Source organism: Stenella coeruleoalba (assembly GCF_951394435.1).
Source record: "Stenella coeruleoalba genome assembly, chromosome: 14".
In the NCBI taxonomy this organism is placed as follows: Eukaryota; Metazoa; Chordata; class Mammalia; order Artiodactyla; family Delphinidae; genus Stenella; species Stenella coeruleoalba.
The window spans coordinates 83,277,621-83,854,336 of record NC_137160.1 but is presented as its reverse complement, the minus strand read 5'-3'; the positions used below and the strand labels follow the sequence as shown (position 1 = coordinate 83,854,336).

Below are 576,716 nucleotides of genomic sequence, written 5' to 3'. Positions count from 1 at the left end.
TTTGTTATAGCAGCCTGAGCTGAATAAGACAGTCAGAATGACAGTTTTGTTCTCATTTTATAGATGGGAAAACTGCAGCCTAGAGAGGTTAATGGCTCATCAAAGAATACGTAACCATTTAGCATTAAAGCCAGGACAGAAACCTACATTCCCAGTATTTCTAACAAGACTCACTTTCCCAGACCACCATGGCTCAATTCTGGTAAGACTCTACTGAGTAAGGGAGATACCTCCCGACAGGATGGAGAGAAACTAGCACTCACTGCTCACCTTCCATGTCCTAAGAGCACCAATAAGCACTTTCTCACCTATTTTCATTTCCTACAAGTTAGAACTCCGAAGATCAGAGAGGATAAGTAACTGGCCCAAAGTCACACAGCTAGTAAGCAATAGGGGTGGGATTTGAACCCAGGGGTGTCTGGACCAGGTGATGCTTTCTTCCTGAGCCACCTGGGCTCATCAAGGATCGCCAGTGTCGGCTACCTCAGACCACAGGACAAGTCTCACTTTGGGGTCTATATGTTTCCAGCCCAATTCACAAGCAGCTTGCTGCTGGAGACAAAGCACCCTGCCCTGCAGGCCCAGCCTGGAGGCCAGAAATCAGTCACTTCTCCTCAAGCAACAATTTCAATCCATTTCACATTAAATTCTTACGAGAAAACCTTCCCCCCCTTCAGTTTTTCCACGAATGTGGCAAGGCTTCGGTCCAGGAAACAAAAAATAAAAGTATCACACGATTTCAGAACGCAAGAGAAACTAATTAAATCCAAGTTTTCACAGAACGTTAAAAGTTGAACACAACTCAAAACACACTTGAGATTCAGAGTGGATTTCAAATGCTTTCTGAGAATGGAACAACAACCCCCCAAAAAACCCCAAAACAAAAAAAACCCAATGACTTTTCGTTAGTAAGTTCTCCCTAAATATGCAGGAGGGAGCCAGAACTGAATGGACCACAAAAGCACGTGGGAAGACGGGGGGGTTTTCAGGGGAAGGTGAAAAAAAATTCAGGGTTGTCTCTTCATTCTCAGTAATCCTGGGGTCTAGACAGACCCCGTTGGGTGAAATGAGTATCAGGAAATACAGCTTGGAATGTGGAACCCAGGCAATTTGAAACGGGGCATGAATTAGGCAGCAAGGGAAGGGGTATCGCTCATTTGCAAAGTGCAACGGAAAGAAAACAGAATGCTTTCACCCAGAAACTAGCTGAGAAGAGGTATTTGAAGGCTGGAGCTAGGGGTTTCTCTCTGGAAAGAACATCACCAGAGGTTCCTTTTACTTGTAAAGACAAAATGATCATCTCAGAGTGTCTCCTGTGAGTGAAAGTTCTCTCCAGAGAACATTTAATCTCATAAAAATCATGCCAATAGTAGCCAATGTATAGTCGCTATTATTTAGTATAAATACGATGGAGCATTTATTGAGAATGGACCCCAGGTACTATTGTGATCTCCACACAGCCACAAGGCATTGGCAAGAGGCCCTCAAAGCTTCAGGCTGCACTGGCTTTAAAGCCCACCTCGGGGGAAAATCCTGAAGCCCTGGATAGAGGGGGCAGCTCTCTTTCTGCCTTGGTAGGTCTACACGACTGAGGTGTCCTGCATTGTTTGGAAAGGAAGAGTTTCAGAATAACAGCTCTGACACATGCTAGCTGTGTGTTTTGGGCAAGTTACTCAACCTCTCTGTGCCTCAGTTGCCTCATCTGTATAATGGGATTGTGCCTATAACCACCTCTTGGGGTTGTCATGAGGATTGGATGAGATAAAGCAGGTGAGGGACTAATCCAGGGCGTGGCACACCTCGAGAGCTTAAACATGTTCGCTGTTATCGTCATCAGCTCTCCGGGCCCCCCATCCTAGACGGTGGACCCAAACTGTGCATCCCCAGCAGGAAGCATGCCCCACTGGACGTGTGGTCCCTCCACTCTTGGCTTCGTTTCAATTCAGCAAACATTATGGAGTGCCCACGGCAGCCAGACTGAGGATGTGGGGGGAAGACGTCTCCCACAAGGGAATGAGATGCAAGAGTTAATAGTACAGGGCGTCAAGGATGACCAGCCAGGGGAGGGGACACAGGGGCAGCCTCAGGGGGTGGTCAGGGAAGGCCAACACCCCCCACCTCACCTGCCTCCCTCCTGTCCCCCTGTTCTTCCTCTGCCCTCCTTTTTCCCCTTATTTAACACCTACATACATACACCTGCCCTGAAGATGTGGGAAGAAGAAAATTGATAAAAAAAAAAAAAAAAGAGAGAGAAGAATACCTCAAGTGTACACGGCACTTAGCAATTCCAGGCAATGTTTGAAGCCTTTTGCAGGTATTAAATCATTTAATCCTCACAACAACCCCTCAAAGTAATTACTGTTATCCCTGTCCTTTTAAAGACTGAGGCACAGAGAGGTTGAATAACCTGCCCTGGGTCACACAGCCATAGATATGGAGCTGGGGTTCATGCCAGGACACTCCTCTCTATGGCTGGGAAAACACAGGCCCCTCTCGGGGGCTTACACCAACATGTAAGAGCAGTGAACCAAAGCTCACACGGGCCCCAGGGGCACAAGGCGGACACAGGTTACCCTAGGAAAGCCTCTGGAGAGGTGAGAGCCAGGGCTGAGTCTGGAAGGGTGAGTGCGTGCTCAGGAAGAGAGGAGGGGGCGTTTCCAGGAGGGGAAGACTCTTGAGCATGGGGCAAGCGTATTTGAACACCCGGCACCCTGGAGGAAACTCAGGTCCCACCATGCAGGTCCCACCAGCGTGCATTCATGAATGTTCACTGGTCATGGCGGTGTGGGCAGGGCATTGCCTGGGGCCACGTGCTTTCTCCTGTGGGGACTCACTGTTGCCAGGCTCTGTTCAAGGAAAGTGTTTAGGGGGAAGCACACATATGATGCTTGTTTATAAAAAGATGGATGTGGCTGCCTGTGGAGGACGGACTGGAGGGAGGTAGAAGGGTGAGGTGGGGACGCTGCCACTTCCAGGGCAGAAGCCCAGTGGCCGCACCAAGGATGGTGGAGTGGAGACTGGAGGGATTGGAATGTGGGCTCCAGGGGTGCGGGAGGAAAAAGGACCTGGTCTGATGAAGTGGGTGGATCATGGAGTCACTGGGCCCCCCTGGGGGGACAGAGCTACAGAGCAGGGGAGGCTGGTGGATGAGGGGAGGGCCCCAGGCAGTCTGGATTTTATCCTGACGGAGGTGAGCTGGGAGTGTCATGGAAGGAAAATGGCATGGACCACTCTGTATATTAAAAACATCTCTCCAGAGGAATAAACAGTACAAAAACTGTTTATTTTATATGTACTAGGACCTAGCTCATATAAAAGTTTAATATACCATAAATGTAGCATTGCAAATCAATACAGAAAGAAGGAATTAGTCACTAGTGCTGGGACAATTGGTTAGTTATTTGGGGAAAAAATAATGTTGGCTCCTCAACATCATAAACCAAAATAAAATCCAGATGGATGAAAGAAGTAAATGCAAAAGAATAATAATAATAGAGCTCCAAAACAAGCAGGAAAAAAACAGAGGCAAATACTTATTTGATTTCTGGATGGGACACAGCTTTTTAAGCACCAAACAATGAAAGAAATCTGAGATTGATAGATCTGACTACATTAAAGCAAAACCTCTGAACATCAGAGTGTGTCACAAAATTCAAAAGCAAACACACTGAGGCAGAATATTTGCAACACTGCTGATGGATCAATGATCAATAGCCTTCATATATTAAAAGTTCTTGAAAACAAACAAGAAAACATGCAATCACCCTAACAGAGAACAAAAGACCTTTGTAGAAAAAGGGAGGCACATGCTTAATAGGTGAATGAAAAAATGTTTGCCTGTGTAACTAAAGATATACAAAGACATACAAGTAAAACAACACTTTTAAAAAGCTTACCAAACTAAGAAAAAAATGTTAAATAATAATTTTTAGAAAACCAGTGTTAGTGAGGATGCAGAAAAATGGGTACTCACACTGGTGGGGTTATAATTTGGCCTCTCCACTAGGAAAAATCTGATAACAGCAGAAGCCCTAAAAGTGTTCTCACCCTTTGGTCCAGTAATTCCACTTCTAGAAATGTAGTCTCAGGAAATAATCAGAGATGTAAGCAAAGGTTCACGTAGGTGACTTATACTGCAACATAGTAATTTAAAAAAGGAGAAATAATTCAAAACCCCAAAAAAGAAGAGTAGATAAATAAGGCGTGGTATATCCATGTGCTTGAATATTATACAGCAATTAAAATCAAGTTTCCAAAGAATATTTAAGGACACAAAAAGCCTTAATAAAATAATATTATGTGAAAAAAACTGAATATAATAGAAATTCCATGTGATTCAGAAATTACATATTGCACATATTATATATTACATACTATATACAGCATATATAAAATTTTATATAGTATACCTACTATATATAATTATATAGTACATTATGCTAAATATTATATATCATATAAATTGAACAACGCAGAGGTTAGGGGCACCGGACCCTCCACGCAGTCAAAAATTCGCATGTAACTTATATTTGGCCTTCATATCCACTGCCCCTCAGTATTTACCACTGAAAGAAATCCATGCAGTTCAAACCCATTTTGTTCAAGGGTCAACTGCACTATATTATATATATTACATAATATATAGTATGTGTTATGTATATTAGTGTCTGGTCTACAAAGGGCTGTCTTCTCGCCGTGTTGTTGTTATTACTATTGAAACCTCTGGAAGTAGAACCTCCAGAAGCCAGCAAAAACAACTCCAGGGAAACTGAGTCTGGAGACTCCCTCCTCAAAGCTAACCGAACCCATGGGACTTCCCTGGCGGTCCAGTGGTTAGGACTCCATGCTTTCACTGCCGAGGGCCCAGGTTCAATCCCTGGTCGGGGAACTAGGATCCCGCAAGCCGCTCGATATGGCCAAATAGAGAAAAAAGAAAAAAAGCTAACCCAACCCAATCCACACGCAGAGAGCCACTCATGATGGCAACAGCCCCAAGAGGAAGCCAAGACCTCCAGGGCGCCACCTGGTGGTGACAGAGGTTATACCCGCACACATGCCTAAGCACACCTCTCATTTATAATGCAAACTCAGGGGCATCCTTTAAATCAGCCACATTAGCCCTACTGATCGCCCCCAAGCAGGTACTGCGGGTGGATGTTGTGCTGGTAGGATTTCAGGATTTTAGCATTTGCTTAATAAAAGGAAATTTTGCTCTTAATTTTCTTCTGTAAGAAAAGCAGACACACTGCCATCGCATAAAAACATTAAAATCAATTCAGGTATTATAGTTCCTGTATTTGGGATTTTCAGAGGACTCTCCTTCAACAATAGTTCCAGAGGGGAGGTTTCAGTACCTGTGGCCACCCTGTTTCCGTAGCTCATCTAAACACGTCTTAAGGGAAGGGATGATGTGTACACAGTACATTTCTAGAACCTCAAATTGCATGTGCGGCACATAATGGAAACTCAATAAACACTTAGTGTTACCACTCATTTATTATATAAACATAGATTTATGATCCCACGTGCCTATTGCTGTGTAACAAATTACCCCATAACTTAGTAACTTAGAATAACAATCAATACTTACTGTCTCACCCAGTTTGGGAGGGTCAGGAATTTGGGGTGACTTAGCTCAGGGTCTCTCGTGTGATTGCAGTCGAGATGTTGGCCAGGGCTGTGGTCATCTGAAGGCCTGACTGGGGCTGGAGGGTCCATTTTGGAGTTGGCTCATTCATGTGATTGGCAAAATAGTGCTGGGTGTTGGCAGGAGACCTCAGCTCCTCCCCATGTAGACCTGCCCAGAGGGCTGCTTGTGTGTCCTCCTGACATGGCAGCTGGTTTTCCCAGAGAAAATGATCCGAGAGAGAGAGCAAGACGGAAGCTGCAATGTCTTCTGTGGACGAGCTTTGGAAGTCACACGCCGACATTTCTGCATTGGTTACACAGCCCAGCCCAATTCGGGGTGAGAGGGGAACACCAGGAGGCCAGGATCACCAGGGCCATACTGGGGGCTGGCTGCCACCCAGGGACCAAATTGGCCACTTATGTATATTGTTTCTAATCTTCACAACACTGCTATGCGTTGGTTTTATTGTCCTCACTGCATGGATGAGAAGACATCCCCAAAGTAGGCACGTGTCTTATGCAAAAGCAGAAAGATGAAGGGCATGGGTTTGGGATGCGGGGAGCGATGGGGGGTCAGATTCCAGTTGGATCGCTCAGTGGTAAAACATTGCTTTCCCCCAGCCACAGGGCTTCCTCCTCCATTGAAAAACATGCACCAGCTATGTATTTTAACACCCCGCAATCGTTATTTTAAACATCTCCCTGGCTAAGAATTCTTTTTTAATATCCAAATTGGTAAGTAATGACTGCATCTTTATAAAGACATGAACCTCCCTAAGTTAGAGGTTGTGCTACTGGAGAAATTAAACTTTTATAAAGTAGATATTATTTGATTTAGGTATGAAAGTTCTGCTATGTTGGTGAATCTTTTCCAAATTTTAAACAACTGCCTAAATGTATTAAATTAAACTGAACTTAGATGAGACACTTTAACAGAAGACTTCTGGAAGTTAGAATGAAGACCCAGGACACCAAGTTGTGAGGCTCTCTCCCCAGCCAGCCCCATTTCCCCACCTCTGAAACTGGAATCACAGCAATCGTGATGATGCCGGTCACGATGATGATATAATAATACTGCATATTATCTCATTTGAGTTTCCCCATAACCTCAGAAGCTGGAATGACTACTTGCCCTTAATTGTACAGATGAGGGAAATGAGATTCCAGAAAGGGTAAGCGATTTCCTCAAAGTCACACAGTTCATTTTTTTTTAATTAATTAATTAATTTTTGCTGTGTTGGGTCTTCGTCTCTGTGCAAGGGCTTTCTCTAGTTGTGGCAAGCGGGGGCCACTCTTCATCACGATGCGCGGGCCTCTCACTATCGCGGCCTCTCTTGTTGCGGAGCACAGGCTCCAGATGTGCAGGCTCAGTAGCTGTGGCTCACGGGCCTAGTTGCTCCGCGGCATGTGGGATCTTCCCAGACCAGGGCTCGAACCCATGTCCCCTGCATCGGCAGGCAGACTCTCAACCACTGCGCTACCAGGGAAGCCCCACACGGTTCACTTTTGAAGCAGAGTTGAGTGAGAACCTGGGTGTCCTACCTTCCAATCCTGTGATAGTTTTCACCACTCCCAGAATTTGAAAGCCAGCAAAATGATGGACCAGGGGTTGGGAAGGATGAAATGAATTCTCAGGGTGTTTGTGGGTTTCTCATTAGAAGAGTTCGCTGTTTCTTTCTATTGCTTTTCCACTGTGGGTGCTTTGTTTTTTGGGTTTTTTCCTGATTTGAACATGAACCACCTCATTCAGATACACCCTAACCTAGCTTCCTGGAACCGTGCAGAAAAGGAACCCCTGAACCCACCTTACTCCCGTTTTTTTCTCTTCTCTTTTTCCAGCTTCAGCTGCAGGCTGAGCCCCCAGCGCCTGCTCCTCAGTGGCTGGGAAGCCCTGTCAGAGGGTGCAGTTTTGGGAATCCAACTGGCCAAGGCACTGTGTTATTCTATCAGCAGCAGGCACCTTCCCTAGAAGTTCCGCCAGACCTTTGTAGGATTCCCTGACGGCCTAGCGCTGGGCTGGAAGAAACAACTGCAGAAGGTTAAGACTCATAAAACAGATTCCATCTTAAAAGATAGCCAAGTGCTCCAGAGATGGCAGAAATGGGGACAGTTGCCTCTTGAACGAAAACAGCACATCATCACTGGAGTACAAGGAATTTCCTGGTACCGTCATTGGAAAAGTGGGAAAAGGTCCCGAGCCACAAGCTGGAGGTTAGAAAGAACAGAACCAGAGAAAGCCAGGAACCCCAGGCCAGCTGCTCGGGGCCACCCAGCCCCGAGCAGTAGCTCCCAAGGCTAGTGTGCATCCCAGAGCGGTACAAGGCTGTGTGGTTCTGGAATCATCCGTCGGGGGACTGAGCCGGGGTGCTTGTGGGTAACATTGAATAATCACTCTCATAGTCTATTTCAGTAAAGAGCACCCTCGTTCAGCTCCTCCGAGCCTCCGTCAGCTGTGCTACTGCGACCCCTCTGTGCCTCAGTGGCAGCCTGGGACCCGCCTGGGTGAGGTTCTCAGTCTCCCAACACAGGGCTAAAAGGGCTAGTCCACTGCATCAGTCCCCTGACCGAGTTTAATGGTTATGAGCAATTTCCATTTGTGGGGCTCGTATTGAGGTTAAAGAGGGTTGGCTGTTTTTTCTTTTCTTTTTCTTTAATTCGGGTATAGTTGCTTTACAACGTTGTCTTAGTTTCTGCTGTACAGGTGAAGTGAATCAGCTATATGTACACATATATCCCCTCCTTTTTGGATTTCCCTCCCATTTAGGTCACCACAGAACATTCAGTAGAGTTCCCTGTGCTATACAGTAGGTTCTCATTACTTATCTATTTTATACATAGTAGGGTATATATGTCAACCTCAATCTCCCAATTCATCCCACCCCCTTCCCCCCCTTGGTGTCCATATGTTTGTTCTCTACGTCTGTGTCTCTATTTCTGCTTTGCAAATAGGTTCCTCTGTACCGTTTTTCTAGATTCCACATATATGCATTACTATACGATATTTGTTTTTTCTCTGACTTACTTCACTCTGTATGACAGTCTCTAGGTCCATCCACATCTCTGCAAATGGCACAGTTTCATTCCTTTTTATGGCTGACTGGCATTCCATTGTATATATGCACCACATCTTCTTTATCCATTCGTCTGTTGATGGGCATTTAGGTTGCTTCCATGACCTGGCTATTGTAAATAGTGCTGCAGTGAACATTGGGGTGCATGTGTCTTTTTGGATTATGGTTTTCTCTGGGTATATGCCCAGGAGTGGGATTGCTGGGTCATATTTATACTTTTTTTAAAAAAAATTAATTTATTCATTTATTTATTTATTTTTGGCTGTGTTGGGTCTTCGTTGCTGTGTGCAGGCTTTTCTCTAGTTGTGGTGAGCGGGAGCTACTCTTCATTGCGGTGCGCGGGCTTCTCACTGTGGTGGCTTCTCTTGTGGCGGAGCACGGGCTCTAGGTGCGCGAGCTTCAGTAGTTGTGGTTCGCGGGCTCTAGAGCACAGGTTCAGTAGTTGTGGCACACGGGCTTAGCTGCTCCGCGGCATGTGGGATCTTCCCGGACCAGGGCTCAAACCCGTGTCCCCTGCATTGGCAGGTGGATTCTCAACCACTGCGCCACCAGGAAAGCCCTATTTTTAGTTTTCTAAGAAACTTCCATACTGTTCTCCATAGTGGCTGTATCCATTTACATCCCCACCAACTGTGTAGGAGGGTTCCCTTTTCTCCACACCCTTGTTATTTATTTTCTATCATTCATTTAACCAATATTTATTGAGCACCTTCTATATGCCAGGTGCTGGAGAGGCAGCAGTGAAGAAAATGGCCAAGATCCCTGCCCTTCTGGAGCTGACATTCTACTGGGGGAAACAGGCAATATACCAATATACATAAGGTAGTAGTCAATGACATACTTTGCTAGAAGAAAAGGTAGAGCAAGGGCCCTGGCTGGGCAGGACAAGCCCCACTGAGAAAGTGACACTGGAGTAAAGACTCAGGATCAGGAAGTGTGGCAGACACGTAATGGCCCCAAAGATGTCCACGTCCTAACCCTGACACCTGGCTGTAAATGGCAACGTGCAGGGACCTTATGTGGCAAAAGGGACTTGGCAGGTGTGATTAAGTTGAGGATCTTGAGATGGGGAGGTTATCTGGGTGAGCCCAATGCAATGACAAGGGTACCATGTGTTGATCTGATACACTTGCATTAACCAGCACCTCCATCCCATCCCATAATTACCATTTCTTTTTCTTTTTTTTTTTCTTGGCCGTCCCACGCGGCTTGCGGGATCTTAGTTCCCTGACCATGGATCAAACCCAGGTCCTCGGCAGTGAAAATGCAGAGCCCTAACCACTGTACCACCAGGGAATTCCACCATTTCTTTTTCATGGTGAGAACCTTTAAGATCTGTCTTAGCAACTTCAAGTATATAATACAATCTTTTTAACTATAATCACCATGCTGCATGTTAGATTCCCAGAACTTATTTGTCTTATAAGTGGGAATTTGTACCCTTTGGCCAACATCTCCCCAATTCCCCCCAACCCCCCAGCCCCTGGTAACCACCATTCTACCCTCTGATTCATAAAGCTCATAGAGTTCAGCTTTTTTCAATTCCACACATAAGCGAGATAATACAGTATTTGTGTCTGTGTCTGACTTAATCTCACTCAGCGTAATGCCCTCAAGGTCCATTCACGATGTCGCAGACAACAGGATTTCCTTTTTTCTCATGTCTGAATAATATTCCATTGCGTATATACACCACATCTTCTCTATATGTATCCATTCGTCCCTTGACGGACATTTATGTTGTTTCCAAATCCAGGCTATTGTGAATAATGTATCTCCTGTGTTTTCAACGCAGCACCCAAGACACAAGAACTGACCTATTATTCTATGTAAAGAAAAACAAGTAACTTCCTGTGGCTTCCCACCTCTATAATGTTTTAGAAGTTAGCAGAAATAACTATCCTGCCCCCCCAAATATCAGCACTCCTATCACAGTGCCTGAAATTCCACTATTTGACATTAGCTCCTTTAGATACAATCCCCTATGCATTCATTCATTCAATGCCTGCCATGTTGATCGAGGGCTTGCCGCGTGCCAGGCACTATTCTGTGTGCCGAGAATTTAGCAATGAACAAAACAGTCGAGTTCGGGGAAGACAATGAGGCTGAAAAGTCATAACTAGTGCAGTAGGAAGAAAACCCAGAGAATGGAGTCCCAGAAGCCAGGGAAAGGAAGAGTTTTAAGAAAGAGGTGTGATTGACAAATGCTGCTTGCTGCTAAACTGAGTAAGGTGAGGACTGAGAATTTACCTTTGGATTTCGTAAGATGGTTGTCACTGGGAACCTTGACAAGAGCTGTTTATCTAGAGTAGTGGAAGCAAATGTCTGATTAGATTAGGTTCAAAAGAGCCTGGTAGTTAAGGCAGTGGAAGCAGTGAGTATAGTTCAAAACTCCGATGTGCAGATCTGCAAGTTGCGCACTGCACAACTCAGAGGTGCCCTTAATACAGGCCATGATGTGAATGCTGCTTCTTGGAGTTATCCAGCTAGATAGCCCTGGTACAGATGAATCTTTCTGGAATTTTTGCTATAAAGGGGAGCAGAGAAATGGGGCAATCGTAGAGGGATGTTGAATCAAAGAAAAATTTTTTTTCAAGATTGGAGCTATAATGACAAGTTTGTCACTAATAGGAGTGACTTAGTAGGGAATGACAAATTGATTGAAACCAAATATCCCATAAAACGTAATGACTTATCAGCCGGGGGAAAATTACTTGACAGCAAACTAAAAGCAAACCAAAGCTGGGGGAGAGGGAAGAGACCAAAGCCTGGAAGGAGAGAACCAAACTCAGAAGGTTCAAAGATGAACTTCATCGGTCCCCCTGCTTCTACTTTAATATGAGTTGATGTGCCCATAAATGGCAAGCTTAACACAAAGGATGCATCTCTAGTAGGTGAATTCCATGCACAGTGGCAACTGAATAATAGAGAGGAAATTTGATAGGTATATCAATTAGGAATACCTTTGGCTGCAAATAACAGACAATCTAAACTATCAGTGAACTGAACAGGATACAAGTTTATTTCTTCGTCACTTAAAAGAAGCCTGTTAATAGGCAGCCAAAGGCTGGCATGGTGGCTCCCTGATGCCATCAGAGACTCAGGCTCTTTCTATATTTCTGTTTCATTCTCCCAGCCTGTAGCTTCCATCCTCAAGGTCATCTCATGGTCCAAGATGGCTGCTGGAGCTCCAGCCATCAAGACTACCTTCCAGGAAATAGGAAGAATGATCAACCAAAAAGGGCTATCTTCCCAGCTGAGTCAGCGCTCTTTAAGAAGACTTTTTGGAGAATAAAAAAAAAACAAAGTTAGCAGAAGGAAAGAAATCATAAAGATCAGATCAGAAATAAATGAAAAAGAAATGAAGGAAACAATAGCAAAGATCAATAAAACTAAAAGCTTGTTTTTTGAGAAGATAAACAAAATTAGCCAGACTCATTAAGAAAAAAAGGGAGAAGACTCAAATCAATAGAATTAGAAATGAAAATGGAGAAATAACAACTGACACTGCAGAAATACAAAGGATCATGAGAGATTACTACAAGCAACTATATGCCAATAAAATGGACAACCTGGAAGAAATGGACAAATTCTTAGGAATGCACAACATTCTGAGACTCAACCAGGAAGAAATAGAAAATATAAACAGACCAATCACATGTGCTGAAATTGAGACTGTGATTAAAAATCTTCCAACAAACAAAAGCCCAGAACCAGATAGCTTCACAGGCGAATTCTATCAAACATTTAGAGAAGAGCTAACACCTATCCTTCTCAAACTCTTTCAAAATATAGCAGAGGGAGGAACACTCCCAAACTCCTTCTACGAGGCCACCATCACCCTGATACCAAAACCAGACAAAGATGTCACAGAGAAAGAAAACTACAGGCCAATATCACTGATGAACATAGATGCAAAAATCCTCAACAAAATACTAGCAAACAGAATCCAACAGCACTTTAAAAGGATCATACACCATGATCAGGTGGGGTTTATCCCAGGAATGCAAGGATTCTTCAATATACACAAATCAATCCGTGTGATACACCATATTAACAAATTGAAGGAGAAAAACCATATGATCATCTCAATAGATGCAGAGAAAGCTTTCGACAAAATTCAACACCATTTACGGTAAAAAGCCTGCAGAAAGTAGGCACAGAGGGAACTATCCTCAACATAATAAAGGCCACATATGACAAACCCACAGCCAACATCGTCCTCAATGGTGAAAAACTGAAACCATTTCCACTAAGATCAGGAACAAGACAAGGTTGCCCACTCTCACCACTATTATTCAACATAGTTTTGGAATTTTTAGCCACAGCAATCGGAGAAGAAAAAGAAATAAAAGGAATCCAAATCGGAAAAGAAGAAGTAAAGCTATCACTTTGCAGATGACATGATATTATACATAGAGAATCCTAAAGATGCTACCAGAAAACTACTAGAGCTAATCAATGAATTTGGTAAAGTAGCAGGATACAAAATTAGTGCACAGAGATCTCTTGCATTCCTATATACTAATGAAAAGTTTGAAAGAGAAATTAAGGAAACATTCCCATTTACCACTGCAACAAAAAGAATAAAATACCTAGGAATAAACCTACCTAAGCAGACAAAAGACCTGCATGCAGGAAATTATAAGACACTGATGAAAGAAATTAAAGATGATACAAACAGATGGAGAGATATACCAAGTTCTTATACTGGAAGAATCAACATTGTGAAAGTGACTATACCACACAAAGCAATCTACAGATTGAATGCAATCCCTATCAAACTACCACTGGCATTTTCCACAGAACTAGAACAAAAAATTTCACAATTTGTATGGAAACACAAAAGACCGTGAATAGCCAAAGCAATCTTGAGAAAGAAAAATGGAGCTGGAGGAATCAGGCTCCTGGACTTCAGACTAAATTACAAAGCTATAGTAATCAAGATAGTATGGTACTGGCACCAAAACAGAAATATAGATCAATGGAACAGGACAGAAAGCCCAGAGATAAACCCACGCACATTTGGTCACCTTATTTTTGATAAGGGAGGCAAGAATATACAACGGAGAAAAGACAGCCTCTTCAATAAGTGGTGCTGGGAAAACTGGACAGCTACATTTGAAAGAATGAAATTAGAACACTCCCTAACACCATACACAAAAATAAACTCAAAATGGATTAAAGACCTAAATGTAAGGCCAGACACTATCAAACTCTTAGAGGAAAACATAGGCAGAACACTCTATGACATAAATCACAGCAAGATCCTTTTTGACCCGCCTCCTAGAGAAATGGAAATAAAAATGAAAATAAACAAATAGGACCTAATGAAACTTCAAAGCTATTGCACAGCAAAGGAAAACACAAACAAGATGAAAAGACAACCCTCAGAATGGGAGAAAATATTTGCAACTGAAGCAACTGACAAAGGATTAATCTCCAAAATTTACAAGCAGCTCATGCAGCTCCATATCAAAAAGAAACAACCAACCCAATCCAGAAATGGGCAGAAGACCTAAAGAGACATTTCTCCAAAGAAGACATACAGATGGCCAACAAACACATGAAAGAATGCTCGACATCACTAATCATTAGAGAAATGCAAATCAAAACTACAATGAGGTATCACCTCACACTGGTCAGAATGGCCATCATCAAAAATTCTACAAACAGGGCTTCCCTGGTGGCGCAGTGGTTGAGAGTCCGCCTGCCGATGCAGGGGACACGGGTTTGTGCCCTGGTCCAGGAAGATTCCACATGCCACGGAGCGGCTAGGCCCGTGAGCCATGGCCACTGAGCCTGCGCGTCCGGAGCCTGTGCTCCGCAACGGGAGAGGCCACAACAGTGAGAGGCCCGCGTACAGCAAAAAAAAAAAAAAAAAATCTACAAACAATAAATGCTGGAGAGGGTGTGGAGAAAAGGGAGCCCTCTTGCACTGTTGGTGGGAATGTAAACTGATACAGCCACTATGGAGAACAGTATGGAGGTTCCTTAAAAAACTAAAAATAGAACTACCATATGACCCAGCAATCCCACTACTGGGCATATACCCTGAGAAAACCATAATTCAAAAAGAGTCATGTACCACAATGTTCACTGCAGCATTATTTACAATAGCCAGGACATGGAAGCAACCTAAGTGTCCATTGACAGATGAATGGATAAAGAAGATGTGGCACATATATACATTGGAATATTACTCAGCCATAAAAAGAAATGAAACTGAGGTATTTGTCGTGAGATGGATGGACCTAGAGTCTGTCATACAGAGTGAAGTTAAGTCAGAAAGAGAAAAACAAATACCATATGCTAACACAAATATATGGAATCTAAAAAAAAAAAAATGGTTCTGAAGAACCTAGGGGCAGGACAGGAATAAAGACGCAGACGTAGAGAATGGACTTGAGGACATGGGGAGGGGGAAGGGTAAGCTGGGACGAAGTGAGAGAGTGGCGTGGACATATATACACTACCAAATGTAAAATAGATAGCTAGTGGGAAGCAGCCGCATAGCACAGGGAGATCAGCTCGGTGCTTTGTGACCACCTGGAGGGGTGGGATAGGGAGGGTGGGAGGGAGGGAGACGCAAGAGGGAAGAGATATGGGAACATATGTATATGTATAACTGATTCACTTTGTTATAAAGCAGAAACTAACACACCACTGTAAAGCAATTATACTCCAATAAAGATGTTAAAAAAAGAAGAAGACTTCTTGGAAGTGCCGTGCCACACTTTCACTTCCACTGGTCAGAACTCAGTCACAAGGGCATACACTGAGCCACAAGCGAAGCCAAGGAATGCAGTTTGTGGTTGGGCACATTATCCGGACTCTCTTTCTGATGAACAAGGAGAGAATGGCTATTTAGGTAGGCAACTAGATGTCACTGACTCACAGTTTTCCCAGAGTCATTCAGACGATGCCTTATCATCAATACCGAGGTTAACCTCAGACCAGCCACAGGTTGGGGGAGGGAGACGGGGAGGCCCTTGATCTTGAGCTTGGAAACGACAGAGAATTCACATTTAAGTGTGACAGCTCCATGTGGGTGGAGACATAGCTACTGCTGGGAACTGGATGACCCTCACAGACCAGCTGCAAGCTCCCCAGGGCACACCAAAGCCACATGCTTGACCTGGGGCTTGTAGCATTAACCCTAGGATGCCCATGGGGTTCTAGATTTTCAGGGGATGTGTTCCCAGGACACAAGCAGGAAACCCAAGCCTCTAGGCCGGCTCCCCTGTTGTGGCTGGTGCGTTTCACCTCATTGCAGCCTCTGAGCTTTGGCAGAGAACGTGAATTCCTTCCTGTTCCCTTCACTTTCCAGCTCAGGAAATGGTGGAGAGATATTGGGGTCCCAGAACATGCCTCATGTGGCCCAATATTCCTCGTGGCTGCTGAGCTGACATCAATTCATGGAATTTTTGACAACAGGCTTCTCTCTTCCTGTTGAGAAGTTCCCCAGATATAACGACAGAGAGAGACCTACGGGGGTTCAGCCAGAAAGGAAGGGCTATGGGTAAGTCAGACCTCATGGCTCCTTCAAACACTCAGAGGCAACATTAATCTGGACACTTGGATGAAAGGCCTAGCTCCCTGCGCCAGGCCATTTGTAAACTACGTGTCCAGAAAGCATCTCTGGACGCAGAGACCTACAGCTCTCCTTTGCGGGTCGCAAGCACAGGGCTGGGAGGACTCATGCTTTCCCTGGCCATCTCACCGTCTTTTTTTTCAGCTACAAATTTAGAAGCAGCATTTAATAAGAAAAACAGAAGCCACAGGAAGAAGGAGGCCCTGGAAACAATATATGTTGCAAAAGACCTTGCGTCTCAGCTGCTCCCAATTAGAGGACATCCGGCTGTCTCTAGGGCAAGAACCCAGTGAGGGGCTGATTGATCAGGAATTAAAGATCAGTGATGACCACATCTGAACGCAGCCCCCCCTCCCCCCGGGAATGTTCTTTGCTAGCCAGGGCATGATGGTCCCTGTGGACCCCCTGCCCCCTCTCCTTGACATTGGCTGCTTTTTCTTCCTCCCCTCCTTCCCTCCTGCTCTCTCTCCACCTCTTCTCACTCTTTCTTCTCCCTGTCCCGTTACCCTTTTCCCCTCCTTTGTCAAGGTCTCTAGTCCTGTTAGAAGACATCCCTCAAACATTACAGACTGACTGTGTGACGTGTAAGCTAAATGCATCCCTGCTTAAGACATCGCCTGGCAAAGAGGAGAAGAATGAATAATAACAGTAGCCATGCTTACTGACTGCTTATTATGTGCCAGGCAGTGTCCTCAGCACTTAACAATCATTACTAGCTCTTTCCTTCCCCAGAACGATCTCCTGTTGCAGGTATTTATGTTGCCCCCATTGAACAGAGAAGGTGGCATTCAGATGAGAAGGTTTGAGGGAGAGACTGAGTGACCTCTTCCTTTCTGCTGTTTCTGCGGGGAACTCCTCTTGAAACTCCCCGTGGGGTCCTTGTGAAGAAGCTCATTTCCTTCAAGGAGGCTGGAGAAGATGCAGGCTTGTGACCTGGCTCTAAAAAGGCAGTGGAACTTCTCATTCTATAGGCACAGGTTGATGAAGCAGGTGACAGGGGGTTAACTGGTATGGTATTTTCCCTAGACGCAACTGGTCAACCAGTTGTCCCACCTGTTACTTCTATTCCACATGATTTGGAGTCATTGAATCAGTTGGCATGTGCTTCTTTGGAAGTAATGGGAAGCCCAAACAAAGTGTTTCAATGATGAAGCCATTGATCATCTCCCCTAGCAAGACATCCAGAGGTAGAGTGGTTCCAGGGCTGGTTAATTCAACAGCTCACTGATGGCATCGAGGAATCAGGTTCCTTCTACCTTTCTTACTGTCATCCTCAATGGCATCCCTCATGGTCTCAAGGTGGCTGCCACAGCTCCAGGCAAACATCCACACACAACATCCAGAAGTGGAAAGGGGGCTATCTCCTCCTTGTGTCTCTATAGGAGCTAAGAATCCTTTCCCAGAAGCCCCCAGGAGACTTCTCACACCTCATTGGCCAGAACTGGTCACATGTCCATGTCTAAGCCAGAAACAGGAAAAAGGGATGGAGCCACATGTTTGCATCAACGGATCAGGATTTACCCACATCTGCGCGGGGGAGCAGTGGGCATGGAAGAGGCACACGGCTGTTGGGTTGAAAACCAATATGTTCTGCCTCAAGTATCTTCCTTAATGGCACATTCCCATCTACCCCACCTTACAAAGTGTTGTCATGCCAATGAGTTCAATGTTCAGTTTCTTTGCAGGCTAGGGAAACTACCTGTTCTAAATGCAAAACATGTGAAATTCACCTTTTTCCGATTCTTTTAGTCTTTTGCCTGGACGCACAGAGCTTTGCCTTGCCAGCGTGTACCTGATCAGACACCAATAACGATACAGTTAAAACAAGAAACAGTCCCAACCTCCTGGCTCGGTTCGATTCAGAGGTAACCACATACAGACTTTCTGGGTGTTTCTGTAACGGATTTTGAGCTCTGCCTGTGTTTAGAAGAGATTGGTGTCACATATAAGCAATGTGGAGCCAGGGGAAGTGTAGGCTGATTCAGCAGGGGGTCTGAAAGAGGGAGCCAGAGAGTCAGGAGAGACCGCGATGGACAGATGGACACCACAGAAAGATACGGACAGACAGCGAGAGAGCTCGTACTGGGCTTCTCTCATCTCCTTCCCAGGCAGGATATGCAAAGACTGCTCCAAAGAAATGGACAGCTGATCTCTTAAGACGCAGAACATCTCACGGAATCCCCAAATACGTCACCCTATCATCCCATAAGCAGTCCTAAATCCTAGACCACAGGACCACTTGTGCGAGATCTCACAGCTAGCCCGGAATAGAACTCAGTATGCTTAGATCCCACCACCAAACCTGGCACTGTTACAGAATAATAAGAAAAATAACCCCCATGTGGTCAGCTTTCACCATGTGCCAGGGACTGTCCTCAGCATTTTATATTCCTCACCTCATTTGCTCTCCCAGGAATGCTGGGAGGTGGGTGTGATTTTTAATGCTCGTTTTTCAGTTACCCATTAACACCTTGGTGAGGCTGTTCCGTGAACCACCTCAGTTTCCCCAGCTAGTAAGTGGCAGAGCCAGGAGTTTAACCTAAGCCTGTCTCTCTAACAATCAGCTATGTATACCGCCATAAGCATTCCAAGCATCTTCCTAGCACTGAAGTATTTTTTTTTAAGTCTTTGTTGAATTTGTTACAATATTGCTTCTGTTTTAGGTTTTGATTTTTTGGCCCTGAGGCATGTGGGATCTTAGCTCCCCAACCAGGGATCGAACCCGCACCCCCTATATTGGAAGGCGAAGTCTTAACCACTGGACTGCCAGGGAAGTCCCTAGCACTGAAGTATTTTATTAACATGGACAGTGGTGGCAATGAGCAAAGATTATTCTAGAGGCTGATTAATAGCATTATGATTATTTAGAAAACTCTAATAATCCAATAAGTGGCCATGCACGGAAGTAATGCAGAAAACTGTGTGAAGCCACCAGGAAAAGAAAGGAGTATGGGAACATTTCCTTGGGGAGAGAGCGGTCTCGCTGACCCTCTGTCTCAAGAATCACTCACAGGGCTTCCCTGGTGGCGCAGTGGTTGAGAGTCCGCCTGCCGATGCAGGGGACACGGGTTCGTGCCCCGGTCCGGGAAGATCCCACGTGCCGCAGAGCGACTGGGCCCGTGAGCCATGGCCGCTGAGCCTGCGCATCCGGAACCTGTGCTCCGCAACGGGGGAGAGGCCACAACAGTGAGAGGCCCACGTACCGCAAAAAAAAAAAAAAAAAAAAAAAGAATCACTCACTCCTCAAACAATTATATGTATACAAAGGTTCAGAGCAGCTTTATTCAAAATAACCAAAAAGTGGAAACAACTCAAATGTCCATCAATGGATGAACAGATAAATTGTGGTCTACCTATAGAGTGGAATATTATTCAGCCATAAAGATGAATGAAATTCTGACACATGCTACCATGTAGGTGAACCTCACAAACGTCGTGCTGAGGGAAGGGAGCCAAACACAACATGTCACATATTTTGTATGATTCCTTTTCTTGATTATTATTTTGTTTGGCCATGCGCACAGCTTGTGGGATCTTGGTTCCTCTGCCAGGGATCGAACCCAGTCCCTCCCTCAGCTGTGGAAGCATGGATTCCTAACCACTAGACCACCAGGGAAGTCCCAGTACGATGCCTTTCTATGAAATATCTAGAATAGGCCAATTCAAAGAGATAAGAAGCAGATGGTTGGTGTCCAGGGGCTGGGGGAGGGGGGAATGCAGAGCAACTATTTAATGGGTATGGGGTCTTCTCCTGGGGTGACAAAAATGGACTGGAACTAGATAAAGGTGATGCTTAGACAACATCACGAATGTACTAAGTGCCCCTGAGTTATTCCACTTAAAATGGTCAGTTTTATGTCATGTGAATTTCACCTCAATGAAGAGAAGAAGAAAAGAATCAGTTATCCTGATTATAAAATCATCACATTCTCATCAAAGCATCTGAAAGGGACACAGCCACTCTCCTTCCAACAGGTGGGGTGAGAGCTGGCGCTCCAAGAACGGCTGAAGCTGCTCACTGCTAGCAACTGCTAATACAGGCGCTGCTTGATAAAGTCAGATTGCTAAGTGCGGAGTAGCCCAGTGGAATAACGTAACAGCATTTCAAGAAAGCAGGATGTATTTCTGATGGCTGAGGTCTGCAGGACCACTGCAGCGAAGCAGCAGGACCACTGAGAGATCTGACCCCATATCAGAAAGGATGGCTGACTCTGGGTCTGCCTGGGGAAACATCTCTGAAATTAGTATGTTAGAGAAAAATGCAATCATTAGGTCTGAAATCGGTTTTGTCCTCCAGGAGGAAATTGAATTGGCTTCCTCTGACATCAGCTACCTTTTAGACGAAGCCTCCTGTGTTCCTGATTTGAAATTTCATTGGGCAGGGGGGCAGGATCTGGTTTCTGTCTGCTTGGGATGGGAGGGGTGGGGGGGCAGGTGGAGAAGAAAGGGGATCAGGCAGCAGTTACAGGGCTGGCGGAGGGAATTCTCAGCCACAAACATCCAAGGCACCTCGTTTGTTGAGAAAGAGAAAATTGCAGTGACCCTCAACTTTTGATTTTCAAAACCTGGGTGACTGTCGAGTGTATGCAAACACTGACATCTCGATGACAAAGCTATGCTGGAATATAGGCTCCAGATTTCCTAAGGGGTGAGGGTAGATGGCCTTCATCTAGTGGAAGGAAAGGGGAGATCCCAGCCCTCCACACGAAACAAAGAGCTTCTGGAAAACATCTGGATCCGTCACTTCTGCAGGACCTACCCTCCACCCACCGGGAGTGGCGTGTGCATTGTCCAAGGGGATGTCACAGCAGGTTGGCGTATACCTTCGGAGATGGTACACGGTAATGTGACAAAAGACAGAGGCCTCCCGGCTCCCAAAGTTTCCTTCTTCCGTTTGCCCCTTTAGCGAAGATGTCGCTGCCTTACCTCCTGCGCCTGGATCAAAATGGGCTTTCCCCCAGTCTTTCCCAAGGTCTTCCCCGTGGTCCACCTTGGCCTCACCTGACCCTCTCTGCATCCCACCACTTATAATAATTTTCTTTCCTCCTCCGCGCTGAAGCCATACGTATGGCCCCATCATTCTTACAGCCCTTTACATACTGCTTGGAAGGTTCCCCACTTGGCACCACTGGCCTCTGCTGACTCATCCTCCCCTCCTTGAAGGCTCCCTCTACTATCTAGCACTTCCCCCTGCACTGGGACCTCCCCAGCTTTAAGTCTCACCCACAGAAAACATACGGGTGTCTTTCCAGTTCAACACACCTATTGGGAATCATTCTTATCCAGGTATCGAGTTGAGAGCTTTCACATTATTTTCACATTTATATGAGAACTCTGGAAGACTTGAACGAACCCTGTTTCACCAACACTATGGAATATTATGCACCTGTTGAAAAGAATGCGTGAGGGCCATGTGTTGACCTGAAGAGGTAGCTGATACACCAAGTTAAAAAACAATCAGCACGTGATCAAGGTTAACCTCATCAGCAACGGGATGATCGCATGGACTGCTGATAGGATGTGATGAGAATTTGCCTGTGTTCTTCCTCCCCAGAACCTACCGCAGAGTCTACACAAGAGAAATAAATCAGACAAAGACCCACTGAGGGGCATTCTACAAAATAATTGGCCGGTATTCTTCAAAAGCGTCAAGGTCATGAGAGACATAAAAGACTAAGGAACTGTCTCGGATTGGAGGAGGCTGAGCAGACATGACGACTGAGTGCAGTGTGGCGCCCTGGATGGGGATATTGGGGGAAACGGGTGACACGTGAGTGAGGATGGAGTTTAGCTCACAGTAATGTACTGGAGTTGGTTTCTTGGTTTTGACAAATGTGCCATAGGAGAAACTGGGTGAGGGCTATGCGGGAACTCTTCGCACCTTGTCTGCAAATCTAAAACTATTCCAAAATTTAAAGTTTTTAAAAACAACAGCAGGTTGTAAGGTGAATAGTATACTCTAATTTTTTTAAAAAATCAAAACCAATAATGGATGGACCTAGAGATGACCATACTAAGCGAAGTAAGTCATCTGTAGTGAGGTGGATGGACCTAGAGTCTGTCATACAGAGTGAAGTTAAACCAGAAAGAGAAAAACAAATACCGCATATCCGTATATTAACGCATATATATGGAATCTAGAAAAATGGTACTGATGAACCTAGTGGCAGGGCAGGAATAGAGAGGCAGACATACAGAACGGAATTGAGGACACAGTGGGGGAAGGGGAGGCTGGGAAGAAGTGAGAGAGTGGCATGGACATATATACACTACCATGTATAAAATAGCTAGCTAGTGGGAAGCAGCCGCATAGAACAGCGAGATCAGCTCGGTGCTTTGTGACCACCTAGAGGGGTGGGATGGGGAGGGTGGGAGGGAGGCTCAAGAGGGAGGGGACATAGGTATACATATAGATGATTCAGCTTGTTGTGCAGCAGAAACGAACACAACGCTGTAAAGCAATTTTAATTCAATAAAGATGTAATAAAAAAAAATAAAAAATCAAAACCAATAATGGATGGACCTAGAGATTATCATACTACGTGAAGTACGTCAGACAGAGAAAGACAAATACTATATTGTATCATTTACATGTGGAATCTAAAAAACAGTACAAATGAACTTATTTACAAAACGGAAACAGATTCACAGACATAGAAAACAAACTTATCGTTACCAAAGGGGAAGGGGAGAGGGATAAATTGGGAGCACGGGATTAACAGATTCACACCACCGTACATAAAACAGATAAGCCACAGGATGTACTGTACAGCACAGGGAATTATATTCAATACCTTGTAATAAACTATAATGGAAAAGAATCGAAAGAAGAATACAGATATATACATATACATGTATAACCAGATCACTTTGCTGTACACCTGAAACTAACACAATATTGTAGATCAACTATACTTCCATTAAAAAAAATAAACATGCCCCTATGTACAAACATGGCATAGAAGGATACACGCTAAACGTGGGGTGGGGGTGAGATGAAGGGTAAGGGGATTATTAACATCTTTCTGTTACTTGAACTGCTGCGATTAACAACCTGTTTTTATGCTATCTGACCTGCTGCAGAGAGTAAAATATGCAATCTTTTAAAAATCTAATAAAGTTTGAGGTGGGGGGGGGGTGCCTCTCTATCTCCAAAAGCAGTGGCAGGAGAATATTTACTGGAGCTTTAACAAGGAGGGCCAAATTACACCCTCCCCCAACCCCTGAAATAGTTTCTCTCTCCAGACACACAGTGGTATTTCCACTGGCCCCATTAGGCAGTTAAACTTGATGCCAAGTATGAGAACAATTATTACCCACAGTTTGGCAGCTTGTAAATAACAGCCCTCAGTGGTATCCCGCAAAGAATTTTATATATTAAGAGAGGTTTACGGGAAAATGTCCACTTCATACTACCCATGAAACCTGAAGATGTTGAATATGATTTTGACTCATGGAATGGAGGAGTTCTGGTAGGGGCCGGATGGTGTAGGATGAAGCAGGAAGAATAAAGAGGGAAAAGCGCTAAGAAGAGGTGGAGGGAACTGAGGATTAAGAAACCACTTACGTGCCATTTGCAGAGATGTGGATGGGCCTAGAGACTGTCATACAGAGGGAAGTAAGTCAGAAAGAGAAAAACAAATATCGTATAATATCGCTTATAGGTGGAATCTAGGAAAATGGTACAGATGAACTCACTTGCAAAGCAGAAACAGAGACACAGATGTAGAGAACAAACTTATGGATACCAAGGGGGTGAAGGGGAATGGGATGAATTGGGAGATTGGGATGGACATATTTACACTACTATGTATAAAATAGATAACTAGTGAGAACTTACTGTATAGCACAGGGGACTCTACTCATTGCTCTTTGGGGACCTAAATGGGAAGGAAATCCAAAAAAGAGGGGATATATGTATATATATAGCTGATTCGCTTTGCTGTACAGTAGAAACTAACACAATATGGTAAAGCAACTACACTCCAATACAAATTAATAAATATAAAATAAAATTTGGGAGAGCAAGCAATATGGTAATATTCATTTAGTGAAAAAAAAAAAAGAAAAAGAAAAGAAACCACTCCTGAGAGAAGAGACTGAGACAAACTGCAGAGCATCTGAGGAGAGAAAGGGGGCAAAGATTCCCATGAGGAGAACCAGCTGAAATAGTGTTATAACTAAGAAGGTTTCATAGGGTGTCCAAATACAAGATAAATACACAAACACAAGTAACTTTCTTTTATGGCAGCCTCAATCAATTACACAATGTCAGGGGCCAAAAGATCTATCCATGTCAACAACAAAAAGCAGACACACGCACACACACACACACACACACACAATACTGAGGCATAAAGTTACAAGAAATACCCAAGATCTATGTGGTAATACTTATAAAACTTCACTGGAGAACATGAGTAGACCTGAAAAATGGAAAGACTTATCTTGTTCTTTGGGTAAAAAGGCTCAACATCATAAAGATGTTGATTTCACCCCCACTTTAATCCAGAACTTCAATGCAATTCCAAGCAACCTCCTAAGAGGGTTCATAATATAACTTGAAAGGCTGATGCTAAAATTCACCTAACATGAACAGCCATGAAATTGTAAAAGAACAGCCATGAGATAGTAAAATATACTAAAAGCTATAATCATCAAAAAGGTGTGGTCTCCGTAAACGGAGGTGTAATTGTTTTTTGTTTGTTGTGTTTTTTTAAATTGTTTGGCCACGCTGTGTGGCATGTGGGATCTTAGTTCCCCAACCAGGGACCGAACCCACACCCCCTGCATTGGAAGCACAGGGTCTTAACCACTGGACTGCCAGGGAAGTCCCTGGAGGTGCAATTGTTGATTCCTTGCCATCGTGAGCATCCAACCTCCCCTTCCCATTCCCAAAGAGCACCCTGAACAGCCAGAGTTTAGGTGGGATTGACCTTATCCCCACCTCTAGGGTGACATCTGATTAGCACAAGCCAGTCTGCATGTTCCATTCTCCTACCCCAGTGCTGGGTTCAAATCAGATCACAGAAGGACAACTTCACCTAATTCTGGAATGCCTATTGATGTAGACTCTCTCTGTTTCCTGTTGGATATGACCAAGGAAGCATGTAACCTTGGAAGCTCCTGGATTCAAACCAAGGTGGTGCCAAGACAAAGAAAGCAGAGACAGTAAATGCAGAGAGAGAAGGCAGGTCCTGCCTACGTCATCTGGGTTGTGAGATCCCGCCTTGCCTGAAGCCCCGGACTTCTCAATTATAAGTCAATCAATTCATTGCATTTTTTTAATCCGTTCTATTGAGTTTTCCTTGTTTGCAACTAAAAATACCTTCCCTGCTTCGATACAGATTGGACACATAGATAAATGGAATAACATAGAGTATCCAGAAAAGTGTGTGTGTGTGTGCGTGTGTTTCACATCCCAGTGTGTGTAACAGGGAAGAACAAAATCTGACTCCCTGTTGGATCTGTTTACTTTAACCTTTGCTCTGTTGCTTTTGTTACTGTAATCGCTAAAAGGACGTTGTCTATAGCTATCGGCATACATAATGGCCTCCCTTGGGGAACCCTGCCCCTCTGCCTAAACGTTAAACTAAAGTACTTTTGTTCAGCTCACAGGGAAACACTCTGACCCTGCTTACCTGTGAATGGCTGCAAGAAAGAAGAAATAACACATCCCCTCCCCAAGGCTGGCCAAACCAGGAGATGTTTTGTGAGACTTATGGCCTTTTTACTTTACTTCCTCACCTCCTCCCCCTCTCTGCTGTATAAAAGAAACTAGGATCCAGACCCTGATAAGATGGTACTCTAGGACATTAGTCTGCCGTCTTCTCGGAGATGGCTTTCTGAATAAAGTTGCTATTTCCTGCCTCAACACCTCATCTCCTGGTTTATTGGCCTGTCGTGCGGCGAGCTTGGACTTGGTAACATGTGGACGTGTGTTTTTGCACGAGTGGTTCTTTAAGCCACCCTCCTCATCAGCATCACTTTGGGGACTTTGGGGACTTCTGAAATGCAGGCTGCAGGTGAGCAGAATTAGAATGGGGACTCTGCCTTTGTAACAAGCTTCCCAGCTATTTCTTAGGCATGGGGAATTCTGAGAGCTACCAGGAAAGAGAAGTGTTTCAAACTGTGGGTCATGACCAATCAGTGGGTTGTGAAATCAATTTAGAAGTTCTGGGTCAGCATTTTTTTAAATGAAAGAATGGGTTGGGGTGGGATGGAATGGAACAAAACAGAATAAGGCAGAACACGTCAGAGAGTGTCACAGCAGAAAAGGTAAATATTGCTTTGTGGAATTTTTGTTTTAGTTATACATATGCAAAGCTGAGATCCAGCTGGCATTCAGCACTACAAGTGTACCCGTGGTTAAAATACCAAAATGCATTTCTACTGGTTGGGAGACAGCTGTTGCCTGCCCACGTGCCCTCCTGCTGTCTTGGGATACCCTCTCCCCACAACCTCACTCAGATTCAGCAACAAAAGGGTTAACTTCTGGCACAGCAGGGGGCTTCCAAAAACTGGCTCGGCTTTAAGACCAAATTCTGATGGGTCAGCCTCCTGGCCTTCCCAGATGTTAAATATTTTGACTCTCACCTCTGTACATGTGTGTGAGCATAACGGATTGGAATATTAAAATGGATTGCAATTACTGAGGAAGTTTGGAAAGCACGGTTAAGGGCCAAGGGTTCTCAGAGGACCCCGGTGATGGGAAGGTGGCGGGGGCGGGGGGGTGGGGGGTGGGCGCTGGGTGTATTCAGGTTCGTATGTCCATCCCTTCACCTGGCCGGGCTTCACAAGGCAAAGCAAACGAGGAATGGCCTTTGCTTCTTTTGCACATATTTAATCTGAAAACAAACAGTGGGAGGTGTGTAAATACACGCGCCAAACCCACCACGGGAAGAGCAGGTGGTGAGAACACCAGACCGAACGGGACGATAATGATGTCCAACTACTAGCCAATGTCCAGAGGGGATCCAGAGATCGGGAGGAAACTGAGAGAAGACAGAAGTGAAACACTGCTTCTCTGGTCCACTGGACCAGCATGATCAGATTCCAGCACTGATGAGAATTTTAAATACATCAGTTCTTCGAGTGCTAAATAATAAACCTTATGTTTTGAGATAAGATTCGGCAAGAGACAATGTTTTCATGAGTTCAACATGGCCAATATCACTCAAACCTTAGACTCCAAGTAAAATCCATTTCCTAAGACGCTGCCCATCTTGTGACTCTCTGTCTTCCTATCCCACTCGCTCACTTAAATATGATCTGCCCACATTTTAAAAAACTGTTCATCCTTAGGGGCAGGACAGGAATAAAGACGCAGACGTAGAGAATGGACTTGAGGACACGGGGAGGGGGAACGGTAAGCTGGGACGAAGTGAGAGAGCGGCATGGACATATATACACTGACAAATGTAAAACAGATAGCTAGTGGGAAGCAGCCGCATAGCACAGGGAGATCAGCTCGGTGCTTTGTGACCACCTAGAGGGGTGGGATAGGGAGGGTGGGAGGGAGACGCAAGAGGGAGGGGATATGGGGATATATGTATACATATAGCTGACTCACTTTGTTATACAGCATAAACTAACACACCATTGTAAAGCAGTTATATTCCAAAAAAGATGTTAAAATAAATAACTGTTCATCTTTAAGTCCACTCTCAATGACTTTGGAAATAAGTACACACCCTTGAAACCATCACCACAATCAATGCCATAAACGTATCCATCACTTCCAAAAGTGTCCTCCTGCCTCTTATTTTGGGTGTGTGATAAGAACACTTATTAAACTTACCCTCTTAGCAAAATTATAAGCACACAGTACAGTGTTGTCAGCTACGGGCACTGTGGTGTACAGGAGGTGTCTAGGACTTACTATTCACCTTCTCTAACTGAAACTTTGTGTCCTTTGACAAATCCTTCCCGTTCCCTCCTCCCCTCAGCCCCTGGCAACCCCTATTCTACTGTCTGCTTCTGAGGTCTGTTCTTTTATATTCATCATGTGAGTGGTATCATGCAGCATTTGTCCTTCTGTATCTGGCTTATTTCACTTAGGGTAACGTCCTCCAGGTTCCTCCATGTTGTCACAAATGGCAGTATTTCCTGCTTTCCCGTGGCTGAAGACCATGTCATCAAATTAGGCACCACATTTTCTTTATCCATTTGTCTGTCAATGGACATTTAGGTTGCTTCCATATCTTGGTTATTGTGGATAATGCTGCCCTAAGCATATAATGAGAATAACACTGCATCTTCGAGATCCTGATTTCAATTTCTTTGGATATATATCCAGGAGTGGGATTGCTGAATCGTACGGTAGTTCTATTTCAAATTTTTTGAGGAACCTCCATACTGTTCTCCATAGTGGCTGCACCAACTTATATTCCCACCAACAGTGCACAAGGGTTCCCTTTTGTCCACATCCTCACCAACATTTGTTTTTTGTTTGTCTGTTTTATTTTGTTTTGAAATAACAGATATCCTAACAGGTGTGAAGCGGTTTTTCATCAGGGTTTTAATTTGCCTTCCCTTGATAATGAGTGATGTTGAGCATCTTTTCATGTATCTGTTGGCCATCTGTATATATCCCTTGGGAAAATATCTAGCCAAGACCTTTGCCCATTTTTAAATCAGGTTATTTGGTTTTTGGCTATTGAGCTGTAGGAGTTCTTTAGATATTTTAGGTATTAACCCTTTATCAGATAGACGGTTTGCAAATGCTTTCCCCCATCCCGTAGGTTGTCTTTTCAGTTTGTTGATTGTTTCCTTTGTTGCAAGGATCCAGCTGTCGCCAGCACTTGAAAAAATGTTCCACAGGAAGACTGGCAGAATGAAGCTCACTGCAGTGCTCGATTCACTCCAGTAAATTCCTCCCACCCAGTCTCAGTTCAGCTAGATTCTTCTGACTCTCAATCCTACTGCTAGGGATTTACCCCACAGATGTGCTTTGGGGAGAGGGTCTAGGCGGGGAAGGGATAGGATTGCCAGACACAATACAGGATGCCCAGTTGAAATTGAATTTCAGATCAACAAAAATTTTTAGCATAAGTGTGTCCCATGCAATATGTGGGATATACTAAAAAAAAAAACATTGTTTATCTGCAATTCAGATTGAACTGGGCATCCTGTATCTTAATTTGCTAAATCGGGCAGCTCAAGGAAGGAGGGGCTGCAGGAAAGAGGAGAGGCGTTCATTTTCCACGTTGTACTTTTCTGTACTGTTTGAACTTTCAAACATTATAAAATTTAGGATTTTTTAATGTAAGCAGGAATTACACGAGACCTCCCTCCACCATTTCTGTGGGTTTGCTTTCCTCTTAATTCTTTGTAATTTTTATACATTTCTTAATGGTTAAAGACATCTTTTAAGATTAAAAAAAAAATCAGCTCCATGTAAGTAGAAAAAGGGCAACAAAGAAGCGCTTTTCAGATGAACGGATGGGGGGAGAAAGGGTTAAAGTTAAATATGGAAAGTGACCGGAAAAGTCAGGGCTGTTTGAACAGTAAATGAACCGAAAGAAAATACCAGAAATGGAAGCAAAGCCAAAACACGGCAAGAGGGAGAAGTGGAAACAGCGGTGGGCGTCAGTGTCAGGTGGCCGCATGGTAGAACACTGCGTCTTATTTTAACCAGCCCTGAACCCTCTCCGGTATTTATTTTAGCATGACTCTTACATGATAAACTACATCTCTCTCATTCCTATCATTCTGGTTTCAACACCCTTATTGCACAATCCATCTGCAGAATGCAGACAGTCCTGAATAATTTACACTTTGCTTTTGTGACTCTGGAATTCACACGTTTATGAATTAAAACGTTTTGCCCTAGGCTGAAAATAAATATTTTCTCTGTCCTTGACAGCATTTCAGTTCCCGTCAGGCAACCGGAAACTTTCCCCTGAAGGTTGGACAATTCTCCTTCTGCCCGCAGGGACTTGCCAGCCCCGATTGAGCCTCCAGAGGCAATTGAGAAAGTCGAGTGAACATTTTCCATTAAATCCTCCTGGAGCATCATTTATCTTTCTCAAACCTTCCTAGGAAAAATTTCCCTGTGAAAACCAAAAAAAAAAAGAAAGTCGTTTTGTAAACTGTGAAATGTAGCACACACCACACTGCTCAGGAGGAGGCTGGCCTCTCCAGGCCAGGAATTCTGGAAAGTTCTGTCTGCCTCTGGCCGGTTTGTTTGTTCTGTACACTGGCCCTTGTGGTTGGGAATTCGCAGCTGCACAAAAGGAGCTTTCTTGGAGTGAAGAGGAATATCCACAAGGCCTGCATAACAGGTGATGGTAATGAAGCCAGTGGCCAAAGCAGCAGGTGGTGCCTGTAACACGCATGTCATTGGGTCGGGTCCCCGGGAGCCCTGGGGTTGGGCGGCCCAGCCCAGGGAGCTTCCTGATGCTTCCTGATGAGGTCTGTATTTATCTGGTCCCCGCTGTCTGCGGCTCTGAGGATGAGGGGCTAGGTGGGACACAGTGCCTCACATTCCTTCTAGCTCTGGTTTTCCTTCTTTTTTTTTTTTTTTTTTTTTTTTTTTGCAGTAGGCGGGCCTCTCACTGTTGTGGCCTCTCCCGTTGCGGAGCACAGGCTCCGGACGCGCAGGCTCAGCGGCCATGGCTCACGGGCCCAGCCGCTCCGCGGCACGTGGGATCCTCCCGGACCGGGGCATGAACCCGTGTCCCCTGCATCGGCAGGCGGACTCTCAACCACTGCGCCACCAGGGAAGCTCTGGTTTTCCTTCTTGATTCAGAAAACACATCGACTTCATTCCCTGGAACCCAGAGCTTGGCACAGACTAGGCTGCTCCTACCAGGAGACCTCCACGGGCCCAGAGCAGAGACCCAGGAGGAGGGGATGGGGGACATCCTGTGACAGTAGACAGGCCTGGGCTCACCAGCCACGCCCTCTTTAGCCCAGCTCACCTGCAGAGGGAGCATCCTGGCTACACCAGGCAGACTGGCCCTCTGGTAACAACAGCAAGTGACAGGCACTTGAGGAAGGAAAGAAAATGACCTCTGGGTTGACATTCAGGACATAAAGGGGAAGATTGCACGGGGTAAAGGGCCCAGAACCTGAAGCCAGGTGGCCCTGGGTTCAAATGCTGCCCCATCACTCCTGGCTGTGACCCCGGGGAGGTGCTGAAATACTCAGCGTCTCCATCTGGGAACTGGAGGTGGAATTAACAGTCCCTGCCTCAGGCGAGGTGACTGGTTCCTCTCCGGGTGCACTTAGAGCAACAGCGCTGAGTGTTGAATACGAGCTGTCGCGGTGCTTACAGTCACACAGGTCATTTTCTTGGCAAACTTCCACAGAAAAAGGAGGAGGAAAATTGGATGAGTGTCCACACCGGGCTCAGCAGACCAGCACCTCTGACGCAGCAAATGTTGCAAGGCAAGGAGACGGATAAAAACTTCTTTCCTTTGATGTGATCCTTCACGGCTCTCTATCTCCTTCCCCTTGGAAGGCTTCCGCCCACCCGTGGGAAGTTAATGAAAGAGCAGGGGAGGGGAATTCCCTGGTGTTCCAATGGTTAGGACTCCATGCTGTCACTGCCAGGGGCCCGGGTTCAATCCCTGGTTGGGGTACTAAGATCCCACAAGCCACACGGTGTGGCAAAAAGATTAATAAATAAAAATAATAAAAATAAAGACACCTGACGATAGCCAGTACTGGAGCGCCCACACACACATAAAGAAGAGCCGGGGAAGGACAGTGGTGCCCAGTCTGTGCCACGCAGCTAGCGGGGAAGCAGAACTGCCTCGGGTGGCGCACGTGTGGCCTCCGCTGTCAGCCTGAGCAGGTGCATGCACTTAAGTGCTGAACAAAAATGTCCGAAGAGCATTTGAACCAGAAACCGTGTGTTCACAGGAAGGGGTTAAATGAGGATGGACTAAGGTGTACCCAACGTACGAGGCATTTCAACCCCCCGCAGATACAAGCAGATGCTGAACGCCCCTATAATATGGTTGTTCCAAGCTCAGGTTCTCGAGCCAGAGACACTGGGTTCAAACCCCGACTCTCCCACTTTCTAATTGTGTGATATTGGGAAAGACATTTATCCTCTCCAGCAGCGCTGCCTGGTAGAACTTTCTGCAGGAATGGAAATGTTCTGTACCTGTGCTGGGCTGCGTATGGAGCACCTGAGACACTGGCTAGCCCACAGTTTGGTTAATTAATGCTCATTTTAATTTAATTAAATGCTGTTCATTACGGTAGCCTCTAGCCACATGTGACTATTTATTTTACTGGAGTAGAGTTGATTTATAATGTTGTATTAGTTTCAGGATTCAGTTATAATATATAGACATAGATAGACATATATATGTTCTTTTTCAGATTCTTTCCATTATAGGTTATTGCAAGATATTGAGTATAGTTCCCTGTGCTCTACAGTAGGTCCCTGTTGTTTATGTATTTTATACATAGTTGTGTATATCTGTTAATCCCAAACTCCTAATTTATTCCTCCCCCACTTTCCCCTTTGGTAACCAGAAGTTTGTTTTCTATGCCTGTGAGTCTATTTCTGTTTTAAAAAAAAGTTCATTTGTATCATTTTTTTTAGATTCTACATATAAGTGATGTCATATGGTATTGTCTTACTTCACTTAGTATGATCATCTCCAGGTCCATCCATGTTGCTGCAAATGGCTTTATTTCATTCTTTTTTATGGCTGAGTAGTATTCCATTGTATATACGTACCACATCTTCTTTATCCATTCATCTGTCTACGTACCACATGTGACTATTAAAACTGAATTGGCTAATTCATTTGATTTCATAAGCCTCTGTTTTTCCCCTCTGTAACATGGGTATAATAATAGTATCCACCTCACAGAATTAAATGAGATAAAGTGTAATAGGCCAATTTCATGGTAAGCATTTAATAAATGCTAGCTACTAATATGGTGAATTTTATTGGGTACCCAGTAATCTCTCTCCTCCCCGCCCACAGCTTGCAACTCTTGTGTGACCTTCTCACCCCACCTTGGGGAGGCAAAATAACGGCCTCCCAAAGATGTACGCGGTACAATCCCCTGAGCCTGTCAATTTGTTAGGCTACATGGCTAAGAGGAATTAAGGTTACACGTGGAATTAAGGTAGTTAATCAGCTGACCTTAAAATAAGGACACCATTGGGACTCCCCTGGTGGTCCAGTGGTTAAGACTCCGCACTCCCAAGGCAGGGGGCACAGGTTCGGTCCCTGGTCAGGGAACTGAGATCCCACGTGCCGCAGAGCACAGCCAAAAAAATAATAATAAGGACACTGTTTCGGATCATCCAGTTGGGCCCAGTGTAATCACGAGACTCCTTAAAAGGTGGAAAAGGGGAGAAGAAGAGACGGTCAAAGGGATGCGGTGTGAGAAACACTCGAATGGCCACTGTTGGCTTTGAGGATGGAGAAAGGGGCCAAGGAATGGGGCAGCCTCTAGAAGCTGGAAAAGGCAAGAAATGGACCCTCCCCTAGAACTTCCAGAAGGAACCAACCCTGCCGACACCTCCACTTTAGCTCAGTGAGACCCATTTCAGACTCTGGGCTTCCAGAACCACAAGATAATAAAGTTATGTTCTTTTAAGCCTCGAAGCGCGTGGGAATTTGTTACAGCCGAGGCAGGAAAGGAACACAAGCACTGCCTCGCTGATTCCATGAAAAGACTGCCCGTCTGGCCCCGATGAACCTCCAGCGGTGTCCGCTTTGGATTTCACTGGTCAATGTCATGGTTAATCACAAACCTATAAATCAAACGGAGGGAAGGGGGGAACCTGAAAGACCTCTCATTTAAAGTGTCTTTTCTGCAAGAGAAGGATCTGCGTTCCATTATATTTTCAAAGTCCCATTTATATGTTTCAAGTCAGTTCTTCTCTAAATGGTGCAGAACGAATTTTAGTCCCCAGTGCACACCCTTTAGAGGATTGTGGGGTTAAAATGAAAATAAATTGACAATGGGTGTATATTGTTCCTTGCAGTGAAGTATCTCTTTCTTTGCCAAACCGCTTCTCCGTTTCTGAGGCACCCTCCAAGGAAACAGGGCCATTTTGGGGTACCTTGGATGCCTTAGAGCTGGAGGGATGACAAAGGGCGGGGTTGTACCAGCTCCAGGGAATCTGGCCCGACGCTGGGGAGGAGGGAGGACAAACCCACGATGACTTTTGACTTTTGCTTATGTACCTCTCCAGCTCACCCACAACCCCTACCACAAAGGCATTCCTGCTTCTCTCCCCAAAAGCACAACTTGGCTTCCAAGAAACAGGGAAGCAGTGTTTTATACCAGATTCCGCTTGGTTCGATCAAAGATGTTGATTCAAACTTTTCCGGCAAAGGAGGAATCATACTGTCAGCTTCTCGGGGTCAGCCTCACTTCTAATGTCAGGACAGGAGAAACAGGTCCACAACCCCTTATGCACAAATCTGAAGTCCAAACAGGTCTGAACACCAAAAGTGTTCCCATAACTCCTCTGGCAGCAAAACCTGAGTGACTCACCATGAGGTGATGTGATGTTTATCCAGCTTAGTGTCACTATTCCTACAACTTACTGCAGAAAATAATGTGTTATTACAGAGTTCTTCCCCAAACCCTGCTGGCAGGGGGTTTCCATAAGATGCAGTATATGTAACAGATTACTTTTCAAAATTCCAAACAAATTCCGATTTCCTAAACACACTCGATTTGGGTAACACAGAGGTTTTGGATAATGGATTATGAATTTGTACTAGATTTGCATTTCTCATTGCATCATCATTTTCCCTCTCTTATTACACCTAGGAACCTAAAATTTTTGAAGTATCTTTTCCCTCGATAATATTTTTCATTTAAAATGACATGCAGGGACTTCCCTGGTGGCACAGTGGTTAAGAATCTGCCTGCCAATGCAGGGGACGCTTGTTCGAGCCCTGCTCCGGGGAGATCCCACAGGCCGCAGAGCAACTAAGCCCGTGCGCCACAACTACTGAGCCTGCGCTCTAGAGCCTGCGAGCCACAACTACTGAAGCCTGTGTGCCTATAGTCCATGATCCGAAACAAGAGAAGCCACCGCAATGAGAAGCCCGCACACCGCAACGAAGAGTAGCCCCTGCTCGCTGCAGCTACAGAAAGCCCGCACGTGGCAACAAAGACCCAGTGCGGCCAAAAATAGAAAAATTAAAAAATAAATTTATTTTTTAAAAATGCCATGCAAATATCAACCTTGGGAAAAAGCACCATGGGGAGTCTGGATCACCTGCTGTTTTATCCAGGTCCCTGACCCTTTACAATGAGGTGCCTGACTTAAGCTCTCACCAACCCCCAGTGACCTTGCTGGGGCATGGGACTCTCTAGTCAGCCTAGTCTTTGTCGATGCCCCAAGTTCAACAACACTATGGCACTCGGCACATTTACTCCACCGCCAGCCAGGTTTTCTGGGAGCCAAAGGTGAAGATGCAGTATGTCTCTGCACAACAACAACCAGACCTGATTCCAAAATCTCTTCCATCCATGGATCCTCTAGCCAGGTGCAAGGTCTGATCACCTCCATTTAGCTCTGAAGCCTTTTAGTTTTTCAACCAGTTGACTGCCTAAAATGTAACAGAAGGGAGGTCCTCTGGCTATCCATAACTCCGCATCTATCTCTGCTGAACACTCTTGGTTCTCCCAGAAAACAGCCTAAGTGTCCAGCTGGGTGGGAACCCAGGGCTGCCCACAGGAAGCCAAATTTGTGCTGCCAACTGCCTGTGCAAAAAGAATCCCATTGCTTCGGCACATTCACTTGGGTGTCTTCCAAAGATTCTAAAATATAATCTGTTAGGCTGCATTCATTAGGCAAACCAGGAGGGAAAGTTGAATTAACTAACCAGATTATTTAGAGAAAAGAGTGGTCAGCTGGGGAATAAGTGGAGTCCAGGGTTTCATGCAGATTTCATGATTCTTCCCCAATCGATTTCACTGAGTAGCTGCTCAACTAACCACAGCTCTTCCTGGGGTCACTCTCATACCTGCCCCATCTAGTCAGTGGGGAGAAAATGTTTTTGCCTCTAGAGAAGCTGTCTTACTTTGGGCTGTCGCAGAAGCTGACCCTGGGTCAGGATTTGAGTGTAGGAATGCCATTTGGAAGATGCAGGGAGCGGCACTAGGGAGTGAGGAAGGAGAGGAAAGAAAGCCAATGAAGGATCAGTCATTTCAAGCTACCACTGTGGGCAACAGAGCTCAAGCCCACGAGGAAACTTCCGGGCAGCGGTGCAAAGCACGTGCCCCAGAATAGCCCGTCCCGGAAGGGACAACTCTTCCTTAAAATCACACTCCAGTTCATACATGTACGACATTATGTAAGAAATAATTGTGTAAATAAAATTAGACAATGCATTCATAAATTCCAAGTAAATTCATGAAGGAAATACGAAATCACCATGAGGCAAACTACACTAGTAACTGCAGCAGGCAAGACCCATCAACGGATGCTAAAATCACGGGGCCAGAGTTTGAGGAGAAATAGGATATCTGCAAGGTCCTCAAGGGTCTCCCCCAAGAGCGTATTCACTGTAAAGGAAAAATGGTGATATTTCAAAGGAAAAATTTGACAGGTGCTACGTTAACCAAGGGAACAAGGTCAACATTACTAGTAGGAAGGTTTACCGACAGCATTTGCCCTGGCCATCGTGCCATGGAGAGCAACCCGACATCACCCCTGGGGCATTCTTGCCAAAAATGTATCTCATTTTTAAATATATCTCATTTTAGGGAATTCCCTGACGGTCCAGGGGTTAGGAGTCCACGCTTCCACTTCCAGGGCACTGGTTTGATCCCTGGTCGGGGAACTGGGATCCCGCAAGCTGCGCAGTGCTGCCAATTAAAAAATAAATCAATAAAATAAATAAAATGTATCTCATTTTAAATCTCTAAATTTAAAGTTATGTACATTTTAAATACATTTAAATTTAAATGTATCTCTGTTTTAAACATGGGAAAACATCAGAGAAACCCAAACTGAGGGCCATTCTCAGAAATCACTGACCTGTGCTCTTCAAAAATGTCAAGGTCGGGACTTCCCTGGTGGTGAAGTTGTTAAGAATCTGCCTGCCAATGCAGGGGACGCGGGTTCGAGCCCTAGTCCGGGAAGATCCCACATGTCGCGGAGCAACTAAGCCCATGCGCCACAACTACTGAGTCTGCGTTCTAGAACCCAAGAGGCACAACTACTGAAGCCCGTGCACCACAACGAAGAAGAGCCCCCGCTCGCCCCCGCTCGTTGCAAATAGAGAAAGCCCGTGCGCAGCAACGAAGACCCAATGCCACCAAAATAAATAAATAAATTTATTTATTTTTTTAGATGTCAAGGTCAGGCCAGGCAAGGAAAGAGAGAAACTGTCACAGGTTGGAGGAGACCAAAGAGACCCCCCCCCCCCAACTCACTGCACTGTGGGATCCCGGGAGGGATCTTGGAACAGAAAAAGGACATTAGTGGAAAAACTTGTGAAAATGGAATAAGGTTTGTCGTTTGGTTAATCGCATCATATCAACGTCAGTTTCCTAGTTTTGATCTTTGTATTATAAATGTGCAAGATTTCAACATCGCGGAAGCTGGGTGAAGAGTATACGAGAACTCTCTGTGCTATTTTGCAACTTTTCTGTAAGTCTAAAAAAGTTATTCCAAAATAGAAAAGTTTATTTATTTATTTTGAAAGAAGAGTTAGGCCACCTGAGGAGGGAGGGAACTGAGGATTTATACCTCGATTGCCCAGTGCCACTGGTTGAGGGCTTCCATGATGGCTGGTGATGCCCTAGCATTTCCGGCTTGTCAGGTGGGCAAAGTGACCTTCCCTTCCGGGATTCAGGGAAGAGGCTTCAGGCAGTGGCGGCTGGATGGTGAGCAGAGCTGATGACCAACTGAGAGACACAGTTGGGGCCCTGGCAGCATCACCCACAGGTGTCCACTGTGAGAGGCAGCAAGGAACATTTCAGGGGCTTGGAGATTAGACGCTATGTCTTCCTTCCCTGCTGGCAGAGCCTTTCCAGTCCATTTCCATGTAACCCAAATAACCATTCAACACTGACCCCTTCCCTTGCTGGAGGGGACCTGGTGATCTCTCTCCCTCCCGAGTGACAGGTTCTTTGTCACCTTTGGGATGTCTACATCTGTGGGCAGAGAATGGAGTCTTCTTGGTATTTTAGAACAAAATTCAGTATAAAGTTCAGTAGATAATGATTGGTAAATTTAAACAAACAAACCACAAAACGCTGCCATGTATTCGTAGTTCCATTTAAGCATGTAAGTCCGACCTAAATTCAAAGGAAATGATCTGGGACAAGGAATCGGCCTTTCTTTCCACTGTACATCAAGGAATTACCATTTATGTCATTCTAAAATCCACAGAAGGTGCTGTGCTGTCAGCTTCCCTCAAACAGCACCTACAGGTCCCCGGCTCCCAAAGGTACAGTCTTTTCTTAGGAAAAGTAACCTCTTTGGTGGATCTGATGGTACATTTATTTTGGAAAAGAGGGGGAGTTCCTTATACACACTCCCAACCTCTGTTTTAAATTATTGCTTCAGGCCTTCCTGCCAAACCCATCATGTATAAAGGGACTCACGGCTAAGTATGTAAATAATTTTTAAAATTCCAGTGGTAGTGATTTGGAAATAAGGGGGGTTTTCTTTTCCTTTTCTTTCTTTCTTTTTTTTTTTCCCCCTGCTAGGGTTACTAGAGAATTTAACATTGTTTTAATTTGGAACACAAGTCGAGTCTCTTAAAGCCTCTTGCTCCCTGTGTATAAAACTTGTGCTTTACATCATCATAACGCTTTAGAGTATTAAGTAATTGATTTAATTAAACAAGCAACTTTTTTTGCCCTTGGGCCCAACCCTGGATGTGTAAAGGTTTAGAAATTTCAAAGAATGTGGAGACATGGGATAGATCTTACAGACCTAGAAAATCAAGGTCATCATTTGTGAAGATGTGTCGATGAACAAAGGCCTGGAGTGCCCCCAGGTTTAGGCAAATTTGAGAGTCTTTAAATATCCGTATTTTTCATAATAGGATTTGGTCAAACAGACATCTGCTATTTTTGCTGCCCACCTTTTGTGCATTTTCTTTTGGAAAGGCTCTCAATTTCCCTCCAGGGAGTCAGTCCCTGACTAACTCAGATAACGATGGGTTCAGATGGGGTTCCATGCAGGGATCCAGGAACCCAGGACCACAGTGATTGGTTCAGGGGGTGGTCATGTGACTGAATAAGAGCCAATAAGAAGCCACTGGGATGTTGATGGGAATGCTGGGACCAAGGAGCTTGCTTTGTTTTCTTTAAAGCACTAGATCTGGGGCTGCCATTTGTGACTGCCAGAGGTGAGAGTGCCAGTGGCCAACAGGAAGAGCTCAAGGATGGACTCAACATGGAAGAGATGGGGCCGAGAATTAGAGGGAAAGAGAGAGCCAGAAACTGCATCCTGATGATATTGTTTAGACCCTTATTTCCAACTATGCCCAAAGTCAGCAATTGTAGACAAATGAGTCAAGAAAGTATTTTTAGTGCTTAACCCAGTGGGGGTTTCTGTCACTTGCAACCAAAAGGGACATAAGCCAATTTGTCTGGGAAATTAACAAAGCAGAGCCCTAGTAAGTTTAAAAATTACTCCTGAGGGCCTCCCTGGTGATGCAGTGGTTAAGAATCCGCCTGCCAATACAGGGGACACAGGTTCGAGCCCTGGTACGTGAAGATCCCACATGCTCCAGAGCAACTAAGCCCATGTGCCACAGCTACTGAAGCCCGCGTGCCTAGAGCGCGCGAGCCACATCTACTGCAGCACATTGCATCCATGCGCCACAACTACTGAGCCTGTGCGCCTAGAGCCCATGCTCCACCACAAGAGAAGCCACCACAACGAGAAGCCAGCGCACCGCAACGAAGAGTAGCCCCCACTCAACTGCAACTAGAGAAAGCCCATGCACAGCAACGAAGACCAATGCAGCCAAAAATAAATAAATAAATTTACTTAAAAAAACACACACACACACATCATTTAAGATAAAATTAAAAAAAAAAAAGTTACTCCTGAGGTGTACTATGTCAACTACGCTCTTCAACCGTAGATGCCGTGTGAAGGATGGTGAGGATTCTCTCAGGGCTGGAGGGTAAAGGCCCTGTGGTCTGATGCAGGAGTGACTTTGGACCATCAGTCTCTCACTCTGGAACTCAGTTGCTAAATGAGGAAGTAGATGAGGCGGTCTTTCAAACGCCACCTCCAGAATGGTCTGATCTGTGATCTTAGGGATTGTGACGAGAGATCACAAACCTCATGAGACCTACACGTGCACGCGCACACACACGTATACACTCCCAGACACAGGCACACATGCACACATGCCTACACACATACATAAACACACACACAAGTCTCTTCCCCCACACACCCCTTATCCAACAGACTACTCAGCCTTCCTCTGTAGGATCCACTTCTCTCTGGAGCCTAAAGACTAGGTGCCCCGCTGGACACCACAATGGTGCAGGGAAAGTGGGACACAAAAGCTGAGGCGCCGCGTGCTTATTGGACCCACACAAAATCCTCAACCCCATTTTAGAACGCCAACGGGAAGAACAGAGACCGCGCACGTACAGCATTCCACGCCTGAGTTTCTGGGATGCCACTGTGGAAAGTTAAAGAAACTTCAAGAAAAGAGTTCTCCTTCGTGACTAAGGGAATAACGGTAGCAACAGCAGCACATTGCATCTTGGGTGATATTCAATATCTTTCAAAGTGCTTTCTGGTGTTTCTACCCCTGGTCATGTTTGTAGATCCAACTCCAATCCTAATGCCTGCTCAGTTTTTAAACCATTGTGATGCATATAATGATCTGCAAAGATGCCAGCAGGGCATTAGAGAAACCCAACTCTTGACCTAAATTTTTTTAAAATGAGGAAAGTGGGAATAGAAGGATATGCTCTCAACTACAGACACACGCACACGCACACACGCACGCACGCACGCACACACACACACACGGCGTGTACCTGTCCCGAATGGTGGGTATACGTCATATATTCTGCACTGCAAGAAGCCTTCTGCTCACTCAGAGTGAGCCCCAGCCTGCACACCCAGCCGCACGCACAGTCCCCTGAAAGCTGCCTCCTGGCCACCCCTCGGGTCTGAGGACCAGACACCAGCAAGGTGGTCTACCCCAGGCTCAGGCCATTTGGGCAGGGGATCCTGGGGTCCCGGGTACCAGGAGTTGTCTGGGGCCAGGGCTGGGATGCAGGTGAGGCAGGAGAGGGGCTCGCTCTCATGCCCAGCTCTGTACTTGCACCCTCGGAGGGGAGAGCATGGCCCGAGCCGGCTCCCTAAATCCCAGGCCCAGGGCAGCCCCCGCCCCAGGCCAAGCTTCAGGGCATTGCTGGCCCCCAGAGAGCATCCTCCTCCACCCTAGGACCCTCATAGAACACCGTTTAAAAGCCACAGCCCCAAAGCACACCTGTCAACCCTTGCCCCACAGCATCCACGAAATATCCCCTCTGGGAGCTTTATTTTTGGTCCCCCGAGCAGAAGCTGCCCCCCTTCCTCTGTTCTCCCAAGCGCAGCACCTTTCAGACCAGGCACGAAGAGCACAGTGGTTTCCTACTACTTGGAAAAACAGAATCTCAGCTTCCTCTGTCACAGCCATCTTCAAACGCATGGGGACAAATTGATTCTTCCAGGGCTTCATTAATTGTCCCAGAGAAGCACTTTAATCTCTTCCGTCCTCTTCTATTTTCAAAGATCTGTTTCTCTAGGCACCTCTGACCACTTTCAGGGGCTGGGAAGGAGCCCTCTGCCACCCTGGGCTGACATGGCCTGAGATTCCAGGAGGAAGGGATAGGGGGCCGGGGTAATGCCTGCCACGCATGGCTCCCACCTTAATGCAACTAATCACGGTGCCTGGGGTTTGTAAAATTCTGTTCTTCCCAGGAACATGAAGCTCACTCCTCTGTTAACCTTACCTACCTGCACATCAGTCAGATGAGGGATAAGGCATTTTTAACAGCAAGACTGGGGGCAGACCCCAAATCTCGTGTCCCATGGGTCTGCCCTGTACTGTCATATCCGACGGGGGGAAGGACTGTGTTGCTTGGGGGTCAAGACAGAGACCCACCTTCCTCGGACACTTATTCGGGGGCTGTCCTGGGGAATGCTCCAGGTGAGTTAAAGAAGCCGTTTTTTTCTAAGCCAAATACCAAAGTCACTTTCATGGGACTTAAAATAGAATTGTCCTATGACCGTGGAGAAGGGGCGATGACGCTTGCCTTGGAAAAGGCTGTGATGAGCAGTTATGGGAGGAGACAGAAGAGAAATACCTAGGCACGAAATGGTCCAGATCTTCATTTCACCGTTTTAAAGGGAGCAGACAATTATTTCCACTGGAACCCAGAGAGGACTGAGATTCCCAATTCTCCTACAATGCAGGAAGGAAATTGAGACTTTCAGTTCTGGTTCATTCATTTCGGCTCAGAATCACTCTCTGGTTGGAAAACTCCAGCGGCCTTTTCGGGTTGAATTTTTATGCCTTCATTCCTGCCAACTCCCCGTGCACTTAGCTCCAAATCTTCCTTTCTTTTTCCTTTGGGCTCCAAACTATTGTTGCAAAATTATCCTCCTGTTGGGAATTTACGATGCCTCCATTTTTCAAGGGTCTTCCATCAGACACTTCAGCTGTGAAAAAATGACCATTGTTCCTAGACCTTTGGTAAAATTCCTTCATCATGATTTATGGACTTAAGGGGTATCCATTCTTATTGAGGTGTCCGGGGAACCAGGAACTGTATCCACATTTGCCCCTTGGTCAATTGTCCCTCAGACTTAAGTCAAGGGTGCTGTGTTTTAGGGGAGGAACAGGGTATATGCCTGCCCTGAGGTGGGTTATTACATTTGCTTCAGATCGGCACATACTCCAAACCCTGAGATCATGGACCACCCACCATAAACCTCCAAACACGGACCCTCATGGAAACTCACAGACCACCAACCACTGGCCCTCATGGCCCTCCATCACCCACTTACACAGGGCCTCTCAACAAGGACACGTCAGTGTGCTGCATCCTGGCCCCTGCCCACTAGGAGACAAGTGTATGATGGGAAAGACATAATTCATTTCATGCCAACTCTTTTCATTTCCTTGTTAAAAACATAAAATAGGATAAGAGTCTTTTTGGAGGGAGGGAGAGAGGTGGAGATGGGGAAAGTCAGTGTAGAGCCTAGATCTGTACTGCCAACATTTGCTATTTTCTGGAACGGAAGCTTGGCCCCATAATACTGTTCCATATATTTATCAAACTCACCCTTCTCCACATCACGTGTTCCCTGGCAGCCACCACCAGGAATACAGCCCTGTCCAGTCTTTGGAAACTTCCTTCAAAACGCTCTCCATGTTCTACTTAAATGTTAGAAAGTCACAGCTTTCTGGAAGCCTGGAAAGAGACAGCTATTTTAAAAGGTTCCTATGTCTCCCCACCAGCTATAAAACAAAGTACCTTTGTAGTTTGTACAGTGACAAAACAATGCACATAGTAGGTCCCCAATACATTTGTTGAAGTGATTTAACCTGTGTTAATTTCCTCATCTGGAAAAACGAGCATAAAAGTGTTTGACCTGCCAATCCGGAAACGCATGGGGAGCAAAAAGGCCATTTCAAGGGCTTCCCATAAACTACCAACCTTCACGAGATACCTTTTTGTCACTAGCTCAGTCATGGTGTTTGCCAGTGAGTTACTGCTGCGTAATAAGTGGGTCCAAAAACATAGCCACTTAAAATAAGAACCATTTTATTGTATCTCACAATTCCGTGGGCAGGAATTCAGGCAGGGCTTGGCTTGCTGATGCTTCTGTTCTACATGGTGTTGACAGATCACTCAGTGGTACTCAGCTGGCTGATAGGCTGGTCCGGGAAGTCCAAGATGGCTTCACTCATATGCCGCATCTTGGGGGCGATGGCTGGAAGGCTGGACTCAGATGGACTGTCAACTGGACCATCACATGAGGTCTCCCCAGCATGGCAGGTGCAAGATAACCAGATTTCTTCCATGGTGGCTCCGGGCTCCAAGCATGAGTGTTCCAGTGAACAAAAGAGATGCTTCATGGCCTTTTATGACCTAGCCTTGGAAGTCATATGGAGTCACTTCCACCATAGTCTATGGGTCAAGGCAGTCACAAGGCTACCCAGTTTCAAGGGAAGAGAACCTGGACCCCATCTCTCAACGGAAGGAGTGTCAGAGCTTTTGCGAGTAGGTCTTAAAACTGCCTCCACAGTGTTAACCATCTTCTGTTGCCCACAGTGGGTTGGAAGTTCCACAGACTAAGAGCCGGTCCTTCAGGAAGATGGGAGAGCTTTACCTAGTACACCATGGCCCAGTTTGAATTTTTTTTACACCCTTCCAGATGGAAAGAGGACATGGTGAGCTGAATCCCTGAAAAACCTGTGTGATGGGTGAGTTAGTTCCTGAGAACAGGCCCAACCAAGATGGGTAGCAGTCATACCACCCTCAATCCTGGACCCAATCATTGGCGTTTAATCCCATCTCTGCCCTCAGTCCATCCTGCTGACAGCTTTGTGTGAAGGCCAAAAAAGAAGCCGGAAACACTGAATGAGAGTTCGTGAAGAGAGAGCATGACTACCTAACTCAAAGGATCAGGATTGGGGCTTCCCTGGTGGCGCAGTGGTTGAGAGTCCGCCTGCTGATACAGGGGACACGGGTTCGTGCCCTGGTCCGGGAGGATCCCACGTGTTGCAGAGCGGCTGGGCCCGTGAGCCATGGCCACTAAGCCTGCGCGTCCGGAGCCTGTGCTCCGCAATAGGAGTGGCCACAACAGTGAGAGGCCCGCGTACCGCAGGAAAAAAAAAAAAAAAAAATCAGGATTTTTAGTATCCCAGATAATCATAATAATGCCCAACCATTGTTCCTTTTTTACTCTTTCTCTCTTCCTTTTATTCTCTTTTTAAAATTCCTCTCTTTATTTCTCTCCATTCATTTTCTTCCTTTCATTCAAGAATATTTACTGAGTAACTGCCAAATCCTGAGCCTGCGTCTGGAAGATGCAACAGAAAATCACATAATCTTAACACCAAGTGCATCACTGCAAACTAAGATTAGCACTCTGAAGCAAGGGTCAGCAAATGATCGCATAAAGAGCCCAATAGCAAGGAAGGAAGTAGGCCACACGGTCCCTATTGCAACTCTGCCATGGTAGCAAGAAAACAACTATAAGCATTATTCACAGTAGCTAAGACATGGAAACAGCCTGAGTGTGCAGGGATGCATGAATGGATAAAGAAAATGTGGAAAAAAATATATATATATATATATTACACTGGAATATTACTCGGACTTTAAAAAGAGGGAAATCTCACCATATGCAACAACAGAGATGGACCTGGAGGACATTGTGCTGAGTGAGATAAGCCAGGCACCGGAAGATAAAGACAGCATGACCTCACGTGTACGTGGAATCTAAAGAAAAAGCTGAAGTCATAGTAACAGAGAGCAGAATGATGGTTGCCAGAGGCCAGGGGATGGGGAAAAGTGAAGACGTTGGTTAGAGAGTATGTTCTGGATATCTAATGCACAGCATGGTGACTATAGCTAATAATAATGTATTGTGGGGCTTCCCTGGTGGCGCAGTGGTTGAGAGTCCCGGGTTCGTGTCCCGGTCCGGGAAGATCCCACATGCCGCAGAGCGGCTGGGCCCGTGAGCCATGGCCTCTGAGCCTGCGCGTCCGGAGCCTGTGCTCCGCAACGGGAGAGGCCGCAACAGTGAGAGGCCCACGTACCGAAAAGAACGTTGTTCTACGAAGATGTATAACAAGGCAACTTGATCTACTATGGTATGGGAAGAAAAGAGGAGTCTTTCCCTGAGGAAGTGACTTTTTAATAAGTAGGTATTTACCAGGTGAAGGGATGCACAGAAGGATGGTACGGACAAGTCAAAGGGGAGGCATCATTGGCAGAAGTTTAAAAAGGCCAGTTTGGACAGAGGGAAAATGGGTCAAGGGAAATTAGCAAGAAATGAGATTGGGGAGAAGTTGTCTGTGGCCAAATCATGCAGGGTCTTGGTAAGCATGTTAAAATTGGGGGAGCTTTGATCCCAAAGCAATGGAAAACCAGTGAAGGATTTTAAGAGTTAAGAAAAAAAAGATGTATGCATACTTATCTTTTCTCTCAACTAGGTCCCATATTGACCTATCTCAATCAGCTGAGGTTGCATTTTCTCGAAGTCCTCAAAGTATTAAAAGGCTATTCAAGCGTAAGGTCTTATTATTAGTCAAGGTTGGTACTCGGAGGGATTCCTTGAATAATTAACTAATTGGTCTCACACGTCTCACCATGGATTTAAAATTTGTTTCTAAGTATTTGGCTCCAAAGGTTTTTAAACTATTCTGTTTCGTGGTGTTAATTTTTCCATTGTCTAGACAGCTGGAGAGTCAGACAGGATTATCAGGAGGAAAGGGGCGATTTATGACCAAAAGTCAACCTTCTCAGCCAATGGAATTTACATATTAATGACCACTGTGGCAGCTGTCATAAGAAACCTTTAAAAACTAAAACTTTTCATGTTTGTGCATTTCTGGAATTTGGCATTGGGTAGATATTTTGCATTTTTAATACACACGAAAGACCTTCTAATAAAACCACAGAAGAAAGATTGATGAGTGTGTACCTGGGGACTGGGGTGGGGGGGTTAGAATCTGGGCTTAATTTTAGAGGATACATCAACTTTCTGGAGTCTTATAAGGAATAAGATGAATTCTAACTTCCTTATTAACATGAGGAGGAACTCTAGGAGTCTTATGGCCACTTTGCTTTGACAGAATCAAAATGCAGAAAATGTGCCCATTAGCGCTGGGTCATAAAACTGAATCCAGAGTACGAGGAACGTCAGAGGTTACACTATTTTATGCTTGTACCCCTTTCCACATTCTCCCCAAATGGGTATTCCATTCCTGTTTGAATATCTCCGTTGATAAAGGAATTCACTGACTTCCTAATTGGAATAACTTCTTTCTACAAATAATATCTTCTTTGCTGACGTTTCCATTCATTGGTCCCAGATCTGGCCTCTGAAGCCAGTGGAAGATGCCCAGCCTCTCAGATAGAATGTTCTTCTGCTTCCCCGTCTTTACTGGGAAATATCCCTTCAGGGCCCCAAGGTGGCTACTCCACCTCCAGCCTCAAGCCCTCAGTTGAAGCAAAATGAAAAAAATAGCAAGGAAGAGGGGCGGTACTTATATAAGGAAAGCAAAACAATCCCAGAAGTCTCCACTGGATTTCCACTTAGAACTCATTAGCTGGAACTGAATCACGTGACCACCCAACATACAGGTTCTTTATATAGACGTGGGGCGCCGAGACAGAAACGTGACCGTGTGTGTCAAGAGCCTTTAAACTGCTCTTGATTTGGCCATTCGCTTCCAAGCATCTACCCTAGACAAAACTTTGTGTTTAAGGATGTTCATCCCGACAGAAGAACCTAAATGCCCACAAATAATAAAACTGCTCAGGAAACTGTTAGAACCAACCAACGACATGAGACAGGCATTAAAAACTGCCTGTGAGATTATTAAACACATGGAGAAAATCTGTAATAGAACTCAGTAAAAACCCTTCAATAGGAGAACAAATGAATAAACTATCTACTCATAAAATGTTCTATTCATACTGCTATATTTTTATCATACCATTGAATTGTAGAGCAACAGTAAAGAAAAACCTTGCTGATTCATGAGGCAGCATAGATGAATCTCAGAAAGATAGTGCTGAGCGAAAGATGATAAACAAAAAAGAAAAGACACTGGATGACTCCATTTAGTTCAAGTTCTAGAACTTCAGAATGAGTAGAAATGGAAATCAGAACAGTGGTTTCCTAGAACGGATAAAGGGGAGACTGACCAAAAAAGGGTTCAAGGGACCTTTCTGGAGTGCTGGAAATATTCTAGATCTTGACTGGGATAGAGGTTACACATGTTGTATACACGTGTAACGTACACGGGTATATACATTTGTTAAAACCCATCACCCTATACATTTTAAATGGATAGATTTTATTAAATGTAAATTATAGTGCAATAATGTGGTATAAAACAAAATTTAAAACTAGGTGGCAGGGCCTTCCCTGATGGCTCAGTGGTTAAGAATCTACCTGCCAATGCAGGGGACACGGGTTTGATCCCTGGTCTGAGAAGATCCCACATGCCGCGGAGCAACTAAACCCGTGCGCTACAACTACTGAGCCCGCGCGCCTAGGGCCCGTGCTCTGCAACAAGAGAAGCCACCGCGATGAGAAGGCCACACACCGCAACGAAGACCAGCCCTGCTCGCCACAACTAGGGAAAGCCCGTGCACAGCGATGAAGACCCAACACAGCCAAAAATAAATTTAAAAAATTTTTTTAATTGTGTTAAAAAAAAAAAAAACAAAACCTAAGTGGTAAACTCAGGTGCCATCTTGGAAACAGTATTAACTATATTAACAAAGGCGGAAAAAAAGCCAGAAGGGACAACATCAAAGAGCTCACAGTACGGGGTTTTATCTTGGGGTGATGGAGAGGTTTGGGAACTAGATAGAGGTGTTGGTCGCAAAACACTGTGAATGTACTAAACGGCATTGAATTGCTCACCGTAAAATGGTTAACTTTACATCAAGTGACTTCCACTTCGATTAAAAAAAAAGTTAATTACGGGTGTGTCTAAGGGGAGGGCTGGCAGAGAGATGACTTCTCCTGATCATTTTTATCATCCTTCTCTTCCATTATCCCTTTTGAATTTTCTGCAGTGAGCACGCATTAACTTTATAATTATGCGATAACTGAGCAACTGATCTTTAGCAGGGACCCTCAGGAGTTTCAGAGGGTAGAAGCAGAGTCAGCTTTCCTATGGGACCCGGCTCCCAAGGGAGCTCTGGGCACAAAGGAGATGAATTTAGTGAGTGCTTTCTGCTCTCCTGCAGCTTACAGCCGAGCCCCTTGCCGCCCGTCCCAGCACTGGAGTGAGGCACCTGCCCTTGCCCGTCGGGACCTTCTGCCTCACAGAGGCCACCAGAGAATTTCCTGATTGTGTATAAGGTGAGATGTACATTTCAGACGTTTTCCGTGTAAAATGGAGAAGCAATGGCCCGACTCCCTGCCTTGACGGTGACGTCCAGGCTGCTTAATGGGGGGTGTCCAAGCTGTGTGTGTCACTGGAGCTTCGAGCAGAGTTGAGGCCGATGCGGGTGAGGGCTCCTGGTTCCGAATTAGGAGATCGGGGACTGTGCCTTGGATGGCCTTCCTGGGGAGAGTCCTTCGTAAGGGGTCTGAGCACCCCAGCTCAGGGCTCCAATCTGGACTCCGTCCAGGCAGCCTTCAGTGGCAATCGGCTCAGAGCAGAAACTCAAGAGGGAAGCAGGCACCAGCGGCAGCCCGGATTCCTGATTCTTGAAAGCTTTGGGGCGAGGAGGGGGGTCGTGGTCTCAGGAGGGAACAGCTCAGTCTCAGGAAGCTGTAGCCCTGCGGTTAAAACATGAATTCCTACAAAAGGAGCATTGTGCGAGCCACAGGAAGTCTTTAAGGGGGCATCAATCTTGTGTCACCCAGAGATGTTTATCCTAAAGGCAATGCCATGTGGCCAGGCACGGGGGAGTCTCAGGCAGACAAACTGATCCAGGAGGTGGGGGAGGGGGACAGTGAGCCAGAAGTGGGCCAGGCACCAGCAGAGCCCATGCGTCAGATCCACCCACGACCAGCACCCGAGAGGTGCAGGTAGATGAAGACTGAGACAACTTCCCTTGGTCTCATTAGCAAGGACAACACCTGAGACCAGACCCAAGCGGGTGGCAGAAGGACCTCAGTCTGGCAGGAAATTAGGACCTTGGAGCAGGGGGTCAGAGCGCTGAGTGGAACCACATCCGCCCCCTGCAGAGAAGCCAAAGGCAAAACTTCGCACATTACGGGGAGTTGACGGGACACTCCAAGGGCTTTACTCCGAAGTGAAGCCCCGGCAGGTTGGTAAGAAGAACACAGCTTCATCCACCCTCTAAAGACAAAGACACCAGACTTATCCTCACATCAGAGAGCCAGGGTCACGATCTAAGATAGACAGCCTTCCCGTGCACAGAGCCAGCAACGGAGGCAGCTCAAGCAAACGTCAGAAAGGCCAGCTGGTAACGGCTGCTTGTGGATGCCTCTGGGCTGACACCGGCGGGGCAGCACCAAATTATGAGAAACAACCAGGGGGATCCAGGCCAGGGCATCTGGACCAGATTCCACGAGCCACAGGGCATCTGCACCAGATTCCACGAGACCTTCTTTCTTCTTCTTCCCTCTCCCATGGAAGAGTCCAGATAGCCCAGGCTGGTGTGCCTAGAGGCCAGAGCCCTGGGTTCTAGGGCCATCACTGCTGCATGCTGCCATGTGACCCTGGCCACTTAACCCTCTGCGGTCCAGTTTTCTCAGTGTGAGGATTCCATGAACAACGCGTGTCAGAGCCTTTCCTAATCCAGCAAGGATCCAAATGCAGGTGCCACCGCTATGGCCTGTCTCTGGCTTTGAGCAGCCATTTCCCCCATAGAGGGCAAAAGAAACCTCCAAAAGAACCTCTGGTCTTTGCAAAATAAAACTCATTCTTTCCCTCACTCACACGCAGCACCTTTCAGCCAGAGAGCAGCCAGCAGGCTCATGTTTTGAGAGCTGGATTTTTCCATTTGGGGGCACCGAGGTTTATTTGGAAAGAGAAGCGTCCTCATTTTACATGCCTGGCTCCAAGTAGTATATTGTTTCAGTTCGACTGCTGGTCTCTTTAGCCAAAGCAGTCTGAGCCACACCAGAGAGGAGAAAGAACAGTGGGGAGAGAGAGAGGGACAGAATGCGTGAGGTATTTCCTGAAACGAAATCCAATCTGATTGAACTTAAAAATAGCTGGAAAATCAATACTTCAGAGACTGACTTTTTTAAAAAGTCGGGGGTGGGGGGTGGGGCGGGGTGAAGGCAGGTGGAGAAAAGAAACCTCCCAGGTTTGGCCCCTGAAATGCCAAGATCTTATTTGCCAGAGTGATGGGCTGAAGCCAGTAAAAGGAACACAGACTGTCTGTCCTTAATTTGGTGGCAACAGGAGAAAGGCGGGGTTTGGATTCTGAGAAGCAGAAAAGAAATAAGGCTGGGGCTTTCCCGTCTTTCTTGGAGAAGGAAGGAAGAAAAGGCTCCCAGCTGGGAAGGATTGTTACACAGTGTTCATACGGCTAGAAGGCTGGCTCCCCCAATTAAGAAAATGTAAGGGGATTCCACACAGAGGCAGGAGAATGGAAGAGACGGTCATGGTCACGGGAGGTTGTTCAGTCTCTTGATCTAGCCCACCAGGTAACCCTAGGGATGGTGGAACCAACCACGCCCCTCTCCTCCTCCAGGTGAGACAAAGATGAAGTGCTTTCCCCAGGGGCGGACAGGAATGAGTAATAGGGTCAAAAATAAGAAAGCAATGGTGGCGACTTTACTAAGCCTCTGTCTGAAGCTGGAACAATAGGAGAAAAATGGTGATTTCTCACAGTGCACTTAAGAGATGAGGCAAGGGGACTTCCCTGGCGATCCAGGGGTTAGGACTCCGCGCTTCCACTGGCGGGCGTGCGGGTTCGATCCCTGGTTGGGGAACTAAGATCCCACAATCTGTGCAGTGTGGCCAAACAAATATAAGTAAATACCTTGACACTGTATCTAAAAAAATGAGAGAGAGAGAGAGAGAGAGAGAGAGAGAGAGAGAGAGAGAGAGAGAAAGAGAGAGAGACAAAGACGAGGCTGGAAGTAAGATTTCAAACAGGAGATGCAAATCTCTCTCCATGTATTGGTTAGAGACGGGGCGGGGGGGGGGGGGGTTCTGGCAGTACCTCTCACCCCTGATATGGGAATTGATGATTTGCAAAGGATGCTCCAGCCCCAAAAGATTTGGGGGGAATTAAGAGAATATGAGTCCTTTCTGGCTTGGCAGGAGCAAACACTGGGAAAAAAATAGGTTGATGAGGGTCAGAGAGCAAAACACGCTTATGTTTGTCCTTGATCTTGCATTTCTTTGGAATGTGAGTTGCAGTTACCTTTATCTTGGAATCTGAGGCCTTTCAAAATGCCGCCCCAGGTGGCCGTGTCTCACCTGGGGGAGCGGGAGCCGCACTCCACTCCTCTGGGTGCGTTCTGCCCGACTGCGTTCATTTTCCTCCCTGCAGCAAACACTGTCTCCCCCTCCTGACTGTTGCCACAGCATCTGTTAGCTGTCTCATCCTGTGGGCACCCAGTTCTATTTCATTTGCCCTTTGAGGCGTGGTTTGGATGAGTGTGCTAATTGTTTAATTTATTTCTCACTTGTTCGTTCTCTCCCGGCCCCCTCCAAGGTTACCTCCTGCCCAGCTTTTAAATCTTCTCGCCTCCCTCGGTCAGTGATCCTCCATCAATTCACCCTGCCTCCTGTCGATCTAATCTCTCCCCCTACGTCTGTTCCTGCTCCTTGGATATAAATTACCCAGGTCTCTGCAAGAGCACGAGCGATGATTCTCAGCCTCGCCTCTTTCCTAGCCTGCGTCTCAACCTTCACAGAAATGCAGTCCTGGTCTCGGTTTCCCTTTGCCTCTCTTTGGCCCTCGTCCCTTGCAATATACATTTCTGCTAAAATGATTCTATCTGTGCTTCCCAGCGACCTTCTGGCCACAAAACCCCAGGATGCCCGTGGAGTCACCTGCTTTTACAAGCAAGGAGACAGAAACCCACAGAGAACAACAGCCTTGCCCAAGGTCATAGCCATAGTTGGTGGCATAGTCATTCTAGTGCTGTGTTAGTGCAAGCCACAGATACGGTTTTTAATTTTCTAGCAGCCACATTTTAAAAAGAAAAAAAAAAGAAAAGGTGAGATTAATTTAATAAATAGGTGTCCTCTAACTCAATATATCCAAAACCTTACCATCTCAACATGTATGTAATCAATATAAATTATTAATGAGGGCTTCCCTGGTGGCACAGTGGTTAAGAATCCACCTGCCAATGCAGGGGACACGGGTTTGAGCCCTGGTCTGGGAAGATCCCACATGCCGTGGAGCAACTAAGCCCGTGTGCCACAACTACTGAAGCCCACGCTCCACAACAAAAGAAGCCACCGCAATGAGAAGTCCACGCACCACAACGAGGAGTAGCCCCTGCTCACCGCAACTAGAGAAAGCCCGCGCGCAGCAACGAAGACCCAACACAGCCAAAGAAAAAAAATTATTAATGAGATCGTCTACATGCTTTTTGTGTCCTGGGTGTTTGAGATCAGTGTGTAATTTACACTTGCAGCCCATCCAGACTCAGACAAGCCCCCTCCCCAGCACTCCAGGGCCACGTGTGACTGGTGGTTTCCAGGTTGGACGGCCCAGCTCTGCAGCTCCAGTGCCGGGCTCCTGTTCCAGGGCTCTCTCCATGATGCCCAGCTAGGTGAGGCCGCTGGGGTCTCTGCTGTCACACCGCCCGCACCACTTGACTCTGGGCATCACCACTGCCTGCTCCTGCCTGCGGTGCTCCTGACTCTGCATCCTCTGGGTTTTCCTTTGCATCCCTCTTCCCACTCTGGCTCTCCCTTCCTCTTCACACTCCGAACGTGGGCATCCCTCAAGATAAGTATATTTAGGTCAATAACAGTAGTAATGATCTTCTCCATCATCATCGTCATCACCAATGTGATATTGACCCATGCACCGTTCCAAGTGCTTTCCATGTAATAATTCACTGAGTACTCATAGCTACCCTAAGAGGTAGGTACCGTGATTATCCCCCAGGTATTAGTTTCCTTTTGCTGCTGTAACGAATAATCACAAACTCAGCGGCTTAAAACAGCAGAATGTATTATCTTGTAGTCCTGTAGTTAGAAGTCCACCCCAGGTCTCACTGGGCAGAAATCACAGGGTCAGCAGGATACCTTCCTTCCCGGAGCCTCTGGGAGAGAATTCATAGCATTGCCTTTCCCAGCTCCTAGAAGCCACCTGCATTCCCCTGGCTTATGGCCTCTTGTTCTGTCTTCAAAGCCAGCCATGGTGGGCTGGTTCCTCCCCCCATTGCATCTATTCAAGCTCCTCTCCCATCTCCCTCTTTGTTGGTTCCACCCGGATAATCCAGAATAACCTCCCCATCTTCAAGTCAGCTGTGATCTTAACTCCCCTTTGCCAGATAATCTAACATCATCACGGGTTCAGGGATTAGGACGGGGGCGTCTTTGTGGGAGGGGGCGTTATTCTGGCTCTCGCACTCCATTTTACGGATAAGGAAAGAGAAAGGTTAAGTGACTCACACAAGGTCACACAGCCGTAACTCCCCCTGACTTTGATGCTTTTCAGACACTTTGATGCTTTTCAGACACTTTTCAGACCCAGCCCTTCCATGTCACTCCCACTGCTGGCATCCCGGTGCGGGATCTCTGACCTTAGACTTTGGGAGATGCCAATCCGCCCACCAAAGCCTTTCCTTCCGAATCCCAGGCTTGTTTACAGCTGTTATTTCCTGGGTGCTTTACACCGTGTTACTTAAAACCAATGGATTAATTCAGAAAGTGTAAAGAAAGATGGATTCTCTGAAGAATCATCCACTGAAAGAAAGTCTTTTGCAAAAATTCATATTCGACGTCATGCTCTCCGTGGGCTGTGCACACAAGGGATTGGGGTGCTCATAACGTACGCAGGGGGACCGGGTCCATCTCTTTACCTTCGCCCCACCCCGAAAAGGGCAGCCTTGATTGAAATGTGCCTCAGAAAGGTCAGTTCCAATCAAGGTAACCATTCTCACCCCAGCCAAGAAAAACACCAGGGCTTGTTTTCAGACCATTAAGCATTGTCTCCCCAGTAGCCTGGTTTCCTTCGTTTTTATATACAGACTGTTCAGGAGGAGAAAGAAAACCTCAAATCCTTCCATGCACTGCAGCTGAATGTTCCAGAAAGGTCGATTTGGGACAAATCACCCGCAGGCTTCTCCAGCCTCTGTAGCTCCCCCCCTTGTCGGAAGCCCCCTGAGCCCCATAGAAATGGAAGAATAAGGCATCCCTCTTCCCCACACCCCACCCCAGCTGACCCTGGCTAATTCCCAGTGAAGGACATAGAGACCAGCGGAAAAGGAACCAAGAGCCGCCGCAGCGCCTTCCCTGAATCTGCCTGACTAGTCAGGTCAGGTCCTCAGTCCCGTCTCCTTACGTTCTGCCCCGAACTTCACTCAAAGATAAAGGTCACAGTTTAAGGTTGAAGCAGCCTGAAGCTACACCCACTCAAATTCCTGAGAACTCACAGACCCATCTTCTACTCACCAGAATGTAAAAGGGTAGATTCCACCTCGTGATGCTGTGATTTATAATAAGAAATATGTATTTGAACTTCATCCCTATTCCTGGCACAGGGCTCCTAAAACCCTTGGAATTTCCTAAGAGATAAGAGAGATACGGGTTTGTTGTGCTAGTCTTCTTTTTTAGAATTTTTTAAAATTAATTAATTAATTTATTTTTGGCTGTGTTGGGTCTTCGTTGCTGCGCGCAGGCTTTCTCTAGTTGCAGCGAGTGGGGCTACTCTTCGCTGCAGAGCACGGGCCTTCTCATTGCGGTGGCTTCTCTTGCTGCAGAGCACGGGCTCTAGGCGCATGGGCTTCAGTAGTTGCGGTGCGTGGGCTCAGTAGTTGTGGCATGTGGGCTTAGCTGCTCCGCGGCATGCGGGATCTTCCTGGACCAGGGCTCAAATCCGTGTGCCCTCCATTGGCAGGCGGATTCTTAACCACTGTGCCACCAGGGAAGTCCAGTTTTGCCATTCTTAACAAGCCCATTTTGACCACGGTTTATGTTAATGAGGTGACTTTTGGAAAGCCCCTAAGGATGGGGGCTGGTTGCCAAGGAAACCAACCATGTGCTTAGAGGGTTGGACCCGTCAGTCCCACCTCCTGACCCCCCACATCCAAGGAGGGGAAAGGGCTGGAGGTTGAACTGATCACCAATGGCCAATTATTTTATCAATCATGCCTGTGTAACGGACCTCCATAAAAACCCCGAAAGGACGGGGTTCAGAGAACTTCTGGGTTTGGTGAGCACGCAGAGGTGCCGGGAGGGTGGTGCACCCGGAAGGGGCATGGAAGCTCCGAGTCCCCTCCCACAGGCCTTGCCCTGTGCATCTCCTCCATCTGGCTGTTCCTGAGTCGTATCCTTTGATAATAACCAGTAATCTAGTGAGTAAACTGTTTTCCTGAGCTCTGAGCCACACTAGCAATAATGGAACTTCAGAAGAGGCTTGTGGAAACCTTCGATGTATAGCCAGTCAGTGAGACGCACAGGTGGCAACCTGGACTCGTGATTGGCACCTGAAGCTGGGGTGGGGGCAGTCCTGGGGGACTGAGCCCTTCACCTGCGGGATCAGCTGCTGTCTCCAGGTAAACAGAGTGGGAATGTGAGTTCAGCTGCAGGACACCCAGCTGGTGTCAGAGAGTTGGAGAACTGCTTGGTGGGGGGCGCCCCGCTCACACCTGGTCGCAGGAATGTGCGAACCGGCAGTCCCCATCTGGCCCCGGGACCAGGCTGAGCTTCTCTTCAGCACCGGCAGGAGCCCCTGCCTGGTAGCCTGCAGTGCAACTTGCCTGCAATCACACACCTCACCGGCGGCGGCTCGTCTGACGGATGCATGCAGATGGCCCACGAAATTCATTTCAGGCCAGGTTTGAACAGCTTTCTCATCAAACCTGCAATCAGAGCTCTTCACCAGGAGCAAGGTGGGCCCGTTTCAATTTCATCTCCTTTCACGTATTAAATGAAAATAAATGGAGACTGAAAGAGACAAGGTATGTGAGAGCACTTCCAAGGGTGCCCAGCAAGATCAGGAACACAGGCTACAAATTCATCTCCCCCCGGCCGTGGGAGTGCCTTGCAGGAGGGTCCAGGCCCCTTGGGGTGCCCCGGAAGTGAGCAGATGAGAAAAGACAGCGCCCCCAGCCCCCGGAGAATATAAATATTAGATGCGCGTTCTTTGAGCAGTTAAAAATCCTGAAATTAGGGACTTCCCTCGTGGTCCAGTGGTTGACTCCGCGCTGCCGATGCAGGGGGCCCAGGCTTGATCCCTGGTCAGGGAACTAGATCCCGCATGCATGCCGCAGCTAAAGATCCCGCACACGGCAACGAAGATCTCTCGTGCTGCAACTAAGACCTGGCGCAGCCAAATAAATAAATAAATAAACGTGGGTTTTTTTTTAATGTTTTTTCAAAAACCCTGAAAATGGAATAAACTTACATGAAAAAGTGAGCATTCGAAGATGAAAGGCTTAACGACATGGAATTAGACACAGACATTGTACCTGGGTCGATGTCCTGGTTTTGATAATGAGCTATTGTCATGGAAGATGGAACTATAGGGGTAAGCTGAGTACAGGGTACACCAGATGGTCTATACTATTTTTGCAACTTTCTGCAGTCTATCATTATGGCAAGATAAAAAGTTTTGTTGTTTTTTTTTTTTTAAAGGAAAAGGGCTTGTCGCTGAAAAAGAGGGGAAGGTGGGAGGGAGGGGGAGACAGAGAGAGGAGAGCTGGAGAAAGAGAGGGGAGAGGAAGAGAGGGATAAGAGCAGAAAGACAGAGCCCTTGCACTGTATCACGGGGTAACAGACGACGCTTTCAGGGGGATCTGGCCACGGCGGGGGCGCGGCTGGCAGCACGGCTGCCTTCGGCTTTGACGCGCCCTGCTCTGTTCTGCTTCCAACTGGTCTGAATTAAAAGCTGACTCCACGAAGCGCTTGGAGGGGCAGATTTCTCTTTATTATTTATTCTGGACCCAGTGGAAAAGTGCCTTCGAAGGCATTCGCCTTAGCTCTGGGGCCTGTTTTATTTGGAGAACAATTGGAGATGATGAGCGGCATTAAATGCAAATTCTCCTCGGCAGCTCCTTGACGGAGGCTGGAGGGGATGCCTTTCCCATCTGCGGGCCCACGTGCGGGAAGGAAGAGGTGCAGGCCTGGGCTCACGGCGTCCACAAGGCAGCCGGGCTACCGGGTCTCTGTTAGTTTCCTCCGAGGAATCAGCGCTTTCCAACCGCGAGGTGGGTTATTCCAATGGCTCCCGGCCTGACTTGCAGCTGCTCTGATCCTGGAAGATTAGTTCCAAATTCTGCCGTCTAAGGTCAAACATTTGGATGTTCTCGGCAGAAACTAGTTTCATTTGACTTAAAAGAACACAGACCATGGGGTGTGTGTGTTTGGGGGGGGTTCATTGTGAGCAATGGAAAATTTATTCCAAAGCTCCATTTCTCATTAAAAAAAAAATCTTTTTAACCAAAGAGACATACGTTTTCCTGACAATGTGGAACAGAATAAGGCAGCCGTTCCCCAGTGTTAACTTTCAGATCATATCCACAAGGTAAATAAAGCATAAATTAACCAATTACAATAAAATACCAGATAAATGCCTCTGACAACTCCGAGCTTCCCAGGAAAATGCTTCCAGCTGTGACCCCTGACTTGCAATGCATGGGCTGAATGAGACCTGAGTTTGTTTATAAAGGATGGAGTTGTGTCACCATCTTCCTGCTCCAAGGGGCCTCTACCTTTCATGTGAATGGAATCAAATAGAACCGAAGCATTTTAAAAGTCAGTGACAAGAAGAGATAAGCCTAGATATTCCCAGGGCATCCCATGACGACACATCAATCAGAAATCTGCTTTTTATAAATTGGAAATAGACTCCTAAGGCTGGAGCAGAAAGAATGCCAAAGTTAGCAGCCTTGTTCTGGTGAGAGTAATGGTTCATCAGACAGAGGACCGGAAGTGAATGGGGTCTGAGGGCAGGAGGGCCCACAGCTTGTTTTTTTTTTCCACAGCTTGTTTTTGTAAATAAAGTTTTATTGGCACACAGTCATGCTCGTTCCTTTACATACTGTCTATGCCTGCTTTCTTGTTATACAGGCAGAGTTTAGTTGTGACAGAGAACAGATGGCCCGCAAAGCTGAAGATGTCTGCAGCTTACCAAATGGGGAGCTGAAATGACACTCCCTGTGGTGGCTGGAATAAGAAAAGAACATGGAAGGTCATGGTTCAACATGGCAGAGTGGCCAGCAGAGGGACTAAGGTAGCAGTAGCCAGGCTGGCAAAGGCACAGGGATGATAAGGAGTGATGAGACAGAGCTCCAGCCTCACACCATCGTACACTGCTTGCATTAGCTGTCTACACTGAGTAACAAAGTATCACAAGCTCAGTGGCTTCAAACAACGTTTATTAGCCCACAGCTCTGTAGGTGGGCAGTCTGGGTTCCGTGAGGCTGGGGTCTCTGCTCAGCATCTCGCTTGGCTTAAATCAAAACGGCACTGTCTGGGACTCCCCTGGTGGCCCAGTGGCTGAGACTCCATGCTCCCAGTGCAGGGGGCCCAGGGTCGATCCCTGGTCAGGGACCTAGATCCCACGTGCCACAACTAAGAGTCTGCACACTGCAACTAAAGATCCCATGTGCCACAACTAAGACCTGGCGCAGCCAAATAAATTTAAAAAACCAAACAAAACAAAAAACTGCACTGTCATCTGGAACTTCGGGTCCTCTACCAAGGTCACGTGGCTGTGTCAGAATTCAGTTCCTTGGGCTCGTAGGACTGACGTCCTCATGTCCTTAGTGGCTGGCTGTCAGCTCCCAGAGGCCACCCAAAATTCCTTGCCACACTGTCCCCTCCATCTCCAGCAAGAGAATCCTTCTCCAACATCAAATCCCCCTCATCCTTTGAATCTTTGACTTCCTCTGTCTCTGATTTCTAGACCCAGATGTAAAGGGCTCCTGTGACTAGATCAGGCCAACCTGGCTATCTCCCTAACATAAAGTCAATTGACTGGGGACCTTAATGACATCAGTTGCGCCCATAATCGTTTTTGAATAACTGGGAGAAGGTGTGTGTACACCAGGGGCTGGAATCCTGGCCCCATCTTATAATTTTGCCTGCTCCATCATCTTACACCAGCCAGCACAGCAGGGAGTCAACAGACGACGCTGGAAGTTGGTAAACCCAAAATAAACCACAGAAGCCTGCATTCAGAGGCGTGGGGTACCCACCAGAACTAAAACCCAAGACTGTTCAGTAGAGGTCGGTTCCAGGGCTAGAAGAGGCCAAGTGAGAGGTGGGGCAAGGAGCTGTCACTCACCACGAGAACACTATTATAGACTCTGATTTTTTAAATTATGTGCATACATTATTTTGATTGTGATTTGTTTTTTAAGAGGGTAAAGAAATCAATCCCACTGGATTTCTCTCCCTGGAAGTCCTTATCTCAGTTTCCTCTGCGTTCAAGTTACCTACACCTGCAACCATCTTTGCGTTCTTTTCTCTAACCCTGAGGGTCCCTCCTCAAAAGCAAGTGGCCCACCTGTACCCTTGACCCCAGGCCTCCCTCGGCCTCTCCTGCAACCTCACTCCATCTGGTGAGCTGTGTCCACCCACCATCTGCAAACTCTCCCTCTCTTTTTGGGCTCCCCTAGAGCCAGAAGTTGAATGTAAATGGTTTATTTGGGAGGTGACCCCAGGAAGCACCAGATGGGGAGCAGGGAAGTGACACAGAGAAGGGAGGGTGGCCCATGAAGTGCTTCCAAGTTGGTTACCACTGGGGGATCCTAGAAGCCACGCAGAGGAGCCCTCAGACACCCCAACCAAGGGGCGAGATGGTGAGAAGAGACCTGTTAAAGAGCAGAGCCCCAGTTTTTAGAGATCCCCCAGGGTCCGCAGGGAAGGATTCATAGCACTTGCTAATATTCCTTGGGAATTCCCAGAAACAGGTAGAGTGAGGAACCTAGTAAAAGACCAGATTTCCTGGGTGAAGCGAATGGAAACTCATACTGGTTAGCGGGGCATGAAAGAGAAATACGCTATCCAGACCCAGAACCCTCAGGGGTATCCCTCCCTACCCCACTCCCTTCTCTTGTTTTCTTTCCTGCCTTGTTCCAAAAGGGATTTGAGGCAGCTTACGAGACAACATACGATTCGTCATGGTGGATCATGAGAAGATGGAAAAGAAAAAGAGACCTGGTCCAAGAATGCGGCTCCTTCAAGACTGTAGCCCAAATTGCCCTGCACATTTGAACAAGCAGATGCACGAATTTGACTCCGATTTTTCTAGAAGCCCCAGTAAAAATGAAAATCTGGTTATACAGCCTAACTCAGTGTCCCTAACAAAAGATGGGGCAATTGCTCAGCACTCTCAGGTGTTCTCAAGGAAAACGACCCAAAATGTCAGGGCTGACGTCATCCCAAACATCCTAAGTTTGGACACCTAAGGGTGACTCTGGTGGGGCAGCTTCTCCAGCAACGCCACCACTGTCAAGGCAATAATTACAGGTTAACATACAGTAATCCCTACACTAGGTCATCTGAGATCATTCTACAGCGGCTGGCACACGTCAGTCCCCGGAAAGCACTCTGTGCTGGTTGCCTTAATCCATCCAGTGTTAGATTCCAGACTGTCTAGAGCAGGGGTCTGCAAACTACAGCCCAAGGGCCAAACCCATCTCACAGCCTGTTTTTATAAATAAAGTTTTATTAGCACGCAGTCACGTTCATTGCTTAGCGTATTGCCTGCGGCTGCTTTTGAGCTACAACAGCAGAGGTGAGTAGTTGACTATTTGGTCAACAGAGGTGACTATGTGGTTCAAAAATCGTAAAATTACCATCTGGCCCTTTACAGCAAAAACACGCAACCCCCAGTCTAGAGGGATGGAAGGACCACATGCCCTTCAGGCCAGCCCTCCATAAAGACTGTTCTCAGCCCAGTTCCCAATAGATGTGGCAGAGCAGTGAGTTCAACGTCATACTTCCTGGCAAGTACCTGGCATGCAGCACCTGACTCTGACAGTTATAAACGGGACGATGTGCCTGAGCCAACGTCGTGGGTTGACCTTCAGAATCCTGACAAGGACAGGGGCCTGCGTAAGAACCTGTACACCCCAGGTCAGCAGTCAGAGAAGAGAACAGCCATGTGCCAAGTTGATCTTTAAAAATAATTAAGGAGCCCGCAAGCCGCAACTAAGACCTGGTGCAACCAGATAAATAAATAAATATTTAAAAAAATAATCTTGATAACTTTGCATCCCCACTCATGCACAGGTCGGCGAGCTCTCCAAAGCTCCCATTTCTGTTTCACCGAGGATGGCCATGCTAATTTTAGCCCAGAAATTTCTTAAGGTCCACGCACCCAACCCAAAGCCCTGGTGGACACCTCAGCACTGAGGTCAGTGCTTTCCCGTGAAGGGTCACAGCCCCTTTGAGATGCTGCCCAGAGCCCCTCGGCCCATCTGAGTTTACCTGCAGCTGCGGTGAGCACTTCCAGTGCAGGCAGACGGCTCCTCTCTTCGAATGCCTGCCTCTCCCATTCTCACCCACCCTGAGCTTACTCTGGGGTATGCTCAGCCTGTCCCCAGGGAAGCCTGGAAGGGCTGGGGATTTAATGCCTCCAGAGCAAACGTAACCAATAAAGAAAGAGGGACTTCCCCAGCGGTCCAGTGGTTAAGACCCGCGCTTCCACTGCACGGGGCACGGGTTCGATCCCTGGTGGGGGAACTAAGACCCTGAAACCGAGTGAGGCCTCCTTTTGTCCACCATTTCTTATAGGCAAGACTCCAGCCTCCATGACCCCCTTGAGTTCCAAAGGGATGTGAACAGTTGATAATCAAGGGGGGAGCAGCTAAGAAACCACCTGAGGCGAGATTAAAGGGACCAGAGAAGCACATCAAGATTAAGAGAGACCACTGTGTGACGAGATGAAGGGAGGGCAGGCCCTGCTGACACCCTGATCTTGTCAGAGACTCCACCCTTGAACGCTGCTATAAAGCCCTTCACCAAATCCTCTGGGGTGGAGACACAGTTTTTCGAGGCAGAAGCCTTACCAGAAGCAATAAAACTATCCTTTTCTACTTCACCCAAAACCCTGTCTCCGGGATTTGATTCGGCACCGGTGCACGGAGAGGCCGAGCTTTCAGTAACAATCCCATGTGCTGTGCGGCACAGCCAAAAATAAAATAAAATAAAAAGTTAAAAAGTGAGAGTCAGTGGATAAATAGCCCAGCTTGCCCGCCCCTCAGTGGGACAACTCTGAGGCAGTCCTAAAGGGGACCCCTGGCGGGACGGAGCCCCAGTGACCCACAGTCCCATCCACCTCCTTAACGCATGCATTTGGGGGTTTTCCCCCCTCCCAGCCCCCTCATATGTGCTTCCCAGAATCACCTCCTGGATAAACTATCTGCCCCCAAGGGCTGTCTCAGCATCTGTGTTTAAGGGACCCAAACGAGCCATGTACCCTCTGAAGATGGAGTGTTTGCAAATTATACAATGAATTCGTTAACTCACATGACCCACTCCAGGGGACTGCTATTCATCAGCCTGTTAAAAGTTGGAAAACATCCACCAAAGTTAATAACATGGGCTTTAAAAAAAAAAAAGTTGAAATGCTATCCTGGTTTGTTCTGGAAAGAATTACAGAGAGGGGCTAATTGTCTGTTAAGACCACTCGAAGATGACAATTACAACACCATATCCTGCATATTAAAAAAATAATCTTACATGTGCAATCTCTGTGATGGCCCTGGCTATAATGTATGACAATTTTCTGAATATATATCTGTCTCCCCTGCCGTGTCGTGAGTTGTAGGTGGGGACACAGGAGGTACCCCTCTTTTACAGGGTTAGCAGGTGTCCAACAGATTCACGTTCTAAAAATGGTCTGTTTGCTCTTTTTTGCCTGTTCGGTGGGGAGGAAGCTTTTCCCGGCTTTTCTCACTGCTGGGTTATTTCTCCCAAGAGTAGCCCTGCGGGACATCGCAGTGAGCCGTCGACCAGAAAGTGAACTGCTCAACACACAAAGCCTTTCAGGTAAAGTGACCCACACCCTCTCCTAGACCCACATTTGCAGCAAGATCTACATCTCCTCAACCTCTTTGGATTTCAACTTTGCTTGGAATATCCACAAATCCGTTTTCCTCCAAGGTTTAACTTAATTTTTCTTTCTGCTTCCCCCAAACTGTCTCCTCCCACAATCCTTGTCTTTCTTGATTTTAAGTCATTTTTTAAATTATAAAAGTCCTGAGGTTTGTGAAAGAAAACCTAGAGACTTATAGGAAAGTGCAGAGAAGAAATGGAAATTGCCTGTTTAGTCACCACGTAAGTCCGATCACTGTTAGTTCTCAGGCTGGTGAATTTCCTCCAGGTCTCTTGTAGGTGTCGCTGGGTGGGATTTTTTTTTTTTTTTTTTTTTACCAATATGATCGTGCTATGGAGATCCAGCTCTTGCCCCTTAATATTATATTTTTTAGGTTAAGTTTTATGGCTAGGGTGGCTAGTATGCAGTTTGAGGTCATAAAAGGCACAAGTCTGCATTTGTTACCACGTAAAATTTCATCAAAAATATTCTTGTGGTTTTAATATCTATCCACCACAAACACTTTTTTAAATGACAACAGAATAATCCATGGAACAGGTATCTTGATAAATAATGCTTCTACAAACGTGTGTGCTTGATAAACTTTATTTAGAACTAATTCCTTGAGCTAGACTCCCAGAAGTGAAATTTGAAGGTCAAAGGGCATAAACCTTCTTTTAGGTAGGCTAGTGAAGTATAATAGACTTTGCACAACTGCCTGGGTTCAAATCTCACCTCAGTTGCTAACTGGGTGATCTCGCAAATTACTGCCCTCTGCCTCTGTTTCCTCAGCTATCAAATGGGAGTGATAATAACAGGCCTACCCATAGGATTGTTACATTGTGAGGATGAAATGATGTGCTATATATAAGATGCTACAAAGAGCTGAGTAGGCCCTCAACAAATGTGAACTCTTATGATTGGGATTGTTACTCTAGTTACTATTACTGTTAACCTCCTCACTGCTCTGATACCTAATGCTAGACTGTTTCCAAAGTTCAGATCAAAAAGAACACTCTTTCATTAGAATCTCATACACTGCAACAGTATTGCCTTTTATTTTATTTTCTTCTCTATTGATTTGATCAGATGAAACGTGATTTTAACTGGCATTTCTTTGAATCCAATTTAGGTTGACCTTATAAAAGGTGTTTTCTATATTTTCCATGGTATAGGTTTGTCAATTACCTGTCCGTATTCTTAGCTCACTTATATAGAGAGACCTTGGTGCATTTCTAACTCTTCCTGCATTTGCACGTTCACTAAAACGTTCCTGATGGGAGCACACCTGTTCTTTGCCACACGGAGTGGGAGACCATGGGGATAGATGGAGACAAGGGAGACAGAGGGGTGTCTGTGCCCCCAGAGCTTTCAGATGGGAGGAATAAACTGATTATTGCAACTTGTCACGGGTTGCTGGGTGTGTCAAGAGCCGCGTCAGAGGGATTGCCCTAGCCTAGGGGATGGAGCAAGGCTGCCCTGAAAAGGGGATGCTAAGCTGAGAGATGTGAAGGAGGGGAGACAGAAGAAGAGGTGTGAGAGGTGAGAGCCACGCCAGAAAACCGGGGCTATTTTTTAATGTATATATAAAGAGTAGAATTTTATTACCACAACCACAGAAACGTGGTTTTGCTACAAAATATGAGAAGTGTTTCAGAGTCTTGGGCCGCTAAGCATGCTAAAGAAGTATCATCATCGCCGTCGTCACCACCACCACCATCATCATCCAGCTCTTTCTCTGAGCCGTTCATGATCTCACGTAAAGACAAATACTCCCAGGGCGGTGTAGCCTTAGGTTGCCCCGTCATCCACGCTCCGCTCTGCTCTGCTTTCTCTCCATTCCTCTTTAATTGTCTCGGTCAACATAGCATTCCCTTGTGCTTCCAACTTGCCCAGAAATGCAGCTTTTTACTTCTATGTTACACCTAACAATCTATTTTAAGATCACCCCAATGGCTGGAAACCAGCTCACACTGGGACTTCTAGGAAAGATTTACTATTGGCTGTGAGGAGAGGCAAGGGCTTTCAGCTCAGTGCACCACGCCAAAAGCTCCCTCTTTTCTCGATGCTCAGAACACTGGGCAGAAATCTGACTTTAAGGTTTTCTTCAAAATATGCAATGTTAATTCTATGCGTTATAAGCTTCCAAATAAATAAGGTTGGATGTTCCCCGCTCTTGACTAGACCCCCAGATATGCAAAGGTTCCCTCCCGAAACCATTTCCAAGTCTCCTGGAATGTTCTAATTAACATAGGAAAAGAATCCAAAGACTCTTCCAACAGAGAAAACATGATGACCAAAGGCAGACGATGTGATAGAAAAGAGGTGGGGACTGGTATATGAAAGTCCCAAACCCTCCTGTCCTGGTAGCTTCTCTTTCCAAACAGACCCAAGTTCATTTATCTGTAAAAACCCTCCAAAGTGAGCAGGGAGATAGAAACCCTTATCCTAAAAATGGTAGTGAATTTCCAACTCAGAACACTGGGTGATTAAAAGAATATAGATGGGGGTGGGGGGGTTCATCTAGAGAAGAGGGAGGGTGTTTCCCTGGATCAATGTGTACATATGTACATACACATCCATCCATGCACATAACAGACGTATGCTCATATGTATATACACGCATATACATATATGTCAATGTGTGTGTGTGTATGTGTGTGTGTGTGTGTGTATATATATATATATATATATATATATATGAATAGTTTTCCTTGTCGGAAACACAATTTTATAAGCACATACACATATAGATAGATACGTATACATACATATATATACGTACACACATATGTATGTATCTATGCGTGTATCTACATCTATGTACGTCTAATAGATACATATACACATAGACAGGTAGATAGAAAGACAGATAGTTAGCTAGTTAGCTAGCTAGATAGATAGATAATGTATGCACTTGTAAAATTCTGTTTCCAGCAAGGAAAACTATTAATAACATCTAGTATGAGACTCTTATTAGGGGGTCATATTACCCAAGTTCCTCTAAAATCCACCTGCTCAGACTGGCCGTGGGTGAGAAGAGTCAGCCTATTCATTTTTTTTCCCCCTCAGGGAAAGAGGTCTGTTGTTAGAGATGTATAATGACAACAACTTTGACCAACGCTCTGACATTTCTAAGCATTTCCACATACATACATTAATCATTTAGATCAGTGGTTGGCAAACTCTTTCTCCAAAGGGACAGACAGTAAGTGGCTCTGTGTACCAGTCGGTCTCCGTCACAATTGTTCAACTCTGTCCTAGGAGTGTGACAGCACCGCAGACACTGAGTAAATGAATGGACACGGCTGCATGTCAATAAAACTGCATTCACAAAATGGGGGGGCAGGCTGTATGTGGCCCCAAGACCATCGTTAGTCAGCCCCTGAGTTAGATGCTGTCAGTGACAGATAGGTGCCGTTTTTATTCCCATCTTACAGATGAGGAAACCAAGGCTCCGCAAGGTTGATTCTGTTCAGCCACTCAAGCCAGCATCAAACCCAGATGCTCGGACCCCAAAGCTCATGTTCTCTTTCTACTATATCATGTTTCAACATCTCTATCTTAAAAATAACAGATGAGGGCTTCCCTGGGGGCGCAGTGGTTGAGAGTCCGCCTGCGGATACAGGGGACACGGGTTCGTGCCCCGGTCCGGGAAGATCCCACATGCCGCGGAGCGGCTGGGCCCGTGAGCCATGGCCGCTGAGCCTGCGCGTCCGGAGCCTGTGCTCCGCAACGGGAGAGGCCACAACAGTGAGAGGCCCGCGTACCGCAAATAAATACATAAATAAATAACAGATGAAAGATGGGGGATGGGGGTTGGGGGGAGATAGTCTCTCTCTGAGCATGAGCTCATTCGTTTTGAGCTACCTGGGATAGTTGGGGCTCCTGGTATTACTGCCAATGGAAGAAAATAATAGACATGCTTCTCTCAAGGGCCACAGTTATTAAAGGATGAAAAATCCAGTCCTCTGAAAAATGTCAACCAGGGAGAGGAGACAGCCTCATGATGAAAAATAAATGAATAAATACACTTCCAACTGCAGAATTGGCATCCGTTTTGACACATAAATGTTTTAACTAAACATTTATATTTTGAGATAACTGTAGATCCCCACACAGAAGAAATAAAGCAGCAATTCCCTAGTGCCCTTTACCTGGTTTCTCCTATGGTAATTTCCTGCAAAACTGTGTCACAACCATGAGAGTGACACTGATACAGTCGAGATACAGAATCTGTCCATCGCACAGCGTCCCACACGTTGCCCTTTTATAACCACCCTCTCTTCCCTTCCATCCCCACACCCCAGCAACCACTGATCCCTTCTCCATTTCTATATTTCTGCCATTTCCATCATATCGTACAAATGGAATCATACAGTCTGCAAACTTTGTGGACTGTTTTTTTCTTCCACAAAGCGCAGTTCTCTGGAGGTTCATCCAGGTTGTTTCAGACATCAGTATTTGCTTCTTTTTTTTTTAATTAAAAAACTTTTTAACTGAAGTATAGTTGATTTACAATGTTGAGTTAGTTTCAGGTGTACAGCAAAGTGATTCAGATAGATTAGAGACAGATAGATAGATAAATAGATAGATATTCTTTTTCAGATTCTTTTCCATTATAGGTTATTACAAGATATTGAATCTAGTTCCCTGTGCTATATAGTAGGTCCTCGTTGTTTATCCATTTTATACGTAGTAGTTTGTATCTGCTAATCCTAAACTCCTAATTTATCTGCCCCCCTCTCCTTTCCCCTTTGGTCACCATAAGTTGGTTTTCTATGTCTGTGAGCCTGTTTCTGTTTCGTAAATAAGTTCATTTATATCATTTTTTTTAAGATTCCACATATAAGTGATATTATATGATATTTGTCTTTCTCTGTCTGACTTACTTCACTTAGTATGATCATCTCTAGGTCCACCCATGTTGCTGCCAATGGCAATATTTCATGGAGGTGCCTTAAAAAAAAACTAAAAATAGAGTTACCATAGGATCCAGCAAACCCACTCCTGGGCATCTATCTGGAAAAGATGAAAATTCTAACTCAAAAAGATACATACAGGACTTCCTGGTGGCGCAGTGGTTAAGAATCCGCCTGCCAACACAGGGGACACGGGTGCGAGCTCTGGTCTGGGAAGATCCCACATGCCGCTGAGCAACTAAACCCGTGCACCACAACTACTGAAGCCCGCGTGCCACAACTACTGAAGCCCACGTGCCACAACTACTGAGCCTGTGCTCTAGAGCCCGCGAGCCACAACTACTGAAGCCCGCGCGCCTAGAGCCCCTGCTCCGCAACAAGAGAAGCCACCGCAATGAGAAGCCTGCACACCGTAACAAAGAGTAGCCCCCGCTCGCCGCAACTAGAGAAAGCCCGTGCGCAGCAACGAAGACCCAACACAGCCAAAACCAAATGAAGTAATTAATTAATTTAAAAAAAGATACATGCACCCCAATGTTCATTGCAGCACTCCGTACAATAGCCAAGACTTGGAAGCAACCTATATGTCCATCGACGGATGGATAAAGAAGTTGTGAGAGAGAAAGATATATATATGCAATCGAATAGCATTTGTTCCTTTATTATAGTGTGTCCAACCACTCACACGTTGAACTGTGAGGTCGCCTCCCGTCAGCCTCCGTCCCCACCGCTCTCTCTGCATCTTCTCTCCTCCGCCCCTCCCCAGCTGTGCGGAGGCAACAACAGCATCACACTATTTTCTCCCTTCTCCTGCGTGTGCCATACAGAGACCCTCTCTCTTCTTTTCAGCCTCTCGCAACCTGCTGGTTTCTTTCCTCGACCTGAGAACATCCTTAGATCTTCCCTATCCGGAAATCACATCTCTTCACCCAGATGTCCTTTCCAGCTGACAGTCCAGCACAGAATCTCTCTGAAAGGATAGTAAGAACATGCCTCTCGAAAGGACTGGAGGGCTGGGGACAGGAAAAGGAAGACTCTGTGCTGTACTGGCGGGACATGACTACCTTTTGCACTGTGCACCTATTCCAACTGTACCATTCCACGCTCCCTGCCCCCGGGAGATCTTTACTTCAACAATATCGTTTTTCATGTGCCACGTATTGTTCAGTTCTTGGCCCCAGATTATTTAATCAAATCCCAGGCGTTAGACATTTTATCTGTTCCCCAATGTTTTCACACTATGATGACTGGCACAACAACCCTCTTCGTGCTCAAATCTTTGGCCACATCTCTGATTATTTCCTGAGGATAAATAGTGGAAAGCCAGTGACCCACCAGATAGGTTCCTAAAAGTGGACTATTGGGTCAAAAAGAGGCTTCCCATCGCTTGTGCCAAGCTCCCCCTGTAGAAGGTATAAACGTAGATGCCCCTGGCAGCTCCTTTCCCCACACAGACTCCCAGCTTTGCATTTAATAAGTTAAAACATGTGGTCTCGTGCTGTTCGTTTTCATCTCTTTTGTTACTGCTGAGGCTAACAATTTGTTCAATTTTTCATTTGCTATTACAGTTGGCCCTCTGTATCTGCGGATTCTGCATCCGTGGATTCAACCAACCACGAAGATGGAAACTATTTTTTTAAAAAATCCAGAAAGTTCCCAAAAGCCAAACTCGAACTTGCCACTTGCCAGCAACTATTTACATAGCATTAACTTTGTAGTAGGTATTGTAAGTAATCTAGAGAGCATTTAAAATATGCAGGAGGATGTGCATAGATTTTGTGCAAGTACTATGCCATTTTATAAAGGGACTTGAGCACCCGTGGATTTGGGTATTCACGGGAGGTCCTGGAATCCAACCCCCTGTGGATACCAAGGGGGTGTTGATTGTCTAATTACATTTCCTCTTCCATGAATTGTCCATTCAGTCTCTGCTCACTTTTCTTTTAGGATCCTAGTCCTATTCTTATTAGTTTGAGTACTTTGTGCACGTAAGGTTATGACTCTAAAATATCTGAACAAGCATTTACTTTCATGGTTCATTTTTGGCTTTTCATTTTCTATAGGAAAAAAGTATACATATATCTATGGAAATTTTAAATTTTAGGTGGTCAATCCATTTCTTTCCTTAGGGCTTTCTTTCTATTGTTTTTTACACTTGGAAAGAAAGAATTTCCTTATTCAGAGAGCACCTGAACACCATCACCCATATTTTCTTCTGTATTCTTCATTTTATTTACATATGTATTTCCTTGATGCAATTAAAATTTATTTGGAATATGGGATGAGGTGAGACCGTTAACTGATTTTTTTCCCAGAGTCCATTTTTCCTGAAGTTATTCATTAACTATTTATTAATCAAGCTTTCCCCTTCCGTTGTTTGGGAGTGCTTCCTTTAATGCAATTAAACATATCAAGTGGGGCTTCCCTGGTGGTGCAGTGGTTGAGAGTCCGCCTGCCGATGCAGGGGACACGGGTTCGTGCCCCGGTCTGGGACGATCCCACATGCCGCGGAGCGGCTGGGCCCGTGAGCCATGGCCGCTGAGCCTGCACGTCTGGAGCCTGTGCTCCGCAACGGGAGAGGCCACAACAGTGAGAGGCCCGCGTATCACCTATCAAGTGATAGGGTTTTTTTGTTTGTTTGTTTGTTTTTTTCTGTACGCGGGCCTCTCACTGTTGCGGCCTCTCCCGTAGTGGAGCACAGGCTCCGGACGCGCAGGCTCAGCGGCCATGGCTCACGGGCCCAGCCGCTCCGCGGCATGTGGGATCTTCCCAGACCGGGGCACGAACCCGTGTCCCCTGCATCGGCAGGCGGACTCTCAACCACTGCACCACCAGGGAAGCCCCAAGTGATAGGTTTTTGAGTTCTCTCTTCTGTCCCTTGATCTTCATATTTATTCTTGATCTAAATCCACTCTCTTCAATTATTATAGCTTTATAATATGTTTACTGTTTGGTAGGGTAAGTCCCCTCCCATTACTTTTAGCAAAAATTCCCAGTTACCTTGTCTTTATTCTTCTTAAGAAACTTCAGAATCATTTTGTCAAGTTCCTAAAACTCTAATAGGTTAATTAGTTCAACTAATCCTGTTACTGAACAAACTTGGGTCTGCTTGGCCGAAGAGCAGCAAAGCCAATCTACTGACACCGGGTTGTGGTGAAGGAAGGTACAGTGTTTATTGCAGGGCGCCAAGCAAGGAGAATGGGCAGCTCATGCTCAAAAGACCCAAACTCCCCAACAGCTTTCAGGGAAGGGTTTTTAAAGGGCACACCAGGGGTGAGGGTTGTAGGGTGACTGATCAGCTCATGCACAATTCTCTGTTCGGTGGTGAGGTAACAGGATGATGTTTCAGGAATCTCAATCATCAACCTTCTGCTTCCAATGGTCTGGAGTCTAAGTGCCAGTGGTCAGCAGGCAGTTAACTTCCCCCACCTGCTGGGGGTTTTAGTATCTGCAAAACAACTCAAGGATATGCCACAGGACATTATCTACAGCCCTTGAGGAGGAACTAAAGGTTCTTGACTTTGTTTTTTGGCTAAACTATTATTATTTTGTCTTGTTTGACTGCCTTCCTTTTTTTCTGCATCATTTCTCACTTCTCTGATTAAATCTGCTCTTTGGAACTCGGCAAAGGCCTAAGAGGCTAAAGCTTTTCTACAAACAAGAGGCAGGGGGACACGGGGGTGTATCTCTCCCCGGGAAGGCCCCACAGGGTCTTGCTGGCTTTCAATTCTACCCCCCCAACATATTCTCTATCCGTTCATGTCTTTTTGTTTCCACTGTTACTCTCTAGGTCTGTCCATCACTTTCCTGGTAAATAATTGATTTTTCTCCTAGTGGACTTATAAGTTGGTTTACTTAGGATATCCAGAGGCCCCCGTTAAGGAAATCAGCTGGTACGTACAACAGCAGGTTAAACTCTAACTACACAATCAGTGCTCTCCACGCACCAACTGCGGCAAACTATATCATTGTTCCAAAATGTCTGTTGTCCCTCCCCGAGGGAGGGTTGTATTTTCTTGCCCCATGGGTAACAGCCTTGGTCACATGAGTTGCTTTGGCCAATGAAACGTATGCAGAGGTGCTAAGTGTCATTTCTGAACCAACTCCATGAAGCATCTCCTGACCCCCTGCAGAATGTCACACCTCCCTCTTCACAGTTGGTGTGCACGTCCCTGGTGACGGTGACGGGCTTAACTTTCCTTTACAGCCATTTGTGAGCTGTTGGCTCCTCCCTAATCACAGAGAGCCCTCTTGACGGCACAGACTGCGCCTCAGTCACCTCAATATTCCCTGTGGCAACTGCCACACCCACCCATGGCAGGTGATCTGCCTGCGTAACTGCTGCATCAAGGATGGCAAACATACCTCTGGTTTGAACTGTAAGGTGAAAGTTGGGACGGTCTTCTTCCATTCCTTCTCTCCAGCCACCCTAAGACCCATTCTAATTCTAAAAATAATCACAGTGGTTTGTCAAGGGGAGATTTCCATATGCCTGTAAAACCCCATCATTGACATTTATACCTATGTCCCACTTTTTTCCACAATTCAGTATATTTTTCCACTCTTTATGCCCAGCCAATGGAAAATGGATTTAAAAATAGGCCAATGTATTACAGGAAACATCTTGATCCTAGACAAAAAAAAAAACAAACAGAGAGGGACCCTTCAAAAGAAATGGACGGTGTGGCTGCCCTGCCTGCTTGAGGACAGAAAGGGTCCTCGTGCCGTATGTGTTGTACTTGGCTGCCCCCTTGCTGACGCTGTCCATAGCCATGTCACCAGCCTCATCCTATTCTAGCTGAGAGAGAGAGGGAGGGAGGGAGGGAGGGACAGAGGCTTTGAAGAAATAACCTTCCCAGGAAATGTCTCCTGAAGCTGTCTGCACAGGAAATATGTGCAAAGGAAGGAGGAGAAGAGAGAAATGTGGAACGGATCTAGTTTATTCTCAACTGACACATCATGGGTAACGTTTTCTATCATATTTCCTTGTTCAGAGTAGGAGATGGGGTGTTTTCCCTTCTCTCCTTCCTCTGTAACCTGCCTTTGTTTTTCTGAGAGAAGGCTTTTTTGCTCACTTCTACTCTCTCACCTGTAAGCTCTCCCTCTACTCTCTCCTTTAAGGCAAAGACTTGTTTCCGCCCTGCCTTCTAGAGTCGAAGAGACATTGACTTTTCAAGCTGGGAGGAGACTGATCAATAGTCTACAGGGCTTTCTCATTTTCTGGAGGGTGAGCATCCTAGGAATTCCTCTCCTCTTATATGTCACATCTTCCATTAAGGATTTTCAATTAAAAACCAGGACTGTAGAATCCAATTCATGAAAAGGCTCCCAACCAGAGCCCCTGAGAGAGGGATTTCTGAGCTTGGAGGGTGTTTTCTAAGCTTGAGGCAATATTTACATGGCCAAGGGCACCTCAGAAGCAGTGAGGTGTCTGTAGGGCCCTCGACATCGGGAAATGACATTTGGAGGCCCCTCGTGCATTTCACAACGCCCGTTACTTTTCAGACTGTCTGTACATCTCATCTCCTCCCACGACATCAATAAAGGAGGCAAATATTTTTTCACTTAAAAAAAAAAAAAACTGAATCCATGGGAGGTAAAATAATTTGCCAAAGGCTGTCCATCACGTTACTGCAGGGCTGGGATTCAGCTTTCCACATGCACGTATGCGGTCTCCATCCCTGTTCCTGGCACCGACTCCTAAAACCCCTGGAATTTCCTAAGTGCTGAGAGCCATAAAGGTGTCTTTTGTTATGTTAAGGAGGTGACTTTTGAAAAGGACCTGAGGGTGGCAGCTGGTTGCCAGGGGAACCAATCACGTGATTGGAGGGTTAGAACTTTCGGTCCCACCCCCTCCCACATCCATCCTGGGAGAGGAGAGGGGCTAGAGGTTGAGTCAGTCACCAGCTGCCAGTAATTTAATCAATCAGGCCTACATAATGAAGCCTCCATACCCCAGAAGGACAGGGTTCGGGGTTCTGAGAGCTCCCAGGTTGGTGAACTTGTGGAGATGCCAGGAGAGTCGAATGCCCAGAGAGCATGGAGGATCCCCACCCTTTCCTCAGACCTTGCCGTACGCATCTCTTCCGTCTGGCTGTTCCTGAATTATATCCTTTGTAATAAACTGGTAATCTAGTCGGTAAAATGTTTCTCTGAGTTCTAGGAGCTGCTGTAGCAAATTAACCGAACCCAAAGAGGGGATCACTGGAATCTCCAATCTATAATCGGTGGGTCAGAAGCACAGGTGACAACCTGGACTTGTGACTGACATCTGAAGTGTGTGTGTGTGGTGGGGGGAGGCAGTCTTGTGGGGCTGGGCCCTTAACCTGTGGGATCTGATGCTGTCTCCAGGTAGAGAGTGTCAGAGTTGAGCTGAACTGTATGACACCCAGCTGGTGCTAGGGACTTGCTTGCTGGTGCGAGGACCCCTCCAAAACCCACACACAAACACACTGGAACTGGTGTCAGAATTGACAGGCAGTGCCATTTAACTCTACTCTGAACAATGAAAACATTAACACTTTTTAACCCTCTCCCATTTTCCTTCCTCCAACCTCTAATTGCTGTTGGTTGTATTTTTTTAGCTTTGTCACGATTTATAAATGTTTCCAAAATAACCATAAGACGCCCCCTAAAAACCTCTTATTTAAGTGGATGATTCAGCGCTTACCACTATTTGTAAAACTGTATTTTCTCCATTCCTGAGTTCTTTATTTCAATTTATTTCTTGGTTGGTTTGATTTCAATAAGAATATTCCCTGCTTGAGAACACTTTTTTGTTGCCTTTATAAGCTAAGGACAACGTGTCTGGGTATAAAATTATTGAGTCACAGTTCTTCTCTTTGGAGTTTGGTAAACATTGCTCCGCTGTATTCCTGCACTGATGTTGTATGAACCCTTTTGCTACCGTGTTTCCATTGCTGGGTTTTATCTTCAAATAACTTTTTCAAAAGGAAATAAAACCTCAGAATCATTAGACTTCTCCAATATTTGAAAAAGACAGCCTGTTGCCTTTACATACGAATGCAGGGAGAATCAAAAACCAGAAGAAATCATCAGATATACAGAAGATGTTAGGTGGTGATAAGTGTTAACAGAGAATAAAGCATTTAATAGATATGCCTCCTCTATTTTCTAGCACTGAGTATTAATGTGGAGAAGTCTAAGGTCCTATTTTCCCTTCTAAATATTATTACCTTTCATGCCCAAATGCCTGAAAACTTCATTCTCCTTAATGCTCATTTAACTGAACCCAAGTAGTTTTAGCATCAACCAAACTGTCTAAATTTTAGCAGGAACACAGTGTACTCCCTTGAGCTGAAATCCAGCACTTCCTCCCTCTCCAGGAAAGTTTCTTCCAACTTTGAATACTTTTTGGTTCCACTTGTTGATTTCTCCGCTCATCCTTACGTTGGATTGTTTTTGCCCTCCACAGCCCTTACATTCTTTTTAATTACTTTACTTTCTTTCTTCTATTTCCTCTGGGCCAGAGACGATTAGGGTGGACTGTCCAAAACTGTCATTTCTTTGTGGGTCAAAATCAGCAATTTCATATGGTTCAACCTAGTTTGGAGATTCCTTAGAGCTTCAGTGGTAGCTGAAGTTATGAGAACAATGCTATTCTCCCCTTGTGTCCTAAAGGAAAATCATTCCCATAAGCTCCCATCAGAATTTGCCTTATGTCTCATTGGCTAAGACTGGGGCACATGCCCACCTCACTGGCCAATCACTGTCAAAGGTAACAGCATGGACTTACTGACTTATCTCAGTCAGGATTCATCCTATCTCAGGGCTGGACACTGGCCACCCAAACAAAACCAGGATTTGGGGTTAGCAAGGAAGAAGGAAGGATGGCTGTTAGGTGACTTAGACGGGGGGTAGGTTTAGGTGACAGCATGGCTTTAGGGGTCAGTGCTCACACAGTTTTCTGGGAGACTCATACGAACAACCCAGGGTCAGGGAATGATACTTAACTAAACTTCCTGGCTCTTCAGAGGAGGCTGGTCGCTGTCAAGGATGAAAGGGATGAGGTCAAGGGCTCATAACGCATGGGAGGTTCCGAAATAACATGAAGGAGCTGCCTTTCTGCATTACTGGAAAAACGCTAGAAAGAAGAGACTGGATGTCTGGCTCTGCTGCCCCTTTAACTGGCCTCATATGAACCTGTTAAACAACAGATGAAGAACGAGAGTTTTGGCGGTTTTTTTGTTTGTTTGTTTTAAGGAAAAGCAATTCAAGGACTGAGCTGCGGAGGACACTTATTTCAAAACTCTTTTCCAGGGCAGCTGGCACCTTGGACATTTTTGCAAACGCAAAGACGGAGCCTTTGCAGTCGCTTTTTACTTTCTCACAGCAGCTCCCGAAAAGGGGAGCTGCCAGTGTGAAATGAAAAGACAAAGAGAGGCTTTTCCCTCTGCCTCCTGATGTCCTTTTGGGGGTCCTGATCTACCAAAAAGAGAGAGAGAGAGAGAGAGAATTTCCATTTTGAAAACAGGCCAGCCTACTCTTGTGTTCACTAAACTCCCCAAGCCCGGATCCCAAGGCAAGCTCACCGCCTCCTGGTCTGTAAAATGCCAAGTTAGGGAAATCTCTGCGCTCTCAGATTTTGCATCTGGAAAGCAGGGGTGAATGCATCCCCTCCTGCCCTACGGGCCATGTGGTAGAGGATAAGTGAGGTCACCTCTGAGCCAGGGATTAGTCTCCAATCCCTCCCTCCCTTCAAAACTGTTCCACAGCGCCCTCTCCAGCAGGAGCTCTGAATATTTTTAATCACGCATCCCCAGGAGGAAACCACGCGAGCACTGTGTCGATTGGGTCCTTCCGGAAGTGGATGCGGAGTTAGGAGGGCAAGAGGTTCACGGGGGGTGACACCTGTGACAGACAAAGGGGAGAGGAAGCAGGACCAGGCTGGGCAGATCTGAGGGTCTCAGCCAGCCCACCGGGGCTCCAGAGCAAAGACTGACTATTAGGGAGGTCCTGCATGGGGCAGAAATGGCCAGCCCTGGGTCCCTGCCTCGCTCAGGCACTGGCTGGCAGGCTGCCTCTGCTCAAAAGCAAAGATGGAGCCTAGATGCACATGTAACAGCTGGAGGCTGCAGTGGAGCAAGATCTTTCTGGAAGGCAGGTCTGAGTGCGCGCCTCCACAGTGGCCATGCATGCATGCGTGTGCGTGTGTGTGTGCGACACCCTAGGAAACAGACAGCCCCGTGCACACGGCCCGGGGGGAGCCCTCCCCCTCCTGCTTCCTGAGTCGTGTCCAGCAGCTACTGATTATTCCTTAGACCCCCACGAGCTGCAGGGCCAGCTCTTTGCCTTCACTTGTTTAAAACTGGAGTTGCAGTATCAAAACCCTATCGCTTCAGTGGGGTTTTTTTGTTGTTTTTTTTTTTGCGGTACGCGGGCCTCTCACTGCTGTGGCCTCTCCCGTTGCGGAGCACAGGCTCCGGACGCGCAGGCTCAGCGGCCATGGCTCACGGGCCCAGCCTCTCCGCGGCATGTGGGATCTTCCCGGACCGGGGCACGAACCCGCGTCCCCTGCATCGGCAGGCGGACTCCCAACCACTGCGCCACCAGGGAAGCCCCTATCGCTTCAGTTTTTACGACATAAACTCACAAAGGTCCGCGCCAAACTTAACTACATGCCGATCCTGTCCTTCTCTGGGTCCTGGAGTAAAGGAGCCACCAGGAGACAAGACCCTTCAGATCCTAAAAGGGGAGAAATCCCTCCTTTGCAAAACTGTCTCCAATCTGGCTCCACGATTATTTACTTCGCCCACGTGTTGAAAAATCCCCCAACGCGTGATTCATTCCAGAAGGGTGTGGGAAAGGTCGCGCGCTCAGCCTCCAAGTGAAGCCCAGATACAGCTTCCGGTTCCGGAGGTTACAGAGAAGCGGAGCTTCCCCGACTCTTCAGGTGTGGATGCTCCCAGGACCAAGGAGCCCCAGGTCACTCCTCAGGTGCTTGAGAGGCACAGAACTGTGTGCTTGACTTGCGTGCTCTCTGCTCTTTGCAAACTTAGAACGTGAAGCCAAGGAAAAGAGAGAAAAGAGAACGCGGATGTAAAAGCTTGGGAGGAGAGCTGAACAGTTGGACGGCAGCGGCGGCACGGTCATTTCATAACATCACACATAACACCGCGCTCACCACTGCTGGAGGTCAAGTCCCCTGCCCCCAACCCCGAGAGCAGATTTTTGTCTCGTGTGTTCCTTTATCTTTTCAGAGAACTTGTATCAGGGCCTGACTTCAAATGTTGCTTGAAATCTGCTCTCCTCCTAGTATTTAAGTTTCGTGGAGGAACTGAGGCATCCACAATAAAAATATGAATTCAGGAATACGGAGAGCTGCTCTTTTTTCTTCTCTTGTGCTTTAGAAAGTCTGGCTCCTTTGTGTCTGGGGCGGGGCTGTGGTCCACAGCGACTTCATAATGTATTTGATCTGCGTGTCTTGTCCCTTGATGAAGAGCGGGCGGCAGAGACGGAGAGAAATCGAGACCTGTTGCCAACGAGCACAGAAGTTCTTCCAGATGCCTCGTGCACACACACTCTCTGCCCCGCTCCTACTTTTAGGGTTGAATCCTGATCAATCCCGTGGCCCAGAGCAGTGCTTCTCAACCAGGGACATTTTGTGCCCCCTCCTTCCCCCCAGGGGACATGGGACAATGTCTGGAGGCATTTTTGATTGTCACAACTGGGAGGATGCTTCGGGCCTCTCATGGGCGGAGGCCAGGGACGCCGCTCAACATCCTGTAAGGGCCCACAGCAAAGAATGACGCATCCCAAATGCCAGTGGTGCTGAGGCTGAGAAACCGTGGCCTCAAGTAACACAATACACGGGCAGCTTCTTATCTTTTTGTCTTGTTGCATTCTTCAACTTCATGATGCAAAAAACAAAAACCACACACCCTTGAAAAAAAAGCCTTTCGGCTGGCCCTCAGGCCCGCGGCATTTCAGGATGACAGTGGCCAGTAACAGAAATGGTGAAGCTGGGGGTGGCCTTCGCGTGAGGCATCTGGGCGGCCTCCTGGGTCACCTGGGAGCCTGGCTACAAGCTCAGACAGAGGTGACTGGAGTGCTGGTTTTCCGAGAGCCTTTTCCCTCAGTCATGCCAAGGACCTTGTATACGATTTGCGGTGATTAGGTGGGGCACGAATGTGTTTTCAGCCAGCCGGGTGCCGTATCCCTCGCACGGCTACTGCTTTGTGTGCAGCGAGCTGCAGGTATCACTCTTCTGAACGGCCGCACAGAGTGCCGGGCAGAGGTCAGGGAGGGGCGTAGAGGGCAGCCCCTGACGGGTCCTTGTCTTAGGTGCTCTCTGCTCTTTGTGAACGTAGGACGTGCTAAGGAAGGGGAGCTGGTCTCTTGGCAGCTCTGATGGTCATACTTAGGGATGCGGGAACCCCCTCAAATCTGCAGGCCTGGGAAGAAGAAATGCCTGAGAGCCGATACTCGGCCGTCTCCTGTGTTCGTCGTCATGGAGATAAATGCTTCTGTAAGAAGAGTTCTTGGCCTCCCATGAGGGCAAAGACAGAACTTCTTATCAATCAGGCGACTCTAGGATACCCACCATAGAAGAGAAACATGTCCTGGTTGCCTTGAGGGCCCTAATATGGGGAAAGATTCACTTCAATTTGAATCCATCGGTTCTAATAAATTCACTCTCTATTCATTGATGGTTGAAAAGATAATGAAAGTAGAAACAAGAGACAATTAAGAATTAAAGATAGGGCTTCCCTGGTGGTGCAGTGGTTGAGAGTCCACCTGCCGATGCAGGGGACATGGGTTCGTGTCCCGGTCCGGGAAGATCCCACATGCCGCGGAGCGGCTGGGCCCGTGAGCCATGGCCACTGAGCCTGCGCTCTGCTACGGGAGGGGCCACAGCAGTGAGAGGTCCGCGTACCGCAAAAAAAAAAAAAAAAAAAGAATTAAAGATATTGCTAACTTTTAGGTTTATACTGATGGAGCTGGTGTAATCTCATTATTGCAATGAGGTCATACAGTTGGGAAAAGCCTCCCCTTTCTGACTGTCAGGCATCCAGGCATCTTGCTTCAAGACAGGCCCACCTGTGTTAGCAAAGGTGGAGACGCAGATATTCCTGCTCCCTGGTAGCCCAGGTGCAGGCACGTGGCCGAGCTGTGACCACCTAGGTACCGTGCTGGGGTGAACAGTGTCCCCCCCAAATTCATGCCCACCGTGAACCTGTGAATGTGACCTTATTTGAAAATACAGCAGCCATACAGACACCCCTGCTTGGGACCTTGAACCCCGAGGGTGTGATACAGAGCCCAGTGTCGGAGGACTGGCCGCCCAGGTAAAATGGTACGAACTTTTGGTTCTTAATTTCCTTTTCCTGCCCCACCAGGAGCAAAAGAAATCTGCTTGGTTTCATCCGTTTCCCTCTTTCCTTCTTTCGGAGTTTCCATCCCCCGATAAACCGTTCCATGGGTGATGATGTTTTTCGAACAAAGGATAAGGTCATTCTACCTCCTGCAAACTCACCCAGGGCCAAATCACGGGGCTGCTCAGTGGGCAGCACAGAGACATGAACCATAGCTGATCACTTCCGACTGTGGGCTCCAGGGCCAACTTCCCAGCCACTTTCCAAGTTAATTCTATCTCTGCAAGCGCCGTGTTGAAGATGGAACTTGTTTCCTAGGTGTGTACACCGCGTTCCATTTTTAACATCATGGGCTCCAACATGAGGGAGAAATGGATTTTTAAAGTTGGGCGATCCCATAAAAAAGAAGCATTAAACAGGGTCTTCTGAATTTTCTTGGATGGAGGGCGTGCTGCTAACTCGGCCTTAACCACATAATACAAGAAGTTCAGGGATGCATCAAACTTCACGGGCAAGTTGGAAAAGTGATTTCTCTTTTAATCCACAAGGCAGAGTGAAGTGGCTGGACTTCCATCTTACACCAAACTTGGGTCAAAGACTGTCTCAGCCGGAAACACGGCCCGTGCCTGGGTGGATGCCAGGAACTGTGCCAGCCCTGCCTCCCTCCTGAGAGGCTGCAGTGTTATTACCCCCATTGCACAGTAGGGCAAACTGAAGCCACATGGCCGGTGTGAGACGGTTCTTGATTCGAAGCCAGAACCCATGCACGTAACTGCCCCTTGGTGACGAAAAGGGGAGTCTAAGGGAGAATGGGGGAAAAATATATAAATTTTCAGGGAAACATTTGTACCTTAAACTTAGTAAGGTGTGTTGGGGGAAAGATCAATATTTATGTAAGTCGGTATATGTGTGTACAAATCAGCCTTTTAACTGGGGATCTAGTCATGACCAAAGATACCACCTTACTTCAATGGACCAAAAGCATCTTATATTTTCATTTTATTTAATACATCTATTTTCACTCACTAATACCATCTCTTTCAAAAGTATGAACGAAAGATCACTTAAATCCTTTCTTTATCTGCCGCTTCATTTATCTTTGTAAATCGAACAGACTTCTCCCACTGACTTATAATGTCAAGAAGGCTTTCTATTTGTATGAAAATGATTTCAGGTTTCATCTTGCTTAAAATGCATGTATTTCGGGGCTTCCCTGGTGGCACAGTGGTTGAGAGTCCGCCTGCCGATGTAGGGGACGCGGGTTCATGCCCCGGTCCGGGAAGATCCCACGTGCCGCGGAGCGGCTGGGCCCGTGAGCCATGGCCGCTGAGCCTGTGCGTCCGGAGCCTGTGCTCCGCAGTGGGAGAGGCCACAACAGTGAGAGGACACAACAGTGAGAGGCCCGCGTACCGCAAAAAAAAAAAAAAAAAAAAAAAAAAAAAAGCATGTATTTCTTCATTTCAACACTATCATGCTCCCATTTAAATAATACAAATACCTCCCACTTTTAAAAAATACAGACTTTCCACTGGAGAAATACTTCCCACTTCACATATTGAAATTTGCATTTAGAGGAGATCTGGGTAGCGCCTGAGGCAGGACATGGAGCCTCTCCTTTTCTAAACCTGGGTCCGGCTCCTCTGGTCCCTCTTCTCCCCAGGCCTCACCCATGGGCCCTGTCTTCTGTCTGCTGGTCTGGCCGTAGCAAGGATCCTGCTAAGTCCCTTTAGAAAGGATCTCTTACCCTTGATATCTGATCGCCTTGTCCTACCTTCAGCAAGAATCCCGCTAAGTTGGTTTAGCAAGAATCCCTGCCCTTGATGTTTCCTCTTCTATCCAACGACCCGACCCGTCATTGACTATAAATCCCCAGCTGTCTTTGCTGTATTCAGAGTTGAGGCTGGCCTCTCCTTCACTGAGACAGTCTTGACACCTACAGTCCTAAATAAAGTCTTCTGTACTATTTTCACAAGTGTCAGAATAACTTTTTTTTTTTTTGTGGCTGTGCCACACGGCTTGCGGGATCTCAGTTCCCTGACCACGGATTGAACCCAGGGCCACAGCAGTGAAAGCCTGGAATCCTAACCACTAGGCCACCAGGGAACTCCCCAGAATAACTTTTTTTTTTTTTTAACAGGCAAAACATCTCACCACTTGAAACCATCTGAGTGAAAGAGTATTATTAATATAATGCAATATATTAAAAACCCATATATTTAAAAACCAATATTCAAAGTAAGAGTGCTCCGAGAGCATTCCAGAACATGCCTTCTTTCTCTGCTCTCCCAGGTGGTCTTGTTCACGCCTACAGAATTCAGAGGTGATTCTCAGCCATTCTCCCCATGTCATCCCAACATAAGTCCCATCACTTCCGACTGGACCAATTGTTCTCCCCAACTCCCCCCCACTGTCCCCTCTCCTCTCCAACCCACCAACACCACCAGTCACTGCCCCACTGAAAACTCCCCCGTGGCATTCAGAATAGTGGATACGTTACAGACCTCCTAGCTCTGGGCCACCCAATCCCTTCCAGCCTTCCTAAACACATCTTATGTTCCAGAACCTTCTGGCCTTTCCACCTTTGCTCCCGACATCATGACATCCTGGAACATCCCCAGTGCCAGCTCACACCCACCTGCATGTCTGAGCTTGACTCCTCTGACCTCAGGCTCGCGCTGAGATGTGCTGTGGCTGCCTTACCTTCCCTATGGGGGCGGGAGAATCACCAGCCGGGAAAACGTTTCATTTCTTTGCCACCCACAGCGCCTAGCCCGATGAATCAGACGTGGTGGGTATTCAGTAAATGCCCATTAAGCAACTGAACAAACGTCACCATTGAATTCAGCAGGACAGAAAACACGGACGGAAAATCTGAAAAGATTTGTTTTCTAGAAGGACATTTGATCCCTGCTTGCCAGGCCTGACGAATTTAAATCATTCAAAGCGAGCAAGCGCCCTCTTGTGGCCACAGGATGACAGCACATCACAGAAAAGAGTTCAATTACGGAGTTCTGAGATTTCCCACCTGGGGGTTTTCTTCCTCCTGAGCGTAGGCAGGGGCGCAAAGAAACCATTCCCGTGAGGAACCCAAGGTCAACGCAAGTGGCTCAGTAGCTCACTCGGAGAATTTAGCTCCTCCTCACGCCAACCAGGTAACAGGAACTGTGGCTACATCAGGGAATTTGATCCCTCCCGCTTGGAAAGCCCACCAACTAATTGCAACGTGGGGACCTTGATTGGATCGTGGCTAAAACAAACCAGCAGGGACTTCCCTGGCGGTCCAGTGGTTAAGACTTCGCCTTCCAATACAGGGGGCGCAGGTTCCATCCCTGGTAGGGGAGCTAAGATCCCACATGCCTCGGGGCCAAAAAGCCAAAACATAAAACAGAAGCAATATTGTAACAAATTCAATAAAGACTTTAAAAATCATCCACATCAAAAAATAAATAAATAAAATAAAACAAACCAGCAGTAAGAGGCATTTGGGAGAATCAGCAACAAAAAAACCTTGTACGCAAATGTTCGCTGCAGCCTTGTTCATTAGCGACGGAAAAAAGAAACAGCCCAAGGGTCCACCAACGAATAACGGTGGTATATCCATATACTGGGATAACACACGGCGATAAGAAGGAGCAAACTACTGAGACACACACAACGTGGATGGGTATTACACATCGTGCTGCATTAAAAAGGCTCACACAAGAGTACATTCTATTTAACCGAAGTTCCAGAAGAGGCAATGGTAGGAAAAATTGGAACAGGGGTTGCCTGTGGTTGGGGTGGGGGGGCTTGACTGGGGCCTGGGGGAACTTTCTGGGGTGATGATAATGTTCTGTAACTTGATAGGGGTTTGGGTTACACAGGTGTATGCACTTGTCTTAACTCATCAAATGTTACACTTAAAATGGGTGTCTATCATTATATATGTAAATTTTACCCCAAAAGGAACAAAACGACAACAAAAAGATGCTAAATCTTATAAATGACATGCCGATGCTGAAGTGTTTGGGGAGAAGAATACTGAGATCTGCACCTTGCTTTGAAATGCACTGAAAAACTAAGATGGATTAATGGACAAACAGAAGGATGGCTAGATGGACAGGTACATGATAAAGCAAACAGCAAAATGTTAATTGCAGGACTAGTGGTGGTGGATATGTATATAGATGTTCACTGTAAAATTCTTTCCACTTGTCTGATGTTTGAAAAGCAATATGATAAAATCTTGGGTGGAAAGATATTGGGGGATATTTGGATATAGACTGAGCAGTAGATGACTGAATAAATTCTGTTCATCTTTACGTATGATGGTGCTGCTGTGGTTAATAGGAAAATGTCCTTATGTTCAGAGATCCATATTCAAGTATTTAGAGTGAAGTGTCATAATGTGTGAAACACACTTTAAAATACTCCAGGGAGAAAATGAAGCTAAGGGCTTCCCTGGTGGCGCAGTGGTTGAGAGTCCGCCTGCCGATGCAGGGGACATGGGTTTGTGCCCCGGTCCGGGAAGATCCCACATGCCGCGGAGCGGCTGGGCCCATGAGCCATGGCCGCTGAGCCTGCGCGTCCGGAGCCTGTGCTCCACAGCGGGAGTGGCCACAGCAGTGAGAGGCCTGCGTAGCGCAAAAAAAAAAAAAAAAAAAGAAGCAGCTAAAATTGCAAAATGTTAATAATTGTTGTATCCATGTGATGGATGTATGGGTGTCAATTATTCCATTTTCCGTCTTCGAAGTGTTTCACAGTAAAAAGGAGACACGCTCTCTCAAGGAGCTTGAACTCCAACAGTGAGTGAAAGTTCTGTCCCTTTTCCCTTGTCTGCTCGCATTGTTATCTTTTTCCTTTTAAAAATTAAGTCCATGATGAGGATGAAGAAAATCTGTTGATAACGTGTCATCTGGTGATGAGCATCTCATGAGAAGGGAAGTGTAAAGAGAATGAGTGAATGATGAGATAAAAGACAAAGTTAACAAGGAAGCAAGTAATGCAAAGGGAGAGGACAGGTGCCTGTGAGAAGGAGGGACTTTACCTGTTCCCGTAATTCTAGACAGAATATTTGCAAACATGCCCCGCCCCCCAGGTTTCCTGTCTTGGTCACTGTCATTCCCCGGTATCTACCTCCAAAGTCAAGACCGAGATGCTGCTTGCCACATCCCATGAGCCACCAAGTCCAGGGTCTTCTGCCTCCTACATCTCTCTCTCCAGTTAACCTTGTGCCCCTCAATGACCTCGTCTGTAAACTGGGCATGATGACACCTGCTTCCTGAGTTGTTGTCAGGATCGAATACTATAGCACAGTGTGTCTGCTGCGGCCAGAATACACAACTGTGTGTTTCTTTATTTCCCTTGCGCACACCTCCCTGGCACTTAAAGCCCTCTCCCAAGCGCTCTAAATATATCACCCAGATGCTTCAACTTCCAGCAATAACGTCTTACTTACAGTTTCCCCAACGCACGTCGTAACTTCACGCTCCAGGTCGTCATGGAAATCAGCAGCTCTCAAAGTGTGGTCAACAGGTCCCCATGGTCCCAGCATCAGCATCCCCTGGGAACTTGATAGAGACAAAAATTCTCAGGTGCCACCCCACACCCACGGAATAAGAAAATCGGGGTGGGGCTCGGTGATCTCTTTTCACGAGTCCTCCAGCTAATTCTGAAGGATGATGAATTGTGAGAACCGTTGGGGTATTCCATCTCCTCTGCTTGGAGTATGCTTTCTCATTGTACCTGTCAAACTCCTATGCATCCCTTAAAGCCCTCCTGTAGGAAGCCTCTCCTGGATCCATAGCCCTAGATAAGGTTATTCATGCTCACCTCTGCACTAATGCTGTACCTTGATCCTACTTCTTCTGTAGGTGTTCTATGACCCCGTGCTATAGTTATTTGTTTGGAAGTCTTTCTCTCCAACTAGGCTAAACAAAGGTAGTAAGGAGCATGTTTGATATCATCCTCTGTATTTTCAGCCCTTAGCAAGTAAGTGCCTTTCACTCAAGGAAAGTTCACCTGCTTGAGCTGCCTGGTGGCCCAACTAGCTGTCCAGGTGAAGGAGGTAACTCCCTAACTGATAGAGCAGCGGTTTGAGATTCAGGATACCTGGTGGAGGTGTTTGCTTTGAGTGTACTTTTATTTTATTTGAAAATCATATATATCCATCCTTCAATTTCATTTATAGGAAGAGTCGAATATTGGCAATGTTGTAACACCTTTGAATTTCTTAAATGCATTTTCTGATTATCCTTAAGCTGCAATGATTTCCCTCCAAAGATGGTAGCACTTTGCTTTCAATTCGATCCAATAACATGATGTGTGATGTGTTCACCCAGATGGTAGAAAAGACTGGCTGACATGCCTTTTGCAGGAGATGCGGCTGTTTACCAGAAGCGAGTCCTTGGCCAGGTTAAACTCTCTAATAGTGGTAATGCCAGCCAATATTTACTGAACGCTCCGTCTCTGCAAGGCCCTGTATTCGTCTCCCTTCAGCTTTACCAGAGCCATATGCAGTAGGTACAGATCCTATTCCCACCTTACAGGTGAGGAATCTGAGGCACAAAGAGGTCAAGCAACTTGCTCAAAATCACGAAGCTAAATAGGGGACCAGGATCACAGCCAGGAAAAGTGCCTTCAAAATCCACTCCCGGGCTTCCCTGGTGGCGCAGTGGTTGAGAGTCCGCCTGCCGATGCAGGGGACGCGGGTTCGTGCCCCGGTCTGGGAAGCTCCCACATGCCGCGGAGCGGCTGGGCCCGTGAGCCATGGCCGCTGAGCCTGAGCGTCCGGAGCCTGTGCTCCGCAACGGGAGAGGCCACAACAGTGAGAGGCCCGCGTACCGCAAAAAAAAAAAAAAAAAAAAAAAAAATCCACTCCCACTGCGATGGGTGTTTTGTTTTGTTTTGTTTTTCTGACTCGGCGCTCTAAATATTCCTCCAAGGTGCCTTTCCTTTTTTGGCTGCTTTTTCCACCGTGTTTAATATACACCATGTTCACCGTTTTAGCCATTTTTAAGTGTATGGCTCAGTGGCGTTAAGTACGTTCACCCTGTGTGCAACCACCGTCCATCTCCAGAACTTTTTCATCTTCCCCAAAACAAACTTTGTCCCCATTAAACACTAACCCCCCACTCCCCCTTCCCCAGCCCCTGGCACCCACCCTTCTACATTCTGTCTATGAATCTGACTACTTTAGGTATCTCATATAAATGGAATCACACGATATTTGTACGATACTCAGCATAACGTCCTCAAAGTTCAACCATGTCGAAGCATACATCAGAATTTCCTTCCTTTTTAAAGCTAGTAGCCCATTGTGTGGATAAACCCCATTTTGCTTATTTGTTCATCCATCAATGGACACTTGGGTTGCTTCCACCCTTTGGCTATTATGAATGATGCTGCTGTGAACATGGGTGTACAAATATCTGTTGGCGTCCCTCCTTTCAAGTCTTCTGGGTATGTACCCAGAAGTGGGATTGCTAGATAGTATGGTGATTCCAGGAGACCTGGTTTCTTGCTTAGCTTTGCCCCCTCACTTTTGTAAGTCACTGAACACTCTTTCCAGTGTCCCATGCATAAAATGAAGACGGAATACCTTTTTCCCTTTGAATTACTATGACCATGACAATGATAAGTATATTAAGACAGAGATATCAGCTTCTGAACTATAAAGGGGGTTTATGAGTTCCATATATTGTTGACTGGAGGGGGAGAAAAGGAGGCAAAGAAGGAATATATATATATATATTTTTGTTTGTTTGTTTGTTTGTTTGTTTTCGGTACGCAGGCCTCTCACTGTTGCGGCCTCTCCCGTAGTGGAGCACAGGCTCCGGACGCGCAGGCTCAGCGGCCATGGCTCACGGGCCCAGCCGCTCCGTGGCATGTGGGATCTTCCCGGACTGGGGCACGAACCTGCGTCCCTTGCATCGGCAGGCGGACTCTCAACCACTGCGCCACCAGGGAAGCCCAGAAGGAATATTTTTTAACCACCCATAACCTCAAAAGCTTTTCTGTTCTCTAAGCTAAAATCTGCCCTCCTGGGCTGCTGTGCCGTCTAACTAACTTCTTAGCATTCTTATATTTTTAGCAGAACTTTCTTTGGTCAGATAATGGTCACTGATAAGCCCTACAGGAAAATGAAAAGGGAAGATAACGTTAATCTGCTGACACACACGCTTGGGATATTTAGAGCCAAAAGAATTGCTTTATCAATAGGCTGTCTTATCAGAGATGATTCTTGGCATGCTTCACCAAGCAGTCGTTTAAGAGTTTTTTAAAAACATTGTCATTTGTAGTATGATTTACATGCAATGATCTGAGCCCTTGGAAGGAAACCCACTTTTTCAAGCCACAGCACAAGTGAAGTAATGGTTTGTAACTCAATGATGTATATGCTAGACTATCAATTTTCATTTTATATTATCTCAGAGAAATTGCCTGATGAAATCACATAATGCTTCTACTTTTTATAGAGTACTACCTCTTGTAAACGCACGCACACACGCACACACAGTCTTCTTAGCATTAATAATTGTATCTTTCGATCTTTTAAATCAGTGATCACTGAAGGACGAGCCTAGAGGTAATTAACAACTTAGAAAGAATTCACTAAACATATGAAACAAAGTAAATGGATTTGGAGCATGAGGTTCAACATTAGATAAGAAAGGCGTAAGTCAGAGAGGGAATGGGTTACAACTTGGGACCATGAAGTTATACATGAATAGTGGTGGTTTAAAGTAATTCAGAGAACAAGTGGAGGATGGCAGTTTTGGGGTCTCCCCTCCCAGGGGTAAAAATATTTAGAAAGCTGCATGGAAATTGGGGACCCGGATGGATAATCACAAGGAACCTGTTATCCCAGCTCCTGACCCGCCCCTTTTGACCACTAGAGGGGGCCATCTGTGCATTTCAAGCCACATCACCGCTTCATTTTTCCAAAGCGAAATGACTCCATTTTAACTTGGTGGACCCCGAATAATCAAGGACTTAATTTTTGGCCTCTCTAGTCAGGCAGCATAGAACTGTCAAGTTTTTAATGCCCAGCAGCTCTTATTTCTTTATGTAAAATAACTTTGGCATTTGACTCTGCCATGTTCATAAAATGTCTCTCAGCAGGTTTATTTTATTAATTTTGTTCTAAAATGTATCAACTCTAGAAATAGGTGAGGGAGACTAAGAGGTACAAACTTCCACTTACAAAATAAATGAGTCCTCCGGGATGAAATGTACAGCGTGCAGAATACAGCTGAAATTGTAAGAGCTGTGTACGGTGACAGACGTAGCTAGACTTAACCTGGTGATCATTTTGTAACGTAAAGAAACCTCAAATCATCATGTTGTACATCTAGAACTAACGTAGTGTTGCAGGTCAATTATACTTCAATAATAAATAAATAGATGTATCAACTCCAATAAAGGCAAGAGCGACACTATTTCCAGTAAAAAGTAAATAACAAAGCAAACTGTTCTTCGGTCTTAGAGGTTTTTTTGTTTGGAAAAAGGAAAATGAACATCTGTCTTAAAAAATACCCCAAACTATCCAGAGAAGATAAACTCTTCAGTGTATGATTAATATTCAACTATGCATGAGTGAATCAGCAACTTCTAGGTGACTATTCTTTACACGGAGAAAAAAAAAAAAAGGACCCCAGGTTGGCTTTTTCCATCAAATGATTGGCTCTTTCCCAATCACCTACATAACTTGCATTTGCTCAAGGAATGTCAGCTAATCTGATTATATTATTCAAAACTAAATCATGAAGGCAAATGAAATATAATGAATTCCAAAGCAACCTATCATTTTATTATTCCATATTCGCGGGGGTTATCCGAGTGATTGCTTCACCCCATCAGTCTGCATATTAAAATTGTGTCGATACTCAGAGGCAGTTATCAGAGGGGCCAGAGGACTCTGGGGGACTTGTACGCTATTCTGTGCATGTCCTCTGAGAGTGTGAGAAAAAGAAGAGAGAAGAGACCCCAGGTGATGCTACAGAGCTGATGAGGATCCCAAGCCATTTCGCTGCCGGGGTCCCTGATGACAGCGGCCTCTCGAGCCTCCAAGGACACCCTGCGCTGGGCACGCGAGGTTGGCAACAATCTGTTTCCCAGGCATCTCAAAGCCCAAGGATCTCCTGAGGATCTTGACTAGCACTTCCGCTGAGATGGAAACTCTTAATGCTGGAAAGAGCTATTCACACTCGGTCTGCGTTAGGTCAGCACCTCGGCCGACGTGAGATCAGAGCACGGGGGAAATCGGGAAAAGACCTGAGAATACCGACTGGCAAACGCCCTAATGCGTGATTGAAGGCTGGAGTTCACGGGCTCTGGTTTCTGGTCCTTCCCCTCCTCAGAATGACTGTCCTGTAAGTACCATTTTTGTTTATTCACATGGGGCAGAAATTTCCGTTGGGCTGGTCTCACCTGATGCTGTCGATAACTCAATCCCTGCAGGTGCATGGTCTGGACGGCCCTTGGACCTGGTCAGGAGGGGCCCCTGCCCTGAGCCCCATGCTTCAGAGGGCCCTCTCAGACCCTCTCGGGGGCCATGGGGATGTGCCCACCTGGAGCCTTGCCTCTACACCGTGCTCCAAATATCCACACACACACCCCCACCGGATGTTCCTTCCCAAACAGCCCAGGCCTGCTCTCAGGGTCTACGTGAGCCTTTCTTCCTGTGCACCCCCCTCCAAGCGAGCTGCTGCTAGAGATACCCCAGCCCAAAGACCCACAAGGGGGCAGCTCCAGGGTGGAGGTAGGAGATGGACAGCACTTGGACCGTGGGCTGGGGTGTCCTCCCTCCCGGCCCACCACGGCCAGCATGGAACTCCAAGGCTGAGCGGGCTTTCAGTAGGAGAAGAGAATATATTTTAGCGAACACTTCGTTAGCTTGATTTCTAACTTTTAAAGGAACAGACACATGGGGTGTGGGTCCCCATTTGTACTCTTACTCCAAGCACCAAACAAATTAGGGGCTGCATTAGCCAGGGCTCTCCAGAGAAACAGAGCCAACGGAATAGAGACAGATGTATAGCAAGAGACTTTCTACAGGGACAGGCTCAGGGGATTAGGAAGGCTGCAAAGTCCCGTGATCTGCCATCTGCAAGCTGGACACCCAGGAGAGCTGGTTCCAGTCTGACTCCACAGGCCCCAGAACCAGGAGCACTGGAGCTTCATTTGCCAGGTTTCTCTACATTCTGCCCAGTGCCACCACCGCCACCACCGCTTCCAGGCACAGCCAGGGGCGCCAGACCCTGCACTGGCTCAGCCCAGCTCTGACGGTCAGCGCCATCCTTTCTGCAAGATCCAAACACCACCAGGGACTGCTGTCCCCTCGACACGGTGGGCACCCACTCTGTGCCAGGCACTGAGCTGAGGCCTGGACCATCCTATGAGGGACAGACTCTCAGTCATAAGTTCTGTTTTACAGATGAGGAGACTGAAGCTTGGAGGTGAATAAACTTTTTTGAGGTCACACTTAGACACGCTGGAGGGACCCTGAATCCAGGGTGTTTGGGTACCACCGCCCTCTGGCCCCGCTGATTCTCCTCACTTATGTAGCTCTGAGCACAGCACAGATGGTATTTTGTTGGTACGTGACTAGATCCAGGGGAACCCTACAGTGTGAGCAGTATCAATTGAGCATCTACAGGGCACGTAAAGCCTAGTAGCATCTGCCTCTTAGGATTTCCGCCTCATCCCCCTTTGAATAATTCCAAACCGCTAAGACTTAGAGAGTCCCGGAAAACCCAGACCACCCCCCAAGAGCTGTACCCCAGCGGGCTCTGCAGCCTACGGCTCTCGCTGCATCCCATCACCTCAGGGCAGTGCCGGGACGAGAGTCGACCTTGGCGTAGATGGTTGGCCCCAAGTCGGTCCAGTTCCATGTGTCTACCCTGGGGAAAGTGGTCCACGTGGCCCGGGGTGGCCCTGGCCTTGATTCCTGAGCCTCACACAGTCTTTTCCCAAGGTGCAGGTGCCCAGAAGCCCTGGGTCTGATTGTTCTTGTGAACCCAGGCCCTTCTTCCCTCTCCCCGCTCCCTGGGGAGCATGTCACCAGGGCGTGCAACCTCTCTTTAGAAACCAGCATGGCCTCCCTGCTCCCTGTGCAGCCCAAAGGGCTCCCCACCCACCCCAATGAGGGTCTCCTGCACTCCCCCTATGACACCCCTTCCCTGAACACTAGAGCCCCTTCTCATCCTTCCCTCCGGCAGGTGTGCCAGGCTTGGCAAATGAAAAAAACACACGGCACTCGGCTAGATGCGAACTTCAGATTAACAATGAATAAACGATGAATAGGTTTTAGCATCAGCAGGTCAGATATCTGAAATTCAAATGTGACGGGGCATTCTGCACTTTATCAGGCAACCTTACCTAAGGGTGACTCCCCAGGACCCAGGGGCCCCACCCCCTCTGCCCGGGGACCTAACGGTGCTACATGTTGTGTGTTATCCTTATTTTTCAAAATGACTCAGCGCAATGATAGGTGAGAGGAAAAGAACATATAATGGTCTTGATAAAGATCAACCATGTAAGTTCAAAGGCTTGGTTTACTTTTAATAGTTCTTATCTAATAGAATTTAAGTCTATGAAAAGTTTTACTCATTTTGGTCTCATCTGAGATGTGTTACGTGATACCATCACTGCCATTCATCTCTGAACAGTTTTACTGGTCTTGATCTCCTCTCTAGCTGTCAACTTGAGGGAAAGGGGATGCTTTGCTTGTTCTGTTTCTAAATCTCCAAGTGGATAGGATTTTTGTCTCTTTCTCAGCAACTTTGATATGTATGATGTTATAGGCAGAGAATGTGGCCTGTGGGATTTATGCATTTTGAAATCTGGTGAGATTTTCTTCCTGGCATGAAACATGGTCAGTTTTTATGAATGCTCCAAGGGGGTTTGTTGGCACAGAGTTCACGGACAGCTGACAGATCACGTTTGTTAACAGTGCTGGTTGATTTTTCTTTGTCTAGTTGATTTGCAGATTTCTGAGAGAGGAGGATTAACATATTCTGTTGTGGTTGGGAGTTAATTTCTCCTTGTACCTCTAAAAACATAAACTGTATCTTTCAAAGCTATGTTTTTAGCCGAACAGATGTACACAACCATTTACCTTGACAAATTATTCCTCTGATAAATTGATGCTTTTTACCTTGCATTCTATTTTCATTGGCAAGGCTGCCACCACTGGCTTTCTTTCTGTTAGCATTTTCCTGGTATGTTTTTCCATTCCCTTATTTTCAACCTTTTGTGTCACCTCTGTATTGTAGGTGGTCTCTTGTAATCAACGTGTACACATATTTGTGGTGAAGTTTATCATTCAACTTGAAAATGTCCGTAAACAGCAGAATTTAACCCATTCACGTTTACTACGATGAATGCTATGTTTACATTCACTCCTGCCATCTTATTTTATACTTCTTTTTCTTTCTTTTCCTGATGTTTACTGGATCGAGTGAGCTGTCTTTGCATGCAACACGTAGAGAATTCATTCCTCTCCAAACATGACCTGTTGTCAACAGTGACACTGTGTGCCCTGCTTGTCATCAGCTGAAATCTCCAGCTCCTTCCCCACAGGACATTAGAGGCCGGACTTACCCTCTGGACTAAGTCCCTGTGGGTCTTGAGTTTATCTCAGAAAGGGAGAAGGGGGGGCATGCAGGGGCAGAGGAACGCCAGGGTAAAAAGGATATTTTGGGGACAGACCGGATGAAGGCTCAAGGTGGTTGATTTAACCATTAATAAGGAGATATCGCCTTAATTTTGTATGCCAAGCAAGTGGAGTGGACACAGAAATTAAACACAGAAGGACACGACACCAAGTGATGTGAATAGGTTTATTTGAGAATCTAAACACAACCCACACAGGCACTGGGGACCTTGCTCCAGTTTTACAGCAAGAATTGCCTTCCCTGCAACCGAGAGCCGGACTCAGTTGTGGCTCCAGCACTTTCCATGCATGGAGCCGACTCTTCCCACCTCCAGCCAGTCCCTCTGAAGGACCCAGCTGTTCTCACCCACACGAACTCTCTCACATTGCTCACAGGACTTTTCTCTTGAGCACATCACGTTATACTGTAACACGGCTTTGCACTGAGCCCAGGGTCACAGCACATGCACACGCAGCTTTCATGTTATGCCAACAGCCTCTTCTTTCTTCACAGCACAGCACGAGGTTACTTTTTTTCCATTCATTACACCATTGCTCTCTGTTTGTCCCAGTGACCCACCACTGTTCTGACCTCTTAGATGCCCCTTTGCCCAAGGTCCCTACACAATGAATAACAGTGTGGCTCAATCAGTGTTCTTTATCCATTAGAGTCCCAAAATAAATAGGAAAGCCCGCCTTCCTAGAAAAATGTCTACACCCACAGATACACAAACCCCTGCATACACTTTAAGAAGGTTCTGGACCTCTCTGAAAACCATCTACAGACGCTAGGTTTAAAAGCTCTCTAAACATGGCGCTCCTACCATAATTCATGATGCAGAGAAGATCTGGGCCAGGGCCAGCTTCATTTTCCAAAGGAGGAGGGGGAGTCTGAGTGAACCCATTTTCAGAAGTGGCACCGAGGGAGCAGAACTGGCAGGGTGCACACAAAACCGGCTACAAAATGTAAACATTCCCCTGAAAATCAGCAAGAGCAACTTACACATGCTATTATTTTACTTTAAAAACGTATTTTATTTGCATATACCTACATCTGAACAACAAAAGCACTTTGGTCTAACCGTCACCTTCCTCCGAGACCTCCGCCGACACGTTTAACAAACACAAGGCCCCGGAATCTCTGGAATTGCTCGTGTGCCTCTTAATATTTTAAAATATAACATGAGAATGACTTTTCTTTTTTAATGTTCTCATGTCCTTCTGACCTCAGAATTACTCTGCCTTATGCACACCAGGAGTGGGAACCAATGGGTAACACACAGAGGCCTCCCTGCCCGTAGGGTTTGGGGGACCCCGGCCTGTGGAAGCCGGAAGCTCTCCCAGAATTTCTGTGCAGTCCTCGGGGCGTACGTCTCAGGGCCGCCCTCTCCGGGCCCCGGCGTCTCTCAAAGTGTTGTACTTACATGTTCTGCCCACTTCAGTTTGGACACAGCACCTGGCCCTTCCACCAGTTTCCATAAGAAAGCCACTCAGACCAAGCATCCCAAGCCTTTTGGGAGGGATTCTGTGGTCCTAAGGGTTCATACAGGAAAATGTGCAACCTGACACCATTCTACTCCGCTGGGTCCCTTTCCAAGTCTACTCTGTATTTTCTTGTCTCAGACTATCCCAGGAGACTGCAGTTCTTCGCTTTCTCACCACGTGGAACAGTTCAGCCCTCTCCAGGTCCCACCCCAAACTGAGATGTCCTAACCCCCCACAGGGCTCAGCAGAACCAAAGAACTCCAAATAACACGATTCATCTTCCTTCATAGGCACCTGGGATTAATAACAATTCTTCTGTTGCATTACTAAAGGCTAGGCACTTGATGTGTGTTTACTTAGTTTTCTCAAATGTCTCACAGGTTAGGTATTTTCAAAACCATCTTACGGATGAGAAACCTGAGATTCAGAGAAGTGAAGAAACTGAGTAAGGTCACAGAGTAAGTGCTGTATCACCTTCGTGTTTCCTACCTCTCTTTATCTCAATCCATGTACCAACTCGGCAGTGCTACTTGTATTTGCTTCCTGCCCTGTAATGGTATCAACCTCTTTCTCATCTCTTCCTCGGGGTCTGATTTTACCATTGAGTACTTTTTCCATCCGCTGATACTTGCTTTCACCTATTATTTTCAAATTCCTGAGGATAACAGCAGGTTGCACAGAAAGACTCGCTTAATAATTTTAAATCTGGGGGGGATAACTGAACCAAGAGGTGGAAGGTCCCTTGGAAGGCATCGTGTCCAAGCCTCACGCAACACCAAAGACACACCCACAGCTTCCTCCAGATGGCCCGCGACTGGCCTGGGCACCCACCTTCTCTAGAGCAGACCACTGCAGGCTATTGGGCTGACTTCTTGAAAGAGTTCTTCCTTAAGGTAAGAGACCGTAAAGATACAATCTGCCATTTACTCGGGCTCCCCTTAGAAACTGTGAAGTCGGCCCTGGCTTTTCTCGCTCACACCCTAACTCCTAGCAGGCACAGGAGTGACCCAGTGGGAGAGCTCAAGCCACGTGTGACCCACGTGGGGTCTCTGCCCCACCCCACTCACATCGAAAGGGCCGTCTGGATGGCTTCCGCCTCAACTGTGGAAGCGGAGCCTAGACTCGCCCCGAGAGGCAGGTGGACGCCAGACCCACCCGCTGTCAGAGACTGGTGTGCGGGGTCTGGGCCACCACTGCTTAGCTGAGAAGTGTCAGGTCTTAGCATGGGTGGGAGACAGCCATCAGGGACCAGAGCACAGCTTGCAAAGTGAAAGAAAAGCCTATGGGCACCATGCAGGTAATACAAATGACGAAAATGGGTCACACAGGGAACATGAATTCGTTGCCAACCTTTAAAAATCATTAAATTTTATGTAAAGATCTGGATTGTTGGTTTTTCCTTAAAAGAGCAGATGATGCGGGACCCTTAAGCCTGTATCTCACATGGAAACAAACAGCTACCACTGAGCAGGCGCTGTCCTCTCAGGAGGGCAGGCTCTCTCCAGTCTGCCAGACATGACGACTCCTTTGTCAATTGCTTGACCCCTGGGCCAGAGGGTCCTCGCAACTTGGTTTGCTGGGGCAGTCCCAGTTTAGGCCTATTGTCCTTGTTGAAGTATCAACAGCATCACCCCCTCACTTTATTATATGGTCACCTAGACATAATGCACAACACACACACACACACACACACACACACACACACACACACACGCTGACCACTGAATTCACACAACCACATGTCAAGCACAGAACCCTGTTATAAAGTGATTTTATTAAATTGATTTGGACATACTGTAGGTCAAATAATATTTTCCGAAGATAACAATTATGGACTTTAAAGCTCGACATAAAATTAGTAGCTTCAAAAGTGTTAGTCATATTCCCCAGCAACAGCATGATAAAATAATTCAACTATGTAGAAATATAGAACTCTAGGACTAGCTGGAAACTCAGAAATCATTTAGCCTAATGTCCTCATTTTGTAAGTGAGAAAACTAGACTCAAAGATTAAGCAATTTGCCCAAGCTCACATACCTAACAGTAATACAGCTACAAATCAAACCAATTTTTCCTAAACCTATAATTCTATCAGTGATATTTCAACTGGCTCTCTATCAACTAAAAGTCTAGGCTTTTCTCTAACGCTCCACACTACTGTGACATGGAAGTGTGTTAAGACACTACAGTAAATCGTAGTCGAGGAATTCAGGCCTGGAAGGGGCTTTATCAAATAACTAAGCCAGCCCTCTCTTTGCGAAAATGAGGAAACATGAGAAGCAACTTCCCAAGGGCTTGTTAACAGAGATGTCTGGATCAAAATTCAGACGGTAACAAATTTACCCCCAAATCCCACCTCCAGTTTCATGGCTCACCCAGTAAGTTATGTGCTCCTTTTAAATCTCCTTTATGCATTGAGGTTTTAGTTATACAAGAAACCCTTCCAGTCAAACAGAAGAAATTAATTCAAATATGAAGAGAAAATCAAGCTTCGTTTCAGTATTTCGATGACTATTTCGGGTAGTTCATTTTCCAACCTCTCAGACAGTGGACAGAGACCGCTAACCTGAACACCCATTTCAGAGCTTTCAAAGAGCCTTAATTTCCCCAAAGACTTCCTGAGCAAAAGGACTACATGTGGGAAATCAATGAGAATAGGAATGAGAAGGGAAACAAAGTTAAAAATTAGTTGCTTTTTGTTGTCATTGGGGACTTTTGGTCTTCTAAACATTCCTTGAGTTCCTCCACATGAGTTTTTAATACCAATCTAGCCAGAAAAAAAAAAAAAAAGAAAAAAAAAAAGGCCTATAAATGTCAGGATACTGAGCAGCTCAGTATCTCTCCCCCTCCCCGCTGCACGCTGCCCTCACCGCCGGCCGCCACCTCCTGCTCCGGAAGCTCCCCGGCAGGACCGCGAGCCCCCTGCAGCCGCCCCTGTGCTGCCCCCGGAAAGGCCTCCCTGCCCGCTACCTACCGCTGCCCCCCGCCCCACCCCCACTGCTCTAAATCTTCACCCTAGGTTATTTTCTCTGTATCACTTAATCACTACCTCAAACTACATTATTTATTTGTTTACTTGCTTATCATCTGTCTCCTCCACCAGAAGTCAACGCCACGAGAGTAGGGCCCTTGTCTGTCTTACTCAGTGGTATTCCCGGTACCTGGCACAGTGCCTGGCACGTAGGAGGTGTTCAATAAATACTTGTTGAATGAATGAAGAAAGTTCATGCCTACAAAGGAACTGATATGTAATCCTCAATGAAAAGGTATCGAGGACTCCTACACATTATTGCCCCAAAATCACAGAATCAGAGACTATTATTAGTGAGGCCTCCTACCATCCGCTTCTCCTATGGTCTCCCCAAGCCAGTAAGGGGTTCCCCTTGTTACCAAAGGAGCCTGAGAGGGCAATTCTGGATGGAGAAGAGTTCTAACTTTGCTTGCTTCTTCCTCCCTATTTACATTCAGCTATTTCCAAAAAAATTCAAGTTAAAAATATGTGATGTAGCCACTAGAAAATTAAGTCTGACTAACATAGAGACACAGTGATTAGCAGAATTCACAAAATTAAAGTTCAAGGGCATGTATGTCTGCCAATGATTTCGCCAACAGACAAAGTAAATGGAAATTATGAGTCACCTAAAATCTAAAATGAAATTTAATGCCATCTAGGAAGGGGTGGATATTTATGGGATTTTGAGGATATACAGGTACAGTGAGTTCAGAAGTAACGGGATATATGGACAGATACGTAGAGGCTGAATCGAGTGGTGACCTCAGAAATACCAGAACACTACTTCGTGGGAGCCGGCCGTTTTCAAACGCATTCACCAGTATGCTTGGATCAAGAGAAGGTCGGTCATGAGCTCCCGAAACGGGGGAGTATCTGGGGTGACTTTTAGGTAAAGTGTAGACAGAAGGTGACTCAGGAGGCTGGGCAAGGATCATGGTTTCCTGTGTAGTGTTTCAACTGTGGAGGCATCGCGCCAGAATCCCAGGAAACACACACCCACGACTGGGACCTCACAGCCTGTCCTGGGCAAACACGCGGAGGGATTCCAGATTCAAAGTCAAGCTGTGGAACACACTTGGCATGAATCCAAAAAATCAACCTCACACGTGCCTCTTGGAAAACAATGTTCTGCTGGGGCTTGCTGTAAAAATTTCTTGGGTCAATGTAGGTATTTACAGGGTTTTCCTTCCTAGTGGCACTTATGGGTTTTAGGATTTTTACCTCTTAGCAAAACGCTTTATATAACTGATATTTTGAGATGGTTTCTCTCCTTTGTGTGCACTCTCTGGTGGATGCAGAGGCTGGTGCTCTGACTGAAGGCCTTCCCACACTCATCACATTTGAAAGGTTTCTCCCCCGTGTGCACTCGCTGATGGATGCAGAGGCTCGAGCTCTGGCTGAAGGCCTTCCCACACCCACAGCATCTATAGGGCTTCTCCCCGGTGTGCACTCTCTGATGGATGCAGAGGCTCGAGCTCTGGCTGAAGGCCTTCCCACACTCATAGCATTTATAGGGCTTCTCTCCTGTGTGGACTCTCTGATGCATGCAGAGGCTAGAAGTGTGCCTGAAGGCCTTCCCGCACTCTTCACATTTAAAGGGCTTCTCTCCGGTGTGGACTCTCTGATGCATGCAGAGGTTTGAACTATTGCTAAAGCCCCTTCCGCACTCACTACAGACATAGGGTTTCTCACCTGTGTGAACTCTCATGTGAATCTGAAGGTGTGAGCTCCAGTTGAAGGCTTTGCCGCACTCGTAGCACTTATAGGGCTTCTCCACCGTGTGGATCTTCTTGTGTCTATTGAGCTTTGTCGTGGTGCTAAAGTCCTTCCCGCAATCATCACATTTATACGCCTTCTCTCCCGTGTGGTCTCTCCAATGGATATGGAGCTCTGACAGATGAAAGAAACCCTTGTCGCACTTGTCACACTTATGGGGCTTCTCAGCAGTGTGAATTTTCTGATGCATAAAAAGATCTGCTCTCTCAGAGAAGAATTCCCTACACATGGGGCACTTGTAGATCATGTTTCCTATTTGGTGTCGTGATTTAGCGGAGAAGGTTTCCTCACAACTACTACAGTTACAGGGCTGCTATTTCACAGAGCCTCTCACTTGGCCATTTTGGTGCTTATCTCAGGCTGGCTCTGCTCGGGAGGTTCGAGGCCGGCCTAAGCTCTCCCCTGCCTGTCTTTCTATGGAAGGTTCCTCCCTGCATAGTGCTCCTCACTCGGTATTATTATTGATTAGAAAGTGACATTTACTTCCACGTGGACTCTGTAACTCATTAACACAGAACTTTCTTTGAGATCCTGAGCTGCCAACATTCCAAGGGGCTCCCAAGGTAGAAACCTTTGCGTTTTTAAGCCCCTGGAATCTTCCTCTTGCAGAATAATCTCGTACTTCTCAGTTGCAGGAAAAGGTCTGCACAGTGTACCCTGTAGCCAAGGGTGCGATACTGCGTGCTGGTCTCGGTCACCAGGAGCCTCCCCTTGCAGAGTCACAATGACATCCTGCCTCCTGCACATCAGACAGGAGCCTCCCGGGAAGCCAGCGCCTTGGGTCCAGGTGTGTCAGTCCTTCCTGGTGAGGATTCCCTACGCAGGTGTCACTCCGGCAGTCTCCTATAACAGAAACATAAATACTTACACTGAAAATGCCTTTCTTGTCCAGAAAATTGCTATGGATTCCATAATTAATTTTATAAACGTGACAGCAGTAACACAGACCTTTTTTGATCTTGAGGAAGGAGCTCTTATCTTCCAGAGAGACGTGTCTCTTGGATTTGCAGGTCTGAAGAAGAGAATTTGTAGATATCATGCTCCTGTTCATAGCCCAAGTACATAATCCAATTACAACCACTTACTGTAATTATCTGAGCAACATCAAGGGAAGACTATTGAAAAAGAAAAGAAATCCTCAGAAGACCTACATGTGAATATGAGAAGCAGCTGTCCTGCATAAAAGGCACACGAAGGAAAACGCACTCCACTTGGAACTTCAGAAGGGAAAATGTTGCTTCTGGAGCTGAAACATAGTATCGAGTCACCTCCCAATCCACAGAAAGAATAAATATATGACAGCATCAAATGTCATTCCCTTGCTTAACTGTCCTCCATGGTTTCCTGATGTACTTAAAATCCAAATCCTTAACCTAAAAACCAAGGTCCTGCATGGCCTTGCCCCCAAGCTCCCCGACCTCACGCGTGGCTTGGTGTGTGAGCCGCCTCTCCCCTACGTAAAGAAGGCCCCTGGCTAAGGCTCTATTTTAACCTCTTATTTGATTCCTTCAAAGCGCAGAGAACCTGTAATTATCTTGTTCCTTGCTTCTTGTTCTGTGTCCCGTACTAGACTATAAATGCCAGGAGGGAAGAACTCTGTATGTTGCTCGCTGTTACATCCTGGCAAAGGGGAGGTGGGGAGGTGTTTCAGTTAGCATTTGTTGAACGCATCTCCAGAGTACTTTATGACACCGCCTCTCTCCTGCAGACGTGGCCTGCTTTCTTCTGCTACAGCAGATAAAGGTACATTTTCCAGTGCCTTGTTACCAGGCTTTTGATAACCAACATGGAACAAAATATATACCAAACAGAAGGAGAGGAAACAGAAGAAAATTCCAAAATATTCAATCTGAAATCTTTTGAGGTTTAGGATGCCTTACCCACCTTTTCATGCCCTGTTCTTTATACTCAGTAAATGATACTTCAATTAATTAATGAAATTAACAGATCTTAAAATAACACTCTCCATAATATGTTTTATATAAATAAAGACAGGGTACATGAGGGATTGAGATTTCTTCAACATTAAAACTGCAAAATAAATTGCACTGTTTCTAGATGGAAGTGTTAGAATAATGAAATTCAACTAGATAAACAAAATTTCAGCAAAAAAAATATAGTCAATGTCTGAAAAAGTATATATGCATCTATCCTCTGACCCAGTAATCACACTTCTAGAGCTCTATCTCAAGATATACTGCAAACTAGGAATGACTGATGGCCCAGTTTATTGAGGCAGTACTTGTAACAGCAACATTGCCAGCAACCCAAGGCCCGTCCACTGGGGAGTGGCTGAATCAACTCTGGGACTTCATTCAGGGGACAACTGCTCAGCCATTGAAAACAGGGAATGAGGAAGAGCATGATGTACTGATGTGAGTGAACCCAGATAACACTGTTCACTAAAAAAAAAAAAAAAAACACAAGGCATAGAATAATAGCTCAAACATGCTACCTTTTGTGCAAAAAAAGAGGGGAATATGAATTATTTAAATATTTCTTTACATGATGTATAAAAGTAAACATGGAGAAGGATAATACAAAATGAATTTTTTATTGAAATATAGTTAATCACAACGTTTTATTAGTTTCAGGTGTACAGCAAGTGATTCTGTTATACATATATATATATTCCTTTTCAGATCATTTTCCATCAAAGGTTATTGCAAGATATTGTGTATAGTTCCCTGTGCTATACAGTAGGTCCTTGTTGTTCACCTATTTTATATATAGTAGTGTGTATACGTTAATCCCAAACTCCTAATTTATCTTCCCACCCCCATTATCCCCTTTGGTAACCGTAAGTTTGTTTTCTATGTCTGTGAGTCTATTTCTGTTTAATACAAAATGAATTTAAATGGGAGGAAGGAGAAAAGGATGAAGTAAAGTTTCTCTGAATGTAACTTGTGATGTAGTTTTGACTTTGGAGACATATGAATGTTTATAAATTCAAAAAATAAAACTAAATAAACAAGAAAAGCAATCCCTAAATTTTGAAAACAAAATGAAGAAAATGAACCTTAACTTTCAAGTTGATGACACAGCCACAAACGACTTTTGAGTACAGCAGACTGATCATACATACCCGGGGGACATTCTGTTGATAAGTAAAGCTGCAAAGAAGTCAAACTTCTTTCAATAGTTTAACTTAGTTATAATAACGGTGGTGTTTTTATAAAGTAGGATAATAAGTTTTTATAAAGTAGGCAAATAAGTCATTACGGTAATGTTGTTAGGAACCAAGATTCGAGGTGAAACAAATGAGATACAAATATAAAATCAAAGGTAAGGAAAAAAATCCTGTAACGTAAAATTTGACTTAGAAATATCAGTTTGAATTCATATCTTTTTTTTTCTTAAGGCTGTCCATCAAAAAGGCCTGGAAGCAATGACAACCGACAGCAATGGTCCCTTCCCTTATAGACCCTTTTCCACCAAATGGCACAGGGATCCTTGCAGAATGCCTGGTCTCAAGGCCAGAGCAGCACTTTATGAAGTGAGCCTGGGACACCTTGTCATGCCAGAATGTAAGAGAGTCATGGCAAAGGAACACAGATGCCAATTCATGAAGAGACTCCTGCTGGCCAAAAATGGGACAACTAAGCATCAAAAGGAATAATGAATGCAAGCCACTGAAACACACTAAATATACAAAACCCCCGAGTTCACAATGACGACAAGGGTTGGGGAGGAGCGGAAAAAGTAAGAGAGGGACAGACAGAGGCAGAGAGACAGACTCAAGGCACTAGACTAAACTGAAAGTTATAGGACACCAATTTTTACCTTTTTTGACACTTGGCAACTAAAAGGAAAGAATGAAAAATCCTTCGTCTATGAACTATCTTTCAAGATGATGCAACAATCCAGCTAGGAAACACGCAACCCTAACGAAATGCGTGATTCAGACCCCGGTAAGAAATGGGTGAAAACGTCAGATGAAAGGCTGATCGAGAACGTTTTACATTTTGAGGATCTGGCTGTCAACCCCTGAACCCACCAATCCATGATGTCAGCGTAACTCCAAGGGGCAACAGGAAACACACAGCGTCATCTGCAACATTCCTGCCAAGCATGCCTCCAGGACTCATTTTTATTTGAAGGAACTAGGAGGGCTAGAGGAACTACCAGGATACCAGCAGAAAAATATCAAAATGTGACGCAGTCCACAGGACAGCTACCCATTTCTGCAACAAGTAAATGGCATGGAGAAAGGGGGAGGGGGGGGTTGGGCTGCTCTAGATTACAAAGACTTGAGATAGAACAACCGTACCAGCCAAATGTAACTTGAAGACCTACCTTCTTCAGAATCTGATTCAAATAGGCCAGCTGCTAAAACGGACAACTGGGGAAGCACCGTTAGGGACTAGGTATCAGATGACACAAGGAACACTGCTCACTGTATTCGGTGTGACAATGCCTTTGCAGTTGTATAAACAAATGTCTGTATTTTTTGAGATTTATACTGAAGTTTGTAAGAATGAAAGGACACGATGTCTGAGATGTGTCTTAAAATGCTTTGGCCGAAATAAAAACGACAGACAAAGTAAATGAGGGAGGATTGTTGTAACTGTTACTTCTAGGTGATGGATAAATGATGAATAAGCTAATCTATCTTCCTTTGTGTATGTCTGTAATTTTTCATGATAACAAAACTGGTTCGTGTCGGGAAAACATTCTTTTCCTGCTCCTCCTGCAATGACAAACTGATCCCAGGACCCGGCACATTGCACAGAGGTGAAACTGAACTAAACAGATGCACTCCTCCAATGGCTGTGACTTCCCCAATCAATCCTGAGCACGTGAGAACGTGTGCACCGCAGATGTCACTGGAGAGCAGAGGGAAGGTGACGGTGACAAGCAGGGGACACAGGGAGCAGTGCTGCACTCCGCCCTCCTTCCCTCCTGAGCTAATTAACCGAGATGCCATGCGGTTCTCCTGGTGCCCTCCCTCAGAAATGAAGCAGTGAAGGTCAAGGCATCCATCCAGACTGGCCTCAGGAGAGGCTGACTCTGCTCAGAAGGGTGGAAACACCAAGCTCAGTGATGTGAAACTCCTACAGTTGTCGTACATGAACTCCCGCCAGAGTTTCTCTGGACGAGGAGTCAGGTACTGCCATTCCTTCCAGGTAAAGTGCCTGTAAGTCTCACCGCATGAGGGCAAGCTACATTCTGCAGGAAAAAGCTCAAGCAAAAGAACCTCCAGCAAATTTGCCATGTGACCAACCAAAAAACAAAAGGAGGACAAACCACCACCAAGGATCCTCACTGTAGCCTTTCCTAAAACAGCACCTGCCTCACTGCTTCCGTACATACAAAGGAGACTGTAAACCCAGCGAGTAGGTAGATGCCACAGAAGTCTACAGATCCCAAGGGCACAACGTCCCCAAGATTCTCTCACTCAAGACGACGTCTCCTATCCAATGTCCCATAATGGCTTTCAAGGGGACAGCCCATTGTTTGACTGTGAGGCCACCTGGGAGACCTGAGGAGGGAGGAACCTTGCACTGAGGTCACCTGGCACTGCCACGGGCAATGTCCCATCTGTCCACGAGACCTCAGGGGCACCCTCAGCAGTACAAGCCTTCAATTTATATTTGAGGAGAACCTCTCAAACAGGAAGGTTAGAGTCCAGCTGAGAAGTGACGGGAAGAAAGCTTCAAGTAGCCCATCTGCCTCAAGTCCCCACCTTCCATGAAAAGAGCCCTCTTCTCTCCCTGTAGTTTGTCCATTAGCAGCTGTGCCTCATCTAAACCTTGTGACACCAAACAATACCTGAATTTGTACCCATCTCCCAGCACAGTTAAAAGTGAGGGATCAGCTAATAGACAACTGTGGCTGAAATGCGAGGAAGTAAAAAAATGAGTCCTAAATACAAAGAAACTATGCCCTGAGAGAATAAAAGCTCTGGGCCCTGGCATTGGAAAGGGTCATCTGGAAATGGAGACGCAGGATTAATGGGCTGGGAGAATGGAGCTGTTGCCCTTTGAGTGCTGATCGGGCCAAGAGCTCTCAATTCTAGACACAGATTCAACCACCACTGTGCTCAGGAGGTAACACTACTACCGGACTGTGGTCTGAGGCACCGCGTCTGCTGCAGTGGCCTTGAATTTCCTTGCAGGCAGATATGCCTGCAGGGAGAGGAGCCCACTCTGGTCACACCTGCAGGGGGCAAAGGTCAAGAGGAAGGTACAGAGGGGGGACGCTGATTTTCTCTCCAAATTTCGGCCTGAATCTGTTGCAGAACTTGAAGATAACAGTCCCTCCACCCTAGGAGGAAGCTCAGGACACTGGGGAGGAAGATTCTGAACGTGGATTTTGAAAGAGGATTATTTAAACTACTTCTGTATACGCCTTTCACGTATTACTCTCTTTTACACAGCTGTCCCCAGAATATGATTCTGCACAGGAAAAATGGGCGAACTAGTTTTTCAGATTTCTTATTAAAATGATCCGATGCTTGCAAAATAGAAGGACCCAGGCTGCACAGGGCAGGTGTTGAAGAACGAACAGAAGAGCAGGCGAGCAGGACACTGAGAGTCACTGTCCCACAGGGCCCTGGCGCTGGGCTGACGGGAGGCGTCAGTGTGGCTGCACTCAGCAGAACCAACCACCCAACACAGAGGCGCAGGCCGGGCAATGGCGACCAGCAGACGCTCCAGAACGCTGACTCGGATCTCGATCACACTCAGTACAGGTTGGACGTGAAATCAAGACCAACCACCCTGACCCAGCAGGAGAGAAATCCAGTCACGCTCGTCAAGGAGTTGGCACCAGAAGCCTCGCCCTCAGACTGTACCCGCGCACCAGGCCGGCTGCTGTTGTGTGCTGTGCTGCAGGTCCTTCTACAGTATTAAGGTTCCTATAAAGCATTAAATATAAATAACCCCACCCTAGAGTAGCAGACTCTTTAATACATCAGTTAAATCTATGTCAACAGAGATCAAACTAACTTCCCATCTAGAACCAGATCTGCCAGAACATGTGGTTTATAGTTCTGTCACTCGAAGGGATAAGGGCACACTTTCTGGGAAAGATAAAAATGAAACAGAATAGGAAAGAAGACATTCCTATGCCTCCAGCCTCAACCAAAAACCCCACCACCAACTGCAGTGCGCTGCACCGGCCATGTGACTCATCTCCCCCACTTGTAGAGCAGGCATTGTGTCATGGGGCCTGGAGAAGATTCTCAAAGATAACCAAAGTGCCGTAGCTCAGATGATGATGCCCTAGACTAGTCACTGTGAAATATAAAGACTCCAAATCAACTTCCAGGTCTCTTAATTACTGGGAAGTGTTTTACAGGAAGATCCCTGTGTTCCCAGCTGCCCTAACACATGTTGGTTCATGCCATGTTGTTTAGTGTTTGATTTATAAATGATACTCAAGAGAATCCAGCTCACCCAGAAGCAGGCCTAGAAGAAAGTCACCATTGATGCAACAGTCCTGGAAATTGAACTCAGATGCAGGATCGGCACATGCGTGCATGCAGGTATATGTTCCACAAACATGTAGCACCCAGCATTTGTCAGGCAGCGGGCTACACTCTGCAAGATCCTATGAAGAACAACACAGCCACGGCTTCTGCATTCGTGTGGTTTACAGTCTAGGAGAGGAAGGAGACAGGCCCAGCATCATGCAAGTGGTGCTGTGGCCGAGCAGGCCCCAGGGACACAGCTGCACGAAGGGGGGCATACTAACTAGTCTTTCGTGACAAGGAAGACTTCTAGTAAACTCTACTTTTATACTGAAACCGAAAGGACAAACCGAATTAACCACGAAGGGTAGGAGGACAGAGGGTCTTGGCCTAGAGAAGGGCAAGTGTCTAGAGACAACCAGGACTACCAAGCCTAGGAGCACACGTTCAGCATGTGGAAGGCAAAAGGGGGGCTCTGCCCTGCTCTTACCTCTACCAGATTATGATGTGAAAGGACACTTCCTTAGAATAAAACTCTAAGGTTCAAAGTCAAAGGGGAGTGGGCAGCAATGGAAAAGAATGTTCCGTCTGGAAATGAGAGGGGAGGCTTTCTAATTGATTTGTAGCTTCTGCTGTGGCCACCTCAGTCGTAGGAATCCCTCCTCAGAGCCTGGCCAGTGAGGGAGTGTGGCTCATTCCCGCGGGACCAAGACAGAGCCTGCCTGTGTGTCACAGCCTGGGACAGGGTGGGGAGCATACAAAACTCCACTCACCCGTCCCTGCCACTCCCCTTCCCACAGCAACGGTGACTCCACATCTCCCGAAATCATCATAAACCCTGCCAAGGGATCACCTGCTAGAGCAGTCGAAGACTACATGCCCCCTAACGGGCCAAGAATATGAAAAAGCTCCAGCCTCACCCAGAAGTCCTGATCGCTAGAAAACATTCCAAAAAGAAATAAGATTCCACTCTTCCTCTACACTCGTCAAAGCCGATGAAAACCTACAGTCAATCTGACAGCATGATCCTGAGAGCGTGAGTCTCTGTGTAGCGCCAGTCCCGCTTCCCCAGCTGCCCCCACTCCTTCCAACGCTCAGCCCACTGAAAGCCGCCTCTCACCCCGAGAAGTAGCACTTTCTGCCAACCTTTTTTATCCTGCAAAAAAACACACACTTGCCAGCTCTTCCACCAACAGTGTGACTTTAAGCAACTCACTTAAGCCTAAGACTCAATTACCTCAAACGTAAAAGAGAAATGATACTCATATCCATCTCTCGGGGCTGTTACGAAAATGAAATGAGACAATGCACAAGCCTAGGCCCCATAAACTCTCCCCCGTCCTTCCCTCAACTCGTTGAACATCGGGAAGGCATGCTGTTTACTGGAGGGTGGCTTCAGGAACCTGCAGTGCTCAGCCGTCAACCTGTCACCTCCCAGCGTCCATACGCTTTCCTGACTGCAAACTCACTTCCTGTTCGGGATCACCTCTCCCTGTCTACGCAGCACTGATGGGCCAATAAATCAGGGTGCTCTATCCTCCCACAGTGAAAACCGAGTCCCCAGACCTTCCCCTCCTGAGTTGGGGAAAATGCTAATAAATACTGGCTACAGAATGACAAAGCAATTCTTTTCCCTAAAAACTCCTCTTTTATCCAATTTCCTAGCTCAGAGTCAGCTGGGTTTGCCGTGGTATCCATCTCTTCCTTCTCCTCTGTCCCTGCTACGCACAGAAATGTTAAAGTCTGCTCTAAAATACGTCCTTCACATTCTGTTTTCCTCGCTCACTCCAGGTTCAAGGCCTCTCCTACAACACACTAAGCCAAGAGCCTGACAAACGGCCTGGTTCACCTTAAAACCATGCTCCAGCAAGGCGCGCTAGGTCAGATGCCTTCTGGGATCCAGCAGGGAATATAACCGTGTGCTCTTGTCCGGCTTAAGACATCAGGGGCCAGGGGGCCCCTCCCACCTACTCCCCTTAAAAGCATTCATTCCTACAAATAAAACGTCAGCAGGCTGAAATCAGTCCACCAGCCACAAGTTGAGTCTCTTGCAAAAAACCCAACTTGTGAGCACGGGATACTGAACAACTGTCCAACCTCGGGAAGCTCAGTTCTTTCCAGTTACTGTCGTAGACCAGCAGTTCTCAAAAACCAAGACTCTTGGGGGTTCCAAAACCCTTATAAAACAAGATCAAAATGATTTTCAAAATAACAGTAAGATGTAGTTTACTTTTTTCACTGTGCTGACACTTGCATGGAGGGTGCAGAAATACTGGCTGGTAAACTGCCGACTCCTCAGGCCCCTCACACAGAGCCCTACGGCAGAGGCACCAAGTGATACCTGTAGTCAAAGTGTTCTTCACCTCCAGGGGCTCACAGTAAGCCAAAGTTTCACTTAAGAATATCCTTGGGCTTCCCTGGTGGCGCAGTGGTTCAGAGTCCGCCTGCCGATGCAGGGGACACGGGTTCGTGCCCCGGTCCGGGAGGATCCCACATGCCACGGAGCGGCTGGGCCCGTGAGCCATGGCCGCTGAGCATGCGCGTCCGGAGCCTCTGCTCCGCAACGGGAGAGGCCACAGCAGTTGAGAGGCCCGCGTACCGCCAAAAAAAAAAAAAAAAAAAAAAAGAATATCCTTGAAGAAGCAATAAAAAAATAATTTTACTAAATCTAGACCCTTTTTTTATATTAATTACATTTATGTTAAACACATTATGTTTATTACATTGATATGAAATACATACAAATATATTTTCAATGTATATTTATCATATTCTAGATTAAAATGGAAGCATACCAGGTCGCATACCCAAGGGCAATGGTTGCCTAAAGGAAAAGCACTTGTACAAATGTAACTGTCTGAGCTGCAAGCTGAACCGCCTCTTCTTCTCGACAGAACATCATTTTTACTTGAGTGACTACACACTTGCTATGCAGACTTAGGTGCTGGACAGACATCTCAGATAACAGGAAACTGATGGTATTTACTGCCAACTGTCAAATCCGAGCTTTCAAGTGAAAATTGGGATTTTGGAAAACTCCTGTCACCATGAGCTCTCCAGCTTCCTGAGACTTGAAGACTTTCCTGATGAGACTGACAGCAACACTTACCGTGAATTTTCTGATATTACATGTAATGGAACATATAAACATTCTCAGGATCTGCAAAAAGTGAACCAATGTTGCCCAAATGACCAATGTGTCAGGTAACAAATCACTGTGGGTAAAAGATCTATTCAAAGTACAAAAGAGACCAGGGATTTTTAACACAGCACAGTACAAAAGGTTCACCGATAGGACTGCACACTGCAACTAACCTGTAGGAACCTACCACTTGTCAAGTTTCGGTATCGTGTCACAAATGAACTCACAATTACCTGAAAAGGCTACCGAAATCCCTTTTTCAATTCTCTTGTCTGTGAGGCTGGATGTCTTCATCTACTTCAGCTAAAACAACATATTGCCAAAGATTGAACACAGAAGCAGATGTAAATATTGCCACTCTTCCTACTAAATGTTTTCTTGTTTTAGAAAATAGCTATTTTTCATACAAATGTAATTTGTGTTAATGTGTAATGAGTTTGTCATTATTTTTAAATTAATTTTTTTGTGAAGTTTTAGTCTTCATTTCTATTATAAGCATCAATGCCCATAACCCACACAGACAGAAAGCTCTTTGAGGTCCGTAAATAACACTTCTTAAAGCGTAAAAGGATCCAAAGACCAAAAAGGGGTTGAGATTCCATCTCAAACCGACTTTTTTTTTTAAAGCTGAAAGTATGTGAACAAACTGTAAGATGAACACTTACTTATAGCTAGTAATTTCCATCATCAGCCATCATTATTCTGGTTGTAAGAAAAATACCCTCCAAATTCCTCTACAATAACCCCAAAGTCAAGTTCCGTACATGAGAAGATTAAAAGATGAACACTACAAGAAATAACTCTTTACCCAGAGAGATGTTTTATAAAGGATTCAGAAATTATCCCATTAGGCAGAAGTCACAAATGTGTTCCTCTAAGACCTTGATTTCGGTTCCAAGGCCTTGTGATTCTTATTATCCTATATGGTTCCCCCTGGACATAATGGATGCCCCTGTTCATGGACAGAGAACATGGAACGTGTCCCCAGCACGGCTAGGAACTCGTCCTCCTCACAAACCATCAGGAAGTCCCACAAATCAACTCACTCAGATAGTAATTGGGCAGTGGTATGCTAAGGAACCTCTGCTTGGCCCTTTTCTACAGGCCTCGGCAACAAAAAATAAATGGAAAGGCTGTTCAGGTCCCTGGTGCCTGCATGCTGCAGAGGAACAGGGCTAAGAAGTTCAAGGCCATCCCCCGTGTGCTGCAGGGACCTGGGCACACGACATAGGCAGCATCTACCTCCTTGTTAATCTCACTACCAGAAAATTCCAGTCTAAACTACACATAACAGGGTATAGCTGACCTAGATACTCAAGCTCCACAGGCCCAGTCCACCTCATCTCTGCTCGGCTACCTGTCTCAGAATAACTTGATTATAGCAGTCACTTGTAACGCATCGATTAGGACTGTGAATGTCAAGCCCACTCTCTTTTGCTCCTACATCACCATCGGTCCTTCAATAGAAGATATTAGCGGCCTGGAAGACACCCAGGCTGGCTGCCCAAAAGGCCCTTCCTATTTCCCACACTTTTCCCAGTACGTCACTTCTCAAGCTACCAGGGCCGCTTCTCCTCATTACAGTCCCTCTGCACGGGCCCCGGGCCACCTCTACGGTACCGGGTCACAGGGAAGTCCACCTTGTAAGGTCCTAGCCCTCGCACCTTGGTGGCTGGCTTCCCCCAACACTCTACGGCAGCCCCAAAGGCCTCCAGCTAGTCCGCTCCCACACCTCATCTGCCCTCAATGACAACCCCCTTCAAGGCCCAACTGCGGGCCGCGTTCCTGACGTGTGCTTCTCACTCACAGAGGTGAGAACGCAGGCTTCCTCATCCTCCAGGCTGACCTCAGGAACGGGAAGCTGGAGGCAGTCCAAGCTGAGGGGAGCCTCGCTTACAGTGGCTCAAGCACGCAGCTCTCTCCGGGGCCTAAATCTCCCGGGGCCAAATGCCCAGCCTCACAACACGGTCCAGGCTTCTATCCACCTAAGGGCCAGTTCAGGTGCTCACGCGCTGCACCTACTCACTGGCGTGCCACACGCTTCGGAAAACCACAGCGGCCTCAAAGCAGGCTCCTGAAACAGTCCGTCAGTCACCGGCCACTGGCTGCCGTTCACGCGGCGTCTACTCGGTAACCTGCCCTGACCCCTGTTCCAACACTCCCCGACCTGGCGCTCAAGCAGCACTTCCTGAATCCACCACTGATTATCAGCTGCCTTGGTAATTTATAGGGACAGTTTCCCTGAGGGCACTGAGGCCAACTTTTTAGGTCAAAGGAGTTTCTGAGTCTGAGCAGGAGTCTCCAACTCACCTTTAATGACAACAGTGGGTTTTACATCACTTCTGATGCCTTCCTCTCTGCTTCCCCGCCACCAGTGGGTGAGAAAAGACTCCAATCTAGTGTGACCCCTGAGCACTAAAAGAGAGCCCCTGCCACTGGCTTCCTCAGCCGCTCGCCCAGGATCTCCCAGGGGGCCACCTTATCCCTACCCCGACCACGTTTCCTACTTGGGGCCCCACGTGTGTGGGCTCCTCTCTCCCCGCCCCCTATTCCTGCCCACACGTCCTGAAAGTCCTAGGTTCCCTGACCTCGCGCCTAATAAAGTTCTCAGTGGCTAAGGATCTGGGCTCTGGGTTTTAATGATCCGTAGGGAAGAGAGCTGCTTTGCTCCTGTCCTTGGGACAACTGCTCTTCGTGTGACTTGGTTTAATGACTCCTAATGGAAAAAAGACAAAAGGAACCACGCCTGATTTTTCTTTAACTAGAAATTATCTCAGAGGCTATGAAATTAGGTCTGGAGAAGGGCAACAAAAAGTATAGAGGGAGTGAGGCCAAGTTTTCTTCTGAGTCTGAGAAGGAAGTCTGAGAAGGACAACTGCCTGTGTGATTACGGTGATAAAGGATGACATAGGTATATACTCCTCAGCTTCCCTCCAGCCCAGTCCTCCCACAAAAATGACCTCTGGAATGACACAGCGGGGCGTGGGCCTGGCTCTGCCGCTTGCTGTGTGACCCCGGTTGACCTAAGACTGATCTGTAAAAATATGGATAGTCGTGTCTACAACCCTTTGCTGTGATAATTAAAGAAGATAATAAGTGGGAAAGTACTTATCAGAGTGCCCACAGCTTGGCTGAAGCCAAATAAATGCGAGTTTCCTTATTTCCCTTATTTTGACTAGTGCATGACACACTCCTTCATTTGCCTCATCTCACAGGCAGAGGCCTCCCAAGACCCCCCAGTGTGCCTCCCAGTAATTACGGTTCCTCCTCTGCTCCAAGTCAAGCGCTGCTTTCACACCTTCGTGTCTGTCTCCTGCACCTCCCGCTTCTACCCAGCAGTTTTTCCTTCTTGACTCTCTATTCATAGGATTGTCTTAAAATCCTTGACTGCAGTGACATTTCCTCACACTCTGGACTCCACCACCACACCACCTGTTTCCTGCTCTTCGACACTGTACACAGGAACGCCCAAGGAATGGGACACGATGTGATTTGCTTCACTGATGGCCCCTATGTGAGTACCACATATAAGGCCCAAGTTTACCTTATCTAGTAAATGTGTAACATCTATATACATTAGGAATCATAATAATTTGGTGGGTGGAACACTGGGCTTGCAGTAAGAAGTTCTAAGTTCAAATTCTTGATCTGACACTGAACAGCTGTGTGGCCACAGATCACTCATTCTCAGCCTCAACTCACTCATCCAGGAAATGGATGGTCAGACCCACTGTTAGTCATACAGATGCTCACCCTCGCTCTCATCACGGGGCTTAAGGGCCTCTGCCTCATTCTGTCCCCAGGAAGGAGCAGCAAAGACCGGGAAGCAGTGGGGGGTATGGGAGGGGGACTGAGAACAAAAGCTTTTCGGGACACAACAAGGATGCTTAGAGAGTCAATGCACCTAAGCACTACAGCCTGTAAGACTGTGCCCTCGCCTGCATAACCTGCCTTTTCCTGTCCCTTCCCTTTGGCTGATTCCATTGGCTTTGTCTTCCTCAGGGGACCAGCCTTTCACAACTGGGCCAGGGGATTCCCCTGCTCCAAGGCCTGCAGGAGTGGGGCCAGGGCAGGGCCGGGACAGCAAGCACAGCAGGCTCAGGTCAGAGCTCTAATGCGCAGTGAGAATGACTCTCGTTTATCAGACTTGATTCCTCCTCGTACTGCTGGAGGAGTAAGACCTACAGGGACAAAATCCATGTTCGGGCCTAGAAGAAAAAGGACCAGAGACTAGAAAGCTCAAGCCACCCTCAGGGAGAAGCAAAGGAAATACCTGAAGGTCACACAGGGCCTGGCCAGCTAAAGGAAGGATACACACAGACTGGGCCCAGGAGACCGTGACAGAAATGAAAAGTGGATTTTTAACAGGACTGTCCCCAGTGATGCTGGGATTGGGAGTATAACGGTAGTTGGCAGGTCAGAAAATTAGAGATTTGGGATTCTGTTTTTTTTATGCATTTTAAAAATTGTGGTTAAAACTACATAATATAATGTACCATCTTAGCCATTTTTCAGTGTAGAGTTCAGTAGTGTTAAGTATGTGATGTGCACATTATTGTGAAAGCTCTCCAGAACTTTTTCATCTTGCAAAACTGAAACTCTGTACCCACTGAACAACTCCCCCTTCCATTCTGCTTTGTTTCTATGAATCTACTTTAAATATCTCAGATTCTGGCTATTTTTATACCTGGGTCACAACCTGTAACTTGTTCTGTTTGGCAAACCAGGTAAGTATGTATGGGCGTGACAGAGCTGTGCAGCAGGCTCACTCAGGAAGCACGAACTGCAAGAGCAGCTAACTTCCTACAGCCACACAGAGACAAGCATAATCCTACAACCGCACAGGCCATGGCCATCAGAATTCAGGATTAGCATGGAGAGAAACGCATCACCACCCCACTCTCAAAATGAGCCAGGGAATGGTTACAAAACCCAGTGCAGAACGTCAGCATTCAGGCTTTTGACCTGGTAGGACTAGCACCTGAGGGTGATCAGTGCCATTTTGGAAACATACGCTATTAAAGACTACTAACAAATTTGGCCAGTGGTCCCAGCGAACACTCCTCACCTCCAGGAACTCTAGGCAGAAATGTGCAATAGGACTGAACCAGAAATACAAAACACATGAATACTTCATCATTAGCTAGGCCTGTGAATCCCATTCCTGATGCAGCATTCCACAGTGGGGCTACATCACATGGAGAACTCCTTTTCCCTCTGTTAGTGGTAACCTTGAGCTTGAGACCAAAGTAATTATGGGCAGAACAGGAATTCATAAACTACTAGGCCTGTATCTCAAGTCTTACTACTCATAAAAAAGGAAGCTGACTGAGGGGACCCAAGTCAACACCAGAGAGAATGGAGCCACAAAGGGACAGAGAAGAGAAAAAGATCATTTGCCACCATGCCCAGGTAGACTCGCCCAGGCTTCCAGACAGGGCCGTGGCCTGGAAGTCAACCCAGCACCCGGAGGAAGAGAGGAGAGCAGCCTCTCTTCCCCTGGGCTGGTCAGGAGCAGCCCCAGCCTTCCCACCCTGCCAAGTAGAGTCAGGAAAGAGAAAGACACCACACCTCCCCACAGGCTTAACCTCCTCACTGTGCACAGTAACTACACCCACTACAGCAAAGGCCACTGAAACGTCCTTTATCTCACTGAGTCAGTTCTCCTTGTGCAGGAGGGACGTGAAGTCAGGGCAGGGAGAGGCCCAGAGCTGAGAACTCAACCTCTGGCAGTGAGGGAAAAAGATGAGAAGCCACATGCCCCAGGCCAACAACCACTGAGACAGGGTTCTCCTTCCTCTTGCTGACCAGCCATGCATAGCAAGAATGTAAAGTTTTATCATGAACGTAAACCACAGCGATCCAGACTGCGTGTTCAACTGGAGTATTTTGGATTTCAGCAATGACCAAATAAAGAGGAACAAATACCTGTCCTACGTAAAATATATGTTGTCTTCTTGAGTCAAGCTGAAGGAAAAAAAAATTATTAAAAAATGATCACAAATCCAAAGGCTCAAAAGAAAATGAAGGAAAAAAATGCTTGTGCTGGAAACACGCTGCTCTCAGAATCATGTCTGCACAGAGACTGATGTAACAGAGTCCCCAGTAAGAAGACTTTCAGGAACTCAAATTTAAGGAGAAAGCTGCTGTTCAGACTTTGGAAGAAAACACCAGAAACTTACGGAGTAACAAACTCAGCTTAAAAACAAGCTGTGATATCTCAGTGAAGACAGGACCAATGGGAAAGAAAACCAGGAGGGCATCAGTCTAAAAAGCAGGTTTCTGGTCCCGAAGGCCTTCAGGACAGCAAAGGAAAATGGAACAGAGAGAGCGAAGCTTTAGTAGCCAATGGCTTACATGAAATCAAGAAAATCAGACTCCAGAGGTACAAAGAGGAACTCCAGATGGGACAAAGGTGCTTCTGCTGTCTTCAGAGTTAAGGAAAGTTGTCTAAGGCCTAGAGACCTCAAAGCCAGAGAGAGGCAAGAGCTTTCTTAGAAAAATCATGAGACAGGGAGACTTTCTTCCTCACTGAGTCCGAAAGGGAACATGCTTAGAAAAAACTCCAGAGACAGTTTCGGTTTAGAAATAGTTGAGGGCGATTCTCCATCGAGGAAAACGGTCAAACAAGGGGAAAACTTACCACAGTGACAGAAGTCAAAACCCCCAAGACATTCCAGAAGAAGAGGCAGAGGCAGGGCCCACAGTGGCTGAAGGGCAACAAAAGCCTCGGGATCCTGCTGGGTTAGAAACATGCAGAGAGAAAAGTAGAAGGTTTGTATTATGGAGAATTTAGGATCACAAAGCTTTTTGAAGAGCTGACTATTATACATGTGGGGTCCCAGCTCAGAAGATAGGTAGACCCACTTATATTTAGGATTTATATAAAAATATGGAATTCAAGGCCTATAGGGCCGAACAGAGGATGAGAAAGCCTGAGAAACTCTAGAAAGGAAATTCCAGGCAAGCCTGCACAACTTCCCTTCAAGATATAGGAATTCTAGTATCATAAGTAGCCTCTTGATAGGAATTTTATCCAAATTGAGTTTTAGGTTCACACTGGATACTGAGTAACTGACTCGGATTGGCTGGAATCCTAGAGAGTCTAAAATCAATACTGTTTTTCTCACTTATTTTCCAGGTGAGAGGCTGCTGAAGGAGCAGAGACTACAAGCGGGGTGAACGAGTTCATACCCTGGTTTTACCACACGCTAGCTGTGCAAACCTTCACCTAAGAGATTAAGAGTGGGGTTAATGGAGATAATAAAAGGCAACTGACCTTGAAAGGTAACATTATAAGGTAGTTTAAGGGTTAAATAAATTAACGCATGACAAGTATTTAAAACAGTGCCTATGGTCTTCCCTGGTGGCACAGTGGTTGAGAGTCCGCCTGCCGATGCAGGGGACACAGGTTCGTGCCCCGGTCCGGGAAGATCCCACATGCCGCAAAGCGGCTGGGCCCGTGAGCCATGGCCGCTGAGCCTGCGCATCCGGAGCCTGTGCTCCGCAATGGGAGAGGCCACAACAGTGAGAGGCCCGCGTACCGCGAGAAAAAACAAAAGAACAAAAAACAGTGTCTAGAAACTGTTAAGGGCTCAACAAAGTTTAGTTATCATTATCATTATTTTATTTATTCCATCTACTTCCTCCCCTCTCTGCTATTTTCTAAAACTGCTAAGAGTAGTTTGGGTATAGATTCCGAGATGTATTTTAAAGTTCGGGGAACATCTCTTTTCCTTGGGAAGTGATGACACATTAAGGGAGTTAGGGATCAAACTGCTGCCATGTTAACATTCGGATGCAACATTCTCCTAAATTTGGGGAATCTAGGGACGGTGCTAAGTCACTATATGTCTATATAGCTCCCCAGAAATCTGGGGGGAAGGAAACATGCAAATGATACGAGGTTGGAGTTAAGCCAACTCTGCTAACATCTATCTGAAGCAGCTCTATCACTTCAGCAGAAACCACTAACATGAGAAATGGAGTCCTACAGACTGCCCTGAGTGACCCTGCAACATCTGAAACTGAATCAAATGGGGAGAAAAAGGAAAACCAAAAATGCTTTCAATATATTTAGGGATTTTAGTTTCTAAAATGGGAACAAAGGGTTGACTCAGAATGAAGGTTGTTAATAGGATATACTTTAAAGGGCAGGAATTTCAAATGGTTGAGAGGGGGCCAGGTTTTTTCTTCCTTGCTGAATTACACATGCCAATCATGGTGCCTGCAAATCCTACAGGTGGGAACGGCCTCAGCTTTAAGGACAGGCCCAGCTGCTGCAGACCATATAACCGCTCCATCTCACCTCACCACAGGGTCTTAGACTACGTGCAGACACCTGACCCATGAGCTTAACAGTGACCTCTGCTGTGGCCTGGAATAACAGTAAAAGCTGCAACAAAGTTGTATTCCCAATCTCTCTCTCTCAGGAATCTAAACAATATTGAAAATGAGGTGATTAGCCAGGAGACATGAAGCTGAAAGGTTACTACGTACAAAGGAACTGGAGCGGTCACGAGCAATCACAGCAAACCAGAGTCATGAGGAAGTAGAATCTCTAAGTAAGGTAGAGAAAAGATAGATGGGATAGGAAAAAAGAAAAAACCAGATGGCAGCAAGAGGAAAAAGACACAAAGGAAAGACAGCTGCCTTGAGACCCCACTGTCGATTGGAGAGACTGCTTGTCTCCGACCTGACTTAGTTAACGACAGTTTTCTGGCCCAGGTGCATCCTTACGCCATATCCCGTTTCCTAAAATGGAATGGATCTCTGCTCCTTGCAACAGAAAATCGCTAACTAAAACAGTTAGTTCAGCTCCCCTGAGGATGGAGTTTTCCCAGGAGGCAGCTCGGTGCCTCCAACCAACAGACTCCTGGCAAGTCCACCCCAGCCAGACGTGCCTAGATGTCGCAACAGAACGGGGCGGGGGGGGGGGGGTCTCATTCCCTAGGCTCCTTCGGCACAGGCCCTAGGGCTTATGAGCATCTCAATGGCCTATGAAAATGTTTGAGACCTGAAAAAAATATTTACTGGATGTAAAATATGAAAATAAAATCATAAAATCAAAGTTAATAAATGTTTAATGCCTACAACTAGTCTAATGAAGCTTAACTCACAGTTTTGTATAAGCTAATTTCATGTGGGATGTGGGTACATTTTTTTAATACGTTTGATACGTGACATGGTAAAGGCCACCGAAGATAAGAGTGCTGAGGCCTTCTAAGGACTGCAAACCAGTCCCGCGGAAGGAGACATGCTTGGGTGTAAGCTGCAACCCGCCCACCCTGCCCTCCGCAGAAGTTTACACTTAAATATTATGCCTTACTACTCAAAACTGAGCAGTCTGAAGTTAGAACTCAAGCCTCACCTCCCAAATTTAAACACACTGTAACTTTGGCACTCCTGAATTAGGGGTCTATTATTTTTTCTTAATGTAATATTTTACAAAAATGAAGCCAAACAACTTCTACTAGCCATCCTATTAGTTTTACCAAAAAGAAGGGAAAACATGTTATTCAGGCTACAAATGGTCCTGTATGTTTGAAGGACAGCTGTCAGCATAATAAATCAAAAATTGGTCACATTTACTCTCTCCTTGTGCAAGAGTCACCATGAATGTCAGGAACAGATCCAAACATTCTCTCCCATTTGGCCAGATTCTTAATCTGAGAAAAACAGGAGGTAGTTCAGAAGTTATACGAGATTTAAATCTTATACCTGTAAAAGCAGAAAGGCAAATATAATTCTCCTTCCACAGTCACTGCTGATTAGGGCTCTCACTGGGTGAGCACAGAGAAGCTCACCGTCTGTTCCAGCTACGACCACTGCCCTCTCCCCACCTTCTCTGCTGGCCTTCCCTGCAGACCTCTACACTTCCCGGTCCTGCCCCCCCACACCCACTCCCCCTTCTATACCCCACCCCCACGACGCCTCTTCTGCAAAACTGTTCCCTGGGAGTTCCCTGGCCGTCCGGTGGTTAGGACACTCCGGGCTTTCACTGCCGAGGGCCCGGGGTCCAGTCCTTTGTGAAGGAACTAAGACCCTGCAAGCTGTGTGGTGCAGCCAAACAAAACAGAAAAACCAACCAAACAAACAAAACCATTGCCCCCCTCGTCAGAGCGCAAGGCCAGACCCTTGCTCCTGTTTCACTCTTTGACCCTAGGTTACACACGTCTCCTCTGTCCCCAGTTCCCTGCACTTTCTCACCTCTCCTCAGGCCTTGCTGAAGGCATTGACCATTTCTTTTATTCCTTCTTTCTAAACACCAGTGTCCGCTAAAGGTACATCCTGACTCCATTTTTTTTTAGCTCAACCACCTGCCTGGCTTGAATGAGAACCATTTCCATGATGACAATTCCACATTCTCTCATAACAGGAATATTTCCTTATCATCCCACAATGAACTGAAAATCACTAATTCGCCATATGAAGTCCCTATAAAAGGCAACATCTTCCCCCAACAAGTCTCCCAGGCTGGGAGCTTTAAATCCAACTCTCTCCCCCTCCCCACCCTACACATCTTTCCATTTCATCTGATCTCTGCTTATTTTCTCCTCTCAGCGTTTAAACCAACGCTAAGCCTCTTCCATCTTAAGGAAAACCCGTATTCAATCCTATGCCTTCTCTAGCTGCCATGCTCTCTCTCCATTTCCCCACCCAGGCTTCTTCAAGGCTTATCTTCCCGACTTCTATCGCTCCACTTCCCACTTACTCCTCCACCCATCACTACGCCACTGAAGAGCCTCCGGGCGCAGCCTTCATCTCGCAGGACTCTCCCTCTGTGACTCCGCTCTCACCACCACAGTCTTATGCTCAGCCTGCTGGAGACCTCTGCTCCCCCTAAGCACCGGTGCTCCCGTGGGCTCCACCTCAGCCCTCGCTGCTCCCCACTTACACCCCCACCAGGCCAGCCATCCAGTCCACGCGTTCTCAACTCGGGCTGTTAAAGAGAACCTTTTGTAGGAGTTGTTTTAACCGTGCAGAACGCCTCCAGAGGGCGCTCAAACACTTGCTCAGAAATCTTCATGGCCAGTTACACGACAGCATTAGAACCTGAAACGAATTTCACAGTGGATTACTACCTCTAACTCGTTGCTAAGCAGCATGAAGATTTGTACAACCTGCTTTCTGCAGGTTCCCTGATCCTAACTGTGAGTCTGGGGGCTTGCTTATCACAAGGTCCTAATCCTAGCATAATATAGAGATAAAGTAATGTTACTGCATATTGGTTAACTAAAAACCTGACTTATGTTTGCTGGCCGATGCCAAGTATTTTGAATCATTGAAATAGTCTTAAATCCTATGAAGCTTAATCCTACACGTTTGACATGCACATCTAAAAATAATTTTGAAAGCCAGAGGGACATAATGGGTTTACTCTGAAGGAAAGGGGTTCGGATTATTTTTATGAATTGTTTTATCATTTACCTAACCCCTTTGGGACAGACGTTTGCTCTGGCTTTAATAAGGGCTTCCTCACAAGATCTGTCACAATACTGTGGAAGGCGCTGCAAAATTAGATGTGGAAATAAGCTATGATTATTTTATGAACTTGCAGGTTATGAAAAATAAATGAGCTCTAGAATAGCTTTACTGAATTTCTTATATCAGGTGACACAAGAGACAATGCATATTCTAGAGTTAGAATAAAGCTGTAGAAATGCTTTCGTATTAGCAACACATATGACTGCTTTTTAAAATCAAACTTTGAATTCTTCTGATACAACGCCAAAGTTAACCTTCATTTTTTTGAAAATCTCCCTTCTTCCAACTTCTGTCCAAATGAGTATCTACCAAAGCCACTGGTTATCCATCTTGTAGTTCTCCCAATTTGGATAGCTGTGGTGATTCTTTAAACTTAGGCTAAACACTTCGATTTGCCCAATCTAGTTTCACTCCTTATCCCTTTATCACATCTGTGAACATTTAAAACTACTGCCCCTGCCACTTCTGGGAACTTCCTCCTCAGCTGCCAGGAACCGCCCTCTCCTGAGCCCCTCCTCTGCACTCACCGCCTGGCGCATCTGCCCCTGTAGGCCCTGCAACAGTGAACCCAATCAGCTGGGCTGAACCAATCAGATGCTCTTCCCTGAGAGTTTAGACTTGGGACGTGGAAAGTCTGGGTCTATAAAGTGACCTGGCAGGGACAGTGACTCAGGAGGGACAAAGGCAGAGAGCAGCTGCACTGATTCCTGTTGATGTTCCAGCCACCACTGGGTCTCAGCCAAGAAACAGCCCTGGATGCCATGGTGGCCTCCTCAGAAATCCCCCTTCACTTAAGCCATTTCAAATGCATTTTCTTTTAACCAAATGTCCTCTAAGACATCCTCCTCCTCTCTGATGAATTCTTTTGAGAATTTAAAGGTCTCCCCTACCTTTTCCTTGATGGGTCATATGCCCCAGCTCTGCTCTGGGCTCCTACTCATTCTGGCCTACACAATATCACCCATCCACGGTTTCCATGCCAGCTGTGCGGTGAGGACACTGTGAATGATTCTCCAACCTCTATCCATACTTCTGCTACAGCCTGAATGTTTGTGTCCCCTAACTCCAGTGTGATGGTGTTAGGAGGTGGGGCCTTTAGGAGGTGATCAGGTCATGTGGGTGGAGCCCTCACAATGGGATGAGTGTCCTTATAAAAGAGACCCCAGAGAACTCCCTCGCCCCTCTGCCACGTGAGGACACAGCGAGAAGACGGCATCTTATGAACCAGGAAGCAGGACCTCATCAGACACTCAATTTACTGGCACCTTGATCTTGGATCTCCCAGCCTCCAGAACTGTGAAAAATAAATACTTGTTGTTGTAGCCACCCAGTCTACGGTATTTTGTCATGGCAGCCCAAATAGACTAGGACAACTTCTAATGGCCAGGTAGGCACCTGCGGATGGATCAGACCTAGGGCACCCCTCTGCCTACGTCCTGGCCCACCTCTGTGTGGAACGACCAGTTTGGAAACATCAATAGAAATCGCTCCAATTATTCAGCAGTACTGACAACAGGATGACTGACTTTAGGACCACCACCTGCTCAAAGAGTCAGAGTCTAGCCCAAAAGGCAACCAGAGTATTACCCAAAGTCAGGGTCATGAAGTCTTAACTCCATATAAAAGACATCAACAGTCCAGTCTAAGCTAGACAGATACCCCAATCTTAAACAATACATAGATGTGTAATCATATTCCAAGAAAAATTTACCACACAGATTTATGCACAGCACTCAGTCATTCATATAACAAAGCATGTATCTGCATCATAAAATCATTCTTTGCAAATTCTCTCAGGAAGATCCTACATGTCCTACAAGCCCCATACACTCAGCACGTCCAAAACTCAATCTGTCACCTCTTCACCAAAGCCAACTCTGTTCTCAACTCTAGTAAATGGGTCCACTAGTCTCTCAATTGCAAGTCAGAAACCTGGTTACCATCAACCCTCCTCCCACTCACGAAGTTCTGTCACTCTATCTCCTCAATCCCTCCTGAATTTATCCACCCACCTCACCGACATTCAGCTGCCATTCAGGCCACCACCCTCCCCGGAACACTGCAAAGCCTCCGGGCTTGCCTTCCCCTAACCCATTATCCACTGTAAGGCAATCCTCCTAAAATGCAAAATGGATTGTTGATTACCCCGCTTAAAGTTTCTCAATGGGTTCCATTAATTCTCAGTGTAATTTCCGAATTTATTCATATGGCATATATTTGTTTGTTTCTTTGTTTTTGGCCATGCAGCATGCGGCATCTTAGTTCCCCAATCAGGGATCGAACACCGTGCCCCCTGCATTGGGAGAGCAGAGTCTTAAACCACTGGACCGCCACCGAAGTCCCAGGCTTTCAAACTCTGATCAGCGTTAGCTACTATTTACCTCTCCTGGTTCATCTCTCACAGCTGCCCACGCCGATTCTAGCTCCAGCCAAAGCAAACTTCTTCAGACTCGCCAGGTTCTGTCTGCTCCTAGGCCTCAATCACTCCCTGCCCCGCCACCCAACACTCCTTTGAACTCTGGGCCCTCACACTTGCTGTTCCTGCCATTTACCTTCGGGGCTCACCTTCTCTAGAAAGCCTCCCCTGACTGGCACCCCTACCCTCAAATCTGGGTCATGTAGGGTACCTTCTTATGTGCCCTCAGAGCCCTTCCATGTCCGCAACGCTATCTCCACTACCACACTTCCTCGGCTTTGTCCTCCACTAAGCCACATGCCACTCCACGTCCACAGAACCTACTGCAGGTCCACAGTTAACCCCTGGCAAGGGAACAAATGCACATGCCTTTAGAATAACCCCTTCAGCCTCACCTACACTGCATACCCCGAGGCACCCTGAGCTCCACTCTGCCGAGTCACTTGCAGGCCCTGCATAATAATCAGGCTCTCAATGCTTCTGCCCTTGGTCCAGCTGGCTAAGTGCTACTCATCCTGACTCAGTTAAATGCAACTTGCTCTGGGACTGGATCTGTGTGTTAGGAACACGAAGAGTTAACAAGAGTCAACCTAGGAAATTCCATGGCCCATGTTTTAAGTTTCTGCATTTATTCTACAGTTACAAGAAACGAGAACTATTTTTATTCTGCATATTGCTAAGAAGCAATTTTCCTCCAAAAGTTGGAAGAGACAAAATTCATTCAAACTTACTCCAAATGTATCACTCAAAAAATGTTTAGATATTAGTTTTTAGAGAACATTTTAGAGGACACTTTAATATATAAGACAGATCTATTTTTTTAAAGGGCATGTATCTATTAACCATGCAGCTAACACATGTTCTACATAGGATGTACTTTTTTAAAGTAAACGTTCCAAAATAAATGAAATAACAAATTATAGATGTAATAACATAATCCTGAAAAATAAAAAAAGCAAAAAATTTTAAATCATCCTACATCCTACTACCTTAAATACACAACTTTTAAGATTTTCATTTAATTTCTTCTAGACATTTTTCCATCATAGGTTTTTGTGGAGGGTTGTTGGGACTTCTGTTTAACTAAGGGTTTTAATCATATCACGTATGCAATTTTGCATCCTGATTTTCCTTCAACATTGTCATAAGCACTTTAATACATTTTCTTCCTAAATATTTTAACGGCCAGTAATATATTATCCAGTGGATGTACCATAACTTAACCCTTAAAGTTATAGGAAATGCACCCTTAAAAATAATTCCACAATACATATCTTTTGTATGCAAAGCCTCTCTGTATTTAAAAATATTCCTCTGGGCTTCCCTGGTGGCGCAGGGGTTGAGAGTCCGCCTGCCGATGCAGTGGACGCAGGTTCATGCCCCAGTCCGGGAGGATCCCACGTGCCGCGGAGCGGCTGGGCCCGTGGGCCGTGGCCACTGAGCCTGTGTGTCCGGAGCCTGTGCTCCGCAATGGGAGAGGCCACAACAGTGAGAGGCCCACATACCGCAAAATAAATAAATAAATAAAAATAAAAATATTCCTTTGATGGCTCCTAAGTGGTTGCTACATCAAGGAATATGATTACTTTTAAGGCTCTTGATACATATGTCTAATGTAACATAAGAGTGTGACATTTTTGCTACATCCTCGCAAGTCCTAGGTCTTAAAATTTTTTAGTCTAAATTTAGGCCTTTATTAAGTGAGAAATTGTAAAATCTTCATTACAAGTAAATCTCATTGTAAAAAGGAAAAAAAAACTTCAACAATCCAAAACATTGTGAAATAAATATAAAATCAGTCCCAGAAATAAAAATTCAGTCTCCCCTATTCTCTTCCCCTCAGAAGTAGTCACATATCTTTCTAGATCTGTCTCTATTTTTATTCAGAACACACACACACACAACCACACACACTATTTTGTTTTGTATCTTACAAAGAAACGGAATTAAACCTGCTCAAAAATATATTCTAGACATCTATCCAAGCTATGTCAATACATACAAATCTACCTCTCTTTTAAAAAGCTACGTAACATTCCGTAGTGTACAGGTACCAAATTTTTTGTGTTCATCTTCAGTTTTTCCTCATTCTAAGTGATGCTGCGACAGACTTCATTCAAACTAACTTGTATCTTCTTATTAGAATATCATCAATTCCTTGAAGTGTATCTGCTAGATGAAAGCATATGGGTGTTTTTAAAATTTTGACAGGTTTGGGCAAACTGTCATCTGGAAAGGTCGAACCAATTTTATGTTCCCAAGAATATACGAGGTACCTTTTTCTCTACATCCTTGGGCAGCTTTTAAATTTTAGCCTGAGAGCCACCCCCCCCCAAAAAAACCTCACTGTTTTAATTTCCATTCCCCTAATCACAAGTGAGGTTGAATTTCCTGTCATTGCTTTGATATTTTCATTTCTCTCAGAACTATTCATATTCTCCATTCATTTCTTAATTGTGTCAATTCTATTATCCTTTGTTTATACATGTTACCAAAACTTTTTCCCCAGTCTGTCACCTTGTGATGTTTTTTTGTCACTCAGAAATATCAGCTTTGATGATGTTCCAACTTATCATCCTTTTACGATTTGGGGCCTTGGTCTTACCTAAATGGTCTACCCCAAAAACATTTTTCCCAACATAATACATCCTCCAACATAATAAGTTCTTATATTTTCTTCTAGTACTTTTATAGGTGTTTTTGTCTTTGAGTTAGTTCTTTAATTCAAATAAAAGTCATTTTTGAATATGGGGAAGTAGAATCTTTCTTTCCAAATAGTCATTTTTCCCTATACAATGCATCAAACAACCATTGCCCAACTGTTTCAAAATACCAACTTTATTATATAATAAATTCCTATATATATATATATATATATATATATATATATATATGGGTCTGTTACTGGATTCTACTTGTCCATGTACCAGCTTGTCTATTCTTGTGCTCACCATTTACATTACTGTACCATTACAGTATGTTTTGATATCTGGCATAGCAAATCGTTCATCACTATTTTTCCGCTTGAAAAATTTCTTGGCCACTCTAGCACATTTAGTCCTCTGGACAAATTTTAGAAGCAATTTATCAAGTGTCCAGAAATAAGTCTCACTGGGATTTCAACTGGAATAACACTGAAGTTACAGTTTAATTTGTAGAGTATTGCAATCTTTACAAAGATGCCGTCCCTTCCAGAAACATGTAATGTCTGCCCATTTATTTAGGTTAGCTTTTAAATTCTTCAGGTAAAGGTTTTTACTTTTTTCATAAAGCTCTTGTACATTTGTGTTTTACTCTTAAATGTGTTCTGGTTTTGTTGCTACTGAGAAGAGACTTTTACTTTTCTATAGGAGTAATTACCAATTATTTGATTATGAGTGAGATCACACATCTTTCCAAATGTTGAACAAATTATACTTCTATCCAGTGAACTATCCACATCCTGCAACCACGTGTGGATTTTCATGATTTTCCTCATTGATTTGTGTTGAGTCCTTTGCATGTTGAAGATATTAACTCTTCACTTATATTTGTCATAAATATTTTCCTACTTTGTGGTTTAGTTTTTGATCCTAGGGTTTTGTTTTCTCTTTCTTCTTAAAGAAGTTTTAAATGTGTACATAATCTAATACATTGATTTTAACTAGCAACAGATTTGAGTGCCCCATAGGTGCGAAGACCTGTATCTCTCTCTCACAAAAGCTGCACGGTGGGTATTACTTTCCTCACTTAAAATAATCCAGTTCAAGTCTGTGTGACTGCAAAGCCTGTGCTCTGTCCACCTCAGCGTGCACAACTCTTTTTTCCAGATGTTTAATATTTACTTCCATATTTTCTTCCTGATTTGAAGGGCATTCACGATGGTTTGTCATTTATTACATTCCCATATACAGTTTATCTCTGGGGTGCTGAATAGGTTCCAGTGACCTGTACAGAACAAACATGATTCTACAATATGTTTAAACAATCAGATAGGGTTTGTCCCACCTCATTACTCACTATTCTGTCCAGTTCACCCAAAAAAGGGCATCTCTATAACGTTTAAACATCACATCCAGGAATACGGCCTGTCCTTCTGTTTAAGACATTGTCTTATCTTTCAGGATGTTTTCTGGTCTCCTCCAGGCAGACCGCACTTGTCTCGGTGAGGCTGTGCTTACCTGTTTCTTGTTTTTTGTTGCATTGTGATCAGAGCCTGCTGTTTTGGTTGTTTATCCATTTAGTTTCTGCCAGGTTATTTTTAGTATTCAGAAAGCTATGACTTTTATATACACATTGTGCGCCCAGTCACTTTCTCGATTTTTTTGTCTGTTTTTTCTGTTATTCTCATTTTTTTAAGCCAACAGCATCTACAAATGTTTCCCTTCTTTTCATTTTAGAGCCTTGCCTCAGTCTTATTTCATGTATTCCTGCTTTGACAAAACTTACCAAAAACATGTTAAATACCCCAAATTTTAATTTGACTCTGATACTTTTCTGTTAAGCATAGTATGAATAATTAGTTTAACATATGTGTGCCTTTCGCATTAAAAAAGTGCATTTTTATGCCTACGTTTTAGAAATAAAGAATTATTTATTTTTAAAATCAATTATTTATTTTTAAAATCAAATACCTATCTTGATCTTAGTTTAGCTGGTAGTTTAAAGTCAACGTGAACTGGACGGGAAAGACCACTTCTCTTCTAGAAAGGCCTCTGAAATGGCCTACCTGGTCTCCCCCACTTCGACTCTCCACCCCTACATTCTGCACGCAGCTGCTGGAGTGGTTGTTTAAACATGCAAATCTGATTATGTCACTCCCCTACTTAAAACCGAACCCTTGTAATGGTTTCCCATTTCACTCAGGGTGAAATAAAACATCCTTAACCTGCCCTACAAGACCCTACACGATCTGGCCCCTGCCTAGCCACACTTGCCCCTCACCCACCATAATCTATCCACACGTCATTCTTTCAGTTCCCGGAATGGGCAAAGCTTCCCCCCTTCTGGGCCTTCCTACAGGCTGTTCCCCTGCCTGGAAAATTATCCCCCATCTCATTCTACACTGACGCCTACTCACCCTTCAGATCTCAGCTCAAACCTTATTTTTGCAAAAAAGTCTTTCCTGGGCCCTCCTTCTGCAATCTGAAATTTGGTCCCCTTTTTATACTCTCTCATAGCCAATGCTACTTCACTTTCATAGCAGATACCAGTTCATGATTCTACACGCAGCTGCGCGATTGTGTTTAATTTCTGATCTCCTCTCCCCCCACAGATCAATTACAAGAGAACAGGGTCAAGTTGATTTTGCTGACCACACTACAAACATTCATGCATATATGAATGAAAGAAAAACACCTACAAAGCCCCTAATGGTATCTCTTACATCTTAAACGATACCCATCACATTATTCAATAAATATTTACCGTTAAAACTCTGATACTGCCTGCAAACTCCATAAGAATCCATTTTACTCAAAGGACATAAAAACTAACCTGAATCTGCTGCTGCTTCAGAAAAACACATACACAAATTTACATCACTAGGAAGTAAGTTCTGTTTACATATTATGAGAGTTTTATGTAGTGTTCAAGTTGCTGATACTTTATTCTCAGGCAACTAATTTTTATGCCTTATTTTTAAGGTATGTAAAGCACTATGAAAAGTGCTTTGTAAAATACTCTTTCAGAAGTCTAATGTATTAACAGTACTTGGTAAAAATATAGCAAAATCAGAAATTAAACAGCATTCAAAGTTGGCTATCTGTAGTATTCTGTAATATACATATCTGGTCAAAAAAGAAAATATAAATTATATTGTAAATTAAAAATTCCTTCAGATCACAAAGGCCAATTAAATCAACATTATATACCACTTTACACTCTACAAAGACTTTCACATACATCATATGACTGAACTTGGTGGGACAGAGCAGGTATTAACATCATTTGTAGAAAAGAAAACTGAGGCTTAGAGTAATTAAATGTCCTCCCCAAGGTCACAGGACTTGAAAGTAGTAGAGTCACAATTACAACGGGGGGAGGGGTGGAGGCTCCTACATGTAAATTTCTGAACCAAAGAGAACTTCCATCATAAAAGCTTAGGCTCTGTAATTAGTGTAGATTTGTGCTCCCTTCACTAAAATGTCATTTCACTAGAGAACGACAACCAAAGAAGCTGTTTAAGTATCAAGTTAAAACATCCATTGCCATCAATCCAGGAAATGGCTAAATAAACTATGGTGCACTCAAACTATGGAACATGATGCAGCAGTTCTGCAAAATGAGTGAATGCATCACATGCTAAAACTGAAAGCTAGAGTACACTTGTACTTGTTAAAACAGTCAGAGATAATACAAGTACACACATTGTTTAGATCGTAAAATCATTTTTAAAGATCTAGAAGGATACACACCAAACATAATAGTTGTTATCTCTGGGGACAGAGATTTGTAGTCAAAGACTTTAGCCCATCTCTGTAATGTTTTCATTTTTACAACGAAAATGCTTTACTTTGCTAATTTAAAACTAATTTTTAAAATTTAAATTAACCTGTGGGTTGAACACGAAGGTCATTTTTCTGTTCTAAAAAGCTGTGCATCTACCAAGGAAGTAGGGCCCCCCCCCAAAAAAGGACAAAATATAGAAACAAAAACAGTTCGATCCTTTTAAAACAATAAACTATCACAAAACGTTCCTTTAAAAAAAAAAACAATAGCTCAGAATTTTTAAAAAACATCTAGTCTCCTTTGTTGCAATAAGACAACCAATCAACTATCAACTAGAAAAGTCCGGAACAGGCTCCTCCTAGAGAGATTTAGTTGTTAGAGTTCGGCAAGGAAGGTTTCACAAAGGAGCTGAGTTTTGAGGGAAATGAGAGGTGACTTGGCAGAGAGATGCGGGAAGATTAAGCCAGATGGGGAAATGTCTGGGAGGTGGATATGTTGAGTTAATCAGAAGCAGGGCACAGGGAGAAAACTGGAGTAAAGTCCTGAAAGAGGAGAGGAGGTTCCTTTGGATGTGGGAGGTGAGAGGGAGCTCGACGGCGCTGCCATCCAGTTTACCTGGGTTGAGAATCCGGCCCTTGTTATGGTCAAACAATGGAGGCGTCCAGCGGCAGCAGCGATCTGCGCTGGGTGCCGGGAGGGTTCCTCATCACCTGAGTAGGATGCTCGGCTGGCTCTGCTGGGACGCGAGGCGCTCTAAAAAAAAACACAACATCACATCATGCAGCCAAGCTTCTCCGCGACACAGCCTGGCTCCCTGATCCCACGGCGCGGCCATTACCGCCTCTCCGCGGACCCGCCTGGAAAGGCTCCAAGGCGCGGCTTCACGGGTTTCTAAAGCTGTTTTGCTCCCCCTTCCCTCAGCTCCAACAACAATGGAGCCCGGCTCGGGAGTCCGGCTCCCGCGGGGCCTCCGCCCGGCCTCGCCCCTGCCGCTGCACCTCCGCCGCCGCGCACCCTGCCGCCATCTGTAACCCCCGCTCCCCGGCACTGCGGGCCCACGCCGGCTCGCCGAGGCCAGAGGCCAGGCTGCCCTCCCCGGGGCCGGCCCGGTGGCCGCCAGGCCGCCCAGCTGCGCGGTAGCTGCTCTGACCTTTCCCACCGATGCCCGGGCACCCGCCCCGGCTCGAGGCCCATCCTAAGTGATGGGTTGTTTTTCTTTTCTTTAATCCACTCATCCTTCTTCCGACCCCGAGCCCACTCCCCGGCCCCCGCCCCCCGCCCCCGCCTTGACTCAGAGAAGAAATAAAGAGACTGCAGCTCGGCCGCCCCACAACTCACTCCAAGTGAGGGGTTGAAGCGCCCCAGGCCGCGGACTCCGCGCACCCACCCTCCCTCTCCTCAAGGGACACCTCACAGGTGCGCCTCCAAGCCGCGCGCGCGCGCTCCGCACACCCAGACGCCTCCGGGGGACAGCGCGCGTGCGCACGCACGAGGCCAGCGAGCCCCAGGGGAGCGGGGGCCGCACGCATGCGCGCCGCCCGGCCCTCTCCCCTTCCCCCCTCCCCTGCCCCCGCCCCCGTTGGCCGCCCGCGCGTGCCCTCCCCCCAATCCCAGGCTGGTCCCGGGTACCCCCCAACCCCCACCGCCCAGCGCGCGCGCGCTCCCGCTCGTCCGCCTCGCTCCTCCTCCCCCGCGCCCCACCCGGGCCCGCGTTACCCCGGGCAACCGCAGTGCGGCCGCACCTGAGCTTTGCGCCTGCGTCCCACCGGCCAGACCCTCCCTTCCCCTCGGTCCGTTCCCCAACCCCTAACAGCTGCGGGAGGGGGGCGTCGCCCCCTCCCCGGGAAGTGAGTATCGATCGGCCTCCCCCGCCCCTCCCCGCAGACACAGACCCGCCGCCGCGCCGGCGCCTCTGCCGCCCTCCCGGTCAGCGCGGACAGGCCTCGCCGCCCCGGCCCCCACTCCCAGCGTGCACCGCGGCGAGCGCTCGGGTGGGAGCCGGCGAGATGCGCTCGGCGGGCGGTGCCCACTGACCTCCCTCGGCGGCCGGGCCGGGGCAGGGCCGGAGCCGGGAGCCAGCCCCGCCCGCCGCCCCGCCCATGGACCGCAGGCCCCCGCTGCCGCCCGCCCGGAGGACCGCGCCGAGGGGGGGAGCCGCCTGAAGGACCGCGACGGCCGCGCCCGCAGGTGAGGCGGGGCCCGAGGTGTGACCGAGTCCAGCCCCGCTCACCTGGCGGTACCTGCAGTGAGGCTCTGCGGGCGCCGGTGGGGGGGCGGAGGCATCTGTCGCGGCAGAAACTCATTTAGATAATTTTTAAAGCCCTCACTGCAGGGGGAGGGGTGCTCCCGACCCACGGGCTGGGGAAGGGTGTCCCCTTGCGGAGACATCTCGGGGGGGAAAAACCAAGAGGTGGAAAGGAGGGCAAAAGTGAGGCGCAGCGACTCCCGCGCCGGCTGCCTGCAGGGTCTTCCAGCCCGTTATGGGGAGGGGGATGCCCTTGTCAGGGCTCCAGTCGAGGCTGCAGTCCGTCCCCACCGCGCACCCAAGCCAATCCGAAGGGGGAGGAGAGGACAGCCCAGGGGCCGCTTCTGCCAGCCCCGGGGTGGGATTGTAGGGTGAGGGATCCGCATTGCAGGTGCACCAGGAGCGCCCGAGGGCCTGGCCCTGCTTTGTTTGGGATGCTGTGGGGAGGAGGCCGTCTGAATCCACATCGCTATTTAAATGCGTTTACCACCTCGTGGACGTTAGAGACCCTCCCAGATAAGTTGCATTGTCTCCTGTCCTGATAACCCTTTACGTAAGTACTCTATCTTTACAGCCCCTTTCTAAAGCTTTGATATGGGCTTTAGTTTACCCTAGATAACGATTTGCTTGTGATTCATGAAACTGAGCATAATGCAAATATGCAGCAGAGCTCCAGGCTCGGCGACAGAGCTGCCGTCTGCTACAGCGAGTTAGTCTAGTTTATCTAACTTACGTTTTCATGCTGACCTGTATTAATTTTAAGCTTTGATATTGAGCCGTATGATCTATTCCAATTATGCAAATGAAGTGGTCTGAGAGGAAGTATGATCGTGCTCTGTAATTTAGGTTGCAGTAATCGGTCTTATAACAAAATACAAGCTGTCATACGGTAATATATTACACATTTCCAGAAACCAACCTGTAAGAGTGTTAAAGCTAGAATTGACGTTTTAATACTTTTAAGTTTGACGTTTATTTAAAGAGCATTGTTATTGTTTTATTAAATGGGTTTTGTTTTGTTTTGCACAGTCAAGAATTCTCTTGCATTTTCTTGCCGTTGAATTATAAGGAAAAGAATGCTAACATTTAAAGTGACTTTTACCTCCAAAGACGTTCTGAATTCATTTCTTTAGGCTAAATGTTCATCTTACGTGAAATATTTTTGGAGAAGGTTTTAAAGCTTATGGTATGTTTATGTGTATATACACATATGTTTACGTATACATACACACTATTGGAAAACCTTAAAATAAAATAGTTTTTATTGTTCCTCTGCATCATGTTATAATTACTCAGTAAATTCAGTTTAGGTATATTTAAAATCTAAAGTACCAGGCAATAATTTGTGTGTATCAGATTTCTACTGTAGCACATGTAAATACAACAGTCTAACAAACAAGTTTCTTGAAATTAGATATTTTTATTGTTAATTCTTTTTTTTAAAAAAATGAATCCTTTTACTTACGACAGAAAATCACTCATGTGGGCGCTTAACTCTTTCATCTGTCATTCGTTGCATAAATTCATTTTAACATCATCATTACTTGATGGAGTGCATTTGCAGCAATACTGATGTTAACAGTGTTGAGGCTTTTAAGAAATACTTATTTTTGTATTATATTTATAATTTTCTTATATTTCTGGCAAGAAAAGACATGAGCCTTTTTTCTTTTATCTGGAACAAGGTCAGCCATAAAAAGTTCTTAAGATATAGTGGGCACACTATGTTTATTAACTAAGATTAATTGTAGCTACTGGATTGGATATCCTTAAAGGGCAGAAACTAGGCGCCTTTATATGCTTCACACACCAAGGGTGCAATGAATGTTTGACTCAGATTGACGTTCCAGACTAGTTAGGTAGGTGCTAGCTTAGTGACACCAATTTTCACATCGCCAGCTTTGACATTTAAACCTGCAGAAAGGTTGGGTAGGGAAGTGAATGTGTCCTAATTGTCTTCAAGTATTCAGGGTCTGTCACGCAGCAGAGGGATTTTCTATTTCCGTGAGTTCCAAAGAAGACAAGTAGTACTTACAGGAAGAGAGACTTCACTTTGACATAAAAGCACAAGTTGCTTATGATTAGAACCTCCAGTGACAAAAGGGGCTGCTCTTTCCCTGCGGAGTTTCCGGATAAGCTGGTCCCCCGCTGGGCAGGAATGGCTACTAGGAGGTGTCACACCGGCCTGGGAGAGGCCTCGTGAGGGGGGGCACTGAGGGACTCCAGTGGCAACTAGATTGGAGGGCATTGTGGTTCTGTTTTATTTCTTACTCTGGCTTCTGCAGTTGTGGGCATGACAACATCCCAGACACCTACTTCAACCCTAGGAAGACTTTTACTGGGGTAGAGGCCACCCTGATATCAGAGGTGATTCTAATCCTACTTTGCATTTGCGTGGGGCTTTACAGGTAATAAAGCACCCTCACATTCAGTGTTTTATTTTAAAAGACTCTTCTTAATTACGCTGATTTGTATTTCTTCTTTTGGCTTTTATTTTCTGTAATAAACATTTAATCAAGAAGAAAATTACCCTTTTCTATGAAGGCAAGCAGAGGAGTCTTTTTTTTTAAGCTCTTTTTAAAAATGGAATGATGTCAGTCATTCTTTTGAGAGTCAGCATGTTGTGCAGGTGAATAGATTCTTAGCTGAAATTATTCTTTGAAAGATACTGATTAAGGGCTGATTCTTGTGCTTGCTGTGCATTTTAGTTTCTGTTTATTTCATTGGTCAAACATGACTCAAATTTCACAGCAAAAAGTCCATTCATATCCACTAACAGTAAGTTGCACTGGACTTTTCAGTTTGTCTACCTCGTTTTTAAATACATGTTGGCAGGTAAAACACAGCTGAGGAGAAGCAGCATTTCAGTGGACCGAACAGATTAGGTGGATTGGAGTTTTGTGTTTGAAGAAGAAAAAGACGTGTCCCATTTGTACTAAGTGAAATCTGGGAATGATAATTTATCAACAATAAGAATGATGCTCTATCTGTTATAACAAAGATTAGGCTATTGACTGTCAATCACAATACATGTATTAAGTGGATCAGTGGGAATAGGACTCTGTGGCCCAGGAGCAGAGCAGAGCTTCCTGTAAACAGCAGAGCACCCAATAAATGCTGTCTGCACAAGGATTTAAGTGGAACATGATGGTAAGGAGGCCAGTTGAGTTAAACCAGATTCTGACCTCTCCAATTTAGGAAGAAGTTAGAGGGGGGGAAAACAGTTCTGAATTAATATATACGTGTAATTAATTTTTAAAAACCTTAAAAAAATAGTTCCTCTCTTTTGTTCTCTAGCAGATGAGTTTGTCCCATACTTTTGTGGCTCTTATCCACCAGCTGAATTTGGGTGTGATAATTTAAATAAGACAAAGATTTTAAAATTTTGTTTGAACCAGAGGTGCATCGTTTATTTATACTTTATGCACGAAAGGAAAAGAGAAGAATACCAAGTTCTTCTGGTAAACCAAAAAATAAAATAAGGAAATCTTACAAGTATTTATTCCTTCAAGGAAAAAAAATCACAGATGCTGCTTTAAATATTATGAGCAGAACAGCAAATTATCAAGTAAGGCAACCAGTTAGAAAGTGGCCTTTTTAGAAGTGAAAGGTTACATTTTACAGCTCCTCACCATGCTCTCTGAAGGCATCTCACAGATGTCTTAAAAGACTTCTTTGTTAATCAGAAAACAGGAGTTTATGTTTTTATGGGAGTTTCCACACTGGGGAGCAGACTGAAATGAATACCTTAGTGATTATCCCAGTTTACCACTTTATCAGAAATAACTGTTTGAAGCAAGAAGTCTGTACTCCTCTGGAGCTGTAAGGGAAGAAGTGTTCTCCTCGTTTCAAGATTCTTTCTCCTAGCCAGATTCTCAGGATTGAGCAGTGAAATTCCATCGGCTAGCACAAAAGAATAAGCCGGAGATGCTTAAAGCTTACAATAAAGGAGAGGAAAAAGAAGAACACTTTTAATAAATGGAATTCTAGGCATGTGATACTCTGCTGCTACAATGTTTTTCTTTGTTGCCTCTTTGACAACACTTAATATGTTACGTTTAGATAGTATAGGATCCATTATCCTTTGCTCTTGAGATTTCCTTCCCACCCTACTTCTAAATGCACCCTGGACCCCTGTTATTTACCATGTAGGTAAGAGGGTTTATGAGGCATTTTTTAAAATAATTTTTAATTAATTAATTATTTAGTCTGCACTGGGTCTTAGTTGATGGCACGCGAGATCTTTAGTTGTGGCATGCAGACGTCTTAGTTGCGGCATGCAGGCTTCTTAGTTGCAGCATACAGGATCTAGTTCCCCAAACAGGAATCGAACCCGGGCCTCATGCATTGGGAGCGCAGAGTCTTACCCACTGGACCACCAGGGAAGTCCCTATGAGGCATTTCTTATGTGACATTGCTCACACATTGCTGCCACGTATCAATTATAATTCCCAGTATTATTACAGTACTGTTTTTCTTAAAGTTACACATTCCACCTAGAAATGAGTGGCACCATACTCTTAAAGGGCCATCTTTGGTGCAAAGTCAGTGTGAAAACATTAGCTCCCCAAGGTACAGTTCCATCACTGTCGTGGCTTAATAATCCAGGGACCGCCATATTTTTCTAATGGTTTCTATCTAATTCTTTTAGTGATGATCAAGTGTAGGAGGTTAGGTTCCTGCCATACTCCAGACATTGAAGGAGGCTTTCTTTTTGCCCCTGTCTCTCCAACTGTCACAAGTGTCAACTCAGGTAAAGGGCACTGGTATTATTTTCCCCTCAGTGGCTGTGGCATTTGGGAGCAGATCCAGTTTTTAGAAATATGTCTTGCACATTGACAAGAAAGATGAAGAAAGGCTTTGTTGTTTTTTAATTTTCTGTTCCCATAGATAAGTACATAGCAGAGGTTGTTAGGTAGGGCCTGTTCTTTCCAAGGAGGGGTCAATCCTTGTCTTTGAGAGTGAGTCATCTTTATCTTTTGGTTACGTCCTGGTGACCAGACAAGAAATCCTGGTGGAACAGAGCAGCAGCTTTCAGCCACTGAGATACTTGCTCACAGACATGCCCTATTGCACCGGGTCAGGGGAGGCGGGGACATAGTCTTTGATGACAGAGAGAAAGGCTGTGTCATCCTTCTCAGCCTCTGCATTGTGTGATGGGTTTCAAGTGAGGAATTAGTTCCCATCAAGAAAGTGCTGGAGTCAGTCTTTGACAGAAACAGTGTTCTCAATATAGTAAGGCTGTGGTATTAGGACCTGGTTCAGAGATGAGCAAAGCCCAACTTTATTGTTTGAGGGCAAAGGCAGGGTTTTGGGGGGAAGACAAAATAAAAATCTGAGTTGGAACAAATATGGCCAGAGGTGAGACCTTCTTGGAGACAGTTAGGAGGTGTTCTCGTGTCTCATCCACAGTTGTAGGATGGAACTCAGAGCAGTTCAGGATGATCATTGACTGGAAAGGTGCATTGACTTCTCCCCCCCAGCAGGCTGCGGGTGGAGTAGAGCGCCTTCCCACGTAGGCTCGGGGGCCACCGGGACTGGACCTTCCTGGGCAGCTTATCATCACAAGTCTGAAACTCAAGTGGGAAGCAGATTATCCATCTCTGAGCCTTAGAGGAAAACCGAGTGAAGTTAGAAGTTGTTAAGCAGTCGAGGCCAGTGTCTCCCTACCAGAGATGCTGTGAGTTTTCGGTACGTTAGTGTCAGTCGCCCACAGAACTATAAATCCCTGCGGGAAGGTTGACATGACAGCGCAGACTGTTGAACCCTAAAGTGAACCCCGTCACTCGGCTTCTTGCACCTGTGCATGCAACGCGTCGACACCCTTTATCAGTGCTGCCCAGTGATAGAGCACAGCTTCATCCAGCACATTAACAATCTGCCTTTAGAAGTCTCATAAGCCTACTCAGTCTTTTAGATGAAGGTCCCAGTTTTTTGTTTGTTAAAGCTCTCGTGTTCACAATCTATAGGTAGAGCGTCTGGCTGCTTCCGTCCAGTTTTTGCATAATCCTGCCAGGCTATTTTTCACAATTTCGTCTTGACATTTAACCACCTCTTCTGATTCTGAATGATACAGCAGATGTGTAGGGCCTTACAGCTTTATTTACAATCTGACCTGTAAATTGTGGACTCCAATTATAAGAAGACACATTTAATGTGCCAAATCCAGAAATAAAATATTTCAGGAATCTTGTTGATGGTCATTTGTCAGCCTTGGTACATAGGTATCTTCTACATCTGGCGAGATTACTAAATGGTCACATGGAAATCATTGCCCTGTTTGAATAAGACAAATTTGAATGTATTTACAAATGCCACCCCCCCCAAAGGGGATAGCGAAGCTGCTCTCTTTGATGTGAGCCTGACAAATAATGTAGCTCATACAATGCTGTTGAACTACACTGGGGAAACTGGAGCATACCACTCCTGTCCAATTATCCCTAGCATCCCCTTACATGTGCATGTACAAGGCCATGGGCACAGGAACAAGATGAGGAAATTAAATCCTTTGGAGCTACTAAGGTGCTGTCTGGGGAATGCCAAAATGTCTGGTTACAAGGACTCCCTGCCAGCCTCCAAACGACCTTATACCATGGAGGACCTGATCTGGGACAAGTGCAGCATGGATAAGAGCTGCCAGAAGGGACCGGTCAGTCTGAAAAGGATGCCTGGTCAAAGATAGCCTGCACCATGTTATTCACCAAAGGGAGAATGTTTCTAAAATGGCCCCAACGTAGGGTAACACGAGGACCATTAGAAACGTGGGCTCCTCCCCAAGTGAGGCGCCCTCGCTATTTTCACAGTTGACCACAGTCAGAACGAGGGTCAGAAAAAGAGTAAGAAGGAAAAGCAGCATTACATGTTGCACTGGGGGCAATATGTCTTGCCTTTGGACGTACCCTACAGAGGCAAGACGAATACAGATCCTTCTTTGTTGACAACAGTTTGCATCCCAGAGAATAATTTTCTTTTCTGTGAGCTACTAGTCTTTTCTCCTCAATTATACACAAGTTTTTACTGATTTACTTAAGTATACCTCAATTCACACATACATAACATGGTTCCAAACAGTATATTTCAATGACAGTATATTATTTAGAGATTTTAAATTGTGGTTTTAAAATGTTATCAGACATATCAGATGCCCATTATATATCGATTGATTTTACCTTGTTAATTTGGGCTTTAAGAATAAGTGTTCAAAAATACCTAGCAGATGACTCACAGGGATTGTGAGGTGATAAGGTGTGTTTTTTCCTATTTGAATTTTAATCTCTTTACAAGTCTTTAGGTAAATATAAATTATTAACTACCTCACTATCAGTCCAAAGAGAATTAGGGATTTTAGAAAATAACATATAATTTACACTAACTAATGCAGTTGTTGATACTAAAAATTTTTCAGAGAAGTATGGCATCTTAAAACATTACTCAGCTAATGCAAGTCGTTTCATAGGCTAACACAGTGTAATATTGTCTGAGATTTGTCAAAGCAAATGATGAAGGTACCAGTTTCTTATGATGTAACTCGTTTTAGTTGTATGCTCATGTTTAGGGTTACCCACTCTTAAACAATGGTCGGTAAGGAATTTAGGAAGTTCAGTTTAATGTAGCCTTTTGGCAGAAATCCCACTGCTTGGTATGAACTGATACGCGTAGGATCGTCTGTCCCTCCCCTGTCAGGTCTGTGGCGGCCGGGTTCGCATCTGTTTTATTCGTTGCCATCTCCCAGATGACCTCAGAGGCGCCTTGCTCAGAGGGGCTCAGAGAAAGGTGTTTTCTTCAGTGAAAGAGTGAACTGTGATCCTTTATATCCCCCAGCAGAGGGAAACAGAACCTTCATTTACATCCCCAAAGTCCCTAAACAATATACGAAAGGATTTGCCCCAAGAGTATTTTAATAATTTAATTCTTCATGTGTCTTCCATGTTCTGCTGGAATACCTTCTTTCTTGTTCTTAGTACGGAAGCTTTTTAAAGAAGATAAATAGCTTTTCAGTTTGCACCTGTATCTTGTTTCCAAACTGGGATTTTATAACCTGAGTAATTGTTTTGACTCTGGAAGTGACCTTTTCCAAGCGGAAAACCATTTTTGAAATTGGCAGCTCAACACATTTCTTTAACTTCTCCAATATATTTCTGCAAATTACACAGTTTAAATGATGGCCCTTTTTCATGAACAGGGTTTCCTGGGTGGCCATGGAGCCTGGACTTTCACTTCTCCCAGCCTGGAAACCTTTTCGTGTCAGTACATGTAAAATATTAAGAGTTCTGGTATGATTTCATAAATTTCTTAGGAGTCTTTAGAAGCGTCTTAAGATTTATGCAAGTATGTAGTGGTCCTCTTAAAAACAGGAATTCCTTTGCGTTCAAGAAATGTTAAAGCCTTTACACATCATCATTTCCTAGAGATTCCCTGATGGTTTAGAACAGAGCACTCCTGCTGAAAGCGTATATTGGGTCAACTTCGATATATACATTTAATGTCTGCAGAAATATGCAGCTTTATAACCGTAAATCTGGAGTCCCTAGTTGGGGGTTGCAGAATTCTCTTATTCACCCTCTCCATTTCTCAGCTCACTTAAACATTCACAGAGGAAAAGCAACATCTCATGCCATCCGATAACAGGAGGAAAATGATTTATATTCTTAGGCACATTTTACCCTCAGCCCCTTTCTTCTGAGCCGAAGAAAGGAGATTCACATATCCTGACCCAGGACAGTGAGGCCGGTAAAGCGGTGCCTTTCTGCACACCTGCCTCACCAAGAGTTGAAGACGTGGAGAAGAAACCGTCTCCAGCAGGCACCCTGGGAGTCTCTCACTGATGGTTGCCTTTCCTCCAAGGTCAGGAGCCCTCTGTTATAGGAAGGAGGCTGCACGTGGCTGGGACCTGTCCCTCCTGAGCACTCCGTCACCCACGGTTTACTAGCAATCCCGGAAACCCAAGGAGAGCAGAGTAAACCTCGTCAGAAGGCACAAAAGGCCTGCCTCAGATTAGGTTGACTCTGACCCAGTGCTGAGACACGGGGCAGGACCATTCTGCATTGTGAGGGCCCTCCTGTGCGTCGTAGGCTGTTTTGCAGCACCCTTGACCTCTACCCACCAGGTGCCAGATGTGCCCCTTCCCCAGCTGTGACAACCCATAGTGTCTCCAGACCTCCAGTCTCCCCGGGGGTACCACTGCCTAACTCGGTCAGACCCGCAAATGGGGTTCACCAGCGGGATGCTCCCCCTCAAATTCTGACTGCCTACACTTGTCTCAAGTCATAAAATTTACACACCAACTCCGTGTATTCTCTGGACCAATATAACCAACTGCATCTTGCAGCAGCTGTAAAACAGTGACTGTGTAGATTCTCTGAGGAAAACGAAAATCCTCCGTGGAGGGTGTTCCAAGCAGGTCAGTCAGATTGCGGAAGCAGGCAAGCTCCTCAGCAAGACCCGATGGGCGTTACCTTCGCCCCTCTTTGCTGGATTATATTTATCTCAGCAAGGAGCCCCTGTCCTCCTCTTTCTCTCCTCCCCATGCTGGTAGCCATCCGGGTTGTCACACCAGTTGTTGATCTGAACGGGCAGACTCAAACTCCATCTGAATAAAGAATATGTTAGTGTCTGCACTTAATTCAGCCTTCTGTATGAAGAGCAAAAGCCCCTCCTCTAACTAACCAGGAAGCCCTAAAATTTCTAGAGCAGGGAAGCTCAAGCAGGAGGGGATATGGGGATATATGTGTACGTATCGCTGATTCACTTTGTTATACAGCAGAAACTAACACAACACTGTAAAGCAATTATACTCCAATAAAGATATAAGAAAAAAGGGGGGGTTAAAGGTGTTTTAATAATAAAAGATTATTTTTTTAAAAATTAAAAAATTCTGTATCTTCAAAACAGAGATATCTCTTTAAATTATATTACTACGATGATAAATTATCAAGTAAGGCAACCTATTAGAAAAGCAAACTTTTAGAAATTGAGTTACATTTTAAATGAGTCAGAAATAATCTCTGAAGTCGAAATGTCTTAAAATACTTGTTTGATAATAAAACAGAAGTATATAACTTTATACACATTTCCACACTGAACAGCAGAGTACGCTTATGGTTCTTTACCAGAACTATAGCTTCTTAACCCAGAATAGTGTCTGCTTCTCTGCAGCTTTAGGAGCGAAGAAACATTCTCTCTTATTCTGAGATGTTTTCTTCACAAGCATCAAGAATAAGCACTGGAATTCTCCCGGTTAGCACTGAGCGAAAAAGAGTAGACTGGAGAAGCTTAACACTTAAAATATGGGGGAAGGAGCAGAAAAGAGCGGAAGAGGAGTTTTAACAAGTAGAATATGGGGCAAAGGATGTTTTAACAAGTAGAATACGGGGCAAAGGATGTTCTGGCTCTGTAAGGCATGCATGCCTTTCATCTCCATCTGGGGAGAACAGTGGTGTTCATGGGTAAGGGCGTGGCCCTGGAGTCAGCCTGGTTTGGGATGAAGCCCCACCCAGCCACTTGCTAGCTGTGACTTAAAGGAAGTCCTTTAACCCTTTCAGCTTGTTTGCTAATGTGTGAGATAGGAGGAGGACGTCTAGTCGTCAGAGTGCTTCTACCATGTGTAGCTTGGTGCTCCCGGATATGTGAGCCCTCAGTACAAGGCAGTTCTGTTGTTTACTATGTTTATGCTGATTTCCTGGAGCTTCAGGCTGTGTTGCTGCTGCACTTCCCTTCCCTTCCCTTCCCTTCCCTTCCCCCTGCATCATCCCCACCAGACTCAATTCCCTCTGGTAGAGCTTTGGCTGTAATGGGTAAGCTCAACTTTTCCCATTTCCTCTCTCTTCCATCTCAACTATTCTGAGCGGCTTTTAATAAGCAACTCAAATCCAGTCCTCGCTTTTCTATCTGATTTTATTTTCCACCACTCCCCAGAATGTTCTTTCCGTGTCAGACAGTGTAATGGTCTCACTGTGACTTCTGAAACTTCATTCTCACTTACCTCCTCCTGTGTAAACCCTGCCCATCCTTAAGGACCAGCTCCAGTCCCAGCCTCTTCAGACCATCTTGGTCACTGCAGTCCTTAGCCACTCGACATTCCTTAGGCACCTCCATGTGCCCAGCAATGTGTAAGGTACCAGGAACGCTAAAATGACTGGGGCATGGTCCTCACATGCCGGGGATTCACAAAGTCTCCTATGAGAGGCAGGCAGGTAATTGAGAAGGAGCTTCAGGTGCTGTGACGGGTTACCCTTCCCCTAGCTCCTTACTGAGCATCCTCGGGAGGATTTAATTATACTTTGTTTTCTGTGTACTTTGGTGGCTGAGTCTTATATGCCCAATAAGCTACAGGCATAGGACTGAGTACACAGCTAGCACTTTAGACCATATGCTGGCTTGACCTTTAACCTCGAGGTGCATATGTAAAAGGAAGCTTGGTTGCTAGGCCTGTTGCAATGCGCCTCGTAAACTCCAAAAGATAAATTAAAAAACAAAATCGATGATGATGTTAAGCTCCTGGCCATCACCATAACCTCTTGGCGACTCGAGTGGTTTCTAGGCTTGTAGAATTCATGGAACGGTGCGTTTTTTAATTGGGAGGTTCTAAAATGAAAATAAAAACGTGTCCTTTGAACTGAATAAAGTTAGCTTTATGGAAAAGTCGCTGCATTGTCCTCTTTTTTCTCTCTCTGTCACTGACCAGGAAAAGCATCATCAGAGCTCGGCATGCGCATTTCCTGAATTTCTGAGTTTCTGCCACCACCGAAAATTGAGAAAGCGCAAAGCCAGCCCAGTTCACGCTGGCAGAGCCAGCTCTCGGGTGTGGTGCTGTGCCTATGTCAGCGCCAGGAACCCACACAGTCAGCCCCTAACAGGAATAACTGTCCAGGTGTGTAAGCTGCACCCAGTGAGATCCCGTGTGTCACAGGCTCTGCAGAACGTCCTGAACAGGCGCACACTTTCCCTCCCACTGAAATTAAACTGTATCTCATTTTTACATGGCTTGATAGTTTTCTGGCCTTTTTATTTGTGAGCTTCCCAAAGGCATGCGTGAACTAGCTCTCCTTCCTCCTCTGCCTTATTCCCATGCCAGTCAGAGAAGTATTTCCAAGTCCTCTCATGTCACTAATACAAAAGACACTACCTAATTGCGGGGGGTGTCAGACCAGAGACTGGGTGAGATTACCACTAATTCTCAACTAGAGAGAATGCTTTCTTAAAGGGCCACCTTAGATTCCTAGAGGGAGGCCTTCCCTGGGTGCTGGCATTATAGCAGGGAACAGACAGAAAGCCCTTCTTCTCATGGAGCTTACATTCTAGTCCTGTAAGAAAGAGCAACCAATGACCTCATTTTAGGTAGTGATAAACGCTATAAAGACGCAAGATGGGATGGGATGATGATAATGACAGTTAGAATAAAGTCCGGTTGAAGTGTTCTTGCAGTGCAGAGAGCAGCCACGGCGGGCTCCACAGTGGAGTAGCTGCGAGCCAGGGAGCGCTTGGGGATGGCTCTCCGTGTCGGAGCACCGACGGCAGCCAGTACGTAGTTCTAGGCACAGCTGTAAACGCTTTAAATCTGCGCCGCCCAGTATGGTCGCCCCCAGCCACGTGGGACAACTTAAATTTGCATTAAGTCAAATCAAAGTAAATAAAAAGAAAATTTCCTTTTCTCATACACACCAGCTACATATCAGGGGCTCAGTGTGTCATGAGCTTCACTGGACAGCAGAGAAGAGAATATTTCTACCACTGCAGGAAGTTCTATTGGATAGCGCCTCCTTATTTTTTATTTTTATTTTTTTGCCACGTGGGATGTGGGATCTTAGTTCCCTGACCAGGGATCAGACCCGCATCCCCTGCATTGTAAGCACGGAGTCTTAACCACTGGACCGCCAGGGAAGTCCCGGATAGCGCCCCTTTAGGTCAACTCATTTAATCTTCACAACAACCCCAATAAAGTAGGTACTATTTTCCCATTTGGCAGTTTTCCCATTTGGGCAGTTATACATAACTCGCCCAAAGGTGCATCGTTAATAAGTGGCAGGGCTAGGAATCAAACTGCAGCACGCTGGCTCCGGATCCAGAGCCCGGGGGTTCATCCCTACCTGCTGCGTCGCTCTGGCTCATCCCTGAGTACAGCTCATCTCTGCAGCTTACTTCCAGCTGGACTGCAGCCGATGGAGACAGTTACGCCTTGGTAAAGTCTTGTCACTGGATGCTTTAAGATTCAGCTAAGAGAAATTCTGAGCCAAGGGTTAGATCTTTCCTAATAAAAGTGTAGACCTACGTTAGCACAATTTCTCCCTCCTTAAAAAGAAATGGGAAGAGGGAGCTACAAAGCACCAGGAGGATACCCAGTCTGTGTGTGATCTCCATAAGGCTCTGAGCTCTCTATGCCTCAGTACGTAAGGTTGGGAAGATAGCAAGTACCTGTCTCAGAGCTGTTGGATTTGATGAGAAGGCACGGAAAGCACTCAGCACAGTACCGAGCACACGGTACGCTAGGTACGTGGCAACTCTTGTCACTGTCAGCATCGTCACTACTGCTGCATTCTGTAGCGGCCATCCCGGGACGGAACGTTCCACAGGGTACAGAGAGCACCCAGAACTGACACCTTCTCCCAGAGCTGTCATGAGACCTTCTGGTTCCAAACTCCACACGTCTGGAGGCAGAGGAGGTGCCCGCCTTTGGAAACAGTTTGCATGTGGCTCATGGGCCTCATGTACACTTAGGCAAAGGTCTTGCTCCTCTGAGCCTTAGTTCCGCAAAAAATGGGTACCGTATACATATAGCTGATTCACTTTGTTATACAGCAGAAATTAACACACCATTGTAAAGCAATTATACTCCAATAAAGATGTTTTAAAAAAATGGGTATCGTACCTCTCTTGTGTGATTGTTTCAAGAATTAGGTGGTTACCTATGAGCCTGGCACAGACACTTGGTAAATAATAGCCGTAATGTCGATTTTTGTGAATGATTTCCAGCTTTTCACAATAAAAAAAAATGCCTTTGAGTATGGTCTAAGTGCCTTAGACCAACGCAGAGGCTGTGTCAGGGTAGAGTGGGGGAGACGGAACAGGTCTATCTATCACCAACACCATCTCCATCAGCAAGCTCACTTTAAACTGCGGTGGTCACACCGAAGAAAAGCAGGGTAAAGCCAGCGGAAAAGGATCTTGGCACAGATGTTTTGCTGAGATGGAAGCTGCTTCACATCCTCCCACACAACCAGCAAGAAACCATGTGATCTGAGGTGACCATCCTGCCCATTATGAAAAATGGGAGGAAAAACAAATTCCACTGGCTCCCAACTGCCTGATAGACGCCACCAGAATTGGATCAACCAGAAGAAGCTGAAACACCCAGCCTCAGGATTTTGGACTTCAAATGGAAAATCTGGGCACTCTAAACCAAAATTGCCAAGTTCCAAAAATACGGATACATCGTATGCTTATTATTAAAAGTATCTAAATTAAAGTGGGCCCCGAAAGAGTTTCATGATTATAATTAATCCCATTGTGGGAGTATGAGGTCAAATACGAGAGGAAAACAAAACAAAGGCTGTCATACAAATGGAAAACGCGACAAAAGTGCAAAAGAAAAATAGTGTCAAGGACAGGAAGAGTGAGAAAATACTGCATTGCATCCCCTTCTTTGAAAATTCCAAATGAATATAAAATGCCGTGATGGTTTTCTTTCCCCAATTTCTTCTGCTGTCCTCCCACAGTTGACAGGTAATCTGTGAAAGACAATTGCCCTCCCTCTTATTTTACCTTTATTTGTTTTTAGTTATTTCTACTGGCTAATGTACTAATGGCTCGTTTATCTAATATGATCCAAACTTGGCTGCAAAGACAAACCCTAACTTACCTGCACAGCACCTGCATGCCTTGCCTCATTCTCACTCTTGGCAGCTTCATCTGGATCTCAGTATTGTTTGTTTTAAATGCCAGACCCTGTTAATAGAGCAGTATTCTGTGGGGAGGTTTTCTCCTCCCCTGGAACTCAATGCGTGACTTACTAAAGAAGTGGAGTATAGGATTCTGGGAATTCTCCCAACCCCTGACACAATAAAAGAATCATTGTGAGTAGAGAGAACTTTATGGGAGTCACCCTAAATGGCATCAGTAAACGTGCCTCATTTATTCTACACGGCACAGGAGGCTCACAGAAAGGAAACTTTTAAAGATGTGGATAATGTATGTCAGGACTGTCAGAGCAGTAGATGGGCAGTCGAGAGGTCAGGCGTCCTTAGGTGGACATGCTGGAGCCATCAGAAACGTTCTAGGAAGCGAAGATCCAGGTAAATGCCTTTTTAAAAGAATAGGTTTGTCTTCTTTTAAAAATATTTGTACTCCAGCTGTTATTCCATAGGGAAAGAAGTCCCGTAAAAATATTTTATCACTGATCACCAGAGGGTATGTAATTACTAAAACTGAATGCTTGGGCCTGGTTCCTTTAGTCGCTGAATTGACTACTGTTGGACTGTTTTAATGATTTCAAAGCTCTCTACTATCCTTCTTCTTTCAACTTGTCTGAAATAACTCGTGTGGGCCATTTTGTAGAAGGGCACGTCGGGAGGTGTCTTGTTTTTGCTTGGTTGCCTAGCCAAATTGTAATGCTGTCCAAGATGACATGGCTGGAACCGGGCAGAGTCCTTTCTAGAATAGCACGAGGATAAAGTCTCTTTTCTCTCTCAGTGATCATCTGAGATGCTTAGCGAGAGTTTAGCTAAATATGTTCTATTAGCACTAATGAAACAACCGACTAGTTTACTTTAGTATAAGTAATAAAGGAAAAGTATGGCTAAATTAAAGTGTATAGAGCTTTGGTTAATAATACCTTTCTTTCGGGGGACTTCTCTGGCAGTGATTTAAGACTCCATGCTCCCAATGCAGGGGACACGGGTTCGATCCCTGGCCCTGGTTGGGGAACTAAGATCCAGCATGCTGCACGGTGCGGCCAATAATAATAATAATAATACCTTTCCTTCTTTTGGGGGGCCTAATTAGTCAGGCGCACAAAATGGATAAAAGAAGCCCTATCAGTTAAATCAATTGAAATGGTTCATCCGTTTGGCAGACCATAGAGAGAGAGATCTTTAAAGCAAGCGCACACATCTCAGCCTCGGAAATACAGTTTAGGGTAGTGATTGTCAGGCGCTAAGACTTGAGAAGTACCTCCTGTTTCGTCAGTGTAAGAGGACAGTTTGGCATTTGGGTCACCATACCTTTTCGTCATCAACCAGCAGACAATTAAAATCTGCAGTAATCACAGTCAGATGTAGAAATGGAAACACTAATCAGATATGACCTGCTAATTTTCCTTTCCATTTAAAGGCAGATATCACTCGGTAGAGCTATTTGTGTGGGAAGGCTTGAGATTTTATATGTCCCTAAATGATTGGCTCAGGATCATCTTGGTAAAGGACAAGGTTGTCAGGAGCTCACAAATGGCATCTCTCTTTAGTTGCAAATGTTTCCTGCCCTCGCTTCTGAAATGAGGCGATTTGGGTGATCCCGGGCCGGGGGCGGGGGGCAGGGGGCAGGGCAGTCAGCTGGAGGCTGCCCAGGAAGGGCAGGAGGGGGATGCAGGGAGAGCAGGAAGGGCCAAGTGGCGTCACCACAGACCCGCCGGCCACCTGGCCACCCCCTGCCCTAGAAGCAACTTCCCTGAAACAGGAAGTGCTGAGCCGACTGTGTGCTGACGTGATGCCCGGGATGGCAGCCCCTCACAGCCAGGAGATGGGGTGCTGGTGCGCCTGCCTCCTGGGGTGGGGTCTGCCACAGGGCATAAGCATTCTGGCCATGAAGTCGCCCAGTTTTCTGGGAGGCCCTGGGCACTCCCAGAAGGTACTGTGTGATTTCAGACCGTGGGAGTGCATGTGTTTCTCTACCTGGCCACGGCCCACTCAGAGGCACTTTTAGACAACCTGAAACACAGACTTGCTTTCTTCCTGAGACGTTTACACACAGAGGGACCGCGCCCCTACCAGCGTACAGACACGTGACGTGGTTTTTAAATAGAAGTCAAATAGAAACTCTTAAAGTATGAGATAATCAGACTGCAGAGAAACACGGTTCATAAATCCACCACGTACGCCTCCAGTGACTGCAGCCTTCACAGACGACCACATATCGCGTTTCCCTGTCTAATTGCTGGTGCCTCTAATCACATCTATTACAACTTTAATGTCAGGCTGTACGTTCTTTCAGAAGGAAATGGCTGTCAGTGTCTAAAGAATTGTGATGAGCCTTGTATTTTATGACAGATAATGTCAGAGAATTACAGGAATGTACAATGCGTGGGGGTGGGGAGGCGCTCGAGGGCTCGTCATGATCGTTTTCTGCATATCTCGGAGACACTAAATTGTTGCTTTTATAAAAATTGCCTTCCCGTTAATTCTCCTTGGTTCTGGTAAAGCATCCCAAGACTACCCTGGAACAACATCATTAAAACATATGATACCACTTTGCTAGTGGATAGTTAGTGGTTATGTTTTGTAAGAGAAACAGCTTTATAGTTTTTTCTGGCTATAAAGTAATATATTTTCATCATTAAAGAAGCTTTAGGTAGTACCAAAATAGAATTTTTTTTAAGTAAAAATCACCCACAATCCACCGTCTAGAGATAAATGCTTTTAATGTTTCATTGTGTATACTTCTAGAATTTTTTTCTCTACTTGTATCTACAAAAATGTGATATATACAGCTTTTAATATACTCTTTTGACTTAACCTAGTATAGATGTATTTCCTTGTCAATAAATATAGATGCACATTATCATTTTTAATGATATCATAGTTCAGATGTGCCACGCTAACTCCTCACTGGCAGACATTCAGATTACTCTGTGAGGTGGTTATCTTGCAAAAGATGCTTTTCTTCTTTTGGTTTCTACTGGCGTTCTCCTCTTTTAGCTTTTAGAGACCAACCATTAAAAGGTGATGTGCACTGCCCACCCAGACAGAGAACAGGACCCCAAAAAGCGTCTCCATCCGAAGTTTCCACATTTGGATGAGTGCAAATTTAGTTCAGTTACCACTTTATCACAGTAGACAGACACATGCTAAGTGTTTTATCTAAGATAGCTCATTTTATCCCCCCAGTCACTATGTCTTGTAGGTACTGTTATTGTTCCTCATGTTATGGGAGGAGAAGGTGAGGGCACAGAGAGGCTGCAGCTCGAACGTGGCTGAGTGCGAACTGGAGCCCAGGATTCTGACTCCTGTGCTAAGCTCTTGACCCGCCTATTGTCTTAGTTTTAAAAATATCCCAATTGCTTAAGAATGATTAATAAACAAGATTTTTTGTCACTTCAAAAACATAATTGCATCTTTTGCTTTCAACGTTTTTTTACTTCCACTTTTTAATGGTGTTCATTCTTTTTACCAGAATGTTTTTGGAGTGATTGTTGAGTGCTTACGCTTCCTTGAAATGCTGTCCTTTTTCTTAGTGTCCTAACTCTTTGGGATTCTCAAATAACTTATCAGCTGAACTTCTTAAATACACGTGCAAGTAGAAATAACAGGGTCGTGCAACTTAAAACAGTTTCTTTGTCCAGGATTGTTGTGAATTCAGAATAACATCAGGCTTCATTTTTCAGAGATGGTAAGTTTCCTTTCCTACAAGCAGGTATTTTAGATTGAGAGTTGATGGCCTAATTAGCCATCCACCTTTTTTTAGCTTCTTGTAGAGTACTATAGATTGATTCAACGTAGGAAGTAGGTTTTACTGTCCCTTAGGGTGCCTGATTCTGCCTGACTCTCTTTATTCGCTTCCCTGAATGGCTCCTCTCCAGTGAAAATGGAAAAGGCCAGCAGAAAATGCTTGTGTTTGCTTTTATGTTGCCCTCTTTGGAAGTAACTGGAATCCTTTGCTAGCTCATTTCCACACTTAGATGATGTTCAGGAAATACCCTAGTGTGGGAATAAGTAAACAATATTTATATATTGATCAATATTTACATAAAATAATATAGGTAACAATTATTGAGCACTTACTACATGCCAGACACCATAAGTGATTGCATTTAGCACTTAACCCTTTAAGTTAGATATTACGATGGTTTAGGTGACAAGATAGGGTTCAGATTTAACCCCAAACACTCTAGCACCTCAAGACTTTGGCCATTCTGCTCTTTTTTTTATCCCGTTGTGCTAAGCGAATCTTCTTTGGGCCACAGGTTCTTGATCTTGAAATAAAGAGGTGTTGGAATAGTTGATTTTGAAGGTCTCTGCCACCCTCAACATTTCCTGAGTCCACGAATCCACTCAGGACACCACCTCCCTGCTGGGAACCATCTCTTCTCCTCTTACATTTAATCACTACACTTGCCTTTGTCCTCTGGCCAACCTTCATTTACTCCGTGACAGTGCTTCAGCCAGAGGACACCAGAGCCACACAGACAGTTCCCACAAAACAGCCACAGAGGTCCTTGCGCACAAGACGCTCGCCGGGTCCCAGGCCCTGCCGAGCACGCGCAGAGGCAGTGGGACGCCAGTCATTCTGACGGTTCACGGCATGAGAACCAGATGTGAATGGGTTATAACTTATTCATGACTAGGATCTAAAATAGCTTGTTATAACTAATTCACAGCACCACGTGAGTACTGGGTGTACTATTTTTTTTTTCAGATTCTAAAATTATTACCCTATTTCCACAAGCTTTGTGTTGAGAGAATAGATAGGTCTACTTTTGATTGCCCAGGAACAAAGAAGTGTCCCATTTTTAAATGGTGAGACCTTTTACTATCAAAGATATTCCATTTCTGTTAGCCTAAGAAATGTGGTCCAGGGATACTTTGAAACATTGTTTCTGGCGTATGAAGAAATTACAGGATGAGGTCATGCTCAAATCAGTGCTGCTGCAGTGCTTTTTGATTAATGCCACGTAATTCTTGTTGAGGTCTCCAGTCGGTACGATCGGGGAGCCGTATAAAAGTAACTGAAGCCCGTACGTAATTTGGGAGTTCAGACACGAAGGAAGAATGGGGGCTGATTAGGCGGGGGCGGGGGGGGGGGAGGTGGTTTGCCAAGAGCAGTGCGGATTGCGGGAACCAGTGTGCAGAGGCCCCGTGCTGGGGCTGCGGCAGATGCCAGGGGTGAGAGGGCAGCAGTGTAGGTGGTATGGGGCGAGGCCGGGGCAGGGGTGGGCAGCTGAGCAGGCAGGGTGGGCCAAGAGCATCGGAGGGACGAGGCAGCGGGAACTAAGATCCCGCATGCGCACGGCGTGGCCAAAAAAAAAAAAAAGCAAGACTTGTTGGTGAGTCTTTCTGCCGTACCGGGTGGTCGGCAGGGCCTTCCTGGTTGCTGACTGTCCCACCTGGAGCATAGGGAGGGTGGGTCCCACCTCCTTGAGCAGTGCGGCTCCGGGCTCGCCCCGCGCTGCGCTGGGGGAACGCGGCAGACCTTCCCGCCGAGAGGCTGCTGCAGTGGACCGCGCACATTTCCCCCTCAGCTTCGGAGCGCTGGAGATCACGTGTATGCTTTGTGGAAAGCATCTGAATTTCTGCCTGAAGGTGAAGGCCACCCCCGCCCTCCAGATTCTCGCCCACAGGATCTGAGGGCGAGGAGCAGCCTCAAGGTTCAGATGCAGCATTTCTTGATTTACGTTTTCCCTTGTGGGCAGGACGTTCCTGTTTTTCCTTGGGTGTTTGTGAGAACAAACGACGTAAGTGATGGGGAAGCACTTTGTGCTTGTGCAAGTGGAGATGGTCCATAAATAAGATCACGATGTCATCATTTATACATTAATGCCCCCAAAGGGAGGAAAGGACATTACTTTGAATTGGGTTGAGAACTGGACGTGAGCTACTGACAGGCAGTTTGTCCTCATGCGGATACAGAGCAGACCCAGTGAGGTCGGGGTCCTCACGTCTCTCTGAGAACCGTCATTAAAAGCATGTTGTCACCACGAGGTGATGTTAGTATCCCGGCCCGCTCCGGGAAGCTGTCTCGGCCAGGTGCCAACCTCTATAGAACTTGGCCCTTTTCAAGTGTTAACTTTCTGACCATATAGAGGGAACAGTAAATTCACAGAAATTTAATGTCTAGTGAATTTGGCACGGGAAGAATCATGGATGTGGCCTAACCTCCGAGTCACGATCAAGGTAACCTGCCCCATGGGTGGTCTTGCTTTGAGATGCCCACGCCCTTTGCTTCTGCCAGGGTTCCACGGGAGGAAGCGGGCAGAGTGGGGCTTGCTCTCTGGCTGCCACCGTGGCTGGAACGCCATCCTCTGCAGTGAGGGCTGCATCTCTGGGGAGAGAAGAGGGCCCGTGTCCAGACCACGCTGCCTCTGACCGAGCAAATAACTGTAAAATTGCCGGTGGCTCCCGGTGACACTGAGACACGAAATGGGATTTGCCTCGAGACAAGGAGCTGCAGTACAAAGCGCCCACGACATGTAGTGTATGCCCTTTTGACAGGGAAAGTGCAGTGTTTTGTCAGCCACGCTGCACTACTGGCTGACACACGGCTGAGAGGGCCTGAGTGCCTTTTACTCAAGCAGGAAGCATTATTCATCTGCAGCAGACGCCGGCACCTTACCTTCATCCATCACGCTGACGCTTTCAGGGAGGGGTCGTCAGTGCTCCTTCACGTCTCTGGCTCCCATAGCCAGAGATTCTGAATCAAGCCTCCCAGAACCAACGCCATCCCTTCCTCCATGTTATCTGCATCTCTCAGCTGTGTCTCCTTGGCCTGAACAGGATGCTTCTGTAGCTTCATTCACGTCAGCTTCTGGGAAGGACTAAGTCGTTGCAGTGATTCCACGTCATCAGTAACTAATGAGAAGACATTAAACCATCACCTTCTTTTAAGCAGCAGCAACTCCCTGTCCTCAGCAAGTCAGTGATACTATGTACCCTTTCGAGCTGATGAGAAAATACTGTCGTAATTTGGATCCCATCTGGAGGTGTGACTTGTTTCCTCGGACCTAAGTGGACCTGTCTCGTGCATGTATATCCAACAACCAGAGAACGCCCCGCACAGATGGCATCTCCTCCTCTGGGCCTTTTAAGTCAGCATAGAGTGTGGAAGAAGAGAGACCAACCTCCAAATGGAATATCACGGGGCTGAAAAACCCCTGTCCTCTGGTTGTCAGGGCTCCAAACGGAGCCGTCAAAGCTCACTTGCCGGCTTTGCATGTTATATAATCGCGCTCCTCTATTCACCTCATGTTCCTTCTTCCCCAGACTGCCTGCCCAGGTAATGGGAAGCTTCAAGGGCACGCTTGTATTTCTGTAGTTATGACGGTGAATTCATGAATTACAGATTCAGTGCCATTCAAGTCGCCGACTCGCCAAGGCCGTTAGAATGTGAATACTTACTTAAATCATATTAAATTTGTTACAAATAAAATTTAATACCAAACTGTGATGGGACTGGGGTGCCTGCTGAGGCCACATTTCCCCTCCCCTCCCTGCCCCCCACGGTAGGTCACAGAACACGTTTATTTCTGGTCTCGGCGACGCCTCCTTTCGTGCCGTCAGTGCCGGACGAAACTGGTTTGCAGCTTTAGCGCGTCGCGCCCTCCCTGTGCGAGGCACGCCTGTAAGTCAAGCCAGGAGCTCGTGGAAGCAAAGGCTCTTCAGCCCTGAGGGCCTCAAGCTCCCCTGGTGCCGCACCCACGCTGGACAACCCGGCGCTGGGCCCACTGGGTTAGCAGGTGCTGGCGGTGGGCCTCCTGGGCGCCAGGCACCGTGCAAGGCCCGGGGTACAGCGGGGACCGAGCCTGCAGTCTGCGCGTGGAGGCGCGAGACCGTTAACTAGTTGTGGGCAGGCCGTGAAGGCTTAGAGTGCGTGACGTCGCCCAGCCCGGGGGCCAGGGCTTCCGGGAGGAAGTGAACTTGGGCCGAGAAGTAAAGGACACGCAGACGTCAGCTCACGGGAACGGTGGGGCCGAGGGAGGACCCGAGAGGAGCACTCCGGGCAGAGGAGCCCAAGACAAGGCCCCGGGGTGCGGAGGCGAGGCCCAGCCAAGGCCCTGGAGGCTCACCGAGCAGCTGAGCACAGAGGGCACAGGGCCAGGCCCGGGCCCATGTGGACCAGCCTCACTCAGAGCCGTGGGGGCCCCCGAAGATCCTGTGAAAATCACTCTGCTACGACGTGGGGACGGAATCGAGGCGGCGAGAGAGGACAGAGGGAGGATTCCACAGCGATTCAGGTGAGGGTGGTGTGGCTTAGGTGTAGAGACGGAGAAAAGCAAGTGGACTTGAGAACTGTTTTCCAAGTGGGGTCACCAAGACGCAGCGGTGGACCCTCCAGGCCGCTGGGCAGCGAGGGGGCAACTGTACACCCGGCTCGTTCTTCATCCTTCCAGACACACTGAGTTCTGGATCAAATGTAAATTGTTCTTTCTCGTCAATGGCAAACCCCTAAAACACAGGCTCTGCCTGCTGCATCAGCCACCAGGAGCGCAGATTTGGGTCCATCCTTTTAAAGAGGAGAACAAGGCATCTCCTCTGGCGTTGCCACTTGCGAAGCCCATCGTAGCGCCTAGGAGTTGATGTTCCCGGTGAGACAATGGAATTGATGCCAGAGTGACCGACTCAGGTCTGCTGAACAGAAGTAAACGTGGGCGTCTCTACCGGAAGCTCCAGAAGCGGTCCTGCATTTGCCTCCGTTCGATGTCGAGGCTGTCCAGCTTTCGGACAGCCCTTCACAGCTCACGCCCCGGACTTGCCTTGTTCCGGGCTGGCTCCTTTGTTAGGTCAGCGTCCTCCTCCCAAGGCCACGTGCTGACCACACAGGGTCGGGATCTCAGGCACCGTGGGGCTCCAGTTAGAATTAGTGTCTGGCCCGGCAGCCCCATACAAGGACCTTGTGGCTACAGCAGGGAGACAATTCGGGGGCGGAAACCTTCCTCGCTCCTGTGGAAAGGCTGCTCTCAGCTCCCCTGAGGAAGGCTCTGGTGGATGGAAACTCAGCTGGCATGGCCTGCAGCCAGCTTTAGGTAGAGCTCAAGGCCTGGGGAAATCTGATCTTCCTTGCATAGAAATGATCCTGTATTTACTCAACCAGTTCCCTCTTGCTGGATTTTGAGTTGTCTCTGGTCTTTTCTGACTGTGAACTGCACTGTAATGACCGTCCTCCTATAGCTACACCTTCTCACACGGAGGCCATCATTTCCCTCTGGGGGACTCCTAGAAGTGGAACCGCTAAGTCAGACGGAAGCTAAATTCTAAGGCGCCAGATACACTGCCAGATCGCCTCCTGTAATAGGTGCAGTGAACACTCCCACCCAAAACTGCGCTGTTTCTTCTTAGTCACAGCTGTCTCTCGCCAGCTTCCCCCCTGGCAGGCGTGTCCCTTCCAGGACGTGTCCGTGTGCACCCTTCGCCCAGGCTTTGTCCGGCACGTTCTCTGTCCTCTGCACTCCCTCACTTTCCTTTCCTCCTTCAGCCTCCTCGTGTGAATGAAAACGCGTGTCCTGGGTTCCAGCTACGCGCCGTTCTTAGCTCCAGAGCTGGGGTGTAAATATCTGTAAGCTGCGGGGCTTACAGGTAACAGACAGTGCTTGGTGTTGCCCGGCGTGTTGCCACCTCCAGAGCGGACCCTCGTGCCACCCTGCCACACACCCGCTCACCGGAAGCCCTCTGAGGGGTGGTATTTCCTTTGGGGGCGCTCGTTGGCCCAGCAGATTAGGAAAAAGGCACCCGAGGCTCTGTGTTCACAGGAATAATTTATAGGCAGATAATCCACATTTCATCCTCAGCCTGTTTCAGTGCCGCGCAAGGCGTCTTGAATTACTGGGCTAGCTTTTACAGAATGGCCGACTGACTTCGCCACATTTCTCGAGTTACAGCGAAGGCCCTGAGCAAGTGGCTGATGATGGAGGATGGAAGCCGGCGGCGGGGGGCGGAGGGTGGCAGATGGCAGGGTCTGGGTCCGGCCTCCAGACACCCGCAGCCACCACGTGGCCCGGTGAGAATGGTTCTCAGGAAATTCCCAAGGAAAGAAGGACTTGGGGGGCTCTCAACTCTGTGAGGTCCCAGGGCTTCCCTCCGAAACACCACGCTTGTCGTCCTCCTGGCCTGCCAGCTCTAGGTTCCACTTCCCCGCGCCCGGTTCTCCTGAGCGGAGGCAGCAGTGCTTCACCTCCTCAGGGAAGTCTGTCAAGGGAGATTTTGCTCTCAGTCTGTTGAAGTCGGGTAGCCCACGGAGAGCCTAGGATTTGGAATCGGGGAGCCCTCTGCATCCGGAGCGGGGCCTCACACTGCCCTCCAGCCCGCAGAGCCAAGGAGGGCAGGCGGCGTCCTCTTCCAGCCCGCCACCCCGAGACCCTCGTTGTCGGGGACAGCCACCAGGCCCTGTGTCCCCTGCAGGTCATCTGGATGCCAGCATGGCGACCGCAAACCTGGAGAACCAGCTGCACAGCGCGCAGAAGAACCTCTTGTTCCTTCAGCGGGAGCACGCCAGCACGCTCAAGGGGCTGCACGCTGAGATCAGGCGGCTGCAGCAACACTGCACAGGTACGAGCTCCGGGGACCAGGGCGGGGGGCAGCCCCAGGCCTGCCGGGGCTGTAGAGCAACGCAGGACCTGTCGTCGAGGCCACCTCGCACCGGCTGGCTCAAAAGCTGTGCGGGGTGAGCGAGGAGGGGGTCTCCTTCTTCTCTCTCTCTGGTTAACCCTGTCATCGCTGGGGTCCATTTGAATGCGTCACCTCATCCTCTTTGCCAAGGCCACACGCTCGAGCGTAAAGCTGTGAAGCCAGTTCTCAGCTTACTGAGGCCCTGAAGGATCCAGGTGCAATGGTTAGAAGCTACCATGCGTCTTGGAACCAGGGACCAAAGTGTACCACACAGAGCAAGCTGCCTGCTAATTGTGGGTGCTGGAGTGTGTACCAGGGAAAAGAGGGGCCCCCGAACCCGAGTAAGGACAGCGGCCGCTGACAGTTGCTGTTCTCACTCTTGCCTCTAATGCTGCCAACCTCTGCCCTGTTCGGGCAGGACTCGCAGGCTGATCGTGCGTTTTCAGAGCTGATGAAGGTCTTGAAATACACTGTAATCATACAAAATTAACATATATGATCTCCTTTTTAGATTTAACGTATGAGCTGACACTTAAAAGTTCGGATCAGACAGGTAAGAACTCCCTTCCCAAAAGCTGATGCTTCCTGTTGTTTCCTGTTGAGGCACACGTTGGTCCACCTGTTTTCACTAATTACACACGTAGAAGAAAACACACTTGCTGTGAAGAGTTGCACATGTGACCAGGGCTCTCTGAGAAAAGGTGGGAGGGCAGTTTGGACCCCTCGGTGTGTCGGTGGGGTGGGAGGGGTGAGTGCTTTTATTTCCTTCTGATCGACACACGTACTTGGAATGCCTGCTCTGTGTTCTTCTGGGTTTTCTGATTTTTTACAGTGAGTATGTGTCCCTTCTGTAATCAAGAAATAGATGTGATTTAAACCGGAAGGAAAGAGGAGATGGAGCGGGGTCCCACCTCCTCTGTGTCCGTGAAGCTTAGCACAGGACCTGGCACAAAGTGTGTGCTCTCTACAGACTGGTTGAGCGAGGGGTCACATGACTGGGTGGCCCCCAGAGCAGCGCTGAAGGTCTTTCTCTAGACTCTAGTCCCAGAAATGCTCCCCCAAAACCAGAATCCTCAGGGACCCCCAAAACTATCAGCCTGATGGCAGCTGGAGCAGAGGAGACAGAAGCCGGGCCTCTGTGGCCTGTCCCAAATAGCTGCTCCCCAGACCAGGGTGAGGCTTTTAAAAGTGTAGAAACCGCATTTGAGTCGAGATGACTTTTCCTAAACAGGCCTCACACGAGCAGCGACTATTCACGAGCGAGTCTAGGTCCTCGTGACCGTTCCCCCGAGCCCGAGAGCGCCGTCCAGCACTGCCGTTCCACCTGCGCCACCCGTGCCACGTCTCCTAAGCGTGCCTTCCGGGAGCTAGGACCCCCTCTTCCTGTGTGTGGTGGATGAGGGGCCTGGGGACGGGGTTCAGGAGAGCAGGATGGCCGCCTCCAGTCGGGGACTCCAGCCCGCACCCCGCCATCCATGTCACCGAAATCAGGCTGTCCTTACTTGCTGTCCCCTCTGAGCCCACGCTAATCTGTAGAAACACCATTCTTGCCCTATATCCTCTCCAGACGTGGTTCTCGGCCCTGAGTCCCGAGGCCACCCGCCCACCAACCCAGCCCCTCATCAGGGGCTCATGGTAACAGCTGGCGTGGGGCATCTCCTGTGGGGGGCAGAGCGCAAGCCTCTCAGGTGGGCCTGTGCCCCGCCCAGGGGTGGAAGCACACGCAGACGCGGCTCTCAGAGGAGCCGTTCGGCAGCTTCTCTGACATCCCTGAACCCGCGTCCTCATCTGAGAGGCACCCACAAACACTGGTTCCGGCCTCACCACCAGGGCCTCCTACCTTCACGGACCACCCGCCCCGTTCAGCCGCCCTGCACAGCGCGAGCACAGCCAGGGAGAGTCTTGCCGAAGGGCGGCCTGTGTGGTGTTAGGGGCAGGCCAAGGACCAAGGAGGGGCCTGAACTCAGGCCCAAGGATGCCATGCTCTGAGAGGTGCAGAGAGGGGACCCGTGTCGGGGGAAAGGTGGCAGCCTGGCATCCAGCCTCCTCCGCAATTTCAGAGCTTTGGTGCTCTAGACATAAAGGAAGTCTACATTTGCCTTTCCAAACCGTGCTTGGAATGGCGCAGACAGATGGCTCTGCTAACAGTTTAATCCTCAGCCTTTGGACAGGTCTAATACTCTGAAATTGCCCATTTTAACATCAGCATTTTTGAAATTTGGAGACATCCTTTTATGCAATAAGCTGGAGAGCTGGATGGGGCCTCAAAGACTGCCTGATCTCCCACCTTTTCCTGGGGGGAGAGGACACGGAGGTGGCACGAGCGATGGGGGTCCTACCCTCCGTGTGGCCTGTGGGCACCGCACCCATCTTGGCCAGGGGAACCGCCACCGTGGGGAGGGGGGGCCGGCCTAGACCCCCGATCCCCGCACAGCAGGTCTCCCTGCCCCCCAGGGCCTGGCCGCCCTGCCCTCGGGTTCTCACTCCGCTCCCTCGGCTTGGCCTTCCAGGAGACAGCTCTTCTAGAAGCAGCGAACTCAAGAAAAGATGTGAAGACCTGGAGGCGCAGCTGAAGCTGAAGGAGGACGAGAACAACGAGCTGCTGACCGAGCTGGAGCAGAAGAGCGCGATGGTCGTCGTGCTGGAGAACAGCATCAAGGAGCGCGAGAGGCGGTACCTGGAGGAGCTGAAGGTGAAGAGCCACAAGCTGGGCGCGCTGAGCAGCGAGCTGGAGCAGCGCGCCGGCACCATCGCCTACCTGACGTCGCAGCTGCACGCCACCAAGAGGAAGCTCCTGAGCTCCGGCGGCACCTCGGACGGCAGCCCGGCCGGCAGCCCCGCGCTGGCCAGCTACAAGCCGGCCCCGCCCAAGGACAGGCTGCCCGAGACGCCCCGGCGCCGCATGAAGAAGAGCCTCTCGGCCCCGCTGCACCCGGAGTTCGAGGAGGTCTACAGATTCGGGGCCGAGAGCCGGAAACTGCTTCTGCGGGAGCCGGTGGACGCCATGCCCGACCCCACCCCGTTCCTGCTGGCCAGGGAGTCGGCCGAGGTCCACCTCGTCAAGGAGCGGCCCCTCGTCATCCCCCCCATAGCCTCGGACCGCAGCGCCGGCGAGCAGCCCAGCCCCGCCCGCGAGAAGCCGCACAGGGCGCACGTGGGCGTGGCGCACCGCATCCACCACGCGACCCCGGCGCAGGCCCCGCCCGAGGTGGAGACGCTGGCGGTGGACCAGGTGAACGGAGGCGGCAAGGTGGCGAGGAAGCACTCAGGGACGGACAGAACTGTGTGAAGGCCCCCCGCGACCCTTCCCCGCGCTCTCGAGGCACTGTGATCACTCCTAGGAAAAACTCAGCCGCACCTCCTCTGTTTCTTTTCTTTTTCAATTCCCATGCATGCCGAATTGTTTTCACGCCTGTCAACAGATTATTCTCCTGCTCCCCCTGCCCTCTGACCGACACCGAAACACGATCGTGTCCCTGCTACGGAATCCGTACTTACTAATCGCTGCGGCCAAACACCTGTGTGCCGACTCGCTTGCTTCCAGCCCGGCTCCGCGGAATCTCAGCGCGCTCGCGGACAAAGCACGGGCCGCAGGCTGCGCCGCTGCTCAACGTTAACGACATCAGATAGTCACACGCCTAATTATAAAGTCGGAGCAACACATAACGACCTTGACCTCATCCCTCCCGTTTCCAGGGCGGCCTGTCCGGAGCAGCCCTGCTCCCTCCAGGAGACCCCCCGTAACCTCCCGACACACCCTCCCCCGGGGGGCGGCACGGATAACCGAGCAGATGTATGTTAAGTCACGGGAACTAAATAAGATGACGTCACTCCTCATATCACCACGACCTGAATGTGTTGTTTTTTGTTAGTTTTATCCAAAATGTTCAAGATCCCAACAAACTTTATTTTCTAAACCTGCCTTCTTTCTGTTCTGTGTCTTTTATTAAACCACCCGAGGGTGGGCCTGGGTGGGGGGGGAACAGTGGGAGGGAAAGAAATAGCGCCCGCTTCTGCCCCTCGCCCCCAGTAACCGCTGCCCTGACAGTGGGCTCACCCAGGGGTGCGTCCCGGGCTGGGGGTTCACTTCCGGAAAGATGAGTCCCCTGCCGTGTCTCACTGCCCTGAGCCATCCCTTAGAACGTTCTGCGCCTCGGAAGTTCTAGCAAAAGCCAGTTGTCCCCGTGACTGGCCTCGCCCTCGTGTCCCGCTAGTGCTCAGCTCAGCCCAGCCCCGTTCCTCCCTCGCAGGGTAAAGCCGCTCCTCGCCCCCGGCCGGGCCTGGCCGGAGTAGCCCCAGGGGCGCAGGAGGAAGGGACGCCGGGTAGCCGCCGGTCCTTCAGGTTCTTCGTCTGCACCCAACCCCTCACAGCCTCACGCAGGAATCAAAACACCAGGCTCAGCACCCTCACCCACACGCTACCAGGCCAGCGCCCGGGGAGCCGGGCTGGAGAGTTCTGTAAGGGTGTGGGTGACTCCGGCCTCATCAGCCCAGGGACGGGGGCCCTGCTGCCTCCGCGCAGCAGCCTCGGCCTTCTACCCCGCGCCCCAGCACGCAGCCCTCGCTCCAGAGAGGCGTCTGCTGAAAGAGACCTGGACCATCAAAAAAACCACCTTTGACAATTTACGTTAGAATTCTCACTTGTGCCATCGACATGCAGGCAGTTTTGCTTAAGTGGTTCCCCTGAGAAGGAAAAGCAAACTCGACACGTCTTAAAATGCTCTTGTTGAATTTACTTTTTGAATACCACAGAATCCTTTTTTTTAAAGTTAAAAAGAATAAAACCATTCAGGTTAACTTATATGGAAAGACATATATAAATGGCTGATTTCAAATGAAAGAAAAAAATCAGTGTCAACCCCCCTTCTGCCTCGAGAGGCCCCAAGAAGTGACAGCAGATGATGCGTCTTCACGAATTCCCAGCACATCCGTTGCCGGCCACAGACTTAGAATCTCGTGCCGTTTTCTTCACCCAGAGGGTTAATCAGAATTCAGGGTGAGGCATACCCCTTGCAGGACCCAGTGAGAAATGTGCTTCGTGGTAAAGAGATCGGCTTCAAAAACCAAGCCGACCCCCATGGCGTTCCTTCTCATGGAGGTGGTGTAGACGGGCGTCCGGAAAGTGTTCTGCACGGGAAAGGGGCGTGAGGTGCCGGCGCGGGCAGAGGGGCGCGCGGGTCCCGGGGAGGGCGAAGGCTCGTCTAAGCGCTACGGGTGCGGAGGGGCCCCGCGAGGTGCCGGGCTCTGCTGACACCCATGAGAAGCGGGGTCGGCCAGCAGAGCAGGCCGTCCTGCAGGGGCGCCTGCCGTCCACACCGGATGTAGCTACCTTCCGATCCACGCAATGAGCGCAGAATTTCACCAGAAGGGAGGAGTCGCTCCTCAAGCTGGTCTGGGCCACAGCCTCCAACCTTGAACCCGTGCCGCCCCCGCAAGGCTCTGCACACACGCACGCGCACGCATGCATTGTTCCCCCGGGACGTGGCTCAAAGGCTTCCCCCAGCCCTGAAAGGTTAAGAGCCCCTGTGCTAAAAGGCAAGACTCTTGGAAACCACCTGGTGTCTAACTCCAGTCAGAGGAGAAGAGGGGAAATGGGGCAGGCGTCGGCCTTTCACCTGCAGTTTGAGGCGATGGGCTTCAGTGGGGATGATCTTCACGACCGGCAGGTTGACGGCCAGCACCTTGGATTTGCTCTTGATAAGACATCCTTTTTCTACATCCCAGTCAGCGCCTTCTAGATAGAGTCCTGAGACAAAGCATCCTAGAGGCACCAGGAAGAGAGCCGCACTTAGGCGGAGGCAAGTGTCATTCTGCCCAGCATTCGGCAGCTCTAGCAGATGCGCATATGGACAAACAAAAGGGTAACTAACTGATTCTCCTTCCCCATACACAGCCCCCGCCTTTTCCCAAGAGGGGTGGCCACCATTTCTACCCCGCCCACTTTCCTTTTGTAGAGCCCAGATGGGACACCCTGGAGACCCCGTGACCCTCCATACGGCCACAGCGCCATGGAAGAGGGGTGGTCGCCTCTCCCCAGCAATGTGGCACGAAGGCCCACAGACTTAACTGGCCTCGGGCCCCAGAGTCAGCTGGCACCATGGCCACCCCAACACTGCCGGTCCCTCTGAGACCTCGCTGGCCTTCTACAAAGAGGACTGAGCGCTCCACAATGTTCACCATAAACCCCCTCTCCCTAAGCTAGCTGAAGAGGGCTTTTGTGCTTGCAGCGAGATGTCCTCTAAGACACGACCCCCCGGGAACCCACAGTTTCCAGCCCCAGTTCACACAGCCAGTCACCAGTGTCTGAGGGACTCGACGTTATAGCACAGTTGAACGGTTCCCACCTGGCCCATCCTGCTCTCTGGCTACCATGCCCCCGGGCCCTCATGGTTTCCAGGGAAGCCACCTGGCGATCCAGTTCTTTCTAACCTAGTAGCCCATTTCCCACAGACAAGCTGGGCGAGTGTGGCTCAGCTCTCCCCTGACGTCAGCCCACGTCTCAATGGAAAAACTGGAAAAGAAACACCTGGACTCACCCTCAGAGACGTCAAGCCCCACGTGGACAGCACACAAACATGGCCAGTATTTGCAGCAGTCTGACTTTCCGGGCCCACACTGTGCTCAGCCCTTCTGAGGGTAGCTTGGGGAGGGAGACCCTACGTGAGAGGCCGTGAATCCGCAGGGAGCTGGCCGTACCTTGTCCCGCCCGCTCATTCACTTCGTCTGCATCTTGGAACTTGGTCACTTGCGTGAACAGGGTGGAGCGGTCCAGCGGCCAGCCGTTCCTCCGGCAGGTGGCCTGCACCAGGGCCGTGAGGTAGGATTCTGGGATGTGCAGCCCCGAGAGCCACATCACACTGGGCTCACTCTCAGTGACCTGGAGAGAGAAGGCAGCTGGTGAGAGCCTGGGGCTGCCATCCAATGCCGGGGTCAAAGCTGACAGAAGATGTAGTTCACATTAGGAGCAGGAAGATGGTGTTGGGACAACTGGCAGCCCACTGGGAAAAACAAGCGGGATCACCAAACTCCAGGTGCAGCCAAGATTTAAATATAGAAAATACACCACATGCAGACTCAGCGCTTCCACTGCAGGGGGCGCAGGTTCGATCCCTGGTCGGGGAACTAGGATCCCGCATGCCACGCAGCGCGGCCAAAAAAATAAAAACAAAACTAAACTAAATAAATAAACCACAAAAGTACAAATCAAATCTCCAGTGAATGTTTTCAGAATCTTGGAGTGGAGAATACAAAACCCAGAAGCCATAAAAGAAAAGACTGATCTATTTGACTACATTAAAATGTAAAACTTTCCTATGGAAAAAATACCACAGAATCAAAAAGCTTAAGGCAAGCTGGGGAAATATCTGTAACACCAGCAGACAAAAGACTTAATTCCCTTGATGTACAAAGAGCTCTTAAAAACCAATTTTAGAAGGTGGAGAATTTGAGGGGCTCCCCTGGTGGCGCAGTGGTTAAGAATCTGCCTGCCAATGCAGGGGACACGGGTTTGATCCCACGGGAAGATTCCACATGCCGCGGAGCAACTAAGCCACAACTACTGAAGCCCGCGCGCCTAGAGCCCATGCTCTGCGACAAGAGAAGCCACCGGAGAAGCCTGAGCACCGCAACGAAGAGTAGCCCCCGCTCACCGCAACTAGACAAAGCCCGCGCACAGCAACGAAGACCCAACGCAGCCAAAAATAAATAATTTTTTTAAAAAATGGTGGAGAACTTGATAAAAATGAAATCAAGATACAAAGACAGTTCACAGAAAAACACAAAATGTCTATAAACGTGTCAAATACACTCAGCCTCACCATAATTAAAGAAATACACAACCAACATAGTTGATGTTACTTTTTGCCTATGAAGGAGAAAAAGATCCAAGGTATTAAGAACACACCATGTTGCAGAGAGGTGAGGAAATAATCATTCTCGTACGCTGTGGTTTCAAGTTCTCTAGAAAACCATCTGACAAGAGCTGTCAGAATTTAAAATGCACACACTCGGATCCAACTCTTCCATTGTACCCATGGAATATACTCATATGAGTCTCCAAAGGCATGTGCACCAGAATGTTGTTCGTACTAGCAAAACAAAAAATCCAAAAAGAGAACAAAAAACCAATGGTAACCACCTAAACATCCATCAGGGGAAAGGATACGGGATGTCTGTGAGACGGAGTAGCCTAGAAGGAATGACGTCTAGATGTACTTAGATGGAACAATTGCCAAGACAGACTCTTGGATGGATAAATCAAGTTGGGCATAGTATGCTTCAAAGTCTTTCTTTTTTTAATATATTTATTTTATTTATTTATTTTTGGCTGGGTTGGGTCTTCGTTGCTGTGCGTGAGCTTTCTCTATCTGCGGCGAGCAGGGGCTACTCTTCCTTGCGGTGGCTTCTCTTTGTTGGGGAGCACGGGCTCTAGGCGTGCAGGCTTCGGTTGTTGCGGCACGTGGGCTCAGTAGTTGTGGCTCGAGGGCTCTAGAGAGCAGACTCAGTAGTTGTGGCGCACGGACTTAGCTGCTCCGCGGCACGTGGGATCTTCCCGGACCAGGGCTTGAACCCGTGTCCCCCGCATTGGCAGGCAGATCCTTAACCACTGCGCCACCAGGGAAGCCCCCAAGGAAGGGAGGAAGGAAGGGAGGGGGGAAGGGAGAAAAGGAAAAAAAAACAGATACGCTTGCAGAGTCCGAGACCATTTCCAGAGCACCCAGTCAGCTCCTGACAGAGGTACCACTGGGGAGGGGAGAAGGAGTCGGGAAGTGGTTTGAGGGGGTCCAGGCCAAGCCTTGAACCAGCAAGCAGACCGCTGCCTCTCACTCACCCACGTCGTGTACTGGCTGAACCTCCGCAGGAAGTAGGGCATCCAGTTTCCGAGGGACTTTAAGGTGTCAGGGGCAAGCTTTCTCCAGATATTAGGGATTTGCCCAAGAAAGAGGGACCTGGCTACATCATCTAATTCACTGCTCATCCCAACTTCTCCAGCCAAGGCCTGTTTATAGAATCAAGAGCAGTCAGGCAAGACTAGCGGAAAACCCAGCACTCCACCGAGGCAGGAATTTGCACTCGAGGAACAGGCTTACCCTCTGAAGTTCAGCCAGGGACGTGGACATCCGTATGACAAGCTTGTTGAAGCGCTGCAGCTCCTGCAGGAGCACCACTGAGGTAGGGGAGGCGACCGTCCCCAGCTGCTTCCTGACCAGGTCCAAGTCAAAGACTTTGGGCATCTTGTTTGCTATGTCCTTGGCCACATGGCCAGTGTAATCATCTCGGCTGATGGCGGTGCTGCATTCCCCTGAAATCAGGACACTTTTCAGAGAGAGCAAGGCATCTGAGCACAGGACTGGGGTGCCTTCTGGCTCTCAGAAGGGCACCAACGGTACGGAAGCTATCAGAACCCGAAGCAGCACTTTGCGCCAATGCCCTTTGTCCCCAGTCCGATGGGCACAGTCCTCTGCAGGGGACTTTACCCGTCTGAGGCTGCAGCTCCAGCAGGTGAGACCACATGTCTCGAGCTGCCTGAGTGTAATATCCAGTCTCAGCGTTGAGGTGCAGCCCAAACACTTCAGGCGTGTTGGCCAGAGGGAGGGCCTCGATGGCTTCTGTAATGGGAGAGAACAGCGGCTGCACTGCCATGCCACCTCCGATTCCCGAGGGCCCACAGCCTCGACGTCCCCACACACGCGAGCCCACGTTCCACCTCCGAGAGGGTGACGTGCTTTTAAAATAAGAATTCTACACCGCCATGCCCAATACAGGCCTGTGTGCATCTTTTTTTTTTTTTTTTTTTTTTTGCCATGCCTCGTGGCTTGCGGGATCTCAATTCCCCAACCAGAGATCAAACCCAGGCCCACAGCAGTGAAAGTGCAGAGCCCTAACCACTGGGCCACCAGGGAACTTCCTCTACGTGTATCTTTTATGAAAATGGCTCAGTGACTTTCCCAGGGGCCACTCTGCCCTTCCAGGGAGACTCTGATATATTTACCATCATTCCAGGACAAGAAGTCTGAACTAACTCCATCAGCTCTGAGGCTAGGAAGAGCCCACTGGGCCCCGCTAAAAGGCATAAGAAACCACCCCGAGCCGTCAAAGAGTCCCACCAGGGAAGGGGTCAGAAGCATCAAGCCAACCACAGAAACCAGAAGAGCTGAAATGTACGGGCTCCCTTAGAATAAAACGTCTACATACTTCCTGATGGCTGAGAAATCTCACCAACAAATTTTTCCTTGACATCCCCCGTGGGGATTTTGTAGTCCACTTCCTTGTTCCGGAAAAAGTAGAATGGCTGGAAAGTATCGAAAAGGAAGTCCCCCAGGTATTCATCCATGTAGATGGTCAGGATGCGCCGGTCAAAGCTGTCGATGGCCCGTCCTCCGTACATGACCTGACATGACAGGGAGTGAGAGCCGGCCGGGACCCGGAACCTACGGGGTGGGCCCTGAGGCCCCGGGCCCAGCGGACAGTCCAGGGTCAAGCCCGGATGCGCCCTTAGAGAGACTCCTGCCGCCCGGCCACTGTACAGCTCAAACCGTGCTGACTTGCACAGGCTTCAGGCCACTCTATACAAGAGGGCTCGTGTGCAGACTCATAGAGCCCAAGGTGATAGCAGTCCTCATGAAATGCTGGGAGCCAGTGTGCAACTGGCCAACTCCCCAAAACACAGCGAACGAGCAAACAAAACAACCCAAGGAGCCAGCAGCCGCTTTTGTCTTTGGAACAGCGATGTCTCTGTTTGAGCCACACACAGGCCTCCGGGGAAGCTTTCCCACGAGCGCTGTATAAGGCCGTGGCCTCCAGAGTGGACCTCCAGGCCCACCGAACAGAAGCAGGGCTCCCATGACGTGCCTGAGGCATCCTCAGCGAGGAACAGGAGTCCCCAGGGCGATGAGTCCAAACGCCCAGGTGACGGTTGCTCACTTAGGACAAAGAATAACAGGGTGACGAACCGGGGCGCGGGGGGGTGGTGTTTCACAGAGACCCAGGGGCCTTCAGCTGATGGGCAGCAGCAAGAGGGGAGTCCCAGAAGACTCGGGGGCCATGGACCAGGGGCACCAGGCCACAGCCCAGCCCGCCCCAGGGGGCCTGCAGCAGGCGCCCAGGATGCTCCTACCTCCCCGATTAGGTACTTGAGGCTGCCCCACGGGATCCGAGGGTCGTGCTGCCGGAAAGCTTTTGTTAAGTATGTGTTCAGAATTTCCATGCAGACCTGCAAAGAGGAGGAACGGGCCTGGGTAACCGAAAACCCATAAAGTCATTCGCGTTCTGACTGTTTTCTGAAAACGTGGGCAGGAACAACGAAGGAAGGAGTGTCCCCCGGGAGAGGCAGTAGCCGCCTCTTCACCTGGAAGTCAGACTCGTTGAAGTCGTAGTACACGTTCCACCCGATCTTCCCGAACTTTCTCCTCTCCTGCACCACAGCATGGAAGAACGCCAACACGTAGACCAGGGACTTGAAAGCAGGGTGTGGACACTGGTCCAGCTTCTCAGGAGAGATCTTGAAGTACGTGGCTCTCATGTTGAGTTTCAGCCCGTTGGGTGGCTCGGTGACAACCTGTTGGAGGCAAAGACCGATGGTGACGGAAACCCCAGGCCCCCGAGCAGGGCTCTGAAGGGTGTGCAGACTGCAGTCATCTTGGCTTTTCCCTCCGTCCTTGCAAAGCTATCTTCCCTATTCCCAAGGGCCCACGTGAATGAGTTAAAAACGAGACGTTGTTCCAGCTCTGCCCTGACTCATCGAATGACCCCAGGAAGGCTCTTTTAACCTCCTCTGATCCATGGGGTCCTCAAGTGTAAAACAGAAGTAGCTAAGTTTTTCCCTCTGCCTGTCCTGGAGGAAGAGAGAGATGATGAAACCATTCCCCAAAATGTTCCCAGAGACTAAATTAAACAGGGCAGGTAAACTCCTTGAAACTTACACACACAAGCACTCACTCCAGTTCTGCGGGCTGTGGGAGGGCCGATCATTAGAGTTAAAAAGGATAAATGTGAAGTCCATGAAAACCAACCCAGAAATTGTTTTGAGGACATGCAGAAGTGATAAAGATGGGCCTGGGAGTCAACACTGTCACCCGATAATTGTCACCCTATCCGGACAGTGCTTACCTCTGAAGGGAGAGGGAGAAATGGAACTGGGAAAGGCGGGGGTGTCCAACTCTATCCTAAACACACACATGCACACAGCAAAACGGGAGTGAGGTAAGGAACCGAGCCGTGGGCACGTCTGTCTGTCCTGCTGCCACACCTTCAAGGACTTCTGCAGGATCCCGATGGGGAAGCCCTCGGTGGGGTCCGTGGTGAGCCACAGGCGGAAGTCGGGGTGGGGCTTGGTGACCCTCTCCAGGGACTTCTCCAGATCCTTCAGCCACTGGACCAGGAGATGGCAGTTCTGCAGCATCAGCCACTGCCCTCGAGCCACCGCCATCTCCAGCAGCTGTAGGGCCACCTGCTCCGACACAGACAGAAAGGAAGCGTCGGCGTCCCACTGCCACACCACCCTGTGCTCTCCCAGAGACCCGCTGCAAGCACCAGGAAACTACTGGCCACTGCAGCAGAAGCCACAGAGGAGCCAGCGGTCCCGGAGCCACAGAGGGAGCCTTTGAAGAAGCAACCCTTTAGACTTCCCGCGGGGCCACCGGGGTCCGCTGGGCTGCACTCATTGGCCTCCCTCAGCCCCCAGAGCTCCAACCTCGGACTCAGTGGCACCTGCCCCCTGACCAGTTGGCCTTGCCACTGGGGCAGTGACAGCCCGGATCTGAAACGCGGCTCTTGCAAGGGCTGAGGGAGATAAAGACTGGATGTGAAAGGGCTTTGGAAACAGCAGAACACACCGACGGTACCAGGCTGGGCAATCACAGCAGGTTAGCTCCAGAACTATACTACTGTTCACACTGTCATCGCTGTGACGTGTGATTACTGCTCCGTAGACCGGAAATGCATGGCACTCGTGTGTGTGTGTTGGGGGGGGGGGCGGGGGGGGCGGTACTCTTGGCTTAAAGCCAAACATTCGTTAATTCATTCCTAACAGGGGCCGGTGACCTCACCCACGTTTAGGGCTTGTTCCCTCCAACAACAATTTACCTTTTCTTGACCTTGACCCATGGCAAGGAATTTGAGGCGGTTCCCTCCAAAACCGCTGTGCTCGGCTAATTTCATAAGGTCACTGGCAGGGTCAGAGCCAGGACTCAGGATAAACACAATGGGCGAGTTGGGTGTGCTCTGCTCAAAGATGGCTTCAAAGCTGATCACCGGAGGCTGCACGTACCTGGGGAAAGAAACACGACTGGAAAACGCGCCCGGGAGGACAGCGCCAGGCAGGGGCCGGCCAGTCCGACCAGCACTCTTCCTCCCAGTGTCCAGAACCTTCTGACTGTCCCTCTGGTATGGCTCTTTGCTCAGCCTTCCTTGTTTTGGAATCCAGGTTTTACACACATCTCGTTCACTGGATGGTAATAAGCTCCTGGGTGATGGGGACCTCTCCACACAGCCCAGTACATCCGGGTTGGGTGGTTCAGGAGACTTGTACTGAGCTGCATGCCTCCTGACAAGCCGGCCTTCCAGGTGCGCGTGCCCTGGGCACCGAACCCAGAGGTCCCACACCGGCGGCTCCACAGGCGTGTCCTGAACGGCCTGCATCTCGAGATTTTTAAAAAGTTAGTTGCCAGCACATAACGATTGGGAGATTTCATGTAGAGATCCAAATTTCTAGTTTCCGTTGAAGAGTCAGAGATCTGAGTCCCCGCCGCCACCTGGCATCAGTCAGCAGGAGTTCAGGGGCTGCTGGCCAGGGCTTGACCTCTCCAGTGGGCCCGAGTCCTCATCCAGCCACGCCCAGTCCTCTCCATCACCCGCCGGCCGTGGAGGCAGATTTGAGTTTGTCACCCTAAGTTACCCATCCGGCCTCGCCCTCGATTCCAGAGCTGCCAATACGGGAGCCATGAGGCACGTGTGGCTACTGAGCAGTTGAAGTGTGGCGAGTGCAAACTGAGATGAGCTGCACGTGTGAATTCACACAGGATTGTAAAGCCTTGGCATCAAAAAATATGCCAAATATCTCAACCCATTACATGCTGAGATAGTATTTTAATATTTGAGTTAAATATAATTATTAATACATATTATTTATATGATATGATGTATTAATATATATAATATAACTTATGATGATTGTTATTCAAATTAATTTTGACTGTTTCCTTTTTTATAAATTTACTTTTTTCATTGACGTATAGTTGATTTACAATGTTGTGTTAGTTTCAGGTGTACAGCAAAGTGATTCAGTTATAATATAAATATATATTCTTTTTCAGATTCTTTTCCCATCTAGGTTATTACAAAATATTGAGTAGAGTTCCCTGTGCTATACAGTAGGTCCTTGTTGTTTATCTATTTTATATATAGTGGTGTGTATATTTTACTCCCAAATTCCTAATATATCCCTCCCCCTCCCCTTTCCCCTTTGGTAACCATAAATTGGTTTTCTATGTCTGTGAGTCTGTTTCTGTTTTGTAAATAAGTTCATTTGTATCATTTAATAATTAAATACAGTTACTTATTATTAGTAAATATTATATATATATAATATATTGTTATATATTAATATATTATATTTTATATGCTTATGATAACTGTTATTAAAATTAATTTCACCTGCTTCTTTTTGAATGTGGCTACCAGAAGACTTGAAATGACATACGTCACTCACACTGTATTTTTCTTAAACAGCGCTGCTCTAGAGTGGCTACCGAATCATGCTCAAAGGCAGTCCCCTCTGGCCACCCACTGCCATCCGTGAGTCCAGGAAGGGGTGACATTAGATATTCTACCCCACAGAAAGGGCCAAGCAAACACAAACAGCTCACTTACTTCTCTCCCACTGTTACAGTCACGTAGTCAGTCACGGCCCGATATACCCGATCCACACGGAAACAGCGCAAAATAAGCAACTTCTGGAAAGGGGTGATGTTGTCATCATAACCCAGGGGGAATGGAAACTGCTCAAGTGAATCCAGGTCATACCACTGGGAAAAGCAAAGAACATTCATGCTGGCGTCAACTGAGAAATGATATAGGCCCCCCTTTTTATGTGAAGGTCCCAAGAGCCCCTGTAAAGGGATGAAATCGACAGGCCACGTCTAGTCAGATCTGTCATTTTCTACCCCCCAAACTCTGAACTTTAGGAAGGGATGGACTGAGCCTTATGGACTGTTGAATTCCCACTGCCCATCAAGGGACGTGGTCCAGCCACAGATGCTCAAAGTTTCTTGAATGGATGGATGAATGGATGGACAGATAGAGGCAGATGGACAGATGGTTGGATGGACAAATGGATGGATGGACAGATGGAGAGATAGATAGATAGTTCTCCCGCAAAACTAGCTGAACTAGATAAAGGAGAATTCCATCCAGGGAGTTAGAGGGCGTTGGCTACACTCTGCACGAGCCACTCAGAGGCAGATCTTCAAACTCATGGGGAGTTAGGCTACAGATTGAGTGGAGATGACTGACATGCGGGGAAGGGAAGGAGGAGAAAGAGGACACTTGCTCACCTCCTGCCAGACAGTCAGATGTTTCTCCACATCATCAGGAAGAGTCCCAAAGTTGTCTGGAAACATCTCTGATAAAAGAATGATATCTTCCCATCCCTGGTCGGACAACCAAGCACAGGGTTTTCTCCGTTTGCTTTTCTCCAGGGAAATGTTTCCTAATCACAACAGGATAAGAGAAGTAAACAGCCGACACCAACACACGGGGAAGAGTAAGCAACTCCATTCCTGGGCTTCCCTCACTTTGGGGGAAAATCCACTTCTCAAAAGGGGGCTGGAAAGAGAAGAGGGTTAGGCTTCCCCTGTCACCATCCGTAACTCCAGCCAGGAAGCTCGGCGTGGCTTCCAGCCTCGGGGCAGCCTTAAGGCAGAGGCTGGCTGCTCTGAGTTAACTCGAACTATCTCTGAGGCTGGAACTGTCAACTGAGGTATTTACTAAAGCGGTGCTATTGGAAGCCAAGTTTTAAGGAAGGCAAATTTCTGCTGTTGTTTTGGTGAACAAACTCATACACATGTGCAACGTGGGTCCAGGGAGTCGGGAAGCATGAAACGAGGCAAATTCGTTACCTTTTAAGAAGAAATCTAATTCTTCCTGGGGGACTCTCCCCTCTGCTTGTTCTATCTTGATAGTCATATTGAAAGAAAAAAGTAACTTGTGCCTCTCAAACAACCCTGAAGAGAAACAACAGATGGGTCTGGATAAAACAAATGCATTTAAACCCAGGGTTTCTCATGCACACCACGCTTAAATTTCAGAGAAATGAACTGAAGCACCTCAACTGCACAGTCAGTTGCATTTAGCCATCTTTGCATTTGGTGTCCGTGAACACCTGCAAAAACTATGAGCTCAACTGACACGTCATGCCCACAAGTGCAACGGGCAGTGACCCTCACTCGTACGCATCTGCAATGGTCACGTCTCCGGGCGGCACTTACCACGCCCTCGTGGGAAGAGGAGGCGGGGTGCCCCCCCCAGCAGATGAAGGACCGTATGATGGAGGTTCAGAGCCACCTCCTGAATGAAGTGCTGGTCATTTGCCGGACTCAAAGCAAAAGTTCTTACAGTGGAGAAGAGGTATTAACAAACTTTCTATAAAGGGCCAGAGAGTAAATCGACTCGGCTTTGCAGACTAGACAGTCTCTGTCATAACTACTCAACTCTGCCATTGTACTGTGAAAGCCGCCATGGACGATCTGTACAGAAGCGGGTGTGGCTGTGTGCCAAGATAACTTTATTTACAGAAGCAGGCGGTGGGACGGATCTGGCCAATCTCTGTTGCAGAGTAAGCCCATTCCATCAACACACTCTATGGATAGGAAGACGCAAAACATTAGAGTTCTTTTTTTTTTTCTAACGGAAAAAAAAAAACCACGTAAGTCAAAATGTGTGATGTGAATTCTATCTTATACGTGTTAGAAGGGTTGGTTACTTAAGTGAGCCCTATAGGACAGCCCTCAACCTGTTTCCTGCCCTACACAATTTTGAGCTGTGTCCCCCTCAAAATCTATAAGTTGACACCTTAATACCCAGTACCTCAGAGCTGGAGACAGGGCCTCTAAGAGGTGATTAGGTTACTCAGCATAAACAAGAACGAAATCATGCCACTTGCAGCGACATGGATGGACCTAGAGATTGTCATACTGAGTGAAGTAAGTCAGACAGAGAAAGACAAGTATCATATGATATCGCTTATATGTGGAATCTAAAAAAAAAATGGTACAAATGAACCTGTTTACAAAACAGAAATAGAGTCACAGATGTAGAAAATAAACTCACGGTTACCAAGGGGGAAAGGGCAGGAGGAGGGATAAATTGGGAGATTGGGATTGACATATACACACGACTGTATATAAAATAGATAACTGACAAGAGCCTGCTGTATAGCACAGGGATCTCTGCTCAATACTCTGTAATGAATCTAAAAAAGAGTGGAGGTATGTATATGCATAACTGATTCACTTTGCTGTACACCTGAAACTAACACAACATTGTAAATCAATTATACGCCAATACAAATTAATTTAAAAAAATAAAATGAGGCTGTTAGGGAGGGCCCCCATGCAATCCCAACTGGTGTCCTTATAAGAAGAGGAAATTTGGACACACGGACAGAAGCGCACAGAGTGCATCGGTCCTAAATCGGTGCGAACAGGTGCTCACCTGTGCAGCCATAGTTATAGATGTTGAAGGTCAGCGTGTCCATGATGTTCCTTAATCGCTTCAGAAGAATGGAGTCAGGCAGCGACTTCTTGAGTGACAAGCGGAAGACCTCCAGGAAGGAGATCAGGGAGTGCTGGTACATGGAGCTCACCAGGGCCATCTCCGACAGCGCAAAGAACAGGATGGCTCCCCTCCGGGCGGCCGGCCGGTAGCCATCCCGCAGCCTGTCGATGTCCAGGGCTGTCTTCTCCGCCAGCTTGAGCTTCTCTGATACCTGAAGAAGAGGCGCACGTTGCCACTTACAGCCGAAACCAGGAAGACATACGAAACAGGCGAGAAAGTAAGAAGGCGGGGGGGGGGGGGGGGGGGGGGGGGCGGGGGGAGGGGGGCAGCCAAGAAAGCCATGCAGCGCTCACAGGAAGGGCCCCCAGCCTCTCGCGAGATGTGGTATATATTTGTGGCTCGACCCCCCGCTGCCCCCGTGCCCCCTTCTTCTAGTAACAGTCCCTGAGTTTGATCTAGAGACCTACAGTTTCCTCCTTTCATTCATATGTGGGGCTCAAGCCCGAGGCCAGGAGGGGAGCGGGTGAGTGAGGTCCAGAGAATCCACACTTGGCATCCCCAGCCCATGGGAGTGGTCTGGGGTGAGCACGTGACTTCAGTGACAGGAAAAGATTCTCATTCTTCTCTTTTGGACTTGAACCTCAGTGGACATGAAGCCAGACCCAGCTTGTGACCATGAGCGGAGCTTGGCTCCACAGGGAGGCAGAGAATGAAGCCAACACAGCAGAAGGTCCAGAAATGGAGAGAAACTGAGCCCTGGATGATATGCTTGGAGTCCTGGATCCAGCCCTGCCTGAAGCCATCCCTCGACTTTTCTGTTTTCTAGGCCGATCAATTCCCTTTGGACTTGAGGCACGTAGGGCCAGATTTTCTATCGCTCTCAATTAAGAGAGGCTGACTGGGTGCACAGGGGTCCCTGGGAACATCTCTGGGACTCCGTAGCAGGATCGATACACTTTTCCACACAGTTCATACCTCCATGGCTTTGGACTTGGTCTCCTCCAGGGTCTGCACCAGCTCCACATTGTCCAGCATGTTCCCCGTGGAGGTGGCCAGTTCCCGAAGGAGGGAGTCCTCCAAGCCCTTCAGCAGGTTCTTGTTCTCACTCGTCTCCTGGATGAGATGCTCTCTCTGCTCTTCCAGCTCTCGCCTCTCGAAGGCCACCAGCACGCTCAGCAGCTGGTCCTCCAGGCCTTTCAGTGTGACTGTGGGGGGACGAGGGAGGCCCTCACCACCACGTCCCCCTGCCAGGCTGCTCACCATCTCGTCTCCCCCGCACAGCAGTGCCTGGGGCAAGTGGAGGGTGGGCCCGGCATCCCAGGAACACGAGGACTCACTCTCCCACCAATGCCATTCTAAAGCCCCAGGTGACAAATATGGGACAGAGCGAAACAGAGATGCTGTTACCTGGAGTAATGGACAGCAAGTGTGAAGATGCACTAAAATCAAATCCAGGGCTCCCACATCTTGGGGGACCCTCGTTAGATATCTGGGTTTATACCCAAACTTTTTTTTTTTTTTAAGCCACGCGGCTTACGGGATCTTAGTTCCCTAACCAGGGATCGAACCCAGGCCCTTGGCAGTGAAAGCACGGAGTCCTAACCACTGGACCACCAGGGAGCTTCCTAACGCGTACTGAAACCTGATTAACCTACCTAAGAACCCGTGTGACTACCCTAGAAAATGTGGGAAGTTCATTCAAGTTCATAACGGAATTCAATTGAGAGGAAGAGGGAAATCCAAAATCATACTGTGTATTTAGATACACAAATACAGTATAACTTCCTGCTGCGGCAGAAAGGGGTCTCGCCTCGCTCCGAGGGTGAATGTCTGAGCCCCGTGGTCCAGACTCAGCACATCTCAAGACACATAACTCATTGCCTTCTAAAGGCCCCCAAACCTTTTGGTGTTGCTTCCTCATTAAGAACTGATTGGTTGGGACTTCCCTGGGGGTCCAGTGGTTAAGACTCCGAACTCCCAATGCAGGAGGCATGGGTTCGATCCCTGGCAGGGGAACTAAGATCCCACATGCCGCACGGTGAAGCCTCAAGAAGCAAGCCAAAAGGAACTGATTGGTTGACTATGAAAGCTGTGCCTCTGAGAATGATTCACCGAATGAAGTGACGTCCCTTGAGAGCCCTGAGCTCAGACTGCGGTCTCCACCTGAAATTCGGCACTGCGGCTCTGTACATGCTTACCAGTATAATTGATCACCATGGCTTTCCCAAACACGGATGGGCCGTATCTGGGGTTGGCCAGCTTGGTGTTCAGATACAGTCTGAAATTCGAATCATAGCCCACTTCCTTGTCTCCCAGTATGATAAACTGCCGTCCTTGGGAGACCTTGATGTTTTTTTCTAAGACGTTATCAATCACAGGGTCGATGTACTCATCCACATCGTGGAACAGGAAAGGCGTCCCGTACTTTATAGATATCTCCAGCTGCTTGAGGAAGTCGGGGTCATTGAAGGAAGCCACCTGGAAGGGAGGGGAGGCAGATGCTAAAAATCAGCTCACTCGCCAAATTCAAGGGGAAAAGAATCCTTGGAGGTGGCAGGGGACATGTCAGCACCTTGAAGGGAGGCAGAGGGGAAAACACAGAACAGGGAGAGAAGCAGGGCACGTAACCAGCATAAACCATGAGGTTCAGGCTCTGAGCAGCCTCTCGTTCAAAAAGCACAGGTCAGCAGCCAAAAGGGATTAGGAGAGAATCTCTTCACATCTCTCAGAAGACCTCAAAAAGGATCCAAACACAGAGTCCACAAAAAAAAAAAAAAAAAAATTCACTCCCCTCCAAACCTTAGGCTTGCTTTCTTATCTCTTTTCTCAAAACATCTGTAAAAATTCTTCCTCTCTTCCAGCCCCTGGGACCTCCTCTTCCCTTCCTCTCCACCCTCTTTTATTACATGGATGTACTTAGCCACTCACCCCATAAGTTGAACCCTCCCTCTTTAAGAGATAGGATGGGGATAGGAGTAGGATGGGGGCTAGGAGAGGTCTGGCAATTCCAGAACTCTCTGGAAGGCTCAGGGAAGAGGGACATCAAGGAATATTCCTGCACTGATGATATCTGTCCCACTACAGTTCTATGTGAATTTTGGGAGTGGATGTCCCCCCGCCCCGACCTTGGGATGCTTCCCCTACCTGCATGTACATTCCCGGAAGCAAGGACCAGAAAAAACAAGGAAAAGATAAAAATGGAAAAACATGAATTGTTAATTATTTCAGTAAAAGGTAACTGGGCCCCCAGCAATTTCACCCCCAAATATTAAAAACACACGCCCACAAAAAACTTGCACATGAATGTTCACAGCAGCACTGTTCATGACAGCCAAAAAGCAGAAACAACCCAAATGTCCATCAACTGATATGCAGGTAAACAGACTGTGGTCCATCCATGCAACACACTATTATTTAGCCATAAGAAGGAATGAAGTCCTGATACCTGCTACAATATGTGTTGATTAAGCATTTGGAAACAATGTGATTACTACTGTACTCAATACATATCTTTGAGACAGAATGTGTCCCACAAACGTTTATCGAGGCCCGTGTTAGATGCTGGGTTCTGCTGAGCCCTGGAATTGAACGAAGCCTTGGAAAACGCTGGATTCGCTAAGCAGGGAAAATGTATTTTGAAAACATGATGCTAAGTGAAAGAAGCCAGTCGCAAAAGGCCACACACTGTACAATCGCACTCACACTTAATGTCCAGCACAGGCAGATCTATAGAGACAGAAAATATATTAGTGGTTGTCAGAGGCTGGGGGTTAGGGGCAGGAGGGGAAATGGATGTTCTGGGGTGGTGATGTCTAAAGGATACAGCATTTTTGGAGGAGGGTGATAAAAACTGATCCTGGTGATTGCTACACAACTCAATGTATAATATACTAAAAGCTACTGAACTGTATTCTTCAAACGGATGGATTGTACGGTAGATGAATTATATCTCAATCAAGCCCCTCCCCTGCCCTCCAAAAAGAAAGTGACCGAGCATCTGAGGCCACTTGGCTCTGCACTGAGTAGGGGGGACGCAAAGACGAACACAGCACCGTCTTTGCCTTCACGTGACCCACAGGGCAATGAATAGGCAAAGGGCAGAGTGGAATCCGAGGTGGTTCAAGCCGCCCTCCAAGACTCAACAGGGTGGGCGGGCCAGGAAGGGGAGGGCTCTGCTTGGGGCCTCAGGGTGGTGGCATTTCAGCTCGGCCTTGTGGAGGCCTGGGGACACCGGGGAGCACTGGGCTGGGCCCCAGGATGTGGAGCGGTGTGGGGTGTGTGTCGGGGGCAGCCGTACCCGCAAGTTGTTCTTCTCCTCTTTTCTCTTTATCCAGTTGAGGGCCTGCTGCTGCGGGTCGATGCAGAGGGGGAAGCGGCTGGCCCGGGTGGTGAGGATGCCGTTCTGAACCGAGAGCTCGTCGGGGGGCAGCCCCTGGGAGCCCCACCTGGAAGGGGCAGCGACAGGGGAAATGGGGATTTTTCTGGCCGAGCTGCGAGCCAACGGGGAGCCTCCGAGGCAGGGGAGCTGGGCGGGCAGAGTTCCCTGCCGTCTCTGTGCAGGTGGGTCAGCTGCATGCCCCCCGGGCTCTGTGCCCCGTCCTCCCAGCCCAGGGTCGTCCTCACCTGCTGATCTCAACGTCGTCCGTGAGCAAGTTCTCGAGTCTGAAGGGCTGGCTCAGGGGGATCCCCCGCTCCAGGATGTCACTCTGCCAGACCTGGTTGACCATCTCGTCCCGGAAGTCCCACGTGAAGGCGCCCTCATAGCTCAGGAAGGCTGCGCACAGCAGGCAGTCGCCCAGCAACTTCATGCGCCGGTGCATCAGCTCGTCCAAATCGTTCAGCCACCTGGCGTGGGCGGGGGCTGCCGTGAGCAGTCACATTCCGGCACAACCCGAAGGAACCTTCTAGAAAAGCCAGCCTGACACACGGCCGGGAGGGGGCTAGCCAGAAGGAAACCTTTTCTGAGATGTTCTTTGCTTGTAGAGGACAGAGATCGCCAGCTCACTTTGACATTTCCCTGTCTAGTGAACCCAACGTTTTCAAAGGCTTTGTTCAACTCCAGAGCTCGGCAGAACCCAGCATCTAACAGGGGACTCGATAAATGTTTGGGGGATGAATTTTGTCTCAAAGATATGTATAAAGTACAACAGTAATCACATTGTTTCCAAACACCTAATCAATAGCTTAAAAACACGCCCAGGGCTTCCCTGGTGGCGCAGTGGTTGAGAGTCTGCCTGCCGATGCAGGGGACGCGGGTTCGTGCCCCTGTCTGGGAAGATCCCACATGCCGCAGAGCGGCTGGGCCCATGAGCCATGGCCGCTGAGCCTGCGTATCCGGAGCCTGTGCTCCGCAACGGGAGAGGCCACAACGGTGAGAGGCCCACGTACCGCAAAAAAAAAAAAAAAAAAATAGACATATTGAAAATGGTTTGTTTCCCATAAGCAAACAATATTTTCCAGTGCTTTCCATACCATTTTTACAGGTGCCAGGTAAGAAACTATTGTCACATCCAGTGGACCAGCTATGGCCCAATGGGCCTCTTGCCCATAAGCATCAAACAGCTCCACCTACTGAAAACTGAAGCTCAGGACTGAACCAGCCACAAGGGTCCAGAGACAGAAGTGGGCTCCTCCTCCAGATCCTTCCAGAAGGGACTTAGGGTTAAAGGTCATCAAGAAGCAAACATTCCCAGGCCCTAGGGCACTGGTTCCCCCCCCCCCCCCCCCCCCGTCTCCACTGCTGCCATGCCTCCCCTTAACAGTTACTCAGTAAATAACACTCGATACCTATTTTTAAAAGAATCTATAAAATGGCCATTAGCCGCCTTTAAACATGATAATAGTAAAATCAGAACTTTTTCACACAGTTTTCAGCTCAAAATGCAGTGTGGAATAAAGACTCCACATGGCGAGAAATGGTGCTGTGGACGTTCACTCACAAACCACAAAGTCTGGCTTAGAGCTACTTAGCGGGAAGGCCCATTACCCAGGCTGACCTGACGTTCTCAGACCCCAGCCCCGAGATGAGCTTGTCGGCCGCAATCAGCCGTCTCTCCATGATCTCGGCTTCTTCCTGCAGCTTCTGCTTCTCCAGTATGGCCGCCTCGTACTTGGTCCCCAGAGCTTCCAGTTCTCTCTGGATCGCTGCCAGCTCATTCTGGATCCTCTCCAGTTCACGTTTGGTCAAGGAAAAATTCCGCTCCAGCCTGGCCAGCTATGTGAAGACAAGGGAAAAGCACAGCAGTGAGGTGGGAATAAGACAGTCTCACACCTGGGCTTATGTCCACCTGCAATTTTTTTTTTTTTTGGGCCATGCCACGAGGCTCGTGGGATCTTAGCTCCCCGACCAGGGATCAAACCCAGACCCACGGCAGTGAAAGCGCTGAGTTCTAACCACTGGGCCACCAGGGAAGTCCTCCACCTGCATTTCTAATGCTGTCCCTACCCTCTGGGGCCACCCTATGTCATAGCGAGGCACATGGCTTCTTTTCTTAGTGACCTCTTCAATGGTTTGATGCAAAAGCCCTACATCCCATTAGAAAAAAGACGTCCTGCATCTGAGTTAGCAGACGGCTTAATTTTCGTGGGTACTAGGGTCCCAGTAAGAGGACCCTGTGATTCTAAGCCAAAAACTCAAAAGAATGCACTGAAGACTGTATTGGTCCTACTATGGGTTCTAAGTTTTCTGAGTGATAAAATCCTGACTTATAAAGCAATGTCAAAATATGGCTCAAAACGATAGAATCAACCTTACACAATTCTCTTTGTATTGTGTCTTCTGCATGTTCCTTTAACCCAGTGGTTCTCAACAGGGACCGACTTTGCCCCCCAAGGGACACATGACAATGTTTGGAAACATTTCTGGTTGTCAGAACTTGGGGGAAGGGACGACGGCATCCAGTGGGTGGAGGCCAGCGAGGCTGCTTAGTACCCTGCAGTGTCCAGGACGGCCTCCCCCAAAAGAAGGATCCAATCTAAAGCGTCAGTAGCACCCAGGGTGAGAAACTCTGTTTCAGCCCTCGAGAATGATTTTACCCTCTTTTCTTCAAACATCTTTCAGACTTTGGTTCTGTCGGTTCACATTACATCTAAATGAGAGCTATAATTCAGGGTTATCATTTACTGGGGGAAAAAATGTTTATGCAGTTTAGAACCAGAACCTTGCCAGAATTTCTCCAGTAAAGCTGTGGACACATTCATTCTGACTCCAAAACAATCTCTTGGCAGAAGTGTGCAGGTCTTACAGATGGGCAATACCTGGTCTCTCTTGGGCTTGATTTCTCTAAAGACGTCACAGTAGCCCATCACAGCTTCCACAAATTTCAGCATCCCCAAGCCTGCCCTGCTCACGGCTTCCATTTCCTCAGTCGTGGTATTGAGGGTCTTCAAGAGGCCTAAAGGTCAAAGACGCAATGATTTCGATGAGCGGTGAGCTTCGTCTTGGGAAAATAAAATGGGAAGTAAACTGCCTACTAACAAAGTAAGTGTAACTAGTTCCTTCTCCTTGGTAAGCCTGTGAGTGGGATCTGGACAGCTTTCCCAGGGACAACAGGTGGGTCCAACCCCGAATGAATTTTGTGTAAGTGGATGTTTAAGATGTGAGTGAGGGGTACATGTTACTGCCACCCAGGACATCCTATGACACAGGAACTTGCGTGTGACACCCAGCAGCCCCCAGAGACCCAGGGCATCAGTGGGGACCCCCCAACTGGGCACCAAGGTGGCTCAGAGCTGGCAGCTAACTGGGGTTCATAGGTCATTACAGGGCACCATCACCTCCACCTGCACCCTCACCCTGGGAGTAACTTCACATAAATGAAAACCCATCCAACGATCGGGTAAAGAGAGTCCCTTGGGTTTTTGTAGTTGTTGTTATCCTTTGTGTTTCGATTAGCTTTGTTTTTGTGTTTTTTTTTTTTTTTTGCGGTACGCGGGCCTCTCACTGTTGTGGCCTCTCCCGTTGCGGAGCACAGGCTCCAGACGCGCAGGCTCAGCAGCCATGGCTCACGGGCCCAGCTGCTCCGCGGCATGTGGGATCCTCCCGGACCGGGGCACGAACCCATATCCCCTGCATCGGCAGGCGGACTCTCAACCACTGCACCACCAGGGAAGCCCCTGTTTTGTTTTTTTTTAAGTGGCTGAAAAAATGCATTGACGGTCAAGTTCTGAACAAACGACCGTGATAAACAGTGACACAATGAACTTTTATTGCCTTTGAAAAAGACTAGCATCATTCTCACTGGCTAAGCTCTGGGGCAGGTCAGGAACCAGGCTCAGGGGGAACGCAGGCATCTGTAACTGAAATGCGGGCATGGGGTGGGTGGTGCCGCCCCCCCTCCTCACCCACCCTCCAGGACCTACAGAAGACTTCATACTGGCAAAAGGCACAAGGGAAGTCAAGGTTAGACCAACTTTTTTTTTTCTTCCCCGAATACCCATTTTTAAAAATTGAGGTAAAATTCACATAACATTAAATGAACACGTTAAAGTGTCTAATTAAACATGTTCAATAAACATGGTAAACAATAAACACGCTAAAGTGGCATTTAGTAGATTGACAAGGTTTTGCAGGCCTCACCTCTGTGTAGTTCCAAGACATTCTCGTCATCTCAAAAGGAAACTTCAGAGCTGTTAAGCAGTAACAACCCACTTCCCCTCCCCAAACCCTGGCAAACACTAATCTGCTCTCCATCCCTGTGGATTTACCTGTTTACCTACGGACACGTCATATAAATGGAATTACAATACGTGACCTTTTATGCCTGGCTTCTTTCACTTAGCATCACGCTTTTGAGGCTCATCTACGCTGTAGCACACAGCAGCACTTTGTTCCTTTGTATGACTGAATAATATTCCAATGTGTGGATATGTTTGTTCTTGTTCATCCGTTCATCCACTGATAGATATCTGGGTTGTCTCCACCTTCTGGCTATTGTTAAACAGTGCTGTCAGGAACATCTGTGTATAAGCTTTTGTTTGAATACCTGTTTTCTATTCTTTGGGGTCTATACATAGGCGTGGAGTGGTTGGGACACATGGTAATTCTATGATTAACTGTCTGAGGAGCTGCCAAACTGTTTACCACACCATTTTACATTTCTACAAACAACGTACGAGGGTTGCAACTTCTCCATATCCTCCCCGACACTTGTAGTTTTGTGTGGTTTTGTTTAAATTATACCATCCTAGTGGGTCTGAACGGTACCTCATTGTGGTCTGATCTGCATTTTCCTAGTGACTAATGTTACACATATTTTCATATGCTTATTAGCAATTTGTGTATCTTTTTTGGAGAAATGTCTATTCAAGTCCTCTGCCCACGAGACCAGTTCTTGGCACCACTACGCCCATCGGACAAGATGCACAGAAGACCAGGCAGGGCGGGCTCCATGAGAGAGTCATGTATCCTACTAGGGAAAACCAGACCCGTTGCTGAACCACACATTCAGCGGGCATCCACTGCCACTGCCCAACCAGCAACCATCCTCCCTGCCGCTGTCTTCCTCTGGGGACGATCATTCCCCCCCTTCCATCGGCAACGCCACGGCGAACACCATCTGACCACGATGGGCGGGTCTGCCTGCGACAAGCCCTCTCCTTACTCTCCCTCCCGGCCCCAGAGACTGAGCCGCCAGGCTGGCAACCAGCCTGGCTGTTCCTACATCTGTCTACACTCACCTCTGATATTTTTAACTTGGCTCTGGGTAACTGAATCAAAGTCAATCTCCATCAGAGACCTCAGGAAGTTGGGGTCGGACATCATGCCTTTGGCGGTTTTCCAGTTGAGTTCTCTGTACCCCTTCATGATGAGGATGCATTCACAGACCGTCTGCACCTGCTTCGGGGGCTTAGCAAACGACCTGGGGAGAAACGGATGCACACGCGGGTCAGACGCAGGATGTGGCCAGGATCTGGCCTGAATGAGAGTTCCGAAAAATTGGTGAGTCGTTTCTTGGATGCGATACCGCGTGGAAACAACGGAAGCCACATCTCAACACCGACTCGTGCCCCTGGGGGTGGGCTTCTCCAGGGGCAGGGACTGGGTCTCATCTATCATGTGCCACGTCAGGCTCCTGGAATCGGACTGGGCGCCAGGAACACAGCAGGGTGTCGTTCAAGGCAAACCCAGGCCACCCCTGAATCCGCAGCTCAGGGTGGAGCCTGAGCATCTGTGTTTTTAAGGACACCCTGGGGTGATTCCTCAGACTCTAGGTGGTAGCCGCTGTCATTATTGTCATTATCATCATCATCCTATTTTCCACTTAGGAGATAAAGAAACAGAGCTCAAGTGTTTGGATGGCCTGCCTGTGTCCACATGGCCCATCCCGCACCCTGGCGTCCTTCAGGCTCTGGAAGTTGTTGTCTCTGTCTTTGATGAAGTTAGACCATCACTCTGCTGCTCCAACACTCGGGTGTCCAGCACCCTCGACCCTCCGGAGAACTGGAAACCCAAAAGGATCAGGAGGCGGAAAGGCTGTATCGGCGTAAAGACCCAAGAAGGAATGAGTCGCACACTGACTGTACCCAGTGGGCCCGCTTGGCAAAGTCTATAAAAGCCGTGGAGAAGACGATGAAGAAAAAGCAAAGGAAAGGAAGAGCCCCCGGAGGGCAGGGAGCGGCCTGGGGAGAGGCCAGAGTGCCCCAGAGGGAGGGGGAGGGAGACACGGAGCGAGAACAAGCTGACCCGCACAGCAGTGTGGAGGCTCTGAACCCGGCAACCCCCAGACCCCTCCTGGCCCCGGGACCCCCGCTCACTGCCTGAGGAGCCACACAGCTTGGGGACAAGCCAGGGCAATGCCTCCAGCACCAAGCCCGATGATTAAAGTAATGGTCCTGAGTCACCAGGGAAAGGTTCAATGATGCGGCCTTAGGCGCTCACGAAAGCAGGCATGCTGCCAACTGTTTTTAAAAGGTTCCCTTCGGGGCTGCTGAAGGTCAGGGCCCGGCCACGCTCTCTGAATAATCCGAGGAGGAGGGATGATGATGACGATGATGATGACGATGATGACGACGATGATGATGATGATTATCCTCAGTGAGATGTTTTCAGACACAAGTCAGAAAAAGCCTCGGGGTGGCGTCCTGAGCCCTCCGGAAAGTTAGGAACGGTCCGGGGTTCTCAGCTTTCCCATCTATCAAATGGGGAAGCGGACCCGGAACCTTTCAGCTCCCAAAGCCTTTGAGTGGAGTTCTCTGTTACCAGTGTACAAACCATGCCCAGGAACCTCGTTTATCCAGAACACAGTGTTGTGGTGCCAGATAACCGAGGGGCTCGAAAAAGTAAGGTTACAAGTCTGAGAAATGAAAGCGTTTCTGTTTCACTAGATTCCTTTCTTCTATCACAAAAGAAACTCAGGAGGGGACTTCCCTGATGGTCCAGTGGGTAAGACTCCATGCTCCCACTGCAGGGGGCCCGGGTCCGATCCTTGGTCTGGGAACTAGATCCCGCATGTCACAATTAAGAGTCCACATGCCACAGCTAAGAGTCCACATGCCACAGCTAAGACCCAGCGCAGCCAAAATAAATAAATGAATAATTTTTAAAAAGAAAAGAAAAGAGATTCAGGGAGAGAGAGACAGACAGACAGAGGTGACGCCATGTTGCCTTCCCTGGAGGAGAATACCCATCACAAGCCCCACTCCCCACCCCCTCACTCTACCCCAGACCCTCTGACCGTCTCCGCTTTTCCCCCCTGAGTCAACCTCCTTCTAGCCCCGCTCCAGCCTCCATCCCACGTCTCAGTTTAAATGTCACTTCCTGGGGGTCATCTTCCCTGACTACCCACCCCCCAGACTAGTTCAGGTTCCCCCATTATCCACAGTCATAGCAACAAAGACCCTCCCTTCCTGACCTCCTCCTGGGTAATTTTGCTGTACACGTGAGAGTCCCACGTGCACACCCGTGCCTCCCCCAGACCATGGGCTGGCTCCATGCAGTGAAGACCCCCTGCCTGGCCCATTGCCTCTCAGCCCCAGTGCCAGCACATGGTGGGCGGGCGGTAGGCACCCAATGATACTGAATGAAGGAAAGGAAGCAAAGTAAAACTGCAGGCCAGTAACAAAGGGAGCCTTTTGTACTCCAGAGGAACAGCCACGCTAATCTTCATTACTCCTAATCTTCCTGCCTTAACACTTAATGATCTCTGCAAAGGGGATTGAGCATTACAGAAAGGAAGTGCTATTGAAAGAATTAAAGGATTATAAAATTGTCAAGACCTAAATGCTGGCTCATCGCTCTTAACATCCCAGTGGCCTAAACAAAGCCAGACTGTACTCCTCTGCATCCAAACTCATTAAACCCGAAGAAAAATCCCAAAGAGATCAAAGATTTAAAGGTAAACACTATAAAAGTATTAAACTATAAAAGTACAGGATGAAACCATGGGGAAATTATTTTACAATCTTCCAGTTGCAAGGCCTTTTAAGTATGAGGTAATAGCGAAAGCCACAAAATAAAATATTGCTAGAAGCTGCCACGTAAAACTAATAATTTATACACGGCAAACACAGGCACGCACAAAAACCTCCTAAATAGTCAAATGGCTGATGACAAACTGGGAAAACTATTTGCAACTCGCATCATGAATGAAAGCTAGTCTCCCATTATATAAAAAGCCCACAGAAATGGATAAGAAAAAAAAAAAAGGCAACAGTAACAGCAATCCACAAGATAAATGGGCAAAGCACATAAACAGTTCACAGAAAATGAAATACACAGGACTCTGACACACATTCTTCACATATGAAATAAAGGCCCACCTCACTCAGCAAAAGGGGAATGCACATTACAACGACACAAATACCATTTTTCATCTATAAAACAAGCAAAGGGTTTCCCTGGTGGCGCAGTGGTTGAGAGTCTGCCTGCCAGTGCAGGGGACACGGGTTCGTGCCCCGGTCCGGGAAGATCCCACATGCCGCGGAGAGGCTGGGCCCGTGAGCCATGGCCGCTGAGCCTGCGCGTCCGGAGCCTGTGCTCCGCAACGGGAGAGGGCACGGCAGTGAGAGGCCCGCGAACCGCAAAAAAAAAAAAAAAAAAAAAAACAAGCAAAAAGCCAAGTGTTTAGTAGCGCCCTCTGTTGGTAAGGCCGTGGAAAAGCAGGTGCTCGCGTGTATTGCCAGTGGGAGTGTAAATGCGTTCCACGCCTACGGGTGGGCATTAGGCAAGAGCTGCAGACGTTATAAACACACACACCTTGGAAGCCAGCAATTCCACTTGTGAAAATGTGTCCTTCCAGTGGACTTGTGCAGAGTGAAGTAAGACAGGGTTATTCTTTGCCACACTGTTTGTAAAGGCAAAAGACTGGAAATAAGCTAAAAATTCATAAATTGAGGTGGATTAAATAAATGACGGCACAGCCATCCAATGGATTATGATGAGCTATTTTTAAATACTGAGGAAGTTCTCATATAACAACATGCAAAAGATCTCCAAGGTCTCAAGCAAAAACACTAAGATGCAGAAAAATACGTATAGTATATTACCAATTATATTTTAAAAGGAAAGAAAAAAGGCTACGGAAGTATCCCTTGTTCTACAACCCTTAGAGTCCAACGTCGGGAACTGAAGAGACACTTGTACATCTGGTTGCCTTGAACATGTACAAAAGCTGTCTGAATGGATGTGTCAGTAATGAATGGCAACAGTTACCTGTCGGGTGGGTGGTGAGGGGAACTAAGCTGAGGGCGGACAGGTGAGAGGGGGCTTTTCATAGCACATCATTTTGATGTTGGAACCATGACCCTAGCTAATGTTTACATGGCACTGACTCTGTGCTCAACTCAGTTCTGAGAGCTCTTTACGTAATAGCTCACTGGAACCTCGTAACAACCCCGATGCCATGGGGACAGTTATTATCATCCACATTTTACAAACAAGGAAATTGCAGCACAGAGAGGTTAGGTGACTTATCGAAGGTCACACAGCCAGTAAGAAGCAAAGCCATGCATCAACATATTACCTGTTCCAATAATTACAATTTTAAGAATTATTCCTTTTGGGCCCTAGGCCACTTTCATTTTCTCGGGGGTGATGCAGGCACCCCATCTAACTGCAGGGGACACATATCAAACTCTCCATGTGGTCCCATGGAAATCCACTCTTGGATTAGATAAATACTCCTTCCAAACAAATACTCAAACATCCTTCCCAACTCTCTGCTCTCAGAACGCTTTTATGCTGCTGACCTGGGAGGAGTGCCCCAAGTCTGTATAACCAGTGGTTGGATGTTTCCTTTGGAAAGGTGCACGCTGAGGGTCTCTCCCACAGCTCAGTCTAAACTCCCAGCGCGTGCTACTGCAGTTTTAAAACGTCCATCCTTATACCTTCACTGCGATCACACTGCGAAGCTCTGAAACCATGACCTCTTGCTAAGAGCAGCAGCAGCTCCGGATGACCCCCCCAGGAGTGACTAGGGCCCCTGCCCTGGAACTGGCTGAACGTTCTGTTCAATCCACATGTTCCACAAACGAGCCAACCGCCAGAGCACAACCCTTAGCAAAAGCGATGAGCTCCGAGAAGCAGCCCCACCCGCCAGGAGCGCAGAACGCAGGGCAGCTCCCAGCCTGCAGACAGGAGTCTCTCTCACAGGAGACCTGACTGCGGGACCAGAAGGATGGAACCCCTTCTGAAAACGAGGCTGCGACGGGGAGTGAGGAGAGAGCCGAGGCTCCTGATGCAGGGACACGCGTGGGGGGCCTGGCAGCACGATGACGGGCGGGGGGTGGTGGAGGGGGCAGACGGGACACCGTTTCTTCCTGGCTTCCCTCACGGTGCTAAACTTACCAGCGAGAGCCACGAACGGTGCCCTGGGGGGACCACGCCCCGCGGGGGGAGGGGAGAAAGCGCCACACCAGACCCCTCTTCTGGACAGCAAATGGGCCCTCTGGCTGCGGGGGATGGAGTCATTTTACAGACTGATTTGCAGAATGTCTGGGGCCACAGTGAAGACCCACCCTCCCAGGACTTCCCTGGCGGTCCAGTGGTTAGGGCTCAGCGCTTTCACTGCCAGGGCCCAGGTTTAACCCCTGGTCAGGGAACTAAGATCCCACAAGCCGCGCGGTGTGGCAAAAAAACAAAACCAAACAAACAAACAAAAGACACTACTCTCCCCACCTGTAAAAGGCCAGCATTTGGCTAGAAATGGATGCGGGCACACCCCATCCACTCTCAGCCTGTGACACGCCTAGCCTGCATCCAGGGCCCTGCCCCTTTTAGGGCAGACACTCCTCTGTCCTTCCCGCAAAGAGGACTGACTTACAAGGCTCCAGCTCTCCCACCAGCCCCTTGGGGAACCCAGCCTCCTTCTGTGAGTCAGCCTGGGTTCAAGGCCAGTGGGCCATGGTACCAACTGGCTGGGAGGCCTGAGGCAAGTCAGCTCACCTCCCTGGGCTCCACGTCCCTCAGCTGCGAATGAAGACGGTGACAATCCCCACCACGGAAAGTGCCGGGCACAGCGGCCGGCACAGAAATGCCGAACAGCCATGATTATCTCATAATTACTGTCAGGAGTGACCCTGGTGGCCGAGCACGCTGTGGGGGGATGGCCAGCCGTTACCTGATCTCGGTCACGTCCGACTTGTCCAGTTTCTGCAGCTCCAGCTTGGCGGCCTCCAGGATGGGCATGACCTCGGCCAGGGCCGCCTCGGCCGCAGCCTTCTCCGCCGCGATGATCTTGTTTTGCTCCTCTATCTCCGTGGCTTTTTCCTCCGCCAGCTTCTTCTTTTCCTCCGCTATGGGGGGGAGGGGGAGGTCAGTGAAGCCCCTGGGGCATGGGGAGGACGGACCACCGCTCCCGAGCCAAAGCAGCGCAGCCCTCAAAGGTGGGCGCGGGGCGGAGGGGGCTGAATGAGCTTCGGCCAATATGGCGGCCTTGGGCGTTCCCACTGGGACAGATGTCCTCACGGCGCCTGGGGTTCCCAACACAGGGACAGCTGCTGCGACTCGGACCCTCCTTGACTGTGTCCCCCTCCCCCCACCCCACTCCATCCCACAAGACAGCCTCCAGCCCTGCCTGGCCAGTGTTAGCTGAGGACATCAGAGTGCCCGCCCTGTTTTTCTGGCTGACAGACATCTCTCTGGTTCTTCGTCAGCTTTTCCTACATTCATTCAGCCCAGCTCAAAAGCCACCCTCCCCTGAGGTCACTCTCAGTCTCGTCACTCTGTTCATTTGCTTCATGACACTAATCACAATCTGAAATTTCATCTGATCACTGGCTTGTTGATCGGCTCCACTCACTAGAAACGTAAGCATCTCCCCGACGGCTGTGACCCCAGCGTTTAGAACAAAGCTTGGCTCACAGTAGGTGTACTGGCTCGAATAGTGTCCCCCTCAAAATTCATGGCCACCCAGAACCTCAGAAAGTCACCTTATTTGGAAAGAGAGTCTTTGTAGATGTAATTAGTTAACACGAGGTCATACTGGGTTAGGGGAGGTCCTAAATCCAATGACTGTGTCCTTATAGAAGGCCATGTGAAGACACAGAGGGGGAAAGGTCACGTGACAATGGAGGGGCAGAGATGGGAGGGATGCGTCCACGAGCCAAGGAGCGCCCAGGATCGCGGGCCACCACCAGAAGCTGGGAGAGGCCAGGAAGCGTCCTCCCCTAGAGCCTGTGGAAGGAGCAGGGCCCTGCCAAGACCTTCACTTCAGACTCCTGTCCTCCAGAACCGTGAGAGAATAAATAAACGCCTGTTGTTTTAAGCCGCCCAGTTTGCGGTGCTTTGTTATGGCAGCCCCAGGAAAAGAACACAGTAGGTATTCAATCAACGTACGCTGAATTCAGCAGTCTCTCCCTGATGGGGCGTTCTCTCGGGACTCATCCTCACAAGTCCACAAGCAAGTGTTCAGGTTGGCTGATTCAAAATGTGAACTGCAGGAGAACGTCTAATGGATCCAGCCAGGGCTGGAACAAGCCCAACCCGGCAGCCCAGACTGCAGGTCAAGAGCAGACAGGGTGCCAAAGCCAAGTTGGGGTGCTGTGACCAGAGTAATGAAAAGTGGGTCCTGTGGATAGGGCCTGACACGATACAGCTGGAATCGAACTGAACCGAGGTCCTATGCAGAAGCGACACAAACGTGGGCTAGGAAGAGAATACCCAGAGGCAGGGAGGTTGAGTGGCTTCTGCAGAAATCCGAGGAGGAGCCGAGGAGGACACGCGTCAGAACATGGGATTCTGAGAGACGACAGAAACGGGGGTCCCAAGACCTAGGGAGAAGGAGGGTTAGGGGTCGTGGCAGAGCTGCAGCTTAGGAGTTGTCCTATGTGAGAGTGGTGTAAAGTAAGCCAGTTCCAGGAATTCCCTGGCGGTCCAGTGGTTAAGACTCTGCACTCCCAATGCAGGGGGCCTGGGTTTGAGCCCTGGTCGGGGAACTAGATCCCGCATGCATGCTGCAACTAAAAAAAAAAAAAAAAAAAGATCCCGCATGCCGCAACAAAGATCCCGTGTGCCGCAACTAAGACCCGGCACAAATAAATAAATAAAAAAAAAGAAAGCCAATTTCTTAGAGCAGGAGGGAACCAGAGCAAGGGCAGCCGCCAGGCCAGGAAGATCAGGTGAGGGGCCCAAGAAAGGACCCGGAGACAGGCTCACCTTAGAACCAAGCAAGTCCCAAGTGAATGACGCTCAGGCCGAGGTCATCTAAACCGACCCAGTTCACTAGCTCATTGAGGGTAAAGAGATGACTTTTCCACATCCTGGCAAATCCTCAAGCTACCAGCTGTGGGTCCTGCCTATGGTAACGTCTTAGTGCCTATTATAGGGGGCTTGACGCTAAGTCAGAAAAAACAGCAATGCGAGGGTCAAAAGATGCCAGTTCCTACAAGTGGCTTCCCAGGGATGTCCCCCAGTGGAGCCCTGTCCTGTTTGGGGTTTTTTTTGGCGGGGTGGGGCGTGGGGTGTCCCGACCCCCACAGTTGGACCCGCACTCACCTATGGCTGTATTGGTGGCGATCTCCTCCAGCAGAGCCTCGCAGGCAGCTGACTTCTCCGCCAGCACAATCTTCTGCTCGGCCAGCTTCTGGTTCAGCTCGTCCAGCTGGATGGTGGCCTCCTTCAGCTTGTCCAGCCCCCCCTCCAGACGCTTGCACTGAGCTGAGGAAAGGGAACACAGGTATTCACCCTCCAGGGGGCGCTGTTCCCAACACACCCAGACAAGCGTTCCAGTGCGATCCGTCCAAGTTGGGCTCACCGGAAAAAAAAAAAAATTATTTTCATGAGATGTCAAGCATCTATCAGTACCTCCATTGCCGTTTGGGGATGGCATCTTCCAAAATGAATGTATTTCTGAAAATAACCATTTGTTTGGCAAACAACCAGAGCCAGAGCATTTTAAAAAAACATCGTCCAGCAGGGCATGTTGCTCTCATCAAATAGTATCTCTAATGCAATGAACATTTAGAGCTAAGAAAGTGCATGGCCCAGCACAGAAAAACAAAAATAAAAGCATGCCAGGCCCACACAGACGAATCACTCTGAAATGCAAAATCCAAAATGTGCTTTGCTTTGCCTCAATCCTGAGTGTGCCCAATCTTGCTAAGAAATGTCCGCTTAAGGAAAAGATCAGCTGTTGGATCTTTATTCATAAGTAATAACAATTCCTGTTAACTGTCCCATTCCCAAGTCTTACCTATATTATACTGAGTTTTCTCATCCAGTAATTTCGAATACGTGTTAATAAAATCCAGGTAGTTCTTGGGAGTTACGTAGTTGCTGCGCCTCAATTTCTGTAGAAATTGTTTACTGAATTCACCCACGGATTCGTGGACCAAAACAACGTGTTCTACCAGATCTTCCATATTTTCTACTGGGATCAGCGGATTAGTCCCTGAAGAGGAAGGAATGGAAAAGGGTGGCTCATAAAGAAAGGACAGGAGCAGTTCCTCAAAAAGTTAAACATGGAATTCCCATGTGACCCAACAATTCCACTCCTAAGTTTGTACCCAAAAGAACTGAAAAATGGACACAAGGAGATTCTTGGACGCCAATGTTCTTAGCAGCACTATTCACAGTAGCCAAAAGTGGGAACCATGTCCAAGTGTCCATCAACAGATGGATGGATAAACAAAATATGGTCTGTCCATAAATGGAATATTATTCAGCCTCGAACAAGAAGGAAATTCTGACACACGCCACAACATGAATAAACTTGGAAAACACGCTAAGTAAAAGAAGCTAGACACAAAAGGACAAATGTTTCATCATTTGACTTACATGAAATATCTAGAGTTGGCAAATTCGTAGAGACAGAAAGTATATTAGAGGTTACCAGGGGTTGGGGGCAGGTCTGGGAGGACAAGCAGTGAGTGTTCAGTGGGGACAGAGTTCCAGTTTTAAAGATGAAAAAGGTTCTGGAGATGGATGGTGGTAGCAGTTGCACAACATGGTGAATGTAATTAGTGTAACAGAGCACACTTAAAATAGTTAAAAACGGTTAAAATGGAAATTTTTATACATTTTACCACAGTAAAATATGATATAAAAATGTTTTAATAGAAAAGAGCAGTTATCACTTGTCAGTGGCTTTTCTGGACCACAGTACTGATCCACGCTCTGGTAATTTCTCTAAGAACACAGAAAGCCAATTCTCTGTCCCTACTGGTAGGAAGGCTAAGGCAGGGTAGTAGGAGGGGCTTGAGATTCCAGGAGGGAAATTTGCTCAGTGTCCCTGCTGTATCCCCTGTACCCAGCACATACTGGGCACAAGGTAGGTCTTCCTGTAAGTCTGCTGAAAGAATTAATCATCACTCCCGGTGCCAAAACCACATCACTTGGATTATCTCACAGATGGCAAAATACTTTCACCTCAAAGCAGAAAATGAAGGAAGGAAGTATGACCAAAAGCATGCATTCATCGAGATTCTGCATATTTGATCTTGAATTATACCAGGGATTAGCAAACCACAGCCATGGGCCAATTTAACAGCACGCATGAAAAGCTTTGCCTCACAAATACCCATACTTATGGGTAAACCTACAGCCTGCAGGACAAATCCGGCCGACCACCTGTTTTTGTAAATAAAGTTTTATTGGCACACGACCACGCCCGTTCATTTACATATCGTCTAGGGCTGCTTTCCTGATGCGATGGTGGGATTGAGTAGTTGCAACAGAGACCATATGACCTGCAAAGCTGAAAATGTTTATCATCCGGTCATTTACAGAGAAAGTTTGCTGATCCCTGAGTTATATCATCAGGAAAGAGTCATTCTCTTAGCCCCCTTCCCCAGAAGACTGCGATCTGCCTCCCAAGGGGGACGAGTTATTTATTTATTGAATACGTATTTATAAGGCTGGCGCTATTTACAAGGTCACCCAGTGTCATAAGTCTGCTCAAGTTAGGTCCAGATAAAAAGTTCTTCCCTGAGGATAAACTGACTTGCTTTCTTATTTTGAAGATTAAAATTAATAATCAAGGCCTCAGGGCTTGGAAACTGTACATCAAAATCAACATTGATGGATAATCAGTTTACCGAAAGGTCCTTCAGGCATCCTTGGGGTCAGGGGTCAGCACACTTTCTCTGTAAAGAGCCAGACAGTAAATATTTAGGCTGTGTGGGCCGTAGAGTCTCTGTGGCAATTACTCAGCTTTCTGGTTGTAGCATAAAAGCAGCCGTAGACAGTGTGTTTATTACGTGTGTGCCAATAAGACTGCATTTGCCAAGGCAAGCGGTGGCTGAATCTGGCCTTCAGGCCAGGGTTTGCTGACCCCTACTTTGGATGATACCGAATCAATTTTTATCCCACGTTGTCCTTGTAAATCCCCCGAAATCTCTTTGGACTAAAACACAATATAAATCAAAACACGCTAACAAACTCAAACACCATTCACGGCCATGGGGGTTAATGGTGACAGAATCTACTGGACCAAAATTCAGAGTCAGAAAAAGGATAACAAATTGCTTTGTTATACTGTTAACATGGTCCCCACGTTAGCTGTCACTTACCTAAAAATGACTTAGCCACTGCGTGCAGAGCTTGGGAAGGCCAGGGCGTGAACCAGTCGATACCAGTGTTATTTACTAGACCTTGAAAAGAGAGAGAAACAAGAGAGATGATCGCTCTGCAACTCCGCGATGCTCGGGAACATGGATGCCGGCTTTGGTACCCAACACATTGGTGAGTGAGCCGGGCGGGTCCAAAAATAATGATCAAGGGACTTCCCTGGCGGTCCAGTGGTAGGAACTCTGCGCTTCCAATGCAGGGGGCGCGGGCTCGACCCCTGGTCGGGGAACTAAGATCCCGCATCCGCGCGGCCCAGCCAAAAATTTTAAAAAATAAGTAAATACACAAAAATAATGATCAAAAGCAGGGCTTCTCAGCCTCGGCACTGTCGACACGTGGCCGGATAATCCTGTCTGGTGGGGCTGTCTGTGCACTGTGGGGTGTTTGGCAGCCCCCTGGCCTCTGTCAACTAGATACCAGTTGGATACGTGGCCGCCCCCCCCCCAGAGTTGTGACAACCAAAAATGTCTCCAGGCATTGAGAAATGTCCCCCTGGGGGAGCAAAACGGCCTCCCTCTGCTCTAGGGCAGGTACTGCACCTTCCATGAGGCTGCCAGAATCTTCCCTGATGGAAGGGCACGGAGAGCTACACTGCACTCGCTATGGGCCTTGCACCTGAGACCTGAGCATTCCCTCGTGTCAGAAGGATAACAGCCATCCAGCGGCAACACGAGAGCCTGTTGGCAGATGTGAGGGGCCGCTCGGGGCTCATCCGACATGGCAGGGCCCACATTTCAACCTAATGACCATGGCATGGGTCACTTTGCTGGTGGAACCTCATATGTCATTCCCTCCCTAAGGCACGTGCCCTGCTGAAGGGGGAAAAATGGATTTGCAGGCTCTGCTCAAGGGCACCTGGGAAATTTCTGCAGCGGGTCCTCAGGGTGTCCCCCACCGGCGACATGCCCAGGACGATGTGCAGGTTATCCGCACTCTTGTTCACGAAGTACTGCCACGTGGACTCCTTGGCCGGGCCCATCCCTCGCTCCAAAGCCTCTTGTCCAATCTGACTGAGGATAGACTCCTTCTCCTCTTCTGGGAAAAGCGTGGGCACGATTCCTAGAAAACAAAGGCCAGGATTCTGTTTAAGTTCCAGGGTTATTATCTCTCGCGGCACTGAAATGGCAAGAGGCACTGCGTCACGAAAGGGCAGTGGATGCCGAGTCCAGAGCGCAGGGCTTGGGTCCTAACTCTGAGACCCAAGGCTCACTTGTTGTGTGTGTAAATCCCTTGAGCCTCAGTCGCCTCATCTGTGAAATGGAAATAACAAGTGCCTCCTGCTTACCTGGGCAGGTGATCGTGAGCATCAGAGCAGGGCTTCTCAACGGGGGACAACTCTGCCCTTCCCAAGGGACATCTGGCGATGTCTGAAGGCATTTTTGGTTGTCCCAACATGTGTGTGTGTGTGTGTGTGTGTGTGTGTGTGTGTGTCTGTGTGTGTGTGTGCGTGCGTGTGTTGCTGTGTGTGTGTGTGTTGTGGGGCGGCGGTACTAATGGCATCTGGAGGCCAGGGATGCTACTAAACATCCCATAATACCCAGGACAGCCTCCACAACAAAGAATGATCCCACCCTAATGTCATCAGTGCCAAGGAGGAGAGGCAAAGCCTTCATTCTGCAGCAAAGCATAAGAGCTTCAGAGCTATCTGCCCTCGATCCTTTGGGGTACTGTTAAATGGACCCACCGGACCCTACTCAGTCTTCATAGAAAATACACCCCGAGCCCTGCAGTGGGGTTTACAGACAGAGAACAGGGCTGACATTGACACCCCGGATCACAAGTTTGTGACCCATGTATGAAAAGTCCGCTGCCAACCCAAGGACACGTGTGCTAAAGGCCACATCAACAGCCTAGACAGTAGGTGCCCCAGGCATTCGGGAGACGGGAAACTGGCACGGTCGAGGAGGCTTCCTGGAGGAGGGTGACCCTGCAAGGCACTAGAGCTAAAACTGGGGGGAAAGTTTCCTTGGTGGTGGACTTGAAAGTGGAGTTCTGTTGTTTTTGCCCCCAGCCCCCATGCACTCCCCCCGTTTCTTGTCATAGGTCTCTCTTTTCCTTTGGAGAATCACTTCTTAGCCATTCTAAGTCTGGATGTGGTTTTGGGTAGTCATGACACTACCCCAGGCCTGACCAATCAGAACCCTGCATGACCCCGGCCAAAGTCATTGGCTCAGGGATGGGCATGTGATCTGAGCCAGCCAATGAGGGCCCTGCTAGGCACTTTGGCCACAACTCCTGGGAAAGAGAAACCCTCATTCACTGGACTAAGAAAGGAGGATGCAAGTCTGCAGCTTCTAGTGCCATTTTTTAAAACTACTTTGGGAAAACCCAAGAATGCAAATAAAAGAAAAACAGTAAAGCCAAGAGCGAGGGAGAGACCAGTTCCTGATGATATCATTTGAGCACCTGAATCCAACCTGGACTTTTTCAGTTCCAAGAATCAATACCATCTCCTTCATTTCTCCCTAATTTTACGTAAGCTTGTTTGGGTTGAGCTCCTGCCACTTGTGGCCATGGAGGCTGATAAAGAGATGGAGAGAGAGAGTGTACCAGGCATGGGCAAGATGCAGAGGCAGGATGCAAAGAGTACACCTGGAGAATGAGAAGAGAAAGGCGGCCAGGCTGCAGAGACAGGAGAAGTCAGTCCACGGAGACCCGGAGCAAAGAAAACACAAGTGCAATGAGCAGAGAGTGGTATCTTAGGAGGAAGGGCAATACGGAGATGTGTGCAAAAAGTCAAGGCCAGACACGACGAGGGTCTGGCTTAGATGGTAAAGGGGACACAAGGGAAGGGACAGGCTTTAGAGACAGAAAAGCATTCGCAAATGTGGGAGAGGCTAAGAGTCGACACGCTCCAGGGTTTAGACCTGATGAGAGTTATGGAATAACTAAACACGTGGAGACGGGCAGGGGAGACGAGCCCCCTGAGGACGAGAAACAGCCAGATTGTGGCTCGTTGGGCTTTGGGGTTTCTGTTGGGTTTTTTCTTTTTTTGTTGTTCACTATTTGTACCATTTCAAATTAGTACAAAACATTTTTAGGGCGTCCCTGGTTGAGGATACTTCACACGTGTTGTCACAACTCCTCGCTGGGGGACTGAGTGTATCCTGTGCGACACCCCAGGGAGGGGGCTCTGGAAGCCTGTGCCTGGCTCCCCCAGCCTTTACCCCACGTGCCTTTCCCCTTGCCGATCGTGCTGTGCGCCCTGTTGCTGTGATAACTCACAGCCGTGTGGACGACAGGATATAAAGAGGAACTTGCTCCTGGCTCTCCTCTGCGTTCTCTTGCTCTGGTTCATTCTTCCTCTTTGAATTCAGTCCTGGACTCGCTTTGCTTCTCACACTCTCCCCCGGGATGACTGCATCCATCCCCAAGGTTTTACAAACTACAGGCCAGTGACTCTGAAATTGACATCTCCACCCGAGGCCCTTCTTCTGAGCCTCAGACTCATCTATCCTTGGAAATAGGGTCTTTACAGAAGGAATCAAGTTAAAATGAAGTCATTAAGGTAGGTCCTAATCCAATATGACTGGTGTCCTTCTATAGGTGGGTATTCGGACAAAGAGAAAGACACAGGGAGAACAACAAGAGAACACGAAGACAGAGATCGGGGTGATGCCTCTACAAGGCAAAGAAGGTCAAAGATTGGCAGCAAACTACCAGAAGCCAGGAGAGAAGCGTGGGAGATTCTCCCTCAAAGCCCTCAGAAGGAACCAGCCCTGCCGACACCCTGATCTCGGACTCCTGGCCTCCAGAACCGTGAAACAATAGACGTTTGCTGTCTAAGCCACCCCTTCTGTGGTACTCTGCTACAGCAGCCCTCGAAAACAAACACACTACCTAACAGCTTGTAGGTGTAGCGGACTCCACAAGCCCCACGTGACACAGGCCCGATCTGGTCTTCCCTTCCTGGTAAACGGAACCACTCATCACTCACTCAAGCCAGGAACCCGAGAATCATGCTTGACACTCTCTTCCTCACCTCGTCTGGTCCATCCAAGTCCCATTGGCTCTACCTCCAAAATATCTCGAGAATCCACCAGTTCTCTCCGTTCCCACTGCCCCACCCTCGTCCAAGTCGCTGTCACGTCTCACCTGCACCTGGGCAGCAGCTCCAAGCTGGCTGCCCTCTCGGGGTCTGATGCATCTCTAATCCAGTTCCCACAGGGCAGCCAGAGGGCTCTTTTAAAAATAGAAATCTGGGGACTTCCCTGGCGGTCCAGTGGTTAAGACTCCGTGCTTCCAAGGCAGGGGGCGTGGGTTCAATCCCTGGTCGGGGAACTAAGATCCCACATGCCATGCAGCACGGCCAAAAATAAAATAAAAAATAAAAATAAATAAAAATGTAAGTCCGTACCACAGCACCGCACCCAGAATAAAATCTAGTCTCGGGCTTCCCTGGTGGCGCAGTGGTTGAGAGTCCGCCTGCCGATGCAGTGGACACGGGTTCGTGCCCCGGTCCGGGAAGATCCCACATGCTGCGGAGCGGCTGGGCCCGTGAGCCACGGCCGCTGAGCCCGGGTGTCCGGAGCCCGTGCTCCACAACGGGAGAGGCCACAACAGTGAGAGGCCCACGTACCACAAAAAAAAAAAAATCTATTCTCCATTAAATGGCTCACAAGGCCCTGCGCGGTGTGGCCCCTTCACCTGGTTTGCATCCCGTCCACCAGCTCACCACGCTCCCGCCGTACACACTGTACCCTTGGCCTGTGATGTGCCTACCCACCTGTGAGAGCCTGAATGATGCCTCCTGTGCAGGTAGGAAGTGCTTTAAAAAGGTAACGCTTATCAGACAGCCTCCGCTGAAAGCTGAGCAGCGGAGACCAGCAATGCCCGTGCGAGACCAGCGTCCTGGTACCTGAGGTGAGCATGTTGTTGATGAGCTCCAGGAAACCCTCCTCGGCCACGTGGGCATCCGTGAGCAGGAAGATCATTATCTTGTTCTCAATGCCAAGTTTCAGGTAAAGGTTCTTCAGATCTTCCCGGAAACTGTTCTCAGAGTAGCCGCGGCTCAGAAGGATCTCAAACACCTGCCGACATGGAGCACAGCATCCCCGTGAGACCACCGGCCCTACGGAGGGTGTCCAGGTAAGTGCAGAGGGAGAGGACAGCTCCAGGCAGCGCAGCTCAGGCTGAGCCACGATCAAAGAGGGACCAGTGACAGCAAATCTGGATGACCTGGGCCATTTTCACAAGATACGGTTGAGTGAGAAATGCAGGACACACAAAACTGACATCCCTTTTTGTCAAACAAACCACAGCGGACGTCCTGTGCGGGCGCACACGTGTGCGAGGTGAGAGCTTATGCAGGGAACAAGGCCTGCAAAAAGAGGGGTGGGGGTAATGCAAAGGACACCCTCAGTCATTAAAATGAGTCATTTGATGGGAGTTCCCTGGCAGTCCAGTGGTTAGGACCTGGCGCTTCCATCCCTGGTTGGGGAACTAAGATCCCGCAAGCCACGTGGGGTGGCCAAAAAAACAAAAGAGTCATTTGAGTTACTGGGAGGGAGGGACGGCAGAGGATAGCCAAGCAACAGAGGAAATGCGTGTGGGTACAGTCACTGTGCGACCTCATTTAAAATGCGATAAACTGGGGGAAGATGTGTAAAAAAACCAAATAAGAAGCAATTTAAAAAATCTTAAATTCAAAAGTCCTATTACACACAAAATAGATAAAAATGGAAATAAGGACACAAATGTCAGCCAAGTCTTCCCTGTTCAAGCATTTCCTCCGGCTCACATGTGTAGAAGTTTAACTGCGACCAACGGTTTAGAAAAAGCTCAGATTTATGGAAACAGAAAGATCCCTCATTTCCTCCCTCCCCTCTACCTCTAGTGTCTCTCTCTCTCTCTCTCTCTCTCTGTCACACACACACACACACACACACACACACACACAGAGCCTCTTTCACACTCACAGGTACTCACACATGCTCACACGCAGCCACTCACACACTTTCACACCCACACACGTTCACACTCACAGTCAACTCTCAAACACGCACTCAGTCGACACACTTCCATGTTCGTGGGTACACACACAGGTGCTCACCCATTTTCACACTCAAAGTCCCTCACACACATTCACACACGGTTACACACACGTGGACACCCGCACACCCTCTCACACAGTCACAGGCACAATCTCAGGGCAACATGGAAGCCCTCCAGCCACATATAATCAGGTCTCCAGTTCTACCTGCCGCCTGCAGACCCCGTTCATCCTCCCCGAGTGTAGCTTTCACTGCGCCCCCTCAACAGGTCCCGGCACCCCTGGCATGGACAGCTCTCCTGGTCCCCCTGCCCAACTGCCCCTCCACTTCCCAGGACACAGGGACGGCCCAGCACAGCCCACTCCTTCTCCACTTCCCTCTGACATCCTCTCCGCCATTCTTCGAGCCCAAGATGCACAAGCACTACCTCAAAGGAAAATGCATCCATTTTTGTTTGTTTGTTTGTTTCTTGGTTTTGTTTTTCTGGACGTGCATCATGGCATGTGGGACTTTAGTTCCCCAACCAGGGATCAAACCTGCTCCCCCTGTAGTGGAAGCACAGAGTCTTAATCACTGGACCACCAGGGAAGTCCCAAAAATGCATCAGTTTTACCTGGAATAATCAACAGAAAAGTCAACTTGCCCAGAGGGTAACATTACATCCTACAGAAAAGTGTAGGAAACAATAGTAAAACAATTACATTTGAATAATGGATGATTTTGATTACATACTTTATCTAATTTTAAAGGTACATCAACCAAGTTAGTTTAGAAATACTTTCAACAAAAGGTTAATATTTGTGAAATACTGCAAGCTAGATTCATTGAATTAACCGTGACTCCTCTTCTATATAAAGAGTTCTCACAAATCAATAAGCATATAAAGAGGCAACTCAAAAGAGGGAAAAGACAAATATCTAATGAACGTATAAAAAGATATTCAAACTGCACTATTAATTAAAGAAATAAATTCTCATTTGAACTATAATAGTTTTCACCCATAACCCTGGCAGATATCAGAATGACAATACCTGGTATTGGCAGAGTAGGGAGAAGAGGACATTGCTGGTAGCATAAATCAGTTTAGTCCTTTGTCATGGGACTGATTGGTTGTTAATGAAGACATTTTAAAAAATAAACCAAATACAGTGAATAATAGAATGACACTGTAAACCCCACCCATCTTTAACATTTGCTAAAAACCCAAAAGTCATACTTGCTTCAAAACTATTTTTAACAAAGTTATGGATAAAATTAAAAATCCTTTGCTTCTCCTCTGAGCCTCCATCTCCAGGCTTTTCTTTTTTTTTTTTGCGCCACACCGTGAGGCTTGCAGGATCTTAGTTCCCTGACCAGGGATCGAACCCACGCCCCAGCAGTGAAAGCACTGAGTCCTAACCACTGGACCGCCAGGGTATTCCCTAGGCCATTTTTACTCCTGATTCAAGGAGGCACACTCCACCATGAGTTCAGGTCCAACCTTTCTAATGTGAAATCTGGTGCCACAGATCAAAGGTCTTTTAAAAACATATACCCTTAAACCCTCCAGTTTCCCAATTTCAAAAGAAAATGTTTGCATGGAAAAAACTGATCGGTGTGCAAAGAACAAGAATGTTCATCACTGCACTGTTTATAATAACAAAACAAGGAAAAGGCTAAGTGTCCACCAACAGAGAGGCTTATGTGTGGCATATCTACCCAAGGGAACATTGGGCAGTGTTTCAAAGGAAAATGCAAATATATAGCTATTGACTTTAAAAGATGTCGGTGATCTAGAGTTAAATGGAAAAAAACAGATTACAAAAGTTCCATATAGATGTTAATTATATAATATTGCAAAATTGTAATATTTCTAAATGTCTGACTAAAGAAGGATTTTTAATTAAAATATTGTACTACACCTTCATCAAATTTGGATTCTGAAAGGTGTCAAACGACAAGGGATGTTGACATGTTAAATGGAAAAGGTATATATTATTTTTATACTCTGAACAATATAATTTGAAAATAAAATTTTACAAGACCCTCTTAAGAAAAAGTTACATTAACCCATTGCTAATAATAAGTTAATATATTTGTAGACTCATAGGAAAATTCTGGAAGGATGTGCACCAAAATGTTACTTAGGAACCAACAGTGGTAATCCTTAGGTGATGAGATTACATGATCTTTATTTTCTTTAGATGTTTCTGCATTTTCCGAATAGCTGCAACGAGGACATATTACGTGTATATAGAGACCAGTGATCCCATAACAGCCGTGATCACTCTGTGATGATGATAATGATGCTGAGTTCAATCTGATTCCAGAAGACACGAGAAGACGAATAAGACAGTTTGTGCAAAAGGACACCTTCTAATGCTAGTAGAAGGATTACGGAAACCCAACAAGAGGTATCCCCTCCGAGGATGGATCAAAGGGATCCAGGGTAGGCATCAGGGGTAGCTGAGTGCCTGGTAATGACTGAGGCTGAATAACGACCCTGTTCTGCCCAGGAAAAGCAGGCACGCCAGGGGGCGGCGGGGGTGGGGGGGTGTCAAGGCACCTGGGACTAGTTTTCAGCAAAAACAGAGACATTGAGGATAATGCAAGACCCTAGTAATGAACAGGATCGGATACCAGAGAACTAAGGACAGTGTGGGAGGGTGAGTTGTGGAGACGACTCCTCTTCAAAATTGATTCTCATTGCACGGTGCACGTCTCCACGGTGATGGGCCAGGCTGGCGAGTTAACCTGTGGGCACTGCAGGACTATCTGTAAGAGCCTAAGGATGGTGTGGAGAAACAGGACCCTTCATACAGTGCTGGGGGGATATAGAATGGTGAGGCCCTTTGGAAAACAATCTGGCAGTTTCTCAAATGAGTCAACAGAGAATTGCCGTTATGACCCAGCAACTCTGCTCTTAGGTATCCACCCAAGAGAAATGAAAACATATGTCCACACAGAATCTTGTACATGAATGCTTAGAGCAGCGTAGTTCATAATAGCCAAAAGGTGGAAATGACCCAAATGACTGTCAACAGATGAATGGATAAACGAAACGTGGGCTACCACACAGGGAACGTGATTCAGCCACAAAACGGAGTGAAGCACTGATACATAGATGAAGCTTGAAAACGTTATGCTAAACGCAAGGAGCTGCCACAAAAGACCACATGCTCTGATTCTATTTGTATGAAAATACAGGATAGGAAAGTCGAGAGAGACAGAAAGTAGAGTAGTGGTTTCCTAGGGCTGGGGGGTGGTTGGAAGGACAGGAAGAGAGAGGGCAACAGCTAAAGGGCTTGGGATTTCTTCTTGAGATGATGAAAATGTTCTAAAATTGAATGTGGTAATGGTTTCACAACCTTTGGAACATATTTTTATAAAACTATTGAATTGTACACCTTACGTGGATGACCTGTATGGTCTGTGAAATGTATCTCAATAAAACTTTTTTTTTTTTAAAGATTCTAAGAATGTGCCAGAACCACGCATGCTGGTTGTGCTGATACATTGCCGACCCTCAACACTGGGTCCATGGAGGTGTAGGGCAACCCCTCCTCCACACGAGCACAGGTCACAGGTCACGGGATTTGCTCGTGTTTGACTTTCGAACTTGATTTGACAGATTCTTCATTCCAAATACAATACAATAGTTAGATGCTTCAAATATTCAGTTAAAATAATATCAACCCCCCCCCCAACAAAAACACTTTATACTCTATGAAAACATCGTGTTATGGTCTGTTATAGATAGCTCAAATATTTGCAGGAACTACTAACTGTGGAAATTGGGATACCAAACCCATTTCTGGGGGGTGGGAGGGGAGCTCGGCTCACCTCATAGCCAGCTGTGAAGGCGGCCAGCCTGGCCAGAGACTGCTTCCCGGAGCCCCCGACCCCGACCAACAGGGCGTGGCCACGGTCCAGTCGAATGATGCGGTGCACACGGGTCAGGTGCTCCAAAGCATCGTCAAAGAGAACCAAGCTCATTTTGGTGTTGCTTTCATTATACTCTTCAAGAATTTCCTGAATTTTAGAAAAAGAAATAATTTTCTTTAAGAATCACTGGTTTTTAAGAGACAGACTCTCTCCTTTTGTGCCAGAGTGACTAAGAACAGAGGAGAGATTTTTCTGAATGTCTATAATTGCTGAAATTATTCAATCATTCAGGTTGAAGAGACTAGCTTTTACGATCAAGATTCCGATCTGCTGGTCTGTGACTGGCCAGCAGCGAGACAATGCTAGTTACAAGGTTCGACTCATGAATTAAGATGAAGATGAATATTAGGGGGGCAGATGAGTGGTTCCCAAAGCTGGCTGCGCATCGGAACCCTGGCACCCTTCATGGGCTTGATGAAGGGAAACGCACAAAGATGGGCCCCAGGGGTCTGTGTGTTGAACAAATTCATCAGACCGTTCCCATGCACCACTGGACATGGACACCACTGGATCAGACACAAGCCCACATCCTGAACCAAGAGACAGAGGCATGGGTGCCCTTCCTAGCTCCACCTCCTGGGCACCCATGCAATGCGCTCCCGGAAGAGGTGAGCCGTGTCCGCACCTGGAACAAAGCCTTGGCTGCCTCATAGTCCTGAATGTCTTCATAAATACGCGTTTCCTCTTCGTGCAGAGCCATCCGGAAGTCTCCAAACAGGATGGGGTCCCTCATCACCACCTCCGCGTCATCCTTAAAATGTTCCGTGACCAAGCTGCCTATGTGCTCTTCAACCTGACAATACAAGACCACTTCAGGAAGCCAAACTCAACACCACGGACGTGCTAAGACTTGTCGGAAAAAGAGTGTATGCTAGGATTATCTGAAGTAATTTGCATTCGATTTTTTTCCCCATTGGCTGCAAGGTACTTAATAATCCACCCTACTTTACCTGTTGACTCTCATTATTAGTCTCTATTTTTCTGCAGTGTCCCATACAAAAAACACATTGAAAAAAAATACATTGGGTTTTTTTTGATTTGTACTTTTTCTTTTCACCCAGAGAAGAATTTTGTGGTTAGAGTATTTTTTTGCATTTGCTGGTCCATATTCAATGTACTGACCAGTTGCTTGTCTGTTTCATCGATTAACCGGTCGTGGAAGACTCTCAGACACTCGTTCCTCCAGACTCTCACCATCTGGGTCACCGTCTGGAACCTACAGGATGGAAGGGGCAAAACCAGCCACAAAGTTATCTAGAGAAGAGCAGGCTGAATGCTACTATTTTCAGATGGGTACACAGGGTGCAGAAAAGGACAACACTCCCATAGCCTTTTTCCCCCCTGGTTTCACATTAATTGAAATTTAAAGCAAGCTAACAATTTAATTGTAAAGACCGTAACGTTGTCATTCATAACTTATCCTGCTGCATGGAAGAAAAAGAACATTGTCTATAAGTGACATAAATGACCTGAGAACCTGACAGGACTCCTACTTGCTGGAATTTATGAATTTAAAATCAGCAGCAGAGCCACTGGCAGCTCCTTTTTCTAAGAACCAACTGACCCCAGTTCCGGGTTTTTTTCTGGTTTCTGGCAACGAGCTCTCACTCCACCCTAAATACCTAGAGCTGCTCTCTCTGGAACTGCCATTCTGAAACCTTCAAGGGCACCCAGGAGTCAGTGTGGGTACGGGGAAAGTTCCTAATTCATTTTCCAATATTTTGTGGATTCGTAACATGAATCCGCGAAATTGGAGGATCCCTGCAAACCTACATAGATGGAAGTTTACATTAATGTAAATACACAGATACGTCCAGCTTTCATGAGTCAATCTCTAGACCCAGACTTAAATCCCTTCTGTCCTCCATGCTTAACTTCTCCCAAAGACACATATATTGATAATAGAACCAGTTAGCAACTGACAACCATTCAGGTGTACGAAGGAAAGGCTCCACACGGGCCAATTTCGCCTTTAGAACTGAGAACAAATGGTTGTCACAGCAGTCCTACCGCGGGGTTGAACACACCTGTCCACACGGCCACACACCTGCGTCTCCTGGCTCCACCTGCCTTCAACTCAAGGGCTCAAGAGGCATCAGGTCTTAACCAAGCATTTGACTCTGTTCTTTGTTTAACGTAAACAGAAAGACACTGGGTAATTAATTGATACATGGATTCACACCACATTCCTTGATAGCTCCTCTGTCTTAAAAGAATAAGAAAACCCATCGTACCGATGGGACACATTTTAGTGAGAGAAAACAAACTCACCGTTCTGGCTTAGTGAGGACAAGACCGTTAAAAACCCGCGAGAGATCTCGAAGGTTAAAGATGTAGTGGAACTTGGATGGGGTGGGCAGTAGATCCTGAACAATGTTCTTGTAAAGTGCCAAAGTGCAGGATGTCAGCTTGTCACTTACAGCCACAATGCTCTCATGAAACACCTACAGAATGAAAAGACACCCCCCAAGTGTCTATCAGTGAATGAATGGATAAGCAAAATGTGGTCCATCCATACCATGGAATATGACTGGGCCATAAAAAAGAATGAAGCACTGACACCTGCTACACTGATGGATGAACCTTGAAAACGTGATACTCAGTGAAAGAAACCAAACACAGAAGGCCACATATTGTATGATTCCATCAATGGGAAATTTCCAGAATAGGAAAATCCACAGAGACGGAACGCAGATCAGTGGTTGCCGGGGGCTGAAGGATAGGATGGAATAACTGCTTTTGGGGTGATAAAAATATTCTGGAACTAGACAGTGGTGATAGTTGTACAACATTGTGAATGTACTAAATGCCGCTGAACCGTATACTTTAAAATGGTTTTAACAGCTAATCTTATGTTGCATGAATTTTACCACAATTTTTTGAGAGGAGGTAAGAAAACAATTAAAGAAATAGAGAAACTAATCATCTGATCTGCTTTTGTTTCCCTAGGTTTTCTCATTAACTGACAAGTCAACGTGATATGAAACCAAAGCCCCAAACCAGCCCTCAGTTTGAGGTTGATTTGACTGGCACAGACCTCACTGTTTTGGAAGCGAATGGCTTAACGTAGGGCATGAACACGCCAGGTGACCACTGATCCCACACCTTTATGTTTCCTGCCTGGCCCTTCAGGACTTTAAGTGTGCAAGCCTGCTTTAGAAGGCAAATGCCAGGATCAGAAGGTCATTATTTAAATGAACGGGTTCCATTCATGGGGGTCACGTAAATCACAACGATAACAGCAATAACTAGTATCTAGTGAGTATCGGACATGTGCTGGGCACTGTGCCACACACTTTACATGCAGTTTCTCCTTTCATTCTCCCAAACCCTAAGTGAGGGGTACCAGAATTATCTCCCTGTTCCGGAGGAGGATGGGGACTAAAAGCTCTCAAGGGACTTGCCCAAGAGGCAGAATGGGGACTGACTCCAGAGCCCAAGTCCTCTAGTTGGTTCCAAGTCCTCTAGCTGGTTCACTGCTGTCACTCAAGGTGGCCTAGGTAACTCAGGGCCACATCACAACTTCCATGGGACCCAGGCACCTTCATGGGTCCCTTCCTCCATAAAAATACATTACTTATATATCTTATTATATATATTATATTCTTTATATATATTATATAAATATATTACATTCTATTTCTAGAAAACTATATACATTATTTTATTTAATTATAATTAAATATATTATCTTACATATATATTATGACTGCCTTGGTAGAAAGATGAATATGATGCAGGCTGAATTACATTGATTCCTTTCTTCTGGTTTTGAAAGAAATGAAAACATGTTCACGGTCCCCTAGAAGCACCGTGGGCTGTAGGCATTGTGTTTGCTGTGCCAGATGCACACGCTGCCACCACGTTTCTACCCAACACATGGCCCTCCGGTTTAGACTTCTAATTAAAATCAAATTACCGAGGTATGGCCTTTGAGGATGGAGGAATAAATTAAGTGCAGAGACTCCTCTGAAGGAAATGGAATGTTGAAGACACTGAACAGCGAAATAAATCTCGGGTCGACTTCGTTGCGGCCTCCCCCCGCTTTCCCCATCGCGGCAATAAAGCCACAGTCTCGGATGCTTTTACAGTTCAGCTCCTTCCCCCGGTCGTACAGGTAGCCTTTGTCCAACAGCAGTTTCAGCAGGGCGATCGGCTGCTGTGTGCCATATTCGTCCACCTTGATTTTTTTTTTTTTAAAGAAAAGGAAGAACAGTGGTATCATAAAGCAGAACTCAGCAACGCCTCTGCTGCCCACCTAAACTAAATCTCATCTCTCCTCTCGCTCTCTCGGAGCGCTCTGGCTTGAGTTTCATTGGGCTTCTCAGAGTTTGCAGTTCTATATACTCATGTGTAATTTTTTAGAAATCTGTGTCCCTGTCTAGACTGTAAGCTCCCTGAGGGCAGGAACTATATATGTTTTGCTCATCACTTCACAGCACCAGTCCCATAGGAGGTGCTCAATAAATATATCAGTTGGATGGATGGATGGAAAAACAAGTGTGTGGATGGCTGGCTGGATGCAAAGATAGACAGAGGCAAAGATGGATGCACAGATGCATGGATGGATGGATGGATCCTGGCTTTGCAAACAGTCCATCTGGAAGACAGATATTTCAGGGAAAACATGGTTCTGCAGAAAAGATATAAATCTATATCCCAGTGCTAAGAAAACTGTGCACCTCTCAGGCTCTGGCCCCAGAAACACACCCATTGTGCACGCTAAAGTTCCCTTTCCTTGGTAAACCCAGAGGAATCCTGAGGAAGCGCCTGCCCTCATGCTTCCCATGCTTCCCGAAGCCCATGCTTTCGGGCCGAGAGCAGCATTACTACCCGAAGTACAGCTCATCTGGAAATCTCTCGCTCAAACATATGCTGAATATAGTTCAGAGGCTGCCGTGCTACCTACTTCCCTCCTTTGAGAAACTACGGAACACAATCTAAGGAAAGGGTCTCTCTGGTTAAGAAGACACTTCCTGTCACACTGTCCCTTAAGCTGACTCCTCGTAACCTGGGCCCTGCAGACATTGTGCAGAATAAAGACAGGCGTTCTCACGCTCACCCACTCCACGCACACACACGGCCACACAAACACAGCACACTGCCCCGCCCCTGCCGTTAACCCCACCAACCTTTGGCATGTTCATGTCATCCATGAACACCAGGAGGCGTTTCCCCATGGGTGGGCCGTACGTGTCTTTTGTTCGTTTTTCCACGCTGGCTTCTAAATTTCTTTGGATATCCATGGACGTGGTGCGGGAGGAGAAACTGACCATTAACACAATCTGAAACAGAAAGAGATTATTCCAAAGGTGGTCTTTTTTTTCACAGTACCTGCAGGGAATGTTTGATCGTAAGCTAGCATCTCTTTTGCAAATTCGTTGGTATCTGAACTAACTTTTTTATAACCCAACGTGAGTCTGAACTTCATTCTATCTTGTAGTGCTAAAGCAAGAATTCCTCTTCCCTTTTGGCAGGTTGTGTGAAGCAATAACTGGTTGCCAGGTGTGACAGCGTGGACTTCTAACCAGGCGACCTCAGAACCATCACTTAACCTTTCAGAGCCTCGTTCTTCTCATCTGAAAGATGATTTTAATGAAATCTTCTTGGACTACTTCATAGAGTGACTTTATCATGTGAGATGGAATACACCAAGGTGTTTTCAAAACGACAAAGCAATATTCAAACATAAGTTACTATCATGCCTGCTACATCTTAATAAATAAGTCAAAGACAGCATGAACAATCACTAGTTAGTCCTTGGAAGTAACCACTGAGAGAAAGGTGAGGGAGGCCCCCCGATCCCTGTGTGGGGCGCACATCCTCACGCACTCGTACTTGGGGCTTCTCCCCTGCCCCTTCTTAGAGCGATGGGTGAGAGTTCACTGATCAGTGGCTCCGACACTTAATTATGCATCAGAGTCAGCTGGAGGGCAGCCTGATGGGGTCCCATCCTCAGAGTTTCCGATTCAGTAGGTCCCAGTGGTATAAGAAAGTTTTCAGGTGATGCTTATGCTGTGGGTCCAGGGACCACATGTTCGGAATCGCTGCCTTAGATAACACCCTGCTACAAGGTGTCCACAAGTGCAGGTGCACCTGAGCTGAACATCTGAAGGTGAATGTGCTTCTCTGTCATGAACGTATCCAGATATGTCTTGTTGGGCCGATAAGCACGAGCTGCTGAGTCCCGGTGGGAAGGGTCACAGCGGGGGGGCTTCTGAACACGGGTTCCCTTTGCTCCATAAACTGGTAGGTCCTTCTGGCTGTAAACATCCTTCGTGTGCCCTCCACAATGGCATCCTCAGAGCTAAATAAACCATGCCTGCACGTGCTGGTATGTGAGTGACCTTGACCATCCATTCGTGGGCAGTGCAACCCAGTCCCGCCCACATCCCTTACGTGCCCATCGCCAAGCTGGGCTGACCACTCCCCAGCCCAGAAGGCCACGTGGCTTCCCGGAGCCTCTTTGCTCCTGGAGGCACCAGCCTAAGGGAGAGTCAGAGGAAAGCAGTGGGGAACTGTCTCCCCTCTGAGGTTCCAGAAGGCCAGAACAGGAATTGGGAACTTAAATGACGGGCAACATTAACAAGGAACTGAGTCAGTGTGTGGACTGGGGACAAATCTATGACAGCTGGAGATCCTGAGTCACAGGCAGCTTCTTGGAGGAGATAAGAGTCTTTACATGGTTATTAAACATAAAGCAGGACTTGTTTAAGCCAAGAGAGCTGCAGTGGTGAGCAGGTGGGCCCCGCAGGACCACTCTGAGTACGCAGAGGAGGAATGCCGCGCTCTTTCATAACGTCTCGGTGCACCTGGCACATTCTGCACATTTTCGCGTTTTGTCTCCCCTCCTCACAAGATCGGGCCTTAACAGCCTTGTTCACTGTCGTTTGCCCTGGGGCACCCAGACCCTCCTACGTTTGACATGTGGCTGGAGGAAGGAGGGGAGAAACCACAAAGTGGTGATGAGGAATGTGAATGCCAGCCTCCAGACGACTCCCAAGCACCCTCACCTCCAGGCACCCACACCCTGTGTAGCCCCCTCCCGTGCTGTATCAGGGTGGGCCATGGTGGTTTCTGTGTGACCCACAGAATGTGGCAGAAGCGATGGTGTGTGATTTCCTGGGTCATATGAAGCATTGCAGCATCTGCTTTGATATCCTGTACGTTCATTCTGCGGGGAGCCAGCTACCATGTCAAGAGGACACCAGCAGCCCTTGGAGAGGCCCACATGGTGGGGAACTGAGGCCGACCATTTCGGAAGAGGGTCCTCCAGCCACAGTCAAGCCTTCAGATGACCACAGCCCTGGTCAACCTTGCAATCTCATGAGAGAGCCTGGGCTAGAACTACCCAGCTAACCCACTCCCAGATTCCTGACCTGCAGAAACTGACATAGTGTTTGTTGTATGAGCTGCTTCGTGTTGGGGTAACTTGTTACGTGGCAATAGATAACAGATACAAATAATGACTTACATTAGTTTCTTCGTTCAGGTTTTTAAGGAAGTTCTGGGTAGTGGCTGTCTTGGAGGTGCCAGATTCACCAACCAAAATAACAGGTTGCCTAATCTTAACCATTTGTTCCAGCGTCCAGGTAGTACGGGTTGTATCCACTGTGTGAACTAAGGAATATATGAAGAACAGGAGCATCACAGAAATGCCAACAAGGTGTGCATTGGGCAACCTGGAGCTTCACAGGATCCCATAAATCCCATAAAAAGCATCAGCAAAAACCCAAGAGGTGACCTTGAAAACGTATATATGGGTGAAATCATCTTAGGAGAACCTCACTACCCCAACCATTATTTTTAATAGCTTTATGGAGGTGTAACCCACATACCATAAAATTCACTCCAATTTTAAGTGTACAATTTGATGAGTTTGATACCTTTCTACAGCTGTGTCATCATCACCACATCCAGGTGTAGAACACCCAAACGGTTTTAATATCCCATTCTGATTTATACTCAGGATATTAAAAACTCAGCTTCTCCACTGCATATGTCACTCACTTATCACTGATCAGGATTTGGTTTCCTGACCAACAATTTCCTCTGACGAGAGCATGAAGCCTCAAAGTCAGGTCCGGCTTACTCCTGCGTTGGCAATTTTTAATCCTGATTGGTTCCTGAGAAAATACGTACACCTCACTCTAAAAGAACTCTATACAAACCAAAATCAGATGTTCGTTATGTGAAATGCTTCAGCCTCTATGTTATCCAAATAGCCAGAGGTGTGCACGTAAAATGCGACTCAGTACACAAAGCCCATGGTACGCGACCCCTCAAGGCGGCATCTCTTACAAAACGCTGCCTTGTTCATTCCACTTTCACTCCTTCCTTCGTCCCTCCCCACGCCCAGCCAGCTCTATGGGGCAGAAGGGAGCCTGTGCAAAGCAACAGGAAGCAGACCGGCACCCTACCTCTTGCCCCGACCTGTCAGGATCCGCCTGCCCAGGGAAAGAGTTGAGAGGCACAGCCAGCAGCACATAAAAGGAATCCGAAGTGCCGCCCTCTTGGAAAAGTCCACGGCTCACGTTCCTCAGTTTCTCCCAACCAGCACTCCGGGTGGGACTCAGAGTACCACAGGGACCTCAGAATCTTTTTCCCTTCCTCACAGAACGAGAACCAGACACGCTTAAACCGAGGGTTTGGTTCTCACTTACCCAGGATGTCAATAAATTTCCTCTCACGGGAATGAACATACTTTGGAACTAATTTATTCCATGGTATCCATTTCTTCTGTGTGGGATCAAAATGGAAGTCAAACAAGGTTGGAAGGTGACCTGTAACAAACAGTGGTCTGTTTCACTTCGATCGTGGACATGGAAATACAGGATCAGCTTTGGCTCATGCTTGAAATGAACTAATGCTATTTGCTCCCTGGACAGAAACTTAATTGAATAGATAGATAAGGATGGATGGATGGATAGATGGATGGATGGATGGATGGATGGATGGATGAGTAGATAGAGATAGATAAAAATGGATGGATGGATAAAGATAGATAGATAGATAGATAGATAGATAGATAGATAGATAGATAGATAGATTTAAATATAACTGGGCTAGGGAACCCAGGAAAAGGCTCAGAAGGGAGGGGATTGGAAGTCAGAGCTGTGGACATGGTGAAAAGTCTCATTAAGAGTGAAAAGAGGGTCTAGGACCAAATCCTGATGTGAGGGAGGGGCAGAGGAAGGAGACTCAACAAAGGAGACTTTGAGGGCATGGCCAGGATGGAGCAGGATGGAGGAAGAACGTTTTCAGAAGGCAGAAAGTGGTACCATGTCCGATGCTGGGACAACGTCGGGGAAGCAAAGACCAGAAGGGGTCACCAGATCCGGTAACAAGAAGGCAGTGCATGTGCAGTTTGGGAGGAGCAGTTTGGGTAGAGATGTCTGAGAGCCTGTGGGATGGGATTGGTAGAGAGGGACAGATGGAAAATATAGGAGAAAGAGCAGAAAACCAGTGAAGCCAGGAGCCTGATGAGGAGGGTGTGGGTAGACCTCAAAGCACAGGGCGGGTCCAGCTGGGAGCTGGTCTCCTCTCCCCTGAGAAAGGAGACAGGAGAAGTTGGGGGCTGGAAAAATTCCTATCTGACGGTGTCCATTTTTCCTGTTGCAGGAAGAAGGAAGGTCACCTGCAGAGAGAGGGGAGAGGGCCATGTGGAGATTTGGAGAAAAAGGGAGATGAACTGCCCCCGTGGGGACAGGAGAGGGAGTTCAAGTTCAAGACTGAATTTATGGAGGTGCCAGACTTCGTGGTTGTGTGATTGTCTCAGTATCCCTCAGCCCCTGGAGAGGCAGAGAAAGCAGGCTTGGGTTTTCTCAGAGAGATTCGACAGAAGGGCAATTAGGCAAGAGGGGTTGAAGCGACAGGGCGGCAGAAGAGGATTCAGAAGGTTCAGAAGGTGGTAGGAAGAATGGCGGGGGGCGGGGGACGGTCCCCACGAGGCCAACTGGGGTCACGTGTGGCAGGAATCACAGAAGCCGACTGTGAAGCAGGGATTGGGAGGTATGCATTTATGATGCAGACAGAACTGTGCCAGGTGTTATGAGCTAGGATAATGTCGAGGGACCCGGATCCTGGAGCTGAGTGCAGAAGGCATCTGGAAGGGGGTTGTCTACACGGCCATTCAAGTCCCCAAGACGAGAGCAAACTAGGGAGAAAGACCAGACCGGGACCAGCATCGTCTCTGATGGCAGCAGCACGTAGCCGGCATGGTATGCATAGCTGGGAAGCACCCCCCGAGCCCGCCGCCAAAGGAGACTCAGGGTCCCAAGAAAGTACAAGCAATCTACTCCCCAAAAGACCATAGAGGTTTTTTTATTGGGGTATAGTTGTTTTACAATGTTGTGTTAGTTTCTACTGTACAGAGAAGTGGAGTTCCCTGTGCTACACAGCAGGTTCTCATTAGGACCTATTTTATATATATTAGTGTATATATGTCAGTCCCAATCTCCCAATTCATCCCATCCCCCCCTTTCCTCCCTTGGTGTCCGAACAAAGACCAAAGACTTTTAAAACATCTTTTATTTGCTCAATGACTCTCCACTAGAAAGACCTACGATCATTTTACTTTGCGCTTTAAAAAGAACAGCCCAGGTAATGATTACAGGATACAGCTTGGGTCTCCCTGCCAAGCCATATTCAAATGTCATTAAGAGACAGACAAAGAAGGATCCTAGTGTCAGCTATAGTTCTTGGAGAATGCCACATTTTCATCATATATGGTTCTTTGAGGATGCACATTCTTCATGCAAACAGTTAAACCTTACTGTAATGATTTCCTATGAATGGTCTGCAAATCCACACGTGATTGTCTCCTGTGCAAATACTCAGGAATAGAGCAGATGAATTAAGCGGTGGAATTTTAGAGAGAAAAAAAAAAAGAGAGAGAAGCCCAAAGGAGAAGAACTTCAAAGGCAAGCACAATGTGAAAATTTTAAAGAGCTTAAACAGAGTGAAGGAAGCTAGCGCCTAAGCTAGGGGGGAAAAGGGTAGACTCAGCAAAAAAGGCCACATCCCAGGGAGCTGGGCTCTGCTATGGCAGTTCACACATTTGAACGTCTCCTGACGGTACCACTGGGTGCTCTGACCATTGCACATTTCTCTACAGGAGCAAACAACCTGGAAAACCCACACAGGCATACATATGGAAAAGCAAGGTCACGTCCTCTTAAAAACCTAACCAAAAACATTCTGAGCAGGAAAACAAGCTACCTTTGGTTCCTACCTGGCAGTTCCCCAGGGTTGGCCCAAACGCCTTCCGTATCAACAGTAGGCAAAGAAGCGATGTGTTTAATGCATTCATCAAATTTAGCCCTTCCATCCTCGAGCAGGGCAGCGCCCAGAGAGCAGCACAGAGCCTCTAAGAAGTAGCACTCCAGAACATCGCGGTCCTCGATTTCTCCCTCTAGTAACGAATCCAGCATCTTGGTTAACTGGGTTACCTGGTTCACAGGAAAACACCTGGGTCCGTCCATATATTCCACACATCCCCACCAGGGTCGGTTCTGGTCATAAATCCCGGGATCCCAGATCCCAAAGCGGCGGGAACTATATGACCCGCCATATTGGTTTCAACAGATGGAGCCCAGTATCTTGTCTTGCACAGGGTCACAAAAGGAAGTATTGTGTCCTCCTTGTCAGTAGCTGGCAATGTTAGAACTTACCCATCTGGCATCTTTGCTCCTCTTGAAAGCCCACTGTGGGGGGGGGGGTCCATCTTTAGGGAAGAATTTCTTTTTTGCCGACAAAGATCCTTACTTACCATATTTAGGCTTGTCTGCGGAACTATTGTCTTCAGCTTCTCTCCTTGTTTTCCAGCCACTATTCCTTCCGTTATCATGTCAATGAGATAGGGTACATATTTCTCAAACAGACTCTGTAAATCACCTTGCTCCACCTATAAAAGAGCAGAATTTCAAAGCATTTTCAAGGGTTCCTTTATTTAAATGGAAGTTCGTGGGAAGCTTTGCTTGTAAAAAGAGGGGGGGAGAGGGAACTTCCCCGGTGGTCCAGTGGCTATGAGTCCACGCTCCCAATGCAGGGGGCCAGGGTTCGATCCCTGGTCAGGGAACTAGATCCCACATGCCACAACTAAGAGTTCGCATGACGCAACTAAAGATCCCGTGTGCCGCAACTAAGACCCGCCTGGCGCAGCCAAATAAATAAATAAATATTAAAAAAAAAAAGAGGGGGTGAGAAATATTTTCTGATGAATGAGAAATTTGGCAGGTGAGTAAACTCTGATAACTCATATATTTGTAGAGAAGTTTGTCCTTTATAATGCTCTTTCATTTCATCGTGAAGCCTTTGAGTTCACTGACCTGGGAGGGAGGTGCCACAAAAGGTCCCATTTGATAGGAAAAGCGCAGGTTACCTTAGAGCTCAAACGACATGGCCACAGTCATTGAGCAAAGCGTGCAAAGCCGTGGAAGGTCCTTCTCCCTACCAAGGCATTGATGACCACCAGGGATTGCAATGGGCGGTCATCCCCCATTTGACAGTGTGCCTCAAATGGTCCCATCATGTTTCCCTTGGTCTTCTTTGGGGTAATTATGTCCTGGTTTCCAATTCACCATCAGCCTAGTGGTCCTTCTAGAGACGCATCCTGTGTGGTCATGGTGTCCCAGGTGTGGTCAAGCCACAACGTTCACATGACTGTCACATCTATCTCTGCAGCTTTCAATGAAGCCTACCATTAAGACAATACACATTTTTGAGCAGCCATGTGATACGTCACAGGGTTTGAGGTCAACTGAAACCATCGGATCTCAATTCCATGACAAACTAGGTCCTTCACACACTGTATTCATCCAACTGAGCAAAGCAGGAGGTGCTGGGCACCTAATAGAGACAAGTCTCCCAACTCCTGGGCTTGGCTGGATAAGGGGTTGCCAACTACAACGCATAAGCCAAATCTGGCCTGCCACCTGTTTTTGTAAATAAAGTTTTATTGGTATATTGTTATGCCCATTCATGTACTGTGGCCGCTTTCATACCACAATGGCGGGGTTGAGTAGTTGCAAAGAAACCACATGGCCCGCAAAGCCTAAACTATCTACTCTCTACTCTTTCACAGAAAAAATTTGTCGCTCCCTGGTCTAGACTATCAAAATCACTACCTATCCCACCTGCTGTGAATTATCTGGAAATCTAATAAGGGTGTCTCCCATGTTTTTTATTTTTTACTTTTTTATTTTTATATTTTTTGCGGTACGCGGGCCTCTCACTGCTGTGGCCTCTCCCGTTGCGGAGCACAGGCTCCGGACGCGCAGGCTCAGTGGCCACGGCTCACGGGCCCAGCCGCTCCGCGGCATGTGGGATCTTCCCGGACCGGGGCACGAACCCGTGTCCCCTGCATCGGCAGGCGGACTCTCAACCACTGTGCCACCGGGGAAGCCCCGGGTGTCTTCCATGTTTTTATCCAACTTATTGATAACATTAAGTGCTCAAGATCCTGGGCAGGTCAAGGTCAAGGTCATGGCCTTCAACAACAAACATCCCTCTGAGTTATTTTTATCCAACTAGCCACCAATACTAGTAACTGGTAAGTTCATTTTGGGAATAATTTTCACCTTGTTTTGTATTTGATTAACCCATTTTTTCCAGTACGGTTGATATTTCAAGTTTTTCGGATCCACGTAAACCATTCCACACCGAGACACAGTCGCAGGGGAGGCATACTGTAAATCTCCAACCTGGAGAAACAAACAAGATCAGTGTTTTCTACAGCTACAGACAACTGGAGTGCGTGTTTTAAAGCCGTTGCTTGTACAAAGTTTTTACAAATGCATAGAACCCAAGTCATACCCCAGTTAACACAGCTTTTATGAGGTTTCTAATTGAACACTTAGGTTTATCACGGGAAGATTATGCATCTCTGATGTAGCACTTTTTAAGTTTCTTTGACCATAAAATTAATATGAAAATTAACATGCTGTAGAATATCTGGCCAAAATTAAAAAGTATAAAGAAGAAAATAAGTTAACCAAAATCCCACCACCAAGAAACAAACACTGTTTTGGGGTGTTTTCCTTTCAGTCTTTTTTCTTTATTTTTTATAACATAATTGAGATCAGGGAATATGAAACTTAGTAAGTATGCATCTAACAGCAATATCAACACACCAGTCTCTCTTCATCTGAAAAAAAGACACCGTTCAGTCAGTCAACAAAATAATGATATGCATAAATACTCATACGTCGACAAATTTTGCAGGCCAAGTTAGGAATGGTATTAGCACTAAGCTAGAGTGAAAGCAAGTCTCAGGACCACAGCTGTGAAACAGGTTCAGAGGATATGACAGAAAGTTTGAAAAATGAAGATAAGATAAAGGCAAATAGTGAGAGAGAGAGAGGAAAAAAAGGCAACTATAAACTCCAGTAAAAAAAAAAATGGCTCTAAAAGAAAGTAAATGCATCACAGTTCCTGGATTTCTTGCTTCGCCAGCAAGTATATCACAGTATACTAGTTGGCTCTACAGTAAATATTTCCTAATTCATAATGATGTAAATATGTTTACTGGTTTAACTGACTTAGCAGTATAGTATTCTATGGAGGGGAGGTGGGCTGATGGTATAAAAGATGAACCCTCACTTTCATAGCAGTCAGTCAACAGATAATGTGTAACCTTGATAAAGGAAGAAATAGCACGCAAAGTGGGTTCCTTTAGACAGTAGAGTAACCATCAGAAGAAACAACTCAAGTGTGAAATGGAGTTACCTCTGGGATACAGTAAGGAGGGATGATGAGGGCAGCAGGTAGAAGAACAGAGTTGTACTCATCATAAATTCTTCTGCATTGTTTGGGTTTTCTTCAATCATCTATATTTATAGCTATTTTAATAAACATTTTAGTCTACAAATAACAAATGCGGGAGAGGGTGTGGAGAAAAGGGAACCCTCCTACACCGTTGGTGGAAATGTAAGTTGGTGCAGCTACTGTGAAGAACAGTATGGAGGTTCCTTAAAAAAACTAAAAATAGAGCTCCTATATGATCCAGCAATCCCACTCCTGGGCATATATCTGGACAAAACTATAATTCAAAAAGATACATGTACCACAGTGTTCACTGCAGCACTATTTACAATGGCCAAGACATGGAAACAACCTAAATTTCCATCAACAGATGAGTGGATAAAGAAGATGTGGTACATATATACAATGGAATACTACTCAGCCATGAAAAAGAATGAAATAATGCCATTTGCAGCAACATGGATGGACCTAGAGATTATCATACTAAGTGAGGTAGGTCAGAAGGAGAAAGACAAATACCATATGATATCACTTATACGTGGAATCTGAAATATGACACAAGTGAACTTATTTACAAAAGAGAAACACACTCACAGACATAGAGAACAGAATTGTGGTTGCCAAGGGGGAGGGGGATGGGGGAGGGATGGATTGGGAGTTTGGGATTAGCAGATGCAAACTATTATACATAGGATGGATAAACAACAAGGTCCCACTATACAGCACAGGGAACTATATTCAGTATCCTGTGATAAACCATAATGGAAAAGAATATGAAAAAGAATGTATATAAATGTATAACTAAATCACTCTGCTGAACAGTAGAAATCAACACAACATTGTAAATCAACTATACTTCAATAAAATAAATTTTTTTAAAAATAAACATTTTAGGGACTTCCCTGGTGGTACAGTGGTTAAGAATCTGCCCGCCAATGCAGGGGACACAGATTTGATCCCTGGTCCAGGAAGATCCCACATGCAGTGGGGCAACTAAGCCCGTGCGCCACAACTATTGAGCCCGCGTGCCACAACTACCGAAGCCTGCACGCCTAGAGCCCGTGCTCGGCAACAAGAGAAGCCACCACAATGAGAAGCCTGCGCACCGCAACGAAGAGTCGCCCCCTCTCGATGCAACTAGAGAAAGCCCACGCGTGTCGACGGAGACCCGAAGCAGCCAAAAATAAATTTAAAAAATTACAAATGTAAATAAAAAATTAAAAGTTAAAAAATAAACATTTTAAATTTTAATTAAAAGAAAGACCTATGTGAAATTATTTTTCATCACTACTTGCCTCGAAGACCAGGGCACAGTGTGCTTGAAGCCGAATACGCTCACCGTTGGCCAACGTCAGCAGCTTGTTGTCGTCCATCACAGAATTCATGTTCTCCACCCACAGAGCGTCCACATCACCATCAAATAAAATATACCTGCAGCAACCAGAGAAACGTGAGCCATGTAAGGCTTCCAACTATGGAGCTTGGTGCAACCTCCCTGTTCATGTTGAACGTCTTTTCCCAGGGTTTCCTTTTTTTCTTTTCATTTTTTTTTCTTGCAGTACGCGGGCCTCTCACTGTCGTGGTCTCTCCCGTTGCGGAGCACAGGCTCCGGACGCGCAGGCTCAGCGGCCATGCCTCACGGGCCTAGCCGCTCCGCGGCATGTGGGATCTTCCCGGACCCGGGCACGAACCCGTGTCTCCTGCATCGGCAGGCGGACTCTCAACCACTGCGCCACCAGGGAAGCCCCTTTTTTTCTCTTTTAAAGATTTTTTTTTTTTTGATGTGGACCATTTTTAAAGTCTTTATTGAATTTGTTACAATATTGCTTCTGTCTTATGTTTTGGTTTTTCGGCCACGAGGCATGTGGGATCTTAGCTCCCCGACCAGGGATCGAACCTGCACCCCCTGCATTGGAAGGCGAAGTCTTAACCACTGGACCGCCAGGGAAGTCCCACAGGGTTTTCTAACCAGGATCTGAGATAGGGCACCCTACTTGGTGCTTACAATAGTTTATATATATATAAACTATTCGAGTTAGTCACCAACATTTAAGAATCAGGAAACCTGACCCAACAATCTGGATTCCCTTCTTCCCTGGCAAACAGGAAGGTCTGACAGTACAGACTTGCATTCCCGCGTGGGAACGATGCGCTGCTGCTGGTAGTAGCTGCCCATGAAGACACAGTGTCTCAGTCCACCTCATTCTTTTCTTAAATCTGAGCATCAGCTGCTATTTACCGCTGGTTTGGACACCTAGTCCTCTTATGGTCAAGTTAAAAGGATTTCATATACCCATGTGTACGGGATTGAATGGTGGCCCCCATAAGATAGGTCTATCCAGAAGCTGTGAGTGGGACCTTATTTGGAAAAAAGGTCTTTGCAGATATAATTAAGGTAAGGATCTTGAGATGAGATCATCCTGGATTATCCAACAACAAGTATCCTTACATCGGGGGAAGCCACGTGAAGATGGAGGCAGAGATTGGAGGGATGCGGCCATAAGCCAAGCAATGCCTGGGGTCACTAAAGCTGTCAAAGGCAAGGGAGGACCTTCCTCTAGAATCTTCAGAGGCAGTGCTGCCCCGTCTTTGTTTCAGACTTCTGGCCTCCAGAAATGATGAAGAATAAATTTCTGGGTGGTATTGTTTTAGCCACCCAGTTAATGGTAATTTGTTACAGAGGCCCTGCAGAAGCTAATACACCATGTAACTTGGCCCATTTCACTCCCTGATGCTACCTGCTGGGCCCCTAGGAACATCTGCATTTGCAAAGCCCTGGTTTACACACCATCCTTCCTGGCAGGAGATCTACTTTGGCTTCAGGGCCTCCGGTGTTCAAGCTACGTGACCCTTCAGTTCTGTGGCTATAGTGGGTCACATCACAGTAAAGCCCAGCTCCGAGGGAGACTGAGTTGGACAGGGGGATTCTACTGTGCTGGAATGCTGATTTGATATTGCTTCCGTTTAATTCACTGATATGAGTAGTTGGATTTTTCCAGCATTAACCTTTTGGTTTATTTTCTTCCAGTATTTTTTTTAACTTCTTTTATCTTAAATAATTTCAAACTTACAGAGTTGCAAGAATAGACGAGTGCAAAGAAGTACCATATGCCCTCCAACCAGAGGGCAGTTGTTAATTTTGCCCCGTGGACGCTCTTTTGTTCTCTCTCTGTTTTCCTGAATCATTTGAAAATAAGTTGCGGACATGACGCCCTGTATTCCTAAATGCTTAAGCACGCGTTTCCTAAGAACAAACACCTTCTCTAATATAACCACAGTACAGTTATCAAAATCAGGACATTTAGCATCGATAGACTACTGTTAGCTAATATACAATCCATGTTCAAATTTCACCAACTGTCCCAAAAGAAAGTCTCCATTTTATAGCATCGTAGGAAGACTAGATTCAGGCTACAATCAATAGATGCTAAAACCGTCGGGTGAAGGTTTGACGAGGAATATAGGGTATTTACATAGTCTTAGGGTATCTCCCCACACCTTGCATATCAATTGCAGAAGGAAAAATGGCAGATACCACCCTAACCTGATGATCGAAGTTAAAGTCACCAATAAGGGGGCAAACCAGTATCACGTGCTTCCGATGAGACGCTGAGAAGGGCACCATGTCCCTTCTGAGAGATTCCTGCAAGGACATGTAGCCTGCATCCAGTTACGAGAAAGCAACAGACAAACCCAAACTGAGGGCGTATTCTGTGCAGCAGCTGGCCTGGAATCTTTCAGAACATCAAGGCCATGAAAGATAAAGAAAACCTAAGGAACTGCTTGAAATTAGAAGACGTCAAAGCGATAGGACAACCGAGCACAGTGTGAAATCCTGGACTGATCCAGAATCAGGAGAGGATTGCTAAAAAGAGTCTGTTCCAAAAGTCATCAGTTGAGACGTTAGACTCGTTATTTAAGGGATTTTTAATTAATGGGGTTGGACTAGAATATACAATCAGGATCATCCCTGGGTTTACCTGACAGGTGTCACGGGAGCAACTAACACCGGAGAATGCTTTTTACTGGATGTTCCAATAGAGCATTTCCCCTCCCGGCCTCACTAGACCCTCACCGCGGTGGGCAGTGATTGGAGCAGGGCAGGCAGCCTCAACCGCGCCTGCAGGTGAGAAAGTGCAGCTCTGAAGGGTGTTCCAGCACTTTCCACGATGCTTTGTCGCTTCTCCTTGACGTACCTTGCCGTAGAGGCAGCCTGGTGTGGTGCCCGTTTGAGGGCTTGGACTCTGATGTCCCAAGTTCAAATCCCTGGCCTTGGGGCAAGCTCTTTCCTCCCCTTCCTTGGATCTCAGCTTCCTCCATGGTAAGCTGGGATCCATCGTAGTCAAGGAGCGTGATTTAGACAACACATAAACAGCACTGAGGTGGTACCTGGCCCTTCGTGAGCAGAGCCCCCTGAGTCTGTTTGCTTCCAAGCATGAAACTACAATACTATATACATCATTTGTTTCTTTGTAAGCTTTGGCTAACTCACTATGAACCCACCCAGGCTCTTCCCTCCCTACAAAGATACTCACTTTCGCTCCTTCTTATCCGTCGGCTTGTTGACCTCCCTGAAGATGTTGGACAGCACCCCATCTGTCCAGTCTCGGGTGGTGGGGTCCAGGATGCCGTAGAGCTCTATGACACTCATCGCCTTGGGGTTCAGGACATACAGCTTTGTCACCAGCCCGAGCCTAAATCAAAGGAGAGGCTTCAGCCGTGGCTCGGGCAGACTAAACGCATTAGGAGCACAATCTAGGTCACCCATGTGGGGGATCAGATCCCCTGTGTTTTCGATCCAATCCAAAATTTAAAATGCAAACCATCCAAACTCTGCACTGGGCTTCCCACTCTCTGTTAATGACTTGTGCTAAACACAAGGGAACCACCTTTCACCAGGAACGTGGCCCCAACACAAGTGAGGTCTGAACTGATAACACGGCTTTGACTTCTGAGGGCAACAGACGCTAACCTTCATGTATATTTCATGTTTGTGTATTTACATATTCATGCACATGGCACACTCAGGCAAATATTTCACAACGGGTGTTAGGAGATTATAGTCACCAGGATAACGTAAAACCTTTGGACTCCCGACGCTCAGTCCCTCATAGTTACAGAACGACATCTGCCCTGCGTTGCTGGCTTTACAAATCACGCAGACAGGGTATTTCCCAGTATAATGCCTGTAAATTCCCGCAGTGCCGTGGGATTAACTCATCTATAGAAAACTAAAGTTCACACAAAACATAGTTTATAATTAACAAAATAAATAAATAAAAATAATCGTGGCATACCTATACTCACATCTGTACGTGACAGTTCTATAAATTATCTAACAATGAATTAATTACAGAACGAAATACAGGATGGCTATGGAATAACCCTCTTAAAATCAGTAAGCCATCGTCCACTGATTATCTCACGAGAAACATAAGAAGGAAGAAGGAACGACTGTCACTCAATTGGATTTTATAGCCTACTAGAACTGGTAAAGTCACAAAGATTATAAGGCTTGATTTAGATGTTTGCTGGAACGTCAGCGTGCACTGAAATCTTTCCGGAATGCAGCTATTGCTTAGGAGAAAGGTGAGAAGTCAGAAAACCCATATTCAGTATAAGGGCATCGATTCACCACAGGTCTTTGTGATATTCTATATTAGGAGTGTGAAATCACTTTTTCCTTCGAGTAGTATAGCTCTTGCAGGGCTGGTGATGATAAGGCATTTGGGGAGGGGACACTTTTTTGGCCACTCTGATACCATAACAGTGTCGCCTAACGGCCGGGGGGCCTGACCGACTTTACAGGAGCAATCTGAACGCCAAGAAAATACGACCTAAGTTAATTTTCAAAACATCCTTATAAGATAGTTTTTGAAATACTCATTTCACAAATAAACCTATTCACAGTCTGATGCACAAAAGGCTAACTGCTTTGCCTTCTAAAATATATCAACTAAATCAGCAATAAAACAAGTTAAGATGCTCTGGGTTTGGGACTTGCCTGGCCGTCCAGTGGTTAGGACTTCGCACTCCCACTGCAGGCGGCACAGGTTCCATCCCTGGTCAGGGAACTGAGATCCCACAAGCCACGTGGCGCGGCCAAAGTTAAAAAAAAAAAAAGATGCTCCGGGTTTAAAGCGGGGTGTCTGGGACAAACGTAACCTCCCAGGAAATCAGAGAGCAAAGTGGGACTAGGTAATACCGCCACCGACCTCACCGTGAAACCACCGTGGCAACAAAGCCCTCCCCGAGGAGGCCATACTCACCTGGTCTGGGCCTGACACAGGGCATTTACGACCACGGACTTGCCCCCTCCCGTGGGCCCCACCACCATTGTCGTGTGGCGGGTCATCATGGTCTCGAACATCTGAACCACCTTATCCACCTGTGGGACAAGCAGTGGCAGCTGGGTTAAAACATAGCTTTTTGTTAAAAACAGCTTTATTGAGCTAGAATTTGCACACCGTACAACTCACGCATTTAAAGTGTTTCAACAATTCAGTGGTTTTCAGTATGTTTAAAAGGTTGTGAAACCATTACCACGTTCAATTTTAGAACATTTTCATCACCCCCCACAGAAAAAAACCTCTGTGCTCATTCGTCATGTCTCCCAAGCCCGTTGCCCCCAGCCCCTGGCACCCACTAATCTACTGTCTGTCTCTATGGATTTGCCCGTTCTTGACAAAAGAATGGAATGATATAAAGGGAATTGTGCAGTATGTAGTTTGGGGTGTCTGGCTTCTTTCACTCAGCATCATGTTTTTAAGGTTCACCCATCAGTGTAGCCTGTGTCAGTACTTCCTTCCTTTTTATGGCCAAATAATGTTCCATTGTATGGATGGACCACATTTTGTCTATCTCTTCATCCGTTGATGATATTTGCATTATTTCCACTTGTTGGCACTTACGAATAATGCTGCTATGAATATTCATGGACAAGTTTTCATGTGGATAAATACGTTCTCATTTCTCTTGGGTTTATACCTAGGAATAAAATTGCTGTTCGTCATATAGTAACTCTATGTTTCACTTCTTGAGGAACCACCAGACTCTTTCCAAAAGTGGCTACACTACACCTTTCTACATTCCCACGAAAAACACATCTTTTTAAACAACCACCTCTAGAGGAAACCACCAGGGCCAGGAAAGGTGCACAGAGATCTCTCATCTGTGGTCAGTACCCGCTGCCCTGGCCTGAGGCCTCTGGGTAGCCTGATGCCCCAAGGTGGCCCGTCCAGAGGCAGCCACCCCAAACCTGCAGCTTTGGGCATTTACGCCCTGAGCAGAACACTCTGGCCATAATGTATGGCTTACAGACAACATATACAATCTCACAGGCTTCAGATGATCAAAATTTTACTTGTAATATCTAATTTAAAATTTTTTCAAGTGTGACTCTGGGGGAAAAAAAGGTGGGGTGGGGAGAGAAGATTAGACGGTTGGGCCCCAAAACAAAATACTTAATTTATCTGATCACATTATGCCAAAAACATTTTTGGAAGGTGAGATATCCATAGAGTGGAATATAACTCAGCCTCCAAAAGGAAGGGAATCCTGACACATGCTACAACACGGATGAACCTTGAGGACGCTATGCTGAGTGAAATCAGCCAGACACAAAAGGACACACACTGTATGATTCCACTCACATGAGGTCCCCAGAGGAGTCAAATGCCTAGAGACAGAAAGTAGAATAGAGGTTACCAGGTGCTGAGGGAGGAGGAGGGGGAATTAGTATTTAATGGGGACAGAGCTTCAGTTTTGCACGATGCAAATCTCTTTCACCACAACATGAGTATATTTAACATTATTAAACTGTACTAAAAATGGATAAAATGGTAAATCTTATGTGTACTTTACCACAATAAAAAAAAAGAAAAAGAAAATGGGGGTGGGGAATGGTTAAGATGGTAAATGTTATGTGTATTTTACCACAATTATTTTTAAATGAAAAAAAAAATGGAAAGGACCCAGAAAAAGCCAGTGAACTCTCATCCTCAGCAGCATTTTACCTGGACAGGTAAGACAATGTAGCCATTTTCCTGGAGCACCTGTTCTACAGCATCATTGAAATCGGGGTAGCGAACCCGCGGGCAGTCTAGTCCAGGAAACAGATCGGAAATCAAACCAAGGAAGAGAGGGACGTCTTCAAACACGAACTTGGGCAGATTCATGTCTCGAAGGGCCCTCATAAGCACCACATCCTGGATGGAACGAAACAGACGTCTTCAAAGATGTTTCTGAAAGCCCCCAGGGCTAGTCTAGAAATCGTCTTATGAAGTAGACAATGAAATTTTATATGAAATACAAAACATAAAGCATTCCAAGTACAGTTTCTGGAGAGATACACGAGTCTATTGCCCACAGAGTGGCATTGATCAGACTCTGTTCTGGAGTAAGTCCCGTGTGAAAGAAACATGACCACCCCTCTGGCTTTTATTGCAAAGAGGAAATAACTCATGTTCGTGCTTTCTAGAGAATTTTATTCACCCCCACCCCTCCAGCCCATCATCCTGCAATTGTAGATTGATTATTATCATTGAAGTATCACAAACATTGGCACCATGAAGACATTGAACTGGACCTTATGGTAATATGCCAAATTCAAAGAGAACAATGTAATGAAGAAGAGACCAAATGAAGGCCAGACAAGTAAATGAAGTGACAGCTAAGAATAAAACTTTCTCTTGATACCTGTGCTCCCCGTCACCTCCATCCCAGCATTTAGTCAATACACATGAACCAAATTAAAAAACCAGAGAACTTAGAGCATGTGGCCCCTACCTCCCTAAGCTCAGAAGAACCTCTCTTCAGCTCACCAGCCATCACCAACACTGATTTAACGGCTCTGAGTCCAAAATCATAATGATGTTGCTTGGAGAGCTGCTCCCGGGCCAGCTTATACAGAACGGTCATCTTTTTGGCCAGAGTCTTTTGTGATAAAAGACAATGAAAAATAAATGAAGAAAATGCCCTGAAAACACCAGAACGTCACGACACAAAGAAAACTGACATAAAGATGTTCAGATGAAGCTGCTCTACAAACCAGCAAATCTTGCCTCCAACAAATACCAGGATGGGTCCCCCGTTTTTAACAGTGATAAATTACAACCTAATTTAAAAGAACACCAGCCTTACCAGACAGAGTTGGATGACAGTCCTTGAAAGCCAAGGAAAATCTTAACCACCTTAAAGAACAGAATTCATACAACTTTTTAAATCATAGAGATTACACTCCAGAAATGTGCTTCCTTTAACCTAAACATGTTATTAAAGTTTTCTCGTAACTGTTTTTGGGGACAAGTCATCCACCTGGTCTACATCAAGGATTCAACACTTGCTGGTCCCTATGGATGGCATGGGGATTTTGCTCATTGAAACTAAGAACCAGAGATCTCTCCACTCCGGCTCCAAATCCATAGACAATAGGATTGGCAATAAGAGCCTTTACCAAAACACTGCAGAGAAGCAACCTAACAATCCTTTACCTTAAAAATATTTGCAGGCTTCCCTGGTGGCACAGTGGTTGAGAGTCCACCTGCCGATGCAGGGGACGCGGGTTCGTGCCCCAGTCCGGGAAGATCCCACATGACACGGAGCGGCTGGGCCCGTGAGCCATGGCCGCTGAGCCTGCGCGTCCGGAGCCTGTGCTCCGCAACGGGAGAGGCCACAACAGTGATAGGCCTGCGTACCACAAAAAAAAAAAAAAAATATATATATATATATATATATATATATATATATATTTATTTATTTATTTATTTGGCTGCAGCGGGTCTTAGTTGCAGCATGCGGGATCTTATTTTTTAGGTGCTGCATGTGGGATACAGTTGCCCGACCGGGGGTCAAACCCAGGCAGGCCCCCTGCATTGGGAGCGCGAAGTCTTAACCACTGGACCACCAGGGAAGTCCCAGTTTCCTGGTTTTGATGTTATCACTGCGGGAAGCTGGGTGAGCGGTACCTGGAACTCTCTGGACTACTGCTGCCATCTCTTGTGAGTCAAATGATTCCAAAATAAAAGTTATAATTTTAAAAAGAGAGAAAGGGAGGACTTCCCTGGTGGTCCAGTGGTTAAGACTCCACACTTCCACTGCAGGGGGCACAGGTTCAGTCCCTGGTCGGGGAACTAAGATCCCGCATGCAGCACAATGTGGCCAAATAAATTAATTTAATTTAATTTTAAGAAATGATGCACTCCCAGCTTTAAAAAAGAGAAAAAGAGACAGAGAGAGAGAAAAGGGAGAGAGATAAAGCAAAACAATTTGAAAAGCCACACTTTTCAAATTTCAAGCCCTGGGAATGAAAATGTCCCAGGGCCCCCATCTGCGAGCAGACCCAGGCGGGTGCAGGGACGCCTGGCGGTAAGGGACCTCACCTTGGCCCAGAAGAAGCCCTCGGAGAACAGCATGATTTCACAGATCTGCTGCAGGTCAGGCACAATCACCACCACGGGCCGGAACAGGGCCTTCACTGACTCGGGCAGTTCCGTGCGGCCCGCGTAGCCGGGGTTCATGGTGATGAAGATGCCCATTCTCGAGTCCAGGGAGATCTCCTGCCCTTCAAACTAGGGGACAAGAGGAAAGGAAGGAAGGATTATGCTGCTGGCCAGCCTACCATGGGGCAAGGAGGCCTGGGGAGCCACATGGCTCTTCCTTTCATGGGTACAAGACAGACACCACCATCTGTCTCTTGCCCTTTCCCGGTGATAAATGCAGAGTCCTCGTGCTTATGGCCTCAGTGTTCTGGGGTGCCAGCCTCAGCCGACCCCCAAACTCTGATGTGAATCAAGGGTCTGTCCACTTGAGAAGTAGCTGATGTTGGGAAAGTGTGCAGCCGGGGGTTGATTCGAGGCACTGTGTGACCTCCAACAGGTCACTTACCCTCTCTGAGTCTCTGTTTCCTTCTCTGCAAGGCTGTGGCAGTTAAACGAGACAACATATTCAAGAGCACCCAGCCCACTGCTTCGTGCAAAGTGGACTTTCATTCATGTTAGCTGTCACTTCTCTCCCCATTCCCACCTTCATGCTGGTCTGGCTGCCTGGGTGTCACCTGGACCCTTCCGACAGAATCCTACCTCAGCATCCTTCAAGAAACCAGCCTGTGTCCTCCAGGGGCCCCATGGACCAACAAAATGCAGAAATCTCTATATTTTGAGTCTCTTTAGCCTACAGTTGAATTTCAACTGTCTTAACTTTCCTCTCTACTAAGATTTTACTATTCTATTTCTTTTCATGGTCCACCAGAGAGACAGACGACAGATGTTTTATTTTTATGAGGCACAGCCTGCCTCAGGGACAAGAGGGCAGCCCAGCCTGAGAGCTGATGCTCCCCAGAGATGGAGGCTGCTGTCTTGTCTCTCAAGTCTGCACTGAGACTACACTCACCCACGCCTCAGTATCTCATGTGAGTCCCAGATCAACCTCTGGAGACAAGACACAGCCCTGCTCTTAAAAACACAGGCTCTAGGGACTTCCCTGGCGGTCCAGTGGCTAAGACTCCACACTTCCACTGCAGGGGGAGTGCGTTCTGTCCCCGGTCAGGGAACTAAGATCCCACATCCTGCATGCCACACAGCATGGCCCAAAACACAAAACAAAACAAAACAGCTTCTAGAAACCCAAACACATTGCAGGCTCAATGTGTCTCCCATGGGAGTAGTAAGCTCAGCCCTAAAATGTTTCAGAAGAACTAATTAATAGAAATCCATCCAGAATCCTCAAATGTTTAACAGTACCCAGTTTACATAATCTCTTGACCATGAGCCCTGAGGTCCAGGGAGAAAGCAGGTGGGGTGCAGGGCCGCAGAGGTGCCCACAATGGAATCCTCACCAACCCATGCTGAATTTGGGTCCTGAATCTCCCAATGAGGCTCTGTGGGGCCTTGGAGGATGTACAGGAGTTTTCAGGTGAAGGAGAAAAAAGGACAATTCCAAGCAGATAGGGATGCATATGGTGTCCCAGGGCGTGGAATGTTTGTAGAGCAAGTGGCGTAAAGTGACAAGTGTTCAGGGCACGCAGGGGCAAGGACAGTGGCCAGAGGAGCAGTAGAGCAAGCTGGGATCACAGTGTAGGGAAACGGTCCAGCCATTCTGGTCTCTGTTGTCAGAGAACTCACTCTGGGCTACCTAAATTACATACGGTCCTGTTTCTCCAAACTCTCAACCAGTTTAATCTGATGTAACTTCATACAGACATCCCAAACTTGAGTCTACAAATGTATTGTTGGACGGGGAGAGATTAGTAAATTCTCAAAAAATTTTTAAGTTTGCCTTTTCACTTTGATAACAATCTTAATAATCTTCCTCATTACAGTGCGGTAATTTTACCAAGTACGAAGGCAAATGTTCTTGTTCACTGTGATAATTTCTACTGAAGATATTTTGATTGAATGGAACGTTGATTTTTCTTCTTTAAGTCGTTTTTTCTCAAATTTGGGAAGAATATTTCCTGACCTTGAAAGGGGGCCTTACACATCACTTATTTGAGAATCCTGCCCTACCCGTCTGTAACTATGGATCACATGTCTGGAATTATTTTGAAGTTCTTAGACTATTACAGTCCTTAATTATCAAAGATGTTGATAATTTGGGGAAACCCAACTATCTCCATTTGAAAGCAGAAGTTGGGCAAATCTTCATCTAGGGGGAACCTGGTCTGGATAGACGACTGTCCACCACCTGATATTTCAGCACGTTCCCAGCCTGGGGACATGATCCGGGCTGGCTTCACACTTATCCTCACCTGGAACCTGGTCAACTGATGGATCAGAGCGTTTCGGATCGTCTGGATCTGGGACGAGATGACTGAGAGCACGGAGGCATCGATGCGATTAAACTCGTCAAAACAGCCCCAAGCCCCACACTGAGCCATGCCCGAGAAAATCTTCCCGACGGCCTGGGATGAAAGAAGTGTCAGGACAAGGGCAATTTTCATCTTGAAAACTGCAAGCAATCCATGTATGGATACCATTTTCTAAATTAAAAGCGAACGACAATCAGAACCTACTGTAGAGCACAGGGAACTCTACTCAGTGTTCTGTAGTGACCGAAATGGGAAAGAAATCCAAAAAAGAGGGGATATATGTATACGTATAGCTGATTCACTTTGCTGTACAGCAGAAACTAACACAACATTGTAAAGCAACTCTACTCCAATAAAAATTTTAAAAATAAAAAATAAAAAAAGCAAATGACGCTCATCAGATTGGCAGAGAAGAGCCACCCCAGGAGTGGGTCTTCCTGGCAAGACTTCCAAGGCCTCTCGTGGGCCAGCTACCACTCATAGGATTTCACAAATTAAGGATTTTTTTAAAGATTTGTATTAGACTATAGTTGATTTACAATGTTGTGTTAGTTTCTGCTGTATAGCACAGTGAATCAGTTATATATATACATACATACACTCTTTTTTAGATTCTCTTCCCATATAGGCCATTACAGAGTATTGAGTAGAGTTCCCTGTGCTATACAGTAGGTCCTTACCAGTTATCTAGTTTATATAGAGTAGTGTATATATGTCCATCCCAATCTCCCAATTTATCCCTCCTCCTCTTTCCCCCTGGTAACCGTAAGTTTTTCTACATCTGTGACTCTATTTTTGTTTTGTAATTAAGTTCAAGGATTTCACAAATTAAGGATTTTAACGTAAAAACCCAGATTTCTGGCTTCTCTTGAGATGCTGGAAAATCTAACACTGGGTCCACTTTTCCAAGTGGCAACAATTGACCTAAGCGCAATAGCGGCTCCCCCTTTAGACGGAGCTTTGCTTTCCAGTTGGCCGCAGTCCCCACCACTCTCTATCGTCTGTCTGCTGCTTTATTCATTTACACTATCTAGCTGACTCCAGTGGGCATTTAGTTTGGGACTCTTGCCCTACATGCTGCTAACAAAGAGATACAGCCAAGTTCCTAGACTGTGATGGTGAAACGTTTCCTACTATGTTCCTCCAGCTGTCACCATGTCATCTCATGGAAGCGTATGGGGTGAAATGCCTTCCCACGCTGTCCCCCTTTTAGCTCTCCGCCTAAGAAGACCGTACCAGAAGTGACGCCAGGGCCTTACTTTGTAATCCATGCCTTCGCCGCAGTTGGTTACAACACAGAGCAAGCCCAAGGCTTTGGCCAGGTCCTTGGTGGTCTCAGTTTTGCCAGTACCTGCTGGGCCAGCAGGGGCCCCACCCAGATACATGGACAGCGCCTGTTAGAAGCCAAATGCAAAACATACGTTGTCTGATTCACGGAAAGAAACAGGTGTCAATTCCCAGTTTGTGACAGTCTGTGCAGGAGTATATAAATGGCAATGGACCAGTTCACACTCACCTTTTCTGACAGTCACCATTTTTTTTTAAGTCTTTATTGAATTTGTTACAATATTGCTTCTGTTTTATGTTTGGTTTTTTGGCCCTGAGGCATGTGGGATCTCAGCTCCCCAATCAGGGATCGAACCTGCACCCCCTGCATTGGAAGGCGAAGTCTTAACCACTGGACCGCCAGGGAAGTCCCTGACAGTCACCATGTTTAACATTTCTTTTCTGTCTTTCTCCGTTGACCTCCACTGACCACCGCCCACCCGGCCCCCCATTATATAGGAACCAGGGACTCTGCAATATGCTGGACTCTGTACCCACCCTGAGCACAGTGCCTATAGCAGTTCCCAGAGCTGAGGCTCATGGAAACATGGACATCTGTGCAGGGAAGGATTAACTGTGCCCAAAGAAAGGTTTGGCCCTTTGTCTCTAGATCCTAGGAGCTGACCTCTAAGCCCTCAGAATGCCCTGCCTGAGAAGGGTGTCCTTGTTTATCTGGGGACCTTGGGCCACGCTGGACAGTCTAACAATGTGATTTATGGTGGGAGCCTTGGGCCACATGGTATCATCAAGTCAACTTCTGCAGGGTCTGGGGACTAAGGTCAGTCATTCAGGGGGTCAGTCATGTCTGCATGACAAGCCCCCAGTTAAAGCGCTGGCCACCAAGGCTCGGTGGGCTTCCATGGGTGGCAGGACTTCACACATGCGGCCACACAGAGCTGCCAGAGGAAATGATGCTGTCTGGACAGCTGCATCAGAGAGAAAACTGAAGGCTGGAAGCTCCTGGACCCTGTCCTATGCCTTCCTCCATTGCTGATTTTGATCTGTATCCATTTGCTGCAAAAACCATAACCAGGACCATAATGGCTTTACTGAATTCTGTCATTTCTTTTAGCAAACTATTGAACCTGAGGGTGGTTTTAGGGGCCGCCTGAACTTGCAACAGCCCAATCCCAAAAGGTGGCACGTAGGTCATATTCCAAATGGAAACTCTTTTATATAGATTTTGAAAGTGTAACATCCCTTACTCTCAGCATTAACTTCCTGGGGCTGCCGTAACAAAGTACCACAAACTGGCTGGCTTAAAACAACAGAAATGTATTCTTTCACAGTTCTGGAGGCTAAAAGTCTGAAATCAAGGTGTGGGTAGGGCCACACTCCTTCCGAAGGCTCCAGGGGAGGATCCTTCCTGGCCTCTTCCAGCTTCTGGTGGCCCCAGGTGTCCCTGGCTTGTGGCCGCATCCCTCCTGTCTCTGCCTCCGTCTTCACATCACTTTCTCTGTGTCTCTGTGTTCTCTTCTCTTCTTACAAGGACATCAGTCACTGGTATTAGGGCCCTAATCCAGGATGTTCTCACCCCAATCCTTAACTAATTCGATCTGCCAAGACCCTATTTCTAAATAAGGTCACATCCGAGCTTCCGAGCAGACCTGAATTTGGGGCAGGGTAGGGGACACTGGTCAACCCAGTACACCATCACAATTAACATAGTCACCCTTAGAGAAAAACACACAACCCCAGGTGAACGATCACCAAGAGACCCAGGCTGCCAATCACCTGAGTGAGAGTCAGGTAAATCCGGTCCGTAAGGGGCGTGATAACCAGCCTCCCGTTCAAACCCATGTACTCGTAGCCGTAGCTGAAGGTCCCCGTGCACTGGCGGATGTTCAGCTCATCTGGTTCTCGGTCCCAGTAAAACCGTAGCTGACTTTCCCATTCGAACTCCCGGGCCTCGAGAATGCTGGAAGGTGAGCAACGGGGTATAAGTGAAGAGAGAAAGAGATGCAGAAGAAGGTGGACAAGGGGGAGGAAGGAGAGATGCTGAGAGAGGCCAGAGGACGACAAAAGACAGGTTTCGAGACGCCAGTGCCCTAGGCAGGTCCCTACCTGTCCCGTATGAAAGAGTCAACTATATCTCGGGCGTGTACGTCGATGATGAGGACGGTGTTGTATTTCTTTCTGTCGTTTCTGCTTAAGGACATGGTGATCCGAGTGACCAGCTCATCAATCTGCCGGTGCATCTTCTGGCCGTAGTTCTTCATGGCCTGCTTCTCCCCTTGCTGCACTTTGCGGAAGACATCTTCCACCTCCCAGGTCCACCACACCTGGCTGGCGGCCAGCACCACCATCCCTTGGTACAGGAGCATCCAGTCGACCCTAAGGGAAAAGCACACCTTCAACGAGATTTTCCCAGGATTGGGACCGAAAACGGTCCTGTCAAGAATCTAATTCTTTCAAAAGGAAATCCTGCTGTACACTGTTGTAAATTGGTACAGCTACTATGGAGAACAGTATGGAGCTTCCTTTAAAAAACTTAAAATAGAACTACCATATGACCCAGCAATCCCACTCCTAGACATATACCCGGAAAAAACCATAATCCGGAAGGATACATGCACCCCAATGTTCACTGCTGCACGATTTACAGTAGCCAAGACGTGGAAGCAACCTAGATGTCCATCAACAGAGGAATGGGTAAAGAAGACGTGGTACATTTATACAATGGAATATTACTCAGTCATAAAAAGAATGAGATAATGCCATTTGCAGCAACATGGATGCAACTAGAGATTATCATACTAAGCAAAGCAAGTCACACAGAGAAAGACAAATATCATATGACAGCACTCATATGTGGAATCTAATTTTTAAAAAAGATACAAATGAACTTATTTACAAAACAGAAGCAGACATAGATATCGAAAACAAACTCATGGTTACCAAATGGGAAACTTGTGGGTGAGTGATAAGTCAGGAGCTTGGGATGAACACACACACACTACTATATGTAAGACAGATAACCAACAAGGACCTACTGTATAGCTCAGGGAACTCTACCCAATATTCTGTGATAACCCATATGAGACAAGAATCTAAAAAAGAATGAATATATGTATAACTGAATCACTTTGCTGTACACACTAAAACTACAATGTTGTGTAGACACAACATTGTAAATCAACTATGCTCCAATAAAATTAAAATATTAAAAAAAGAATCTATTTCTTTCATACAGATGGCCAACAGGCACATGAAACGGTGCTCAACAATGCTAATTACTAGACAAATGCAAATCAAAACTGCAATGAGGTCCCACCTCACACAGGTCAGAACGGCCGTCATCAAAAAGTCTACAAACATAAACGCTGGAGAGGGTGTGGAGCGAAGGGAACCCTCCTGCACTGTTGGTGGGAATGTAAACTGGTGCAGCCACTGCAGAGAACAGTATGGAGGCTTCTTCAAAAACTAAAAATACAGTTACCGTATGATCCAGCAATCCCACTCCTGGGCAGATATCCGGAAAAGACAAAACTTCTAATTCAAAAAGATATATGGGGACTTCCCTGGCGGCCCAGTGGTTAACACTCCACACTTCCACTGCAGTGGGCGTGGGTTCGATCCCTGGTCAGGGAACTAAGATCCCATAAGCTGCGCGGTGCAGCCAAAACAAAAAGATATACGCACCTCAGTGTTTACAGCAGCACTATTTACAACAGCCAGGCCACGGAAGCAACCTACTGCAATGGAATACTACTCAGCCATAAAACAGAATGAAATAATGCCATTTGCAGCAACACGGATGGACCTAGAGATGATCATACTCAGTGAAGTCAGTCAAAGACAAACATCATATGATATCACTTATATGTGGAATCTAAAAATTAATACAAACGAACTTATTTATGAAACAGAAACAGACTCAGACATAGAAAACAAACTTATGGTTACTAAACAGGAAGGTGGGAAATAAATTAGGAGTATGGGATTAACAGATACGAACCAATATACATAAAATAGATAAGCAACAAGGATTTACTGTATAGCACAGGGAATTATATTCAATATCTTGTAGTAACCTATAAAGGAAAAGAATCAGGAATGTATATATGAGTGTGTGTATAGCTGAATCACTTTGCTGTACACCTGAAACTAACACAATATGGTAAATCAACTATACTTCATTTAAAAAAAATCTATTTCTTTGATCTGGAATAGGGAAGGCAAAGTATGAGCTGCAGGTAAGCAAAGGAGAATAAAACTCTTCTGGTCAGATAGTAAAACACCAGGCCAACAGAGACATGCACATGAAAAAATTACAGGTGCATGACTGTGTAAAAGATGCCAGATCACTTTAAAGATGTGTCTTTACAGATGTTTAAAAATTATTTAACATTATGGGCATACTGTAAGAATTTTTTAATTTTTAAAAATTCCGGGCTACCCTGGTGGCGCAGTGGTTGACAGTCCGCCTGCCGATGCAGGGGATACGGGTTCGTGCCCCGGTCCGGGAAGATCCCACATGCCGCAGGGCGGCTGGGCCCATGAGCAATGGCCGCTGAGCCTGCGCGTCCGGAGACTGTGCTCCGCAACGGGAGAGGCCACAACAGTGAGAGGCCCGCGTACCGCAAAAAAAAAAAAATTCCAACAAAAAAATTAATTATCTCTGACCACACACCCCCATGGTTCCTTGTTATAGTTTCCTGAGTGTCACTCGGCACTCTTTTCCATTCTCATACAGACCTGTTCAAAGTTCAAGATACACAAATATGGGGAGAAGGGGTTGGAAGGGCTGTTTCTCCAAAATCGGGATCAGGGAACACAAGCTACACTGCACCTTGCTTTTCTCACCTATTGGTTCTAGTGGGCATGCGTCTAGGTCAACGGACATAGGTCTGACCAGGTCCTCGTCAAAGCTGCACGATATTTCAGAGCATCAAAGGATCGCAATTTAAGCAGATGTTTCCGCACTGATGTCTATTCAAGTTGCTTCCAGTTCTTTTGCCAATACAAACGATACCGCGGTAAACGTCTCTCTACATTGTCTGGCACTGTCTGGAGGCATTTTTGGTTGTCACAACTGGGGGAAAGGGTATTGCTGGCATCTAGTGGGTGCTAGAGGCCAGGGATGCTGGTAAACATCCTACAATAAACAGGACGGTCTCCCACAGCAAAGAATTATCCGGCCCCAGATGTCAACAGCACCGATGGCGAGAAACCCTGCTTTATGCACATCCTGAGGAGTCAGAGCGGCTTCTAGTGTTACGGACCAGAATCCCAAGTGCAGGGCGACCAGTACAAAAGCACTTTTCTGATAGTTTATTTTAATAGGAAAAGTCAAATTACTTTAAAACGTTGTAGCAATCCGTCCCCCCACCAGCCATGCATACTGCTGTCCTTCTCACCACACCCTCGCCAGCACTAGGCGTTATATTCTTTTGAATTTTTTGCCAATCTGAAAGGTGAACAAAACAATATCTCATTCGGCCTTAATCTGCAGATCCTGGATGACCAGTGAAGTCTTTCCTCTTTTCACATGTTTATCAGCCACTTGGATTTCCCCTACTGACATACTAATTTCCAAAGCTGGTAAGTGCCTTGAAACACATTAGGGCAAACTTTTCTTCTAAATCGTACCTAAAAAAATAATGGACCCAGAGCTATAAGTTCCAATCCAGTAAAAGTGACTGCAAATGACGAGTCATTATCTTGATGATGGGCAATTAATGGCAAAATAAATTTTAAAGAATACTTAAAACAATAAAAAGCATTTGGCTTTAACGTCTTGTGTTAAAATTGTGCGGTGCCTCTAAAACCTAAATAGTATGTATGGTTGTGTTCCCGACACACAAGAGAGATGTAACGAAGGTGACGGAGGTCCAGAGGACGGTACTGAAATGAACAAAGGTGGATCTTGCGACAGGCAACAAACCTGGGAAGTAGGAAATCAGGAGAGGTGGAAACACTATAACCAGAGAAAATCAAGTGGTTCAGGGCAGAGCTAAGATGAACGTGATGGTGTCTGGCAAATCCCAGGACAGCGGGTGTGCTCTGGGGCTACATACAGCTGGGCCTGTGCTCTCAGTGATGCTGAAACATGTCCGCTCACGTAAATCAATATTATCATTTCAGTGACTCACCCCCTTCATTAGGAGCGACAAGTGCGCTTTAGCAGAGCGGTATTTAGGTGAGGAAAGGGTGGCTCAGACATTTCCCAATTAATCAGGTTGAATTCTCTTAACTCTGTCTTCCACCAACCACACGTTGTCACACATAGCAACACCCTGGCAAAGTAGTAGTTATGAGGCAAATAAAATGAATAAATGCAGATATAAAATTCATGCAATTTGGGAACACTGCAGAGATTTTTAGATATTCCGCTTCTGAAGGGCAGTGGTTTCTGTCTAGTTCAGTGTTGAAACAGCATCAAGCACAGTGATTAGCCCAGAGCAGGAATCCAGTAAACGCTAGTAAAATGAATGAATACAGCCCATGATGGGTTAAGGCCACCTCCTATCAGCTCATGAGAGGTAACTGACAAATATTCAGGAATTTTGCAAGTGGTGTGTTAAACTTCTTACCATTATTCCATTCAGTGTTTTTGTTTTGTTTTTTTTAATTTTGGCCATGCCACGCAGCTTGCTGGCTCTCAGTTCCCCAACCAGGGACCAAACCCAGGCCCTTGGCAGTGAAAGGGTAGAGTCTTAACCACTGGACTGCCAGGGAATTCCCTCCATTTAGCCTTCTTGAAATCAGACATGTGGGAGTATTTACACGATGGGAATTGGGAAATGCTCTACAGCAAAGCTTTTCTTTTCCCAGAGAGCTAGTTTACTAATACACCACTGAATGTATGTATGTATGTGTATATATATATATATATATATATATATATATATGGACACCTGATTATATAAAGAGGTACCAATTTTTTTACATGGTGCAGAACCTAAGAAAAAGCAGGATCCTAATCAGACAAATATTATGCTCTGTTCTAATAACTTATTTAAACAGACATTTTCAGTCTGCAAAATCAAAAAGGCAGCAGGCGAAACCAAGAGGACGGTGTTCTCATGATAATAAAGACTTTGTGTCTGCACAAAGGCCCTGCCAAATACACAGCTCTCCTGGAAAGTTACCCAAAGATGCTTTGCGGGCTTTGAGTTCAGCCCTCTTAGCCACTAGGATCAGGCGTGGTTCAGCTCGGTGCTTGGAAGCTTCTAGGCCACAAAAATCAAAGAATGGTTGAAATTCATCAAATACTTTAGAAACAACTTTACCCGTTAACCTACACATAGAATCCACCTTAATGAACACCTGGTCTCTGGTGGGTCACTAGGTTCTCACACCTGAGCTCAGAATCCCCTGGGATATTGTGAAAACCCAGATCCCTGGGCCCCACCCTGAGAATTTCTTTTCTTTTTTCTGATATCTATTTGTTTGTTTGTTTGTTTTGGCTGCACCAAGTCTTAGTTGCAGCACGCGGGATCTTAGCTGCAGCATGTGGACTTCCTGGTTGCAGCATGTGAACTCTTAGTTGCAGCACGCATGTGGGATCTAGTTCCCCAATCAGGGATTGAACCCGGGCCCCCTGCATTGGGAGCATGAAGTCTTACCCACTGGAGCAGCAGGGAAGTCCCTCGAGAATTTCTGTTGGGGCAGGTTTGGGATGGGGCCCAGGAATATGCATTTCTAACAGGCTCCCAGGGACCCTGATGCTGCCGGTCCGGGGACCACACTTTGAGACGTGCTATATGAGGTGATCCTTACAGGACAGCTATACATCAGCTTATTTAGCTACGGCAGGAAAAGAAAACCTCATTTGAAATGTCAGTTGATCGACTCCAAACTTTGAAAATTGATTCATTATGACCATAAATATGATAAAGTAACACACAATCACATTTACAATCTTACCTGGTTCTGTCTTCACAGTATCTAAAGATAGCCTCTTTGGTAATTAGCCTGTTAGTTCTTCGCATTTCATTCAAAATTGCTGTCATCCAGTCCTCCACGCGCCCCTCGGCCCGGATGATCTTCCGGAACTCCATGACCTCTCCTTCTGCTGAAATCATGGCAGACACCAGTTTTTCTCCACTGTCCCCGTCATTAAACCTCAGCAGTGCTATGTTGTCGTACATCTGCAATACAGTGGGAGAAGCCACCCTGTAATACCTTCCCTGGGTTCTGGAATCAAAGAACAGCCTGCAGTGCCTCATCACACATCAGCGCTGCCAGGATGCCAGCAATAGCATCAGAGACCACATGCTAAATAGATGTCCATTCATTCAATGACTAACGTTCATTGGGTACTTTCGCTTATCCTGAACTATGCAAAGGTCGGTGGTAGATTAAACAAAAAGAAAGAGAGAGAAGACAGACTCCCCCCCAACACACACACTTGAGATTCTAGGGTATATGCTGATATAGAGAGGTATCTGGATATACGGACCAGCTGAAATCAGCATTCATCGAAGGAAAAGTGTTGCATTAAGTACTTGATCCTTAGTGCTTTATTTATTTGGAATAAAGGAATTGCTCGAAAACACTGGTTCTCCACCACGGATGATTTTGCCCCCAGGGGACACTGGGCGCCGTCTGGAGACATTTTTGGTCGTCACAGCTGGAGAGGGATGCTCCTGGCATCTTTTGGGTAGAGGTCAGAGATGCTGCTGAACATCCTACAATGCACGGGACCCCCGTGCAATTGAACATCCTGCAATGCACGGGACTCCCACCCCCGACACACACATATACACAGAGAGAGAGAAAAAAATTATTTGGCCCAAGATGCCAATAGTGCCAAGGCTGAGAAACCTTGCTCTGGGCTGATACTAAATATAGAGCTTTGATTAGTTGACCAAAGATTACTCCTGGCCCAGCTCTGATTCTCTATCATAAGAGATAGTTTTGTCTGTTGTGTTTCCTGCCATTCAATATCGCTCGCAGATACACATAAGTTTATGTAAAAGTATGAAAACATGGGCTGGAAGGAATCACATCACAGCCATGATAGTGGCTGCCTCTTGAAAGTGGAGGAAGAACTGTGAACGGGGATGGAATGAAGAGTATGTCAACTTTATCTCTACAAATTTATTTTACAAAAAAAGAGACAAAGCAAATATGACTAACTGGTAATAAGAGTGTCAATTCTGGGTGGCAGATAAGGTTCTTTAGCCAACACTGTAAGTCAGGCACTGTTCTAAGTACTTTACAAATATTAACCCATTTAATCTTTATCGTTATAAATTTTTATAATTGGAGTTATCTGCATTTACAGAGAAGAAAACTGATGCCCAGAGAGGTTAAGTAACTTGCCAAAGGTCACACAGCAAATCCATGTAGAGTCAGGATTCGAACTCAGACAACCTGGCTGGATGTGCTATACCACTATCCTGTATTGTCTCTCTGCTTACTATATTAGTCTTTGTGTATTTCTGTATTGTTTTAGTTTCTCTAAAAAATGTTGTCTGGGGGACTGTGGAAAAAGAGCAACAGATAGCAGCTGAGTGCTGGTGTGACTTCAGACTACAGTGGATTTCATCAGATTTATGCTTCAAATAAAAACCCCAGCAGCGGTTCACAGTCTTAAACCCCTGGGTTGAACCGAACTGTGTAGAAGACTTGAATACAACAAGCTGCAGTTACAGAGCTTACGCCACCCCTCCCCTGGGAGCCCCGGGGGGCCGACCTTGATCATGTGCTCCTGGACGCAGAGGGGGTCACTGCTGCCCAGGATGCTGAGCAACTCGTCATCAGAAATGAAGAAGAACCTGGGGAAGGCGTTCCTCTTGGAATCCAAGTAGTCGTTCAGGCTCTTCTGGCACCTCTCCAGGCCCTCGCTGATGTTCTGCAGGTCTTTGAGGCGGTTCGGGGCCTCACAGCATCTCTTGATCACGGGGTCTTTCAAGGTCTCGCCCATGATCTGGACAAAGTCAAGAGGACAGCTGTCAAGCCAGGGAAGCAGGAGCCCGGCTCCTGTCCCGGGTGGGCATCTGCCAGGGTCCAGGCACAACAGAGCAAACCCGACAAACCAGAACCCCGCCTTCAGGGAGGCCAAATTGGCAAAAACTGTTAAGTGTTTAAATAAGCACCTTCAGGGACTTCCCTGGTGGTCCAGTGGCTAAAACTCCACTCTCCCGATGCAGGGGGCCCGGGGTTCAATCCCTAGTCAGGGAACTAGATCCCACGTGCCGCAACTAAAATCCCACATGTGGCAACAAACATCCCGCGCGCCACAACTAAGACCCGGAGCAGCTACATAAATAAATATCTATTTAAAAATTTCAAAATAAATAAGTAAATACTTTCTAACATACTACATATACATAACTTACTTATTTCCGATGTTTATTTTTTTTCCATCTTCCCGCTAGAAGGTCAGCTGCCCTGAGAAGAGATCTTTCTGTCTTTTGTTCAGTGTTTCCCCAAGTGCCTACAACAGTGTCTGCACACAGCTGACCCTCCATCAGCATTTGCTGGGTGAATAAAGCCAGCAGTTTCACTCGGAGCAATTTGTATGCACCTGAATATTCCCCACTCTATATAATGGCAAAAACATAATGATAAGAAAGGAAAAGAAAGAAAAGGAAATAGTCTAAATGTCCAACGAGAGGGAATTAGGTCAAAATTTGCTGTCACAATTTAGATGTTTATTTCTTGACATATATGATGAGGATGTTAAATTTTAAAAAGATCATACTGATAAGAATGATCCTATTTCATAGAATAATTACATATTTATTGATATGTTTACATAGGAATTAACAAATTCTGGAAAGATACATGTTGAACTATTGAAATGTTTATCTTGGGCGTGCGATTGTAGCTATTTTTTCCTTTCTTTTTCTTTCTTTCTTTCTTTTTGCTTTTTTATAATGTCTAAGTCCTTCTATATAATGAATAGGTATCTGTTGCATAACTTTTTTAAGTTTCAAAAAAAGCTTATGCAGATGGATAAGAAAAAAAATCATAAACTCTAATGGACAAAAGAGATCCAAAACGGGAGCTGGCTGCCCGTAACTGGAGAATACAACAGCATCGCTGAGTAGCAAAGTACCTGGGCTTTGAGGTCAGGTGGGCTGGGTGAAAATCCTCGCCCCACTAATTACTAGCAGCAGTGACCACTGGTACCACCCTTTCTGGAAGGACTTTAAAATGAGCATAGTCTCTCATGGGTAATTTACTTGTAAACAATCTATCGTAAGATACCCTAAATATGGAAAAAACTTTAGACACAAACTGCAAATTATTTATGAAAGCAAAGAATTTCGCTTCAAACAAGATGTCCAGTTACTAGACAATAATCAACTAAATTAATGTCAAGCCACTCACCAGAACATATAAAGGCATTAAAACATTTTCTCAGATAGTTTCATAATATAAACTATGTTTCTTATAATATTAAGAGAAAATGATAAGATAGGATTATATAAAATATCTTTATTAGCATGTTTTTAACCCATATACATAGAAAAAAGATAAAAGAAATATATATTAAAGGCGATAGAACTATGGAAGATACATTTTCCCCTGCTTTTCTACATTTTCCCAAGCTTTTTACAGAAGTACTATTTTTTCCTTTTTTTTTTTTGCCATGCGTCATGTGGGATCTTAGTTCCCAGACCAGGGATCGAAACCACACTCCCTGAAGTGGAAGCGCGGAGCCCTAGCCACTGGACCACCAGGGAGTTCCCACAAGTACTACTTTTATAATAAAAAATAAATATGAAAACCTTCTGGTGCCATAGGCCAGTGGCTTAAGATCAAACAGAAATTTTTACTGAAGAGATTAAGTTCATATATAATGACAGAAAAAATTGAGAAGCTACTAATAGACAAAATACTACATGCAAATATGTAAGTAAAAGTATCTCAAATCACTGTTCTTCTTTCAAGACTAAAACAGAAGCCAGTCACTTGCCCTTTTAAATACTTTATCGATGTTGTCAAACTTCTTTGCTTCATCTGGAAGTTGTGATCTGATATCTCCACCAATAAAGATGCTTTCCAGATACATCCATTTTCTCTGAACCAACATCCAAACCTGTAAATGCACAATGTTATCATCAACACAGGTTCCCAGGTACCTCGAGGTGTGTATGGCAAAATCCCACCTTAACACGGGAGAGATTTAAACCAACTCAGGTCATAAGACTTTCCAGGCAAGAGGGCAGAGTGAGTGCATACACTCCTTTCCAAATATATAGGAATGATAGAGGAAGCATAGCTAAATATTCTAAAATACACAGCTACACTCAAAAGCAAAAGAAAACTCTCCACCCCAGCCTGGGACAGGGAGGAAGCTTCTAGTTGTGAGCAGGGATTGGAGCCCCGTGACCCAAAGGACAAACCGTGCAGAAGCCCAAGCAAAAACTGATCCAAATACTACATGACCCACAATTCCACTCCTAGGCATAGACCCAGAAGAACTGAAAACAGACACTCAAAAAGTAGTTGTACACCAACACTTAGAGAAGCACTATTTCATGAACCAAAAGGTGGAAACAACCCAAATGTCCATCAACAGGTGAACGGGATACACAAAATGTGGTCCATCCACAAAATGGAATACAATTCAGCCACAAAAAAGAATGAAGCACTGACACATTCTACAACATAGATGAACCTTGAAAATATGATTCTAAGTGAAAGAAGCCAGACACAAAGGCCACATACTATATGATTGCATTTACGTGAAGTACCCACAATAGGTAAATTCACAGAGACAGAAAATAGACTGATGGTTGTCAGAGGCTGGAGGGAGGGGAAGTAGGGAGTAATTGCTGTTTAATGGGCATGGGAATTTCTTTAGAGATGATGAAAATGTTCTGGAACTAGATAGAGGTGGTGGTCGCACAACATTGTGAATCGACTAAATGCCACCGAATTGTGGACTGTAAAACGGGTAATTGTATGTTCCATAAATTTCATGTCAATTAAAAAAATTTTGTCCTAACAAAGAAAAAAAGCAGTACTATATCCAGGCTAACAGATGCCACTAATAAAAAGTAATAGAAAATCCGCACAGCATTGTAAATCAACTACACTTCAATTTAAAAAATTAAATTAAAAGTTTAAAAAAAAGTTTCAGTAATAGACAAAAAACAAATTTAAAAAAGCAAGTGACGGAAGCCCATGCATGACCACACTCCTAGCCAGGGAAGCAGGCCTGGCTCCATCCCACCCCAAGCTCAGGGTGTGGCAAGTATAAGGCACTTGCCTAGGTCTGAGGAAGAAAACAAGGCAGCCACACAAAACTGGTGAAATGAGCCTGGGTTGCTCACAGAGGTCTGGACACAAAGCAAGAAAGCCCTACACCCCCTAATATAAGAAAAATCAAAGTCACACAGAGAAAAAACCCCTACCATGAAAGAGAGTCACCAAAAAAAAAAAAGTGGTGGGGGGGATTCTGTCCTAAGAAAATAAAAAGTAGAAGGAAATCAGAAAAGAGCTTTAAATATGTTTAAATTCTTCAATGTGATACAAGAGGTGAAAGCATTCTTGCAACAAGAACAGGACAGAATTAAACAAGAATAAGGACATATGAAAAAGCACTGATTAGGAGTTGTGGAAATTAAAAATGCATTCATTGAAATTAAAACTCAGATTGATGCTTCTAATCATCCCTCCCCCCAAAATAAATCAAAGACAGAAAAAGTATGAAAGAGGATCATTAGTTTCTGTGCACAAAATATTCTCATACAAAGTTTCCTTCCTGCTACGAATCTGCACCTTTCCATCTTTCGTGCGTCTTTTTTCTCACCTCAATGACTTCCCCTATTAGAGAAAGCATTTTCTCCCATTTGTGAACAGTCTGCAGAAAAGGCCCCACAAATCTGCTTCCTGAGATGCTTTGCAGGTTGAAAGTGTTGTCATCCAGGCACTGGATAATATCATCAACAGACCCCAAGATGTAGCCTCGCTCCTGGGTGCCTTTGTAATACTTGACGACGGTAAATTTCATATTTTCCCATGTGTCCAGGATTTCCTTCACAGCCTGGCCAGGAATATGAAAAGAATGATTCAGGCACAAGGATTGAAAAAACAGAACCCCAACCCAACAGCAACTTCCTGAGTTTGCCATGGATCAACTCAAACCCAGACTTCCAGTCAGTGTTCCAAATAAGCAGAGATTCTGGTAATCCTAGTCATCATTTACAAAGCACTTGCTCTGGTAAGCACGTGCCATTCACGATCTCCTTAGTCCTCAAAGCACCTCAGTGAGGGAGGGATTATTATTACCCACACTTTACAGAGGCGGGAACTGGGGCTCAGAGAGGGGTCAGCTTGCCACGTTCACTCGGCTACTGAGTGTCAGAACCAGGGTCTAAATTCTGTAATCTGCCTCCACTCTACATCCTCATGAGATCCTGCCCCTCTGTTTACTCTACTGTTAAGCAAGAAAATCAAATTACAGGGTTTCCCCGGGGGCGCGGTGGTTGAGAGTCCGCCTGCCGATGCAGGGGACACGGGTTCGTGCCCTGGCCCGGGAGGATCCCACATGCCGCGGAGCGGCTAGGCCCGTGAGCCATGGCCACTGAGCCTGTGAGTCCGGAGCCTGTGTGTCCGGAGCCTGTGCTCTGCAACAGGAGAGGCCACAACAGTGAGAGGCCCGCGTACCACAAAAAAAAAAAAAAAAAAAATCAAATTACAAATTAATATGCCTATTTTTATGACATTTTCAAAAACACCCTGTTAATATTTATGCATATGTGTATATAAAAGTATGTGTGTATATAGGTGGTGTATATGTGTGCATATGTATGTATGTATATTATGGGTATATGTATGTGTATATTGTGTCTGTGCATACGTGTGCATATATGTATGTGATACATGTGTGTTTATGTACATGTATATAGGTGCATGTTATGTGTATATGTGTGTGGGCATGTATGTGCATGGGCATACTACTCATGTATGTGGATGTGCGTGTATATTTTATACATCCGTGTGTATGTGTATCCATGGATACATGTGTACATGTGTGTATACATGTGTGTATGCATTTTTTTGTTTGGTTGTGCCACTCTGTGGCATGCGGGATCTTAGTTCCCCAACCAGGGATCAAACCTGGGCCCCCTGCAGTGGAAGCGCAGAGCCCTAACCACTGCACCACCAGAGAATTCCCTGTATATGCATTTTAAAGTGTTAAAGGAGGGACTTCCGTGGTGGCAGCAGTGGTTAAGAATCTGCCTGCCAATGCAGGGGACACGGGTTCAATCCCTGGTCAGGGAACTAGATCCTGCATGCATGCTGCAATTAAGAGTCCACATGCCACAACTAAAGATCCCACATGCTGCAACTAAGAGCCCACACAGCCAAAAAATTAAATATTTTTTTAAAATAATAATAAAAAAATAAAAATAATAAAGACAATTTATCTTCAGGTGGTAGAATTATGAATGATTTCTCAGTTTTCTACCTGGAACACCCATTATTTCTTTCTTTTTTTAAAAAAAAAATATTTATTGGGCTTCCCTGGTGGCGCAGTGGTTGAGAGTACTGCCTGCTGATGCAGGGGACGCGGGTTCATGCCCCGGTCCGGGAAGATCCCACATGCCGCAGAGCGGCTGGGCCCGTGAGCCATGGCCGCTGAGCCTGCGCGTCCGGAGCCTGTGCTCCACAGCGGGAGAGGCCACAACAGTGGGAGGTCCACGTACCGCAAAAAAAAAAAAAAAATTATTTATTTATTTTTGGCTGTGTTGGGTCTTCGTTTCTGTGCGAGGGCTTTCTCTAGTTGCGGCAAGCGGGGGCCACTCTTCATCGCGGTGCACGGGCCTCTCACTATCGTGGCCTCTCTGGTTGCGGAGCACAGGCTCCAGATGCACAGGCTCAGTAGTTGTGGCTCACGGGCCTAGTTGCTCCGCGGCATGTAGGATCTTCCCAGACCAGGGCTTGAACCCGTGTCCCCTGCTTCGGCAGGCAGATTCTCAACCACTGCACCACCAGGGAAACCCCCACCCATTATTTCTTTAATAAATAAGTCAAGAGTGAAACTATAATTAAGAACTACAACATTTAACTGGGGCAGAAATTCTATTTCTAGAACAGATCATTCTTTCTTGCTCAAACATAACAGGTATCAGGGCAAACGGGTCTCCTCTCTGAATTAAAAAAAAAAATTCTCTTTTTTTTCTGTACCGTTTTACAACCAAAAATAGTCCTACCTTCTCAATGGCTATCTCCTTGACGGCCGACGTCACAATCTCGTTGAGAACATCCGTGTGTGTGTGAAGCTCCATAGCAAACATGTTTTCCAAGGTGAATGTTTCAGTCATTTCAAACATCACGCCTGTTTTCTGCATCAGCTCTTTCCAATGCCTAAAGGTGCATCCACATTAAAACCTTTGCCTACTCACTTTAGTGATGGATTCAATTATTCCCTCTTTAACCCCAGGATAAAATCCCATTATAAACACTTCTTGTAATGGAATTTGGAAATAAGAGGACATCACTGGAATTATCTGTCCAAAGTTTTCCAAGATCCCACTGGCTGCCGGAATTAAACCCAGGAAACAACATCTAGAAGATATTTTCTTAGATGGCTAGTCTTCACTACCACCTAAGAAGATACACAACTTTTCGTTTGTTGGTAACTGCCTCTGCACGGTCTCTAGACGGGTGATCCCGACCTCTCCTGGATCACTCAGCCCGTCTGAGACCCTGGTGCAAATTATGAGCACTCGTGTATTGGATAAACATTCAGCAAGCACTAACGCTGTGCAGGCAGTGGGCTGGCTGCTGGGGGTTCAGAGTGACTCAGAGGCAAGGCCCCTGCCCTGGGGAACACTGCCAGCGACTTGGGGAGACAGTCAGGGACCGATAAAACAAATCTATAAATTAAATGACCGCACACTGTTTCGAGCACTGTGAAAAAAAACGCAGAGTGATAAAGTTAAGAAGGGGGAACAGGACAGACACAGCACCAAGCAGCGCTGCTCTTGACCCAATCTGGCCTCCTTTGAAGGGTCACATTTGCCCACTTTTATGGTCCCATGTATATGGGATGAATGCAATAGGGCAGCTAAACATGGCGCTGGACCGGCAGAATGCCAGGAACCCAGCATACAAGCAGTAACCGTAGAATCACTGATTTTTGCTGTGCACAGAGATGGTCAGAAAGGAGAATCTACCGCTTTTTCTCTCTCTAGTCCCAGGTCTAGTGCAGGAGTTGATATAGGAGAATCCTTGTGGTTGATAATTTAATGGAAACTTTACATAGAAGCGATATTATAGAAATATGACTTGCGTATTTCTAGCCCTGCGTTGCTGTTGGAATCTCGTCCTTCAGCATCAGAGCTAAGCAAAGACATATTTTAAAGTACAAGCTCCTCCCACAAACCTGTCTCTTAAAGCCTCGTGCTTCAAGTCGAGCAGCAAAGGAATCGAGTCTTTGAACGCCTTCATTTTTGCTTCCAGGTGGTAGGCCACTGATAGACTTCGGACCTGCCGGGGCAGCTTTCTGAGGGACTTGAGAAAACCTTCAATTCCTTCCTGGAGAAACTGAACATTGAGGTTGACCCAGAGTGTCTGAGACCATTCTTCCTTTGCAACCTGGAAACGGGCAAGAAATACTCCCATCAACAAGACCCCTTTGGAAACTCGAAGGTGGCTCTACCGGGAGAGCGCATTCTTAACCCTTGGTTATTCTCACTTCTCTCCAAATATCATCACCCAGCTCCCCAAAACAACCTCAAATCCGCAAAAGAAAGATCGATTCCAAGGCTCTAAAACGTAAACAGAACATTCCAACTTTTTGAAGCCCTCACAAAAATAATGCTGTATCCGAGGATGTTTACGATAGAGAAACATGTCTTCCTTTCCTTCAGGGAAAAGGAAGAAGCAGGATGTCAGAAACAGGTATTTTTAAATCAGGAAGTCACTTGGGTCTTAAATATGTACTTCATTCAGGCGCTGTCCTTTACTGATAAAAGAAGCTAAGGTTACGAAATACCTACAATTTAGATAATCCTGCTTGGTTATCATAAAGAAAAGACTTTGTATTCCAGCTCCCTGAGATTTAATGTAAACAGTACCATCTCGTGTAAAATTTACCATCTTGTAGAGCTGGCATTCGCAACCTGTGACATCCAGGCTTGACAGAGTTGCTTGAGTCATGAAATATATTTGACAGGAAATTATGTTAATTGATGAAATACGTGTATGATATTTTTTTTTTTTTTGGCTGTGTCGAGTCTTAGTTGCGGCGCGCGGGATATCTTTGTTGAGGCATGTGGGATCTTTCATTGTGATGCACAGGCGCTTGGGCTCTTCGTTGCGGGGTGCAGGCTTCTCTCTAGTTGTGTGCTCGGGGTTTTTTCTCTCTCTAGTTGTGGCGCGCGGGCTCTCTAGTTGAGGTGCGTGAGCTCAGTAGTCGTGACGCATGGGCTTAGTTGCCCTGCGGCATGTGGGAACCTAGTTCCCCAACCAGGGATACGACCCACGCCCCCTGCATTGGAAGGCGGATTCTTTACCACTGGACCACCAGGGAAGTCTCGTGTATGATAATTCTTTAAAGTGTAGATGGCAGTACCTATGATGTATTTACATTTTTTCGTTTCTCTTCTTTTCTTGCCTTCTAGAAAGATATTAAAAGCTCCAACTGTTTTTTGGATTATTTTGAGATGACTCCCATGATTCATTACCTCCTTTTTGCAAAAATTTAATGAGAAACAAATTAGAAAGAAATCATCATGAAATTAAGTACCTCTTGGAGTTTCTACCCCTAAATATACAACCAGTCAGTCACTATCATAATGCCTTTCCTTCATCCAACCTCCATGCCTTTGCCTGACACTCTCTCCACTGGGCGCATTTGTTAAAACCACAACTATGGTTAGGCCCACAACCCCACGTTTATCAGGACCCAACACCTACACCCGGGCGGCCAACCACGATTGCTCAAAACTCAACCTTGCCCACGGCCTCAGTCGAAATCCAGGACCGTGTGGGCACCATCCGTCACCCCGCATCTCCTTGGCCTCTTGCTCCCCATTCTTCTAGAGGGTCATTTCACCCCCACTCCACCATCCTCAACCAGCCAGCATCCCCACCCATGGTCCCCTCTGCTGATGACCTTGCTGTGTACAACCCTGGGGAAGCGGACGCGATCAGAACAGAACATCCAACATCTCCCGCTAGAAGCATCTCTGTGCGTAGGCTCTGTCCTCCCCATATGACGGTCGATGAGTCTGCCTCTTACTTGAGGCCACCTCTTGATCCCATCCCTTTCCCACCTACTCAAGGACACCAGACATGAAGACTCCCTTCTCCCTCCTATTACCTGCGTCCCCTCCTTACTGGATCACTCCTATCAGTACACAAACTCACGTTGTAATTTCTCCCACCTTAAAAGAAATGTATCCCGACCCCACGTCCCCTCCACCCATCACTCCTCATCTCCCTGCTTCCCTCCGTAACAAGACTCACTGGAGGAGTCATCTACACTTGGCGTTTCTCATGCCTCTCTTCTCTTTCTCTCTGTTTTTCCTAAGCTTTATGGAGGGTTCATGGGTGTACAATAAGCCACACATGTCAAGTGTACAGTTGGGTAAGTTTTGACATGTGCGCACACCGTGAGACCATCACCTCCGTCGAGATAAGGAACGTATCCATCACCATCACCCTGGGTGGTCTCCTTCTGCATCTCTGTAATCACCCCCTCCCACCCTTCTCCTTCCACCCCACCCCTAGTCAACCACTGACCTGCTTTCTGCCAGGAACATGTACAGTGGCAACCAGGACATTCACAATGTTGGGCAGCCTCACCTCCATCAGGTTCCAGAGCTCTCTCCACACCCCAAATGGAAACCCCATATTCATTAGCAGTCACTCCCCACGACCTCCTCCCGAGAGCCAAAGTGAGAGTTTCTATGAAATCTGCCCCAGGCTCTGTACGATTGCGGCCTCAAAGTCCGCTGAGTTGCATTCCCTCCAGCGAGGCCCAGTCTGTGGGTGGACGCTTACCTTTAGTGCTTCATAGAGCTCGTAAATGGCCTTCAGCCCGCTCATTTCCTTCTGCACTTTTAGCAGCTCCGGGTACATCGTAATTGGAAGATCAAAAAGCTTCTCAGCATTCGCCAGCTCCTGACGGTTCTTTTCGTGTCTCATCAGCTCTTTTTCAAAAGTGGCTAAAAGGCCTACTCCTAGTAAATAAGCAGATAAATGAATGCATACAAATTTTTTAATTTAATTTTTATTTCATACTGGAGTACAGTTGATTTACAATGTGTTCGTTTCAGTGCACAGCAAAGTGATTCAGTTATACATGTATCTATTCTTTTTCAGATTCTTTTCCCATGTAGGTTATTACAGAGCATTGAGTAGAGTTCCCTGTGCTATACAGTAGGTCCTTGATTATCTATTTTATATATAGTGGTGTGTATAATCCCAAGTTTCTAATTTATCCCTCCCCTCTCCAACTTTCTCCTTCGGTAACCATAAGTTTGTTTTTGAAGTCTGTGAGTCTGTTTCTGTTTTATAAATAAGTTCGTTTTGAATACATACAATTTTAAGGTATACAAAATTGAATAAGAAATCATGAACAATATGCAAAACTATCATCTCACCCATAGAAGCCAACCAGGAAGACAAACTTAGAATGACCAGACTTTATCTTGCCATCATTCTAACTAAAACCAGAGGGCCAGTTACTCGTGCAAGCTCCCCCAGTTAGAAAGCCCTGTCTCCTGAGCGTTCTCGCTCTAAGTGGTCTCAGCTTGGTCTGCAGATTAGAATCCCCACGGGAGCTTTAAAAACCTTGAAGTCCAGACCACTCCCCAGACCAGTGGAATCAACTCTGTGGACCTGGTGCCCAGGCAGAAGTGGTTTTTAGAGATCCCCAGAGGAACCCAGTGTACGGGCAAGGTTACACACCACTGCTCCATCCCATCTTCCCATAAAATTCTTAAGCAAAACACATTCAAATGCCTCAGTAAGACCAACGTGAATACCCTTACCTCTATCAAGATCTTCACCAACAGAGCTAGGGCCTTCATGATAAAAACGTCTTGCAAAGCCCTCTATCTGCTGTCTGTAGTTTAATATTTCACCTCGAGTGATCTGAGAAAAGCAGGGTTGCGTTAGTTTAGCCCACTGGATATTTTTCAACATCTTTACTCGGAAAGTAAAGCGTTTCAAGGTACCTCTGTGAATGTTCTCTTTATACCTCCCAGACTATGCTCCACATTCAATGCATCATTAAACAGATTTGACCACATGCTCTCAGTCTTGTCAACCAGTTCTTTCTCTGCATCGGAAGGCTAAAAAAAAAAAAAAAAATTGAACAAACAATAAATGATCAGCAATTTGGAAATGAAATTTCCGGTCAAAGCTTCTGCTTTCCAGGACTTCCGCTTCTGCGTAATGGCAGGCTAGGTCATTTGAACAAATGCTGGTTGAATTATACCAATTAGATATTTATAATAAAAATAAAATCAGGAGAAAATAATTTTTTAAAAGAGATAGATGACATAGGCAGAAAGAGAGAGAAATAACCTAGAGAGAAAAACCCTTCATAAAGTAAAACCGAGCTTCAAATCAACCTCATCTCTGATTAAAATAAGGTTATCTTGACCTGTTAACACACCCAGCTGTGTTGTCATAAGCAAAACTAAATCTCCTATGATGAAACATAACATCATCTGGAGCCTCCAATTCTCCCTACAATTTGTCATATATGATGTCCAGAACTCAATCAGAAATAACAGGACAATAAGGATACAAATGACTTGAAGGAAACCAAGAGATACACAGACAGTATAAGCAGACAGTAATGGAGTTCTAAGATATAGAATTCTAAATAATGTTACTTGATAAAGAAAACAAAAGACAGAACTGAAAATTTTGACTTTATTTTAATTATAAAAATATAAATTTTGCCTACTGTGCATTTTTCTTTTTACCTTTGGAGGATGCTAGAGAACTAATTTATTATTCTGAAAACATGTAATTACAGGGTAAATAACCTGCCCTTGTTATATAAACTGTATCTCAGGGTAAATAGATAGTTTTTAAGGAAAAGTTTCTCTTTTTTCATTTTTATTATTTTTTTATTGAAGTATAATTGACAATACTATGTTAATTCCAGGTGCACAACATAGGGATTCGTTATTTCTATACACTACAAAATGATCGCCACTACTGTGCATTTTCTGATGAGAGGATCTCTAGCTTTCAGCCAAGGCTAATGCTCAGTGAAGGTGATTAAAGCACTCAAGCAGTGTAAATTCTGAAATACAAATTTTATGCAAATTCAGGCTTATAACAGCTCTTTGTTTCTCCCTTCTACTTTGTTTTTCCAGTGGATTCTTTTCTAGGTATTATGTGATGCAGAGCACGCAAAATTTTGCATACAATTTCAAGGAGATCCCAGATACCCTCAAACTCATCCACAGACTTTCTAAAGGTCTTTGAAACACACATTTAACAACCCTAAATAAAGACAATTGAATTATTATCTTCTACCAGTTTCTTTTATCGTCTTCTCTCTCTTCTTCCCCCTTATCATTTTTGCAACAGCCATTTATTTATAAAAGAAAATTAACATAAAAAAAAGAGGGGCTTCCCTGGCGGCGCAGTGGTTGAGAGTCCGCCTGCCGATGCAGGGGACACGGGTTCGTGCCCCGGTCCAGGAAGATCCCACATGCCACAGAGCTGCTAGGCCCGTGAGCCATGGCCGCTGAGCCTGCGCTTCCAGAGCCTGTGCTCCGCAATGGGAGAGGCCACAACAGTGAGAGGCCCGCGTACCGCAAAAAAAAAAAAAAAAAAGAAAGAAAGAGGGAAAAACCAAAATAGTGTGCAGTTACAGACCAGTCGACAAAAAACACTATTTGATCCATGCAAGATCGAGAAATAATCACTAAGTTGTCATTATTCTAAATAACCATGCTTTACATTTAAATTTTATTACTTAAAGTCATAAACAATTGACTTTATTGTATATTTGAGAAGTCTTTCTGAAAAGGGCCTTAGAATTCAACCCAACCATAAAAAGCTTCAGAAAAGAGTTCGCTTAAAATAAAATAAAAACAACTATTAAAGAAATTTTGTGCATATCCTTTTGGGTGTATTGAGAAAAAAATTAATATGCAAGTCATTTTTGGTGGGTCTATATACTACAAATTTTCTATGTAGTAAACATGGTTTATATATAAACTGTAAATTTATCCAACTAATTTATTGAAATAATTCCAGTGAATTGGAACTGCTAGGACTAAGGCTATCCAAAATTTATAGTTTGAGTTCAAACTAGATTTCCCCTACTATTAATATATAGATGGGACCTCATCAATCTTGTCCCCCAGTGTTTATGTGGGTCTGTTTCCTAAAACTGTATAAATGTTAGATTTTTAATCTTTGGTAATATGATATTACAAAGAAATGGCTTTTCTTCTGTTATTGTTCAGCTCAGTCATCTTCATAGATGCTTAATCCTTACTAGTCACTTGTGTTATTTCATTTTCTTCCATTTTTTTTTTCATTTCCCTTGGTATATCAGTGTCTTTGTTACTGGTTTGTAAGAACTCATTTATGACTAAGGATGTTAACCATTTGTCATGCAATACAAATGAAATACCACATTTTACTGCCATCAATTTAATATGGTGTTTTGCATTTTGGTTGTGTATTGAAATATAATCATGTTGTATTTTTAAAAAATAAAATAGGGCTTCCCTGGCGGCGCAGTGGTTGAGAGTCCGCCTGCCGATGCAGGGGACACGGGTTCGTGCCCCGGTCCGGGAAGATCCCACATGCCGCAGAGCGGCTGGGCCCGTGAGCCATGGCCGCTGAGCCTGCGCGTCCGGAGCCTGTGCTCTGCAACGGGAGAGGCCCGCGTACCGCAAAAAAAATAAATAAATAAAATAGGAACTTCCCTGGCAGTCCAGTGGTTGGGACTACACGCTTCCACTGCAGGGAGCACAGGTTCGATCCCTGGTCAGGGAACTAAGATCCCACATGCCGCACAGTGCAGCCAAAAAAATTTTAAAATAAATAAATAAATAAATAAAAACACACAAAGGAAGGAAGGAAGAGAGGGAGGGAGGGAGGGAGGGAGGAAGGAAAGAAGGAAGGAAGGAAGGAAGGAAGGAAGGAAGGAAGGAAGGGAGAAAAGGAAAGAGTTCACTTACAGAGAGACTGTACATCGCCATGGTGCGGTACCTCTCCTGGACATCCCGGTATCTTAGTTCCATCACTAAAGATTTACTTTTAATTTCTGCGATTGTTCCAAGGACAAACTTGAGATCTTCAAGGGTACTGGGGCTCTTCTTCAGGTTTTTGGTCAGGAACTATAAAAGAGAGTTCAAAGTGACACTGAATAAGCATAGAGGAAAAAAATATAGCGCTGAATGAAGCCCAGAAGATCATGAAACCCGGGGCCCTACTACCTCTATCTCTTCGTGCAGATTATGGAGCTCCTCTCTGGCTGACTCATTAAGGAGCTTCCCAAGTGAAACCACCCAGGACTTGGCATTTTCCTGTACAGTGTTTGCCAGGGGTCCAAGCTGAAGGCGGATGCAGTGCTCATCCTTGATCAAGGGGTGATGCATCACTTCAGAGGCGATCCTGGAATAGAACTGCAACTTCTCATCATAGGCAACACAAGGGGGCTTCTTGGCAGCAAACTTCTCCATCACGATGGCTTTGTCCAGTTTCCAGAGCGGTCGGTACCGCTTCCATTTCTGCAGGTACTTCATAAGATTGATCAGAATCCTGTGGATGTTCTGGGGGATCATAACGGCCTGCTCAATTATCTGAGGGTTCTGAGAAATATCATTGTAAAAGTTGATTGTAACAAGTTCTTCTTCCTCTCCCTTCTGAGGGGGGCATTCTATGCAGCTGCCATTCATCCAGCGAACAAAATTCTGGCAAAATAAGAATTGGGGGAAAAAAGACAGTCCTTCAGTATCTATTTTGCTTCCTATGTACATATCATGTTCAGTAATAAGTCTTGCTAGTAAGGGATCTCACTTTATTATTGATAAGCTGTGCTAGGTTGCAAAAAATCACCACAATCCTTTGTTCCTTCCATCAAGAGATTCTGTCTGTTGACAAAATGGTCTATTGGGAGTACCTATTTTCCCACTCTGGGCTAGCCTGTGACTTGACCAACAGACAGGGGAAGTGGCATTATGCAAGGTCCAAGCCCGGGGCTCAAGTAGCCGAGCAGCTTCTACTCTCATGCTCTTGAAACCTTGCAGCCACCAGAGGCACGAGCTTCAGCTAGCCTACGTGATGATGGAGCCCCAGGAGAACCGAGGCTCCCCAGGCAACAGCCAGCCAATCATCAGACATGTGCTTGAGCACAGCCAAGTTCGGGTGTATAAAACCACATTAGTTTCCAGTGTCCCAGCACAAATCTGTCATTGGACGTCTCCCTGCTGTACAGTCAAGAGCCCCTCTCCTTTCAAGCAAACCATGGGTGGTTATACATAACATCTCTGAACCGTAGTCTGGCCACCTATAGAATGGGAATAACAACAATTACTAATTCTACTGCTCGCTGTAACACTAATACCAAAACTGATAGCTAACGTTTATTGAGAGCTAATTGCCAAGTACTGTGTTAAGTGCTCTTAACACATGCCATTTAATTCTCCCAACCCACTCTAGAACATGGATCGTATTATCATTTCCACTTAATAGATGAGGTAATTCGGTCCTAGTTTAAAACTTTTGCTCATTGTTTTCAGTCATGAAATATGAACCCTGAAGCTCAAATAGTGCAGTCAGGCCGACTTAAGTCACCTTCGCCGTAAGTGTTTATCTGCAGAGATGTTTGTTAATGAAAGGCATTTCCAACACTTTCCAAGAGGACAGGTAAAAATTCTTTTCATTTAAAACAAAGCACTGATAAAAATATAATAAAAATAAATAAAAGAAAGCATTTATGAAGATAAAATAACCGTCTTCACCACAAAGCCTCAAGCCCATCTATGGCAGGGGTGGGAATAAATTGGCAAGAAAAACTAGGATTAACATCCATAATGTTTCACAAAGAGTCTCTCCTATTTATTTACCCCTTGGAGATTGTTTTGTTTTCCTGTTCAAAGACTTGGTAATGTAACACCTAAAAGTTAAGAGAATGTATATGACCGAGGTTTAATAAATGACCTATTTGCACAGATTATAAAACATGTGCAATTTATTCATTAATTTCCAAGTACAGTGAAATGAAATTCCCTATTTGTAATATCTACACTTAGTTTTACGCTAAAAAACATGCCTGAGGGCTTCCCTGGTGGCGCAGTGGTTAAGAATCTGCCTGCCAATGCAGGGGACATGGCTTCGAGCCCTGGTCTGGGAAGATCCCACATGCCACAGAACAACAAAGCCCGTGCGCCACAACTACTGAGCCTGAGCTCTAGAGCCCGCGAGCCACATCTACTGAGCCCACGTGCCACAACTACGGAAGCCCGCGCGCCTAGAGGCCGTGTTCCTCAACAAGAGAAGCCACCGCAATGAGAAGCCCACACACCACAATGAAGAGTAGCCCCCGCTCGCCGCAATTAGAGAAAAGTCCACGCACAGCAACGAAGACCCAATGCAGCCAAAAATAAATTAATTAATTAATTAAAAAAAATTTTTTTTAAATGCCTGAGATATGTTTGACTTTCTGAACAAACCAAGTGAAAAGAACGATATTAGTGTCTTGAGGGGGTGTGACATCTCTTATGCACAAAGATGGCCCTATTTTCCCAATGTTGGTAAGACGTAAACTTTGGGTTATTTGCCAACTGACAGTCATTTGACAAGCACTGACTGAGTGCCAATTATGTGCTAGGCGCTGTGCGAGGTTCTAGGGGCTCCAGAGTGAACAGACACACAAAGTTCATGGTGTTGTGGAACTTGCATTCTAGTGGCATGAGCTAGTCAAAGCATGAACGAGCAAGTAAATAAATAAGAAAAGGTCAGATAGTAATATGGGCTAGGAAGAAGATGGAGTAGGGTGATGTAACAGAGAAGGACCAGAAGGGGCCAGCAGGTCAAGGTCTGGGAGCAGAAGGTTCCAGGCAGAGGGAACAGGGGTGCCACTATTTCAAGGAGGAAGTGGTGTTACCTGCTGGAGGTGCATGAGGCTGGGGCACAGGGGGGTGTGAACAGGTAGGAGCTGATCAGAAAGGTAGGCAGGTGCTAGATTGCAGAGGGGCTCATAGACCAGAATGAGGAGTTTGGATTATGTTCTAAGTGCAACGTGAAGTCATCGGGGGCTTTTATACACGGATGACATGAAACGATTCACGTTTTTAAAGGATAATCCTGACCACCTGTGGAAACATTACTGCAATAGTTCAAGTGAGGGACGATGAACTTGGGATGGACTGGTAACGTGGAAAAGGAGAGAAGCGGGGAGATCAGAGGCATGTTTGGGGGAGCGAGTCAACCAGACTTACCGACGGGCTGGATATGGGTGGACGGGAGAAAAGAGGGATCAAGGATGGCTCCCAGGGTTTTGACTCAACCCTTCGGGTGGATGTTGGCGCCGTTGCCTGAAGTAGGGAAAATGGGGGCAGGACCAGGCTGCACGTTGGAAAGCCAAGAATTCCATCTTGTACTCGCCAGGTCTAAGGTTCAAGGGGAGACGGCCGGTCGGCGACTAGAAACATGTGTTGTGTAGTAGAGAATTCTGGGTTGGAGATGGAAATGTGGTGGGCTTGCCTCCATAGGGTTGGTAATAACGGCCACGGGACCGGTCGTGAGGATGCACAAAGAAGATAGAGAGGTGAAAGGGAGCCGGCATCAAGCCTTGGGACACCCCCAAACTTCAGAGATTTACAGAGGAGGAGCCAGGAAGAGACTAAAGCGGTCTGGACAAAGGACAGGGTGGAGCCTGTGTTCTTGACCTCCTGGGTCCCCTGCTGTCCGCAGCTGGCAGGCCCAGCCCTCTGTGACAAGGGGTCAACCAGGAAACAACACACAGTTCCGATCCTACCTTGGTCACCTCCACACAACTTCGGACACAGTGGACGCACATCTTGTCAATCTCGCTTGCGCTGGGGTGCAGGATGATCTCGGGCGCTGTCAAAATGGTTTCCATTTGGAACAAAGGGACGTTTCCAAGGATTAAAGAATTAAAAGACTGCAAATTCCTAGGAGGGGTTAATAAAACAGACTCAGTACTCAGCAGCGTGAAAGATATCCGACAGCGGGTGAAAATGGCTAGAGTCCCAGCCGCCACCTATAAAAAGCCTGCGACAAGGAATAACACATTCTACGGCTGTAATGGACAGTGTGGGATGAGTTTCATTATGTACCCTTTTTATGGCCCAAATTTTACAAATAGCTCATTTCTACTTTGGGGAAGTTAGAATACCTATTAGTTGGAAGATACTTAGTAATGGTAACTCCAAAAAGCTGTTTGACTCTGGTTCAGGAAAAATGAACACTCATGTCCCCACTCCGCCTGGCCCACCAGACTCTGTCCTTTCCAGGATTAAATCAGGGACAACACAGGGATGGACACTTCATTAGCCTGCAAACCAGTCTTCCTCTTCCCCCCATCCCCAATTCAGTGATTCCTACAGCCAGAGAGAGTGTATAAAACATGCAACTCGGGTTTCCCTGGTGGCGCAGTGGTTGAGAGTCCGCCTGCCAATGCAGGGGACACGGGTTCATGTCCCGGTCCGGGAAGATCCCACATGCCGCGGAGCAGCTGGGCCCGTGAGCCATGGCCACTGAGCCTGCGCGTCCGGAGCCTGTGCTCCGCAACGGGAGAGGCCACAACAGTGAGAGGCCCGTGTACCGCAAAAAAAAAAAAACAAAACCAAAAAAAACCATGCAACTCTTCTCTCTCTGAGAATAAATGCAAGCTGCTTCCAGGCTCTTCACGATCTGGTCCCTGCCTGCTCAGCTTCCTCTCCTACGCACTCCCTTCACTCTCTTTATTCCTTCCTTCTGTTCCTCCCACGTGGCCTCCAGGTCTGTACACTGGCCTTTGTCTTCCCCCAGGAAGCTCCTCCCCTTCCAGCTTTGCTCCTTAGCTTCAGGGCTCCGCTACAGCATGGCCTCTCCATGGCCTTTCTTGACCACCCAATCACAACAGCCCTTCCAGTCTCTCCCTGGAACATTATTCTGCTTTATTTCTTTCACAGAGAATATTTATTTCCTTGAGTCTTGCATCTCTCTCCTATGAGGATGGAGAAGCTCCAGAAAAAGAGGGGCTTTATCTGGTCCAGTGCCTGGTCCAGTCCAGGCTCTAATAAACCTTGGAATGAATGAATGAGTGAATAGATGGACTGATGGGTAAATGGATGAATGGATCAAGGGAAAACGTAGTGTATTAGAAAGAGAAAACTCAGGAGGTAGCCCTGTACGAGGGGCTGCTGTTTTTTTTTTTCGGCTGTGCCAGGCGGCTTGTGGGATCTTAGTTCCCCAACCAGGGATCGAACCGGGGCCCTTGCCAGTGAAAGCGTGGAGTCCTAACCACTCGACCGCCCAGGAACTCCTAAGGGGCTGCTTTAAGAGTCAAAGTTAGAAGCAACATTAAAAAGCAAATGAAATATGTAGAAAACAGATTTATTTAAAGGATCAATGAAGTGAAGTTTGTCAAACTGTATCCAGGGTACTCCCCTGGTGGTGCAACAGTTAAGAATCCACCTGCCAATGTAGGGGACATGGGTTCGAGCCCTGGTCAGGGAACTAAGATCTTGCATGCTGTGTGGCGCATTTTTTTTAATTTTTTAAATTGAATAATAATAATAACAAAAATTTTAAAATCATAATGAAGAAGTTTTTTAAAAACAACAAAAAATGAAAGAGGAAAGAGAAGAGGAAATATATTTTCTCAGGAGGCTAAGATCAGAAGGGAAATTAGAGAAACTTCTCCTGGGGTTCTTCATAAAAAAAACATACGGGACTTCCCTGGTGACTCAGTGGTTAAGAATCTGCCTGCCAATGCAAGGGACACAGGTTTGAGCCCTGGGCCGGGAAGATCCCACATGCCACAGTGCAACTAGGCCTGTGTGCCACAACTACTGAGCCTGCACTCTTAAGCCCGTGAGCCACAACTACTGAGCCCACGTGCCACAACTACTGAAGCCTGCGCGCCTAGAGCCCATGCTCCGCAACAAAAGAAGCCATCACAATGAGAAGCCTGTGTACCACAACGAAGAGTAGCCCCTGCTCAATGCAACTAGAGAAAGCCTGTGCGCAGCAACAAAGACCCAAAACAGCCAAAAATAAAAATAGATAAATTTATTAAAAAAAAGAAAACATATGATAAAATGAACACCACCCTTGTCAATATGGAGGTAATAGCAACAGTGATGAATTTCATAGGCCAGTTTTTTAGAAGGACCCTAAGCCAATGTGAAGTCCAGGCACTTAGCTCTCGGCCAGTCTGAGCTGCAGAGCTGTGGAGCTCCAGGAGGGAAGGGACAGCCTCCATGTGTCTGAGGCTAGCACACACAATAAGCATTCTACACATACGTGATGCCCATTCTGGCCAGGGGTTACTTTAGACCTTCGGGAAGAGTTCATGCATCATATATCCTTCAAATCAGCCTCTCTCAGTGTAAGTGAAGGCGTCATCTGGGATTTTGTTAAATACTGAGTGACAGCAATTCTCTGTTGCCAGTTGAACACAGACATGTGTATGTCTTTCAGACAGTGGGGAGAGGGATAATTTCCTTTTCTGGATGTTGAGGGACCTAACAAGAAGATGAGCCAATATGACACTTTGTACTATAGTATCACCACAAATTACAATTCTGCCCATAATGAACCTCTTATTCACCAGAATTTCATATTATTATCTTTTAAAGGTTATTTGTTGGGACGTCCCTGGTGGTGCAGTGGTTAAGAACCCTCCTGCTGGGCTTCCCTGGTGGCGCAGTGGTTGAGAGTACGCCTGCCAATGCAGGGGACACGGGTTCGTGCCCCGGTCCGGGAGGATCCCACATGCCGCGGAGCGGCTGGACCCGTGAGCCATGGCTGCTGAGCCTGCACGTCCGGAGCCTGTGCTCCGCAACAGGAGAGGCCACAACACTGAGAGGCCCGCATACCGCAAAAAAAAAAACCAAAAACATGCAATATGAACATTAACTTACTTCAGGATGAGCTTTGTCAAGACCTCGTAAATTCTGTTTTCCCAGTATTCGTAGTAGGAGGCCAGCCTGGGGGCCTTGCCCGTGTTGGTGTGGATAACCAGCCCCTCGACTCTGGTCAGTAGAGGCCCAATGGCAAGATACCACCTGACCATGTGGTCCACATCTTTGGCCCTTTCTTGTTCAATGTGCTCAAAGAATTCCTTCATGCCTGCAGTGGAAGACACCTGTTACAGCTCTTCACAAACACGGGAAGGGACATTACTCAAGAAGCAACCCAAACATTAGCTGTATATCTTGCAAATATGAAAGCAGCCTCCAATCTTGATCAAAAGCAGAAAATAAATCAACACCACCCGAAGCGAGACACATCCAAAGCAAAAAATACATGACAACATGGGAATGAATGCCACTTGTGCATGCTTTGCCTTTGGGCAATCTTGCTTGTCTTAAATTGCTTGTTAACTAATCCTGAACTCCTTGGTGATTAGTCCAAGACAGCTTAAAATACCCTGTTTGAACAAGTAAATGTGAGCCCATAAAACACAGTTCACCGTACTGTTACAAAGTTATTGACAAAAGTACTATTGATTTTCATAGACTTAGGAATTTGTAAAACTATGTAAGCAACACATAAAACACGGCAAAAACTAAGAATTACCCATGATCTTTTCAAGTAAATGCCTGAGATTAGGAGGCATGTTTTTATTCCATATGTGGAATAAACTCTGGGTGTGTGTGTGTGTGTGTGTGTGTGTGTGTGTGCACAGTCATACCCAAGAGGTTTTTCCATTCCTTCCATAATCAAAGAAACAAGAAGTCAGATCTACCTGGGAGTTCTTCCTCACTTTTAGGTGCTGGATACTTAAAGAGATTTATGGATTCTATTAAGGTAAGTCTGGAAGAAATGTCATCTGCATTCTTATGAATCTGGTGGATGAGGGACTCAAATTTCCCAACGGCCTGTTTGCACCGAGTTATGTAGTCAGCAATACCTTTGGAGAAAAAGACAAAGAACAAAAGAAAGATAGCTGGCTTTCAACTCTTCCTTTCCATATCCCTCCCGCCAACATCCCTTCACAGGAAGGATCGTGCTCCTTCCATCCCCTTGGGTTTTTGAGGTGACAAAGATCCACGTGGTCCCTGGGGACTGGAACAAGGAGCTGGTGCTCAGGATCAAGCAAACGATACATTTCTTCTGTTTGCTTTTTAGCATCATCGTATCTGAAGCGTGGTGGGGAGAAAGAGGAGGTACAACCCTCATGCCTTCTCATTGCCATGGCAACACAAACCCTCCACTACATGCAACCCTGCCTACAGTTAGGCAACCCTCTGGCCTGTTGCTTAGAAAAGTAAACAGCAAGAATGTGAATAGTAAACCCAAGTTAAGCACTTATGATCAGTTGGGCGGTGGCCTAAGCATGTGACGTCGATTACATGATCGAATCCTTACAACAGCCCTATGAATTGGGTACTAAGATTATGCCCATTTTAGAGATGAGGAAACGGAGCCTCCGAGAAGTTGAGTCACATGGGTAGAAGCTGGACTTTTAATCCAGAGGTTTCACGCTGGAAGCCACAGTCCAAACACATATGTTCTCTGTACAAAGGAGAAGGGAGGAAGGGGAGAAAAGGAAATGACAACGAAAAACGGGGAGAAGATTTGGAGCAACGGAAGGGAAAGAGGAAGAAGGAAAAAAAATAGCATAAATGCCTTGTTTATTTTTAAAAGTAAAGGAAGAAGAAGTATGTACTTTTCCTTATTACTCCTGCTAAATACAACTAAGAACCCTGCACATTAGCCATAAAACAAATATAAGACGCTGAAAGGGGGAGAGACAGCCAACCAGCGGGGACCCCAGGATCCGAGGAATGATGTGGTGATGAGGGCCCTGGGATCTTTTTCCTGGGATCTGTATCCCAGACCTGGAGCTGAAGGAGCCGGCGACCCATAAGTGCCCATGGGTACAGACACACATGCACCCAAAAAAGGCCTCAAGAAAATCCTGTTTTCTCTGGACCAGGAGAGGGACACCCTAGCAAGACAAAAGGATCAGGAGAGGGACACCCTAGCAAGACAAAATTTTAGACAATAACTGCTCTGCTCCAGACAAACACCACAGATAAAAATGTGACCCTGCCCTCACCCATGCCAGAAGGGCCAGGTGGAGGGGGCCTAGACTTCCACCCTCAGAATGTTATAATGAGGTGCCCCAAACCCCTGTCCCCTTATGCCTGCCGTGCTGGCATCAGAGGAGGCCATGGAGGTAGATGGGACTTTCACCTCCACGGTCCAGCCACGAGCACCGCCCCCTGCCACCCCACAGTGTCAGTGGAGACTGCAGGGGGGCTGGGACCCCCACCCCTCCCAGCAGTTAGGTGGCCCTTCCCCTCGACTGTCAGTGAAGGCTGACTAGGGAACCTGGATTTCTACTTCCACCTGACAGTAACAAAGGGGAAATCAAGATATTCTCAGAAGGGAAACTAGGCGATTACGTCACCAGCAGACCTATGCTGCTACAGCATAGGGTGTAAGGATGGCCACAGGGAGTTCTGTAAACAGAAAGGACCCAGTGAGAGAAAGACCCTGGGAACATCAGGGAGGAAGAACGAGCACAGTAGGTAAAAATAGAGGAAAATACAATAGCTTTTTCCTTCTCTTCTTGAGCTTCCTACTTAGGTTTGATGGTTGCAGCAAAAATTATAACACTGTCTGTTGTGGTCCAAAATGTATTTAGAAGAAATATTTAGATAATTATACCATAAGTGGGAGAGGGTAAGGGGAGTTAAGGTTTCTATACTTCACTCAAACTGGTAAAATTCTATAGATTTCTATATTTCACTCAAACCAGTAAACTGTAATGTTATGTATATGTAACCTAGAGCAACCACTAAAAAAATGCTGTAAGAACACTACAGATAAATCAAAATGGAATTCGAGAAAGTGTTCAAGTGGCCCATGGAAAGGCAAGTAAAAGAAAAACAGAGAAACAAAAAGAACAAGCAGAAAACAAAAAGACTGACAGACTTAAGCCCTAACAAACCAATAATTACATGAAATGCAAATGGTCTAAATGCACCAAGACAGAGCAGGTTAAAAACATGACCCAACTATATGCTGTCTACAAAAAACTCATTTCAAATACAATTCTATCAGCAAGTTGAAAGTAAAGGATGGAAAAACATATACTGTGCAAACATTAATCAAAGGAAAACCAGAATGGATATATTAATATTAGGTAAAGAAGACTTTAGAACAAAGAAAATTATCAGAGAGAGTTGAATATTATATAATGATTAAAGGGTTTAATTCATAAGAAGACATAGCAATCCTAAACTTCTATGCATCAAAACAACAGAATTGTAAAATATGTGAAGTAAAAAATGATAGACCTGAAAAAAGAAATACGTAAATCCATGATTATAATTGGACATGTCAACATTCCTCTCTCAGTAGTTGACAGAACAACTAGACAGAATATCAACAAGGATATAGAAAAACTCAACAACATCATGAACCAACAACGTTAATCAACATTTATAGAACGTTCTACTCAGCAAAGTAGAATACATATTCTTTTCAAGTGGCCACAGAACATAAAACAAGATAGACTATATCCTGAGCTGTAAAACAAACCTCAACAAATTTAAAAGAATTGAAATTATACTGAGGATGTTCTCCAACCACAGCAGACTCAAATTACAAAACAATGACAGAAAGATAACAGGGGAAATCTCCAAACACTCTGAAACTAAACAACACACTTTTAAATAATCTCTGAGTCATGGAGGAAGTCTCAAGGGAAATTTTTCAAATACACTTAATTGAATAAAAATTAAAATACAATTATCAGAATCTGTGGGACACAGCTAAAGCAGTGCTGACAGGGAAATTAATAGCACCAAATGCATACATTAGAAAAGAGGAAAGATCTCAAATCAATGATCTAAGTTCCCACCTCAAGAACCTTGAAAAAGAAGAGTAAGATAAATCCAAAGCAAGCAGAAGGAAATAATAAAGATAAGCAGAAATCAGTAAAATTAAACACAGAAAAACAACAGATAAAATCAATGAAACAAAGAGCTCCAGTAAAACTGACTAGTCTCTAGCAGGACTGAAAAGAAAGAAAGAGAAGACACAAATTAACCATATCCAGAATTAAACAGGAGGGATCACTAAAGATGTACAGTCTTTAAAAAGATAATAAGGGAGCAACAAGAACAACTCTGCAAAATAAATCTGACAACTTAGATGAAATGCACCACTTCTTTGAAAAGCACAAGCTACACAACTCACCCAATAGGAAATAATCACTTGAATAGTCCTATAACTATTAAGGAAACTGAATCTGTAATTTTAAAACAAACAAAAAAAGAAGAACAAAGAAAAGAAATCACTACACAAAAACCTGCACATGAACATTTTTAGCTTTATTCATAATTGCCAAAATGTGGAAGCAACCAATATGTTCTTCAACAGGTGAACAGATAAACTACAGTACAGCCACACAATGGAATATTATTTGGTAATAAAAAGAAATGCACAATTATACAGAGGAAACTTAAATTTTATTGCTAAGTGAAAGAAGCCAATCTGAAAAGGCTGCACACTGTATGATTCTAATTATATGACATTCTGGAAAAGGCAAAATATAGAGACAATAAAAAGATCAGTGGTTACCAGTCTACCCAATTTTAAGACTTACTCTCTAGCCACAATAATTAAGGCTTCAAGGCTCTGTGATATTCGCAGAGGGACAGACACACAGATCAATGGAACAGAATAGAGAACCCAGAAATGGACCCATACAAATACACTCAACTAGTTTTTGACAAAGGTGTAAAAGTGATTTAATGGAAAAAGTTAGCCTTTCCAACAAACAATGCTACAACAGTTGGAAAAAGAAATGAACTGCAACTTAAGTCTCTCACTTTGTACCAAAAAAAAAAAAAAAAATCAAGATTGATCACAGTCTTAACTGTAAAACATAAAATTATAAAATATTTAGAAAAAATAGAAAACTTTTGGGATCTAGGGCTAGGCAAAGAGTCCCTAGACTTGACACCAAAATCATGATCCATAAAAGGAAAAACTGATAAATAGGACTTCACCAAAATAGCTCTGCAAAAGATGCTATTAGGAGAATGAAAAGACAAGCTACAGAGTGGGAGAAAGTATTTCCAAACCACATATCCAATAAAGGACTAGTATCTACAATATATAAAGAACTCTCAAAGATCAAGAGTAAAAAAGCAAGTGATACAATTAGAAAATGGGCAAAAGAACAAAAAAAAGACATTACACCAGAGAGGATATATAAAGGCAAACAAACACATCATTAGCCATTACAGAAAAATGCAAATCAAAACCACAATGAGCTATCATTACACAGCTATCAGATGGCTAAATTTTTAAAAATAGTGACAATACCAAAGGCTAGCCAAGATCTAGAGACAGTGAAATGAATATTGCTGGTGAGAATGTAAAATGGTACAGCCACTCTGGACAACACTATGACATTAAAAAAAAAAAAGACTAAACAAACAACTAATGAATATAACAAAAAAGAAGCAGACTCACAGATATAGAGAACAACCTAGTAGTTACCAGAGGGATAGGGAAATGGGGAGGGGCAATATAGGTAGGGGATCAAGAGGTACCAACTATTATGTATAAAATAAGCTACAAGGATATATTCTACAACACAGGGAACACAGCCAATATTTTATAATAACTATAAATGGAGTATAACATTTAAAATTGTGAATCACTATACTGTATATATAACTTATATAACATTGTACATCAACTATTCTTCAGTTTTTTTTAATTAAAAAATAAAAAAGACTAAACACACAAGTACCATACAACCCTGGGCATTTATCCCAGAGAAATGAAGACTCATGTTCACATAAAACCCTGTACACAAGTGATTCTACAGCACAAATGTATATTCATAATAGTTAAACCTGGAAACAACCTATATATTCTCTAGGATATCTAGGTGAATGGTGAAACAAACATTGATACCATACTGTTTTTTATTCACTGATAAAAAAGAACAAACTGTTGAAACAGGCAAGAACTTGGAAAAATCTCCAGAGAATTGTGCTGGGTGAGAAAAGCCAACACCAAAAGGGTCATATAATATTTTATGTAACACTCTTAAAATGACAAAATTATAGAAACAGGAAACAGATTAGTGGCTGCCAGGGGTTCAGTAGAGGATGGGGATAGGAGGGAAGTGGGTGTGACTTTAAAAGGGCGACATGAGGAATCACTGTGGTGTGGAAATGTTCTGGGTCTTGACTATATCAATGTAAAAATCTGGGCTGTGGTTTGCACTACAGTTTTGCAGAAGTTGCTGTTGGCGGAAAACCAGGCAAAGGGTACCCAGGATCTGTCTGTATTAATTCTTGCAACTGCGTGTGACTCTGTAATTATCTCGAAATTAAAATTTCAATTTTAGGGCTTCCCTGGTGGCTCAGTGGTTAAGAATCCGCCTGCCAATGCAAGGGACACGGGTTCAAGCGCTGGCCTGGGAAGATCCCACATGCCGTGGAGCAACTAAGCCCATGTGCCACAACTGCTGAGCCTGCGCTCTAGAGCCCGCGAGCCACAACTACTGAGCCCGCGTGCCACAACTACTTAAGCCCGTGCACCTAGAGCCCGTGCTCTGCAACAAGAGAAGCCACCGCAGTGAGAAGCCCGCGCACTGCGATGAAGAGTAGCCCCCGCTCGCTGCAACTAGAGAACGCCTGCGTGCAGCAACGAAGACCCAATGCAGCCAAAAATAAATTAATTAATTAATTTTTTTTTTAAAAATTTCAGTTTTAAGGGAAAAAAGTAAAAGTCACTTTATTTTTGGAGGAGAAAGCTCTGGGTCAGTCGAATGTCAAAACGGCACCCTGTCTACGCACCTTCACCCCTAACTAAAGCCTTGAGATGGATTCCATGTTCCACAAAGTGTACTTTACTGATGCTGAAAACGTATTTGTTAACCATATCTACATATATAGAAAAATTATAATTCAACTAAGACAATCTAAAAGAATGATTTTTTATATCCCAAAGTCTAAAAGGCAATAGATAGATGAATTATATTACCTAGTGAGTTCCAGTTTAACCTCTTATATCCAGACCTAAACACTCTTACTAATTCCTGGGAACGGTCGTCAAGGAGAAAAGCCTCTGCCTCATTTAAGGTTCCAATGAGCACGTGATAATGATCCAACATACGTTGTATCCCATCCGTGTACCTGCACATTACAGGAAAGTCACTGACGTGAGAAAAATACAATGGAGCTCATAAAAAGATTAATAACCTTACAGGTAGGATACAAAAGACCATTAACCAGACTAAAAATTTTAAAGAATGCCACTCTTCCCACTAACTTTCTTTTTGGAAAATATTGGTTACTTTTTATTTAAAAATGTTACTTACAGGGAACTCTACTCAATACTCTGTAATGACCTACATGGGAAAAGAATCTAAAGAAGAGTGGATATATGTATATGTGGAACTGATTCACTTTGCTGTACCCCTGAAACTAACACAACACTGTAAATCAACTATACCCCAGTAAAAATTAATTTAAAAAATGAAAAAGTGAAAATGTTATTTAGGTTAACATGAAATAGATTTATCGTTGTTATTTTTAGATGAATGAATAAACACATATTTTAAACGTTTCTTAGTTTTTATTTCTAATTGGCAAATATTGGCGGTTATAAAATCCACAAAAATGAAAGCTCTGGCATGGGTAGGGGGCGTGTTTTCAATAATTTTGAAGAGCGCAAAGGGGTCCCAAGACAAAAAATGTTTACTGTTGATTTAAGAGAAGAATCTTCTTACCTAAGAAATTTGTCTTCCTGGAGGGCAACACTCTTTGCTAATTCCGGGACAGGGAACCCCAGCTGTTCCAGGTACTTTGCTTCATTAATAATCTCCCTGAGAGCAGGTGAAAAGTTGATTGCAAAACCAACCCCCCTGTCAGAGTTCTGGGCTTCATCACCAGCAGCAGAAGTCTGTGGGAGAGACGGTATTTTTACAAAACATCGTGGGAAGGGCGGTCCAAGAAGCAATTAGATCAACGCAACCCAAGTTAAACGTGAATTTGAAAAAGATCAATGGCCTGCCCTGACAGACTGGGGAGCTGGCCAGAACTAGCTAGAATTCATATTTTGTTTGGTGAACAGAGTTTTTAAAGAATTCGATTTAGTCACCCACGTTCGAAATTTGGGCAACGGAAGGTAAAAATCCAGAAATCTGGTTTCCTTTGAAAAATTGGAAAAGCTGATGATAAATGGCAAAGAACAGACTGAAGCTGGGTAGCAGCTGCCCCTTTTGAATAGGACACAAGGTGTCCAGTTCCTGACAGGCCCTACCTGGCCTCTTCACTCCTTTTAGTACCGAAGACCAAAACCGCCAGGCCCAGGTCTTCCCTTGAACCTCCTAGCTAGTGTTTATTTACTGAGCAATTGCTATGTGCCGGACCCTGTGCTAAAGATGCGGCTGAATCATGGGAAGTGACATTTTCCTGTAGGTTAAAAATGATCAACTGTCAGCTGTTTCATATACAGTTCAACTAATACTTTGCATGTTTCTGATCCAACTCATTTTACAAACTGGGTCACTGGAGCTCAGAGTTAAGCCACCTGCCCAAGGAGTCAGGAGGGCTGCCTAGCCCCAGCGTGTTCCCTGACGGTGACATTTTGCTTCCTCCATCTATTCTCTTTCTGCCTCTCTTCTTCTCCCGGGTCAGCCTCTGCCCTTCTGTGCCTTTGATTTTGGAAATACCTCGCAACTTCATGAGAGTCAACACATCAGATCTCAAGGAAATAGTAGTCACCACCACATTACGAGGCCGCCCCGGAATCTAGGACGCGGATCTAGAAAGACACACCTTAGCGAGCAGACTCTTCCTCATGAGAGTCGGCAGGACCTGTTCTGTCGTCTCTTTCCACTGCTTATACTTTTCATCTTCGTAGCCTTTCATTGTCCTACCCACTTCCAGATATTTTTGCTTTACCTACCAAAGAAGTCAGGCAACGGTCATTTTGTCATTGAAAATAACATTTTTTTTGTCTCTCTTTAAAAAAAAAATTATGAGTTAACACATTTTGCAAAAGAAAGCAGGCAGATTTGCACAAACGTTGGAGGGGTGGTCTGCCATGGTAGGGCTTGAAATCTAGGCTGATTAACTGGGCTCACAGACCTCAGCCCGTGGGTTTGCTGCAGCCCAGGAGCTAAGAATGAAGGAACTCAAAAAGAACAACAGTGCTTCATGACGTGTAACAAGCATACGAAATTCAAATTTCAGCGTCCATAGTGATGTTTTATTGGAACACAGTCACACCTGTTTGTTTACGTGTTATCAATGGTCACTTTCTTGCTACAAAGGCAGAGTTGAGTAGTTGCAACAGGGGCCATCCGACCCTCAAATGCCTAAAATACTTACTCTCTGGACCATTAAAGAAAAGGTTTCCCACCCCCTGTGATATAACAGACAAAAATGCATGGGTGGGGGAGGGAGGGTATTATCGGAAAGTTGCTGGTCACCCTCTGGAGAGGCTGAAGATCAAGGTCAAGGGGAGGTCATGTGACTGCCACCTGGAAGATGTCACAGGTAGGTATGGAGATGTGGTCCCCAGGGACCACAGAAAAGACCTTCTAAATTGCAGACATGGATTTGAAATGGAGCTGTTTTTACGCAGGCAACTCTGCGTAGCCCACTCCGTGCCGGCAGCCACCTGGACTGAAGGATCAGCGCCCAGGGAGGCCGCCCATCTAGAACCGAACCATGAAATACAAAAGGGGACATTTCCAGCAGAAGCAGCATACTTCTCGTCCTCTATCACTGTCCAAGATCTCCTCTACTTCTTGAAATCTGAGGATGGTGTGCTTAATCCGGAAGAACAGGGACCGTTCCCAGTAGATGGCACCTGCGACGGGCGGGTGATTCTTATACAGCGGTGGGTTGTCAAGGTTCTGAACAAAGATTTTGTTAACAATGTCAATCTGCAAAGCAATCAAACGTATTCTGTAAGTGATAAGCATCAATCTGTGAGCCAAGAAAAGATTGAACTTGAGATTTGTATCTTTAAAGAAATGAACATGGAACGTCAAGAAATAGTCTGAGGTACAGAATAGGGTTGTTACTACTTATTATTTACTACGTTTTCCTATACTCTGTAGGAATTTTTTTGTTTGGTTTAAAACATGCAATGATCCGGGCTTCCCTGGTGGCGCAGTGGTTGAGAGTTCACCTGCCGATGCAGGGGACACGGGTTCGTGCCCCGGTCGGGGAAGATCCCACATGCCGCGGAGCGGCTGGGCCCGTGAACCATGGCCGCTGGGCCTGCGTGTCCGGAGCCTGTGCTCCGCAAGGGGAGAGGCCACAACGGTGAGAGGCCCGTGTACCAAAAAAAAAAAAAAACATGCAATGATCCAAACTGCCTTATACTTATAGACTGTGTACAATCATTTGACCAACCTATTGGAAATTCTGAAATCTGTTCTAGACATGATTGGTGGCCAGACCTGCACTGTGTGTGTGTGTGTGTGTGTGTGTGTGTGTGTGCGTGTGTGTGTGTGCAGGTGCCACTGAGGTTTTATAATTATCTATCACGTAATATGTTTTAAATTGTGGTACAATATGCATGACATAAAATGTGTCATCCTAACCATTTTCCAGTGGACATTTCCGTGGAATTAACTACGTTCATGTTGTCGTGCATGCAGCGCCATCATCCACCTCCACAACTTCTTTCATCTTGTAAACCTGAAACTCTGGGTACACATTAAACACAGTAACTCCCCATTCCTCCCTCCCTCAGCCCCTAGGAACAACCTTTCTACTTTCTGTCTCTATGACTTTGCTCTAAGTACCTCATATAAGTAGAATCATACAGTATTTGTCTTTTTATGATTGGCTTCTTTCAATTAACACAAAGCCCTCGAGGTTCATCCATGGTGTAGCATATGGCAGAATTTCCTTCCTTTTTAAAGCTGTATAATATTCCATTGTAGGGATAGACCACATTTTGTTTACCCATTCATCTATCGATGGACCCTTGGGTGATGTCCAGCTTTTTGCCGTTGTGAATAGTGCTGCTACGAACATTGATAATCAAATATCTCTTCGAGACTCTGCTTTCAATTCTTTTGGGTATATACACAAAATGGGGTTGCTGGATCATATGGTCTGGGCTTGCATTTTAAAATAAGTATTTCGCACTCTTATGTGAGTAATTAGGTGTCAGAGGCAAAACGATACCTGCCCCATTAACGGTCCTGATCCATTCCTGACAAAGAGGAATTAGGTAGCAGACGGAGTTAAGGTGGCCAGTCAGCTGACCTTAAAATAAGGAGATTATCCCAGATTATCTGGGTGGGTCCATTGTATAACAAGGGTCCTTACAACAGGAATGTGTATGTGAACACACCCGTGACCTTCACACATGGGTAGCTGTGACTACTACACTGTTGTTACTGTGATTATGCCTATGACTAACTCACTCAGGGTCCATCACAACGTGAGGCATACAATATTGTACTTCATAAATTCTTACTGAATTTCTCCACTAAACAAACAAACCCACTTCGTTTCGGTTATACGACATGCTTATTTGGGAAAAGTACAGTTTCTCTGAATTTAGATGAGAAAGACAACAGTGTGATCCAACTGTTTACATTTTGCCAAGTGTATTTTTACTGCTACAGCAGCCATAGATTTTTCAGTTACCTCTTTACAGTACTGTGCAAGAATATCATTAAATTTCCTCATCATTTGTCGATTAATGGCCTCCCGTGAACGAATATGCTTAAATTTTAAAAGCATGTCAAATGCTGCTTCAGCTGATCGAAGAGTCTTAAAAGATTCGTCAATAAAATTTTTTGCTTCTTTCTCAATAACCTGCCACGCAAACAAACAAAAAAAGCCCAGAAAAAAACCCTTATGACCCTGTAATTACCCCGCAAAAATAACAAATTACCTCACAAAATACCAAATCAGTGCCTTGAGAAGGATTTCCATTGTGCTTTGGTGGAAGCTGAGATCTAGTTAAAAATGGCAGACTGGGGGCTTCCCTGGTGGTCCAGTGGGTGAGACTCCGTGCTCCCAATGCATCGGGCCCAGGTTCGATCCCTGGTCGGGGAACTGGATCCCGCATGCATGCCACAGCCAGGAGTTTGCATGCCGCAACTAAGGGTTCACATGCCACAACTAAGAAGCATGCATGCCACAACTAAGAAGTCCGCATGCCGCAGTGAAGATCCCCCATGCCACAACTAAGACCCAGCGTAACCTAAATAAATAAATATTAAAAGAAAAAAATGGCAGACCGGCTGCATTGGTTTTCTGCTCTCTCTCCTCCACTAGTTCAAAATGATAGAAAAGGGAATCTTTAAAGTATTAACTCATATAGACAAAGAAACGAGAGAGGAGATAGTTCAGGAATTTTTGGAAGGAGAGTAACTAACTTTACAGAAGGCAGAGAATTACTACCTAACACTGGCAATGGGTGGGGGAGGCGGGGGGCACCTGTTTGTCCCATGGAAACCTCTGGGAGGCTGAGCATTGGAAGGCACCAGGCACCAGGAAGGGGAGGGGCAAACAGAGGATCCCTTCTCCACCCCACACAGCCAGGCCACTCAGTACACATACTCTATATCTCCATCCCCAGCCCACCCTATGCAGAGTGGAAGGTTAATTCTAGAAAAATTAAATCAGAGTGATATCAGACTTCTAATAACACTGGAAACTAGAAACCGATAAAGAACATCTTCAAATTTCTGAAGAAAAGTTATTTTCTACCTTGAACTCTATACCTACTATTTCAGAATTCACACATGCAAGGCTCAAAAAAAAATGCATGTCCCATGAAACCTTTCTCAGGAAGCTACTAAAAAATGCACTCCAGCAAAACAACAGAGCAAACAAGGAGAGGGGAAGCTGTGAACTCTAGAAAGTAGGATCCAACACAGATGACAGAAGATAGGAAGTCCTAGGGCAACTGCTTCACAACAGGTCTGAGGAGCAAACAATCTAGACTGGAGCAGAAAGACAGCAAGCTCTGGAAGAAAGGTCTCTGGAAAAATAATAGCACTGATATGTCTCAGCAGATGGAACCCACTATTGATAGGTGTGTGAAAAAGATGTTAGGGCAGTTGGAAAAATTAACAGTGTATATGTAACTAACCAAGCAAATGCAAATAAAAGCAATGATTAACTCCAGGAAAAATGAAGGGTTGGACAAGAAAGGTTGTATGGTGGGACTTCCCTAGTGGCGCAGTGGTTAAGAATCCACCTGCCAATGCAGGGGACATGGGTTTGATCCCTGGTCCGGGAAGATCCCACATGCTGAGGAGCAACTAAGCCCGTGTGCCACAACTACTGAAGCCCATGCACTTGAGCCTGTGCTCCGCAACAAGAGAAGCCACTGCAGTGAGAAGCCTGAGCACCACAATGAAGAGGAGCTCCCTTTCACCGCAACTAGAGAAAGTCCACGCGCAGCAACGAAGACCCAACACAGCCAAAAACAAAATAAATAAATAAAAATTTTAAAAATAAAAATAAACATTAAAAAAGAAAAGAAAGGTTGCATGGTTATGATGGGCTTCTTGGCTCAGCAGTGAAAATATCTGCATAGACATAATGAGTAAATGCTGAACATTAATGTAACCAAAAGTTATTTAAAACTGTGTTAGGGCTTCCCTGATGGTGCAGTGCTTAGGAATCTGCCTGCCAATGCAGGGGACACGGGTTTGAGCCCTGGTCCGGGAAGATCCCACATGCCGCAGAGCAACTAAGCCTGTGCGCCACAACGACAGGGCCTGAGCTCTAGAGCCCATGAGCCACAACTACTGAACCCGCGAGCCACAACTACTGAAGCCCCCGCACCTAGAGCCCGTGCTCCACAACAGGAGAAGCCACTGCAATGAGAAGCCCACGCACCGCAACGAGAGAAAGCCCGCGCGCAGCAACGAAGACTCAAAAATAAAATAAAATTAAATAAATAAATTTTAAATAAACTTTAAAATAAAAATAAATAAAATTTAAAAAGCTGCCTGCCAGGGCTGACTGTGCTGTTTCTGCACGTAGCCCCCTCCTCCATCTATAAAAGCTCTTGCCCACTGACCCTCAGTCGGGGGGAGTTGGCCTTTGGACAGGAGTCCGCCCCCACCCCTGGTCGCCGGCAGCCAAAATAAAGCAAACTTTCCTTTCCACCAACCTTGCCTCTTTATCGGCTTTTGCGCAGTGAGCAGGGGATCCCACTTTCAGTTACAATATGAAAGATGCTCCGGGGTTATCAAAACACTTACTTGAAACATAAAATGGGGATGCTACTGATGGTGTACCGCACAAGAGGCCGAAAAGGTGAGTGTGGTGGGCCATCCTGTCTGTGCCGTATGCAGGGAGGTCGTATTCTCTCTGACCGCCCTGACTCACACACACCTAGGGCCACAAGCTCTTATACCACCTCCCCACCTCCTCTCCTTCCCTAGCTCTGATCCACCTACGCTGCAGCCAGAAAAACCCTCTTCGGTATAAGTCTGATGACATCCCTGCCTTGGTGAACAACCTTCAATGGCTCCCTACTGCTTACTAAATTAAGTCCCATTCTTCACCCCGGCCGCTCTACATCCTCTCCAGTTATACACCCAACCCACCTTGGTAGCCATTCTAGGGTGTCTAGCTCGCTTCAAACTTATTCCACCTGGGGAGTAGGGGTGGGGACAGAGGACACTGAGAAATATTCGTTTTTACCTTATGCTCTTCTGCATTGTTTCCATTTTTCACCAAAAAGCAGGTATCCCTTTTTATGATTTTTTTTTAAAAAAAACCAAAAACGCTAAACATAACTAAATAACCCAACAGATTTAACATGGAGAAAACATGGTATCCACTTCCAAAATCGAACCGAAGGATGTGTTACTTACCAGGACTTCGATCTTGAAGTCGTCCATCACGTATTTCCAGTCCTGGGAGCACTTGATGCTGAAGGGGTCAAAGGTCAGGCTTTCCATGGGGGTGACCAGGCTGTCCACCCTGCACAGCACATCGTCGATGCGCTTGGGATCCCCAGTCACTGCTTTTAGCTCTGAACCAAATATGTTGTGGAATTCCTCCCTGACCTGTCCGATCAAACAAAACATGAGGAGGTCACCACTTGGCTTTCTTATGCTTTTGCTCTAACGACCAGCGGGTTGCATATCTAGGTTTACCTGAGGGCAAGAATCTGGTCACACAGGTAGCCTCTTCCCTTTGGAGTACCAAAGCCTAATCCCTTTGGTACTATGCCCACTGCACAAAGGACCCGTTCCAGATGGCCTGACACAGCTTACAAAGTCTGCATGCTCAGGCCCCTACCTACTGCTTCCATGTCCTCCCATACTGCTATCCCCCTGCCGCCTGGCAGCCACCCCAGGCCTCTTTCAATCCCACGTTCCTTTCTGTCTCAGGGCCTTTGCACCTGCAGTGTGAAATGCCAGATACCTACTACTCATTATTAAATATGCCTTCATCGAGTCCGACCCTTTAGAACAGGCCATGCCCCTGTGCACACTTCCACAGCCCCCTCTAGTCTTCTTTCCTAGCACTCACCTCAGCTGTAGCTATGCATCTGTGCGATTATTGTCTACCATGTTTCTCTTCTACTGGACTGTAAGCTCCATGAGCCATAGACTACGTACAGACGGGGCTGGCTTCATAGGTGTGGGACCCGGGCAGGCGCACAGGGCCCCAGGCTCCAGAGGGTCCCGTGCTGGGTTTAAGGCTCTGCTGTTACCGTCTTGAAATTCTCAGTCATTTTATCTCTGAACTTGTGTTTTGTAAATGAAGTCTCAGGGGACAATCGGGCACACGTGTGAGCAGAGGCGATAAATGAAATCTGCGTGTGTGCTGTTCACAACATCCCACTGACATGCAGCGTGTGAGGTCCCATGAGCAGAGAATCCCGGTGGAGCCACAATGCACGAGAGTTCAGGGAGACTCAGAACGAGTACCAGTCAGCGTGTGGCAGCTACAGTGAGTAAAGGAGGACACCAACAGCTCAGAGAGGCCACCTTCCCCTTTCAAAACAGAGCTCGCTTCCAACGCAGAAAAAAAAGGCTAAGAAACATACCCGACCAAGGAACCCTACCTACCATATTGCTCCTCACCCCTGTACTTCACCGCATCGGCCAACTATTCACGCTGAAAATGACGACACAGAAGGAATGATGGAGATAGGAAAACCCACAACTCCTTTTCCTCTCAGCCTTCCTTCCCCATCAGTGAGCTGAAGCAGAGAACGCTGGTGGAACTGCACACATCAAGAAGTGAAATGAAACCAGCCGAGTTAGTTACATGAAGCATTTACATCTGCACTTAAGAGCTGCGAAATAGGGACTTCCCTGGTGGCGCAGTGGTTAAGAATCCGCCTGCCAATGGGTTCGAGCCCTGGTCCAGGAAGATCCCACACGCCGCGGAGCAACTAAGCCCGTGTGCCACAACTACTGAGCCTGCGCTCTAGAGCCCGCATGCCACAACTACTGAAGCCCACACGCCTAGAGCTCGTGCTCCGCGACAAGAGAAGCCACCGCAATGAGAAGCACGTGCACCACAACAAAGACACAATGCAGCCAAACAGAAATAAATAAATAAATTTATTTTAAAAAAAGAAAGAGCTGCAAAATACAAACTGTGTCATTTCAGTGATTCCACACACCAGACAAATACCCTTCTCTTTGCATGTTAAGCTGACACTGCACAATATAAAGAAGAACCGTAAAATTCATGCAAATAATTTAAACGTTTAATTTTCTTTTACTTTCTTTTCTTTACTTTGCTACAGTCGTAACAAACCAACAAACAAGGCCATGCCAAGGCGAGACATGTCAGAAGGAAAAGGTTTTATATTTTAAGACTTTTAACAGCATTTTTTTCCTGCTTATTGAATAAGGAGTCAACATTTCTGTTTGCACTGGGCACTGCGGTCACAGAGCTGGCCCTGGTCTTTGCTCATCATTTCTCTAGCAGCAAGGACAAGTGCATGGCACGTTGTGAGTGCCTGATAAATATTTAGAGAATAAATGAATGGATGGACCTTCATGAGACAAGGGCTGGCTAATTCAACCCATCAGCCACTAAGGCTTGCGGACATTCATTCAAAAGAGAGTGGGATCAGATCAACAGGAAGCCCTGGCAGACGGGCAGTCATTGTGGCCATGGCAGGGATGGCATGGCTTCAGCGGAGAGAAGGTCTCTGACCGCCTTTGAGGAATTCCAACATTTAACGGAAAGACAGAGGGGGAAGATTTTGCAGAAGACACTGAGAAGGCGTGGCCAGAGTCAAAAGAAAACCAAGACATGGAAGCAACCTAAATGTCTATCGACAGAGGAATGGATAAAGAAGATGTGGGGGCTTCCCTGGTGGCTCAGCAGTTGAGAGTCCACCTGCCGATGCAGGCGACACAGGTTCGTGCCCCGGTCCGGGAAGATCCCACGTGCCATGGAGCAGCTGGGCCCGTGAGCCATGGCCGCTGAGCCTGCGCGTCCGGAGCCTGTGCTCCGCAATGGGAGAGGCCACAACAGTGAGAGGCCCGCGTACCGCAAAAAAAAAAAAAAAGAAGATGTGGTACATATATATACAATGGAATACTACTCAGCCCTAAAAAAGAATGAAATTTTGCCATTTGCAGCCACATGGATGGACTTGGAGGGTATTCTGCTAAATGAAATCAGACAGAGAAAGACAAATACTACATGATAATCATTTACATGTGGAACCTAAAATATACCACAAACTAGTGACTATATAACAAAAAAGAAACAGACTCACAGAGAACAAACTAGCTGTTACTAGAGGTGGGGAGTAAGAGGTACAAACTGTTAGGTTTAAAATAAGCTACAAGGGGCTTCCCTGGTGGTGCAGTGATTGAGAGTCCGCCCGCCGATGCAGGGGACACGGGTTCGTGCCCCGGTCCGGGAAGTTCCCACATGCGGCGGAGTGGCTGGACCCGTGAGCCATGGCCGCTGAGCCTGCGCGTCCGGGGCCTCTGTTCCGCAACGGGAGAGGCCACAACAGTGAGAGGCCCGCGTACCACAAAAAAAAAATAACAAAAAAAATAAGCTACAGGGATATATTGTACAACATGGGGAATATAGCCAATATTTCATAATTATAAATGGAGTATAACCTTTAAAAACTGTGAATCACTATACTGTACGCCTGTAACTTATAGAACATTGTACATCAACTATATTTCAATTTTTTTTTAATTAAAAGATAAAGAAAACCCAGGGAATTCCCTGGCAGTCCAGGGGTTAGGACCCGGCGCTTTCACTGCCGTGGCCCCGGGTTCAATCCCTTGTCGGGGAACTAAGATCCCGCAAGCCTTGCAGTGCAACCAAAAAAGAAAAGGAAAGGAAAGGAAACCAAAAGCAGGGGGAGAAAGAGGGCTGTCACAAAACTCAAGGGAGAGTGTGCTGCAAAGGTCAGGTGTGCTCTGGGACATTCCGGCACATGCTGTCTGCTCTGCAGGCTTTTCTCCTGGCCAGACCCTCTCTGCCTCCCACCTGACACGGAAGGCCCACTGTCAAAAAGCCAAACTGCCTTCCATCGGGCAAATCCCAGCTCTAACCACCTTTGCATGCATTAACGAGGACGCCACCACCAAGCCCCCCACCCCACCTGCAGGACGTCGTAGAGATCCTGGCAGATGGCGGCCATGTAATCTGTTCTCTCGAACAGCCGCTTCCGATCAAACTCCCACCGAGCCTCTCTCCCCGAAGCCTCGATCTTGGCCCGGACGTCGAAATAGGCCTTTTTCCACATGTTGAGGGTGTTTCTGGCCTCCAAGATTTTGTGTTGCGCACTCGCTCGGTTTTCTCTGGGAAGCAAAGAGATGCTGTGATGGGCAGGAGGGTCTGAGCCGTAGGGGATCTGAGCCACGCTCCCCGCTCCCCGGGGGAAGCAGGCTTCTAGGGGGACAATTCTAAGCAAGGAGCGGAGCCCCTCTGATGTCATGGTCTCACTGCAGAAACCTTCCCGGGTGAGCTGCTGTTCTGATGAAACTGGCAGGGATGTGATTGGTGGGGTTGCAGGCAGGATTCCAAGCCGCGGCCCAGGCTGACCTTTGATGCAGCTGCCCCAAACTGCAATGTGCAAAGCCTGGTAAGCTTTCTGTTTGAGCTGGAAGGGGAGCAGGTGGCCCTGGGTCCTAAGCCGGAAGCAACAGCGGAGTAAAATGATAATGCTGAGATTTTGGTACCTATATCACTTATATAGATTGTTTTTCAAGAAAGTTAAAAAAAAAAAAAAAAGGGAATTCCCTGGTGGTCCAGTGGTTAGGACTCCATGCTTCCACTGTAGGGGGCACGGGTTCGTTCGCTGGTTGAGGAACTAAGATCCTGCATGTCGAGCAGCCCGACCAGAAAAAAAAAAAGAAAGTAAAAAAATGATCTGTGTCTCCTTCCACATTTGATCCTCAGAGGCTGTTCCACCTGAGGGGGTCTGGGGTCCAGGAGTAAGGTTCCCTTGGACGATCTGCCTCGGTCTCTCCGAGGATAACCAAGGAAGACGGTCCTGAGTAATCCACACCGTGGAGTATTATTTGGCCATAAAAAGGAATGAAACACCGATGCAAACTACATCAATGAATGAACCTTGAAAACATGATGCTGAGGGGGAGGGGCCGGTCATAAAAGACCACGTGTTGTAGGATTCCATGTGCATGAATGTTCAGAAGAGGCGAATCCACAGAGACAGACAGTAGATCAGTGGTTGCCCAGGGCTGGGGGGCTGGGGAGGGTGGGAGTGAGGCTCAAGGGCACAAGATTTCTTTCTGGGATGAAGAAAATATTCTAAAATCATGGATGGCTAGGGACGCACATCTCTGTGAATATACTAAAAGCATTAAATTGTACTTTTTAAACAGGTGACTTGTATGGTGTGTGAATTATGTTTCGACAAAGTGGTTTCAGATCTTAAGGAAAACACAGTGCCTTTCCTTCCTACCTGAACAAAGTCCGAAGATTCACCACTTTGCAGACTCTCTCCGCGATTTCCCAGGCAACGCGCTCCATGAGCGGAATCATCCTCTCGTCTTTATTGTAGTGTCGGGAGATGATCCACACCATCCTCAGGGCACTCATCATGGAGGGGATTGTTTCCAAGACAACGTGAAAGCTGGATCCATGCGTTATGTTCTAGCCGGAGACGCACATGTAAGAGAGAGAGCAAAGCAAGCCACCTTCGCCTTGGGGCCAACCGTGTAAGAAAGCAAGTAGTGTGCAGGAAATTCCCCTCTTCTTTTTTCTTTCTTTTTTTTCTTTTCTTTTGTATTTAAAAGGTATTTTAATTAAACGCAAGGGTATTTCTGGGTTTTAGTACTTTCAGGAAAAAATGGGCTTCTGTTTAAGGTCTCTCAACTTAAAAAAAATTTTTTTTGCATCCTTTTTCATATGCTTTTCCATTCTGGTTTATCACAGGATATTGAATAGCGTTCCCTGTGCTGTACAGTAGGACCTTGTTGTTTATCCATTCTGTATACACACAGTTTGCATCTGCTAATCCCAAACTCCCACTCTTACCCTCTCCCCCTTGGCAACCACCAGTCTGTTCTCTGTCCCTGATTTTGTTTGTTTCATAGATAAGTTCATTTGTGTCATATTTTAGATTCCACATATAAGTGATATCGTGGCATTTGTCTTTCTCTTTCTGATTTACTTCACTTAGTATGATAATCTCTAGTTGCATCCATGTTGCTGCAAATGGCATTATTTCATTCCTTTTTATGGCTGAGTAGGACTCCATTGTGTATATGTACCACATTTTCTTTAGCCATTCATCTGTCGATGGACACTTAGGTTGTTTCCATGTCTTGGCTGTTGTGAATAGTGCTGCTATGAACACAGGGGTGCATGTATCTTTTTGAATTATAGTTTTGTCTGGATATATGCCCAGGAGTGGGACTGCTGGATCATACGGTAGCTCTATTTTTAGTTTTCTGAGGAACCTCCATACTGTTTTCCACAGTGGCTACACCAACTTACATTCCCACCAACAGTGTAGGACATTCTTCTTAATTTTAAAAAAGTCCTCATTATGGGATAAAATGTTTAACAAAGAAAAGAAGTTTGAAATAGGTCTGTAGGTGCTGACATGGAAAGATAAGATTTACAATTAAAGTTAATAAAGCAATTTGCAGACACGTATATGAAGCATGGTGTGTATATACATATTATATACATATATAATTATACTATATTTAGTGGCAAGAGTGCCACTGAATGAATCAAAGCTGGCATTCTAGAGGTGACCTAGAGGTGCCAGTGTTTTCCAGGGTATGTGTCCCCCAGCAGGAAGGGAGATGATTTTGACAGCACTCAAAACTTTTAAAAAATATGGAGGCTACCCTGGTGGCGCAGTGGTTAGGAATCCGCCTGCCAATGCAGGGGACGCAGGTTCAATCCCTGGTCCGGGAAGATCCAACATGCCTCGGAGCAACTGGGCCTGTGCGCCACAGCTACTGAGCTTGCGCTCTAGAGCCTGTGAGCCACAACTACTGAGCCTGCGTGCCACAACTACTGAAGCCCGCACGCCTAGAGCCCATGCTCCGCAAGAAGAGAAGCCACCGTAATGAGAGGCAGAGGCCTGTGCACTGCAGCAAAGAGTAGCCCCCGCTCACCGCAACCAGAGAAGACCCAATGCAGCCAAAAATAAAATTATTAATTTTTTAAAAAAAATTTTTAAATATCACAAACCATATCAAAAGTCAAATGACACAAGAAAAAAAATTTTAAATAAATATATATATATATATATATATATATATACTTATTTTACTGCGTATTAGAAACAACTGGTATATCAAACCCATGACTGCACAGGTATGATTGTTTGAGGCTAAATTACACACACACACACACACACGTACAAATTTAAAGTCAACTTAAAGAGGGACTTCCCTGGTGGTCCAGTGGGTGAGAGTCCATGCTCCCAATGCAGGGGGCCCGGGTTCGATCCCTGGTCGGGGAACTAGATCCCACATGCATGCCACAACTAAGAGTTCTCATGCCACAGCTAAGACCTGGCACAGCCAAAATAAGTAAATAAATAAAATACATATTTTTAAAAAGTCAACTTACAGAAAAGTAAGTTTCAGATGCACAGAGGGATGGAAAAATTACAAAAGTGATGCATGAGTGATGTAAGCTTGACTCTCACTGATCTCTGCAAGCCACTCATTTTGCAGAGACGATAAATAAATCTCAGAGAAGGAGATGATGTTGCCACTAACATCAACTCCATGGCAGATTCCACTTGAACCTCAAGCCCTCAGATTTGATCACTTGTTGTACCACTTATACAGGACCACATAGATCCTTATCCGTGGACCACTTATACAGTTGTTGGACAGTTGCTTCCCCGATACTACTCTTGACGTGCTAAGTGCTTTGCAGTCATAAGTTCATTTGAACCTTCCAGCAACCATTTGAGGTAGGTTCTCTCATGATCCCAGTTTTCCAGAGAAAGAAACAGGCTCAGAGAGGTCACGTATGCAGATGTGGGATACTCGGGACCTGGGCCTGTACCTCTACAGAGCTTCACCACACACATATTAACCCCTCAGCAACACAAACAGGACTTTTACTGGTCTCATTATTGGGACAAGAGTAACGACTCCTGGCCTTGGAATATGGTACTGTGTATGATAAATCAGAGGGGAGGGGAATCCCGAAAAAGGAAATTACGCTTGCGCACTGTTGGTGGGAATGCAAAATGGTGCAGTCACTGAGGAAAAGAGTTAAACATAGAATCTTCATAGATGGTTAAACACAGAATTATCAGACAGTTAAACATAGAATCACCAGATGTCCCAGCAATTCTACTCTTGGGTATATGCCCAAACGAACTGAAAGCACAGACTCAAACAAATATCTGTATACCCATATTCATAGCAGCATTATTCACAATAGCCAAAAGGTGGAAATAACCCAAATGTCCATCAACAGAAGAATGGACAAACAAAATGTGGTGTATACATACAATGGAATGTTATTGAGCCCTAAAAAGCAATGAGATTCTGACATATAACTACAGCATGGATGAATCTTGAAAACATTATGTTGAGTGAAATAAACCAGACACAGAAGGGCAAAGATGGTATGATTCCATTTCTATGAAATACCTAGAACAGGCAAATTCAGAGAGACAGAAATTAGAAAAGAGGTTACCAAGGGCTGGCGGAAGTCGGAGTTGTTTAGAGGGATGCTGAGTTTATGTTGGGGATGGTGAAAAAGTTCTGCACATAGATAGTGATAAGGGGTACCCAGTTATGCATTTAATGCTACTGAACTCTTACAAGTGGCTGAATAATAAATATCACGTTATATATTTTTTACTACAATTTTTTAAATGCTGAACAAACAAAAGGAAGTTAAATCCGTGTGAAATCTAGTTTACAGAGCTGACTTTCCAAAGTGCAGTGCACCCGGCATACTTTGAAATGACGTTCCACTGTGGAAAGAAACCGCACATTGTCTGAGGCCTCCATGTGCAACTTGAACAATTCAGTTAAGACAGGCTGCAGGTTGGCCACAAGCATAGAATTGGATTCCTTGATCACATCCAAGACTTTTCTGACTACTGGAAGCTTTGTTTGTTCATGGAGTGCACTTAGGGTGGCATTTCTTTCTCGCCAGAATTCAATTTCGGCCAGAGGACCATTACCCTGAGAGATGACAGGAGCACACAAACAGCATCATCATTAGTGGGGAGTCCACACCTGTGGTTGCTCCTCCAGCATCCAGGCCTCTCCTCCCAAACGCTCTAGTTAGGGGCTAATCCATACAAGGACTTCGGGGGTGGGCACTTGACCTAGGATGATCCAATCAGAGTGAAACCTCAGGACTCCAGTCGGGAATGGTAGACACTCCGTCTTTCTCTGGACAAGGTGGTATGTGGATGTGGGGTCAGAAACTATTACCAGTTGCCACCATGAAGGAAACCAGCCTGAGGAGGAAGCCCCCTCAGAGAGGAGTTTGGAACCAAGAGATTAACAGAGCAACACAGCTAGAGTGCCAGAGTCATGATCAAACCATACCTGAATCCAGAATTGCCTCTAGACTTTTCAGTTACGGGAGCCAACAAATCCTCTTTCTTATTTAAGCCAGCTGAGTTGGGTTTGCTGGTTGGTTTGGTTTTTCTTATTTTTAGCCCAAACATCCCGACCCATACACAGTATTATCTTTATCCACAGCAGAGAGTCATCTATTAGCACACTAACGCCAGAAAGCCCAAGAATGACATCTTGGGTACGTTTACTTTGATATTTTTAAGGAGGTCACAAAACAGTAAGAAAAGAGGCTAGATCGCTCAGATCCGCAGACTCCTGGCTCGTTCTCGGGATGGCAAACATGAACTGGATCAGGGATCGTCAAAAGCATTGCACACATTACCTGAGGCGTCTTTTTTATCTGGACCTCAAGAGCTACTGATATCTGATTCAACCAGTTTATCACGCACTGCTCCAAAATTTCCACGGTTTCTGGGTCGGCTGCCAGGTCAGACACCTCTCCCTCTACACTGATGCTTGGCATTTCTAACTTGATCTCACCTAGTAGAATAAAAATGGTCAGTCAGCCACTAGTTTGGGGAAAATGATTACAGACAATGTATGTTCCAGTTAATCAGCTGGCTCGTCTCTCCAGACATCAGTATATGGCCTGGTACTTCCCTGTCCTAATATTTCTATATCTCATTCTCTTTCATTAGAATGTAACTAAAACACTTTAGATAATTAGATCACTGCTCCAGTGTTAAGCTCGATCAAAATGATTTAGCTATTTAAGATGGTCCTGAGTTTACAACCTAAGTGATGTCAATTTAAAAATTGAACAAACAGGGACTTCCCTGGTGGTCCAGTGGGTAAGAATCCACCCTCCGATGCAGGTTTGATCCCTGGTCAGGGAACTAAGATCCCACATGCCATGGGGCAACGAAGCCCACGCGCCGCAACTACTGAGCCTGCGCCCTATACAGCCCGTGCGCCACAACTAGAGAGCCCACATGCTGCAACTACTGAGCCTGCATGCTCTGGAGCCTGCGTACCACAACTAGAGAGCCCACACGCCACAACGAAAGATCCCGTGTGCCGCAAAGGAGATCCCGCGTGTCGCAACTAAGACCCAATGCAGCCAAATTAAATTAAATTAAATTAAATTAAAAATTGAACAAACAACCAGAGCTCAACAGATATTCGAGAAAGCCTCCAGCATGAAACAGACAGTCCAAGAATAAATCAGAAACAATGACTCCAGAGGAAACTGAGAGAATGTAAAGAACAGACAAAAAAAATGTTTTAATCCCAATTATTAGTCTCAGAGATTTGAGACAACATGGCATCCAGCAAACTAGAACAGAAGTTTGGAATGTATGGAAAAGGTACAATCACAGAATAAGAGGTCTTATAAATTAAAAAGACGATAGCTGATGTGAAAAGCCTAATCAAAATTTGTGAAGGTAGAAGCTAAGGAACTCTTCAGGAAAGTAGAATACACAGACAAAGAGATGGAAAATGCAAGTGAAAAGATAGGAAACAGAATCAACAGCACATATCCAACAGGAATATTAACAAGAGAAAACAAAGACAAATAGTGGAGGAAATTATCAAGAGAATTTTTCATACTGAAAGGCTAGGTCTTCAGACTGAAAATACAGAATGCTTAGCAAACTGAATCTCATAGAGTACTTAGCAAAATGAATGGAAAAAGAACCACCAAAGGTCCATCATTCTCCCTGCCCAAAATGCCCTTGCTCCCCAACTCCACCTACTCCAATGCCTTGCTCATCCTTTCAGATGAGGTCAAATGCTGCCTCCTTCAGAAGTCCTCTTTGATTCCCCCACCACTTCTCCAATATGGTCTCACTCTTCCAAGCCCTAAAGACCCTAATATCTCTCTCAAGCTCCTTATTCTGCCATAGTTCTTTGGGCACCGGATTATAAGATCCTTGAGGACAAGGATTCGTCATTCTTCATTCCTCTTTGTGTTTCTTACAATGTCCAGCTTGGTGTCTTTCATATCACGAGCAGGTAAACAAGAACGATCATAAATTAAAACAATAAAAAAAACCTCCTGAACTCTAAAATTCTTCTTAAAGTAAACGTATCCTGCTTAACTAAGGAGGAGAAAAATAAAGCCTTACCTTCAAGTTGCTGCATTGTTCTTTGAATATTACTTGCAAATTTCTGGATGTTCATTAAAAATTCATCCCGTATTAATTGAATGCTGTGATATTCTACTGCTTCCCCGGGCATGCTAGGTAGGTCTATGTCGTACTCAGAGGAGTCCAAGACTTCTCCAGATGTGAATCCCAGGCTCGCATCCTTGTGCTGACTGAAGGACAAGGCTGGCAAGAAAACCTGAAAAGCCGAGTTTACGAATCAAATCATTTGTACCATTTTTTTAGATTCCACGTATAAGCGATATCATGTGGTATTTGTCTTTCTCTGTCTGACTTACTTCACTCAGTATGACAATTCCTCGATCCATCCATGTTGCTGCAAATGGCATTATTTCGTTCTTTTTTATGGTTGAGTACAAATGAACTTATTTACAAAACAGAAACAGAGTCACCGATGTAGAAAACAAACTTACGGTTACCAGGGGGGAAAGCAGAGGGAGGAGGGATAAATTGGGAGATTGGGATTGACATGTACACACTACTCTATATAAAATAGGTAACTAATAAGGACCTACTGTAGAGCACAGGGAGGACTCTTCTCAATACTCTGTAATGACCTATCTGGGGAAAGAAGCTAAAGGAGTAGATACATGTGTATGTATAACCGAGTCACTGTGCTGTACAGCAGACTAACGCAACACTGTACATCAACTATACTGTAATAAAAATTTTTTTAAAAAGAAGCAAATCACACGTCATATTCAACAATTCATGCACTTAAGTTGCCTCTGGCTTTGAATACGCGATAATAGAAAGTAACAATACAGTGACAAAGTGAACTACTCCAGCCCGGAGCACAGACCTAAAGAAAGAGAAATTATATTTGACTGAGAATGGCCCAAGGGTAAAGAGTTTGAACCAAGCCTGAGGTGACTACCCAGAAGATAATACGGTATTTCTTTAGCTGCCGCCAGCCACAGGGCAGCTGAGTTAGAAACTATGGCACAGGGAAGCGAGAACTGTGTGTTAACCCATCAGCTAAGCTCCAAGTTTGTGTGAAGGTGAAAATAAAGAAGATACTGAGCACGCGGTCTTTGGGAAATTCAGTTGACAGAAGCATGAATTTATGAAATCACTTGAATACAATTACATAACTTACCCTCACATAGAAAGTGATGTACAAATGCCCACAGGTTGGTTGGCTTCTTTGTTTGGTTGGTGGGTTGGTTGATTGGGCTGGGTTTTGATTTTTAGTTTTGCCCGTTTTTCTTAAAATTGGACGCGTCTTTCAGACTCTTTTAATCTACATGTACTTCCAATGTATTGAAGAGCCCAGAACGTTTCGAGTCTCCCAGCTTGGATTTTGCTGACTGCACACTCATGGTAGAGCTCAACAAGCTCCTCTTGTCTTTTCCTGCAAATTGGCAGCTGGGTCCAGAGACTGGCTCAGAATCCCTTTGCCAAGACTATTGGTGTTTCTTCTATCAGGAGACAAATAATGTTTGGTTTTTCTCTTTTGGGGGGGTTGTTTTTTTGGTTTGGGGGGGTTTTTTGGCCACCCAATGAGGCATGCAGGATCTTAGTTCCCCAACCAGGGATCGAACCTGTGCCCCCTGCAGTGGAAGTGCAGAGTCCTAACCACTGGACCACCAAGGAAGTCCTCTCTCTTCCTTTTTTTCTTTTTTTTGACTTTAGCATCCATTGATGTTCAATACCTAGATCCTTCAACACGCTGAGAGCTGCACTACTGAAAGAGTCTCATTCTAAACTTTCTTTTTTAAATAGCTGAAATGCTTTTATAAAGAGACACTTCTCTTATCTACTATTTGATTTTCCAGTTCATATAGAGAAGGCAGAATAAATGGTTAGAGCCTTCCCTTTATTTGCCCAATTTTCAAAAATAATAAATTGGCCCCCTATCATCCTGCCCCCTAGTTTCCCTCTCATCTCATTCTCCTCCTTCTATATTCTCTCCCTTGGTTGTTTCATCCAGTCCCTTGGCTTGACACCATGTCAGTGGCTCCCGTTCTGTAAAGGATCTCTCTGGTTGGCATGTGGAGAATATAGTGTAGGGGCAAAAGCAGAAGCTGGGAAATCTATCAGGAGCCAACTGCAACAGTCCCAGCAAAAGACAACATTGAGGTCTTCCTGGCCACCCTATCCAAAATTTCAAAAGCCCTACTTTTACCACCTGCCAACATTTCCTAAGCCCCTTCCCAGCTTCATCTTTCTCCTGAACTCCTGTCACTATCTAACACACTGTACATTTTCTCATTGATCTTGTTTAATGTAAATCTTCCTGACTAGGATGTAAGGTCTGTGAGGCACAGACCTTGACTATGTTGATTACTGCTATAGAATATAGTAAATGCTCAATAAATATTTCTGGAAGAACCCCTTGAGCTCTCCCCTGAGCTCCAGACTTATACATCCTGCTGCACACCTCAACTTGGATGTCTAGGAGGCATCTCAAGCTTAACATGTGCAAAATAGAGTTCTGGGGTTTTCCTCCAGATCCCCCCACCCCCCCCCATCTTAGTAATGACCCCCAAATCTCCCTGCTTGTTCAAACACAAATCCTAGGAATCATTCTGGATGCTCTTTTCCTAAACTTCCATATCCAAGTCATCAGCAAGTCCTGTTGGCTCCATGCCCAACATATTTTTTTTTCTTCTTTGCGGTACGCGGGCCTCTCACTGCTGTGGCTTCTCCCGTTGCGGAGCACAGGCTCCGGACGCACAGGCTCAGCGGCCATGGCTCACGGGCCCAGCCTCTCCACGGCATGTGGGATCTTCCCGGACCGGGGCACGATCCCATGTCCCCGGCATCGGCAGGCGGACTCTCAACCACTGCGCCACCAGGGAAGCCCCCCAACATATTCTTGATGCTGTTTGCTTCCCGCTCCCTCCCCTGATTGAATTCCGGAGCCTAAACAACCATCATCCACCACTTGGACGTTTCCACGGCCTGCTATTAGGTCTACTGGTCCCATACGCTCTTGCCACTGCATATGTTGTTCACACAACAGCCAGAAGAAAAATGCAAACCAGATCATTTTATTGCCGTGCTTCAAACCTACCTTCCTCTCCAAACTTCCCTCACTACTCTCCAGCTGCACTGGTCATCCTTCTGTGTCTGGAGCAAGTGAAGTCTGCTCCTGCCTCAGGACCTTTGCATGTGCTGTTTTCTCTGCCCAGGATGCTCTTCCTGCAGATCCTCACGTTTGATGCCTTCACCTCATTCCCCCCTCAATTCAATGCCACTTCCTCAGAGGGGTCTTTCCTGACCACCTCAGTCCCACCCTATTACATATCCCTAATAACTTATCATTAGTGAACAAGGCTGCTTATGGGCTATTTTATTGGTTGTCTATAAAGAAAGCTCCGATGTCACCTCCCCAGCAAGGTCATCCCTTACCACCACCCCCTGCACACACACACACACACACACACACACACACACACACACACACACACACGCATGCACACACGCATGAACAGGTCATTTCTATCACATTACTAGGGTTTATTTTCCTAATGCCACCTGTCACTACCTGATATTTTCCAGTTTATGTGTTGGTGTTTGGTGTCCTTCCCCCAGTATAACCTCCCATAGCACAAGGCTGTCATCTGTCCTGCTCACTGCTCCACTGTCCTCAGGGCCCATGACAGCACCTGGAATCTAAGAGCTGCTGACCACCTCTTTGTGGAATCAATGAATTAGATGGCCTTACTCTTAAACAGTGCTGAGATTCTTTTTTCCGTCCGTACTTACCTGACATATAATATCCTTCAGGAGACCAAGCACATGTGAATTTATAATTCCATACTCCAGTGTTTGGGGCATAATTTCCATAGCTTCCTTCATGTCTGTCGCCTCAGAGATGGTCTCTAAACAGGAACAGATTTGGGGAATGAAATGAGGAGGGAAGTGGACACAGATAACATTTCCAAGTGTACAGGAACCAGCTCCTCCTTCACAAGTAACTACAAAGGAATGTTCCAGGCACAGGTCAGGATACGCGCTCATTGAGAAACAAATACATGCTGAGGGTCGTGCTGTGGTTCAGAGGTTCACAAAAGCAACACCCAGGAGCCACACACACGAGCTGATCTAGTTGGAGCGTCTACAGCTGAACAAGGATAGAAACGCTTTGGATTTTCTAGAAACGTTTCTTGGGCTCCTTGCTTGCTCTGTCTCCCCACTCCCAGCCATGCCTCCCCAATTCATCACGAAAGTACCTTTCAAGTCATGGGCTTTTTGGGGGTATTTTTGTTGTTTTTTTCTTTATTTTTTGGCCACACCGCACAGCTTGCAGGACCTTAGCTCCCCGACCAGGGGTCAAACCCGGGCCCCGGCAGCGAGAGCACAGGACCACCAGGGAATTCCCAAGTCGTGTGGTTTTAAAAGACAAGTTTGGGAACAGTCTACCTCTCGGCCAGGTTTTCTTTGATGTGCACTCCCTCCCTCCCCGTCTCCCCACCGGCCCCCTGATCAAAAAATCAGTCAGCACCAGTCAGCTCGGTAGACACTTTAAAGGTCCCTTGGACCCTTCTCTCAATGTAACTGGGAAACACAGCAAACATATCAACTGCAATTATTTCACAAGCTTCAGTCTACATGCCTTTCCCAGCATCTGTGTAGACGCGCACTCTTCTTTGCCTAATAGGTTTCTATCAGATGATTCTTTACTGAAATAAATTTACTTAAAGGGAAACTGTAAAAACTAAGTATGAAAAAAGAAAGAAAGCTTGACATCAGTGAAAGATAACTGTAAAAAAAAATATGATGAGAGTAAACAGTAAGTCGGGGTAAATGCTGTTCCCGCCCCGCCCAAAGCTGATTATTGTTGTTACAGTAAGTCCCCTACATACGAACCTTCAGGTGGAGAATTTTCAAAGGTGCGAACGTGCATCTGGTTCCAGCAAGGAACCGGAACCTGTGCCATCAGCGTCAGGCGTGAGTGACATTGCAGCTCGCCCTCCGTCCCCTATTGCTGACGGTCCTTCAGCTCTACCATCTCCCACCCCCCTCCCTCCTCCAGTCAGTAACTCTTCCTGCCTGTTCACTTGAGGCCAGCCCCTGTGTGCCGGCTGTTGTTCTGTACTACTGTACTTTTCAAGGGTACAGATTAAAACTGCTTTCTTTATTTTTTGTGTTTGTTTATGTATTATTTGCGTGAAAAGTATTATAAACCTATTACAGTGCAGTACTATATAGCCAATCGTGTTAGTTGGGTACCTAGGCTAACCTTGTTGGACTTACGAACCAACCGGACTTACGAACGCGCTCTCAGAATGGAACTCATTCGTATGTAGGGGACTTACTGTATTGGGTTGTGATTACTGTTAAAAGGGAAGCATTGGGCTTCCCTGGTGGCACAGTGGTTAAGAATCTGCCTGCCAATGCAGGAGACACGGATTCGTGGTCCAGGAAGATCCCACATGCCGCGGAGCAGCTAAGTCCCTGTGCCACAACTACTGAACCCCATACGCCTAGAGCCCGTGCTCCGCAACAAGAGAAGCCACCGCAATGAGAAGCCCGCGCACCACAACGAAGTGTAGCCCCCGCTCACCACAACTAGAGAAAGCCCGCACACAGCAACGAAGACCCAGTGCAGCCAAAAATAAATAAATAAGTAAATTTAAAAAAGGGAAACACTGAGCTGAGATTGGCCCCTCCCCAGACAAGAACTGTAACAGGAGTAGCTGTTTAATACTGAGCCTCTATCTGTCATCTTTCTTCTTATTCCCACTCACTTGGGAAGAACGAATTACAGAAGCTCAGAGCTTAGCGGTGAGGTCGTGACCCAAAGGGCCATCAAAGTTCAAAAAAGGAAAAGAAAAGCAACAGAATGTTTGTTCTAGAATTTAGGGTATGCTATGCACAGGTTGGGAGGTAGAGGCAACGGCAGAAGAAATGGGGGAAGCGCAGTCAGAGAGAGAGGAGAGTCAGCCTGGATGGAATACGGCAAGAGGAAGAGCAAAGGGTCAGAAGAGACCAGAGAACAATCACTTGGGCAGTGCAGTGGGAATGCACAGCGGGAACATCCAGCCAAGAAGTTACCCTGAAGGATGAACTTGGCTTCTGAGTGGCACCTCTGTCTAAAATCACACAGCCGAGGGAAGAGATATGGGAACACATGTATATGTATAACTGATTCACTTTGTTATAAAGCAGAAACTAACACACATTTTAAAGCAATTATACTCCAATAAAGATGTAAAAAAATAAATAAAATAAAATCACACAGCCGGGACTTCCCTGGCAGTCCAGTGGTTAAGACTGGGCTTGCAATGCAGGGGGTGCAGATTCGATCCCTGGTCGGAGAGTTAAGATCCCACCTGCCACGAGGCACAGCCAAAACATTAAAAAAAAAGAAATAAAATAAAATCACACAGCAACGTGGAGAAAGCCCACCAAAACTCGTCTTATAACTCAGGGTGACGTCATTTTGAATCTTCCTCTAATTGTTATAAATAGAACTGAGATGACATCAATACAGTCAATTCTCATTATTTGCAGTACTTATGTTCTATGAGGTCACCACGAACACAGAATTAGTGGATGCTGAGCCATTGTTCCTACAGGAAATATGGGTCTAGGTTCCTGTGAACCTCTGGTCACAACATTTTCATCAACCATCAATATAAGCAGACCTCGGAGGTACTGTGGTTTCGATTCCAGATCACAGTAAAGCAAATATCGCAATAAAGCGAGTCACACGGATTTTTTGGTTTCCCAGTGCAAAAGTATGTTTACACTATGCTGTAGTCTATTAACTGTGCAATAGCATTATGTTTAAAAAAACAATGTATATACCTTAATTTAAAAATACTTTATTGCTGGGAATTCCCTGGCGGTCCAGTGGTGAGGGTTCCGCGCTTCCACTGCAGGGGGCACGGGTTTGATCCCTGGTCAGGGAACTACAATGCCACATGCCGTGTGGCACGGCCAAAAATGAAAGAAAAGAAAAACTTTATTGCTAAAAAATGCTAACCATCGTCTGAGCCTTCAGTGCATCCTAGGAGTAACTTCAAAGATCACTGATCACAGATCACCATCACGAATATAATAAATAATGAAAAAGTTTGAAATATTGAGAGAATCACCAAAATGTGATGCAGAGACATAAAGTGAGCAAATACCGTTGGAAAAATGGCCCTGATAGACTTGCTCCACACGGGGTTGCCACCAACCTTCAGTTTGTAAAAAAAAAAAAAATGCAGTATCTGCGAAGCGCAATAAAATGAGGTCTGCCGGTATATAACCTTCCTTATGTGTGTTTCCGTTTAAAGACAACTTATTTAACATTACTGTTGATTCACTAACATTGAACTCATGGCCAACAGCACCATCACTTACGTCTGAACGAAGCTTACGTTAACACACGAGTTTTCTCTGCCAGGCACATCACAGCCTTCCTGTTCTCTGAGCACTAGCCAGCGCTTCAGCACCTTCCTTGGGGACATTTTTTTTTCCCCCTTGGGGACACTTTAAACAGCGAAATCACCCAAAACTCCCACAAAAATTAGAAAACTGTGGTACTAAACAGAGCACGATAAAGACACTTGTTTATAGCATTCAATGAAATAAGAAGGCAGTGCACGGCCTTGCCTGACCTCAGCTGGGTCCATGAGTGTTGGGTGACTCAAATTTTCCCCACTCTGTATGTGTCCTTAAATGACCATGAAAGCATCGAAATACTGATTGGGAGTTACAAAAATTTTGAGTGAGTCGGTGAATTTGCAAATATGGAATCCGTGAACAATGAGGATTGACAGTACTGATAAAAAAGCTATCTTCTCGGGCTTCCCTGGTGGCGCAGTGGTTGACAGTCCGCCTGCCGATGCAGGGGACACGGGTTCATGCCCCAGTCCGGGAAGATCCTACATGCCGCGGGGCGGCTAGGCCCGTGAGCCATGGGCGCTGAGCCTGCGCGTCCGGAGCCTGTGCTCCTCAACGGGAGAGGTCACAGCAGTGAGAGGCCCGTGTACCGCCAAAAAAAAAAAATCTATCTTCTCAAGGACATGTAAAAATTAAAGAGTCTCAGACATATACACACGCACATGCACGCACACCCACACTCACACACGCTCGTGCTGGAAAGATACCTTTTGTGTTTCTGAGAAAATATACCACATTCTCGTTCAGAAACTCCTCAGGAACAGGAGTACAAAGCACATGGAGATATGTCTTTTCCACGGTTTGCTTAACAGTTTTCTGAAACACGGGGAACAAAAAAGTCATGAGGAGATACAACCGTGCATCCAAATCCCCTAATATTCACGTACACCTGAGCTCTCCACTCCACGCACTGCTGAGCTCATTTCCCAGCAGACCACACACAGGAGCTGAAATTCACCCAGATGCTGAACTCTAAGCCTCACTCTTTCACCAACCGGCCACTGCAGCTACACTTGAATAAAGTGACCTGGGAAATGTCCAGATCGAGCTTTTCTGGGCCACAAATTGCAACAAACCTGTTCTGAATTCGGGTATTTTGTGGGGAGGCATATTCACAGAGCAGCTGAACCTAATTGCATTTAGCACGGCTCAGGCCAAATGTCTACATCCTAACGTTATGCTCCCTCCCTGGGATCTGTGCAGTAAATGGTTAACTCAGCAGGCCTGGGCTGTCCAAACCCTGCACATTCCAACGGTTCTCAAGACTAGCCCGGAACCAGCTCCTGGGTGACAACCTCTAAGCTTTTGGAACATCCTGGCTGATCTGAGCATCTCTGTACACCTGGGGCCTTGGCTCATGCTGCAGAGTTTATACTAACAACGTGATTTATGCTAAATGCCTGTCTTTGTTTGCCTGGGGCCCCGGGTCACACCGCATCCGTTTGTCCTCTGGGGCAGCCGGGGGGCACTGCAGACTAACTGTGGGCACTTCACACCTACGTGATTGACCCCCATAAAAACCCTGAACACCAAGGCTTGGGTGAGCCCCCCTGATTGGCACAATGTCCTGCGTGTTGTCACACATGGCTCCTGCGAGAATGAATGCTGTCCTTGAAGCCCCACTTGGAAAGGACAACTTGTTCGTATTTTCTCCTGGACTCTGCCCTGTGTGCCTTGTTCTCTGTTGATACTCATCTGCATCCTTTCACTGAAATAAACTATAACCATGAGTATAAAAGCCTTCCTGGGTCCTGTGAGTCATTGTGGCAAATCATTCAATCCGAGGGTGATCTCGGGGACCCCCAGACACAGGATTCTATCATCTCCACTCCAATGCAATATACTCCTTGTATGAGCTGTGGCGGTTACCCAGACTCATCCGAGGGCGTGAAATTCCCATTACCCCACCCAAGAGGAGAAAGAGACGTGCGTACTTTGACATGGGGGTTCTCTACCCTCTCTGGGTCCATTTCTTCATCCTCTAGGCCGGTGGAAGGCTGAGGTATGGAATACGTTCTCAGCTGCAAATTCTTAGCTGCAAAACATGATTCAATGCGTGAGATGAAATACTTGGAAAATGAGGTTTCCTACCGTCAAGACCAGACCTGCATCTTGGACAACAGCATATTTCATTCAGTCGGCGTGTTATCAAAAAGCTGAATGTACATTTTTCACAAACGAATCCTATTGAAGCCTTGACTTGCATTATCATTAGGAGAGTTGTGCTGCAGTTTTGAAGGGTCCTCAGTCGGAAATTTAACATGTGCGTGTGTGCATGTGTGCGTGTGTGTGCGTGTTCCAGCTACAGGGTCCAATGAGTGACTTCTCTGAGATTTTTACTTAGAAGGGGGGGTTTATCCTTAGGATGAGACTTAGAGTTAACATGTTAGCATCTACTCCTTTTTCACTATAAAACTTGAAACGGATGGGGGATGGAAAGAAAAGTAATCTAAATAAAATGAACGTATGTACAACTTGCAAGTCTACGGTTATCGATGTGGACCTGGAAACCTCACAGCCGGCCAGGCACAGCCCTGAGAGCTGCTGACGAAGCCTGCAGAGAAGGGGGAGCTTTCCCCAACTGTGCGGCTCTTCCTTCGAAAGGCGCTGGACAAAGTCAGTGCGACTCTGGAATCAAATCAACACGTGGGGTCGGAATCCTCTCTGCAACGGGTTTTCTCATCCATAAACTGGGACAATAACATCTACTGGGTCAGACTCAGGAGGACTCGATTATAGGTTGGCTGAGTGTCAGGCATGCTGGCTGGCAGAGGAAACAGTCTGCGGCCGGGAGAAGCAGCATTATTACAGCAAGAGCAACAGCCTGGACTCAAAACTACACTGATGAGTGTACTCAATGCCACCGAGCTGTATGCTTAGAAATGGTTAAAATGGTATTTCACGTTACATGTGTTTTACCACGATAAAAAGAAAAGAGAAAAGAAAAAAATACACTTGGAAGGAACGTTAATTTGCTGTGTCAGAGAAGAGTTTCCTGACCTCTTCCTCAAGCAGCCTCCTCTTTTCCAAGTCTTTCCTGATCACGGATTTATTGGTGCCAAAGCAGGAAGCCATCAGTAAACATGGCTGTGGCCCTCACGACCACCATCTGTCTTAGCAAAATCCAAACTAGACAAGTCTCAGTAAGAATGGATGGTCAGGCTTCCCTGGTGGCGCAGTGGTTGAGAGTCCGCCTGCCGATGCAGAGGACGCGGGTTCGTGCCCCGGTCCGGGAAGATCCCACATGCCGTGGAGCGGCTGGGCCCGTGAGCCATGGCCGCTGAGCCTGCGCGTCCGGGACCACAGCAGTGAGAGGCCCACGTACCGCAAAAAAAAAAAAAAAAAAAAAAAACAATGGATGGTCTGTATTTCTAAACCTGTAGTTCTCCCTCTCCCCTCCCCCAATCTGTACTAGGGAGGGGATTATTTTGTGGTTAAAAATAAATTCTTCTGAAAAAACTAAGATGACTATAGGAAACACTGCACATCGCCCCAATCCTTTTTCCCCTCTGGTTTTCAAATACTCAGGATCTTGGTAAAGTGCGGTGCCTAACCCACAGCTTCTGCTGTTGTAAGTGAAGGTGAGTTATGGGAGAAAGGGGGCTGTTTAGCTCTGCTGGCGACGTGATGGTCTGGAGCAGGGTTTCAATCTCAGCACTTCCGGCACCTGGGGCTGGATCATTCTGTGTTGTAGGGCCAGACCTGAGCATCGTAGGACGTTTGGCAGCAACCCTGGCCTCAACCCATGAGATGCCAGAAGCCCCTGCCCTCCAGTCGTGACAACCAAAAATGTCTCCAGACATCACCAAAGGCCCCTGGGGGCCAAGATCACCCCTGGTTGAGAACGCAGCCCAGGGCCAACGCAGGTAGCCACGGCTGCTTCATCATTACCGGAAAGTAACTCAAAGCCTGCAGGGGACCGAGTGCCACGGCCCAGCCAGGAGTGTCACAGCAACCTCTCTAATGTAGACATTTCAATTCCTTAGCAGCCAAAGCCTTGACTCGCGCCTCTGATTCGCCCAAAGAAATGGCATCTGTAGCTGGCACAGTGGCAGCCTTCTCCACACAGCCCACACCGTGCGCTCTTGGCTGAGCTGTCGGAGACACTGCCGTACAAGCCTGGGTGGTTTTATGTTATGTGCTGTTCTGCATGGAAGAGTGCCACCCCCCCGCCCCGATTCGTGTCCACCCAGAACCTCAGAATGTGACCGTATTTGGAAGCGGTGTCTTTGCAGATATAATTAGTTGAGATGAGGTCTGATAAAAGAAACGTTCACAAATTGAGATACAGAGAAGTCGTTCTGGCTTCTACATGAGTTCACTTGGATTTGATGCTAATTTAAATAGCTTGTATGTGGCCTATCAGACCGACATTGTACATCTGCTTTAATTATTAAAGAAAAGGGCGCACTGACCAGAAGTAAAGAATGTCCACGTTGAAAATAAAGATTATAGAGTTTCAGATGTAGAAAATAAACGTATGGTTACCGGGGGCGTGAGGGAGGGAGGGATAAACTGGGAGACTGGGATTGACACATACACACTACTATACATAAAAGAGATAACTCATAAGGACCTGCTGTAGAGCACAGGGAACTCGACTCAATACTCTGTAATGGCCTATAGGGGAAAAGAATCTAAAAAGGAGTGGATATACGTGTTTGTATAACAGATTAACTTTGCTGTACAGCAGAAACTAACACGACATTGTAAATCAATTATACCCCAATAAAAAATTTTTTTTTAATAAATAAAAAATAAAGATTAAAAGCCTCCCTTCCTGGGACACCAATGCTGGTCCTCCCTTGATAATACGACTCCCTTCCCAGGTGCCAAGGCCTTGCTGTATGTGCTGTGCATGTACGTGCTGGTCTGTTGTTTTGTTTGTTTGTTTGTTTTTTGAAACCTTGAAGAAAGGTTTCCTGACTTGTTTAGTGTTCTTTGTTCTGACAAGATATAAAACTGTGCTGAAAACCCTGATTCTCCAGAGCAGCTTCTCAGAGTAACATGGGAAGCTGGCCCCCAGGCCGCAGTCCTCAGTTTGGCTCGAATAAAAATCTTTTCTATTCTTATTATTGATTGTTTATTATTTTCGTCAACAGGTCATAGTGGAGAGGGTGGTCCCTGAATCCAATGACTGGTGCTGTTATGAGAGAAAGGAGGTGATTCAGACACACACACACACACACACATACACACGCACACACACACACACACACACACTATATAAAAACACATACACATATATACATACACATATATATACACATGTATACACACAAATACACACATTCACACACAAATACACACGTACACATGCGTGCACGCACACACATGCATATACGCATGCGCACATACACATACATGCATACACACATGCGCGCACGCACGCACACACACACACACACAGGGCAGACAGCCATGTGATGACAGAGGCATAGATTGGAGGGATGTGTCTACAAGCCAAGGAACATCAAGGAAGCCTACAGCCACCAGAAACTGGGAAAGGCCAGGAAGGATCCGGCCCCAGGGCCTGCCCACACCTTGATTTTGAACTTGTAGCCTCCGGCACTGCCTCCTTCAAGGCAGTGCTGTTGTTCTAAGCCCCCCAGTCTGTGGTCCTTGGTTATGGCAGCCCCGGGTAGTTCATAATGAACCTATGCACACCCAGCACTTTCTCGTTGTACTTCTTACCAAGTCGCAGCTTCACAAAAGTAAAAAGCAGAAACTGATTCTCGTCTGGGCACGCGGACCCCTCCCCACGGTGCCGCTCACCCCCAATTCCAGACCTGATGCTCTATCCGCCGACTGGGTCTCTTCTTCCTCTTCTTCCTCCTCAGACGGGCCAGGAACCTCGCCGTCTTTATAGCCACATAAAGCAAAAGAAACAAAAAAAAACATAATTGTTCCACTGTTCTCCTTGGCACTGAGGGTTGGTCCGTGGCCCCGGGAGAGTCGTGCCTATTACAGTCGGCTGGAGGAGGTCATCGAGAAGACAGGACCGCTGCCCGACCTGTGAGCTGACCCCGGGCAATCGGAGGCCCCTTGCCCCTGCCCTGTCCTGGGGATGTCCACCCTGCCCACCATGCCCACTGTGGAAGCCATTTCAAGAATGCACCTGGAGAGATCAGGTGTGGCTGAGACTGCCAGACAGTGTGGGTGCCTGAACCCCGGGAAGGCCTCTCTATAAACTCTTAGATGCCGGCGGGAGGGCAGTGATCTCGGCCAGCCACGCCCAAGACCGCCACCTACTGATCCGGAGTGGCTGGCTGCCTCTTTCTCTGGTCTCTCCTTGCCCTCCGTGTATGGGGGTGGTTTGCGAACCAACACACAGTCCCACAGAAACATCCCAGTTACTGGAAACAGCCTTAAGGGACATGAAAGAAAGATCTGTGCAAATTCTCCATGAGATGAAGGACACAGGATGATCACATAGTTACAAGCACCCCAAAGAAATATAAATGACCATCATGCATAAAAAAAGAGGCTCAACTCCACTAATTATGATACAAATGTACATGAGAACGAGGAAGTGCATCCACCTTTCATCTGTGGGGTTGGCAAAAATTTTAACGATAATACCCAACGTTGGCAAGGATGTTGGCAAACGGACACCTCATCACCGTTGCCAGGTGTGGAGTGGGAGGGCCATTCTAGAGAGCAGTTTGGCAGGACCCATCCAAACTGTAAATGCACACACCCGCCAAGCCCACAGTTCCACTTTTAGAAATCTCTCCCACAAAATATCGCAAGAGCACAAAGGTAGACGCACATCGTGACGTGTGTAAAATAAAATACTGTGGAAAGATAAGTGTCCATTCATTAGGGAATGGATAAATAAAATATGGTACATCTATAAAGTTACATAGATCTATAGGTACTGACATGAAAAATTCTGCAAGATATCTTTGAGGGAGGACCAGTCACAACATACTACATAAAGAGTGATCTTATTTATGATTTCAGGAACTCTCTATATACATCTACATATTATCATTATATACGTACCATTATCTGGAAAGATATAAATGATGATAGATAGATAGATAGACAGATAGATCTGAGAAGAGCTCTGGCAGGATATACACCAAACTATCACTAGTGGTTGCCTATAGGAATGGGAACAGGGCTGAGGGAAGAGTGAAGGATTATTTTTTCACTTTTTATTTTCTGTGTTTCTAAATTCTATGTTATGTGAATTTTTAAGAGAACATCTTTCAGTAATACTTACTGGAAGTAAGTATTAATTACTTAATACCGTGTAATTTTTAAATTACTGTGTAATTTTGCAATTTCTAAAAATTACTGTGTAAAAATGTAAGCAAGTTATCAAGTGATATGGACAGGATGGTTCCATTTTGTTATTTCAAGAAACAACACATGCTTAGCTATTAGAACAGCATCTTGGACTAGCTGCTGCTGGTCTAGACACCCCTCTTTCCTCAAGACCACCCTGCCAGCATCTGTCTCCATTCAAATAATTTTTAACTAGGAGCAGAGAGAAGTCTTGACCAGGGGAGAGGCAGAAATAGAGAGAAAAGAGGGATGAAGGGACATGCATTGACCCCACTCCAGGTCCTCTGGACAAACCAGAGACCCCATAAAGGATCCAATAAAACTGACCAAGGGTCTTTGTGAGTCTACAGGCTTAATAAGCAGAGGGTGAGTGACAACTTGAAACCCAGAGCTGGAGAGGAGGTCCCGTCTCCCCACCTCTGTCCAGAACCCAACCCCCAACACTCAACACCATTCTAGTGCCCCCAGGAGCAGTAGCTTTGAGTTTCTGGGGACGGCATCCTCAGCAGGGAATACATTGCCATTCTCAAGATGTGATGACAGTGAGAAGACCAGAAAAGGAGGGGAAGAACGTTGGGGTGGGCTGAGGGGTGGGTTAGAGACAGACCAGAAACAGACATAGTGCTCGGGGCATTTCCGAGGACGCTTTGGAGGAATTAAGCAAGGGGACCCTCGGAAGTGAGACTAAAATCTCCTTTCACATAGAACAGGGGCATCCTGCCAGGAGACACTGGGCTGAACATGTGGTAGTATACACAGCACAGCAAACAGCCACGAACTATTCACAGAAGCCCTCAGAGGTCACAAGAAGTCCAAGTTGCATTCATTTCTTAGGGTCTTGGTATATATATATATGTTCAAGTATACAAAATCAGCGTTACTGAAATATGGTACATGTAAAAGTCAATCCTGTTAGTGTATCAGAATTTCACTTGGTGATCATGAGAGTCTAAATTCAAGGTCCTATTATAATGTAACATCCAGGTCCAAAGGTCTCCCGGGGAAGGGAGGGGGGGATAGAATTAGATTCCAAATGTTACAAGGGTCATCTCTCTGGGTGTCATTTGCAATTTGTTATTGTTTATGGGCTTGGATTTTTCTACAGTGAATATGTGTATTATTTTGTGCAAAGAATGTACATTTAAAATAAATGTGCCTACGGCCTTTTAAGAAAAAAAAACTTCTGCCTGGCTCTGCCATCCCACCCTGTGAAAGGTCCTGGAGGGAATCCAGAAGCCTCGTGAAGATGTGACACTAGCACAGGAGACTGACACTGATGGGACACATCACACAAACCCGGTCCGTGACAGCTGCACTGACACTGGTGTTCCTACTGGGAGAGAACTTGTGTGTCTCTCAATCTCCTTTCTGAGTGTCCCCTGCACTCTGTCCTGTCTCCCCCTCCCCCCACCCCAGGCTGTCTCTGTGTCCCTGGGCTGGACCGGCCACCTCCACAGAAGGTTCTGGGCATCAGTCACTGTCATTATTTTTATTTAAAATGCTAAATTGTTCAACATAAACGTTTAAATCTAATGTAATCTTTTTAAATTGTTTTAAAAAATTGTTTTGGTGTTACTTTACAGTAGCACGTCGGGAGCCTGGGAAGATAGGAAGGGGCACTCTTCTCCACCTCTAGGAGACCCTGTCACCATCTGAGAGAGTGAGGATGAACTGACCCTCTCAGCCCCTGGGCCGTTTCTCTATCCGTCTGTGAGACGTCATTGGACAGCGACACATATTCTGAGTCTTTACTATGTGACCTGTGTGGATGAGCTAGTTAACCCTCTCTGTGCCACAGCTTGCTCATCTGTAAAATGGGATAACAATACACCCACTTCATGGGATTAGTAGCTGATATACGCATTTGGAACTGTACCTGGCACAGAGTAAGCGCTCAATGAGTGTTTGTTGTGATTATTCACTCAAGGTCTGACTTTCCAAGTGGGCTTGTCCAGTTCACCCAGTGCCTGGACTGTGCCTGCACACGGTGGGCGACAATAAGCATTTGCGGAATGCACGTGAGGCCAAGAGCGGGGTGGGCGGGGGTCTGCAGTCCCCGCGGTGGTGAGGTGGGAAACGGGGCAGGAGGGGGCGCGGCGGGAGGGCGGCCGCGGGGCTCACCGATCTCCACCTCCACTTCCTCGGGCACCACCTTGCGGTAGAAGAAGAGAGTCGAGGCGCCCTCCTCGTCGCTGGTCTGGTTGAGGAAGTGCAGGATGAGGTCCTCGACCTCGCCGTCGTTGCGGTTCAGCAACTCCTCGAAGATCTGGGGGTCTGTGATGCCGAAGGCGGTGTACACTCGGTCACGCATCCACAGCACCCGTAGGTCGTCCATGGCGCCGCAGAGCTGGCAGCACCGGGCTCAGGGAGTGTAGCGCCGGGCAGGCGTCTGTGGTAACGGCGCCCCTAGCAACGGGCGCCCCGGCAACGGCCGCCGCGGGCACGGGGCCCCACGGTCCCCGGGCGCCCCTGCACCCGGGCCCCGCGCTCTCAGAGGCGCGAAGCGGGACTCGGGAGGGTGGCGCGGAGCCCCTGGGGAGGGGCCGTGGCGCCCCAGCCTGCGCACGGAGGAGGGTCGGGGCTCTTCCCCCGGTTGGGCGCCCCCTTCCTCCTGGGAGGACCGAGATGAGCTGGACGGCCGCACGCAAGCCCCGGGGACGGAAAGACGTGTAGGAAGGCAGCCGACTGCAGACCTGGAGGTGCGCCAGGATCCTTATAAGTGCTGCATGCGCAAGGCCTCCTGTGATTCTTAACCGCCACGGCGTCTGGGACTGTCCTGCCCGCTTTGTCGATAAGGAAACAGTGGCAAGATACGTGACAGACAAAGTCACGGTATCTCGGAGGTGGTAGAGGCAAAGTTGGACGCGAGGCAAAAGGACTATAGTCTGAGCCCTCGGGTCGCTATGGATCAAAGGGCGTCAGAAGAGCAAATACACAGCGAAGATTCCCAAGAAGGGGCAAGCTCCTTCCGGTGTACCAGGATCAGGGAAGGCGGAGCCCCAAGAAGGGACACTGGCTACAGAGTAGGAGAAGCCGAGCTCTTCAGCTCTGTAGCCAATCCAAAGCATAATAAAGCAAAACACCCACGTTTCAAAAATAGAGATAAATTTATTTTTCATTAATAAAGGGAAGTTCAATACTGATAGGAAGATGCAAATGTGTCCCTTCATACATCTGTAGTTCTTTAACTTGTTCAGTCGTTTTCCCTCACAGAGCCCCTAGAGATTATTGGGCTGACCCTAAGTACCTAGCCTTCTTATTGGATTTTCCCATCAAGGAACAGGTAGAATGTTCTAAGTATTTCTTAAAATTCTAAACCAAAATTCAGCATCATTGGCCTGGCTGTTGGAAAATTACTACTCGGACCTGTCTTATTTTCATCATCTTGAATAAGATTTCTTAATAACCTTGCTGGAGATATACCAGATGGCATGCAAGCAAACCTGGCTTTTAAATTTTTAATAAAGTTGTTTTTAAATGCAGACTGCAGAACAGTTGAAGTTATTTTTATTTCTGTTTTCCAAAATGAATCAGGCCCTAAAGTGTCTGAATTTTTAATTCGTAAACATAAGAGTTACCTATCCTATAGTCTACGCCTTATTAAACTGCTGCAGAATGAAAATTCAGATCAGAATGTTGTTATAAAATACCCATTCCAGAAATGAGGACAGAGTGGCACTCAGTGAAAGGTGAGTCCCCTCAACGTCCTAGCCGCGATAAGCTGCCAGGCCACGGGCTCAGCGTGACCCCCATCAAACCCCCTTTGCACTCCTTAACTCAGCACAATCACATCACCACGAGGACCTCCTTCACCCCTGCAGGCCGAAAGCAAACTCTCTTTTTCTGAAGAAATCCCTTGGATTTCTATTTTAGGATGCACACCTGAATGAAAACCGGAAGACGTGGCAGTCGTGACTTTTCGCGTTAGGAAAATAAACAGGTTAACTTAGCATCATCCAGACAACTGAGCATTCTTCCCCTGGATGCTTGCTATCAAGGGCATGAAGTTATGTCTTAAAAACTGTACACAGAATAGTTCTACCAAACAGCTTAACAAACAAAACAGAGCAACTGCTCTGGGAACATGACACTGGAACCAGCAGCTTTATATTAAGAAAGAAAATATACCTTTGTGCCTAAAAGACACCATCAAACTGTAATTCTAGAGAGTTCTTTCACAAAAATTAGGACTGGCAATCCGTCTTTTATACCATTATGTTCTACAGTACTACATAGGTTTCAGTTGAAAAGTGACTCTTCACCCTCTGTTCTATGCCCTGATAGAGGCGTTCACTGGAATTAAAAAGTGGCCCCCGTGACAACTGCCAATGGGGACAGAAAAGAATTCTAGCAGATGCTGTACGTCTCTTGTTTACTAGTCGGTTAACTAGTCAGTTTACTAGTCAGTTAAAATGGTGGGTTTCCTAAGGATGAATTAGTTACCATCTTGGAGTAAAATAATAAAAATAAGAACTTGTGAGGGACACATTTGAAACCTGGAAGGCATTATTCAGATTTCATATTCACCCAAAAGAAGTGTCCAAGTGCCTTTCTGAAGAAACCACTGCGCCACCAGGGAAGCCCAGCAGTATCATTTGTAAGAGTTTCATCAGCATCATTTTATGTTTGATATTATGAGGGACAGCATCTCATATGAGAGGAGTAGCATGGAATCTTTACTACAATTTAAAAGGTTCAGGGCTTCCCTGGTCAGGCGCAGTGGTTGAGAGTCCACCTACCGATGCAGGGGACGCGGGTTCGTGTCCCGGTCCGGGAGGATCCCACATGCCGCGGAGCGGCTGGGCCCGTGAGCCATGGCCGCTGAGCCTGCGCGTCCGGAGCCTGTGCTCCGCAACGGGAGAGGCCACAACAGTGAGAGGCCCGCGTACTGCCAAAAAAAAAAAAGGTCTAATGTCAGAGTCACAGTTATGTCATGATGTTCAACTCATGCCTCTCAGCAAATAGGCCTTGAAATTACCTGAAAAGATACGCTTAAATTCAGGGCTACCATGATCTTAACTTGTAATGAAAACACCAAACTCTCTACCACCAGCCAAGGTGAAGGAGACAAGCGGGCCTCTTCATGTGAGTTACTCAAAATGTTAAGAAAGCGAAAATACTGCAGGTTTCTTTTTGAAAATAATTATCTAAATTCAGTTACAGTAAAATATGAAAAACGAACATAATTTACAAGAATACAGGACAGATCAAAATGTTCAACAGGACTGACTCAAATGTCAAGTGAAAAGATGAATTTAATCTGAAGATTATATACATTAATGGCTTAGTAAGAATTGGTTTTCAACTGATCTAAATAGTTTTTAAAAGTTTAACTCTAAATGCCTTTATTAGACATTTATTTCGAATTAGTCTGAAACTGAATCATTATAATTATACTGTTCTCAAGGATAGGTGCAACCTCTTCATGGTAAAATACCTTAATTTATATTTTATTATAAAAATATACAAAATCCTACTTTTTACCTTTCCTTCACTCAGTATAAACCCCTTTTGGTTCAGGGACATCAGCCAAGCTGGTCACTACGTTCGAATCATATCCATATTACATCGTCTACAGTCACACTGGATTTTAAGGCTCAGTACACAGTTTATCTTCCCAAACATACAATTATCATAATTGGTTTTATGTAAGGATAACAAGAGTCTTTAAAAAAATATACAAGTGGGATAACCATTTGTTGTATGTTATTTTATCCCATTTTCTCCAATTATTATAACAAGACAAAATCGTAGAAACAATTCTACTTGCAATTCTAGATAGCATACGATAAAAAAAGTTTGCATACTTTTAACCAAGCAAAATAAATGTGAATCTTTTGATTAACCATCATTAAATTTTTTTAAAAACTACTTAACTTCAGCTGTTGGAAAATATTATCTGACAACTTCAGGTGACAGAATAACTCTAGTTTTTTTTTTTAAATAAGTTGAAAAGGAATCAAGTATTTAAGACCATTTTCAATTAGCCATTCAAAATTGGCTTCTCTCCCCCAAGACTATATTTTTAAAAATAACTTTAACATAACTTTTGGCATTAACTTATATTTGCTCATCATAAAAACTGAAAGAAATTTATATATCTGAAATTGAGAAACTTTACAAAATTATTTAACATATGAGGAAGAGGTATATCTTACAGAATCATTTGGCTATCTCATAAGGCAGTTAATGAAGATGGAATTTTTCCTATCGTCAATTTAACATAAGGAAATTCTACAACATGATAATTCTCCTTAAATCTGAAAGCTTGTTGGATACGGCAACATGATCATGCCATGTCGTCACTAAACTTCGAAGAAAGTAATCTGAGTGAGAAAGGAACAAATTTGGTGCCTGCACCAACGTAGAATTTGTTCTGAAATTCTACCCTAAAAAAACAAAACAAAACAAAACAAAACCATGTATTAATGAAAGATTCTGAATAACACTTGCTACATTCCTTAAAACAACATTTATAAGTTAAAAAAGAAAAAAGTTCCTGTGCTTCTGAAGTTGCTTCATTCCATACATGCTCTTGGCACAAATACTTTTGCTTAGATAAAATACACACACACACACCGGCCCTTTGCTGGCTTTCTCATGAAGAAAACGCTGACACCTCACGTCACCTCCCACCCTATGGATATACACATGAGTATTGGGAACCTCTCTCTCCCCAGTAACTGGATACACAGACAAGTAATCTGATATACACTGTAAAACATTAAGAAATATGGTTTACAATAAGACAAAGCAACCTGTCAGACCCAAAGGGAACTGAAAGTGTGACATACACAGAATTGTTCAGCAAGCGTAAACTTGCTTTTATGTGTCGGCGACAAAAGCTCAGAAACAAAATACAGTTTTAACTCAGGGGATCAGAATACATATCCCAATCCCGGGAAGGGGAGAAGTAGCCTAAATAATATATGTATACGTATACATATCACTGGAACTGTTACACATATATGTACGTACTGGGGGAGTAGGGTGTTAGATTTTTGTTAAGTAACAGTTCCAAAGCTAAATTCCAAACTCACCAGTGGAGGCGGATGGCGTGAAGAAATGCAGAAAGCCCTTCCATGATCAAAAGGATGAAAATGGTCAAAACCGCAAAGAGAGCGATGACTGGGAGAAGCAGCAAGACCCCGTAGGTCGTGTCTACGCGGAGGCCGACCCGCATCAGCATGGCCCACAGCACGTCAGATAGCTCTGCAAGGCAAGCATTTTGCAAAGTTAACTTCTGTTCACCTTCAGTGAGTCACTTCAATTAGCTAGTTAGACTGGGTTTCCTTCTGAAACAATTTTGAATTGTTATCCCTAAAATAAATACACACCCATATAAGACAAACGTAATCGGCTTCCCACGTAAAAGTTAACCAGCAACTTGATCATCTCAAACACGGAGGAAGACTTGACATTCCAGAGAAATCAGAGCCCTGCCTGCCTGCCAATGAGAGATCCTGACCCAAATAGGGGTCCGGCTGGCTCTGTCCCAACGCAGCACTGGGCCAGGCAGCGGGAAGCTGGGCATCAGTCCTGACTCGGCTACTGACTGACCAGGTGGGTGACCGTGCGCCAGCACCAACCCTCACTGGGCTTCAGTCTCCTCCTCTGTAATATGAAGATGATGGACCCCCTCCCGCCAGCAAGTTCTAGACTTGCGGCTATGCTTACAAAAATATCAATGTAACAACAACAACAAAAACCTCTATATCTGGTAGTTTTCCCAAGTACAGTCTTTGCACAGTAATGCAGGAGCAGAGCAATGACCGTCCAAAGCATCCTTAATGGTCAATGGGAAAAATTACAATTGTTCTAGGACCTTTCAAAATTTTTGTCAAAACATTAAAAACTCTCTTACTGTTGGTTATAAATGCACAGAGAAATGAAAAACAAGAGTAAATCTATTCTTAAAACATTAGCAACATTGAGCATTCAATTGCTGGGGGGTTTTGGTAAGAACTTATCAAGGATGCTTTGAACAGCCTTCTTCTCATGTGACTTGGGCTTGGCTGGGCACCTTGACACGGAGTGAGCATCTTCTCTAATGCTTGGCATCCTACTTGGCTGTCCGACTCTTTTCTGAGTTTGGATCAGCTTCTAACACAGTATGCTTTGCACCTTCAATGTCCTGAAATACCTCCTAGAGTTCCTGTGGCACCACTTCTGGGACACCTGCATCTTCTTTCTATACATCACCAAGTTCCTCTGGCTGTAGATTTCGCCTCTCGAACGGCACCAGTGTCACCACTCCCGTGTCAGCTCTTTCTCCCTAAACTCCAGTTACATTCGATCTGCATTTCACTTCCAGCATATCACTGTTTGTTCCTCTGCTGCACTTCTTCATCTCTGTTGGCCAATTCCCTCGGTTCAGCAATCCGCTTTTAAATGCCATGTGGGTTTACCACCGGCCCACAAGGAGCCAGCACCACCATGCGCCTTGCTATCTGCGCATGAACTGAGCAGCAGGTGCACAGGGTCCAACCACAACAGACTCCGAGAGAAGTGATGCAGCTGGTCTCTGATCGTGATGCGCGTCTGTGCTATTTACATAGTGGCTTGCGGGCTGAAGGGCCAGCAGTGAAGCCTGCACTTTGCACCCATACACACAATTTTTACTGTAGTAACTGAAATTTCAACCATGTTCTTGGGGGACTGCTGAGACTTAACTAAACGCAGGTAACTGAAATCCACGCATCAAAACTATTAATCAGCATTGTTTTAGAACTTGCTTGACATAACTAGACATTCACACTTGGTAAGGCAGCACTGAATACAATAATAGTAATAACAAAAACAATAATGGTCAGAGCAGAGGGAGCGAAATGCCTACGCCAGACGTTCCCAAGCCTTCTCGGTCCTTGAAGCCCTCGTGTGTCCCAGTGATTTTTTTCACAGCACCCTGAGGCCAAAAGAAATACCCAGGAGACCAGTGCAGTAAGTAGTCAAGTCCAAACAACTTAACAGTCCCTGTTCACATAGTATCTGAAAAATAGTGCCCTTTCCATCAAAATTTTTCAATGTCCCATGGTGCCCCCATGACTTAACCGAGGCGCTGCGGGGCGTCTCGACACAGAGTTCGGGAGCTACAGGTCTAAGCAAAACTTACGTGCGTGAGCCAAACTGAGTGCCCAGAGCCTCAGGTACGAAGCGGTGTTGGAGATGCATCCCAGACAGTACTCGATGGAATGAATTACTTGGGTCATTAATATTTCTCCAAAATTAAACTGAGAGAGATGACACAACATGTGTTAGACTCCACCCGTGACATGCTTACTTCCACAAGCTACAAGTCTGCTCCACTTTCAGGATTACAGTGAAAGGACTGGCTTCTGGAATACTGGTGAGGATGTGCTGGCGTGTGAGGAACAGAGCTCTGCTCACAACTCCGCCACTAACCAGTTCCCCGACCCACAGAGCTCCCGCCCCCTTGTCCCCAGGCCGCGGTCCTGCACGTAAGGCGAGGGTGGCTGGACCAGAACTGTGATGGCACAATGCCCACGGCCCTCAGGCAGCCCAACGAGGTTCTTGAGGTACTCTTAGTCATTACAAAACGTGTAATGAGAAACAGACATCTACCAACCACAAGATTAGGAGACTGTGAACACGTGTGTGTGTTTAATAGATAAGAGCATCTTAATACAAGTCTGACAAGGGGAGATTATAAAAGAGTCCCTGATAGAGAAAACGCTGCAGAACACTGGGCAAGATGGCTCCCACATTCTTTCCAGCTCCGCTTTTTGTTTCTTTATGATCTTAAAAACTTAATTATTAATTGTCCCAAATTAAAACACTAAATTACATAATAATTACAAAAGGTTGACTAAGAAATTCTGTTTCGTCCTCATCGGACAGCCAAAAAAGTTTCCAAGAAAATAAAGCAGACCACAGTAACAGACGTGCTCTGTTCTGTCTGCCAGGACTGTGCTTCCCTTCTCTGGGAGGAACTGTTTCTTCTGCCATCTAACCCTGTATCGCACAGTTGTTATGGGCTGAATTGTGTTCCCCCCAAAATTTGTCTGTTGAAGCCCTAATCCCCAATGTGACTGTGTTTGGATATGGGGCCTTTAAGGAGGTAAGTAAGGTTAAATGAAGTCATAAGGGTGGGGCCTGACCCAATAGGACTGGTGTCCTTATAAGAAGAGGAAGAGACACCAAAGAGGCACGCACAGTGAAAAGGCCATGTGGGGACACAGCGATAAAGTGGCTGTCCACAAGCTTGGGAGAGAGGCCCCAGGAGAAACCAACCTGGCCAACATCTTGACCTTGGACTTCCAGCCTCCAGAACCGTGGGAAATACATTTCTGTAACCGAAGCCCCCGAGTGTGTGGTTGTGGCAGCCCATGCAGACTACTGCAGCAGTCACTGGTCTAGGGATGGCAAGTGACCCCGGCCAGGCCAATCACAGCACTTCCCTGGGATTTTTCCTCATGGTAACAAGCAGGGAAGTGCACTTTTCTCTGATTGAAGAAAATAAGCCCAGTGCTCACTGTGGCCACGGTTCCAACACCAAGGGGCCAACTGGCTTCAGAATATGAGGCAAACTTGCAAAGAAAAACTAACTCAGACTAGCTGGGATTGGAAATCCAAAGCCCCACCCTCCTGAGGCCCACTCTGCCCCATCCTGATGTGGGCCAGCAGATTCCCCTTGAAGCCAGTGTGAATAGGGTCTCTTTCTTACAACTATGGGCAAGTTCTAATGAAGACGAGAGTCTTCTCAAAGCAATGTTCATGGCACCTTAAGTCACTCAGCATCACAACTTGTAATGTTAACACTATAAATCCCACTGTAAGACTGAAACTCACAAAATGTTAACCCAGAATCATTATATTATGATGACAATTGTATGACCAGAACAGCATGTGGAAAGCTTGGAGTAACGGTTGTTTTGCTTTCAATTTTGTTTTCTAAGATGATTCTTATCACTCTCATAATGACGATCATCTCTGTGCAAGCCTGGCTCCTTACCTAACATCACCAACAGTAACTGAAAAGGTTACCTCTTCACACGTCACTTCTCTACAACCATCTTCCATTTGGTTGTTTCCCTCTTCTATGTCTTGGCTTCCCAGCAAAGAAACTTCTTCCTCGCTATCTTTCCTTACAAGTGTGTAACCACTCTAAAAAGACAACCCAAAGAATACAGAGTCAGTGCCTTTAAAATCACAAGGTTGTGGGTCTTCCCTGGTGGCGCAGTGGTTGGGAGTCCGCCTGCCGATGCAGGGGATGCGGGTTCACGCCCTGGTCCGGGAAGATCCCACATGCCACGGAGCGGCTGGGCCCGTGAGCCATGGCCGCTGAGCCTGTGCGTCCAGAGGCTGTGCTCTGCAACGGGAGAGGCCACAACAGTGAGAGGCCTGCGTACCGCAAACAAAATCACAAGGTTGTGACAAAATCAAAGTTAGCACCCCTTCGATTCTTTTAAAAATTCAGCTCTTTAGGAATAAAAAAAAAAGTCCTTTGAAAGAAAATAAGCATATCATACCTACTAGGATGGCTATTGTAAACAAACCAAAAAAAAGAAAATAAGTAAGTGTTGATTAGGGTATGGAGGAACTGGAACTCTTGTGCATTGCTGGTGGGAACATAAAATGGCGCAGCCACTGGGGAACGTTTGGTGGTTCCCAAAAAATTAAACAAAGAATTACCATTTCTAGGTATATACCCCAAAGAACTGAAAGCAAGGACTCCAAGAGATATTTATACACCCATGTTCTTAGGAGCATTATTCACAGTACCTGAAAGGTGAAAACAACCCAAGTGCCCATTCATGGATGAACTGATAAGCAAAATGTGGTCTATCCATATAATGGAATATTACTCAGCCTTAAAAAGGAAGGAAATTCTGACACAAGCTACAACATGGAGGAATCTTGAGGACATTAGGTTAAGTGAAATCAGCCAGTCATAAAAGCAGAAACACTATATGATTCCACTTATATAAGGTACCTAAAGTAGTCAACTTCATAGAGACAGAAAGTAGAAGGGTGGGTGCCAGGGGCTGGGTCGAGGGGAAATGGGGAGTTAATATTAATGAGTAAAGAGTCTCAGCTCAGGAAGACGAAAAAGTTCTGGAGACGGATGGTGGGGGTGGCTGCACAACGTGAACGCACGTAACGCCACTGAACGTGCACCTAAAAACGGTTAAGATGGAAAATTTACGCCATGTATATTTTACCACAATTTATAAAAAATAAAATAAAATGAGAAACTAGACACACAAGAAAACAGTCTGGAAAGAAACTCAACAAATGGTTAACACTGGTTATAACTGAGTAGGAGAAATAGTAGGCATTATTTTCTATATTTTCCACATTTCCTTTAGTTACGTTATTTAAATTAAACAAAAAAACCTTGAAAAATCAAGAGGCAAGAATAAGGAACAAAAATGCTTTATGACAAGCAGTACTGAGGGATTCAGTTCCATCTACTGATAGGTTTGTGGTTCACTACCAGAGGACCTGTCTCCCGTGCCCAGACACGGCAGGCTCTTTGCACCACGCTTCTGCAGAACAGGCAACGCGAAAGTTCTCGATAAAGGAAGCTTTGGCTTTTAAATCAGAGTCTGGGACCCCATGGAAGGCGTTTTCTTTACAAAACCTTTCACAACTAAAAACAGACTTTGCTCACCATTTACAAACATGCAGCCAAACCCACACTTACCCTGCTGACCCCAAAGCAACTGCGCCCACGGTGAAGCCACAACAAGAAGAGTGGCTTTCCCAAGAAGAGCACAGGGACAGACAACGCTGTGATGACCAGAAGCAGCCTCTGGACGTGCTCCTGTTGGTGCAAAAGGGGAGGAAGCCGGTTAAAACGTGAAGATGTGCTAACAATGTCACTGGTGCACTTAAACTAGTGGAAACCAAGTAAAATGTCTCTTTATTAACAAGGAACATAAAGTAAACGCAAGCTAAATTACATTTGCCAGGGTGTCTTTTCCTTTCGTTTCCTAAACTCACAGCTGACGTGCATGGCGTCACACAAATGCACAGTTACAGAAAAGCCACTTTTGGAGAGGGCCAGCGCGCCGTGGCCCAAGTGCCAGTTCTCTGAGGACCTGGCTTAGTCAGAGGTTGATTTTAAAGAAACTGGAAAAATGGATGGATGGACAGCCCTCAGGAACCCTCCAGTAATACATTCTCTTCCCACCAGTTTTCACGGCTACCGAGGGGCAGCGAGTTTGGAATACACAGTCTGACCAGGGCCCCCGAGACAGCTCTCAGAGCAGGATGGAACCCTCTTGTGATAACACACAGAGGAGCAGAAAGCCCCTCTGTGCCCGGGAGGCCTGTGGAAAGCACCTTTAATCATTCTACTGATGAAAACAAAAAGGCTATCAGGAGGACTTCCTTTGAGTTCTTCACAGTGGAAGACACAACTGCTTACCTGCCCTGGGTAAAGACCACCTGTGTCACTAGCCGGGAATAAAAACATATTAATAAATTCAATCAGAATGCTAGGAGCGACTCTGGAGGTTTCTGCTGAATAAACCAGCCACTTATAGAAAATCATAAAGACAAGGTAGCCAAAGATGCAGAGCATGAAGAGAAGTTCCGGGATGGAAACCAGGTAAATGTTGAACTTCTTCCTGAAATGTCTAGGGAAAAAAAAAAAAAGGAATCGATCAACCCATGAACAACATTGGACTAAGAGAAAAAGGAAAGAGTAAATTAATCTTAAATTCTCTGTGACAAAGTCTATCTCAGCATAACGTCATCTGTCTTACGATTCAGATGTAACCACGAAGAAAAGAAATGTGAAGACAGTAGAGATGACTAGTGTTTCACTGTCAGATCCAGCTAGAGAAAAAAGACACAATTTCTTTCCCCTAATATACCAGCTCTAAGAAACAAACAAAAGTTTTCTAATTTAGAAAATGAAAAAAAGATATGACAAAAATCACCTCTGGAAATAAATATGAATGTACATGTTGCATGTCTCCCTCACTTGAAAGTAAACTCCATAAGGGCAAAAACTTTTTTCTGTCCTCCTCACTGTTCAATCCCTGGTGCCTAGAATAGTGCCAGGCACCTTCTATGTGCTCAACAAATATTTGCTGAATCAATGAAGCTGCCAAAAACCTTATCATCAAAACAGAATTGGGGCCCCCTGGTGGCGCAGTGGTTAAGAATCTGCCTGCCAATTCAGGGGACACGGGTTCAAACCCTTGTCTGGGAGGATCCCACAGGCCATGGAGCAGCTAAGCCCATGCACCACAACTACTAAGCCTGTGCTCTAGAGCCCACAAGCCACAACTACTGAGCCTACATACCACAACTACTGAAGCCCACGTGCCTAGAGCCTGTGCTCTGCAACAAGAGAAGCCACCACAATGAGAAGCCCGCGCACCACAACGAAGAGTAGCCCCCACTCGCCACAACTAGAGAAAGCCCGCATGCAGCAACAAAGACCCAATGCAGTCAAAAATAAATAAATAAAGTAAATTAAAAAAAAAAACAAAAAACAGAATCAAAGGACTTCTCTGGTGGCTCAGTGGTTAAGAATCCGCCTGCCAATGCAGGGGACACGGCTTCAAGCCCTGGTCCGGGAAGATCTCACATGCCACGGAGCAACTAAACCCGTGCACCACAACTACTGAGCCTGTGCTCTAGAGCCCTAGTCACAACTACTAAGCCCATGTGCCGCAACTACTGAAGCCCGCGTGCTCTAGGGCCCACAAGCCACAACCACTAAGCCCGCGTGCTGCAACTACTGAAGCCCGCATCGCCTAGAGCCCACGCTGCGCAACGAGAGAAGCCACCACAATGAGAAGCCAGCGCACCGCAACGAAGAGTAGCCCCCGCTCGCCGCAACTAGAGAGAGCCCGCGTACAGCAGCAAAGACCCAATGCAGCCAAAAATGTTTAAAAATAAATAAAAAACAGAATCATATTAATACAACAAACCACTATGCTGGCTGCCTCTAAGATCCATGTAGTCTACCATCAAGAAGCAAAGTTTAAGAAATAATAAAAACTTGGCTTATAAATACCGGTTAAAAAATAATCTGTACTTACAAGTGGTTAAATATTCCCAGAATGACTCCAAAAGTCATGTGAATAATTCCTAAAATCACAGACATTTTCATTTTGAAAGAGTTCAGAAAAGTGAGACGATTTGTGGCCAAGTTCCAAATCTAAAGACAAAACAAAACCAAAAAAGAAAACTTTAACTTCCTTCAACTGCCTTAGGCGAAAAGTGCTGTTCCTTAAGGAGACTGTTGTCAGGTTTTTTCAAGTTTCCAATTATACTGACAACATTAAATTATACCAATTATGTTTAGAGATGAGAATGCACATTCAGGAGAGAACTACCTTGGAGAGCTCAGATTTGGGAATGCTAGACTTTTGTCACAGTTTTTTTCACTACTGTATCGCATCACTCCAAACCAATTTCGAGGTAGTTTCTAAGCTTTTCTTTTAAGGCTGAGATTCCCCGTAAAGACCCCTGGGTCTAGGGAAATGCTGCCTGGGCCTCATAAGCAGCAGCCTGCTGAGCCGTGTTGGGGGCAGGACAGGGGCAGCCCCGGCCCTGGAGCCACGGCTTCACTTTCCTTCTCCCCACACTTTTTCCCTTTCAAACAACCACCTCAATAAGCACCATGATAAGCCTAAGCTCCCTTTCCACTCTAAAATTCCATACTATTTCTTTCTACATCAAAGGGTAAAAAAACAATTCACTTGTACAAAGAAGATATCGAAGAAACAGTGCACATTACATGGCTCCGGAAGTGCCACTTCTCACTAGAGTAAAACAGGTCAGGAAGTAGGACAGACCGTAGCCCCAGCTCCCTGTGGTCTTGTATTCGGGCACTGACCGTCAGCTTCTTCTGTACAGCAGCCTGACTCAGATCACACAGTGAGCCTCTGGCGTCCAGGCAGAAACCCCCAGAGTACCACCCCCTCGTGTACCACCACCTGAACCGTGCTGAACAGTCTGAGAAACCTCTGTGACAGTTAAAGCGAGGTGGCACTGGGAATTCCCTGGAGGTCCAGTGGTTAGGACTCCGTGCTTCCACTGCTGAGGGCACAGGTTCGACCCCTGGTCAGGGAACTAAGATCCCACAAGCCGCACGGCATGGCCAAAAATTTTTTTAAATTTTAATTAAAAAATTAGGTGGCAGCACCGAGGAACCTGAGATAATGGGGAGGGGGGGGGGACACTCACGGGATCGATGCCAAGAGGATAAGGGCCTCGGAACACTCCGGGAACACTGGGATCCAACTGCAAAACCCTGTTGTGCCTGATGACGCTGTCACTGTAACGAAAAGCAGGGTGAGGGCCTCCTGCGGAGGGGGAAGGAGACTCGGAGAAACTCCCCTCCACCTGAGACACTGGCAGCAGGACACTCACTTCCAGAGCATCATCTTCCTCTGCTCCGCTGGGCTGTGACCGGAGCTGTACATGGCAGACACGTTCCACCCGGAGCCAAAGAGGTTGAGCGACTTGGAGAAGCAGTCGTTGTAGATGAGGCCCGTGTACACTGAGAACAGCCCCATCAGCAGGAGGATGTAGCGGCCGTTGAAAAACATCCGCACGATCTGTGGGGAGCGAAGCGGGGCCACCGGGAGAACGAGCCGGCGTGACCGACCGGGTTTGGGCACTTTCTTAACCGCTCCTCTCAGGGCTGCTCAAAAGCAAGCTCACGGCACAGACGCCCCCATCACACAGGGGTGAAGGCCCACCCGCCCCCGCAACCATGTCTCAGGTGGGTTACGGTTACCGCCCAAAACTGAACAGTTTTTTTTTTTGCGGTACACGGGCCTCTCACTGTTGTGGCCTCTCTCGTTGCGGAGCACAGGCTCCGGACGCGCAGGCTCAGCGGCCATGGCTCACGGGCCCCGCCGCTCTGCGGCACGTGGGATCTTCCCGGACCGGGGCACGAGCCCGCGTCCCCTGCATTGGCAGGCGGACCCCCAACCACTGCGCCACCAGGGAAGCCCCTGAACATCTTTAAATGTCTCTTTTTATAGTTAAACAGAAGAGAATCACTACTAATGCTGCCCAAACAGATATAATGAGCCCGAGTGTTTATGTTTTTACCTCTTGTGACTGACTTAGTCTGGGATGATCTTCATTTAACACCAACAGGAGGGCAAATAAGAACATCACAAAGCCATGTCCAAGGTCTCCAAACATCACGGCAAATAAAAAGGGGAAAGTGATGATGGTAAAGAGAGCTGCAGGAAAAGCAAGCGATTTCTGATTCGCAGCAAAGGCAGAAAATTCTAGTTAACTCAAACATGACCACATACTGTATAATGATCTTGACTTTCTCCCAAATTCTCAGGAGAGAACCGACAGGTTAAAATTAACACTTTATACTAAATAAGATAACAAAACAGTAATAGTGGGCCTATTTTTCCAAATATCTATTATATTCTTATAGGGAAAAAAAGCAGCAGTGATGTATAAAATGTATAAGACACAAAGACTGGCAAATTCAGGCTTCCAACCTGGGTTCACTTCTCGGTAGCTCCCAACCCCGTAGGCATCCACGATGTTCTGAAACCCCTCGGTGAACTTGTTGGTGCGGATGAGAGTCGGGGGTGTTTCTTTTGTTGGGATTGTGTTCATGAATGAGGGGATCGAAGCACCGCTCTGTCTCTTTCACGTGAAAAAAAAGAGACAGAGGAAGAAAAAATTACCACCCAAGAGCTCTTTCAACAAATCTTCGTTGGCTGCCATGGCAAGGCCCTGAGCACGTGGGGAACCACCCCGCTGGAGGTTCAAGTACAGCAGAAGTGACAGGAGGGACTGAGGAAGGCTCCTGGGGGACGTGGTCTTGGAGAAGGAAGAACCTAGCAAGGCTGAGTGGTGGGAAGCAGGCAGGGACAGGTATGCCAAGAAAAAAACAAAACTTTGCCGTACTGACATTTTGGTTTATTCTTGCCTGTTTTTCAGTTTTATGAGGTAACACTGTAGCTGTCTCTAAATTCCTCTCGAACATTTTTAAGAGCTAAACCAGTAAATTCCAGTTGTATGCTGGTGATCCTGGGACTACTTATATATACCCACACACACAACAGAGTATTAGTCATGTCCCTCAAAACCGGTGTTACCTCAATAAATAAGAATCATCTAGAGCTTTAAAATATATAAATAAAATAGATGTCCCATACTCCAAAATAACTAATTTATATATTTCCTTCTTCTCAGCACTGCGTGTTTTACGTTTGTGCCGTAACAGAATTATGTAATGAGACAAAGTGATTAACCAAAATCTCCTATGAAAACTTGTGTCCTTAACTGCCACTTGAAGTTTGTAAACCTGCTATTTCCAGTAAAGAACTAAGATTTTTTTGTTGTTTTTTTATCTTATATTGGAGTAAAGTTGATTTACAATGTTGTGTTAGTTTCAGGTGTACAGCAAAGTGATTCAGTTATACACATACATCTACTTTTTTCAGATTCTTTTCCCATACAGGTTATTACATAGTATTAAGTAGAGTTCCCTGTGCTATACAGTAGGTCCTTGTTGGTTGTCTATTTTATATATAGTAGTGTGTATATGTCAGTCCCAACCTCCTAATTTATCTCTCCAAGAACTAAGTTTTGATACAGAAAAAACCCTCACAGGAACGTGGGAGACTGACCCCATAGCCCAGGAGTGGAAAGAAGCTATTATTCAAAGTTCAGAGGCTGTAAGAGCAGAGGTGGATGGGTTCAACTATATTTAACAAAAAACTTCTGCACGACCAAAGCAAACAAACAGAAACACCAAAAGATAAGGGACAAATTGGGGAGAATATCTGTTCTCGTATCACAGACAACGAGCCAAGGAAATTAATAAGAAAAAGACCAACAACCCAGTAGAAAACGGGCAAAGCATATGAACACAGCATTCACCAAAAAAGTGAAAGTTCAAAGGCTCTTCTTAAACATACAAAAGGATATTCAATCTCACTCAAAATAAGAGAAATGCAACAACTGGCAACATTTGCCAAAACTGATCCAGCAATTCCATGCTGGGAATTTACCCAGAGGTAGGTTTGTGTGTGTCTGAACTGTCAAAGGTCAAGTGCTAGTCACTGCACTGGTATTCATAAAGTTAGAAACCACCTAAATGACCAGGGAACTGGTTCAATAAGCCACGGTACATCCATTCAGCAGGATATTAAATAGCTATTAAAAAAACAGGGAAGTTTTCTTATGAGAAAAGAACAGTATGAATAGCACACAATCTTTTGTGAAGGAAGGGAATTCTCTCCCTTTATATATTCCTATCTGCTTATCTATGATTAAGAAACTCAAAGACGTAAGAGAAGTAAAACAAGGGTTGTCCTTGAGCAGAGGAACTGGACATATGAGGCTCTGGATAGGAGGAAGCCACTTCACTGGGTCTTTTATATTTTTTAATTTTTTTTTTTGACTTTTAAACCATGAGACTGAATTCCTTACTCTAAAGAGCAAATTAAAAATGCCTGTGCAAATCACTCTGCTGCACACCTGAAACAACTGTAAATCAACCATACATCAATTAAAAAAAAAATGCATGTGCACACAGAGCCTCGAGGGACCGACTCTCCATAATTTCAGTTCAAAAGAGTCAACACGGCGTCCTCTCCTCCTCTATCTTACTTCCCGCGGGGAAGGGCTGGCAGGGAGGGAAGGGCCGCCTCACCGAGCCCTCCTCCAGAGCAAGGCGCAGCTCATGCAGGTCGGCCTCGGGACACCAGACCTCGGCGATGAGGCACTTGTTGGTCACGTCGAAGCTGCACATGTTCAGCATGTGGTAAATGGCTTTCATCTTCTTCACCTGGATGACGCGGCTGTAGACTGACTCGGCGGCTTTACAGAGCACTTGCCTTAAGTAATCCTCGGTTTTGTGAAGCACCTGGGTGAGGACAAACATGGACTTTCAGCAGAGTGTCCACTGGGCACCTGACCTCCTCTGAGGGACTTTCTCCTCAGTGATGGGTGGGGGGGCGAATTCCAGGCACCTGACTCTCTGGGGACAGTTAAGCAAGTTCAGTCCTTCTCCTCCAGGCCCTGGAGCTGCCTTTCCAGAAGGGACCCCAGGGCACAGGAAATGGTTAGAAGTCGTGGTCCCTGTGGCGGCATGATGGCCCGGCTGGGTCCAGAGAGCTGGGGGCCTGGTTCTTACCCACTCTCAGCCTCGGCCCAGCTCCCTGTCAAAACCCGTGAGCCACCAACTCCCATCCCATCCCATCCTGCCAAGAAATCCCCTTTCACTCAAGTGGGTCAGAGTCCGCTTCTTGTTACCAAGAGCCCTCGCTGACCTAAGCAGAAATGGGAATTGAAATAGTGCAGGTAAAATTACAGTCAGCACTGTAAATGGGGCTCGCTTGTCCTCTCTGATCAAGAATTACACTCCGGGGCTTCCCTGGTGGCGCAGTGGCTGGGAGTCTGCCTGCCGATGCAGGGGACGCGGGTTCGTGCCCCGGTCCGGGAAGATCCCACATGCCGCGGAGCGGCTGGACCTGTGAGCCATGGCCACTGAGCCTGCGCGTCCGGAGCCTGTGCTCCGCAACGGAAGAGGCCACAACAGTGAGAGAGGCCCGTGTACCGCAAAAAAAAAAAAAAAAAAAAAAAGAATTACACTCTGACAGATCAAAGATGACCAGACTATTCTTTAAAGCCCCATCGTTTAGAAACCATCTAGGTCTCTAACAGCTAAAATAAAACTCCCACGAAGAGGAGGGAGGTACCATTCCAAACTCCCTAAAACACCTTGATTTGTCCACAACCAAAATTTTCCACATTAAAAAAGAAAGTAAATGGATTTGTAAATGTTTTGCAAACCCTCGGATAAGGAGGCAAGTTTCTGGTTCACTCACAGTATACAGATCTTGAATCCGGGTGTTCAGGCCCTCCTGAATCTCTCTCCGCTCCTCGGCAGTATTCGGGTAGGGGTAAACGTGGCAATGGTAACTAGAAGACAGGATTCAACACAGTGCCGCGGCTGTCAGAACTGCAAGAAGCTAGGTCAAAAACTAGAGCTAAATTCAGTCTACCGCCTGGGCGCATCTCCTCCCAAACCAGAATACAAGCAGCCCTCTGGGACAAAAAGGTGCAGACACAGGCACCCAGCCACGGTAAGGCCTTGCACACGGACGCTCAACAAATTTTCTACGGAATTCCACAGATTTAGTGAACTCTGTCGTGGCTCCACATTCCATTCCTACCCTCGATGATTCCCAAAAGCTCATTCCCAATTCCAACTTTCTGAAATTCACCACCACCCTTGAGCTGGAAATCATTAAACAAGTGTGAAATATAAATCAAAGACAAAGAACATACAACAATAATTACCTTTCACAAAAAAGAGAAAATCGGGAGAGGAGAAAGCTCTGGATGCCTAGCAATCGCCTCTGACATGGGCTTCAGTAAACGTCCTCTGGGGCCACGTGTGCCACCAGGACGCAGGGGAGGCAGAGCCACGCCCCCCCAGCTGCAGCCACACCCCCTCAGCTGCTGCGACTCCCATGCTGCCTTAGTGTTTTAATGCCATGCTTCATGTTCCTCTTTAAGCTCTGGCTACTAAAATTAAATTCTTACTCCAGCCTTACCCTAAGCAATGGTATCTGTGAAGTCACAGGTTTGTGTGCTGGCTACAGTTTTTCTAATCTACATAAAAAATAAATATATACCTATTAAGTAAGAATAGGCTAGTCCACGTATCACCTAAAGTTACTTTCCATAACACCAGTGACTGAGTATCGAACGCTGGTGAACACTGAATCCGAAGGAAATAACCGAACCCCACCCTTACTTACCCCAGCAAGAAGCAAGGCCAGCTAAAAGCTCCCCAAGTATAAGAAAACAAAAGGCCATTCTTTTGAGTTTTCATGTGGTTTTGCGTGTTTTCCCACTGGTGACAAGACTAAGCCACAGACCGATTCTTGCTGTGATGCTGCTCCACGTTTACCGGAGGCTTACGCGGTACGGGAGTCTTTTACTTGTACCATCTCGTCTGGCAGGCAGGCCTCTCCGAGCCCACACTCTCCACCACCTGCCAGGCCCCCTTCCCCAGGCTGCAAAGAAGGTAACTGCAGAGGGCTGGGAAAGGATGAGCCGTACGCTCCATGAGGACAGATAAGCCTACGCGTAGCTAAAAGCAACAGAAAGGCACCAAATATTAAAACTGGATTCCTTCCCCAGCCTTCATTCCTGAGGGAAAAAAATCAAATCTGGGAATGTTCTTAACATGGTGTCTATTTTTAAATTATTTTAAGTATTACACTGGCAAGAGAGATGACAAATTAAATGTTTTAAAACATGGTATTACAGCAAAGAAATCATGTAACAAAACTCAGCAGCCTTTGCAACCACTGTGTTTCTCTTCAGAGACATATTTTAAGAAAACTAGAGGTTACTGAGGATAAAGAAATAAATGAAATAAAATGTTTCTTTTTCTTACCAGTCACATATCTTCTTAACCTTGTGGCCAATCTGCTCTCCCCAAAAGGATATCAAAAACACATACCATTTTATGACTTCTCCCTACAAAGAATAAAGGTAACTGTTACTTCTCTGTCTAGAACTTTGAAAACTCTGGCAGCTCGCACTCTGTCAGTTAGTTCATTCATTCATTCATTCAACAAACACTAAACACTGTCCATCCTCATTATCTGCAGATTCCATAATTGCAAATTCACCCCAGAAATCATTCATAACCCCCAAATCAATACTCAAGCATTTATTCATTTGTGGACATGCATTTATTCATTTGTGGACAAAAATTTTGAGTCACCCAATGTGCATATTCCTGCTGAGGTCAAACAAGGTGACCCTCTGCCTTCTTATTTCAGCTCATACTATAAACAAGTGTCCTTTTTGTGATCTATTTAGCGCCAAGTTTTTCACAGTTTTGTGCTTTTTTTGGTGATTTCACTGTTCAAAATGGTCCTCAGAGCTGTCTAGTGTTTCCGAGCCCATGAAGGCTGTGACATGCACTTACGTGTGTCCCATAAGCTTTGTTCAGACAGGCGTGATGGTGCGGTTGGCAGTGAGTTCAATGTTAATGCATCAACAGTACATATTAAATAAGGTGTCTTTAAATAAAACAAGGTTATGTAGTGATCGGCTGACAAGAACGTTATGACCAGAGACTCACAGGAATATAACCCTGTGCTTCCCCTAGAAGCAAGGGTTCAGTTCTCACGGAGACTGTACAATGTTAACTACTACGAATAATGAGAATTGACTGTATTTACAAATATTCTACAAATAGAACTGAATAGGTTTTTGGCCAATTTGCCAGGCACTGGTTCCCAGTGCTAGGAATACAGCAGTGAACAAAACAGACAAAAATCCCTGACCTGGGAGGGAAGGGAGGGGAGGGAAGCTTATATCAAGTTAGCAGCAAGAGACACTAGGAAAGTTCATAATATGCCAAATGGAGATGAGGGTGATAAAGACAATAAAGCTGGGAGGGGTGACAGGGACAAAGAGGCTGGGGGTTGAGCTTTTAAATCAGGCGAGGAAGGAAGGCCTCCCTGAGAAGGGGACATCTGGGCCTAGAGGAGTGAAGGGGGTGAGGGAGCGAGCCACGTGGATCCTGGGGAAGAGCCTCCTGAGCCCGAGGAAAAGCTCGTGCAGAGGCAAGACGAGGGGAAGCGAGCAGGCCAGCCTGGCTGAAGAGGAATGGCCAGGGGGTGACAAGATGGGACGCCGTGAGACAGGAAGCCACAGGAGGGCTTTGAGGCGGGACAGGGGGTGTGGTGGTGAGACGCTCCGACTCGTTTTACAGGGATCATTCTGGATGCTGGGCGGAGGAGAGCTGAGCTGGTGCTTACTGAGACAGGCCAGCCTGGATGGGCAGGTCTGGGGGGGAAGATGGGCAGTTCAGTTTTAGGTGTCACATGGAAAGGTCTTCCAGAAACTTCAAAGGTATGTAGGAGCCAGTTAAATAGAAGTCTGGTATTCAGGTGAGAGGTCCAAGCCAGATGTATACATTCGAGGGATGGTATTTAAAGCCATGAAGTTACACGGGATCCCTAAGGGCACAGAGGAGAGAAGCAATCCAAGAATTGAGCTCTGGGGCGGAGGGGATGGGGAACAGGTTGGGGAGCTTCAGGCAGAGCAGAGGCACTTGGGTCCCGAAGGCAGGGACGCGGGGCGGCCGGGAAGGGGAGGCCAGGGAGGTGGCGGGCGGAGGAGATGGCTGAGGTGTCTGGGAGGCTGGTTACGTGGGATAAGCAAGCGAATCGCACAGTGCATGAGCCACACTGAGGATGAGGGAGGCCAGATTTCTCGCTGTCAGAAGAGAGTGCAAAACACCGAAAAAGAGACGTCCAGAATCGTAGGTTAGAGTCTGAGCAAACGGTTTTATAATAAATGTGCACAGGTAGCTGCAGAAGCGGATACAGCTCTGTACACGTGTGTGCATGTGCGTGTGTGTGTGTGTGTGTGTGTGTGTGTCCATGTTTTGACTGCTGAAAGGGCTCAGAAGCAATGACACTCCAGTACATGATGAGAACTCAAACACCCAGATCCTTGTTTCTAAATTCCATCCTCTACTAAAAGGAACCAGCGGTCCTTGAAGGAATGGCTGACTCCAGACAGAGGCAGGGACCATCCTGTGGCGCCAGAAAGTAAGGGGTTGCTCAGTGAATGCTGCAGACGTGCCAAAGGCCAGAGGAACACGCACGAAGGGACTCCCAGTGGCCAAATCAGGGACAATTTGGGCATCAAAGTAAAAAGGACTGGGACTTCCCTGGTGGCGCAGTGGTTAAGCATCCACCTGCCAATGCAGGGGACACGGGTTCCAGCCCTGGTCCGGGAAGACCCCACATGCCACGGAGCCACTAAGCCCGTGCGCCACAACTACTGAGCCTGCGCTCTAGAGCCCGCGAGCCACAACTACTGAGCCCACGTGCCACAACCACTGAAGCCCACGCGCCTAGAGCCCGTGCTCTGCAACAAGAGAAGCCACTGCAATGAGAAGCCCGTGCACCACAACGCAGAGCATCCCCCACTCGCTGCAACTAGAGGAAAGCCCACGCACAGTAACGAAGACCCAGCGTGGCCAAAAATAAATAAATAATTTTAAATAAATAATAAAAAGGATCGTAACAGATTACAAGTCATTAAATAAATAGGAATGCCTAAGTCCGTGGATGAATGAGCGAGTGACTGAAAGGGCAGGGAAAGCACGGCCTCCTGGAGGACGGTAACTAGTAAGTACAGAAGGAAGGATGGGAACAGAGTAACCACTGGCAACCACAACAGAGGTGATGGGGTCAAGAGAGTCATCGTGGAGGCTGAGGCTGGTGGGCAGAGGTCTGCTGAGGAACAAGGCCCCAGTAACCTAGGAACACCTCCTCACCAGCTACTCATCAATTAAATAGAGCAATATGGTGACATGAAGGTGGAGAAACCTGGACGACACCAACATGACCAGGCTGATATTACGTGCCTCCTGATGGGAGGTGCTGAGAGGACCAGATAATTGACTCCGTGGTGTTCCCACCAGCAACGTGTGATCCGAGCCTGGTCAAGAGGAAGCACAGAATAGACCCCAAGGGAGGGTCATCCTGCAGAATGTGATGCCTGTCCCGAATGCAAAGCACAGTCCCAGGCAGGGCAGTGGACCAGAAAGGAAACAATGCAAACTGTGGGGAATTTGATGGCATGTTTGTATTGGACCAAGTGTTGCATCTGTGTTGATTTTTCTCATTTTGCGGGTTGTACGGTGGTTATATAAAATAGCGTCGTTATGAGGGGGCAACACACACATGTCCACGGCTTCCTCGCAGAAGGTCTGGAAGGAGCCTAATGAAAATGGGGATAGATATGCAGAAAGAGTGAGTGGAGTATATGTGGCAAAATGTTAATAATTGGGAAATCTGGGTGAAGAGACAGAAGACTTTGTTCTCTTCTGGTAACTTTTCTGTAAACTGAAATTATTTCAAAATAAACTATTGAAGAAACTACACAGGGGGGACTTCCCTGGTGGCGCAGGGGTTAAGAATCCGCCTGCCAATGCAGGGGACATGGGTTCGAGCCCTGGTCTGGGAAGATCCCACATGTCGCGGAGCAACTAAGCCCGTGCACCACAACTACTAAGCCCACGCTCTAGAGCCCACGAGCCACAACTACTGAGCCCATGTGCCACAACTACTGAAGCCTGCGTGCCTACAGTCCGTGCTCCACAACAAGAGAAGCCACCGCAATGAGGAACCCACGCACCGCAACGGAGAGTAGCCCCTGCTCGCCGCAACTAGAGAAAGCCCACGCACAGTAACGAAGACCCAAAGCAGCCAAAAAATAAAATTTAAAAAAAAAAAAGTAATGTTTGTGAAATTCTTACCTAATAAACTAGGATATTCATTTCTAAAAAGTGTTTAAAAAAAAAAAAAAGAAAGAAAATACCCAGGGGGAAGAAAGAAATGGTATTTATAGTACATCTGAATTTGAAGATTCCTTAACAATTTTAAAAATAGTACTGTGTCAGGGAACACAACCACCTAAGACATAATATGGAACACGGATGTATGCAACATAAAAAATACAAATCATAAAACCATATGAAACTGCCTAAGTCTAGCTTTGACAGAGAGACTGGTCAGCATCTAGAAACAATACTGACAAAGGAGAAAATGGCTAGAAATATGCTCTGGGGTCTGTAAGGACTTCAAGGGGTCGACCCAAAAGGTATTAAACATGACACTATAAATAAATCCTCGAACCTGAGTAAAAGTTACCAAATCAAATCTCATATCCTCCCCAGAACAAAGACTAACAGAACACACACTGAAACATAAATAGCGACTCTCTCTAAGCAGGAGGATTACAGGTGACTGATTTTCTTCTTCATGTTTTCTATATTGTTCCCAATTTTCTAATAACGAGCACGCATTTCCTTTGTAATCATGGGGGAGGGAGGAGTTGTAGTTTCAAGAGAAAATCTGCCAATTATACTTCAACAAAAAAATTAGAAGTGAAGAAAAAGTAAAGAATTTTTAAATATATATATATATATATCTCTAACCATGTCTCCATATTTCTTCACAGACATTTAATGCCCTTTAACAAATCCGGTAAAAACTCAGCACAAAAGAGCTTAGACACTGTATAGAAAAAAATTTTTTTTTACAGAGTAAATGCTCTGCAGGAGAATGATGGACATGTTCTTTTAATTAAAGAAAAAACTCAAAGAACATGTAAATGCTACTTCAGAACAGTTTTAATCTTCACCTCTACATAAAGAGATCGTAATGGTCACAGGCAACATATTGCTACTGGCAGTTTCAGGAGCCACAAAAAATATTACAGGCGTATGGTTAACGAACAGCTTGACTGATTAGATTTTCCAACGTGTGTGGTTTACTTAGGCTGAACCTTATGAAAATTATTTCACAGCTAAACTCCTTTAGGTGTCAAAACTATTAATCTTATAGCCAAAAATCCTGAGGCAAATCTAGGAAAGAAAACACGAACGCTTTTCTCAAAATTGAGAATCCCAAGTTCCTTTTCTACCCTTAGTAGATCAGTTCATCCTCACTTAGACCAATATATAATAGTTATTTTTATGGTGAAGTCTTTAAAAAAAAAAAATCAGCTATTTTAAAAGGTAATGATGGCTTTGGCTGCCCTGCTTCCCTTCCTGAATAATTCATTCCTGAAGCCTTAGATGTGCATTCGGGGATGGACCTGGGGTGGGGGGGAAGGGCAACAGTGGCCCAGGGCAAAGCCAGAGCCCAAGCAAAGTGAGGAGGCCCTGCAGTCCACACTAGGGGACAACCCGGGCTGGGGGCTGGGGAACTCGGAGCTCCAGGCAGAGAGAGGAGCGGGGCAGCAGAGATGGGAAATCAATGGGCAGACTGGTCACACACAAGGGGACTGATCAAATCAGTACATTAACAATAATGGGAGCCAAGTTTCCCACCACTGAAGAAAGGAGTTACAAACACAGAAAGAGAGAAACTTAGAATGAACCCTGTGGTGTTGGACTGGAATTGGATGTAAACTCACAGTTTTCATATATACACACAGGTACAGAAATAAAGCTGTGAGTGTGTGTGAGCCGTGTGCGTGTGTGCGTCCTAGAGCTGTCCACTGACAGAGCTGGGAACAGCGACACCTCAGTCCCCATGGACACACCCGGAGGCCGCATCCTGGCTTCTAATTACCGTTCTCCACTAAAGAGAACCAGGTTCCTTGGAGAAATGGCTGATTCCAGAGCCGCGTGAGGGAAATTACAAGATGAATCAGGACATCTTGTTATGCAGGAAAGCAAAGAAGCATTCAAAAAATGATGGGAACATGTAAAAAGATGATAAAAGCCAGCTGAATGGGCTCCAATGGCCAAATCTAGAGCATGTGAATACCAAAATAAAGAATTACAGTAACAGAGTATAACTCATTGAATAAAACAGGAAATAAATTAATGCACTGAAAATCTGATGAGAAATTGAGTACTTACAGAGTTTCAAAGCACCTCCCCCAAAACACGTACTAAATACAAAGGAAATGGAGTAATAAATTCACAGTGGAGCAGCTTAGGAGTCGCTACCTTGAGCAAGTGATCAAAGTGAACATCACTAGTAATGGGACAAAGGAACTGTGCACCCCTGATGGGAAGCAGCATCACTTCCTGCCCAAGACACATAACTTGAATCTAACCATGAGAAAACATCAGACAAACCCAAACAGAGCGGCATTCTACCAAAATAAAAACCACTGGTCTGTAATAATTTTTAAATGTCCAGGTCACGAAGGTCAAGGTAAGACTGAGAAATTATCCCAGAATGAAGGAGACCAAAGAGACATGACAATTAAGTCTAAGGCCTGATTCTAAACTAGATCCTTTGCTATAGAAGACAGTATTGTGGGAATTCCCTGGCGGTCCGGTGGTTAGGACTCCGAGCTTCCACTGCAGGGGGCCCGGGTTCCATTCCTGGTCGGGGAACTAGGATCCCGCGTGCTGCGCGGCCGCAAATAAATAAATGAATAAATAAATGCCAAAAAAAAAAAAAAAAAAAACAGTGTTGGGACGGCTGGTGAAACCCAAACAGGACCTGAGGCTGGGAGGGTGGCGACGCATCCACGTCAACGTCCCAGGCATACTATGGCGGTGCGGGAGAGAGTCCTCCATGTTAAGAACTACCCCCCAAACGCATCCAAGGATGGCAAGGCACGTGGTGGACAGCTCACTGAAGTGCTCCGCTCTGCGCTGTGCCTCCAGCTTCAGCGCAAGTCCGCCGCTGCTAAACGAGGAGGAGGTGCCCACTTACCGTTTCAGGGTCTTCCAGGGGCCCCTCCAGTTCTGCGTGCGTCACGATGCTGTGCCCTCTGCAGGCTCGCCACAGCGTTTTCCCGAATGCTTCAGCTTTCCCTTGGTTAATGAGGCCAGACACAAATCTGTGAGACACCAAAGGCTGTGGTCCAGTAAGCGCAATGAGGATTACCAAACCGCGTGAAGAGGGCGGCAAAGCCCTTCACACCTGCCCAAGTGCTGGCGATATCCTCAAAGCCCTCCAACTGCAAAATATCTGAAATGCTGCATAAAATATTTTTGAAACGTCCTCTTCAATGTAGAGCTGAGCCCATAATTTCGAGAAATTCTTGGAATCCAAAAATAAAACAGGACCTCGTAGCTGTGCCCTGATGTATTATACTGACCCAGTATCTTAAGGCCTTGGGTTTCAATGCCAGCAAGGGAGACAGGAGATGGGCTCTGGGTCGATATCAGGTGAAGAGATGGAACTGAACCCCCAATCCCCACAAAGTTGGGACTCTTGCCCCCCAACAAAGGGTTACACCTTAAGTGAATGGGTGGACTAGAAAAAAATCCACCTTGCAAAGGAGCCTACAAGCAAACTTGTTTATTTCGGCTTTGGTTTTGGAGAGAAGGGGAAGAGTGTTACTTGAGAATTTACAACCACATCTTAGGATGCATCAGGCAGAGAGAAAACAAACAGAAAAACAAAGAAACTCAAGCTGAGAAATTAACGTAAAATGATTCCAGGTAGGTAGAGTGCTCCCAAGTACCTGACATATGTAAAAATAAGTTCTCTCTGAAAGAGTACAGCCTCAAACTAAACATCATTGAATTCCTACACATAAGGAATAGAGGAACAGTTCATAATAAAAAGAAATCACAAATCACATGAGGAAACAAGTTACCATTAGTTCAAGTGAACAGAGAGAGTGAACAGTGGAAAGACACCCTTAAAATACGATTAATAAATTAACCAACTCAGTTTAGCCCCTATGTTTCCACCAAACAAAACAGGACTTGACGCTTCAATGACCAATTATTTTAGGCTATGGAGTAACGAAGAATGGCATAACTGGCATAAATTCCTCCTTTCCACCTCATTATACCGAAAGAAGAAATTTCCATCGTATTTAGCTAAAAAGTCAATACAGCTGAGTGATTCAACTCAACAAATACAGGAGTACAGTGTTTTCTTAAACAAATATTCACTTTCTTTCATTCCATCACAGGCTTTCAGATGGTGGCCGTCCTTCCACTCAACACAGCTCGTCTCCCACTGACAAGAAGGACAGTGTAAAGCTCGACCCGCCAGTTGCCACTTACCCCAGTTTTGCTCCCAGCCTCTGCATACAGCTGTAGTCCAACAAAGAATCGTTCTCCAAGGAAGGGAATTCTTCGTAAGTGGGTTCAAACTAAAAAGAGATATGAAACCAAGTGTGTCTCACTGAAAGTGACACTTTAATTCTCAAGTCGTGTTTCCAAACAAGTTTGCAGGGCATAGGAACTCAGATTTGGGTGCCAAGGCCCCAAGGTAACTCAGACACGTAACTCAGCTCTGATAGATGAAGAGCATAACTTCCCTGTCCCTTATTTGTAAGCTAGTTGAAGACATTTACTTGAAAGTATAGTTATAATTTATGCCATTGCCTTAATTCAAGACAGAGTAACTGTATCAGAGGTCACCGCTACAGAAAGTGAAACAAAGTTCATAAGGGACATACGTCTCCCCTCTCTGATACTCAGCTGAGTACTGTGCTACTGCATAGGCTGTTCTTTATTCCCATACAGATTTTTTTTTTAATTCCATTACTCTCAGCAATTTGAGAAGAAAAAAAACAAACTAAATTTTAGAGTTTGACTTCCAGTGTTCAATTTTTTCTCATGATCATAAGATTTTTTTCAACTGCAAACTAAAGCATTTCATGAATAGGAAGTGGTTATGGTTAAAACCAACCAACAAAGGAGAGGCTTAAAACTTCTTTTAATGTCATATAATCCAACTGAAAGATAAAGGTAAGATCAAAATGTATCTGATTTTTTTTAAATGTATCTCTTTTTTTTTTTTTTTTTTAATTTTTAGCTGCGTTGGGTCTTCGTTGCTGTGTGCGGGCTTTCTCTAGTTGCAGCGGGCGGGGGCTACTCCTTGTTGAGTAAGGGGTATCTCTTCCAATGAGGAAGTCCCTCTATCTCTTTTAAAAAGCAACACCTCTACAGGAGTTAATAACAAAACCCAAAACTTTACAAGAACGAGAATTTTATAAAAGAAATATACTTCTGGGACTTCCCTGGTGGCCCAGTGGTGAAGACTCCACGCTTCCACTACAGGGGGCACGGGTTCAATCCCTGGTCAGGGAACTAAGAACCTGCGTGCCGCGTGGCGCAACCAAAAGAAAGAAAGAAAGAAAGGAAGGAAGAAATGCACTTCCTCCCGAGCATCGCCAGCACCTGCATGTCGCGCCTGACGAAGGCCTTGCTCACTCGCAGCACGTGGGTGTACTCGGTCAGCTCCAGGAGGTTCTTCCTCAGCCTCTCCTTGTTCTTCGTGACCTCCCTCAGCTCAGCCTCCAGCTTCTGCAACTGCTCCTGAAATGAAACGGCAGCAGGGTTAGCTCCAAGTCTGGTTCTAATACTCTTTTCACAGTACCCCAGAACTAGTAGAGATTTTAAAAAGCCATAATGTATGAGAGTTTGATAGGGATATGAAAACATGCACAGGTTTTTGGTTTTGTTTTTTTTTGCGGTACGCGGGCCTCTCACTGTTGTGGCCTCTCCTGTTGTGGAGCACAGGCTCCGGACACGCAGGCTCAGCGGCCATGGCTCACGGGCCCAGCCGCTCCGCGGCATGTGGGATCTTCCCGGACCAGGGCACGAACCCGTGTCCCCTGCATTGGCAGGCGGACTCTCAACCACTGCGCCACCAGGGAAGCCCCACACACAGGTTTTTAAAGTCCATCATCTGCTGCTTCATATTAATTCAGGTACCTGTGATGGCAAGCACGCAGATGCCGTGATGACTATGAGTGCCCTACGGCTGGACCCAATCTTTAATCTCAGGTCCTATCATTTCTTCTGGTTTCCCTTCATCTGCTTATCCATTACCAATACACCAAAGAGTTTTCCTTTTTCAAGACTACATTTCCTTTTATTTGCAACATAGAAAAATTTTAGATAATCTTTCCCAAACATATTATTCCTGGTCTCTAGCTTAAGAGCTTCTATGCAGCTTCACTTAACACAATTAATTAAGCATAAAAATACTTGAGAACGAATCTTCTTTAACAATTAGTTATATACCAAGCATCCTTAACAATCCTTAAGTATTAAAATGATAGAAGCAGAAATCTGTAAAACAACCCACGGTATTCAGACAAATCACCTGACACGCTACATTCAGTACTTGTGTTCTGCCTTATAAAAAACGATAAGCAGCCAGTAATCACTATATTTGTAATTACATCAAAAGCGACACACCAAACAGGCCAAGCCAGATGACTGCTCTCATCTGACCGTACAGTTCTCTCTCGAGTCCATTCATATACCAACTGTTAAATGACATCCTCCCAGAAAAACAAACAGAGCAGCCAGCAATGGAATGGTCCTAATTATACAGTACTAAGAGCTGTAAAGGGCTCCAGTCTATTTCCCAGTGTGATGAATTATCAGATGATTAGAGCAAAACCTCAGGAGATAATTCATGGGGGGGAAGGGGGGATGCTAATGTACAAGCCAGTGCTCTCACGGTGGTGGGGGACTCCAGAAGAAGGAATCTCATTTGCTGCCCATGGGGAACCACCTGGCACCTTCACACGAGCTTCTGAAAATCAGAGGGGGAAGGGCCAGGGTGAACTGGGGAGAGTGCGAAGGGCACAGGCCTGAAGCCTCCATGTGCAGCAGGAGAGGCTTGCTAAGGCCTGCACAGGCCCGGAGTCACATCACATGAGCCCAGATCTCACAACCTAACTCTTGTTAGTCTCTGTTCAATACCACCTGTCTTACATTTTATTTTTTTCTAATATATTCTTTTTTTTTTTTAATTTATTTTTATTTTTGGCTGCGTTGGGTCTTCGTTGCTGTGCGCGGGCTTCTCATGGTGGCTTCTCTTGTTGTGCAGCACAAGCCCTAGGCGCGCGGGCTTCAGTAGCTGTGGCTCGGAGGCTCTAGAGCACAGGCTCAGTAGTTGTGGCACACGGGCTCTACAGCGCAGGCTCAGTAGTTGTGGCGCAGGGCTTAGTTGCTCCACAGCATGTGGGATCTTCCCGGACCGGGGCTTGAACCCGTGTCCCCTGCATTGGCAGGTGGATTCTTAACCACTGCACCACCAGGGAAGCCCTGTCTTACATTTTAAAAGAAAACCGAATTCCAGTTAAAATTTATCACAGATAACCTGTTACTGAGAATTAACCATAATACGGTCTTTTGCTTTTCATTCCACGGTTTTGAGAAGAAAGGCAGAAAAGCACAAGACAATATAAAGTAAGTGAATAAGCAGTCTCTGAGGTTAGTGACCTAAAACCGCTTCTTCAGAAACCAGTTACCTGCATTTCGAGCACTTGTTTAAGGGGTGGTGCAGGAGGACTGGTCTCTCCCTCAGGGAGGGGAATATCAGCTCTATTAATTTCCTGCACCAAATATGCTGTGGAAATAAAAGTTAAACAAATTAGACTCAAAAACTTACTACAGGACATTTCCGTGAGAACATTTTACATCCCAACCTTTCCCAGGTCATCTAAAAACTAATGTCTAAATGCATAAAATCTTGCCTGTCGCAATTGACTGATAGGATGCCTTCTGCAGCCTTGTTTCCAAAGATCTGCAAAATAATGCTGCCTAGAGAGATCAGCGTGCAGTGACAAAACAAACAGTAACCTGGATACACATTTTCTGAAATTCCCCACGTCCTTCATTTCTAAAACTCTAGTTAAAGAACTTTGGAGTCACAGCTGCCTCTGCACCTGTATAGGAAGCAGAAGGTTAAGGACACACTTGGAAGTGCAGGAATAATCCAATGATAGACCTATAATCGTCCCCACCAGAGACGTTAGTGCAACCTCCCTGCAGACACCATTAGGAGGAAATACACATCCATCAGGAAAAACACATCCTCTATCAGTCTCCTCTATAAGGAGGAGACCACAGGACAGAAAGTCAGGTTCTCCTGAGTCCCCAGTTAGCCGTGATGTTTTAACTTAGAGCAACTTACACTGCCTTCTCTACTTACATTAAAAACTAGATTCATGAAACTAATAATGAACCAGCCAAAAAAAACTTAATTTCTTTAGTTTACATTTTCAATTCCATGAAGCGTTCTTTTCCTTAGGATAAAAGTCATAATACCTGGTAAAGTCATTACCAGATATAATATTTTGGAGAAATGTTAACTAGTTATTTTATTAGAAAGAGAGAGAGAGAGAAAGAGAAAGAAAGAAAGGAAGGAAGGAAGGAAGGAAGGAAGGAAGGAATAAAGGGAGAAAGAGAGAGAGAAAGGGAAGGAGGAAGGGAGGAGGGAGGAAGAAAAGCGATGATGTCTTACCCATAAGATAGCAAAGGAAGCACTGGGTTTAACAGCTTTCTGGAAATGGATGTAAATTTTTTTAACCTATCTTTTATACCTAAATTTACTTGAGAGTTCATTTTCTTTTTAAGTCTGCATTCTTTTTGAAATAGTCTAAGCTACAGGAAGTCCTGGACACATCTAATGTGTTGTCACTCCTGCCCCGCCTTTGAAAACTCATTCCGAATATACAACCTGTCCAATGACTTATATATATGGCAAGGATGGGGATGTGGTATCACCCTACCCTACATGATCCACACAAATAACTGGGACCTCAAACAATATGCAGACAACTAGACTTCAGATGACTAACAGGTTTCTTTCGATCTTAAAAACCCCCAATTAAAAAATATAAAATCCACAATAATTAACTGCTATTAGAAATCATTCCAAAAGTCATCTTCTCTCCCCTCCTCAACACTCTCACTCCCAGGTTTTTCTGTTCATCCCTCTAAAAACAAATTTGGTACTTTAGACAATTACTGGCATCGTTCCCCCCTCTCTATTTCAGTCAGAATTTCAAGGTTAGAATTGATAAAAACTATTTTATTTTAGGCTAAGATGTTAAAGGTTTTACGGCTGAGTTTTAATGGTTAACAGTCAGAGAACACTGATCTCTGCAAAGGAAGCCCTGAAAAAAAGGAAATTATAACCAATGTATCTGCCATTTCCTACCTCCCCTGTTCTCTGATAAAATTTTAAGTAATCTATTAATGTGTATACAATGTTTTTAAGTTATAATAGATTACAAGGGATTGGCTAAATAAATTATAGCACATTAATACCATAAAATACTATGCAACCATTATAAACAATGATGAGTCAATCTGTTTATTGACATGAAAAGATGTTAAAGTACCATCAAATGAGAAACAAAGCTAATAACAAAATAACCTGACCATTATGTATGTAAATCCTTACTTTTATAGATGAACAGTAAAAAAATATATAAACCTACATAATAGTGAATACATGAATGGTGAGAATATGGACGACTTCTTTTTTCCTTTCTACTTGTCTAGATTTTCTAATTTTTCTAAAGTGAACAAGGTTTACTTATATAACAATAATTATTTAAGTTATTAAAATAAACTTACCCAATATTCGCTCTAGTTCTTCACACCTCTTCACCTCACCAACAAATTTTCTTTGGAAAGAACTTACATTCTGGTTCAGCTGAGAAAAAGATGAAAATTTTGCTTTGAATTTTCTCCAATTTAAAAATAAATTCGATTTTATAAATAAAATATGATAGTCAAGGGTTTGGGGGGAAGCACATCCTCGGACACTACTGGATAGGAGCATAAACTGACACATCTTTTCTGGAAAGCGATTTGGCAACTGTTACCAAAAAACCAGCCTGAAAAGTATCCTCTGGCCCAGAAATATCCCATGAAGAAATTCAACCTAAAGGAACAAACTATGGATACGGACCAAAATGTATCTAAAAGAGCATCCACCTCAGGGATAGAGAAAAAATGCTTAACAGTGGAAAACTGGTTAAAGAAATCACAGTCTATATCCACACTGGGGAACACCACTCAGCAGTAAAAAGGAACAAACTGACACATCAACATCACAGAGGATGTTCAGAAACATGATGCAAATGAAAGACACAGAAGACCACATATTGTGTGACTCCATGTCTATGAAATGTCCAAGAAAGGAAAACCTAGAGGCAGAAAGTAGGTTAGTGACTGCCTGGGTCTTGGGGTAGGGAGGGGGATGACCTGTAAATGAGCATAAGGGATCTTATTGGGATGATGTGACGGCCTAAAACTGGATTGTGGCAATGGACGTGCTACTCAGAAAATTTTCTAAAAACCAACGAATTGTACGCTTGAAATGGGTAAATTTTATGATACACATCAATAAAGTTGGATAAAAATTATGGTTCAGTAATATAATTGATTACTATGCACTTATTAAAAATTATGTTTTAAATGATGAGGTATTTGATTATATTAAGAAATTATTATTAAAATTTTTAGGTATGATAATGGTATTGCGGTTATGATTTTTTTAGGGTCCTTACCTTTTAGAGAGACTTATTGAAATATTTATGAGTGAAATTATACATCCGAGATTTGCTTCAAAATGATCTTGTCTGATGGGTGGGGTTTTTTGGGACCACACGACTTTTGAGATCTTAGTTCCCCAACCAGGGATCAAACCCGGACCCGGCAGTGAAAGCGCCGAGTCCTAACCACTGGACCCCCAGGGAAGTCCCACCATTGGTTTATAATATGGGTCCACAGTTCACTGTTCCCATATACTCTCCCCTTTACTTAAAATCTTATCAGGACTTCCCTGGTGGTGCAGTGGTTAAGAATCCTCCTGCCAATGCAGGGGACACAGATTTGAGCCCTGGTCCGGCAAGATCCCGCATGCAGTGGAGCAACTAAACCCATGTGCCACAACTACTGAGCCTGCGTTCTAGAGCCCACGAGCCACAACTACTGAGCCCCTTGCCACAACTACTGAAGCCCACGCACCTAGAGCCCATGCTCCGCAACAAGAGAAGCCACCGCGATAAGAAGCCCGCACACCGCAACAAAGAGTAGCCCCCGCTCGCCACAACTAGAGAAAGCCCGTGCGCAGCAACGAAGACCCAACGCAGCCAAAATAAATAAATTTATTAAAACAAAAACATCTTACTATATAAAGCTTAAAACCATAAAAAATTGTAAAACAATATTTACTAAAATGAGGAAATTAGTCATGCATGATTTATGTGTGAAAAAAGACTAAAGATATTATCAGTGTGGCTCCAATTATCTAAAAATACCTATGTACATACATTTTAAAATATTACTAGAGGGATTCCCTGGTGGCGCAGTGATTAAGAATCCGCCTGCCAATGCAGGGGACACGGGTTCAAGCCCCGGTCCGGGAAGATCCCACATGCTGCGGAGCAACTAAGCCCGTGCGCCACAACTACTGAGCCTGTGCCCTAGAGCCTCCGAGCCACAGCTACTGAAGCCCACGCGCCTAGAGCCCATGCTCCGCAACAAGAGAAGCCACCGCAATGAGAAACCCGCGCACAGCAACAAAGACCCGACGCAGCCAAAAATAAATAAATTTATTTTTAAAAATTAATAATAATATTAGAAAAATAATGTTTGATTGGACACTATGAACCAAAAAGGTAAAGTGTTTGTTTCTAGGTAATGGGATCATGGAAATTAGTATCTCATGCTTCCCAAATTTCCCACAATGGACGTATATTACTTTCACAATTTTTTAAATTACAGTAATCATTCATGTTGAAAGGCATTTGGGGCAAGAATTTTACCTTCACTCCATGCAGCATTATACTGGGCACTCTCAAAAAGGAGAATTAGAAACAGCTTGGCATGAAGCTGCTTGAACAACCTGAGAATGTCTATCCCAAAGGCTTGGTTCTTGTTCAGTTTTTGGAAATTTTTTTTAAAGAGTTAACCAGAAGAAAGATAAAAATTTGAATTTCACTTGTTTGTCACATTCGCATTCATTTCCGGAAGTCATATTAATCCAAAGTAGTAACCACTTTCGAGTCCTAATGATTCAGACACAATCTATCTCAATAGAACTAAGAATGAGCAGAGGAAGCTACCCATCAAAAGCTGTCTATTAACAACAGACACGACTTCTCAGTTTCACTGTCTTTTTCGTCAATATCAAACACTAACTCAAATTGGACACTATGGTTCCACACATAGAATCTTCACGAAGAGGCAAACTTCTGTGGCAACACCACACAGGATTGGATCTGACATCCACCGTCACCATCTTACACAGTACGTTAACTGGTTTTTTCTGTTGCATGGTTTCTTTTATAAAGTTTTGCTTCTATTTTCTTTTTAGGGAGGCACCTTTAATTCCAGGCTAACGCTATGAAGTACATTTTTTTAAATTATTTATTTATTTATTTAATTTATTTATTTTTGCTTGTGTTGGGTCTTCGTTGCTGTATGCAGGTTTTCTCTAGTTGTGGAGAGCCAGGGTTACTCTTCGTAGCGGTGCGCGGGCTTCCCATTGCGGTGGCTTCTCTTGTTGCGGAGCACAGGCTCTAGGCACGCGGGCTTCAGTATTGCAGCATGCGGGCTCAGTAGTTGTGGCTCGCAGGCTCTGCAGGCTCAGTAGTTGTGGCACACGGGCTTAGTTGCTCCGCGGCATGTGGGATCTTCCCAGAGCACGGATCGAACCTGTGCCCCTGCACTGGCAGGCGGATTCTTATCCACTGCGCCACCAGGGAAGCCCTATGAAGTACATTTTAATGCAGATTCGTTTTAACACTAACATTTAACCTAGAAAAACCAGCAGAGGCTGCCTGGTGCTGTTGTGACTGGTATCCACGCCACCCATCTTCCCACTCCAGCAGCTAACGGACAAAAGGTGAACGCTGTCCTCAAATTCCAGACGCTTAGAAAAGAGAGATGGACTTGCCCTTCACTGAGTCCTACTGGTGAGTTGAATAACCTTTCTTTTCCATGTCTTCTCTTTGGCTGTCACTACAGAAACCCTTGCCCTGCCTCCTCTCCCTTAGAAGGATCACTAAAAGGAAAGGCGGAAACTCTCCAGCCTGTGCAAATCAGAAAAGACGGATGTCAGGGATCCCACCTGGTGAGCACAAAGTCAGGAAGAAATTCCAGAAGAGCAGAAGTGTCAGGTGACAGAGCTTTCTGCACTAGCACTGGTGCTGCTTGACAGTCATCCCAAAGACACACACACACACACACACACACACACACACACACACACACACACCCCTGAGCTCCGAAAACCTAGCATCACACACACACACACACACCCCTGAGCTCCGAAAACCTATCTCACACACACACACACACACACACACACACACACCCCTGAGCTCCGAAAACCTATCTCACACACACACACACACACACACACACACACACCCCTGAGCTCCGAAAACCTATCACACACACACACACACACACACACACACACACACACACACACACACACACACACACACACACACACACACACACACACACACACCCCTGAGCTCCGAAAACCTAGCATCACACAAAGAAGAGCTCATTTTAACATGGCAGCTTTATTTTACTTCTGGAAAAAGATGAACTGCACTTTCTTTTTCTTTCCCCAATTTTCAGTTTAAAAGAATCCCAAGTGTCCCCTACTACCTAATGTAATGGCACTCAATGAAACTTGCATCTTTGCGGTAATTAGGGTGTTTGTTCAAACCTCTAAGATTTAAGCTTGCTTTAAGCCTCTTGGCCTGAGTACTAACAGGATGGAAGAAATCTACCTGTTATAAAGAAGGAAGCCCATTTCTCTCACAACTGTTTCCTGAATCTTTCGGGTGCTACTAAGTCACAGCTCAGCACAGCAGCACCTGCCAGCAAAGTGGGCACCGCGTGCTGAAGCCCAAATGGCTCCAGGAACCAGGAAGAGCTGGGCCTTCTCTGCAGCCTCGCCTCCCACTCAGGAGTTTCTCTCTGACCTGGCAGTTGCCTTGTGAGGCCAACCCAGGGATCAACGACACCAGATCTTAGGTACGGGTGGTTCCCTCTTGAAACTAAGGAGCCCTCAGAAAGACGAAGGGAAACCAGAGGAGATGAAAGCTGGGTCCCAGGAAATAAAATGTTCATCCAAGTGAATTCCAGTTCAATTAGCAAAGGTCCTGCTTCATAATCTCCCTTTCACACTGCTCTTTTCCTTCATGGCACTTATCACAGTTCATAATCAGTGTCTCTCCTACATTGTGAGCAACAAAAACACAGGGACTTTGTCCACCCTGCTCACCCCTGAGTCCCCAGCACCAAACTCAGTGTCTGCAACAGAGCAAGCACTCAATGAAAGCTTGTTCATTCATTCCACAGAGGCATACTAGTGCCCACAAAGTCAGGGACTGTACTCAGGAATCAGGAATAAACAAGGCAGGCAAGGCCATTACCCCACACCCCGGGGGGGCTGACAGTCCACGGTGGAGACAAACAATAAATAAACAGATATATAAACAAGGGTTTATTACTACTTGCTGGGAAGACAAGTCTCATTCAACAAATTCTGACTGCACTCCAACTCCTTCCTAGGCAGTGATATGTACATCATCAGGTATCGGTGAACAAAAACGACAAAAATCCCGCCCCTCAGGAGCTTACACCGAATTCATTCCCAGTTCAGGCTCCTGGCTCTTCCAGTTCCCTCCACCTGGGAACTTGTTCCCCCAGATCTTCCCAGCGCCGGCTCCTGCCCATTCAGGTCTCAGCCCAAGAACACTTCCTCAGAGAGACCTCTCTGACCACCCCCAACTGAGGCACTATCTCATCCCCCCGTTTTATTTTCTGTATAGCAAACATATTCCTGTTTACGTATTCATTTGCTTAATATTTCTCACGTTCCCCCTGCCCCGTAAGTTCCAGAAGGGCTCCAAGAGGCCTTATCAGAGTTGTTCTCCCGCTTAGCCCAGTGTCTGGCCCAGAGTCGGTGCTCCGAAGCATCAGATGGCACGACCCGAGTGGACGAAGACGACGCGGAGCGTTCCTAACTAACCCGGCCTGGGCGGCCGCGGACCGAACATTCGGCGACCCTGGGCTCGGGCCCCGCTCTGCGGAAGTTCTGGCCGGAAAGTGGACCTCAGCTTCCCCGTATGGGAAATGGGCGCCCAGGCGCCCACGGAAAGGAGGCCCGAGCGAAAGGCTCGATGCGGGAGTTCCGCGGGCAGGTGCGGCCCGCATCTCCCGGGCGACACTCACGTCTCGGAACTGGACCAGGCCCTTCTCGCCCAGGGCGCTGAGGCACTCGTAGGCCGTGCCGGACTGCAAGAAGAGCTGCGCCAGGCACATGGTCTCGCTCCGGAACAGGGACCCCATGGCTGGCCGGCCCGCGCCCCCGCGGGGCCCGAAGGGCGGCGGCGGCTCCGGGCCGCGCGGGCCCGCACGGTCAGCTGGGGCGGCCCGGAGCTCGGGCTTCTCCTGCGGCCTGGCCGTAGCCCCGCACCATGGGACTCCGGTCTGCACCAACTACCCCCGGTCCCGCCGCCGCGGACGCCGCTCTAGGCGCCGCCAGAGCCGCCCTCGAGGCCCCGCCCCCTGGCTACAGCCGGTTCCGGTTCCGCCCCCCCCCCCGCGCGCTCTTGGCCCCCCCCCCCCACGCCGGCCGACCAATGGCGCCCGGAGTTGCGGACGACGGCGGCGCAGGCGGCGGGGCCAAACGGCGCAAACCCGGCGGCATTGCGGTGGGTCACGGAACCTGTCCGGACTCCGACCAAAAGCTGCCACTCGCTCCAATGTTCACAGCTTTTTAAAAGGAGTTTTACTGAGTTTACGTGCCATAAAGTTCACCCGACTAGAGTATACAAGTTTGTGATATTTAGTAAAGTTACAAAGTTGTGCAGCCATCGTCACGATCAATTTTAGAATATTTCCATCAACCCCAGGAGGATTCCTCCTGCTCGGCTGCAGTCAATCCCCTGCCCGTCCCCAAGCTCCGGGCAATCGCTAAACAACTTCTTCTCCATAGATCTGCCTGTTAGGATATTTCCTATCAACAGAATTACACCCTGTGCGGTGTTTGCAGCTAGCTCCTGCCGCTGGCTTTTCTCTGGGGTCCTGGCCTGTGTGCGGACCAGAAAGCAGGGTCTGATGCCAGGCTGCTCTTGCCTTATACGCTCCTGCACACAGCAGCTACAGAGATCTCTGGCAGGACGAAAATGGGATGTGAGCCTACTGAAAATCCTCTGGCTTCTCCCACCGCGTTCGGAGTAAAATCCAAACTTCTCACTACGGCCAGCAAGACCCCACCGGGTCTGGCCTCTGATTTCCACAAGCCCTGGTCTCCACCTGCCTGCCCTGGGCTCCCTTTGCTCCCCTACTCCTGCTTTCTTTCTCTTTCCAGGTGGGTGCACTTGAACTTGCTGACCCTTCCCCTGTCTCTGCCTAGAATACCCTTCTCCCAGACCTCAAAATTAGCTCCTACAAGTCTCAGCTCAAATGTCCCTGCCTCTGAGAGGCTGTTCCTGACCAGTAGCGGGAGTAGCCCTACCACCCCATTCCACCACAGTCCTGTTTTATTTTCTTCATAGCACCTACCACTGTCTGACATTATCTTCCTTTATTGCGGGTTTTCTCCCACTGGAAATGTAAACTCTGTGGACAAAACAAGTTGCCTGCCATTTCAGTAAACAAAGGATGTTGCAGCCATCAAGCCCTCAGCCACTGCAGCTGCCCCCAGTCGTTCACCCTGAGGGGATTCAGAATGGAGAAAAACAGGATACTGACCCTAGATAGTTAAGATGCGTATCAAAGGAAAATTTTCCATGACCCCAGACTCTTGCATCTTCCCATACATAGAAAAGCACTAAAATCCTTAATTTGTGATGACTGTTTTTTTATGATTAGCAGTAATCTTTTGATGTTCAACTACTTGGTTTTTTTTAAACAGAAACTCCTGGCTCTTCCTTTACCTCTTCCAAACAGCTCCTCAGCTGAGAGGCTGCCTTCCAGAGCTGTAGTCCTCAGTAAGATCCCCGAATAAAACAGAATTCTCGAGACTTCCCTGGTGGCGCAGTGGTTGCGAGTCCGCCTGCCAATGCAGGGGACACGGGTTCGTGCCCCGATTCGGGGAGATCCCACAGGCCGTGGAGCGGCTGGGCCCGTGAGCCATGGCCGCTGAGCCTGCGCGTCCGGAGCCTGTGCCCGCAACGGGAGAGGCCACAACAGTGAGAGAGGCTCGCGTACGGCAAAAAAAAGGAAATGAAACTCTCAACTTTCAGTTGGTGGGTTTTTTTGTTTTTTTCAGTCAACAGCTCCACTGGATGAGGGGCACTGTCTTGGTATCTCCAGTGCCCAGCACAGTAGCCACTCAATAAATACTTCCCAAATGCATATATGAATGTATAAACTTAGAAAAGGCAAAACCATAGTATGCTCCCGCCCCCTCCACCCCGTTCTACTGCCAGAGTTTTTCCCTTCTTGCGTACAAAATCACCCTAACAAAGCCCACAAAATCAGGCTAAATTACCTGTCATTTGGAAATTTTAAGTTAACTTTCCAGAGCTAGTTATACCAACTGCCATAGAAAGACTTTCTGAATCTCTGCAATGAGTCAGTTGGGTATTTCGTTTTCTTTGACAAAAAAAGACAATTTCAACTCCTAGTGGGTGTAATCACCTCAACCCACAGAGATCCACATCAAAGAAAGAGGCAGAGGGGGGAGAAATCCAGTGTTTCCACGGTGTGATACAAACAGTGGTACTTGGGGGGAGGGATTTCTTATGTCATTTGTTACATGTTTAATATGAATTAGGAAAAAACAGAACTAGATTTGTAGATTTAGAGGGGAAGGAAGATTTGAAACTCCTCTGGGCAAGAATGCTGAGCGAAGATGCAACAGCCAGGAATTCCCTAGCGGTCCAGTGGTTGGGAATCTGCACTTTCACTGCCGAGGGCCTGGGTTCAATCCCTTGTTGGGGAACTAGGATCCCACAAGCCGCATGGTGCGGGCCCCCCCCAAAAACAAACAAACAAAATGCAACAACACAACGTAGGTAGCACCGGGATGTCAGGAGGCACTCAAAATTCAATCAAGCAGAGTGAGAGGGAAGAGACCCGCTTTTCAAAATTCAGTTTATCCACGGTGCACAAAGTCCATGTGAAACGATGACTACGTTTATCTGACCCACAAAGAAACCTCACTGGACGTGGCCGTGTGGCCGCTCTTGGGCTGTGGTGGGAGACGTCCGTTCTGCTTCCCTCCCCCGGCTGCCTCGTGCTGTCTGTCCCCCAGGGGGCCCCAAGAGGAATTTCTCTCAACTGGGAAAAACTGTCCTTCCTTGAAAGCCAGCTTGTTTTTTAATCGATGGGCCCCATGATTCCTATAGCTAATCATATTTTGGTTTTTTGGCAAACTGAACATTACATGAGGGGCCTGCCTTTGCTAAATGCAAGGTCTTTGGCGTACTGTCTCGGGGGCTTGTGTTCTCTCCTGGTTCTGTTTACTTACCTAGTCATGTCCCCCTCCTGCAGCACCCCCCCCATCTTGCCTCATCCATTTTCTTAGACTTTTGCACTAATATACACTTTTAAAGGCTTTAATGCATTCTTAATCCTGTCTTTGGAACAGTAGGAACTAACCGGATCAACATAAATATATTAAAAATTAAAAGACTGACTCTCTATGGTGCAAATAACATTTGGACCAAAACTCCTATGACTTTCATCATTTGTGAAAAAACTAAAGTTCCTAATAACATTTATTGACATGGTTGACCCTCTCCTGCATTTTGCTCAGTCTGGTATAGCGGTGAGGACGCCCGTTCTGCATTGCTTTGAACGTCTGGCTAGCTGTATATGTGAAGTAAATTTGCAGAGCACCTAACAAAATCTTCTGTAAAAATAAAACATTTCATTTATTAAGATTTTATAGAGAGGCGCACGGGAGGACAACAAACCCCTGAAGTAGAAGCTGATGATCTGTAAGAGGTCAGACGGTAGCTGAATTCCACGCTTTCATATTCCAGTCCAGGGGTTACTGAGGAACACCGCCAATGTGATGAAGGATGCCAACAGTAAGCTCTTGGCAACACACTGAGAATAAGGCTCCCCTGCAAGGCAATGAATCAAATTAAGCAACGTTCCTGTTTCTTAACTTTTTGGGTAATTATTTAGGTAGAAATAAGCCAAAGCATAAATAGTGATCCTTTCTAAGTGGCAACATGATCAGTAAATGTTTTCTTTTTAAAGCTCTGCTATATGTTTTATGTTTTCTGTGACATTTACACTTTTTTAAAAGTTTTTTAATTGACACAACGTAATGATAACCATTTCAGAAATGTGCTTTACCTTACCTTGATAATACTGGGTCAGCGGATATAGAAGTTGCGGCCAACAAACCTCATTTCTGTTACAGTTGTACTCTGTAAAATTGATCTGGAATCTACAAAACATTTTAGGAAGTTACAGTAGCTACAGCAAAGCACATGCCTTTGATGAGAAGCATCAAAACCTAATTAAAGAAATAAACTTCTTACTTTGGAACATATATTTTTCTGCTTCTTACTAATGTCACTTAGGTCAGCAACTGTATTACCTTGTAAGTGGACGGGGTAACTCTGCAGGTATCTTAATAAACTGGACAGATGCACTGATGGGGAAAAGGCTGACCTCATCCTCACAAGTCAGCCCACACTGGAACTGCCAGCTCACCGAGGAGAACCTGGGAGGGAAAGGTTAAGCAGACAACAAATCCACCGCTCGTTTCCGGTCTGTTAAGAACATCGGGGGACTTCCCTGGTGGTCCAGTGGTTAAGACTTTGCCTTCCAATACAGGGGGTGTGGGTTCCATCCCTGGTCGGGAAGCTAAGATCCCACTTGCCTTGCAGCCAAAAAACCAAAACATAAAACAGAAGCAATACTGTAACAAATTCAATAAAGATTTAAAAAAGAAAAAGAACTTCAGGTAACTGACAACAAGAATATGAGCTGAGATTCTCCTAAAGAAGTTTCCCATATTCTGCTGGTGCTATATTTTCCCCTTTGTATTATATAAATTTTCAAACGCACAGACAAGCAGAGACAGTTGTATAATGAACCCTCATGGCCCTATCACAGGCTGCAACAGCTGCCAGCATTTTGCCAATTCTGTTTCATCTCTCCTCCCCCTTCAACTCATTTCATACTGGTGCTTTTAAAATTCATTTGTTTTACCACTTGTTTGTCTCAAACAATATTATAATAATAGTAATAACAACAATAATAACAACAGTAGCAGCTAATGATTTTTAAAGGCTTTCCATGTTATTTCTGCCTACCCAGCATGCCTTTGCCTTTCTTCTAGTAATTGCACCCCAGTTTTCCCTGGCGGAACTACCCCTCCCCACTCTCAGTTGAGTGGACAAGAAGGGACCCACCTGAACCTCGGGATGTGCCCATAACCTGCGCCTGGCCAATCAGAGCTATGCCCCTGGCCATAGTAATTGGTTCAGAAAGGAGCACATGACTGAAACTGGACCAATAAAAGTCTTCCCAGAACATTTTTGAGAAAGTCCATCCATTGGACTTGCTAAACTGGAAGAGCTTTTTTTTTCCCCCCCTAACCACTGAATCTCTAGGGAATTCCCTGGACTTGCTAAATTGACATAAGCCTGGATTTGCTGGTGTTCATCTTTGCCAGCTCTTGAGGAAACCCCCCCCCCCGAGAATGAAGCCCACCTAAAGAAAAGAGGAACCCAGAGATAAAGGGGGAAAGACCCTTGACCACATGGGAACCATGAACCATGAACACACGGTGTATGGACTTTTCATAACTTGAACCAATAAACCCAACTTTTGCTTACGTCAGTGTCAGCTGGGACCCTGTCACTTAAAGGTGATAGAGGTCTGACGTGTAAAGGTCCATCACCATTTTACAGATGAGGAAACTGCAGTTCAGAAGAGGTGGAGTAACTGCCCAAGGTCACACAGCTCACACTGGAATAGCCATGATTTGAACCCACCCATCTGCCACCAAGATCTCTAACCCCTGGGCACTATTCCCTGATCAGTAATGCCAATGGTATTCGTGAATTTCAAAATATGGCGAGCACTAAGCAGCCCCTTACTCATCTTTGTACTCCCTGAAATACCTGGCAGACTCCCTTATACGTAGCTTTACGGATACTTGTGAGTGAGAATGAGTTTCCATTACAAACACAGTTTACCCATATTCCATTTATACATGTAATCATTTGCTAATCATTGCAATTTGTAAATAAACCAGTCAGATTCTAAATTAGCATTCCCCTATTCTTTGGAGCGCCCTCAACTTTCCTGTCTCTAAACCCCACTTATCCCCGATATGATCATACCTTGTTTCTATGCCAAGTATCTCCTGCTGAGTCATCCCTTCTACGGCGCCAGCATCCGAGAAGAGGATGCGGACATTCAGCTGAGCGGGAACACCCAGGCAGATGCCGCTCGCGTTGCTGACAGGTGGGTCTGCACCTGCATCGGGGGCATCTGCACCTGGAGGAATGGTAAGTTGTGCATATTGGAAAGAATTATTTAATAACAGTTTTCCTACAATGCTGTGATACTCCCAAAATGGGAAATATTATCAGACAGGAATCCCAACAAATGAGGCTTTAATCTCTAACAGGCTCTAGTTACACGTCTCTAACTGTGTTACCCTCGTGTTCAAAATGTTCCCTTGGATGCTAGGTCAATCACTGGAACTTTAAAATCCCTGACCCACATAATAAAACCCTAAATCATGATTCAGTTCCCAAGTTCCTCATTGAAATCCACCCAGAGTTTTAACAGAAATACCATATACTTGCAGTAAAATGCCATGAGACTTATCCCATGCAGTCACTATTCTAGTAAAAGCTGTATAAGACATTTAAAGTCCATACTAACAACTTTAGTTACTACGGATTAAATAGTTCAAAAGCAATTTCCTGATGTGTTGCCACAGCAGTAGTACAAATGGAAGAGAATAAAACTGAGTAAGAGATTAATTTTCATTCATCTTGAAAACTGGCCCTTATGGGGGAAAAAACAGCAAGGTCAGTTACAGGATGTGGATGGCAAGTCCTATGAGACTCTGGAGGGGATTTCTTTGTTCCCTCAGGGATTTGGAAGGTTTGCAACACTGTTTCCAGTTTCCTCCTCCTTGATATATGTGTTCAACATCATTTCTCTTCTATCAACCAGGATCAGGATTGATTTTAATCTTAGATACGAAATAGAAGCTAACAGCTTCCACCTTGAAGGCAACAAAACACCATCACCTCTGATTTCCCACCTCACCAACTCCGGTTCTCTGTCTTGAAATTTCCCATGCTTTTTACTTCTTAGATGCTTTACTGACCCCTTCCCGCCATCCCTCAGGCACTCCACGGCCCACCTAGCTGGCCTAGAGGTTCACAAGGGGTTGACAAGCCCAGACCTCTGGGTTCTGTTTCCAAACAAGGACCTAACTCTGCGCCTAGTGACTTGAGCGCAGACTGTGCTGGCAAATCGTGGCCAGCAGGACTCCCTGCCTGAGTCAGAGAGTGGCCGGGGCACCTCAAGCACACAGACATATTACGTGATCCGTGGCCACCCCACGGGGCAGGGGGGAGGCCTGCAGACCACAAAAAAAACAAAAACAAGGGGGCTTCCCTGGTGGCGCAGTGGTTGAGAGTCCGCCTGCCGATGCAGGGGACACGGGTTCGTGCCCCGGTCCGGGAAGATCCCACATGCCGCGGAGCGGCTGGGCCCGTGAGCCATGGCCGCTGAGCCTGCGCGTCCAGAGCCTGTGCTCCGCAACGGGAGAGGCCACAATAGTGAGAGGCCCGCGTACCACAAAAAAAAAAAAAAAAAAAAAAAAAGGAATGCAAACTGACACGCACTGAAAATCCTCAAACTTCATTAAGACTTCCTTTTCCAAAGACCGTTAGCTTGTAAAACAACTGGGCAATTTGAACTTACTGTTGGTATCCTCTTTAAAAAAAAAAAAAAAGCCATCATGAATAAGAGGTAAAAGACATGAAAAGCCTCCTGCCCAGAAAGCTAACCTCTAAACAAATGTCCGTTGGGCCACAGCAAAGAAAGACAACCTGTCAGGTCAGGCTGTAACACTACACCTGACGCTATGTAATCATAGCAACAAAGGTACACATTTTACACGTGTGCAGCTTTCACTTACGTATTATTTCAAGCCAGCCATCACTAAGATTGTTGTAATTGGAGTTGCCTCTCATTGCAACATGAGTCACTTGTATTAACGAATCAAGTAGTTCAACAGCATTCTCCCTACAAGAGAGGAAGACATTTCTCAGCGCATGGCCAGCAGGTCTCGTCCTGAAGTCCTTACAAAGAGTGTCCAGCGAAGTGAGAGAGTGGCATGGACTTATATATACAACCAATAAAACAGATAGCTAGTGGGAAGCAGCCACATAGCACAGGGAGATCAGCTCGGTGCTTTGTGACCACCTAGAGGGGTGGGTTAGGGAGGGTGGGAGGGAGAGGCAAGAGGGAGGAGATATGGGGATAAATGTATATGTATAGCTGATTCACTTTGTGATACAGCAGAAACTAGCACACCATTGTAAAGCAATTATACTCCAATAAAGATGTTAAAAAATAACAAAAAGAGTGTCCAGGCTGTGCTTGCTGGGTGTCTAAACAAAAAGCTGCCAGGGGATCTGGCTGGGAGTCTTGCCTCTTTCCGAGGCCTTCCTGGGATGAACTTACACAGCAAGGGGAGGACATATAGAAACAATCTTTCACTTTGGCCTTAAAATGTTAGTAACTTATGTTGGTATCATGTGGTTTACAGGTTCCTTTGAGCATCACAAAACTTGGGAGGTGGGTAGATCACATATCAAGTTACCAGGATAAATTCATGGGACACAGTGACCCAATAGTAAAAGGAACCTAAATATTTAGTTAGAATTTTGAGCTATAAAATTAGGTGAGGGTTAAGAATTGGAACTTGGCACCTCTCTGTTCCAGTAACGTCACTGGAGGGTACAAATCTTACAAACCACAAGGGAGAGGCTCTGACTGCCCCGCACCCTGCAACCAGGAGCCGCCGTGGGTGACGTATACCCAGTTTTTCTTCCTTCACAACGTCCCCCCACCTTTTCCCTGCTCCCCAAAGAACTGCACCACTTGGGATAGGAGATACCACTTCACACCTGCTAGGATGGCTATTATTCAAAAAATGGAAGATAACGAGTGTTGGCGAGGGGGCCTTCCCTGGCAGTCCAGTGGTTAGGGCTCCATGCTTCCACTGCAGGGGGCACGGGTTCGATCCCTGGTCGGGGAACTAAGATGCCACATGCCGAGTGGCATGGCCAAAAAAAAACAAGTGTTGGCGAGGATGTGGAGAAATTGGAACCCTTTTACGTTGTTGGTGAGACTGTAAAATGGTACAACCACTGTGGAAAACAATATGGCGGTTCCTCAAAAAAATTAAACATGGAATTACCATATGATCCAGCCATTCCATTCCTGCATATATGCCCAAAAGCACTGAAAACAGGTATTCAAACAAAAACTGATACATGAATGTTCAAAGCACTATCCACGACAGCCAAAAGGTGGCAATACCCCAAATATCCATCAACTAACGAACGGATAAACAAAATGTAGCGTATCCATACAATGGAATAGAATTCAGCCATGAAAAAGAACGACGTATTGACATATGCTACAACATGCATGAACCTCAAAAACAGGATGCTAAGTGAGAGAAGCCAGACATAAAAAGTCACATAGTGTATGATTCCATTTACATGAAATATTCAGAGTAGGTAAATCCATAGAGACAGAATGCAGATTGCCTGTTGCCAGAGCTGAGGGGAGGGAGGAATCGGGAGTGACTACTAAAAGGTACAGGTTTCATTTTGCAGAGACGGAAGTGTTCTGGAACTAAATAGAGGTGGTGGTTGCACAACACTATGAATGTACTAAATGCCACTGAACTGTTCACTTTAAAATGATTATGTTGTATGAATTTTACCTTAATTTTAAAAAAATGCATATGCATATTCATCAATTTTCTAAATGCCACCCAGATAGTTAAGTGGAAAATACTTTATACATCATGTTACACAGCTTAAGAATTCTTTAAATGTTAGTCACTGACTATACTTGGCTCCAGCCCTCCTTCTATTTCATGGGTTTCCAATGATGTGAACAAACTTCCCAGAGAAATCTGCATAAATATGGATGAAATAGCTTTAGTCCCAAGAATGTCTATTTTCACTTATATTGATGTTTGAATCAACTCTAAATTGTATTGGAAGTTTGTATTATTTACTATCACTTTTATATGTTTTTATTCGGACTGAAATTTTTCACATTCATGTTGTTGTTAGTATTCATGTGAATTAAATTCAAGCAAACCACTCAAAATGTAGATAAATTCATCAGTGACACACTCACCTGAGCTGAGTACAGTTTTCATTAATTCCAACTTCTAAAAGGCACCCAGACAGTGCATTTTCTCCAAATAAAATGGGTTTGAAAGTTGCTGATATACACAAACCCCTTCCAGCTATAAAATAAAAAGATTATCCTACTTTTGCAAAATAAAAGTAAGTAAAATATTTACATTAAAGTTTTTCTTACAAAACAGAGAGAGAACAAAATGCATAAATAAAGTTTCCAGGGACTTCCCTGGTGGCACAGTGGTTAAGAATCTGCCTGCCAATGCAGGGGACACGGGTTCGAGCCCTGGTCCGCGAATACCTCACATGCCACAGAGCAACTAATCCCGTGCACCACAACTACCGAGCCTGCGCTCTAGAGCCCGCGAGCCACAACTACTGAGTTCTCGGGCCACAACTACTTAAGCCCGTGTGCCTAGAGCCCGTGCTCCGCAACAAGAGAAGCCACCACAATGAAAAGCCCGGGCACCGCAACGAACAGTAGCCCCTGCTTGCTGCAACTAGAGAAAACCCCACACGCAGCAACGAAGACCCAATGCAACCAAAAATAAATTAATTAATTTAAAAAAAGAAAAGAAATAAAGCTTCCAATTTCCGAGAACTGAGGTCATTGTTACTCTAATCCTTTGAAAGCTGAACAAAAGGCTCTTTCTGTATCAAAATACCTGGACAGGGATCAAGGGTTTATTCTGAACCTGAAATTTAATGCCTTCTGGCAGATGTGGGTAATTACCACTGTTGCAAAGATTTTCCATAGTTTGGAATAAAACTATTCTCATGTCTCTGATTAGCATCATCTTGGGCTAATCAATAACTACAAAGACAATGGACTTTCTAGCCACTTTCATATTTAAATCTCTATTACTAAAAACCAGCACTTCGAGTGCAAACAATGTGAACATTTTTTACAAAAAAAAAAAAGAAAGAAAGAAAGAAAAGAAAGCTGCAGAAGGATGGAAAACCCCACACACACACAAGCTAAATAAACAAACTCGGCTTTAAAGTAATTGGTTCCTTAATCGGATTCAAAATATGGTAATATTTCCAATTCTAGTTCACCAGAGAGCTAATCATATTACCAAACCAGATTACCGGATTGCCAAAGGTGTAAAGTCGTGACATTATTCATCCTGTTGGTGTTTAGAGCTCGAACAGGCTTGCCAAGTTGGTAACCTAGACAAACACAATGCAGGAGAGTGAGCATCTTTCCCTCTAAAGTTATTTTAATGCAACAGGCGCTAGCTCATCAAATAACGGAAAGGAGGAATCCACAGTAAAAGGAAATATGCAGGCAAAGCTTTTTCAGAATACCCTCGAGAAAAGGGACGTCACCTTCATTTGTTTTTGGTTTTATTTTGTTTTTTATTGAAGTATCGTTGATTATAATGTTGTGTTAGTTTCAGGTGTACAGCAAAGTGATTCAGGTGTCACTGAATCAGATTCTGAAACAAAGATGTCCATGTGATTTTTTGGAACACATTTTTAAAGTAAAAATCTGAAAAGTGAAAAGCAGGCAGGAGTTGGTCTTGGACCTCTCACCCTGGAGAACAATTAGCTGCTGGGCAGGCCGGTTCATGCATACTTGCTGAGTGATTAATACCACTTATCACAGGGGCTCGTAAGGGAAACTTAAACCAAAGTTACCTTTTCAGGGAATGATTTGCCAGTAAACCAATTCAACCCCAAGATCTGATTTAGATCCTATTCCCATCCATCTCCTAGTAATCCAGTTTATTGTTTCCACCTTTTTTTTTGTTTGTTTAATTTAAATGTCATCAAGTGCTTTTCTTTTCTTATTTATTTATTTATTTTGGCTGTGTTGGGTCTTCGCTGCTGCACGTGGGCTTTCTCTAGTTGCGGTGAGCGGGGGCTACTCTTCGTTGTGGTGCGCGGGCTTCTCATTGCGGTGGCTTCTCTTGCTGTGGCGCACGAGCTCTAAGCGCGCGGGCTTCAGTAGTTGTGGCACGTGGGCTCAGTAGTTGTGGTGCACAGGCTTAGCTGCTCTGTGGCATGTGGGATCTTCCCAGACCAGGGATCAAACCCATGTCCCCTGCATTGGCAGGTGGATTCTTAACCACTGCACCACCAGGGAAGCCCCTCCACCTTTTTAATATGAAAAAGTTCACAAGTACAGAAAACTTGAAAGTGAGCCTCATTCAATACAGCCAACACCTAAAATCAACAACTGTTAATATTTGGCCATATATGTCTTATCTATTATAAAAGCACATATACATTGGAGGGGAGGGGCAGGACCATGTGAAAATAAGTTGTAGACATCATGACACCTCACCCCTAAAACCTCCCTCACACATCTCCCCAAATTAAGAACATTCCCCTACAGGGAATTCCCTGGCGGTCGAGTGGTTAGGACTCCACACCTTCACTGCCGTGGTCTCAGGTTCAATCCCTGGTCGGAGAACTAAGATCCCACAGGCCAAGGGGTGCAGCCAAAAAGAAAAACAAACAAACAAAAAACATTCCCCTATATCACCATGATGCCAATATTTCTCCTAAGAAAATTAATAATAATCCCTTATAATCGTATCATATCCAGTTCATACTCATATTTCCTCTTAGATTCCCTCCAAAAATGTGTTTTAGCGCTGTTTTTACAAACTGGGATGCAAATGAGGTTCATGCATGGTGTTTGTGTTTCCAGCACTACGCCCCACCGTTCCTGAACCAGAGGCCTCCCCTCTGGCCACAGGTCCGACCCTGCCCGCATACACATCACACTCACGTCTTCGTCCTTGGCTTCCGCCAGGTTATTCCTGTTCCCAGCACCCTTTCCAATTATCTGCTTCTCGAGGCGCAATCTCCTCTTTGCAGCCCAGCGAGGAAACCCGCCAGGGGCAGGGCTCTGACTCGCTCACTGCTTTTCCTCCAGCACCGAGAACAGAACCTGGCAAGCGCTGGACACTCAACACTGCTCCTTAGTGATGCAAAGTCTGGGAGAGCGGTCAACATTCTACTCCTCTGAATCCTGGAGTAACTGTCCCTAAGTCCCTCACCCGTTTATTAATTATCTTGGATTGTTCACTGTTGTTTCCTGTAACTTGGTGCTGTCATTCCAAATGAGAGAGTGAATTCCTTGAGGACAGGGCCCATGTCACATAGTCCTCTGAAAACCCCGTCCTGCCTCAGAAAGCGCTAGAGACAGTGGCTGTATCTATTCAAGCTGTTTCGCTGCCTGATCAGTTCTGGCTCTTAATTTATTCGTTTTTGATGACAGTGTCAACATTTTTCACATATTCTGATGGTGCGTCTCAGAAATCTTGTCAAATTAACTCAGTGAAATGAAAACCCTTAAATTCCAGGAGCCCGGTTTTAAAGCCAACAATAAACCCCAAGCTCCACATTAATAAGTACATTAAAATCTTATTTAAAAGAAAAAAAAAAATATATATATATATAAAATGGGTCATGTATGATTAAATCAGTATATATAAGTATTGAAGATCATGCAAAATAAAAACTTATTTAAAAGTAAAAAAAGGATAGCAAAAGGACGGAGAAATTTTTTTAAGAAACAAAGACAGGTTTATCCAACAAGTATTTACTGAACACCTATTATGGTCTAAGCCACAGTTGTCCCATAGAAATATAATGCAAACCTCATATTTGATTTTAGAATAATATGTATCTTTAGAATTTTTTAGAAATTAAATTTTTTTCTAGTATCCCCATTAAAAAAAAGAAAAAGAAATAGGTGAAATTAGGGACTTCCCTGGTGGTGCAGTGGTTAAAAATCTGCCTGCGAACGCAGGGGACACGGGTTCGAGCCCTGGTCCGGGAAGATCCCACATGCCGCGCAGCAACTAAGCCCATGCACCACAGCTACTGAGCCTGCGCTCTAGAGCCCGTGAGCCACAACTACTGAGCCCATGTGCCGCAACTACTGAAGCCCACGCGCCGAGAGCCCGTGCTCCACAACAAGAGAAGCTACCGCAAAGAGAAGCCCACGCATCGCAACAAAGAGTAGCCCCCACTTGCCACAACTAGAGAAAGCCCATGCACAGCATTGAAGACCCAACGCAGCCAAAAATAATTAATTAAAAAAAAAGAAATAGGTGAAATTAATTTGAATAATGTATTTTATTCCACCCAATATATACAAAATATTATTATTTCCACATATGACACTGGCCACATTTCAGGTGCCCAGCAGCTACATGGGGCTAGTGGCTAGAGTACTGAACAGTGCAGTCCATCCACATACTGGTTTAGGCCCTGAGAAGGCAGCAGTGAACAAAAGAAATAAACAAATACATGACAAAGCGGGTGGTGATATATCTGCACATAAATACAAAATGCGCAACGTGACCGGGAGTTCACAGTCCCCGGGAAGTCTCTCCACAGATTCCAGGTTAGGAACCCATCATCTGCAGCTTATTTCTTTAAAAATTAATTTTACCAACACTTTATTTTTTATTTTTTGGCCATGCTGTGCGGCTTGCAGGATCTTAGTTCCCCAACCAGGGATCAAATCTGGGCCCTGGCAGTGAGTGTGGAGTCCTAACCACTGGACCACCGGGGAAGTCCCCCTTACCAACGCTTTAAATGCCTTATTTTCTTTTTCAAAAGACGAGAGTTCCCTGGAGATCCAGTGGTTAGGACTCCGTGCTTTCACTGCTGAGGGTGTGGGTTCGACCCCTGGTGGGGCAACTAAGATCCCACAGGCCGCACAGCACAGCCAAAAAAAAAAGAGAGGGGGAGGGAGGGATAAATTAGGAGTTTGAGATTAGCAGATACAAACTCTTATATATATAATAGATAAAGAACAGGGACCTACTGTGTAGCACAGGGAACTATATTCCGTGCCTTGTGACAGACCGTAATGGAAAAGAATATGAGGGGGAGTATATATAAATGTGTGTAACTGGGCCACTTTGCTGTGCACCAGAAACTAACACAACATTGTAACTATACATCAATTAAAAAAAAAAAAAGACCAGTAGCTAGAGAGAAAGGATGTTTTAGGTTTACAACAACTTGTTACAATATACACTTTATGTAAAAAATTAAGCTGTTATCAGGAAAAGAATACAGTATCACAAAAGAAAAAACAGAGTCACAAACTGAAGTTGGAGCTATTTATGATCATCGTTATAGCACAGGAGTGTTGAACTAAAATATGTTTGTAAGATCAGTGACTGACATATACTGTCTCACCTGGATTTCCAGACAACTCCTTTTCATTACCACTGTTATAGCTTAAAAATTTCACTGTAAATCTCTGTGTCATGATCCCTAGAAATAAAACAAAATAAAAATATGTCACCACATCACTAGGAAAAGAAATTATCCCCCATAGTGTTTTCTTTACCTTATAATTGCGTTTTGACATGCAAAAAGAAAAATACTGTTTTCTGATTAAATCATAAATACAAATAAGAAAAACAGGTCTGAATTAATCTGTTATAATTATGAAAATCATGAAGAAAGTATTTTAAACTGAAAGCATTCTCGCTGCCCTCCACCAAGTTACCTTTCTGGTGGGCATTAATTTTTGCCCTAATGATTTTGACATTTATTTCACTGATTGTATTATTATTCCATCTGAAAATATAATGTTCTTCCACATTCACATTCCTGGGGGCTGATCCAGTACTTAAAAGTGTTTCTGCAAAAAAAGAAAAAAAAAAAAAAAACAAGAATAGAATACTTTCATAAATTAAAGACCTAAAAAAAAAAAAAAAATTAAAGACCTTCTTTGGGCTCAAGTTGGTGGTTTTCTCTGCCTGGGCGGCCTTCCCCCCACACCCCACCCCTGCCCTGCCTACCCAGTTCCCTTACACAGCAGGGTCATGACTTCCTCCAGAAGCCTTCCCCATTCCTCTGCCCAAGTCAGCGTTAGCCACCTTCTCTACACCATCCTCATATGCTGAGTGAGCTCTGTCCTTTTCATTTCAGCATCCCTGGTCCCCGGCTCATAGCTTGATGCAGAGCACATGCTTGGAAGAATGTTTGTTAAATGAAAGATTACAGAATGTCAGCTTTTTAAGAGCAGGGGCCTGCTGTTTAGTTCACTAATATATTGTACTAATATCCGATGAAGTAAAGAATAAGTTCTAGAATTACAGCACGTTGAAAAGAACCACTAGTAGTATCCTTCATTAAAAACAAAAGTCCTGGAAATATCGGTCAAACTCTACATACCTTATTTGGCTGCCTCACAAATGCAAAGTTTAATGATCAGAAAAAGAAGAGCAAGCGAGAAGTGAAAATGCTAGGTCCTAAAGAACTCTTTTTTTTATTTTTTTAAATTTATTTTATTTATTTATTTATTTATTTTTGGCTGTGTTGGGTCTTCGTTGCTGCGTGCGGGCTTTCTCTAGTTGCGGTGAGCGGGGGCTACTCTTCGTTGTGGTGCGCGGGCTTCTCATTGCAGTGGCTTTTCTCATTGTGGAGCACGGGCTCTAGGCGCACGGGCTTCAGTAGTTGCGGCATGCAGGCTCAGTAGTTGTGGCTCACGGGCTCTAGAGCACAGGCTCAGTAGTTGTGGCACACGAGCTTAGTTGCTCCGCGGCATGTGGGATCTTCCCGGACCAGGGATCGAACCCATGTCCGCTGCATTGGCAGGCGGATTCTCAACCACTGCACCACCAGGGAAGTCCCTAAAGTACTCTTTAAGTCTCTGAAAAACATCTAAGAAAAGGCCCACAGGCCCTGAGAATGAGGAGGGACCGTGGAACCCACGTCATCCAGGACTGTGAAGGGTCTGGCTCAGGTCACAGATGTTACTCCAAAAAGGCAAGACGGAACAAGGAACGAGCAAAATGGTAGCGGGATATCTTTCTAACGGCTGTGAACCTCCTAAAATTCTCACTAAAAGTGTATTTTACCCTGGGACTACATATTACTTGCAAGAAATGACATGTATTCCCATAGAAATGATATAAAAGTGTAACATTAAAATACCTGTATTGGTGATGAATCTGTCTAGGTCAGTTGCTTCCTCATAGATTACTTTTGGTGTAACTATGCCTGAAAAGATACATAAATGAACTTCCACAGGAGTACATGACCTAACATGATCACATTTATCTATGAAAATGAAAGCTTGCCAAGCAAATACAGTAACTGTGCCCGCCCAGTATGCCAACTACTCAGCTCCCCCCAACTCCCCAAACGCCATCAAATGGGAATCCCACCATTCTTGGCATCTAATTCGAACTGAGAAGGAGAATCTCAAAAGTCAGTGAAAATAATCTGGAGAGTCACTCTTGCATAAGAACCAATATGCAGCACGCTGCTGGTCTGGAACGTAAAATGGTACAGTCACTGTAGAAACCAGCTTGGCAGCTCCTCAGAAAGTTAAATTACCCTGTGACTCAGCAATTCCGCAGCTAGGTATCTACCCAAGGCAAGTGAGAATGTATGTCCGCACAGACACTTGAACACAAGTGTTCACAGCAGCATTATTCACAATAACCAATAGCTGGAAACAACCCAAATGTCCATCAACTAATAAATGGTAACAAAGTGTAGTATATCCATATGATGTAACACCATTTGGCTACATAAGGGGATGAGGTTTTTAGAAAAATGGTACAGATGAACCAGTCTGCAGGGCAGAAGTTGAGACGCAGATGTAGAGAACAAACATATGGACACCAAGGGGGGGAAAGCTGCGGGGGGGCGGTGGGGATGGTGGTGTGCTGAAGTGGGCGATTGGGATTGACATGTGTACACTGATGTATATAAAACTGATGACTAATAAGAACCTGCTGTATAAAAAAATAAATAATTTTTTTTTAAAAAAAAGGAATGAGGCTTTGATCCATGCTACAGTGCAGATGAATCTCAAAACCATGATGCTGAGTGAAAGAAGCCAGTCACAAAAGGCCACGTACTGTATGAGTCCATTTATGTGAAGCGTCCAGAACAGGCAAATCCACAGAGTGGCTGCCAGGGCTCAGTGTGGAGGGAGAAGCGGGAGAACTGTTAAATGGGTGCAGGGTCTCCATCGGGGGTGATGAGAATGTTTCGGAACTAGGTAGAGGCGATGGCTGCACAACACTGTGCGTGTACTAAACGCCACTGAACTGTACACATTAAAATGGTTAATTCTGTGTTATGAGAATTTTAGCTCGATTTTTTTAAAAAAAGAACAGATATGCAATATGCTGTCTTATGGAACTGAACTTTTTCCAAAGAAAACACCTTCCTCAGTTGGCAGGTGAAATATTATTCTAAGTTGATCCAGTAGAAGTGAGATCAGAATTTATCTCAACACTCAGGTCCATGCTCTTATTCTGAACGAACGTCACTTACCTCCCATAGTACCATTCTTTACCTTCACGTTGGTGATTCTGTCTCGTTCTGGGTACACCTCCAGGCTAGTAACGCACTGAACATCGAAATTCTGAAGGAAGGCCACCGGGGCATTCTGCATGCACTGCCCAGCCAGGGATACCTGAGGGCCAGGGGAAATCCCGAGAGATTTACGACCTCCCTTCTAATCATAAAAAAGAGATCAGTGTTTTGTAAAAGTACTCTTTTTGCAGCCTGCTCCTACTGCTGGGTTAGCTTCAGCAAAGGCTAGGACACTGACTGACTGACCAACTTCAGTAAAATGTCCAGCTGACTTGCTACTCGAAGTCTGGAAGCCACTGGCTGAGGGGTCACAGTAAGGACAGTCGCTAAATAAAATTCCCTGCTGTGCATCATTTACTGTGCAGAAACATGATTATACTCAGTTTCATGTTCCCTCCCTCATTACAACCAGATTTTTGTTAAAACCATAAAAATGGATTCTGGGAATTCCCTTACGGTCCAGTGGTTTAGGACTCTGTGCTTTCACTTTTGAGGGCCTGGGTTCAATCCCTACTCGGGGAACTAAGATCCCACAAGCCGAGCGGCAAGGCCAAAAAAATAAATAAATAAAAATGGGGACTTCCTGGTGGTGCAGTGGTTACGAATCCGCCAGCCAATGCAGGGGACACAAGTTCAAGCTCTGGTCCGGGAAAATCCCACATGCCGCAGAGCAACTAAGCCCGTGCGCCATAACTACTGAGCCTGCGCTCTAGGGCCCGTGAGCCACAACTACTGAAGCCCACGTGCCACAACTACGGAAGCCCGCGTGCCGAGAGCCCGTGCTCCACAACAAGAGAAGCAACCGCAATGAGAAGCCTGCGCACCGCAACGAGAGAAGCCCCATTCATCACAACTAGAAAAGGCCCGGATGCAGCAACAAAGACCCAATACAGCCAAAAATAAATAAATACATTTTAAAACAAATAAATAAATAAATAAAAATAGATTCCTGTGGATAGTAAAGAAAAATGGTTTAGCCTCCCATGTTTTCTTCCCAAAAATATTTTCTCCTAATTTTGAACTTAAAAAAAAATAAAGATTTCACCTAAAACTCTACAGTCTTAAAATATTTTTCAAAATTCTTTAATATTATATTAAATATTATATTAATATTTAATATAAAAATATATTTAAATTTTAATATTTAATATATTTAATATTATATTAAATATTTGGCTTACAACATTGGAAGCCAAATATATTTCCATAAAAAATAAATAAATAAATTGGGCTTCCCTGGTGGCGCAGTGGTTTAGAGTCCGCCTGCCGATATAGGGGACACGGGTTCGTGCCCCGGTCTGGGAAGATTCCACATGCCGTGGAGCGGCTGGGCCCGTGAAACATGGCCGCTGAGCCTGTGCGTCTGGAGCCTGTGCTCCGCAACGGGAGAGGCCACAACAGTGAGAGGCCCGTGTACCGCAAAAAATAAATAAATAAACAAATAAATAAAATTTTTTTAATATTTATAGCTTACTAGAAATTGGCTATTAAATTAATAGAAGTGAAAAATGACAGTTACTTCCATGGAAATTTCTAGGAAGTCTTTTGGCTTTATTTAGTAAGTTCACTCTGAGATTTAGCAAAGACAGATTAATTTAAGAGTGACTACTGGGGGCGCAGTGGTTAAGAATCCGCCTGCCAGTGCAGGGGACACAGGTTCGAGCCCTGGTCCAGGAAGATCCCCCATGCCGCGGAGCAACTAAGCCCCTGCACCACAACTACTGAGCCTGCACTCTAGAGCCCACGAGCCACTACTACTGAAGCCCGCGTGCCTAGAGCCCGTGCTCCGCAACAAGAGAAGCCACCACAATGAGAAGCCCATGCACCGCAACGAAGAGTAGCCCCCACTCGCCGTAACTAGAGAAAGCCCGCACGCAGCAACGAAGACCCAACACAGCCAAAAATAAATTAATTAATTAAAAATTTTTTTTAAAAAGAGTGACTATTAAAAGGAAAAATAAAATCCAGAGGCCTTAAATATTTGAGTGCCTGAAAAATCCATAGGAGAAAAATAAGTAACTTAGGAAGCAATTTTTTTTTTAGAGTAATATGAGTTAAATTAACAAGAGGAAGGGGAAAATGAGAAAAGCCTCTAGCATATTAAAATTGAAATGATTACCTGCGGAATAGTAAAATATGCCTTATCTACAGTCATAACTGGATCTCCTTGTTTGTAACCAAAGTCTGATAAGTCTTTTAGATCAGTATGCAAATACATGTCAAAGGGAGCGTGCTGTCCAGAGGAACTGCAAATCAATGAGAGAAACCATCACTAATGTGCTAAAAACAATTCTTTTAAATTTTTTCTCTGTTTTTTTAATTATAAAAATAATATTTGTACTAAATGCCACTGAATTGTACACTTTAAAGTAGTTAATGGTTAATTTTATGTTCCATGAATTTTACTTCAATAATAATAATAAAGTTGTTGTAAAATTTCAACAAGACAGAAATGTAAAAGACAGAAAGTTAAAGTCCCCCATGAGCCCACCACTCTTTCCCCCAACCCAGAGAATCACTATTGACTATCTGTGGTATCAATCAATTTCTTTTCGGTGATTCAATTGATTCAGTGACTCAATTTCTTTTCCAATTCTTTCAAATACTTAACACAATATAAACTTACTAACTGAAATCTAGAATTGAATCTAGAATGGAGGAATTGAAGCATGGAGCCTCTGGAGAGGTCCCGAGAAGGATGTGGCCCATATTCTAGGGTCACCTGGGCGCACGGCCCTCTCCTGGGCAGCCCCTTGGACACTTACACGGAACCGTGATAGAAGTACCCGAGGAAAGGCGAGTTGGTGAGCTGCACACACAGGAACGGAAACCAGTCGGGGATTCCACGTGCCGTCTCAACAGAGCAGAGCTGATCAAAGGGAGGATTAACGTCTCCTCCAAAAACGCCAGGGAAACAGGACTCCCTGAACAGCGCTGTTAGATCTGATGAGCATTCCTGGAAAGAAGATGTAAAGGAGAAGCGAAAAGAGGAAAGTTTCCCCTGTGCCCGCCATCAGGATCTCCTGGCCAGTGTGATGAACACGCGGCTTGAGGCCAGCAGGACCCCCCCAAGGAAGCAGAAACAAACACAGCCTGCATCCAGGCTAAGGGTGCTTTGTGCTTTTTACAGAAAGTAAAATCATGCTAAAATTTTAGTCAGCGCCCTACAAGCCTCCAAGTCAGGAACTTCAAACCTTCAAGGAAATCACATCTTAACTGGGGACCTAAGATATACCACACACAAAAAAAAAACAAGATGGGAAAAAGAAAAGATAATATGGAATAGACAACAAATGGAGAATTTTCAGTTGTCATCACCATTCAAATCCCTAGCCCAGAGAAACCTAAGGACATTTAGAGTTAGGGCAGACAGTCCACATTCCATAAGAATCCTTGAAGCTCTCACTATTGTGATATCACGACCCAATTAATGTCAAGAAGTCACTTTATTCACGCTTTCATTTACTCATCTGTATTCTTCCTTGTTTCTCAAAGGACTGAGAGAGCTAAAAGTTAAATACGTTCTAAATCCCTTGTTTACTGAAGGTAGAAAAGTAAATGATCTGATTGTTTTAAACAAGGGCAATTCAAATTAAAAATTGATCATGTCTAAAGTGGTAGGTAAGTTGAAGCTGTCTGAAGATGTCACTGACCCAGAATCCTAAACGATTCCAGTGGTTGGTGCTATAAGTATACATATACACCATATATAACAAACATGAAGGAAATTAGAAATAGGACACAGTGATGCACTCTGAAAGAAAGAGGGAGAGAATACATTTGAGAGTTCTGTTGATACCTGAACAGATTTATGATGTGCTGTATTTTTAAAATTAAACATGACTGTTATTATAAATACAATTGCTAGTATGAGTGCTCCAATATAGACCCTAAGCTTTCCTTTTCCGCTTTGTAAAACCAACCATGACATAAATAACTGCACTCATCCAAAAGTGGGAGTGACTGGGGTCCTCGTACATGTGCCTCTTTTGCATCTCTTATTCCCCTTCAATCTAAAATAAGGATCAAAAATATGTATTTGACCTGGGATTGGCCAATGGTTTCTTAGATATGACACCAAAAGCACAAGCAACAACAACAAAAAAAAGTGGGGTGGAGAGAGAAGGAACTGGATGAAGGTGGTCAAAAGGCACAAACTTCCAGTTATAAGATAAGTAAGTATTAAGGATGTAACTACAACGTGAGAAATATAGTTAACATGCTGTGGGTTACACATGAACGTTGTTAAGACAGCAAATCCTAAGAGTTCTCATCACAAGGAAAATCTTTTTTCTATTTCTTTAATTTTGTATCTATAGGAGATGATGGATGTTCATCAAACTTATTATGATAATCACTTCATGATGTATATAAGTCAAATCATTATGCTGTACACCTTAAACTTGTACAGTGCTGGAGGTCAATTCTATCTAAATAAAACTGGAAGAAAAATATGATAAACTGGACTTCATCAAATTAAAAAACTTTTGGGCTTCAAAGGACACCAACAAGAAAGTGGACAACCTACACAAGAGGAAGCTTTTTGCAAATCATATATCGGATAAGGGACTAGTAGCCAGAATGTATAGTGAACTCTTATAATTTAACAACAGAAAGACAATCCAATTGAAAAGTGGGCAAAGGGTCTCAACAGACATTTCTTCAGAGAAGATATACAAACAGCCATGAAAAGATGTTCAAAACCATTTGCCACTAGAGAAATACAAACCAAAATCACAATGAAATACCACTTCACACACTCGAGGATGGCTATAATCAAGATTATTCTAACAGCTGTTGGTGACAATATGGAAAATTGCAATACTTATACACTGCTGATGGGAATGTGAAATGACGTAGCCGCTTTGAAAATCAGTTCCTCAAAAGGTTAAACATGCAGTTACCATATGACAAAGCAATTCCACTCCTAGGTAACATAACCAAGAGAAATGGGAACACACATCCAAACAAAAACTTGTATACAGATACTCAGAGAAGTATTATTCATAACAGCCAAAAAGTGAAAACAATCCAATGTCCACCACCTGATAAATGGGTTAAGCCCTATGGGATATATCCATTCAATGGAATATGATTCAGCCATAAAAAGGAATGAAGCACTGACGCATGCCGCAACACGGGTGACCCTTGAAAGCATGACGCTAAGTGAAAGAAGCCAGACACAAGTCCTCCAGACAGACAGACTGTAGGATTCCATTTATATGCAATGTCCAGAAGAGGCAAACCCACAGAGACAGAAAGTAGATTAACAGGGGCCTGGGAAAACAAACTAGTGAATATAACAAAAAAGAAGCAGACTCACAGATGCAGAGAACTAACTAGTGGCTACCAGTGGGGAGAGGGAAGTGGGGAGGGGCAAGACAGGGGTAGAGGATGAAGAGGCACAAACTACTATGCATAAAATAAATAAGCTACAAGGATATATTATACAGCACAGGGAATATAGCCAATATTTTATAATAACTATAAATGGAGTATAACCTTTAAAAATTGTGAATCAGGGCTTCTCTGGTGGCGCAGTGGTTAAGAATCCGCCTGCCAACGCAGGGGACACAGGTTCGAGCCCTGGCCCGGGAAGATCCCACATGCTGCAGAGCAACTAAGCACGTGAGCCACAACTACTGAGCCTGTGCTCTAGAGCCCGCGAGCCGCAACTACTGAAGCCGCGTACCACAACTACTGAAGCCCGCATGCCTAGAGCCCATGCTCCACAACAAGAGAAGCCACTGCAATGAGAAGCCTGCACACCACAACGAAGAGTAGCCCCCGCTCACCGCAACTAGAGAAAAGCCCGCGCGCAGCAACGAAGACCCAACTCAGCCAAAAATAAATTAATTTTTTTAAAAAATTGTGAATCATTATGTTGTACACCTGAAACTTACATAATATTGTAAATCAACTATACCACAATAAATAACTAAACAAACTTAATTTCTAGTGAAAACTGAAAAAAAAAAAAAAAAAGTGGCCTGGGGATGAGGGACAGGAATGGGAGTGATTGCAAATGGACATGAGGTTTCTTTTTTGAGGGAGATGGAAATGTTCTAAAATTCGATTGTCATGACAGTTGTACAACCCTATAAATTTACTAAAAATCATTGAAAAAATATATTTTCTTTCCTTTTTATATTTTCTTAAAGGCTTCTAAATAAGACATTAAAACCATCCTCCCAGTATCATCACAATCAGGACTTTATCCAAAGAGATATATTTTTTTCATCCATAAACTAGGCTGAACAGGCTGGATAAGGAAATACTCAATTTCAGGACTTCCCTGGTGGTCCAGTGGTAAAGAATCCATCCTGCAACGCAAGGGACGTGGGTTTGATCCATAGTCAAGGAACTAAGATCCCACATGCCGTGAGGCAACTAAGCCCATGCACCACAACTACTGAGCCCATGCGCCTCAACGAGAGAGCCCGTGTGCCCCAACTAAAAACCCGATGCAGCCAAAAAAAAAGAAAAAAAAGAAAATACTCAATTTGAAAACTATGTGCAACACAAAATACTATCTCAGTTTTTTTTTGTTTTTTTTGATGTGGACCATTTTTAAAGTCTTTATTGAATTTGTTACAATATTGCTTTTGTTTTTATATTTTGGTTTCCTGGCCAAAAGGCATGTGGGATCTTAGCTCCCCAAACAGGAATCGAACCCGTACCCACTGCAATTGGAAGGCAAAGTCTTAACCACTGGACCGCCAGGGAAGTCCCCATTCGTTTTGTATTTTAAAAAGGTTTTAAAAAGCTGTTGATGGGGAACTGTTGGTGCTCTTCACATGCCAGCTGGTACCACAGCTTTCGTGCCCAATAATCAGAAAGACCATACCTGGTCACAGCAGCAGCGAACGTCACAGGCCCCGGCTGTTAAATTACAAGGGCAAGGACCGAGGGGCTGATACACCTGGTTAGGAATAACAGTCACGTTCTCTGAAAAGTACAAACAACAGAGAAGTTCAGCAGTGAAACACTGACAAAACACTGCCACAGTTTTGACATTCAAAGAAAGCTGAATCGTTTTACCAACCACCATTACCAATATTCCACATTAAAGAATCCCTGAAATGAGCTATGCATAGAGCACAACCGAGGCTTGTATCTACTCCTCCAACAAAAACCCAAATAGAAGAAAATACGCTAGTTATACGAATTAAAAAGAAGTCACAGCTGAACTTGAAAATAACCAAGTGACTAAAATTTAGAGTTAAGATAAATGTAATGCACTGCTTTTATTTTTCAGTACACTGAACGATCCCTTTCATAACACAGACTGATTTTAAGCATTTACTCCTTCAAATTCATTACCCCTTTCAGCAGATAAAACTGAAGCCATGATGACATTTCAGACAGCTTATCAGGAAGTCATCTGACCACAAGATCACATTTATTTATGCTACACGCTCAACCTCAAGTCCCACCACACTGTGAATCCAAATTTTCACATCCTGATTCTAGTTCACGTGTGGGGGAAATCAGTAATCTTTACATTGATTGGAAAAGGAATACATTATATTACATTTCAGCCTCCTACCTGGGAATCCAGAGACTAATAGTTGGAAAACTATGTAGCGATTATTTGTTTAAACTCTATGTGACAGTCAACTTCAATGACACAACAGCTGAAGCATCTAAAGAACAACTATTATACATTCTATGCTATAAGGAATAAGAAGGTCCGAGTAACATACCGTGTCACAAGGGTAAGGGTCTGACCCTCAGTTTAATCAAACCCGTGTGACATAAGCAAGGCATTTTAGAATAGGGTTTTGCTATGTGATATAGAGACAGATGTTTGTATATCTATCTATATGTCTCCCACGTTGTTTGCTACTTTCCTTTTTACCAGGCATACCACTTACCTCCTGGCTGTCCTTCCACCCTTTTTCTTGTTCTGAACTCTTGTCTGACTGGGTACAAAATTTTTCATACCTTCGTGGGTCAGAGTGGACATCTCATAATTACCAATATACAGATACTCTAATTTTCCTAAGTTTGGCTATTTGTACAAAGACATTCCGAAATATTACCTAAATATAGTTAAGCATATTTTTTAAAAGAAAAAAAGTCACTGCCTTGAGTGATATAGCTACCATTAAGCCCTCCTGTCAGTTTTGGGTTTTTTTTGTTTTTTGTGTTTTTTTGGCTGCACCCCACAGCTTGTGGGATCTTAGTTCCCCAATCAAGGATGGGTGAGCCCCCTGCAGTGGAAGCACAGAGTCCTAACCACTGGACTGGCAGGGAAGTCCCCCTCCACAATTTCTTTATGCAAATATAAATATACATATTCTTATTCCATGCTATATGCACCCATCTGCACCTGCTTTTTGCACTTAGCAATATAGCTTGGAGATCTTTCCAAGCAAATACACTGAGGGCAGAGTAGCCCACTGAATGTCATTACCGTAACTTATCTAATCCTTCTAAACTTCCAAAACACAAGGAGGACCACAGTTACAGGATGTGATGTGCGAAATGGCACTGTGGGAGTCTGAAAGTGGCAGACCTTTGCTACTAAAGAGGAACACTTCTCCCTTCATCCCGGGTGACCATAAAGGTAAGAGGTGCTAGCATTTGTCACAGGCAACAGGGGACATGGTGGTGGCACCTATCGAAGTGGACCCTTCAGCATCAGCACATCTTTTGTCCTTAGGACACTGCCGTGATGTGAAAGGGAGAGCAACACAAAATCATTTTCTCATGTCCAGAGATGTATGTGCACAATGATATTTGCTGTAGCACGAGTTACAGTATCCAAAGCTGGAAAACTTTTAATTAAATAAACAATGGTTATTCACCAAATAAACAATGGTGTATCCACACAAGGGAATGCTATGCAGCTATTAAAAAGAATATAAGACTTATATTAAAAAGAATAGAAAAAGAATGAGGAGAACTTACTTGCATTCCTATGAAAAATTTTCTAACTTATACTACTTTTTAAAGGTATAGAACAGCAAATTGTACATTATTATTGTGTTTGTTCTTAAAGAGAGGAAAATGTGCTCCTATGAGCATAATTAAGCAAGCTGCCTCTGGGAAAGGCAGCTGGCTGTCAAAAGCATTCACGGGAAATCTGCTGTTTTTCTATAAACTCATTCATCAGTCTCTCCCTTCCTTCTGTTTTGCTTTGAGATGGAGTCACAGGAATCAATACAAGGAAAAAAAACTTTACTTTCTCCCAAAAAGGATTTAAAATGGCTTACAAAGATACAAACAGTAGATCAAAATACATCTTTTTTATTTTTTTATTTCTCTTTGGCTGCGCCTCGGCTTGTGGGATCTTAGTTCCCTGACCAGGGATTGAACCCGGGCCTGTGGCAGTGAAAGTGCTGAGCCCTAACCACTGGACCACCAGGGAATTCCCAAGATACAATAAATCTTAACTAAAATAATACAAAGTGGAAACTTTTAAAATAAGAAAATTAAACAAAATGAAAATAAGTTTAGGAAAGCAAGACACACTCATGATTGAAGCACACAAATTGCATGGCACACACAATCAAACAATGTTTGCAGGGACTTCCCTGGTGGTCCAGTGGTTGGGACTCTGAGCTTCCACTGCAGGGGCACGGGTTCCATCCCTGGTCGGGAAACTAAGATCCCACATGCTGCGTGGCACGGCCAGAAAAAAAATATGTTTGCAGTAAACGTTTTGACAGTCAGAGACTTTACTTGCCTGATGCATTTTGGGCCACAGAGGAGTTGGCATAAATTTCCACTTGAACGAGTAGATGTGCTAAACAGGATGAATGACGAGAGGCTGAAACCAGAAGAGTTTGGACAATACACGGGGCCTCCGGGAACGGATCTGTCTCATTAGACAAACATGATGGCAGACCCCTCTTCAACTTCACAGTCACTTCCAAAGAATTCTGAAAGGAAAATATTGCTGTACTTTTTATAGTGACTCAAAATGGCATCTATAAGAACACATAATGGAAAGCGCAATCAGCCTCCGTTCATTTTACAAAAGAACTGTACATAAGAAAGACATCACTCTGCTCAATTCTACCCTGTACACCTACAGCAATATGCAAGCCCTGATTCCTAATACTCAACTGAACATAAAAGCAAGCAAGTTGTGGCTGCTTAGAGAAAGCTGAACACAGGTCTGATAAGGTAACTCAGTTTGTCTAGCACCTTTATCATCCTACCAGCAGAAGATTAAATACACACAAAAAAGTCCACGAAAACAGGTCCCGGTTCCTGGGGTGCAAGCAAAGTTTGTCTTTCTCATCCTTTATCTCCGGAGTTGATGCTATGCACATACCGGGCACTCAATAAAACATTCATTAAATGGAAAAGATTTCATTTCTCCAGGCTTGAGTGTCCTTACACATAAGCTCAAGAGTTGGGTGAGATCAGTGGTTTATGAAGCTCTTTTGAGTCACAAATCCATTTGATAATCTGACAGAAGCTGGTAACGCTCTCACCAGAAAAAATGCACACACGCATAATTTTACACACAGTTTCAGAGGGTTCACAGGCTTCTTGAAACTCATCCAAGGACCCCTAAGAACCTCTGGGTTGGATGGACGTCTATGAGATCTGATAGTCCACAGTTTCATGGTGGTTCCAAGCGCTCAGAAAGCTTTCTGTTTGCTTGTTTGCGATGTGTGGGATGTGGGATCTTAGTTCCTGGACAAGGGATCTAACCCGTGCCCCCTGTAGTGGAAGCACGGGAGTCTTAACCACTGGACCGCCAGGGAAGTCCCAAGAAAGCTCTATCTTGTTCGATTAAGAGAACACTGCAGGGCTTCCCTGGTGGCGCAGGGGTTAAGAATCCACCTGCCAATGCAGGGGACATGGGTTCGATCCCTGGGCTGGGAAGATCCCACATGCCACGCAGAAACTAAGCCCGTGAGCCACAACTACTGAGCCCGCGTGCCACAACTACTGAAGCCCGCGCACCACAACGAAGAGTAGCCCCAGCTCGCTGCAGCTAGAGAAACCCAGCGCGCAGCAACGAAGACCCAACGCAGCCAAAGACAGACAGACAGACAGATAGATAGATAGATAAATAAATAAATGTGTGTTCTTAAAAAAAGAGAGAAAGAGAGAGAACACTGCAGGGGGAGTTCCCTGGCGCTCCAGTGGTTAGGCTTTCACTGCCATGGTCCCAGGTTCAATCAATCCCTGGTAAGGGAACTAAGATCCCGCAAGCTGCTCGTTGCAGCCAAAAAAAAAAAAAAAAGAATAAAAAAAGAAGAGAGAGAGAGAACAACACTGCAGGAACACTAGATGTGGGCCTCCGCAAATGCTACCCAAAAGGTTTTCACCTCTGGCCTTACCACAGTGGGGCTGACAGTCAAACTCCAGTCTCCGGTCTCATTGCTCAGCACTCCGCAGGTGGGAACTGGCAAGAAACCTACGGGAGAGAAGATCAGAATGCAAGGCACTATTGCCCAGACACTAACAGGGTGCACTCTTGAGTCAGGAATCCCTTTCCAAGCCTAGGATTGGACCCTTTACAAGCTGTGTGACTTTGAACAAGTGACCACCTCTCTGAACTTCAGTGTCTTCATTTGTTAAACAGATTAAAAGGTATTTAGGAAAATGAGGTGATTTAAGGAAATGAGGCATTTAGGAAAATGAGGTGATTAAGGAAATGAGGCATTTAAGTACAGCGGATAGCTCAGCGAAGGCTAACTAGTGAGATTTCAAGCTTTCTTTTACTGAACCTGTCCTTCGGTCCTCTGCTCCACAGCAGCCGCCCATCCCGACTTTGAAGTGGACAGCGGCAAGGGACCCAGGGGATGCCACCTGGCCAAACTTCTTGGGCGGCCTGGACCTGGCCCAACCTCCTCCCTCCCCACAGGAAGGGCCGGGCTCTTTACCCATCTCGTCCCGCAGCTGGGTCAGGGACACGGTCACATCCTCGGTGCCTCCAACCAGGGACGCGCTGACTGCAGGGCCGGACATGCGGATGACAGGAGGCATGAAAACTAGCGGGAAGAAAGGGACAAAATGGAGTTAATAGTTGCAGAGCCCCTGACTACGCTGGGTGGTGGCTTCCTTTGGCGGGGTCTTCCGCAGCTCCCGGAGGAGTCCCAAATTTGGCCTCAAAAGCCTCGTCCCCTTCCTCAGTCCCGGTCCTGCAGGCCCTTGCCCCGCCTTACGCACCCAGGTCCCCCCACAGAGGCCTCAAGACGCTCTGCAGAAGAAGGAGCCTCAAGAGCAGAGGGACCGGCGGCGGCAAACGCATGCCTGGGGTCTCGCTGGGCCTGCACGGCAGGACCGCGCCCGGCTTAGAAGCCTGGAAGCGCGGGGACGCCAAGACGCGACCCCGTCTAACGCTCCGCCATCTTGTCAAGCGAACACCCGGAGCTATGGCAACCACCAATCGGCCGCCGGTCTGGCGGAGCGGCGCACCGTGATTGGGCCAGCAGCAGAGAGCGCCCACCCTCAAACCCAGCCGCCGCATCTCAGCCCAGCCCACGGGCCTTAAGTCCTTCCGCCGCCTTCATTCCACGCAAAGGATCACGAAAAAGTAGGAAAGCGTGTTCATTTTAAAAGCCAGAGTTGCTCCAACCTGCAGTTAATTCAATCAACCTGGAGTTAATGCAAGAGCGAGCCTACAGACACTGGATTGTAAACAAGCAACTTAATAAACTTGATTTTTATGGTGATTTGGGGGGAGGGACAAAAAGGGGGTGAGGCTGCAGTGCTATAATTGTGTTGTTGAATTGTTTTTATTATTTTCCCAGTTTTTTGAAGGCTTTGTTTGTACCACACAGAACTCTCAGAACTCCGAAAGCAGCTCTTATCAAAGAACACACAAGAGGTTTTGCCCAGCATTAGGGAGATGCAAAAGCATCAAAGTTCTGCCTGAAAACAAATTCCGTTTTATGTCGGTAGCCTCAAAGTATCTCAAGCGTTATTATAGTTCGGTAACTAAGCGTGCAGGCTCTGAGGTCGGACTGCCTGGTTTGGGTTTCACCTTCCTTCTACATTAAGTGACCTTGGGAAAGTCACTTAACCTCTCTAAGCTTGGGCTTCCTCATCTTTATTATTATTATTATTTATTTTTGGCTGCGTTGGGTCTTCGTTGCTGTGTGCGGGCTTTCTCTAGTTGCAGTGAGCAGGGGCTACTCTTTGTTGTGCGGGTTTCTCATTGCGGTGGCTTCTCTTGTTGAGGAGTATGGGCTCTAGGCATGCGGGGTTCAGTAGTTGTGGCTCACGGACTCAGTAGTCGTGGCACGTGGACTGTAGAGTGCAGCCTCAGTAGTTGTGGCACATGGGCGTAGTTGCTCTGCGGCATGTGGGATCTTCCCAGACCAAGGCTTGAACCCGTGTCCGTTGCACTGGCAGGCGGATTCTTAACCACTGGGCCACCAGGGAAGCCATTCATTCATTCATTCATTCATTCATTTGGCTGCACCAGGTCTTAGTTGCAGCACTCGGGATCTTCATTGAGGCATGCGGGATCTTTAGTTGCGGCATGTGGGATCTATTTCCCTGACCAGGGATGGAACCCGGGTCCCCTGCATTGGGAGCATAGAGTTTTAGCCACTGGACCACCAGGGAAGTCCTTCCTCATCTTTAAAAAGGAGATAATAGTCTCTCCCAAATAGGATTGTGTGAGAATTAAGTGAGGTAGCATATCTAATGAGCTTAGGCTAATGCCTGGCATATAGTAAGCACTCAATAAATGTTCACTCATTTTGTTAGCCATCAGAGCAGTGGTGAACCAATTCACTGCGAGAATCCATGTATGGTGTGTAAGAAATCTTGTATTAAAAATTTCATATCAATCTATAATTGTATAGTATTTGTAACAATATTTTTGTGAGAGTTTTGGCAAGATTTGAAATTAAAGTTCTTCAGAGTTGAATAAAAAACTGTCTGACATGTGACCAAATCCAGGTAAAAAGTACAGAGTTGAAGATGAATTGAATGAGCATGAAATAAACAATGAATGAGGAAATAAGCAAATATGAAAGTTTAAATTATTTTATTATAAACATTTATACAAAATAAACAACAAACACAACTGTTAAAAATAAAATTTAAACAGAATTAGGCCAGTTCATAAAACATGTCAAATGAAAAAGTAATAACAAAAACCTTATCAGCTTGTTTGAAATTATTCATCTTTAGATATATGATTCTTTGTTTCCTAGACTTAAAATAGAGATCTCCATTACACATAGTTAGGCTGTGAAATATTAAATATTATTCTTAAAAGACAGATTCTTAAAGGTTAGCAAATACTTGCAAAGTGATCACCAAAATCTTTGTGTATTTGTTAACAAAATTGAAAATGCAGAATATAAAATCTACTTGAAATAATCCAACCAAACACCAAATTGCTTAAATGAGACTCAGTTTCTGAGATGGTATCAAGAGAAAATTAAAATCTTATTTATATACAAGGTTGTATACACAAATAGGTCTTTGTCAATTTACTTTTAAAAAAAAATTAAATTGGCCACCATTCCTAAAAACGCTTCCTACACTCTGCTGGAATTTAAAAGGACTTTTAATAACTTCAAGGTTACATAGAAAAATAAGTTTTTTATTGTTGCAAATAATTTTTCTTTTGAACTTATAGAATTTTTCAGTATTAAGTCCAAAACTTCTAGAGAACAGTTCTCCAGTATTAATGCTTTCCCCCTCCTCATTAAAAAAGGGATGAATTCTATGTGGGGCAACACTTCACTGTACAGAATCCATTCTCCCCAAGAAATTCCCCCTCAGAACCCAGACCCTGGCTTTCACAAATAAGCTCTTCACACAACTGTTCTTAAAGAAAAAGTTCCCACCAGACTACTGCACTCACTCTCCTTACTCACTTAAAATCAGATTTTAGAGATATTCAGTGACAAACTATCATTTGGATAACTCTGACCAAACATGTACTAATGTCAGACAAAAGAATAAGTATCTGCTAATATCTGGAGCTAAATCTCAATCTAGAAAACAAGGATTTTATTTATGTGACTACCGTCGAAGTGTTGACTCGAGTAACATGTTCTATCTTGATTAATGCCATTACTCCATAAATAGTCACTTTTTCCAAAACTGTATTCAAATTTCACATCATACATTTCACAGTAAGAACCTAGACTTGGTAGGTTCTGACGCTTATAATCAGTCAGTACAGAATGGCTTTGACAAACGATCACCTCATTTAAAAAAAAAAAAGTCACAAATTTGTGCTTTTCTTTTTTGTCCATTTCTGGACAAAAACCAGTCAGAAAAAATTTTAGGGTACATTGCATAGAATGACTCCCTCAAATAAATCAGCCCCCAGGAAGCATAGGATGAGGATGATGTTTTAGTATATTTCCTGTAAGAAAGTTCACTAAAATTTATCTTACACATATCTCTATTTTTTTCAGCGCCTTCCTAACAAAGATTCTGCCATATAATTTCTATTAATAGCTCTAAGTGATGGGGAAACAATTTTTACTGTCATGCGGACATTTTCAGTTTCTTTTTCTTGGCCTTCAGTACAGGAGGGAGAGAAATCTTAAAGGCTGTCCTGAAATAATACAGAGAAGGAAATACTTTTTAATGCTCTAAGTCTCTATAAAGGGCAAGCCAGCCGCACAGCCTCAAAGATACTTACTCGCATGTAGTGCAGATAGGACTGAAGTTGCAGAATACTGCAAATTGAAAAAACGAAAAATGAACAAGACGGTCTAACAGTCACATAGTTGGAGATGTTTTCTGCACACTCCTCCACAACATAGAAAAACTCAGCGCTACGTGAACTTACTTGACAAGCACACAGAACACACGTAGCCGATTTCAATGAGATTTCGATGGCAGAAGCAAGCAGCCCGGTAGTCAACGTGAACTGGGGGTGGAAGGGTTAACTGAGACCTCTGATCTTGATCAGGAAGAAAAACCCACTGTTTAAAAAAAAAGCAAGGAAATTTTATTTAAAACATTGGGGAAAACAACCCGAAGCCAGGACACAGATAGCAGATATTAGCCAGTAAACACTGAGAATACTAAATTAGATTTTCCTTGAAAGTCTATTAGAAATAGACTATTAGAAATGTGTTTCTAGCCATTCCACAATTATTGAGCACCACCACACAGGCATACAGCATTCCGCATACAGCTTACAGGGTCCAAAGACTCCCTTAAGTTCGAATTCCCTAGGTCACCCCTCTGTTCCTTTCTTCCAGTTACTAAGCATCAGCCATCTTACTCCCGTTCATTCCCCAGGAAACAGGGGTCTCACTGGACTCAAGGCATTAGGTTCACTGTTGACATTTCCTTACCAGTAAATACTGCAGAAGGGAGGGCATCTGAGGCACCTTCAAGTACAGTCCCCCTGTGATGTCACAAGCCTGCAAGACAAAGGGCTCTCAGCCAAACCAGCACTCGCTTAGCTTTTCCAGCGGGAGGTCATTCTCACCAGCAACTCTTCAGGTCTCCAAAAGGAGAGGAAGATACGACACAGCGAATTAAAAGGGAATCTCTTCCCAGAGTGCAGGAGGACCAGAAACTTGCAGCTACCTCTTCAGATGTTCAAATATCTTGCGTTCCCCTTGGCCCACACCCTTTCATCCTTTGAAGACTGTAGTATAAGAGTACAAGCCCTTTTTCCTGTTAGTTTGCTACTGATAAATTTCTATTCTTGCCATGTTTATTCATTCTCATTGTATCTTTTAGTAACAGTTTGAGACGTAATTCACATGCTACTAAACTCACCCTTTTAAAGTGTACAATTTACTAGTTTTTAGAATATTCAGAGTTGTGCAACTGTCACCGCTATCTAGTTGCAGAACATTTTCATCACCCTAAAAAGAGATCCCATCCCCATTAACAGTGATTCTCCATCCCTCCTTTCCCCTGGCAACCAGTCATCTGCTTTCTGTTTCTATGGATTTGCCTATTCTGAACACTTCATACAAATGGAATCAGACAATATGTTTCCTTTTACTTCTTGCACTTAGGATAATGTTTTCAAGGTACATTCATATTGTAGCATGTATCAGTACTTCATTCTCTTTTATGACCAAATAATATTCCATTTCATGGATAGACCACAATTTATTTATCCGTTCATCCACTGATGGGCATTTGAGTTGTTTCCCCTTCTGGGTTATTATGAATAGCACAGCTATGAATATTCACGTACAGTATCTTTTATGGACACGTTTTCATTTTTCTTAAATATATATCTAAGAATGGAATTGTGGACTCAACTGGTAATTCTATGTTTAACTTTCTGAGGAAGTTTCAGACTGTATTCCAAAGTGGCTGTACCTTTTCACATTCCCAACAAACACCATGCACTTACCATCACGCTTAAGAAATAGGATAATTCTAGAACCTTTGTAGCTGGTGTACTTTCTGGTTGTATCTCCCTTTCCCCACGCATCCCCAGCAGTAACCTAAACTCAAAGTTTTCTACAATTTTGTGCTTTTAACTAATCTTTTAGGAAATAATATTTCTTGCAGTCAAAAAACGTTTATCAAAAGTTTAGTAATTTCTTCAGTCTTATTTCTGTTTTTTTTCTTTTCCCTTTTTAAAGTAAAATTCAGTTTCATATTTTGATTAAAAATAACATCTGGTGGCGCAGTGGTTAAGAATCTGCCTGCCATTGCTGGGGACATGGGTTCAAGCCCTGGTCCGGGAAGATCCCACATGCCGCATAGCAACTAAGCCCGTGCGCCACAACTACTGAGCCTGCGCCCGAGCCCACAAGCCACAACTACTGAGCCCGTGTGCCACAACTACCGAAGCCCACGCACCTAGAGCCCGTGCCCTGCAACAAGAGAAGCCACCGCAATGAGAAGCCCATGCACTGAAACAAAGAGTAGCCCCCACTCGCTGCAACTAGAGAAAGCCCGTGCACAGCAAGGAAAACCAAATGCAGCCAAAAATAAATTTATTTTTAAAAAAAGAGATAAAATTAATTTTAAGAGCATTTTTATTTAACTCAATATATCCAAAATGTTATCATTTTAACATGTAATCAGTATAAGTACCATTAATGAGATATTTTACATTGTTTTTTTTCAATACTAAGTCTTTGAAATTCAGTGTGTATACTTATGCACACCTCAATTCAGATCAGACTCATTTCAAGAGCTCAGCAGCCATATGGCTACCATAAAGAATAGCGCAGATCTGGAATATGATCCTATTTTTATAAAAGTCTTTGCTTAGTGACCTATTCTTCCATCTGTATGTATAGAGAGATCTGTCATGCTGTTCACCTAATACTAACAACAGTAACTTTCAGATGATAGGATTTGAAGGGAATTTTTATTTATTTTTTTTTTTGCGGTATGCGGGCCTCTCACTGTTGTGGCCTCTCCCGTTGCGGAGCACAGGCTCCGGACGCGCAGGCTCAGCGGCCACGGCTCACGGGCCCAGCCGCTCCGCGGCATGTGGGATCTTCCCGGACCGGGACACGAACCCATGTCCCCTGCATCGGCAGGCGGACTCTCAACCACTGCGCCACCAGTGAAGCCCTTTTTTTAACTTTTAAAAAATACTTTTCTGTGTTGCTTGAATTTGTTTTAATGTGTAAATTACTTTTACAAATTCAACCAAATCATTGTGTAAAATGTAAGTAAAAATATCAAAGAAACCAGAGAGATGTTGGTGCTCTAATCTAAAGCATCATACAGGCTAATCCCTAAAGATGTGTGGGGACTTCCCTGGTGGTCCAGTGGGTAAGGCTCCGAGCTCCCAGTGCAGGGGCCCAGGTTCAATCCTTGGTCAGGGAACTAGATCCCGCATGCCGCAACTAAGACTCAGCACAGCCTAAATAAGTAAATAAATAAAATATTAAAAAATAAAAATGTGTGAAGACTGGTAGATGAAAAGCATTTAACAAAAAGTAAGAGAACACACCACACTTTCATAACCACCAACACCAAACGTTCATTTAAAATATACCTTTTGGGCATCCCTGGTGGTGCAGTGGTTAAGAATCCGCCTGCCAATGCAGGGGACACAGGTTCGAGCCCTGGGCCGGGAAGATCCCACATGCCATGGAGCAACTAAGCCCATGCACCACAACTACTGAGCCTGTGCTCTACAGCCCGCGAGCCACAACTACTGAAGCCCGCGCACCTAGAGCCCACGCTCCACAACGAGAAGCCACCGCAATGAGAAGCCTGCACACTGCAACGAAGAATAGCCCCCACTCGCCGCAACTAGAGAAAGTCCGTGCACAGCAACGAAGACCCAATGCAGCCAAAATAAATTAAATAAATAAATAAATAAATTTATTTTAAAAAATAAATAAAAATAAAATAAAATAAAATATACCTGTTGGAGGAGTCCTGAATCAGAGTCTAACACACAGGCATCAATCAAAATATTCTGAAATGAACATTTCAAAAAATATTATAGGAATAATAATGACTACCTTACAGTGAGAACCTACTATATGCCAGACGCTATTCTTAAAATGGCTCATTTAACATGCATAATAACTCTGCAAGGTAGATATCTGATTTTCATTTTACAGCTGAAGCACCCAGGCCTTGGCCGGGCGGTGGTCACAGAGCCCAGGGGAAGCAGTGCTGCCACCCCCAGCCTGCCTGTCCCCAGAGTCCGTGGTCTTTCCACTATGTCGTGCTGCCGCCCCAAGACGGAGAATATTTTACATGGCTATGGTAGCACTTCAGGTTAAAACTGAAGCTTTAAGGAAGTTTTTTTTTTAACATATCAAAGAAGAAAACGTATTAGTGATAACTCATCTGAAAACTTCGGTTATTTGCAAAGTAAAAATATCAAATCTTTTTAAGACCTCCCTGAAGCAAAGAGACAGAGAAATTGAAGCAAGGTATGCAGCAAACTATAAAACCTAGAATTCTTAGCCTAGGGTCCAAGGATGGGCTAAATGGTTGCAGGAATACCACAAAACTATCTGCAAAACTGTTTGAGTGCATATTTTTCTGGGGACCCATCAGATTCTCAAGGGTCCAGGACCCAAAATAGAGAAATGACTAGTATTGTACAAAATATGGATTCTAGATTCCCAATCCCTTAATAAGTATCTAGTCAGAATACCTCTCTAAGTAGGTCATTCAAACAATAAAATTAACTCCTTCATTATGAAACCAATATTCTTTAAAAAGAAGGCTCTCAATTCACCTGCTTCTGTGCTGCAAAGATGACATTCATGAAGTTCATATACTGCAACGTGCTGTCTTCTGCAGCCTTAATAACCTAAAAATCACATCCATGTTAATACCTTTCAGCCACATCCTAGTATTCTCACTCAAATGTCATCACAATATACTACAAATTACAACCAATATCATCTTTCTAATTTGTCTTTGAAGTTATTAAATAATACCTAAAACTGTAAAGATGACTGCAAAAATCTCCCCCAAATCCTATCCCTCAAGAAATAACCCTTGTTAATAGTTTCTAAAGAGCACTTATGTGGCCGTGTATATATACTCACACATACACCCCCCAGGATGATACTCTATCTAGTGTTCTGCAGCCTGCTTTTTCAGTCCACAATATCTGGGGGTAAAATCTTACATCAATAAATTTGGATGTAACCATCCTTCATGCTGAGTTCATAGATTTCCACCGTTTAACCAATTATCTATAGAAGACATTGAAGCAGTTTCCAAACCTCGGTTTTAGACAATGCTCTAACGAACGCTCTCATCTACCCTTTGCACAACTCTCCGATTAGCTCCTAAAATAATCAGTGAGATTACTGAAGTGTCTGCACATTTAATTTTGATACATACTACCGAACTGCCCTCCAGAAAAGCTGTACCAGTTTATCCTCCCATGGGCGATGCAAGGGAGTAACCACTAGTAGGGCTGACCGTATTTCCAAATGCTAACTGGTCATTTTCATTTCCTCTTCTGCAGATTGCTCGTTTCCCACTTGTTTCTTTAGAGTCAACCCTGACTTTTAAAAATGAATTTACAAGAGCTCTTTTTTATTTTAGAAATATTACATTAATCCTGTCAGGTAGCTATACTGAAAGTACTTTTTCCTAATAGTTTTTTTTTTCCCATCCTTGTTTTGGGGGGTTTATTTTTTTGAGGTCTTACGCTTCCTTTTAAAGTTTCATATCATGCTTAGCAAGATATTCATCAACACAAGACTACAAACAGATATTTTCTTCTAGAGCTTTTATGACTTGAATTTTTACATTGAAATGTTTGATCTTTACTAGAATGTGTTTAGGTATAAGCAGTGAGATCTAGCTTTGCTTTCCCGCAAATGGCCAATCAACTGGCCCAGTACCTTTTATTGAATAATCCATTTCCCTCCCACTAACTTGAAGTGTTTCGTTTATCATATGTCAAACCCCACTGTACCTGGTTTCTGGACTCTAGTCTTTTCCATTATCTGTTTGCCTACTACTATACCAGAACCACAGTTACTGTAGCTTTATAATGTGTTTTAATGCCTAAAGGAGTGTGCACAAAGAAGAACAAAGAGAACTGCTCACTACCCAGTTCTACAAGGGTTAACGGGGAACTCACTGCAGCTGCCCACCGACAGCGCACCCTGAGAGGAGTTCAGGATGAAAAACAGGATGAGGGACTCTGTGCTTTGGATAAATAGGCCTTTAGATAGTTAGATGCATATCTCAGGAAGAATTTCAATGACCTCAGATTCTTGCCTCTTCGCAGGCAAGAACTGAAAAAAGAAATAGAAAAGCACTAAAATCACTAACTTGAGATATCTGTTCTTCGTGATTAGCCGTAATCTTTTACCAAGATATATGCTTGATTGCATGAATTTCCTAGCCAAAAAATCACATATAAACTGGCTTCTCCCCTACCTCTTTGGGGCAGTTTCCTCACAGCTGACTGGCTGTCTCCTGGGCTATAATCCTCAGTAAGACTCTGGATAAAACTTAACAACTCACAACTCTTATGTTGTGTGTCTTTCTTTAAGTCAACTGGAGCAAGTTCCTGCCTACCATTTTCTTTCAGAAAGCTCCTGGCTATTCTCATTGATTTATTCTTTCAGATAAACTGTTGACTTTCTTAAATCCCCCCACTCTGCCAGGAAAAAAAAAAATCTGATTAATATTCTGAGATTGCATTGAACTTACAGTTTAATATTGGAAAAATTGACATTGAAGAATAAAGTATGGATCTCCAAAAACTAGTGGTTACCAGTGGGGAGAGGGAAGAAGGGAGGGACAATATAGGGGTAAAGGAGTAAGAGGTACAAATTATTATGCATAAAATAAGCTACAAGGATACACTGTACAACTGTACAAAAATATGGGGAATATAGCCAATATTTTATAATAACTATAAATGGAGTATTATCTTTAGAAATTGTGGATCACTGTATCATACACCTGTAACATAAATAATATTGTATGTCAACTATACTTCAATTTAAAAAAAATACAAATTTTATTGGAACCATACAGAGAAGATTAGCATGGCCCCTGCGCAAGGATGACACGCAAATTCGTGAAGCGTTCCATATTTTTAAGTGAGACAGTGGCATGGACATATATATACCACCAAATGTAAAACAGATAGCTAGTGGGAAGCAGCCGCATAGCACAGGGAGACAAGCTTGGTGCTTTGTGTCCACCTAGAGGAGTGGGATAGGGAGGGTGGGAGGGAGGGAGATGCAAGAGGGAGGAGATATGGGGACATATGTATATGTATAGCTGATTCACTTTGTTATAAAGCAGAAACTAACACACCATTCTAAAGCAATTATACTGCAACAGAGATGTTAAAAACAATATAAATAAATAATAAAGTACTAATTTTAAAAAGAAAAAATATGGCTCTCCATTTATTCAATCATTTCATGTCTCTCAGAATTTTCATTTTTCATCATAATCAATTTTACGTATTCCTTGTTAATTAATTCTGGGTACTTAATAATTATTGTTTCTATTATAAATGGGTCTTATTTCCCATTATGTTTTCTAATTGGCTTTAGCTGGTATAAAAACATCGTTTTGATATCTTTTTAATCTTACCAATATCCTTGATTTCATTTCCTGATTATCTATAAAGAGATAAAAACAGTGAACAATTTAACTGAATCTTATTAAACATATTACATATAAGGTTTTCTCACCAATTTTTAAACAGTACCTGAAAGTTATAGTAGTAAAATAAAGATTACAGTCTCATAGAAGAATGTAGGTGCCTACCTTTAACATCCTTGCTCATTCTATGAATGTCTTATTTTCTTAGCATTAAGGAATTTAAAAATATTATTTCATAAATACTAATAGTAAACAGAAAACTAACCTCAATTTTAGTTAAATAAATCCAGCATCCACCCAGCTGAAAAAAGGAAAAGCTCCAAGGCCCACAATAAACACATAAAACAAGACTGATTGGGAGCTTCCAATTACTAACTCTGTAATCAAGTGGGCTTTGTAACCCGACCAAAATATGATCTTTATCCCAGAAAATTAAAATTAGTAGATTTGATTGTTCTTTGATTATCCACCTGCTTGTTCTATGATTATCCACCATGTCCTGGATTTGAATACTGGGAACACAAGTAAATCAATACACCATCAAATGAGATAATGAATTTGAAAAGCATACCCAGCTGATCAGACACCCCCAATCAAGGTCTGGACAGACTCAATATTGTACAAAACTAACAAACTAAATTACTTAAGCCTGAGAAAATATCACACAAACATAATCAAAATGCTTATAAAGGTGTGCAAAATAATGCATTCTCCCGCAGAGAAGCAGCTGCTCATTTAATAAGCCCCAGGGTTAGTAAATGGCTTTTTAAATTAAACCCTGCTTCCAACACGAGAGACGAAAAAAAATTTTTTTTTTAATTTGTCTAATAAGAAGCATCCTGAGGAACAATGAATTACGAGCAAGACGTGCTGGAGAAACTAGAGTCTTCTCATTCTTAGCTTGTCTAAAAACATGTCAAAGCCAAGATAAACTACTTTTTGATTATCTACCACTTTAGAACACTCATGCCTTCCATTAACACGGGCACCCAAGGTTCTGAGAACTATCACAAGTTCAGATCTCTTTATTACAGGAAAACACCTTCTGCATGATTAAAACACCAAGGATACAGCAAAGAGCTTTGGCAAGGGATCCTGCCAGCAGAGTTTCTGTATGTTGACCCTCTATGTCACCTGTAGATAACAAAAAACATTAAAAAGGGAATTTTTAGGTACTTTCTTGACCTAAAATCATTTTCAAACCAAAGCATTCTTCTTCATGAATGAAATCAGATGACATTTTCAAACTGGGTTTAAAAACATAGATAAGCAATTTTTAAACATTTTCTCAATTTAAAATACCCCGGTGGTTGGGGGCTGAAGGGGCAGGAATGGGGGGTTGTTGCCTAACGGGTATAAAGTTTCAGTTTTCGATGATGAAACACTTCTGGAAATGGACAGTGGTGATTTTGCACAACAGCGTGAATGTACTTAACGCCACTGACCTGTACACTTAAAAATGGTTAAAATGGTTATGTTATAAAAAACAGATAATAAAAAGTATCCTGGTGTTACTGGGGAAGGTTGTGGTTGCTCAATGACCTAAGCAGTAGCAGAGGCCCTGTGCAACTGCAGGCAGCCTGGACAGTGGCCCCTGGCCAGGCCCCGAGCCCTTCCCACTGCCTCCCACCTGCCTGGGAAAGCCGTGATAAGAGGACTGGAGAAAGTGCCCTGGCTGTGGGAGGCAGGGACGAGGTTTACAACTTATTCAGAGACTTGAGTGAAAAACAGTCACTCTCATAAAAATAAAAATTCTATACCTTCAGCACAAGAAGGTGGGGAGACCAGATTGACACGCTGTGCGAACAGGGCCTGCAACTGGTCCAGGAGCACTGATACCCCATGGGGAGGTCAGACCAGGAAAGGTCTGGAACACTATACTGAGAAGTTGGGACTTTGCCCTAGGGGCCAGTGGTTGTTCAAAACATGATTCGAGAACCAGCTGTAGGAATATCACCAGGGAACTCAATAGAAACACAAATTCTTGGGCCCTCCCTAAACCCACTGAATCAGAAACTATGGAGTGGGGTTCAGTATTTCATTTTAACAAGCCCTCCAGGTGATTTTTAACAGTTTTATTGGGGTATAACTTACAGATCACAAAATTATCTTTTTAAGCACACAAGTCAATGATTTTTAGTAAATTTATAGGGATGTAAATCCTCGCCACAATCCAACTGTAGAACATTTCCATCACCCCGAAAGATCACTTGGGCCCATTCCCATAACTTCTCTGCTCCTCCCCAGCCCCAGGAGAAATCATTAATCCACTTTCTGTCTCTAGAACTGCCTTTTCCCTACAGGTGATTTGGACACAGGAGACAGATTGAAACCACTGCCTGCAGGCAACAGGGAATCAGCAAAAGGTCTTTAAGGGCGGGAACAGCAGCTCTGATATTTAGGATGATACCTCTAGATGCTGAGTGGAAAGACTGGAACGGAGAGAGCCAGGAGTCGGTTAAGAAGTTAGTAACAACGATCTAGAGCAAAGGCTCTCCACCTGGGCAACTGTGCCCCATGGGAGACATCTGGTTCTCACAACCGGGGGATATTACGGCATCCAGTTGGTTGAGGCCTTTCCTTCAAAGCACAGGAAAGCCCCACAATAAAGAATCACCCAGCCCAAAACGTCAGCACTGCCAAGGCTCAGCTAGATGGCAGGTAATAAGGGGTCAGACTTCGGAGATACTGCTGAGGATAGATTAATAGGATCTCATAGCTGATTAGATGCTGGATGAGGAGGAAGGAGTCAAAACAGAAAATTTTGCAAAAGTAGGTGGCTGGGGGGTGACAGAAATAGGAAATGGAAATGGTGGTCTGAGAGAAAAGACAATGAAACTGGTCTGGGCCGTGTTAATGAGACTGTGGGACATTTAAGTGGAGATATTTGCAAGTTGAAAGAAAGGCTAGATTAGAGACAAAAACTGGGAAGTGTTCATAAATAAATGATAATTAATGACAAGAGTGGATGAGAACACGCAGAGGGAGAAAATAAGAAAATAACCCGGCAGAATAAAAAAATGTATATATTTTTAAGAAGAAAAAGTCAGAAATGGAAGAAAGAATGGTCCAAAAAAGAGGAAAAATAGGTCAACAGGCTATCCTCAGAAACCAGAGTATTTTAAGAAGCGGAGGATGGTGAACAGGGTCAATGCTGCAGAGGTCAGGCAGCTAATGCACAGGCTTTGATGGAAAAGATTTTTTAAAAGAAAAGAGAGAATGAAGTAAATAGTATCGAGATGCTCAAAGTTTTGGACTCAAAGCCTCAAGGACCTCCACACTCAACTCCACGTGCAAACAGCAATAATGGAAGAAAAAAAAAAGCTGAAAGCAGTTACTCTTGGTCATTAGATCTTTGATCTCTTCAACAATAACTTCATTTGCTGCTGTTAGCAACTCATATTTTCCATCTTTGCTTCCTGAGGGAATAAATTCAGAAGAAGCATTGCCAGGGTCTCCAAAGAAGTCTCCAAGTCTGCCATTCTTTCCAGGATATAAGAATCGACTGAAACAGAAAAACAAAACACCGAAAAGAACCTAGTTACACCAGGACTTGAAGCCCTCACTAAACATCAAAGTGAAATCCAGCACTCGTAACAAAAACCACATCAATTCCAGACTCTCAAGATTCCATAATAAATTTCAGTTTTAAAGAATGTAGAAAATAGGCAAGTGGGCAAACATGAGTCTACCACCACAGAATATCTTGATGATTCCACTGTTTTCTTAAAAAACGAGAAGAATAAAGAGGGTACTGGGTTACTGTCTCTTGAAATGCTTCATACCAAATTCTTACCTACTACCAGTTTATTATTTGAGGTATATTTATCTACCCCAGTAATATCTGGTCCAAGGGTCCCTAAGCACTGAACAGGAAGAATAATCATAATGGTCATACCTTTCTTGAATGTGACTTGCTATCACAGCAAGTTTGTTGGAACGATTCATGAATAAATGAGAATTTCCTAGCACCATCACTGCATCTATGCATTTTGATAAAGTAAACTGTTGAAAAACAGAAGACAAAAGAAAGGTAAATTAGCTATCCAAATAGCTACGTCAGGTCTTGAAATGATTAAGATTTCATTTAAATTTTAGACAATTATTCACTTCTAAAAATTTGCTCTGGAGCTCCCCCCCTCCAAAGTCATAAGCAAAAACATTTGAAACCTACAGTTTTCCAATACTGAACAGCACAGACTTGCTCATTTCTGACTTGCTTAGAAAAACAACACATGGCAGGTCAGATCCCACGGAGCAGAGCAAAATGAAGGAAGAATTGCTGTTGGGGGATGGGATGGAACTGGGGAAGTAAGGAGATAGCGTCCTTTTTTATAAACATGATGACTGATTTGTGCTAGAGATGACCTAAATATAATTTAGTCAGTAGCATCAATCTTTACTAATACTGGTTATAGAGAATTGCCCTTACTTTTTCTCCTCCCTTACATAACTGTCTACCAGCTACATTTTCATCCTCCACGATAATGAAAACAGTCCAATTTGAAATATAAACCCAAGAAAGACAAAAATTCCAACTGAGACAAGAAATCATATGCAAAGACATTCATTTTCACTGTTATTTTTCCAGCTGTTATACTGTTAATTGATACAACCTATTTATTCATAAATAAATATATTCATAGCAAAAATATGGATAAACCTGAAGAAAAGAAACTATAGTTTTCTAATTTTACTTATGAAACCAATTCTACATCACTACAATATTCCACAAATATTTTCTGCATAACATTCAGGGAATAGCAAACATATCACAACTTCTATGATAAAATTACTAGAAAACTATTGCTACACATGGAATAGACAATTAATATATACTGATTAAATTGGTAATTGTAAAACTTTTGAATTCATTCATTAAGTATCCTGAGCACCTATTATATGCCAGGCGAGGACCCCTTCTTTCATGGAGTTTACATTCCGACAAGTACTAATATTACTAAAAAACACAGGTGGATATTTTTATAATCATGTAATAAAGCATGTTTCTCTTAAAGAAATACTTCAAGCAGAAAATAAAACTGATAAATTTCACTCATTCTATTTTTGAAAATGTAAAACAAACCTATTAAAATTTCCGTATGGCAAAAAAAAGACTGAACAAAAAAAGTGAGGGCTTCCCTGGTGGCGCAGTGCTTGAGAGTCCGCCTGTCGATGCAGGGGACGCGGGTTCGTGCCCCGGTCCGGGAAGATCCTACATGCCGCGGAGCGGCTGGGCCCGTGAGCCATGGCCGCTGAGCCTGCGCGTCCGGAGCCTGTGCTCTGCAAGGGGAGAGGCCACAACAGCAAGAGGCCCGCATACCGCAAAAAAAAAAAAAAAAAGTGAGAGGCAAATTACAAACTGGAAAAAAATAATTGCAACGTATGACAGATGAGTTAACCTTTAATATAAAGAGTGTCCACAAACCATTAAAAATAAATAAATAAAAGGAATATGCAAAGAGAAAAATGGGCAATGCCCCAGAGGAGAAATACAAAGGACCATTAAATATACGAAAAGCAAATTGAGATCATTTTGGTACATCATACTGGCAAAAGATAAAATAAGAAAACAGAGCATCTTGTGTTGGTACCAAAAAAAACAAACCCAGAATCCTCATACACCACTGATGAGAGTGCAAAATAAGACAGTCTTCCTGGAGAATATGGTAATATGCAGTGATATACTGGTCTAGCTGTACAATGGAATTCTACTCAGCAATAAAAAGGAATGAACTACTGATGCATGCAGCAACATGGACAAATTTCAAAATAATTATGCTGAGTGAAAACACCAGACCAAAAAAGAAAAAAAAAAAACCCAAAACAAAAAATTGTTTGATTCCATATATATAAATACCTAAAATATGCAAACTAATCTATAGTGAGAGAAAGCAGATCACTGGTTGCCTCAGGAGGGGACAGGCAGAGAGGTGGGTGGGATGAATTCAAAGGAACAGGAAGAAACTTTGGGGGTGATGGATCTATATGTTCATTATTTTGATTGTGGTGATAATTTCATGAATGTATACATTAGTGAAAACATAACAAATTAAACACTTAAAACATAACAAAGTAAACACTTTAAACATGTACAGCTCATTGTATGTCAACTCTAGCTTGATAAAGTTATTTTTAAAAAAGACACCATTCAGAAAATGTCCAACTTAAAAATTTTTAAATTGGGCAAAATATTTGAATACAAATTTCACCAAAGAAAATATATGGATGGCTAATAAGCATACGAACAAAAGACTCAACATCACTAGTCATTAGGGAAATGCAAATTAAAACCAAAATGAGATATTACCACCTACACTAGAATGACTATAATCAAAAAGATAGACAAGCGTCAGCAAGGATGTGAAGACAAGACTGGAACTCTCATACATTTCTGATGGGAATGGAAAAGGGTGTACCAACTTTTTTTTTTTTTGGCCACTTCTTTTTTTTTTATTTTATTTCATTTATTTATTTTATTTTTTGGCTGCATTGGGTCTTCGTTGCTGTGGGCTGGCTTTCTCTAGTTGCGGCGAGTGGGGGCTACTCTTCATTGCAGTGCACGGGCTTCTCATCGTGGTGGCTTCTCTTGTTGCGGAGCACCAGCTCTAGGTGCGTGGGCTTCAGTAGTTGTGGCTCACGGGCTCAGGAGTTGTGGCGCACAGTCTTTGTTGCTCTGCAGCATGTGGGATCTTCCTGAACCAAGGCTTGAACCTTTGTCCCCTGCATTGGCAGGCGGATTCTTAACCACTGCACCACCAGGGAAGTCCCAGGGTGTACCAACTTTTGAAAAGTTTGGCAACGTCTTAAAAAGTTCAGTCTAAACTTACCATATTACCCAGTAATTCAACTCATAGGTCTCTAACTATTCAAGAGAAATGCGAACATATGCTCATACAAAGACTTGTTTGTGAATTACCAGCATTATTCATAATAGTCAAAAAGGGGAAACAATCTAAATGTCTGTGAACAGATAAACAAGAGGTATATTCATTCAAAGTAGCTTTTTTTTTTTTTTTTTTTTTTTGTGGTACGCAGGCCTCTCACTGTTGTGGCCTCTCCCCTTGCGGGGCACAGGCTCCGGACACGCAGGCTCAGCGGCCATGGCTCACGGGCCCAGCCGCTCCGCGGCATGTAGGATCCTCCCGGACCGGGGCACGAACCCGTGTCCCCTGCATAGGCAGGCGGACTCTCAACCACTGCGCCACCAGGGAAGCAAGAGGTATATTCATACTATAAAATACTGTTCAGTAATTAAAAGGAACCACCAATATATGCTACAACATGGATGAACCTCAAAAATATTATGCTAAGTGAAAAAAGCCAAAATCAAAAGACTACCTATTACCAAAACTCACCCAACATGAAAAAGATCATTCAAATAGTTTAATTAATACTAAAGAAATTTAATTCATAGTTTAAAACTTCACCAAAAAGCAATCTCCAGGTCCAGACAATTTCATTGGAGAACTATACCAAAAGTTTAAAGAACTGATACCAATTTTAAATAATCTCTTCCAGAAAACGGAAGAGAACACTTCCCAATTCATTTTATGAAGCCAGTATCACCCTTAAGCCAAAATCAGCCAAACAGTACAAAAAAGAAAAAAAAAAAACTATAGACCAGCATCTATCATAAAATAGATAAAAACTGAATCCAAGTGGGGTTTATTCTGGGAATGCAAAGCTGGATCGATATTTGAAAATCAATCAGTGTAATCCACCATATTGACAGGCTAAAGAGAAAAATCATTAATTGATGAAGAAAGATCATTTGACAAAACTTAACATCCATTCATGATAAAAATCTCCAAGCAAAACTAGGAAGAGAACTTCCTGAACTGGATGAAGAGCATCTACAAAACAAAGCTACAGTTTACACCATACTTAACAGTGAAAGACTGAATGCTTTCCTTCCAAGATCAGGAGCAAGGTAAGGATGTCCACTCTCACCACTCTTACTGAACGTAGTACTGTAAGTCTTATGAGTACAATAAAGCAAGAGAAGAAAATAAAAGGTATGTGCATTGGAAAGGAAAAAAATAAAACTGTGCCTACTTGCAGATGACATGACTGTCTATTTAGAAAATCCCAAGGAATCTAAAAAACACTGCTAGGTGGGCTTCCCTGGTGGCGCAGTGGTTGAGAGTCTGCCTGCCGATGCAGGGGACGCGGGTTCGTGTCCCGGTCTGGGAAGATCCCACATGCCACGGAGCGGCTGGGCCCGTGAGCCATGGCCGCTGAGCCTGCGCGTCCGGAGCCTGTGCTCCGCAACGGGAGAGGCCACAAGAGTGAGAGGCCCGTGTACCGAAAAAAAAAAAAACACTGCTAGGACTAATAAGTAAGTGTAGGTTAAGCAAAGTCCCAGCATATAGGAGCAACACACAAAAATCAATCATATTTCTATATACTAATATTAAATAGGTGGCAACCAAAATTTGAAACATACTACTCATTTACAGTTGCTAAAAAAACATGTATTTAGGTATAAATCTACAAAACTTGTCTGATGAAAACTATAAAATGCTAACGAGAGAATTCCCTGGCAGTCCTGTGGTTAGGACTCTGTGCTTTCACTGCTGAGGGCCCAGGTTCAATTCCTGGTTGGGGAACTAAAATCCTGCATGCTGCAAGGTGAGGCTAATAATAATAATAGTAATAATAACAGCTAACATAAAAAAGTCACAACAGCAAATGCTGGTAAAGATACAAAGAACTTTGCTGGTGGGAATGTAAAATGGTATAGCCACTCTGGAAAACAGTAAAGCAGTTTCTTATAAAATCAAACATGTGATTAACATACGACCCAGCAGTTGCACTTCTGGGCATTTATCCCAGAGAAATGAAAGCTTACATCCACACAAAAACCTGTATATAGATTTTCAGAGCAGCTTTTTATGTAATAGCCAAAAATTGGAAAACACCCAAATGTCCTTTGATAGGTGAACGATTATACAAACTATGGTACATCACACCATGGACTACTACTCAGCAATAAAAAGGACAAACTTCTGTACATGGAACGACTTGAATAGATCAAGGGCATTATGTTGAGTGAAAAAAAGCCAGCCTCAAAGGTTGCATACTGTCTGATTTATTTACATAACAAAATTCTAGAGATGAAGAACAGATTAGTAGATTAGTACCAGGGACTAGAAAGTTACAGCAACCATGAAGGATGCCTCCACCAGGGAGCTCCTGTGCGATGAAACAGCTCTGTATCTTTTTTTTTTTTTTTTTTCCAGCTCTGTATCTTGATTCTGGTTGGGGTTACACTAATCTTACATGTGATAAGACTGCAAGAACTAAACATACACACACAAATGGATGCAAAACTGCTGTGATTTGAATAAAGGCTGTAGATGGTACTGATGTCAATTTCCTGGTTTCGCTATTGCACTACAGTTATATAAGATGTTACTACTGGGAGACGCTGAAGCCAGGGCACACAGGACCTCTCTGTACCACTTTTCTAATTTCCTGTGAGTCTGTAACTATTTCAAAACAATATATTTCAAAATAGAAAGTGTTTTTTAAAAAAGACTACATATTATATGGAATCGATATATGAAATGTCCAGGAAATGTCAACATAAAGACAGAAAGTAGATCAGTGGTTGCCTACAACTAGGGGGTAGAAGCAGTGACTGCAAACAGGCACACGGGAACTTTGGGGGGAAATAGAAATGTTCTAAAACGGAATTGTGGTGATGGTTAAACAACTTTACTGTGATTTTCACTTAAAAAAAACACTGAACTGTACATTATAATGGGTGAATTTTATGATATGTAAATTATACCTTAATAAAAAAGCAACATAAACATATACTCAGTCAAACCAGAATTATCCAAAAGCCTTCTCAAGCAATCTTACCTGAGATTCCTTTAATGCTTGCTTTCCCCACCAAATTGGGTTGGTATCAACTATGATAACCAGAAGATTCAATTCATCTTCTGAAAATATTAACAAAAAATAAAAAACATTAGCCTCATAAAAGTGAAACAAAGCTAACATTCTTGATTTGTAAATTAGATCCAGAGCAAGCACCACTACATGCCTTCACATGTTTATCATCCTACAATCATGAAATTAACACAAGGCCAAGTTCTTTTAAAGATTTAAAGCTCTGGGGGCCCTTAGCAAGCTCTTGCTTGCCTCCTGTACATCTGTACCTTTCATGCACTAGAATGTAAGCTTTGTTTCTTTTGTCACTGCTTATCCTCTGCTCCGAGCACAATGCCTAGCATGTGGTGGATGATCAATAAATATCTCTTTTGTGAATCCAAAGACATATGCATTTTAAATGGCTGGTAAAGGACAGAAAGCACTGATTAACCAGTAGTTAGAATCACTAGTAGAAGTTCAGGCATGGGATGGCAGGGGGGGTAGATTTAAAGGGAGACACAGAATCAATTTGGCTCCAAGTCCATCAAATCACCTAGCAGCAAGGTCAATTATACTTAGGAACCAATCTTTAAAAGGTGAAAATGAGGGGAATTCTCTGGCGATCCAGTGGTTAGGACTCCAAGCTCTCCCTACAGAGGGCCCGGGTTCGATCCCTAGTCGGGGAACTTAAATCCCATAAACCGTGAGGCCAAAAAAAGAAAAAAGAAAAAACAAGGTGAAAACCAGAGTGGAAAGCACTTGCTATGTCAAGATTTTACTGTGAAAAAAATTAGGCTACTCTCTACAAAGTGACAGACACAATTAAAGAGGCTAACTTAACATATTAGTTCATTCAACAAACATTTACACTAAGTACCAGTGTTAGGTGTTGGGGATAGGTGTTGAGGATACTGAGTCCAAGCCCTCAAGGAGCCTACATTCTGAGGTGACAGACATATGAACCCATAAGCACACACTGTTAACGAAAAAAACAGGATGCTCATTTAATAGCAAAAAGCAACAATGCCTTTCCTGCCCCCATACTTTCCATCCTCCAGTTCCCTGTTCCCTGTATCAGGATAATCCCACCCCGTCTTTGATCTGCTTACATACCCAAATCCTATTTACTCTCTAAGGCCCCAAACCAATGCTACGTCTTCACCCAGAAGTCCTCCCTAGGTCTTCCAACAGGTCCTGGCTCCCCCATCTCAGGAGACTGGAAATCTCAGCCCCTCTGCATCAGGTCCGGCACATGTAATCCTATCATCCCATCCCATGCTGACAACTCAGCAAGGGACTTATTGCTATCTTTTGCTATCTTTCACCACTTATAAGATGTACTCCCTTCTTTCTTTTCTTTTCTTTTTTTTTTTTTAAGTTTGACAGATGCTGAACTGAGGATGGCATCTTACCCTTATGACTGATCACATTTTATTTTCTCTTAGTGGTATATTAAATAAAAGCACGTTTCATAATCAATACTATCTTAGATTAGGGGAAACATGGTATTTCTCTTTTGCAAGAGAAAGTAACTTGCTCTAAGTCACATGGCCTGCTAGCAAGTAGCAAAGCTAACACCCAACTCTGAAGACAGATCTGCTTGACTCTAATGACTGTGGCTTTTCAAAGCCCCACTGCCTACTTCTGAACACCAACAGCATCACTTCTCTTCTCATGACAGCACTCACTACCTCATTTTACACTTAGCTGTGTTTCTGATCTCTCTTCCCAGCTCTGCCCTCTAAACCATGGACTCCTCAAAGAATGAGGAATGAATAACATAATGTTGCATAAATCACAGAAGAAAGTGCCTAGCACAGAAGAGGCACTTAATTGTGTCTCCCACAGGCCCTCACTCCTCTACCCAAAAGCCTTTGGCCTTATTCTCCATCAGGTCCCACCTCCCAACTCTCAGGGCCTTCCTTGCTACTATCAAGCCTGAAAAAAACAGAAAGTGCTGCCTGTCAGGAGAGGTGTGTATCCATATACACATGGAATGTCACTATGAATTTCCTTCTTTGGGTCTCTACCTCCACATTTGTAGACAGGGGCCATACAAGGTCTGCGTCCCTCAGAGGGCTGTGATATTGATTAAAACAGATGAAGGATGCGTGCACAATTGTTATGGCCTCTGAAAGGACCTATTTCTACTCTTGCTCTCCGCAGTCCATTTCCCACACAGCAGCCAAAGTAATCTTTTAAAATCATAAATCAGGGACTTCCCTGGAGGTCCAGTGGCTAGGACTCCACGCTTCCACTGCAGGGAGCACAGGTTCTATCCCTGGTCGGGGAACTAAGATCCCGCAAAATACTGCGTGGCCAAAAAAAAAAAAAAAAATCGTAAATCAGATAGTAAACCTACCTTGCTTAAAGCCCTAAAACGGCTTTGTATTACACTTAAAATAGAGATCAAGCCCCACAAGGGCCCTGCACCTGGCTAGCTCCCTGATCTCATCCTTCTAGCCCACCCTACTCCCACCACCTTGGCTTTTTTTCTCCCTTTAAGATATCAGGCTCTATAATTGGTAGCTTAATGTATGAACGAAAGTCTCTCCACCTTCCTCTACCCCCGGGTGCCCCCTTTCCGTCTTCCCATTGCAAGGTAGTGGCTCAACTTGCCACAGGGTCTTTATAAAGTCACTCAAGTCTTAGTTTCAATATCACTGGTCTTCCCTGGACCCCTATCGAAAGCAGCTCCTTCTTGATCATCCCCTAATCACAATCGACCCCATCATCACTTTATATTGTCGTCACAGCTCTTGTCACCCTTCGAAATTATTTTTATTTACTTGCCTACTGTCTGTCTCGCTCACTAGACGGTAACCTCCACGAGTCTGTAACGTTCTCTATGTATCTCCCAGGGCATGAAATAACGCCGGGCACACAAGAGGCGCTCCAAAAATATTTACTGAATGAGTACATTCGCTACTCCTCTAAAGACCAAACAAGCTCCACCCAGCCCCCAGAATATACTGATACTCCATTTGGCCGGCCCTGGCCGGGTAAAGTCTGCTCAGCCCCGGGGTCCGGGTCCCGCCATCGCAGCCCTCACCGTCTGAGACCATAGCTGCCCGTGTCCCTCAGCGAAAAGCCGCTTGCAGTCAAGCGGTCCTCCGGGGTACGGCGCACCCCAACTTCCGGCGCCTCAGAGTGACGTAAGAGAGTGCTGGGCTCAGGCCGCGAGCCGTAGCCACAGCCCCGCCCCCAAGGCGCCGGAAGTGGAGTGTAGAGCCGTGCAGAGCCGTGCAGAGCCGTGCTGTACGCTGTCGGTCACTGTGATTCGGAGCCCGCGCGGTCGCTGGACCCATCCAAGTGGCGCGAGCGGCTCTGGGCCCCTCGGGCCCCGCGGTCCAGAGGGCACCATGGACGACAAGGGTAAATTGGGACGCGACGGGCCTGCTGGGCCTAAAGCGGAGCCGCGCAGGGATCCCTCCACCTCGCACGCCCAGACTGGGCTGCGGGAGAGGTCACTTTCCAAGCTCAGGCTGTTTGGCTGGATGTGGTTCCTCTAGTCACAACTAAAACCACTCGCTGCTCCTGTATCCAGGGAATGGGTCCTGGGGGTATCCCCGGACACCCCTTCTCCCCACGCTTTCCAGTGCCGTCCAAAAAAGTGAGATTTCGGACGCATGTGCAGGTCTTCGCAGTCTTGATTTCCTCATACGTGAAGTATAAGTAAGACTCCCTGCCCTGTTGGATCTGGTACTAGAATTAAAAGAAAGGCGTATTTGATTTGCTTGTCTAATGTGGTTATCAAGGTGTTTTATTAAGTGAAGAAGAAGGGCAAACTAATGTGTATACAGTACCTTTCATGTAAAAAAAAAATAAGAGCAGGGTGGACCTCTGCATCACATACATGTACATATGTATGTAGGTGAATACGCTTGACTTGGCATAGACTGGAGGGTGCAGGAGAAATCGGTAAGGAGGTTGGCTCTGGGATTCTTTCCGGACTTGGGGTCTAGGATAAGGGGGAGAATGACCTTTCACTACCTTTTGATGGGGCTTAAATTTTATGCCATTGTACATGGCTAGCTTTTGCAAAATGAGAGAGAAAGAGTTTGCAAATAGTAGAGTGATGTCATATCTATTCCCGTCAACATTTATGGTGCCCCTGAAGCCAAACACCCTGCAAAGAAAATATTTTTTAAATTAGTTTGCTTTTTAAAGTCAACAGTCATTGATAAGCTCTCTGGTCGTCTATCCTGCTAAATGAATTTGATGAATCACTTTTTTCTCCCTTCCCAGAGTTAATTGAATACTTTAAGTCTCAGATGAAAGAAGATCCTGACATGGCCTCAGCAGTAGCTGCCATCCGGACTTTGCTGGAATACTTGAGGAGAGATAAAGGTAAAGACGGTCATCCTCCATCACTCCAGGTGTTAGGAAAGTCTGCTCATAACTGTTAGAAGTGTAGCAAGTGAGAGACGGATGTGTGCCTACATAAGGTAATGCAGCCCCAAGCTCAGCTCCTCCCTCTTTTTCTGTCCTTTTAATGTGAAGAGAGCCCTCAAGTTATCATTGAATGGGTCTCCTTTCAATGAAATATACTTTGAATCAAGAATGACCATATTGGCCTTTCTCACCTTCTGAGATGGCCCACGCTCTGTCTGTGGAGTGTGTTTCTCTCTAAATAAATGCACTTCTTATCTATCAGTTTGTCTCTCACTGAATTCTTTCTGTGATGAGACATCAAGAACCTGAGCTTCATTAAGTCCTGAAACCAGGTGTGTGATCTCAGTTGGAAGATGGTACGTTTTGGCCGGGTTCGAGTCCCGGCATGTGGGTTCAAGTCCCAATCTGAGGTGCACCGTCTCACTTTGAGAGTAGCAGCTGAAATTGGGGGGATGCTGTGGTTCTTCTCACTACAATAGCAGGTGAGTGCAGGGAGCCAGCCAGATGGACTGAAGGGGCTAGACCAGCATAAATCCTGCATTTTCTCAAAACTGACCTGCCAGGGCTTCTTCCTGCCAGGGTCCCCACTGAATAGTGGGGAGTGGAATCAAAATTGCAGAAGGTTGGAGTAATGAAAAATAAAGGAAAAGAAAGAAAGAGAAAGTCCAGAAAAGATTTGGGGAGGAGAACAGAACCAAGAAATCTCAGAAGGCAAGCTACTGTATTTTTTAACACTACATAAAACAATGGAAGAGGGAGCTCTGTGGGGTTAGAAAAGACAACTGAACAAAGTCTTTTTCTAAAAGTTCAGGAAAACTCATTTCACTTAAAAATGAAATGGTTGTGTCCAAACGCCATAAAAGTTACTGTAAGGAAGACAGAATGAGAATAACATCCCTGCAGACAATGAAATCACACCAAAACATAAATAAATAAATAAATAACCCCCCAAAAAAAGAACAACCAGAAAAAAAAAAACATAACACGCTATTTTACAATGAGCTAAAATTTTTTTAAATGGTACAAGACATGAGACATAATATAAATCAGATTTAGAAAAACAGAAATGTAGTGATAGAATTCAAGAAAGAATTAAAAATAAAAGAAAAAAACATTAAAAAAAAAAAGAATGACCATATTATACCAGGTTAACTTTGAAGCTTAAATTATAGCAATAGTTGAGCTTTACAAGGATTTATTGAGCTTCTGTCTTGTGGAAGTTTCTTTGCAGTTGCTGTAGAGAATGTTCCAGTATAAATTCTGGTTTTAATGTCATCATTGTGATTACTACTAATTCAGACATCCTAAATGTAAGCATCTGGGTATAAACAAAATAATAATAATAACAATAAAAATAATAAAGCGTTCTTTAATCTAAAGTGCTGGCCTAGAGATGCATGTCTCTAAGACAACCTCCAGCCTCTTCCCATTGCACTTACAATAGCATCCAAACACCTGGGACTTCCCTGTGGTCCAGTGGCTAAGACTCTGCACTCCCAATGCAGGGGGCACGGGTTGGATCCCTGGTCAGGGAACTAGATCCCACAAGCTGCAACTAAGAGTTCATATGCTGCAACTAAAGACCCAGGGCATCCAAATAAATAAGTATTAAAAAAAAAAAATCCAAACACCTAAGCCTTACCTACCCCACCCCGCAGACCTCTTCTGTCACTGCTACTTAATTTCCTTCTATGCTGTCCCTCACTGAGCTGTGCTTCACTCTGGCCTCTCTTTGTTTCTCATACCAAGTTTATTCCCTTCTTGGGACCTTTGCGTTAATAGTCTGCATCTGAGACTTTTCCCACTGGATCTTTACTCGGCTGGATCCTTTCTTACTCGGGTCTCTGCTTAGGCCTGCACTCCAGGAGACCACCCGTGTTAACTCTGTCTAAAGTAGCTCCACCTTTCTCATCATTCTGCTTTTTTCTGTCCTCATTTCAGTCTGTAATTGTTGATTTCTTTGTGTGTGCTTGTTTACTGTCTGCCTCTCCCACTAGAAAGGGAGTTCCGTCAGAGCTGGGACCCTGTCTGTCACGTTCACTGATGTATCTCTGGCATCTAGAACAGCGCCTGGCATACAGCCTGCACCCAGTAAACACTGGTTGAATGAGTGAGTGAATCACAGACCCATCAAGGGTCAAAAATGAACGTCACATTCCTCATGTGATCATTCCAGGGGAGACACTCCAGGGCCTGAGAGCGAATCTCACCAGTGCCATAGAAACCCTGTGTGGCGTGGACTCTTCTGTGGCCGTGTCCTCGGGCGGGGAGCTCTTCCTGCGCTTCATCAGCCTTACCTCCCTGGAATACTCCGTAAGCCCCTGCCCTCCTCGGTTACCTCTCTGTTTCTCTGTTTGGCCACAAATATTCTCAGCTTTATCTGGATCCTCCCCTTCACCTCATTTTGCTCTTTTCTTCCCAGGATTACTCCAAATGTAAAAAGATCATGATTGAGCGGGGAGAGATTTTTCTCAGGAGAACATCACTGTCGAGAAATAAAATTGCAGATCTGTGCCATACTTTCATCAAAGATGGGGCGGTGAGTAGATCTTGATCATGTGTGGTGATTGGGAGCAAGGACTTTGGAGTTAGACTCCTGGGGTAAAATCCTGACTCTGCCACTTACTTGCTGTGTAACCTTGGACAAGTTACTTAACCTCTCTGTGCTGCAGTTTTCTCATCTGTTAAATAAGGGTAATAACAGCACCTACCTCATAGGGGTGTTGTGAGGATTAATGAGATGGTATGTGTAAGGACTCTGCACTATGCCCGGCACATAGTAAGCACTGTCTAAATGTAGATATTATTATCATAGGCGGTTGTCATTTTAAACAGGCAGAGAAAAACCCTGGGACAGCATGGATGATTCTTGATTTGATAAGGTGTCTTACTAAAAAAAGTATTTTTTATTACTGGATATGTACTAAATTAATCTGAGTTAAATTAACACAGCTCTTGTCATTGGTTCATACTGACTGTCTTCCTGCTGAATGTTAGCACTGGATTGAGATTTTTCATCTTCATTCCAAACGCTCTTACAGAGATACCACCAAGTGTTGATAAGCTGAGTGAGGAAAGACGGGAGCTGCACATCAAGTCAGTCTCCCAGCAAAGGGGTCGTAAAACTTTTATGACGTCTCCTCTCCCGGCAGCACGCCTTCTTTTGCCATCTAAGCCTCCATCGACCATAAAAGTATTCACTTGCATCTGGACTCTTGTCCACTGTCTATTACCCCTTTCCCAATTTTTGAAGCCTTTTTTTTTTTTTGGAGTATGTTATTAAATAAATGACGTAATAGATGCGAGTGGAACTTGTACGCAAGCCAGCTGCAAACAAAGCCATTTTGGGGCCAAGTGGAGGCAAGCCTGTGACTGCCTGTCACCGAGGCCTTCTCCTTCTGCAGACGCGCTGCAGGATTCGTTTGCTCTAGTGGAGTTGAATGTGTAATAACCACCCGCATCAGTGCTATTTTGGCTAAATTTCCAGCACAGCTGCTCAAATTTGAACATGCGGATGAACCCCCTGGGGATCTTTCAAATGAAGATTCTGATTCAGTAGGACAAGGGTGGGGCCTGAGAACCTGCATTTCTAACAAGCTCTTGGGCGAGGCCCAGAAAGGAGCTAGGGAGCTACATCCCTCCTCCTTGCTTACACTGTCCTCTGCACTCTATTCCCCAGAGCAGAGATTACATCTAAGTATCTGCAAATTGTATCCAGTCCACAGATGGGTTGTGTTTACCCCAAACAGCGTTTATAAGTTTTTAAAAATTAGCCAACATTGAAATATTGGATTTTCAGCGCCTCTAGAAACACCAGATGATCTGACCACAGTGGGCCCACATGACAACAGCTGGAGCTCAGCCTTTCCACTCTGCTGCTGGCCCCAGCCGGCCCCCTGCATTCCTTTATGCTACCTGCCTGGTGCCTGTATGCCCAAGAGTGCGAACCATTAGGGAAGCCAACCCAAAGGAACCTAACAGAGCCTTCAGATATAAAGGCTTCTGTATCTGAGTAACACCACATGGAGATGTCACTTCTGCGCTTGCTACGAGAAGAGGAGACCCATAATATATTCCTCCGGCAGAAAACTTTTTCAGCTTGTATATGGGCTTAAACTCAGTGTACTATCAAGGATCTCCTTTCTGATTACAGCTGATTTGTGAGAAAGCATACGGAGAAGCTTTAGGGTACCAGGAACACGCATCAGAGGGTCATAGAGTATGGGTGATTGCCAGAAGCTTGCCCTTTTGACAGAGCTTTCTGTGCCCACAGAGAATATTAACTCACGCCTACTCCAGAGTGGTCCTGAGAGTCTTGGAAGCAGCCGTGGCGGCCAAGAAGCGTTTCAGTGTGTACATTACAGAGTCACAGCCTGATTTATCAGGGCAAGTATCCTTCCATTTGGTTATGAGCCCAGCCGTCCTTTTAAAGAGCAAACTGAGGATTAGAATCCATTGTAAGAGGAGCCAGAATAGGCCCCTGATTTGCCAATCAGTCAGCATTGCCTTTGACAGTGCCCATTCCTGCCCCTGGAAGAAAAATCACCGTGAATCTGAAGTAGGTCACAGTACAGGATCTAGGGGTTTTATTTAGTACTTAAGTCAGAGGAACAGCAATTGAAAGATTTTTATCAAGGAATAGATAATTCACCACATATCTAGCCAGAACATAATAAAAGAAAAACGCTTTTCTTCTGAATTTACATATCTTTTTGTATCCCCAAGAGCGTAGTTCTCCTAAAACACATACTTCCTTCTAAAGGACCCAAATTCTTGTTTCCTTAGTCCAAAGTCTCAGGATGTGCCCCTTAATCCATTACTTGAACTGAGTTTCCAGCTAAAGTGATTTATCATTGTCCAAATTAAGTGACTCACCATACACCACTGTGGGACTTTCCTGGACTTTTTTCTAATGCTCTCAAACTGTCACTTTCAGTAAGAAAATGGCCAAAGCCCTCTGCCACCTCAGTGTCCCCGTCACTGTCGTACTGGATGCCGCTGTTGGGTAAGTGCCTGGCTTCCCCCGCCACAATTACTCTTCCTCGCCCACTCCCAGGGGTGGCTTGGAGCAGCACTTCCAGTTGGAAGGTTTGAGTCTCGTTCATAAAACTGGACTGGGCGGCGTCCCGCCTCTTAACTGATAGCTGGGCTAAACCAGCAAGCTCATGATAAGGCCTTGATAGTGTACAGACAGGGCCGTAGGATGTCAGGGAGAGGGGGAGTCATTGACGTGGCAGTATCGTAGTGCATTTTAAGAGCAAGGTGCGGAGGTCAGGTCAGCACATGTGACCAGTGCTCCCTCTTCATCTGAAGACACGGGCTGCCCTCAGTGGCACTCTGGGATTCTTCGTCTCACCTGTGCAACTTCACTCCTAAAGCCCAGGTGACATGCTCCATGGATTGGCAGTGTGCCTCCCAAGAGAAAACAGGAGTAATAATCCCTTGGGAAGAAAACACATAAGGAGATGATTAAGGAAATTAGGAATGTGTTTAAGAGTAAACATTTTAAAGAATTCTACTAATTGCTCATTTTATTTTCTTTTAAGATCTATGTATTATTTATTTATTTTTGGCTGCGTCGGGTCTCAGTTGCGACACGCAGGCTTCTCTCTAGTTGAGGCGCACGAGCTCAGTAGTTGTGGCTCGCGGGCTTAGTTGCCCCGCGACATGTGGGATCCTAGTTCCCTGACCAGGGATCAAACCCACGTCCCCCACATTGTAAGGTGGATTCTTTACCACTGGACCACCAGGGAAGTCCCTAATTGCTCATTTCAAAAGGTAGATTGGCCTTCAGCCTACCTGCAAGATTCTTGAATTACATAACATTTTTTCCAACTTCAGATCACATCAGGTCTTTAAATTTTGTTTGTATTAATGTAGAAAGGAAAACAGAATGTGCCACACGTAGTAAGGATAAATGCCGGGTCATGAAATCCTTGCTTCAGCTACACACATATGCATGTACATTACTGGGTGGCAGGGTGAGTTACACGTCTTATTGTGGTGTCATGACCAAAACAGGTCCTGGTGCCCCTGTAGCAGAACCGGTAACAGTGCCAGGGGTTGTCTCATGAGTTCAGTGCTCTTTGGAAGAAAGTTATGAGAGGAACTTACCTTGGTGAAAATGGAGTATTAATCTTTGCAGGCGATATTCCTACTAAGAAGAGCAAAGAAGAGGGAGCATTAAAAAATTGTTTTTAATTTCCTTAGCTACATCATGGAGAAAGTGGATCTTGTCATTGTTGGTGCTGAAGGAGTTGTTGAAAACGGAGGAATCATTAACAAGGTAGGAGCATCAGTTCTCCGCAGGCCCTTGCTCAGGGCGTGGAGCTGCATCACTGACCTCAGACATCCAGCTAGCACTGTATTGTTAACGATTCGTTCCTCTAACCCTGCTTAGCTTCAAGACTCCACCACTGCAGCCAATGGCTTCCCAGTTCCCATGAGCCATTGCAGCAGTCAAATTTTGTTCAGATTTCTTCCTGCTTTGGAGACTGATTGGTGTAAATTAGGAGAAAGTAATTTATATTTTTTCAAAACATGCTTTAACTGGAATTTAGCTTTTGGTTGGTTTTTCTTTTTAATGGAGCATATTTGACATCAGTGTAATGTTTAAAATTTATCTGTTGCTTAACATGGAAAGATTTCATGATAGTTTGTTGTATGTGGTAATATATAACATAAAAATTTGCCATTTTAATCATTTTTAAGTGTACAATTCAGTGGGATTAATTAACACTCACATTGTTGTGCAGCCATCACCATTGTCTGTCTGCAAAACTTTTCCATCGCCCCAAACTGTCACCATCAAGCAAAACTCCCCATTTTTCTCTCCCCATCCCCTAATCTTTCTCCCTCCATGATTTTTGCCTATTCTAGGTACCTTATATAAGTGGAATCATACAATATCTGTCCTTTTGAGTTTGGCTTATTTCACTTAGCATGATGTTTTCAAAGCTCATCTATATTGTAGCCTGTGTCAGTGCTTCATTCCTCTTTATGGCTGCATAATGTACCACATCACATTTGTTTATCCATTCATCTGTTGATGGATACTTGAGTTGTTTCTATCCTTTGACTATTGTAACTAATGCTGCTGTGAACACGGGTGTACGATTACCTATTTGAGTTCCTGTTTTCAATTCTTTGAGGTATATACCTAGGAGTGGAATTGCTGGGTCATATGGTATTTCTGTGTTTAGCTTTTTGAGGAACTGCCACAACTGTTTTCCACAGTAGCTACACCATTTTACGTTCCTACCAGCAACGTACAAGGATTCCAAATTTCTCTACATCCTTGCCAACACTTGTTTTTTTAACTATAGCCACCCTAGTAGATGTGAAGCAGTATCCCATTGTGGTTTTGACTTGTGTTTCTCTCATGACTAAGAATCTTGAGTATCTTTTCATGTGTCTATTGACCATTTGTATATCTTTGGAGAAACGTGTTTTCTTTTTTAAAGGTCTTCTGTAATTCCAAAGCCAGAAGTACATATATTACGTTCACTCATATACTTTCTGTTGCTTCCACTTCAGATATGCCATAAGATCTCACCCTTCTCCGCTTTTCTCTGACTTCCCAGATTGGAACCAACCAGATGGCCGTGTGTGCCAAAGCACGGAACAAGCCTTTTTATGTTGTTGCAGAAAGTTTCAAGTTTGTACGGCTCTTCCCACTAAACCAGCAAGATGTCCCAGATAAGTTTAAGGCAAGAGTTTTACATATTTGAAGGGGTATTTGAGTCTAAACTGAAACCTTTGAAGAAAAATGCAGTGCTAAGAATGTTCCATTAAGTTGTTCACTTCCCACTATTTTTTCCAATACTCAGGATACAAAGGTAAGTTGGTGGCTGTTGAACAGCCTAATTTGTCCCCAGAATTTAAGTCTTTGTCTCTCATTCAGTTAAGCACTAGATACAGGCCAAGGAGGCAGGGGAAACTGGTAATAGTCGAAGTTTTGGCTCAGCTGTCTGGGCTCACTTGCCATCTCCACCACTTACTAACCATGTGACCTTGGGCAAGTCCTTTCATTGTAAGCTCTGTGAACTTCAGTTGTCTGCACAAGGGTTATGACAATTCTGAGATAATCCATGGGAAGAACTTAGCACAGTGCCTAGCACTTAGTAAGCACTCAGTAAATGCTCTAAACGGTTGTCTTGAGAGGTCTGGAGGAGTTAATCCAGCACACCAGTGAGGGGACACGTGGCTTAAGTTTTTCTTTAATGATCTGCTCACCCAAGCCACACGCATCCCCCTCGCCAGTGTGCTGCACAGCTGGCCTCCCCCCGTTTCCAGAGAGCACTTTGAGGCAGGAGCACACTAATTGCTCAGGCCAAGGCCTCTCCAGTTCAGAGCCTTGAACACGTGGGGCAGACTAACGTATGCTTCCTGTCTCCTCAGTACAAGGCAGATACTCTGAAGTCCACGCAGACTGGACAGGATCTCAAAGAGGAGCACCCGTGGGTCGACTACACCTCCCCTTCCTTAATCACACTGCTGTTTACAGACCTGGGGGTGCTGACGCCCTCAGCAGTCAGCGACGAACTCATCAAGCTCTATCTGTAACACCCGGGCCCTTTCCTGCCGGCGAACAGCTGATGCTGGGAGCAGCCTCTTGGCCCCTCAATGAGCCAGGCCAAAACTGAATTGTTTTTTATGAAATTTTATCGACTAAGGACTTAAAATCATATGTCTTGGAGAATTTTTTATTCATTTCAGTCCCATCTAAAATATGTTCATGGTTCCCCTAGAACCCAACCTAAATTGTGCTTATGGTTTCCAGACACTTTCATTCATTTCCAGTTTCCAGAAATACAAGTCAGATTATTGGCTACTTGACTGATGAAAGAAGATGTGCCGCGTCCCCCTCCCTTCATCTTCCCCACACTCCAGACTTATCTGCCAGAAGCATCAATGAAAGCCATGCAGGCCTAAGAGAGCAGGGGTCCTAACTGCGGCCAGGCGCCCCTCCAGCAACCAACAGCCGCCCAGGATGCAGGCTACATGGTGCCGTGTGAGGAAGGCAGGAAACACTTGCTGAAGCTGCATCAGGCTTCCAGCAGTGAACATGAGCTGAGGGCTGTCATCTCCAAAAAAAGGATCAAGCCAAACAGAGTGGAAACTAACATGAGAACCCAAGACAGAAACAGCGTCTTTGGCAGGAGTATCCTACATGCCTCACCACTTACGAAGATGCCTTCCAGAATATTTGCAAACTTTAATTCTGTATCTGGGAAAGATGTGACTTTAAACATGTTTGGGTCCTGAACAGCTTTTTTAAAATTGTTCTTGGGAACAATTCAGCATCTTTTCAAATTGTATGAAAGATTTTGATATGGCGTTGCATCGGTACTGTAAGCTGACCCCAGGCCCAAATGTATTGTCCATCTTGGTAAAGACACTATGCAGCCACCTTCACACACTTAAGGCACAGTTAGAATGAAATACAGTTTATTCAACAGAAGGCATAATTATTTTCTTTTCCAGAATGACTTGCTTCCTCTGTTTTTCAGATACTCACCAATAAAACAGTACTGGGGGCTGTGCAGGGGTTCTGCACAGTACATCAAAGAGAGAACTGAAGTCCAGGGAGAAGGACATCCAGGGAGATCAGGTGCCTGAAAACACTGAGGAATTTTAAAAGGCCTAAAATCAAGTCTACATCAGTATCTCTGTGTTAAAAACTAAGTATAAAATAGCCACCGAACAATGAGCTCTTTGAGTAACCCATCAAAATAAATACTGACATCTGTTATTTACACTCAGTTAATTTACATTTTCTTCTGTTAGACTCCAAAGGCTGGTATGTTTTCCATAAAATATTCATGAGCGTGAAACCCCTCACATGGCCGTCTACAACAGCAGCTTTGGGAGAGGTGGTTCTTCCCGGACGTCTGCTGAAGTTCTGCTGTTCAGTACACGCGAGCGCAAGCTATCTGCGAGCGCAGGGCAGCTTGTGGCATTCCCGTTGCTCTCGTGCACTTCGCCTGAGCGGCAGGAATCAGCAGTCATCTTCCAAATCTGAGATCCCCAAATCTGCTGTCTTGACTGATCCTGTGCCACTTGTCAACAGCCCCTTCTCGAGTTCTTCTTCAGTAATTTTGCCTTTTTTAAACTTTTTCAAGAGCCTTGTGTCATTAAGAAGTTCTTCCATGTCCTCATCTTCGATATCAGAACCCTGAGTACAGAAGAGATCAACAAGCTACTGAATTTCTCAGCAACAGTGTTCTAAGTGAAACCAGCAATTTTTAATCAGTAACTAGCTTAGATCAGCTTCCACAAACAGCGCATTCCCCACCCAAGCCACCAAGGAAGTATAGAAATCTGAGAGTCCTATGCAATTCCTATTAGAAGATAACTATATACTACACTTCAGTGAAACTTGTTCAGAATTCTAAGTTGAGTATTTAAATAATAAAAATGCAAACTTTACCTCTTCCCTTTTCCTTTTTTCACTCCGTTTTTTCTTCTTTTCCTTTTTGGCCTTCTGCTTTGACCAAGCTTTATTTTTTATGAATTTTCTTCTCCCTTCATTTTCTGTTTTCTCTTTTCTTTGTTGCTCCAATAGCTTCTGCCTCTGCTTTTCTCTGATTTTATCTTTAAATGGAATGGTGTCTGTACTGACGTCCACAGGCACGAAATCTGGAAACTGCTTTCCTCTCAGCTCTGGCATCTTGGGCATCCTCAGCAGGCCAAAACCTCGAGCAAGACTTGCAAAATCGAGATCTGATTAAACCAAAACACTGCAGTTAGCACACCCAAAATAGGATTATAGGCATCAACCCAGAGAACATTCATAGCAATATAATTTTGTCTACCTAAATGACCTAATGGGCTCATTTTAATTAGAATTAAAATAATTACATTTTTACTAAAAAGGAATACTCAGCAGCCAGTGTATTCTGTCTACTCAAACCCAAGGAAGACTGTCTTTTATTTTATTTTTATTTATTTTTTTGGCTGTGCTGCACAGCACACGGGATCTTAGTTCCCCGACCAGGGATCGAACCCATGCTCCCTGCAGTGGAAGCTCGGAGTCCTAACCACCAGATCACCAGGGAATTCCCAGGAAGACTTTCTTTTAAATGTTTAGAATACATTAAACCTGGCATAGGCCTGACTTTTTTTTGTTTAACATCTTTATTGGAGTATAATTGCTTTACAATGGAGTGTTAAGTTTCTGCTTTACAACAAAATGAATGTTATATATATATATATACCTATGTTCCCATATCTCTTCCTTCTTGCGTCTCCCTCCCTCCCTCCCACCCTCCCTATCCCACCCCTCCAGGTGGTCACAAAGCACCGAGCTGATCTCCCTGTGCTATGCAGCTGCTTCCCACTAGCTATCTACCTTACGTTTGGTAGTGTATAAATGTCCATGCCTCTCTCTCGCTTTGTCACAGCTTACCCTTCCCCCTCCCCATATCCTCGAGTCCATTCTCTAGTAGGTCTGTCTTTATTCCCATCTTATCCCTAGGTTCTTCATGACATTTTTTTTTCTTAAATTCCATATATATGTGTTAGCATACGGTATTTGTCTCTCTTTCTGACTTCACTCTGTATGACAGACTCTAGGTCTATCCACCTCATTACAAATAGCTCAATTTCGTTTCTCTTTATGGCTGAGTAATAAGGCCTGACGTTTTTATAAAACAAAGCAGTTTCATACTTGTAGTACTTCTAAAACCACCAGATGTTTCAGACGGAGATAAAATTATGTGAAGAAGTCCAACTTACCCTTTAATCTGAAGATGAGATTACACTCATGCTTTGCATAAGCCTGGACGAACGACACAAAAGCCTTCATGCCCTTTTCAAACACAGCTCTGTCGGCCAGGGCCATGGACTTGAGCTTTGGAAGGAGGTCTACTGTGTTCTTCTGGACTTTCATCTCCTGCAGGGGGCACTGCATAGGGACCACAGCGTCACTTCTGGCTGGAATCACCTCATCCCCAACCAAGGCTACCCCATAAGAGCCAGTGCCAATAAAACCAAAGGCAGAACCATCCATTTTAATCTTAAAGCAGAGGCCTGGAAGCCCAAATCCAAGCAAAGTATTTTACTTGGTCCAGAAAGTATTTAAAAAATTTTAAAGCAAGGTTTAAAATGAGATTTTACCTAACAATCCTGATTTCTGCTTGGAAAGTATGGTAACATAGGTCTATGTTCCCAACTAGTGATACTTAGCTGGGGCCGAGCAGTGGCCATACAGCCATAAAGCCAGCCAGGTTCCCGCACGGACATCACCAGCCTGGCCCCTGTGTGCTGCAACCCCTAATCTAAGTTCTGGACCCCACTTGCTGGAAAAGAACTTTTTCAACTACCCCAGCACTGGACATTCCATAGGAAAAAGGAAGACAGCTTACTTTCTGGTTAATTGCAAGGAAACTGACGTACGACTCTTCCATGGGAAGGAGAAACACAAGTGCGCTGCCGCCGTGGCCGATGCGGGCTGTGCGGCCACAGCGATGCACGAAGGCACTGTGAACAACAAGGAGCGGGAACGTGGTCACCACGTGACGGTGGCCGAGCAGAGCACAGGCCTACAGCCGCACGGCTGATGCACCTAAAATGACCCGAGGAGCTCCATCCCAACCCGCCGCTTATTAGTGCTACAGAAGAGCTGGCTATTAAAGTACACGTGCAAACCAGAGAGGGTTCTGTTAGACATTTACTATGAACTATAAAACTTTTAAATTTATGCCTATCTGACGGTATAGGTAGGAGGAAGCAGTCTCAGTAGAAAAACTGAAAAACAATGAAAAGCGTAAAAAAGAAAATAAAAGTGACCTATGAGGAACCCCCCCCCACAGGAAGTAACAACTATTGCTTAGGAGTTTGTATTTACAGGTGCTTTCCTATGTTTGGAGGCATTTATCAGGAATATATGCTTGCTTTCAGATAATAACTGACATCTTCATATATGGTGTATATATTGTTCTCCTTTAAACACTCTATCATGTGCATTTCTGCAAGAACTTTAAGGGACTTCCTTGATGGCCCAATGGTTAATACTCTGCACTTCCAATGCAGGGGGCATGGGTTCCATCCCTGGTCAAGGAAGTAAGATCCCACATGCTGTGTGGCGCAGCCAAAATATTTAAAAATAAGTAAATTAAAAAGATCTATTAAAAAGTATTTGAGGGGGCTTCCCTGGTGGTGCAGTGGTTGAGAGTCTGCCTGCCGATGCAGGGGACGCGGGTTCGTGCCCCGGTCCGGGAAGATCCCACATGCCACAGAGCGGCTGGGCCCGTGAGCCATGGCCGCTGAGCCTGCGTGTCCGGAGCCTGTGCTCCACAACGGGAGAGGCCACAACAGTGAGAGGCCCGCGTACCGCAAAAAAAAAAAAAAAAAAAGTATTTGAAAATGACTGAAATTTCAGTGATAATATAGTGTCACTATTGACCTATCAATGATAACTCACCAGTTCCCCTATTTTTGTTATTTCATAATGTTTTGACAACCATCATTATGTTTTCTTCCTCAGGATTCCTATTTCATTAGCCTAGATTCCTAGACAGAGTGGGTAACATTCTCTCATGCTGTACCTGGCATTGCTGGGAGGGTCGTACTGCAAAACCCAGTTTACTTCAGGAATATCTATTCCTCGGGCCATCACATCAGTGCACACTAAAATCCCACTAGAAAATGAGAAAACACCACACTGAGTAAGGAGGCCACTATTTCCCTCACCATCAAGCAGTCTTTACTGAGGGATGACAGTAATAACATAGGTTGCAGAATCTCTCACAGAAGCAAATATACAGGAATAACATTTTGATTTTTCTTCCTCCTAAGAACCTCTAGGACTTTACAAGTTGAGAGTGAAATCTGTAAAGAGGTGGGGAGGAAACACTGAAAAGATTTTTTAAATTAGCATATTTCCATTGAGGGAAAAGAAAAAAAAAAACCCACAGTATTTGGTCTAATCCTTTGCAGCCGTTTAAAAAAAACAAATGAAATTTTCCCTCCCAGACTGTCATGTATCCATCAATTCTATCACTTTGCCTAAAAGATTGCTTTTAACATAGCCAGAAGGCTCAATGATTAAGAAACACAGAGAAGTATTATTTCTATGCACAAACAGAATCAAGTTATGATCACTAGAGCCACAAGTTCCCTACAGCCTAGCCACCAGCTGACAATCTACAGCCTTTAAGGGTTGCTCCTGTCTGTTCCGTCATTCAACAAACAGCTACCAAAGCCCCACTGGGGGAGCGAACACAACACACAGGTTCCCGTTCTTATGGAGCTTACAACCTAGCAGGGAAGTTGACAGATAAGTAAGGAAGTCAGTGTAGCAAAGTGTAATGGGGTCAGGATAGAGGGCAGGGGCTCTGGATATTTATACAGAGAAGATGTGATAACCAGGCTGAGGAGGAAGAGAGTTCCAGGCAGGGAAACACATGTGAGGGTTTCGAGGCAGAGCGACCTGCAAAAGAGCAGAGTGGCTGGAGATCCGCCATCTCCAAGGAAGCCAACCCACCTTTGCAATTTGCGGAACTCCGTGAAGATCTTATTGCGCTTATATTTCATCTTTCCGTGAATGCACATTACCTTCACGCCCTTCACCAGGGCCTCCAGAGCCTTTCCATAGTATTCCACGCAGGCGCAAGTGCTGCGAGAGGGGACAGAGGGCTTAGAGTCGTAGGCCGCCTTGGTCCTCCTGCGATGGGGGGAGGGAGGCCGCAAGCACTAGATGCAGTGGGGACCACCCAGTCGTCCCAGGAGACTGCAGAGGAGAATGGCTGTGCTTATCATCCACAACTAAGCTCTCGGCCAGGGGAAGGCCAATCTTCTGACAAAACCCCTTCAGCAGGAGTTAAAACCCAAACAACGTGTTCCTCCTGTCTAAAGCTGTTCTAGCAAGGGGATCTCCCTGGCTCCCGGAGGAACTAATTAAACGGAAGGAGTCCTTCTCAACAAGAACGATGACGTCTTAAATATAGCTTTACTCCTGCTTTTCTTTCAGGGAACTGCTTCTTCCCCATTCAGTGCAGTTCCCAAGGGCTCAGCAGAAGTCATACCTATCAGGTCCTCTATCCTGGATATTGGACTTGGAGTCGAGGACAAAAGTGGACTGGAGCAGGGTCATCCCAATGAGGCTGTGCCCTAAAGAGATGGCCATCTGGGTCCCCCAGATCCTGTCTTCCCTAGAGGCGGTGCACCCAACTTTCTCTTTGAGTCTGTGAGCTCCCTACACAGCCCCCTTCTAATAAAGTTCACCTTTTTTATTTGAGGGATTCCAAAGGGATGTCACATCCTTTTGTAGATGAGGGACCTGAAGCGTCCAGAGAGGCAGTACAAGTGAGTGGCAGAGGAGAACCAGAAGGAAGGTGTGATTCCGTCTCCCATGTTCTCCCACTACACCAGGCTGCAGGATTCCAATTCGGGCTAACTCCTGTCTAAATCTCCTGTCTTAAACACCTGTGGCTAACTGACTGCTGCCAGATTCCCCAGTTTCCACCAAGAGTCACATCAGTACATAATAAAGCAGTTTTGCACACTAGGGTCACAACCCACAGATCCTGAAGGCAATCTGGTGGGTTCTGAAATCAATTTAGTGAGTCTGGACCAACCAGCATTTTTAAAAAATTAGAGCAGAACAGAACAGAAAGCATCAGAATGCATCCCACCTAGTCAAATGCAGTTTTATGAAATCTTTGTTTCAGTTTCGTGTGTGTGTGTGTGTGTGTGTGTGGTGTGTGTGTGTACCAGGTTGTATTTCTAACTGTGGGACAGTACAGCTAATGCATTTTATTGGTGACATGATGGATGGAAAAGAAACATAAAATTATTTTGGTATTGCCAAAAAGACAACACCACAGGTATATCTGGAGGCGGAAAAAAACAGCCCAAAGGATGCACACAACTGTTCCTATCTTGCGCTCTGACAACAGGACACACCCCAGTGTGGCAGACACTAGGCTGGTGGATCAAACACCCTCCCAACCACTTCCTCCTTCACCTCCCTCTACTACAGAGGCTGGGACAGCTACCCACTTGTTTTTTTCCCATCTCCTAAAGTGAGGGGCTGCTGGGTGACCCACCTTTGGCCCATACAACGAAAGCAGAAGTCAGCTTGGGAGGGGGCTGTCTGAGAAAGTCTTTTGCTTTTCTGATTAAAAGGGTTGGATATAGCAAGCACTGCCCTTCCCCCTCTCCCTGCCTTTCCTCTTTTATCTGCTTTCAATGCAAACGTGGCAGCAGGTGTCACAGTGGTCATCTTAAAACTAGGAGGTGACCTACAGGAAGGAAAGGCCAAGACAGTTAAAGAAACACTGGTGTTGACGTTGCCGAGACAGAAACCAATGTCAGGAACTGCCTACCTCTGGACTTCTTTTTACAGGAGAAAAATAAACCTCTCCAGCTTGAGCTGCAGAAGTCATTTGCAGCCAAACACATTCCTAACAGACAAACAACCTGAAGGGAATTCCAAACCTGAAGGCTACACACATGTGCACGTTCTGGGTGTGGCTGAACCCCCGAAGTATTACCTGAAGAAGACCAGGTGTTTTTCCTGCTTATGATTTCGAAGAAAATGTACCAGCTGATTAAATTTCTCATCTGCCTTACATACCTACAAAATAAAAAGGAAAACCAATAAAATAAAAACAAATTTGCTGAAAATAATAACCCCATAGCTATTTTCAGTTTCGACCTTAAATTTTAAGGAATCTAATTTCCTCCACGAAAAGGGACAGACTTTCGTCAGAATGTTACTCAGTCTACCGAGATGAGAATAAACATCAGCCTGGGCTGCTGACACACGTAAGTCACAAAGTCATTAACTGAGGACAGGGAGTCACCCAGTGCAGTAAGTACCTCCCAAACCCCAACATGCAGACAGCGCCATGCTGGCCATAACACCACCCCCGGGGAGGTCTTTAAAATGCAGATCCTTGGACACAGCATACAGATTACGATTCATAGCTGTGGAATTGGACCCAAGGGTCCGTATTACTTAAGAGTGCCCAGGGGCTTCCCTGGTGGCGCAGTGGTTGAGAGTCCGCCTGCTGATGCAGGGAACACGGGTTCGTGCCCCGGTCCAGGAAGATCCCACATGCCGTGAAGCGGCTGGGCCCGTGAGCCATGGCCGCTGGGGCTGTGCGTCCGGAGCCTGTGCTCCGCAACGGGAGAGGCCACAACAGTGAGAGGCCCGCATACCGCAAAAAAAAAAAAAAAAAAAAAAAATGTGTCACAGGGTGTCATTTTATAGATTTAGTTTCCTAGAAAACTGAAAGCCAGTCTCTAGAGCACTTATTTTTGGCTTGCTTATTTTTTTTTTTTTTGCCCGTGCCGCACAGCATGCAGAATGTTAGTTCCCCAACCAGGGATCAAAGCCGTGCCCCCGCAGTGGAAGCACAGAGTCTTAACCACTGGACAGCCAGGGAAGTCCCATTTGCTTGTTTATTTGTTTTAATTGCTAAGAGTTAACATATATCAGTGGGAACACCGTATACCATATTGATAAAACTTGGAAAATCTAATAAGTTGTTAAAACAATTATTATAGCTGATCATTTAGAAGGAAAAACAGGACTTCCCTGGTAGTCCAATGGTTAGGACTCCGTGCTTCCACTTGCAGGGGGCGGGTTCGATCCCTGGTCGGGGGACTAAGATCCCGCGTGCTGTGCGGCACGGCCCCAAAAAAACCATAACTAAGCTTACTGAAAGCAGTTCAAGTCAAAAAAAATTAGTAACTTTTTTCAGTAAATTGCTTTGGCTTTTAATACTTGTTTTAGTTTTTCCAGCTTTACTGAGGTATAATTGGCAAATAAAAATTGTACATATTTAAGCATATTTACACGTTAAAAATCTATACATGTATACATTGAAGGTGTACGAAGTGATGACATGTGCGTACACTGTGAAATGATTATCGTAATCAAGTGAATTAACACACCGATCACCTCACATAGCTCCCTTTTGTATTTGAAGAACTACTCTGTTAGCAAATTTCAAGCACACGACACTGTTAACCCCAGTTCCCACGCTGTACCTTAGACCCCTACATCCTCCTCGATGGCCTGCAGGAGTCAGTGAGACCACCCAGCGCTCACCATGTAGTAGTTCTCCAGGCGGGAGGGGGTCTTCTGCGTGCTGCTGGCCGCCGCGCCCTTCTCCTTCACCGAGATGCGCACAGGGTTCCGGAGGCCTGCTCTCACCAGGTTCTCCACTTCTTGTGTCTGAGTGGCCGAGAAGAGGCCCGTTCTCCTCTGCTTCGGCAAAAACTCCAAGATGGTGTTTATGCTAAAAAGAGAGGGCTCATCTTAACCCCTCACTTATCAGCATAATCAAAAAATGGTGTTTTATGATACTAAACAGGTTATTTTAAAAGACTGAAAACCATCACAATATTTATAGTAGCTACTACTGGGAGGTGAGATTATGGGCGACCTTCATTTCTTCTTTATACTCTCATTTTCCCAAGGTTTCTTCAATGTAAGCATATAATTTTACTTTTACAATGGGGGGCAATTAAAAGAGTGAAATTAAGACAAAATTTTTTGAGACTAAAAACCATGAAACTGTACACTTTACATGGGTGAACTGTGTAACATATGAATTATATCCCAATAAAGCTACTTACTTTTTTAAAACTCACAGAAACTTTTAAAGAAGCCATGAAGGAAAACACATCTTAAGAACATCAAAGACATAAGAAATGGAATTTAAATTGTGTGGTAGAATCTGAAGGATTAATCAACCTAATGATTTGAAATTCACATGTGGGGACTTCCCTGGTGGCGCAGTGGTTAAGAATCCGCCTGCCAATGCAGGGGATACGGGTTCAAGCCCTGGTCTGGGAAGATCCCACATGCCGTGGGGCAACTAAGCCCATGCGCCACAACTACTGAGCCTGCACTCTAGAGCCTGTGAGCCACAACTACTGAGCCTGCGTGCCACAACTACTGAAGCCCATGTGCCTAGAGCCCATGCTCCGCAACACGAGAAGCCACCGAAATGAGAAGTCCGCGCACCGCAACAGAGTAGCCCCTGCTCGCCGCAACTAGAGAAAGCCCGCACGCAGCACCAAAGACCGAAGGCAGCAATCAATCAATCAATCAATAAACAGAATCTGTCTGCCAGTGCAGGGGACACGGGTTCAAGCCCTGGTCCGGGAAGATCCCACGTGCCGTGGAACAACTAAGCCCGTGTGCCACAACTACTGAGCCTGCACTCTAGAGCCCGGGAGCCACAACTACTGAGCCTGCATGCCACAGCTACTGAAGCCCACGCGCCTAGAGCCCGTGCTCCGCAACGAGAGAAGCCTCCGCAATGAGAAGCCCGTGTACCCTATGAACAGTAGCCCCCGCTCACCACAACTAGAGAAAGCCAGCACGCAGCAATGAAGACCCAACGCACCCAAAAAAAAAATAAACAAATAAATAAATTTATTTAAAAAAAGAAATTCACATGTGGCTAATAGAGACAGTCATGGAGTAATAAAGGAATTCCATCTTGAGCTCCCTTTCATCCTGTGTCACCCGAAGCCCACGAAGTCCAAACTCCAGTACCTCGCCTCGAACCCCATATCCAGAAGCCTGTCCGCTTCATCCAACACCAGGACCTCCAGGGACCTCACGCAGCTGGCCAGATCCAGGCCCTCTGCCTTCCTTCGGAACATGTCCTCCAGGCGGCCTGGGGTTGCCACAATGATGTTCCCACTATGAAAACAAAGTTAACATTTACCGCACTCGCTGGATCTCGGGGACCTCTGTGATTCCAAACACCAAGTTTTGTATTCCCCCCAGCAAAAGTCATCTAAAATGCCAGCGAAGAGAAGGGAGACCACCACAGTGGGAAGAGAAGGCTGCGCCGTGAGGGCACAGGTCTGGGTTCCAGGCTGAGATCAAGGGCAGGGCTCAGCAAACTGGCTCTTAGGTCACATCTGGACTCAGCTGTTTTCGCAACATTTTATTGGCATGTAATTACACATCCTCCTTCATTCATGGGTTGCCTCTGGCGGCTTTCACACGATAACAGCAGAGGTGAGCTGTTATGACACAGACTGTGTGATCGACAAAGCTACAATAATTACCATCTACTCCTTTACAGAAAGGGTTTGCTGACTCCCTGACTTTACTCAACCACTTTAGGTCCCAGGTCACTCATCTATAAAATGAGAATGTGAACAGAACTAGAGATAATTTTATGTAAAGACCACAAACGCAGACTGAAAGCCAAACGTGGCCCCCACAGACTGGGTGGCCTGCAGGAAAGTTCTGTTGTTTTTTTTAAATGTGAATTACATGCCAACAGTTAAAACAACCTGGAGATAACACACAGAAATCTGGAATTCCATATTCTTTTTAAAACATTCAAAACCTGGAGAACTGAGCCCAGAGTTCTGTGGGCAGCGATCAGCGGGAGGTGAGTACTCAGGCGTGAACTAGCCAGTCCCTCCCACTCCCCGCCCACCCCCTTCACATGTTTATATTATCCTCTGAGCCCTGTAGCAACTCGAGTCTGTGACCCCTGCTGCAAAGTATCTCCCGTTGTAGCTGGACACAGCAAGTGCTCAAGAAAAATAGTTTTCTTTATTGAGATTCACTGACAAACTGGGCACAAATTCTATTGCTGCTCATTACAAACCTTATTCATCATGGGACAATAAAATGCCAAGGAGTGATGGTCATCGCGTATTCAAACTCGCATTCCGAATGTTTATTAAACACCAGCCGTGTGCTCAGCGCCTCACTAGGCTCTGAAGGTAAAATGCTGCCGGACAGACACCACCCCGACTTTCCCGAGCCTCCAGGAGACACGGAAGAGCCTGGCACGTGCAGCACCTGGGAGAACGCCAGCCCACTGTGGCAGCAGGGCCGGCTGTGAAGCGGGCAGCAGTGGAGAGTGGTGGCTCACAGGCCCTAGACAGACACTAGGATCTACCCCAAGGGCCAGGAGGAGCTACTGAAGAGCTTTCAGTGAGTGACATGACCCGACTGGCATTCTGGTTGCTACGCGGAGAGTGGACTATTGGGGGCAATGGTAGACACACACAGGAGAGAGAGAGACAGAGAAGCCACTGCAGGAGTCCAGGGGGGAAATGAGCAGGAGAGGTGGCGATGGGAAGGTTGACGGTTAGAGACGCGCTCTGGAGAGAAAACGCAGAGGACATGGTGCCAGCTGGCTGTCAGGGGGAGTGGAGGGGCCGGGACAAGCTGAGGCTGGGCCCCTCACTTCAGGAGAAGCAACAGGATGAACAGGAAGCAGATGAACAGGAAGCTCCAGACGAGGTGCAAGCCTGGGGATGAAAATTCCAAGCTCCTGTTGTAGACGCGTTTGCAACAGCTGTGAGATGCCTGGGGAGATGCCAAGCAGACAGGTGGATCATCTGTGTGTCTGGGGCTCGGGGCGAGGTCAGGGACCACCACGGGAGGGACGAGATCATGAGCCCGTGAGCAAAATGGGAGGTTGGCCTGAAGAAAGAACTTTTTGTGGGGAGGGGGCTTCTGAAGCGGAGGGTTTCCGGTTAAGCCTAGATCATGTGTCGATTCCTCTTGGGTTCAATGCCAAGAGCGAGCAAGGCAACTTACCCGTGTTCCTTAAACCTCGCAACATCCTCTCCAGGATTCCTGCCTCCGATCCAGAGAATCTGGCTAAAACAAGAAAAGTGTCTTTGAGCAGGTCAGGCAAAAATCACAGCCCATGGCTGACAGGGACCCTGCCTCCCATTTACCTGAACTGTGGGAAGGGCTTCGTGAAATGCGACAGGACCTCATCTATCTGAACAGCCAGCTCTCGCGTGGGTGTGATGATTATGGCGCCAACCTGCCCACGCGGGGGAAGGCACGTGATTAGCAGCGCCCAGGGCTTGCAGAGCTGAACTCACACGAGACTGCACCCTCCACCTAATGGACGAAGGTTGCCAGAGAAACAGCACTTCCTGGGCTTTTTCAGCAGTGCCCGGTCATGCCCGGTCACAGTACACATCGAGAGTTGACCCTTGAATGATGTGGGGGTTGGGGATGTGAAACTTCTGCGTAGTCGAAAATCCATAAATTATTTATAGCTGGCTCTCCATACAACCGGTTTGGTTCCTCCATGTCCCAATTCCGCATCTAGGGATTAAACCAACCTCGGCTGGTGTAGACCTATAGTTATTCACTACTGAAAGAAACCCGCATTTAAGTGGACCTGCACCGTTCAAACCCATGCTGTTCAAAGGTCAACTGTAGTTTGAATTATAGTCAGTCCTCGTTCTGTTCTACAAAGTGGCCACATACGCTGTTAGTGAACACTGGACCATTGCCCCTGGGGAAACGGGGTTAGGTTCCTGCAAGCCTCTGGCCACATTTGTGTCGACCTATCAATACATAAGCTTCTTTTACACATATTTCTGTTTATAGATACCTTATTTTGTAAGTCAACTATACTTCAATTAAATTATTAAATAAAGACACCTCATTTAATATATACTGTTGATTCATTAACATTGAACTCATAGCCAACAGCACTATCAAAAGGAGCTTATGCAACATGTATTTTCTCCATAAGGCACATCACAGCCTCTCTGCACTCAGGAGCATTCGATAGCGCTTCGGCACTATGTTTGGGGGTCATTTTAAACAGTGAAATCACCAAAAAAAAAAAAAAAATCACAGCAGTAAGTTGACCGGGAAAAGGACACGTGCTTACATCCTGAGAGCTGGAACGAGAAGGCAGTATCGCCCTGATGAGACTCGGCTGGGAAAGTGCCATCAGGCGACTCCCATTTGTCGCTGCCCCATACAGGTGCAGGCACGAGCACGACAGCACACTGAGTGCTGCTCTGGGGAGCTACAAACAAACGCTAGGCAGTAGGCACATTCATAAACACAGAGCCTGCAGGTAATGAGGACAGACTGTACTTTCTCCTTCTATATTCTTTCAAGCTTTTGACCAGCTTCTTCCTCAACTGTGAACTCTCCCATGACTAAGTGAAAATAAACCGTTTAGCTCTCCTCACCTGACTCTTTTTTAACTTCTCTTCCCTTCTCAGGAGAATCTCCAGGATGGGGATGATGAAAGCGAGTGTTTTGCCACTACCTGTGACCTGCAAAGGGCAGAAAGTTTCCGTCTGCTTTTCCTCACAGTTCATTTTGGAAGGAAAACAGGAAGACAAGCTGCATTTACACAAGGTACTCACCGCTTCTGCAGCAACATCTTTGTTTTTCATGAACAGAGGGATGGTTGCAGACTGAAGAGAGAGATGGCAGAGCACTGGTTAGGGGATGCCGTGACTCCACCGATGAGGCCCAAAGCCCAAGGAACACAAGGCTGGCCTTGGTCACACTGGACCCCACAACAAATTGGACTCCGATTACAGTCACCCACAGGGGCCCCAGTGGGGTCAGCTCACAGGTAATACAGCAGCGGTGTCTACACAGATGGCATGGAGGGGAAGTGAGCCAAGCTGGGATTTGGGGGTCCTGAGTTCTAGCCCTGCCTCGCCTACTCTTCCTCTCTGGACCAAGAAGGGTTTGAAGACACTGTGTTCCTTCCAGCTCTAGTATCACAAAACAACGATTTAAATAGGCCCTCTAATTATAAACACCGCAGAAAACCCACAGGGTTACAAGAGGCCTGGCCCTTTGGTTGCAGCAACAAGCAGCTGAACCTGAAGCAGACTCAGGTCTTGGCTTCAAGGCCGCCCCCTCCAGGACCACACTCCACTCCTGGTCCCCAGAGCCTGAGCTCACCCATTGCGGCACGTGTAGCACTTTTCTAACTGCTTCAACACAAGTAAGTCTCAGCCTGGGTGATTTCTGTGCCCGCAGGGAACATTTGGCAATGTCTGAAGACATTTGGGGTTGTCAAACAGGGTGGGGGGGCTTCCCTGGTGGCACAATGGTTAAGAACCCGCCTGCCAATGCAGGGGACATGGGTTTGAGCCCTGCTCCAGGAAGATCCCACATGCCGCGGAGCAACTAAGCCCGTGCGCCACAACTACTGAGCTTGCACTCTAGAGCCCGCATGACACAACTACTGAAGCCCACGTGCCACAACTACAGAAGCCCACGCGCCTAGAGCCTGTGCTCTGCAACAAGAGAAGCCACCGCAATGAGAAGCCCGCGCACCGCAACGAAAAGTAGCCCCCGCTCGCCGCAACTAGAGAAAGCCCACGCACAGCAAAGACTCAACACAGCCGAAAATAAAATAAATTTATTTAAAAAAAAAAGAATGAGATTTTTGATTTGTTTTTCACACTAAGTCCTCAAAATCCCCTGTACATTTTACACTTAGAGCACATCTCAATAAGGACTCACCATGTTTCAAGTGTTCAACAGCCACAAGTGAGTGACTACCATAGTGGACAGCACCTAGACCATCGACTCCAATGGCAGACACTGGGTCTTGTCTACAGTCCCGAGGCATGGCACAGAGCACTGCCTGCTTCCTCCACACCTTTCCTGAGGAGCCTATGGACATCTCAACTTAACATTTCAAAACAGAACCCTCTTGATTTTCCCTCTGAAGCCTGTTATCCTTCCCAGCCTTCCTCATCTCAATAAATGATACCACCATCCACCCAGCTGCTAAGTCAAAAACCTCAGGGTCCCTGTAGATTCCTTCTTCATGAACCCCACATCTGGCCCCTCAGGAGCCCTAAAGCTATCCCAACATTGACTTTTCAATATCCACTGCGTCCTCTCTACTCCACGCCACCATCACCTCTAACTTGACAGTGGCCTCCAAATGGACCTGCTCACTTCTCCTCTTATTCCTCTAAAGTCTATTCTCTACGCCGCAGTCACATCCCTTCCCTTTCTGCACAGTTTCCCATGGAAGACAGCTTCCCGCTGCATTTAGAATAAAATACAAGCTCCTACAAGGAAGATCCTGCAAGATCCGGCACCCGGTTTGCTCACCTCTTACACTACTCATGCTGCTCCAGCCACAGAGGCCTTCCTTCTGTTCCTCCAAGCTCATTTCCAGCCCCAGGGCATTTGCACGGGCATTTCTCTTTGCTGGAATATCATGCCCCCAATCACCCCACAGCCAGGTCCTTCTCATTCAGGTAGCAGCTTAATGACACCTCCTCCGAGAGGCCTCCCCTATCTTATCTCCTATTCTGTACCTTCTTGTCACTGTCTCCTCCACAACACTTATCACCAGCTGAAATTACCTTATTCCTTTACCCCTTTCTCTCGGGCATTAGAAAACAAGGCCCATGAGTGGGGACCAACACTGCAAAATCCCTGGAGCCTAGAAAAAATTACCCAATACGTAGTTTGTCCTCAAGAAATTTCTTGAATAAATGAATAAACTGGACCAGGACACTTCACTTAGCCCAAGTAATAATAACAATGACAGCAGGTAACATTTATTGAGCGCCCATGATGTGCCCCAAATTGTCTTAGCTAATCTCCACAACAACCCTCTGGTAATACTATTTTCGTCATTTCACAGAGAAAGGAAATGAAACACAGAGAGGTTAAGCCATTTGCCCAAGGTCTCACAGCTAGAGGGGGTAGGGGGAGAATACGAACCAGGCACTTGGGTCCCAGCACCTAAGGGCGGGGTGGGGGGCGGTGAAGACCCTGGCACAGGTGAGCCGCCGCCTGCCGCCTCTGCCTGGCGATCATTAACCAGCTTGGCATCACCCGAGTCGGCGCAGCAGAAAGACGTGGCAAAAGTCCCAGCCGGAGGAGTAAAAACTCCAGGATGCGAGTCCTAACACCTACCGGCCGCATCCAATTAAGCGGCTGCCGGGCCCGCCCTGAACCTCCCCTTCCCCAGCTGCCCCCTGCGCACCGAGGGCCCACCTCCCCGGCCCCGGGTACCTGCACCGGCGTCATGTACGGGAAACCCAGCTCCCGCAGGACACCCAGCACCCGCGGGTGCAGCGGCACCGGGAGCGACTCCCAGGAGCCCTCCGTCACGTGCTCCATGGCTAGCTCCGCCACCGCAGCTACCAGTACTACGCCTCCCTGGCACACTTCCGCTTCCGCTCGCCAACAGGCCCCGCCCGGAACCGTGCTCCAGTCGCAAAGTTCCGGACCGCGGGGGAAGGCGCCCTCGCCGCAGGAGAGTGGAAAGCCGACAGCTGGCGGGTGAAAGCCGGCCGCGGGGGCCCGGCCATGGTGCCATTCGTCCAGCGCAGCCACCTGGGCTCGGAGCGCCTTTCCACATCGAGCAGGCATTTGGGCGGGAGGGATTTTGCCCCGGCTCTCACACTTTCCCTGCCAGTCGGAAGCAGGGAAACACCGCGTCCTGGCCAAAGGACAGTAGGTCTGGAGGGAGTTGACAGAAATGTACCCCAGCCCGGGAGCCCCAAATATGCAAAACAGGGTCATGGTGGAGATCCACTGCCTACTACACAATAAATGTTGGTTTACTTCCGAGGAAGTGAGGTCAGAGACCTAAACAGGAACACTGCAGCTTATTCCTGTGTTCACCACTGGATTGACTCGTGCACGTGTACATTCATTCAGCAAGCTTTTACTGACCAGCTATTACGAGCTGGGCCCATACCTTTAGCTTGGCTTGCTCCCTTACATCCATCAGGACTTTTCAAATATCGTTTCAGTGATGCCTTCCTAATCCACTTACCCTGCTTTATTTTTCCGCCATATCATTTATCATTAATATGCCATATAATTTCTAAAAGGTAAATCCTAGGATAATGGGAATTTTTCTGTTCTATTTATCTCAGTGCCTACAACTGGTTACACACAGCAGTCATCCAAATATTTTAGGAATGAATAAATGGGGACAGTACTTATGCAAACTCCAGTCATCTCAAACTAGAAAGTGAAAGAGTAAAGAAAGCCTAAGGCAACATTTTCACTTTAATGCCATCATCACATCCTCAAAACGCCTTTGACAACTGTTTTATAAAATAGGACTTCCAAACAGGTCTGAAAGCAAAGACAGAAGGAAAACGCATAGCTGCATTTTCATTTTGGGGTCTACTTACTAATTTTCTGATCTGGGGACCCTTTCCAAGCCTGCTTATTTCCATAATGAGGATTATAATAGCACCCAAGGTAATAGATGTTTTGAGAAATAAATGAGGCAGACCATGTAAAGCGCTTAGCGTCAGCCAGAACATTACACAGTGCTGGATAAACCATAGTTTCTTTTATTACTAGCAGGCCCTTAGTGTAATAGAGGAAGACGAAACATTTCTAAAGGCAGAGATCTAGATTCTGGTCCCATCAATCACTCTTCATCTGGGAGCCTTGGGCAAATCATTTGATCCCTTTTAAAGTTATTTCCCACATCCACAAACCAGATGGTTGAGTGAAAATAACTCAAACTTTTTTTCCAATGAAAAAAATACTTAAGATGTTAATAACACTAACCCATCAAAGGAATCACACGGGGAAACCTAAAATTGGTTCCTATTCACTATCCTCAAGTTTACAGACATAAAAAGTAACATATTTATAACAGGCATCATTACTCAGAAAACATGACATGTCTCATTTCAAATATGATTAGCAAGTTGGTATTTAACAAATATGAATTAATCGTTAATATATAAAACACAGAATACCAAGACTGTTTTTAAAAAGAATTGTTTATTTACTGGACCTGGGGCAGATTAGATACACAACCAATTTTAAATGTACATCTTTTAACTCAATTTTGAAGTGTTTTCACACACACACGCACACAAATTGGCATGCAACAGTTGTCCTAAGGTAAAACACAGTCACCTTAAACTGTTGCAAGTATTTTCACCCAAGGTTGAAAAATTGTTTATCCTGAACATGAAAACCTGTAACAAATTTAAATTAATTATATAAAACTCGTTACTTGTAGTTTTCCCCTTGCAAAGATCCAAAACAAATGTACAAGTAATCAATATACATCAGTCACAACATAATCCTGGATCATCCCCACACCAAAACTAGATGCTCCTTTAATTTTAAACCCATCATCAGAGGCCAAGAGAAAGTCATTTCGTTTTATACAAAATTCACATGTGCCAAAAAAAGAAAGACCCAAGAAAAACAAAAACAAACACCCTAGTACTGACACTAATGCTCAGTACACTAATTAAACAGTGGCCAAAATGCCACTGATCAAAAATAAAATAGTGGCTGTATATCACTGCAAAGAAATCCAAGAGGCTTTTAACCCTTTGGCTTCACAAATCCAGATTTTTCCAATTATGTGAATGCATACCTCCTCCGTGCCAAGAGTAGAGAAAGTGGATGTGCCAGCATAGAAAGAAAAAGAACCACCGTTCGCTGCAACACCCAGAGAATTGGCTTTAATAGAGACTTCTTACAAGGTTAGGCAGAAACCAAAAAATGGTTATTAGCTGCTTGTGTCAACAATTTTAAGTGGAGGTGATTGAGTTCTAAGCAAAGTAAAACTTTAAAGGGGAAAAAGGTTGTTGGTTTAAGTCTTATCTTTAAAGCAAAAACAAGACAGACAAAGTATAAAAGTACCAACCTGGTAGCATCCTCTAGTCACAGAGCTCTGCCATTAGGCTGGATAGAACATGTCAAGATTCAGATTGTTGTTTCTGATAAGGACTCAACAACAAAATGAACCTTTAATGACTTGAACTGCAGGATAAGGGATCCCAAGAATGCAGTCCTTTTTAGTAAAGTACTATCAGTAAAGTACTATCCTGAACAAACTGCATTTTACTATGAAAACAAAAGGAAAGAAGATATAATAAGGACTATACACCTAATTCCACTTACAGTGTTTGAGTTCTGGAAGGACCTGTATATGGAGAAAGAACTGAAATATGAAATCATGCCAATCACATGTCAAATTTTCACTGTAACTTTCCTAAAAAAGTGTTTTCCCCCAATATCTGTTAATCACAAAGAAACAGAAGCTGTGAATGTACAGTTTAGAAAATAAAAACATAGAAACTAATGACATTATTATGACCAAGATGTCTGGTAAACAGTGAATTATGAGTTTCAGATCATCAGGAAAAGGCTTTTTAAACAACCCTCCGGACTTCAAAAAATCTCTTCAGGTAGTAGATCTGTCCCAATGTCATGGCAACTAGAACAAGAGCTTCAAAGAAGGACCAAAGGACCACTCTGCTGTTTGTGTTGTCATTGACTGTTGAGGACAAACAAACAAACAAAATTTAACAAAAAGAAAGAAAAAAAAAAAACAGCATAGGCATCATAAATTATCCCCTATTCTTAACTCCATGTGAGAGTAATACTTCACACAACACTCACAACACTCTAAATACCTCTGTCTTTTGTCCCCAAGCAACTTAACGAACTTAGAAGCAGAGAACTTTAGATCTAGATGAGACCTTAAAGATTCATGGAGTTCAGTCAAGCCCAATCTGATAATGCATGAGAAAAGAGAGGACAAGTGACCTGCCTAAGGTCACAGTCTAGGGTTAAAACCCAATCCAACACATTAGAAAGTCCCTGCATTACAATCCTTTTTGCTGAATCAGAAAATTGACTTAAAAAAAAAAAATCAAGAGATTATTTCAAGATCACAGAGTTAACCAAAAAGCACTACCTACCAAGTCAAAATGTGTCAGTCTAAGTGCCTTTCTCTTTAAGCATTTATCCAATAAATATTTACTGAGCACTATGTACAGTACTTAGCATCTGCTCTAGATGGTGAGGTTTCTCAGTTTCATGGACCAGTACTGGCAGCTACTACTAGACAAACCTGTAGTAGTCTCATGATTTACCCCATTTTTAAGCTAAGAATTTGATCATCAAAGGAACAGCCGTGACTATATTATTTTATTCCACTCAATTTATATCACATTCTTTCAACTTCCTGATCAAATTCCTTAACTTTTTAAAAGCACTGGGTAGTTTCTGATTTTTCTGCAAATGGCCAATACTAAAAACAATAATAATGAGCAATACAGTAATATAGATGAAAAACTGTCCTATTTTTAGATGTATGTATACCATTTATTAAAAGATAAACTAGAATTGCAATAAATACTGGACTGATGATCACTCAAAAAGAAGTGAAAAGCAATTAAATGTTTCCAGAAAGATAACTTGTAGTTATTCAAAACAGTGGGTTTTTTTCCAGACTAAAAACAGACACATGCCCAAGAACATTAACTAGAACTCTAAAAACCACCAACACTTACATTTTAGTGCTAATTCCATGGCATGAAGTTTATTTCTGCTGCAAACTTAGTAACCAATTTCTAGCATAACTGAATGACTAGCATCTTAAAATTTTTGTCTAAAAGGGGAATGGCTGAGTAAACACTTCAAAATATTAAGCAACCACATAAAAAGAAGTGTTTATCTCTCCATTCACTTATAGAAAAATGCATCTTTAAGCTTAAATAGAACACACTGAAGCATACTAACATAGGAAAGTAACCATCTAGGAAAATGTGTGTATATAAGACGCTGTTCTCTTGCCATTCACACATTAGCCTGATCTAAAAGCAACACAGAGCTATTACAATACCGTAGTGTAAAAAAAAGTCTCATTAGAGCCATCTCTGAGAAGCCAGTGTTATAGGAAGATGTACAAATAGCAAACAACATTGTGGGAACTATTTGATTTGTGAAATTAAACTGAATGTCTAAAATTCTACTTTCTTTGTGAAACAAATACAAGAGTATCTCCATTCAAATTAACGACAAGAGAATAGGTTGGATGTCCCCATAGACTGGAAGACTGGTGCTTCCTCTGGCTGCTGTGTTCCCAAGAACCTCCTATTTCCTTAAAGCCACCTGGCCTGAACTACTTAAACTACAAAGCAGTGAAAACTCTGAGTCCTCACACTTTGTTCACTGCCCTTCTCATCCCAGAATGGGCTGGCCCCCACCTGGGAGCAAAATAACCAACAGGTAAGGGAGAGAAGGTAGGGATTCCAGAGGGTGAGGAGATCAAGAGTGCAGGCAAGGAGAAGGAATCATGGTGGAAGAGGCAAGAGAGTATGCATAAAAGCCTTGGTCCATCTCAGGCCCCATTCCATCCCAAAAAAGGGAGAACAGAGGCACTTCTCCAGTCTGTTACATTTACTCATTATTCTCCCAAGGACAGGTGAAGTCTGCACTCTAGGTCTTAAAGGGGCCTTTCCATCAGCAGCAAGAATAGATGTAAGAGGGTGGGAAGAACAGAATCACATCTTGAAGAAATTCAACCTGTTCTTATCTATTTGAGTCGCTCTTCTCTCCACTCCCTACCCCAACTTCAAAGCAAAGATTCCAGACATAAGCCACTTTACATTTACAGACGAGCGTGCTCCCAGTGAGGTCTATCCCCAAGGACAACATGGAGGATGAAGATACTGAATGGGTGCGGACCTGGATCTAAAATATGGTCATCTGGTCTGTGGGTCAATATGGTACCTCTTAATTTTAAATGCAAAACCAACATAATTAATGCTACATCCTGGGCTAAAACAGGCTTTTGCAACCTAAGATGGGATTCCAGTTATCAATGTTTCTGAAGACTAATACATTCTCAATTCCCAGTTTACAAACTTGGGAGGCCAAACTGATCTTCACCTGGTGAGTACCTCTATTCATGGTTTAATGCTTTCTATTTTAACTAGACTAAACATTAGGTTTTAGAAAAACAGCTAAGCCTCAGCATATAACATTTACCACACTGGCACAAAAGTTTCAGATGTGTGATTTAAAACCAATGCAATACCACAGGGAACTCTGTTCAATGTTATGTGGCAGCCTGGATGGGAGGGGAGTCTGGGGGAGAATGGATACATGTATATGTATGGCTGAGTCGCTTTGCTGTGCACCTGACACTATCACAACTTTGTTAATCGGCTATACTCCAATAGAAAATAAAAAGTTAAAAAAAAAAGCAATATCCATTTTTCAGTGTTTTTCCCTTCTGCTTTACGAAAACCATTAGCTTACTCCCTAGCTGACCATACATTTTTTTAAACTAAGGTCTGGTTCAGAATGAACGTCCCAATAATAAACTAGTCTAGTACAAAGTTCTACAAAGAAACATGTATACTCAAAAAATATCTTTGCATAGATGTTTTTTTAAATCAATATTTTAGTATGTTTATGTTTGCAAAATTTCCAAATGAGGAAAATACAAGCAAGCTCTTGGGTAATACACCATCACCAATTCACGGCCCCCAGACACAGCCCCCAGTCAAATCATTAACTTACTTGCTCTGTGTATTCTCTCCCGAACTTCCATGTATTCCTGTTCATGCTTTACAGCTGTCATTGCCACTGCGAGCTCATTAATCATTTCTTCTAGCTTGTTCTGGTGAGCTACAAACGGATTTGAAAACAGATTAGCACATACTTGGCAATCTCTTTCTGAAAAATACTTATAAAGCAGTAAAAAAAAAAAAAAAAAAACAAAAAAAAAACAAAAAATTCCTCCAGAGAAGGCATACAAAAGAAGCTATTTTTTTTTAACTTTTTAAAATTTATTTATTTTATTTTATTTTTGGCTGCGTTGGGTCTTTGTTGCTGCACGCAGGCTTTCTCTAGTTGCAGCGAACGGGGGCTACTCTTCGTTGCGGTGCACGGGCTTCTCATTGTGGTGGCCTCTCCTGTTGCGGAGCACGGGCTCTAGGTGCGCAGGCCTCAGCAGTCGTGGCACACGGACTCAGTAGTTGTGGCTCGCGGGCTCTACAGCACAGGCTCAGTAGTTGTGGCGCACGGGCTTAACTGCTCCACGGCATGTGGGATCTTCCCAGATCAGGGCTCAAACCCATGTCTCCTCCATTGGCAGGCAGATTCTTAACCACTGTGCCACCAGGGAAGCCCCAAAAGAAGCTATTTTTAAGAAATGGCTCAGACATCATTTTGGACCACTGATGACAATTTAATTCTCAACGCATTTTTTCAAGTTCATTCCCAGTAGAGAAACCCTTTTCAGAGTAGGAAACATACTATACAACGTTTACTAACTAAAGGACTACAACCCTAAGAAATGTCTTCCAAGGAATTCCTAAGTTAAGTTCACTAAACTCACTGCTAACCAGCTAACCATAGTGGAGAAAATAAAAAGACTGGTGGGGGGGGTGGGGAGGAGGTGCCACAAAACATAAAATAAACAAAACCCTAATAATAATCCTATAAATAATGATATTTAAACTAAATCAAAATCTACTCTTAAAAAATCATATAACTCTAATGTTAATTTAGGAGTAGTATCAAAACTGACTTTTAATCTTTATGAAGCTGAGCAGAGAAAAACATGAAGATGTTCTGAGGAAAATCCACACCAACTCAACATTCTTCTATTACAGTCAAAGCAATAATTTCACTACAGTGGGAAACAGCAGGCACTGCAAGTGAAGAAACAAGCTCTCAGCCACGCAAGGTTTAAAAGCAGGTATTCTCTTTAGCAAGGTAAACTAACAGTTCTGAAAAATAAGTGTATGCTTCTACGTAATGCTGTATTATGACAATGAACAAACAGGTATGAAAAAAATATACCACAAGGGAAGACTGCATCGGAGGGGTTTCTTCAGGACTGCCCAAGATTGGGCCTCATCTTGAATTCCAAGATAATTCCACAGATAATCCTACATTTCTTAAGAGAAACCAAGAGCCTCTACCATTTTAAGGTAGTTGGGCTGGAATCACAAATGATCCCTCACTAGCTTCATGTGAAAAGCCCAGGCACTAGGTGGAACCTTTAGAGAAGGGTTTCTCAGGAGAAGCACTATGGACATTCTGGACCACATAATTCTTTGTGGTGGGAAGCTGTCCAATGCATTGTACAACCACCAACCCAGCCATGAGAATCAAAAATGTTTCCAGATACTGCCGAATGTCCCCTGGGGGGCAAAAATCATCCTAACCTGAGAACCACTGCTTTAGAGGAAAGCTTGATTTTATAGCTGCCATTCACTGATATTAACAAGCAAAAGCGAGCATTTTAAATATCGTGTTAAAAGATTTAAGAAGAGTATTCACATTCATCAGCCAACATTTTCTGACTATTTAGAAAGGACTAATTTCCAGAAAATGAACAAAGTCAAAGCCCTTCAAAACTCCTGATTCTCCTTGAGAATTAGCCAAGTCCTGAACTGCAAATGACCCTGGAAAGCAAGCACAGAAATTTCTTAGTAGTATGATTCTCTAAATTCTATAGATTTCAACACCTAAAAACAGTTCACCTTCTTTATGTAAATACTCTACTAAGTGCTCACTATCTAGGGCAAATGATATCACATTAATACTATGAAGTACTATTAAAACTACTACTACTACTACTAGTTTCCAAAAATCCTGAAATGTACTGTGCCCAAAAAAAAAAAATCCTTACATGCTGGTTCCTGGTAAGCAATTTATCCAGAAGAATCAATTTAGGGTTCACTGCTGGTCAGTTGAGGAATAAAAATTAATCCAACTGCAACATATGTCTGACAAAGCTTTTGTCACCTTATCTAGACATGGCTCCTAGAACTACATTTCACATCTAACCAAGTTTCAAATGACCTAACCTGTATCTCCTGTAACCAAATAGAAAACCACCAAAAAACAACCACTCTAAAACTCTAAATTAGCTGTAGGGTTTTTTTTTAACTAAGAGAAAAAACACTCTCATGCTAACAAACTGAGGTTAGACAGAAGGAAAGCAGAAATTAGACAGTAGCCAACAAAAATATGCAGAAAGACAGGATGCTGTCAAAAATCAATCCACATACCATCCCAGGTATCTCCACCACCTGAAGAAAAGTATAAGATATAAACACACACATACAAAAAGTTTAGCTAAACTAGTCATGTATACAAATGAGCAACTAAAAATGTGTATACCAGAATAAGCAAATTAACAGAACAAACAACCTAAGACACATGTAACCTACATGCTTATAAGAGCACAAGTGACTAAGCTGCCTGAAATAGCAATTGTAAAGAAGTAAAATATAAACATGAACCTCCAATAACTTCTTCTTGTTAATTAGGAGATTTCGATAAATAAAAAGCATATTTCACAAAAGGTTTTTGGTCATAAATACAGTCAGAGAACCTAAAATATCAAACACTCCACTCAGGTGCATAAAATGTACAGAATTAATATTAACTCTTAGAATGTGTTATCAATCTTCTGAATGTTCATCTCACCTTCTGTTTCCATGTCTTGTCCTTTGGGGGCCTCCCCAATATCAATGGTGAACATCACTATCTTTGGAGTCATGGTGGACATCCTATTGCTAAAACAAAACTTGTATGTTCCATCCATGTGAGCAGCAAATGTGTATTTCCCACTGGACTCCCGGTCTCCTTTATAAATTCCTTTATTATCAGGCCCTGTAATCTGGAAGCAGGAGAGAAACGCGTGAGATAGCTCAAAAGATTTAAAATCGTAAGTGATGTCTGTTGGCAATAGAACATTCTCTAAGAAAATGTAACCTGCCGTTGGCTCCACTTCAGTTACTGACAGTAACCTCTTTGGGCTGCAGTTCTCCCATTTAAGAAACAAGGCTCTCCGAACGCCTTTCAACTCTACATTTGTTTATGTGACAACATTTGTCTTATTTGTCCAACTTAAACGTAAACCCCTCAGAAACACACCATACACTTGTCTTCAAGTGGCCCAACACCACCAACAAACAGGCAAATATATAGCTGTTAATATCAAAACCAGAAAAAAAAAAAATCTCTTTAAAACTAAGAATTTTGAGCAAGCTACACATCTAGGTTTTCCTGATTGATCTGCCGGTAAAGGAAACTGCTTCATCTGAGATGCCTAAAGGCCTAAGGGAAAGGACTAGGTTGGAAATTGGGAGCCCCATGTTCTCACCCCAGTGTGTTACCCCACTGTTAGGCCTTGCTCAAGTCAGTTCCTCTTATGAAGCCCATGCCACCTGTAAAACTTGCAGACTGAAATAGTTGATGTCTTAAGATCTTAGCTAATTTTAACAGTCATTCCTTCCGTCATCTCCTTATTTCTGGACTTCACTTGTTTTGTGCGATTTATGTCCCACTCAGTTGATGGTCACTGTCAGATGGAAAATCCTTAGACCCAATTAATCATACTAATAGTTGAATTTAAATAGTAATTACATCTGGTTTCCTAAAAAGAAAGTCAGAAGCGAGTCATTCCCTGAACTTAAAAATAGACACAGGAGAAATTTTAGGGACTGCTAGTTTCTTAAAATAATCTTCCGTTTTCTCCAGATACTACGCTGCAGTCACTTCTAAACTGCATGACCCAACTCCACTCTCCTAGTCATGAGATGGCTAAACGAGGTATCCGGAGGTTTGTGTAAGAACGAGTTAAGTCGGGTGAAAAAATAAAGGCAAACACAACGTGAACCTGCCTAGCACTCCTCCATAGCTTCCGATTTACTTTTTCAGAAGTTTCCATGCCACGTCTCAACTTTAATTTGCGCTATGAAGGGAAGCATCGAGACCTGCCACTAACTAAACGCGACTGTGAAACGCCTCCTGGGCCCGGAGCTGACACGCGGCGCCTGGTCGACAAAGCTCGGCGAGAGGTTCCAAGGGGAACACGCCGTTCAAGCTGAGAATCCAAAGCAACCACGCAACGGCTCCGTATCCCGAGCGGAGCCCGGAATCCGGGCGGGCGCGGGGAAAGGGACCGTTAGGGGGTCACCGGGTGGCGGCTCGGGCCCCTCCCAGTACTCGGACAGCGGCCTCCGTGTCCCGCTCCCCCCGCGGGCCCCGGGTGCCGACAACCCCCGAGCGGCCGCGCGACCCCGCCTTGGCCGCGGGCAACGCGCCCGCACCTCCACGTCGATGTCCAGGAAGCCGCCCTCGGCCACCTCGAAGATGAGGCCCATCTTGGTGCCCGAGGTGACCCGCTCGAAGAAGCACTCCTCGGCATGCGCGTCGATGCTGACGAAGTAACCCGAGGCCGTGGCCAGGAGGGCGGCCAGGAGGACCAGCAGCTCAGCGAGCGTCACCATGGTGGGGCTGGGGCCGAAGCCAGGACCGGGACTGCGGCCTCCAGAGCCGCCGTCACCGCTGCCACCGCTGTCGTCTCCGCCGCCGCCACCTCAGCTCCGCCCCTTCCGGCTGCGCCACCCGAGGGGGCTGATGCGGGCGCCGTGGATTGGTGGGCGCCAGTTGCTGCCACGTAACGGACGCACGGCGGCCGCCGAGGGACAAGGCAGCTCTGCGCTGCCCGAGCCTGGACGGTGGCTCCGAAGGACCAGAAACCATCGTCCGTATCCCTATCCCCGTTCGCGTACAGCCTAAGTTTCCGTGAAGCACACTAGAAAGCGGTAGTATCAAGAAACCTCTTCCGCCCCATGCACGACCTTTTTAGGATTATCCACAAAGACGGCGAAAGATTTGGAGGCAGCAATAGAAGTGGAAGGAGGAATGGGGCTGAAGCCAAGGACTTGAGATTTTATGTTAGCCTCCCCTCACCTCTCAACAACCGACTGGGGAAGGATGGGGACGGGTATAGACTGGGAAGGGGCACGAGGAAACCTACTGCGATGTTGGAAATGTTTTATATCGCCACCTAAATGATGGGTACATGAGTGTTTACGTACGCTTTTTTTAAAACTCAGGAAGCTGTATACTTAAGAGTAATGCTCCGTATTTTACTGTATGTATATAATACAACTACAAAAAAACTTTACCTTGTCTACATCCTCCAAAGTTAGAAGTCTCTCACCTCCTCAAAGTCTTGCTGACACCCCTTTAGCTCTTGCCAGCTACTAAGACAATTTTTTTCCAGTCTTTGCCTCCTGGCATACTCCTACTCATCCCTCAAAACCCAACTCAGATGGCCTCTCCAGACCTCCTTCTGCCAAATACTAGACGCCTTCCTCTGTGTTTACAAGGCAGATTTGTGCCTAGTGAGTTATCGTTATTTACCAGTCTGTGTCACTCATGAGGCACTAGTCCTGGCATGTCTGTACTATGCTCTTAGGCTGTAGCATAGGGCCACAAAAAACCTCACTCATGACATGTTAGCTGACATATCAAGTTCACTGAACTGGCCTGAAGATGAGATATGGATTGTTACTCCAGTGTTGCACATAGCTGTGTGACCTTAATTATGTTCCATCACCTCTCTGAACCTTAATTTCCCTATCTATAAAAAATGTGCCACCACATTCTTTGCTTATCTGGTAAAGTTATCATGAGGATCCGGTGACGCTATGTACATAAATGTGCTGTGCAAGTTTGAGGGATTATTTCTTCAAAGGCTATCAGGCAATAGGGGGCAGTAGTGGCCCAGTATCCAGTTTCCCACTCAGGTGTCAATAAACAGGTGCAGCTTGGGTGATGGAAGGTTCCTGGCTGTGACAATGTGTTAGTGAACTCAGAGTTCTAGTAATGGTCCCCTGATTCCCCACCTTGCAAAAGGCCCTGCTTTTCCTGGCAGGTCAGTTCCATAATGTTACCCTGGCAGCCTTCACTGGAGGGAGGCTCAGCCTAGAGCTTGCTTCTCCAGCCTCACCAGCCCATTTAGAAGCCACTATTTCCCTATAGTAAATCTCTTTCTGCTTGTACCTTAAGAGGTTTCCTATTAAAGTGAAATAAACTGACAAATATAGCCTTTTTTACTTCCCAAGCAACCCAAATCTGTAGAAAAGTACCAAGAACAATTCTGTTTTTATCTGGATGTTAAATGTTCATTTTCATTTTCAAACTGATTAAATAACATACTAACTCCACTTGTCAGGGATTTAAAATGTGGACACTTAGCATCTCAGTGGACCACAGTGAATTGTATATTATGGGGGTTTTATTATGTAAGTCATGGGACCCAAATCCAAATGCCTTCAGGGATCAGGCAGTTTATATGAGATGGCATCAGCTTAAGGCAATAGGGAGTAGGGAGGAGTGTGGCAAACTGAAGCATAGATGCTGTCTCTAAATACATTCAACTCCAATTGTTGAAAACATGGTGGTGGCCAAACCAAAGATGCAGCCAGAAGTCATCTATAAATTTATATGTTATATTATAAAAGTAATGGTGCTATCAAAAATTGGAAAAGAGACGAAAGTAACTCTAATCACAAAACTATAAAATCTATCAACTACATGGTATATTTTCTTCTTTGCCCAGGTTTTTCTTTTTAGCACCCTTGTCATAATTACTCATCAAGTATCTTTCAACAATATTTCAGGATCTGAAGACAAATTAATTCAAAGAACTACAGGCGCTCAGGATTTGTCAGGTCACCCGCAGAGTTGTTCAGCCATCACCAGTCTAGTTCCAAAACATTTCATCACCCAAAAAGAAATGCTGACTTATTAGCAGTCATACCCCATTCCCCATACCGCCCCCCACCCCAGGCTGATCTCCTTTCTGTCTCTGTGGGAGGAAATCATACAATATGTGGCCTTTTGTGACCAGCTTCTTTCACCCAGCATAATGTTTTCAAGGTTCATCCATGCTGTAGCCTGTGTCCGTATACCATTCCTTTCTATGGCAGAACAATACTGTATTATGTGGATAGACCATATTTTGTTTACCCATTCACCCATTGATGGACATTGGGTTGTTTCCACTTTTTGGCTCTTATTAGGAAAGCTGCTATGAACATTCACGTACACATTCTTGTATGGACATAGAGTGGACAAGATAAATTATTTCTTCGTGGAATCAGAGGCTTGTTGTGGCAGAGACTAGGAAACCAGGGTAGAAAGTGATGAGGGATTTGTATCAGTTGCATAGTCAGTTCTCCAATGCTGACAAGTTTTAAAGAGAAGAACAAAGGCTGTTTCCACAGAAAGCCTAAATCAGCTTTCTCCTGTCTGGGCATTAACATTCCCCTTCCCTTCTGGTCCCACAGAAGTCTTTTTTAAAATTAGGAAAGAGTAAAGGAGACTGGAGAATTTTCTTCCATTTTTCTTTTCTTTTTTCAGTTTTTTTTTTTCCACGCTACACGGTGTGTGGGATCTTAGTTCCCCAACCAGGGATGGAACCCGTGCCCCCTGCAGTGGAATCACGGAGTCTTAACCACTGGCCCACCAGGAAAGTCCCTCATTTTCAGTTTTAAAATGTCACTTTAGGGACTTCCCTGGTGGCGCTGTGGTTAAGAATCCGCCTGCCAATGCAGGGGACACAGGTTCAAGCCCTGGTCCGGGAAGATCCCACATGCCACGAAGCGACTAAGCCCATGCGCCACAACTACTGAGGCTGCACTCTAGAGTCCACAAGCCACAACTACTGAGCCTGCACGCCACAACTACTGAAGCCCATGCGCCTAGAGCCTGTGCTCTGCAACAAGAGAAGGCACTGCAATGAGAAGGCCGCGCACCGCAATGAAGAGTAGCCCCTGCTCACGGCAACTAGAGAAAGCCCATGCGCAGCAACGAAAACACAACCAAAAATTTTTTTAAGTCACTTTATTAATAACAATATTGATATACAAAAATAATGAAAATTCAATACAAGTTTGACCACAACATCAGCACTTAATCAAATAAGCTGTTCTGGGGGACTCCGTGGAGGCCTTTAATCTCAGACCCATCCCAGACCTCTCTGCTCACCTCTGCATCACAAGGAAATCTGTTTCCCAGGCTCCCTTTCACTCTGCTTCCTGGTAGGTTCAGCCGGTTCCAGGCACTGGCGGAAGATTAGAGGGCGGAGGAAGGAAGAAGCCAGAGCATTTGTCTCCCTCACTGCTTTGGGAAGCACCTCCGCTAGTGACTGCATGTTCAAGGCTCCAGCTCCTCTGAAGGTCCCGATTCCACTGGGTGGTCCTGGGTCCTGAGCTTTGACAGTCCTAATTCGTCCCTTCCTTTCTCTAGTCCTAAATGGGTTGGTGTCTTTCTGCTTTTGTTAATCTGTGCACTGTCTCACCATCCTGTTGGGTTCCTCAGCTCTATCACTGCCTGTTATGATGGTTTCAAAATATATCCAGGAATTCCGTGATCCTCCGCCCTTCAAAAGGTGGAGCCTAGGGAATTCCCTGGCGGTCCAGTGGTTAGGGCTCTGCGCTTCCACTACAGGGGGCACGGGTTCGATCCCTGGTCGGGGAAATAAGATCCCACATGCTGCATGGCACAGGCAAAAAAAAAATATATATATATATATATATTGGAGCCTAATTCCCCTCCCCTGGAATGGGAGGCAGAATTGACTTAGTGACTGACCTTTGCCTAAGAGAATGTGGAAGATGTGACAGTCTGTGACTTCCAAAGCTAGGTCAGAAAAGGAATTGTTGCTGCTTCTTCCTTGTTCTCTCTCTCTCTCTCTCGACTTTTTCTTTTTTTATTTTTTATGAATTTTTGAATTTTATTTTATTTTTATACAGCAGGTTCTTATTAGTTATCTATTTTATACGTATTCGTGTATATGTCAATCCCAATCTCCCAATTCATCCCACCACCACCACCCACTACCCACCACTTTCCCCCCTTGGTGTCCACACATTTGTTCTCTACATCTGTGTCTCTATTTCTGCCCTGCAAACTGGTTCATCTGCAACATTTTTCTAGGCTCCACGTACATGCGTTAATATACGATATTTGTTTTTCTCTTTCTGACTTACTTCACTCTGTATGACAGTCTCTAGATTCATCCACATATCAACAAATGACTCAATTTCGTTCCTTTTTATGGCTGAGTAATATTCCATTTTATATATGTACCACGACTTCTTTATCCATTCATCTGTCGATGGGCATTTAGGTTGCTTCCATGTGCTGGCTAATGCAAGAGTGCTGCAATGAACATTGGGGTGCATGTGTCTTTCTGAATTATGGTTTTCTCTGCGTATATGCCCAGTACTGGGATTGCTGGGTCATATGGTAATTCTATTTTTAGTTTTTTAAGGAACATCCATACTGTTCTCCATAGTGGCTGTATCAATTTACCTTCCCACAAACAGTGCAAGAGTGTTCCCTTTTCTCCACACCCTCTCCAGCATTTGTCATTTGTAGATTTTCTGATGATGCCCATTCTAACTGGTGTGAGGTGACACCTCATTGTAGTTTTGATTTGCATTTCTCTAATAATTAGTGATGTTGAGCAGCTTTTCATGTGCTTCTTGGCCATCTGTATGTCTTCTTTGGAGAAATGTCTATTTAGGTCTTCTGCCCATTTTTTGATTGGGTTGTTTGTTTTTTTAATATTGAACTGCACGTGCTGTTTATATATTTTGGAGATTAATCCTTTGTCCGTTGATTCATTTGCAAATATTTTCTCCCATTCTGAGGGTTGTGTTTTCATCTTGTTTGTAGTATCCTTTGCTGTGCAAAAGCTTTTAAGTTTCATTAGGTCCCATTTGTTTATTTTTGTTTTTATTGCCATTATTCTAGGAGGTGGATCAAAAAAGATCTTGCTGTGATTTATGTCAGAGTGTTCTTCCTATGTTTTCCTCTAAGAGTTTTATAGTGTCTGGTGTTACATTTAGGTCTCTAATCCATTTTGAGTTTATTTTTGTGTATGGTGTTAGGGAGTGTTCTAATTTCATTCTTTTACATGTAGCTGTCCAGTTTTCCCAGCACCACTTATGCAAGAGACTGTCTTTTCTCCATTGTATATCCTTGCCTCCTTTGTCATAGATTAGTTGACCAGAGGTGCATGGGTTCATCTCTGGGCTTTCTATCCTGTTCCATTTATTTATATTTCTGTTTTTGTGCCAGTACCATATTGTCTTGATTACTGTAGCTTTGTAGTATAGTCTGAAGTCAGGGAGTCTGATTCCTCCAGCTCCATTTTTTTCCCTCAAGATTGCTTTGGCTATTTGGGGTCTTTTGTGTCTCCATACAAATTTTAAGATTTTTTGTTCTAGTTCTGTAAAAAATGTCACTGGTAATTTGATAGGGATTGCACTGAATCTGTAGATTGCTTTGGGTAGTATAGTCATTTTCACAGTATTGATTCTTCCAATCCAAGAACATGGTATATCTCTCCATCTGTTTGTATCATCTTTGATTTCTTTCATCAGTGTCTGATAGTTTTCTGAGTCCAGGTCTTTTATCTCCTTAGGTAGGTTTATTCCTAGGTATTTTATTCTTTTCATTGGAATGGTAAATGGGAGTGTTTCCTTAATTTCTCTTTCAAATTTTTCATCATTAGTGTATAGAAATGCAAGAGATCTCTGTGCATTAATTTTATATCCTGCAGCTTTACCAAATTCATTGATTAGCTGTAGTAGTTTTCTGGTGGCATCTTTAGGATTCTGTATGTATAGTATCATGTCATCTGCAAACAGCAACAGTTTTACTTCTTCTTTTCCAATTTGTATTCCTTTTATTTCTTTTTCTTCTCTGATTGCCGAGGCTAGGACTTCCAAAGCTATGTTGAATAATAGCGATGAGAGTGGACATCCTTGTCTTGTTCCTCATGTTAGAGGAAATGCTTTCAGTTTTTCACCATTGAGAATGATGTTTGCTGTGGGTTTGTCATATATGGCCTTTATTATGTTGAGGTAGGTTCCCTCTATGCCCACTTTCTGGAGAGTTTTTATCATAAATGGGTGTTGAATTTTGTCAAAAGCTTTTTCTGCATCTATTGAGATGATCATATGGTTTTTATTCTTCAATTTGTTAATATGGTGTATCACATTGATTGATTTGCATATATTGAAGAATCCTTGCATCCCTGGGGCAAAATCCCACTTGATCATGGTGTTTGATCCTTTTAATGTGTTGCTGGATTCTGTTTGCTAGTATTTTGTTGAGGATTTTTGCATCTATATTCATCAGTGATATTGGTCTGTAATTTTCTTTTTTTGTAGTATCTTTGTCTGGTTTTGGTATCAGCGTGGTGGCCTTGTAGAATGAGTTTGGGAGTGTTCCTTCCTCTGCAATTTTTTGGAAGTGTTTGAGAAGGATGGGTGCTAGCTCTTCTCTAAATGTTTGATAGAATTCACCTATGAAGCCATCTGGTACTGGACTTTTGTTTTTTGGAAGATTTTTTTTAAGCCATATTTTTTTAAATAAATTTATTTTATTTATTTATTTTTGGCTGCATTGGGTCTTTGTTGCTGCGCAGGGGCTTTTCTCTAGTTGTGGAGAGCAGGGGCTACTCTTTGTTGCAGTGCACAGGCTTCTCATTACAGTGTCTTCCTTTGTTGCAGAGCATGGGCTCTAGGAGCGCGGGCTTCAGTAGTTGTGGCTCATGGGCTCTAGAGTTCAGGCTCAATAGTTGTGGCGCACAGGCTTAGGTGCTCCGTGGCATGTGGGATCTTCCTGGACCAGGGCTCGAACCCGTGTCCCCTGCATTGGCAGGCAGATTCTTAACCACTGTGCCACCAGGGAAGCCCCTGGTGGAAGATTTTTAATTACAGTTTCAATTTCATTACTTGTGATTGGTCTGTTCATATTTTCTATTTCTTCCTGGTTCCGTCTTGGGAGGTTATACCTTTCTAAGAATTTGTCCATTTCTTCCAGGTTGTCCATTTTATTGGCATAGAGTTGCTGGTAGTAGTCTCTTAGGATGCTTTGTATCTCTGCGGTGTCTGTTGTAACTATTTTTTCATTTCTTGTTTTATTGATTTGAGTCCTCTCCCTCTTCTTCTTGATGAGTCTGGCTAAAGGTTTATCAATTCTGTTTATCTTCTCAAAGAACCAGCTTTTAGTTTCATTGATCTTTGCTATTGTTTTCTTTGTTTCTATTTCATTTATTTCTGCTCTGATCTTTATGATTTCTTTCCTTCTGCTAACTTTGGGTTTTGTTTGTTCTTCTTTCTCTAGTTCCTTTAGGTGAAAGGTTAGATTGTTTATTGGAGATTTTTCTTGTTTCTTGAGGTAGGCTTGTATTGCTATAAACTTCCCTCTTAGAACTGCTTTTGCTATATCCCATAGGTTTTGGATCATTGTGTTTTCATTGTAATTTGTCTCTAGGTATTTTCTGATTTCCTCTTTGATTTCTTCAGTGATCTCTTGGTTATTTAGTAACATATTGTTTAGCCTCTATGTGTTTGTGTTTTTTACGTTTTTTCCCCTGTAGTTCATTTCTAATCTCATAGCGTTGTGGTCGGATGCTTGATATGATTTCAATTTTCTTAAATTTACCGAGGCTCGATTTGTGACCCAAGATGTGATCTATCCTGGAGAATGTTCTGTGTGCACTTGAGAAGAAAGTGTAATCTGCTGTTTTTGGATGGAATGTCCTATAAATATCAATTAAATTTATTTGGTCTATTGTGTCATTTAAAGCTTGTGTTTCCTTATTAATTTTCTGTCTGGATGATCTGTCCATTGGTATAAGTGAGGTGTTAAAGTCCCCCACTATTGTTGTGTGACTGTCGATTTCCTCTTTTATAGCTGTTAGCAGCTCTCTATGTATTGAGGTGCTCCTACGTTGGGTGCATATGTATTTATAATTGTTATATCTTCTTCTTGGATTGATCCCTTGATCATTATGTAGTGTCCTTCCTTGTCTCTTGTAACATTCTTTATTTTAAAGTCTATTTTATCTGATATGAGTATTGCTACTGCAGCTTTCTTTTGATTTCCATTTGCATGAAATATCTTTTTCCATCCCCTCATTTTCAGTCTGTATGTGTCCCTAGGTCTGAAGTGGGTCTCTTGTAGACAGCATATATATGGGTCTTGTTTTTGTATCCATTCAGCCAGTCTATCTATGTCTTTTGGTCGGAGCATTTAATCCATTTACATTTAAGGTAGTTATCGATATGTATGTTCCTACTACCATTTTCTTAATTGTTTTGGGTTTCTTATTGTAGGTCTTTTCCTTCTCTTGTGTTTCCCTTTAGCATTTGTTGTAGAACTGGTTTGGTGGTGCTGATTTCTCTTAGTTTTTGCTTGTCTGTAAAGTTTTTGGGTTCTCCAACAAGTCTGAATGAGATCCTTGCCGGGTAGAGTAATCTTGGTTGTAGGTTCTTCCCTTTCATCACTTTAAGTATATCATGCCACTCCCTTCTGGCCTGTAGAGTTTCTGCTGAGAAATCAGCTGTTAACCTTATGGGAGTTCCCTTGTATGTTATTTGTCATTTTTCCCTTGTTGCTTTCAATACTTTTTCTTTGTCTTTAATTTTTGTCAATTTGATTACTACGTGTTTGAGCGTGTTTCTCCTTGGGTTTATCCTGTATGGGACTCTCTGCATTTCCTGGACTTGGGTGGCTATTTCCTTTCCCATGTTAGGGAAGTTTTCGACTATAATCTCTTCAAATGTTTTCTCGGGTCCCTCCTCTCTCTCTTCTCCTTGTGGGACCCCTATAATGAGAATGTTTTTGCGTTTAATGTTGTCTCAGAGGTCTCAGGCTGTCTTCATTTCTTTTCATTCTTTTTTCTTTATTCTGTTCGGTGGCAGTGAATTCCACCATTCTGTCTTCCAGGTCACTTATCCGTTCTTCTGCCTCAGTTATTCTGCTATTGATTCTTCATTGCAGTTATTGTATTGTTCATCTCTGTTTATTTGTTCTTTAATTCTTCTAGGTCTTTGTTAAACACTTCTTGCATCTTCTCGATCTTTGCCTCCTTTGCTTTTCCGAGGTCCTGGATCATCTTCACTATCATTATTCTGAATTCTTTTTCTGGAAGGTTGCCTATCTCCACTTCATTTAGTTGTTTTTCTGGGGTTTTATCATGGTCCTTCATCTGGTACAAAGTCCTCTGCCTTTTCATTTTGTCAATCTCTGTGTGAATGTGGTTTTCCTTCCACAGGCTGCAGAATTGTAGTTCTTGCTTCTGCTGTCTTCTTTCTTGTTCTCTTGACTCACTTCCTCTGGGGGAAGCCATCTACCATGTCATGAGGACACTCAAGCAGCTCTGGGAGATGCCCACACAGAGAGAAACTCAGGCCTCCCATCAACAGCAATGTAAGGGCACCATCATGGAGGTGGCTTCTCCAGACCCAGTTAAGTCTTCAGATGCTGCAGTCCCTGCCAATATGTTGACTGCAATCTCCTGAGAGATCCTGTATCAGGACCACTCAGCCAAACTGCTCCTGAATTCCGGATCTACAGAAAGTATGAAAGATAATGATTATATGAGCTTCCCTGGTGGCACAGTGGTTAAGAATCCGTCTGCCAATGCAAGGGACACAGGTTCAAGCCCTGGTCCGGGAAGATCCCACATGCTGCAGAGCAGCTAAGCCCATGTACCACAACTACTGAGCCTGCGCTCTAGAGCCTGCAAGCCACAACTACTGAAGCCCACGTGCCTAGAGCCCGTGCTCCGCAACAAGAGAAGCCACCACAATGAGAAGCCCGTCCACTGCAACGAAGAGTAGCCTCTGCTCACCGCCACTAGAGAAAGCCCGCGTGCAGCAACAAAGACCCAACACAGCCAAAAATAAATAAATAAAATAAATTTATTTATTTTTTAAAAAAGAAAGATAATGATTATTGTTGTTTTAAGCCACTTAGTTTTGGGGCAACTTGTTACACAGCAGTAGGTAACTTATGCATGTTTAACTGGTTTCCTACATTAAAACTTTCTGTTGGAAAGACCTCAAGTGAGTTCTATTTTCTGACTGATACAAACTCCTGTCCTGAATGGTAAACACAATGGCAAATTAGCTTCTGTAAAAATGAAAAGTCTAAATGTGAGGCTGTGGCTGAATGTGAAGGTTGGGTCACATGACCCTGGGTCCCCGTGATGGCTTCTGCATACACACAGGGAACAATACGTGGAAGTAATTAATTACAGGCTGAAGGGGGTAATCCAAGTAGAAAATGCTACAGAACAGAAGGGAGCCATTCTTTTTATTTTTTTTTCATGGTCATGCCACGTGGCACGTGGGATCCCAGCTCCCCAACCAGGGATTGAACCTGCACCCCCTGCATTGGAAGCAGAGTCTTAACCACTGTACTGCCAGGGAAGTCCCAGAAGGGGGCCATTCTTGATCCTAGGAGCCACTGGTGAGGATATTAGTGAAGAGAGAGGAACAATACTTGAAGATTTGGATAATTAAGTGAAAAGAAAAGGATAGTCCAGGTCATGAAGGTGAAATTGAAGTATTAAAAAGAAAGTTTTTAAGATCAACTTTGTCAGATGGCTATTTTTCTACAGTGTGAGCAAGTACTATCAGCTTCCTGGTCCCAAACTAAATATTAATTTTTACTTTGTCTGCTCAACATCCATTCTCCCCTCTGTAAGAGGATTCTCCTCCCTCCTATCTTATCCCATGCCACTCAGATGGACTGCCCCCAGTCTCTGGCGCTAAGCCTGACCAATCAGCAACATCCATGTCCCTAAGTACAGTGATTGGTCCAGGAGTGGGCATGTGTCCCAAGCTGAGCCAATGATATGCAATGGAAATCCACTGCATTTTCTGAGGTCACTGAACAGGTAGGATGTAATCCTAGAGGTCCTGAATGCTACCTTGGCCACCATGTGTCGAGAGCCTGCACGAGAGTGGCATCAACATGGTGCAAACCTGGAGCTGAGGGGCAGAGAATAGCAGAAGTCAGACGACGTAGCTGAGCCCCTGGATCCAGCTGTGCTTGAAGTCCACATGTTGGATTTCTTATTTATAAAACTTTTTTGCTTAAGCCAGTTTGAGCTGTGGAAGAGTTTTAACAAACTCTGGAAATCCAAAACAAGAGACATTACAGCTACAAAGACTTCCCCCATGTCTGTTTGGAGATGTTTGTGGTGAGCAGGCTCAATACTATAAATGCTTTAAAATAATTTAGGTCAATTAAGTGGTGGCACGGCTTAGAAATTTTGACAGCATGTAAGTAGAGACTATGTTTTCAGAGACTAGGTCATGGGCTAGAAAGTACTAATCCCTTTAATTCTTAGCCCTGTCACTCACTCAAATGCTCACACTCAATTCCTTTCTGGGAGGGTCTTCAGTTTCTCATCTGTAAAATGGAGTAATATTTCCTCAGGCAGGCTGCTTGCCTTCTCCTTTCCCCAGACTGACCTGTTCTTACTTTGGGTTTCAATCCTGTGAATGGTCCTATCATAGTCCTTACCTTGTGTTATTTTATTGTTTTATTATTCAGATATAATTTATATACCATATAATTCACCCATTTTAAAGTGTACAATTCAATGGTTTTAGTTATAGTCACAGAGTTGTGCAACCATAGCCACAATTAATTTTTTTTATTAGTTCTTAAAAATTATTGGTTCATATGGCTGAAAAGCCTAGAGGTAGCAAAAAATAAGGCACAGCTTGACCCACCTGCTCAAATGACATCCCAGGATGTGGTTTGCTCTCCCGTCTCTTAGCCCTGCTTTCCTCCCTGTTGACCTCTTACCCATACTGGCTCTCCCCAGATCATGGCAAGATGGCCACCAAGAGCCCCAGGCTTCCAGCCTATTTTCTCAGCAACCCAATAGGAAAAAACAACCAACCAAAACAAAAATTTGCCTTTTTCAAGAGGTCCAGTAAAAGTGTGATGGAATCTCATTGGACTGTCTGAAGTCAATGCCCACCCCTGAGCGAACCACTAGCCCCACAGGTTGGATGGTGCTGATTGGTCAGGCCCTGGTTTCTCCTTCCTGGGAACCAGAGAGCAAGAGAAGGGTGGTTCCCCCAAGGAAAATCAGAAAAATAGGATGGATCCTGACAGGCAAAACAACACATGTACCCTCTCTACTCACTGGACTATGAACTCCTCGAGGGCAGCATCTCCTGTCCTAATTTATCTTTGCACTTTGGACTGCACTTCATCTTTGCAGGTGGGACTGGCACACAGAATGGCTGTGAGCTTCTCGGCTCGATAAAGCCCTTTTCCCTTTTCTTTTTTTCTTTTTTTTTTTTTTTTTACTTTTGGTCACACCTCGGAGCATGTGGGATCTTAGTTCCCCGACCAGGGATTGAACCCGTGCCCCCTGCAGTGGAAGCGTGGAGCCTTAACCACTGGGCAGCCAGGGAATTCCAGCCCTTTTCCCTTTTCTTTCCCACTCTCTTCTGAAGCCTGGTTCAGCTCTGAGAAACAAGGAGTTCTATGAGGAGGTAAATGTTCCTACAAAGTGACTTGAGCTTCCAGAAGGAACGTACTGTTTTTACCACAAGCAAACCACAGGGAAAGCCCATTGACCCCAGGAGTTCATTGACAGATGAATGGATAAACAAAATGTAGTCTATCCCTCTGATGGAACATTATCAGCCATGAAAAGGAATAGAGTACTGATTCCTGCTACAACAAGGATTGTCCTTGAAGACATTAGGCTAAGTGAAAGAAGCCAGTCACAGAAGGCTATGCATTGTATGATTTTATTTATATGAAATGTCCAAAGTAGGCAAGTCCATAGAGACAGAGAGTAGATTAGTGGTTTCCTCGGTCTGTGGTGGAGGAAATAGGAAGTGACTGCTAACAGGGCTTCTTTTTTAAAAAAAATTTTCATTGGAGTATAGTTGATTTACAATGTTGTGTTAGTTTCTGCTGTATAGCAAAGTGGATCAGTTATTCATATATGTATATTCATTTTTTTTAGATTGTTTTCCCATATAGGCCATTACAGAGTATTGAGTAGAGTTCCCTGGGCTATAGAGTAGGTCCTTATTCATTATCTTTTATTTTATTTTATTTTATTTTGCCACACCTCACGGCATGTGGGATCTCAGTTCCCCAACCAGGGATCAAACCCATGCCCCCTGCAGTGGAAACGCAGAGTCCTAACCACTGGACCGCCAGGGAATTCCCAGTTATCTATTTTATATATAGTAGTGTGTATATGTCAATCCCAATCTCCCAACTTATCCCTTCCCCGCCTTCACCCCTGGTAGGGGCTTCTGTTTGGAGCAATGAAAATGTTCTGGGAATTCCCTGGGGGTCCAGTGGTTAGGACTCAGTGCTTTCACTGAGGGGGCCTGGCTTCGATCCCTGATCAGGGAACTTAAGATCCTGCAAGCTGTACAATTCAGCCATAAAAAAAAGAAAAGAAAAGAAAAGAAAATGTTCTGGGATTAGATAGTAGTGACGGTTGACATTATCAGTGAAAATACTAAAGCCATTGAATTGTACCCTTTAAATGTGTGGATTTCATGGCATATGAACTATATCTCAATGAAGCTATTTAAAATAACAGGGAAGAGGGCTTCCCTGGTGGCGCAGTGGTTGAGAGTCCGCCTGCTGATGCAGTGGACACGGGTTCGTGCCGCGGTCCAGGAAGATCCTATATGCCGCGGAGTGGCTGCGCCCGTGAGCCATGGCCGCTGAGCCTGCGCGTCCGGAGCCTGTGCTCCGCAACGGGAGGGGCCACGGCAGTGAGAGGCCCGCGTACGGGAAAAAAAAAAAAATAATAATAATAAATAAATAACAGGGAAGAATTCTCAGCTGTCCAAGATGTAGTCCAGAAACAGCCAGGTCCAGGCATAAAGGCAGCCAGGAGAGGTTGTGCCTTTGACATTTGATCACGTTCCGAAGCTGGTCAGGGTCAAGTTTTGCTTTTTCCTAGACCTTACTTCCACCTTGAATATCAAACAACCTTCACAGCTTTGAGAACGAGGGGAGCAGCACCAAATGTACACTTGCTGACCTGGCACAATCAGCTGGCCTTGCTGTTCTCCCGTTGAGATAACAATTTCACAGAACAGCAACATCGGCCGAGGTCGCTCCGGGATGGTGATGGAACAGGACAACAGGAACGTGGTCCAGGCCACAAGATGCCAGATCTATCCCTCTCTTGGCGAATGTGAGTGACGGCTGCTTCTGTACCAATTACAGCCTTAGCTTCTCTCCAGTCTGTCCTCCGTATAGATAAGATTTATTAAGAGCCCGGATCCTAGAATCGTCCCTGCTTCCTGACGCACCCACTCTAGAGCAAACTCCCAGATCCTTAAACTCTCCCTGGAGCCACCCAACCAAAGCTCAAATCCTGTAGTAGTTTCTTCCTAACACTACAGTCTACACTTTAGAAAGATGCGTGGCTGCAGTGGGGGGGGGACCCCCTACCCACTCTCCCCAGCACCACCCCCACCCCCGCCCCGCACCAACATAGCCCGGGGCTGGCTCTCTGCAGGGTGAGCTGTGGCCTGCAGCCTCGTCCTTACTGCCTAATCTATAGGCAGGAATGGAGGTGCTGGACAGATGAGGATGTAATGTATTTTAGCCACTCACTTCCCATCAAATTGAAAGAACCAAAACTTGCCTGGACTTACACAGCAATGTTGTTTAAAATAGCCCAAACCGGGAAATAGTGTGAATGTCTATCAAGGGAGAAATAATCAGGTAAATTACAGTACATCCATAAAACAGAAAACTATACAATCATTTACAAGAATGAGGCAGGATTATCTATTTAGAAAGAAAAAAAGAACGAAGTAGATGTATATATGCTGAGCTGGAAAGATAATTACAGGGTAATGTTAAGTGACAAAAGCAAATTGCTTACTAATATGTATGTCATGCTTCCATTTAAAAAATAAATGTGTGTTTAGATATTCTCAGGAAAAAATCAGGAAGCGCATGGATCAGACTGTCAACAGTAGTTACCTGGGAGTGAAATGGGATGGGAGGAAGCCTACTGCATCCATAACTTTTGTTTTGTTTTGTTTTTTGCGGGACGCGGGCCTCTCACCATTGTGGACGGACGCACTGGCTCAGCAGCCATGGCCCACGGGCCCAGCCGCTCCGCGGCATGTGGGATCTTCCCGGACCGAGGCACGAACCCGCATCCCCTGCAACAGCAGGCGGACTCTCAACCACTGCGCCACCAGGGAAGCCCGCATCCATAACTTTGTAAATGGACGGATTATGGGTGTGGCAGACCCAGAGCCGTTTGTCCCACCTGTACCCTCCCCCACCTCCACCTGGGATACTTGCCTCTCTTCCCGGCATGAACAGCATCAGCTACAGCTCACACTGTTCCTGTGGTGCCAGAACCCTGTGCAGTGCCAGGGTCACCTCAGCTCCTACAAGTTCTGATGGTCTCAGAAGAGCACAGGGGTAAAGGCTGCGGCTGTCTCAGCACCCAGGACCAACCCAACTAGGGGAGATCTGCCTAGAGAAGCAGGGAGGTTAATGCCCCAAGGGGAGGACTAATGAGAGACATAAAGGAGCGGGCAGATAAATCGCTCATCTTCTCCCCACCCTCCATATACCCTCCCAATACCCCTGTCCGTGCTATTGGACAGTTCTGAGGTTCAGCAGTTTCACACATTCTCCCCAGAGACCTCCCATTAGATTAAGCATCCGGCTGAGTGTTCCTGCAAAGCTGGACCAACTTCGGTAATACTCCACCTTGAATTTGCTCTCCCTCCTTTTTGGCCTCACTTCCCTTCTTCCCTGACTCTTGCTTCCCTGCTATCATACCCTCCAGTAAAGCATTAGCTCATAAGCTTTTTAAGGAACCCATACAAGGGCAGTGGGTGATTTTTTTACTATTTATTTTTCTTTAAACATTTTATTTAATTAAGAGCCCAACCATTTAAGTGGATGAGATCCTCAAAGCAGAGAAGTGCTACCAAATTAATGTAACTGTAATGGAAAATCTACACAGACCCAGTATTTACAGGTGGAAACAGACATTGAAATTCAGAGAGCGTGCCCAATGCACTTTAAAGACTCTTGTTACTAAGGTTTTCCATGATGGGTTTGGGGACATTATTGTCTTCCATATAATGTCCTTGAGTTGGGGGGCGGGGGTTGACCATTAAGTAGAATCACTGCAGAACAAACTGAGTCTTGCGTGACGTACTGGTGTTTAAAGATGTGATGACGATATGAGAACAGTTCACGACCATCTCAAGTCTATCAGATTAAAGGAGGAGGAGGAGGGAGTAAGGAAGAGGAAGATAATCTAGATTAACAACCATGGGAAGTCAAGGTTGTCATGGGTAGAAGAGAGGGTGTGAGGCTATTTCAGGTGGTCAGCCCTTGGGATTGAGCCCAAGGGACAGGGCAAGGAGAGCAGAAGACTACTCAGTCTCCTGAAAAATAAGGGTCCTCGTGAACTAGTCTGTTTTCATCAGCTTTGGCTGCTATAACAAAAAACCATAGACATGCAGATGTCAGCTAATGCTACGGTGGCAGTCATACTGCGATACATAAAGGGATCAAATCAACATGTTGTATGCCTTAAACTTACACAATGTATGTTAACTATACCTCAGTTTTTTTAAAAAGGAGGTAAAAAAAATGTACCATAGACTGGGTGGTTTATAAACAACAGAAATTTATTTCTCACAGTTCTGGAGGCTGGAAGTCCAAGATCAAGGCACTGGCAGATCTGGTGTCTGGTGAGAACTCCCTTCCCGGTTCACAGACCTCTGTTTTTTCACGTGGTGGGAGGGGTGAGGAGTTTCCAGCATTTCTTTTATAAGAGCACTAATCCTATGCATGAGGGCTCCATCCTCATGACCTCGTCACCTCCCAGAGGCCCCTTCCCCTAACATCATCACATTGCGGGGTTAGGTTTTCAACATATGAATTTGCAGGGCACAGACATTCAATCTATCAGATAGTCTATAGCAACAGCACAGGGGAGCTACACTCTAGTGCCCCGAAGTTCCCTCTCCAGTCCTAGTGTGCTTTCTCAGGCACTGGTAGCCTGATTTTCCAGGAAGCAGTAACTTCTCCTTCCACATAATCACTGCTTCTCTCTTCCACGTGCCCATGCAACTGGCTCTTCCTCCTGTCCCTATAACCATGGGAGGTCCCAGCACCCACTCATCCTTTCTCCCCTCCCCGCCTCCAGATCTTCTGTTCCTGTTGGTGGCATCAAATCTCTCTTCTTTTACCCACGGCTGAAACAAACCTCATCCAAGGAAAGCTAATATTTTGCCATTCACTCAAGTCCATAGTCTATATTAATTTTTTTAATTTCTAATGAAAATTTTCTAATATTACAGAAGGAAGAAAAATAGTATGATGAAGCTCCATGCACCCATCACCCAGCTTCAACAATTATTAACAAAAAGGCCAGTCTTCATTTTATCCATATTCCCAACCATCCCACCGACCCAGTGGGTTATTTTAAAGCAATTCAAAGACATTATATCTTTTTATTCACAAATCTTTCAGCAAGCCCATAGTCTTTAGATAGCTGTTCTGTGTTATTGGGAGGGGAGGTTGAATGCTGTGTGTGGAATGGATGGAGAAAGAGGCCCTCTAGTGGACTGATCTTTAATTCCTTTTCTATTGTTTCCCAACAATTCAGCTTGGACCCAAATTTGCATGGCCCCCTCAACAAGTCATGTGTTGTTTCCTGCTCAGCATCTGAACTCCCTTTCTAAGTTTGGGCTGTCCACCCCTATGTGATCCATCCCTGTGTGATTCTTGGTGAAAGCAGAGTTTTATTCCTTTGATGAAAGCTGAAAAAGTTAAACTTTGCTTCGTCTGATCCCAGGGCACTGGCTATGACCCAAGCTCAGCCATTTGGATGCTCTTACCAGGGATTTGAGTTTGGAATAGATAAACCATGGTACATAGAAGGACTAAAGGAATAGCAGGGTGGCTGGTGCTTAGAGAGTGAGCCGATTAAGTGTGAGATGAAGATGGAGAGGTAGACACGGATGACACTATGAAAGTCCTGTCGGCCATGGGAAGGACTTTGGCCTTATTGTAACTTGGCATTGATACCTGGAGTGATAAAAAGTACGTGTTTATCAAGATTACTGGCTGCTGTGTAGAAGACAGATTAGAAAGAAGACAAGATGAAGCAGACGACTTGGTTAGAAGCCTACAGTAGCCTTCCAGGAGGGGAAATAATATTAACTGGGGCTAGAGTGGTTTCAGGGAGGTGAAGAAAAGTGGAAGAATTTGAGAGATATTTCGCAGGTACAATTGATGGGACTTGGTTTCCCTAATTTCCAATTCCTCTAACAGTCACAGAACAGTGTTGATTCCATGATGTCATTGTTCTGAACTAAATGCTTCAGGGGTAACAATAAAAGCAAATGTAAAAAAAAAAAAAAAAAAGCAAATGTAATAGTAACAACAACAACAATAATAATATAAATAACAATAGCTAACATAAATGTAGCTCTTACTACGTGCCAGCCTCTGATTGAAACACTTTACGTATTTTAACTCATTTAATCCCCACAAAAATCCTGGAGGGAGGTATGATTGGGGTTATTCCCATTTTACAGATGAAAAGCTAAGACAAAGAACGATTCAATGACTTGCAGAAGATCATATAACATACTTACTGCATCAAATATGAACTTGGCCCCAGAATCAGTTTCTGGTCCTCTCTTCAACCTCTTTCCCCACCACTCCCCAACTTGCCCCATCCAATCCAGTATGCTGACTCACACAAATAGAGCCTATTTTTTACCTGGGATTCACACACATGGCCTATGGTCTTCTCTTATTCCTGCACATATGGTATGATTACATTTATTCGAAATGTCTAGATAGGCAGATGCCTAGAGAGAAAGCAGCTTGGTGGTCGCAGGATTGCCCCACCTGGCACACAGAAGGTACTCACTCAATAGTTGTGAGTTCCCTGGTTGGATAAAGCCCTTTTCCCATCTCCCCCCTACCCTCTTCTGGAGCCTGTGTCATCTCCCAGAAACAAGGAGATCTGTGAGGAGAAGATGTTCCTACAAAGTGATCTGAAGAAAAGTACTGTTTTTACAACAGGCAAAACAACAGGGAAGGTGGAAACAACCTAAAAGTCCACCAATGGATGAATAAACAAAATGTGGTCCATCCTTACAACGGGACATGATGCAGCCGTAAAGAGGAATGAAGCACTGACACAGGCTACAACACAGATAAACCTTAAAAACATGATGCTAAGTGGGAGAAGCCAGGCATAAAAGGCCACATAGTCTATGATTCCATTTATATGAAATGTTCAGAACAGGCAAATCTGTAGACCCAGAAAGCAGATTCGTGATCACAAGGGGCTGGGGGCAGAGGGGAATGGAGGGTGACTGCTAATGGGTACAGGGTTTTATGGGGAGGCTAATGAAAATGTGAAATTAGAGAGTGGTGATGCTTGCAAAACCTTGTAAATGTACTAAAAACTACCGAATGGCACACTTTAAAAGGGTTAATGTCACTGTATGTGATCTATAGCTAAATAAACAGAACAGAATCCCTCCAAAATAAAGAAAGATGCTAGAATGCATCACCACCAAATAAACTGAACTCAACTCAAATCAATCTCTCCATCCAACACCAGTCTAAAGAAACTATAGGGAACAAACATATTAAAGGTGAGATTTCACAGTGGTGAAATCATCAGAATCCAGACTGAGAATCTCTAAAAGGCAAATAATCCTGTTTCATCAGCTAACAGATTTCAAGGGAAGGAGAAAAAAAAAAAAAAAAAGAGATGGAGGATTAAAAGAGACTGAGGGACATATCAACCAATTGCAATATGTAAACATTATTTGGATCTTGGGTTAAACAAACAAACTTTAAAGAAGTAAACTGGTGAGACAATTGAAATTTTGAAGATTGGATATTTGATATGAAGAAATTAATTTTTTCAAGTGTGATCATGATACACCCAGTCAGTGACTAGACCAAGGTCACAAAGCATAGAGGTCTGGATGCTTAAGCATCAGGATCAACTGCCTCTCCCTACATTTTTTAAGATTGTAAGCATTCTCCTAAGCACTCAGGCTCATCATTTGCGGGGGGGGGGGGGGGTCACCTTGGACCCCTGCCTCCTCTTTCCCTTCCTAAAGTCATTTTCATCCCTTCCACTCTCCCATCCCTTTCCTGCCCTGGTCCCGAGGCTCAGGCTGCAGGCTGGCACTGTGGCTCCTCTTTCCTTGTCCCCTCCCAGAAGACTCTCAGTACATCTTTGCTACCTTGAGGGTAAAGTTGCCCCAATCTGGGCATTCATTATTTATCCCTTAGTTCACCATGGGCACCCACTGGGTTCAGCTCCATCCCTCCCGCTGTGGTACCCTAAGCAAGTTACTTAACCTCTTGTGGTGAGTTGAATGGTGCCACCCCTCCTGACACACACCCTCCCCCCCCCAAAAAAAAGCTATGTTCACATCCTAATCCCTGGAACCTGTCAATGTGACCTTATTTTTCAAAGTGTCTGTACAGATATGATTAAGAATCTTGAGATAAGATCATTCTGGATTGTGTGGGTAGGTCCTAAATGTAACGATAAGTGTTCTTATAAGAGATTCAGAGGAGGAGAAAGAGATACAGAGAAGGCCAGAGATTGGAGCGATCCTGCCACGAGCTAAGGAAGCCGGCAGCTGGAAGTGGCCAGGAAGGATCCTCCTCTAGAGCCATCAGAGGGAGCAGGACCCTGACAGCACCTTGATCTCAGACTTCCCGCTTCCAGAACTGGTGGAGGATGTTTCTGTTGTTTCAAGTTACCAAGTTTATGGCAAGTGGTTACAGTAGCTACAGGAAGTTAATGTCCCTCCCTATTCCTCACTGTTCTTGATTTAGGGTGGGGATAATCATAGGTCCACTTTATTGGATTGCTGTGCACAGATCTGACCCCAGTTTTAGCACTTACCAGCTTGCCTGGCCTTGGGCGAGGGACTTGGCTTCTCTGTGCCTCAGTTTCCTCTTTTGTAAAGTAGGGAGAATAATACTTCTTTGGATGTTGTAAGGCAGCAGTTCTCAAACTTTTTGCTCTCAGGGACCTTCTTCCGAGGGCACTCTTAAGAACCATTGAAGACCCTAAAGAGATTTTGTTAGATATGTTATATCTATTGATACCTACTGTAACTAGAAATTTAAGCTGTTTTTTAAAAATTAATTTAAAATAGACACATGACATGTTAACATGAACTTTATTTTTAATATTTATTTTTATTTATTTACTTGGCTGTGCCAGGTCTTAGTTGTGGCATGCAGCATCTTTAGTTGCAGCATGCAAACTCTCAGCTGCGGCATGCGGGATCTAGTTCCCTGACCAGGGATCGAACCCCGGGCCCCCTCCATTGGGAGCACGGAGTCTTAGCCACTGGACCACCAGGGAAGTCCCTAACATTAATATTTTTTAATAAAAAATAACCATGCTTCAAAACAAACAAACAAGTACCAAGGACAGTGGCATTGTCTCATATTTTTGCAAATCTCTTTAATGTCTAGCTCATCATCAGAGAGCTGGACCCACAAATCTGCATCTGCATATTCAGTCAATCACGATATGCTGGTCTGTGTTTCAGTATATGAAGAACATCTAGCCTCTCACTGATATATAGCTGGCAAAAGGGACCTCATAGAGACCCTTTGGGTATTGGGGAACCCTGGTGGTCTTCAGGCCACACTTTGAGAAGTAGTGGAGTAAATGAGGAAATATTTGTAAAGTACCTAGAAAAATGCCTGGCCATAGTAAACACTCTGCATTTTTAAACTAAATGTAAAGCCAAAGCTCGATGCATTTTAAACCTTAAAAAATTTTAGTTTTAATTAACATGTGTCAGGTTGGGGTGGGTTTTTACAGCTACAAGGGCGTTCAGGGATTTTTTCTGACTTCAAGGAGCTTACAGTCTGATGGGGGGAGGAGTATGTGTAACCACAGTTAAAACTATGCAAAGAGCAGTTTTATGGGAGTAGGAGGAAGATGTGGGGATGCACAGGAGGGCGCCTAATTACGCATGCGTGGGGTGGGGGGCTGTTCAGGGAAGGCTCGCCTGGACGCGGAGGGGTGGTCTGATGGACAGGTGGATCTAGCCAGATCAGAAGGACAGAGGGCTTGGGACAAGAAAGCTGAAATCCAAATCCCGGCCTCACCTCCTCTGTGAAGTGGTTTTTAGGTCACAAGGAGCCGCTAATAGACGTGGCTGGCGGGCAGCGCAGCCCGGCCGCTTAGGGACCAGAGGACCCCTCGACCTTTCTGCCCCTCTCCCGGGCGCCTCTCCTGGAGCGCAGGGCCTGGCGCCGCCAGGTCCGCCCGGTGACCTGGTCGGACGGGTCTACGAGCCGTGGGGTCCTCGACTCCTCCCCAGGATGGGCCGCATCCCGGAGTGCACCTCTTGAGCCCTCCATTTCTCTCCAGCGCAGGGGCCGCCCCAGACACTGTGAATCGTCCAGAGAGACCAGCAACCCACACCCCTACCACCTCCTCCCCTTCTCTTCTGGGCTAGTCTCGACTCCGCCGGGGCGGGAGTGGGAGAGGAGGAGCCAGGACCTGACTGGAGGAGGGGCGGCGCGTCCGGACGCGCGGTGGGGGGGGGACCGGCTGGAGCGGGGGGTGGGGGGGAGGGGAAGGAAGGTCCCGCGGGTGGAGCGGCGGGGCGGGGGGCTGCGGAGCCGGTGGGTGAGGGTGCGGTGTCCGCGGGGACGCTGGGGCGCCCTCGGGCGGCGGAAGCCGGGCGCGCCCCTCTCCAGGCCGGGATCGGGGCGGGGCGCGCGGTATCCCCGCGGGGGGAGCTGATCAGCTGGCGTCGCCGCCGCCAAAGTTTCCCGGAGGAGCCACGGCCGCCCTTCCTTGCCAGGCCCCGGGCGTGGGGACTAGCCGCCGGCAAGGACTGTTTCAGAGGGCAGCAGGGCCCGCTCTCCAGCCAGACCCCGCGCCTCCATTGCGCCCAACTCAGATTCCCAACTTGGGAGGCGCCGCGGGCCTGCGCACGCGCGCGCCTTCCTCGCCTCCTCCTCCTCCTTCTCCTCGTTCTCCCCCCACTGGGGAGCAGGCTCCGGGCCGAGCCGGGCGCAGAGACCCGCGCCCCGCGCGCTGACCCCCGGCTCCCGGCCCGCCGCCTCCGCCCATGCCGACGCCCGCCGCCCCCCCGGTGCGCCCTCGCTCGAGGGCCAGCTAAGCGCGGGCCGGCGGCAGCGGCGAGAGGTGGGCCCGGCCCGGCACTGCCCTCGACAGCGGCAAGTTTGGGAGTTGCACTAGTTTGCGGGGTGGGGGAGAGGCCGGGCGGGGGGCCATGGAGGAGGACCGGGGGTCGGCGTTGGCGGCCGAGTCGGCGCTGGAGAAGAACGTGGCGGAGCTGACCGTCATGGACGTGTACGACATCGCGTCGCTCGTGGGCCACGAGTTCGAGCGGGTCATCGACCAGCACGGCTGCGAGGCCATCGCGCGCCTCATGCCCAAGGTCGTGCGTGTCCTGGAGATCCTGGAGGTGCTGGTCAGCCGCCACCACGTCGCGCCCGAGCTGGACGAGCTGCGCCTAGAGCTGGACCGACTGCGCCTGGAGAGGATGGACCGCATCGAGAAGGAGCGCAAGCACCAGAAGGTGGGCGGTGGCCTCAGTCTGCCCATCCCGGCAACGTGGCCGCTGGGACCTAGGGGTCCTTCAGCACTGGGCAACTGTAGGTGCACACGTGTGTATACAAGGAATAGACGAGAGACGATCGGACTGGGTGAGGGAAGGAGGGAGGCCGCTGGCTCTCTTTTGCCCAGCCTGCGCACCCCCAGAGATTAAGAGTAGTTCTTTGGAGTCAGACCTGAGTTCCAATCCCACCTTTACCACTTAATAGCCGTGTGACCTTGAGTAAGTTATTTAACCTCTCTGTGCTTTATTTCCTCACATATCAAATGGTGATACTAATAGGACCCACCTTATGAAAATTAAATGGGATACTATCTAGAGTGCTTAGATAATATTATTCTTTTCCAGAAATGAAATAAGCGCCCCTGCCCTTCAGTGTTACCCGAGAAGATGTGATACCGGGCCGCATTCTTCATCCCACTCCAGAGCCCTCCAGAGCCAAGGGGATGTGACCTCCAGTCACTGAGCTTATTGACCGCCAGTCTCTGGGTTCTAATTTTCAAAAAGGAACCCTGAACCCCAGTCCAGGGTTCCTCCTAGTTTATTAACCTGAGGTGGTTTCCCCACCTCGATTTTACTCTGTGAGGTAGGGATTATTCTCTTCATTTTACAGATGAAGAAACTGAGGATCACAGTGGGGCGGGGGGGGGGAATTTGTCCCAAGGTAGTGCTGAGAGTCTCAGCCCCAGTGGAGGTAATTCTAGTGCCTCTTCCCCACCCTCTTTGAATTGGAGGAAGATGATTTGGGGCAGCTTTAAGGCTAAGCCTCTGCCTTTTGAACAAGTGCTGGGCTCATGAATCAGGGACTCCTCACTGGGCCGGGAGTGCAGACAAGGTGCCTGGGGAGAAGGAAGTGGGAGACGTGTGGTTTCCTGCCCCAACCTCAGCCCAGGGACGCTCCCTTCAGACTGAGAATGGGAGGAAACGCTTTTCCTTGGGGGATCAGGGCGTCTGAGCAGACTCTGACTTGCTGTGTGGCCTCAGGAAATCCAGTTGGCCTCTCTGAAACTCTCTGGCCAGCCATCACATACTGTGTACTTTGAGGTCTGTGTCTTTTCAAGGAACAGAGCCCCGGCTGTGTTTGCAGTCTTAACCTAAGGGCAGACCCCTGGGTGATTAAGAGAACTAGTGTTTTGGAGGTTTGATTGTGTTTGCCTCCAAAGGTCCCTATGCGCTGGGGTCAGGTAGGAAATTCAAGCTCCCAAGCCTTAGGCAAAGTTTCCAGGATCACACTGGGAGCTTGAAAATGTCCCTGCCCTGTAATTAATGTCAAGATTCCCAGGAGCAGGGACTTGGGAGCTAGATAGCCTGGTTTCAAGCCCTGTCACTCACGGGCTGTGTGATCTTGGGCAAGTCACCTAGTCTCTCTGTACCTCAGTTTTCTCAGCTGTGAAATAGGGATAATAATAGTACCTATCTCATAAGATTGTGGTGAGAATTAAAGTGCTCAGGACAAAACTTGGGCCATTTCGAGGGCCTTACCACTGTTAACTATTGTTTTTAGGCTGGGAGAGCTTTCACCGAGGGCTCTTAGACTGATATTGGAGACACCACCCCCACCCCAGATACCCCTACTCCTACCCCAGATCCTTCCATCTCTCCCGGGGGGTTGCGGAAGGAAGGGACCTTGAGATCCTCTCATACAACTGCCTCTTATTAACAGGGACTAAGGGACTTAGCCCAAGTCACACAAGAAGTCCTGGCACCTATGTCCCCACCCCTAGCACTTTAGTTCTGCCGCAGCCAGACTGGCAGACACCCTTGAGAGCCATTGGAGGCCACTAGGCCTGGAGTCAGGTGGAATTCCCAGCCAGCTGCACTTGTCACTTCTGGAATGCTATCAGCCAGGAAGTAAACACCAGTGTGTTCAAAGCCAGCGCTCATTTGTCAATACAGAGGACGATCTTTTCTAATTCGGAGGACAAAATCCTTTTTTTCCCCATCCCCGCTTCAGTCCCCTTTACTTCATATTCTTGGGATCAAGAGAGACTTGTCTGATTCCCCTCACCCCGTAAGCCTCAAAGGCTCTTCGAGGTGTTATTTCCACAGAAATCTTAGCATGTCCTTCATCTTATCTGTCTATCCGTTCATTCCTCCCTCCCACCTTCCCTCCCTCCCTTCCTCCCTTCCTTCCTTTTTTCTTCCTTCTCTCTCTCTCTCTTTCTCTTGACAAATACGGCTCCAGTAAAGCATGCACCCTCTCCTCCACCAACTCTTCCTCCCAAAAGATCCCCGGACTCAGCTCTGTTCATCACTCAGACCTAGGCCACCGTCTCATCATGTTCTACCTGGTTACGCCATCTGCAGCCTTGTTGACCGACTGCAGCTTGCAAAGTGCCTTTCGAGGTGACTTGGGTGATGCAAAGGAAAGGAAAACCAGGTCCTCATCTCAGGCAGTGGGTGGGTAACAGGGAAGACAGGAAAAACACGCGAAGAGACTTTAGAAAGCAGTGGCTGTGCAGATACAAGTGCATATAATATAAACAACATACGTTGTTCATTTATTCACTCAACAGATATATTTATTGAGTACCTACTAATTGCCAGGCACTGTTCTGGGTGACAGTGGCGACCACAACAGGTGAGGTCTTTACCCTCAAGGACCTGACTTTCTAGTGCAGTGCTGTCCCATAGATATATAATGTGGCATGTCACATTGATAAAAAGACACAGATGAGGTTAATTTTTATTTTTTTGGCCGCACCAGCAATTGAACCCGGGCCCTCGGCAATGAAAGTGCAGAGTCCTAACCACTGGACCTCCAGGGAATTCCCCAGATGAGGTTAATTTTAATAACATATCTTATCAAACCCAGTCGTTCCAAAATATTATTTCAACATGTAATCAATGTAAAAAATTATTTTTTATTGAGATATAATTGACATATAACATTGTATTTGTTTTAGGCTTACATTATGATTTGACATATGTACATATTGCAAAATGATTACCACATAAGTTTAGTTAACATCCATCGCCACACATAGTTAAAAAAATTATTAATAAGGTATTTTGCATTCTTTTTTTCCTATTATGTCTTTGAAATTCAGTGAGTGTTTAACCCTCACTGCATGTTTCAATTCAGACCAGTGACATTTCAAGTGCTCAGCAGATACATGTGGCTAATGGCTACTCTAATGGAATGGTGTGATTCTAGTGTGAGGAGATAGATTTGTTTAAACTTCTAAAAAATCTCAGCTTATGATAAGTACCATGAAGAAGATAAAACGGAAATATAAAAGAGACTGGCCAGGGATGGTGTCTAGTTGATGGGGCAGTCAGGAAGGCTTCCCTGAGGAGGTGGCATCTGAGCTGAGATCTGAATGAAGTGTAGATGCCAGCCATAGAGAGATCTGGGGGAGGGGCATTCTGGGCAGGAGGTGCAGCCAGTGCAAATGCCCTGAGGTAAGAGTGAGCTTGGTGTGTGCAAGGAACACAAAGAAGGCTGGTGTGACAAGAGCAGAGCGAGTGAGGAAGAGGGGTAGGAGGTGAAGTCAGGGAGGTACAGGGGTCTGCTAATGCTGGGCCTCACAGGCCAGCATAAGGAGTTTGAAGACAGTGCTGAGAGGAGGCTAACGAGGTGATTGGTCAGGGGCCACTTCCTGGAAGAGCCTTTTTCGCTGGTATCGAGGCAAGATCAAATTCTCCATGGTCAGCTCAGAGGCAAGAACCAGCTCCCCCAGCATCAACTTTAGTTCACTGAGAGAAGAAAAAAAAGAACTGAGGATTAAAGTCTGTATTCATCTATTGCTGCTATAACTAATTACCACAAACTTACTCAAAATCACACAAGTTTATTATCACATTGGTAATATGAGATTATGAATAATATCAATATAGGTAATACTGGATAAAATTCTGGAGGTCAAAAGTCAGAAATGAGTCTCACTTGGGTTAAAATCGGGTGTCAGGAAATTCATTCCTGCGGGCAACTTTAGGGGAGAATCCATTTCCTGGCCTTTTGCAGCTCCTGGGAGCCAGCTGTATCCTTTGACTTGTGACCCCTTCCTCCATCTTCAAAGTCATCAGCGTAGCATCTTCAGATCTCTAACTCTGATCTCTGCTTCGCGACCCGGGGAGCCGACCCTCGCCCCCTGCAGTGGAAGCACAGAGTCTTAACCACTGGACCACCAGGGAAGTCCCCACGTGGTCTCTGATTCTGCCCTTCCTGCCTCCTTTCATTTTTAAGGACCCTTGTGATTACATTGGGTCCACCGGGATAACCAGGAGCATCTCCCCATCTCAGGGTCCTTAACTGAATCACATCTGCAAAATCCCTTTTGCCGTGTAAATTTCCATATTCTCAGGTTCCAGGGATGAGAATATGGACCTCTCTGGGGACCATTGTTCCACCTACCCCAGCCAGTTACACTTGAGATAGCACTGGGGCCCTCTGTGTACTCAGCCTGTGTCAGGTGGGAGCAGAGAGGACCAGGGCAAGAAGAGCCTGATTCAGCTTCCAGCCCACACCTGCCTGTGGGAAGGTCCCGTGGCCACTTCATCATTCCACCACCACTTTCGCCCTCTGGCCCCACCCTTCACCTCCCCTGGTGACCTTGAAGCAGCTGTGCGAGTACTTAGTTATTACCTCTCATATCCCCAGTGCAGCGGGCTTCCTGACAAAGGAGATAGGATTTAGGAACTTATTTAAAAGATGAAAGGAGGCGATGCTGACATCCGGCCACCTGGGCCGGCTTGGGATGGGCTGTAAGAGGACCAGAAATCAGCAGACATATGTTTAGCACTTTCTGGGTACTGGGCCCTATTCCAAACATCTACATATATTAACCATTTAATCCTCATGACACCCCACGGGGGTAGATATAGCACTGTATTCCTCATTTCCAAGGCACCCTAAGGTTGAATAACTTGTCCAAGATCAGCTAGTAAGTGGCGGAAACAGAATTCAAACTCAGGTCAACAGGCTCCAGTATCCATGCTTTAAACCAGCATTCTATGCAGTTTATGATTTTACAAAATCTCTCTTTTTTTTTTTTGGTAACAGCTTTACTGAATATAATTCACATACCATACAATTCACCCATTCAGAGCATACAATTCAGTGGTTTTTAGTTTATTCACAGAGCTGTGCAACCATTACTACAATCAATTTTAGAACATTTTCATTACTCCGAACAGAAAACACAGACTCATTAACAGCCATTCCTCACTCCCTGCCAACCCTTCTGCCCCTAGAAAGCTGCCAGTATGCTTTCTGTATCTATGGATTTACGTATTGTGGCCATTTCCCATCAACGGAGCCAAGCACTGTGTGCCCTTTTGTGACCAGCTGCTTTTGCTCAGCATCATGTTTTCAAGGTTCATCCAAATTGTAGCATATGTCAGTATTTCATCCCTTTTTGCCTGACTCATATTCCAGGTACACCACCTTTTATTCATCTTTTCATCAACGGATGGACATTTGGGTTGTTTCTACCTTTTGGCGATTATGAATAGTGCTGCTGTGAACATTCATGTACCTGTTTTTGTGTGGACACATGTTTTCATTTCTCAGACCCTACAAGTGGAATTGGTGGGTCATATGGTAACTATGTTTAACTTATTGAGGAACTGCCAGACTGTTTTCCACAGTGGCTGCACCATTTTACATTCTTACCAGCAATGCCCAGGGTTCCAATTTCTTCACATTCTTGCCAACACTTGTTATTATGTGTTTCTCTGATTACAGCCATCCACAAAATAATTTTTATAGACATCTTATTTATCCTCACATTCAACCCTGTGAGCCTTTATTTTTTTATTTTATTTTTTTACTGAAATACAGTTGACACAATATTATATTAGCCTCAGGTGTGCTATACAGAGATTTAACATTTGCATACATTATGAAATGATCACCAAGCTAAGTCCAGTAACCATCTGTCCCCGTACAAAGTTATTACAATACTACTGACCACATTCCTTATGCCGTGTATTACATCCCTGTGGCTTATTTATTTTGTAACTGAAGGTTTGTACCTCTTAATCCCTTTCACCTATTTCACTCCCCCTCCAGCGCCTCCCCTCTGGCAACCACCTGTTTGTTCTCTGTGTTTTGTTCGTTTGGTTTGTTTTTTAGATTCCACAAATAAGTGAGATCATATGGCATTTGTCTTTCTCTGTCTGACTTATTTCACTTAGCATAATACTCTCTAGGACCATACATGTTGTTACAAATGACAAGATTTCATTCTTTCTTATGGCTGAGTAGTATTCCATTGTATATATGGACCACATCTTCTTTATCCACTCGTCTATTGATGGACACTTCGGTCGCTTCCACGTCTTGACTGTTGTAAATAATGAATGCTACTGTAAACATAGGGGTGCATGTATCTTTTCAAATGAGTGTTTTTGTTTTCTTCACTGTGAGTTTTTATAGTAGGGCTCCCCAACTAAGGGAAACAGCCTCAGATTTGTAGAGTGAGTCGTCCAAGTCTGCTTGAAGAGATTCCTGTTTCAGACCTACAGGTTGCTCCAGGGCCAGGTGGTATCCCTGGGATCTTTGCAGCCCCTTTCTCCCTTGGAGAGAGGTTTGTCTTGATGGAGGGTCTGTCCAAAGATCAGGGACGTGACCTCCCTAGAGAGATTGGTATGTTTGGGTCCCTGCAGCCTGGGGCTGCCCCTCCACCCTCTCTCTCCTGTCTAGACAGTTAGAAGGTACAGTTCCAATGCCATTGTTGTCTTCAGGGCATTTCTAACTTGGCCAGGTCCTAACGGCATAAATGCACGCCTTGCCCAGAGGAAGGACACCTTCTGTTTTTTGTAAAGTTGCCATGTGGGCTAGTGATGGCCTGATCTGCTCACCTGCCGATGCTTGGTTCTCATGGAGAAGGGAACAACCCAAAGCCCCAGCAGCCTTGAGCTGCTCCCGAGGGTCAGGGGGGTAAGACTGCTGCCCTGAGCAGGCTGTGACCCCACTCCGGCCCCTCACCCCCGCAGGAGCTGGAGCTGGTGGAGGACGTGTGGCGAGGGGAAGCACAAGACCTCCTTTCCCAGATCGCCCAGCTGCAGGAGGAGAACAAGCAGCTCATGACCAACCTCTCCCACAAGGACGTCAGCTTCTCCGAGGAGGAGTTCCAGAAGCATGAAGGTAAGAGGAGGGGCCAGCATGGGAGGTGAGGGGAAGGCTCTTCCCACTGCCATCACCGGCATCACGAGTGACAGGAGCGTGGTCCCCAAGCAATGCTGTCTCATGTCATTTGGATTCTCACCATCACTCTGCCCGAGAGACATTGTGTAGCCTGGTGTACAGGTGATGAAACCGAGAGGTTCATTTGACAAATTGTTCGAGGGTCCTCACTTTTCCAGCCTCTTCTCTAGGCACTGGGTATACACATTGGGCAAGACAAAGCCACCGCCCTCGGGAAGCTTATGTTCTAGTGCAGAGGAGATAGGTGATAACTATGTAAACAGACAGATGACACAGTTCCAGATTCTGACCAGGGTTATGGAAGAACTAAAATCTGGGGGGGATATGATAGAGGTGACTTGGTGGGGTGCTTCTTTGCATATGGTGATCAAGGAGGGCCTCTCTGATGAGGTGACATTTGAGCCCTAATGAAGTCATGGAGTGAGCCATGCAAATATCTTGGGGGGAAAGCAGGTGCAAAGGCCCTGGGGCATGACTGTTTATGGAAACCAAGGAGACCAGTGTCACAGAAGATGATCAAGGCCAAGGGTGGTTAAAGATGAGGTCAGTGGGGTCAGCAGGGCTCAGATCACATAGCCCCTTAGAGGCCAAGGTTTGGATTTTATTCTAAGTGTGCTGGGAAGAAATTTGAGGTGCTTGTCACGGGTACACGTTTAACAATGAGCAACCCAGGGTGGCCACCCAGATCTGAATGGTGCTGGAGCCCCCCAACTGTCATTCATCCTACGAACAGTTATCTAGAACCTTGACTCCAGGCCTTTGCTGGTGCTGGAGAAGCAAAGACAGACAGAGGGGTTTGGCCTGGGCCCCCGTGCGCTGCCTCAGCTGTGGGCCCCCCAGCAGCCTCCTTCTCATTCAGAGGCTGGCTCTGATCGCAAGGAATCTCAGGCCCAACTCTTTAGTCTGGGTGAACTTCCTGGGTCCCTATACAAGCCCCCTCCTCACGTTTGTTGGGAAGGGGGTGGACTTCCGTGGGGGCCTGAAGTTCAGAACTCGTGTTTACCACTCTGTGAGAATAAGGTAGCACACTGTGTAAGGACCGTAGGGACCAAGGAAAAAGGAATTGTTTGACCTGGTTGCTGGCATCCTCTTTTCCTTGGGTTTCCTTTGTTGAGATCTGAGTCGTGCAGTGAAAACAAAAGTCGTAGTGGTGGTAAGTGTTGGTGCTAGAGCCAGGCTGCCCAGTGTGAATCCTAACCCCATACTTACTGGCTGAGGGACCTTGATCAAGTCACTTGACCTTGGTGTGCCTTCAGTGCCCCCTGTAGAAATGGGGGCCATAACCATATCTCCCTCATAAAGTTGTTGTGAGGATTAAATGAATTAATACGTGTAAACTGAGTAGTACCTGGTGCCCACACTCAGCAAGTGTTAACTGTTGTTACTGTTGTTATCGAATCCAATCTCCTTTTTGAAAAGAGGAGGAAAGCAGGCTGAGAGGGTGCATCGTTCCTCTTTACGGCTCAGCAGCACTCCGTTGTCTGTTTGGACCACGTGTTGTTTATCTGTTCATCCACCGATGGACGCTGAGCTGTTTCCAACTTTTGGCTATTGTGGAGAGTACCGCTGTGAAGGTTCTGGTACCTTCATGTTTTTGTGTGGACATGTGTTTTCGGTGCTTTGAGGTATATACCTCAGCATGGAATTGCTGAGTCCTGTGGTAACTGTGTTGAACTTAGTGAGGTGCCCACAGCCATCTTTTGTTTTTTTTGGTTTTGTGGTTTTTTAGATGTTAGTCGTCTCCCTAATTAATATCGTTTGGAATCCTACCTTATGGTCTGGTGGGTTTTATTTTATTTTGTTTATTTATTTATTCATATTTATTATTTATTTGGTTGCGCTGGGCCTTAGTTGCGGCTTGCCGCTCCTTAGTTGTGGCATGCGAACTCTTAGTTGTGGCACACATGTGGGATCTAGTTCCCTGACCAGGGATCGAACCCGGGCCCCCTGCATTGGGAGCGTGGAGTCTTATCCACTGCGCCACCAGAGATGTCCCCATAGCCATCTTTTGGTCTGTGACATTTCTGCAGGGCACCCAGAGGCCTCCAGGGGTGACCTTGGAACTCCCCCTGCCTACCCCAGTGATGCCCTAGAGGCCGCAGGTCCCCCAGGCACGGGCCCGAACACCCTAAGGCGCTCGGTTGCATGTGTGTGCACACGGCACCCCCCGTGTGGGAGAGCTTGGCCTCGGCTCTCTGCATCCCTGCTGGGCTCTTCATCAGACAGCCCACACGGGTACCATCTGAGACGCACTTAATTGGCATCTCGCGTGGGTCCAGCTCCCGGGTGTGAGCTCGGGGAGCCTCCGGTGTTCGGTGTTCAGCTCGACAGCAGCCCTCACCCTAGTGGAGAAACTGGGCAGATGCCAGGCATGCCTTTCACAGTTATTTTTATTCTGCCTGGGAAGCCATGGGAACACAATAAGGGCAAAAGCATGTCTTCCACCTGTGAGAGGAACAGACACTGGGCCGGGGGGTCCCTGGGAGGAGGTGCAGCCCATGAAGTTAGACTGTGTGTCTGGTACCACTTTAGGCAGCGGGGCAAGGCCTAGGGGCAAACAGGATTTAGGGGGTGAGTGGGCTGGGATGCCCGCTTAGAAGAGCCAACCTGCCCGGAACAGTGCTGCTTTCCCAGCCGTTAATACTGGGCACTGCGACGTAGAGAACAAGCGTATGGCTACCAAAGGGGGAAGGGGGAGTAGGATGAATTGGGAGAATGGGATTGACACATATACACTACTCTGTATAAAATAGATAACTAATGAGAACCTACTGTATAGCACAGGGAACTCTACTCAGTGTTCTGTGGTGACCTAAAAGGGAAGGAAATCCAAAAAAGAGGGGATATATGTGTACGTATAGCTGATTCACTTTGCTGTACAGCAGAAACTAACACAACCATGTAAAGCAACTATACTCCAATAAAAATTAATTTAAAAAAAATACTGGGCAGTGTGCTCAGAGCACCCGCCAGTCTCCTGTCTCCCCCTCCCTGGAAGTCTCCAGATTAAAAAGCACTTCCCTACTTCTTGTATTTGGAAATCGTCTTGTCAGCACCTGGAAACTACTAGTTAGCACATGCGGAGATGAATTACAGATATGGAAGCAATTGGACTGGAGGCATGGGGGTGCAGAGATACACTCAAGCGTCTGGAAAAAAATCCTTGGGCTCTGGACAAACAACTCTGTCACGAGGAGAGGATGAAAACTGACCACGTATCCATTTTCTGAAGGGCAGCTGAGAACAGCACTGTCCAAAAAAAGTGTAAGGCAATGCACTGGTTGCTCTTCCAGTTGTGTACATATTTCTCCTTTTACCAAAAAATGTAAGGCAAGCCACAGATATGACTATGATTTTTCTAGGTGTAGCATTAAAAGAAAGTGAAAAGGACAGGTGAAAGTAATTTCATTAATATTTTTATTTAACCCAGTAGATCCAAGATATCATCCTTCAACATGTAATCAATTTAAAAATGATCAGTTGGGGGGAATTCCCTGGTGGTCTAGTGGTTAGGACTCTGTGCTTTCACTGCTGAGGGCCTGGGTTCAATCCCTGGTCAGGGAACTAAGATCCTGCAAGCCTCATGGTGCAGCCGAAAGAAATAAATAAAAATTTTAAAAATTAAAAATTATCAGTAGGGTATTTTGCATTTTTTTCATATTAAGTCTTTGAAATCTGGTGGGTTATTCATTTATATATAATATAATATATATATGTATGTTTTACTGTGATAACATACACGTAAAATTTCTCACCTTAAGCTGGGACAAAGTGAGAGAGCGGCATGGACATATATACACTACCAAATGTAAAATACATAGCTAGTGGGAAGCAGCCGCATAGCACAGGGAGATCAGCTCTGTGCTTTGTGACCACCTTGGGGGGTGGGTTAGGGAGGGTGGGAGGGAGGGAGATGCAAGAGGGAAGAGATATGGAGACATATGTGCAGGTATAACTGATTCACTTTGTTATAAAGCAGAAGCTAACACACCATTGTAAAGCAATTGTACTCTAATAAAGAGGTTAAAAAAAAATTCTCATCTTAACCATTTCTAAGTGTATAGTTCAGCAGCGTTAAGAACATTCACATTGTTGTACAACCGGACTCCGGAACTGATCTTGCAAATGTAAACCTCTGTCCCCATTAAACAATAACTCTCCATTTCTCCCTCCCCCAGCCCTTGGCAACTGGCATTCTACTTTCTGTCTCTATAATTTTGACTACTCCAGGTAGCTCACATAAGTAGAATCATACAATATTTGTCTTTTTGTGACTGGTTTTTTTTCACTGAGCATAATGTCCTTGAGTTTCATCCATGTTGTAGTTGTGTCAGAATTTCCTTCCTTTTTAAGGCAGAATAATATCCCATTGAATGGACAGACCACATTTTGTTGATCTACCCATCTGTTGATGGCTGATGTGTATTTTACATTTTCAGCACATGTCCATTTGTACGTGCCCTATCTCAGGTGCTCCATTGCCACTAGTGACTGCTGAGTTGGACACACAGAGCTAGAATATTCTTGGAGATGTGCCTGGGTAGAGCAGTCTATTATAAGGGGAATGGGCTGTGGAGTGAGGTGGACCTGAGTTTAAATCTCAGACCACTCTTACCAATGGGTCACCTTGTTCCCATCCTCAGGTTCCTCACCTGTAAGGTGGGTGTGGCAACTCCTGACACCCAGGACTGTTGAGAAAAATATATACAGCATCAAACGCAGAACTAGTCAATAAAAGATAGCCCTGGGGGGCTTCCCTGGTGGCGCAGTGGTTGAGAGTCCGCCTGCCGATGCAGGGGACACGGGTTCGTGCCCCGGTCCGGGAGGATCCCACGTGCCGCAGAGCGGCTGGGCCCGTGAGCCATGGCCGCTGAGCCTGCGCGTCTGGAGCCTGTGCTCTGCAACGAGAGGCCGCGACACTGAGACGCCCGCGCACCGCGATGAAGAGTGGCCCCTGCTTGCCACAACTAGAGAAAGCCCTCACACAGAAACGACCCAACACAGCCAAAAATAAATAAATAAATTTATTTTTTATAAAAAGATAGCCCTGAGGGCAATTACGTCGCTTTTGTCCTACCAGGGGAACCTTTTGTGGGACCCGAGAGTGGCTGATATGAATTTCACCTCAATAGACGTCGTCTGTGCACCTTCTATATAGGACTTTCTCCGTATGCTTGCTCTATTAGTTTCCTGGGGCCACTGTAACAAATGACCACAAACTGGGAGGCTTCAAACAAAGAAATGTATTCTCTCACAGATCTGGAGGCCAGGGGTCCAAAATCAAGGTGTCAGCAGGGCTGTGCTCCCTCCCAAGGTTCTAGGGGAAGAAGCTCCCGCCTCTTCCAGGTGGCAGCTCTTGGCCTGTGGCTGCGTCACTCCAAGCTCTGCCTCTGTTGTCACGTGGCCTCCTCTGCGGGTCTGCGGGTCTGACTCTCCCTCTCCTTTCTCTTATAAGGACCCAGTCATTGGATTTAGGGCCCACCCTCACTTAGCCTGACCTCCCCTTAACTTAATTACATCTGCAAAGACCTGTTTTCAAGTAAGGTCACCTTCTGAGGTTCCAGGTGGACGTGAAGTTTGAGGGGACATTATCCTCTCCGGTACACTTGCTGATAACGTAAGGAGCTTGGGCTGTGAGACTTTGAGAGGCAGAAGAGTGGTCGCAAGAGTGTGGATTCTGGGGACTTCCCTGGTGGCGCAGTGGTTAAGACTCCTCGCTCCCGATACAGGGGGCCCGGGTTTGATCCCTGCTCAGGGAACTAGAGCCCACATGCTGCAACTAAGGCCCAGCGCAACCAAATAAATAAATAAATATTTTTAAAAAAGTACTATGAACAAAAGGTGGTCTGTCCATGTAATGGGATATCATTCAGCCATAAAGAGGAATAAAGCACTGATGCACACCACAACGTGAAAGAAAAAAAAAAGTGTGGATCCTAGAGCCAGACGGCCGGAGCTTGAAATCCTGGTATTAGCTGTGTGGCCTTGTAAAAGTTAACGAGCTACTGTGCACCTGGGGTTCCTCGGCTACACAAGGCGGGCAGCAGGGGTCCTACTTCGTAAAGGATTCGGAGGATAAAATGAGTTAAGTTCTGCTTGTGTCAGCATCTTCTAGAAGGAGACCCGAGGCGAAGATGTTCCGCTGCAGGTGATTCATTAAGGAAGCAGCCCTAGAAAAGACTATTGGGGAAGTGGAGGAATCAGGACAGGGAAAGGAGGAAGCCCAACGAAGTCCATGCAAGGCAGCGAGCTCTGGGGTGTGAGTTACTCCTCAGAGTTGCCCTGCCCATAGGCATGGGGCCTGTATTTTCTTACACAGCCTGCCAGCCAGGGAGCCCAGGGTGCCTGGTCAGTAGCAAAAGCACACTGAAGGGGCTTCCCTGGTGGCGCAGTGGTTGAGAGTCCGCCTGCCGATGCAGGGGACACGGGTTCGTGCCCCGGTCCGGGAAGATCCCACATGCCGCGGAGCGGCTGGGCCCGTGAGCCATGGCCGCTGAGCCTGCGCGCGTCCGGAGCCTGTGCTTCGCAATGGGAGGGGCCACAACAGTGAGAGGCCCGCGTACAGAAAAAAAAAAAAAAAAAGCACACTGAAGAGGGGCGAGGGGTGAACACAGGGATCCGAGGGGGTCTGAGCACCGCTTCATCCGTGGTGAGCGCTGAGCCCAGTAGCTGGTGACGGCAGGTGCTTGATAAACACTGGTGATCATCACCACCCAGTATCAAAGGCGGTTTTCTGGCTCTGGGGGAGTGAAAAACGTGTGGGTCTGGTACTAAGAGACCCGGATTATGCTCCAAATGGCCACTAACTAGCAGATTTGGGGCAAGCGGCTCAATCTTCTCAGGGTCTTTTCTTCTTGTAGAGACTGAGGGGCACAGACAGTATGGGTTTGTGGGTGTTGGTGGTGGTTTTGGTCTTTAACAATAGAAACTATCACATGTATTCATTCATGTCGTAAAAGTTGAAACAAAACTCAAGAAAAACGTGAGAATTCCCTTTGCCTCCTTCCTCACTCACCAGAGGGAAGACCATCCCTCTCTCTGCATTTACACACATATTCCACGTGCGTGTTGTTTTTAAATAAGAAAAATCTCCTACAGCGCTGGCGATGACATTGCAGGGAATGTGTTTTGTTTTTAAAATAAAAGGGATTATGCTGTATGGATTGTCACTTGCCTTTCTTTTTTTAACAAATTATAATTATGTGTTTATTGTTTGGATTGCCCTTTTAGAAAAATTGACAAGCGAGTCACAGAACATAACATTAACAGTTTTAAAGTGTACAATTCAGTAGCATTTAGTACATCATTTAATGTATTTATAATGTTGTGTCATCATCACCTCTATTTAGTTCCAGAACATTTTCACCACCCGCAAAGGAGACCCTGCACCCACAGCAGTCACTCCCCACTCCCCCCTCCTGCCAGCCTTTGGTAACCTCCAGTCTACTCTCTGTCTCTATCGGTTTACCTATTCTGGACATTTCATATAAGTGGACTCATACAATATGTGGCCTTTTGTGTCTGTCTTCTTTCACTCAGCATCATGTTTTCAAGGTTCATCCACATTGTAGCCTGTGTCAGTGCTTCATTTCTTTTTACGGTTGAATAATATTCCATCATTCGGATAGATCACATTTTTTTAATCCATACGTCTGTTGATGGACATTTGAGCTACTTCCATCTTTTGGCCATTGCGAATACTGCTGCTGTGACTTTGTCACTTGCCTTTTGCTTCTTTTTAAAAAAGGTTGGGTTTTTTTTGTTTTTTATAAATTTATTTATTTATTTGTTTGTTTTTGGCTGCATGGGGTCCTCGTTGCTGCACGCGGGCTTTCTGTAGTTGTGGCGAGAGGGGGCTACTCTTCGTTGCAGTGCGCGGGCTTCTCATTGCGGAGGCTTCTCTTGTTGCAGAGCACGGGCTCTAGGTGCACGGGCTTCAGTAGTTGTGGCACACAGGCTCAGCAGTTGTGGCTCACGGGCTCTAGAGCGCAAGCTCAGTAGTTGTGGCGCACAGGCTTAGTTGCTCCACGGCATGTGGGATCTTCCCCGACCAGGGATCGAACCCGTGTCCCCTGCATTGGCAGGCGGATTCTCAACCACTGAGCCACCAGGGAAGCCCTTGCCTTTTTCTTTTAACTGGCTACATAGTGTCCCATTGTGTGGAAAGTACCTGTTTAATCATTTCCTTGCTAGTGGATGTTTAGATCATTACCAGTTTTCACTACTACAGACTCGGGACCTGGGACTGACCTTGCACTTGCTTCTCTGTGCACTTGCCCGAATGTCTCTTTTAGATCCCAGGGTCTTGCATTGCTGGGGTGACTAAACAGTTACTCAGAACTCTCCTGGCTTTTGTCTATGTTTGCGAGTCTGTTAAAAACACTTAACCTTTTAATTTTTCGAAGCACTTTCGTAACGACGCTTGGACTTAGCAGCAACCTTTGGAGCAGGGAAAACTGGCATTTCTATTTTATAGATAAAATAACAGCTAACACTTAGAGACTCTTACTCTGTGCCAGGCCTGTTGTGAGCGCTTCATGTAGATCAACATATGCAGCCTCACGAGAGCCCCCCAGGTGGGGCCTCCACATGATCCCCATTTGCAAGTGAGAAAACAGGCACAAGGCACAAGTTCAGCTGCAAGGGAAGTGGCAAAGCCAGGAATGAGTCCAAGTAATCTAGCTCCAGACTCTAAGCTCTTTACCGTTTGTTCTCTAGCTTCTTGGTCCTACAGCTACCGACACCCATGACAGACGGGGAGTTCCCAGATGGTCCAGTGGTTAGGATTCTGGGCTTTCACTGCCGTGACCCGGGTTCTATCCCTGGTCGGGGAACTGAGATCCCACAAGCCGTGAGGTGCAGCCAAAAAAACCCATTGCTGTCTTTGGGAGTTCCCTGGCGGTCCAGGGGTTAGGACTCGGCACTTCCACTGCGGTGGCCCGGGTTCAATCCCTGGTCGGGGAACTTGGATGTAGCTGGGCTCCAGGTCCAGGTTTCCTTTCTCTGGGCTCATGCTCCCCTGCGCCCACCCCACATAGCTGTTCTGCTCACCTGATTTCTCCAGGAGTGGAATCTGCCCCCCACCAAGGATTAAATTTCACGAGTTGGGCCCTTGATGCCCCTGCCTGGAGCCTTTGCGGGACAGGTGCTCAGAGAGCAATGAATACTTTCGTGGCTTTTTCACAGACTCTGCCTACACCTGATTTCAGCCCTCCTCCTCCACACAGACAGACACACACACACACACACACACACACACACTCGCTCATGCACTGTGTCTAAGGAGCGCTTTTTTGGGAGACGTTAGCAGTGTCCTCTTGTCACACTAGCCCAGGCCCAGGCCCCGCCTTGCAGCAGTGGCCCAGGAGTTTTGGGAGGGGGACACCTGGTGCCCAGAACCCCCAGATGGCCCTGTGTTTCCCCATTGCAAGTCTGGGGGCCCTTCAGCTCAGGAGTCCAGCTGAAGAGCATCCTTTGAGAAGCAAGGAGTGTCTGAAGAAATAACTGACTTTATAAACTCCAAGTGGAACGTGTAGTTATTCTTTTTCATAGCTGTATAGTATTCCATTTCTTGTTCGTATCAAGGTTTATCTATTCATTCTACTATTTCTTAAATATTTATTTTCCTTATTTTTTTGGCTGCGTCGGGTCTTAGTTGCAACACACCAGGGAAGTCCTTGGTTCTCTGATCTTTGTTGAGGCATGCGGGATCTTACCTTATGGCGTGAGGTCTCTTCTTTGCAGTGCTTGGGCTTCTCTCTAGTTGTGGCGCATGGGCTCCAGAGCGCGTGGGCTCTGTAGTTTGCAGCACGCGGGCTCAATAGTTGTGGCACGTGGGCTTAGTTGCCCCGAGGCATGTGGGATCTTAGTTCCCCAGCCACGGGTTGAACCCACGTCCCCTGCATTGGATTCTTTACCACTGGACCACCAGGGAAGTCCCTATTCGTTCTCCTGTTGATAGGCATCATGGCGGTTTACAGTTTGGGGCTATGATGAATGAAGCTGCTGTGAACGCTTTTGCACGTCTTGTGCTGTACAGATTGTCCCTACTGTACTTACCAGTGTATCTGTCTTTTAAATAGCCACGTAGTGTCCGCTCTTCCTGCAGTTTATTGAACCATCCTTCTACTGGCGATCACGTGCACTGTGCATGAAGGCCTGTGGGGGTGTATGCCCAGCATCAGCTGCTGGTTCACAGAGGATGTGTAACAGCAGTAGTAGGTGACGCCTATTGGTTTTCCCAAGTAGCAACCCCTCCGGCAGCTCAGAGGAGCATTCCTGTTGCTCCGCCTTCTCTCCAGCACTTACATTGACAGTCCTTTTCAGTTTAGCCGTCCTGGTGAGGATGCTTGCCCCTTCTCTCCATCCCTGCCTCTCCACTCCTGCTTGGGCTGGCATCTCTGAGGGCCTTGAGCAGCTTCTCTGCATCTCTCAGCCTCCTAGCTTGGTATGAGGTCCAAGGAGGAAGCTGAGTGGTCTGAGGGGCAGAATGGATGCCCCAGGCCCACCAGTAGGAAAAGATCCTATTTCATGGCCTTGTGTGATTTCCTAGTGTACGTATTTTATATGTACAGCATTGTCAGAGAGGTGGAATAAAGAAAAGCATCATGGGACTTTCCCTGGTGGTCCAGTGGTTAAGACTCTGTGCTTCCACTGCAGGGGGCACGGGTTCGATCCCTGGGCAGGGAACTAAGATCCTGCGTGCCGAGCGGCGTGGCCAAAAATTAAAAAAAAGAAAGAAAGAAAGAAAAGAAAAACATCAGCGTGTCCCCACTTTGCAGGTGAGGAAATGGAGGTTCAGAGAGGTTAACATCACTTCAGAAGTCAGAGGCCATATGCTGTGATGGAACCCAGGCGTTCAAAGTCATCCTTATTGCCTCCGGGGCCTCCCAGTCACTCAGCTGACAGCTTTTCTCATCACAATTCCTTTCCTTCCAGCTTGTCTCATTTGCATACCAGGCACCCCTGCCCTCCTGTGAGTCTTTCCTCTATGGCTGTCCCTTCCTGGTCTCCTTGGCCTGACCCTCCAGCTCCGTGCAGGCTCTACGTGTTGAGATCCTGAGGTTCTTGTTGCCCCTTTAGAGGAAAATCCAGCCTCCTTACCTGGCCTCCGAGGCCCCGCACGGTCCAGCCTCACTCCCGGCTCAAGCCTGTATCACCCCCTCAGCCACTGTGCTTCGGCCACTGGCACTGCCCTCCAGCGCCTCAGATGCGCTCCTCCCATAGGGCCCCTGCCTGGGAACGCTCGTCCGCGTCACCTGGCTGCCCTTCCCCCCTTCCGGTCTCAGCATTAATGACCCTTGTCCAAGAGGCCTTCCTGCACCCGCAGTCTACATTGGGTCTCCCTCATCATTCTTTCTCAGCCCCCGTTGAGTCTTTCACAGTGCTTGTTATGGTCTGTAATGACACACACATCTGTCTAATGCCTGTAAGTTGGTGAGAGCAGAATTGTACCACACTTATTTGCCATCATGACCCTAGCGATTAGCTCAGTGTCAGGTATACAGCAGGTGCCCGATAAATACTTGAGGAATGAATGTCGAACGTGTATGCACAGTAAAATGTGAGTACTCCCAGCAGGTGGCCCTGTCTGGAACAAAGTATGGGCTGGAGTCTGCCCCATGGTGACACATTCTGGTGACCTGCCAGGAGCTTCTGAGTCTTGTCCCCCAGTGGGGAGGCAGCATGGCATCATGGAGAGGACACAGGACTTGGAGTCAGAAAACTTGAGTTTGAGCCCCAGCTCCGCCAGAGCCTAGCTGTGCGACTTTGAACAAGTCTGTCTCTGGACCTCAGTTTTCCGTATCTGTAAAATGGGACTCATGTTAAAACGGCCACAACAATAATACCCATTTCCAGTGGTTGGGAGTGAGAATGAAATAGGGTCGAGGGTGTAAAGCAGTTTATCCTTACTGGGCTTAGTAGGAGTGAGCTATACGTTGGGAACGTGGAGGGGAACCAGTCCCTCTTCCATCAGCCAGCCTGGAACATCTACCGCGTATGAAGCCCCAGACTACAGAGACGATTGAGACAGGATGGCTGCCTTCTGGGACCGGCCTGCCTTTGTGCCTGTTACATAAAGCCTCCAGCTCATCAAGGGCAGGGTCTGGGTCTTCTCTGGGTTTGTAGCCCCAGCAGCATCACACACCGTTCTAGACACGCACCATGAATGCTCGTTCATCGTGGTGACTGCCTGCTTGGGAATATCCAGGACATGAGGAGGGCGGCCAGCGGAAAAGCTGGGATGGAGCGGCTTAGAGAAGGGAGTCCCATGGGGAGAATAGCTGAGGAATCACCCACATAGGTTCTTTTCCCCAGGGCCTGGTCGTCTAGTGGTATGTCCCCTGAGTCCCATAGGGGAGGAAAATTGGAGAGAAGCAATGGTTTCTCCCTTGTTAATCTGTGGTTGAGCCTGACTACCACTCTCCCCGGCTCTGGTCTCCTGGGGAGCGGGGATTAGCTCTCAGGCTTAGTGCCTATGAGAGGCTGAATAATGGGCCCCCTAAATATCAGGTTTTAATCCTTGGAACCTGTGGCTGTTACGTTATATGGTAAAATATTTACAGATGTAACTTAGTCAGAATCTTCAGATGGGCATTTATCCTGTACTATTTGGGTGCATCCTAAATGCCATCACAAGTGTCCTTATAAAGAGAAGGCAGAGGACTTCCCTGGTGGTCCAGTGGTTAAGACTCCGTGCTCCCAATGCGGGGGGCATGGGTTCAATCCCTGGTCAGGGAAGTTCCACATGCCTCACTGTGTGGCCAAAAAAAAAAATTTTTTTTGAAAAGGAGGCAGAGAGAGATTTGACACAGAAGAGAAGGAGGCATGTGACCACAGAGGCAGAGACTGGAGTGATGGGGCCCCAAGCCAAGGAACGCTGGCAGCCACCAGAAGCTGGAAGAGGCCAGGAACAAATTCTCCCCTAGAGTCTCCAGAGGGAGCACAGATGTGGTGACGTCTTGATATTGGACTGACGTTTGATTTTTTTTTTTTTTTTTTTTTTTGCCCGTGCTGCATGGCTTCCAGGATCTCAGTTCCCCAACCAAGGATAGAGCCCAGACCACGGCAGTTAAAGCCCGGAATCCTAACCACTAGGCCAGCAGGGAACTCCCAACATTGGACTGATTTTAAACTTCTGCCTTCTGGAACTTTGAGAAAATAAATTTCTGATGTTCTTAGCTACCAAAATTTGTTGGTTATTTGTTACAGCAGCACATGAAACTAATACAGCATCCATCTGCATGTTCCTTAATTCACCAAAGCCCTGAGCAGACACCTACTGTGTGCCGGGCACTACGCTAGTCCAGGGAATACACAGTGAATAGGTTAGGCAAGGTCTTGCCTCCTGGGCTGACCGTATACTTGGGGGACGAGGGGCAGGGAGAACAGACAACACCCTTTGAGCACCTGCTGTGTACCAGACATCTTCTTCAATATTGGCTTCATGTGTATTAACAAGAGCAATCCTCGCAGCAGCCCTATGGAGTAGGTACTGTTATTCCCATTTTAGAGATGTGGAAACTGAGGCACAGGTTGGGTAGCCCAACGCCACACAATTAATAAATGGGAGAACCAGTGTTTGATCTCCAGAGCCGACCCTCTGAATCACTATGCAGTATCATCTTTCATTAGATGAAAGAATGTACCAGACACTTAGCCATTGTAAAAAGTGAGGGGATGGATGAGGTGGGAGGAGGGGGCTACTTGGCAGGGGGTGGTCAGGGAAGGAGAGGCCTCTGTGAGGAGGTGACTTTGAGCTGAGGCCTGAGAATCAAGGGGAGCCAGCCTGGGGGAGGTTGGTAGGAAGGGACTTGCGGAAGCTGGAAACAGCAAATGCCCTGCAGTGGGGATGAGCAGGGGAAGGGTGGAGGGGCAGAAAGCAGGCGCTGGGGAGGGGCAGACGAACAGAGGTGAGTCCAGGAGGAGGTGGGGGGCAGGTTCATCTCGATGGGGAGCCGCCGGATGGTTTAAGCAGCGGACGGAGGTGGACACACCCACGGGTCCCTCTCACCCCACCCCAGGCATGTCGGAGCGGGAGCGGCAGGTGATGAAGAAGCTGAAGGAGGTGGTGGACAAACAGCGCGACGAGATCCGTGCCAAGGATCGGGAGCTCGGGCTGAAGAACGAGGATGTCGAGGCTGTAAGTGCTGAGCCCCGGCCCTGTGTCCGCCCTCCCGGCCAGTGGGTACCAGCAAGAGACGGGATCCTCCCCTCAGGAAGCGCCCCTTCTCCCCGTCAGTCTCACTCCATGGGCTCCGTGGGGTGGGGATCCTGCTTACGGCTTGAGAGGCCCAGCCCTGAAACAGTTGCCGTGCGGAGGACCCTCGGCCGAGTCTTCACTGGAGCAGTAGGAGGGAACATGGCACTGCCCAGTGACCTGACTCTTTCCACACACTGAGGAGGTCCCAGGGCCCGGTCAGCCTCTGCTGTGACTCTGAGGCTTCCTCCAGCCCATCCCCTTCATGCCCCAGCATGGTCCAGGCTGCTCTGGGAACCTATACGGCGTCTCTGCCTAAATTAGAAAAAGATGCCCCTTTCTCAAGGCATGTTACTTCCCTCTGTTGGGAAATTGTCATAATATACTAACAAGACACTTATCTTCCATCTATCATAAAATTATCATAGTAAATATACACATGGCCCATCTCTGGCATCAACAGAGTTGTAAGAACGTGAACAAATTTCAAACAAATCAAGGCATCTACAGTATGAATGGCACGCCTGTAGATGGTTTGCTCTTGTGCAGTACACAACATGCACTACTGGATGTGGCGGCCCTATCCAATAGCCTTCATCTCTCTACAGCTGCAGCAGCAGCAGACCCGGCTGATGAAGATCAACCACGACCTCCGGCACCGTGTCACAGTGGTGGAGGCCCAGGGGAAGGCCTTGATCGAACAGAAGGTAGAACTGGAGGCAGATCTGCAAACCAAGGAGCAGGAGATGGGCAGCCTGCGGGCGGAGCTCGGGAAGCTGAGAGAGAGGCTGCAGGGCGAACTCAGCCAGAACGGAGAGGAGGAGCCAGTGGTGAGTGGGAAGCTGGCTTCTGCAGGCTGGCTCGAGGGGGGCCAGGCTGCCTTGCTTTTTCCTCATTACACTTGAGAGAAATAGGAGGCCGAGGGAGGGCCAGCTGCTGGCTAGAAGACACACAGCTGGGCAGAGGCAGGGCTGAGCCTGGAACCCAGGACTCCCAGCATTCTAGCCCAGGGTATCCAGCTCGGTGGTGGTTACTGGGCAACTGCCATTCATTCATTCATTCATTCAAATAATTGTTGACTGTGTTGCAGGCATGGGGGATAAAATAGAGAACTGGTTCCTGTCCACATGGAGCTTACAGCCAGTATGGGAGACAGACATGAGTCAAATAATCACATAATATACCATGTGACCCAGCAATTCCAATTCTAGGCATATGCACAAGAAAACTTAAAATATACGACCACATAAAAACGTGTACACAAATGTTCATAGCAACACTATTCCCAACAGCCAAAAGGTGGAAACAATCTACATGTCCATCAACTGAAGAATGGATAAACAAAATATGATCTCTGCATACAGTGGAACATTATTCAGCCATAAAAAGGAATGGAATACTGAGACATGCTATAATTTGGATGAACCTCAAAAACATGCTAAGTGAAGGTAGCCAGACACAAAAGCCCCCTTATTGTATGAGTCCATTTATTGGAAATGTCCAGAATAGAGACAGAAAGCAGACTGGTGGTTGCAGGGACTGGGGAAAGGAGAGTATGGGGAGTGACTTCTGGTGGGTACGGGGTTTCTTTCAGGGTGATAGAAATGTTCTGGAATTAGATAGTGATGATGGTTGCGCAACTCTGAATGTACTAAAAATCTCTGAATTTTTTTAATGGTTTTTTTTTAAACTTTTATTTATTTTTTGGCTGCGTTGCGTCTTCGTTGCTATACACGAGCTTTCTCTAGTTGCGGCGAGCGGGGGCTACCCTTCGTTGCAGTGTGCGGGCTTCTCCTTGCAGTGGTGTCTCTTGTTGCAGAGAGACTAGGCGTGCAGGCTTCAGTAGATGTGGCACCTGGGCTCAGTAGTTGCAGCACGCGGGCTCTAGAGCACAAGCTCAGTAGATGTGGCACACGGGCTTAGTTGCTTCGTGGCATGTGTGGTCTTCCCGGACCAGGGCTTGAACCCGTGTCACCTACATTGGCAGGCGGATTCTTAATCACTGCGCCACCAGGGAAGTCCCTCTCTGAATTTTATACTTTAAAAGAGTGGATCTTGGGAATTCCCTGGTGGTCCAGTGGTTAGGACTTCATGCGTCTACTGCAGGGGGCATGGGTTCGATCCCTGGTTGGGGAACTAAGATCCCACAAGCTGCATGGCACATCCAATTAAAAAAAAAAAAAAAAAAAAGAGTGGATCTTATGGTAAGTGAATTATATCTCGATTTTTTTTTTAAACGGTGATTCATGCTAAAGGAGAGGGATGGTGCCAGAAGGTCCCATAACTGAGGGAGGGTCTGGAGTGCGTAACTAACTGTGTGGACTCTAGAGCCAGTCTGCCTCGGTTCCTTACTGCCTCCGTGTCTTTGGATAAATTATTTAGCCTCTTTGCGCCTCAGTTTTCTCATCTCTAAAATGGGAATACTAATAACAATACTTAGCCCCAGATTGGTGTTCTGAGAATTAAATGAGTTAGTTCATTTAAAGTGTTAGCTGTTGTTATTATTACCATGATAGTCTGGGGGAGTCAAAAAGTCTTCCTCAAGGAGGTGATCAAAAGAATGAGTGAAAGTAAACTAGGTGAAGCGGGGGAGTGGCATGTGCAAAGGCCCTGAGGCAGGAGAAATTGCAGTGCAGTCAGGAAAGTATAAGAAGGCAAGGGTGCCTGTTGTGCAAGCTGACGATGAGGGAGAGGGTCTGAATAAGGTCAGAGAGGTCGGCAGGGGCCAGTGATGCAGGCCAGGGAAGCTGCAGAGAGAAGTCTGCTTTTTTATCTGCAGGCAATGCGCTGAGTGCTGTGGAGGTTCAGGCAGCTTACAGCCCAGTGCAGGAGATAGACCTGGAGACCAGCAGCCACACTTAAGGTGGAAGGGGGTTGTCTTAGTGGCAAGAGGTTGTCTTAGTCTGGGTTCCCTTGAAGCGAGCTTGAGAAAAGGACTCTGGGCAGGAGGTTAATTTGTGAGGTGATCCCAAAGACCAGAGAAGTGAGGGAAGGAGGAAAAGGGAATTTGAGGGTGTGTCATTGAGGTCACAGTGGGAGCTCAGTCCCGCTGGGACCTCTGAGAAGCACCATAGAACACCTCCCGGAACTGTCTTTCTGGAGAAGAAAGGCTTAGAACAGTTATCCACAAATGCCTGTCCCCAATTAGCTAAGAGTGGCCCCCGGAGGTGTCATCTCCCCAGCACTCCTGGGCAGAACTTGTGGAGCAGAAATGGAAAGACATACAGTGTGTGCTTGAGGTGGGCCCCTGTCCACATGGATGGAACTGCACCACAGCTGCAGCAAAATCCAGGTGGGCCCAGGATGTGACACGGGGCACCAGAGGTGTCTCCCACGTAGATGTGCCCCCAGAATGTGCCAGGAACACAGAGATAGTGCGGTTAATCCTGATGGGGGTGGCATGGAGCTTCACGGACCAGCTCTTGCTTCAGCTGGATGTCAGCGATAATAACGCTAAGATTTTGACAGGTAGGTGTAGAAGATGGAGGTGCCGTTTCAGAAGAGTATAATGAACCGTCACAGGAAAGCTCCACGCTTGCCATTTGTTCCAACAAATATTTATTGACTGTTTCTGGTTTGCAGGAACTGTGCTGGTCTCTTGGGTTACAGGTGGGGGAGGTTAGACAGAGGAGCTTACCATCAGGTTGGCTCTAGTCCGAGCACAGTCATTAAGTGTCTTGTGAATTCAGGCCATACACTTCTAGGTTCTTGGAAGGACAAGAACCTCCGGGTTACAGATAGGGAGGTAATGGAGAGAAGCCTTAAAAGGGAGAGGTTAGAGTCTGCTTTTGGCTAAAAGTGACAGAAGCCTAAGTTAAACTGGTTTAAGGATTTTTTTTTTTTTTAAGGAATTTTCGGCTGAATAACTAAAAGCTTTGAGTTAATGATGGCTTCAGGTATAGCTGGTTCCAGGTGCCCAAATGATGCTGTCAGGAATTTGTTTCAGACCTTCTCTCAGCTTTGCTTTCCTCTGTGTTGTTGTCATTCTCAAGCAGCCTCTTGCCATATAGTGGCCCCTGGTACTCAGCCAGCTTTGCAACCCCAGCAGAAAGAAATTGCTTCTTTCCCAAATTCTCAGCGAGAGTCTCAGGGAGCCTCTCATTAGCCCACCACTGAATCGGTCTTTGTGGTCTGAGGTTAGAATAGGCATGTCGTCCATTCCTGAGCCACATGGAGACGGCACCCATCTAAGCCACACTCACAGAGAGTGGGAAAGGGAAGCTTCTCCAGAGGAAAATTGCAATGACTCAGCCCAAAGATGTGTGGGAATGGATGCAGACCAATCGGAGACAACAGATGTTAATCGTCCGTGCCAGAGAGTCGGGGCTGAGAATGCCACACACAAAAAACGCTGAGCAGTGAGGGATGTGGATTCTTGCACAGGGTTTCTGCAGGGGAGTGACAGGATCAGCTCTGAGCTCATGGAGGAGAGTTTGAACAAGGAGCTGGTGGCAGACGTGGCTGTCGGGAACCTTTTGCAGTAGTCCCGGCAAGAGAGGTGAGGGCTGGACCAAATCTATAGCAGGGGGATGGAGAGGAGGCGCCAGGGGGAGAAGCTTGGGGCCGTCACACACCCCCCAGCCTGCCCTGGGTACCCCTTCCAACCTTCTGAGCCCCACAAGAGCTCAGGCCTGTCTCCGGCTGGGCAGGTGGGGCCTGGTCCAAACCTGGGTCCTGAGGACATCCCCCCAGCCACAAGACTCTGAGCCCCGCGCCAGGTCTCTTTAGGACAAGGACATTTCACACCTCCATGGCACGGCTGCCAGTCGGTTGCAGTTTCCTTTCTGGCACGATGGGGGTGGGACAGAAACAGGGGAGTAAAATCCGGTAGCAGCTATGACTGACCCACTGAGCTTCTTTGCAGCGTCTGTTCCCAAACCCAGGGCGTCTTTGCGGGGTTTGATGGCATCCCTTGGAGCTGAGTGGCGTTCATCACCTGCTGCCATGTGATTTGGGGCCTGTCCCTCTCTTTGATGGTCAGTTTCCTGTCTGACAAATGAGGGACATGAACTTGACTTGATTCAGTCGGTCTAAAAGTTAGTGTGGCAGGGATAGAGGGTGGTGGGATCAGAGGAGGACACAGTGAATTCTGAGTGGAGAGGAGAGGGCAGTGCAGCTCTTCAGGGCCTTGAGATGGGTCTTGTGGGATGGGTAGGATGTCCAGGGGTAGAATGTGGGGCAGGCCATTCCAGGCAGGACGAACAGCATGATCCAGACTAGAGAACGTGCAGGGTGTGGCTGGGGTTGCGGCTAGTCCTGGCACCAGGTTGGTGAGGGAAGGTGGGAGCTATGGAGGGATCCAGAGCTGGGGGAGGAATCTGTTCTTATCGTTGCCTCTTGATTCATACGATTCTTTCTGAGCTGCATCGCTGTCATTTCAGTGTGATCTCCGGTAGGCAAGACTCTTTGTATATTTTTATCACATATTTATTGAGGTGGAATTTATTGAGATGTCATTCACAGACTATACAATCCAACCATTTAAAGTGTACAAGTCAGTGTTCTTTTGTGTGTTTGGTTGGTTTTCGTTTTGTGTAGTTTCTTCATTTTTTGGCCGCGCCGCATGGCCTGTGGGATCTCAGTTCCCTGACCAGGGATCGAACCCATGCCCCCTGCATTAGAAGGGCGGAATCTTAACCGCTGGACCACCAGGGAAGTCCCCACGTCAGTGATTTTTAGTATATTCACTATATTGTGAGATCGTCACCACTATCTAGAACGTTTCCATCACCCCAGAAAGCTATGCCGTCCACATGAGCACTCAATCCCCATCTCTGTCTCCCCGCAGCCCTGGCAGCCACTAATCTACTTTCCGTCTCTGGATTTGCCTCTTTTGGACATTTCAAAAGTGTCCGGAAATGTCCAAAATGGAAATGGAATCATACAACAGGCGATCCTGACTGCCTTCTCACTCAGCGTGTTTTCTAGTTCATCCAGCTTCTCATATTTTTTTTTTTTTTTTCCCTTCCTAGAACCTGGCAGTTGACCTCAGCTTCTCATATTTTAACTGACGGTTTTCCTGCCTTTGACAGTTAGACATATAAACCCTTAAGAAAATGAGGTTGGCTTCCAGTCTAAGAGACTTTATATAAAATCAATAAGAAAACTATAAAGTTAATAGTACCTCCTTGATGTCACTGTCTCTGCCTTACAAGTTCTGATTTCTTAGTAAGTTAGGGTTTTTTCTTTTTTAAGTATACAGGGAAAGCAGATAGGGTCCTGGTGGCTGGCCTGTGAAACAGGGTTTTCAGGCTGAATTCATTCGCGGCAGCCTGGAGCTACCAAGGGTGACCAGAGCACAGTCATTCCCCATTGCTGGCCCAGGGGCTGCTCAGAAGTATGTTCAGTGGCCTTCAAGAGCACAGGAAGTGGCCTTGCTGTGCCCAGGCAGTGGGGAGTGTGCCCAGGAGGCCAGGCCTCAGGATGGAGAGCCCTGGTGGAGGGTGTCGCCTCCCTCCACCAATGACAAGGCCCCATTGCTTGTCAGCCGGTCTCTGGGGCCTCCCTAGGGAGCACCTGGGGCCTCGGGCATCTCCCTCAAGCTGTGCCCAGAGATCCTCAGGGGACCAGCAGACAATCGGTGATAACCCGAGCCACCTCCGTGGTCCCTCGTGGAATAAGCCTAGAAGGCTCGCTGCTGATTAGCCCGATTGCCGTGTTGGGAAGAGCCTTTGCTGTGTCTCTTGAGGACTGGCCTGCATCAGTGCCTGTGCTGGTCTCCAAAGAGCTGGACCCCCAAGCTTACCCTCTTCTGCACTTGCAGGCAATGGTCCCTGCATTGGAAGACAGAACTTTTTTTGCAAACCTGTCTGGGAATCCCCCAAGCTATAAGGGAATCAGGTTGCTCCTCTGATAGAATAGCTGTCCCTGGGACTTCCCTGGTGGTCCAGTGGTTAAGACTCCACGCTTCCACTGCAGGGGGCACGGGCTTGATTCCTGGTCAGGGAACTAAGATCCCACAAGCCGCTCGGCACAGCCAAAAAAAAAAAAAAAGAGCTGTCCAGAGGAAAAGAACTCAGGTTCTAAGGAAGCCCTTTGACGACCTGGGTGATGTCAACCCATGGGAACTGCTGCGCCTTGAAAGCCTGTGTTCATAGGAATCCCCGGATGTCAGGGTGGGAAGGGCCCTTAGAAATATTATTGGGTTTTTTTGTTTGTTTTTTTTTTTGGTCCATGCTGCACGGCATGTGGGATCTTAGTTCCCCGACCAGGGATCGAACCTGCGCACCCTGCATTGGCAGCATGGAGTCTTAACCACTGGACCGCCACGGAAGTCCTTATTGGGTTTTTGAGGGCTAGATGGGGAAACGAGGGCCCAGGGAGGAGCAAGCAGCTTGCCCAAAGTCCCCTTGGAAAGTGAGGGGCGGCCTTCAGCCGGCCTTTCCCAGAGAGGCCAAAAGTCAGGGGACTTGCCCAATGAATGTCAGGGCCTGAGTTGTTTGGGGAGGGAGGGTCTGGAGGGAGTGTGTGAGCCTGAGATTAGAGTCTGCAGCCGCCAGCACCTATGGAGTCCACAGGCAGGGAAGGAAAAAGGGGAGGGCAGTGGGCAGCCATAGAAATAGCATGTAAAAGGGAGCAGCTGCTATGCTGCTCCAGCCCAGTGCTGCCATGTGGACCCAGTGGGACCCAGTCTTCCAATTTTTTTCCCAAAAGGAAGCCCCAGACCCAAACTTCAGTGTGAAATCTCCTGATCTAAAACCATTGGCAACTAATTCAAAAGAGTTTTAGGACACAGTGAAAGCCAAACAAAATGGGGGAGGGTGCCCCCGCCAGGGTGGGCCCAGAGTTCTTGGTGAACTCCTACACATTCGTCAAGACCCCATGCACAGAGACCACATCCGCAGTAACGTCTTCCGTGATCCTTCTCGGAGCCTGTACCTCTTTAATTATATTACCTTGTAAATTTGTGTGTATCTTTCCTCCACCACCAACTGTCCTATTTGTCTCATTAGCTCAGTGACCAGCAGGCAGAAAGTTGATGCCCGGTAATGTTAAGTAAATACTAGACATCCGGGCTTCCCTGGTGGCGCAGTGGTTGAGAGTCCACCTGCCGATGCAGGGGACACGGGTTCGTGCCCCGGTCCGGGAAGATCCCACATGCCGCGGAGCGGCTGGGCCCGTGAGCCATGGCCGCTGAGCCTGTGCGTCTGGAGCCTGTGCTCCGCAACAGGAGAGGCCACAATAGTGAGAGGCCCGCGTACTGCAAAAAAAAAAAAAACTAGACATCTGAGGATGCTCTGTGATTAACCTGGGCAGAGGAAGAGAAGGGAAGTGGCATTAGTGAGTGCCTGCTGTATACTAGGCATTTGCACTAGGAAGCTTGGGTAGGGGGCACCATCTGAATGTGTGGCCATCAGGTGGTCCGAGGAGCAGCCCCCAAGGCTCTGCAGAGGGAGTCAAACACTGAAGACGTACCCTGAGGACACAGCCCCCTGAAGGTGTGGCATCAGCAGATGCCTTAGAGTGCCTTCTCGGGAAGTTAAATCCTCCACCATTTCCTCCCCAAGTTCGTGGGTGGAAAGAGGCCCCACTCTGATGCCCAGCCGGTCTGAGGGGGCGGCGTGTGTCAGGTTTCAGCTTCCTGCTGCCACGAGGCGCCTCCCCTGCTGCCTGCTGCTCAGCTGCTGACCTGCCGGGTGGCTCTTCTGTCACCTGATCTGCCCTGGTGGGAGGTGTCTCCTTTCAAGTGTCCTTTCCCAGAACAGCACGTCCCTGACTCTCCCAGGATGGGAGGCCTCTCAGCTCTGTCTTCTGGAGTCCCTCAGCATCCTGGCCCATCTAGGTGGGAGTCCCTTTCTCCTTGTGCTTCTGTGGGATTTTTTTTTTGGGTGGGGGCGGGGGGCAGTTCTGTATTTCAGTCCCTCCTTCCCCTGTTCCAGAGCTTTCCCACTGTTGTCCTAAGCTTTTGTCCACTCCTTCTAGACGATCACGAGACATTGGCAGCTCAAGGGTGTCAGGAATAGTACACTGCCTGGAGAGTGTGGGCCACCTGCAGATTTGGCCAGCTGACTTGGAAAGCTTGCAAAAACTTCCTTGCTATCAAAAAAGAAAAAAATGTTGGCAAGGATGTGGAGAATGTCAAACCCCTCCTACACCGCTAGCAAGAATGTAAAATGGGGCGGCCACTGTGGAAAACTGGCAGTTCCTCCAAAAGTTAAACATAGAGTCACCATATGACCCAGCAGTTCCACTCCTAGGTGTGTACCCCAGAGAACTGAAAACAGGTGTTCACACAAACCTTCATACACAGATGTTCATGGTAGCATTGTTCCCCATAGCCAAAAGGTGGAAACAACCCAAATGTCCATCAGTGGATAAAAGGATAAATAAAATGTCTCTTCACACAGTGGAATATTATTCAGCCGTGAAGAGGAATGAAGTACTGACACAGGCTACAATGTGGATGAACCTTGAAAACATGATGCTGAGTGAAAGAAGCCAGACACAAAAAGCCACATATCATATGATTCCATTTCTAGGAAATGTCCAGAAAAGGCAGATCCATAGAGACGGAAAGCAGATGGTGGTTGCCAGGGGCTTGCGGGGGGGGGGGGGGGCAGGGGGATGGGGAGTGACTGCTCACGGGTGTGGAGTTTCCTCTGGAAAGTGTTTTGGAACTAGGTAGAGGTGGTAGTTGCACAGCACTGTGAATGTCCTAAACACCACCCACTGCATTGCGCATTTGAAAATGGAAATTTTATGTCAAGCGAATTTTATCACGGTTTTTTTTTTAAAAGCTCCTTGCTGTGGAAGAGGGCAGGAGGATGGGATTTGGGTGTGGAGCAGGGTGATTTAACAGGCTAGGATCCATCTGTGTGACCTGTGTGGAAAAGAAAGAAATGCCCTGCGTGTGAACATTGGCTGCGATGTTACCCACCCCCCCCGCCCCAACCAGGGCTTCCACCAAATTCCAGTGAAAAGATGCTCACAGCCACTGGGGAGGAGCAGGCTTGACCAGAAGGCCAGTAACAAATGGGAAACTGTATATGACTTAATATCAAATGAAAAGGAATAGAGAATTGCGCATTGGCTCTGATTCCAACAACTTTGGCCAAATTAGCAATGCACTTGGCTAGAAAATGAGTCAAGAACACGGGAAAGGGAAAGCAGGCAGATTGAAGAGGGTGGCAGCATTGGGTAGTACACGGTTTCTTCTCCTCGGACACCTTTTCATGTTATTTGTCATAAAACCCTGGGTCAGGTGGGGAGGCACCAGGACTGCGGGTCTGGCTATCGAGAAGTCAAACAATGTGCAGGTGGCCGCTGGCTTTGGCCTCCCGAGGGATGCTGACTGCACAGAACATGAGCAGAGGCCACCCTCGAGTTCTTAAAATAGCGTCCTCAGCAAGCTGCTCAGGCCCTGGGAGGGTGGGAAATTCGGGCTCCGGCAGGATGCGGAGTGGGTGCTGGTGGCGGCGGCCAGGAATTCATTAGCAGCATCTCTGCCCTCCTCCAGATGGAGCTGGGTGGAGACGGGTGTGTCTCCGAGGCAGAGAAGGTGGCCATGGATCTCAAGGACCCCAACCGCCCCCGGTTCACACTGCAGGAACTGCGGGACGTGCTGCACGAGAGGAACGAGCTCAAGTCCAAAGTGTTTTTGTTGCAGGAAGAACTGGCATACTATAAGAGGTGAGTGCCCCTGGGAGCTCCCAGGCTGGCTCCTTTCTGAGGTTGTGCAGAGTCTGGGGACAAATTCACACCTGGAAGACAAGGATTGCATCTGTATTCGTTGTGGGGACCATCTCTGGCCTGAAGCACATACATACCGACTCATAATTCCTTTCTGAAAGTCGGGCTCAGGTGCACTCCTGTTAGAAAAGAATATTATGTATACTGTATCACCTTATTACCTTATACTGCCAGCGAGCTCTGGGGCAGCTCTCCCAAAGTCAAACACGTGAATATTTTTGCAGCAAAAGATACGAACATTCCTACTAAATGGGATAAATAAAGACTATAAACAGCCTCACGAGATTTCATTTCAGGTTTTGCCACCAAGTGAATGACCAAAAATAAAAGAAAACAAAACGAATTTTGGTTTTTAGAGCCTTTTGGATTTTGGAATTAGAGATAAGAGATGGTGGAGCGATAGAGCCTAATATTTGATCATTTAGTCCGTCCGTGGCCAATGAACTCCTTGTACATATTAGAGCCACACTGTCTGATACACTAGCCACTAGCCACATGTGGCTATTTAAATTTAAATGAGTTAAACTTAAGTAAAATGTAAAATTCAGTTCCTCAGTTGCACTCGGCGCATTTCAAGCGTTCCACTGACACGTGTGGCTAGTGGCCACTGTATTGAACAATGAAGAGATAGAATATTTCCATCCTCGTGGAAAGTTCTGTGGACAGCACTGCACCTGGCTTAGAGCACCATCTAATACCATGCCACCTCACACTTGTTCCGCTTTGTACACACTACCCTGCTATCGGTTCCTCAAAACACACCACGCTCGGTTCTACCTCAAGACCTTTGCACATGCTGCTCTTGCAGCTGGGAAAACATTCCCCTTGGTTCTTCCCATGGTTGGCTCCTGGTCATTCAGGGTTCGGGTCAGATGTCACCTCCTGAGAGAGGCCTTCCTTCTCCATCAACAACCCTCCAAAGGAGCGCTCTGTTTTAGTCACTGTCTATCACTTTACCCAGTTTTACTTTCTTCATGGCTCTTTTCATCGTCTCACATTATCCTGTTTATGAACATGCTTGTTTTATTGTCTGTTTCCGCATTAGACTGCAACAACATGAGACCAGAAACCTTATTTGTCTTGTTCATGACTAAGTTCCCTGCACTTAGGATGCAGCTTAGCTCAGAGTAGACGCACAACAGCTACCTGTTGAATGGAAAGCTGGAAGGAAGGACAGAGGCACCGGATGTGGTCCCTGCCCCAGTAGGGAAGATAAGACATCAGAGAAAATACAGTGCCACACATTTTTATCGAAAACCCACTGTGAGTCTGCCACATGAGAAAGGTTTATGACAGTGTGTGCACTGGCTGTTCAAAGAAGAGAGAAATCACTTCTGGCTTGGGAATGGGGCGGAAATCAGGAAGGCTTCATGGAGGAGGTGGCATTTGAACTGGGCCTTCCCTGAAGGATAGGGGGGTACGTTTCAGGTATGGAAGATGTTGTGGGTGGCATACTCTAGGCAGAATAAACCACAAAGGTGTGGAGACAAGGAAGCATTTGGCAAGAACAGAAAATAGGAAGCCATTCTTTTCGGCTAGAATCTCCAAAGTAAACTTAAAATAGAGATGTGGGTACCTTCCTGAAATTTCTCACATGTGACCAACTGGGCCAAAGGGCCTGCAGGCACCTGTGTCCGTTGCCTCCAGGACTGATCCTTCCTCTTAACTGGCCATTCCAGAGGCCAGCCCCCGAGGCAGAGAGCCTATGGGGCAAAGGCCACCATTGCTGTCCTCCTGGGTCCCTTATTTTCACTCCCTGAAAAAGTACATGCCCTCCCAGACCATCAGAGAGAATATTCCAGCTCTCATGGAATTTTTGACTCTTATCTCACACCTCTCAACTCCTTCCAGTGAAGAAATAGAAGAGGAAAATCGAATACCCCAACCTCCACCCGTCACCCACCCGAGAATGTCCCCCCAGCCGGAGTCTGGGATCAAGCGACTGTAAGTGCTGCGCTCCCGGCGTCTGGGGCTGCTCGCTCGCGGCTGAGCTGGCGGCTCACACGGCCTCTCACTTCTCCTGGGCACCTGCTCCAGGGCTGGGCTTGTTACTAACCACCTCCCGCGGGGCTCGGCCTAAGCCCGGGGCACGCTGGGCCTGGCCCTTGACTGCAGAGTCACCTCTGTACTTTGAAGGCTGAGTTCCTCCTTGCGGGGGGTCCCTGGGCAGAGAGGTTTGGGGAAGGCCTAGGGGGTGGGAAAGGGCTGGGGCCTGGCCTTGCTTGAGTGTGTCAGTCGGGGCATGTCTTTGAGGACAGCAAATACTGCATGGTGGGAAAGGTTCACGCATCTTAAGGCCTTGAAACCCCAGCTCCGAGATGTCTGAATGGCCGCGGGTCCACCCCATATATGCTTTTCTGTGATGACTTCACCTGTCCATCTGTCTCTCCATTAAGTATTCATTGGTGCATAATACAAGCAGCACTGGGCCCTGGTGGCTGTGGGGGACACACAAGAGAAAGAGCGGCCTAGTCCTAGCCCTCAACTAGACTTAAAGATACTTCGGAGTCCTTGCATCAAAAGACTCCTTTGAGATTTGAATGAGAGTTTGCAGACCCTTTCAGCGGCGGTGGGGGTGGGGGAGGTGTGAGGGTGGAGTCATACAGTCTTGCAAACAGTTTTAGGTTCGTTGACCCCTGTAGCCCTTCAGATAAAGGGTTAAAGCTCTGGTCTAGTTAGCTAATATCTAGTAAGAACCTACTATGTGCTAACATCTAGTAAGATCCTACTACGTGCTAATATCTACTAAGAACCTATCTGCCGGGCGCCGTTCCTGCAGATAATGGCACTGAGTCCTCACCATAGCCCTGTGAGGTGAGGGCACTGTCCTCCCCATTTTACAGTTAAGGAAACTGAGGCACTGAAGTCAATCACCTGCCTAGGGTCATACAGCTAATAAGAGGCAGAGCCAGGGTTCGAACCCAGGCAGCCTGGCCCAGAGCCCACGTTTCAAACTCTGCAGGAGGGCCTTCTGCTCCCAGTTGTCTTGGGGCCTCATTTTGTCCCCTGAGAGGGTCTTCCTGACTCTCAGCCTTGCACCTTCTTAGAGAAGAGGCTTCGGTTCTTCCCCCCAAACCCTGGTAGAAGCTTTGTGAAGGCGAGTGGCATGGGTTGGAAAGCCAACTGGGGTGTGTGGGGAGAGGAACTGGGGTGTTACTCGGATGCCTCAGCCCTTTTTTTTTTTTTTTTTTTTGTGGTACACGGGCCTCTAACTGTTGTGGCCTCTCCCGTTGCGGAGCACAGGCTCCGGACGCGCAGGCTCAGCGGCCATCGCTCACGGGCCCAGCCGCTCCGCGGCATGTGGGATCTTCCGGACCGGGGCACGAACCCGTGTCCCCTGCATCGGCAGGCGGACTCTCAACCACTGCGCCACCAGGGAAGCCCCGCCTCAACCTTTAAATTCCACTTTTGTTTGGAAATTCTTGGCTACTTCTTGTCCTGTGAATTGACGTAATCCACGGTGTTGGGGGATAGGAAGGGAACGCAAAATGTGTGTAACTGCTGGACCCTCTGCTCTTAGAAAGGGGCAACTTGCTCAGATACCAGGCCCTGGGAAAGGCTAGCCGCCCTCTGGAGTGTGTGGATTAACACGTGGCTCCTTTCCAAGCCTCTCCTGCCAGCTTCACGTTGCTTGTTTGCTTGGCCCTCGGTCAAGCAGATCCGCTGGATTTGGGAGGGGCTGTGGTCCCCAGTTCTGGTGAGGGATAAATATTTCCTGGGGGTGAAGCTTGGAATCAGATAGGCTTCCTCTGGGTCCCAAGACCATGTTGGCCACGTATTAGTTTGTAATCTCCCACTGGCACTTGAAACACAACTCAAAGTAATTTAAAGAAAGAAAAACTGTTGGCCAAGCAGCTAGAGATTTTCGGGTCATCCTGGCTTCAGGCTCAGCTGGACCCAGGTCTTGTTCTCAGGGCTCTGCCTGGTTCCGTCTGCCTCAACCTGTTTTCCTTTCTGTGGGCTGTATTCTTGGGCCTGCTGACCCCTCAGGGTGGCAGTATGGCCGCCATCAGCTCAGGCTTCTGCTTTCTTGTCTGAAACTCCAGTGGGAGGAGAGAATCTCCCACAGAAGTCACAGAATTGAGTCTCCTTGGCTCTGACTGGGTCACATGATCACCCCACAGGGCAGTGCATCCATAGGTCTGGTCTGGGTCTCATTCTCACGCCTGAAACTTAGAGTAGCTTTAACTCTATCCAGTTCCCATGGACAGGGATTTGGGGAAGGACAGACCCCAAGCAAGATCAGTTTGCTGAGCAGACGGAAGTAACCGGCGTCCACTGTAGCCTCATCCTGGGGGAGAGGGAGCCCTTTGGTCTCAATTCTATGATGTACTCAGTATCCTTGGTTAGGGTTTCCCATCCAGTGCTTGCTAAGAAATGGGATTGACTTCGCTTAGACCCTGATCTGTCCACCAGCCCCACTTGCATGTAAGGATGAGCAGAAGTGACCTTAAATGCTTTGGGTTGAAACCTGGGGAAATTGAGAATAAGTTCATGAGCCCACACAGTTCCTCCCATAGCTAAGGGAGGGGTGAGACCAAGAGACCAGCATCTATCTTCTTCTTTCAGCAGTTCCTTCCCTTTAACAATCAGACATTTCTAGCATCTCTGCTCCAAGTGCTGCGTTTACAGCATCTCTGGCACTGTAATTCCAAGTCATATGTAATTCTAAGACTTCCTTCTGAAGCGGGGATGTTCTGACTTCCTAGTTTTCCACTCCAGCCCCCTTTCTCTGAAACAGGTACTTAAGAGTTGGTTTTTGCAAATCTCAAACTGGGTAAAATCCAGAGGAAAGTTGTCAGAATTAACCAACAATGTTTTTCCCACTAGTTCTTCTACCCACACACGAGTAGGCTGTGGTGTCTGGTCCTCTTTTCCAGATTGTTCCAGAAAGGACCCTGGGGCCCTGTTCTCAAACCCTTCTCCCCTTCAGTTTGGCCTCTGGTTGCTCAGCAAGACCTGGGGTTCTGAGCCCAGCAGGAGAAGCAGATGGAATCTGGGAGTCAGAGACAGAGAGGGAGAGAGAATTCAGAATCTCTCGTCCACGGGGTGCAGGTGGCCAGTCCCATGGCCGCCCCGGCCTTGTAGGGGATAAGTGGAAGATCCAGATGGCACAGAAGGCTTTTGACCAGCCCAGACAGGACACTGGTCACTTTGTCCACCTCGGCCACTGACCGGAAGCTGCATCAGTGTGGCCAGGAGCTCAGAGCCTGGGGCAGGGATGGATCTTCCCTGGGGACCGGGGCAAGGGAATGACAGTTCTTAAGACGGTTCCATGCCGGTCTCCCTCTCCATCCTTCACTCTCGGGCACCCGTCTGGGTCTGTCTGGTCCCTTCGTCCTTGCTTTTATGGAGTATTAGTCACACAGCCTCTTTAGTGCAGCTCACAGCTGTGCTCCAGCTCAGCTTCTCGCCCTCGACCGCCTTTCCCCACCCTCCAGTAAGTAAGCAGTAGCTACCATGGAGGTTCGAAAGGGCTTCACCGGCTTGGAGCACTTGAACTAGGGTACTTCCACCCTGTCAGAGATTCAGAGCTGGGATTAGCCCCATTTCTCAGATGAGGAAACTGGGGCCCAGGGAAGCCCACTGACTTCACTGTGATCACCTTGCTGGATGGATCGAAGTCGGGATTGGAACCCATGCCTTTTGATTGCCTCCTGGCCAAGACAAGACAGTGCTTGCCCCAGCTGTCTCGTTCGGCCTCCCCACCCCCCTTTTCCTCACCCCATTTCCCGAGTCACCAGCTGTGGGCTGGCTGCCCAGTTCCCTTATCTCTCAAATGCACCACCAGCCAGAGCCACCAGAGTCTACATTTCTGGGCTGAACTGGTCAAGGGAACCAGAAACTTCTGCCGCCTGTCAAAACAGTGTGCCCAGAAAACCTTCCAAGAATAGCTTGTGACTGAGCAGCTGCTGGCCAGTCTGGGTTGGCACTGGCTGGGCAGGTCACGAGGGAGCGCTTGAGTGGCTCCAGCCTCATCCCCAGTGGACACCAGGCACCAGAGCCCCCTTTGTGTGGTGCCCGGCTCTCAATCCCGGGCTGACAGGTATACACACAGCTGCTCGCTGCCGAGCAGGGGCGGGGGGCTGACCTGAGAGGCAGGCAGCTGGCAGGGGGCGCAGAGGCACAGCCAGGGAAGCTGCGATCAGAACAACTGGCCTCACATACTGGAAAGGTTGGCCTCGAGCAGGCAGCCACCCAAGTACCCGACGGTAGCAACAGCAGGGCATTCTCTCCCTGTCCCCCTACCCACCACCCTGCTCACTGCAGCCCAGAAATAGCTTCTTTACAGCCGCCCATCACACTGCCTGAAATGCCACTGTTAGAACTTCATTTGGTTTGAGTCTTCCAGAAATAATTTGTCGCAGGGCGGGGTGGTGGCAGGGGCTCAGGGGAGTTTGAAACCAGCTACATCGTATCCAGGAGACAACTTTTGCCCAAAACAAGCCAGTCTTTTTTCACGGAAGTGGCTGTCCCTCTAGAGCAGGCAGCTCCTGCAGCAAGGCACCTGGAATAGAGAGGGAAGGGGGTCGTCCGTTTCATGATCCCAGCGAGACGCACAGAGAAGGAACACCCCAGGTGTCCCAAGGCCCTGGTGCATCAGTTTGGCCCCTGATTGGGCCCCAAAGGAAGTCCAGCACTTTCCAGTGGGCAAACATCTGTCCAGGCAAAATACCCGCCCCACACATCTGGGGCCATCCCCCAAACAACGACTTTGTCTTTGGGGGCTCCGTGTTATGCTAGAGAGGGGTCCTGGTAGAGCTGGGTGCAGTACCTTGTGGCTTAGAGCCCCTGGAAAGCTAATGGTACCCGCTAGCCTGGCCCCTGGGGATTGGGCCCATTCATTTAGCAAATGGAACCCCTTCTCGTTGTCTCTGAGAAGCCATCCAGGTAGTTTTGCCAAGGTGCCAACACCCAGCTAGTCTGTGAAGTTGCGTCAAAGGTGGTCCAGACGCAGAGAATTCTCAAACCTCATTTGAGATAATTATATCTTTTCTCAGCCAAGCTCTTAAAAAAAAAAAGAGAAATCAGAGCTGTTCAAAATCAGTTCTGGAGGCTTGGTTGGAGTTTCTTCTTCGTTTTCCTTGCCAGACTAGGAACCGACGAGCACTCACTGTCAGCTCTGACTTACCAGGCGGGTGACGATGCAGGCTGTCTCCTGCCCGGCCCATCCTGGCTGCCTCACCTTCTCTCCTGGGTCTCCCCTGGCTGCCTTCAGGGCACATAGCCTGCAGCTCATGGCAGCTGGGGGAGACGTGCTGGAAGACACCCAAGAGTAATCCCACGGCAGGTTTTGACACTTCCTTCCCCACACCCGGGCCTGCGTTTTCAGCCCTTGAGGCCACCCTGTCTTCCCTACGTGGTTATCACACGCTGTATCCGTTTGCTAGGGCTGTTGTACCAAAAACTGAGTTGGCTTAAACAACAGAGATAGGGACTTCCCTGGCGGTCCAGTGGTTAGGACTCCACGCTTTCACTGCCGAGAGCCCGGGTTCAATCCCTTGTCAGGGAACTAAGATCCCACAAGCCAAGTGGCACGGCCAAAAAAATACAAAAAACAATAGAGATGTATAGCCTCACAGTTCCTAGAAGCTACAAGTCCAAGATCAAGGTGTTGGCAGTGTCAATCCCTTCTGAGGGCCATGAGGGAGAATCTGCTCCACGCCTCTCTCCGAGCTTCTAGTGGTTTGCTGACAATCTTTGGCCTTTGTTCACTTGTAGAAGCATCACCCCAATCTCTGCCTCCACCTTCACATGGCCTTCTTCCTGTGTGCGTGTCCGTGTCCAAATTTCCCCCTTTTATAAGGACACCAGTTGTATTGGATTAGGGCCGCCCCACTCCAGTATGACCTCACCAAAACTAGTTACATCTACAAGGATTCTCTTTCTAAATAAGGCGACATTCAATAAATAAATAAATAAGGGACATTCTGAGCTCCTGGGAGTTAGGACTTTTCCAACTATGAATGGGGGGCACTGGGGGCCATAATTCCACATCAACCATAAGCAAACCCTTCGGCTGACCTGTCTGTGGAGTGTGTTTCTTTTTCATGCCGCCCCTGTTTTTATCTTCTCTGTGTCTATCTGTACTTTTCTAACCAGGATGTTTACAGCCATAATGCCCATGGTAGCAGCCGGACTGATAATAGATGACCCCACCCTGCAGCCTGTCCGACGACTTGTGTCCCTCGTAGGCACTGCATTTTTCTGGTTTCCTTTTGAGCTGTGCCTTTGGAATGTCTGCTGCAGCTACTGCTGGGGCTGGCCTGTCTCCTCTGGCCCCTTCAGCTGCATGGCCGTCACCTGCGTGTTCCCATTTGAAGTGGGTGTGGAGTGCGATTTCAAACGTGCGGCTCATGACGCTGCATATGCACGAGTGAAGCCTCGGAATTCTCGGCTCTGTCACCAATAATTCTTTCTGTCTTTTCTGTTTCCATTCTAAAACCACCTTGTCCATGATGCAGTAAAGAAGGTCCTTTAAGTGACGGGTCAGTAATCAATGCCCACCATGACCCATCCCCGCGCTCCCCCAAGTGACACTAACGCTGTGTTTCTGATCTTCACACCCTGGCTTTCTAAACCGCTTTGTTTTGCCAAGCCATAGTCAGCAAGCCATTTGATCTTGTTAAAACAGGAAAAGCAGAGGAGGAGACTTTTGTCTTGATTCTTTCTGTGTCCCCTTGGACAGGAAGTGGCAAGTGGCTTTCCTGCTTGAATCATGTAGACATGATATGTAACAGTGATGAGCGCTGCTGTCTTTCTGGCCAGCTAATTGCTTTGATTACCCTATGGAAAGAGCTCACGAATAACCCAGAATGAGAAGAATGCCTTCATTTGCCAGTACACATATTGGTTGCAGAAAAAAAGAGACTTTAGCTGGTAGGGAGAATTTCTCTAGACAAACTTGGCTTGCCCCAGCTTTGCAATGAAAGACCACTTTATTCCTGCTAGGAAGTTACTGTAGGATCCAGTAACCACAGAATAGGAAAATCATTTTCACTCAGATGTGATTAAAACTGAACTCCATAGGCCACAGCACTAAAAAACAAAAACCAACCAAAAAACGAATAGGTAAACGGACAGAGGGAACTAAAAATAGTTGATCTGAAGCTTTGACTTCTTCAGGGGTTCCTTCCTATTCCTGCCCCTGGAAAACATAACAGAGCTACTATATTTCTTACCAAGTTCAGAAACCAAAATTCAGGAGTAGGGGAACTTGGTAAAAATAGAAAGAATCTTTAATTAGAGGCGGAGAGTACAGAAGGACCGCTGGCAGCTTAGAGAGGGCTTTGGGGAAACACTCAAAATAGGCCAACTCAGGTCTACCGGCCAGGGTCCTAGTCTCCGTTTAGGTGGAGTTTAAGCTGACTTTGTTTTAAATGGGCCACATGATCAGCTTTTGGCCTGAGATTTCTACGTTCATCTTTTAGGCGTCAATCAGATGGTTCACTCAGATTGATCAATGACCAATAGTCACAGCTGTTTTGAAAAGACCTCTTGGTCTACTTTAGCTGTTGCTATGTAGATAGTTACTGTGATAACTTCTAAAGGCTTTCACCTTTAAACTAAATCAGTTTTAATCACCATTAAATCAGTTCTTGTCACTTGTCCAAATTAATATTTCCCAAATTTCATTCACATACTATATTCATAATGTTCATCTAATCAGAGAACCGTGTATGCTATTCCTTAATACATATTTTAATTGCCTCATTTTTCTTAAATACCTACTTTCACCTCATCCTAAGCTGTAGTAATATCCATGAAATTTGGGCTTTGATGTGCTACTTACCTAGTTTCCCAATCCACATGAAATAATTACTTGAATTTAAAATATTCATCTCTTTACATCCGAATCGTCTTACGTACCATATGGCTTTCAAGTATTTCTTTCTGTGCATCATTAAGGTAAAGAAACCCATAATGTATGTTTCCAGTAGCTTTTTATTTCCACTGGTCATGAGAAGAAATCCTCAGTAGTGCTTAAGGCGGGAGATACATCACCTATGTGCACACCCTGCTCACACTGTGGCACCTCCAAGGTACTGTGACAATGACACGCAGAATGCCCTGCTGCTTTCTGACCCGCACCCCGAACTTTTTCTTTCACACCTCGAGTTGATTTGCTCCCTCACGTTTGCTGCTGGCATTGCAAAAACTGTGACGTGCATGGCCAAGGGCAGCCTCTTATTTCTTTCCTTCCTTTCTCAAAGGTTTAGCTTCTTCTCCCGAGATAAGAAGCGTCTGGTCAACACGCAGAGAAACGTGCGCATCCACGAGTCCTTTGGCCAGTGGGCCAACTGCCACCGCGACGACGGTTACACGGAACAAGGACAGGAGGCCCTGCAGCACCTGTGACCGTGACCCGCCTCTGTCCTTGGACCTGAACCACCAGCGCCTGCAACAGAACCTGGCCGCCTTGGGTGTCACACCCTCAAACCTGATCCCTCCAACAAACTGTCCGCTTTGAGGGAGCACGTCAAAAAACTGATGCCAAACTCTAAAGAAACGTTTATTTATACCAGGGCTATCACCGTTTCTAATAGATGACTCTGATCCCTTAGGATATATATTTAATAAGACCACGAGCGGAAGCTGACTTTTGCATTAACTTCAGTAACGCAAGCTTCGCCAGATACATCACATGCCGCTATAACTGCTGTTTGACTTGCTTTGTATGAAATTATTTGTGTAGAGGTTTTATGATCACATTTGTCATACTTAAATGGGAGGCAGGGAAGTGGTAGGTTTTCATTAGTTATGTTCATGACATTGTCATGGTGGTAGCATAATATGTAGGACGCACCGACTAGACAGGCAGGGCTTCCAAAGTCACAGGATGAGCTGGCCCAGCTTAGGCACAAAGCAAACAGAAAATAGGGAGGCCAGTCCTCCTGCCCAGAAACTGGAGACAAGTTTGCAAGAGCCTGTGGTTCTCTATTGCACCTTGTTACTGATAATGCCTAGAGCATGTAGCAATGTTCAAGGCCAGTGCCTTGGAATCTGCTGTGAGTTATGCAGTACTAACCAAACAAAGTTGCTGAGGATGAGACATTGCAACATTTCTTGTGTGGATTCTTTTTTTCTTGGCATCTTGTTTCAGCATTCACCGTGTCAAATACTTAGTCCCCTGCGAAAAAGACAAATGTCCCAAAGCGGATTGAGTGTGACGTGCGGAACCCTAGGGGATGCCAGATGGTGGGTAGGGTAGACTTGCCAAAGCAATGGCGGTGGGTGAAAAGATGGCTTGGGGACCAAACGTCTGGCTGACTCATGAGGCTGCCCTGGAGACGGAGAGCCACATGCCCTGTCTGCAACTGGCAAGTTGGGGGGTTACCCAAGTAATGTTTTCTCTCCACTCACGGAGCACCCAGAGTGCAAGACTGGGTGCTCACGGATTGAGAGAGGTACGATTTCCCAACAGGGCACTCAAGTACATCTGACTGGGCTGCTTTCTACACATTTTACTATGGTTTGCTAAGAAACCATCAAGTTGGTTTATAGGATCTACATGAACTCCGTTTCCAGATCGCTGAGAAAAATGACCAGACACGATAATGTTGGTTTAGAGCAGTGGTTCTCCAACCTGACTGCCCATTAGAACTATTAGAGTTTATTCTCAGAGAGTATAAAAGCATGTGTGCTGAGGAATCCCCCTCCCCGCGTCACCTTTGGTTGTCTTCCCCCTGGGGTGACCAGTGTTGGTAGTTTCCTGGGTGTCTTTCCTGAAGTAATTTATAAATATACATGCAATCATGTAAAAAAATACAGATATATTTCTGTTCTCTTTCTACATAAATGGCAGCGTGTTATACACATGCTATCCCATACCTTTCTTTCCTTAGAATACCCTGGACATGACTTCACACCAGTATAAAAGACAGTGGGTCTCAACCAGGGGTGATTTTGGCCCCCAGGGATATTTGGCACTCACTGGAGACATTTTTGGTTGTCGCAACTGGGTGGGTGCTACTGTCATCCAGTAGGCCCCAGGGACGCTGCTAAATATCCTACAATGCATAGGACGGCGCCCGATACCAAAGAGTTTTCCAGCCCCAAATGTCAATAGTGCCAAGACTGAGGAACCCTGGTCGACCATCGAGTGTAATTTGTTCATGTTTGTCCAGGCCCCACTGGTGGACAGGTAGCTTCCAATCTTTCTAAAACAGCGCTGCACACTCACACACGTGCATCAGTCTGCAGAATGAACTAGCAGCAGAATTGCCGGTCGGAGGGTATCCGCCTTTGCCATGTTGACAACTACAGTCCCTGACGGGGGGGGGGGGGGGAGTTCTACTAATTTTTTTTTTTTTTTTTAGTTACCAGGGCCATTGTAAGACTAAGCCCAAATGTCCAGGGGTGGAGACTGAATGTGCCTATTTTTTCCATCCATCGGTATTCTGGTACTCAGGGTTGATAGCCGCCAGCTTAGACTCTGTGAACACTACGTAAACACTGCTGCCCCTGTGTGTGTTTCTTCTGAAGCCGTCTCATGACTCAGCTTCCCTGATGTGGAGCAGCTTGTTTACCTAATGTACCTACCAACTCTAGCTCATAACACACGTTGTAAATGAAACATGGGTGAAATCATAAAGGTGTTCCTGCAAGGCGGTCTTCTGAGATTTGGGAGAAGAGTGAAATTCTGCACTGGAAATTTACAAAGGAAAGAGCATATTCTCCTAAAACAGTTCTAACAGCTGATAGCACTTTTAAGATATCGTAGGTCCCCTATGTAACGATGAGATTCATACTCCTGATGCAAAAACCTAGTAATGAATGTGTGAGTCTTGCTACTAAATCAGACATTTACTTTACATGAGACATCCTGAATTTTAAGAACCTGAACTTTCAAAGACACAGCCATGGATAAAAGAAAAAGGTTGAATGTCACTTTCTTGAAAAATCACATGAACAGTATGGTACTTATTCAAAGCTCTCAGAAGTTCAGGTCAATATATCCAGTTTCAAACAAACCAGAGGCTGGATGATCAAGAGAGAAAAGGCAAATCAGTCCATCGGAACCAGCTACTAACCTTTCATTGATTTCATTTTCATTTCACTCTCACTTCTTTTGAACTTTCTCTTTTCCAAGGGCTGGAGGATTACCACAGACCACAGCCCCAAAGCCCTGCAACTCTGGGTTTTCATTTTAAATGCCAGCCACCCCGCCAAAAAGAGAAAAGGAAAAAAGGTAGTCAGCATTTGGCTCGAGAATGGAGTTATATTTGTTCAAGAGAAGCTGGTTGCTGACCCAGATCACTGCTAAGACTGGCTTTTGGTACTAAGTCTGGACATTCTCCTTGGATTCATTTTTCTAACCCATTTTTATTTCACTGCAGCAAACCCTGCACTATGGACATAAAGGTGGAAAACACACAACTTAGATTCTGACCAGACTTGGGTTCCCAGGAGTCACAGATCAATGCAAATGGTTTTCAGTCATCACCTCTTTCTGCCAAGCCCTCAAAATGGCCATTTCCAATAGATGGGAGAAAAAGCAAATTCCGTACTGCCAAATTAAATGAGTCGTGGCTCCTTACATAGGTCTTTCTGTACAGATGCTGGTGACTGCAAAATTGTTTCTCAAGCTTATCAAATAATGGGTCCTTACAACTATAAGATGAAGGGAGTTCCCTGGTGGTCCAATGGTTAGGACTCTGCACTTTCACTACTGAGGGTGCAGGTTCAATCCCTGGTCAGGGAAGTAAGATCCCACAAACCGCCCATGAGCCCCAAAAAACAAAAACAAAAACTATAAGATGAAGAAGAGAAAATTCAAAGTATCAGCGTGTTCATCTTGAACCTGCATTCCAGAGTCGAAAGAAAACGTACCCAACCCCATTATCATTAGTAAGTTTCTTCTGTTTTGTTTTTGTTTTCATCAGTAAGTTCTATTCAACCACTGGACTTGGATTCTGTATACAAGCAGTGCAGGTCTCCCTGCGCTTTTACTGGTCGGGTACCTTCGTTTGGGTTTGGCAGGGGATGGAGTCTACTTACTTCTGTCCCTCTTCTCCCTCCCCTTGACCCTGTCATCTCTGAAGTCCCTCTCTCTGTCCCAGTCACCTTCTGGCCACACCCTAGTTGATTCTTTTTCCTGCCACCTCTTCTCCCGGCCCCTGTCATGGTCCCGATCCCTCGTCCTGGAGTCCCAGTGTCTTTCTCGGGATCGAGATCGCTCCCTTCTCTCCCTCTTTCCCTCTCGAAACTGGTCGCTTTTAACAACTGGCAGATTAATGGGTTTTCGGAAAGGCCGATCCCGCCCCCCAAATCTCAGCTGCCCAGATTCCTTTTTCCCCCCCAGGCCTCCTCCAAGTCGCCGAGGAATCCACCCTTTGAGAGTCCTTTCCAGTTCATAGTCCACAAATATCTCGTGTTGGTCAATAACCAGGCCGTCGGCGTCCCGGTAAGCTTTGAGCAGAGAACGCTCCTCTTTGTATTCGATGAAGGCGTAGCCCTTCGAAAAGCCCGTGACCAAGTCCCTCACCAGCCGAAGCCGCCGGATGTCCCCATAGCGGGAAAATACTTCCTTTAACTTCTCCTCTTTGGTCTGCAGGTTTAGTCTCGCCACAAACAGGGTGAGGAGGGGGTCTCCTGTGACGCCTTTGTTGGGGGCATATCGTGCCAGCATCGCCCTCCAGACAGCTCGATCATGTGGGTCCTCGTCGGTGCCATCAATGCTGCCAGCTTTAAGCGGGTCATACTCCCTGGCGATGGGCATCCAATCGTTCATGTTCTAAGGAGAAGCACGGCAAGCGTTTATGCAGCATCTACTGTGAGCTACGCATTCAATCCTTCCAACAACCCCATGAAGTAGATACTGCTTTTCGCCCCTTCTTCCAACAGGGAAGGAAGAGGGTTTTTCAGACGCTGTGGCCTCCCAGCTAGAAGGCAGGGGAGACAGTATCAGAGCCAGGCAGTGGGGCTCCAGAATGCTCGCACGCACTCCTCCACCAACCCTCCCCGGAAGGAGCAGAGGGCAACGTGCCTGAGTTTGCTGCATACGTGTATCATCCAGCTTAGCCACGGTAGGGCGCACACGAACTGTTATAACGTGGCAACACGGATCAAAATCCAGAATCAAAACCCAGGCTCACCTTTCAGAGACTTTAAAATGGTCAGAGGGAAACCAGCCTGGGAACTTCTGTGGAAAAGGGCATCTTAAAAAACTCTTTATGGGAGTTCCCTGGCGGTCCAGGGGTTAGGACTCGGCACTTTCACTGCCGGGCCCCGGGTTCAATCCCTGGTTGGGGAACTAGGATCCCGCAAGCCACACGGCTCGGCCAAATATATATACATATATAATGATAATAATAACATTAATAAAAATTAAAAACCCTTTACTACCAAGAGTTTCAAACACATACCAGTGTAGACAATGGCATAACCTTCCATGAATTTCTCACCCGGCTCCAACCATGACCAACACCTGGCCTGTCTTATTTCATCTGTGCTCCCCACATTCCCGCTCCCAGATTTTTTTTTTTAATTTTTAAATATTTATTTATTTATTTATTTAGGCTGCACTGGATCTTTAGTTACGGCACGCAGGATCTTCGTTTCATTATGCAGGATCCTTAGTTGCAGCATGCGGGACTTCTTAGTTGCGGCATGTGGGATCTAGTTCCCCAACCAGGGATTGAACCCGGGCCCCCTGCATTGGGAGTGCGGTGTCTTACCCGCTGGACCACCAGGGGAGTCCCTCCCAGATTATTCTGATAAGGACTTTTTAAAAAAACAAAACTGCATGGGAAAATGGTGCTCTGAATGCAGCCTTTTGCATCTGTCAGTAAACAGGGAGCAAAGCCAAAATGACAGTGACCCAGCCGCAGGCTCTTTAGTTCAAAAGGAAGATGGGGGACTTCCCTGGTGGCACAGTGGTTAGGAATCCACCTGCCAATGCAGGGGACACAGGTTCGATGCCTGGTCCAGGAAGATCCCACATACTACGGGGCGGCCAAGCCCGCATGCCATAACACTGAGCCCACGCACTCTAGGGCCTGCGTGCTGCAACTACTGAGCCCGCGTGCTGCAACTACTGAAGCCTGCGTGCCTAGAGCCCGTGCTCCACAACAAGAGACGCCACTGCAATGAGAGGCCCACGCACTGCAACGAAGAGTGGCCCCCACTCGCTGCAACTAGAGAAAGCATGTGTGCAGCAACGAAGGCCCAATGCAGCCAAAAAATATATATAAATAAATAAAAAGAAACTTTATATAAAAAAAAAGGAAGATGGGATTTCTTCCCACTTCCCTAGCTCATAATCCATTTATGCTTTGGAGCTTGAGAACTGATTGCAATGGTAATTTTAGTTCAGCAAGCACACTGCAACTGTCATTCATTCCGATAGAAGATCTATGTTTGTTTGAAAGAGGGTGGGTAAGTTTAAGTCTGACACATGATAATTGATTCATGTGAATTTGCTGGAATAATTCGGTGCTTGCCAACATTTCAGACCCTGCTGGTAATCATGTGACTACCTCTGTAAAGCTTTAGAGCCAAGGCTGAAATATGTTCCTTAAAAACCAGGGCTCTGTCAAATATATCTGGTGATCTTTATTCCTAACAGCATCTTTCCATGATATTTATTAAAATGGTATCTATAGTTTTCCCCCCGTCTCTCAAATTTTCCTCAAGGATCTTTTTTGGTTTTGCTCTTCAGTTTATGGGTTATGTAGGGGGAGTGATCACAGTGGAATTTCTTTTCCCAGTAAAAAAAGTAAAACACCTACAGAATAAAACCCGAAGTCAATGAACTCAAGAATTCTGACTCTCACTTAGCCTCTCCTCATATTCCATTGCAGAACCTATTCTCCCCAGGACTGCTCCTCATTCCTTGAACGTGCCCTAATCCCCTAGCTCTGTGTCTTTCCTGGTGCAATTTCCTCTGCTGGGACTATTCCCTTCCTTTCCACCTCCCACATCTCCACTTGTGGAAATTCTACTGGTCCTTCAAGTCCAGCTTCCAGCCTCTTCCCCATGAAGCAAATCCGTTGGTCCCACAGCTCATGGTACCTCTTCTGTCATACTGATCACGTTTTGCCCAACACACAATAAACACTCTTCACAATAAACACTCTTCAACCCAGTGTCTCCAGATCCTAGGACACTTCCTGATAAATGCTGGGGAACTGAACCAACTCCAAACAAAATTCACTGAACTTATTTTGGTCCAAATCAGACAAAAAGGACCACTTCATTGAAAACTGAAAGGCAGGGACTTCCCTGGTGGCACAGTGGTTACGAATCCGCCTGCCAATGCAGGGGACACGGGTTTGATCCCTGGTCCAGGAAGATCCCACATGCTGCAGAGCAACTAAGCCCGTGCGCCACAACTACGGAGCCTGAGCTCTAGAGCCCACGAGCCACAACTACTGAAGCCCATGTGCCTAGAGCCCGTGCTCCGCAACAAGAGAAGCCACCGCAATGAGAAGCCCGTGCACCGCAGCAATGAAGAGCAGCCCCCGCTCGCCCAACTAGAGAAAGCCCACGAGCAGCAACGAAGACCCAACGCAGCCAAAAAATTAATTAATTATTTTAAAAAAGAAAGAAAGAAAATTGAGAGGCAGGACATTACACCATCTGCCACCAAATTGTAAAAGGAGGACATATATGCGTCTCATCATTAACAAGCAACTTTGGAGAAGACACCTCTCTGGTATCCTTATCAGTAAAAGGATGATAAACAACTAGAACAAGGGAAGGAGCAGGAGAAGAGTGAGACGCTTTTGGTCTGGTCTGGGCTCTGCCTCTAACTCACTTTGTGTCTTTTGTCTATTATGGCTGTAATTTCTCCACATGGGGTAAAAAAAGAGAGAGAGATCACTGTGTTGTTTGGATCTCTGCTCTGGTATTCTCTAAATGGACCTAAAATTCTTAAGATTCTAATCGTACTATCGCAAGGTTCCAGGAAAAACAAACAAACAAAAAAGAGACCATCATATAGTTAACCTGTATTGAACACTTAGGAGGTGCCAGGCACTGTGCTAAGCACTTAACTCCCCTCACCTCTCAACAACACCGGGACACACCCACTTCTATTATTGCCATTTCAGATGCCAAAGGTGAGATGCAAAAAGATTGTCTCTTGTCCCAAATCACAGAAGTAGCCCAGAGGGGGAGTTAGAACCAAGGGCTTTTATTGACTCCAGAGCTTGAGCTCTTAACTCTTTCCTTAGATAGCTGTCATAAAATATAAAGCTTGAGATGGGGATAGGACAAAGCAGGCCACGTCTGGGTATCTGAGGCTGACAGCCCCCTCGCATGCAAGTGGGAAAGGAACCCGTCCCCATTCCACAGGAAAAGGTCACAAAGAACCACCAAATAAAGCTGACATTGCTGTACACAGTCAGAGCTCCTGTTCAAAGCTTTAAGAGTTCCTCAAATTAAACTCCGGAAAAAAATTACAAAGGGATAGAAGATGAGTTTCCGGTTTTCTCCCTCACCTGCATGCTCCTATCAATACTCAATACCAAGAGAAGAGCGGGCTTCACAGCTTCTCGTTAATCTTTCTAGGTGTATTTCCTCCGTTGCAACATTGCATTGAGATTTTCTACCACCATCTCTCTGGATGTTTAGATTCTCGTCATTACTTCATAAACGGAGATGGGATGTGAGAGATGAATCGTCGGGGGTGGAGGTGAGTGGGGAAATGAACTATTAAAGACAGAAGTGTGGAAATTGAAAAAGCACTGGATTGGGAGTCAGAACACCCAGGTGTGAGACCTAGTGTTAGCTTCGGCAAAATTTAAATCACCTGTTAAATGCTGCTAAGTGCCTCTTCACCGTGTTTTTTTGTGAAGGTGAGAGAAGGTAGTGTCTTTGAAAGCGCTTTCTAATTATAAATTATTATACAAATAAAAGCTATTCTTGGGCTTCCCTGGTGGCGCAGTGGCTGGGAGTCCGCCTGCCGATGCAGGGGATGCGGGTTTGTGCCCCCGTCCGGGAAGCTCCCACATGCCGCAGAGCGGCTGGGCTCGTGAGCCATGGCCGCTGAGCCTGCGCGTCCGGAGCCTGTGCTCCGCAACGGGAGAGGCCACAGCAGTGAGAGGCCCGCGTACCACAAAAAAAAAAAAAAAAAAAAAAAAGCTATTCTTAAGCAAACAAACAAAGCACTCGTCCCCAGGCTGAGCCTGCAGAACGGAACAACCGGCGCTTCCCACCAGGTGGGAAGCAAACTGAAGGCTGGCGCCCAGAGCCGTCCGAGCACGCGCAGTGAGGCCGTGGACGCTAACGCGGAAGTCTCCGTGAAAAAGTCTATACTTCCGATCCGCCCCCCCGCCCCGCAGCGCCTCCGTCTCGGCCGCCGGCCCTCAGGGCTGCCTTCCCCAGCCCGTCACCATCTGAGGGGGCACAGGACGGAAGGGGCCATCCTACCAACCCAGCTGTCGCCCCCGCTCCCGGCAACCCCAAAAGGTCCCCCTTTGCCCGCTTTCAACATGGCGGCCCACGCACGCGCCGACATACCGTCCAGGCCGAATTCCCTCGTCCTTCTCGCCAGGGTGGGCCCTACTCCCACCAAACCGCTCCCGCTCACCTCAGCAAGGATCGGGCTTCCTTTCCCACGGGGCCAGGTGCCGAGCTCGAAGCGACGGAAGATTCTTCCTCCTTGACTGACAGGACCTTTACATCGGAAGTAGCAGATTCGTCACGGGCCCTGTTTCCGTTTTTGCTTTTATTTTAACAAATCTAATCACATGCCTTGAGCATCGACTGCATATCGTCTCCGAAGAGAATGAACTTTCTGTTTCTGTAAAATTTTTCACGAAGACAGAAACTGCTAAATTGAACAAAAGTTGAAAGACGATCGAATGTGCAGCTAGTTGTCTGGGAGCCGCTGGATTTCTCTCCGTAGCAAGGAGGTGTTTCAGCGCGATGGGAGTTTTGGTTCTTAGGCTCGCTTTGAGAATTTGATTAATATTGTGGGGTTTATTTACTCAGAAAATGCGTATGCCGGTTCACAAGGAAACTTTGTACGTATGTTTTGCCAGAGTTTTTTAACCCGTAAATTTAACACGTTCGCTTTCCACACAAGCAAAACAGTTCTTCACAGTTTGGAGAGGTTACTTAAGAATCGCGTGGAAGCTGGTTTAAGTGCCGTTTCCTGGGCCCCGCAGGGAATCAGTGAATTCAGAACCGCTGAATGAACCTCAAAATGACTCTTTGAGGACCCCTGACCTTTAGAGTCACGGTTAAGAAGCCCAGATTTAAAACCTAAGCGTGGGAGGGAGAGGGGAGAACCGTGTGGTCAGTAAATCTGTGTAGAACGGGTAGATGTATGCATTCAGATTATGCTGTGTTTCTTTTTTGTTAGGTCAAAATATTCGGGTAGATTACGACTTGTGGTACAACTTGAAATGTCTTGAGACAGTTGTGCTTTTCATGATGAGTCTCGTGATTTCTTCAGCCACTCATTTTCTGATTAATTCTTACAAGTGGGTCATTTCTGCGAACAGCTGATCTCATTTTGATTCCAGTCCTATTCTTAGAAGGTAAGCCAATGACCAGCTACTAAGGATGTATTACTGCTACCTAGTTTTTATCAAATCTTTATTATGTAGGTGAAGCATAGGTTCTGAATATCTATAGCTTTCTTTAAAGTACGTTCTCTTGAAATATATTAATAAAATGTATTGAGTAAAAAAGTGAGCAATATCTATAGTTTAAAATTTCATATTGGGCTTCCCTGGTGGCGCAGCTGTTGGGAGTCCGCCTGCCGATGCAGGGGACGCGGGTTCGTGCACCGGTCTGGGAAGATCCCACGTGCCGCGGAGCGGCTGGGCCCGTGAGCCATGGCCGCTGAGCCTGCGCGTCCGGAGCCTGTGCTCCGCGACGGGAGAGGCCACGGCAGTGAGAGGCCCGCGTACCACAAAAAAAAAAAAAAAAAAAAAAAAATTCATATTTAGCACTTCCCTGGTGGCGCAGTGGTTAAGAATCCACCTGCCAATGCAGGGAACACTGGTTCGATCCCTGGTCCAGGAAGATCCCACATGCCGCAGAGCAACTAAGCCCGTGCACCACAACTACGGAGCCTGCGCTCTAGAGCCCGCGAGTCACAATTACTGAGCCCGTGTGCCACAACTACTGAAGCCTGGGCGCCTAGAGCCCGTGCTCCGCAACAAGAGACGCCACTGTTTGAAGCCCACGCACCGCAACTAAGAGTAGCCCCCCTCACGGCAACTAGAGAAAGCCCGCGCTCAACAACGAAGACCCAGTGCAGCCAAAAATAAATAAACATATTAAAAAATTAATTAATTAATTAAATTTAAAAAAGAAATATTGTGGTCCCAGTATCTCTGCTCTGCTGGCTTACCAACGGAAGGCTTCTGGGAAAAGTGCATCCACAGCACGAATGCTGCTGCAGAGTCTGAAGGTGCTGCAGACATCTTTTAATATGCTTGGTGGCCTCTTGAAGGGTCATCTGACAGGCATCTCCACGGCTGCCACATCTATATAATTAAAGTTTAATTATATACAAAATTACTTATATAACAAAATACTTTATAAACCAAGCAGAAGATCTGAAGGGCAACGTGAGCAACCCTACTACAGATTTCTATAGAAGTTTCATATTAATACAATCTTTTTTTCCTTTTTCCGGTTTTATTGACATACAGCACTATATAAGTTTAAGGTGGCTTACATACATCATGATATGATTACCACAGTAAGTTTAGTGAGCCTCTGTCATCTCGTAAGGATACAAAATAAAAGAAATAGAAAAAAAATTTTTTTCCCATACAGCAGTGTTAAAAAGATATTAATCATATCATACATTACATCCCTAGTACTAATTTATAACTGGAAATAAGTACCTTTTGACTGCTTCCGTCCAATTCCCCCACCCCCAGGCCTCACCTCTGGGAACCACAAATCTGATTTCTTTTTCTATGTGTTTGTTTGTTTGTTTGTTTTGAAGTATAACTGACCTACAACACTATGTTAGCTCCTGGTGCACAATATTATGATTTGATATTTCTGTACCTTTCAAACTGATCACCACCACACTAATACCATCTTAAAACAAACATTTAAAAAAACAAACAAACATTTAGCATCACCTGCCAGACACTGGGCTAAGCTCACTTCACTCTCTCAACAGCTCATTGCAGAGTGTATTGTTACCTTCCTGGGTGGAACAGAGCTGGCCTGGAGAGTAGGGTGGAGGACATTAGTCCCTTGGCCGTAGTCTCCTTTAATGCTTCCCCCACCCACCTACACCACCTCCCCACACACACACCCCACCCTCCCACTCATCACCCCGAATAAACATTTCACCTAAGTTTAAAAAAAAAAAAGTGTGCTGTTATGCAAACACCGACTGAAAACAAGTGCTCTGGGCACCACCCTTCCTGCAACCAAATTCTTTTCTAAAGACTTTCAGCTCCTAGAGCTGAAGTCACTGATCCAGGATTGCAGGCATTTAAGCCAAAAGAGAACAGGAAGAAAGACATACTGAATGTACCACTCAGGAAATTAATGGTGCCACCAGTATTCAGAAGAGCATGAGACCTACTCTGCTTGATGTACCAAAATAGGACCACCAGATATTTGCTAATGGAACTTTCCTATGGGTGGAATTAACCCCCAAACACTTATGGTTCCATTTTTATGAAGCATGACCCACCCACTACTTTTGTTTCCCACGTCATGTTTTCCTTTGCTTAACAGTGAGTTGGGCGATACCTTACTTTATGCTCTTTTTTTTTTTTTTTTTTTTTTTTTTTGTGGTACGCGGGCCTCTCACTGCTGTGGCCTCTCCCGTTGCGGAGCACAGGCTCCGGACGCGCAGGCTCAACGGCCATGGCTCACGGGCCCAGCCGCTCCGCGGCATGTGGGATCTTCCCGGACCGGGGCTCGAACCCGTGTCCCCTGCATCGGTAGGCGGACTCTCAACCACTGTGCCAGCAGGGAAGCCCCACTTGGACTTTTTAAAAAGCTTTGTTGTAGACATATTCTATGTGTGTTACTGATCCAGCTTTTCATATCTTGTACCCAAATAATCATATGAACTTGGGGAGTTTCTCATACTTCATATTCTGGAGATAAAGTAGTTTATAATAGGCATAGTAATAATAATAGCCAACATGTATTGAGCACTTACCGTGTGCCAGACGCTGTTCTAAAGCATTTCACGACAATCTTATAAAGTGGCTTCTATCCTTACCCCCATTTGACAGCTGGGAAGACTGAGCCCCAGAGAAGTAATTTCCTTGCCTAAGATCACACAGCTTGCAAGTGACAGAGCCAATCAAGATTTGAACAGTTGTGGTCTGGTCTAGAATCCACCTTGAACACTGTGGTAGCACTCATACTTTTTCAAATTTCAGGGTGCATGTGCATCAGAATTACCTAGAGGGCTTGTTAAAACACAGATTGGGGCTTCCCTGGTGGTGCAGTGGTTGAGAGTCCGCCTGCCGATGCAGGGGACACGGGTTCGTGCCCTGGTCCGGGAAGATCCCACATGCCGCGGAGCGGCTGGGCCCGTGAGCCATGGCCGTTGAGCCTGCGCGTCCGGAGCCTGTGCTCCGCAACGGGAGAGGCCACAGCAGTGAGAGGCCCGCGTACCGCAAAAAAAAAAAAAAAAACAGATTGCTGGGGCCCACCCCTAAAGTTTCTGATTCAGTGGGTTAAGAATTTGCATTTCTGAAAAGTTTCCAGGTGATGCTTATGCTGCTGGTCTCGGAAACACACTTTAAGAACCTCTGCTGGGTGAAAAAAGAAACCGGCCCCAAATGGAATCACTTGTGCTAAGCCCTTAATATATAACTTCAATTTCAGCCTCTCCCAGGGGTGGAATTTTAAACCAATCAATCTGGAATTTCCTGATCATCCCTAGTGAGGTAATCTGCTTGATGGACTCCCCACCTTTACCCCCAAGGGAAGGCGACCTTACCTGAAATAATCCTTTTTTTGTTTATGACTTCCTTGTCTTATCCCCCTTTTCTGCCTTTAAAAACCTTCCATTTGTACAGCTCCTCTGAAGCTCTTTTCTACTTGCTAGATGAGATGCTGCCCAATTCATGAATCGTCAAATAAAGCCAAGGAGGTCTTCAAATATACTCAGTTGAATTTTTTTTTTTTATATTTATTTAGGGGCTTCCCTAGTGCAGTGGTTAAGAATCTGCCTGCCAATGCAGGGGACACGGGTTTGAGCCCTGTTCTGGGGAGATCCCACATGCCGCAAACCACCTAAACCCATGCGCCACAACTACTGAGCCTGCACTCTAGAGCCCACAAGCCACAACTACTGAGCCCGCGCGCCTAGAGCCCATGCTCCTTAACAAGAGGAGCCACCGCAATGAGAAGCCTGAGCACCGCAAGGAAGAGCAGCCCCGCTCGCCGCAACTAGAGAAAGCCCACGCGCAGCAACAAAGACCCAGTGCAGACAAAACTAAAATAAATAAATTTAAAATATTTATTTATTATTTTTTGTAATTTAGTCTGCTCCAGGTCTTAGTTGTGGCTCACGGGATCTTCATTGTGGCATGTGGGATCTTTAGTTGCGGCATGCAGACTTCTTACTTGCGGCATGCATGCGGGATCTAGTTCCCCGACCAGGGATCGAATCCAGGCCCCCGGCACTGGGAGCATGGAGTCTTACCCACTGGACCACCAGGGAAGTCCCGAATTTTGTTTTTTAACAGCTGTAATTCAGAATTGTTTTCATAATTTCCCAACGGAGAGAGAAGGGTCATGATTACCAACAGATTGTCCAATTCTATGAGGGATCTAAGAGTTAAGATCATTAACACTTGATAATAACAACCAGTGTCCATTGATGCTTATGATGTGCTGGACACTGGATGAGGCACTTTTCACAAATTATCTCGTCTAATCCTCACACCAGTTTTGGGGAATACTTTTATTTTTCCAAGTTGACTGTAGAAAATGGGGATTTGGAGATTAGAGAATTTGATCAAATTTATGTACCAGGAAGTAACAATTGTGAGGTTCAAGTCAAAACTATTTAACTCCACAGTCCTGTTGGCTACTACTTTACAGTCCTGGCACATAGTAGGTGCTCAGTAAATAAGTTGTCAAATGAATGAACAAAAGAATCTTTTTTTTTATATCAAAATCCTAGTTACTCAATGGAAGACACTTTGACTTTTTTAAAGTGCGATTTACCAGGTTTCACTGTGTAACAAAGAAGGAAGGAAGATATGGTGCCTTAGAGGATCAATTTCTAGAGAAATTTCAAGGCAGAAGGAACTTTTGAAAAGGACAGTGGTGCAGAAGAGATTCATACCAGCAGTGGTGGCTGGGGATCCTGATGGTAAAAAATAAATGCAGCAACGTTAAATTCTTTCTGATAAGCATTGCTCTGCGAAGGCTACATTCCAACAATGATGTTCGGTGGTTTTTAGTCTATTCACAGAGTTGTGCAACCATCACCACAATCTAATTTTAGAACATTTTCATCACCCCAAAAAGAAGCCCTGTCTGCATTAGCACGTACTCCCCCTCCCCCTCCCCCAGCTCTAGACAACCACTAATCTACTTTCTATCTCTATGGATATGCTGTTGTGCACATTTCATATAAATGGAATCATACAATAGGTGGCCTTTGTGGCTGGCTTCTTTCACTCAGTAAAATGTTTTCAAGATTCATCCACATTGTAGCATCTGTCAGTGCTTCATTCCTTATCTCCTTACCAGCACTTTACTGAGGTATAATTTACCTAAAGGAAATACACAGTGTTAAGCATACAGTTCCGCAATATTTCACCTATGTATGTACTCATGTGACCTTCACCAAGATCAAGATGTAGCACATTTTCATCACCCCATAGAGTTTCCTCACATGTTAAAAGAAAGAAAACTGGTAAAGTACACATAAGATAAAATTTATTTTACAACCTTAACCATTTTTAAGTGTACAGTTCAGTAGTGTTAAGTACATTCATATTGTTGTGCAACCAAACTCCAAACCTTTTCACCCTACAGAACTGATACTCTATACCCGCTAAACAACAACCCTCCATTCCCCCCTCCCCCCAGCCCCGGCAACCACCATTCTACTTTCTGTTTCTATGAGTTTGTACACTAGATATCTCATATAAATGAAATCATATAGTATTTATCTTTTGGTGACTGGCTTAATTTCACTTAGCATAATGTTCTCAAGGTTCATCGATGTTGTGGCATGCGTCAGAATTTCCTTCCTTTTTAAGGCTGATTAATATTCCATTGTATGTATACACCACATTTTTTTAATCCATTCATCTGTGGACGGACATTTGGGTAACTTCCACCTTTTGGCTATTGTGAATAATGCTACTATGAACATGAGTGTGCAAATATCTCTTTGACACCCTGCTTTCAATTCTTTTGGATATGTACCCCAAAGTGGTATTGCTGGATCATATGATAATTCTATTTTTCATTTTATTTATTTTTTTCTTCTTCTTCTTATTTTTTTATACAGCAGGTTCTTATTAGTCATCCATTTTATACACATCAGTGTATCCATGTCAATCCCAATCGCCCAATTCATCACACCACCCCCACCCCCACACCGCTTTCCCCCCGTGGTGTCCATACGTTTGTTCTCTACGTCTGTGTCTCAATTTCTGCTCTGCAGGGACTTCCCTGGCAGTCCAGTGGTTAAGACTCTGCACTTCCACTGCAGGGGACGCAGGTTTGATCCCTGGTTGGGAAACTGAGATCCCACATGCTGTAAAGTGTGGCCAAAAAGAAAAAGAAATGCAATTGATATTTTATATTGATCTTGTATGCTGCAATCTTGAGCTCATTTATTAGCTCTAGTAGTTTTTTTGTGGATTCTGCAGCCTGTTAATATGGTGGATTACATAGATTGATTTTTTGTTAGTATTTATTTATTTATTTATTTTTGGCTGCATCGGGTCTTGGTTGCAGCTGCGGGATTTTTTTTTTTTTTTTTTTTTTTTATGGCTGTGTTGGGTCTTCGTTGCTGTGCGCGGGCTTTCTCTAGTTGCGGTGAGCAGAGGCTACTCTTCGTCGCAGTGCGTGGGCTTCTCATTTCGGTGGCTTCTCTTGTTGCGGAGCACGGGCTCTAGGCACGCAGGCTTCAGTAGTTGTGGCTCGCGGGCTCAGTAGTTGTGGCTCATGGGCTCTAGAGTGCAGGCTCAGTAGTTGTGGCTTAGTTGCTCCGCGGCATATGGGATCTTCCCCGACCAGGGCTCAAACCCGTGTCTCCTGCATTGGCAGGCGGATTCTTAACCACTGCGCCACCAAGGAAGTCCCTAATTTATTTATTTTTTACTTTTTTGGCTGCATCGGGTCTTAGTTGTGGCACATGGGATCTTCGCTGAGGCATGCGGGAGCTTTTGTTGCAGTGCACAGGCTTCTCTCTAGTTGTGGTGTGCGGGTTTTCTCTCTCTAGTTGTGGTGCTCCGGCTCCAGAGCGCGTGAGCTCTGTAGTTTCCGGCACGCGGGCTCTCTCGTTGAGGCGCGCGAGCTCAATAACTGTGGCGCGCGGGCTCAGTTCCCCGACCAGGAATCGAACCCACGTCCCCTGCATTGGAAGGTGGATTCTTTACCACTGGACCACCAAGGAAGTCCCAAAAGATAATTTTACTTAAGTCAAATTGAGGATTATAACCCAAGAGACAGACTCTCAGAAGCTCTGCCTATTAGAAGTCAAAGACACAGTCATAAGCCTTTTTGAGACAAAGGATCATACATCAAAATGACATACAGACATTTTACATAAACTTCACCAAAGATACAGAGTCCAGGTAAGCAAGCAATTAAGTCACCATGACTCCCTACAGAGTTTGGAAAGAGTGCTCATCTTTTAAGCGGTTACATTGCTAACCTCAGAAGAAAGGGAAAAAAAAGTTGACCTTCGTGGTCAAGCAGGCATTCCCACCTTTGAGGAGGTCTGGTTAATGTATAATGCAAATGTACATTGCACATGAGAGAGGGAGGGAGGAGGCCCAAATGTACAGAGAGAGAATTTTATGTTTACATTTTCTTGTCCTGCCTTAAAATATAAATTTTATTTCATCAATGTAGTCCAGTTTATCTATTTTTTCTTTTGTTTCTTTTTCCGTGTTTTTTAAAAACTCATTGCCAAATCCATTGACATAAAGCTTTTCCACTATGTTTTCTTAGAGTTTTGTAGCTTTAGGCCTTTGATCCATTCTGAGTTAATTTTTGTATATGGTGTAAGGTAAGGTACGTCACACTTTTGCATGTGGGTATCCAATTTTCCCAACACCATTTGTTGAAAAAACTATCCTTTCCCCAATGAACAGTCTTGGCACCCTTGTTGAAAATAATTTGACCGTGTTTTGTGAGGGTTTCTTTCTGGACCCTCTATTCCTTCATTCCTTTTTATGAGTGAATAATAGTCCATTGTATGGATATGCCATATTATACTTATGGTAAGCCTAATATTTCTCCATATTTAATCACAGGGTGTCGTCAGGTCTGTGACTAATGGATTACTGAGCCCTTGCCCGGGGCCTTGTTTGATCATTAAAACATTGTACCATTGTACCATCTGAAATTAGTGTCTGTTTTGTTTGTTTGCTTTTTGTTTGTTTGTTTTATCCTTGTCCACTCTCCATTTTGACTCCACAGCTTCACTGTGGAGAAAATCTGGTACACCTACCACGAAGAAAACTGCCAATACGTTCCTGGGAAAGACAAGCTCCATTGCTGGATTGTCTGCCTATGACTATTACAAACCCTGAATTAAATCTAAAATAACCCGTTTTGTAATCCACACTGCTAATATTCTCAGTCATACCCTGTGTAGCTGCAGAATGTTTTCTAATTTCGAAGCGGTGATTTTTGTCTTATCTATTACTCCTCCCTTCCCAACCCAAGTGCCAAGCGCCTGGCACACAAGCTTAGGGTTTGTTGGAGGGAAGAATCCAGAATACCCGCTAATATTTTTTGAGCCTTTCCTAAGCGCTTTTTGTCACAGTCATTGTCTCATGATCTCATATATTCCTCACAACGACCCTACTCCGTAGGTACGGTTATTTACCCAGGAGTAAAGTGAGGCTCGGAGGACTTAAGTAACTTGCAAAGGCCACACGCTGGTCAAGTGGAGGAACCCAGGATAGAGCCAGGTGCATAGCGCAGGGAATCTCCATTTAACTGAGGGTCAGATGCCGCCGGTCCCGGTGACCATAGGCCTGGAAGCTCTGCGCAACACAGACCAATAGACTCCCGCGCGCTGCCACCAACTGCTGTTTTCTGCTTTGCCGCACGCTTCAGGAAATATTCTCAGAGACCGGATCTGCCTCCCCGTACCATGCAAATTCTATGGCTGGAACACCTGAGTGCAGAAAGGAAAGAGTTGTGTGCTTTTTAGCCTCCTTCCCAGAATGCGGTGGAAACTCCGCCCCTGTCTCCGTGGACACCCGGCTTCTGCGGTGGCTGTCACCAAGGGCGGAGCTGGGGTCGCTGCCCCTCCCCGTCTGCAACAGCTCTCGGGCTGGGAGCGATCACTGTCACCCCTTAACCTCTCTGTTCCTCTTCGCGGCGGCCCTCCCTTTCCCTTGTCCTTTCGTGCCCCAACCACAACCTGGAGGCCACACTCCAGCACGGGCCTCCGCTGGGACGGTGCACCGGGAGTCCTGGCCAGAGATCTGCCCTGCGTGGCCTCCTCCTACAGCCCCTCTCCGGGCCCACCCCTCGGCTGCGCTGATTGGCTGCTCCTGCCCCGCCCTGAACAGGCAGGGTCCACTGACCCGCGGAAAGTTTTCCGTGCCGGGAGGAAGCTGGACATTCGGAGACTCCGAGAAAGCAGCAGCTCCGGAGGCTGCGGGGGTCTGGGCGGCCATGGAGGAGCCCCCTTTGCGAGAGGAGGAAGAGGAGGAGGGGGACGAGGCTGGGCCCGAGGGGGCCCTGGGCAAGAGCCCCTTCCAGCTGACCGCCGAGGACGTATATGACATCTCCTACGTGATGGGCCGCGAGCTGATGGCCCTGGGCAGCGACCCCCGGGTGACACAGCTGCAGTTCAAGATCGTCCGCGTCCTGGAGATGCTGGAGGCGCTGGTCAATGAGGGCAGCCTGACGGTGGAGGAGCTAAGAATGGAGCGGGACAACCTCCGGAAGGAGGTGGAGGGGCTGCGGAGAGAGAGTTCGGCGGCCGGCAGGGAGGTGAGTGCTGGGAGCGGCCACTGGCAGGGGGGACGCTTTCTTCTCTTGAACATCCAAGCCCCTCAAAACAAATCACTACGAGTATGCAGTCCTCAGATTAGAAGCGTTAAGATGGTTAACATTAATCGAGCACTTGCTCGGTGCTGGCCCCTGTGCCGAGTGTGTTCTAAAGCAGCGGCTTCCTGCATTTTTGACCAGGACCTTGAGCAGTGGTTCTCAAGCTTTAGCAGCCATCAAAATCACCTTGAGTGTTCGTTAAAACACAGATTGCCCGGCCCCAGCTGCAGAGTTTCTGACTCAGTAGGTCTGCAATGGGACCTGAGAATCTGCATTTCTCACAAGTTCCAAGATGATGCTGATTCTCTTGGTCCAGGTTTCACACTTTGAGAAACTTTGACCTAGAGTAAGAAATGCTTTTTAACTAAAGAGAAATTAGTACTTATGACCACAAAAAGATACATATAAGAATATTCAGGGCTTCCCTGGTGGCGCAGTGATTAAGAATCCGCCTGCCAATGCAGGGGACACGGGTTCGAGCCCTGGTCCGGGAAGATCCCACATGCCACGGAGCAACTAAGCCCGTGCGCCACAACTACTGAGTCTGCGCTCTAGAGCCTGTGAGCCACAACTGCTGAAGCCCGCACGCCTAGAGCCCGTGCTCCGCAACAAGAGAAGACACCGCAATGAGAAGCCCGCGCACCGCAGCGAAGAGTAGCCCGCACTCACCGCAACTCGAGAAAGCCCGCACAGCAACAAAGACCTAACTCAGCCAAAAATTAATTAATTAATTAATTAAAAAAAAAAAAAGAGGGCTTCCCTGGTGGCGCAGTGGTTGAGAGTCCGCCTGCCCATGCAGGGGACACGGGTTCGTGCCTCGGTCCGGGAGGGTCCCACGTGCTGCGGAGCGGCTGGGCCCGTGAGCCATGGCCTCTGGGCCTGCCCGTCCAGAGCCTGTGCTCCGCAGCGGGGGAGGCCACGGCAGTGGGAGGCCCGCGTACTGAAAAAAAAAAAATCAGAGCAGCTTTATTCATAATTGTGCCAAACTGGAAACAATCTAAATGGAAAAGAGGAATACATTTTTTTAAATTGTGGTGCATTCATATGATGGGATACTACACAACAATGAAAAAGAGCAGAGTAGTGATACACACAACTGTATGGATGAATCCTACAGATACTACATTGAGAGACAGAAGCCAGGTACAAAAGAGAGCATCCTGCACGTGGAATTCAAGAACAGGCAAACTAATCTTTACTTATAGAAGACAGGTTGATGGTAGCCCTGGGATGGGAGAATGGGGGGGGGGCAGGAGGGACATTTATAGAGAATTAATCCAGGTGTGGTTACATGGGTGTACACATATGGTAAAAATTGTCAAGCTATAAACTCAAGATTAGTGCATTTTTCTGTATATATGTTATACCCCCATTTTACAAAATTACATTTTACGTTGATATCCAGTATTGATGAAACAGAAGTTTCAACAATTTACCCTAACTCTCCCTTACTAAACATGATGTACAGTCATACTTTCCTATTCTATTTTTATGAATTTTTAAATTATTTTGCAACTCACTGAATTAATATCATGACTCACTAGTGAATTTCCAGCTATAGTTAAAAAAAAAAAAACTGCCCCAAGGGGATTATCTCATTTAATCCTCATACTATTATTATTCCCATTTTACAGAAATGGAGGCATAGAACAGTTAAGTAATTTGCCTGAGGACTTAACAAGTAAGAGGTGGAGGCAGGATTTGAGCTCAGAGATGCTAGTCATAACCACACTGTACTAAAATACAGACCTATGACCTTTCTTGTAGTAACATTTGATGAATGACTGCACTGTGTGGGCTCTGGAGCTATGGCACTAAATTAGACAAGGTCCCTGCCTTCACGGAGCTTCACATCTAGTGGGAGAGGCAAGACACACAGACCTCCGAAACTAGACTACAGGATTACAAACTGAGAAGTATGCCATGAAAGGACAGCAGGAACTGGGTGGCTGAAACTCATAGGGAAGAGTGAAGGTTTCTGGTAGCTTCCTTGGTACTCTTTTATTTCACCTACTCATTGCTCACGGTGACAATTATATTTGTAGATAAGGTTCTTCTTTAGTATCCGTCATATGAGATGGTTGAGTGTCATGATTAGTAGCCTGACTTTTGAGATTCAAGAGCAGTTAAATGACTTGCCTAAGATCCCTCAGCTCACATTCTGTGCTCTTTTCCTGTCACCTCCAGCTCCAGGCACAAGGATATGGAGGAAGCCCCATCATGGACCATGAACAGTGTGGTCTGCACGGGGGCCGGGTCATTTCCTGTCTGGGGCATAGCGGACGAGCTTGTCAGCCAGCGGATGAGCTGGCACGTTTTCCTCCCAAACTGTAGTCTTAAGAAGAGGGGTGGGGCAAAAGGCAGAGAAAATGAATATTTAGTGTCACTAGACAGTTTATAAAAATATGCCCTAGTGTTTCTTTCTTTCTTGTTTTTTTTAGTTACCATTTTCAGTTGTGGTAGACATAAAAGTTACCATCTTTTTAAGTGCAGAGTTCAGTGGCCTTAAGTACATTCACAGCCATTATTATGCAACCATCACCACCATCCTCTCCAAAACTCCTGTCTTGCGAAACGAAACTGAAACTCTGTACCCACTAAACACTAACTCCAAATGCCCCCTCTCCCTCAAGCCTCTGGTAACTACTGTTCTACTTTCTGTCTATATGGATTTACCTATCCTAGGTACTTCATATAAGCAGAGTCGGATAATCTTTGTCCTTTTGCCACTGGCTTATTTCACTTAATGTCCTCAAGGTTCTTCCATGTTGTGGCATGTGTCAGAATTTCCTTCCTTTCTAAGGCTGAATACTATTCCATTGTATGGATCCACCACAGTTTGTTTATCTGTCTGTTGATGGACACTTGGGTTGCTTCCACCTCTTGATTTGTGTGAATAATTTTGCTATGAACGTGGATCCATAAATCTCTCTTTAAGTCCCTGCTTTCAAGACTTTGGGGTATATACCCAAAAGTGGAATTGCTGCATCACATGATAATTCTATTTTTAATTTTTAAAGGATCTGCCATTCAGTTTTTCATAGTGACCACACCATTTTACATTCCTACCAGCAATGCACAAGCGTTCCAATTTTTCCACATCCTTGCCAACACTTACTTTCTGATTTGTTTGTTTGATTACAGTAGCCATCACAATGGGTATGAGAATAGTTTGTTTCCTTTCTTTTTTAAAAATTTAAGTTCAAAATTCAAGTGTTACAAAAGTGTTTGCCTTGGAAAAGCTCCCTCCCCATCTCTCTCCACCCCTAGCCACCACTTCCCCTCCCTAGAAAAAATTAAAATGATCAGTTTCTTAAAGTACCCAGAGATACTTTGTGCAAACACAAGCAGATATGAATATATTTTTCCATTATTCACACAAATGGTATTATAATATATACCCCGTTCTGCCTCTTGCTTATTTTCACTTAACATGGCATGAAAGTTGTACTAAATCAGAATATAAAGAGCTTCCTCACCTTTTAATGGTTTTTGAAAACTTCCACCGTACAGTGTTATCAATTGCTCAACGTAAGGGTTCTTAATTTGGAGTTTTTGGAACCCCCCAAGAGGACCATGATTCTAATCCGCAAAATCTATGAACTTGCATGAGAAGAAATTGTATTTTTATTTTCACCAACCTCCATCTGAAATATAACACTTTCTTCAATTATGACTATAGACAACAAACCACAGTAATATTAGCAGTACCTGTGACAATCACCAATGGAAATCACAGATGTTTTCATATCCCATTACAGTGTAGTGCAGAACTCAAAACTTTGTTTTCCTTCTGTATCTTATTAGACCTGTGGCTACATCGTGTTATTTAATAAAGAAGCAGGTCTAGGAATCACAAATTTATTTTTAGAAGATTTTGATGAGTGTGTTATCTTAGTTGGTTTTCTTGTAATTCTATGCCTTTTATACATTTAAAATCAGTATTTTGAGATGAAATCCACGTGGGCTTTACCAGGCTGCCGTAAGGGTCCACGGCACACACAAAAAAAGGTTCAGAATCTCTGCTTTAACAAGTTTCCTATCAAAAGACCTTCATTTTCCAATCGTTTGCTCCGACCCCATGCAACAGTGAATTACTCTGACCTGTAGCAGTTGGCCCCCTCAGTATCTAGGGGAAGTGGATTCACTGGGTCAAAGGAAAGCCACATTGGAATTTTTTTTTTTAATTAATTAATTAATGGCTGCATTGGGTCTTCATTGCTGTGCGCGGGCTTTCTCTAGTTAAGGCGAGTGGGGGCTACTCTTCGTTGTGGTGCACGGGCTTCTTATTTTTTTTATTTTTTTTCAAAACCAGAACATTTATTGCGTGACTAATAATTGAAATCCTTAAGGTGAACTGGATGCTGCAACAGCTGCCCTCTTGGGTTTAGGTGTTGTTTCTTCACGGAATCCATGCCTGATTCTGCGGTATACAATTTTTAGGTGCCTCATTCGACCAGTCCCGGTGGTATTTCGTCTTTTAGCTTTAGCACTCCAGTTATACTTCCTCTTCCGCTTGGCAGGGTAGCCACATTTACCACAGGTCGACTTCTGAAGGTGGTAGGCGTTAGAGCCACAGCGGCGGCACAACGTGTGCGTCTTATTCCGACGCTTTCCAAACGAGGACGTTCCCTTCGTCATCTCGCTTCTGCCTCCGAGACCAACGAGCTCGGGCTTCTTATTGTGGTGGCTTCTCTTGTTGCGGAGCACGGGCTCTAGGTGTGTGGGCTTCAGCAGTTGCAGCTCGCGGGCTCTACAGCGCAGGCTCAGTAGCTGTGGCGCACAGGCTCAGTTGCTCCGCGGCACGTGGGATCATCCCGGATCAGGGCTCGAACTCGTGTCCCCTGCATTGGCAGGCGGATTCTCAACCACTGCGCCACCAGGGAAGGGAAGTCCCCTACATTGGAAGGTTTAATAAGTATTGTCAAGTTGCACTCCAAAGGGGTTAAAGAGATTGGCTCCCTCTGCAATCGGTGAAGGAACTGGTTTCCCCACAGCTTTTACAACACAGTGTGTTTTCAAACACGCTGATGTTTATCAATCCGAGAAGAGGAATGTGGTCACTATTGCATTTCTCTTTATAGTGTGGCTTATTCTCTTTGTCACCTGTAGAATATTCCAGAGTGTGGTTGTGCCTTAGTTTGTTTAACTAGACTTCTGCTAATGGACATTTAGGTTGTTTTCAAAAATTTGCTTTATTTTAACTTTAGCTTGAAAAAATGTCAAACCTATGGAAGAGTTGCAAGATAAGTACAATGAACACTTGTATACCCTTCACCTCAATTCAGGTGTTATATTCAGGTGTATGTATATATGTGTTTGTGTGTGTGTATACTATGTCTTAAGAGATACACACTGAAGTATTATATACACACATATACATACATGTATATATGCACATGTGTACTCATATTTAACAAATATTTATGTCTATATATTATTTATTTGCTCAGAATCTTCAGACATTATGTTAGCTGCAGAGTTAGTAAAAGATTAGGATCTTTCACCCTAAATACTAAATACTTCAGTGTGTATCTCCTAAGACATATTGTTACATAACCACAATAAATAATTGAATTCAGGGGAAAAGTTGGTAGAATACTAAGATCTAATAGGCCATCCCTATTCAAAATTCATAATAATATCCTTTATCGCATTTTTTTTTCTGATGCAAGATCCAATGCAGGGTTATACGGCACCTTTAGGACATATCTCTTTAGCCAGCTTTAGTCTGGAACAGTTCCTCAGCTTTTCCTTGTCTTTCATGACCTTGACATTTTTTGAAGATTGTATATCAGTTAGTCTGTAGAATGTCCTTCAACTTGGGCTTGTTCTGATGTCTCCTCATGGTTAGATTCAAGTTATACATGTTTAGCAGGGATACCACTTAAGTGTGCTGTGTCCTTCTCGGTGCCTCATATCAGGAGGCACCTGATTCAGTTTGTCGTTATTGGCGATGATAACTTCTATCACTTGGTTAGGGTGGTGTCTGCAAGATTTCTGCACTGTAAGGGTGTCTTTGTTCCCTTTGTAATGCATAAGTAGCCTATGGGAAAGTACTTTGAAACTGTGAAATATCCTGTTCCTCAACAAACTTTCACCCCAAAGTTTTAGGTCCATTCATTAGTCTTGCCTGAATCAATTATTACTGCGTTGGTTGCAAAAGGATGATTTTCTGACTCTATCATCTTCTACACTTATTAATTGGCATTCTTCTGTAAAGTACAGATCCCCCTCCTCCTTTCTGGTATTAGTCCGAGTTCTCCAGAGAAATAGAACAATAGGTGATATAGATGTAGATATAGACACAGATGAAATTGTTTATCATAGGAATCGGCTCACGTGGTTATGGAGGCCGAGAAGACCCACAATCTGCTGCCTGCAAACTGTAGAATAAGGAAAGCCGGTGGTGTAATTCAGTCCAAGTCAGAAGGCTTGTGTCAGGGGGCTGATGGCATAAGTCCTGGTCTAGGTCCAAAAGCCCAAGAACCAGGAGGGTTGATGTGCACTGTCCAAGGGCAGGAGAAGAAGGATGTCCTGCTCAAGCAGGGAGTGAATTCACCCTCTCTCCACCTTTTTGTTCTATTCAGGCCCTCAATGGATTGGATGAAGCCCACCCACACTGGGGAGGAGCCTCTGCTGTACTCAGGTCACCAAGTCAAATGCTAATCTCTTCCAGAAACACCTTCACAGACACACCCAGAAATAATGGGTTAACCAGCTGTCTGGGCATCCCTTAGCCCAGTCAAGTTGACACATAAGATTAGCCATTACATCCCCATTAATTAGTTAATTAATTTAAATTTAAATTTTTATTTATTTTATTTTTTTGGCCACGCCACTCAGCATGTGGGATCTTAGTTCCCCGACCAGGGATTGAACCCATGCCCCTCGCAGTGGAAGCTTGGAGTCCTAACCACTGGACCACCAGGGAATTCCCTAAATTAAAAATTTTAAGTATGGATTCCTGAATCCTGTTTTTATTTAATGGGTTACTATCCATTCCTGTTACTATTCACGCGGATACTCAAGTCGTTCAGTTTGGCCAGTAGGAGTGCCTTCAAACTGTGTCCTTTTGATCTGTCTCCATCCCTTACACAATGGAATGTTCCAGACTCAACTTGGACTTTCCCTGTTTCAGCCCTGGACTCAGCTTTTCTCCAAGGAGCCCTGGCTCCTTTCTTGGAGAATGGTACTTGAAATTCTTGCCTCTTTACCATCAACCAAACACTTCCAACAGGCAACGTCTCATCTCATCGGATCCCTGGGAGTAGTAACAGAACAAGAGAAGTTTCCTTTCTAGGATGGACAGTCCATCCTCATGAGGGAAACTGTATAAGTGATATCTTTTCTTACAGATGAACCTGGGACCAGACAAAATGGTGGTTGACCTGACAGATCCCAACCGACCACGCTTTACTCTACAGGAGCTGAGAGACGTGCTGCAGGAGCGCAACAAACTCAAGTCGCAGCTGCTGGTGGTGCAGGAAGAGCTGCAGTGCTATAAGAGGTGGGCTGTGCCGCCTGGGGCTCCTACACCGCAGAGCAAGACACTGCCTAGAATTCCTTGATATATTACATATCTGTTCTTATGTTCGTCCAATCTACTTATTGAAGACCCACTATATGCCAGACACTATTCCTGGCACTGGGGGTAGAGCAGGAACAAAACAGAAAGTCCGTGCTAGTCTAGGGGGAAGACAGGCAATCAGCCAGAAGGCCTGCAATGAACACACAGGATAATGGTGGTGAATGCTGAAGAGAATGTAGATCAAGGTGACATGACAGAGAGCAGAGTGCTGGGGGGGCCCTGCTTTAGACTGGGTGGTCAGGGAAGACCCCCCTGAGGTGAATGACAAGAAGCAGCCAACCATGTAAAGATTTGGTTGCGTAAAAGTAGAACAAGAAGCGCAAAGGCCCTGAGGTAGGAACCCATTTGGCCAATTAAAGAGGCCCACCATGGTGGAACTTGGAATATGAGGTAGAGGACGGTCCAGAAGAGACGGAGGGGTGGCCTTTTTGGACACAGGAAGGAGCTCTAGTTTTGGGGTTTTTTTAAAAATAAATTTATTTATTTTTGGCTGTGTTGGGTCTTCGTTGCAGTGCATGGGCTTCTCATTGTTGTGGCTTCTCTTGTTGCGGAGCACGGGCTCTAGGCACGCAGGCTTCAGTAGTTGTGGCTTGCGGTCTCTAGAGCTCAGGCTCAGTAGTTGTGGCGCATGGGCTTAGTTGCTCCACGGCATATGGAATCTTCCCAGGCCAGGGTTCAAACCTATGTCCCTTGCATTGGCAGGCAGATTCTTAACCACTGTGCCACCAGGGAAGCCCAGGAGCTCTAGTTTTATTGTAAGTGTAATGTGAAGATCTTGGGAAATCTTAAGGGAATGACACAGTCTGATTTACTATTTTAAAAGATCAATGCGGTGATTTTGATAACTGAATGACTTGGTTATGTGAGAGAATGTCCTTGTTCTCTGGAAAGACACTTAAGCATTTAGGAGTGAGGGGGTAAGATTCTTTTCTCCAGTTTACTCTCAAGTGGTTCAGGGAGAAGATGGTTGCATGGGTGAGTGGGTAGGTGGATAGGTGGATGGATGGATGGATGGGTAGGTAGATAGATACACGGATAAGCATTTGAGGGATCTGGGTAGATATATGGGAAGTTTTTGTACTAGGATTACACCTTTTCTCTAAGTTTGAAATTGTATAAAAATTACAAGTTAGAAAAGATCACAATAATACTGGGTAGAGGAGGAACTGTAGGACAAGCAAGAGAGGAAATAAGGAAGCTGTTGACATAGCAGGTTTGGACTTCACTTTATCCTTCTGCACCATGTTTCCCCAAATAGTTTACTTTATGTAGGTATTTCTTGAAAAGGGAGCTCTAGGGAGTTCCCTGGTGGTCCAGTGGCTAGGATTCGGCGCTTTCACTGCTGTGGCCCGGATTCAATCCCTGGTCGGGGAACTGAGTTCCCACAAGCCACACAGCGCGGCAAAAAGGAGCTCTGTGGTTGAATAAGTCTGGGAAACACTGAGTTAAACAAAGCAGGTTTCCTTAGAGGCAGGAGAAGGAAAGATCAAGAGAATAAAAACATGGTGCCAGGACTTCCCTGGTGGTCCAGTGGTTAAGACTTCGAGCTCCCAATGCAGGGGGGCGCAGGTTCGATCCCTGGTGGGGGAACTAAGATCCCACATACCTCAGGGTGCCGCCAAAAAGTAAAAACCAAAACAAACAAAATGTAGTGCCAACTAATATTTATCAATGCTTACCATGTGCTAAGTGTATCCCGAGCATCATTTCAATTAGTGTTCACAGCAAGCCTATGAGTTAGGGTAATGTTATCCCCAAGATGATCTAAGGGTCAGAGAGGTCAAGTACCTGCTTGAAGTCCCAGGGCTGGTGGTGGCAACCTTGAGACATGGCGTCAGACAGCCTGACATTAGAGCCTGAGCTTTTAATTAGCATGCCACATTTGGACTTGGAAAGTTTGGAAGTAAGGAAATACTCTAATTCAAAACAAAACAAAGCTCCAATGATATTATTCCTTAAATTCATTCAATGTGGCATCATTAAGAGAGCATCAAAGTAAAAATGTCCTAGGAAGCTAAATCCAAAAGAGCTGAGCTCTGCCAACAGGAATTTAATTGTCTTCCTTCTGCTGAGGTTGGAACGCTGCTAATGGAAAGACCTGTCTTCATCTCGTTTAATAAGTACTCCAGACACGGTTAATTAAAAAGAGGAACTCTTAGACTGCCGATGCCATGAGCAGCTGGCTAGTGAATAAAGCAACCCATGTTAGTTCCAGTTTTGAATTCCCAGAGAACAACAGATGTGCACTTCCCATCTGGTACAGGCCAATAGACAGACAGCAGGATTCTGTTTAGTCTCCTGTGTTATATATTCTGGAGAAACCAGAATGTCAACTGAGGTGTTCTCTTAGCAACTGCATCAATTTGGAGGCCGAAGCTCATACTAATGATAGTTTTAACTGAAAGCAGAGATGGTCGACTGTTTCCAAAGATGGTCACAACGGTTTTTCCCATCCTGCATTCCTTTTTTAATTAATTAATTAATTATTTATTTATTTTATTTTTGGCTGCATTGGGTCTTCGTTGCTGCGCGTGGGCTTTCTCTAGTTGCAGCGAGCTGGGGCTACTCTTCATTGCGGTGCGCGGGCTTCTTATTGCGGTGGCTTCTCTTGTGCGGAGCACGGGCTCTAGGCGCGCGGGCTTCAGTAGTTGCGGCACACGGGCTCAGCAGCTGTGGCGCACAAGCTCTAGAGCGCTGGCTCAATAGTTGTGGCACACAGGCTTAGTAGCTCCGTGGCATGTGGGATCTTCCTGGACCAGGGCTCGAACCCGTGTTCCCTACTTTGGCAGGCGGATTCTTAACCACTGTGCCACAAGGGAAGTCCCCCTGCATTCCTTTTCCAATGAAATTTTTCCACTCCTCTCATCGGAGTAGAGGTAGAGTCTGTTTTCCGTCCCCTTGAATCTGGACGGCCCTATGACTTGCTCTGACCAATCGAATGTGGTAGAAGTGATGCTGTTTGGCTTCCTAGGTTAAGGCTCTAAAAGGCCTAGCAGCTTCCATGTTTGTGCTCTCAGATTGCTGCCTTGAGACCACCATGCTATGAGGAAGCTCAAGGTAGTCACATGGAGAGGTCACATGAAGAAGAACCAAGGTGCCCCATATGACAGCCCCAGCTGCATCCAGCCCCCAGCTGATCCTCCAACTGAATGCAGCCAGTTGAGAACCCCAAACTAGACCATCAGGAGAACCACCAAATGAACCATAAGAAACAGAGCCATCATGAGAAGTCATAAATCATCATAGTTTTAAATCACTAAGTTTTAGGGTGTTATGTAATGGTAGATAGTGGGAAAAGATAATTTTTAGATGATTCTCATATGAATATTATTATAATAAATATATATAATAAAAATAGAAATAATATTAAGTAATAAGAGCCCACTCTTTGCAAAGAAAGAGAGAGAGGGGTAAATTCTGCTATCTGACATTCATACCTAAAGGGGTATCTCAGTCAGCTCAAGCTGCCATAACAAAACACCAGAGACTGGGTGGCTTAAACAATAGAAATTTTTTTTCTCACAGTTCTGGAGGCTAGAAGTCCAAGGTCAAGGTGCCAGTATGGTTGGTTCTGGCTCTTCCTGGCTTGTAGACAGCTGCCTTCTTGCTGTGTCCTCAAATGGTGGGGAGAATGAGAGAGCAAGCCGTCTGGTGTCTCTTCTTACAAGGGCACTAATCCCATCATGAGGGCCCACCCTCATGACCTCATGTAAACCTAATTGTCTTCCAAAGGTCCCATCTTCAAATACCATAACATTAAGGGTTAGGGCTTCAACATATGAATTCAGTCTGTAGTAAGCGGAAAATTGATGCCTATAGCATCGACATAAATTTACCAGTAGGTACCACAACAAAATACCTAAGTGGATCTAATGAGCTTACTGGGTCAGACTTTTTTTTTTTTAATATTTATTTATTTATTTATGTGGCTGCATCAGGTCTTAGTTGCAGCATGTGGGCTCTCTAGTTGTGGCGCCCTGGCTTAGTTGCCCCACGGCATGTGGGATCTTAGTTCCCCCACCAGGGATCGAACTTGCATCCCCTGCATTGGAAGGCAGATTATTTTTTAATATTTAAAAAATTATTTATTTATTTATCTATGGCTGTGTTGGGTCTTCGTTGCTGCATGCGGGCTTTCTCTAGTTGTGGCGAGCAGGGGCTACTCTTCATTGCAGTGCACAGGCTTCTCATTGCGGTGGCTTCTCTTGCGGAGCACGGGCTCCAGGCGCCTGAGCTTCAGTAACTGTGGCACGGGGGCTCAGTAGTTGTGGCTTGCAGGCTCCAGAGTGCAGGCTCAGTGGTTGTGGTGCAGGGGCTTGGTTGATCCACGGCATGTGGGATCTTCCCGGACCATGGCTTGAACCCGTGTCCCCTGCATTGGCAGGCAGATTCTTAACCACTCCGCCACCCGGGAAGTCCCATGGAAGGCGGATTCTTAACCACTGGACCACCAAGGAAGTCCCTGGGTCAGACATTTAAATGCTTCACCGTGGTCAGCCTTCTTTTGGTTGCAGGTGACAGAGATCCAATTCAAACTAGCTTAAGCACAAAAGGGAGTTTTATCGGTCACATAGCTGGGAAGGATCCTGGAACTGGTCTCAGAAATAAAGGAAAAACTGCAACTAAGGCCTCAGTGTTGGAATCAGGGACTGTGTGCCTCTTTCTTTCCTCTTTGCTTCTCTTTATTGGCCTTATTATTTTGTATTAAAGACAGTCCTTCTCTGAATCTTAGGAAGCATGGCTGCTGGCAATCAGCAAGTGAGAGAGAATAGCCTTCTTCCAACTTCTGTACATCAAATCCAGGGAAGTACTCTGGCCCTCTTTGGGTCACCTGACCTAAATATCTTATTGATCAATATCAATCTAGGTCTTATCACCATCTGACTTACTATATATTTTTAAATTTTACTTATTTATTTGTTTCTTGACTGTTTCCTTTCCCAATGGGATATAAATTGCATGAGAGAAGGTATTTTATCTATTTTGTTAATTGCTATGTCTATATACATTGGTACAATTTGTAGCTTAATAATATTTGTTGAACGAATGAATGAATTCCATTTATTATCTCGCTTAATCCCTCAATCCTAGGAATTAGGTACTTTCATTATCCTTATTTTACTAATTAGGAAATCAAGGGTTAAGTTAGAGGATTTATACATGGTTATATTTCTAGCAATTGGAGAAGCTTAAAGTACCAGCCAATGGAATTAGCCAAGGGAAAGAAAGAAGAGGTGTCAACAGTGGAAAGGTGGAAGGAAGATTCTAATCATCTGAGTCAGAATGTCTAACTGTAACATTTCAATGATAATATTATTAATATAATAATAATTATTAAGCACCTTCACTTTCAGAGCTGCACAGATAAGAGATCTACAATAAAACAACCCACTTATTTGTCTCCTTTTTCCTAGTGGCCTGATCCCAGCAAGAGAAGGCCCAGGAGGAAGAAGAGAAAAAGATGCTCTGGTTACCAGGGCCAGCAATGCCAGCAGTAACAAGGAGGAGACAATCATAAGGAAGCTGTAAGTCACCTGGCTGCCCCCTGTTGCCACTAAATAATCACTAAAGGAAGGAGTTGGGGTGAGAGGGGGAGGTCCTGCTCTCCTGGTGGTGGTCTTGCAGCTGCTATGAAAACTCATTGCCGGTGTATTATAATATCTGCCAGGCAGTAGCGTAAGCATTTAACATATTTTAATTCATTGACTCTTCACAGTGACCCTATGAGGTAGGAACTATTACAATCCCCAACTTACAGATGGGGAAGTAAAGACCAAGAAGTAAAGTTACGTACCCAGGGTCACACAGATAGTAAACAGTGAAGTCAGGATTTGAGCCCAAGGAAATCCAGATTCTACACTCCACTGCCTCCCTATGATATAATAACAATAACCAAATAATAATAATATTACAACCACAAGAAAAACACAGTAACAATAATGATTGGAGTTTAAGGGGGCTAGTTCATCACCAACTTTGGAGGACCCTGGGTCTCCCAACGCTGGGACCCGTAATGCAGTGTCCTCTGAATACCCCCTTCGTGTTCACGCACCATTGTTAATCCCTTGTTTCTTTGCTTGCTGTGCCTCAAACCATGGGTGTGGGACACTAGTTAAAATTCAGATTCTCAGATATCAAGTCATCGGTTCTAGGATGAGGCCCAGAAATCTGGATTTTTACTAAATTCCCAGACAGTTCTGATGTGGGGAACCCTTGGACCACACCTTGAGATGTGCCTTTTCTGTCTACAGATAGATGTCAGTACAATTAGGCACACCTTTCCTCCACCCCAGGCTGAAGGGAGCAGCTGGTTTGCCTTGGTTGCTTTGAGAATGTCCGGCCTGGTGACAGTTTATCAGCTCCTGGTCTTTTGGATCGAAAGTGAGAAACAGCCTCGATCAGGGATCGCAAACTAGAAAGCCTACGGGGGCCAAGCACTTAATGTGGATGAGTGATGGGGCTGTGGGGTGGGGTAGGGGACAGTTGCCCCTCAGTTCTGTCTGGCCTAGGAATAACATGTTACCAGAGCTTCCGCTTCTTGAGTGAAGCCGAGAAGCCGGATTTGTTCATGGAATCTGATTTCCAAATGCTGGCAAATAATTTAAGATTAAAAATAAAGACTGTACGATCCAAACGACCCACCATCGCAGGCTGTATCAGGTCCTAGGCCGCCATCTGGCTCTTGCTCCATTATTCCTGCCTCTCAGGGAGGGCTGAGGGGACCTTGTTTTCTTCCATTCATTCGGTCATTAGTCAGTCAACAAACCCTCACTGAGTCTATATTGTGCACCAGGTGTGGTGCTTAAGCTGGGGGTGCTGCAGTGACCTATTTTGCAAGGACTTTGTGGACTCCAACTTCACAGGGAAATAATTTTGAGGGATCAGAGATTCTGAGTTACCTTCCAGGGCAGGTTTAATTAAGATGCCTTTGTTTCAAGAGAGAGGAGAAAATTTTATTTTTATTTTTCTCTTTTTGGATCTCAGGAACATAGGGTTGCATTAGTGAGTCTCAGCTCATGGCACAATGCACCTCGCTGTGAGCGTAAGACCCCTTTCTTCTTGGTTTTATTTGTTCCCTCTTTATCCCCATCCCCCATTCCCATTCTGCTTCCCAGCTCCCCTCCCCCTCAGCCAGTCTCCTATGGGTATTTATTTACCATGTTCTAAAAATTGTATATTGTCTTTTGTGGATGTATTTTCAATAGTAACTGATATTTTGTTTAACACTTCATTCTGTTTCCTCGTATTGTTTTTTTTTTTCTTCACTAAGCACTGTTGTTGTTTTCTTTTTTATCAGGCACCCTTTTTTTTTAGAAAAAGAAATACATATTTAAAAAAATTTTTGGCTGTACCGTGGCATGCGGGATCTTAGTACCCCGACCAGGGATGGAACCCGTGACCCTTGCAGTGGAAGCGCAGAGTCCTAACCACTGGACTGCCAGGGAATTCCCTCAGGAACTCTTTTTTAAATTTTAATAATATATTTTACTAACCCAACACATCCAAAATATTATCATTTCAACGTGTGATCACTATAAAACATTATTAATGAGATATTTTACATTCTTTTTTTTAAATAGTAAGCCCTTGAAATCTGATGTGTATTTTACACTGACAGCACATTTCAGTTAAAGACTCGTTACGGGGCTTCTCTGGTGGCACAGTGGTTAAGAATCCGCCTGCCAATGCAGGGGGCACGGGTTCGAGCCCTGGTCTGGGAAGATCCCATACGCCGCGGAGCAGCTAAGCCCGTGTGCCACAACTACTGAAGCCCGCGCGCCCTAGAGCCCGTGCTCCACAACAAGAGAAGCCACCACAATAAGAAGCCTGTGCACCGCAACAGAGAGTAGCCCCCGCTCACCGCAACTAGAGAAAGCCCGTGCACAGCAATGAAGACCCAACGCAGCCAAAAATAAATAAAATTAATTAATTAATTTAGAAAAAAAAAGACTCGTTTTGTTTCAAGGGCTCAAAAGGCATGTGGCCACTGTATTGGACAGCATAGCTTTAGCCGATATATGGTCAGATGCTTTGGGCTTTGAGAACTGAGTTTGAATGATCTTTTTTTTTTTTTCTCATATTTTTTATTTTAATCATACCTAACATAAAATTTACCATTTTAATTTTTTTTTTTTTGCGGTACGCGGGCCCCTCACCGTTGTGGCCTCTCCCGTTGCGGAGCACAGGCTCCGGACGCGCAGGCCCAGCGGCCATGGCTCACAGGCCCAGCTGCTCCGCAGCATGTGGGATCCTCCCGGACCGGGGCACGAACCCGTGTCCCCTGCATCGGCAGGCGGACTCACAACCACTGTGCCACCAGGGAAGCCCTTAATTATTTTTTTAAAAATTGAAGTATAGTTGGACTTCCCCGGTGGTCCAGTGGTTAAGACTCCACACTTCCAATGCAGGGGCTGCGGGTTTGATCCCTGGTCGGGGAACTAAGATCCTGTATGCCGTGTGGCGCAGCCAAAAAAAAATAATAATAATAAAGAAATTGTAGTACAGTTGATTTATAATGTTGTATTAGTTTCAGGTATACAGCAAAACGATTCAGTTATACAAATATATATATTCTTTTTCAGATTATTTTCCATTATAGGTTATTACAAGATATTGAATATAGTTCCCTGTGCTGTACAGTAGGTCCTTGTTGTTCATCTATTTTATATACAGTAGTTTGTATCTATTAATCCCAAACTCCTAATTTATCCATCCCCGCCACTTCCCCTTTGCTCACCATAAGATTGTTTTCTCTGTCTGTGAGACCATTTTAATCACTTTTAAGTGTCCAATTCAGTCACATTAAATGCATTAAGATCCTGTGCGTCCACCACCACTATCCATTTCCGGAACTGTTTCGTCATCCTGTCCCGAAGCTCTGTCCCCATTAACCATTAACTCTTCTGTTCCCCTCCTCCAGCCCCTGGCAGCCACCACTCTACTTTCGGTCTCTATGAATCTGACTACCCTTGGGACCTCATATAAGTGGAGACATGCAGTATTTGTCCTTTCATGACTGGCTCATGTGATTAGCATAATGTCTTCAGGTTCATCCATGTTGTACCACGTGTCAGAATTTCTTTCCTCTTTAAGGCCCAGTGATATTCCATGGTATGTATAGACCACATTCGATTTATCCGTTCATCTGTGGATGGACATTAAGCAGTTTTTAAGAGCTGTCCATATAGCAGCATAGACATCCAACTTGTTTCTGACCCCAGCGATGGGATCGCAGGTTGCCTCCCCCACTGTGGACAGTGCTGCAGTGAATATCTCCATGCTTCTTCATGTCCTCTCCTGGACCTGGGTGTGAATTTCCCAGGGATATATACCCAGGAGTGATATTGCAGGGCCGTGGGGCCTATCATCCAGGGTTCTTGCTTATCAACAAAGGCTCACGCAAAAGGAGTGACTGAAAAGATTTAAAGAAGGGACATTTTACAGACGTGGGAACAGAGATGCGGGATGGAGAAGCATGGAGAAGCATCCTGGGGTGGGCAGCAGAGGGGCGGGGGGAGGGAGCTGTGAGGGGAAGGGGGAGAGTCATACAGGCATGTGGCCTTTAGAAGAGGAGCACACAGTAACTAGTGAAACAAAGCCTGGCACGGACAGAGCAGGGAGTGAATGCCCTCACCTCTCTCTCTTCCCACCCTCCCCACGCGTGCAGGCGCTTCCCATTGGCTGAGCCCAGCCGGAAGCTAGAGGACAAGGGAGCTTGTTGAGATCCCCCACAGAGCTCAGCCGCCTGGAGCCGCAGGCTAGTGAAGAGAGGGGATGCTTCTGCAGGGGCAAACAGCCCCCCGAGTGCGTGTCTTAGTTCAGTTAAGTATTACGCGCAGGCTCAGCGGCCATGGTTCACGGGCCCAGCCGCTCCGCAGCATGTGGGATCTTCCCAGACCGGGGCACGAACCCGTGTCCCCTGCATCGGCAGGCGGACTCTCAACCACTGCGGCACCAGGGAAGCCCTACCAGGCTTTCTTGAATGGCTGCATGAAACAGCTTTATCAGACGAGACCACCTGAAACCACATTTACTTACTCTTCCAACAAATACTTATTGAGAGCCTACCATGTGCTAGGCACTGGTCTAGGTGCTGGGGATACAGTGAGCAAGACGGATTCCCTGCCCTCATGGCGCTTACATTCCAGCAGGGGAGGCAGAGGGTGAACCGGTCAGGAAATGTACTAACGGGACAGCTTCAGATGGCCCTACCTGTGCTGAAGACCATTAAATAGGGTGCTGAGAAAGAGGTTGATCAGGAGCTGGTTTTTTTTTTTTAAAGTTATTTTTGGCCATGCCACGCGACTTATGGGATCTTAGTTCCCCAAACAGGGATCGAATCCGGGCCCTGGGCGGTGAAAGCGCGGAGTCCTAACCACTGGACCGCCAGGAAGTTCCCGATAGGGAGCTACTTTAGATTTGGGGAGTCCCAGAAGACGTCTATGGAAAGGCAACATTCAAGCTGAGCCCTGGAAGGCCATAGCGACCTGAGTTTTCCCTGCCTTCCGGCAGAGGGAACAGCAGGTGTAAAGGCCAGAGGCTGGAGAGAGCTTGTGCAACAGAGATCATGGTGGCTGGAGCGGCAAAGAGAAGGGAGGCAAGGTTGGAGAAGGGGAGGGAGCGGGTCATTCGGGGCCGAGTGGATCCCGGTGACGACTTTGGGTTTCATTCTAAGTGCTTCGGAAAGACCTTGGAAGGTTTGAAGCTGGGGAGTGACATGTCCATAGTCACCTATAAAAAGGTCACTCTGGCTGCTTTGTGAAGAAGTGTTGAGGGGACAAGTAGGGCCAGTGGGAGTGTCTCTTCCCCAAGAAAGGGTCTCCCGAGGTAAGATAATGAATGAAAGAGCATCTCCACCCTACAGCAGGTGTCAGATCTGAAGGTGTTTATTTGGGACATTCACTGGCTGAGGATCTCACTGTAAACAAGGCTTCTAGACCCATAAGCTACTGGTTTCTTTCTTTTACTATTTATTGATTTATTTTATTTTTGGCTGTGTCGGTCTTAGTTGCGGTGTTCGGGATCTTTTTGCAGCACGCGAGATCCTCTGCTGAGGTGCATGGGCTTCTCTCCGGCCGTGGCCCGCATGCTCAGTGGTTGCGCCACACGCGGGCTTAGTTGCCCCACGGCATGTGGGATCTTAGTTCCCTGACCAGGGATCGAACCCGTGTCCCCTGCATCAGAAGGCGGATTCTTAACCACCGGACCACCAGGGAAGTCCCCATAAGCTACTGGTTTCTTTCTGCCTCTTCTAGGGGAGTTCTTTGGGTTACTTAATTGGAGTTTGAGCCTGATACGGCAAAAATACAATGTTTGTGAGCCAGCCTGAGGACACAGGTTTAAAGAGCGTGAGACCACAAATTCACGTCAGACAAGATTACTGAGCTAATGGAATGAATGAGTGAATGAATGAATGAACGACTCTCCGAAGAAGTAGGTCATGCTGAGAAGGATTTTTGTCTTTGTCCTGAGGACAGTGGGGAGCCATGCAAGGGTTTAAGCTGAGGAGTGACTGAGCTCTGCACAGTGACGCGGTCATTCTGGCCACCCCATGAGTGGATTGTGGGGGGAGGGGAGGCTGTTATGCTCCTCCTGGTGGCTTGGCCTGCGGGTGGCAGTGGAGGAGATGAGAAGTGGGGGGATCAGAACATAGCTGGGGCGTGGTGACTAAAATACAGCAGGTGGGCTGAGGGGAGACGAGTTGAGAACAACTCCCGGTTGCTGGCTTGAATGACGTTTCCTGAGACAGGGAAGTGGGGTTGGCGGGGTATGCGCAGGCTCAGGGGGCGGGCGGCTGAGCCCTAACGCCTGTATCCGCATGTGAGTCAAGGGCTCGTCCTGCTGTTGCTGGCAGAGCTGCTAGCGGTGCTCAAGAGGTTTGTCTTTGACTGGAAGCAAGAGCCCGTATCCCCATCACTGACTTTTCAGCCCACCAGCCATCTTTCCTACAACTGGAAATAGCATTGACACTGTACTTTGTGTCACTGTACTTTGATCAACCCCAGATGTCATTCTGTTTTTAAAATTTTATTTATTTATTTATTTTTGGCTGCACTGGCTCTTCGTTGCAGCGCGGGCTTTTCTCTAGTTGCGGTGAGCGGGGGCTACTCTTCATTGCGGTGTGCAGGCTTCTCATTGCGGTGGCTGCTCTTGTTGCGGAGCACGGGCTCTAGGCGCGCGGGCTTCAGTAGCTGTGGCACGCGGGCTCAGTAGTTGTGGCGCACAGGCTTAGTTGCTCCGAGGCATGTGGAATCTTCCCCGACCAGGGATAGAACCTGTGTCCCCTGCGTTGGCGGGCAGATTCTTATCCACTGCGCCACCAGGGAAGCCCCCAGATGTCATTCTTCCTTTTCAAAACTTTGCATGAGGGGGACTGAAAGTTTGTTACTCATGCCTCAGGGGATATCTTTATATGTTTTATCTGTTATATCCAAGAACTTACATGTTACTCTTTATTCATTGCAAATATCTATTTTATAATTGTAGGTACCATTGAGAAGTTATCACTTCCTCTACAATAAAAACCACTTAAAATCAGAAATTTAAAAAAAAAAAAAGGTTCCAGACTCCATCTGTCAGTCTAGCACAGTAGTTACGTGGGCTCTGGGCCCAAGTCCCAGTGGTTCCAAGGTATGCTGTGTGACCTTGGGCCTGTTACTTAACCTCCCATAACCTCAGTCTGCTCATCTATAAAATGGGGGTATTGACTGTACTCACCTCCTCATGTTGTTATGAGTTTGAAATGAGCTAGTAGATGGAAAGCCCTGGAACAGTGCCTGTCCCGTAATGAGCCCCGAGGAAATGGCCTGCAGGAGCTGCTTACGGATTTTGCAGGAGGTTCTGCACCTCCCACTTCAGAACTCGCTCTGTTTCCTCTGACCCCTCTCTCTCTCCACCCAGGTTCTCTTTCCGGTCAGGGAAGCAGACATAGATCTGGGACCATGGCTCAGTTCTCAGAAGACGACTTCAAAAATCATCTCTCAGTGCCAGTGCGTCCCCACTGCACTTGCTCCTTTGTTTCCCCTCAAAGCCGTCTGAGGAGGAACGGATGAGGTTTTCTCCCCGGCTGCTGAATTGAACACCCCCGAAGGCTGGGCCAGGGCGAGTGAAGCGGCACAGAGAAACCGAGAAAGCAGAAGGAAAGCGAAATGGGGCCACCTGCAGCCCCACTTCAACCCCCCAAGAGGCCCCCAGCGTGCGGATGTGCTTTCTGCTTCTCAGGGCTCACAAACGACCCAGGTCTTTACTGCATAGCTGCAAAATACACCAGCCCAAACCGGGGTGGGGAGAAGAGGACGCAGGACCATCTGGTATGGACTTTGCAGTGACGACTTCACTGATATTTGGTGACTATCTGATTTTGCTAACGTGACTTTCTTTACATGATTTTTTAATTAAAGTAAAATGACTTTTACACTTTCTGTGTTTTAGAGTGGCCTCTTAGAGTTACGTGACCTTGTGTAAGTTACTTCAGCTTTTTGGAGTCCTGGTTTCCAAATCTGTGAACTGTATACAGTTGACCCTTGAATAACACAGATTGAACTGCGAAGGTCCACTCACACACAGATCCTTTTTCAATAGTAAGCACTGTAGTACTGCACGACCTGCACTTGGTTGAATCTGCGTATACGGAGGAAACTCGAATATGGAGGGCTGACTATAAGCTGTATGCGGATTTTTCGACTGTGGAGAGGGTGGGTGTCCATAATTCCCTGCATTGTTCAAGAGTCAAATACACACACACACACACACACACACACACACACGTATATATACATATATAACGTATGTATACCTACATACATATATATATATGGTGCACATACATCTCATTGAATCTAAGTGAGGCACCATTATTTTGTGTGTTGCTATGACAGGAAAAATGCTACAAATTATAACATTAAGATGCTATTGATTTTAAGGCTCATCCTGATTTCAGCAATGTTAAAATGTGGAAAAAAATAAGCGCATTTAGGAATCAATGAAATACAGTCTGTAGATAGCGGGAGACTATACTTTGCAAAGAAACTAATGAGCCTGCTGAACTCACCCTATGAGCCTGTCTTCTTAGTGAATAACACTGGCTTACTGAACGTGTTTCCCGGCTGCCTGGATTATCTCATTTATTCCTATAACATCTGAGGAGATGGGGACTAATACTAATCGTCCCGTTTACAGATTTGGAAACCAAGACCCCAAGAGGTGAGAGTACTTCACACGAGGTCACGTAGCTGGGAAGTTACTGCCCAGAATGCACACGGAGGCCTGATTCTAAGGCCTCGGTTCTTATCTGTGACGCTCTATGTACCCTGATTCTCCAAAAAGTGCAAATATTAATAATGAGTGCAATTTACTATATGCCTTGCCCACACCTATATATGTTGCCTCGCCTTATCCCTATGGGATGGGCGTTATTATTATTCCCGTGGTTCACCCAAGCACGTGCCAGCACAGTGGGGCTAAGGGGCTTGTCTAAGGCCCCAGCTGGAAAGTGATAAAAGTGGGACTTGAACCCAGGTGCCAAGGCCAAGACCACTCCGCCTCCCAAGAAGAGTCGGCAGTGTTCAAATGTCTGATCCAGAATGCCATCTCAGCATCTTAGATCGGGGGGGGGGGGGGGGGGAGTGTTTCCTGATTCCTGTAACGCTGCAACCCTGACTGGTTGCTGCCCTCTTAACAGCAGGGAGGGAGGAGGATTTCTGCACCTCGGAGGTGGGAGCTGACTTGGGAAACGAACCCGAGCATCCTGACTTCAGAACCGCAGACGCTGGGGTGTGGCCGTTGGAGCGCCAGAAGCTAAGTTCTTGGAGCCGGGCCCAGTGTGACCACAGACAGCAGAGACGCGCTGCTCCCACACTGCAGGCTTCCAACTCCAAGCCCAGCCCCGGGAGGAGCAGGCTTACAGGCAGCATCTATCAGTCCTGGGCACTTGTAAACAGGGAATGATAGAAAACCACCCAAAATTTTCATCCTAATAACAGCTAACATTGATTACTGAGGATCATCTATGTGCAAGTACTTTTTATGTCTCAAACTCATCCAATCCTCACCATCACCCCGACACAAGCACCAGTGTCATCTTCGTGTCACCGGGGAGGAAAGTGGCACGCAGGGCGGTTAGGTAACCCGCCCAAGGTTACACAGCTGCTAAGTGGCTGGAACCTGAGGTTCTGTTCCAGGGCCGAGCACTTGGCCACCAGGCCACACTTCCCCTCCAACGTGAGGAGGTAGTAATACGTGACGACTGAATCCTGCGGAAACCCCAGCAAGGCAGGTGGGCAGAGGCTGTTCCGAACCTGATGGACAAATTTCAGAGGGTAAGTGATTTGTTCAGGGTGACAGCTGACAAATGCTTAGAGCCGATCGATGCCGGGAATGGCTCTTCCACCTGTAAACCAAGGACTCTACCCACCGTCCCAACCTGCCTCTAGTGCCTGGGGCTGAGGGAACTAAGCCTCTCGGGGCGGGTGGTGGCGTGTGCGGCGGGGATGGCGATCTGGGCTGGCGGCGGGGCGGGGGACACGACGACTTCCAGCACCATTGAGACGCCTGAGAATCAGCTCTAGCACGTTAGAAACAACAATGACAGTTACAACAGCTAAAATGTATGCTACTTGCCAGGCATTGTTCTAAGGGGGCAACATGTTTAACTTTTAATCTCCACAAGCAACCTCTGACCCCCCCTCATGATAAAAATGAAGAGACTGTCCCCTAGGAGGACAGTCACCAAAACTGATTCACACTGGTGTGTGGCCCTTTGTAAAATAAAACGGGAATTCCCTGGCAGTCCAGCGGTTAGGACTCCGTGCTCTTACTGCCGAGGGCCAGGGTTCAATCCCTGGTTGGGGAACTAAGATCCCACAAGCCGTGCAGTGTGGCCGAAACAAAAAACAAAACAAAACCAAAAAAATGCAACCTTTCTTCTGCCTCTGCCTTGTAAAAAACAAACAAACAAAAAACACAAAAAACCAGAATGACACACGTAGCCTCGCCTGGCAATAAATATTTTAATTTTCATTTCATTTTTATGATGACAAATAATTTTCAAGTTTATTTCCTTTTTTTTTTTTTAAATACAAAGCTAAACCACAAACAGGTACAACCAAGACATTTTATCTCACATTTACACACTCCCATCAGATCCTCCTCCAATTCACTGACCACTGACCAGGCAAGTGTGGGGTGGGGGGAAGACTTTCTTAGGTAGCACCGTCGTGAGACCGGGACAGGGGCACTGAAGCTGAGGACAGGCTCTCATGCCTGTCTCCATTCACATTTACCTGGGAGCAGGGGGCCAGGAGACCCCACGTCACGGCTCCAGAGCCCCAGGCCCCTGAACTACAGGTTAACAGAAAGTGGGAATCGGTTTCCCTTTGGGAGGAAGCTACCTGCTGCTCTTCCTGCTGTCACAGTCGAGGTGAAAACTTTACCCTTAGCCGTGATCCCTGGGCCGCTGGGCCCGCCCGCTCCCCTGCACTCCAGCAGCTGGGCTGGGGACCCTGTATTTCGGGGCTTGTAGGCTCACCCTTTGGTTCACGGCTGCATCTTCACAGGAAGGACACCAGGGGGTCTGACAAACAAAAGCCTTGACAGCAGGTCTGGAACTTTCAACCCAGCAGAATCAGGTTGGGGCGGGGATGGGGAGGTGGGGAATTGGGTAAGTAATTTCTGGTCGCACTACAAAACTTTATTTTTGATTAGAATAGTGTACCATCTCAAATCTCTTCTACAGAAACAAAACCAAGGGGGAGAAAAAAAGCCAAACTAAAAAAAAAAAACCCAAACAAAAACGCAGCCACGTCACTCACTTCAAGACCTATATACATGTAAGTTGTCTTCTGTGGTTTCTTTTTTTTCTTTTTTGTTTTTTGATTTTTATTATATTTTTAAAATAAGCTCAGTGTTCACATTTCTATAAAGAAATTAACCCAGTTTCGGGAACCCCTGCCCGGCAGGGCTAGGTAAGCAGTGCTTGTTCCTGCCCACATCTGCTTTGATTCCCCGCCCTGATGCTTCGAGGTGCCCAGAAAAGCGGCAGCCCGTGGAAGAGTAAATCTAGGCCCGGCCCGTGAGCCACCGGGTCAGTAAGCTTTCGAGAAAGCAGAGGGGAAGACTATCTTACTGTGAAACCTTTTTAAAAAATATTCATACACTTCCATGTGCGCCTGTCGAGATGTCAGGAAAACAAGAGCTTGGGAACATCCCGTCCAGGCCGTGGGGAGGCAGCTCTTCCTCGCGCCCGCCTGGCACTGGGACGTTAGGGCTGAGGAGGGGAGAGAGTCCCGGCTCTTCAGGTGGACGAAGGCGCATCGCCCAGCTTCCTAGTTCGTGTTCGACTCTTTCCTCTAAAACCTGTGCTGAGTCTTTGACTGCATGCACGGGAAGCACAAACGTTTGACTTGTATGCAAAAAAGGTACAAAAACAACCAGAATATAAAAGTTTTGGTAATATAAGGCCATCTGTTCAAGTCCACCTTGGAAACCTGTAACAGATATTTAAATACTACAGTGAAAAGGCATCTTAATATACTTTTTTAAAAACATCTGAAGGAATCTGCTAAGATTAAATGTGTAAAAAAAAAAAAAAGTCAATTCCCTTTGAGGGCACTTTGTCCATTGAAGAAGGGAGGGGGGAGGGGCGGGGCCGTGGGGTTAATGCTTCAGCCAGGGGTGGGCTTCGATGGAAGCCCGGCTGCGGTCCCCATAGTCATACAGGAGCTCCTCCCCAGCCTCGATGTCGCGAGAGGCAATGAGGATGAGGTGAGGCACGCCGTCGATGTCGTGCAGTTTGGTTTGGCAGTTCCCACATTTACTGTGGTTGATCAGTCTTCCCAGGCGATTTGTCTCTCTGGTTGCATCCACGCTGGTGGGGAGGGAGGCGGCAGAGGATTAAATTGATAAAGAGGGTTCTGAACCCAGTCAGAGTCATGCTTGCTCTCAGCTCTGGTGGGACGGTTATTTAGGGCCACGTTTTTGGGAAAGCGAAGTAACTCAAAAAAAATATCTTTAAGAGCCCAGAGAGGCGCTCGGTGTGGGGGATCCGAGGCAGGGGGCAGGCCTAGACGGGAATGCAAAAGGCTCTTTGTGGAAGTTCTGCATAATAAATAAGTGAATAAAAATCAACTATGTTGACAGTGGGGGGAGGCCGTGCGGGTGTGGAGGCAGGCAGTACATGGGAACGCTCTGTACTTTCCACTCAGTTTTGCCGGGAACCTAAAACTGCTCTAAAAAGTACAGTCTATTAAAGAAAAAGCAATCAATGACACTGCCACACTGGGGACAGAGAAGTCAGCAATTCCCAGAGCTGTTCTGGCCACGGGTCCCAGAGGAGAGGCCAGGTGAGCCCCTACGCAGGCTTTCATGAGACTGGTCTACGTCTTGTCCCACGAGATGGCATCCAGAACCGCTCCGATCCCCAAAATTAAACATGGGAAGTGGGGGAGTGGGGGAGCTGCATCACAGCTTTGAAAAAAGGTAGCAAGAACTAAACAAGAAGCTGTTGCAGGAGAGTCAGGATGCCCTCGGTGGCCCTCTGGCTGGACCTCTGCCGGGGCGGGGAAGAGCCACTCGAAGCACTAGGGGACTTACCAGTAGGTTTTGCTCAGATACTGAAAATAGTACATGTAGCAGCCCGTGGAGGGGTCTTGCGCGTACAGAGCCTCCCGCTTCTTGGCGTCGGTGATCTCGATGAGGTCCCCGTGGTATTCCACCACAAACTCGCCCCGGGAGAACTGCTTGGTGGCAATCACGCCCCTGCCTTTGCCGTCAATGAGGTCAATCTGTTGGGTGGTGCCAAGAGGGAGGGTTGGTTCATAACAGCAACAAACGCCACAGTGCAGCGCCGGCTTCCGGGGGCGGGAGGCTTGCACCGCGTTCTTGGAACAGCTCTACTGCGGCAGGCCATAAAATTCACTCATTTCACATGTACAGTCTGATGGGTGTTAGTCAACATACACAGCTGTGCAACTGCTGCCGCAATCCATCGCCCAGAGCCCCCTCGTGCCCATCTGCAGAGCCTTGTTACGCCAGAGCCTGAGAGATCTGCTAGGTGGGTGCTGCCCCATTTTGCAGGTGAGAAAACGGGATTAGAGAGGCAGAGCTGTGTCCACGGCCACAAAGCTAGGAAGCCGTGTAGCACAGACTCAAATCCACGTCCTGGCCTCTTCGGGGGAGTAGTAGGACCCAGTGTTCTGAGTCTCTCCTTTATCCCATAATTAACCCTCCTGGGTTTCTCCTCACTCCATTTTCTGGAGATGGTGGGTGATTGCTTGAGGGGTCCAGACTTAAATTCAGATCCCCCCTAGGGCAGCGGTCCCCATCCTTTTCGGCACTGGGGACCGGTTTCGTGAAAGAGAATTTTTCCATGAACGGGGGTGGGGACGTTCAGGAGGTGATGCGAGCGATGGGTAGCGGGGATGCGGCTTCGCCCGCCCGCCCGCTGCTCACCTCCTGCTGTGCGGCCCGGCTCCTAACAGGCCGGGGACCGGTATTGGTCATGCAGCCCAGGGGTTGGGGGCCCCTGCCCCAGGGGATTCCCTGGCGGTCCAGTGATTAGGACTCTGAGCTTCCAATGCACGGGGCACAGGTTCGATCCCTGGTCAGGGAACTAAGATCCCGCAAGCCGTGCAGTGTGGGCAAAAAAAAAAAAAAAAAATTTCAGATCCCCCTCAATGGTGGGTGGAAACTGAAGCTTTCCAACCCCTGGGTCCTAGTCCAGGGCCATCTGGCCACCACTATGGAGACTTGCTCCCCTCTCATCCACCCAGTGTGTCTGAAATACACGAAGAGAAAAGCAAATCTCCTGGGCATTGCCATTTCCCAGGAAAACAGTCTAGAAAAATCTGATCAGTTTGTCTTTTTGAAAGTTTCCCTATGCGTCATGCTAAATGAAAGAAGCCAGATAAAACAGGCTACAGATTCTATGATTCCATTTGCATGAAGTGTGCAGAACAGGCAAACCCACAGAGACAGCAAGCAGACTGGTAGCTGTCAGGGGCTGAGGGCAGGAAACGCGAGTGAGTGCAGATGGGTTCGGGGTTTCCGTTTGGGAGGATGAAAAAGTTCTGGAACTCGACAGAGATGATGATCGCACAACTGTGACTGTAGGATGTACTTAACTGTACACTTAAAAATGGTTACAATGGTAAATTTTATGTTGCATGTATTTCATCATAATTTTTAAAAAGTTTCCTCAGGGTGACATCTCATGTTTCCTTCGTGAGGCCTTCCCTTTAACGACACTTTTAGCATTTGGTCCCTGGACAACCTGTAACAGCCCGCCTGGTCACAGTGACCATCAGAGGGTTGAAGCAGCGCAGCTCCTATGTGAGCCTCTGCACCAGGGAAGGTGCGACTTCACAGCCTTAACTCCCACGAGTGGGCCCTGCGGCCCCTTACCTTCATTCCTTCTTCTTTCCCACTTTCAATCAATTCGTCTATTCTTTTCCTTTCTTCAGACTGGGTGGGGAGGAAAGAAAAAATGAGACGTGCGTCAGCATTCTCTCCGAGGCCATTCCAGGAGCCCCGGCCGCCCGCAGGTCACTTGCAGTTGGCCTCCAGGGCACTGGTCCCAAAGGATGCCCAAGCCCCCAAGCCCCCATCCTTTCCTCAATGCCCGTCTGAGGCGGACCGTCGCCACCCGGGGTTTAAAGAGGCCAAGAGGAAGACAGTGGTGGCCCCAAGGGCAGAATCGGGCTTGTGGCTATGTTCTGTTTGGCCCATGCAGACTTCTAGAAAATAGCGAAATTGCTGACATTTAAAAATCAGGACTCTGACTTCATACGACAGCAGCCAGGGCTGTTCAGAGGCTGCGCCCTTTAGACGGGGTGCGTGTGCCCACCGCCTGCTCACTGCGGAATCTTCTGGCCTAGAACAGTGCCTGGCACACAGTAAGCCCTCAAAGCAACAACGGCCCCCCGCCACCCCACGTGCACACACACAGCTACCTTGTTAAATGATGAATCAGTTACAAGTATGCAGAGATAAATGGGAGTAATCGTGGGAGAACTGAGATAGGCGACAGGGGACTTTCCTGCCGTGACAGAACAAGGCAGAGGAGACAAGCTGAGGAGAGCCGGGGCCGTGGAGGCCCTGAATGCACGGCCCTGAGTTTCACTCTGGAGGCTCGGGGTTTGGGGCATGTGATCAGCCAGCTCTGAGCGTCCTAAAGAGGATTCCGGCAGCAGCCCACGGGGGACCCAGGGCCTGAGTGGGCGGGAAGGGAGCAAGGTGTTGTCTGCGGAGCTCTTTGTCCATCTCACCCCCGCTGCCCACACCCAGCCCCGGGCCTCGGTTTCGGCCAGCCCCGGAGGGCAGGCAGGTCAGGCCTGACCTCACCCCTGAGACGAGGCCCAGCTGCCCCGCCCTCGGGCTTCACTTTGCGGTCAAGAGCTGCCGCCGCCCTGGCAGCCGCAGCCCAGCAGCCCGGCCGACAGCTGCCTCGCCGTCCTGGCCGGCGACCACCTGGCCGCGGTGCGCGCGCGGCAGAGCCAACACAAACGGCGGCGGGCACAGCGTGTCTCTCCCTCGCCACTGGCTCTGCGTCCAGGGACAGCGTGAGCTTTACTGTGCCGCCTGCTGCTTGCCGCCCGCCTGCTGCAGGGTCCGGCAGACCTGCGGCGCACCCTACTGCAGCCTCCACGGCCCCGACAGAGAGCCCCGTTGTTGTTTTTAATTAAAAAGGCCAACTCAGCTGCCCGCCCCGCCCCACAGCCCAGAGCGGCGCCTGGTGGAGCCCCAGCCTCCCCGTGCGGGCGCGGCGGCTCTGAGCGGGGCTGGGCACCGCCTCGCCCTCTGCAGTGCCGTCTCTACGATGACCTCACACTGCCTCCCGCTGCAGGCAAACAGCTTGCAACAGCTTGTTCTTGGCTGAAAGACGCTGCCTTTCTAAGGAAATAAAGCCAAAGCTTCTCTCTAGGGGGAAAGATGGACCTCCCCACCTTTTTAAAGGAAGTCCTGCCAGTTCAGAGGTGGGGGGGTGGAGAGAGGCTAGATCACCATCTGTACAGCCACAGCTCTCACATCAAAAGGCTGAAGGGGTCTGTTCCGGTTGAAAGGCCAGGCCCCCACCTCCCTCGTGGGGGGCAATCCTGAGCGCTACTCCCAAGCCTGCGGGTTATTCTGCCGCTCCCGGGGTGGGAGGGTGGACAGAAGCAGCCGGGGGCTGCACGGCCCGGCCACACCCTGGGTTTCCCTAACAGAAAGGCAATAACCACACCTCACTGCATCAAATATTGATCGCCTGTGCACAGCTCAGCACTCTGCAAACACGGCAGGCAGGGGCCTCACAGCCCAGTCAGCCTTCCTGCCTGGTTTTCGCACGTTCTGAGGGACAGTGGCTGGGTGGGAAAGAGCAGAGAGGGGCCCCGGGAAGGGACAACACGGGGGAAGCAAGTGACGATAGTTAACAGGTGCTCAGTGCATACCAGGCATGGTTCTAAGTGTTCTACGTGCATTAACTTAAGAATGCAGCCCTCCCAACAACCGCACACGGTACTACTTTATTATCCCATTTTACAGACAGGACAGAGAGGCACAGAGCGGTTAAGTAACCGGCCCGACGTCATACGACCAGGAAGTGGTTCCCAAGCCACTGCTCTTTACCACCTCGAGACATGAAACTTCTGGACAGCAGAAAAACAAGCCTCCCAAGAGCATGCAGCCTTCATGTTCCTAGGCTCCGACGGCCCTGCCAAAGCCACTTTCATGGTAAGTCCTGACTTTCCAGGCCACGTGCTACAGGCGACAAGGCTCCTTCACAGAGGCATCGTAACTAAGCTTCACGGTGACCCAGAGAGTTATGACGGCCCCCACTAGACCAAGGAGAATATCGAGGCCATGGAGGCCAAGAGACTTGTCCCAAGATGATACAAAGCGAGCTCAGGCTGTGCACGGCAAGCACCGCCCACTGGTATGCCCTGCCCCTTCCGAGAGCCGGAATCAAAACCACGGGACTCTACCTGCAGCTCAGCTTTGCTCTTCCTGGAGCTCCTTCGAACAGGGTAGAAATCTGTGAGCTTACGATTCTGCTGCGTTTTTCCTTGAGCTCTGGGGTGAGAAAGGAAGAGGAGAAAACAAGTATTAGCACCGAGACCGCATTCACGTCCAGGAGGCACACAACCCCCGAGCAGCAGGCTCCTTGGAAGCCATGTCACTTCAACACCTCTGTCCACCGTGGCCCAGGGTCACTCAGGCTCACCTGCCCACGGGGGCCTCAGAGAGTGTCAAAGACAGGCTGCCTACTCTCGGCGGGGAGCGGGCTCCTGAGCTCTGGACCCGTGACAGACCAAGATGCTGACAAACAGTGGTGTCCCCGGTGGCGACTCAGGAATCTGAGCCTTGACGGCTCAAGGGGCTGAGAGGGTGGGTGGCCTCACCCCTGCCAGCACTGGGCAGGCTGCCCTGTGTTAGGGGTGGCCTCCAGGGGGCGCTTACTTTTTCCTGGGAGCCTGTTTGGCCCTGACGGGCTTTTTCAGGGCTTGCTTGGCGGCAGCTGCATTGGGAGAATCACAAGACGAGGTCGGGGTTTTGGGAGGTTCTGTTGCTTCAGATTTTTGGTTTGGAAAAGGGGCCAGGGGACCTCTCCTGGCGTCTTTGATCTTCTGTTCCTCGGCCTTCATGGAGCTTCGTATTGCATTCCCAGAGTTTCTTTTCTCTGTGGGCAGAGGGTGGGGGGAGACAGGCTGACTCTGGACCCACCGGCTCCCACTTTCCAGCCCTCAGCCGCATGCTAAGACAGGCTTGGAGAGAAGAGAGGGATGGGGCGTGTTGGGCAGCCGTGCCCTTGGGCTGTTAAGCCTGGTGTCCACTAACCAGTATCTTGGGCAAAGCGTCTGGCTTTACTTTTTGACCCAGACACTGGGTGCAGCTTTTGGTCTTCTGCATCTTTTTTTTCTTTTTCTAGCTTTGTTGAGGTATAATTGAGAAATACAATTATAAGATATTTGAAATGTTACACCATGATGAGTCAACATATACATTGTGAGTGGATCCCTCTCATCTAATTAATCAACACATCGGGCCTTCTGCATCTTGAAAGAGCCCTTGAAGCAGAAGCACCACGGCCAGCAACACTGGCGTGAGGGCTCGACCAATGGCTTTTCAGGAAATGGGCTGCAGACCCCAGGGAAAAAAGCTAAATTCCTAAAGGGTGGGCCAGTGTTGGTGGACAGGAGTAAGGCAATAAAGCAGAACCTCTCCCCAGCAAAGACCTCTTCCCCAAGAGCTAGCTGCCTGGAGTGATTCATTTCAGACTCGTTTTCTTTTTTTTTTTTTTTTTTAATTCCCTGTTCTAACAGGGTCGAAGCCCAGTGTTCACAGTGGTTCCCAGCACGGTGCCCCGACACCAGTCAGTGTGTTGTTGAGGGACGTCGCCAATGACTTGTTACTAAAAATAGTTGTGGAGCACCAGTGTTGGACTATTTTTTTTCAAAAGAGATTTTACTTTTAACAGATAATTAAATAATGCATTGCTGGTGGGAATGTAAGATGGTGCAGTCACTTTGGAAAAGAATTTGGCAGTTCTCCAAAATGTTAAACATAGAGTTACCATATGACCCAGCAATTCTAGTTCTAGGAATCTATCAAGAGAATTAAAAGCAGATGTCTACACAAAAACCTGTATATGAACGTCTGCAGCAGCTTATTAATAGTCAAAAAATGGAAACAACCTGAACGTCCATCAAATGATGAATGGGTCAAGAAAATGTGGTACATCTGCAGGATGGAATAGTATTCAGCCACAGAAAGGAACGAAGTACTGACACAGGCTACAACATGGATGAACCCTGAAAACATTATAATGAGTCAAAGAGGCCAGACACAAAAGGCCACGTATTAGATGATTCCATTTATATGAAATGTCCGGAACAGGCAAATCCATAGAGACAGGATATAAATTAGGGGCTGCCTGGGGCTGGGGGAAGGGAGGAATGGGGAGCGACTGTGAATAGGTACAGGTTTTCTTTTTGGGGTGATGAAAATGTACTGGAGTTTAACAGAGGTGATAGTCGCACATATCTGTGAATATGCTAAAAACCACTGAATCGTACCCTTTAAAATGGTGAACTTCAGGATATCAGAATTATATCTCAATAAACAAAAGAGAAAAATAAATACATCAGCACCCATCCAGACCATTCTGGCTCCTTGTACGCCCCCCTGGGAGGAGGTAAGGCGTCAGGCATAACCCTACAAGTGGGTGGTGCTCGTGAACATCAGCAGTCATGTTGAGTCTGCATCAAGGCAGGAAAAGGGTCTAGAATCATGGACAAGAACCTGGACCTTGGGGTCTCCTCCAATGTTCCTCCAGCCCCCAATTCTGACTGTCGCCACGTAATAACACTACGAGTCAAATCAGCTAGCTTGTGCCCCGTGTCCCCATTTAGGACAATCTACATCCTGCCCCGTTCCAGAGGGGACGTGAGACTGGCTGAGTGCCATCTTAAAAGAGCCCCTTCCCCAACCCAGTGTGGTGAGTGCTGTTCTGAGTGCTGCCTACGCTGAACTGCGGGGAGGGGCAGGCCGTGATGCTCACAGCCCAGTGGAGAACAGGCTGACGTATGGAGTGCTCACAAAGCCGCCCCCCACTCCTTTTTTCTGGCCGCACTGCACGGCTTTTGAGATCTTAATTCCCCCGAACGGGGACTGAACCTGGGGTCCAGGGCAGTGAAAGAGCCGAGTCCTAACTACTGGGCCACCAGGGAATTCCCTCACAAAGCCCATCTGCACCTGCTCTTTAACTGACCTTCAGAATGGTCCTGTAGGACTCCTCTCTGTCCCACTGTACAGAGAGAACGGAGGCTCAGAAAAGAGTAGCAAATTGCCCACGTCCCTTCCTTTGATCAATGGCAGAGCTAGGATTGGAACCTTTAAGTCATATGAAGTAACATCACCCTATGTCCCAGGGGGAATCAGGCAGAGGGCCGGCTCCTGCCCCTGGGTCTCAGATCTGGCCCAGAGGTTGGGCTTCCCCATCCCTTACGGGGCCTCAAATCTGGCCCAGAGGTTGGGCTACCCCATCCCTTACGGGGTCTCAGATCTGGCCCAGAGGTTGGGCCACCCCATCTCTTACAGCACTTTCTGTTAACGAATACAAAGCTTCCTGGTATGGAGCTGCTGATAGCCAGAGTTTTGCTTCTCTAAGGCAAGGTTTAATCAGAAAGGAGCACGGTGAATTGGGGAAAGCTCACGTGCACCGGCGCCCCCGCCCCGCCCTCAGCTTTAAAAGGGAATATTTGGGTTAGAACAAGATGTGTAAGAGGTCTCAGCGTGTTTTGCAGGGCCAGACAGAATTTTCAATAACCATTAATTTTCTTGCTCAATATTTTAACCCCAAATCTCATTCCAGAGTATGATGCTCCAGAGACTAGCACTGAACACTTGAGTAGAAAGAAACTTTAGAACTGAGGTCAAGGCCACCTCATAAAAGGGAAGGAAATCAGTTCCTTAGGTTCACACGACTCAGCGGGAGTGCAAGAGCCTGGTCTGGACAACCTAGACTCATAATTTCTGTACTTTTAGCACCTGTGAGCCTCTCTAACAACAGGCCAGGTGCCATATTGTTGCAACTTGGCAAGATAATCAAGCCTGAAGGACACGCTAACTCTTGTGAAAGCAGGGAGAACCTGTCAGACCAACAGGGCACACGCCCTGGAACAGGCAGCTCTTTCCCCCTTGTCTGTGTTTCCCAGCAGCAAGACCAAACATGGTTCAACCCTCTTGAACTTTGGCTTGAAAAGGCTGGATAAAAATTTAGCACATTTACATTATTCTGCAGGATGCGAGCCGGCCAGCTATGGTCAGAACAGGGCCATTTCAGAGGCTTACCGTCGCGTTTCCTGTAGATTCCGGCTAACGGCTTCCCCTGGCATTTGACTTCGTGATGTGCAACTGAGTTCTCTTCCTGAAGGGGGGAACGCATTCCAGAGCATTTGTTCGGGCTCATGTAGGTATAGATCTTTGATTGCCCGGTAAATACATTCTCCTAAAACGACAAATGCATATTCTGAAAGAGGCTTGAAGAAGAAGATCCCACAAGATTTAGGCAGCCAAGGGGGCAATCAGAATACAAAAGACAAAAAATAGACAACATCTCTCAAAAACTGGGCTACTCCAGCCCCAGCAGAGCAGTGGAAGGTTCAGAATCCCCCAGGTCCAAGTCCGTCTCTAATTCCATTCGCTAAGGGGGGACATCTGGCCAGCAGAACCAGCCGTCCACAAAGGTCTATATAAGAAGGAAACAACCTACCCGTAGCAAGGAGGTCAGAAGGACCAGGGTAAACAAGGCCGGGATGGGAAGGGCTGGCCTAGTGCAGGAGCCGACTGCCCTGGCAGGAGCTGCAGGGACTCTGGCACAGAAGCGGGCCTCAGGGAACCTGATCAACCACTTCTCAGTCCTGAGGTCAGCTGGCAGGACCTGCCATTACTGCCTGAGCCTTCTGTGTGCCCAAGCCTGGCCCCTCTCAAATCATGCAGCCCAGCAGCCTCCACGGACTGCGGGACTGGGCTGCGGTTGGGGTAGTTCTCTCGGGCTAACTGGGGGGGTGCAGAGCTAAAGGAAGAAACGCCTAGAGACGTCGCATTTAGGGCGGTTACTCGACTGCGGTGGGCAGACCGGTGGGGCGGACAGGTCACTGCTGGTGTCTCTGGGTGTGCGGCCTCTCCTCTGAGTAAGCACAGACAGGAGGAGGGCCTTCCCAGAAACCCTACTGAGCCTTTCTGCCTGGTGAGCCATTCAACACCAAGTCAGCGAGACCCTGTGACCTCCCCGAGGGCCCCGGGCAGGCCCCGCACACTCTGGGAAGGCGGCCACCACAGGGGTGGCTGGGTCTCGGGGCCTGGAAATGCCATAAAGACACAAACTTTTACGAGGTCAAACACTGCTAGGGTCATGGCGGAGCGGGTGTGGACGCCACTCCCAGGCAGGCAGCAGAAAAGGAAGCTGCCCGGCCGGGCGCCCCGCCCGCACCCCCGCCCCAGGGCCGCGGGGGCGCCCACGTGCTCTCGGAGCGGGGTCGGCAGGGGCGCCCGGCCGCACGGCCCTTCGGGGCGCGCCGAGCGAGTGCGGGGAGGGTGCCTGCTTACCCCGTTGGTGCGGGGCCTCCCCGGGCCCCTCCGCTCCACCATCTCCGGGCCCGGGGCCGTCGCTGCCACCGCCGCCGCCGCCGCCGCCGCCTCCACCGCGCGGGGCTTGGACATCTTCCTGCCTGGAGAGGGGGACCCGGGGGAAGCGGGGGAGGGGGCGCTCAGGGCGCGGCGGGGCGGGGAGCGGGGCCGCCCGGGCCGGGCGCCGCGGCGGCGCCTCCCGCCGCAGCCATGTTCCGAGGGCCCGGCGGCGGTGGGCCGCCCGCGCCGCCGGGAGGCCGGGGCCGGCCGGCGGGGCCAGGCCGGGGCCCGAGTCGCCCTCCCGCCGCCCGGCCCGGCCGGGCCCCGCGCGCCGCCCGCCCCCCGCGCGGCCGGGCCCGACACACCCACCTGCAGCCCGGCCAGGCCCATGGCGGCGCGCCCCGCGCCCTCGCCCTCGCCGCCGCCGCCGCGGCCCGGCCACCAGCGCTGCCGCTGCCGCTGCTGCTGCTGCTGCCGCCGCCACCAGCGCCGCCGCGGCGCCCCGGGGAAGGGCCGGCGGCGCCCCACGGCGCCCCCTTCCCCCATGGCCTGCGAGGCAGAGCCCGGCACCCGCGCGCCGCGGCAGCCCCGGCCGGCCCGGGACCGAGGACGCAAGGAGGGAGGCGCTGGCGGCGCGTCCTCCGCGGCCCGCCCGCTCGCCGCTGCCGCCACCCACCGTCCGCTCCCGGCCGGGGAGGGGGCTGGCAGGGGCGGCGCTGCGAGGCTCCTCCGGAGCGAGGGAGGGAGAAGGGGAGGGAACGAAGGAGGGCGGGCCCCGCGGCCGCGAGGAATCCCGACTCGGGCGCGCCCCCTCTCGCGCGTCCTCAGCCACTCGGGGAGGAAGGGGTGTGAAACATGATAATGACAGCCCGGGCTCTCGGCCGGCCAGGCTCCTACTCTCGCTGGCTCAACGGCTATTTCGGGAGACCCGTCCGTGCCAGGCGCAGTCGGCAGCGGTGAACGCGACAGGCGAGAGCCCTCTTGTGTGCCCGAGCCTGTGCTCACGGAGTGTTTTCCTGGGCATTTAACCTTCCCGGCAAGCCCCTGGGGGCCAGGTCCTGTGGCTAACCGTTTATGATGAGGATACTGAGCTTCCAAGGAGGTGCAGAGGCTTGTCCAAAGCCACAGAACTAGAAAGCGATCAGGTTAGGTGTCAAACCCAGGCGGTCTGCACCTGACCGGTCCGGACCCTGGGGAAATAGAGCCAGGAATTATAACGGTATGTTTGCTGGGTGCTTCTCTCGCATACCTTATGCCATTCAGACCTCACAACAGCCCTTTGAAGGTAGACACCATTATTTTCTCTTCCACAGACAGGGAAAACAACCTCGGAGAAGTGAGGAGCTTGGCCAAGTTCTCAGAACTAGAAATAGATTACCAGGCCAACAGACCAGAGCCTACACTCCTGGCCACTAACTTCCAGGTTACAGGTGAGGAAATAAACATACAGGAGCAAATGGTGTTGCAGAGGGTTTAGCAAGTCACCCAAGTCTCCTGTCCCCGAGGAGATGTCCTGGGAGGCAGGGGTTCCAGTATACCTTACTGCCCTGAACCACTGTGCTGTAGCCATTAGGGTTTGAGGGCCCATGGCCAAAAGAGTCCCTGTATTTGTTCAAAGTCATAATGCAAACAAGAGACCTCGGGGCATCTAGCCTTGGGTTATGGCCTGAGAGGCAAAGATTGGGTATCTCTCCCTGCATCTGCCCCAGAGGTGCTTTGTGACCATAGCCAACTCCCTTACCCAGACTAGGCCTCAGCATCCTCGTGGATAAAAACTAAGAACTATGAATTCCATAACGTACCCAGGGCACCTTTGACATCCACAGATAAACAAATGGCTGTCACTTTAAGTAGCTGCCTCCCGTTAGAAGGGATAAGACAGTGGATTAAATGGCAAGACACTGCTCAGGACAACACCTCCCAAATCAGCTCGTGCTTTAGAATCCTTCAGAGCAGGGCTGGGGAACCCCTGCCATACCCATCCAACCACTGACTCCAGTGGAGTAGGCTAGTCTGCCCACTTGAATACCCAAGAGACTATGCAGAGTTAGGATTCTAAAGTGACACTCTGACACCCAGGTTGAGCCATCTGAAACAGTGTCTGTTACCTCTGCAGGGCAGAGAAGGTTTGTAGTTTGTTGCCAAACTATCATGGGAATCATGGTCTGGAGGCAGGAAGCAGATGCTCAGATCAGCTTGTCCATTTCTCATACTATTTTAACTCCCTCGCCCCCACTACACACACCTACTCAGGGCTATAGCTTTCTCCATCATAGCCCACAAAATGCAGGGGATACATTAAAATACAAGTCTAGCACCCATTTCTCTCAACTCTGCAGCTCTAGTAGCTAGAAAATTTAGTTCAAATCCTTCAGTAAAGTTTCAAAACACTTTGTTTTGTCTGTACATGAGGTGTTCATATGTGCATAACAAATACATATACCCAGTCACAGAAATAAAAACTCTTAATGTTGCCCAGGGTCTCATAGAAATAGAATCCAACAGCAATGATACTAATAGCTTGCACTTACTGAATGTTTACTGTGTCAGGCCGTACAATAATGCATTATTTAATTTAACCTTCCCAACCATTTATGAGAAGGTACTATTCTATTTCACAGATGTAGAAATCGAGGCTTGGGGAAAATAAATCACTTGCCTAAGGGTCACATGACTGAGATACTGATGGATATGAGGATACTTCAGCATAAAAAAATGTATACTGCTTTCCTCAAACTCAGACACTAAAATACCAATTCATCCATTCAACAAGCATTTATTGACTACCTACTGTGTTCCAGGCCCTGTGCTAAAGACGCAACAATGAACACAGACAGAGATGGAGCACATTGAGGCCAGAGGGGTGGGTAGGCCCCTTACAGGCCAGGGTGAGGACTGTGGATTTGATCCTAAGAACAAAAGGGGAGGTTAGGGGCAGAAGGAGTGGTGAGAGTCACATGATAAATATCTGTGTTCTTGGGGACCACTCTAGCTGCTGAGGCACGATAAATTGGAGATGGTCACAGTGGGAAGAGGGAGACCAAGTATGAGGCCACCTGACAGTGGCAGTAGAAATGGGGAAAAGTAGATGTACGGATCCTGCCCAAAGTAATATCCTTGAGGCTGTAAATATTTACATGATTGTAAAACTTCAAAACCAGAGAGGAGTTACCCAGTATCTGAACATTTTGTTCATGTGACTCCGCAGGGCTCTCAGAGTGAACTACAACTTAGGAACAAAGACCTCTTTTCTAGAAGAAAAAGACTGACCCTTCATTGGGGGGGGGGGTCATGTGAGTCACTGAGAATCACTAACCAGTACATTACAAAGGTGATTTGTAACCTGTTATGGTAGAAGCTAGGTACACTCATCTTCACTTTGGCTAAATAAGGGAGGTAGAGCGGAACAAACAAAGACACAGAATGGCCAGAGTCTGGACAGTGACTTTGGACTTCAGCTTCCACCTCTGAAAAATGGAAGTAACAGTTTGTAAAGATTAACTGACATAATAAAGCACCTGGCCCTCAATGGTAATTATTACTTGCCCATATTGAGTATTCAAGTATTTCAATGGCAAAGTGGTTCACTTTGTTTCCCCCCAACAGATTAATTAAAGCAAGCTATTTTTTTTTTAATGCACTACTGTTAAAACAGGTAGTTTAGGGCTTCCCTGGTGGCGCAGTGGTTGAGGGTCCACCTGCCGATGCAGGGGACACGGGTTCGTGCCCCGGTCCGGGAAGATCCCACATGCCGTGGAGCGGCTAGGCCCGTGAGCCATGGCCGCTGAGCCTGCGCGTCCGGAGCCTGTGCTCCGCAACGGGAGAGGCCACAACAGTGAGAGACCCGCGTACTGAAAAAAAAAAAACACAAAAAAAAAAACAGGTAGTTTAAATGATTTTGCTGCTGTGATGGGAAAAATGAATCAGGGAAGCACAGCTTTATTAAGATATGTCAGATAAAATAGTCAGATATTATTAAATATACTTTTAGATGCTTAACCCTTTTCTGAAGAAAAATATTTAAGGCATCTTACTTTTCTGTGTGGACTGGGTTACGAAGCTCTTTAACATGAAGTTCACTATGCCTCATTTCTTAATCATAATCTAGGTAAATCTTGTCCCAAAAGACCGTAAAGGGATGCTGGGAAAATAAATGATGCACCTGGGTGCAGGAGCTGACAACAAAGAAGACCAATAAATATTTGCTGAATGAATCCTTATTTTATTCATTATGATCGCCACAGGGAGCATACTGCATTAACGCAAATTCCTACTAATATGTAATACCCTGAGAATTTTGAGAAAAATGTAAAACCTCAACTTATTTCTTTTAAATAATAATTCAAGTGAACCATCACGCTAAAGTTTTTGCATGAAGGAGACACAGCGGCTGGAAATGACCAGCGGTTGGAGATCACTTTGCCGCATAACGTGGGTCTTACTGTCCTGACAGCCAACTAACTGCGAAGAACTTCAGGCAGGGACATCGCCTCCCTCGCGGCTGCACAAACCCACCCAAGCCATCTCCCGTGGGCAGGAGTACTGATCAGCTGCGGCGCGAAGGGCCGCCCCGGGAGGTGCCAGGGGACCTGTTTCACCCCAAAGTGGGCCAGCAGGGCCCGTCCCCGCCCCGGCGGCGCAGAGCTGACTCAGGGAGTAGGGAGGGAAAGGAAGGCGCCTGCCGCGGGGTCCACTCCGACGCGCTCCCCACCATGTAGGTTACCGATCTGCGCCCTCGCCTCGGGGTCACCTCCTTTCCTAACAAGAGAGAGCCCTTAAGCAGGCGAAGCCTCGCCCTCCCCCCATTTGTATCAATGACAACCATTCCCTGGAGGTGCCCTGCGCTTTCGTTTCCAAACAGCTTTGACATATGGCCCCATTGCGTCGGGAGAGGCAGGCCACCGGGTGCCCACACTTTAAAGAGGGGAAACCGAAGCACGGGAGTGGGAGGGGTTTCTGGGGGCTTCGGCAGCGAGGGTGGGGACGAGGTGGGGAAGGTTCCGCAGCCCCTCCCCCCCGCACCCCAGCTCGTCCCCGCGTTCCGTGCGAGCAGCCGGCGGGAGAGCGCTTCCCTGCCGCAGCTCCCGCCACCTCGGTCCCGCCTCCAGCGCGACCCCCTATCCCAGCTGCCCCGGCGCTGGCCACCCGGGCCAATACCTCTAGCCATGGCCGCGCTCTGTCACCGCCTAGGATCTCCCGGGAAACGCAGCTTTCGAAAAAAGTTACAAGTGTAGCCAACTGCTCCGCCGGACCCCGGCTGCTGCCCTGATTGGCGCCGCCGCCCGCCTTTCCCCAGGCTGCCCGCCGTGATAGGCGAACTCGAGAGGGAAAGCCCGCCCTTCTCCCCTCCTCCCCGGAGGGGGCGGGGCGAGCGGCCGCACTTCATACAAACGCTTTCAGGACAGGTCCCAGCGGAGGACGTGGGAGGGGGTTTAAATTTTACCGTCTTCCCACGTTGATTGGCTGCGCTGGAAGGACATCCGCGCTGCCATTGGGAGGCCCCAAACTCCGCCCTCTCCGGGTGCTGCAGCTCCGCCCCGGGGAGATTTAGTCACGCGGCTGGAGGCCCGGACTAGGATTAGACCCACTCGGGACTTCCGGTTTTTCGGGCGTTTGACCGGAACCCGACCTTTGACCCCTCGACCTCCCCTTTTGACCTGGGAAGCCTAGGTCCCAGCAGTTTAACATCTGCACCACCTTGACCTTTTCAGCAGTTTAATCCATTCATTCCTAAATTGAAAGGTTTATCGAGTCCGCTCTTACAGTATTCAAAACCCGCGGGCACAGTTCTTAACCAACTGAGTCAGCCTCGCTGAGCCACAGCGATCCTAGCCCAACATACCCCAACCGTTTTACAGATGGGGAAAGAGAGGACCAGCAGGAACATGTAACTAACTTGCTGCCCAGTGTCACCCAGCAATTTAATTGCAGGTCCTGGATAAGTCTTTTGACTGTTAGTCCACTAGAGGGCTACCTTAACCCCACGGAAACAACCGGGCACCTTTCTCTACCCAGGGTAGCTGGGTCGTAAGGTCCCAGAGAAACATAGGTGTCCTGGGTATTCTTTGCTTTGAACACAGGTAAGGTGTCCAGTTACAGCTCTTCCCTGGGGATCCCTCCTGGACATAGGAGGAGAGGTCACTCATCCATTCTCTCTCTTCGGTCCCCAAGAAGATTTTGGAATCCCCACCATTGCCCAAGTACCCTACCATTGCACCAGGAAAGTAGGAGAGCAAAATAAGGTGATATATGTGAAAACACTGGGAAAAGTAGGAAGCAACAATTTTCTCACTCACTGTGTGCCCTTTGGTATATTATTTCAGCTCTCTGTCCCTCGGTTTACCCAGCTGTCAAATGATGGAGTCAGCTGTGATCTCCAAGTTTCCTTCCAGCTTCCATAAATACACAGAGGTTTTTACTTTCTCTAAAATGCATTAATTCAACATTTATTGAGCTGTATACCTGACACTGTCTGGTCCCCCAAGGATACAGTGGCAAATAAGACAGATCCCTACATTTTTTAGGACAGAAACAAACAAGAAATCACTTTTTAAATATTAAATAGTGATTAATGTTATGGGTGAAATGAAAACAGGGAATTTTACAGAGTGTGAGTGCGGAGATCATTGCTTCTATGGATTGGTGAAGTCAGAGAAATCCTCTTTGAGTTGGTGGCTTTAGGTTATACCCTAAATAAGTGAGTCCCAAGGGAGAAGGTACTTGTAGGTAGAGGGAATAGTGAGCGCAAATGCCCCAGAAGTGGGAATAAGCTTGGTTGTCTGGGGAAAGAAAAAGAAACCCAATGTGATCGGAACTGAGTGTATGATGAGAATGGAGGGCATCAGGCTGGGAAGGTAGGCAGGGGCTAGATCACATAGGCCCTTGAAGGCTGTGCTGGTCTCTTAGCTCCAAATTCACTCTTCTCCACCCTGCCCTGCAATATTTGGGCTGCAAACTGTAGTGCACCTTTGTCAGCTAGTGTTAGGTTCTGTCAATAGGCGAGGATACAGGGAGACTGGAAGGCAGGGGGAGGGACTCACTCCTGCCCGTTTGCTTGCTATTCCTGTCAGAGTAAGTAATGACATTTTGCTTCTGACAGGCCATTTGGTTCATTCTCCAGGCTCTTTCCAGAAATAGCCTCAGCGTGCTACCTCAGAAGTACCAGCAGCAGCCCCTCTTCAGAGTTCTGAGCCCCAGCTTTGCAGGGCCCCTCCCGTAAGCTCTTGAAGGGCCAGTGCCAACGTCATGGTGCCTCTTTCTCAGCGGCATAAGAACCAGCCCTCCAGGAATCCTCTTCTGATTCTTATTCTCTGTTAACCCCAATGGATCTCTTTGTTCTCCAGCCCTAGAAGTGGGAGCTGCTTCCTGCAGTTATTATTAAATGACTTCAGTGTTCCCTTTCTGCTTGTTCAGCCCTCCACCACCTGTTTAATGAATTTCCTATTTTAAATTCTGTTTTCCTGACCGGACCCTGATGGACACAAAAGCCATTAGTAAGGACTGAGACTTTTATCCCAAATCTGATAAGAAGCCACTACATGGTTTTAAGCCAAGGGTAGATGGATAGATTGGTCAATCTGAACAGCAATTTTGCAAACAGTTATGCAAACAGAAGGATTGCAAATAGCTACAGTTACAGTAATCTGCATTGAGACTCGGGATATTGGAAAAATGTGACATGCTTCAGGACTGCCTGCCTGCTTACCGATCTCCATTTTCCTAAGATGCCGTGGGTGAAATCACACCAGTGCTGAGATGACTTTCCTTACTCTAGGGTTATCTTTGAATCAATATTTGCTCCAGGCTTTTGCTATTGTTTAATACTTTTTTATTAGCATCAGTTCTTGTTTTTTTTTTTTGCGGTACGCGGGCCTCTCGCTGCTGTGGCCTCTCCTATTGCGGAGCAGAGACTCCGGACGCGCAGGCTCAGCGGCCACGGCTCACGGGCCCAGCCGCTCCGCGGCACGCGGGATCCTCCCGGACCGGGGCACGAACCCGCGTCTCCTGCATCGGCAGGCGGACTCTCAACCACTGCGCCACCAGGGAAGCCCAGCATCAGTTCTTTTTTTTTAATGGAAGGGGTTTTTAAAATTTATTATTTACTTATTTATTTTATTTTAATTTTGGCTGCGTCTGGTCTTAGTTGCGGCACTCCGGATCTTCGTTGCGGCACGCAGGCTTTTCTCTAGTTGTGGCGCTTGGGCTCTGTAGTTTGCGGCACACGGGCTCTCTCACTGAGGCGCGCAAGCTCAGAAGTTGTGGAGCGCGGGCTTAGTGGCCCCACGGCATGGGGGATCTTAGTTCCCTGACCAGGGATCGAACCTGTGCCCCCTGCATTGTAAGGCGGATTCTTTACCACTGGACCACCAGGGAAGTCCCAGCATCAGTTCTTAAAAGGTTCTACCGAATGGGACATGTATTCCACAGCTGGTGACCACTGTGATCTACTAATTCCTTCCATTCATCTGTGAGTATAAATAATATACATACCTTTTCCTATTATATGTATGTGTGTGTATATATATAAATATGTATGGATGGATGGATAGATAGATATACACAGGTACATAAATATATAAACTTCCCCCATATGTATATATACACGTATGTGTTAATATGTGCAACATGCATATATACAATATATGTAATATACTTGGAATGCAAGCAAGTGAGAGTAAAACAATACTCGTTCTACCTCATAGGTTTATTGTTAGAATTAAATGAGAGAGGGGAATTCCCTGGCAGTTCAGTGGCAGTTCAGGACTTCGCCTTCCAGTGTGTGTGGGGATGCGGGTTTGATTCCTGGTTGGGGAGCTAGGATCCCACATGCCTCGGAGCCAAAAAAACAAAACATAAAACAGAAGCAATATTGTAACAAATTCAATAAAGACTTTAAAAATGGTTTACATTTAAAAAAAATCTTAAAAACAAAACAAAACAAAACAAATTTAGGGACTTCCCTGGCCGCCAAGTGGTTAAGTCTGCGCTTCCACTGCAGGGGAACATGGGTTCAATCCCTGGCCAGGGAACTAAAGATCCTGCTTGCCACATTGCGTGGCCAAGAATATATAAATAAGATAAAATAGAGAAGTTAAAAAAACACTTTAAAAATTAGTTTAAATATATACATGAACCTTTCAAAATTGCATTTTAATTATTGTATTGGTCAAGATTTTTTCCTTTTAATTTTTAAAAAATTATTTATTTCATTTATTTATTTGTTAAATAAATAAGTTTCTTTATTTATTTGGCTTTGTTGGGTCTTCGTTGCTGTGCGCGGGCTTTCTCTAGTTGCGGCGAGCGAGGGCTACTCTTCGTTGCGGTGCGCGGGCTTCTCCTTGTGGTGGCTTCTCTTGTTGCAGAGCACGGACTCCAGGCACGCAGGCTCAGTAGTTGTGGCGCACGGGCTTAGTTGCTCCGCGGCATGTGGGATCTTCCCAGACCAGGGCTCTAACCCGTGTCCCCCGCAATGACAGGTAGATTCTTAACCACTGCGCCACCAGGGACGTCCGGTCAAGATTGTTTTGGATTGCAAATGAGAGAAACAAAGCTCAGCCTAGTTTAAGAAAATAAGGGAGGAGTTCCCTGGCAGTCCAGTTGTTAAGACTCCACACTTCCACTGTAGGGGACACGGGTTCGATCCCTGGTCGGGGAACTGAGATCCCAGTGCAGCCAAAAAAAAAAAAGTGAGTTTATTGTCTCTCATAACAGAAAAGTTCAGGGTATGAGTAGCTTCAGGCATCGAAGGATGATCCAGGGACTCAAAGGATGTCATCAGAAGGTCAACAGGGTTTAGTCTCTCCCTCTTTCTCCCCATCCTGCCCTTTGCACCACTGATTTCTAGGTTGGCTTCACAGACTGGTCTCCAGCTCCACATCATGGCCTTTGCCCCTACTTCTCAATGTTATTTTGGCAAGGGAGTGTCTTTTTCCTATTATTTTCAGTACAAAGTTCTAGAATTGAAACTCACTGGCTGGCACTAAACCAATCAAAGCGGCCTTGACAGTGGATCCAGTATTCCAATTGGCCAGACCCAGATTACATGCTCTACCCTGGAGTGATGTATGTGGGAGAATGTTAGCCCTTTCCATACCACATGGACTTTGAGAGGGCATGATAAATTTAAGGTGCGGTTATCTGAAAAAAGAGAGGTGGATTCTAGGGACTTCCCTGGCAGTCCAGTGGTTAAACCTGGGGCAAGAAATACACAAGATGGGACTTCCCTGGTGGTCCAGTGGTTAAGAATCTGCCTTCCAATGCAGGGGGTGCGGGTTCGATCCCTGGTTGGGGATCCCACTTGTGTGGTGCAGCCAAAAAAAAAAAAAAGAGAGAGAGAGATGGATTCTGGGCAGTCAAAACAACTGCTGTTACCGAGCACAGAGGATTTTTAGGGCAGTGAAAATACTCTGAATGATACTGTAATGACAGAACATGTAATTATACATGTGTCCAAACTCATACAATGTATACCACCAAGAAGAAGTAAACCATGGACTCTGGGTGATAATGATGTGTCCATGTAGGTTCATCAATTGTAACAAATGTATCATCTGGCGGGGGCTGTGTATAGTGGGGGAGGCTATGCAAATGTGGGGTCAGGGGGTAGATGGGAAATCTCTGTTCCTTCTCCTCAGTTTGGCTGGGAATCTAAAACTTCTCTAAAAAATAAAGTCTTCAACAATAACGATACCGCTACCTGCGATTATGTCTACCACCTTCTAAAATCCAGTACACGCTTCAGCCCACATTCTGGTGCTCTCTGCTGCATTAGATATTGCTTGATCACTCATTCCTTAAAACTCTACTGCCTTGGTTCTGCTTTGACCTCTCTGATTGATCTTTCTAAGTCTCATTGCATATTCACTTTTTAGATACAGGACCTCAGGTTTCTGCCCTTGGCCCCCTGCTCTTCTCTCTGAGTACAGTTTTATCCTCTCTCATGTTTTAATCCCCATCTGGATCCTCAAGCTGTAGACTCAACTGCTTGCTAGACATCTCCACTTGGATTCCCACAGGCCTCTCAAAATTCCTTATGATAGACTTACTTTGATAGCCTCCAGTGAACAGCATCTCCCGCTATTCATACGCTTGTGTGACTTTCCTTGAGTCCTATTTTACCTTGTTAACCAACAGAATATGGTGGAAACATCACTGTGTCACTTGAAAGCCTAAAATTTAAGAAAGGCTAGAAGCTTCTGCTTTCGTGTTCTTGGGAGTCCTGAGCCACAGTACAAGAACCATAGAGAGGCTGCTGGAGAGACCACTTTGAGAGAGAGAGAGATACAGCTGTCCCAGCATCCCAGCTGAGCCCAGCCCACAGCTGATCCACCAG

The 576,716-nt window shown here is 46.1% G+C and overlaps 13 protein-coding genes and 1 long non-coding RNA gene across 30 annotated transcripts; 4 read left to right on the top strand and 10 right to left on the bottom strand.

Moving 5' to 3' along the window:
• Positions 1–98,250: 98,250 nt before the first annotated feature.
• Positions 98,251–133,676, bottom strand: LOC307196889. 4 transcript variants are annotated; one of them, XR_013831262.1, is made up of 5 exons: positions 133,540–133,676; positions 132,817–132,954; positions 102,262–102,325; positions 101,230–102,156; positions 98,251–99,291 (listed from the first exon to the last, which is right to left on the bottom strand). It is a non-coding gene; the product is annotated as an uncharacterized lncRNA (long non-coding RNA). The 4 variants fall into 4 exon arrangements; XR_013831263.1 differs by lacking the exon at positions 98,251–99,291 and adding an exon at positions 118,513–118,609 and having other exon boundaries at positions 99,305–102,156; XR_013831264.1 differs by lacking the exon at positions 98,251–99,291 and adding an exon at positions 118,513–118,606 and having other exon boundaries at positions 99,305–102,156.
• Positions 133,677–134,095: 419 nt separating this feature from the next.
• Positions 134,096–163,884, top strand: CCDC92 (coiled-coil domain containing 92). Of its 4 annotated transcripts, none has more exons than XM_079942339.1 (4): positions 134,096–134,388; positions 159,760–159,906; positions 160,478–160,519; positions 162,477–163,884. In XM_079942339.1, exons 2-4 carry the CDS (start codon positions 159,777–159,779, stop codon positions 163,253–163,255), a joined length of 951 nt encoding a protein of 316 aa, XP_079798465.1. In that variant the 5' UTR covers positions 134,096–134,388; positions 159,760–159,776; the 3' UTR covers positions 163,256–163,884. The 4 variants fall into 4 exon arrangements, with proteins under 4 accessions (XP_079798465.1, XP_079798467.1, XP_079798468.1 ...); XM_079942341.1 differs by lacking the exon at positions 134,096–134,388 and adding an exon at positions 134,438–134,999; XM_079942342.1 differs by lacking the exon at positions 134,096–134,388 and adding an exon at positions 154,327–154,385.
• Positions 163,885–164,678: 794 nt separating this feature from the next.
• DNAH10 (dynein axonemal heavy chain 10) lies at positions 164,679–311,786 on the bottom strand. The gene is made up of 79 exons (XM_079942214.1): positions 311,558–311,786; positions 307,930–308,001; positions 304,075–304,175; positions 302,848–302,956; positions 298,508–298,623; positions 294,755–294,971; positions 293,008–293,165; positions 292,050–292,280; positions 288,563–288,753; positions 287,237–287,435; positions 283,503–283,697; positions 280,306–280,476; positions 278,403–278,579; positions 277,465–277,590; positions 276,414–276,586; positions 275,666–275,817; positions 269,388–269,552; positions 268,561–268,768; positions 265,446–265,602; positions 261,901–262,377; positions 261,643–261,801; positions 258,658–258,774; positions 258,472–258,574; positions 257,480–257,658; positions 254,856–255,067; positions 253,681–253,834; positions 251,274–251,507; positions 249,432–249,554; positions 247,200–247,433; positions 245,426–245,649; positions 239,618–239,887; positions 239,288–239,471; positions 237,487–237,621; positions 236,168–236,320; positions 233,802–233,990; positions 232,210–232,356; positions 231,438–231,629; positions 229,692–229,810; positions 227,958–228,116; positions 224,718–224,853; positions 222,240–222,362; positions 220,430–220,564; positions 219,893–220,109; positions 217,323–217,442; positions 216,134–216,279; positions 213,792–213,944; positions 212,579–212,839; positions 210,931–211,103; positions 209,782–209,875; positions 209,285–209,452; positions 208,558–208,746; positions 203,601–203,772; positions 199,598–199,801; positions 198,685–198,765; positions 196,368–196,565; positions 195,671–195,832; positions 193,296–193,470; positions 187,417–187,598; positions 184,996–185,132; positions 183,735–183,952; positions 182,362–182,583; positions 182,036–182,183; positions 179,937–180,216; positions 178,714–178,943; positions 177,676–177,949; positions 176,082–176,186; positions 175,518–175,672; positions 174,835–174,989; positions 173,050–173,233; positions 172,214–172,414; positions 171,314–171,523; positions 171,083–171,178; positions 170,185–170,356; positions 169,443–169,574; positions 169,056–169,267; positions 168,797–168,964; positions 166,663–166,843; positions 165,582–165,727; positions 164,679–165,093 (listed from the first exon to the last, which is right to left on the bottom strand). Exons 1-79 carry the CDS (start codon positions 311,769–311,771, stop codon positions 164,947–164,949), a joined length of 13,758 nt encoding a protein of 4,585 aa, XP_079798340.1. The 5' UTR covers positions 311,772–311,786; the 3' UTR covers positions 164,679–164,946.
• Positions 311,787–314,335: 2,549 nt separating this feature from the next.
• Positions 314,336–351,253, bottom strand: ATP6V0A2 (ATPase H+ transporting V0 subunit a2). The gene is made up of 20 exons (XM_079942211.1): positions 350,919–351,253; positions 345,285–345,363; positions 343,169–343,266; positions 341,079–341,216; positions 339,957–340,045; positions 338,647–338,773; positions 331,827–331,909; positions 330,244–330,337; positions 329,067–329,279; positions 326,899–327,049; positions 326,486–326,622; positions 325,796–325,983; positions 325,610–325,700; positions 324,460–324,578; positions 322,830–323,040; positions 322,104–322,223; positions 320,441–320,560; positions 318,549–318,666; positions 316,477–316,648; positions 314,336–315,825 (listed from the first exon to the last, which is right to left on the bottom strand). Exons 1-20 carry the CDS (start codon positions 351,033–351,035, stop codon positions 315,726–315,728), a joined length of 2,565 nt encoding a protein of 854 aa, XP_079798337.1. The 5' UTR covers positions 351,036–351,253; the 3' UTR covers positions 314,336–315,725.
• A 3,299-nt stretch (positions 351,254–354,552) lies between these two features.
• Positions 354,553–381,721, bottom strand: TCTN2 (tectonic family member 2). 2 transcript variants are annotated; one of them, XM_079942212.1, is made up of 18 exons: positions 381,545–381,721; positions 381,259–381,366; positions 380,713–380,789; positions 379,098–379,293; positions 376,251–376,351; positions 372,169–372,359; positions 371,523–371,649; positions 369,362–369,503; positions 368,006–368,071; positions 366,573–366,707; positions 366,257–366,334; positions 362,174–362,254; positions 361,077–361,188; positions 358,831–358,937; positions 357,008–357,164; positions 355,252–355,377; positions 355,010–355,098; positions 354,553–354,766 (listed from the first exon to the last, which is right to left on the bottom strand). In XM_079942212.1, the coding sequence occupies exons 1-18, from the start codon at positions 381,624–381,626 to the stop codon at positions 354,672–354,674; spliced, it is 2,070 nt and encodes a 689-aa protein (XP_079798338.1). In that variant the 5' UTR covers positions 381,627–381,721; the 3' UTR covers positions 354,553–354,671. The 2 variants fall into 2 exon arrangements, with proteins under 2 accessions (XP_079798338.1, XP_079798339.1); XM_079942213.1 differs by lacking the exons at positions 371,523–371,649; positions 372,169–372,359.
• Positions 381,722–383,449: 1,728 nt separating this feature from the next.
• On the bottom strand, positions 383,450–405,384 carry GTF2H3 (general transcription factor IIH subunit 3). Its single transcript, XM_079942338.1, has 13 exons — positions 405,297–405,384; positions 402,233–402,312; positions 396,258–396,364; positions 395,698–395,864; positions 393,431–393,493; positions 392,525–392,554; positions 392,348–392,376; positions 389,502–389,576; positions 388,671–388,724; positions 385,660–385,728; positions 385,146–385,281; positions 384,996–385,032; positions 383,450–384,908 (listed from the first exon to the last, which is right to left on the bottom strand). The coding sequence occupies exons 1-13, from the start codon at positions 405,307–405,309 to the stop codon at positions 384,839–384,841; spliced, it is 930 nt and encodes a 309-aa protein (XP_079798464.1). The 5' UTR covers positions 405,310–405,384; the 3' UTR covers positions 383,450–384,838.
• Positions 405,385–405,465: 81 nt separating this feature from the next.
• On the top strand, positions 405,466–416,285 carry EIF2B1 (eukaryotic translation initiation factor 2B subunit alpha). Of its 2 annotated transcripts, none has more exons than XM_079942627.1 (9): positions 405,466–405,619; positions 406,493–406,594; positions 408,816–408,952; positions 409,062–409,178; positions 410,913–411,025; positions 411,576–411,644; positions 412,850–412,925; positions 414,223–414,348; positions 416,152–416,285. In XM_079942627.1, exons 1-9 carry the CDS (start codon positions 405,607–405,609, stop codon positions 416,218–416,220), a joined length of 822 nt encoding a protein of 273 aa, XP_079798753.1. In that variant the 5' UTR covers positions 405,466–405,606; the 3' UTR covers positions 416,221–416,285. The 2 variants fall into 2 exon arrangements, with proteins under 2 accessions (XP_079798753.1, XP_079798752.1); XM_079942626.1 differs by lacking the exon at positions 416,152–416,285 and adding an exon at positions 415,040–415,206.
• Positions 416,286–416,620: 335 nt separating this feature from the next.
• Positions 416,621–432,561, bottom strand: DDX55 (DEAD-box helicase 55). 3 transcript variants are annotated; one of them, XM_079942623.1, is made up of 14 exons: positions 432,414–432,561; positions 429,776–429,826; positions 429,596–429,682; positions 428,327–428,418; positions 428,184–428,246; positions 426,162–426,311; positions 424,704–424,893; positions 423,139–423,221; positions 421,128–421,259; positions 420,190–420,282; positions 419,008–419,122; positions 418,379–418,547; positions 417,072–417,364; positions 416,621–416,816 (listed from the first exon to the last, which is right to left on the bottom strand). In XM_079942623.1, exons 1-14 carry the CDS (start codon positions 432,519–432,521, stop codon positions 416,640–416,642), a joined length of 1,803 nt encoding a protein of 600 aa, XP_079798749.1. In that variant the 5' UTR covers positions 432,522–432,561; the 3' UTR covers positions 416,621–416,639. The 3 variants fall into 3 exon arrangements, with proteins under 3 accessions (XP_079798749.1, XP_079798750.1, XP_079798751.1); XM_079942624.1 differs by lacking the exon at positions 420,190–420,282; XM_079942625.1 differs by lacking the exon at positions 426,162–426,311.
• A 1,576-nt stretch (positions 432,562–434,137) lies between these two features.
• TMED2 (transmembrane p24 trafficking protein 2) lies at positions 434,138–443,554 on the bottom strand. Its single transcript, XM_079941915.1, has 4 exons — positions 443,264–443,554; positions 441,636–441,828; positions 438,711–438,818; positions 434,138–435,672 (listed from the first exon to the last, which is right to left on the bottom strand). The coding sequence occupies exons 1-4, from the start codon at positions 443,441–443,443 to the stop codon at positions 435,548–435,550; spliced, it is 606 nt and encodes a 201-aa protein (XP_079798041.1). The 5' UTR covers positions 443,444–443,554; the 3' UTR covers positions 434,138–435,547.
• Positions 443,555–466,503: 22,949 nt separating this feature from the next.
• RILPL1 (Rab interacting lysosomal protein like 1) lies at positions 466,504–510,585 on the top strand. Of its 3 annotated transcripts, none has more exons than XM_079942690.1 (8): positions 466,504–467,446; positions 474,425–474,575; positions 488,660–488,778; positions 489,444–489,665; positions 499,382–499,464; positions 501,376–501,468; positions 507,990–508,013; positions 509,739–510,585. In XM_079942690.1, exons 1-8 carry the CDS (start codon positions 467,138–467,140, stop codon positions 509,881–509,883), a joined length of 1,146 nt encoding a protein of 381 aa, XP_079798816.1. In that variant the 5' UTR covers positions 466,504–467,137; the 3' UTR covers positions 509,884–510,585. The 3 variants fall into 3 exon arrangements, with proteins under 3 accessions (XP_079798816.1, XP_079798814.1, XP_079798815.1); XM_079942688.1 differs by having other exon boundaries at positions 466,505–467,446; positions 499,292–499,464; XM_079942689.1 differs by lacking the exon at positions 507,990–508,013 and having other exon boundaries at positions 466,507–467,446; positions 499,292–499,464.
• Positions 510,586–511,142: 557 nt separating this feature from the next.
• On the bottom strand, positions 511,143–519,423 carry SNRNP35 (small nuclear ribonucleoprotein U11/U12 subunit 35). Of its 3 annotated transcripts, none has more exons than XM_079942671.1 (2): positions 519,062–519,423; positions 511,143–514,261 (listed from the first exon to the last, which is right to left on the bottom strand). In XM_079942671.1, the coding sequence occupies exon 2, from the start codon at positions 514,256–514,258 to the stop codon at positions 513,518–513,520; it is 741 nt and encodes a 246-aa protein (XP_079798797.1). In that variant the 5' UTR covers positions 514,259–514,261; positions 519,062–519,423; the 3' UTR covers positions 511,143–513,517. The 3 variants fall into 3 exon arrangements, with proteins under 3 accessions (XP_079798797.1, XP_079798798.1, XP_079798799.1); XM_079942672.1 differs by having other exon boundaries at positions 511,143–514,409; positions 519,062–519,139; XM_079942673.1 differs by lacking the exon at positions 519,062–519,423 and adding an exon at positions 518,992–519,047.
• A 9,690-nt stretch (positions 519,424–529,113) lies between these two features.
• On the top strand, positions 529,114–550,704 carry RILPL2 (Rab interacting lysosomal protein like 2). Of its 2 annotated transcripts, none has more exons than XM_079941812.1 (4): positions 529,114–529,632; positions 537,117–537,199; positions 542,695–542,805; positions 550,181–550,704. In XM_079941812.1, the coding sequence occupies exons 1-4, from the start codon at positions 529,312–529,314 to the stop codon at positions 550,209–550,211; spliced, it is 546 nt and encodes a 181-aa protein (XP_079797938.1). In that variant the 5' UTR covers positions 529,114–529,311; the 3' UTR covers positions 550,212–550,704. The 2 variants fall into 2 exon arrangements, with proteins under 2 accessions (XP_079797938.1, XP_079797937.1); XM_079941811.1 differs by having other exon boundaries at positions 529,126–529,632; positions 537,048–537,199.
• On the bottom strand, positions 533,280–534,336 carry LOC307196668 (large ribosomal subunit protein eL37-like). Its single transcript, XM_079941813.1, has one exon. The coding sequence runs from the start codon at positions 534,328–534,330 to the stop codon at positions 534,037–534,039; it is 294 nt and encodes a 97-aa protein (XP_079797939.1). The 5' UTR covers positions 534,331–534,336; the 3' UTR covers positions 533,280–534,036.
• A 2,244-nt stretch (positions 550,705–552,948) lies between the features above and the next one.
• On the bottom strand, positions 552,949–566,247 carry KMT5A (lysine methyltransferase 5A). 2 transcript variants are annotated; one of them, XM_079942405.1, is made up of 8 exons: positions 565,754–566,247; positions 565,364–565,485; positions 564,107–564,263; positions 560,714–560,933; positions 560,239–560,326; positions 557,678–557,737; positions 555,869–556,059; positions 552,950–555,143 (listed from the first exon to the last, which is right to left on the bottom strand). In XM_079942405.1, exons 2-8 carry the CDS (start codon positions 565,475–565,477, stop codon positions 554,933–554,935), a joined length of 1,041 nt encoding a protein of 346 aa, XP_079798531.1. In that variant the 5' UTR covers positions 565,478–565,485; positions 565,754–566,247; the 3' UTR covers positions 552,950–554,932. The 2 variants fall into 2 exon arrangements, with proteins under 2 accessions (XP_079798530.1, XP_079798531.1); XM_079942404.1 differs by lacking the exon at positions 565,364–565,485 and having other exon boundaries at positions 552,949–555,143; positions 565,754–566,062.
• Between the last annotated feature and the right edge of the window lie 10,469 nt (positions 566,248–576,716).

Bases quoted from the DNA above. Each gene is read 5' to 3' on its own strand.
- EIF2B1 (XM_079942626.1), top strand. The intron at 406,595-408,815 runs GTAAAGACGGTC...TGATCATTCCAG, and splicing joins ATACTTGAGGAGAGATAAAG to GGGAGACACTCCAGGGCCTG. The intron at 411,026-411,575 runs GCAAGTATCCTT...TGTCACTTTCAG, and splicing joins TCACAGCCTGATTTATCAGG to TAAGAAAATGGCCAAAGCCC.
- DDX55 (XM_079942623.1), bottom strand. From the start codon at position 432,521: ATGGAGCACGTGACGGAGGGCTCCTGGGAGTCGCTCCCGGTGCCGCTG. The intron at 424,894-426,161 runs GTACTGGAGTTT...CTCTCTTTTTAG, and splicing joins GATATGGGGTTCGAGGCGAG to CATAAACACCATCTTGGAGT. The intron at 420,283-421,127 runs GTGGGTTGGCTT...CTCATTTTCTAG, and splicing joins GAGTTCCGCAAATTGCAAAG to TGGGATTTTAGTGTGCACTG.
- SNRNP35 (XM_079942671.1), bottom strand. From the start codon at position 514,258: ATGAACGATTGGATGCCCATCGCCAGGGAGTATGACCCGCTTAAAGCT.
- RILPL2 (XM_079941811.1), top strand. From the start codon at position 529,312: ATGGAGGAGCCCCCTTTGCGAGAGGAGGAAGAGGAGGAGGGGGACGAG. The intron at 529,633-537,047 runs GTGAGTGCTGGG...CTTTTCTTACAG, and splicing joins GTTCGGCGGCCGGCAGGGAG to ATGAACCTGGGACCAGACAA. The intron at 542,806-550,180 runs GTAAGTCACCTG...CTCTCCACCCAG, and splicing joins GAGACAATCATAAGGAAGCT to GTTCTCTTTCCGGTCAGGGA.
- LOC307196668 (XM_079941813.1), bottom strand. From the start codon at position 534,330: ATGACGAAGGGAACGTCCTCGTTTGGAAAGCGTCGGAATAAGACGCAC.
- TCTN2 (XM_079942212.1), bottom strand. From the start codon at position 381,626: ATGCGTTTGCCGCCGCCGGTCCCTCTGCTCTTGAGGCTCCTTCTTCTG. The intron at 366,708-368,005 runs GTATTTTAATGT...CTTTTTTTGCAG, and splicing joins CAGATTCATCACCAATACAG to AAACACTTTTAAGTACTGGA. The intron at 354,767-355,009 runs GTAAGGTAAAGC...ATTGCCTTGCAG, and splicing joins GCTGACCCAGTATTATCAAG to GGGAGCCTTATTCTCAGTGT.
- CCDC92 (XM_079942339.1), top strand. From the start codon at position 159,777: ATGGCGACCGCAAACCTGGAGAACCAGCTGCACAGCGCGCAGAAGAAC. The intron at 159,907-160,477 runs GTACGAGCTCCG...TCTCCTTTTTAG, and splicing joins GCTGCAGCAACACTGCACAG to ATTTAACGTATGAGCTGACA. The intron at 160,520-162,476 runs GTAAGAACTCCC...TTGGCCTTCCAG, and splicing joins TAAAAGTTCGGATCAGACAG to GAGACAGCTCTTCTAGAAGC.
- TMED2 (XM_079941915.1), bottom strand. From the start codon at position 443,443: ATGGTGACGCTCGCTGAGCTGCTGGTCCTCCTGGCCGCCCTCCTGGCC. The intron at 438,819-441,635 runs GTGAGATGAACA...ATCCGTTTGTAG, and splicing joins ACAAGACATGGAAACAGAAG to CTCACCAGAACAAGCTAGAA. The intron at 435,673-438,710 runs GTAAGTTAATGA...TGTCCTCAACAG, and splicing joins GGAGAGAATACACAGAGCAA to TCAATGACAACACAAACAGC.
- KMT5A (XM_079942404.1), bottom strand. From the start codon at position 565,930: ATGGGGGAAGGGGGCGCCGTGGGGCGCCGCCGGCCCTTCCCCGGGGCG. The intron at 564,264-565,753 runs GTGGGTGTGTCG...TTGTCGTTTTAG, and splicing joins TGGGCCTGGCCGGGCTGCAG to GAGAATGTATTTACCGGGCA. The intron at 555,144-555,868 runs GTAAGTCCCCTA...CCTCCCCACCAG, and splicing joins TATCTGAGCAAAACCTACTG to CGTGGATGCAACCAGAGAGA.
- GTF2H3 (XM_079942338.1), bottom strand. The intron at 388,725-389,501 runs GTGAATTGAGAG...TGTTCATTTCAG, and splicing joins TCTTTGCAGCACAGAAGCAG to AATATTTTGATTGATGCCTG. The intron at 385,729-388,670 runs GTATATTTTATT...TTTGTCTTGCAG, and splicing joins ATTCAGGACTCCTCCAACAG to GCTTGTGACATCACAGGGGG.
- DNAH10 (XM_079942214.1), bottom strand. From the start codon at position 311,771: ATGGACGACCTACGGGTGCTGTGGATGCGTGACCGAGTGTACACCGCC. The intron at 276,587-277,464 runs GTGTGTCTTTCT...TCTCTCCCACAG, and splicing joins GGAAGAGTCTGCTCGCTAAG to ACTTCTGCTGCTGGTGATGA. The intron at 168,965-169,055 runs GTAAGCCTGTTC...TTCTATAAACAG, and splicing joins CCCTGGCTGAACTTCAGAGG to GCCTTGGCTGGAGAAGTTGG.
- RILPL1 (XM_079942688.1), top strand. From the start codon at position 467,138: ATGGAGGAGGACCGGGGGTCGGCGTTGGCGGCCGAGTCGGCGCTGGAG. The intron at 499,465-501,375 runs GTGAGTGCCCCT...AACTCCTTCCAG, and splicing joins GAACTGGCATACTATAAGAG to TGAAGAAATAGAAGAGGAAA. The intron at 501,469-507,989 runs GTAAGTGCTGCG...TCCATGATGCAG, and splicing joins GAGTCTGGGATCAAGCGACT to TAAAGAAGGTCCTTTAAGTG.
- ATP6V0A2 (XM_079942211.1), bottom strand. From the start codon at position 351,035: ATGGGGTCCCTGTTCCGGAGCGAGACCATGTGCCTGGCGCAGCTCTTC. The intron at 320,561-322,103 runs GTAAGTGTGGGT...TTGTCTTTTTAG, and splicing joins GTTGCTTTGGGGTCAGCAGG to AGTGGTTACACACTTGTAAG. The intron at 316,649-318,548 runs GTAAGTTTTGCT...CTTGCCTTGCAG, and splicing joins ACTCAGTTTGGCTCACGCAC to AGCTATCTGACGTGCTGTGG.